At 42.7% G+C, this 575,530-nt stretch overlaps 13 protein-coding genes across 62 annotated transcripts in view; 7 read left to right on the plus strand and 6 right to left on the minus strand.

Annotated features, from left to right (window-relative positions):
• The first annotated feature begins 14,077 nt into the window (after positions 1-14,077).
• Positions 14,078-29,171, plus strand: DHX40 (DEAH-box helicase 40). Of its 3 annotated transcripts, none has more exons than XM_084299638.1 (17): positions 14,078-14,235; positions 14,667-14,812; positions 15,270-15,389; positions 16,898-17,128; positions 17,327-17,393; positions 17,975-18,106; positions 19,550-19,649; positions 20,101-20,187; positions 20,721-20,903; positions 21,447-21,527; positions 22,213-22,370; positions 24,183-24,297; positions 24,587-24,695; positions 25,015-25,109; positions 25,649-25,718; positions 26,326-26,554; positions 28,237-29,171. In XM_084299638.1, the coding sequence occupies exons 1-17, from the start codon at positions 14,097-14,099 to the stop codon at positions 28,374-28,376; spliced, it is 2,202 nt and encodes a 733-aa protein (XP_084155764.1). In that variant the 5' UTR covers positions 14,078-14,096; the 3' UTR covers positions 28,377-29,171. The 3 variants fall into 3 exon arrangements, with proteins under 3 accessions (XP_084155764.1, XP_084155765.1, XP_084155766.1); XM_084299639.1 differs by having other exon boundaries at positions 28,240-29,171; XM_084299640.1 differs by lacking the exons at positions 14,078-14,235; positions 14,667-14,812; positions 15,270-15,389 and adding an exon at positions 15,650-15,706.
• Positions 29,172-30,238: 1,067 nt separating this feature from the next.
• Positions 30,239-60,132, plus strand: CLTC (clathrin heavy chain). Of its 2 annotated transcripts, XM_084299431.1 has the most exons (33): positions 30,239-30,530; positions 37,117-37,324; positions 39,484-39,752; positions 40,055-40,216; positions 40,933-41,046; positions 41,452-41,625; positions 42,099-42,296; positions 42,993-43,193; positions 43,593-43,745; positions 44,033-44,155; positions 44,408-44,545; positions 44,901-45,065; positions 45,183-45,363; positions 46,026-46,189; positions 47,466-47,591; positions 48,181-48,323; positions 48,698-48,932; positions 49,283-49,405; positions 49,502-49,647; positions 49,815-49,998; positions 50,243-50,435; positions 50,884-51,041; positions 51,257-51,421; positions 51,514-51,621; positions 51,748-51,915; positions 52,072-52,221; positions 52,491-52,622; positions 52,786-52,896; positions 53,581-53,751; positions 54,061-54,282; positions 55,384-55,404; positions 58,368-58,443; positions 58,731-60,132. In XM_084299431.1, the coding sequence occupies exons 1-33, from the start codon at positions 30,489-30,491 to the stop codon at positions 58,853-58,855; spliced, it is 5,049 nt and encodes a 1,682-aa protein (XP_084155557.1). In that variant the 5' UTR covers positions 30,239-30,488; the 3' UTR covers positions 58,856-60,132. The 2 variants fall into 2 exon arrangements, with proteins under 2 accessions (XP_084155557.1, XP_084155558.1); XM_084299432.1 differs by lacking the exon at positions 55,384-55,404.
• A 1,261-nt stretch (positions 60,133-61,393) lies between these two features.
• PTRH2 (peptidyl-tRNA hydrolase 2) lies at positions 61,394-62,325 on the minus strand. The gene is made up of 2 exons (XM_084299735.1): positions 62,192-62,325; positions 61,394-62,114 (listed from the first exon to the last, which is right to left on the minus strand). The coding sequence occupies exon 2, from the start codon at positions 62,053-62,055 to the stop codon at positions 61,528-61,530; it is 528 nt and encodes a 175-aa protein (XP_084155861.1). The 5' UTR covers positions 62,056-62,114; positions 62,192-62,325; the 3' UTR covers positions 61,394-61,527.
• On the plus strand, positions 62,288-126,593 carry VMP1 (vacuole membrane protein 1). 2 transcript variants are annotated; one of them, XM_084299733.1, is made up of 12 exons: positions 62,288-62,420; positions 68,665-68,767; positions 70,978-71,113; positions 73,536-73,626; positions 75,667-75,777; positions 87,884-88,051; positions 92,789-92,920; positions 106,845-106,925; positions 110,589-110,705; positions 113,184-113,245; positions 124,350-124,452; positions 125,792-126,593. In XM_084299733.1, the coding sequence occupies exons 2-12, from the start codon at positions 68,692-68,694 to the stop codon at positions 125,933-125,935; spliced, it is 1,221 nt and encodes a 406-aa protein (XP_084155859.1). In that variant the 5' UTR covers positions 62,288-62,420; positions 68,665-68,691; the 3' UTR covers positions 125,936-126,593. The 2 variants fall into 2 exon arrangements, with proteins under 2 accessions (XP_084155859.1, XP_084155860.1); XM_084299734.1 differs by lacking the exon at positions 62,288-62,420 and adding an exon at positions 68,043-68,172.
• An 11,819-nt stretch (positions 126,594-138,412) lies between these two features.
• On the minus strand, positions 138,413-146,093 carry TUBD1 (tubulin delta 1). 2 transcript variants are annotated; one of them, XM_084299449.1, is made up of 9 exons: positions 146,059-146,093; positions 144,721-144,915; positions 144,037-144,184; positions 143,354-143,570; positions 142,481-142,661; positions 141,490-141,654; positions 140,643-140,783; positions 139,940-140,123; positions 138,413-138,962 (listed from the first exon to the last, which is right to left on the minus strand). In XM_084299449.1, exons 2-9 carry the CDS (start codon positions 144,890-144,892, stop codon positions 138,860-138,862), a joined length of 1,311 nt encoding a protein of 436 aa, XP_084155575.1. In that variant the 5' UTR covers positions 144,893-144,915; positions 146,059-146,093; the 3' UTR covers positions 138,413-138,859. The 2 variants fall into 2 exon arrangements, with proteins under 2 accessions (XP_084155575.1, XP_084155576.1); XM_084299450.1 differs by having other exon boundaries at positions 142,481-142,712.
• Positions 146,094-146,394: 301 nt separating this feature from the next.
• RPS6KB1 (ribosomal protein S6 kinase B1) lies at positions 146,395-200,931 on the plus strand. Of its 39 annotated transcripts, XM_084299779.1 has the most exons (29): positions 146,395-146,587; positions 149,572-149,621; positions 150,630-150,750; positions 151,121-151,189; positions 151,588-151,735; positions 152,030-152,087; positions 153,032-153,132; positions 153,854-153,944; positions 154,125-154,215; positions 154,515-154,622; positions 154,903-154,965; positions 155,866-155,943; positions 157,511-157,618; positions 158,214-158,326; positions 158,849-162,512; positions 162,861-162,996; positions 164,549-164,607; positions 174,364-174,429; positions 175,201-175,241; positions 177,705-177,756; positions 178,962-179,021; positions 181,226-181,390; positions 185,848-185,973; positions 192,973-193,163; positions 193,609-193,666; positions 195,889-196,030; positions 197,739-197,804; positions 197,893-199,873; positions 200,639-200,931. In XM_084299779.1, the coding sequence occupies exons 1-15, from the start codon at positions 146,516-146,518 to the stop codon at positions 159,084-159,086; spliced, it is 1,509 nt and encodes a 502-aa protein (XP_084155905.1). In that variant the 5' UTR covers positions 146,395-146,515; the 3' UTR covers positions 159,087-162,512; positions 162,861-162,996; positions 164,549-164,607; positions 174,364-174,429; positions 175,201-175,241; positions 177,705-177,756; positions 178,962-179,021; positions 181,226-181,390; positions 185,848-185,973; positions 192,973-193,163; positions 193,609-193,666; positions 195,889-196,030; positions 197,739-197,804; positions 197,893-199,873; positions 200,639-200,931. The 39 variants fall into 39 exon arrangements, with proteins under 39 accessions (XP_084155905.1, XP_084155936.1, XP_084155934.1 ...); XM_084299810.1 differs by lacking the exons at positions 197,739-197,804; positions 197,893-199,873 and adding an exon at positions 180,557-180,729; XM_084299808.1 differs by lacking the exons at positions 197,739-197,804; positions 197,893-199,873 and adding an exon at positions 180,557-180,646.
• On the minus strand, positions 164,800-173,706 carry RNFT1 (ring finger protein, transmembrane 1). The gene is made up of 9 exons (XM_084299815.1): positions 173,551-173,706; positions 171,329-171,746; positions 170,946-171,022; positions 170,262-170,362; positions 169,464-169,617; positions 167,692-167,850; positions 166,779-166,844; positions 165,914-166,015; positions 164,800-165,738 (listed from the first exon to the last, which is right to left on the minus strand). Exons 2-9 carry the CDS (start codon positions 171,702-171,704, stop codon positions 165,604-165,606), a joined length of 1,170 nt encoding a protein of 389 aa, XP_084155941.1. The 5' UTR covers positions 171,705-171,746; positions 173,551-173,706; the 3' UTR covers positions 164,800-165,603.
• Positions 200,932-203,932: 3,001 nt separating the features above from the next.
• On the plus strand, positions 203,933-257,041 carry MED13 (mediator complex subunit 13). Of its 2 annotated transcripts, XM_084299834.1 has the most exons (31): positions 203,933-205,398; positions 207,316-207,550; positions 216,418-216,586; positions 230,382-230,527; positions 230,978-231,028; positions 231,618-231,815; positions 232,706-232,900; positions 233,930-234,092; positions 234,376-234,486; positions 236,355-237,032; positions 240,758-240,974; positions 241,945-242,029; positions 242,359-242,480; positions 243,612-243,702; positions 243,844-244,058; positions 244,531-244,727; positions 245,753-246,669; positions 248,082-248,249; positions 249,292-249,515; positions 250,038-250,227; positions 250,447-250,912; positions 251,601-251,820; positions 252,450-252,641; positions 252,792-253,015; positions 253,444-253,586; positions 253,803-253,961; positions 254,045-254,230; positions 254,419-254,567; positions 254,796-254,969; positions 255,472-255,572; positions 256,239-257,041. In XM_084299834.1, exons 1-31 carry the CDS (start codon positions 205,333-205,335, stop codon positions 256,369-256,371), a joined length of 6,585 nt encoding a protein of 2,194 aa, XP_084155960.1. In that variant the 5' UTR covers positions 203,933-205,332; the 3' UTR covers positions 256,372-257,041. The 2 variants fall into 2 exon arrangements, with proteins under 2 accessions (XP_084155960.1, XP_084155961.1); XM_084299835.1 differs by lacking the exon at positions 230,978-231,028.
• Positions 257,042-260,477: 3,436 nt separating this feature from the next.
• INTS2 (integrator complex subunit 2) lies at positions 260,478-277,570 on the plus strand. Its single transcript, XM_084299631.1, has 24 exons — positions 260,478-260,848; positions 261,178-261,316; positions 262,010-262,112; positions 262,399-262,512; positions 263,180-263,310; positions 263,410-263,583; positions 263,775-264,001; positions 264,517-264,642; positions 265,240-265,311; positions 265,406-265,520; positions 266,151-266,219; positions 266,655-266,789; positions 267,328-267,504; positions 268,217-268,325; positions 269,179-269,283; positions 269,760-269,924; positions 270,138-270,339; positions 270,467-270,592; positions 272,056-272,245; positions 272,879-273,124; positions 274,156-274,263; positions 274,876-274,981; positions 275,158-275,334; positions 276,120-277,570. The coding sequence occupies exons 1-24, from the start codon at positions 260,556-260,558 to the stop codon at positions 276,287-276,289; spliced, it is 3,579 nt and encodes a 1,192-aa protein (XP_084155757.1). The 5' UTR covers positions 260,478-260,555; the 3' UTR covers positions 276,290-277,570.
• Positions 277,571-277,923: 353 nt separating this feature from the next.
• BRIP1 (BRCA1 interacting DNA helicase 1) lies at positions 277,924-387,005 on the plus strand (the record flags this gene model as incomplete). Its single annotated transcript, XM_084299376.1, has 25 exons — positions 277,924-277,959; positions 279,166-279,289; positions 280,048-280,155; positions 280,684-280,878; positions 281,163-281,290; positions 282,214-282,348; positions 288,516-288,809; positions 289,445-289,666; positions 290,216-290,415; positions 294,296-294,428; positions 294,931-295,082; positions 295,696-295,867; positions 295,976-296,113; positions 296,505-296,666; positions 317,380-317,539; positions 318,271-318,392; positions 328,968-329,080; positions 331,461-331,543; positions 333,518-333,817; positions 334,601-335,440; positions 337,719-337,792; positions 338,516-338,594; positions 340,520-340,741; positions 341,733-341,890; positions 386,946-387,005. The coding sequence occupies exons 2-25, from the start codon at positions 279,193-279,195 to the stop codon at positions 387,003-387,005; spliced, it is 4,347 nt and encodes a 1,448-aa protein (XP_084155502.1). The 5' UTR covers positions 277,924-277,959; positions 279,166-279,192.
• A 14,399-nt stretch (positions 387,006-401,404) lies between these two features.
• On the minus strand, positions 401,405-431,006 carry TBX4 (T-box transcription factor 4; the record flags this gene model as incomplete). Its single annotated transcript, XM_084299908.1, has 8 exons — positions 401,405-402,027; positions 403,402-403,643; positions 404,124-404,212; positions 407,306-407,458; positions 417,604-417,751; positions 419,420-419,539; positions 429,871-429,965; positions 430,851-431,006. 8 exons carry the CDS (start codon positions 431,004-431,006, stop codon positions 401,405-401,407), a joined length of 1,626 nt encoding a protein of 541 aa, XP_084156034.1.
• A 26,329-nt stretch (positions 431,007-457,335) lies between these two features.
• TBX2 (T-box transcription factor 2) lies at positions 457,336-466,190 on the minus strand (the record flags this gene model as incomplete). Its single annotated transcript, XM_084299966.1, has 7 exons — positions 457,336-457,782; positions 458,658-459,268; positions 460,779-460,948; positions 461,062-461,138; positions 462,265-462,411; positions 464,832-465,099; positions 465,826-466,190. The coding sequence occupies 7 exons, from the start codon at positions 466,188-466,190 to the stop codon at positions 457,336-457,338; spliced, it is 2,085 nt and encodes a 694-aa protein (XP_084156092.1).
• Positions 466,191-479,700: 13,510 nt separating this feature from the next.
• Positions 479,701-575,530, minus strand: part of BCAS3 (BCAS3 microtubule associated cell migration factor) — a 353,753-nt gene continuing 257,923 nt past the window's right edge. For 2 of the 6 annotated variants that reach the window (XM_084299390.1, XM_084299389.1), the window contains 3 exons: positions 502,719-502,886; positions 495,652-495,717; positions 479,701-480,677 (listed from right to left, as the gene is read on the minus strand). In XM_084299390.1, coding sequence (XP_084155516.1) covers positions 480,529-480,677; positions 495,652-495,717; positions 502,719-502,886 — 383 coding nt within the window. In that variant the 3' untranslated portion in view covers positions 479,701-480,528. Of the gene's footprint in view, positions 480,678-495,651; positions 495,718-502,671; positions 502,887-575,530 lie in introns of all 6 variants that reach the window. The other 4 variants (XM_084299388.1, XM_084299393.1, XM_084299392.1 and 1 more) reach the window with 4 other exon arrangements.

The following is a 575,530-nucleotide window of genomic DNA, read 5'->3' on the forward strand; positions in this document are numbered from 1 at the left end:
CCGTCGGCCGTGCCCTTGGCTGCTGCTCCCATGGGGCTGACTGCTCCTGCCCCAGCCAGGGCATTTTTGTGCTGACAGGAAGGATTTACAGGAGCGCCTCCAGGCTGCCAAACGCCGGGGATATTTTTACCCAGCTCCAGCCTGGGGAATAAATAGCGGTGAGGCCAAGAGACGCGCCGTGGATGCAGCCTGGCTGCGATGGAGACGTCACCCAGAGAGCGGCCGCCCCCAGAAAGGTTTCCTCAGCCTCTTGCTGCGGGTTTTGGGGCAGGGCAGTGCTGGTGCCCAGCAAGGCCAGGTGGCACCAGCAGCCTTTGCTGGGAGCATCACGGCAGCATCAGCCCCTTGAACCCACGGCGCTTCGGAGCCGCTCTGAGCAGGCTCCAAAAAATGTTGGCGCTGGTGTTGAGAAAGGGAAGATGTCAAAAGCAGAACGGTGCTGTGAGAAACCACTAAAAGCTGATTTTTTTTTTTTTTTTTCTCTCACAGAAAACACTTTGCTTCCTCTGAAATTTTGGGTTCAGCTGAAAATTCCACTGTTTTCGGTACAAAAATAAAAGATGGCGACGTCCCAGAGCGCCCCATTACGCGTGGCTCAGGCCCCAGGCAGCCACGGTGGGAGCTGCCCCTCGATTTGTTCTCCTTGTATGGAAACTTCTGCTTAGGTGAAGGAAAAAGCTGGGGGAAAAAAATTGAAAAAGGCTTCCCCAGGGGCCCAGCCTCGCCCTGTGGAAACGTGTGCCCTCGGTGAAGAAATTCTGCACAAGTGTTTGGATGCTTTACAGAAATAACAGAAAAATATAGGAGCATGCTCTTATATAGCTCTGCTTCCTCATCAGGCTCGGGCTGGTGTTTTCTTTTCCACTCGGACAAGGCTTTTCCCATAATTGTGCTATTTTTGTGAAGGTTTCAGAGCAGAAATCGAGGGCCCCTCCTCGGCGGGCCTGAGGAAGCCCTGAGGAAAGGCAGCTGTGCCCATTGCAGCCTCCCCGGCCCCTCGGTCTGGTGCTTCACGGAGGAATCGGGGCTGCTCGTGCCGGGTGCTGCCGGGCTCTGCACCTCAGGCCCCATCCCAGGAGGGGTTTCGTGGCCTGGCCCAGGCCAGATCCCCTGCCCGGGGCTGTCAGCTTGCTCTGGGGGTTTTTGGGAGCTCTGCTCTTGGGGCTCCTGCCCTGCAGATGGGGCCGTGGTTCCCCTCCTTGCTTCTTCTCCTGTTCCCGGCAGCTTCAGCCAAACTCGGGGAGAGCCCAGCTTCCTTCTTCCTTCTTCCACAGCAGTCGAGCAGTGATGGTCTCTTGCTGACGGACAAACCACAGCGTGCACAAGCGCTGGCTTCATGGTGTAGCCCAGATTTTTCACAGGTTGGGGACAGGCTGTGTGAAAGTGTAGGATCCAATAACGCTTTTAAAGCCAACAAATAATAATATTTTTGATATCTTTTCTTAACAAACAGTGGGTCTAAAGCAACTCCTTTGGCTGAGTGAACAGCTCAATGTTGTGGTTGTCTCTGGCTGTCCCCCAGAGCTGCCAGCTCGGCTCGCTTTGTGATACCCCGATGGGCTGCCCCTGCTGCAGGGGGATGGGACAGGGCCCAGCCCCTGCTCCGTGAGCTCCTGAGCTCCAGCTCTTCTGCCAAATCTTTCTCCCCCAGCCTGCAGCACTCAGCTTGAAGCGGGCTGGCCGTGCTCTTTGTACCTGCAGTCCCCATTGCAGCCTGGCTCAACACCCACATCTGCATCCCGTGTCCCAGCTTCTCCATCCAAAAAAACTGGGAACCAGGCAAAATTCAAGCCTCAGGGCAAAACCATCGCTGGAGATGTTGGCTGATGGAGGGGAGCATTTACTTCAGATCCGCTGCCCAACAGCGAGAAAACCTATTTTGAACCAGAGACTGGAAACATTTGGGCTAATCCCAGGTGAAAGCTGATTAAAGGCTCGGTGGCACAGATCTGGAGCGTGTCCTGTCAGTCTGCAGAGCCCCCAGCTGCACCGCAAGGAAACGGGGCTCAGCACCAGGGCACTGGGGCAGTGTCCCCTGGCCACACTGATGGGGCCAGGACCTCGTTGTGCCTTATCCCGGCTCCGTCCCCGGGTGCTCCCGCTGCACCCGTTCAGAGCAGCGCGAGCGGCTTCGTGCTGCGGGCAGGAGCTGGCCCAGGGTGAGGAGCCCACTGGTGTTGGGCTCCTTCACATCCTCCATCTCCTGCTTGTCCTTTTTGTTCGTGCATTGTTCAATTCCCCTCCGGGGTGATCGTGGTCAGGGCAGGACAAAAAGGAGCTGGCTGCTTAAGCAAGGAGCGAGTATTTAAACTGTGGAGTTCAACATGCTCCGGGTTACAGCTGAAATTGCCAAAACAGGCTAAAAAACCTGCTCTGGTCAATGATAAACAGAAGGCACGGCACAGCTCTGCGGTTCCCAGGGTGCTGTAGGGGCTTTTGGTGCACAAAGTGCACGGAGCTGAGCGCTGACCCTTGCTGGGAGGAGGGCAGAGCTTCCTGCTCCTTCCCAGGCTGGTGAGCGCAGGCGTTGCGGGCACTTCAGCGAGGGGTCGCCCAGACCGGTGACGTGGCAGCGAGTGTTTGCCCTTTCCATATCCAAGCAAAAGATTTAGACTTTGGGCACTGCTTGCAGGGTCCTGTAAATTAGTTGCTACCAGGGGAGGGAGCCCCCGTGGGCTTTATGACCTGCGTGGGCTGCAGGGTTGGGTCCTCCTTGTAGTCTTCCAAAGAGACATAAAATCTAGTAGTTCCTAAAACCATTTTAAACTCATCTAATCATTTTAATCCATCTTATCCTTGAATTGCTGCAGAAGCACCACAGCAGCCCCTTGTCTGAGGCTCGCAGCTTCCCAAACTTCGCTACAAACAGCTGCTGGGTCTTGTGCATTGCAGCTTGTGAAAGCACCGTGCTTCCTACAGGTATAAATGCTGAATTCCCCAGCTGCAGCACGCCTGGCACTGCCAAACGCTGCTGTGCCGCTGCTCCAGCTGGGTAAATATTAGGCAGGCTGGAGCTGGACTCCGGGCAGTGCTTCAGCAAACAGCATTCAGTGTACTCACAATGTAATTTCCTTTCCAGAAAAATATTTACTTACCTCTCTGGTCACTCTCGAATTGCAAGCACATTTAAAGCAGGCTTGTGTGGAATTGCTTAGATTGGATTTTTTATTTTTCTCTAAACTAAAAAGGGGGGTTGTGCGAGGAGTGACCGTGCCCCGCAGCTTTCTAAAGCCCGTGCTCCAGGTGTTTATGTGCTGTCGCATATAAATCACACCTCGGACCATGGGCCCTTGTATCTCATCAGGGGCTCTCAGTGTTTAAAACATCGCTGAGCCCTGGCTGTGCAAACAGCCCCGAGCACGTCCTCCTGCCCCCCGTGCCCACCCACACCAAGCAAAGTCCTGGGCAAGCTCTGCATGTAAACCCTTGTTTGCATACATTTGCATACATCTGAAGGCAGACGGTGAGGTGGGAGCGATGTTTCTACTTATTGATGCTCAGCCACCCCCTGGGCCATACACGTGGGGAGGGATTCAGGCACCGTTGGGGCACGCTGCCATTTCTCCCCAGTATTTATGTCCTGCACCAAATCAGAGCTCTCCGTGCCAGGAGGCGCCGCAGCTTTTTGTGTGCAGTGGTTCAGGGAACACCAAAGGCAAATTCAGCTCCGCTCGCAGCCAGTAGTGCTCCCCGCAGCAAGGGAGACGTCCGATGAGTTAAAAATGGTTTTAGGAACTACGAGTTTTTATGTCTCTTTGGAAGACTACAAGCAAACATCTCTCCAATCAGTCATCTTCTTCCCAATAAATGCTGAAGGTGTCCGTAAATCTCATTTTTAAAAAGCGCAGCCCATAACCTGAGACACCTGGCCACTTCCCCTCGCCCAGCCTGAGCTCGTAGCATGAAACGAGCTCAGAGCACCCAGCCCTGCCCAGGCTGGGGCCCTGTGGCCATGGGCAGAGGCAGCGTTGGTCTGGATGCGCCCAGAGCCCTGCACTGGGGACGTGCAGAGCAGCGCGAGCCCTCCTCAGGCTGAGCTGTGCCCCCCGACGTCGCTATTTTTGCCCGGATTAGAGGGAAATTAAAATTAATCCTCGGAGTTCAGGAGATCTCTGGGGTTTAGCATTTTTTTTTCCTGATCGTTCGTTATTTTTAGCAGCTGCTTTTTATTTTTAGCATCTCCTGAGCGCTGCAGGTACTTGAGCTCCCGCCCCACGTCCTCATCACTGCGTGGGCACCGGCGAGCTCAGCAGTCGGCCCCGTCTCCCTCCCTCCCACTGCCCCACTTCGTTAGCTTGAATCCTTGAATCCTTCTGCTGCATCACATCTTTGCTTCCCATATTTGCGTTTTATGGACAAAAACCCTTCCTGTGAGCAGCGAAGGGCAACTTCTCCTCTCCCACTCCCTTGCTCTGCCTGGAGACGCAGCCTGCATGGGAAGCAACCCACAGATTTCACACTTGGAGATCAAAGGACTGAAAACGTTTGATCTCCCTACCTTTTTAATTGCTACACCCCCAGCAGCCCGCTCAGGGCACAGGACTGTGCCCCGCAGGCACCCAGCCCGGACTTCGTGTGCGGCCACAGGGCTTGGCGTCCTCTAAGATCACCCCGTGCAGGTGTCGTTGGTGAACACAGAGGTTAATATTTAATTAGACACTATTTCTGTCGGATGACAGACACCGTGAGTGGAGCCTGATCCTAGAGCCGATTGCAGCAGCCCAGTGATCTCTATTTCTGTTCAGGACGTTCACACAAGCAGGCGATGCTGCCTCCATCCTGGGGGACAGGCTTTGCATCTGTAAAAGCACCAAATGTGCTCATTCCTCGCCCCTATTTTACACACCACACCCGATTTGCACGGCAGACGGTTCCTGTAGGTTTGCTGCTGCACACCTGTAAGCCCGGGGGCTCCTTGGTGGCTGCCACGCACGGGCCCGATCCCTCCTGGCCGGGGTCTGCCACCTCGCCTCTCCCCGCCTGCCACGGGCTGCACGTGAGTGGCCCCGCTTCGGGCGGCGGCGAGGATTGATTTCTTGATTACAGTCTAATGCGTGGTATAATTAAGGAAATCCTCACACTTCTGAAAGTCATTAGGAGACGGTTAATTGGGATGGGGCTGGGAGCTGCCTGCTGGGGGGGAGGGGGCATGTGGTGGCTCCCCAGGGCTCCGAAATGTTGTGAGCTGCAGCTGCCGCTCCTGGTCCTGGCCAGCCACTTGGGTTTGGCTTTATTTTTTGCATCTTTTTTTTTTTTTTTTGCACTTTATTACATATTTGAAGACTGTTTCCATGTCTCTCTCCAGCCTTTCCTCCTCCAGTCTTGGCATGGATCGTGTTTGCCATATTTCTGCTCGTCGCCGGTGCTTTTCTGATGCTTCCCAGCCCGACAGGCAGCGCCCTGAGCTGTGCATCGCCATCCAGCCTCAGGGTGCAGGATGCTCCTTTCCCAGCCGTGCTGTGCCCTGCTCCTGGCTGTAACATTTTATGAAGGTGAAATTCTACCTGCAGCCCACCAGCTCCCAGTGGTTTCTTTTCCTTAATAATTTCTCCCTGTTTTTGCAGGTTTTTTGTTTTGTTTTGTTTTGTTTTTTGTTTTGTTTTGTTTTTTTTTTTGGGGGGGGGGACATCAGAAGAAGAGGTGCAAGACTGCCCTGGGGGATTGCAGAGCAGTGCCAGGGTAATGCAGAAATCCGTAGTTCATGCTGGGAGTGGGTGACTGCATCACAAACCAATTTCATTCGTGAAATGTTAATTGAATAGTAAATTGTAGATCTGCTAAGTAGATGGGGTGAAAAGATCAATTCACAGCAAGCAGAGGAAACCATATTTCGAGGCAGAAAAAACTAATTAGGGAAAAATCAGTATTTCTGTCAGTGTGCACTAGTGTGAGTTATTAACGTGTGTAGTAGACGTGTCTGATGAGCTTTTCATCTGGAAATTATTACAGATGGATGGATTTTCAGTCGCACAGATGCATAAGTGCGTCGTGCTTGCAGTTTGGTTTTGCTCACCCTGCAGTGCCGTGTAAAACTGCTGCAGCATCATAAGCATGTGGGTGGCCACTGAAGAAAGGGGGAACTATGACAATAATTTTTTTTTGTTCGTGCCTTGGAACAGAAGACAAACAGGAATCTGACCACATCCCCCGGCACTCGGCAGTGATTTGAAATCCACAGCACGCGGTGTGCTGAGGCAGTGTCCTGCACTGCAAGGGGTGGGACCAGCAAGCAGTGATTCTGATTTTTTTAAGCATCATGAACCAGATGAACCAGCTTACTGGAGTCTATCTGGTGCTGCATCTCAACTAAACATCTCAAAATGTAGGGGAACAGGGAAAAAAAAGAACAGATTTGAAATCATCATCAGCAACGCGGTTTACCCAGGGTTTGAATGTGATGGAGACATTCTAAATCCTGGAGTGAGTGACAGATTCAGGTGGCAAATACTCTGGAAAGAAGCCCAGTGCCGGTGGTCCCGGCGGTGCCAGAGGGGCAGGGTGCTGCCCTGCAGTGCCTGCAAGAGGCTGAACTGGAATCCCATATGCTGCAAAAAGATCTGATCCCCGACACAGGCTGCTATTTCAAGGTCATTTTGTTCTGCTTCAGGGTGCAGGGAATTGTATTTCTGAGCTTTTCCAGATTAAGGGACATATGAGCAGCAGGCCTGAATTTCTCCTTGGCTTTTTGTGGTTTTTGCTTAGGCTTGGAATGTCACTCAAGAAGCTTGTGTTTAAGTCAGGAAACGTGGACTGTGCACAAACGCCAAGAGACACCCTTACAGGGCAGCTTGCTGCAGAGCATTTCATACACAGTGCAAGACGCCCTGGACTTAGGTACCAGCTCCATCCAGCCCGGGATGGATCCAGCACTGCACCAACAAGGTCTCAGAAGGGTCAGGCTTTAGCTGGGCTATGTAACGGGGAGCCCAGGTAAAGCACAAAGGTCCCTTGTGCAAAAAACAGCTCCTGCTCTCCCAGCCCTGGCAGTGAGACAAGGCAGTACAAACCTCTGAGTGCCTTGGACACCTGGAAGTACAGCTCAGCTGTGCTAAGTACTACAGTTCTTACCCCAAATAATCTGTAGTCTATCCAGTTAAAGATCTCCTTCAGTTCCTCAGCTCCACATATGTGGGAAGCACAGTGCTCAGCATTGGTCATCATTGAGTAAGTCTAGATCAAATAGAGCGAAACAGACAGTTCTGATGCTGAAGTCATTAAATCTTTTGGCTAAGCTAAAAAGGCAGAGTGAATAATGTTTTTAATATGCCCAGGAAATCCTCCATATCGGATGAGATCAGAAGAAGCCATTAGCAAGGAGGGACAGGGATTCTTCTCCAAACAAAGGCAGATACTGAGTAATTGCAGCTCTATAAACACAGCATCGCTTAAAATATTCAATAATTCACCCAGCATCTGGGGAAGCATCAAAACTTTGTGTTTAATATAAAGGTGGATGGGTGAAAAATAATTAGGACCCTTACAGTTCCACACTTACTTTTCTAATCTGTATTGTACTCAGGCCATTATATATTTAAAGGGTTTATTCTGTGCTAATGGGAATGGTATTGGCAAATTCATCTCATGTTCAGAGAAGAGCCTTCACCATCTTTGTTCTTCTGAATTAAAGGACAGAGGCAAGGATTTTTCTGAATACTCGCTCTTTTATTTTTCATAAAAGGCTAAAGAGATGCTTGCTTTACAGATTACATCTTCTTTCTGACAACAAATTCCACTTTATCTAGAGAGAAAAGATGAGAAAACAGCAAAACCTGTAACTTAATATAACACTACATGCTGAGATAGCACAGGTTTTCATTAGCTCCTAATAGCAGAGGAACATTTGAGTGGTTCTCAAGCATCCGTTAACCCTGAAAACACCACTAAAGCACAAGAGCAGTGTGATAACAATTTTATGGGGACAAAATATGCAGTCAACTTATCCAGCAGCCCATGGCTCTGCCTCCAAGCACCTTTCAGATTAGCTGTTAGCCAACCTGCTGTACGCCTCCTTCACTTAATGTCGTGCTATAAATCACGGTGTACAATTTAAGAAGGAAGTCTGTGCTGGGCTAGCAGTCGTCATTGCTAGTAATGGACTCAAGCTGCAAAATTTGGATTCAAAGCTCAGAGCTGTTTGGATTTAGGGTTTTAGGTTGCCCATTATAGAAATAAGAAACAGATGGGATTTGCAGGCCTGGTTCGGACTCCACACTTCTCATAAGGTCAGTGTTGTTTAAATCAAATCAGATTTTAAGTCAGATTCATTTCTGCCTGTGCCCGCTTGTTGTGCGGCACAAAGTATCCCCGGGGCCAGAGTCATTAAAATACCGAGTATGTTCTGTATATCTCAGAAAAGGAATATTACTGCTGGTTCTGCAAGCAAAGTGAAATTAGTGGGAATTGGGAACGTTTGCAGGCAGGGCCAAAAAGGTCCTTAGCATGCATTTATACATCAAAGATCCTGTATTTTTAGAGCTTTATAGTTGAGGAACTTACAGTATCCCTTTTTCCTCTCACAAGGCTCTGTGAGACACATGGAAGGGCTTGCTATATCCTTACCAATTTGCAGAAGAGCACACCTTGCCTTGGCATGCTGCAGACTGTCTCTCTTGTGGCGGGACTGGCAGAGTGTTTTACTCGGCTGGCTTGCCACACAAAGCTGTTGCTTCGTCGTCTTTTCAAACCAAGCCTCGGTATCTTCCCTCTGGAAGAATCACCTCCGCTGAACAAATTACTAAATTTAGTAGCGAAATAACAGGCTCAGATTGCATTTTGCTGAAGGTCAGATTAGAGTATCTAATGGGTCTGTCTGGCTTTCACATCTAAATGCCATTTGAAATAAGACTGCTGAGCACCTTTTGGTCTGTGTCGGTGTGCAACTGACTGTGCTTTGTCACTTACCAGTAACAACCCAGTAATTCTGCAATTCCTGTGAAAGGGGAACTTCCCAGGGGACTTTCACTGGTTCCCAGTGCCTTGTGGAGATTATCTAGAAGAAGAGATTTATAGAAGCGCAGAGTTAAAGATTCACAAGCAGGTGTTATCTCAAATGTGCTGCGCAGCTCATATCCATGCCAACAGATCATGGACAAAATACATAAGCTGCTCTTACCAGGGTGTCTATTCAACAGGCCAGCTGCTTTTATCACGGGTGCACGAAACGGGAGTATCTAATAAGGAAGCACTTTGACGTCTTTGAGCCTAGCTGCCAGACCAGCTGCGACAAGGGCAATGCCTTGGGACACCGCGCTGCGATGCTGCAGGGAATAAAGAGCTAAGGAGGGCAAATGTTCAGTCTTTAAAGGCTTCCAGCCTAATGTAGGATTAGTGGAGAGAAAATGGACTGCACATTAAAATTCATGAAGGAGTACAATTTAAGATCTATGAATAACAGGGCCACAATTACGCAGGGCTGGGGATTTGGTTTTGTTTTAGTTTTTTTCCAGTGCTGGTGGATGAACGAATCCATTCGTGTGTGGCTGTCATAGGCTCTGCCTTTGTTGCTGGGTGCTACGGACATCCACAGCTGATGATACTGAAGGGTTAAACGTGGGGACAAGAGGAAATTGGATAATGCAACCTCTGCTCCATAGAATCATAGATGAAATACAAGTTTTTTGTGGTCTGTTTGGTAGGCCCATTTCCTTGTTTCTGGATCTGAAGGCCGCATCTGAGGCAAGGAGACACCTCAATGGTGGCTGGGCCTAGCCTGTGAGCTGCTCATGGTGGCCCAGAAAACGTGTCATGAAGGCAACCACAGGAGGCAATGAGGGGAATTTTGACCAAAAAGATTTCCCAAGGGTTCTGGGGAGACCCTGTCGCACTGGGAGAAGAAGCTCCATAGCAAGGCTGCGGAAGGAAGCAGAAGATGGACCTGACCCTGTGGGTCATGGGAAGAGGAGGAAGGCAGTGGGTGCATGCAGCTCATCACCACCTGATTTTGGGAGAGCATGGAGGAGATCTGGCTTTTCTTAATGACTTGCTGTGAGAAAAGCTCAGGCCAGGGGTTAACCTGTCCTCCACAGTCCCCTCTGTGAGCACCGAGTTGGTGAAACCAGTCAGCTGCCTTTGTGCGGCAGTCCTAATATAGAACAAAAGTGTAGTGTTTTGTCCTAGATTGAACAGTTGGGGAAATAAAACTACTTTGGGTGGTAGGAGGTGCTGCCACATACACAAGAAGACAATTCCAAGACAGTTTAGGATATCTGCTTACTTTACACTCATAGAATAAATATAATCATAGCTGTGGTGCACTCTAATGGGAACGTAAATTATTGATTTATCACATCTGATAAGGAAGTCAGGAGAACAATAATCATGCCTAGTACACAGAAAGATTAGAAGCCTCCCATGGGCTGTAACAGAAGTGTAGGTGTGAGGCATTCCTAAAATCACCATCAGCTTTCAGTGCCACAGGTACCACAGGCCTGGAGTCAGGGAAATGCTTCAGGTGGAGGCCCGTGGCTTCTACGATTGCCATGGGATCATTACCAATATTCAGCTCCTCACCTGCCTGCTGTGTATGAGCAGGCAGACAGACGGACGGACAGACCGTGCCTTGTGTGTGAATGAGGACAGCTGAGCCATGCCGAATCCTCCGGCCCGTGACCTTTTTGTGCACGCTGGCACCTGGCAGCAGCAGCAGCAATCACTTGTGTGCGGCCTCGGAAACAGCTGCGGGTCTGACACGTCTGACACTGTGGTTAAATTTAAAAAGGGTGATGCAGGAGTACGTGTGAGGGTGGTAAATTAACAAAATTAATTGCTGGCCCGTCATAGACCAACTTGAAAGAAAATAGGGTTTTAAGAGAAACAGTCGGGGCTTGTAGTGGGCAAGCCAGGTCTCTTCTACTGAGCACAGCAAGGTTTGTGCAGAAATGTTCTCAGAGCTGGGGTGTTGAGACCTGATCCTGCACCTGTGTCTCGCTTCGGGCCAGATCCTGGCTGTGGCCATGAGCAGGCAAATCTCAGGTGCCCTCAGGCAGGCACAGGCCTCAGTGCATACTGCACAGTGCTGCCTCCCCATTCTCCTTCCCTGCAGTATTTTTTAGCAGAAACCTGCGAAGGCGTCTCTGAGTAACCTGGCTGTGCTTGCAGACTGTAGGCTCGTGTTTTCTGTGGAACTAAGCTCCAGGCAAATCTATTCGGTGCGCAGGAGAAAGGCTAAGGCGTCTGATCCTGTCTTCAGAAAGAAGCAATCTGTAACAAGCGGAGGAAAATTTGAAATAAAACTTGTCAATTCATAAATGTTTTGTGGCAAGGCATTCTAAGATAGCAGATGGCAGTGTAAAGGGGTTTTGCTTTTCGCTGTGTCTAACACCTTCATTCTCTGTTTTAAGAATAACGCTTTTCCAATAACAGCTCAGAGCCAGTGCCGCAGAAATCCTGGCTGACAGAAGAACTGCTGGTCGGCTGACAGGAGCACGGCTTGTGGGAACTTCGGGCTATGCTCTTTGTCAGTAGTGAAATTAAAGCTCAGGGATCTTTCTTCTAAAACGTGGCCCTACTTTCCACGGGCACAAAGCAATTACCAGTCTTCACTTGCTCAATGTAATTAATAGATATGGTTTCCTTCACAAGCGTCAAGGGATGTCATGTTCATCGTGGAATGGACTGCTCTGTCCAGAGTAAGGACAAGAAAATTCCTCAGGAACCTGGGCCTCTCCTCTGGGAAGAGCAATAAATCTGTTGTGTACCACAAGGGATTGGAATATTCACCATATCCCATTATCTCTCTGCACATCAGAAGAGAAAAGATATCCTCTGCTCAGAAACGAAAAAAGACATCCTCAGGGGTAATTCAGTACAGGAAGCTGGCCGAGCTGCAGCCCTCTATCACCTTTACATGTAATTTGCAATTATGTGTAAAGCTAAACCTTAGGAAAAGAGCAATTTCAGTCTTCCTGGCTAGCCTGAAAGTCACCATGCTACCCTGTGTAGCACAGTTACTGACAAAGCAGCTGTGTGGGTAGAGATGCATTTTTACAGAGTTATTAGAGCAGGGAATTGTGCTGGGATTACTGGGTTCTTCTCCCAGCTCTGCCTTTGATTTGTGGTGTGCGCAGACCCCTTAATTTGTTTCTGTTTTCCCCATCTGTGAAACCAAGATAACATCACAAGGGAATTGTAGAGTGTGATTCATTAATGTTTATTAGACAGAGGGAAATCCTTAAATGAATGGCACTGTATTCCAGGAGGGCAAAGTTCAGGACTGCAAAGAGGCTGATTAAACCCAAATCTGCTATTCCCAGGCTAGGAGGACAAAAAAAGAAAATTGAAAAACCTTACCTACCCCTGTGCGCGCCAAAAGCAGTATGTGATTTAAATAGAATCAAGTAGAATGTGCATGTCTGCATGCATTCGTATATACATGTGTATCTATGAAAACCATATAATAATGTAATAAAAATTATCAGTAAAAGACTACCAAAAAGTGTGTTTGAAGTTTCCAGTAGGAAATAGTAAAGCAGTGTATATGATCACCATTAACTGAGCAAGTTACTAGCGGCAACACGGCATTAGTACATTGTGAGGAAATAAATATGATACGCTTTCACAAAGGGATGCAACAGCATACGGCAGATTGACATGTTCCATTATGTACCTAAGTGATCAGAGCTATAGAATGGTTAGAGCCATCTTACTGCCAGGCTGATGTGCTTCTTGTGCTTACAGAACAGCATCTAAGTTACTGTAGGTAATTGCTACAGGTCAGCCTCAGACAGAAATGGAAGATCTGTACCAGCAGAATGCCTAAACGCCTAAATGCTGTCCAAAGTATGACTCTTCATGTACGTGCCGATTGTTTGTCAGCAGCTGGTGGACAGTTTTTGTAGCTTTGGGAGAAGGGATTTGTCTTGCTGTTATTTATTTATTTTGTGGGGGGCAAAGATGGTTGCAAAGTAATAAACCCAGGGACACAATACCAGGTATCTTTTGTAGCTGTAGTACTGTAATGAAACGCTTCCTGCACTGAGCTCTTCTCTCTGGCTGTATTAATGAGGAAGGGCAGAAAACATCTTATCTGCCACGACTTTACCATGCTGGTTTCGAGACAGACTAAACAAATATTTATAGGCTTTAGAAATATCTGAATCTGGCAACCGTGGGGACTGAGGTAATATTTTCCCAGGTCTAGAGTGCTTCGCAAGCATTTCCTGGTCAGCCCTCGCGCTGAGGCCTGAGCCAGCAGGTGAATATTTCTCCCATTGTGTCAGAGGCACGAAGGGAGGCAGCTGGCAGTAAATGGAGTCAGTAGGTGGCCTAATTCGGGCTGACACCACGACAAACGCACGGCGCGGCTCTCACCCCAACGGAGGGTGAACCATTAACATCTGTGCGGGTCTCACCCCAGTGGAGGGTGAAACATTAACACCCCCAGGGCCCATATGGGAAAGGACGTCACGGCGTAGACAAAGCATGGTGCAGAAATTGTGCGTTGGCAGGAATTTGTCGCAGCCACGCTCAGTCTGGGGACTGGGATTGCAGCCTGGCCTCATCTGTTAGGCGTTCATCGCTTGCCACCTTCAGGCCATGCCTGAATTCGGTCGTTACGGGGAAATGCCAGGCCTGGTGTGGCCGAATGGTGCTTCTGAGACATTTGGGGGTTTTGAGCCATTTTCCCTTACATCTCCTCCTTACACCCCAGGGAAGGTGAAGGGGTATTTCAGGCACTGCGAGGGAACCGCTGCAGTCCCTCTGATTTCACACTGTAATTCACCCCTGCCAGGCCCCTAGGCGATTTGGGGTAAAAAACAACCATTTTGGTTACAGGAGGCTGGGGGGGGGTGAGGCGCTGTGTGGGGCTGCCTGAGGGGAGGAGGTGGGCTATGAGGGGCGGGGCCTGTACGGGGGGGGGGCGTGGCCTACACGGGGAGAGAGGCGGGGCCTGCATGGAGAGGGAGGCGGAGCTTACAGTGGGCGTGGTTTTGGGGGGTGGGCGGGGCGACGAGCCGCGCTGCGTCACCTTTGTGCGCGCGGCGGCGGCGCTCCCGCGCGGGGGGTGACGTCACCGAGGGGGCGGGGCTCGCGTGAGGGGAGGCGGGCGGCGGGCGGCGGGCGGGGGGCAGGGGGCGGGCGGGGGTCCCCCCGCCGCCATGGAGGGCGGCCGCCTGCCCATCCGCCGCTACCGCCGGGCGCTGGTGGAGGCGGTGAGCCGGCAGCCCTTCCTCATCGTCACCGGCGAGACGGGCAGCGGCAAGAGCACGCAGCTGCCCCGGTACCTCTTCGAGGCAGGTAACGGCCGGGGGGAGACCCCCCCCGCCCCTCCCGGAGCCCCTCGGGAGCCTGTAGGGGGGTGAGGGGGGGGTCGGCCCCTCAGCCCCCCTCAGTCCCCCTCAGTCGTCCCCAGTCCCCTTTAGACCCTCCCCACTCTCCCCTAGCCCCCCCCCAGGATCTCCTCAGACCTCCTTAGTCCTCCCCAGTCCCCCTTAGTCCCCCATAGCCCCCCCCAGTCTCCCCTAGCCCCCCCTCAGCTTCCCCTAGACCCCCAGGCCCCCTTCGGCCCCATTTAGCCCCCTTTAGACCCTCCCCAGTCTCCTCTCAGCTTCCCCTCATCCTCCCCCAGTCTCCTCTAGTCCCCCAGGCCCCCTTCAACCCCTCTTAGTCTCCCTCAGCCCCCCCCAGCCCCTCCTAGCCCCCTGATGCCCCCGTTTCTCTCCCCGCAGGCCTGGCCGAGCACGGGGCCATCGGTGTCACCCAGCCCCGGCGCGTCGCAACCGTGTCGGTGGCGCAGCGGGTGGCTGAGGAGCTGGGCTGCACACTGGGCACCGTGGTGGGCTACCAGGTGCGCTTCGACGACTGCTCCTCGCAGGTAGGGTGCTGGGCAGGGAGCAGGGGGTGCTCGGGGGATGTGGGGTGGAAGTGTGAGACCCTGGGAGGCTGTCCCGGCGGGGTGGAGCTGTGGTTGGGTTGTCACAGGGCTCACTTCTTATCGTAGAGTTATGGAATGGCTCGGGTTGGAGGGGGCCTGAAGGATCACCCAGTTCCATCCCCCTGCTGCAGGCAGGGATAACACCCACAAGATCAGGTTGGCCAAAGCCCCATCCAGCCTGGCCTTGAGGACCTCCAGGTATGGGGCATCCACAGCCTCTCTTAGCAGCCTGTTCCCATGCCCCACCACGATGAACGCTGCCAGACACTTGTGATGCTGTGGGTAAAGTTGTGTGTTATAATCCCAGCATGTATGTGTGTGTCTGCTGGGTGAGTATGTGACCTGTATCGATGTAAATAATCAGGGTGACAGATGAAGGTCTAATTGAACCTTTCAGGATACTGCCATCAAGTACATGACGGATGGCTGCTTGTTGAGGCATATTTTGGCCGACCCCCTTCTCAGCAAGTACAGTGTCATCATTCTGGATGAAGCCCACGAGCGGAGCCTTAGCACTGTGAGTGTCACCTTAAACATGAGTGTTGTTTGGTATTGGTAAAGGGGAAATTTGAACTCATTGGTAAAAATAATACAGGTGTGGTACTCTTTCCTTCTGGTCTATTTTCAACTGAAGGTTCTGTAAGAGGTTTGCATCTTGAAATTACCTCTGTACTTAATGACAGAAGAGTTTTACCAAAGCAAGGAACAGGCTAAGTGACTCCCTAAAAATCTTTCACAGTGGGTCAGTTCCTGCAGTAAGACAAGATCTCAGGAGTCCTGGCACTGTGTCTGTATGGACCTCTAGAAATGTTGTCTCTCTTATTGCTCAAAAAGGTAATGAGCATGGTTCTCAAGGTTTTTGGCTGACTTTCTACAGATGTGCTTTATCCTTTTGCTGCCCTAAGACCACAGGATCACTGCTTGATTTGTTGCATGCTGTGTATCCTGAAAATAAGATGCTGCCTGTAATCTAGTTGAAATTGTGGTAGCTGTTGTGTTTGACAGCACTTAAATATTGGCTGGCACTGGACAGCAGTGTCCCCCCTGTTCGTCCCCTCAAAAAAAAAAAAAAAAAAGGCAACAACCAACCAAATAAAAAAACAAAAAACCAAAAAACCACCCACAAACAGAAACCAGCCTGAAACATCTCTCTCACTGTAAGGCCTAACGTTTCGCAGGGTGTGTATATGACTGTGCAAAGAGATTATGGTTTGGGGGTCATGGAGGTATCCAGACTGACCTAAGTGCTGAAAGCTGTCAAATGTCAGTCTGACCCTGCTGTGGTGAGCAGTGAGACTCGAGTCACTCAGTCCTCAAGAGGCTGTTTTGTGTCACAGACATTGGGTGGGAGAGAGAGAACATGGGGAAGCCAAAGAGCTGGCAATAGCAGGGAATCGATGTCCAGACAGTCCTAAGTAGTGAGCCATGGGAACAGGGAAAACAACCTACTAGTCAGCCTGGGGAAAAGACACAATGCTTTCTGCATCCCACTTCTGTCCTCGAGCATCTGAGAGTATTGCAAGTAATTGAGCTAGAGTGATGTAAGAAGTTACTGCTCCATCACCTGTAACTAACTAAAAAGAGCAGATTTTTAATCCACTGCAATGCAGAGTAAAATAAATTTGCTGAAGTCCAAATAATAAGTAGTACAACAAAGGAGGGTGTCCACTCAGTCAGGTAACATATATACTGGATGAAGATAACTTTTTTTTTTTAATTGATCTGAGGTATTTTTTTCTTTTAGTTGACTTGACCATGACAATATAAAAATGAAAAGCAAATAATTCCATTTATAGGCTGTGAGAAGAACTGATGAGACGTTAATTAAACTCTAGAAACTAATTTGCGTTCTTATGAGATGACCAGGCTAAGTGTATGTGTTCTTCTGAGTGCTCAGGCCCTGAAGATGTAGCTTTTGTCTTCTCTATATCCATGACCAAAACTCAGTCCCTTCTTTGTTCATCAGGCACTTCTAGGAAGAATGAGGAACTAACATAAATTGCCTTTTTTTATTTATTTTGTTAGGATATTTTATTTGGTTTGCTGAAGAAATTATTTCTGCAGAAGAAACCAGCGGGCAGGAAAACGGACATGAAAGTGGTGGTGATGTCTGCCACCCTGGAGGTAGACAAGCTGTCAGAGTTCTTTGGACACTGCTCAGTGCTGCACATTCCAGGAAGAAGTTACCCAGTAAAGGAGATATTCTGCAACCTGCTCAGCCCACGGGACACAGGAAGCTCCGCATATGTTACGGAGGTCTGACCTGTTTTACTCTGTGTTATGTTCTCTGTTCTTGGTAGGTTTGTCATCTGTTAAAGACCACAAGACTCAGCTGCTGGATTGCTGTGTTCTCACCATCTCTGCATGGTGCAGGAAATAATTAGTACCATAAGGTCTCTGAAAGAGTGAGGTTCTGTTTCCAGCTGATATTGGCTTGTTTGTTGCTTCTTTCAGGCTGTGAAGGTGACATTGGATATCCACTTAAATGAACCAGAAGGTGACATCTTGGTTTTCCTGACAGGTGAGAATCTTTATTTCAACAACTAGTGGGCATTCCAGGGAAAGTATTTTGTTGTCAGCAAAACCAATACAACCTTCCCATGACTTTACAGTTTGTTCCAGAGCGGTAAGTAGAGAAAGGAGAGCTGCAGACTGACAGACAATCTTGTGAAGTGATTGCTTTCACAGCACGTTAAGGTATATCCAGGCCTATGAGATCAGCTATGAAAAGTATGTACAAGACTTGTACATGTTCTTTTCTTCCTGTGTCAAACTAGCTCAATATTTGTATTGCTCTGTTTAGTTGTTAACTTGGGAAGGACGAATTTATTTAACTCCAAAAACCTACATCAGAGTGTGCGCCAGGCACTGAAAGTGACATGAAGCTCTTGCACAGTCATCTTTTAGGGAAAAGCCTTGGTGAGAGGTACTGTGGGAAGACGGGATCCTCACTGCAGAGGCTAACTCATAAATACCACTTCCTTCTCGCAGTGGGATGGGTGACCGCAACGTTGGCAGAAGCCTTGTGCAGAGATGTTGCAGACGAGGAAGGCAGAGTGGTGGCTGAACAGGTCACGTAAATGCTCTTGTATGTTTTTTCAGGTCAAAACGAAATAGAAAAAGCTTGCGACCTCCTTTTCAAGAAAGCAGAGTCTATTGATTACCGATATGAAGTACACGATCGATCCATTGAAGGCCTGCTTATCTTACCGTTGTATGGGTCGATGTCAACAGGTAAGAGCAAATAATGTCTTATGGAATTTAATTAATGCAGATGTTAACTGCAAGACTTGTTATAAACAACATCCTACACAGGTATTTTTATTGTGACTGGGGAAATGAGATTCATTAACCTATTTGTTACAATGTTGTAGCACTATTGCGTGTGTAGGTTTTTTGTTTGTTTGTTTTTGTGGTGTTCATAAACTAATGACACTTAATCTTTCTCTGCACTGGCACAGAAGCCTCCAGCTAAAATTTGTATCCACTGGAAATGGTGGAAATAGCAGGAATTGCTTCACATAGCATCAATTTCTCCGGCTTAGGAAGGGGATATTGCAACACTGGAAGTTCAGTTATTATATTTAGGGACCTCACATTTTACTTTCGTTTTATTTTATATGGAAAAGATACTGCCAGTATATTTTCAAAGATGAGAGTAGACCTGTAAAAGAAGATTGAAAGAATACAGCGTTACGCAATATAGAAAGAATAGGTTATCAGAGTGAGTCACTCTGTTTTATTTGGCAGCAATATCACATTTAATTTTGAAGAGTTAAAAAAGCAAAGGCACTTTGACCTCTGTTGAACACAGGCGCTGTATTTTCAGATGATCTCAAGTGTGATGTTTAAACGTGTGGGTGTGGTGTGTAGAATGCCAAGAGGCTGAATAAGCGCTCAGAAGAGCAGGACAGCAATAATTTTCATCTGGAAGTGTTGCTGAGAGAAATTATCTGGGAAAGATCTGCAGAAAGTTTTCATCTTCTTCAAAGAGCGAAATGAGAAGTTGCATAAATGAAAGGTGTAGCTTCTTCCTTTCTCCATCCTTGCTAGGTGATAGATTCTGACAGATTTTTTTAATTCCTTTTTTGGTGGTTTCTCAGATGCCATTGTATTTCAGCCTTTTAAATACACAGGAAAGAATTTTAAGGAGATTTTGATACTTTGAAGTTTCATGTCTTAAAAAATAAATTTCAGGAGAAGGCTGAATTTCTACCTCCTTCTGTTGTTTTTTGGAAATGTAAGTGAATTAAAGGAAACTGCGTTTGTTACTTTTTTACATGTTAGAAGAATACTTGCTGGAAGCATGAGGGGTTTATCTGAATCTTTTCATGTTCACCTTCACTTGCTCTGATATGTTGAAACCCTTCAAATCATTCTTGAAGATTCCGTTAAGACCAGGTGGCATTTATTTTTTCCTAGCTTTATGTTAGGAAATATCCAGGAGAGTTGGTCTTTCTTGATCTCAAAATCTTCTTGAGTATGCAAACAATAAAGAGTATATTCTCTGTTCCCTGACATATGCTAAAATAAGATCTAATCGATATTTTGAAATGTTTTGTGATTCCTTTTCTAATTTCATTCAAATCAATTTCACTAAATATTTGAGTATGTTTGTCTAGTGTTAGAGATGATTTGATATCAGAGCACTGTTTTACTGACTGCCTGTCATTTCAGATCAACAGAAAAGAATATTTTTGCCAGCTCCCACAGGCATTAGAAAATGTGTGGTATCCACAAACATCGCTGCAACATCTCTGACAATTGAAGGAGTCAGGTATCGTTTCCTATTCTTTATAAAAGCTGTAATAGAGGGAATAATTCAGAAAGTTGTACTAGATTTGGAAAAGCTCATTGACTTCGTTCTGCTTCTCTACCCATCTGGTAAATTACCTGCTGCCTTCTTTTTGTCTGTGTAGTGGGTAAATGAAATACCTTAGCTGCTATTGTGTAGTCTTACAAATGACTAATGTTGTTGGAACCTAATTTGAAATCAGATCAGCTCCAGTAAATCAGCATAATGTTGCTGGGTGTGGGGAGGTGTTATCTGTAACATCCTGTAGATCAAATTGTTGCAGGGCTGCAGCTGGCCAGCAAAGTGCAACTACTTCTGCGGCAAATGTAGGGCAATTGTGTTCTTGCTCTGAGCTTATATGTATGTGGCATTTGCCTGTCTGTCTATTGAGGCCTCTGTTATTGTCTTCTGTGACAGCGTGAATCTTTTTCAGGTACGTAGTAGACAGTGGATTTGTGAAGCAGTTGAATCATAACCCACGAGTTGGCTTGGACATACTGGAGGTGGTTCCCATTTCAAAGTAAGTTTGAAAAAGGTGATTTGCTTGGTGTTTCTGGGAGGTGCTCTGACAAAATTGTGTTTCAGGTGCTCTTACAAAAGAAGAAAAAAGAGGGAGCACAAGAGGGAAGTGGGGTCTTTTGAGGCTTCGTAATTCAAAAGCATTTTGTTTGCTGCGCAGAAAGTTGTTCAGAACATGTAACTTCCTATAAGAAATCACAGGCATTAAGGAGGAGTTGACAGCGTATTGTCTGTAGTCTGGACAGTGGCTCACATGTTTGCTCAATACAACAGTCTGATTCAGAAAAGATTAAATAAAAAAAAGATTCTTCCTTTGAATAGAATTGTTTCTTCATTTTGTTGTTTCTTGTATAGCTGCATTTCTCAGTTGCTGCACAGTATATTAAGTCTTCCATCTACAAGCACAGAAATTGATATTTGTTATTATTACAGTGTGATGCTTTGGTTAAAAACAGAATGAATCAAGGTTGTTGTTTTTTTTCTTTTTTTATTGTTTTGTGTTTTTTTTTTTTCCCTGCCCTTGTGTGCTGGCAGGAGTGAAGCAATGCAGCGAGCTGGCCGAGCTGGCAGGACATCATCCGGAAAAAGCTACCGGCTATACAGCAAAGAGTTCTGGGAGCAGTGTATGCCTGATCACACGGTCCCAGAGATCAAGAGAACCAGTCTGACATCTGTGATCCTGACCTTGAAGTGCCTTTCTGTGCATGATGTCATAAGGTAACCTCCGTGGAGCAGGGGGATTATCACTTTCTTCCTGAGGTCTCAGAGGCAAAGCAGCACAGGCACCGAGAGCCTATTGGCAGGAGGCAGGATTAGGTCCCTGGCCAACTGTGACGGGACAATACAATCAGCTTGTCAGCTTTTCTGCTGTTCTTCTCAGAATCTTTAATGCCAGATTGGATCTTGAGCCCAAGTTCAGTGTGAGGTTCTGCCAAAACTACCTCCTTATCTCTGAAAGGAATAGTGCTCCTTTGAAATACTGATAGCGCAAAAGCCAGCTCTCTGTGGAATTGTTTAAATTTAGGGTGAATCATGCAGAAAATATAGCTAATCTTTTCATAGGCCATGCTGGGTCTGCTGTTGTAATTCTACATCGTGAAGCTGTGTGTTTAGTAATACACCCATATACTGAAGATGTTTGTCATCTCTTTGGTCAGTAACTTCTACTGGAAGCTTATAAAAGTATTTTACTAAATATGAAAATTAACAAAGCTAATCTGAGTCTGAACAGTGAGATTTTTACTTCATTTTTTACTATAGATTTCCTTATTTGGACCGTCCTGAAGAGAGGCATATTTTAGAAGCTCTCAAGCAACTTTACCAGTGTGATGCTATTGACAGGTAAAAAATAAAGGGGTGTAGTCACTGCAAGAATTTAAATTTAATGGTTCAATTGTTGTTAATGAGCTGTTCACTTGGGCTAAAGGACTTTCCCCAGCAATAACTTGTTTCCTCATTTGACCAGGAAGTTAACTATTGGGTTTTAATATACTCATTGTAAACTTAGAATTAGAGCATAGCTTAGGACTTCAGAGAGAGTTTAATTTCTTCATGTTGTCCTAGAGTTCCTGAATAACAACATACAGATTCAACTCTCTGTGCAGCAGTTCCTGATAGCAGATCTTAGACTGATGTGACGAAGGTACTTATGCACTGGCTGTGAGACCCATTGGAGAACTCAAGACAGGAAGGGAGATCTTATCCAAAGCTTCCAGGAATTCTTCTTAGAAAAAATCTTAATGTTAAACATACGATACACTTAAATAGCCTTGCCTGCCATGAAGTAGGCACAGGCAAACTGGAGAAGGGTGAAGGGCTCTTCTGCTAGTGACACTTGCTGTATGTCTCTAGCACCTGTCTGGGTGCACGCAGATTGTGGTATTCGAACAGTTCAGAGGGAAGCATTTATTTCCTGCTCTTTATCCATATATGGTGGCTAACATGGTGTGTGCTTGTTCCCGTTTACATTTAAGCATAGTGTTGATGAATCTGTGTTGTTTTTTTGTTTGTTTTTTCCTGCAATAAGGAGAGGCCACGTGACAAGACTGGGTGAATTCCTGGTGCAGTTTCCCCTCCCTCCTAACCTGACCTGTGCTGTCATAAAAGCCGCTTCTCTTGACTGTGAAGATATGCTGCTTCCCATAGCAGCCATGTTGTCTGTGGAAAATGTTTTCATTCGTCCAGGTAGGAAGGCCCTTACCTCAAAGCAGCCTTGGGAATGTGGGGAATTCAGCTTGGACAGGGACATCTCAGGCAGTGGCTGGGCAGCACACACTGCTTCACCTTAAACTAACACTTCAAATAACACGTATATTGCAGCGTGAGGAAGATTCCTCGTGTGCAGCACGTTGTCTCCAGAGAAAGATCTGTAGGGAAGGATGTTAAGATTAGGGCAAATATACATGTGCCTGTATATTTTTACAGCTTTCTGTGGTCTTGGAGTTAGGACATTTTGCACACTAGGAATCAGACAACAGCTATTCCAAAGGCTTCAAGATAGCATTGAATTGGTTTGTGTTTGTCCCAGGGCTGGGAGCTGTAAAGTAACATCTGGGTAAGCTAATGGAGCGCTGAGAGGTCATAGGAGGAAAGCTGTGCTTTGGGGTGAAGGGGGAGGGAGCACACCACAGCAGATGTTTTATTGGTGGTGTCTGCTGTTGGTCTAATTTTAAGCCAGAGGAGCGGATTAATTAAATTTTAAGGAATGGGGTCACCTCTGGATGGATTTCTCTCTTCAGTAACACTGAATAGGTAAAGCTTTTAAGTTAACGTGAGAAGTTCAACTTGTCACTGCCTCCATTTCCATTTTTTTCTGGTTTAATGGAAAATGTGATTTTGCTGGCGTTCCAGGCTAGCACCTCTTGATAGCTAAACCCAGTCTCCCACGTCCTCCTTCCCATCTCCTTTTCTCTTCAGCCTGATTCCCCAGCACACCTTCCCACCCCCAGCTGAGAAAAGACTGTGTAGCACGATCTTTGTGAGAGACCTTTGTCCATTCAAGTCACTCATTGGCTTTTGTCCAGTTATCTCTGTAGTCTATTAACTGTGCCTGTTAGTGCAACAGCTAGACACTGCTGATAGTACTGATAGTCTGGGTTCTGCTCTGGGGTCTTTCCCACTGCCACAAACGTGCTTTTGTTTTCCCATCCTCCATCTGGCAATATGCACTCGTTATCTGTCCAGCTAGCCAGAGCACACGTTCGTTACTCTCCAGCACACATTAGGACACAAACACAGAGACCTGCCATTTTGAAGACACTTGTTTGTGTGTGATATGTATATGAACAGGCCCCCTTCCTTCATCAGTGTTACTGGTAGTACCCACAAATTTCTGATATCTGCAGTGCAGCAGCAATGCAATACATTGGTCTCAGCAGCGTTATCCCTCTCTACTAAGGGAATACTCAGAACTTGAAATAACATTTTAGAAATGTTTTTGCTTTTACTAGTACATTTGTAGCATTTAATGAAGGCAAATTTCTACTAAATTCATGGATGACATTGTTTTCTAGACTGTTTTTTTTTAAGACTTCCATTACAAATGTACTTGAGTAGTAGGACAAAAGCTGAATTAAACAGATTAGCTGCTGTGATGGGGTGGTTCCAACAGTCTTGCTTTTTTCCCTCAGTCAAAATTTCCACTTGATCCCTGTGAGCTGTTTAGGGTTGCTGTTCCTTTATGATTCCACGTTGGCATCTGAATTGGTCGTGAGAGTAATATGTAGTAACTTTTCTTAGGGACTAGAAGCCTCCATCTCTACCGCTGACTAATGGTATTAATTACAGATTGAATAGCATCTACGTATTCTTGTTCAGCAGTAGTGGAAAGGGGGGAAGAACTGTAAATGCAGCTGTGGAGGAGAGACAAATCTAAAAATAACATGAATAAAGATACAAGACTGTTGAACAGACTTTGAAGATGTGCTAATAAAAGATAAAGTAGGAGTGATAAATAAAAATGACTTTGTTAAAGTGAGGTGTAACTTATTTCCTCAGGTGATCCTCAGAAGCAAAAGGAGGCAGAACTTCAACACCAGGAACTTTCCTCACAAGTGGGAGGTTGCAATGACTTTGCAACCCTCTTAAATATTTTTGAACAGTGCAAAACAAGGTATAAACTGATTTCTTTACAGTAAGTGGTTTTGTGTTGCTCATTAACTCCCACCTGCAGATGGTTTTTGAATATATTCCATATATGTACATGTCTGTACTTACTCCTAACTGCAGATTGATTCCTTATTGTGATCTGTAATTTCTATCAAGACAACTATTATTTAAACTAACAAAGTATCTGCCTGTGTAGGTTGCCTTCTTTGTACGACTATAACAAAAAATAGAGGCAACTTTCTGCCTTCAGTTTACAAAGGGCTTCTTTATAATGCAAGTATTTCTCTTCTCAGCAAGTCTCCTTCAGCGTGGTGCCAGAAATACTGGATCCATTGGAGAGCTGTAAAATCTGCTTTTAGTGTGGAAAAACAACTTCGGGAAATAATCAGTAAACTGAAACAGGTGAAAAATACTTTTTGTATATCATCTAGTTATGCTAGGTTGAGTTTAAGACATGTACTGAAGTACTGACCCTTTGCCAGATGGCTATGGCCTTTCTCCAGTAGAAACTAATACGCTTAAATATTTATTATAGCTTGTGTAACTAACAGGTATGGTGGTGGTAACAAGCAGGAAGGAGAGTTTTAATTAATTTCCTCATGGTTTCTGCAGGGTGAGAAATCTGGAGTTTAAAATCCATGGGATGAAGGGGGGTATGTACAGGTTTTTTTTTTTCTTTAGCAAATACCCTGGTTCTTTTTTTTTTTTTTTTTTAATCTAGCTGCCAGACTTTCCTAAAGAAACATTTGAAGGCTCTAGAACTGAAATACTAAGGAGATGTCTGTGTGCAGGATACTTCATCAATGTAGCTAGGAGGTAAGTAATAAAGTTTCCATACATTGAATGGAAAATATATTATGCATATTTTACAGGATGTAGTTATATGTTGAAACAGAATAGCAATATTGTGCTGTTAACAAAGTAGCGGTTACAGCTATAGGTGGTGGTTCTGCACAGGGCTAGAAGTCTGCCTTCTGACTCTGATTATGTTCCTGAGCAAGTTGCTTATATCCTTGGAACAGTACTTTTTCTGTCTATTAAATGAACTTGCAAGCTGATGAGTACTGCCAGGTACTAAGCTAAAGCGCTTTGAAGATGTCACATTATCACGGCTGTAGAAGGCTGCGGTCCCAAACTCTCTTTATCGTCGTGGTGTTATGTCTGCAGTACCACTATGGTAAATTAGACAGACGTATTTTATCTGTCACCTATTTTTTGCACTTAATTATGGAAGGATCTTCCCCTGCTTATATATCTGAATATTTTCTGCTCTGCTGCTGAATTGTTTAGCTTGTGTTGCTGTCTAATCACAGCAAAGAATATTTCAGCATAGATTTTTTTCACAAAACTTTTAGATCTGCAGCCAGGACCTTCTGCACAATGGACGGACATGGCAGCATAGTCTATATCCATCCTTCATCTACAGTAAGTTGCCAACTTCTATTAATAAAGTAGCAAAGGGTCTGTAAAAGGAATAAAAGTCAGCTCCTTCTAAACTCTTCGGTTTGACTTGTGCTAACTTATGGCCAGGAGAAACACTGATGCAGTGCTGCCTAGAGTACAGTACTCATTTTAAGGGTGGGAAAGAGCCTTACATCTTCAAAACTGGTAAACCTTCAGCTTATGAAATGAGTGCTATATGGACTGAGCTTTCTCTTTGGCTGTTCTTGGATTTCCTGGGCAATTTTAAGCAAGTCTTTTTCTTTACTCAGACTGTGGCAGGGCACTGGAACAGGTTGTCCAGTGAAGTTGTGGGTGCCCTATCCCTAGAATTGTTTAATGCCAGGTTGGAAGGGGCCCTGCATCCATGCTGAAGGCAGGAGGGTTGGAACCAGATGATCTGTAAAGTCCCTTCCAAACCAAGCCTTTCTACAATCCTGTGATTTTTATAAGGTCATACTGCTGGTTCCCTGCCTGAAAATTTAGGGTAATGTCAGCTTTACCCCACTCTTGCATCTGAAGCTTTGGAAGATGCAAGTGGAGGGTGCTCTAGAATTTTTATCATTTATGAACTAATCTTTGTATTTTTAAGCTTTATAACCAGGAGACTCGACTTGAGTGGATCATCTTCCATGATGTCACAGTGACATCCAAAATCTATGTCCGGACAGTGTGTCCTGTTCGCTATGAGTGGGTCAAAGACTTGTTGCCTAGATTGCATCAAATTGATGCATATGAACTGAGCAGTGTGGCACGGGAAGAAGTAACTGAAGAGGAAATAACCAAATGGAAACATAGGGAGGACCTTAAAAGGCAGTGTGGTAAGCATAATACTTCTATTTCTGTCACGTGCGGTTTTCTTCGATATGTTGAGCCTGTGTGTATTGTACCATGGTACACATTCTGGATGAGTAGGTGTTAATCTGGATGTGCTTGGCACGTTTGATACGTGTTGTTCTAGCTGTTTTCTTCTCTTACTACAGCTCTGTAATCCTTTTTGTGCCTTGGCACTGCTTGCAGTGGTGTTTTCCTACTGGTTCTTGCAGTGCTCTCTCTTTCTTCTGGGTTATTACACCTGACAGAAACAGAACTTAACCAAGAGTGGAATAGAAGCATTTTGGGTCTGTTCTTTAAATTTGCAAAGGGTATCAAGCCATAGAAATTATGAGTTGGTAATAGTGACCTGAAAAAGAGAGAGTGCCTAAGGGCTATTAAAAATAAATAAATAAATCACACTTTAGTTAATGTCTTTCTGACAATTTAATGCCATAGGTTTAAATAAATTGTCTTTTAATTAAAACTGGGGTATGCTAACTGATCTGGCTGTTTGACATTCTTTGGATTCTTCTGTCAGCAGGTTTTATAAAGCAGCCAAGTATTCAAAGGGCCTCTTTACTTCTGAACTCGTTCTTCCAAAATTTTAATGTAATATACAGCCCGGCACTGGTAATAGAGTTTCTCTTCAATTTCCTTAACGATGGAAAAAATGTAGACTCTTGTTCTCAGAACGGCATCTGTTTCTCTCCTTTGTAATTGTATGAAACAGCCATTTTAAATCATAAAAATATGAATTGGATTTGATTATAAATTTGCTGGAAATTATATTTGAATTACTGGAAAACAGAAGGGACCCTCATCTATTTGTCTGAAGTCTGGGGATCTGAGGATTTTTCTTTGACCCCTCAACTTTTTGAATTTATCAGGCAATTGTAAGTCAGCTTGAGGTTGTCCTTGCAAATGTTGTGTCATAAAAATAGGTATTTGAATAGCTGACAAAAGCTTAGTTTAGTGCTCAGTCGAAGGAAAGGTTGCAGCATGAGCTGAACTCCTAACCTGACTCCAAGACAGATTAATTCTAGATGCTTCATTCACACAATATGTAGACTCTAAGAGAGTCTTCTAATTATTTATGATTTATTTTGGTATAGCAGAAAATACTTGGACAGTTTTTCTGTGCTTCTGGGAGAAACAACTCCAAGGTCTCAGCTCAGTGGGTGCAAGACAAAACATGCATTTCTAAGGGTGTCTGAGCTGGTGTATTGACTTTTCCCACCGCTTTATCTGTGTGTTATTCTCCCTCTTCCTCCTATCTCCAGAAATTTCTGAAGATATTCTAAACTTTTTTCCTGTTCCCACCACTGTTGTCTTCCTGCCTAAACCTGAGTATGAGATGTGAATTTAGAGAAGAAACGGGTGCATAGAACATAAGATGCATAGCATCTGTTGGCAATAAAAAGCAAGATATACGTTTGGGGGTGGGATGAGCCCAACTGCAAATATTGACATGGGATTTAAAGTATGATTTATTTACTTTTTTTCTCTTCTGGTACAGCCTGTCCTCTCTGAAACTCATTCAAACGACTGACTGGTAGTTGAAAAACATTTGGAATTCTGTCTGGACATTTTACAGATGAGGGGAATTGTAATGCTGTTGGCTTTTTTTTTTTTTTTTTTTTTTTTTGACACAAAAGAGTATATGTCTCTCTTTCCTTTCCCCCTCCAGAAGGAGTCAAAGACAACCCTGCAAAGAAGCTGGAGAAAAGGAATGATGATAAATCAATACAGGATGCCCGAGCTCGCTATCTTGAGAGAAAGCAGCAAAGAGAACAGGGTTTAAGTGGCCCGTTGAATGAAACGGGCTAGTGCTCATGGCTGGTCTGCTTACACGAATAGGAAAGGCAGCGTGGTACAGTTGTTCTGGGTATGCTTGCGTAATGCAGGATGAGTGACTAGAATGAGGGAGAACTTCTGCTTTGTGGTACGTTTGGCTGCCGAGGCATACAGACGTGATCCTCATTGCTGCATTCTGCGAGGAAAAGTTACCAGAATTAATTTTGTTGCCACGTGTCGCAGGCAATTTTGTGGCTTGAACTGTGGGTGAAGACATGATACCTACTGTGGTGCCAATTCTGTGGCATTCAGGTGACTTTGAAAGGGCTCAGTGCCTTCATTAATAAAATGTTCTTAATGCTTTTTTTTTTAAAGGAGCAGAACTGTCCCTTTTTATTCGTTTTACTTTGTATGGCTATGGCTATACAATCTTAATGCTTATCTGATGTTCAGGAAAAATTTGTAAGGAGTGCTCTTTTAATGATGGAGCCATCTTGATCTAAAATCAAAAGGACGTTTGCTACGTGCATTCTGTCACAGACCTTGTTCCTACTGTGTATTGTGCTGGTTCTGAGCGAAGATGTCTTTGTATGCAAAGTATTTTGTAAATGTTTTCTCCTTTTTGCCAGCAATGCCTAATTTTTGTCAGGGATGACTTAGCACTGTGTGGTGTTCTCCATTTGGCAGAAAACAGCCAGGTGCCATCCTGCAGTCTGTCAGCAGGCCTGCTGCCTAGGGGAATGCTTTTCTGAGTCTGGTGGTTGTTATTTTTAAGCTGTATGGATTTTGGTCTGAGAAGTCTGTTTCTAATGTGTATAAAGAATATATAAAGAAATGCTACTTTGTTATATATTTGTGCTGAGGGGAAAAAAAAAAAACTAAAGCCTTGTGCTGCTTAGTCATCATAAAGTTTCAGGGGCAAGCTTGCCTTTCTTGCTCTCCTTCATCTGCAGTAAGTCACCTTTTGGGTAACACAATTTCCAAAGCCCAGGAACCCCTCCTGTCACCTCTCAAGCCTCAGTGATGTGCAGCTGTGTCTCCTCCAGTTGCATTTCAGGCCACTAGCTACCTGCTAAGGTGATGTTACAAGTAAGTGCTGGCCCTGAGTGTAAAATATTAAGTGTTTTATCTCTGTGTGATCTCAGGGCAGGCTTTGTCCCCATCATAAGCTCCCAAAAGCCATGGGCTGCCCTCAGGGGCACTGTGGTAGCGTTATTCCTCAGAGAGAGCAGCAGCTCTGTGGGGCCTCATTTTTGGGCTGGAACCTATTAAATGTACCTAGTAGAAGGGAGAGGGTGAGGGCTCAGCGCCTGAAGGACACCTGGCAGCTGGGGTCCTTGGGAGAAGCCAGGGGCTGTCCTTCACTGAACCAAGAGCCTGAATTTTGATTTAAAAAGCCAAAAACCCGCAAATTAGTACTGCTTTCCCTCAGGGTGGATTTGTATCCCGTCACCTACACCCCCTCCGCACCCTCACGCTGGGCACCGAGCACCTCCCGTCCCCTCGGGATGCTTTTTTTATTGTTTATTTGTGCTTATTTTTCACTTGGAGCACTGGGGGGGGGGCGGCTGAGGCGTGAGGGGGCGGCGGGGCCCCGCCCGTCTCCATAGCAACCGCTCCCCCCCCGCGGAGGGACACGGCGGCACCTCCCGGTGTCACCTTGCCCCCGGCACGTGACCCGCCGGGGCGGCAGGCGCGGACCGGAAGTGACGCAGCCGGCCCTCGGTCGCATGATGTGGCAAAAAAAAAAAAAAAAAAAAAAAAAAAAAGCCGTGAGGGTGGTGGGGGGGGGGGAGCGCTCAAATAGTCCCTTCCGGCGGCGGATCCTTCCGCCGCTCCCATTGGCCCGGCGGAGGACGCGTGACTCTAGCCGGGCAGGTATCCTTCCGCCAGGGCCGGCGCTGTTTAAGGCCGGTGCCGCCGGGCAGGTGAGGGCCGGCCCCTTCCTGCCGCCGCGGGATCCTTCCGCCGGCGGGGGCAGCTTCCGCCCGGCCGCGGCTCGCCGCTCGCGCTGCCCCGCTGCGCTCCGCCATTGCCAGGCTCCCCCCCACACCCCCACCACCACCGCCCTCAGCTGAGGAGCCGCCGCCGCAGCCGCTACCAAAACCCGGGCCGGCCTCGGAGCGCAGCCGCAGCCCCGCCGCCATGGCTCAGATCCTGCCCATCCGCTTCCAGGAGCACCTCCAGGTGGGCGAGGGGCCGCTCCCCCCCCCCCTTCTTCCCCGCGGGGCCTGAGGCGGGGAGGGGAAGGCCCGGCCCGGCCTGGCCCGGCCGCTCCCTCACGGGCCGGCCCCGAAGGGCACCTTCCGTGTGGGGAGGGCGGGCTCGCGGCCCGCAGGGCCCTGAGGAGGCCTCGGGGCGGGCATCGAGCCCCGGGAGGGGGGGTAGGGGGGGGTCGCGGCCCGTCCTGTGAGGCGGGAGGGGGGCACCGGGGGTACCGCTGCCAGCCCCTGTGTGTGGGCGAGGCCCCCCTCTCCCCGTCCTGCGGTGTCTGGGGCGGTTTTGTCGCCGTCGCCGCTCCTGGCGCCGCTTTCCGGAGAGGCGGAGCGCGGCGGCGGCGCTGCCGCAGGCTGGCCCCGCAGTACGGCTGGGGCTGTGCGGGCCGCGGGGCTCAGCCGGTGCCCGCCGGGTGCTGGGAGATGGCAGCCGAGTGAGCCTTCGGCTTCGTCGAGGCGGCTTTGGGCAGCTCCCAGGGACGGATCCCGAATTTGAATAACAAATCCTGGGTCTGGTTGGATTCGAGAGGTCGCCTCGGCTCACAGCCGTGGCTCTGGGTGAAGCCGGAGTACAGGGAGGGGGCTGGAAGCGGTGTCCCGGTTGTGCAATGCGGGGCCTCGCATCTGACGGGCGCAGGGAGAAGCGCTGCGGGCCGGGCTTCTCCTCCTGGCTTCCTGCACCTCTGGGGGTGCTCAGCTTGTCCTCGCTGCTGGGGAGAAATTTTAGTGGAGAACTCGTATAATAAAGGTTACGTTGATGTGTTTAGGTTGGGTCTTCTGATGTCCAGTTCCTGGCAACCCCCCCGTAGCCCCAGTGCCCTGGGATGTCAGCTCACGAGTGTGGTTTGTGGCTGGCTGGGGCAGGCACCAACGTAGTGATGGCTCGCATGAGGGGCAGTGACTTCTTTCTAACCCAATTGGAAAGAGCTTAATTTCTAGGCACCTTGATAAAAGAACACTTGCAAAATACTCGTTCTGTTGTGTGAATTGCCATAGCCATAATGCCATGTTACATTAAAAAAAAACTTATCTGCTGGCAGCCACAGAGCCTAGAGCTGGGTGTTGGGAAGGTTCTGCTATTCGCAGGTGAAACTGAGCTGGGGGTAGCCCAGCTCCTAATAAAGCACTGTGAATCACATCTGCGATGCGTTATTAAAGATGCAGACCCTGCGTGTGCCAGGTCTCCAGTGCCATGAGCACAATTACATAAGGAAACTCATCTGCTGCGCGCCAGGAGTGCTGATAGGTTTCGGGCCAAGTCATGGGATGTGCCTGCATGGACTGAAGGAGTTAGCTGCTCCTGTCCCATTTCACGAAGAGCATTGATTTAAGCAGTTTCTCCTACAACTGCCTCTGTGAGCTGCTCTGTATAAGACTTGGTGTCCTGCCTTCTGAGCCTGCGTGCACGTGGCTCTTGCCCATCATGCTCCGGTTTGGTGCAACTACAGAGCTTCCTCTTTCTGTTTCATTGAAAAAACTGGGAGGAACTTGCCTTTTGGGGGGTGCTGAAACATCTGACTTGCTGTTGGACTCGATTCTGAGAGCAGAAGTGTTGATTTTGCAGTGTTTTGGCTGTCCGGAATAGCTTTAGCATGTTTACATCAGTTCTCTGGAGTCCTGATGGATCGAATAATGCAATTTCTTGAGCTGTGCCTGCCCCCCATCATCGAGGGAAACTGCCATGGGGCCTTGCGCAATGCTTGCAAGTGTGTAGCTAATGTTTAATGGCACAGCAAGGTACCCCAGTGGGGCCTTACTCATAAACTGGCAGCTGGCGGATGTGAATGGGAAGGTTTTTGGAAGGCTATGGTTAGAAGATGCTCTTAATTAGTCTAGAAGACCATCATGCTACGGGCGGTGTTAATTGGCAGCAGTTTTCCATGGATCCCCTGCAGGTCAGAGAATGGTCAGGTAACTGTACAAAGCTGCTCCTGATCTTCAGCCCTGAAGATCTAGGCTGGCCAAGTGAGATGTGGCTTGGGGGCTTTCTCTAGGTGTAAGTGACCTTTCGTGGTATTTTTTTAAGTGTAAAATCCAGGTGTGTAGTCGGGTTTCAGGCTGTTTGTCAGGCTCGAGTGCCATTACATAGCTTTGGAATCTCAAGAGCTGCAGATACCCAGGGCGTTATCGGTGTGTTGTCTACTGTAGATGCCTGCCCTGCCACGGAACAGCAACGACACGCGGTGGAGAAACTTCTCCTTGAGAATTTCCAAGAAGAAACCTTGATTCCTTGCTATCACAACTTCCAGGCTCTTGCCATAAAGTTTTATAGTGGAGCTTTTTATTCGAAGTAGCCATGAGGAAGCAGGCCGTGTGGTGTGTTGAGCGACTGCAAATGTGGCTGCTCGGATCCCATGCTAGTGAGTCTGGGAGTTGATGCCTCTGAATTGGAGGGGTGAAATTAAAAACAAAATGCAAACAACTGCTTGTCCCCCTGTTTTGGGGGAGTTTCTCCCACCCAGCTTCATGGGTGTTATTTCCTAAAGCCCATGGGCTTGGGATGTTCTTGCAGAGGTGTAGGGCAGAGTCTGGAAGGAAGAATCCAGACAACCCAAAGAGTGTGTCAGCTAATTGGATGGGAGTAATTAGCTAAGTGGTTCATGAGCACGTCCCCTCGCAGCAGGTGCCGGTGATTGCAGCCATGCCTGGATTTGGGCAGGTGGGGGCTCGGCTGTGGCCTGTAAGCAGCGTGGCGCCGGGACCGGATGAGTACCTCAGCCTGCTGGGGTGAGGCAGGGGATAGGAAGGATGTAGAAGGGTTCCTCAACGTTACAGAGGTCTCTTATCTGCTGTAAGCATGACTTCCTAGCCAGCTGCACGCTGTGGCTCTTACCTTGCACTGATACACACCAAGTGCCTCAGAGCTTAACTCATGGTGGTTTCTGCATTACGGGACTGCAGTCAGCAGCTTTGAGGGGTCAGCCTGGGTATAAAATAAACCTGGGTATAAATCTGTGAGAAGTTAGCTGAGCATCACGGCTGGAACAAAACGAGCAGCACAAGTGCAGCCTGGTGCCTGCCTGGCCCTATCAGAGCTCAGGAAAACACGGCCTTGTGCTCGCAGTACCGTGACTGGCTGTGCAGCGAGGTGCTTTATTTAAACCAAACAAACCCCTCCGTGCTCCTCAAAGGCTGGGAACGTGTCTGTTGGCTGGCACTTCCCAGCTGCAGGCAGATAAGGAGGCTCTGGGCAGGGGCTCAGCAGCTGCTCGTGGCTCCGAGAGCAGCGCTCACATCCTGTTGTGTGAGAGCCGAGGTGAAACGCAAGCTCAGCGCTTCTGTGCCCTTCCTCGTAGGCAAGGAGAAATTATTTGACAGCTAAGCAAAGTGTCAGAAAGAAAGCAAATGTTCCAGGAAGGGGTCGGCGCAGCGGCTCCTGTCAGCAGTTCTGCCCTTCAGGTTGGTGGCAGGCGTGTGTAGCGCGGCAGCTTCCCTGGGTGAGGTACCGGGAACATCCGTGAGGAATGTGGCAGTGCAAACCTCCACACAAACACAGCCACCAGGCTTCCATTCGCCACCTGACCTGCAGCTGGAGGAGCCCCTCGGGGCTGCGGCCCTGCAGCAGCCTGTTCTGCGGAGCAGCTCCTGGGCCAAATGTTTTCTGCTCTGCATGCCTCGGGACAGCAGCACCACTCAACTCCAGCACACGTTGCTGTAAAATAACTTGAGCTGAAAATTGGTTGCCCAAGCACGGCCAGCAAGTTCTGCTTTTGTATTTCCATGAAAGCCAAGGAAGCGATTGTCATAGCGTAAAGCAAGAGTGGTGGCTGGTTCCTTCTTCTTCTCATCTTTAAGGGGAAAAAAAAAACCCTGCTGTAGAACCCTGTGCCCTTCTAACTCCTGAGTCTGCACTACAGCTCGTACATGGAGTAGTAGTGAAGTCTTCATAATAAAAGCCTCCAAAGAAACACGCCTGTCATGTTTCCTAATAATAATCTCAGTCTCTGTTTGCTTAGCTTCACAAATGCTGCTGCCTCAGCCACCTGAACTTTAGCCTGGTTGGGGAAGGGAGTGACTGATACTGCCGGCAAGTCCGGCCTCTGGAGAGCTCTGTGCATCGGGCTGAGCAGGGCCAGAAGTTACCACGAGGCAGGTGGCACTCCTGGCTGCTGCAGCTCTTGTGCAAGCCACTGCTGAGGTTGTCCAGATGGGGGTAACCTGCCTGGCTCGGGGCTTGAAGCAAACTTGGTTCATGGGATCTGTTGGGGTTAAAAGATTAGATCTTAGCAGGAGGAACTTGGGTACTTAAAGACCTCGAAAAGGTCACAGCTCCGTCAGAAAGCTGCTCCAGGCTTGCTTCAGAACTCCCCTGCCAACTGAATCTGTTACAAAGAACTGTCTAGCCTCAGAAAATATTATGAAGTTCATAAAGGACCACATCCCCACTGCTAACCAGGGCTGGCTACCTCAGGTGTGACGCCTAGCAGGTGGCACTTTGAGCACAATTCAGATAAATCCATCCTGCAGCATCCAAGCAACTCTGACCCAGTGGTCAAGTCCGGACCTCCCAAAGAGGCCTGCCAGCTGCCGGGACGTGCTTGGGTTTGTTCTGCTCACGTCCATTTGGGCAGAGTGCTGTGAGTTTCTGCTGGGCGGAGTCCTCAGCCCTCTGAGAGGGCCCTCCTCTAACGAGGAAGCTGTGCTTGCCGGCTGAAATAGCGCTTGTGAAGCTTGCAGCTGAGTAGAAGGAAATGCCCCATCCTAGGAGGTGTCTTCCAGACCAAGCTGGTAGGACTCCAAAGCTCTTCCCCCAGGGATGGGACCAGTTGCAGTTGGCAGTGCTCAGCTGGTGTACAGGCACCAGGCTCAGCCTGGAGAACACCTGAGTGAAGGTGTGACACGGAAATCTGAAACCTTGCAAGTGAATCCCTGCTGCTGGAGGACCTGTGCTCAGGTTCTGGGGCACTGGACCTCGCCCCCCTCGATCTGAGCAGCAGAGCTCTGCCCTGTCCAGGAGGCAGGGCTCAATTTCCAGCATCAAGACAGCTCTCCCCTAGGAGAGCCAGCTAAAACACAGCTCCTTCACCTGAAAGTGGCTGGGTGTGAGGGGAGCTCTCTTGGGACTGAGCTCAGTGCGTGGAGCTGCAGGGAATGTAGGTGGCCATTTTTCCAAGGCAGGATTCAACTGGGCAGTCACGGTAACTTGCTTAAATCTGTCCTGCTTCCCGTCTTACCATCTGGCAAGATAATTGTAACAAAGTGCTGCCCTTTAGGGCAAGGGACTTGCGTGCAGGGTGCCTGTAGAACCGAAGGCTGAACCATTTTCAAGAAATACTCTTCTTCTGTGAACACAGAGGGCTAAAACCACCTTGCTTTTGAGCCTGTACTTCAAGATACACCGAGATCTGGCTGCCCTGATGCCCTGGCTGACAGAGCCCGTCGTTAGCAATGCCCCTTGTGAAGTTCTGCTAACCTGGCACAGGGAGGTGGTGCTTGCTCCCCGGGGCAAAGGGGAAGTGCAGTAAAACCCCCTCTCTATCAGGAGCCGCTGGAACAGAGCAGCTGAGGCGTGGTCACCTCCAAGCCTTCGGAGCACAGCTGATAAGAGCTCGGTGTGGTGCTGCAGATTAGCACAGTGACGCTGAAATGGCTCAGAAGAGCTAGCAACCAGCCCCTCCGGGCAGCGGGACGGGGCCTGGAGCTCAGGGGGTCTCGTAAAAAGGCTGAGGTGTTAGGAGGAGGGCTGACTCCTCTAGTGGTAGAGAAGTGAGCCTGTGGTTCTAAGGGATGCCTGCCACAGGCTGGACGTGTGTCTGCGATGTGAAGTAACCAATTTTATCAATTTTTAACAACAGAAGTACAGCTTTGTCTCAGTACTGCCATCCTGATCCATCAGTCTGCAAGCACAGTGCAGTGGCGTTGCCTGAACTGTGTTTTGCTGCAAGCTGTGCTAGAAGTGCCATGTAAAGGTAGGCATGTAAAGCTTCACAGCAGCAGGCTGGCTCAGCAGAAAAGGAGATGCTTTGTAGATGCCCGGCGTACCAAGGAAGGCTGCAGGTGAGCCACTGCTGCTTTCAGCAGGCTCTGTTTCGTAGCTGTTAGCTCTGCAAGGCCTCACGGCCAGAGAGGGCTGGGCTAACTGTGAGACAGGTAGCTTTTTTTAACTCTGCAAGGATAAAGATAAAGCTCAGGCCCCTCACGTGTGGCGCTAAGCTTGAAATAGTGATAGCTGCCAAGTTCAAGTGGAGTGACAGAGGGCTCTGGAATCAGAGCTGATGCGAGTGGGTACTGAGGCTGTGACCAGCACTGCTACCAGGAGCAGGCAACTGCCGTGTGCCTTAAACCATTTGAGGGGCTGGGCTCTTGAAAAAATAAGTTGTAACAGACCTTGGAGGTAAGGTACCAAGTGCCTGAACACTGCAGGGCTCCAAAAAGCCTGCTGGGCGTAACTGAAGGTGGGCAAGAATCCTGGTGTCACGGCTCTTGTGGGTAACGTGCTTTTGGTTTGTGTTGTGGTGGAAGGATACGGGAGGCCTGGCTTCTCCTGCAGCTTCCCCCAAAGCTGTTGGTGGCTGTGTTGAAGTAATAATTTAATGCCAAACCTTCTTCTTTTCCAGCTCCAAAACCTGGGCATCAACCCAGCAAACATCGGGTTCAGCACTCTGACGATGGAGTCTGACAAATTCATCTGTATAAGAGAGAAGGTGGGAGAGCAGGCGCAAGTGGTGATCATCGACATGAACGACCCCAGCAACCCCATTCGGAGGCCGATTTCAGCCGACAGTGCTATCATGAACCCTGCCAGTAAAGTTATTGCATTAAAAGGTATGGAAAAGAAATGCGTGGAGTCACTGCAGAGCTTTCTGTAGTACTGGTTTGTGACTGACTTAAATCTGTCAGGCAACTTAGGTGGGAGGATCCCTTACCAATTTTCCACAGCTTAATGGGAGCTTCAGTTCAGTGATTTTTTGGTTACTCTGAAGGTAGCTGGGTAATAAGTTTCAGTTAAGGCTTGCCGCTGGTTTGCTTATCATTAGGATGAGTTTTTTGCTGCCCAGTGAGAGTATTTATGGCTTCAGAGCACGGAGAGCTGGAAGGAAAGTTCAAGCTTTGGGCTACTTCTGGAGTCTCTAGCCTGGAATCCTCTTAGGGGAAGTGAGACCTGATCTCCTGAGTGTATAGGATCCATCAGCTGAACCTCTCTGTACAGAGTAGAATACCAAGGCTGGGGAGGAGGGGAAATATTTGCAGAGGCTGTAGTCTTTGCCACGCTGCACAAGGCTGGTGCACTGATTGGTGCATATTTATTGTATCAGCCCCTGATAGAGAAAGTAAAACTATCCGTGGAAGACTTGTGTAGTGCATGAAGCACAAGGTCAGCTCGCTCCTTATCTCTGCCAATACACAGAACAATCATTCCTCTGGAGGCTCCAGAAGTGTCAGCCTCTTCTTCCCAGGAAGCCTCAAATATTCTATCACTATAAATTAATATATTGCCAATGGAAATACTTAAATGTGTTCAATATTACCTAAGTTTGATTTTAATACTGTCCTACTGTTTTGTCGCAACTTTAATGCTCTCTTGTGTGTGCAGATGGTGAGTTATCTCGACTGACTGTACCAGTTACTGTCCTGTTCTATGAAAAGAGAAAGCAGAATCGAATGACTCAGGTTTATGGTGGACGTGGCTGAACAGTGGTGTTAAATAACTGAAAGCCTAAATTCAGAGGTTTTTTCATGCCCTCTCAAACAAGTGAATCCTTAAGATTCAGAAACTTAATCCATTCAAACTCAGGGCACTTTTAGACTATCGTGTTCTTGATATAAAGCTTTTTATAAACAGGACTGCCCCTTTAGACTCGCGTCTAATTTTTGGCTGTTAATATCCCTGCTCTAGCATGTAGGATAGATGCTACCTGAATCTAATATCCCTTCACTCTAAGGCTTCAGCTGCACTAGACGTGGAAATAAATGGCTAGCCTGTAGCTTGAGTAACACTACTGGACACCCTTCTCCAAGCTCTGGAGAAACTTCTGGCTCTGCATCGTATTTCAGTGGGCTGAAGTAATGGTGGCTTTCACCTGAACTAGTCCTTGCTGAGTGAAGGCACTTGTCCGTATGGCTTTGGCTTTATCAAGCTGAGATACAGCTAGCAACCTTAACAGAGACCCTGACCTGGACCTAGTTTTATGTCTTTAATGTTCCTTTTATGCTACAGTAGAGTGTGCTTAAGTAGCTACCTCCTAAAACTAGCAGAGCTCGGTCAGAACCCTCCTTGCCTATTCAACAGGAAGAAATGATATCTTATATACCACTGCGCTGTAAAAACTCTGGTAGAAGTGATTGCAGGTGGCTGTTCACGATGTATGTATTCAGCATTGTGTGTAACTGAAATAACTTGTCTTCTTACTTCTTAGAGCTTGTGTTGGTCACTAGAGTCCTTTCCTTGCACAGTGTGTGTTCGTTTGGTTTGCAGCCAGTAGCTCTGTGTATCCCGATGGTGCAACTTAAGGCTTTTGGTTAATGAGTCTCAATTAGGAAAGGCGCTGCCAGCCTGACCTTCCTGTGTTATGCCCTGTTATACTTGAAACAGATGTGGACATCATTTTTAATGACACTGGCATAGCTTTCCTTGCAACTTTCAAGACACTTAGCTTTACTTTAACCTGGCTTTGATGTATGAAGTATCATACAACTTGTGTCGCTGAAGCTTTTGTTTCCTACCAAGCTGTTTTCCACATCTGTTTGGTCGGTCAGTAATGGCAAATTCAGACCAGAAAGCATACAATTACGTAGTAGTGAAATTAGGAATGTGGTCTGGTTAGAATTAGTAGCTGATCACTGAATGACATCGCCAGTATATCATAGCATTTTCTAAAAACTTCATGAGTGTTTAGCATCATACTGCAGCTCTTCTGCTTTTAACCACTGCTTGAAGTAACAGGTGAAAACTGCCACCTGGCTAACAATGTCATGCTTTTCAGCTGGGAAAACACTTCAAATATTCAACATTGAGATGAAGAGCAAGATGAAGGCTCATACAATGACAGATGATGTCACCTTCTGGAAGTGGATCTCTCTGAATACTGTTGCCCTTGTAACGGATAATGCAGTCTACCACTGGAGCATGGAGGGGGAGTCCCAGCCCGTGAAAATGTTTGATCGCCATTCGAGTCTTGCTGGCTGCCAGATCATCAACTACCGTACTGATGCCAAGCAGAAGTGGCTGCTGCTGACTGGCATATCTGCACAGGTACTTTACTCTGAAGGACTATTAAAATATTGTTTGGAACACAAGTGCAAGTGCTTCTCTTGATCGTAAAATCTTAAGTGTAACTGAAAATCTTGCAGTACTGGTATAAACACACAAAAAGTTAATCTGCTGTGATATATTTGTAAGAGAAAGCATGGCATTAAGAAGAAATAGCTATTAAGAAGAAATGGCTGAAGCTATTAAGCTTCAGCTTAATAGTGCAACGTATTTGCTAACACTAACTTAGAGGACTTTGTTGACCACGTGCTTGCTACTTCTGACTCCTGTTCTGTCTTTTCTAGCAAAACCGTGTTGTGGGAGCAATGCAGCTCTATTCTGTAGATAGAAAAGTGTCACAACCAATTGAGGGGCACGCAGCCAGCTTTGCGCAGTTCAAGATGGAAGGAAATGCTGAAGAATCCACTCTCTTCTGTTTTGCAGTAAGAGGGCAAGCTGGGGGTAAGGTAAGACTTGGTTTTAAACATGTTTTAATCTTTAATAACTCATCCTGGTCATCTGCCTCCAGGAAAACAAGTGGTTTAATGCACAAATTTGCCTCTAGGAAAAAGGTGTCAGTCTGGATGCTATTCCTCTAGTGTACATGAAAACTGAGGCGTACACAGCTTCACAGCGGGGGCTACCTGAAGTAGAGAAGTCTGTTCCAGTCATGAAGTGAGGTGATGTGTCATGACTGGCAAGCTAATTAGCTGCTTGAAGGATGTGCCTTCACAAGCAAAGCTTAAGGGAAAAGCTGTTGTAATCTCTTTGCTGATCCCCAGTACCAAGCTTAACTTCCAAGTTATTGGATGAAAAAATTAAATGCTAATGTTACCAGGCTAGTTAGCAATCAATATAAATGTCAGAAATATATGAACTGTGTCAATATGTTAAGCAAGTCAAAAGAGTGCATAAAAAGTGATCTAAAGGAATCATTAAGGTTCTAAGTATCTAGAGATAACTAAAGATCACATTCCATAGATGAGGAAAACAACCGAGAATGAATACAGCATGTTACACCTTATGCCTGTGCAAATGTTCAGGAAGGCTGGCTTAGCTCCTCTGCTTGCATAATCTTGGGATTAAGGATCAACAGCAGCAGAACTGCTGTATCTTTATTGTTAAAGTCTATTGTTCTGTGAATCATTTGGGAACTGACGGACTAATCTTACCTATTGCACAGTTGCATATCATTGAAGTTGGTACACCACCGACTGGGAATCAGCCGTTTCCAAAGAAAGCAGTGGATGTCTTCTTTCCTCCGGAAGCACAAAATGACTTTCCTGTTGCAATGCAGGTATGATAATTGCACATAAAAACAAATCTGTAGCTTCCCTCAGTGGATATGATTGTGAAGCAGGGCACTGGCAGTTAGTTGGCCAATATAAACCTGAGGTTTGGCACTAAACTAACTGGTGTGGTTTCTGCTCCTGCTTTAGTAGAGTTAAAGTGAAGTTGGGGACAAGCAGATTCAAAGACAGCTTGTTCTTATATATGGAACAAATACTCATGTATATTTAACTGCTTTCCAAACTCTTAAAATTTGATTTTGCTATGAGAGTACTCAAGTATTCAGCTGGGGGAAAAAAAAAAAAAAAAAAGCACTTCTAGTCCTCCTGAAATGGCACAGCTGTCCAATTCTAAAAATTACTTACTCGTTTTATCCAATACCAAATCTGATTAATCTATTCCTGTCTTGCAGATCAGTGACAAGCATGATGTGGTGTTTCTGATAACAAAGTATGGCTATATCCACTTGTATGACCTGGAAACTGGCACCTGTATCTACATGAACAGAATCAGTGGAGAGACCATATTTGTTACTGCCCAGCATGAAGCAACAGCCGGAATTATAGGAGTAAACAGAAAGGGACAAGTAAGAAAGCTTGGCTTGGAAACTACTTGCTTAGCCAATCCAGCTGGCCTTTAATGATAGGCTACAGTGTTCTTATTGATGTCTGAAAGTCTACATGAATGAACAAGGCAGACTATCAGAGTGAGGAGCATGATAGTATCAGATATCTGAACAGGAGTGCAGCTTGTCTGCATTTTTTACCTTTTTTTTTTTTTTTGTAATGACAGTCAGTGGATCTAAGCACCCTCTTCCTGTTGAGGATAGAACTAGAATGTATTTCTGTTTTGGGCAGATGTTACCCTCTCACAGAGCACCTGCTAATGAAGTCTTAAATATGCTAACTTGAAATTCCACATTCAGGACATCTCAAGTCTGCATGTTCTGAGCCATACATTTCAGTGTATGCTATAGCTTTCCGTTTAGAGGTTAACTTAGCACTTGCCTCTCCTCTTATATTTGGACTAACTGAAAGTTTTCCTCAATCATTTATTCAGGTGCTGTCAGTATGTGTGGAAGAAGAGAATATTATTCCCTACATCACCAATGTGCTCCAGAATCCTGACCTGGCTTTACGAATGGCTGTCCGCAACAACCTGGCTGGAGCTGAGGAACTTTTTGCTAGAAAATTCAATGCACTGTTTGCACAAGGGAACTATTCAGAGGCAGCAAAAGTGGCAGCTAATGCTCCAAAGGTAATGGATGAACAGTTTAAATAGTACTGAACTCTGCTGGCTTAAGCTTCATGCTTCAGGAAAGTTCTCTGAATTCATCCGAGTGGCAAGATCAGAGACCTGTCCTAATTTAGTACTTGTTAACATTCCCATGAAGATCCAGTATGCTGTGTGCTGAGAGTACTGGAATGTTCTAAATGCTGGAAGGTTCTAAAGCTTGTATGAAGTCTATAGAGGGGGGGAAGGAACTGAATGAAGCATTGGCTATGTGACTTAATGCTTCTGGTATAAATTTTAATCCCTCCAATGACAGGAAAAGTCTCTTTGAAAAGACAACCTCTAACTGAGGCTGCATCTGTAAACAGGATAAAACAGAGAGATGCTAAGATTGAAGATTCGCTAAGGCTGGAGATTGTTTAGCATAGTAAATTAAGATGAGAGGAACTTGCTTGCAAGAACAAGAATGACTTAATTCTGTAGGACAGTCCTATGATGTTAAACTAGTTCCAGTAGCAATACAGATTTAATAGGCTACTATTGCACATCTTCTATTAAAACATCTCAAATGCAATGCTCTGTGGTACTGCTGACTGCTTTCTGGGTTGGCAAAACATAATGTTGCTGCAGTAAGCATTTCCAACTTCAGCTTTCTGGAGGAAATCTTGCCAAGCCACAATAGCAGAACAGGAAACTAAAGTGCATCTCTATTTCTGGCAGGGAATCCTGCGTACTCCAGACACCATCCGTCGGTTCCAGAGTGTTCCAGCTCAGCCAGGACAGACTTCTCCTTTACTCCAGTACTTTGGTATTCTGCTTGACCAAGGGCAGCTGAATAAGTATGAGTCGCTGGAACTCTGCAGACCAGTTCTTCAGCAGGGACGCAAACAGCTCTTGGAGAAATGGTTAAAAGAAGACAAGGTAAATTTGGAATAGATACCTCTTAGGTACTCGAAGATAACTGCCTGGTAGTGCTTTTTTTGAGGAAAGCTCAACTGGGCAACTCCTCAATGCACTGTGTCATCAAATAATTGATTACTTTGAGCTGCATTTAGATTTCTGTAATTAGCTGAAGAAACAGGCTGATATCAGATAACCTAGTTCTTTTTAGCCCTACAAATGCATTTCTGACTCTTGTCAGACCAACCTAAGAAACATTCCTGTAGATGAAAGCGTCAGATAACTCTATCAAGCTTGGCCTTAGATTATTATTATTCTTTTTAAGGAAATCCTATAAGGAAGACAAATGAGATGCAAATGAAACACATTTCATCATGACACTGTTGGGGTGGGCTTACTGTATTTATCTCTTTTAAACAGCTGGAGTGTTCAGAGGAGCTGGGAGATCTCGTGAAATCTGTAGATCCTACACTAGCACTTAGTGTCTACCTGAGAGCCAATGTTCCAAACAAAGTCATTCAGTGTTTTGCTGAAACAGGACAAGTCCAGAAGATTGTTTTGTATGCTAAGAAGGTGAGAGGAAACTAAGTTGCTATGCCTGTTCTATATTTAGGAATAATTTATGTATGCTCTACAATTACTAAAAGTATTCTTGGGGGCATCTGAGAGTTTGTATTGCCTCTCTTGGTCCAAAGTTTTGTTGCTAATTATTCCTAGACTTCTTACATGTATCCCTGCATCCTTCCCTGTGTAGCCTCCTCCAAATGAGGAAATTGTGACTGCTTTGTGTAAGCTACTGACAGTAGCTTTTACTGAGCTCTGTGTTCTTGCCGAGTTACCACTTCTCACTCTCTCTTCAGGTTGGGTATACTCCAGACTGGATTTTCTTGCTGAGGAACGTAATGAGAATCAGCCCTGATCAAGGACAGCAGTTTGCACAAATGCTTGTTCAAGATGAAGAGCCTCTTGCAGACATAACACAAGTAAATAATTTTATTGCTGTTACATGTTAACTCTCGAGGTGATAAATTGTTAAGAGGAGCCATACTCCTCTTCCATACATCAGGGGAAATACTTTCAACTGTTTGTTTGGGTTTACCCTACTGGGACAATGCGGTTTCTTGCCTAGTTTTAAGAACACTATATGACAGCTTGATATGTTCGAAGCTGCCCTTAATATTGCTTTGGCTAAATGTGCTTTCAACTACAAGTCAAAAGCCTAATCTTTTTTGCAGATTGTGGATGTCTTTATGGAATATAACTTAATTCAGCAATGTACAGCCTTCTTGCTGGATGCACTGAAGAATAATCGTCCCTCAGAAGGTCCCCTGCAAACACGTTTACTTGAGATGAACCTCATGCATGCGCCTCAGGTATACTTTGCAATTTTAACTGAATTAGACGAGCCTCTAGTTTGTGGTCCATATCAAATGCCACTGATAAATGTTTACAATCTTGAAAGCATCTCTGCTTCAACTGTAAAGCTAGAATTCTGTTATATTTTTTAGGTGCTTCAAAGCCCTAAGGTAGTTTCTCTTCTTTTCAGATCAGTTCTGAATTGCTCAATTGCATAGAATTGCTGTGAGTGTTACTGTTAATTCTTGGCTTCTTTGCTACAGTTGAAATACAGTTTCTCTCAAGCTAGAAAGTTTTGTTTATGGGGAGCTGCACATTTGAATTGTGACAGTGCTGTAGGAGCTAAATGGAACTTTCTGTTATTACTTCTAGGTTGCAGATGCTATCCTGGGAAACCAAATGTTTACTCATTATGACCGGGCTCACATAGCTCAGCTGTGTGAGAAAGCTGGCTTGCTGCAGAGAGCACTCGAACACTTCACAGACTTGTACGACATCAAGCGTGCAGTAGTTCACACTCATCTTCTCAATCCTGAGGTATAAAATCAAATTTCCTGAATCTATCAAAAGCTAAGAAATTAACGATTTCTTTCCACTTTGACTTCAGAGTGTAGTGTTTTACTTGAGTCTAAAATGGCTTATGTATTTTTGCAGTGGTTAGTGAACTATTTTGGCTCCTTATCAGTAGAAGACTCACTGGAGTGTCTGCGTGCTATGTTATCTGCTAACATTCGTCAGAACCTGCAGATCTGTGTCCAGGTAGCTTCAAAATACCACGAACAACTGTCAACACAGTCGCTTATTGAGCTCTTTGAGTCCTTCAAGAGCTTTGAAGGTAAGTTCATGCTCCTGTCTTTAGCAAAAGGAACTAGTGCTCACTTTTTCATACGTGTATACATGAAGGATTTGGAGGATGGTTAATGGAATGTGGTGCTATTATGGATGGATTTCTTGCACAGTGTGCTTTTTCTGAAAAACATACACACAATGTTGATTACTTCAGGCAAGTGACTTCCAAGTCGCTTAAAGCTGATGGCACATAGGACTTGATTAAGTGAGATTTAGCTGCGAGTTGTGGTAAGCAGCTTTTCACTGTGTGCTTGTTTTGGTGAAAGGTTGCGAGTGTGGCTTGGACCCAACTACTTCTGATTTTTGGAACCCTTCCTTGCTCTTGTGTAGGGGTGTAAGGAAGGCACGTGCTGGATATTATTTCAACAAAGTTGATCTATCCCAATTGATGGGAATACATTGCTATTCATCAAAGTTGCATATGATATGCTAGTCTATGTAATACATGGAGAACAGCAGGTACAGCTTGGCTAGAGCATCTGGTCTTTGTAAAATAATTGCAATACTTGAATTAAAAGTTCTTTATAAGCTTCTACACTAGTCCAATTTCAGATTTTCACGTAATCAAAACTAGGTAGGCTTTCCCACAAGCTAATACTCATCCAACTTAAGTACTAGCAAAATAACATGTTGACCATTTCCTTCAAGGTTTGTTTTATTTCCTGGGCTCTATTGTAAACTTCAGCCAGGATCCAGATGTGCACTTCAAGTATATTCAAGCTGCATGCAAGACAGGGCAAATTAAAGAAGTAGAAAGAATCTGCAGGGAAAGCAACTGCTATGATCCAGAACGTGTTAAAAACTTCCTCAAGGTAATATTTGGACAGTGCGGATTGTGTTGGTGTCACTTAATTGCATGAATGCTTTCAGAGTTCAAGGTTGATCTATCCATTCGTTTTACTTCTATACACTTTTTGAAACTTCAGCCAGGTGAACTGCAGTTTAGCTCTGCTAGGATAATGCCAGTCTGCGTAAATACACGCTGACTGTTCCTGCTGGGATTCAGAGCACCTCTGTAACATAGTTCTGAAGAAGTTCCCATTCTGTAGCCCATTATTAGTGCTGAGCTTGTTGACAAATGTAACGTTGCTAGAAATATCTTGGAAACAATGTGGGAGGGGAAAACTTTATCTGGGAACATTTCCTGCCTTCACGTTTGTCAGTTATATAGCATAGTCCTAGATTTTGCTGATCACATCTGAAGATGGCAAAACACTTCAAATGAGAATTCTGTAAAATAAACTGGTGTCACTGAGGTGTAAGGTATGTAAAATGACCAAGCCACCTAAGATAAGTTACCAAGCTGTCAAATTCCTGATGAAAGCTATTGTTTTTTGTGCTGTTCCATGTCTGGAATGTGCAGGACATGTACCAGGTAAATCTCCCAGTACAGGCCTCCCTGTGTAAACTCCTTAACTACAATTTGTATCTGTAGGATTATATTCTGGGATGTGCATGTTCAAATAAGCGCTCTGAAATGCGTGTCTGGACTGGTGTCCACCATGTAGATGAGCTTCTGTATTGTAACGATTGTAATCTTATGCTCAAAGTGGAATAATTCTAGATAACTTAATCTGGTTAACAATTTCAGTACGACTACTAGCTTAATTCTCACTGTTCTCTAAATCCAGTGCTACAAGGTATCACAGGACACCTGGTGCTTGGAGTCAGTTCTGTGTGGAAGCTTTCCACTATGGTCCACAACTTAATTTAGTCTTGGTTAAATGTCTTTTTTGAAATCCCAGAGTGCTAATCCTGCACACCAATAACCAGTGGCAACTAAAAATGCTGCCTATAGCTTAGACTCACAATAGTTGTACTGTGTGGTAACATTTTGTAGACCCTGCCATGCAAAGCAGCACAGTTAAACTTCAGAAAGCTTCTTGCTGTAGGCCCTGATGTGGGTGTATTCTTACTTGCTGCATATTGTTTTTTTTTTTAAAAAAAAAGTCAAATAATAAGCTGTCATTAATTGATTGACCATTGAATTTGGGGCTTTCCAAGTTCAGCTTGTTTTAACAATTTGGTTGTATCTTTCTGCTTGACTCTGAGATCAAAACCAAATTACACAAGTTCTTCTCCTTCTAGGAAGCTAAACTCACTGACCAGCTACCGCTCATCATTGTGTGTGATCGCTTTGACTTTGTCCATGACTTGGTGCTGTACCTGTACAGAAATAATCTCCAAAAGTACATCGAGATTTACGTACAGAAGGTAAGTTACAATTTTTCACTTAGCTTTAATGGGCCAAACTGATCAACCTTTCTAGTATTGTGTGCAGCTATAAACACAATGTTTTTATAAGTGTTCAGCAAAAAACCTCATACTTGAGACTGACATCTAAGTATCTGTTAGTGGCCTTTGGCAAGTTAACCCTTATGTGAGTCAGAGTTCTTATTTATTCTTCAGTCAGTCAGTGTAACCCCCCCAGTAATGTGCCTCATGAAGGAGGAACTCTTGATAGAGGAACTAGAGGTTTCTTAGCATAATTTTAACTTCCAGCTTTGGGGCAGGGAGGGTGGGAGATTCTCCTCTACTGTTTATTGCAGGGACAAGTTGGCTTGCTTAGGAGCTCTTCCTATGGGGGCTGAGCGCTAGTGAGCCGCTTAACTGTGTTACGAACCCCTGCTGACTGGAGAATTGATTTTTTTTTTTTTTTTTTTTCAAGCCTGTACGGATCCTCAGGAGATAGGGCAGGAAGATGAGGTCACTCTGAGCAAGCAGCCTTCATGTGTATTTCTAGGGATAAGTTCTGACTCTGCTGCATGACAACACGCTGATTTCTTAAAATTATCTTGTTTAGGTGAACCCAAGCCGCCTGCCTGTTGTTATCGGGGGACTGCTTGATGTGGATTGCTCTGAAGATGTGATCAAGAACCTTATCCTTGTTGTGAGAGGCCAATTTTCAACTGATGAACTTGTTGCAGAGGTTGAGAAGAGAAACAGGTACTGAACGTCTGCAAGTCTCTTGATACTGATACGCTCATCTATCTGTGTGCATCCTCAGCATGTAACTAACCCTGGTACTGACAGATAACCAGAAGGTGCCTTTGGGCGAGAAAGCAGTAGAAGTCTGCTGTAATTCTTGGCTGATGTGAGGACCCCCATTAAGTAGTCTTGAGATAATGAGCTGCTTTAGCATGTGATTCTTAAATGTCAAGAAGTTATCCCATTGTAATAGTGAACCAGAAATCAGGCCAGAATGGGGTACTCTGTAATTCTGGTTTATTTACTGACTCTTCTACACTAGAGTCCATAATGAAGAAAATGTGCGAGGGGATACCTGTTCAACCTCTAATCCAAAACTACCTTCTTTCTAGGCTGAAATTGCTTCTGCCCTGGCTGGAAGCAAGAATTCACGAGGGTTGTGAGGAGCCTGCAACTCACAACGCGTTGGCCAAAATATACATTGATAGCAACAACAACCCGGAGAGATTCCTGCGTGAGAATCCTTACTATGATAGCCGCGTTGTTGGCAAGTACTGTGAGAAGAGGGACCCTCACCTGGCCTGTGTGGCTTATGAGCGTGGACAGTGCGATTTGGAACTCATCAATGTATGTATGCCAAGGCAGCTGACTCATGGTTTAAGTTCTAACCTGAATATCATGGGATAGGTACTTCAAGATAATTGCTGGCAACAACATTTACTTCCTGAAAAATACTAAGCTAGGAAGTGCTCACTTGTAGTCAAATAAGTAGCTATTTGAATGTCCCCTGTAGATGATTGAGAAATGGGAGATTGCTCTGGAAATCCTAGAATGGGAGGCTAATGGAAGTATCAAAGCCCTGGATTTCTAGCTCCCATCTCAGGGGGTTTATTTGATGTTGAATTACAATTAGTGTGTCCACAGGTAGACTCCAGTAGTTGTGACTCCAATCTGAAAAGGCTTTGCTTTTTCACTAGGTGTGCAATGAGAACTCCCTCTTCAAAAGTCTTTCTCGTTACTTGGTTCGCCGTAAAGACCCTGAACTGTGGGCCAGTGTGCTGTTGGAAAGCAACCCTTACAGAAGACCACTGATTGACCAGGTATAGCTGATAAAATATTAACAGTCTGTGATGTATTACCTTGACTGGCTTGCACCTGCCTTACCTGACGTGTCAATGGCTTGACTCTGCCTACAGGTTGTACAGACTGCGTTGTCAGAGACCCAGGATCCTGAGGAAGTGTCTGTCACTGTGAAGGCCTTCATGACTGCAGATCTTCCTAACGAGCTTATTGAACTGTTGGAGAAAATAGTTCTTGATAACTCTGTGTTCAGTGAGCACAGGTATGTAATGTCAACCTTGAGTTTAAGAAACTTGAATTTATACCTGATGTAGGTGTTGAGCTGCCCTAAGGTGGAACAGCAAATTAACTAGTAACTTCTCCAGAGGGGAGGGTGAATGTCTTGATCATTACTTGATTTATGTACTACTATTTTCTTTCTTCATTTAGGAATCTGCAGAACCTTCTAATTCTTACAGCTATTAAGGCTGATCGCACCCGTGTCATGGAATACATCAATCGCCTGGATAACTATGATGCCCCAGACATAGCCAATATAGCTATCAGTAACGAGCTCTTTGAGGAGGCGTTTGCCATCTTCAGGAAATTTGATGTCAACACGTCAGCTGTACAGGTATCTTAAAGTTTGTCTGCAGTAAATTTGCGATGTGCATCCTCACACAAGGACTTTGCTGTTAACTTGTGACTTTGGTACTTAACACCAGTTGGCACCAAAAGCTGCTTGGTGTCTTTGTCCAATGAAGTAAAACCAACATTCAGTGTGCACTCACTGAGGAATTGCAACGTGAAACGCAGCTTCGTGTATTGTAAAATTGACCTTCATAGGTAGTGACTGATCATGGCAACCCTTTCTGTAGGTATTAATAGAGCACATTGGAAACCTGGATCGGGCGTATGAATTTGCTGAACGCTGCAATGAGCCTGCTGTGTGGAGTCAGCTGGCTAAAGCACAGCTTCAGAAAGGAATGGTAAAAGAAGCAATTGACTCGTATATTAAAGCAGATGATCCTTCCTCGTACATGGAAGTTGTTCAAGCTGCCAATGCCAGTGGTATGATTACATTTTATTTAAGTCTTTGCTGTTGATGTTGCCGAGCTCTTTTGCGTGATCTGCTCCAAAAGCAGTTCTGCCAAACCTGTCTCTTGATTCAAGCAGAGTCATCTGACCCTTAAAGACTGCCCTAAAGAATGGGAAAAGTTATATTCTATTTGTGAATCATCAGTTGTCTTATGACTACCTTCTTTACCCAGCTGGAGACTTCTGTCAGAGCAGTTGCTTATAAGGTGGTCTTTACATGTAGTTAAACAGCAGAGTTGACTTATCTAAGGTCACTACGATGGGCTTAATGAATGTAGCATACACATGGTATAAAAGCTAGCCGTGATTGTTGGGGATCATCATATTTTGAAATACGTCAAACTAGGTTGAGCTGGTAGTATAACCTAAGCATAAAGGATCTCAGTGATGGGGATTAAGCATTCTGAACTCCATTTCACAGGAAACTGGGAAGAACTGGTGAAATACCTTCAGATGGCACGCAAGAAGGCCCGGGAGTCGTATGTGGAAACAGAACTAATCTTTGCTCTTGCTAAAACAAACCGTCTAGCAGAGCTAGAGGAGTTTATCAATGGACCCAACAACGCACATATTCAGCAAGTGAGTGATTTTTTTTTTTTATTTTTTTTTCCAGTGTTAGCAGCAAGCTCTGTAGGCCTCACTGATCAGTGAGGTGTTGGGACTTCTATCTCTTTAGATATGTAGGTTTTGAACCTTGCAGGCATTTCCATTTTTGATAATGGCTTAAATGCTACACATTTTATTTAAGTCTGTCTGAAAAGCTGCAAGAATAACCTGGTTATGTTCTGCTGTAGGTTGGTGATCGCTGTTACGATGAAAAGATGTATGAAGCAGCTAAGCTGTTGTATAACAACGTGTCCAACTTTGGCCGTTTAGCCTCAACTTTAGTTCACCTAGGTGAATACCAGGCGGCTGTGGATGGAGCTCGGAAAGCAAACAGTACTCGCACGTGGAAAGAGGTAAACTTACTGCTTGAATAACTTAAGAACTACAGAACTGTAGTCTCTTCAGAAACTTTTGTAATAATCTATACTAAAATTGTCAATTCCAGGTCTGCTTTGCTTGTGTTGATGGAAAAGAGTTCCGTCTGGCCCAGATGTGTGGACTTCATATTGTAGTGCATGCAGATGAGTTGGAAGAGCTAATCAATTATTACCAGGTAACTAAGTTGACTGCTATTTTACAGTCACGGGCAGAGTTGCCAGTAGAGAATGTAGCTTAAGACTGGAAATCTGGAGTCTGGTTGGTTCCTAATGTTGAAACATCTCTTAACTGTATCTTTTAGGATCGCGGCTACTTTGAAGAGCTGATAACTATGTTGGAAGCAGCACTTGGGCTTGAGCGAGCACACATGGGAATGTTTACGGAGCTAGCAATTCTTTACTCCAAGTTCAAACCACAGAAGATGAGGGAGCACTTGGAACTGTTCTGGTCCAGAGTCAACATCCCCAAGGTGAAAGACCCATTAAACATGACACTTAAAACACATCTCTCAGGATTGTGTGTGCCCTAGCTTTTGCAGTAGCAGCTCATCAAGGTTATGAGAAGCACTGATAGCAATATAATTATATATATAATAATTAGAATTTCTAATGTGCCTTTTGCTTAGGTTCTGAGAGCTGCAGAACAGGCCCATCTCTGGGCTGAATTGGTGTTCTTGTATGATAAGTATGAAGAATACGATAATGCCATAATCACAATGATGAATCACCCAACAGATGCTTGGAAAGAAGGACAGTTCAAAGATATCATTACTAAGGTATAACTTTGCTAGTGAAAGGAATTAAAATTCTTGATGTGTGTACTTCCATTCTTTTCATTCACTAGTAGTCTGTTTAAAATCCAGAGTTCTTGATGTTGCTGTTTAATTTTAAAACAAATCAACTACAGTAACTAAAAGGACCCCTAGAAATAAAGGGGGGGAGGGGGGCTTGGTTGTGCTGAATGTTTAAGTTTATGTCCATCTTTCATTTGGATTCCTTTGCAATCAGGTTTCTGCTCTGAACGTATGTCCTTGCTCATTTCTAGGTGGCTAATGTGGAGCTGTATTACAAGGCCGTTCAATTCTATTTGGAATTTAAACCTCTGTTGCTTAATGATCTGCTGATGGTGTTGTCCCCTCGGCTTGACCATACTCGTGCTGTTACTTTCTTCACCAAGGTAATTTCCCTACTATTCAGATCAAAGGAGAAGTTAAAATTGCAAAAGCATTTAGCTGTAGAAGCATTTTAAAATGCTCAGCTACTTCACTGCCTCACAGGGAGGATGCTGAAATCTACAGAAAGTTGCCTTGACTTAAGTTTATCTGTCTGCTTCCTTGAAGGTTAAACAGTTACCACTGGTTAAGCCTTACTTGCGTTCTGTTCAAAATCACAACAACAAATCAGTGAACGAGTCCCTGAACAACCTTTTCATTATTGAAGAAGATTACCAGGTATGTCTTGTCTCGTAACAGCAGTATCTGGAACAGACAGGGACTCGCATGTTGTATGTGCTTTGTAAAAGATCTACTCCTGAACTTCAGACAAGTTCTGTTCAAGCTGGCTCCTGTGGCAGTATTAACTTAACACTCTAGGTCTGCTTTTCACATCTGGAAACAGGTTTCTCCCTTGTTTTCAATAGATTCTGCCTGCTTACTGTTAACTAACATTCCTTAAGCGTATGTTCTTTGCTGCTTCAAACTGAACTAGTAGTGACTAGAGAAGGATTAAGTCAAGAACTGTCAGTGGCTTTTTGGGGGCATTTTTGGTTATTCCTTCTAGGAATTGACCAACTGCTTTGAGTGTGACAGATCCAGCTTTTATTTAAAGCAAAGCAAAGGAAAGAATGCAAACATCTAACTATTCTACTATTTGCATAACCTGTACAGTAGATATTCAGTCTCTTGACCCCAACAATTGCTACTGAAAAATATGAACCAGAATACTCTGAACTCCATCTGCGTTAAATGCCATCTTCTCCAAAAAAAAAAAAAAAAAGCAGCTCTCACTGCAGGTCTGACTAGTATACTTTTATTTTACTAGAAGTAGGAATACAGAAGATGTATGGAAGGTGTTGACATCTTTGAGGATGCAATTGTTTGGGTGAAATGTGAATAACTTTGTTGTTCTTGCCTCAGGCCCTTAGGACTTCTATAGATGCATATGACAACTTTGACAATATCTCTCTTGCTCAACGTTTGGAGAAACATGAGCTGATAGAGTTCCGAAGAATTGCTGCATATCTCTTCAAAGGAAACAATCGCTGGAAACAGAGTGTAGAACTCTGCAAGAAAGACAGACTGTATAAGGTAAGACTTGTGCGCGGATCTGGTTTAGCATACTTTACTTGTTTCTAGTCTTTTAACTGACTCCTAGAATTTGGAATCTTGACTTTCCAGTCAAGCTGCATCTTTTTGGAGGCCGCTAGGTGGTGCCTGTTGCTAATCTGGCACATCTTGCTGCAGAGTAGCACTGTATTTCCAAGATTTCTTGGAAACAAGTTGTAGATTGCCTCCTCTCAGCTGATGTTACTAATAAATTGCAGCTTAGTTATGAACCCCACCCACATCAGTGAATATACTATGGCACATGAAGCTAACCTGAGTCTCCTGTTGTAGGATGCAATGCAATATGCTTCAGAATCCAAAGATACTGAGCTGGCGGAAGAATTGTTGCAGTGGTTCTTGCAGGAGAACAAGAAAGAATGCTTTGGTGCTTGTCTGTTCACCTGCTATGATCTTCTAAGGCCGGACGTTGTCTTGGAAACAGCATGGAGGCACAACATCATGGACTTTGCCATGCCATACTTCATTCAGGTCATGAAGGAATACTTGACCAAGGTAAGAGCAGGCGCTTCTCCAACAGTGAAAGCTTGTTAGTCACTGTGGTGTGTATGCCTTGAGACTGTCTGCTTGCTACTAACATTGATATGGGCTTCGTCAAATGTCTGTCTGTCCATGTCCACACTTGTTTTTCAGTCCATCTGGGGAGAGACTTCGCCCTCTAAGAGACTGAAACACTTGCAGACTCCACTCTTATCTACCAGTTGCAGAACCTGCATCAGTAGTATTTGTCTGACTGTGGGCAGTGTCTTAGGTAGTTTCAAGATTCAGGCTTTTTATATGCCATGTCAGTCAGGAATCCCAGCATAGAACAAGCTCTAACTAGATTCTAAAATGTTTACTAAAAAACCCTTATAGCCAGAACTTGATTTAACTTTGTCTGCTGTGCACTTAACTTTAAACCATGGCTCTGATGCTAATGACACTAACTATTTGTTTGACTCAACTCTTGTGTGAGGTCACTTTAGGATGGGGAAAATACTTGGTAATGCTCTGACAGACTTGAACCAGGTTTGTCACAGCTAAATACCAGCTGTCACTAGCAAGATTTGCCCTGCTGAAGCTGCTAGAGTATCTTAAAATTAAATGGTGTAAATTCCTTAATGATCAGAACTCTTTGTATGAGAAGTAAAAGTTGAATTCAGTGCTTGAGTCGATGAAGACCACCATAGTGCCCGTTTGTCCAGGAGACTTGCCTGGCTGTTGCTTCCTTCAGGAAGCTGCTATCCTTAAATGCTGAATTTTGTGGGAGGTGGGGAGCTATCTAAGCAATAGCATTGCTCGTCAGACATGCCTGATGTACCAAGCTAATACTAGGCCTCTCCTGGGACTAGTAGTCCTGGAGTAGGATTCTTAGAGATTAAAACATCATGATTTGCTGAAGGGTTAGGATATAACTATAGGGTAGCTAATGAAATCAACGCAGTACAACCTAGTAATGAGCAGAGCTGCCTTTCTAAAGCAGATACTTCTGGTGTATCTTTGTTTTTGCTCTCCTGTACCTTAATTATTTCTTCCCTGACACTTTTGTTTCTACCTCTTATATGCTAAATATGGAATTTGATTTTTCTAAGCTGCACCTTCTGAATTCCTTTGCAGGTTGATGCAATAAAGGAAAAGGTGAAAGTTGATTCTTGTTTTCCATCTTTAAGTCTGGAGGACTAAGTCTAAGGATTCTGCATGAGTTTTTTTCTTTCCTACGTTTATTACACTGCTGCTACTGCTTTTCCCCCAAACAAAATATCACTAAAGCATATGCAAATTGTTTAACTCTACAAGTAGTTAGTGCAGTAGGACAAAAGTAGTTTCATTTGCTACTAATATGCTAGTAGATCCTCAGGAAGGGCGTACGGGTGATCAGTTGGATCACAGTCAACCTGGTGTCAAAGGGGTGAAGTGCTACTATTGGACTGCCAAACTGACTGGAGGAATGACCTAGAGTAACGAATAATTAAGTCTTGGACTGCTGGCTCTCTCTGAACTATAAACCAATATGGCATTTGCTAATATATTAGCGAATATACAAATACAGGACTGTGATCCAGTTTCTGATCTCTTGACCGTTACTAATGTGTGCTGACAGTAGACAGAATAGATACTAGCTGCTTCAGAAGAGACTCTTTCTCTCTCAGGTGTCCAGTTCTTATGGTGCTAGTCTAATCCACATGGTGTCCTAGTTCACACGATAACTTAAAACCTCAGCTATTAGACCAAGTCTGTGGTTCCCTTTCCTGTAGTAAGTTTGTTGTAGTTGTGCAAAAAAAAAAAAAAAAAAGACTGCCTTCCAAGCTCCTCAGCTTCATTAAATTTCTCTTGCTACCTCTTAAAAGAAAAAAAAAGCTCCTCTGAGGCTACTCTGGGTCTTGCCTTTTGCTATGCAATGTTGCCCTTCCTAAGAGCAATTCTAAGGCTTCTGTCCATTTGTTCCTGTACAAATGCCATTCCAATTCTCCTTAGAACAGAAATCAGCCCTAGTGTGAGTTTTCCATTAATATGGTTGGGCAAAGGGCAAACCGACAAATGGCTTCAGGATGGACTAAGTGCAAACTGCTTTTTGGTGACAAGATGTCTGTAAATACACCACTGGAACTCAAGGCTAACCTGACTAAAATGTGTAGTGTAAGGTCCTTCAGCAGCTAGTAAGTGAGGCAGTAAGAAAGCGTGTGTGTGAAAAAAGGTAATTGAACTGCAGTGTTTGCATAAACTACGCATGTGTAGCAGTCATTGCAATTACATCCCACTACTCCTTAAGCTACAAGGCATTGCTGTGGGCTGCGTGTGGTTTTTTGGGGGGAGCCTGTATGGCAGTCATCTTCAGACCTCACTCCTGCTTCAGTACTTTTGCCTCTTTTTCATGCACACATAACACGATAACATTGAATGCATGTTACTTTTCTTCTACAGCTTATTGCAGTCCCTGTGGAAAAGCCTTTAAAACAATCTTGTAACAAGTGTGTTAGGGTACCGAACCTGATGACGCCTAAGCAAGTGGTGTGAGAACCATCCTGCAGGCTGGTTACAGACTTGCTCTTGTTATTGAAAATATTTGTTTAATTCTGAGGAGATGCATCAAAACTGGGTCAAAAATGCATTAAACGTCCTGGGCTGGAGGCTTTCCAAGCGTGTGTAAACCAAATGCCTCTGCTTAGTACCAAACTCGCACATTCTTCTTGGATCTGCATCTCTAAACTTGTGCTTTTGTGTTCAGTGTGTTGCTATTTGAGTCAAAACCAGTATAGTTTTCAGCCCAGTGTCTGGAAATGAGTCGTAAAGCATTGGCATATGCTCCTGTGCGCTTTGACAACAGCAAGCCAGATACTGGTGTGAGACAACAAAAATGCTTGCCATGGAAGCCCAATCAATGAATGAACTCATAAAGCTCAGGACTTAAGTCACTTCATGGATTAATGCCTCTAATTGAGGTTACAAATTAAGAGGTTTATGGAACGTGTAATGTGCAACTAAGAAAGAAGAAAGCTGGTAGTGCTGCTTGCAGGTAACTGCTAACGTAGCACAGTTAATCTGAAAACTCTTTAACTCATGGATGTTGATGTAGCTGTTCAGTGCTGCTGACCCTGTGTAAGTACAGGAAACCTACCTTCGAGCTCCTTTATTAAGGACACATGAAATTAAAGACTAATCTGGTTTGTGAGTTGTCTTACTGTTTTACAAAGTAATTGGCATGGTTGTCTCTGACTTTTCTAAATCTTATCTCCCAGGTAAAATAGCAGTACCTAATTTTTGTGGTTCTAGTTTCAGGGCCTGCCTTAGCCTGTAGTAATGCTGAGTTTCCTTGGATCCATTTTAGTAGCAAATGATGCTTCAATACAGAACAAGTTTCTTCTCTCGCCTTTTGTAGGGCTGGGCTAACAGCACATCTCCACTTGCTGTGCAGCAGAGTGAAGCTGGCTAGTCTCGTCCTGTTACCATGTATTAAGCTTGAACAAGCCGAGTATTTGTGGGTTTAGGCTGACTGCCACGCAGTTCTAGAGTGGAAAAAAGCAAGTCTTATACACATGCATTCTCTGCATTTGAACTGAAATTGCATGAGTGAATGGGTTTGGAAAGTGAAATCTTGAGGCTCAAGTGACATGTCGGATGCTATTGCAGTCTGTTACACAAATACCAACTTGAGATCACTTTGCATCAGTGTTTTATATTCAGGGAAACTTCTCCAGGTCTGGACATTATCTTAGTTGCTCCAACACCAAAGGTTGCCAACTGACACTGCTAAAATCTGAGTTTATGACCTAAGGCTGCTGGTTTGAAGCAGTTGGAGCAACAGTCAAGGAGCTTACTGATGCCAAAGTAGCTCTAGTCCAGTATGGGACCTTTCATATAAAGCTTTGGCCTGGAGCGAGCTTTCAATGAAGTTCCACAAATCCCTCAATTAAGGGTTTTTTTCAGGAAATGAACAATCTTGACTGCACCAGTACCAACATTGCTACTTGAATTGATCTTAACTTGTAAATGGTCTCCTTTTCTTGATGGGTGTTAACATACCACTAAGGCTTTTCCACTTCTCTGCCATGAATAAGTACCTCTTCTGGAGGAGTTGTTTTAACTGTTGGTTTCAATTCCAGGTGGATAAACTGGATGCATCAGAGTCTTTGAGAAAGGAAGAGGAGCAAGCTACAGAAACACAACCTATTGTTTATGGTAATATTTTAGTTCATATGTTGTCAATAACACATTTATCTTTTAAATCAATACCTCTCTAGATGTGTTTTAGTGGTCCTTCCCCACCCTGAAATGTTCTTCATATGAAATCAATACTAGAGAAAATAGTGCAGGAGCTGTACTAGAACTGTATTACTTGGATCTTGCCCAGTATGCTTTATTTTTATCTTGGGTATTTCTGTTCTGTAACATACAGAACAGAATTATATTATTCATAATACACAGAATATATTATTCATAATATATATAACTGTTCTGTCTTCCAGGTCAGCCCCAGCTAATGTTGACAGCAGGACCCAGCGTTGCAGTTCCTCCACAAGCACCTTTTGGCTATGGCTACACTGCGCCTCCGTACGGGCAACCGCAGCCTGGCTTTGGGTACAGCATGTAAGGTGCAGCACAAGTCAGTTTGGAGCTAGCATATTTTCTTACTGAAACTCCACCGTCCCTCCCCGCTTTAACTCATACCAGGGAAAAAGCAAGAGTTCTGCCTCGTGTTCTTGTAACCTTTATTTCATGAAGGACTGTTTTTTCTAGCGCAAACTTTGAATCACTTATGTTAAATCTTTTTCACATTCCATGTCATTTAGACTTTACTTTAAAAGGGGAATAGTTTAAACAAGTTTGTTCAAGTGGGCTTTTGCAGGACTGCTTATTACCATTAAGTCTATTGTGAAGATTCTGATTTGCACTCTATAGTGTTAAACTCTAATACTGAATCTTAAGTTCATTGTATGTGAGCAGCTTACAGTATGTACTGTCTATTCTAAATGCATTTAAGTCTCACTGTATATTCGGAGAAAGCTAAAGTGAAGATACTTGTATTTGACCTTGCAAGACCGCTGACAAGAGACAACACTAATCAGCATATCCTACCCTGGTTGGATTGCATAGCTCTAAAAGAATTTAAAATGCGTACAGACAACCTTGCCTGACTTAAAATGAGTAAAAGTTTTTTCCTTAACCTATGCAGGTTTTTCCAGTTATGCATATAGAAAATGCTAGTGTCTTTTTGCTCACTCCATATGTAACAGATGACCTTATGTTGTGCTGTATCCTGTGCTTTTGTGGGACATTCCATTCAGGAACAGAGCACCATGATTCCAATCTGTGTATTTACTAACCCTGCCCTGAGGTTTGTGTATGTTGGATATTGTGGTGTTTTAGATCACTGTTTTGAGTGTACAGAAGAGAGAATTCAAGCATATTGCTGTTCAGTTTTGTTTGTGCAATTTGAAATTACTCAATTTAAAAATAAATTACTGGACTGTGGACATGCTGCATAGTGGTAGCTTCACTTTACTGTCTTCAAAAGGACCTTCAACCTCAAACCAAGTATTACAGTGCTAGTTGTTGGGGGCATACGAGTGCATACACCTCAAGGGTAGAAGGGGCCATTAGAACAGAAGCAATAGAGACCAGTAGTGGTGTCTTGCACTGAGGGGACGATACAAGAAAATATGTAATGCTTTTTCTATAGAAAGATTATGCCAGATGGAAGAAAATAGCACTTTTCAAGAGTTGGCTGCACTGTGGTCAACTACAGCATCTTTGCCCAGATGATACGTTAGGATCGTAGTAGGGTGTGTCAGTTAAATTGAGATTATGTTCTAGGTATGTAAGTTGCCTTAAATATATTTAGCTTCAAATAAAATTGACTTAAATGTTTCTCAATGAATACTGTCATATTTGAGTGCACTGAATGGTACAGCCCTGGCCCTAGCTGTGGTAGCTCCTGGCAAAGAGATGGAAGCTTCTCCAGCTATCCTCAGAGTCAGGTTCCAGCCCTGAGGCTGAATCCCCCTCTCCTTGATCAGCTTGAACTGAGGGGTTCTGGCAGGTGAGCGTTACAGCAGGGTAGTGGGTGTGAAGCTGGGGGGCCTGGGCAGCTGCAGGCTAGAGCTGGGATTGTTTATTCCCTGATGAACTGTGCTGGAGTAAGAAGAGTTCTTTCAGGCCGTGCCTCTCACCTGCCTTTGGGCTTAGACCTTCCCTGGGCTGATGAGCAACTGGCCCAGGTAAGATCCCAATGGGATCCTGAGCAAGGCCGCTGCACAGAACTCCTGACTTGGTGCTCAATAGAACTCTCTCAAAAAACCAACCAACCAAACAAAAAACCCACAGCTTTGTTACAAAACTAAAAGTAATAGAAAATCCACCTAATTAGAAGTGCAGGTAACCTGCCTTTTATGTTATTAGAGTTAAAAGGGAGCTCCAGGGGTAGAATCTCCATGATTTGGGTAGAATGTGAGTTGTGATCTGACCTCTGCCCAGTAACTTCTGTAATTGAGTGCTTTCTTAAACCTATGAGGACCCATTAATTCTCAGTAAAATAGGAATTAAATTTCTTCTTGCGTGACAAGCTGTTTATGCATGTGTGGGTAACTCCCTGTGTTAGCCAGATGGGAAATTCGGATGTGCTTAAATTCTTGTGAAGGCAGCAGCTCCACAGACCTCTCCAGAAAGGAGCACGGCTTACTTACATCTTCCCTTTATAAGTACTGAGCTGTAAGCCCTGTTTAACTTGTTCTGTCTCATACATTTCATACCAGTTACAAGGTGTTGCATCAGTCATGGGCTCAGAAACCCTACACTAAGTTCGCTGCAGCCATCTCCTGCTGTATGGGGCAATCCCTAACTGCTCTAGCAGCCCACCTGTTGTGAATTACAAAATCAATCTAAAAAAAATCCTCATGCGAGGCAAAGGCAGAGGGGAACCTTCTATTTTTGGCACAAGACAACCTTCTCTAATGCTTGTATTCAGTCAATAAAGCAGACAAAGTGTTAATTCATCAACTGCACAAGTCTTACAAATGCTTGATTCCTCCTAGTTAGGGTAGTAAAATTCAGCTCTGCTTCTTGTAACTACCCAGCCTAGCATTTTTCCTTCCCACTTCAGAATGCAATGCAGAAGCTAGAGAAACTCATGAACAGCATTACATTTTGCAAGTTTAATTTTTTTACAAAAAAAAAAAATATTTTTACTGAGAGCATGTGAAACAATCCCAAATTTTGGATATCACTCCTCAGTACCAACGCACTGGCACTTCTTTGGGCCCCGGCTCAGAAGAGCTTTAGGTGCCCGGACACTTTATCCACCACATCGGCTGGGCCCGGCCCGATGCCCAGCACCGTCTGCGAGCCGGGGGCGATCTGCGTGCGGCCGGCATCCCGCACCAAGCTGACGGTGAGGCCCAGGCGCCTGGCCTCGGCCAGCAGCTGCAGCAGCGTCTCCTCGTCGGGCGCCCTGAGCACCACCTTGGGCTGCCCGCTGTACTCCCACTGCTGCAGCACCTCGGGCGTCCTCCTCTGCGCCTGCTTGTAGGCCGCCACGGCGGCGTGGCAGCACTGCGCCGCCACCTTCCCCTTGCCCATCTTCAGGTCGTTCCGCACCACCAGCACCAGCTTGAACTCCCCGTCCTCCCCGGGCACCGTCGCCTCAGGTCCCGCTCCTCCGAGGGGCGCCGCCGCCGCCGCCGCCCGGGCCCGGGGCTGCCTCAGGAGCCGGCCGCGGAGGCCCCAGCCCAGGCAGAGGCCGCACGCCACGCCCGCCACCAGCCCCAGCAGCCCCGCCTTGCTCAGCTGCTCCATGGCGGCACCGGGCGGCGGCGGCTGCTGCTGCTGGGCCGTGCTGCGGCTCCGGGGGGCGCCTGCAACGAGACCGGAGCCGTTGGAGCCGTTAAAACCGTTACAACCGTTAGGGCCGAGCGCTCCCCCCTCTCCTCACCGCCGCCTCCACGCTGCCACCAGGCCGCGCCGCCGTCGCCAGGAAGTGACGCCAGCACGCCAAAGGGGGCGGGGCTCCGCCGGCCGCGGAGAGCGCCCGAGAGCAGTGGGGAGAGCGGGCGGCGCGGTGCGGTGCGGTGCGGAGGAAGTGACGTCAGCGGGGCGGGAGGGCTCCGCCTCCCACTTCCGGGTTGGCCCGGGCCCAGCGGGAGCAGCCGGGGCGCAGCGCGGTGAGTGCGGGAGGGGACGGGGGGGGAGGGGGGCACCGCGGGGCCGCTCGGGGCACCCGGAGCACCTCAGGCCGCGGAGGAGCCGCCCCCAGCCCGCTACCGGCCGCAGCTCCCCCCTCAGGCAGGCCCCGGGCCCCGCGGTTGCCATGGCAACAGCCCCGGGCCCGGCCGCTGAGGGGCTGTGGGGTGGGGGGGGAGGGGCGGGAGCTGCCCCAAGGCACCGGGGAGGCCCCGCGGCCCCTCCTGAGGGGAGCGAAGCGGCTGAACGGGGCCGGTGCCCGGGCTCCGTGCGGTGCTGCCGGGCACCTCCACAACGCCCTGGGGCAGCCGGCGCCGCTTTTGCAGCCTCGGGGGTTTGGGGGCGTTTCGGGGAGCCGCGAGGGTGAGGCGGGGGGGGGCTGCTTGCTGCAGTGCCACAAAGCCGGGTTATCCCCTCAGAGCCCCCCAAGAAGCGCCTCAGCTTCGGTACCGGTTCGCTCCTGCCCTTTTTTTCTGTGCTGTGAGTGCTGGTGCCCACCAAGGAGCGGGTGCCCGGGCGTTGTTACCCCTGTGGAGGGAAGCTGCGAGGTTGCTCCTTTATTCCTTGGAGCGTATCAAAGGGGCTTGATAACATCAGCCTGCCCTTATTTCTGCAGCACGGGATGAGCTCTTTATTGTTATTATTTCTCGTTGTTAATAGGCGATAGTTACACTGATTGCTTCACCCCGTGCTTTCTGATGAGGGTTTGAAATAGCACATTTACAGTTGTGCAACGGGAGGGTAGCACTGCTTGTTGAGTTGAGCACCGTGCCCTACTTAGCAGGTGAAATCAGTGGTGCTGGGGATTTCTGGGGGAAGGCGGAGGAGGGGGCTTGGGAGCTTTGAAGAGGGAAGTGGCACTGAGAAAGGGGAGGGTGCTGGAAGCGGTGCCAGCCTTTGGCTGGGAAGTCTGCGCTGTTTCCACTTCAAAGAATCTTTTCCTGGGGTTGTCTTTGAATAGCCTTGGAATCTGTCAGAACTGTCTGACTGCGTCCTGTGAATACCCATTGTTAGAATGTTAATGCATGCTTTGGGACTTCCTTTTATTTCTTAATAACTTCTGTTTCTAAAACAAACCCAAACCTACTACGCTTCAGGAGCAATAGTTAGAGCAGAGCAGTTTTTTTTCCGGCAGAGTTGTGACGAGAAGCCATCACCTTCGGTTAGACCTTTACCTTCAGTGCCATGCGGAGACGTGTGAGCTGGCTGGACTTTGCCATCTCAGGGGGATGAAGGGCACAGCCTTGAGGCTGTTGCGACACCGAGCAGGGGACATGGGACAGCACCTGGCTGGGTTTGGTGTCACGCTGACCTGACAGACCCAGGGGACAATAAGATGTGAGGCAGGCAGCCTCGTGTACTATGAATTTGTTGAAAAAATGTTCTCACCTTCAGAGCACAGCACACGGGCTGAGGGCTGCGTCCACCCTCTGCCAAGGCGTTAACGTGCACGGATTGCCCTATAGCCCTCAAACTGAGGATGTGAAAGACACCGTGTCAGCTTAGTCACCTGAATATTAAGTCTTGTTCTGTCCCTGTTAGGGGAGCCGCCCCATTCCCTAAGCTGCCATCTGCCCCCCAGGCCCGCTGCTGCCCACCTGCACAAGGAGTAAGGAGCTCAGACCCAGCCTGTGCCCTCCCCTGGGGCACGGCGTGCTGTGCTGACAGTGCTCACGTTCCCGGTTCTGTAGTTTCCTTTCTTATTTAAGGAGTTTCTTTGAACTTTCCGCAAGAGCTCGCTGTGAAGACCTGGACAACCTGACTTTTGGCTTTCCTACCATCTTCTTCATGCCTTTCCACCTATGCACTGTGTCATGACTTTATTATACTCGCTGATTCTAGTGCTGGATCTACACAGGCAGCCGTCAGTGTTCGTGGTTCACTGGAGAGCAGTTTGATAAATTCAGCTGTACCAGCAGAATCACAACTTCGTTTAGCCCCAAAAGAAAAAGTGTGGCATCCCTGAAGCTCCTGTGACAACATTAATCCGTGCTTTCCTAAGAGATGCTCCAAAGTCTTTTTGGAAAAACAGAAATTTTAACTCTAAATTGTAAAATGACTTTGTTTTTGAAACCTTCATCTCGTTAGGAGTTGGAAAATAGGTCTGGTGCACAGGGGCATAACCCACAAAATGCAAACCTGTGGTCTTTAACTGAATTGGTTGTCCTTGCCTTTGAGGGCTTAAACTACTTTAGTTAGAAAAACATTTTTAGAATGGGAATAAATGCACTCATAGGAAAGTAGCCCGTAATAGCTACGTCTGTAGAGATTTTGACCATCTTTCAGATGTGTCCTAATTTATTTTAATTGAATGCTTCCCCTGAGTGCTAGAGGACTGGAAAAATAAAGCAGGTACTTCTTATATTTTCTATGGCTTTAGGAAAGTTATTAACCTTCAAGTCAGGGACCCTGGCAGCCCTGTATCACATGGTGAGCAGCGTTACCTTACTCTGTAGGGACAGGTTTGGAAGAGCACTCACTTTGGTCTTGAGTGCCTGCAAAGCTAAGGACGACGTTGTCTGTTCTGCTGGCTTTGAATCCCGAAGACGTGGTGAAGAGTGGCGCAGTGTCACGGAGCTGCAGGGGTACGTAACGCTTCGCTTCGGGACTGGTCTCGTCCTTTGTCTGAACGTGTTCTCGTGCAGGCAGTCGTTGAGGTCTGAAGGAGTTCAGTTCTGAAGGAGAGTGCTCTCAAAACCTTTACTCGCTGAGGAGCAGTGAGCTTACTCCCTGTGTAAATTGTTGAGCATCCGATCTCTGAAACAAAACCGTGCTGCAGATGTGTAAAGCTGCGTGGCTTAGTGCAGTTAGTTACACCTCTGAAGGTCCACCTTTTGTTCTCTTTATTGTGACTGAAGAGCAGCGACACAACGCGGGGAGCTCCAGCAGCCTCCCCAGGACTTCGGAAAGAAGAGACTTTTGTCCTTTCCTGTGGTCACGGCGTGCAGAAGCAGCAGTGTGTAATGTTCCCATGTTCCAAGCTCGTTACGCTTTGTTCGCTTTGGCTGCGAAGTGCCAGTCACAGTCGTGAGGAGCCCTTTTTGTTGGTCCATTTACGTTTTGACTGGCAATAATTGTCTTTTTGTACTTAATGTTATGGATTGCTCTGCAGCTGAATAATGGCTTGTGGGCTGTTTGTTCAGCCCCACAAAGAAGTTCTTGTCTGAGCACAGCTCTAGCAGATGATCTAAGCGACTCTGATATCAAAACTGTTCAAAGTTGTTTTCCTTGCTCCTTTAATAGTTCATTTGTATGTTTGCTGCTAACTACTCAGCGGACTTGGGAATTTCTTTTTGGATCTAGGCTGTGTGGCTGTTAGGGTTCATAAGAAGCGGGGGCTGTTTAACAGCTGGGATTTCATTTTCTTTGGGCTCTCACAGATTTGGCATAGACCTGAGGATCTGGATGTGGTCACTGAAGGGTAACTCTGTTTTGGCATGCTTTCCTGCTCCAGTTGATCTCCACATGGAGACATTGGTGCAGGACTGGTGGTTCTGATAGGTGCCAAACGGATCAGGGAGCAAACTTCCCGGATGCACACCCTCCTGTTCCTTATGCCAGGATGCTCTTTAGGCTTTGGCAAACTGAGAAGTTCTTTCTGAACCCAGCAGGCGGCTGGTTTCCCAATCACAGCCCTGCCAGACTTGCCCTGTGGTAGGTCCCAGATCTCCCAGCCAACTCTGTTCTTCAATCTGAGTCCTCAGAGCGCTCCTGCAGGGTGCCTGAACTTTGGGGCCTTCTTAACGAGTATACACCCTACACCAGTGTGCAGGGGGGTTATTTATCTTTGTTGTAAATACTGGTTTGTGCACTCGAGGTAGTGCCAGGCAAAGGTAATCCCAGATTGATGCCTTTCCGAGCAGACAGGGTAGAACTGGCTCTGTTAGCTGAGGTTGGGAAAGCTGTGATACGCGTGTCGATACGTGTGCATGAATGCATCGGGAACCCCAGAGACCGCTGGCTCTGAGTGCCAGTAAGGCGTTTAACAGGCTGGGGTGGATGCAGCTCGTGGGGATGAAGTGTTGTGCACAGCCGAGACTTGAGCATCAGACACGGGCAGCGCTTTGTGTCACCCCAAATTAACTTCCTTGAAATGTAGTTAAGCAAAGTGCAGAGAACAAACCAATTGGCGCTTCAGTTTTGAAGGCTAAATCTAAGGGGAAAAAAGGAAGAAAGGAAAAAAAGATGAATTTCAAAATGAGGAGCACGTGACTTCCACTGAAATTTTTTAATGGGTGTTTATGTATACACCAACGAAATGAGACCAACGTTTCCTGAACCAGAAGGTTTTTTTTTTTTTTGTGTGTGTGGCTTGGTGTAGAATGGCTTCCTAGGAAAACTTGCAACTGCGGGCGTCCAAATTCAATTTTCAAGTGCAGTCACCAGAAAGAAGATGCTCCACTATTTTCAGGGCCTTACTGTCCTGCGGAAACTGGGAGGTGGTGAAATGTTTGATCCTTGTGTCGCTGGAGCAACTGGCCTGGTGTCCTCAGCTGGGTGCTGCTGGAACTCCTCTGCCTTCCAGCATCAGGCTGCTGCCATAAGCCTGGCCTGAGGAGAGAGCTTTGTGTTTCTGTGGTGCTTCAGTAGCAGTGCAGAGCAAAGCTTCAGCTGCAAGTGACTGCAGAAGGATGCTGTGGAGCTCTCGCTGTAGCAGGTCAGTCCTCGTTGTCCTTGGCTGAGCCCTTCAGCGTTCTTCAGAAGCAAACCTCTGCAAGGCTGTGCCCTTAATTCCCCTGGTGGATTGGGTATTCTGGGGCCCAGGTTTCAATGAATAAAAACTGTAACGTGCCAAGAGGTTAGTTCCTACTAGTTTGTGGTTAATTCCTACTAGTTTGCTGAACTAGCCGCATTTATATTTGTGCTCATTTCATTTCAGAAAGAAGCTGGTGGAGGAAGTACTGCTTCCTCAGACCTCGATGCTTTTTGACCATTGGGTTTTAAGTAAAACCTCTTTAATAACCACAGCTAGCAATTTTATCTGTAATCTGTTTTATTGTATTAAGCCTGAGGATCAGACGTGTTCTACTAAACAGGTATAAAACTAATTTGTGAAACCCTGGAACTACGAAACAAACAGTATCTTAAATCTTCTAACATTTCATTTAAAAAAAAAAAATAAAGACAAAATGATTGCAGTGTGAATCAAAGCGAAGATCTCGCTTCTGTTTACCAAACCTGAATTGCGGCTTGGCTCTTAAGCCTGACATAAATCAAAGGGGAACTATTTTTGCCATCAAATTTTAATTTCCTGCAGTAGACAGTTTTATATAACCTGTCATTTGGATATTGTACTACTTCCCAGCAAAAGCAGCATATCAAAAACTGTAAATCAGGTTTGCTTAGGGGGAGAAATACAACACCAACGGCATGCTTTAGCTTTGCGGGACTCTTTTTTCGAAAATAAAATTCCAGAAACTGTTTTAAGATTCAAGGGGTTTTTAAAGCAAAGGGTTGACTGGCTGCTTCTTATGTTTGATTGCATAAGAATTGTCAGCTGGTCAGGTCTTTTTTTTCTTTTTGGGAGGGAAAGTCTTGCAACATTCTGCTCCGTGCTGGCTTCCAGTTGCCGCACTATTTACTCTCCTGGACAAGGAAAACCACAGCAGCTCTTTGGGTTTTTGAGGCTGATCTCAACAGAGAGGCTGAACTAGCAGAGAGAGCATACACTTTTCGAAAAGCTTTCCTTTCGACAGTTGCAGAGCTTTCCTTTCCTGTTTTAGTTATTACACGGTACACCATGAGATGGAATTCTGTTTCTTACCATACTGAGGGGTACTTTCTTAGAATGGGAAGGTTTTGAGGTCTAGTTGCATACAACGTGGGATCTTGCTGCCAGGATAGATGCTTTTTGATACGGGAATCAAATCTTAAGCCTCTCTTTTGGGGTTGAACTGAAGCTTGTGCGAAGTTCTGCTCCTTGTGGAGCCAAGGCAGTGGGCTGATTAATGGAAGGGATTGTTTAACGAGCTTTTCTTCAGTTGGAGAAGCGAGGGAGTTGTGTCATTAAAACGAAAAAAAATCTGATTTCTGTGGGTGGAAATGTTTTAAACTTTGTCATTGTGGGAATGGAAACACTTTCTCCTTTTTTAACGGTGTGATGCAAGGTAAATGTGATTTGGAGAACTCCTGGGTGGTTGTGTGCATCTTCTGACTACAGAGTAAATGGAATCTTCGTAACCAGAAATAGAGACATTGTGTTTTTTGGGTTTGTTTTGCTCTTAGATCCCCCGTACGTGATTGATCTATGAAATGGCAGAGAATGGAACAGACTGTGACCAGAGACGCACAGGAATGATCAAAGAACAGCACAATGGAAACTTCGCAGGTAGGTGGAAAATGACTTCATGTTCTCAGCTGGTCAACCTGGTGTGTAAAATGGCCAACACAATGCTCAGAAGGAATTTGTTGGTGCACTTCATGCCCAGATAATGCAAGGAGAGAAGCCTGAATCAATATTGGAAACTTAATCACCTCTAAATCTGAAATCAAAAGAACCTGTGCAATGTAAAGCCAGGGAATAGTTTTATGCTGTGTATTTCCATTCAGCTTCTCTCAATCTCTTTCCTTCTGCATTCCTATTCTGTAGCTTACACACATACGAGCCCTGTAAAGCTGACTCGGGTTCTAATAGGAGCTGGGAGCTGAAAAGCTGAACTATGTTGACAAACATGTGGCTGTGGAAGTCAGGCTACACAGCCCCACCCTTTGGCTCTGAAGAGTTAGTACTTGATTATAATCTCCAGGAGAGTTCTGCTTTGGGAGAAATCCAGTGTGGTTTTTTTCGCCTCCCAATTTCTAGTGTTTCTGTTGACACTTAGCTTCACCGTAGCTTATCATTTTTCAATGATAAATTACTGGAAAGACAGTTAACTACTTCATCTCCTGCCTTGCCTTTGTTTTTCCTTCAGGTATGTCCAAAGTAGGCTCATGTTTAGAATTCATGCAAAAAAAAATAAAATTCTGAGAATGTTTCATGAAGATCTTTGTGTTACCGAATTATCTGTGCTGTATGGTATAATTATCATCTTAGTTTGTTTCCTGTCAGCCTTGAATGTGCCAGTTCCATATTTAATTAAGTTTTGTAACCAAGTGATTTCTCAAGTTGTACACAGTCTTACGCCATTGTCTTTGATGACCTTTACTAAGAACATACAAAGTAATAAAAACCAAACAAACAACAAGGTTGAAGGATTTTTATTAGGCATATGAAGTGGAAAAAGTGGAGAACAAAAATTCTTGAAGCAAGGAATGTGGCAGGATTTACAGAAGCGTATGCCTGTATGCATGGAACAAATCTAAGCCTTTTACTTCACTGGGACTTCACTCTGAGGGAATGTAGATGTTATCCAGTACTTGCAATTGCAGGCTTTCTATTAGTTCATTTAAAACAACTGATGCTTTCAGAGGTAAAGAATACAGCTAAAGAAAATAAAACGGGCAATGTGACTAATGAGGTATGTGATTTTGATGTAGATACCAACATCTGATAAGGCAGCATGTTTGAATTACTGAAATAAAAATCTTGGGTTACAATGTGATAGGGATTCAGATTAGATTCACTTTCTATATGTAACAGTTTTATCCTCATTTAAAATTTGAATAGTATTTGGATAAAAGTTAGTTTTCTATATTTTCCCAGTGTTTCATGCTTTTTTCTCTTATTTCAGAATTCATTTTCTTTAAAAGTGTTAAAATTACTGCCACTCCATAGCCTGACAGCCTTTGAACAAAGCATCCTCATCCAAAAATAGCTAAGGATTTTTATTAATCCTGACTATATTGTGAGCACAGAATAACACATATTTATTAGAAGATCCTTTTTTCTATACTTGTACAGCAGTGCACAGTAACTGCTGTTGTAGTCGTAGTGTCGGGCACTGCAATATAACCGAATTATTGTGGTTAAAAGCAACCAAAAGTGTAGTGTCAGCCTAGCTAAGGGCTGTGGTCTCCAGGCAGGCCCTTCTCATGGGAGCACTTCCTGTCTCGTGGACTCATTTTGGAGAAGCTGAGCAGGGTGGCACGGCTTAACGTAGCCTGAGCCCTCTGACTGGGAGGAGAGATACCGTTATCCAGTTACACGGGGACTGAAGTGTGCGGAAAGCACACGTAATCCAATCTAGTTCGATTGGAGACGTCTGAGAATAGCTTTGGAAGAGAACCAAATTCAGAAGTTCAAAGTGAAATGTGGTCTCTGTACTGGGCAATAGAGACACGTTTGACCTGTTGGATTCGCTGATTTATAGCTAATAGTGCAGTACTTTGCATAAATGCTAATGTATTTAACAGACTTTGCACCCAGAGCCAGTTCTTGAATGGCTGTCAGCTATGTGGAGGAAAAAAGCCACCGTGTTTCCTTTGCTGGAGGTCACCAGATTTCCAACGCCCTTGGAGCAAATGCTTTGTGATAAGTGGAAAAGATGACTGGGAGCCCATGTTAACTTCCCAACAAAAAATAATCAGTATATTTTTGGGTGGGATGGGATTTGAACCGTCAGCCTGTTGTTTTATATTTCTGTTGCTTTTCCTTTGCAGACTCTTCTTTGTTGGGTGAACGGAAGCGAAGGGACCGAGAAGAGAGGTTGAATATTGTCCTATGGAGACAACCGCTTGTTACCTTGCAGTATTTTTTCCTGGAAACACTAATAAACTTGAAGGAATGGACCATAAAGTAAAGATACTTTCTTTAACTTCTACTAAGCATTCTGGGGAAACCCATGCTCTGATTCAGTAGGTCATTCTGACATCTCACTTTTCCTGATGATTCACTACTTTAAAATTCTTCTTCTAGAAAACATATTTATTTTTGTCCCTTAAAGGTGGCTACTGGAACATACCACGCTTCCAGCTGTGTACCCAGACCTTCTGCCTAAATTGCATAAGTGTAAATACAGTAAGGTCTCGATGGAAGAGAATTGCGAACTTCCTTCCTGAAGAGTTGAATATGCCAATTTGAAAGAATGGGACAGTGTTTAGGGATCCTGAAGGCAAGAGATATTGTACTTAAGACTGCAGTGTTAAGTACTGATCTTTTAATACATGTGTTAGTATCACTTAATGATCTTCAAATAACTCAGCTAGGGCAGGGTTCAGGGTTACGTGGGATTTACAGTGATGTTTATGACACCCTATTAGAGAACTGCTTCTAAGATAGTGGTCCCTTTCACAGCAGGAAATTATTTATTGAAGCACTTGCCCTAAGCATCATTTACACCCTGGATAAAATGGGCTTTTATTCTAGTTAGGACTGCTACTTGCAATTGCCTAACATCTACTAATGCTGAAACGCATAGCTATTTCTTAATGCTCTAGCCTTGGGAGGGTCTGGAGTATCAAAAGGCAAACATGAATAAAATTGGCAACCAAAAAAGCCAGGAGTAGGAACCACCTAGTGCTTGTGTTGGTAACTGGAATCTTTATGTTTGGGATTGTTTTTACAATCACTTCCCAGTCAGAAGACAGGATCTAATAGCACCTTCACTGATTCTAGCTGTTGGGCTGCTCCTTTGGGGAGTGAGCTGAGATTGGTGATAACGGGCTGTGTCCACTGACTCTTCTGGGCTAGGTTTGAGGTGCTGACACACATGATATGTTGAGACAAGCTTCTATTTTCCTTTTTGACGTTCTGGAATGAATAGTAGCAGATTTAGATAGTGTAGTCTTAATCCCTCTGTGCTTCTCTCACCCAAAATAATCTAACCCCAAAGTTTAGTTGTTTTATGTACATGCTTTCAGCTATCATTGGAAATATTCTTTGAAAACTGCCTTTTCAGATTTTAACATTGCTTGGAGATTGTCAGAAACAACTACTTACTTAAGCACAGCAGAAATAACATTTGAGGTGTTATTTTAATCTACTGCTTGGCTTCCTAGATACAAAAGTTTGTTACAGATAGCATTTGCATCTTCAGTTGTGCATCAGCAGCACGTCTATGTTGTGTGCCACTGTACAACACAGAACTTCACAGCCACAGCTATGGTAAAACCACCACAGCTGTGTAAATTGACAATGTCTTTATAGAAAATAACGACTAGATTCTAAGCTATGAAGATGACCTCAGGTTGACACTTAATGGTTTCCTGTGTTCCACTTGAGTAAACTGGGATTTAAATGACAGTTGCTTGGAAATCCAATTCTTGTACTGATACAAGCAGCAGCACAAATGTTTTACAATTACAAGAAGATTAAAGGAACTTTTTTTCAGCCTGCTTAATATGAAACATTTGCTACTGTTTTGCTGTATTACACTTCCCGTATTTCAATCTTTCCTTCTGCTTATTTAAATAGATAAATTACACTTATTTCACTATTTCATGTCAGTGATTTTTAAGTGATGCTAGCACTTCCTTTTCTTTATAGCATTAGATGACAGTGTAATAGTGTTTCCCAGAAAATAATAAATATATTCTTTAATCAGCTGTGTGTGGCCACGTATGTGTGAAGCAGCATTATTGTAACCTTACAGAATTAGGCAGGTGCAAGAGTAACTTAAATCATAAAAATGCTTTTTTTCTGTTTACCCGTAGTAGCCTCCTAATGCTTCATAATTAGTAAAAATGTATGTATTCAAGTTTGAGCTGTAACAAGAGGTACTAACTTCAGCAGATTAAGAGAACCAAAATAATGTTGAGGTTTGCTCATTTTACTGTCACTGTGGCTCTACCCACCAGCACAGTTTGGAATCAGCACTTCTGTTACCCACCCACAGATCATCCCCTGCACAGGGCCAGTGCCTGCTTTGCACTTGGCTTAACCACGAATGTTCTTGGTGGTCCTGTATTTGGAACTCTCTTAGCTGCAGAAGCTGAATGTTGGCTTTTAGATTGTTTGCTTTCAGCAAGTTACTGCCTTTTACTTGCCTTTTTTTCTTGAACTTGGTTCTCATCTGACAGTGAACTAGAGATTTTTCTGTAAAGATTAAAGGCTCCCCAGCTATTTCTTGGGAGGTTTACATTTTTATAACAGTGAACTTCTCAGCTGTCATTTTGCCTACTGACTACATCCACACAGACCCACTCTACAGGGATAACTTAAGTTACTTTGAAATGCATGCTAAATTATGAAAAACACTAATCACCATTTGTCTTTTAAGATTGTGGCATCGACGAAGTATCCTGGTGGCTTTTTTACTGATGTTTGCAGTGCTTACAGCTACGTATTATGTTGAAGGAAGACATCAACAGGTATGAGGCTTTCAGGTTACTTTCCTGGGGTTAATACTTCCTGTCCCTGTGCTAAAATAGACATCCTGGGAAATTGAATAGGGTCTTAATGAGATTGTAGCACATCTTTTGAACCCCTACTTGCTAAGGTTATCTGTTTATCATGTCGTGACTTCCCTTGAGTCATGTGTGGATGAGTTGCGTTTTAAGGATGGAAGAAGATCAGCTGTATCATTTCATCTATTTTGTTGCATATGTAGGTGTTCTGCTTCTCATCTGCTCCTAAATAAGCACACCTCTGATGCTGCAGCATTCTTTCACATCTGTTGTTAACAAGCTTTAAATAGTAGTAGGAACTCTTGAGAAAATGTTCAACTGAGTCATGAGAGAACTTGATTGGTTTCCAAGAAACGTTTCTATTGCTATGCAAGGGTATCCTGACCCACTCAGGCATACATGTAGGCATAAAATGGTTTCATGGCTCAAATCTGGTTCTGTGATGCTTCTTATACTCCCATTGTCTTACAGTGGCTGTTTTAAAAACGTAGTTGTCTTGGGTTATGTGAAGACTGATGCTTTCACATCACTTGAAGTGTAGGTGCTTGCTCTAAGCGTAACATGATGGTGTTGTCTACGCTTTTCCCCTTGCCATTTCTCCCTGAGTTTCAGGTTTTCTCTGGGGCAGCCCTTTTTAACCCAGCAGAGCATTTCCTTGTGCAGCTGACTCACCTTACCACTCTGCAAATCACCAGATTCCCAGTCTCAGAGAACTTGTTTACATCTACACTGCTAACCTCTGTCACTGTCTGCTTGAGGAACATCCAGGTCTGGAACATGAGTCCTGGCTTCCCAGGGCTGGGTCACTTAATGCAGTGAAATGAGATTCTTCAGCTCACTGCATCCTTGCTTGCTCAGTCCCATGCCTGAGACCTAAGCAGTTATGCACTGGTCGGGTTGGCAGCTGGTAGATCAGTGGTCCATTCCTGTTCCTGATGGACAAATACCTCCTTCATTTAAAAACTGCCCTGGTTGGTGGCTTTGTCAGCATCGAGGCCAGAGCTTGATGCACTCAACATTTGCCACTAGATGGCTCTTACAAACTGGTGTTGAGGCACGTGCCCCCTGAGCTGGCTGGGGCTGCAGTGCAGTGAGGCTTGGCAGAGCAGTGCCTCCAGAGCTTTCCTTGAGCCTGGTGGGAAGAAGCCTGTACCTCTGGGATGGGCAAGGGGAGCGTGCCTGTAGTGTCCAGTGGTGCTTGGAGCTCTGTTCTGTGTTGTCTCAGTGGTGTGCTCCAGCAGCTATCTGTCCACCCCCCTTCCTCCAGAGCTTCTTACCTAACATCCATGTCCTGCTAAACCCTCTCTCTACCCATCTCTGTGTACCATCAACATATAATTGAATATGTATGCCACTTTCTTCCAAAACATTTAATTCAAAATAGCGAAGTATACTTGCAGTTTCAGTGGTCGTTTTCAGGACTTTTTGTATACTCTGGCAGGCTGGAGCCTGGTTAAGGTCGGTAAACTTCACATCCGTGCTGTTGATTCATGCATGGTATTAAAGGGCACCTCTTCTCAGGGCTGTGGTATAGCCAAGTTAATGACCTTGCTCGTCCTTTTATGTTACTGCTCTCATGGCAGTGAGAGTGAGATACAGCCTCCCATCCCTGCAGTGTACCTGGCTGTACACTTAGCCGTTGAGGAAATTCCCCAATCTGTCTGCTTGCTGCTTGGCTTCCAGTAGATGTTGTCTGGCGCTTATTGCTTACCCGTGTGAACCTTGTATGCCTATTCTGGATTTTCAGGTCCTCACTATTGAAACTGAATTTTCCATTTGTATCCTTGGAACCTTGCTGATTATAAGGTGTGGGGGCTTTTCTTTAGAAAATGCGTTGTTCTCTGTACATACACCTGTGCTGTAATTGTAGTAAGTTGCAGATAGAGGAATTTAGGACTCTGTTTCCATTGTTCTAATACAAACTAATGCAGATAGTTGTCTGTAGCTTTAACTTTCTCCTCCAAGGGACATCACCATGTTTGTTTTGTGACTTTTCTCTTTCAGTATGTGCGGTATATGGAGAAAAAGTTCTTCTGGTGTGCCTATTGGGTAGGATTAGGCATTCTGTCCTCTGTTGGACTTGGAACAGGTCTTCACACCTTTCTGCTCTATTTGGTAAGGATATTTTTATTCCACGTTCTTTCTGAATATTTTAATTTTTGCATATTTTTAAGATCTGTGAATAAAGAATCTTCCCTAAGTCCTAAATCTTAAGTACTTCTGAAGGAAAAAAAATACTTAGGGTAATGCTACAAAGCTCTGTTGAATGTTGTTACTCTATATTGTATAGCTTATGCTGTTTGCTCATGGTGAACTGTAGATATTAGTCTGCTGTTATCCTTCATTTCGAAACAATGAGTCAAAATCTGCAGTGCGCTATGCTCTCATTTACTAATTTAAATGAAAACATTTTCTAGTGTGTGCAGCTCAAATGTTTCCATTTTAAAAATTTCTGCGTGCTCTCAGTAGCTTAAAATGATCATTCTTTTAGCTGAAACCGCTGAAATAGGCAACTGTTTTGTAGTTCAGTCTGTATTAATTTTGCTTTGAAAATAACAGCAAGAAAAATGTTTGGCTACAATAATAAAATAGTCTCTGTTGTTCTGAAAATTTGTATGATGTTGTTTATCTCGACTTAGCTAGGAAAGTTAGGGAAATGTTTGGGTGTGTTTTGCTTTTGGCCATTGGATTAGTTCCTTGTTTATGAAACCACTGTCCTGGATTTAAGAAAAGGATTCATGGCCACAAAATAATTAAAACCAGTTTATGCAACAAATGTCATCTTGTATTTGGGACAATTACAGATGTTTACTTTCAGAACTGCTTTAATCATTAACACAGAAAACACTACAGGAAACAAGAAACTCGTGTTTTTCCACACAGCAAAGCAATGCGTGTTAGGTCTAGTGACATCTGTGTAGGCATCGTTCGCAGTCGTGTCAATCTGTTGGTGGAGCTTCTCTCCTAAAGATTCTGGAGGTAGAAGGCATGGGAGAAAGAGAACTATTGTTAAACAGAAACAAGTTTCTGCATACACAGCCTTTTAGGCAAAAATATTGCTGTCAACCTAAATGATTGGAAATAGAAACTCAGTAGAGCCGATGAACGGAGTCTGAATGCTTTGCATGCAATGCTGGAGAGTGCTTGGACAGCCGTGACTTGACAGTGTAGGAATCCTCCTGACTGGTAGAGGTGATGACAATAGCTTAGGGACACCAAAACACATGGGCTCTGCAGATGGAGAATCAATCAAAATCATCAGTCATGAACCAAGGTGCCCACCTCGCTGGAGAGGCAACTCAGCACTGAGTGGTGCCTGAGGTGGACTAAAGCTCCCAAATTCAGCTCAGCCTGGATGCTCCACCAGCCTCGGGTGGGAGTGAAAATTTAGCAGGAAGGATCATTGGCTACTCATCAGGCCAGAGAAAGGAAGAGAAAGCAAATTCCAAGTTTGCTGTGAAAATCAGTAGATCATGATTTAAATCAGCAAGTAAGACTTTTAAATGATAGATTTGTCTTTTTTTTTTTTTTTTTGCTTGTTTGTTTTCTTAAGTTGACTCTCACTGGCTGATAGTCTGATTTCTTCAAACCAAAGATGTTGTGTTATCTAGCCAGTCTTCGAAGCAGTTTAGCGTGCTTTCTGTACAGTTCTATTCTTAATTTTTACACGTGTTGACAGAAATCTAGTAAATAAGAAATATTTTCCACTATTTGTAAACCGCATTTGGAAGTGGGTTATTTCTTTGTTGTACATTGATCTGGTGCAGAATAGCAAGTGCTGTCATCTTGTATCCAGGACAAATCATCTTTGTATCCAAGATAATTTTGTCCTATAAAGAAAAGTCTTTATAAGACAGCACTGCAGTTCTGAAAGAAGGTGGAATGAAATGACCTGTCTTTTACTCTATTTTATTTTTTTTTATTGGTTCTAAGTTACTTTAATAAAAAACAAATTTCATAGCATATCACTGAACTTTTCCTGTGGGGTGTGTGAACTTAGTGAGTACATTTAGGTCATGACCTGGCCTGACATTTAAGTCACGTAGACAAAATATTACTTCTCTGGCTTAATAGTCAGTATAATTTTCGTTGTGTCTGTAGTAGACGTAAGTGAGCAGCCTTTTAGAGATTCCAGTAAGAAGTATCACCTAGAAAAAGCAAATCAGTTTAATATTGTTAGCAGAGGTATTTATTGCAGGTGTAGTGAAGTTATTTATTTGGAATGTAAGAGGTAAGATTTCACAATTTTGGGGGGAAAAACAGACTGCGCTCAATTATAAGGTGGTTATAGAGTAAGATGTAGTCATACCATCAACTTCTAATGTGTATCAATACAGGAGAAATACTTGTTTGTTTGCTTTAAATATGTAATAGAGATGAGCATTTTTCTGTTGAGGGAATTGCATAAAGGCGGTGAGCGCAGGAAGAGAAGCAAGGACGCATTTTATTTTTTTCTCCTGTGCAAGATTTAGTGACTAGCAAGGACTGTAAATTCAGAAAAAATACACTTCCTTGGCACTAAACGTGCCCGAACATTGAACAGTTCATAACTTGGTGGAACGTACGGGCTTTGTGCCACTAGATGGCAGTGGGAGTGTAAGAACACAAGCTTATTGCCCTGAGAGCGTGTTGCCATTTTAAGCAGCAGAACTGTTAATTTTCTTGTCAATACAGCTCTGCCAGCAATATGAATACGGGACATACTATCAACGGTGTACTACAGTCTTTAATATCTGCTGATTTTAGGGCTGCATGTGGTGTGAAAGGGAACAGGGGTTGCAAACTTAAGATGGTGTAACTTTAAGGTAAATTGGTTCAGAATAGTGTTCTGTATTTAATCTGTTTGGAAACAAAGCAATTAGGAGCTCTGGCTTTCAGAAGGAGGAGTTTAAAATAATTTGCTATTTTAATTGTGCAGCACCTTCCTCTAAAAGTAAAATATAGTCCAGGTGGTAAAATCACTATTGAATTTTACAGTAATGTATACCTAGTTTACATGTTCTGTGCACTTTAATTACATCTCTTGATTATGTTGATTCAAAGAAATTAAAAGTTTAAAAAAAAAAACAAAAAAAATCCCCTTCTGCTTTAGTGCCTGGATTTGCAGGCAGTAGAAAGTAGACTCAGTAAGTATTTTAAAATTGTTCGTAATTAATTGCTTGTTTTAAATGTGTATGTACAGTGAGATTGCTGGGAATGCAATTACATGCTTAGAGAACAATGCTCCCGGGCCCACCCATGTGCTGCGGAGCTCTTGTTGATGCTTGCAGCATTGTCTCTGCCATCAAGGGCCAACGGGCAGGAATTGATGGCATGTAGGCACCTGTTCACGCAGTGCCTGAACTGCTTCAGCTGTGACACAGGTGCATCTTTCTTAAATATAGCCCTCTGCATATTGCACACAGCTATTTCGTATCAAGCTGCTCATAAGCGCAGCCTGTTAGCTGGGCAAATCGCTCGCAGAAATAGTTATGCAATAGCTGCAGGATAGGAATGACTCTGGCCTGGGTGGCTGTTTTTCCAGGGTTGAAAACTGTCATTTGTCTGGATTCTTCAGAGCATCTCACGCCAGCCACAATGTGGAGTGAGGTGGATTCAAGTTCCAGGAGAGATCTTGGGGTTAGCTGAGAAGACAGGAGTTGGAACTAGCAGTTGTGTTTGAAGCGGAGGTTACAATCCAAAGCAGTCTCCCTTTGGGGGCACATTACTGCCCCTGCTTTATATCCGTTCACATCTGATTTGGATTTTGTGGGTCACCAGAATGTTCATTGTCAGAACATTCCCGCTGAAAACATTGTGGTCTAGGAGGGAAAGGTCAATTTTGTTAGTTTGCTCGTAGGTTTTTATTGCTATTTCTGTGATTCGAGAACTTCCTATATAGATTATAAAGGAGCTAACGTTATCTGCTGCATTGGCTCTTAGTTTAATTCTGTCCCCTTGGATGTCGCAAGCAGTAAATGTAAAATTTGACATGGCTTTTTGGGGAACAATCCTCTGTCTGCAAATTGGCAGTGAGCTAAGGGCTGGCACAGAGCAGGTCTCCAGCACAGAAATGTGGAAGCAGGCCACTCTTCCAAGAATCCTTTTTATTCTGACACTTTCAAAACAAGTCTGCTGGCTTTTTTTCCCAAAGTCCATTAAAGGTTTTTCACAATTCTTTAAAAACACCACTTTAAAAATAGTAATCACCATGTGGTTCTGTAGGAAATAAAACTATTATGATTAACGACTCCAGATACTGGTTTTAGCAGCACATGGTTGGTTTTTTTTTAGCCTTATGTTTTCTTTTATGCCGTTCCTACATTAAAATACAAATGGCACAAATCACCCAACTGCCAGGAGAAGATGACTGCGGGTAACTTGTCAGGAATTTCTTGTTTGTGCATCTTGGAGAGGTCCATCTGCTGCTGCAGAGCGACGTGAACAAGCTGGCAGCAGCGACACTAGGTGGAGCGCTCGGCTGGAGCCACGCTGCCCTTGCCATCTCCGTGTGATCTGCTTTCGCTTCACCAAACGGATCGCAGAAGATGCGACCGAGGCGCAGAAAATCAGCTTAGAATTAATGCCTATCAAAACGCCTCGTGTGAAAACTGGCCGATAAACGGCCTTTCTGCATACGGTCTGTTAAAACCCAGAGTGGCGGGGGATGAATGGAAGCAAATTCCTTACAGGTCAAAAGTGCAGAGCGGGTTTTGGCTGTCTGCAGTTGTTTGTGTTTTTGTTTTTTAAGCGTGAATCTCTGCTTGCTTGCTGGTAGAGCCAAGTGGAGCAACTGCTGGGGAGGCTTTCGTTGGTAGCCGGATTGCGGACTAGCACAAACAGGAAATGTGAGGTACAATAGGAATGCTTTCTGCGCGGAGGTCGGAAAAGAGTTGGGATTTTTTCAGCACTGCAATGTGTGGCTTTGTCACTTAATTCCTCCTGGGGTGTCCTGTAGCGGAGTGAAAGAGCACAACAATGATTTCAGGCCAAAAAAAGAACAGAAAACTGCCCTTAAAAAGAAGGGAATTGCAAAGACAGTGCCTTCATTGACGGGCCTGGCTTTAGAGAGCCAGTTTGGGTTTATCTGGGCTTGAGGGTTCAATGTCTTGCTTTTGTCCTGAATTGGTTCCAGGGTTTGGCTTTGGTGAGAGGTCACATTCTGGCCTCCCAAAAGCACGGTAGTTTGTAGCTGAAATGACTCGCATTTTGGCCGTGTCCGAACTGAGTTTCTAACCCAAACTGAGCATTTAAAATCCAGACAGCTCGTGCAATAATGAGCTCATTAGCTTTTCCAAAAAAAAAAAAACAACCAACCTGTTGTTGGTGATAATTGTTTTTCTTAAATACAAACAAACAAAAAAATACACCCCCTTTCTTTCTTGCCAGGACTACTGAAAGCTTTTTAAAATTAAACTTGATTTTTTTAGCTATCCAGTTCCAGGAGCTAAGCTCGTAAGGAGACTCATGATAAAACTGTAAAAGCAGTTCTAAAAAGGAAAACTCACAAAACAAGGCTTACTCAGTTCTGTGATGTAGATGTAATTTCAAAATCTACAGAAATTGCTCTCATTCACTCCCATCCCCCATTTATTTGCTACTTTAATACAGGAGTGTTTTCTTAGTGATTGTCAACCTCAGGAGAAATTTTGCTCTTTTCATGTGGATCATTCAAAACAACTGTGAATAATTCATAAAATTATGGGGTCTGCATGTAAAGGAAAAAGGGAGAAACAAAAGCTGAGCTGCCCCAGCCAGGTGGGCAGGCGCAGTAGCACTCCCCTTGCCAGTGTTGAATTATTTTTGCTAAGTGAGGTGTTCATTTCCAGTCCATGCTGTTCTTCGATTCACATGTCAACCTGCAAGCCTATAGCAAATGAAATGGTTTTGTTTAAAATCTGTGATCAGATTACTGCTATTGAGTTAAGGCAGTTGAAAGCAAAATATGTGGTGGGTGCAGAAGACAGGAATTAGTTGTGAAGCTGAAACGGAGCCTGTTGGTGTGAGGATCGCATGTGACTCTTACTCTTTCATTTGTTTCCTCCATCTCTTTAAACCAACTTCCTCCAGCTGCCCCAAGCTTTTTACAATGAGCTGAAACATCCTGGACTACTTGCATCAACACCACTTAAAAATCACTTTTGCTCACCATCCCTTGATGGGAACTCCTGCTTTCAGTTCACACAGGCTCTGTTCTGCTCGCACTGCACTTACATTAATGATGCACTGATGAACTGGAAGAGCCCAAGGTGTTAACCAGGACGCTGCTCCAGATTAGTTGAGCAGCGTGGGAGTTTCTTAAATCTGGTGGCTTCCCCGCGTTTAAAACATCTGAGATGAAAAATGGCATTTTCCTGGTGACTCAGGAGCAGCCCCTGCCTGTCCCCTGCTCATCTCTGAGGGTGGCAGGGGCCGGTGGAGCAGCTGGAAGCAATAACCTCCTGCACTGCCCCACCGTGAGCTGCCGGCCGTGTGAGTCAGAACCCGAAGCGGTGGGGCTGCGAGTTCCTTATATGGCCCCCAGAGCTGCTGGAAGCGGTGCACGTCAGGATTTGGACAGTTTATCTAAAGCTGGAACTGTGGTAATAAACAGCTAATGTGAAGCTCCTCCATCTGTGCAGGATTAGCTACCTTACTGTGGCTTTTCAGAAGTCTGCACACCACTGATGTCATATTAATGTTTAAGCTGTATCGAGCAAGCTGAACTTGCACCAAGGGGTTAGTGAGGTGATTGTGTGCCCTGCTCTTCCTTTTGAAGGCTGATGGACTTCACCTTTCGGCTGCTGACACCTTATTTTCATTATTTGCTCTTGATTTCCTTGTCACCGATCCCGCCTGATAACTCTGCTGGGAGGTCACGTTCTGCTTTCCTCTCACTCGCTCTCTTGGAGTCGCTGCTGGTTTTTTTTGTTGTGTTTTAATGCACGGCCTGAACTTTGTGCTTTTCTTGTCTCTGCTTCCTTGAGCCAGGCTGGAAAAAATGATAACAGTGCAAGGCGATCTCTAATTGGAGCCGTTAAAGCCAATCATCGCTCCTAGTGTCAATTTGAATAGGTTCTGTGATTTATTCTTCAGTAATAACGAGTGGGTGGCTAGGGAAGGGCGAGAAGAAAATGCTGACAGATTATTTTTGTCTTCTGTCAGCACCAGAGTATGAACTTGGGTTCTTCCAACTGTGCCTTTTCCTGACATCACTCCGTTTGATGGCTCCTATAGAAAGTAGCATGACCATAGCCTTATGAAGCATCTGCTTTTCATGTTACTCCTCAAAGCAGCAAAGTGGCCCTGTTATGCGTTCAGTGGTACCACGTGCCTGCTCCCCTGGTGGTTCTTCTTCACTTGTATTTGGAGCCTGTGGCTCATCGTTTGGAATTTCCATCAGCTCTGCACTGGGGCAAGGCTCGACTGAAGTGGGAATGGAAACTTGCGAATGGACACATGACTGTAAAATGAATACGTTGCCTGAAATACTGTGGCGGTGTGCTAAAGCTAGCCCTGACCGCCTGAGGATGGTTATGTCACTTGAGGATGCTCTAGTTCTGGGATCCTTCTTCGTTCTGAGACCCTTTTGACATCCTGTACTGTGTACCAGGCAATATATAAAATCACAAGACACTTTAATCTTGTAACACAGGCAGACAGACCAGATTGATGTATTTTCTAGCCGCCTCTAGGTCCAGTCTTTTGTAATTGCAGGGCGGTTTTCTTGGTGGGTAGTTGTCCACTGCTCCTGGAGATGAAAAGATGCTGTAACTTGGTGTTACTTTCTAGAGAGGTGTAATGACTTCGTGGATAAGTATGAGATGAGTCGCAGACTGGGGCAACGCTTGCAGGATGTTTCCCATGAGAAGCAAGCTTTTGCTTTTCTAATTTATCTTAATCAAATATTGAATGACATGTTTTCCCCCCTGTGGAAGGGCTGAGTCTTGAGCCTGGTATGAAAAGCTCTGTATCCATGGAGGAAAACAGATTTTTAGTACATTAAGTTCAGCAATGAGTTCAGAGTAGTGTTTTTCTTGCTGGCAGACGTATCACTTTTCTTTGTGAAATATTTCTAAATTAGAAGCAGCCTAAAATTACCTTTCCCCAAATAAAAAAAGGTTAAAATTAGATGTCGTTGTTGTTGTGCTCATATCACTTGGGCAGGATGGCTGTTCTGTGAAGGGCACGTGAGAGAAGAACATTTGATAAGGAGTTTGAAGCTATGGTTTTGTTCACAGTCTAGATGCACAGAATGATTAATAATGTGAAATGTGATTCACTTCTAATTGGATATTCAGTCGTTTTTCCTTATGGTGAGGACTTCAGTGCTATAAATATAATGCACATCAACATGTTTGTAAGGATTTTAACTTCAGCTTGCAGTGATGAATTTCCAAGTGTGATTTATAAATAAAAGATTATGCTTTCTAGACATGTCATAACATGGCATTTAAAGTAACTTGTTTCTAAGGATTAGCAGTGTCTGTTCTAACTTGGGTGACTTCAATCACGAAACTGAAAATTCTCTGAAGGCCTTTGAGTTCAAGAGTTCGAGGTTGCCTTCTCGAAGACGTTACAGTTGTGTAGATAGGGATTTCCAAACTCCCCTAAATTACTATTGTTAAAATATAGATTTATGTTGAGTTGATCTCGATGACCAACTCTTGTCTCGTTTGATTTGTAAATTGTACAGCCATTTCTAACAAATCACATTCCAGCCTAACCACAGGCTCCTTCTGGTCGTCAGTAGTGGCAAGCAAATGTTTCTCGCCCGAGTCAGCAGAATGTTTCTCAATTTCTTCTGTGTTAGCCCTTGGTGGTGCCTCCTGCAATTAAAAAAAAAAAAAAAAAAAATCATTGGAAGAGGGTGACGAAAAGACAGTTGGTGTTCAAGGATCTTACATGCCTTGAATTTCAGCGACTCTTCCTGGTTTGGCAAGCAGCATGTCTACTAAATCGGCTGGTTTTATATTTGTTGTCTGGTATGAGAGGGTTTGAAGTAGTTTCACAAAGCTATTTTTAATGGTAGAGGTGGAGTTGGAGTCCAAGAGGAGATATCGTAAAGGTTTCCCTGAAGTGTTGAAATAAACTGAGTTATTGCAAAGAGGTAACACACAGACCGTCGCCTGCACCTCCACGTGGAGGAGGAAGCAGAGAGGGTGGGGAGGTATTGTTTGAAGAGGGTCAAAAAATTTTATGAGAATGAATCCTTCCAGCCCAGGGAGGAGTGTAAAGAAAACTTCTGAGTGAATTTTGAGTGGGATTTTTGCAAAGATGGCACCTGGATCCTGCTTGAAGTTGGTTCCCTGTTCCTTTCAGAGTTTAAACCATAGCTATTGCTAAATATAAAGCAAAATGGCACCTCTCTTATGAAACACCCAGTGACCCTCCCACTCTTCCCCCCTCCCTGCACCCATGGTCCTGTTTAGCCAGCCATTGTTTTGTGAGGTGCTTGGTAACCAGCTTTGTGAAAGCATGATGCTCGATGTGAGCTTTCAGAGCAGAGCTAGAACAAAAGCAGATGTCAGAGATGTTGCGTGCAGCCTGCCAAGCTGCACGATGCTGTCCGTTCGACTAGCAGGACAGCTGGGCTCCGCTGTGAGGAGGACACGGGATTGTTCTGCTCTCCTTTGGCTCTCTCTGAATTCTAATACTCCACACTTCATCACTCTCAATGAACTGTTTATGCTTTATTTCTTATTCCAGTTAAAATGTGGCTTCTGTGGGTTCCATAACTCCAACTTTTTTCCATTATAGAACTGTTTACATTGCTGTGGAAGAATTATGTTCAGTTGGCGTAGTCTTCAGGTGGCTCGCTGGCCATTTACAGCAGCTTTGTGAAATGCCTTTTTTTTCCCGTTGGCTGCTCCTTGTACAGTTTTTCCTTTTGCAGATGTTCGTTGAGGACTGGGAGAGCTCTCCTAACAGGAGGTGACACTTGGAGGCTCTGAAGCCATCCAGGGCTGGCAACGCTGTTGGGAGGAGCTGCTCATGGCAAGGAGCTCCTACAAAAGCATGCTGGTCATGCAGCAGCAGTCTCCTAGTAGGCATTTTGTCTTTGCAGTCTCCTGGGAGTGCAGTGGCTTCCCTGCACTGCCTGTGTGCAGTTTGAGAAGAGCTCGTAACTCTGTCAGTGAAACCTGGCAGAGAGGGTGGAGGCCTCGCGACAGTACTGATTATATTTGTATCTTACTATTATAAAACTGAAACTAACAGTCTCCCATCACAGCTGGCTGTAGTTACGCTGTAGTGTGGTTGATCTTCCAAATTTTGTAGAACTGAAAATTGTACTTCTTGATTCACACGTCGTACCTCACTGCCTTGGCAGCAAGCTTACCCTTACTCACAAGGGAACGTAGGAAATGGTCATTTACAAGTCAAGTACATGGGGATTTCCTCCATGCAAATTTCATATTCAAGAGGTTTTTATTGCAAATTTATGCAGGTGAAAACCATGACTTAGGGAAGAAGGCTTGAGAGACCTTTTTGTCCCAAGTTAGCTGTCAGATCGGAGAGGGGAGTGGGATGGAACAGAATTCCCTGAGTTTGTGTGGTGGAGAAAGGTTCCCAGGCTCACTAGAAACGTACTTTGTAGTTTCAGGGAAGTTTCAATTCTCTGTTTGCCTCTGTCCTCCGTGAGTAAGACAGAGATACATTATCTTTTTAGATCTGAAACTGGGGGGGAACAGGGAGTGCCTTGCAGCTGTTACCAAAAAGGAGGCCATTGCCGTTGCGGCCTAGCGAAATGGCTGTAGCACGTGTTACGTCTCATTGTTCATTCCTCCTTCTATATCAACATCGCTTTTTGTGTATCAAGTTCTGGGTCTTTTCTTTTTCAATTTTACTTTAATGAACCTTTGATTATTTTTACTTGGGATAGACTGTGCCTCAGTTTTCAGCTCCATAGACAGTGATCATTCCCAGAACCCAAAGTAGGCCTAAAAGCACTTCTAGAATTAGTATCCTGTACAGCAACAAGGAATAAATAAAAGAATGTGCTTGGTATTAGAGCAGCATGTCTTTTACTAATTGCATGCCAGATGACTGGTTTTATTTTGAATTGTGTACATGTGACAACAGTAGTCAGAGCTGTCATACAGAAATAGATAACTGGTATTTTTTTTCACCATTCTTCGCTGCCCTTAAATAAACTGTAGCGTTAATGTAATTATCGAAGTCTTGTGCTCTGGTCTGTACAGTGAGACCTGAAATGTTGGCATGAATGAAGGCAACAGAAACCTTCTTCCAAGTAAGTCTAGGGAAGGCAATGAAACTGCTTCACTTTTTGTGTGAGGCATGGCGCTGTAGAATTTCACCCTTTAATGTGCAAATGAAGCCTGCAGGATCCTCTGAATCTCTCTTGCTCCTGCATTTCAAAGTGAGCTTTGGGAGCCGTTTGCAGGATTTTAGGCAGTGTTTAGGTCAATCATACTTTCTCTTTCCTTCGTTATTCTGTAATAAATCTAGCGTGGGGGAGAGTTATCAGGCTTCCTTATTGATCTAATCAAATGCACACGACTCATTTAAAGGAAGAAATGTAGAAGAAAATTTTTGACGTTTTTTGTCCCTAAAACGATGTCAAAAGCCATCAATTAATAGCAGAAGTTAGTTTGTGTAATACATTCAGCATGTAAAGAAAACTTTAGATTTATATCTCTGATTTTATGCAAAGAGCTTCGTTTATCTTTCTTCCCCCCTCCTCCCCCCAACACTCTGTCCCCAACCTTTTGCTAAGTGTTTGCTAAGTGATTTCTTTTAGCTACAACATCTATTGCTCAGGCCAAAGATGTGATAAGGTCCAGGTGTTCCAAAAAAAAAAAAAAAAAAAAAAATTAACATGGAATTTAAATCATCCTCTAAAACCAACAGTAGGCAAAACACCTGCTCTAATAAAGTTGCAGGCCATAAATACCTTGAAGAGACCATTTTGAAGTTTTGAAAATTTTCCAGTTTTAAGAAGTAAGAATTCTTATTTTGTCTTAGCAACGTCACACTAGTGCACAATTGCATGGCAAGAACTGAAAGACTTCTTAATGTTAACTGTTGAAAAGAGGGAATTTTTAAAAAGAGTATTAATAACTAAAATTACACTTCAGGTGGTCTAGAAAAACTAGTTTATGCATATAATATCATTAACGGCTAAAGTGAGAAACAGTAAGTTTTAGCCTTGTTTCTTTATGTCAGGGACAAGTTAGTAGTAATAAAAATTAAAATAAACACACAGAAATTGCATTTGAAATTACCTTTGTTTTTTTTTCAGGGTCCACACATAGCATCGGTTACTCTTGCTGCATATGAATGTAACTCAGTTAATTTTCCTGAGCCTCCTTACCCGGATCAAATTATCTGCCCCGATGAGGAGGCAACTGACGGATCCATCTCTCTCTGGGCTATCATCTCAAAAGTCAGGCTGGAGGCCTGCATGTGGGTAAGCTTTGCTTTATAAAACTTAAGGAATTTTAATTTATGCACTTAATTTCTGTGTTCAGCAATACACAAAAATGGCTGAATGGAGCAAAATAATGATGGCAGTGTACTGCCAACAATAACATATCTGCAATATAAATAGTTACTTTCCTTCTGACCTGCCTTCTCTGTGCTAGCTGTATGGTATTAATCCCCTGTAGTATTAATCTCCTATTAAAACAAAGTAGTAGGTTATTACAGGATTGTCTTTTGTCAACTGTGGTGTTGACTATTTTTCTACAGTATAGCAGAAAATATTTGTGTGCTTCAAAGCTGTTGATGCAAAAGGTAAGTTTTATAGAGGGTATCTGCATTAGAAGTGGTCTTACAGCTGTCAGGTCATACACTGAATGCAGTTAAGCAATAAATTTCACTAATTTTGAGCCTATAACTTGAGTGAATTTGCAGTTACTTCTATGAAGGACTCAGACCCTAATCTTATAGCTGAGACTTTTTTTGGGTTGAATCAATAAAATAGATTAAATATAGTGCTATGTTGTAAAATTTTGTATATTATTTTTGTTTCTCTGCCTGTTCCCATCATGGCAAACTCTTTGCTTCAAACAGGAAAAGCAGGTTAGTTTTTAACTGAATCAAGGTCTTAGGAAATGCTGTCATCAGAACTTCCTTTCTGTTTTCCTTTCATTCCTTTTGCAGCTTTTTTTTTTAATAGTTTGATTTTTGGAGGATTTTGGTCAGTTGTTTTTTTCATTATGGCTAGGTGATTTGGAATTGCAGTTTATACAGATGTATCTGCTGTGAACTGCAAGCCAAATTAACTCTATTTTACTACTGGCTTCCTGTTCTGACTGATTTAATTATTAAATATTTGGTTTTCCAGTTCACATGTACAGAGAGGAAACTCTGAAAATACACAGTATCTGATGTCTGCCCTGGTATTCCCAGATACCTTCCAATGATACAAAAAGATATCTTAAGGCAACTTCAGTCATTAACAACTTTTAAAATTATCAGCAGTTTTGCTACCTAAAAAAGTTACACTTAGGTTGTACACATTATAGACTAAAGTAGCATACAACAGTACCAATGTCAAAATAACGGGGAAAGTGGACTTACAGCCCTCTCAAGAAGCAAAGTATGTTTTAAATTTCAGTCTCTCGAATGAGAGGACAGATTTGCCTGAATGCTTGATAAGTGGCTGGAAGTACAAGTACTTATAAGACCATAAATACAAGGTTTTTTTCCTTTTTTATTTTGCTGCTGGTTCCCCTCTGCTTAAGTTTGTTTAATGAAGACTAGAGTAATAAAAATGGCATTTACAATTACGTTTCTAGGGTTGCAAAATAAAAATGTAACTCGGGGTAAACATGCATTGCTTAATCTTCAGCATTTAAAATAACTGAACTATGAGGAGAATTAACTAGTTTAGAAATGGGTGAATAGAGCTGCAAACACTGAAATCTTGTGTCCTTCTGAGCAGCCAGTCTGGAGAACAAATGGTATCTTCAGTCTCATGTGAGCAGCATTTCTTGATTCAGGCTAGGGAAAGGACAAGGAAATAGGACCATGCCAGAACGTTTTGTATCCCCCTCTTCCCCGCCTTTCTTCTCGCCTTCAAATTCACTGTCAGCTACCTTTCCACTGAACTCTGTCTCCATGAGATTTTCCCTTGGGAGCATCCTCTGTCTACCAGTGGTGTCTAGTGTAATGTTATGCTTTCTTGGAATGTTTCATGAGTACATAAACATTGCTTGCTAATTTCCTGTAAGCCAAATCAAGTTGGCAACTGCTGCTGCTTCTTCCAATATGTTTCTTTTGTCCTAATTCCAGTTCACATTTTATGGAAGCTGTTGAAGAAAATTACTCTCAATTCTGTCTCTTTTAAAAACAAATTCTACTTAACTGGAAAGTAACAGCGACTTCCAGAAAACAAAGCAAGCTAATTTTTTTTTTTTTTTTTTTTTTTGCAACTCAGAACCTTACTAAAAATTTTTGAATTGAATAGCTTTTCACCTTTTAATGTGAAATCAGGAATAGTAAGTATAACTCCAGATCTGGGTATGATTGAATGAACTCACAACATTTTTTTAATGAAAACTGCAGCTTCTAGTAGGATCTAAAATCTGAACTTCTGATAAATGCTGGGTAATTGGAAAGAAAAGGAATTACTGGATGTGTACAGATGTGCTTGCACCAAGAGCCTGTTTCTTTTAGACTTGTAAAGTGAAATGATGTTGAAAGGCTCCAAAGTAAAACCTGGCCAATCTGCTTGATTGTTTGGAGGGAGACAGGAGGGTGGTAGGAATACAAGTTTTCATGTAAAATGTTGAAAGCAGGACGGTCCCACTGGGGACTCTGCAGGCCTCTGACTATAAAGCTGTCCAGGCTAGATATCCTGCAAGGCCTGAGTGCAGGGATTTATCTGCACAAGGGATTTGATTCAGATCACAAAAACATCAGCAGCTGTTTCAGCCAACTTAAACCAGGTACAGCTTTTTCCAGAGATTAAAATCATTACTAGTCCCCTGCATGTCAGTGATAGCCATTTCTGTTGATAATAAGTGTTACTGGGATTAAATATCACCGTATCTAAGGAATTATTAGGTGAAATGAAAATGATGCTTTTTTAAATCGCTATAAAAATTGGCTCCACAAGTCCTGGCCTGCAGAAGGACTCTCAAAAACAATCTGCTAGGTGTATGCCAGTTTTCACAGCCTTCCATCCCACAGGGACAAGGAATTCAATAGTGCCCTACATTTTTAATGTGTTGCAGCTTTTTTTCTTTCTTTTTCTTTTTTTTTACAAGAAATGAGGGGGAAGAATAAAATTGTTTAATTGCTCAGGATTAGCAGAACAGGCAGTCTGTGTCCTGGCCAGGATAAAAATCTGTTTAAAAGACTCTTTCTAGTGGAGTAATTTCCCGGTTTCCTTTTCTGAATATACTTGTATAAAAGAATTTTGATGAGCGTTTACCTTTTTGGTATGTTAGTAAAACTGCATTCAATGTTAAATTGTGAAAATAGAGAAGTAATGTTACAAAAAGAAGTGAAATAGTTACTGGTTTGTATCCCTTAATTGCTTGCTTTTTTTTTTTTAAAATGCACTTAAGGAACCTGTCTCAGGCAGACATGAAATCATATGATTTTGTTGCACTTCTGAAATGTTTTGTAATGAGCATGTGACTTAACCAATTTAAAGAAAGTTCATGTCCAGTACACGCATGCGAACCTCTTCCTCAGTTAACAAAATGAAGCCAAGGCAAATTGGCAGAGCCTGGAGAAGCAATGTGACTTTTTGTTCTTGCATCACCCTGAGAACATAACCTCAAGTTAATTTTTCTGAAACGCTGTTGCTACTGTTTGCAGGCTTATCTTCCCTCGTGCCAGAAACCGGCAGATTAATGAAGTTCAGCTTGTTGCGCTCGTTTAGATTTTTTTCTTCAGTGGAAAACAAGGCGTAAACATGTGAGGCTGTGTACTTTATATGCTCAAACTGCGACTTTAACAGTTCGGGTAACTGCAGAGAACAGCGGTATTTAAAACCACAACCTGTTGACTTGGAATATCCACAGCAGCTGGAATTCTCCCTTGCATGCAGCTGCATCTAGAGCGAGAACAAAGGAAATTGAAAAGCTTTTGCATAGCTTCAAAGGAATAGAAAAGCGTTTGTTACTACTGACCCTAAGAAAGAAAAGCCATCTGCATGCTGCTAAGTTTTAGCACTTTTCCAATGAGCTGCCCAACTATTGTGCTATTACCTGTCCTATATTTAAACTATTCTGACTTTAATCCAAGTTCCTGTTTCATCAGCCTATGTTTATCCATATGTTCAATCTTAGTTGTCTCTTTCCTATTCTTTTTTTCTTTGGTTAATGATGCATTGACCCACAAGACTGAAATGAGTCATTTGATGTCCTGAGAAAACAAATATAATTCTCATGTGGTGAGAAAGGAGCCATGCTTTCATCTCCGCTTCTCTTGGCTTTCTTTATTCCATCTTAAGGAGAGAGGAAACTCGAGCTCAAGCTTTGCTTAACCTTATTTTCCTTGCTCGTAGCGGCAGTAAAACCCGAGCCTGTTTTCTAATAAACATTCGCCCAAAGTCTCATGACTTTGTAAACTGTAAGTAAACTGCATGACGGCACAGGGGAGGAGCTCCCAGATTATTCCAAGGGCCATTGCAGGAGCAAGGGCTGTCACATGCCGGCAAATGTGTCTGGCATCGTGCGGCGGGGTGAGATGGCAGCGCTGTGCTGAGTCAGGGACCGGGGCAGGCAGCAGGCTGTGGCCTGCCTGGCTCTGGCTGCAGCACGGTGACGGGGCTGCAGCCTCCCCGCTGCACGGCCCAGGCTGCAGAACTGTGCTGCTGCTGGGCAGCACGCCACTTCACAGGGCCCCAGGGATGCACAGAGCTCATAGTTTGACCTTGCAGGCCACAGCTTGGGAACCGCTGGCCTGCCGCGTGGTAGTCTGCTTTGGGAGAAGCTGAATTTCCCTAAGCTAGGGAAGGAGGAGAGTGGGGTCTCAAAGCAATGCCTTTGTATGTGAAATCAGGAGGAATCTGTCTTGGTGGATAAAAACAACCATCTCAAGGCAGCTGGTCTCCGCAATTCTTCTGGAATAACACAGCAGATATCTCTGGCTTCTAATCTTTTGAAATGTCTAAGGGCCTGTGTGTATCACATGTTTCCTATTTAAGAGCAAACAAAAAAATAAATCGGGATTATTCTTTTCCCAGGGTGCTGGCACAGCAATCGGAGAGCTACCTCCATATTTTATGGCAAGGGCGGCCCGACTCTCTGGTGCTGAACCTGATGATGAAGAGTACCAGGAATTTGAGGAGATGCTGGAACATGCAGAGACTGCACAAGTAAGAACACTGCAAAACAACAGAATTAATAAAACACAGAACAACTAGATGGAGTAAATAACCATTCCAATTAAATGGGAATGGGCCAAAAATCCGTTGGTGCAAGTTCACAAGGGACTTCCCAGGGTGGAAGAAGATTCTCCACCAGGTAGAGATACCTCTGGCAGCAGGAGGATGAGAACGGAGCTTGTTGAAGCACATTCAGTGGTGCAGCCAAAGTATTTGCTGCAAATACTACTTCTATTTAGAGTTTCTAAAACAGCACAATAAAGGTAGGGAAAAAGTAGGCTAACAGATCAGTGACAGAGTGGGTGCTATAACAACTACGATTGTGGAATGGCTGCATTTAAAACCTCCCTGGGCCAGATGATTTTCAGTCAGTTTATCCCCCCAGGATGATACTTGTCTGCCTTGCCAGTAACAGCCTCAGGGGCCAGTGCATGACCCATTCATCAGCCTAAGGGAGCATATTTTTACTGGTGTGAAAATGCAGCCAAACTGCTCTGAATCCCTTTTTGTTACTCTTGTGACTTACTTTCTTGATAGATTAAATACTGCTTGTGTTACAGCATAGTTTGCAACTGATGCTGTACCTGAGTCAGATGTTACAGGTGATAATTTTTCATTCAGGTAAGGAGTTTGCATCTTCTCCAGAAGCTACTGACAATGACTTAAATGAAATCTAATGTATTGTTGTTTATTTGTGGGTTTTTTTTGTTTGTTTGTTTTGTTTTGTTTTCAAACTTCTTGCCACTAATTTTGTTTGCTGTATTATTCCTCCTTATCCTGGTATTTTGTCAATCAAAAGCACTAGGTAGAAACGGGTCATGAGGCTGTTGTTACACAAACAGCAGAAGCTATTTACTACTCACGGTTGTCTTTTAACTGTTCTGCTGGGGTACTTCCTTGATACAAACAAATACTTCCTGCTACCCCCATGCTCCCTCAAATCATGGATGAAGCTTTTGGAAATGCCGAGTTAGTAATACAAACAGGAATCCCTGTATTTTACGAGAGCCTCCCTCTGCTAAAAAGTTCCAAAGTGTTTTTTTTTTTTTTCTGTTATTCTAAGTAGTAAATGCTTCTTTTTCTTTAAAGATTCAGTGGCAAAAAAAAAAAGAAACTGCTTTAGTCTTTACCTGACTGTCAGTCTTTGCTTTGCAAAGTAATCCCTGGCTGCAAAAAAAAAAAAAAGTCAAACACATGGCTCGAGAGCTGAAATGCTATCTCTGTTTACTGAAACTCTCCCAGCAAATTATACGCATGTAAAGTTCTGAGAGCAGCCAGAGCTGCTTTCCAGAACGCGCAGTAAGATTAAGATTCTTGGGCAGAAAAAGAAAATTTTTTGCTAGAGAGCATTTTGTCAGGACAGGCCAAAATATAGCTAGCTGCATTGACTGCCCTTAGTAAATGAATGGCATTGTGTAATGAGTTAAGGAAAATGATGGTGTTATTTACCAGTACTTTTGATTTTATTTTCTTGGCAAATGAATTTGGATCGAAATATGTTGTTTTGTGGATGAATAGCCAGAAAAAAATTCTTTTAAAACTACACTTGTGGTTTGGTTTCTATAAAATTCTCTTAACATGAGGCTTTGACAATCTGATTAAATTGTATTGCACTCATAAAACTGACAGCTCTGTTTTTTCCACTTGCTAATATGACTTCCTTTCTGCTTTTGGCTTAAATCGTGTTTTTGCTAGATGTCTGTGGGAGACAGGCCTGCCTTTTCCTATGACCTTGAGTAAATCCCAATTTTAAGCATAGTTTATCGCTGTTTGTCCTGTAATTGCAACTTCATGAACTGTTACGAAGTCTGCTTTTAAATCGCTTAATACCAGTTGTTACTACCTACATCAGCCTCTCCCATTGCCCAAGTTTAAGCCTTATGCTTAGGAAAATGGGGGATGTGACAAGTGTCTCATGCCGTGGAGACTACCGCAAATGCTTGACATCAAGTGACAGAAGCCTTCTTTCAGTAGAAAGGTCTCCCTTCATCCAGCCTTTTTTGAAAGGCATGAAATTGGGTGTGTTAGATTTTAAAGAATAGCTTCCCCTTCTACTTCTGCTGAGCTGCTCTATGCCTACAAGGCAAAGCCAAATGGCTTGACGTTTTTGCGTGCGTGTGTTTTGTTTAGAAAGCTTGTTGCTGCTGTTTCTCAAAAACAATGGTAATTTTGAGAAACAGATGAGAATCTTCCATGGTGAGAATAGACTATGAATTTAACATCCAGCCTGAATGATCTGACAGGGGGGAATGCGCTTGCTAGCTTGGCAGTTTAAAAAACAATAGGGAAGAAAAGGAACTTAAAAGTATTAAACAGTTTAAAGTTTTAGTGCGCCATTCAAAATTGCACAGAGTAAAATATTATTTACTTTAAAGAGTCTAGTGATGGATTTTGTGTCATAAATTGCAAATCTAAGTGACCTGTCTCCTTGAGCGAGGTTTGGAGAAAACTCATTAGCCTGCAGATGATGTGTAAGGCTGCCTCGGACTTTCCATTAGCATACTTCAGAGAAAGCCCCTCATTTTAAAGGAACACTCACTTCTCCTTTCTGTGTGTCTCTGTGCATGCTGACCAACCCATCCTGGTTACATAAAGTGAGCTCCAGAGCTGCTCTTGCCTTGTGGCTGCTCTTTTTAAAATTGGGTGACTTTGCCCTGGAGAAGGAGTGCGGTTTACAAGCAGGGCTTTTTTTTTTTTTTTTCCTCCAAGCTGCACACAATGCAGAGCCCAGCATGCTATAGAAACAGAACAACTTGGCCCAGTTTGTTAATACTTGAAACAGTATTTATGAATTATACATGTTTAAAATGGCATTTGCTTGCTCTTAATTCTCTTCCAGTCAAACTCCAGAGCAATGGTGACTTGCATCAAAGCTGCCCTTGGAGCAGGAGGAGTATCTCCAGCGCAGCCGTTCAAACCAACCTCGCAATTAGGGGAAGTGAATCTGCTCCTTAGTGCTGGGGCAGCACATTGGTAATAACACAGTGCTAGCACAGCTCCATGTCTCCACACACACGTGCAGGGCTTTTGCTTTTTGACCGTTTAAGAGTTGCTGCTTGTGAAGTGCTCTCCTCTTTTCTCTGTCATGCTGAAGCACTTAAAGCTGACGGAGGTTTCTGGTGAAAATGAAGCTTGATGCCAGCTTCCCTCGAGGTACTTAGCGGTAATGCGTAATGCATGTGCCCGTGCAGTGTCACGGTGTGCTTTGCTAAGAGGAGAAATGCACCACTATCTCTGCTGTATATCTAAGCCTTAATGACTGTAAGTGTTTGGGTTCATTAAGTAGCATATTTTGAAGAACTAATGATTTGCACATTAGGCTTTGCTTCTGTGCAGTATCGCTGCAGCCAAATCTCCATGTAAAAATATTTTCTAGTTGCCTGTGTTACTATCAGTCGCTGCTGTTTGTTTACTTCCCAAACTGCATCTTGCCCTTGAAGGAATACAAACGTGAAAAAGGGTTAAATCCATAGAAGTGCTGGGATGCAGCAGGGCTCGTTGTAAATGATTGAGTGCCATCTGCACACTGAATGCCGGTTGTTGCTGGGACCTGTTTTTGACTCCACTGAACCTTTACTGGTTGTGGTTTGTCTGGCCATCACATGACTTCTCTGAAAATTCCCCCTCCCCTCCATTTCCAGTAAACTGTTTGAACAGGAGTGACTCAGACTGAAACCAGCTTCCCTGTAACCACAGGGCTTGTTAAAGAATTTGTCAACGTGGACTCAAGAGGGTTTGTATTAAACTAAGCTGCAACTGCTTCGGTTTGCATTGCGTCAGGAGTTCCACCGAACAACTTCCTGCTCGGAGAGCCGGCTTCTTGTCTGCAAGGAGTTAAACTGATGAACTTTGCGATAGTGACAGTTAGACACATGCTAAACCCATCTTTCCAGCATTTCTGAAAGGTCTTGTGCCTTGAGCTGGATTGCTTTTCCACGTCCTAATGCGGGGTTTCTCTTTGCAGAAGCAGAACAAAGTAGGCTACCACACCCAGCCATGGTTACTGGGAGAACCCAGCACTGTGTTCTGACACGACACTGTGACTTCACTGAAATGGAATGATTAGGTTCGTCTAATAAGCAAAATGTTACTTAATTAGCAGCGTAAAGTGAGATCGCCAAATTAAAAATGGATCTCTCCCACGATTAAACTAACAATTAGTATCTGATAAGTTCCTGCCTGTAAAGGATTCCCTGGTTGCTGGCTGGTTTAATCAAAAGGCTTTAAGGGTATTCTTTAGAAGAAAAAAGAAGTTCGAGCAGACCACAAGCAGGCTTTTATAAAGTAGTTATGATAAAAATGGAAGTGGTAAAGTCGCGTACAATAACTGGAAAACATCGACTTCTTTTTTTTCTTTCCCAGAAATAACTTGTTTAAACCCAACATCAAATTCCGTTCATAATTTTCCTTGCTCATTCTTACAGTCACCCCCTTTCCTCATCAGCTTCCTCTCTTTATTAATTGTGCCGTACAAGGAGGAGGTCGGTGTTTGGTCTAGGCTGCCTGATGGGTGGCCACCAGGAGGCTTGTCTGCACACCGGGCGTTCCTGCTGTTCGCTGGGTGCTTTTTGTTAATGCACGTACGGGAGGTCTCTCCCCGCTTTTATCTTGGCCCGTAATTAAATGTAAACTCAAAACTAATCAAAGCCTGAAGCTTCTCTCCGGAAACTTCGTACAAATGCTATAGCTTGAGAGTGAGACAGCAGACTGGTAGTAGTAAGCTAATAGCATAATGTGATGTTTTTCACGGAAAATGTAATAAACTGTGAGCATATCAAGCATTAGCTTTATTTTAAATAGTTCACCAAAATTAGTGAGTTGAGATAACCTTTGGAACGGGTCAGTGAAAGCTTTAAGTAAGGGAACTGTTGTTACCAGGAACTTCCTCAGAAAAGGGGTAGCAAAGAGTTAAGATAGGCACAGGGTAGACAATAGGAGCTATGAGTAACAAATGTGTAAGCCACCTCCTTGCTGGATTTCTTTGGACACTGGCAAGAAAATAGGGCAGTCTTGTGCCTGCATTGTTCTATTCATTTGCACACCTGCTTACAGATAAGGAAAAAACAGCAACGAGGGTTTGCTAATGGTAATCTAGAGATGATTTTTTTCCATGTTCTTCTTTGAGCTGTTCTTTGTGATACCTCCGTTAGCTAAAACTCATTTACAAGTCCCTCTGTCTTAATATTTAGTGTGAAAGTACATAAATCAGTAACAGTCAAACCACTGAAGAAATCTGGATTACTTGGTAGTATTTTCACTTGGTTTGAGGCTGTTAGCTCAGAGGAATTTCTACACCAACAAATACCTCACTTTGCAGTAGAAATTAACATTTTAATAAAGATTATCACCAAGTTTATTGGAAGTCTTGCATGCTGCTTTTGTACTGCAGCTGTGGCGTATGGAGAAGCGCTCTGCCATTGGGTTTGCATGCCCTGTTCGCCCGAGTTGGCAATGGTTGATACAACTTTCTAAGGGAACAAACTGGTCCTGGACCATTGTGTTTCACTCTTTCAGAGTCATATGGGATTTTCTCAGCTTTGTGATCCGTACAAAAGAAGCAGCAGCTACTCAATAAACCTCTACAGCTTCAGTGAGGCTTTATGGGAGATTTGGATCTGAGGGGGGAAAAATAAAATTAGTTGTCTACATGTTTTCTAGGGAGTAAAGTTTGGGTGTTCCTGTCACATCGCTGCATAGGGCTCTTCTGAAACATTCAAGTTAGTCTCAATTTCATGGTTATATATATTTAAAAAAAAAAAAAAAAACTTTATATGGACAGATAAGTGGCTGCATTACAGTGCTGGAGAAGTAGCTTCTAAAACGCAGTTGGCCTAGAAATATTTCAAAGAATAAATTAAAGATTGGGTTCTTAATTTTCTGATTTTCAATCACAAGTTGGGGTCAGATGAGCTGCTTCAAGAATATTTTTTCCGGGAGAGCCTTCAATAACTGATACAAATTAATTATGGTATCATAAGAAAACAGCAAGTTTTTTTTTCCTCCTTCAGACACTGTTTAAATATCTGTGTTGTACAAGAGTCTGGTATGCAGACCACTTCTCTGAGCTGTCTGGGAACCTCAGCTACTTCCCAGGGTGAACGAGCGAGAGGTATGCTTAGCGCTGCACATCTGCTGAGTAGGAAGACTTGCAAGTGCAAAAGGATTTGTCAGCTGTGTCTAGAAGTGCTCACTTTTATTACACAAGTGTTTTTTCTATATATGGGCTTTCTTCCTTAACTTATTTCTAAATTCCCTATGGGGCAAGAATATAGTGTTCTTTTTGAGTGTCTTTGGTGACTTCAGCTTTGCTTTGTAAGGGATTGGAAAGGTCAATCTGTTTGTCTGGTTATCAAAAGTTGCTTCCTTTCCTGATGGTGATGGCTGAAGTAAAGTGACTTGCTTAATTCTAGCCATCTTGTATCCTTTTTTTTTTGCAGTGCCTGAATTTTAAACCCCCCAGAATAGGATTTTATAACTTAAATAAAAAAAAAAAAAAGTTGACAACATCCTGGCATGGCGCTGTACACATCATGTCACTGTAACTAGCTTGGCAGACCTGTGGCCATAATAGCTAATTGCAGTTGCAGCCCTGAGATAAACGAGCACTCGCTGTGCAGCTGCAGTGGTATTTTAGGCAGCCAGTACGTTGGTGGAGGCACTGCCAGCACACACTTTCAACTGTAGAAGCAAAGGCTGCAGAGGTCAACGTGTGATGTGTGGGAACCGGAGTGATAGGATGTTCTGCTGCTTCATTCTTCTCTCTGGAGGTGGCTGCTCCTATCTCGTTCTGGAATCACAGAAGAATTCGTCCTGAAAGGGACCTTAGGCAGTCTTTGTCCAAATTTTGCTCCAAGCAGGGTCAGCTATGAGATAAGGTCGGGTTCCTTGGGTATTACCAAGTCTGGTCTTGAAAACCTCCATGGCTGGAGATGGCATCACCTGTCTGGGTGTTCTGTTCTGAAGCTGGACTGTCCTAATGGCTTTGCCGCCTCCCTGGCAGATTTTTATTTCATGCCTTCACGCACCACTACAAAACTGAAGTGTCCCAGGGCATGTGTAGCTTCATGCCACTGCACAGACCTGGCATGAGGATTGGAGCAGAGAGGTGGCAGTGGATGTGGTAAAAGGTACTGCTCTATGGGACACATTATAAGACAAAAAACTTTCTTCCTCTTCCTTCAAACTGCCACTGATGGCAACGTCACCTTCTTAACATCCAAACATCCTCAAGAATTTGAATACAAGCAGATGTGGAAGTAGATCTGTATTTCCCTCAACAGTGTGTGTTCAGTGTCCTTGTCCTAGCAAAGGCTACTAGAGGAATTCACCTGTGTGTTTGTTTCCCTTGCGATTTGTATATAGTACCTACTCATCCTTGCATACAAATATTCTGAATAATGCTTTGAAATCTCATTAACTTCAAGTCATTAAAGTGCCTCTCTCAAAGATTTGAAGAAGTTTTGTAGGTACTGCTCTCTTTGTCTTTCCATAGTGCTTCAGTAAAGCCTACAAAGGCGAGGTCCCCATTTCATTGCTGTTCATCCTACTTCATATTGTAATATCTGAAACGGTGTTTTCATCTTCAACTTGGACATGTATTTCTCTTGTAACTTACCCATATGATTACACTATTCCTTGTCCAGATTCAGTGTCTCAGAAAAAAAAAGTCGTCTTGTGAAGTACGGTTTATTTTTATTTATTTTCTCAGGCTTAGAATTCAAGCCCTTCCTCCTACCACAGGATGTCTGTCCTGTGCTTGTCACATACAAATACCTTTTGTCAAACTTCAGTGCTTGCTCTGCCACCTTCCCTTTGCTGCTTTCAATAATTGTTGAAAACCTTTTTTAACTTTGTGTTTTGGCAGCTCATTTTCGAATGTATAGGTCCTTTCTTCCCCAGAGTTTCTAGCGATAAGTAAGTTTAAACCTTACTTCTCACACCCTCTTCTCTCCAGGTATCGAGATGGAAATAGCCCCTTTTCAGTTTGCCCCTTACTTGCATTAACCTGGAAGTATTTTTGGGGAAAGCTAGAGCAGAGGCTCAGGACCACAGCCATTCCCAAACACATTCAGACACTGAGAGTCACCGCAGCTGAGGGAGCGGGAGATCAGTACCGCCGTGCACCGCTGTCAGAATATTCCTCTTGGCAGCTTACTGGAGCCTTACTCAGACCTGTCACCTTTGATGTCTTGCAGGAGACGTATGGAATGGGTTCTCTGGTCGCTGAGTAATGAGCTATTTGCAGCGATAGGCACTGGCTATCAACTGTATCTTGGTCTCTGTTCCCTTCGTCTTAACTCCAGGTTCCTGCGTTGATCATTAAACATAGCTGCTGAGCTGCTGCTTTCTTAGCAGGGATGTGTGGTGTAACCTCTCAGCCCATAGGTAGCTATCTGCCTTCTTGAAAACTGCTCTTCTGCAGTTAATATGTTATTTCAATGAGTTAATAATTCTTCCCAGTCCTCTGAAATTCTAGAATTCATTGCCTAACCACAAATGGTCATTCTCCCATAAGTTGTGTTTGATTCCATTGTGTTGTAATAGAAAGCCAGAAGAAACAAAATATTGTGCAGCTCATTTTTAACATAACTCAGATTTTTACATGAAAAGGAGCACTGTCTTTGTAGGCAGCTTTTTAAATGTTAAGGAATTTATAATTTTAATAATCTGAGACGGTAGCTGCACATGTTGTCTTCTGTCTTCGGAGAAAAATGTTCTCCTCTGAAGATTATTATTTGTATAATTAAACTTCGTTTCTGCTAAGAAAAATACTGTATCCATAACATGTATTAGGCTCAAATGCTGGGGGTTTATCTGCTTCTTCCTCATGTGCAAGTTGTGCCTTCGCATCAAGGGAGCCTGCTGGCACCAGGATAAATGCCCTTCTTTACAGCAGCTTTGCTGTTCTCATTGTTTGTAGTGGACCTGTTCCATCGAGGTGCAACACATTCACTTCAGATCCCTGTTTCTCTGTCATGGTATCATTTTGATGTTAATTCATGATTTTATTTTTTTGTTAGAGTAGCAAATCTGGCATAACCCATCCCAAGCCTTCCAGAAATCTGTTTTGGACTTCTAAAGGCTGCCATTTAAGGCAAGGTAATTAATATCCTACTTCAGTAACTGCATTCACACTGGCATCACTGATTTTCCCCAGTCCTGTGTTATGGCATTGCTCTTATTAGTAGAGAATACATGCAGTATGAAATTGTGATTGATTTTAGCGTCGTTCTTACAATACTACCTCCACATCCTTACTGGCCTCCTCCTTATTGGTATATTGGTGGCTATAGCATGTTTACAATGTATTTGTAAAGTATTTAATGTATTTATAGCAGGAAAAAAATGGGTAGTGAAATGTTCTTGTGGACCACAAATCAAACTCTCTGGATTGCCTCTTTCAGAGGCTGACAGCTGTCATCAAGGAAGGTTGGTTGGACTCACAGCTTTCTTGATGCTCCTAACAACTGATTGCAACTTTGTTAGAAAATAAGCTGTTATATTGCACAATTGTTCTACACCCCTCTGCGCAGTCTTTCAAGGGAGTAACTTCTGTGAACAGTGAATTGTGACCATCCTGTGTTCTCATACTGTATCAGTGTTATGAAAGGAAAAGGATCAATATTATTTTTTTCTGCTAGAGCTTGTTAACTAAATCCAGTGAAACAATCATCATTTACAGAAATTAATTTGATTATTTACAATCATCAAATGCAGAAAAGCTTGTGCATTTTATTTTACAATGAATGCAGAAAGAAGAACTAGAGATTTAAATTATAAATGGAAGCAAGATAAAGTAGAAGAACAAGGTGAAGCCTTGTAGCTAAGATGAGTGCGTCCATTCACTCTTTCCAGAAGCAGGACTGTTTTCTGGGGGTAAATGGTCCATACTTGAGGACTATGGCTCTACTTGAAGCTGTATCACAATGCATATTTAGAGGAGGAACATTGTGGTATGCCTTACTTAGCAGCAAACCGTGTAATTTTTCTTTACTAGATCCCTTTAGGTTTGGAGGTTTAGGAGAGTTTTTTTTTGCTTCTTGAACACAGTAATGAAATGCTGTTATCAATAAAATGTGCCATTTTACTAAAGGCAGATATGAAGCAAGCTTCCTCAAGCCGCCAGCTGAGACTTGTGAATCAGTATTTCAGCACTGACCTTTTTATGCCTCTTATTTCCATTCCAGTTCTTGAGATCTGATGATTAACCCAATGAAGTAATGTTTAATCATTTAACCTTCCTCTGCCTGTATTGCAGCAGTCACAGGAAATCTATTTCCAAACCAAAAAAAAAAAAAGAACAAATCATCTTTGAAAGGAACATAGTGAGCAAAAGTATCCTGAAATGTTGTAGCGAATGAATCATATTAGCTGAGAGTCGAGTCCAGTCTAGATACTTTAATTTTGGGGGAATATGTTTTGCCTGTAAGTAGCTGAACTTTTATGTCTTTTTAATATTTTTTTTAAAGCAGTAAGTTATGAAAGTTGTTTTGCTTTAATTTCTAAAAAAAAAAATTAAAGATTATTCCCTATGCAGGATTTAAAACAGAAAAAATATATTGTGAAATAGGTAAAAGTTGTGAAACTGATGATTGTATTCTCTGAGAAATGAAACTTTTAAGGGTTTTTATTATTGCAGATGTTGCAAAGATTTGACAAATGAAATTTAAGGAAGCAACCAAACAGAACTATTTCTTAACTCGTTTACATTAAAGTAAGGGTAAAGACTGCAAATATATATCTGTTGTAACCCTGATGTGTATGTTGCCATGCAAATTATTTGTATCTGTGATTACATTAGATCATGGGAAATAAGAAAAAAAATCCTAAGGTTATCTCTCTTGGCTTATTTGGAAAGTTTGAAAAAGGAAGGCAAATTGCAAGTTCCTCACTGAAATTTTAAGTGCAGTAGCTGTGCTTTCCATGGAGTACTTCAAAATAGATAATGAATGTAAAATAAAATAATAAGAACTTGAAGAAACAATCTGGGTAAAAACAAATAATAATAAAAAAACTTATGAATTAATAAGGTAAGAAAAATGATTGTAGTGTTTTTTGAGACAGATTTGTTAGGCTTTTTTCAGCACTTTCATTATTGTTTTCAAAGCAAAAAATGTCTTGCTGGAGATAAAGTTTTAAGGCAGCCTTTATTTTGCATTAGTCTAGACATCTCATGAGGGAAGCTGTTTATTTTTAAGAAATGCGATGAAAAATGTGTTGTGCTTACACTAGGTTAATACAATCTATTTGTAATTGTAATAATAAATAGTTTATTAAACCATCTGTGCTGCCAGTGTTAACTTGTGAGAGTTTCTTTCCAGTTCCAGCCTGTGAGCATTAATACAACAGTGTCCTAGCAATACAGTCCTTAGGATAATGGGTAAATATGTTAAAATTAGACTAGAAACTACTGCCTTGAAGTATATCATGGGTGTATCTGAATAATTTGTATTAATAATGTATTGTTTTAAATATACTTTATTAGATTTATAGAGCTGTGAAAACTTTTAGATTGGCTTATCGAAGTGCAAATGTTGTTGTAACCCCATGAGCATTGTGAAATGGTGAAAAAAGTAGGAACTGAAACTCTCATGGTCACATTCAGCCCTGTTAGTACGGAGGAGACATCTTATGAAATCCCTACAGAGATGGCACTGCTTTTTCAGTTCATCTTTGCAAAAAAAAAAAATAAAAAAAAAAAAATCTGCCATTGAAAGGACAGTGGTACTGAAAAAGTACACTGAAGCATAACTTTTTAAACTAAATAATAGAGAAACTAAAAATGTATTTCTGCTTTTGCACTTGGTCAGGAGTTAGAATCCCTGTTATCCCCTTCGTCTGCCACGTTTAATTGCCTTTATTGAGAGCTCTGTGATCACACTCGAGAGTCTCGCATCCTTTTCGGTTCATGTCCTAAATCCTCAGTGGGATTTAGGACATTGCTGCTGACCCGTTATCTGTGCTCGTATGTTAGCTTGCTGTGGTTTTATTTACTAACTAGAAAATAATGATGAGGGAATTTTAGTTTGGGTAGGAACTGCCCTTGATGTTGCAAGATCTTTGGATGTAGTTCACTGCTAAGCTATCATTTCTTGTTACAAATGACAATTTTTTGCAAAAATGCACTCTTAACTGAAAAGCATTAAAACTGTACTTTCTGTCTCAGGCAGGCATCCCCTAGACCTGTTTGTACTAACATAAGCTCAAGAGGTTGGGATCAGCCCCCCCAGGAGCAGGTTTTGGTTATTTGTGCATACTGCACATATCCTAGAAGTTAAAAGAATAACATCAGGAACTGCTTTTTGACACAGTGTAAATATTTCATTGTGTTCCATTTTGCAATAAGACATTCATGGGCTGGATCATGTAATCCTGAATTGTTACTCCGGGTTGAAGATAGCAAATTTGCCCTTTGGAGGATATTCCAAAAGCCTTTTGTATTCTCCTGAGGTTAAAAATGTCCCAGTGGAAGATGTAGGAAGTCTCGTTTATTTGGCTTTTTTCTTTAAGCTACAGTATTTATTTTTTTGTTTAAGTATGAGCTATAAATAATTATTCTGATATTAATAATAATTGTTTTTAATTTATGAATTTACCTATTTTTAAAGCTTTGAAATGGTGAACAGTTACCACTTGAAAACAGTGTAAAATCATACCAAATGGCCTTATCACAGATTTTTTAAATCTGGCATTAAAAGTTATGTCAGTTCTGTAGATCAGAATTTAATAGGAATGTGAAGTAATTGTAATTTACTTGCACTGGTATGGAGTAATGATGGTTTCAACAGAATTGTAACAAAGTTAAAATTGCATAAATTGAATTCTTCTGGATTATCTTGTAGTTATCTTGCATTAATTACTGATGTGGTATTTCCTTGTTAAATTTGTCTTAACAGTTTTGTACAACATGCAAATCATTGAATATTGTTCCTGGAAAATCATTACATATTAGATATTCATTACATATTGGTAGATTTTTAATCTTTTTTAATAATTTCTTTTTAAAGCTAGCTGTTTCCAAAGATATTCAGCCTTGTGTAACTATTGTTGCCAAGCCTGAGCAGATAACATTGACCCTGTTTTTAACTTCTTGGACAGTTTTACTTTGCAAGAATTTTATTCTCCTGAAATCACTTCTCACATTCAAATTAATTTAAGCTGCTTGTGAGAAATCCTTATTTTTGCTTTTCAAAAATGTTTACTATTTGTGGTAAACTTTGAGACTCTTGAGTTTGCCATGAATATGCTTGAAATTTGTCATCACAAAATTAAAGTAGGCAACATGTTCATAGTCTGACTTCATAAAGAATAGCTCAGATGTTACATGGTCAGCCACCTTTGTTTCTTTTCGAGTACTCTAGGTTTAACTCCACAGATTTAATGAACCTTACAGATCTGCTTTAGAGAGAACCTAGAGTTAGCTGTTCTGAAAAAGAACCTGGGTTTGCAAACAGATAATGGGATATTGTATTCTGTCTTTGTGTTTTGAGAAAGTACCTTTTTATCATTGTAGATGGTATTGAAGGAATTAATTCCCTCTCTTTGGTTAAGGAATAAGGTAATAGTGGAATAGTGGCACTGGCAATTCAGAGATAGGTGGAAAGAAGTACTAGAAACCTGTTTCCATAATAAAGTGAACTTAGTGCCACTTGCAGAGTTTTGATGAACCAAATCTGTAAGGAAAACTAAAAACTCACTACATGTGGGTGGTCAGATTTTCACACCAAGCATCGTCAATTTCTCTTTCTTCCCTCTAAGCCCAGAACTTCAAACTGACTTTGATTTTGTTGCAAAAATTCATCCAACTGCAAAGCAGAAAATCCCAAAGCATGGAGGATGTTGCAAGCACATACACTCTGAGGTGTGTTCATTTGGGGGTTTTGTCTCATTAATGCCTTTGTTTTCTTGTTGGCAGGATTTTGCTTCCCGGGCTAAACTGGCTGTCCAGAACCTGGTGCAGAAAGTTGGGTTCTTCGGCATTTTGGCCTGCGCTTCAGTAAGTTCATTTCACTAACAGGGGGTTTGTAGTCACAGATGGTACTGCAGCAAAGTTAATGCTGTGAACTGTGGGTTGCTTTATTTGAGTCCATATGAATCTTCACATCTTGTTTGTTATTTCTGTGTTTTCTGTGGTGCTTAGGGATGTGGGATGGTTGTGGTACTGGCGAGTACAATAGCATGGAGAAACTCCAGTCCTAGATTAGTACAAAACCTAGGGAATTCTGCATAAATGCACAGCTAACAGTTGTTATCCCTTTCATCAGCTTTACCGTTGGGCTTCTTGACACTCATTCTCCTTGACAAACAGTGAATTTAGAATAGTACTACTTGTGCTACTGTGCAAGAGGGATCCCTTGAGTTCTTGGGTGGCTTTTTTTTTTTTTTTTTTGAAAGAAAGCAATTCCTAAAACTGAAGAAGTTTCTAATGTTTCTGCTTCAGACAAGCTCCTGCTGTTAGTTTGAGGCCATGTCTTCTCTAACAGAGGCAAATGCTCACTGCTCTGTTAGTGGGTGTTTGGCAGATCAGCTTGTATGCCCTAGCTCCCCTGTCAGCTATCCTCTTGTGACTTTCCCAGCCCAGATTGTTACCTGGCAGGGTACAGCAAGAGCTAGGCTGTTAACCTCTAGTTTCTGCTGGAGCTGTATTATTTCTTTAGATGCGTGTCCTGTATCTTACAGTGCTTGACATGTTCAGATTCAAAGATATACATGAATTAAAAGAGTGGAAAAACTTCCTGTACAAAGCCCGACCAGGATATTTGTCCATAGTAGTCCTAAATCTGTTTAGGAGGTGACTTTGGGTTACTAAGAACCAGGGAGAGCAGAATGCAGGAGAGCATTTCAGTTGTGGCTGTCTGAACTGCAGACTACTTATAGTGTTTTTTTTTCTAAGACAGATGTGTGAGCATCTCCACTGATGCTATTTTAGTGTTTTAAGTAGGCTAGTGCTGTTCTTTTGGAGTGTGAAAATACCGAACTGTTTGAGGTTTAAACCTCTCCCTGGAAGCTTGATGAAAACCGGTAGGAATGACGTGCCTTGCTCTTCCCTCCCACACACAAATGCAGAGATGTGATTACAGTAAAGGGGGGATTGCAGGTCCTCTATGATCCCATTCTTCTGGAATAACCACAACCATTAGCCAGCTGCTCAGCTGATGAGGTATTAATTCCACACTTGTCTAGAGTCCCTCTTAGTTTCCTAAATTGTAGAGATTACAATGTTAACTATTTGCTCAAATGCAAGTAACCTGTGTTAGCTGGAAAGAATTAAGCTGATTGCAGTTGCTGGCACACAACCTCTGTTTACGAATCTTTTGAACTGTCTTATTGTTTAGAGTGGGCACGTAGGTTACAAGCTGTTCTTTAAATCTTTCCGTCCAGTAAGCTCTGAGACTGCTCCTTGGCTGGCTCTGACTCACTGTTCTCTAGTCACCATCTTGTGAGACATCGCTCGCGGCACGGGCTGTTTGGTCTGTCTTGTGTAATGAGAACAGCTCCGGGACGGCAGGGATGAGTTACTGGGGTAGCTAGACAAGGTGACATGTGGGCTAGTAGGGAATGTGAGAAAGGAGTTGCTAGACATGAGAGGAGATGTGTAAGCTCTTCAGAGTTTCTGCTTAGTATTATTTAAGTATTTGCTTAACTTCTTCCCTACTTTTGGTGCCCTGTTCTTCAGCGAGCTCTGAGCTCCAGCTTCCTTTGGCTTACACAGGTTGCTGTGGGTTGGGAGGGATGGGGAATCACGGATCCACTGCAGCGCACCTGAGGATTTGTAAATGTGGTTACAGAATAAATGCAGAGTAGCAGCAAAAAGGGTGAGGTGAAGTGTGGGAGAGGCTCTGAAACAAGCAGAGGGATTTAAAGCTGTCCCTTTCTGTTGTACCTGTAGAGGAGGAAGGCACCCCCCATGTGTGCTGCTTGCCCTTGTGCATTTCCCCACCAGCTTCTGGACTTTTTCAGGGCTCTTCTTGCTCATTGCTGCTTCTCCTTGTGCTAGAAGGTGTCTCCTTTCCTGCCAACATTATTGTTGCCCTCTTACTTCTGGATTTTAAACAGTATCTTAGCTGAAAGTATTTCTGTGACTAGTGAAAGGGAAGAGAACTTGCTTGTGAAGTGGCAATGTAATGGCTGCCCTAGCTGCATGTCAAGGGATGGCTTCTAAATGCTACGTGAAAACTGATTGAACTTAAAGCTTTGCGAATTTATCCAGTGAAATCACCTGAATGTAATGTTTAGTGGCAATAAGAAAACTGTGTTATTGTCTTGAGCCTAATTCCTGTGTAAAGGCAGCTGTGGGGAAGGAGCAGAGCGAGGCAGAGATCGAGATCCTTGCTGTGTTTTGGGAGACTTTGCCCTCCCATTTCTGGGCATTTCAGGCAGCTCTCAGTGCTGCACACATGTGGTGTTCTTGTTTTTTTTAAAGCAAACAAAGAGAAAACCTCACTGACCTGCTGATACACCTCAATGTGGACTCAAGTAACTTTTTTACTGTGCTATGTTTAACGTGTTGGTGATACCCACAGTTACCTGTACCTAAAGCATGCTGCTCCCTCTGTGGTGAGAGTAATGCAGTCATTAAAATGTGCTGTGAACTTACCAGAGGAAAAAAAAAAACTAAACTGACCAACAAAGAACTTACTGGAGACCTAGACCAGACTTGGCTCAGGAGAGCAAAATTATCTGGCTCTGGCATAAGTAAATAATTTACCAGCCTCCTCCTATGCCGAAGACAGCTGTCAGAGGTACAGGATCACTTTAGCTGCAGTGGGGCATGGTTAGAGACCGTTTCGGGGCATGGTTAGAGACCGTTTCAGATTTCTTCCTATGCAGGTGGTGTTGTGGGTGCTCATAAATTTGAATTGCTAGTCTATAACAGCTGAGTATAACCCTCGTAAGCTTTCTCGCAGATTTCAGTCAGTCAAAGTTATTATTCTTTATAGGCTTAAATATCTACACTCCCTGTTTGTTTGTGTAACAAAACAACCCAAGTGCTGCAGGATATTAGTGATGCACTGCTACTGTAAACACACGGGGTATGTTCCCTTTATTCAGACCGAGAGCCCTTGTGCTGAGTGCGAAAGGTTGGAATTTGGATTCTTTCTTGGTTTAACTTCAAAAATATTTTACAGATAGTATCACAATACCCAATGTCAAGCCAAGGATTTAACAATAAAAAAAAACAACTTCTAATTTTAAATGAAATGCATATGCTTAATAAAATTTAATCAGTGCTTTTAAACTGGATACATATGACCATAAATGCCAGTTTTTAATGTACTTTCTCAGATGGAAATCACTGGAGATAATTTTGAACACTGGCTTCCAGGAGTGATGTGCTTGTCAGTGAGAAAATTTGATAAATCACTCAAAATGGCTTTACTGTGGTTTCTGTGCGTTTCACATGGAAAACTTTGCTAGCTCTTTTAAAGTCAAGGGGCGAGGAGGGACTGTCAGTGGAGTTGTCTGGGACATTGTCTCATTAAGTCTCCGAGACTTAAGTTATGTGGTGTAACTTTAATACTTTTGTAAGTATTAAAACACAAGAGTTTTGAATTAAGTTGAAGAAGGGGAAAATGTACATTTTTCAGAGTCTGTAGTATTCCTGTTCTTCTAAATTAAATACTGAAATTCATGAACTTTTTTCCCTTGCACTTTACAGATTCCAAACCCTCTGTTTGACCTGGCCGGGATAACATGTGGACACTTTCTGGTTCCCTTCTGGACCTTCTTTGGTGCCACCCTGATTGGGAAAGCAGTAATTAAAATGCACATCCAGGCAAGTAGATGCTACAGGTCCCTTAGGGCTCTGGGCTGAAGACTTCTCTCTTTTTTTTTTTTTTTTTTTTCCTGTTACACTGTGTTACTCCGTAATGAATTCTGGAGTCTCCTTTCCTGACCTGAAGTAATGGAAATTAATTTGGTGCGGAGGATTTACAATAAAGAATCTGCTAGGCTCCTTCACTTAAAACTGAGGCAACTGAATAATTTATAGCTACAAACTAATGAGCTCGCTGCCTACACCACTCAGGAAATTGGTGGTTAGCCAAGTTATTTACCTACGGTTTTTACCAGACTGAAAGGACTTCGTACTCATAATGAACTTGCCTTTTTGGTAACAAATACTCGTTTCAAAGAGCACTGCAACTAGCCTTTACCAGTTAAGCGGCACTTTTTAAATGCTCCCTCAGCTGAATGTATAGAGAGAGCCGTGCTCCTTCCAGGCCCTGCTCCCTGCAGAAGGCACTCCAAGGGTATGTTTTTGGGAGTGTCATCTGCAATTTTCAGGCGTGGTTAGTGATTTTTGGTCTGTTCAATCCATGTTATTATGAAAGGGCCTGATTTCAGAGAGGCTTGTTTGATTTTTCTTGCTAACTCAGTCTTACCGGATGTTCTGAATTTGGCAATCAGAATCTCAAGTAGCTTTAAAAACTGTTGAGTCTTGATTTTAAGATGTGTCACCATTTTGTCAAATAAAAAATGAAGTATTGATTCCCTGACAATTGTTAATTGCTGGCAGCGTGGTTAGTACAAGTAGAGTGATATAATTGATGATACAGTTATGGTTAGAGACTGAGCTTTCAGCTGTAGGTTAGAGATGCTAGATGTGTCTAATGGTTAGAGGCTGAGCTTTTCAGCTTAAAATATCTCCATAGGACTCTGCAGTGCCTGTAGGTTTGTTGCTTGGAAATCTTTGCTGTCACTCTTTTTAAAAAAGCAGAAGCTTAGTAGTATAAAATTATTTGCCTACTACCCTCATCAAGCTGCTTAAAAATCTTTCTTTTGCCCTGAACAAGACTTCAATCCCCACCCCTTCTTTGTTCCCATTTTTTTGGTAAATGGTTGTTTTATTTGTGTAGTCTTCAAACGGAAGGTAACAAATAAATCTGAATATTCTTTCACTTACTATGAAAGCAGCACTTCCTCTATGCTTAGTTTAGTGTTCCCTGATTTTTTCTGCTTTAAAACTTGTGTGCTGTTAGCATTTGTTCTGGCAACATAGAAAAAGTGAACTAGTATTTGTATAATATTCCTTTAATTTTATTTGCCTTGTTTAGATAGGAGACTGTTTGCTATGGAACGTAATGTTCTACACCCAGATAAAATTTAAGATTAAAAAAAAAAAAAAATCCGGTCTCTTGCACTGGTGGTAAATCATCGTATTTTGTAATATGTTTAGCTATTAGAATTCTGTTTTCTGTGATGTTGTATTTCAAGTGTACTCTTGTGCAATAGCCTTGATTATTTTTTTTTTCAGTGATCTTGCTGCAATTTGGAATTTAGGAAATGTAACAGTCACAGAACAAGTTTTTAATGAAACCTCTCTCTAGACAGGAAGTAACAGACTCTGCAGTGACCATCCTGGAGCTGCTTTTAACTGGTCTCTTCCTCTAGACCACAAAATCATTTTGTGTAGTTGTTATCACATCCCTTATTTCCATACTAGTGAATGCGCTTCTCATTAGATCATGTTTAAATTCATTTAAGGAGACCGTGGGAACTGTTTGTGTGTATAGGTACATCTAGACGTAGTCTTGCTCGCTCTTTGCAAACAAACAAGCTATTGAATGTGACACAAGGAATTAGCAAAAGCTATTTTTAAAAAAATTAACATGACAGAAGAGAAGGGAGAGGTAAAATTACAGACACTTGTTTTTTGTGGAAAATAAGCCATGTGTTATAGAATTGTCTTCTACTGAAATTATTCTGTTTCAAATTATCATTCTCTAATGCAATGGATTATCTATCTTCCCTGAAGTTGGTCTTCTCTGAAGGTACCCAATGGCTCTTACTTGTTCTTCACTAGGTGTTTCTTTGTTTTGCTTCTCTCTGAAGCACGTGAACAAGGGGGCTATCATTTTTTCATCTCTGTGATCTGTAAGTCCGTCTGTTGGTGTAATGGGATGTGAATTTTTCTGCACAGTGCTGACTGTTTTTCCATTAAAAACATTGTTGACGGAGTAAAATGACCTTGAGCTTCTGGGAATTTAAGTTTGGGGAGGATGCGAATGGTTAGTAACACAGGCTACAAAAACATTGCAAGAAATGAGATCTATGAGGAAATAGAATAATAAAGTAAATAGCTTTGCTCTCTTCTGCCTATTTTTGAAAAGAGTACTGAAAAACAGAAAAGTGAAGGGAAAACTAAGTGCTGGAGAAGCAGTTGGATTGGAAAGGAACATAATTTGTTGTACACCATTGTCTTTGCTTCCCCTTTGATCAAACATTTCTCTAACTGACGTTTTCCTTCCTACAGAAACTTTTCGTTATTATAACATTCAGCAAACATATAGTGGAGCAGATGGTGTCCCTAATTGGGTGAGTAATTCTTTAACACACTAATACCTTCACTCATTAAGTGGAAAAATACTGGAGGAGCTAAATCAGATGTGCTGAAAATTGTGCTTTGCTTGTAAGTGCCACCTTTGGCAAACTGCTAGCTCAGGTCTTCTTTGCAACTTCATTCCTCACCTGAAAGGCTTCAAGTGCTTCGAGAAACATAATAGCATTGAAGGTCAGATGGCCTGAATATCTGATATCTACATTTAACTTTCACCCCAAAATACAATACAGCAATTAATTATAGCTTGCTACACTTGTTGAGTGCAAATGCACTGGTTTTTGTTGACTTTTTTCAGTGTTGTGTTGGGATCCTATGACAAAAACTGAAAGGACTGTTGTGATGTTTGCAGTGTCTCAAAATGATGATAAACATCTTACATAATTAGAGTTGCCTTATATAAAATACTAAATTTGTCATAAAATGTCAGGCTGAAAAGTTTTTTTTATGTAATATTATATCTCCAGTCTGTTAAACTTAATTTTTTGTAGGAGAAATGAGCATTTTCATGGGTAAACTGTGCCAATTTTGAGAAAGCTTGTCTTTTTTTTCCCTGGAGTTCTTTAGTAATTGATTACTGTTTTTTATTTTTTAAGTGAAAATCTTGGTTTAAAACAAGATTAAGCTGATATTAGCTGCGTTTTTGCTTAAATATATATAAAAACAATATATGAGATGTTGCCTTCATGGGCTTGACTGATTATTGAAGACTGAAGTGCCAGACTTCTGCCTCATCTACCTGTTCAGTCATCACATTCTGTGCACTTCTTACAAATCCAGTGTTGATGTTAACAGTGAAAGCCTGGTAATCCAACAAATTAGATCTCAATAATATTTTTTAACCTAATATGGGTATCACAAATAAATCCTAAAGGAGTTTTTCCTTTTCCAGGTCTTTCACTTGTCACGTGGGGCAAACTGATGGATATTTTGCTACCCAAACTTTAATAGCTGAGTTCAAATTAAAAATAATAATAATAATAATAAAGCCATACTCCTCAAGAACACTTTCAGGAGAGGAGTGTCTGGAAATAATTGCTTTTAAAATATGTAGACTTGAAGTAGTAATGCTATACAAAGAAAAAGGATCGTTAAAAGAAACGTTCTAGGGTTGTTTACTAATGAAACAAATCCTGACCTTATTACTTCCTGATTTTCTGACTGGGCGTCTGCTTTGTAACAAACATCCAAATCGATTTGTTGCTTTCAATATTTTAAAGAAGAAAATGAGAAATGTGGCTAATTTCAACAATCATTAGTTAGATTTTTGTAGTATTAATCACACCAGACAATTTACTACTAGTCTTTAATCAACACTGCTACTAAGCTAGGTATATTTCCAAAGATTTCTTATCCTGCAGGTCTTTGAGCCAAAACTAGTAGTTTTTTCCTACTTCATCTGTCTTGGAGATAATTTTGCCTCCAATTACATAGAATGCATTCACAAGACCTCTGCTGGATTCAGATTTTATTAGATGGTTGATGTCAGAGTTAAAAAATGTTCTCGAGAGACAGTAAGATTTTTGGAATGTCCCGGTATCCTTGACTTCTCCCAATCTGTCTGCTAGCATTACCTCATCAATTTCTTTCTAGAGTGAAGTATAGAATATGTTAAACAATAGCTTGCATTAAACTTAATTAAAATATAGATCTATTTAATGGTTAGTAACTTAATTTTAATCAAATTCTATCCAACAATATGCCTTAAGACCTTTGTCTGAGATATTGCTTTTACACAATAGGAAATGTCTGAGCATGATACTTCAAAATAACAACTATATTCATGTGTGGGACAGCTAGCATCTAGACAGGAGATTAAGCTGAGATATGAGGTGGATTCTGAGAATATCTGATTTTATAAGCCAGTGGGAATGTCTCTAACTATGTGATTCCTAGTCAAAAAGCAAAAATGATTTACCTGTAGAGCTTGTCTGTAGCTCAGTAGTTGTCTGCGTTTGTTACTGGATGCTGTGCTTTAATTCAGGGTGATTTGATTTTACGTCTCTCTAGGCCTTCATACAAAAGGATCACAAAATACTCTTTCTATTAATTAAATGTAGAGAGAAAAGGAAAATAAAGGGGTGTGAATTTGAGAAGCTGTTTAAAAAAAAAAAAAAAAGAAAATATTGGCATTATCCAGTATAAAAAAGAGATAGGAAGGATGGGTGGTGGCAGCAGCAAGGCAAGCAGCAGCTGTGCTGCAGCAAGCCGTGGTATAGAGCGGGGTCAGTGCTAGCTGAGGGGAAGGGGGCATGGAAGGGGTTCAGAAACTGAAGCTTGCAGGAGTCCTGCAATCAAAGCTGAGCCAAAGATCCTGGTTGTCTACCCGAGGCCGGTAATTATCAACCTGTTCTACCAGTTAATAGTTTAAAGTTGTGTTATTGCTGTCAAAAATGCTCAAAGAGGATCGTGTTTTCTCCCAAGTGGTATTACTTTCATGAGCTCTTTGTGAGGAAGGGTGGCATGTAAGAGCTCTGCCTTGCATTCTCGTCACTTATTGATCATCCGTGTAAAATACTTGGATGCTGAGCTCATTTAAAATGTTTAATTATCATATGTGTTGTGGGTTTTCTTCTGTCTCTTAAGGCTTTTCACTTAATTTGTTCTTTACCTACAACTGCGGGGTTGTTTATGAAGGCACACCAAGCACGTTGCTTGTAAGCACGAACATATTTTCTTTGAAGTGGTAGTTTCAAATGCACATGAAGAATTCCCAGAAAAGAAGCAGTACTCTCCCTAAAGAAGCAGTACTCAAAGCTCACACCACGCATACCATCCACACCGCCGTCTGCCATCAATTTGGGGTAAATGTTAGAATGAGAAAAATTTAATCTTTTAAATTCAGCGTGGTCTGTTTGTATTTGGTGGAAACGAGCTCATCATTTTGGAACTTGGGAAAAAAATCTAAAAAATTCAGAAATGTGTTTTATATAGCAGTAGGCACCCAGTGGCCTCCACCTCAGAAGCAGCTGAACTTCAGTGGCAAGTGGTGTGGGTGCATCTCCTCGGGACAGTCACACCCTGTGGGCACAGCCTCCCTTCTGAGCACCCTGATAGTGCCTGGAGCAGCTCCTCAGGTGTGATAAGTGATCCTGGGCTGCAGCAGGCAAGTCCTGGAGCAAAAGAAGGGAGCTGCTGCCCGTAGCAAATGATGTTTTGCTAATTTTAAGAGAAGTAGAAATTAATTTAGTCAATGAGTTAATGAACTGAGTCGTCACAGTAATTTGAAGTTTAGCACAAGACAGTGAAATGCATGTAAAAAAAATAATAATAAAATTGTGAACTTCCACGGATTTAGAAGTTAATTTTAATGCCGTGCTGTAGGGGTGAGACATGTAAGCCCTGTTAACGCTGGGAGCTCTCATTCAACAAGCTCGCACCTGAAAAGCTGCCCAGAATATCAGAGGTACTGAAAGGCTTCTTAATCTGGTGTTTTTCTGGAACAAATTTTAATGCTTACCAGTTACGGCTGCCAGTTTGAATAATTGCATGTCTTAAAGCAAAACAGTTTTTTGGTAACAGGCACTTGAACCCTTGCCTTTACAAACCAGTTTGCTGCTATTTGGTGTGCCGTAGTTCTTTGCTTCACGGCTTAATCTCAGCTGATTCTTGCAAGGAGCACGATGTTCCCTGTAGGAAAGGAGTACGAGTGGAATTATGGCGACTGACGTAACTGGAAACTTTGCTTCAAGATGTACACAATTCTTGAAGGAAAAAAAAAAAGGTATCAGTTTAGGTTATTTCTTTAGAATATAAGCAAGTCAAGAAGCTACAGTCATAAAGGGCTGCACCAGAAATAAAATGTCCTCGGGTGGAACAAGTCCTGTTCCTGATTCAGAGCGTGCCCTGCAATTCCTCTGCCTTCTGGGGGCCTTCAGCAGGGGATGACCGCGGAGCACGGCCCCGCCAGGTGACCTCCACGGCCTCACACCCCTCTGCTTTCCACCAGCAGCACAGGGGCCAGGCCTGCTCTGCCAGCCACACCTTCTGCTTCGGGGACCTTTGTTTTGCATATGTGCCCTAAAGTCCGTATCCGGTGGCCGTATCCTGTTTTTGTTACAGGGTATTTTGAAATAGAGTTTCCAATCAGCATTTGAACTAAGACCTCTGTAGCAGAAATCAATTGAAAATACCCTGAAATGGCTGAGCATGTGGATAAGCGAGCAGTGACTTTAAAATCTCCTGAGATAAGTGCTTTTGGAAGTTTATTGCAACACACCTGACACTTCGGTACCATAAATCACTGGCTCCCCTCCCACAGGTATATCGGAAACCTGTGGGACCGTGCCCTGGTACTACACCCCCTGCACAATAGATCAGCTCTGCACAACAAAGGCGTCAGCGTCTTGAAAGGGACACAGATGTGAATGAAATTTGAGTAGCTTTGGTGTTGAAAACCTTCCAGTGGATCACAGCAGAATTATAAAAAGTTTATTTGCAAAAGGCTTGTAGGGTTTAAACAAGCAAGCTTTTTTTTTTTTTTATATATAAATTGTGTGTCCAAAAATCGTGCTATATCTTTAAAATGCAGAGAAGTTTCCTTACAAAGAGCAATGTGGAGCAGAGTTAAGAACCAGCAGGTCAGAGATGTTGCAATTTCTACTTCTGAGAGCATTGGCCTTAGCGTAACAGAATGTCCCAAGGAAAATGCTTTGCAGGCGGCTTGGTTAACGTGGGTATTGGAGCACAGCGCCAGGTAGGAATGACGTCAAATGGGCAACAATTTTAGCTTAGTAATCTCCAAGTCAGATATTTTCTTTCCTCATCTCGTAAAACCAAGTGAATCTGCCAGGCTTAACCCTCAGTGTCTCTGCTGATCCTGGCCATAAAGGCGATGGACTTGCGGCTGCAGGGCGCTGCACGCAGCTCGCACCGAGCTGTCGCCAAATGCTCTGAAGCCGAAGCAGCAGTGGGGGATGCCGGAGCTGTGCTTACTCCCTCTGGTTTTGGAGCCCAGGTTTGCTGTGAATGCTCTCTTTGAGCCACGGGCACCTTGGGAGCCCGGCCAGACTCGCTGCAGCGTAATCTGTCACGGCTGAGTCAGGCCGGGAGGCTGAGGTCCGTTCTGAGTCACGGCAGCAGGGTCCTGGTATTGGCTGAGCCTCAGGGAAATGGATGGTTTAAATACTGTGAGAATCTTTATCAGCACAGGAAATGACAGCTCATTAAAATACTAACCGTTAAGCCTGTTTAGATCACTGTCTGGAAAAAAATTAACCATTGCAGGTTCAGATAACTTGCAGGAAGAAAGGTGCTCTATTCAGAGAGCGAGCAGTATGCAAACTAATCAGCTTTGTACTTGTCTGGTGGCACAGAAACGTTTCCACTGGAATCTCTTTTTCAAGGCTTTATAAAACTTTTAAGAAGTTGGTGGTGCTGGAGCAAAGCTTTGAGTTTCTCTTGGGGGACGGAGAGTTGAGATAACCAAACACAAGGCCTCATACTAATGCCATGATGCTTGCAGGATGGAGTTTAGCTGTGTTCTTACGGGGAACACAGAAGCGTGAATCAAATGCAGACCCCAAAGTGTGGGAGGAATGGGTGCTGGGTGCGATGGTTGTTGCTGTTTTGCATGCAGCTGTTGTTAGCTGCTCAAAGGTGAGAGCCTGTGCTTGGTCCCCTGGCCTGGCTGTCAATAGCTGCTCCAATTTAAATTGAAATACTTCTTAAAAAAACAAAGTTGGAGGTTCTGGAAGGGACGACTTCATCCCAGCACACTCCCTCCTTCAGTTCATCGCATTCTTCAGCGCCACTGAACTCCCTTTTTGTAGCAGGAGATAATCTCTGGCCTCAGGCCATGCTCGCTCCCGGACAGCAGGATGAGATAGTGAATGTGCGCGGGGCTGTGCTGACAAAACACACAATGAAATTTTCCTCTTCGTTTGGTTTGCTGTTATTTAAAAATTCTTCCCTGTTGTCTTCATTCTGAATCGGAGTGCCGGCATTTCCTAAGAGGATGTTTTGCTGTAGCTGGCCGAGCCCAAATAGCCAAACTTTAGCAAAAGGGGAGTGACATCGTGTCCCCCAGACCCTGGCAGTCTGGGCCACACTTGACAGCCAGAGAGCCTGACAAAATCAATCCCCGTGTGAAGTTAAACATTTTTTCCAAATTAAGCTGTGGATATTAGGGAGATCGTCTACGAGACGGGGCTGGGGCTGTGATTCAATGCCGCATCACCTTCCCAAACAGGGCGGCGGTGTGCTTCGGCCTGGGAGCCTGATGGCTCGTGTGTGTGCCATTGATTCACTGCTTACGGTTCCGATTTCCCTTCAGGTCATTGCCATGATAAAAAGGGATTTCCAGGATTTCACAGAGCAGAGCTTAACGTGTCTTGGTCATCACAACTGAGGGACTGATGCCAGTCGCTCCCGTGAGCTGCTGAACAGAGTAAAAATTTGAGAACTGGATGCCACTGGAGGTCTTATTGACATCTTTAATTTCAATCAAAGGAAATGGAGTTTAAGAACTGCTTAAAATTAATCAGCTGCTTAATCGCTTGCTGTCTCTTACAAATGAAACTTTTAGTAACATTTTAAAAAAGCAGCACAAGCCACCATATTCATCTTCTAAAAATGGGGGTCACCCATGGCAACTTGGTAGTTTTCTTAAAACACTTGCTAATTCTAACATTTCTCTCTGGAAAAGTGGGCAAACACGCACATGTGCGGGGGTTTTTGGAGATGGAAACTGTGTATCCTCAACTGTAAATTGATTATTTTGTGAAATGTTAGCAGTGGTTAGTGATTCACAAATGGGGCGTTTAGATACAGACCTGTGCTTCAGTATTTAGTGCAGCTTGCAATTACTTGTACCTTCGCAGACTGAAGGTATGGGTTGTGAAATTTGTTAGTTGGGGATAACCTCTAGCCTTTATGATCTATTAAGATGATAGATTTGCCTTTCAAAAGTGCAAATACTATGATCAAATTGGTTTAGTTTTCATATTAGCAAAGCAGAGTTGACTGGAGTACTGAAGAACTTGATAATTTTTGTTAATTTAGCATAGGAAAAATATTTTTTTCCTCTGGACTTGGTGCTTAGTCCACGTGTTTGAGAAAATTCCTTCCTGTGCTTCAAAAGACTGTTACAAAAAGCAGTTTCCTAAAAATCTTTCCTACCACTTCATGCCTTTGCGGTTCAAATATTGTCAGTCATTCTTTTAAATCTGAAAGCAAATTACTGAATTGCACAGAGTGCTATAGAAAACAGCTTCACTGTTAGTGGGATAAGTTTTAGGGCTAATACTGTCAGAATATGTACACCCTTGGTGTGTTTTTAAACAAATCCTGGAACTTCTCTGCTGGCTGTGTAGTGTGGTGCTTCAGGTAGCTGTGAAATTTTGTTCTATCTGTGGAAAACTATTATGACATTCTCATTTAGATAGAAATCACGGCTCTTAATTAACAATAACAAGGGGAGAGGAGGAGCAGATGCATCCGTTCAGTTACGAGCACCAGGTAATGCATCTGAAAACAGGCTTCAGCAGTGAAAACAAAATTCTTGATGGGTGCTTGTGTGTATTACATTGCAAATAATCTTTTTTACTAAAATGTGTTTTTGATATATTTAAGCTCTAACAAAGACTAGTGCAATTTTTGAAGTCTGTTTGAACTTCCAATTCCTTGTGAAGCATTTAATTTTAGCAGAAAATGAACGTGAGTTAAAACAAATTGTGAGCTGAGTGCTTAACTTTTTCTAAAGTTACTAATGAATCAATATATCTGCAAAGTTTTTTCTCAAAAAAAAAAAAAAATTAAAAAAAAAAAATCAGAATCTTTTGGTAAAGCTGTCGCCAGCCTTTGTTCTGCAGCTGAATTGTGCTGAGGGGCTGGAGCACAGGAGCAGTGCAGCCACCTCGCTGCTAACTGCAAATTGCGTGACAACCAGAGAGCAGCTCGGGAAACGTGTTCATTGCTTGACAGACAACCTCTGGCTGAATAACTTCTTCTAGTGAATGACTTTTTTTGCTTCAAGGTGAAGTCCCCCAGCAGCTCGCTATGACCTACGTTTTTACAGGGATGGTGTGGGTCTTTTTTTGGGGGTGTTGTGTTTTGGCAGATAGAGACTACAAAGCGTGGCTGAGCTCAGTTCTGTGGTGTGTCAAGTTTCTTTTCTTTTGTCATCCTCTCCTACTCCTTATTTGAAAGACAAGAGGCTTTATTTTCAAAGGAAAATGCCAGGAATTAGTTTCAGGCTGTCCTACAACGGGGTTATCTTCCAGCATCTTCCTTCAAGTCGGATGTGTAAAGGTGCCTGTGGTTTGCATCGAGGCTCCTGAAACTGCGGTAGCCTTTTGAAGACTTTTTTTTTTAAAGTCTGATCTTAAAGTCAGTGCTAAGTGGCGCAGAATTGTGATGCAAATCTCTTCCTTTTGCATTTTTGCATTTTACCTGCCTCTGGGCTGAAGTGTAGCACCTAAAGATCCAGGCTGAAGCCTCCCCCCTTCCCCTTTGATGCCTTGCTGAGCTGAACTTCATATTTCTGAGGGGAACCTCTCACTCAGTTCTAACTAACTAAATGAAAACTGGGGGATTTATTTTTTAATTTACAGATCATAAAATGATTTTTATGCTTCGATATTAGCCAAATAAGTTGGCTGGTTCAGTAAATCACAGAATGTTGTTGAAAGGGTACAAGTAACCAGAACTAACCCTCTGAGCTGGGAGTTTGAGAATTTTATATCTAATACTGTGGGTGCACAGAGGAGATTATTTTCTAGACGCTGCTGTGCTTAATTTTACTTAGTTAAACCTCTGCATTTTTTTTCAGTATTAGATGTCTGTGAATGTGCAAAGTGATGCAGATTTTTAGAAATGAAGGTCCTTACGTTCACAGTTCTTCAAAACAGCTATAATAAAATGGATGTCATACACTTAATTTTAATCATGCTCACAAAGAGAAGATGCTGAATGCTTTTAGTGGGGAAAAAAATGAAGTAGAGCATTGATACACCCAAATCCTTTCAAGCCATCTGAACTTGGTTTTCTTGTTTTTGTTCTGTTGTTTAATGCTCACTGGGCACTGACTTGGTTCAGTTTTCAGAAAAAGAAAGAGAAAAAAAGGAGGATTTTGAATAAGTATTCTGTTAATCACTATTCTCATAATTTAAATATTCCTCACTTTGTACCCATGTAAAATTTTAGAAGTGAAGTATTACCTCCAGTAGCTTTTCCTGCTTCCAAGTGCCATTTGAAAAAAGAACAGAAAGCCCAGACCAGAATTCTTTAACGCCGTGACTCGTTCTGATCAGCGAGTCACCAGGAGAGTGTTTTACCACAAAAAAAAGTGGGATTCTTAAGGGTGGGTTTTGCAAAACTGGAAATTGTTTGTAAAAAGTTGACGTGTTTTTATGTAAAATGTGTACTAGACGTGCTTTAGTCTCAACACTTTTTTTGGCTGAAAATCTACCACTCCAGGCACAAAATTTACTCACCCATTTGTATCATCGCTCTGGTGAATCATGAGGGACACGCTCTTTGTCTAGTAAATGTTTTCAAAAAATTATTTGCCCCGACTGTAGTAAAGGAAATAAATTTCAGTGAGCTGTTTTGTTTCTTGAATCTGTGCGTTTTCATAAGTTTTTAAGATTAGGAAGCCATTACTTTTGAATTGGGCTATAGGATGGAACAGCTAAGATCATGTCAGAACAGGAGACTGAGGAAAATAATTTGAGATGTAGCCCCACGTAGCAATAGCAGCCATTCAGAGAGGAGGTGATGGGTTTGTAATCCTGTCTGTGTATGTCTTGGTGACTGAATCCTAAGTCCTCCCTGAAATAATAGAATGAGAACTGTAGCAATGAAATTTAAGGAGACTTTTAAATGTAGAATATCTAATTAATTTCTTTAAAATAATATTTTTTTAAAAAAAAAAAACAAAAAAACAACAACAAACCAGTTCTCTTGGAAAATCAGACGGTGTTTGTTAGCGATGGGGAATCTCCCCTAGTTCTTGTTAGGAGCGCTGGGTGTATAAAAGTGGATTAAACTTTGGGACTGTGCTCTCAGATAGCACTTGCATCAACACCACCCGTTGCTGCTGGGGGTAATTTAATTTCTTCTGTGTAGTACCTCAGCTTTTTTGTGTGCCGGGGCAATTTCTAAAGCTCCTCGCGCCTCCTGCTAAATAGTGTGGTGTGAAGATCAAAAGAAAAATCACCTGTGTTGGTTTTGGTTGGGGTCTGGATCGGCTGCAGTGTTCACAGGCTGGAACGTGGTGGCTGCTCTGCCTGTCCCGCGTTAACACCTTTGCTTTGGAGGTCCGGGAGTGCTCCTAGTGCCACAAGCCTATCGGTGATCTTTATACGTTAGTGTAAGAACAAGGTGTTTGGTAACGTATTGTAGCTTTTGTGCAAGTCATCTGCCATAAACCATGAAATGATTCAGAACAGGGTTCATAGTTCTTTCTTTGTTCCTTTGTTAATCACTGACTTGTGGGAGGTGCCTGCAGAATTTGCTAATGCATTCTTTTTGGGTAAGGATGACGCACAGATTGTCCTAATAAGGACTTAGTTTGAGAAAGGGGCCGTCTTCTTTGAGAAGATAGGGGCAAGTCATAGGGCGAGCAGTTTCTTTTTTAACTGAGGGATGACACAAGCACAAGTCATTTCCTTATTAATCGGTTCAAACCAGTTCTTACAGGAACTGCTGGTGATAAATGTGGGACTTCTGAGAAGTCATTCATTTTATTCTCAGCACTGCATCAGTGCACAGCCTCAGCTGGCTTCTCCCGGGCTTTAAGGAAATGCTCTAGCTCACGGCTTCTTTCTGTCTTACCAACGGTGTATTACCGCTGATTTGCTCTGAAATATTTTTCTTTTTAAACGCTTTTTGAGGATCTGGGGAAATACGTCCCTTTCTGAAATACCAGCTAAAAGATAAAATTCACTTTATTTTTGTGGTTATGATTTCCCAAGTAGCAGTACCCTTCCGAGCTGTAGCTCAGTCTGAACTTTGTTCTGTTTGGGTCAAGTGGTAAGTTATAAAAAAAAATATATATATATACATATATCTCTTTTTTTTTCTTTTTTTTTTTTTTCTTCCCCTATTTTGTCTTGTTCTCTGGGATGAACTTTGCATCAGTGCTATTCCAAGTATAGGTCCTTCTCTTCAGAAGCCATTTCAAGAATATTTGGAAGCTCAGAGGATAAAACTTCACCACAAATCTGACAGTGGCGTGCCACAGGTAAGAGCCTCTCTGCCTCCCTCCCCAGTTAACTTTTCCTTTAGCTCTGTCTTTGGCTGGTCAGTTTTACTGATGTAACTCTTTATTCTGCTTTCAAAGATTTGCAGTGGCCCAGGGGATTAGTAAATTTTAATTTTAAAAGGAACCTGGGAATTAAAAACAATACCGTAACTTTATGTAACTGGATTGAAACCTCTTAGAGAATACAAAAAGCATTAAAACAACATCAGGGGCTCGTTGTGCCTCTGTATTAGTGTGCCTATTTTGGAAGAGAAACTTAAGTAAAAAAAAAAAAAAGAAAAAAAAAGTCTCATTTACGTGTGAAGTGATAGTGAACTGCGGGCAGCAGCAATGCTCCAGGAGCCGGTGGCTTCTGCAGCTTTAATGGCCAAGTAAAGGAACAAAATCCCCAAGTGGTAGTGTTCAAAAGGAAAAGGAAAATACGGTACTTAGAGTTGGTACAAAGGGGCAGAAGTCTCCTTTCACACAAAGTACTTAAAAAGTAAAATTTCAATTCAATTTCTAAGTCCAATTCCCCCTATAATCTTCAGTGGGGACAGAGGTATGTTGTAACTTCAACGAGAGTTCCCTTAGGGTGCAAAGGCAGAGTGAGGTAGCGTCCATTAATCTCACACTTCACATTTAATACCCGTAGCTGTCCTTGTAAATGTTTCTTTGCCTGTTTCTTAATAGAAAGATGAAATTAGGGAGGCTCAGTCAGGAAGAACTAAATACTCAGGCGCCTTATATGAGCATTGAAGTGACTTTTGTGCGGTGCGGTGCTGCCCTCCTTTGACAAAAGCCCACAGTTCCGAGTAGCTGTGGAAACGCTCAAAGTGGGACTGCAGAGGTCATCGCGGTAACTCCTGGAAGAAGAATTGGCTCCGAATTGGAAGATAGCACAGTGTGTGCAGTTTAGGAAAAAAAACATTGTTAACCAATGACCTTATTGTTTTCCTTGCACTGAACATGACAGGGAATGACAGTCAGGGGTTACTAATTCTAAACTCTATGAATTGTTAGCGAAGTCCAAACAATGCTAGGAATAATAAATCACTTCATTAGCACACGAGTAATGATCAAGGATTCATCGTCTGCCCTGCGGTGTATTTGGCAACCCCTCCTGCATTGTCTTTCAAGGGACTAAAGTCAGCTCTAGAGAGGGACCTGCAGGAATCCTGTCAGCTTGCACTTGGTTCCTGTTTTTAATTTGATAAATTACATAATCCAAAAAAATGTTTGGGCTTTTCCCTTTCACCCATAAAATGGAGAATTTGCCTTTGTGCTGTCCACTAATCTTCATTTTCCTCCTTTTTCTGTTTTGTCTTTGTCTCTTCAGGGGGAAAACTGGCTATCGTGGATGTTTGAAAAATTGGTGATTGTTATGGTTTGTTATTTTATCTTATCTATAATCAACTCCATGGCCCAAAGCTATGCCAAACGACTGCAACAGAAGATGTACTCTGAAGAAAAAACCAAATGAGCTTGGAAAAAAAAAAAAAAACCCTGGGCTGGGTTTTAACAGACATGAAAAATGACACATCTTTCCATATATTTAAAAATCAGCATTATTCAAAATGGGGAAAAACTTTTTAACATCAATTTTCAACTATAACAGGTTTTTATTTTATTTTGAAAGTAATTTGACTATTAGAGCAGACGTTTCATTGACAAACTTAAAGATATTAAGGTAAGGTATAAATGCTTTACATGTCTGGGTTGTGTTATGGACACATGGAATGGACAATGTGATGTGAAATGTTTAACACAGATGTTGTCCATCCAAACTACTTCCAAAACCAATTTAATATTTCCTGATTTAACTTCAGACTGACCTGAGGGTAACTTTTTATTTTGATGGGTGGCTGTTTTGCTTTTTCCTTAACTTTCAAGACCATCAAAATGTATATAAATGAATACAGATTGGGTAAAAACTGTTGCATGTCCCTCATGGTAAGGTTATTCCATCTCAGTTCTCCAGTGTCCCATTGCATTGCACGTGCTCTCGGTTGGAAAAGCCACCCTTTAATCTTCATGATGTTAACAGATGATTGATGTCAAAATGCTGAAGCTGGCATTTTTTATTCTGTATATTTAGAATGAAGTTAAGATAAAACTTTATAAAGTCATCTTTGATCATTCCAGAATTTCTTGTGTCAGTCTTTTTAAACTGTTCCTTTTCCTCTCCACTTTTGTATACTCAGTTTCTTTATTAAGCCTTAATCCCATGAAGTGCATGCTTTACTCATCCTTCCTGCACAAATGGTGCTGAAACTGCCCTTTATTCTTGGTTGTTTTTTTTCTTTAAGAACTTCTTACTTAGCAGAAGAAAATAGAAAGCAAATAACTTGATGTATGGCTCACTGGTAATAACTTGAAGTATGTCTCACGCAGGCAAATTAGCTAGTTAGCTGTGTTTGTTAGCACAAAGCCTTTGTAGACATTTGCCACTGATCACAGCACCACGAGTAATGAAGAGCAAAGATTCCATCTGAGAACAGAATTGGTGTCAAACCCAGCAATGATGTGTAGAGCCATAGAGAACCTTACAGTTCTGCTTTAAAATTCAGACATTTATAGAACATGATTGGTGTGTTCCAGTTGTAATGTATGCAACATAACCCATACCAAAACTGATCTCTTCCGTCTAGTAAGTAGATGCCCGTTCCACTGCTACAGTGTATGTATTGCAACTCTAACAACTTCAGAACTATTGTTTTTCATTTTTATCCTATGGGGCATTACCAAGAATTTGACTGAATTAGTGTTATCAAAAGGTGGAATATGAGTACAAAGAAGCTAGATTTTGTTCTTGCTTAGGTCAGATTTATCCCTGTATTAGGGTAGGGCAGCTCTTGAGCAAGGTGAGAGAATAAGTATTATGTTCAATCCTGCCTGAATGTCCTCTTGTGTTGCCAACCGTCGTGACATCTCCATGGCTGTACCATCCTGTCGGATAGCTTATCAGACTGATGTTGACTGTTGGATCTCATGGCAACAACAGTCGGTAGGCTGTCTGACATTTTGGTATCTTTCATCTGACCGTTTGCTCATCCATCTCCAACTGTTTTCATTGAACATCAGTAGCATATAAATGTTTTCAGTTCCGGTGGAAATGAGTGCAGAAGTCTCGCAGTGCAGCAGTATGCATCAAGTATCTTTCCAAGGTTCATCTCAGTTGTGTGTAAGGTTTGTAATGTTTATTTTGTATGCTTCATGTATAACTCTAAACATTCGTACTGAGTGAATGGGGAGGCTTGTAATATGGACTTTCTCAGTAGAGCTGCTGACTACATTAAATATCTAAACCTCCAAGTGCTGGAATGCAGTGTGAGATAGTTAAAAGCATAAAGGCCATTCATTTGCCCCAAAGGTTTTTAAAAGATGAATAGTATTTCTTAATTCTTAGCCATAGTAGCTTTTTTTCTTTTTGGCCTAAATAAGGTCTTTGACAATAACGTAGCAAAGAACTTACTCTAATACAGTACCTATTCAAAAAAAAAAAAATTAACAGCTCTTTTTGATACTTTACTTTTTTCAGTCTACTAAAATGTTAATTTGGCACGTTGTAATAGATCGTGCCAGCAGTTCATAGCTCTTTGATTTTTCTTCAGGGTGTTTGGATTAACGAAACAGCTGTTCGCAGCCTTCCCCAGTGTTAGTGGCAGTGGCTTTTCCTCAAATCTGCCATTCATCCCAAGGACACTGGCATTGACTTCACAGTTGTAGTAGTGTCTCATGGTCTTTTGTGAGAGTAAATGAAATTTACTTATTTAGGTTCCTGTATGCTGTCATCCTGAGATGGGGAAATTGTAATAATTACAAAGGGAGAAAAAAAACACTTTCTAAGCTTGACCCAATAACTAATGCCTTTCTAAATGCCTTAGCAGTCTTGTTATAACTATGCCTCCCTGCCTACCGATTAGTGGTGAAAAATTGCTAGACAGACTGAAAGCTTTCCTCTCACTTGTATTTCCATATATTTACACACATACAGTGAGAAATATATACATACTGTTCTGCAAGTCATGTTTGTATGCATCCATTCTGATGAGCTATGCTGTTGTTTTGAAGCTTCTAAAAATATTTAACCAAGGGACTGCTCATTCTACTTGCTTCTGCCTGTTCGGTCACTGAGAGTGTGATTTTGGTAAAAGGTAACAAGTAATAGAAATGGAAGTTATGCAAACCTAGTGAGATTTGAAAATGGAAAGTTTTAAGTTTGCTTAAATAAACAAATAACTGATTTCCCGTGTTTATTTCAGCTGGATTTTTTCTGTTTTTGTATATTGAATTCGGTTGTTGTGCTGTGAAATTTATTTCAAGCATTCTCTAGTGAGTGTGAATATAGAAGATAAATTAGTAATTGCGTTTTGTGGCTTCAAAGACGGAGCCTTTAGCATTTCTGCTGAAAATGTGTTTTGCTCCCTTAACCCAAAGTTTCCTTTCATTGTATATATTTTCAATTTTACACTGGAAGCAGTCACTCAGGTAGTTTAAAATGGGTGAGAGAAGGATTCAAAGAGAGCTCTGTTGCAAGAGCAGCAACCTTAGCACGTGTCACTGTAATTTATCTGATTCTTCTTGCAGTTTAGACACTGAATAATAAATTATTCTTGGAATTAAAAACCACACAGAAGTAAATAGCCCTCATAACAACTAATGGGTGGTTAAACAAGCAAAAGATGACCTTGAGGTGTTAGATATTTTAGTCTTATCTCTGGGACATGGCTAAATCTCTGCTTTCACGAATGCACTCCCTGTAAATAGGAAACTAAGCAGAAAGTTGGCCAGCAGTTCCCCGCAGTGCATCAGAGCTGAGGTCAGACAGGATCACAGCTGATCCCCTCTTTGCACCCTTACCACCTGACCTGTCACTCGTCCCTCCTCGATGTACTCCGCAGGCTGGCTGAGCTGTGAGCATGCTGGCTGGCATGTTCCCCTCTGGGGCAGCCACGATGTACCCGATCAGGGCAAGAAGGATTGTGCTGATGTAAACCAAGCAGGAACGGTCGCACTGGGTCAGCAGACTGGGACGGGCCGTGTCAGATGGAATTGCCCAGTTCCACACCACGTTTAGCTCCATAAAAGCCCCTGGGAGACTTGCTCCCTGTCTCTGCCTGCAAGTCCTTCCCTCCGCCCCAGTGTCACACTGCTGCTTGTTAAAGCCCTCCCCTCTAAAATCACCCAGCTGCCTGTCATGCTAAGAGATGCTTGTCACTAATACTTGAAGATGGCTTAATGCCGTTCCTGAACGTCCTTCCCTGCTGTGCTTTTGGATTTCATTATTTAATTTGTTAGAATCTGCCTCCTCCTCACTGCAGGCAGCGCTAATTGCAAGCACAAATACTGTGGATGTTTCTGTGATCATCAAGCACAAATATAAATGTTAGTGGACAAAATTTATTGCAGGTGTAGAAATAAGTGGTGATTGGGTGTGTTCATTGGAGGTAAAAATAATTGCAGTTTTCTTTGAAGCACATGGTTAAAAAAACAGCTCTGTAATCAGCAGTTAAAAGGTTCAATGTAATCACATGCAGTAATTGAAATTGCTCTTCTGGGATTTAAATTTCTTTTTTTTTTCTGTAATTTTTTAATTTTTTGTTTCTTTGGAGGGAAAGAAGAAAAAACTACGCAGTAAGTACTTTACCCAGCCTTGACTGGATTGCAGCATTAAGTGGAGCATGAAGGGGGGAGAGCCAGGGAGGCCTTCCTGCTGGGCTCTCGCCCTAGACTGGTCCAGGTGAGGGTTTAATTGCTGGAACCTTGGTGGATTGCTGGAACCTCTTCAGGAAACGGAGTGAAGCAATCTCTTTCCTTGTGTAACAGCCCACTAATGTGTTCAGAACCAGATAGAGGGTAAATATTTGCATATGCTCTTGCAAACTCATTTTTAAAGGGATTATGCAGAAAAACTCTGAGCTGTGACTTTGTCATTGAAGTTTCTAATTGAGGGCACAGAATGCTAGCAACCTGGCATTTCTTTATCTGTTTCATCCACTCAGCTTTCATAAAAAAGGCAGCACAGCAATATTTTGTTAGTAGCGTGAATAGGAGAGGCTGGGACAACCTGGGCCACTTGTCAAAGTGCAGAAACTGTCATCGAATGTCTGAAGGCTGTCCAGGTAAAAGCAGACAGGAACTGCCCAGCAACCTGTGCTGGGCTTCTTGGCATGCAGCAGGAATTCAGCCAAAGGGTATTTTGGTCAAAAAAGCTGAGTATGGCTCTGTGTTGAATCCAAACTGAAGAGCCTGTTGGGCTCTGAACTCATTCAGCCCATTCACTGCCAGTGATGTTCAGCCGTGTTATTAAAAAATAAGAAATGCCCTTGTGAACCTGTTAAATGGCCCAAGCTTTGTTGTTTTTTTTTTACTGCTGACCTTTTTACTGCTGGAGGGGTTTTTTATTATTCACTCACGGAATGATTCAAAGAGTATTGACTACATTAGCATTAAATCAAAGGTCACCTTTCTTTAAACCTCATTTGACGAGCTGTTCAGATATGGATTTGTAAGGGTGCTGCATCTTCCGTGTTTCAAGGGAGTTACTGCCGGCTTAATTGTTCTGCTTTTCCAAGAAGCTTAAATGAGTTGCCCAGGCAGTTGGTAATAAGGAAACTAGCTGCTATTTCCTGATGAAAAGCAGGAGATAGGACTTGTCAGCTCAGTGCATTGTTCCCCGCTCCGATAGCTGATCTGCAAACCGCACCCATCTCCTGGTGGCCTCAAACTGCTTTTCTGTCCACGTAAAAGGTGTCTTCTCTCTGGTGACTCCTGTGTTCCTCCTCCATGAGGGATCCTGTGGGGGAAGGACTGCGTTTGATGCAGGTGATTTAAGGCATCTCAAATCTAGGGAAACTTATCAACACTGAAGTGTCAGCCTGGTTTTACACGATCACAGGATTGCTGACATCAGTCTGAAGGTAGTCACCCGTGAACTTTCTTGGATACTGGCCAACCTACATGAAATTTAAGATCTAAAGCCTTTTCTTTGGAAGGAAGCACTGATACGGCAGGTGTCAGCCAGAGCTCCAAGCTAGCTGGGCACCACCAGTGGCCTGTGTGCCTGGGAAGGTTAAGATCTGCTTTGAACCATTTGACAAAGTCTAATAATTTTTTTTTTTAAGATCAGATGCTTTTCCCAGAGCTTGTTCTGTTTGTATGCAGTGACTTTGTGGTACCTCTGTTTTCTTTCTGACATGTCAGGAAAGAGACTGGCAATTCTCTTGCAAAATTAACTCATGCTAACTAAACCACAAATACTTCATTTGAGGCTCACACTTGCATGTAGGAACCATGTGAGTTTTAAGGGACCATTTGTCTTTCCTGAGACTATGTGTTTATTAGGTTCATTCCATCTGTTAAAAGCCTTGAAAAAGGCTTGAAACAGCAATTTTGAGTGCTTGGCATTTCTTTTCTGCATCTGAAAGAAACTGGACTTGCTTAAAGGAAAAATGAACCTTTAGGATTACAACTCTGTACAGCCGTGTTCACAAAAACTCTGCCGTGTTTCTCATTTGCTGCAGCTGTTTTCTTGATAGCTGTAATATTCAGGATATTTCCATAAAAACAAATTTTGCATTTCTGATTCCCTGATCCTCGTGTCTCACTTCAGTCCAGATGACCTCTTGTGACCTGGTCACGTGTGCCCGTGCCTGTTGCATAAGGAGACTCGAGATGGGGAGCAGCAGGAAGAGAAACTTTTTAAGATGCCTGAAGCAAGTATTTAGTTAAGCTCAAAGTAAAGGTTGACAAAAAAAAGTTCAAAGCAGTATTTCTACTAGACCTTTGCTAATGCAATTGGTGATCCTAGTTCTGTTGGCTCACTTAACAGTTGTATGTAAACTTGTCTTAACTACTTCTGCATGTGGCAAATCACACTGCAGCACTTCTGCACGAACTAAAAAATGTGATGGCTGCTCACCAGGAGCCTGGTGTTTTTTAAGTGAAGTGTGGAAGTCTCCTGTGCGGGGCTTTGGCAAAAGATTTCAGCTCTGAGCGAGATGATCGTTCTGATTAAATGACTAATGAAAGTGCTTAACTATTTGGCAGACCTGAGCCTGAGAGCCCTAGCTTAACATGGTTACTTGTGGCTCATCTGCTCAGCTCTTCTTGTAGCCCTGACTGTCCTTGGTGCTTAACACTTTTTGGACAAGTTCAGGCTTGACTGTTGACTGGAGTTTTGTTCGACTTGAGCAGGATCCCATGTGTACTAAAGCACGTTCAGTTTCCTTTATGCACTGAAAAATAGGCTATCCTTTCACAGTCTGCATTAGGTTTAGATGCAATTATACTTCACTGTGAAAATACTGGGTTTGTGGAGAAGCCTGACTAAATCTTTATAGAGGAAAATAATATGAAAACATGAGTTAAGGAGTAGTAGGGAGGGAATGGAAGCTTTCTTCTTGTGAGAAGAGTATTTAATTGGATTTCTGTTCATCAGTTGCCAAACACTAGTATAAGGTTTCTCCACCAAAATTCAGCCTTGGAAGGAGAATTTCTAACTTACAGTGTCAAATAGCTGTATGAAACATTTGCTGTCCAGGTGACTCAGAGTCACGTTGTAATACAGGTTGAAGTTGCTCAAAGTGCGGTGAGGAGGAAATTTCCCAGTGTTTTCTTTGCACGTGGTAAGAATGCATGCCATCCAGCAGCAAGCAGGCTTACAAGGGAATACGTATTCTCGAACTCGGTATTGTTCTGAGCCATCTGGAGAGCAGTAGCTCTGAACTACTGCCCAGCTCTGACCATTCTTATTGAGGATATTATAATGAACCTACAGCTGCCCTTGCCAACCAAGAAGTACAGAGTCAGTATTTTATTACACCTTCAGCATGTGGGATAAGGCTGCTTTCCATTTGGCTCCTCCAGTGGTGTTCTGCTTACATGCTTCAGTAAATGATCTATTACATATTGGAGCCTGCTGGGCAAAAGTTCAAATTAAATCATGCCATCTGACCACAATTACACCATTCTCAGGCAACTGAAGTGTATTTTTGTGAGCCTTTGAATAAACATTACACTGTATGTGTAACCAAATATGTACAATAATCATTTCTGGAGAACGCACCCATTTAAATGCACATATACCATTTAAGTGGTATTAATTTCTCATCATGTATAATTAGGGAAACGAGCTCACAGCTTACTGAAGCTCAAACAAGAAGTGCTGAGAAATGTTTCTTCTGTCTTTTTTCTATTAACCGGTGGCTTATTTTAGTTTCTTTTTTTTTTCTTTAAAAATGGGAATATTGGCCTAGAGAAAGTCCTCATCTTGCCTATTTTTCTCTTATGTGTAACACTCCATATTTAGAAAAGAAAAAACTGCTTCCAAGACAAGCAGACAAGACTTTCTGCAACCTTATTCACATGGCTCCATACGGAGGCCTGTGACATTGCTTTATGCTGCTAAACTCTCTTAGCAGTCACCATTCAGAATCTCTCAGGCATGTATGAGCCATGAGGTTGAGGTTTAGACTTCTTCCATTTATTCACTGTAGTGCAACCATGAGTGCTGTCATGGAACATACACACAAAAATTGCCTTGAAATTTCCTGGTTCCTAAGGAGCCAAAGCAGCCTCTCTTATCTCTTATCTCAGGCTATCTTCAGCCTTTCCAATTTGCCCTGTATAACTGGCAATGAAATTCGTTGGAAACACCACCCTACTTGCAGCTGTTCGTGCTTCTGGGAAAGGGTTAAGCAGGTTCTGCTGATTCACTGAGGTAGGTGACTCATTACCCCCACCCGGACAGAGGGGAAGTGGCTGTCTAGAGGGAGAGGATTCATACAATGTGAAATCAGAAGGGTCCATTGTGAACTTCCAGTTCGACTGAAAGAGCCGGAAAGGCTCTATAGTTAAAATTCAGGATTATCAGCTCTACATCCAGGCGGGTTAAAGGCTGTCTGAGTGTCCAAGCCATGCTTCTGGAGCGTGGGCAGAGGTGGGGTAGGAAGCCCAGAGGCAGGCTTGTGGAGGAAGCCTATGCTGGAATTTGCTGTATTGGTAAAGCAGTGTCTGGGTTGCCCTTGAAAGCAGTAGAGGAAAGGCAGCAGCTCAGTTCCTTTTGAAGCTTTTCATAACACATCAGACCCATGAATCATGTTCCTGATGACTGTTAGGTGTTTTTTTAAGGTGGTGTACAGCAAAACTTGGACTTGGACACTCTGACATCAAAGAATACTTATTTTTGGATGTTTGGTCTGTTGTTTCATAGTATTTACCTATACTGAATTTATTAACAAATGCAGAAGGGAATGAATTATTCATTCAATGCCCTTTTGTACCTTAATGTTTCCTAGTTGTGTATTGGCTGGTAATTCATACATAACTTCCTTCTTTCTTACTGATAGAGTCCTGGTCTTTGTGGAAACCACAAGTTTTTGCCCTTAATCTAGAACTGTTCCTGTCTGGTAAATTAGTGCAGGTAATCCTCTTAAAAGCCCCTACACATATTCAGTAAAGTTCTGTCATTTCTTTACTGGTAATTAGTCTTACCTTATAAGCACTGACATGTAAGTCCAAATAAATGGTATTTATATCAGGGCCCTGTCACTTGCCTGTTACTGCCTTTTAAGAACTTGTAACATGTTAAACTTTGGTCCTGTTTGTTGGCGACCAAATAAAAGTTACCCTATTCATTAAATATTTCTGCTATAGTTAGTCCTTCAAGCAACTTCCAAGTGTGCTGCACCTGTCCATTACAAAAAACAATAGTGAGATTTGACGCATTGTTCCATGGTTTATAGACATCCTGTGAGTAGTTCACCTAAAACTGGGTAGGTCAAGGCCACTGATTCTGCTGTCCCTGCCTCGGTGAGCCATTGGCTTGTGCTGACCTCTGATTACCTCACTGATTTACATTTCTAATGAAATAAAGGCCCTCTGCCAGGCTCAGGCTATCCTTTACACAATTAATTTTCTCGATAAAATAGAAAAGGACTATTTTACCTTCTAATATAACTTTAGATAATGAAAATTTGGTAATAGTTATTCACTTCCTGTCACTATGACCCTCTCTCCTCTCCACATCCTGGGGAAAAAATAGAGGAATCCAGCCATAGATCAAAAAATGAAGGCTTAGTTTGGGAAAGGGTGTGAGAATTTCAAAACTGAGGTCAGCAGTGAAAAACACTGACAGGAAGAAGCCTAGAGAGGCCTAAAATAATTCCTAACAATCTCTTCTCCAGCAAAAGGGACTAGAGCAGCTAATACAACAGTTACAGTTCTGTTTTTGCCTCTAGTTTCCTTGTAGTTTTGAGAAGTCTGTTGTCAAAATTTGGCTGATGGGCTTTAGCCTCTATTGCTGCTTTGAAAATTGTTGTTTTTGCATGGAAGCAGTATTTTCCCTGAATCCTAATTGTGAACAAGTTCCTGCAGAATTACCCTTGTTAAGCAGTAACGAACTTGCTGGCCTAGTGCTACCTTTGAGCTGTAGTATTTTTCTTCCTTGCTGTTCATATGCTGTAACTTGAGATTAAATAAGGAAATCCCTGTTTTTGCTTTAGGGATATAAGCCTCAGCTGTGTGCTGTGTTTCCTGATGTGGCCCAAATTCTGCCAAACTTAAGGAAACCTAAATATCCTGCTCTTTTAACTGAAAGTGATATAAGCCATAAATAATATATGTGGCTATAAAGAATGGATAAATGGCTCTACATTGTTCACAGCTGCACTAAGTGCCTGCTTTGCTTGCTTCATGCTCAGAATTATAAATACATAGAGATAATGCAAAATTATTTGTGCAATAAAGTTGCTTGATATAGTAGTACAATAACTTACTGCTCTCTTCCTTACTTCTGGAAGGACTTATTTGTATAAGCTTTTTAAAATCTTTTACCTATCCAGTGTAACACTGAGGAAGAATATGTGTTCCTGGGTCTTAGTTATTTTTTTCAGAAATTAATATTTTTCATTTCTGATACTGGAAGAAGTTCTTAGTCTGATAGCATTATCTGTTGAAAACACTAAGGAAATTTATTTCTATGTTGCTAAACATCCTGTGCCTTTTTAAGGAGGAAAGAGGGAGAACCTCACCATACTGTCTGCTTTCCTGACCCTTTGTTCCTTGCAAACTTGAATTGCCCCTTCTGTTTATCTTAATGTCTTATGCAATCTTTCCTCCAGTTTCTTGTGTGAAAATGCTGAAATTAAAGACAATGGTTTAAACTGACAAAAATACAAGACCAGAGAAGCCCTTCTGATCATAACAGTCCCCTAACTCTGAGCTGCCAGGAAGTAGTTTAGTGAAAAAATATGAAATAATCATAAATAATTGTATATTAAAATGTAATTATAGAAATAGTTTTAAACTTCCGAACAGTATAGGGCCTGAAACATGTCTGAGTAGTTGAACCATGATTATTGTGTCATCCCCTTTTGAGAGGGTGTTCCTAAAACAGGAATTAAAGCAGCCGAGTGAAAACAGAAAGCAAACCGGACTGAGTTGGATTGTGTACTATGGTTTTCCAGAAGAATATTTTCAAAATCTCTTGTCATAAACGTAAATGTCTTTTTATATTTTTATATGAAAAGTTACCAGGTATATTTACCCCCTCTGCATTCTCCTGTTTTCCTTCTCTCCTGCATTCAACCCCAACCACACCCACAAACGATCCTCTAATGAGTCAGATGTTGAACTGAAGCACTAACATAGCTCTTAATTTACACAGGTAATTTTTCTGCATGGACTAGGCTCAACTCTTAATGTTGTGTGCTGACAATTCCCCTACTAGTAAAAGGCTCCTGAAATTTATTTTTGAACATGTAAGAGATTAATATTGCTTATCTATAAACTGCCATGAAATTTATCAGAATCCATTGTGGCTTGCACTGAAACTAAACCATTCCAGTGACCAGCTATTGCTCTATCTGTATTTGAGCAATTCTGAACTTAGCTCCGGTACTTACTTACTTCAGGTTCAATTGTACAGTTACTTGAATCTTGTCAACAAATTTGTTTGCCGTTCCAGATCTCGTGTGCCAGAGCTACTTTAAGAACAGTTGCTCCTGGGGTGGGTTTAGTGCTCCTGTTCCTGGCCTGAACAAAAGTGAAGAAATAAATGAAACCAGGAAAGGAAATGAAGATAAGAGTAATGTACGGTGTCTGCTGCCCACTAACTGAAGCTCAGCAGAATTACAAAGCCACTTCTGCATCTGCTACTGTGTTAATTCATTAAAGATCTAAAATCGAAATCAGAATTTCTAACAGGGCAAGACTTCTGTGTGGGCTTTGTTAGCCATACTATGGGCTTGCTCATCCTTTACTTAAAGATGAAGCCTGGCAGAAAATAGCACAGACTTAAAGGGGAACTATGATATTGTCCATTTCTCAAAAAAAAAAAAAAAAAAAAAAAGTCTTTATTTTAAAGGCTTCCAGTACATCCCCCATGTACTATTGCAGTCTCTTGCTCCTGTAACTGGCTGATGTGTCTGATGTTTGCGAGCTGCAGCTTTGCAGTGGCACCACCTTGTGGTCGTGGTAAAATTTGTCAAAATAAAAACAAAACACTGTTTCGTAAATCAACTTTTGAAATTATACATTATGTTACACTATATTGCAGGGACTTGCATCTGGAGTCTACCAGCAATTCTCCTTCTAGGTCTTTTTAAATAATAAAAAATAGATATAAATTACCTGCTTCTAACTCTGTAACATAGGAAGAAAAGTTGTAGTTTTCTCTGTTAAGCCTATAGTTAACCTGTAACAAATGGCCAAGATCTCCAATATGCTATATATGTTGTTTTAAAGTAGTAGGTAGCACAAACATGGCACAGTAAAATGGACAGGAAAGCATACAATTCATTATAATCTCTAATATTATTTGAAGATACCAAGAAAATGAACACCCCGTTCTTTTTTTTTTCTTTTTTTTTTTTTTCAGATGGCTCAGAATTTCCAGTGTTTTGTCATGATTAAGGCCCTTAAAGTAGAATTTAGGCCTTACTTTGCTGTAAAAGACAAAGTGGCAGTCTATTGGCTTCTGAATAATACACAAATGGAGTTTGGATTCATAATTCCAATACTGCGCATTTTTATTAACATTGAAGCATTCTAGGACAAAGTGTTAACATGAAAAGTTGGAAGGGGAGAAGCCAGAATGCCTAGAGAAAAATCCTTTCTTTTAGAAAGTCTTCATAAAATAAATATGCAAGTACTAAAAATGATGTTCAAAGATTTAGCTACAGCAGATAACTGTATTGAAAAATAGTTATTATATATATTAAATATGAATAATATCTGCCCATATGAATATACTCAGTTCCCATTCAGTTCTTACTATTCTAACACAATCACACAGTGCTCATAAGACTGAAAAATAGTTATAGTCCAGTAATTTATGTACTTTAGAAAACTGATGGAAGGTCTTCCAGTGCTGGATTCTTTCAGGAAGAGACCATTTCAAAAATCAAAGGATGGTGTAACTGGAGATAACTTGTTCCAGAGCTGTGAAGCTGTCCAAGAAGTCTTCCTCTTCAATTCCGTATTTAGTGTACTGGTGAACATAGGCTCTGTGGGAGGTCACAGCAGAAAAGTGGTAAGACATTAGAGATGAATGAAACCTCTGACACATGAAATCAGGCCGTATAGTTACTGTAACAACTTCAAATGATGGTTGGTTTCTACCTTGCTCTCTTGAACTCATTTTGTAATTCATAGTTACAGATAAGTCATGACTTATTTCTAATAGCATTTATTACTTTGTATACTGGTTGAGGAGACAAAATTGCATCTAACAAAATGGGCCTAACTGGGAAATGGAAGGAGCTGTGATTATTAAATGAGAAAAATAATTGATAGATTTGAGATGCAAAACCTAAGCCTGTGTGTGCAGGATGGCTTGGTTCTCATCAATGGTGTTTTTGTAGTAGGTGGTAAAAATAGGAATGCAGCTAGTAGGTGCAATCTTTCTCCTTTGACTTTTAGTCATAGAATTCCTGTGCTAGAAACTCAGAATTAGTAGACATTTGCTGTGACACCTGGTAACTTTGGGTTTATGGTGATCAAAGTAAAGAGTCAATTATTTCTTAGATTTCTTGTTTCTAATGAAAAATCAAACTAATGGAATTGGAGCCTGAGTAACAGAATATTTTTGAACTAAACTAGGAACTTATTTCCTGGAATGTCCAGAATGTCTGTATACAATTTAGAAACTGCATGATCACTGAAAGAGTTTGTGTATTATTTTTAGAATGGTCAGTCTGGAACGCACTAAATTTTGGGAGCTCTAGTATTGAGAAAATGGTCAAATTGACAGCCCTAGAATATGTACTGTTGCTTATCCACAGAACATAAGCTCTGTTCTGTGTAAGGTAAGCACCCTGCCATCATGTTTCAAGCATAAAAATGTTTCCACTAAAGTGTGGGAATAGTGTTTATGCTTATTCACAATTACTTTGTTGAAAAAGAGAGTTTTATTACAGTGATTTTGCTACTTCTGAAGATAACAACAGCTCTAAATGAAATGAGCACAATTATTTTCACTTACTTGGAAGCAAACATATTCCAAGCTTTGCGTACAACGTTGTCAAGAGGTTTCAGCAGGAACTGGCTATTGCTAACCAGAGAAGCAGACTTTTCATACTTATTAAATGCTCTTGGTGTTTTCCATGCACTAAAAGCATCCTGAGGGTTTAACCATGACGTATATAATGAAGGATCTCGGAAACTTCCTGTAGCAGAAATAAGAAAGCCATTTTGATAAATGTAAAGCTACAAGGTGTTGTTTCTTGATCTCAGTAGTCCTGGGTGACCCAATCAAGGTTTGACAGCTCAGGCCAGGCTTTGAAAAAGTCCGCAGACTGGTCAGCCTGTTGCAAATGTAACTGCTTTAAACGGATTCATTACGTTATCTAGGAGTGTACTCTTGTATCAGTACTTCATATGTGAACTATGCTCATCGCTCCAGAATAAATATATTTTCAGACAACATAGCTAAGAATTCTAACATGTATACAGACTTCAGTCTCTTCTTCCTTCCCTGGAATGCTTTAGGAAAAACAGAAATCCAAGTCGTAAATACAACAGCTTTAACCAATTACACAACATGTCCTTGGACATTAAAATCTTTCTAGAGGAAATATTGGCCCTGCTAGTTTTCTTTTTTTTTCCTCACTTTCATCAGAAATGGTTGTGAAGGAAACAGTGAGATGTGAAATGAATCGCTATGACATTGTTCTTTTCCTTCTCACCTAAGTCTGCACTGTGCGTATCTTTTCCTCTCAGGATAACCAGGTTGGCAATGGAAGTATTGAAATGCAGCAGCTTGTTTGTGGAATGGCTGGAGGGAACAGAGGAGCCTGGACGTGGCGGCTGTACTTGCCAGTCAATGCCTGTGAGGTTTTAGCAAACAAGGTATAAAATAAAGTTAATGTTTCATGAAGTACGGATTCAGACTAGCTGATGAGCGTTAGCTAACTAACACTGCCCCAAGCTGAGATCATGTTAGGGTTTGTAGTTTCTACATGTTAGTTAAGCAGCAATTACACAATTCTCAGAGAAAAACAGAGTTCATCCAGCACTATTTGTCTGGCAGTCACTAGTCTTACCAGAGAAAATAGATACTTGTCTCTATAGTTAGCAGTCTGCCAGCCCATTCTTTGCATAACTGGAAGTTTTACTGAATTCTCAATGTAAATGATATGGGAAAGCTAAGCATATGATTTTTATTAGTAGAAGGTGTAACAAGAAAAAAACATAGCAAAACTAATGATCCAAAGAATGTTCCAAATGTATCATTTAAATTAAGTACACGACCAAAACTGTTGGTTTGCTTTGCATATTTTCAATAGTTATAATTAACAGAGATGTCTGGGAGCAAAAACAGAAGCAAGCCAGGAGTTGCTGTGGCAGCTGAGTAGTTATAGAAGCAGCTGGCTATGTAGAGGCAAATTCCTGCTGTCTGAGGGCAGCAACTTGTTTCTGAACTGACTGACTAAAGTTAGTCAGTGAGCTCCAGAAAACAATAAGCTTTGTTTTAACTGTAAAAATGTATGCTTCAAGAGTGATGGATGCTGAAGATGAGTGAATGCTATTTACCTTCTTCCATTTTAGCATTAGCAATAAGCATTTGCCTTAGATGTTTGATGAGTCCAGGCCAACTGAATGTGCTATATGCAAGGGAATTTTCAGGCATCTGAGGTATGTTACGAAGACCCAACATCTTGAATTCAGGATGTGGAACTAATGTCTCCATTAAATCTCCTGGAAAAAAAAACCAACACAACAGTTGCTCATATTTGACAAAATTATTACATAGGCTAGTTAAAATGGGAGAAGAGCATGAGGAATTTTACAAAGATCTAGTAATTTAAGAAACAAAACAAGATATATAAAGGTTACATTTAACAAGTATACAGACGCATCAGACAAAATGCAAACTCTTCCTACTTACTACCGAGTTCTATACGAGCAAGTTGGCAACACTTATTCTAAAGCGATTTGTGTTGCTTCATAGCCTGGTTTGAAATCTCAAAAACCTTATACACTGCTGAAAAGATTAATAGGAAGATGAGAAATTTTAATTTTACAAGCAGACCCCTGGCAATATGGGTACCTTTCTCTAATCCCAAATGTCAGCCAATTGCTTGTTGCTACCAAACTGCACGCTAGCTTGTCTTCTGAGCTGCTCACAAAACTGACATTGTTTGTTTCTCTTCAACAGAAGAGAAACTGGTTACTTCTAACCTAATGCAAAATGTAAAAACTCAGTCCAAAATTACCGTCCTGCAGAAATTTCCTCTGAAATGCAAATAGGTACAAGGGTGGCTGTAGTCAGTTGAAAAACGAGAAACATGGTTCTTTTGGTAAAGAATGAAACCAGAAGCTGGGGTATCTAATTTTGACTGTGCTTCAAAATTGGGGTTGAACTTCTAAATAACTTAGTCTTTTGCTTCACTTTTCTTATCTTAAGCCTTGGGAATTATCCAAAAACTTGAGGAAGGAAACTGAAGAACTTAAATTCACAAAATGAAATGGGTACAGAAAGATAAATGAGAATGCATTAGGTGGCTATATTACAGTTAGATACCTAATGGGTTTCTGCTATAGTGTATGCCATTTTCTGCTGTGTAAGTGGGCTGGAAAACACTCCCCAGCTGATGTGCAATGACTTGATTTACATCCTTGAAGGAGATCTGTTTCATATGCATCAGCTGAGCACAGATCTTGTGGATGACATCATTTTCATGAACAAGAAGAGCATCTGATGACTGATATAGATGTGACAGAGTCAAAACAGAGTTGTAGTTTTGAACAATGACCTGAACAGGAAAAAAAAAAAAAAAAAAAAAAAAAACCAAAACACACAAAACCACGCAAATGAGAGTCAAACAACTTAATCTCTTTCTAGTTTATATTTCTCTGGCTACTGTCATTTCCTCAATTATGATTTAGGAAGTGACTCATTTTCTTTACCAAAGTGCAGAATGAGGTCAGGAGCTAGCACAGCTGTTTGATGGAAAGAGAACAAGACCTGTGAAAATCATGTTACCCATATCAGTTCAGAATAGAATCTGTCTGGGAAGTGATTATAATGTTCAGATATTATTGTAACAGGAAACGTATAGTTAGCTTGTAGAGCTTCTCATGAAACTGCACTGTTCCTTAGAAATTATATTAGTAACCTTAAATGTTTTGTTGTTATTAGCTTGAGATCTTAGTGATTTTGATAAATTTGGATTTTTTTTTTTTGTGAAACTGCATAACCAAATGTTAGGCAATTTCTTAGCTGTGTTACTTTGTCAAGTTTAATGTTCAAAAAGTGAACTGTTTTTCATTTCTAGTTTATTTTACTTGCAGATATTTTGTTTTGCTCATCAAAAGTAAACAGTTTATTTAAATTGCTCTCTCCATGTCTGTGATTATGAACTTGCAGAGTATCTCTGGGAAAAATGACATTCACCTCACCAGTGCCGTAGGGCCAGATAACATGGTTTAGTATAAACGAGGATGGAAAAGCATCTCTTAAACACTGCGTCACAAATGCTCCTAAACCAGATCCTGTACCACCAGCCATGCTCATTATCGTGAAAAATCCACCAAGTCGGTCACATTTCTCTGCTTCTTTTTGGACCAGATTCATGATTGCTTCTTTGTGTCTAGGCCCATGAACAGTGTAACTGTTGGAGAAAAGGAACAAGATGTTTTCTTTCTTTTAAAAGGAAAAAGAGCAAGACATGGCAGGTTTTAGCAAAATAAAAACAGTAAGGTCAGCCTTAAAAAAGGATATGTTTCTTTGTATTACTTATGTAACCTGGAATTATGTCACCCATTCTGTCTGTGGCAAACAATCCTCTGCTGCGATATTTATTTTGCAAAACATCTGTTTATAAATTGCACTTATCGCTTCGTCTTCTTAAATATATCCACTCTATTCTAAAACCTTACATTTTCACTGTAAACAATTTTATCTTGCAAAAAGCCGTGTAGAAATTTTGTTGTAATGTATGTTGCTCTTCTACCTTAAAAATAAATTGTTACATACTCTGTACCTCACACAGCTGCAAGAGTATCACTCCTAGGGAGTGCAGACAGCTCATTAGTCTCTACAGTTTTGTTAGTGAAGCTGGAAATGAGAGTTCATACCCATTTGCCCAGTTGTTCCCAGACCCTTGCTTCTGACAGAAGTGCGAATGATCATCGTATTTCCAGTAGCCAGACTTGGCAGCTATTGACAAAGTTTGGCTGATTACTTTAGGTTCCATGTCAACAAGTACAGCCCGGGCAACAGGTACTGGATAGGAAGAAAAACAAAACTAAGTGCTAATGTTACAACCTGTTGTGTAAGATAGAATTGCATCATGGACCGAGATGTATTCCTTCCATCCATGTAAGCTGACCTAGTACAGAAAACAACTTGGCAGTGTCCTGGATTTCTGGAGAACCATTGATTGCTCTAAGGATGGATCTGAACCCTATAGACACAGATCTTTCAGGAAAGAAATCTCTTGTTTGATGACATCAGATTCAGACAATCCAGGCCCTATTCCAGGTATTACCTATCTACAGGGGAAAATGCAGGTGTTTGGCAGGGAAGGTCAGTTACACGTGTTCAGTTTCCAGCTGCATTACTGGCAGACTTGCTCTGTGGCCTCAGGCACTCTACTGTGCAGTGATTTTACTTCCATGGTTGTTAGTAATGTCATGAAGGCAGAGGGTTGCAACAATTCTTCAAAACTGGAGGGAAAACTTTTATTATTTCTGCATTCTTATCTGCATTAGGCTGGAAACCAGACCCTCTGTGGGAAACAAAATGTTTAAACATCATACCTCCAGATTCTGCCTCGATGAAAAAGCGTTCTTTACATGCATCATGGTAGGATTCATTCTCCTTCTTGGAACACAATCCGTGTGTGCCATGGACATCACTGCAGATAGCATTAAACACCTCACGACCAATTTGATTACCACACTGTCCGAGCTGGACTGTCACTAGTGACATGCTTATTCACCTTGTGCTTAATCCTAAAAAGAAAAGTATGCCTTCAGTAACTGTGGAAAACAGAAGCTAAAAAAAAATCCACTTATCAAAGTGGAATTCTGATCACTTTTGTGATTTCTGACAACCTCTAGTGAGGATGAAAAACCTATGCAATAACCACTGGCTATTTGTGGTGAAATACTGACTGTCAGCGTTTTATTCTGAGTGTCAAAAGAATGCAGGTGGCACTTGACAATATATCAGTCTGTCTACAGGGCTGAGGTCAACCATTAGGCAAGGAGAGTCCAGTTTTCTAATGTTTGCTTAATAAGGCAGGGTAGAAGTGACTAATTATAAATCCAACAAAGCTCTAGGTTAGGCTCTAAAGGCGTATTAAACACAGTAAGTGCCATAGGGCTTAAGAAACATGAAGCCTGTCCCCAAGTCTCATTTACTTCCAGTCCTGCACTGCTGTGCGCCTGGTGCCAAAATCTGCTGAGGTGACAGTGGGATTCCCTACACTTCCACCACGCAGATAAAAGTTTTTGATACAGTACTGGTATGTTTGACGTTTCCCCCACTCAGCTTTTTGCAGTAGCTGTTTTTGCACTTCTCTATTTATACAAAAAAAACAGTTTGTTTGGTTGTTTTTCCAAACCGACTCCGTTATTCCGGGCTATTTTCCACCACCACCCCAGCTGTGCTGGAGCACTTTGCACCAGCATTCTTTGGAACGCCGCCAGCGCCTGCCAGCGGCCCCCGCTGCGGCCAGGTAGGTGAGATTTTTAACCCCCGGGCCCGATTTCGGCGCTGCTGCCGGGCGGCGCCCGCCAGCCTCGGGCCAGCCCGGGGCCGATAACCCCCCCCACACACACACGACGCCCGCTGAGGGCTCCCCCCCGGCCCCCTCAGCCCCCCTCACACCCTCGGGCCCCGCTCCCGGCCCTCCCGTCAGGGCTCCGCAGCGCTGACAGGGCCCCGCCCGCCCCGGGGGGCCGCCATGTTGGCGGGGCCGCCCGGCCCTCACACAGCCCGGCCTCCGCCCGCTCCCGGCGCCTTTCTCCTCGCCGCCGCCTCCCTCCCGGTATCCCCCGACCCCCCCCGGCGGAGCGGGACCCTCACGGGGTGCCGGCCCCGGTCCCGGCCCTAAACTCGGCCCCGACCCGGGTCGCCCCCTCAGGGCTGACCTCGGCGCCCCCCCTGCGCTGAGGCGCTGGGGCAGCGACGGCGCATGCGCGAGCGGCCGCCTGAGGGAGCCGCTTCCCCGCCGGGCCGGCCCGAGCCGCGCCTTCGAACAGCCCGCCTCGCGCATGCTCACCAGGCACTCCGGGCAGCCCGGCGGGGCTGCCGGCTTCACGAAGCGCTCTGCGCATGCTCTCTCCCCGTGGCTTCGCCGCCCTTTCTGCGCAAGCTCCGTGCCGGCAGCGAGCGAGGAGGACGTGCACCGCGCATGCCCGGCCGCCTCTCCGCGCCCGGCCGCCCGGCCGAGTCCCTCTCCGCGCATGCTCGGCGCGGCGGGGCGCATGCGCAGCGCGGCCGGGCAGCCGGCGATGGCGGCCGTGGCGGAGTTGGGGGGTGCGGGCCCATGAGGCGGCGCAGGCCCCGGGCACGCAGCGCAGCCGGGAAGGGGGCGGCGGCGGCGCCATGGCGGGCGTGTTCGACATCGACCTGGACCAGCCCGAGGACGCGGGCTCGGACGAGGAGCTGGAGGAGGGGGTGAGAGCGGCGGGCGCGGGCCGGCGGCGCGGGGCGGGCGCTGAGGGGAGCGGCGGGGCCGGGGCCGGGGCCTGGGGCTGGGACCGGGGCAGGCCCGGGGCTCTCGGGGCCTTCCCGCCCGGCCGGGGCCGGCGCTGAGGGGAGCGCGGCCGAGGCGGGGCCGGGCCGGGGAGGGCGAGGCCGCGGCCGTGAGGGCCCCGCGCCCGCCCTGCCCCGGCCGCCACCGCCTGGCGCTGCCCGCGGCCCCTCCCCAGGGACAGCTCCGCGCTCTCCGGCCCGGCTGCCGCGGCGCTGGGTTTGTTTTTTATTCACCCTGCCCCGTTTTAGCGCCAGCGCGGGGCCGCCGGGCTGTGTGGGGCTGTGTGAAGGCGCTGCTCTGGCGCCAGAATTAAAAGCGGAGCTTTGTAGCGCTGCTTCACGTCCCCGGCCGCGCTGCCAAGCGGGTCACCTTGCGATCTCCAGCCTGCCGCCCTGTAACAGCTCCGTGGGTTATGTCAAAACTTCCAGCAGTCTTACTGCAGCATCTCCATTAAGCAGCTGTGGTACTAAAAAAGTGTTATCAATAATTGTTTTCTATATTAGATGCTTGAACCGCAGCCACGTTTATTTTATGCTGTTAAAACACTGCTCGGAGTCTCTGGGATGCCCGCTGTCACAGCTGGAATTCCCACACCGCACGTAAGCTGTGGAGATGTTTGACAGCTGCAGGCATGAACAGGCCTCAAGATTGCAGGAAAAGCACTGTTTGTCACCTCAGTAATCAATAGAGCGTCTGGCTTTAAAAATGTCCATTGCATCACACCGCTATTGCTGCCAAGGGCAGGTTCTAAGGGGATGGCAAGAACATTCTAATAATTCAGTCATGAGAGATGATTTAAATGTTTTATTAGCTATTGTGGATTTTGAAAAAGATGGCATGACTGAAATATTTCTGGCACAGTTTCTGTGAATGTGAGTGTACGGTGGCAACTTGATGTGGTTCCTGGGTTAAATTAAGTGAAGATTTGAATGGACCTGATGTTAAAACAGGACTGACACGTAGGGAAAAGCAGAGCAGGAAAGAAAGGAAAGTGTTTTAGGAAAGCGTAAGGGAAAAACTGTGTTATAAGCATCAGAAAGAGGTTGCATCCAGAGCAGCTGAGATCATTAAACTGAAAGTGAGCAAGATGTAAAGCCTGTGGTGTTTTGTCTAATCTCAGTGGTGCTGGGCCACAGCACCGCCTGAAAGCTGTGAGCCTAGTGGCATCCAGAACAGAGCAGTTGTAGTTTTAAGGAGGTATGGCTGTTCTAGAAAACCTGAAGAATCAATTAAATGGAGTGGTAACTCATAAAATGTACAGCTGTTTGCACAAATTATTATGGTGAAAAAAGCACCTTTATTTTATAGTTTGTAATAAATGAAACAATAACTAAAGGGCCTCTAGCATCCCAGCTGGAATGCTGTTGCATTTTTTGGTTTTGAAACAAGAAGAAATCCTGAAAATAGTTGAGTGGTGTCTAAAGTAAATTTTCTTCACATTAATACTGAGAAGGAAAACCATAGTTGACAGCAGCAAGCGCAATCTGTACGGGCTTTGCCAGAACCTTTGGGTAACTTGGGAAGAGAAGTTGTTCTGGGAACGTGATGGGTGTTTATTCTCTGTGTTTGTTGTCGTCTAACGGTAGGGTCAAGGGCAGCTTTAGCAGGTTTTATTGTGAAACAGATGTCAGTTGGCTGGATTTCTATAATAAATGATATTGAGAGGACGGGAGCTATCATATCTCTGACCTGGAAACAGACTTGAACTTTTGGACTTGGCAATTGCTTGTGGGTGGCACCAGGAGTTAAATTCCCCTCTAGACTACCCCCCACCCAAAAAATACAGCAGCCTCAGTAAGCTTTGATGGTTAAATGATTTGGAAGCAACGGAAAGCTTATAATATGATTTTGTAAGCCAAAGCCTAACCAGATATCTTAACATACACTCCATATCTTGGTCTGCTATTTGCAATTTTTTTTTTCTTTTTTTTTTTTTTTCTGCTTCCCTGAATTACCCAAGTCACTCGTTATAATGTCTGTATTCAGTCTGTAGATTCCAGGCTGTTTCTCACTAACTTGCCATCTCTATTCGTGTGCGTATTTATAAATCTAAAACTGTAAACTATAGTCTAAAGCTTACTAGAAGCTTGCCCATTCAATTCTATTTGTGTGCATTCCAGCTGTCTGCCTGGTTTGCGCTTCTTTTGCCATCTAGAGCCATAATTAGAGGAAGGCATTCTCTTGCATAAGGGATCAAGTTGAAAATTCTTCGAAGAAAATATCTCTTCGAAATTGAGCTGCATTCCTTGATGGTGACTTGTCCTGGTGCTGAACTGCTAGAGCCTTCTTTGCTAGTATTTATGCATTAATCTGTCTGAATGATTATTGGTCAGAAAAGGTGTTTAACACCAGAGTCAGCCTTAATTATTTCATCACTATTGGGATTTGATTATCAATATAGAATAATAAAGCTGCCTCGGTTCATTATTTGCTTCTAGTTCATGTGAATCCTAGTTTATCAGTTCAGGCTTTACTGTGGTTCTAATTTGCATAGCACTGTAGGAGGTATTTAAAATTCCTACAGAAGAGCAACTGTAAATAATAATAGTAATAATAATGAAATGCCTTAACATTTTTAGGGTTCACTTGGGGGATGAAATTGTTACTTCTAATATATAATTGGGTGATCATTCAGTCAGGTAAAACAGTGTTTCCCTGTGTCATTTTTCTGAGATATGTTGAAGTTCTGCAACTCTTGCACAGGATTTCGTAGATTTGTTATCTTCTGCTGGTAACTCATTATTTATGACATTTAAACTTGTTTAATTATATATATATACACATATATATAACTTCATCTCTTATATATGTAAAGAAGTTGTAAAATACATCAGTACATCTATTTTTCACTCTGCTGTGTTTCTTATGTTGTAATTAATCTTCCTTCTACTCCTCCCGTCCCCAGGGTCAATTAAGCGAGAGCATGGACCATGGAGGAGTTGGCCAATATGACCTGTAAGTTGCTGCTAGGAAATGTTCTGTACTATTCATGCCAACTGTATATGATCTCTACTTTTATTACATTGTTAAGTTGAACAGAAAATCCTGTCATTCTTGTTCGAGTTGTTTCTAGTTGTTTCTTAACGCTAAAATTTGTGAATTGTATCTTGAAATAAAACAACGATAATAAAAAAAAATTCTGGCAAAACCTGCTGTTGTGTTTAATCCTTGTTTCTCCTAACACACCTATTGGATATGACTAATACTTGCACTATGAATGTAGTGCACTGTTTGCAGAACATTGTATGTTCTGTCAGTTTTATAAAGGTTACAGTGCATGTTTGCGTAGCAGTCTGAAGCAGACAAGAGTTCAGAAGTTCTGATTTAAAGTTCATGAGACAGCTACCACTTAGCTGACTTCATGTATAGATTTCCAGATTGTTTTCAGTGTCCCTTGTAAGAAGAAGGCAGTGACAGTTAAAACAGTTCAGTTACATTTACTTCAGCGGGGTCAATGTGTTGGCCTTGCTCTGTGTTTTTCCAGAAATGTGTGATTTTGAAGCATCGTTAATTTATGGTCCAGTCTTCTTTTGTGGCATGTTCAGAGTAGTGAGACTTTTTTTTGTTCCAGCTTTTTCTGCATGTTATTTATGTTACAGAAGTCTTACCGTGACCGTTGGTACTGTTGAATGTGATTTAAAACACACTATAGCCCTGTAGATCTTGTGGAAATACCTAAGTCAGTTTGAGGCTGTGGTCCTTCAAACTTAATTCTGGTATAACACAAAGATTTATTATGCATTAAAATGAAGGAATGGTCTTTTTTTGTGCAAGGTGCTACTTACTGCTTTGCACACACCTAAATACAATTTCTGATGCTAAGAATTCTCCAGATCTCCAAAGCAGCCATTCAGTTATGTCAGTTATACTCTAAGTTTTGCAGTAAGTAATTTGCTTGATTACTATCTCTTGATTATTTTAAAGTATCGGGTAGTCTTATATTCTTGTTTCGGTTTTATCCAGTGGCATGGAACATTGCGAAAAATTTGAGATTTCAGAAACTAGTGTAAACAGAGGTCCAGAAAAGATCCGACCCGAGTGCTTTGAGTTACTACGCGTACTTGGCAAAGGTGGCTATGGAAAGGTAAGGAACTCTTTTCTGCAAGAATAAATCTGTTATACTGAAGTCAGACAAAGTACTCACCTGCTGCCTTTGGTGAGGTCTAGTCTTACCACCCTGTATTCTGAAAAGTTCACCCTCCCTGAAGGTAACCTTCAGGGCTGCCAAGGTTGGGGTCTTGGGACCATGGTCAGTGGCAGGGCCTCACCAGCTGGGGGCAGTACAAAGTATTCCAAAGTAGTTCAGGTTCAGATAATTAGCTCTTCTCCATCAGGCAGCTTTGCAGTTTGCAGATGACCTTGTATCTGTTTTCGAGATCTTTGTTTTTAACTTTTGACAGCTAATGCAGTTCATAATAATAATAACTGGTAACGTCTGTATCGGTGTTGTGTAGGTATTTCAAGTACGAAAAGTAACTGGAGCAAATACTGGGAAGATTTTTGCCATGAAAGTTCTTAAAAAGGTAATGTGAATGCTTAGCTGTTACAGTTATATAATTATTTAATATACCTGAAATCAGTCTTTATCTGTGATGTGTACAGTTGCTACAGAGAAATAGCTGAAATTATAATTAATCTAACTAAATTGCTTACCCTGTTAAATTCTTAGTGGAGAATTTAAATACTTCAAGAGATTCCTTCCAATCTAAAGTATTCTATGACTTTTAAATAAATAAAGAATTAAACTTTGGCAAGAAACCTGTCATGTTATGTTGATATGGGGAAATTTTTATCCTGTTTCTGATTCATACATAGTGTTGTGATTTAGTAAACTCAGAATGAAGCTAAATATAAAAGTCTGAATTGTTTAGTGTGTTTTTGTACTTACACGCTTGTTCTTGTACTCACTTGCTTTTTATAGGCAATGATTGTAAGGAATGCAAAAGATACAGCTCATACAAAAGCGGAGCGGAATATACTGGAGGAAGTGAAACATCCCTTCATTGTAGACTTAATTTATGCCTTTCAGACTGGTGGAAAACTCTACCTCATCCTTGAGTATCTCAGTGGTCAGTATATGAAGTTCTGTTACCTTATTCTTCGTATCTTAGGTAACCTAGAACTTGGGTTTCTAATGATAAATAAAAGGGCAACTAACTATTGGCATCATATCTTAAAAATGCACAGTAGGCTAGCATTAAGAATACCTAGAATTTGTTGTCATTTTATGTGAAACAACTCTTTGTAGAGCAGTATAGATTAACTGTTTTTAATAGTTTTCCTGGAAAACAGTTTTTTCCCTGGCTAAAATAATAGAATGCACTTTAATAGAGTATTCTAACTTCTAACTTTTCTCATGACAGGAGGAGAACTATTTATGCAGTTAGAGAGAGAAGGGATATTTATGGAAGACACAGCTTGGTAAGTGAAACTATTTTGGTAAACTAATAGGGTTTTTTTGAGTGCTTAAATTGTTCGTTCTAACTTGGGAGAACTGTAACTACTCATTCATTTCATCGTCTAGAGAAAACAGCAATTAACTGGGCTTTGGGAAGATGTGTGTGTTCTGTGCTTACCAGTTTGTGCTGGCAGAACTACAGTCTTACTGCCAGAGAGGGTCTGCTGCTGGTTGCTGAGTGTGGCTGCATTCCACAGGGCTGTGGTAAAGGATGTGGGGGAAAAGACTGAAAGACTTGCTCTGAATCCGCTTGTGGTTTTGATCCATGTGCAATTTTACCAGCCAATTACTGACAAATTACTATCGAGTCTGTGTTCTCCTAGTGATCAGATATGTGAAGTGATAAAGGTAATTATTCTAATGAATGAGAATTAGCCTTTTGAGTAGTGATATTTTACATATAAACAAGCTGAAGTTACCTCTTTTTGATTAGGTTTCACACAACTAAATATGGTTGTATCTTCCCACAGCACATGCTGATAATGTCTTAGAAAAGCTTTGAAGTGCGTATGAGGCTGTAGTACCGCTCCACAGACAGCACTCAGGGTGCTGCTGGTTGCACTCTTAGCTTTAGGGTTTTTTTTCAGCTTTGACATCTAGATGTGGTAATGCAGACTGAAGCATGTTTTACCCAGTAACTGGTAAATTCAGATTCTTTCAAATAGATAATAAAGTAGCTACCGAGCAGATAAACCTAATGCTAATGGTGTAATTTTGTAGTTCAATTGGACTGTCTGTGCCCTTTGGCAAACAAACCTCAAAGGCATCATTGTTTCTCTAGCTTATTCTCTCCAGCACTTCTAATGATACTTTCAAAGAATCATTGCTGTGTACATAGTAGCCTTAGTGCTTAAGATGCTTCGCATGATTGAATGTGTCTAATTGTGTGGCATGTGTTCTCTTCCAGCTTTTACTTGGCAGAAATCTCAATGGCACTGGGGCACTTGCATCAAAAAGGAATAATCTATCGTGACCTGAAGCCAGAAAATATCATGCTTAATCATCAAGGTAAAACTGTAATAATAGTTAAACTGTCGGTCTTTTGAAAGTGATTCTTTAAAGGTCACAACACTTCATTCTTACAAGAATTTCTTTGTAACAATGGTGTGTTCGTTATCACTCCTGATATAACTGTGTAACTGCGAAAGCTAATTGCTTGCTTTTAGACGTCGCTTCCTCAGATTTAATGGAGAGGATCCAGCAAGCTCCAAGTTCTATGTATATAGACCCAGGCACTTTTTGAATGGTTGATTTGCTACTTCTGCGTCTCTGAAATTTATTTGAGCATAATTCTACTGGTTCATTGTAAACTACTTAAAGATCTGTGTCTCCACTGCACCTCTACTGATACTTCAGTAACAGGGATAACTGAAGACATTAGCTAGGAAGGGACAAATTAGGTAGGATGCTAAATAATCTGCAGTTGATATGACTGATGGAGCTGTTGACATTTTAGCAGCAATTCCTGAATGCACAGTTACTTTGACTGTATGACACTGATTTAGCCTGGCAATCTGTACCATACAGGATTTTCATGTTATACTAAACAACTTATTCTTTATTTTTATGGGTGATTACCTCATTCTGGTTTAGAACTGTATTGCTTCCTCAGACAATTGAGGTAGTTCAGAGTTACAGCATAGTGATGTTAACAATATTTTAAATGTATCTTATATATATGTCAGAATAGTAGCATTTGTGTTCTTAAATATTATTTATTTGATTTCAGGTCATGTAAAATTGACTGACTTCGGATTATGTAAAGAATCTATTCATGACGGAACAGTCACACACACATTCTGTGGAACAATTGAATACATGTGAGCTGCCAGATGAAACGTAGAAGTATTACTGTGGGCTGGGGGTAGTGGTTAAATTTTGCCTTTTTTAACTGGTGGTTCGTATGTTCAGTCATGGAAATTTTACTTGAAAATGAGCAGTGAGCAGAATTAGTTAAGCTTGTTAAAATACTTTCATATTTTCAATTTTTCTTATTATAGGGCCCCTGAAATCTTGATGAGGAGTGGGCATAATCGTGCTGTGGACTGGTGGAGTTTGGGGGCATTAATGTATGACATGCTGACTGGAGCAGTAGGTGCACAGTTATAATTGCATGTATTTCTCTTTATAGCTTTTGAAGTTATGCATATTCTAATTCAATTGCATGTATAAATATGTATATAACTGTAGAGGCTGCAAATAAGAAATATAACTAAAATATGGCTATACTTTGACTACAGTCATGAGCTGCTCTCATCCAAACAATTAGCTGGAAGTCCCATTTGCAGTAATTTTATCTGCTTTATAAATTACTGAAATGAGTTCTGTGTGCACAAATTAGAGACCTAAACAAATCGTATTTTTCCTTCCATTACAATGGTGCTTTCTAGCCTCCTTTCACTGGGGAGAACAGAAAGAAAACAATTGACAAGATTCTCAAGTGTAAACTCAACTTGCCTCCCTACCTCACACAAGAAGCCAGAGATCTGCTTAAAAAGGTACAATTTTAACAAATGTCAGTACTACACAAGTATGTAGAAAATAGGAATATAATGATACCACTGTGGCTATTCAATCCGTGCTTGTTTTGACTACTAAGTCAGTCTTGGTTTTGTGTGGCACAGAAAGTGATTTTCCTTGAAAATATGATTTTCTGATGAATGCAGATTTTCTGATTGTTCCATATTCATTCTGCATGGTACACATTCACGATGATTTCTGTCAGGACTAGTCTAATCATAATGGCATAACTAATTTGGGATGTTATTTCTCATTAAGCTGCTAAAAAGAAATGCTGCCTCACGTCTAGGAGCTGGTCCTGGAGATGCTGGAGAAGTTCAGGTAACTTTTGCTAACTCAAGAATTCTTAAATTACCTCACTGAAAATATACAGTAGCTTAGTGGGTACATCAGGGGAAGAGAATGTTTCTCTTGAAGTGTAACGAGCAAAAAAGCAACTCTGCATGACAAGTGATTGAAACATGAAATCTTTGAAGTTTAACAAAAGAGCAGTTGAGATTTGGAAAATAACTTTCCTTCTTTAGTTCTGTCTTCCAGTAGATCTTTTTTACTAGTTTCACAATGCTGAATTTGACAGTCAACCATGTAAGTGATGTTACTCTAGGAATCTGATGAAAAACCCGCCAGCCCTTACATTTAGTACAACTCTCAGGAGAAAAGTGTAACTAATTGGCTTTAAATGTTACACGGTGAAATCTTAAGCAAAAGCCTAGTTCCTATTTCTTCCAGCTTGATTTTCTGTGGTGAGATTAACCTACTATAGAGTCATTCCACAGTTCTGATAAGTTGTCATTAATAAAGTGTTTCATCATTATTTTCAGATATCTAACATTTAAAGTTGAAAAATGTTGACGTGTTTAGCATATCAACTGTCTTTTTCTAATGAAAACGTGATAGGGACATATGTTGTCTGACTAGGAGGTATGGTATCAATTTTCAGGTCTTCCAGCTAATCTGACGTAATGTTGCAGGATATATTACGCTGTGCCTATCTGTGATTTCAGAAAGACACCACAGGGAGGGGCTGAAAAGAACATGCTTATTAATTCTTGGTCTTGTTTTAATTTGCTTTAACAGTAACATTTAACAAAAACAGTTGTATCTTATTTCTGGAAGATCTTACCCTAAGATAAAATCTAGATCTTAACTTTTTAATCTTAAATTTCTGCAATTTTTACTCAGAAGGCTGGTGCATGACTGTGCTATTGCTAACTTTTCTAGGCTCACCCGTTCTTCAGACACATTAACTGGGATGAGCTGTTGGCACGAAAGGTGGAACCTCCTTTTAAACCCTTATTGGTATGTACTCAAGAGTACTGTGAGATATTCCTCCTATACCTTTAGGAAAGGTCTTAAACAATGTGGTATCTGAAGCTCAGAAACATTCACTCTTACAAACCAGAATACCATTGCTTTCTGTTAACTTTAAAACTTAAATGTATCACCCTAGTTTACTGGTTCTCAGATTGACCCTTTTCAAATTAAAGGGAGAAACTACTTTAAGTGCAGATTTCTTTTTTTTTTCTTCCTGAGATGCTATATCAACATTTAAGAAACAAAAACATTCCTTCATGCTTTTCTGTCTTATTCTACAGTCATGGTATTCAGCTGTCACTGGAATATAATCTTGCTTATGTGAGAAGGTGGCAACATCAGCTAAGAGCTAATTTATCCATCTGTTCAGGCTCCTGAAGGAAGAAAGTTCTACTTCAGTTTTAATTCCTCCTGCTTCCAAGCTGTAGATTAATCAGTCTTGGAAGTGCAGTTATTTCTGAATTTCTTCTTCTAAACATTATATAGTAAGTAAGATGATAGTTGCTAGGCAGAAGTAAATGAAGTCATGTAATTAAGTATTTTGGATGTTTGCTTATTAATATTTATACTGCGTCTAGCACATTTAGGCAGTAATTAAAGTTCACCTCAAACCAAAGATGTCATGAATAAGCCTGTATTATCCTAATTTATCTAATTTATATTTTGATTACATGACATGTCTTTTTTTTTTTGCTCTGGGTCCGATTAGCCACAGCAGCAAGGGCATAGGTACCCCTGATTACTGACTACTAAAAATCTCACTTTGAACTGACTTATGCATCGCTAATGTTGGGTATACTCTAGTATGGGGACTCCAGGCCTTTTGTCCTCTCCTTTTTTGAATGAAATCCAGAATGACATGAAAGACTGCTATTTCCAAACCAAGTATCTGAAGATAGCTTTCTTGTCTGTTATTAAGAAATTTTATGCAAGTTGTTGTTACTAACCAGGTGGTTTTTAAAATTACACTTCCATGGTTGCATGAAGGTCTCCACAAATCACATTCTTATCTGCCTTTTCAGTAACACTTGAGGAGTGAGAGAGGGATCTTGGAATGATGTCTGTTTGACTAAATTAAAGAATATTCTTCATAGCCCTTTATTCCACAGTTGTCATTCATCCCTTACAGTATAAACATTTCTCTATCTGCAAAAATGGGATGAAATTATCTGGAGAGACACTTCCAGAAACTAATTATGTGCAATTGTTCTATACTGGTTGTGGCCAGGGTTAAACTTGCAAGAAACTGGCATTGTATTTCTAAAAGTTTTTGTTTGTAATTTGACATTTTTTAAAGGCATCTTTTTAATTTGTGTTCCTTTTTGATCCATAATTTTTGCCCCTCCCCCTTGCCTTTATTTCTCAGTGTCAGTGCCCATAGTGACCTCCCACTGGCAGCGACAGGATTCCGACACCACTCCAGGGTTTTACTACAGCAGAGCTCTGCCAAAAACCTATGGAATGAACTCCATCCAGAGGCTACACTGATCACCGCTAAGCCATTTGGTTGATATCTGTAATATAAACCCTTAATCATTTTGTTTTTGCAAAGCAATCTGAAGAGGATGTGAGCCAGTTTGATTCAAAGTTTACACGTCAGACACCTGTTGATAGCCCAGATGACTCTACTCTCAGTGAAAGTGCCAACCAGGTCTTTCTGGTAAGTGAGCCAGACAAGTGTTCGGTGACTGCGGAGAGTTATGTAGTGTTACTTGGAAACAGTAGGGCATTTCAGGTAATTTAATTCTGTAGAATTTTACCATCTGATACTTGAAGCAAACTATCATAGTTTTAAATACATATACTGCAACAGGTTTGCAATGATTGCAGACTTTATATACTTTAGTTTGATTGTTTCAGACATTTTTTGAAATAATAGATAACTTAAAACTCACAGCCAACAAACATTGCTTACTTTCTGAAATGTCAGTGTTCTTACTTGAAATCACACTAAGAATTGTGGGGATGGGATTGTTTTCATAGACACAGGTACAGTCCATTCCATACATCACAATTAGTTAATTGGAGCATGCTTCTGTGAATCTGTGATCTGAGTAGAAATACTGGGTGAGCAGGCATCCAAGTAAGGAATTCCCTAAAGTCCTGCTGTTTGCTTCAGGAAGCGAGTAGAAGTTCATGTGTCTACAGTTACTGCCATTTTTATAATTTTCATTTCATGATAGTAATAACTGTGCAAGTGATCAGAAATGTAAATCTTGCATGTATGTTACAGAGCACTCATTCGTGTTTTGCAGGGTTTTACATACGTGGCTCCATCTGTACTTGAAAGTGTAAAAGAGAAATTTTCTTTTGAACCAAAAATTCGATCACCTCGCAGATTCATAGGTAGCCCTAGGACACCAGTCAGGTACCTCTTTTTTTCTTTCTTTTTTTTTTTTTTTTGGTAATACACTTTTTTGGCAAGTAGTTAAAAATATGGCCTTTCTTCTAAGTAACCCCATCACTTCCATTAAAGTGTTACTTTACAAAACATATTATTAGAGATAAATTTATGGTGTTTGGCAGCACAGGAAGTACTAATTGCCAGCTATACAAAACTGGTACAGCCTCACAGTCTGGTGACTTTGGTACACTGTTCCTGTAAAACTTTCAGAACATCCAAAGTGCTTATGTGCTGCTCAAGGATCATTTTAGTATAGAAAATTCTGCAATCATCTAGAAATTTATCCCAATAAATCAAATGAGAGAATTTTACTTTACAAGAGGCCACAGTAGATTATAGACTTGAAAACTCTCAAACTTCTGGAAGTGGAAGGAAGAATTAAATACTTCTCAACAGACATTTCATTTCGGCCGCTTGCAGAATGAAGGACATACCTTTGTGCTGTGTGTATCTTCACCTCTGATTTTTATATTTCTTGTTTTAAAGCCCTGTAAAGTTTTCCCCTGGGGAATTTTGGGGAAGAGGTGCTTCTGCCAGCGCATCAAATACTCAGACACCTGTGGAATATCCAATGGAGACAAGTGGAATAGAACAAATGGATGTGACAGTCTGTGGAGAGGCCTCAGCACCACTTCCAATCCGGCAACCAAACTCTGGGCCATATAAAAAACAAGCTTTTCCCATGATTTCCAAACGACCAGAGCACTTGCGCATGAATCTATGACAACACAATTTTTTAAGCCTTTGAAGGTGGAAAACAAAGAATGGACATAAGCCCCTTGAAGTTGAAATATGAGGGCTTGCATGGTTTACTTTTAAAAAGTGACAGTATCAAAGAGTCAGTCCTTGCACAGAGCGACTTGGAAAGCAAAGAAAAATGGATTTTTTTTTTCTGTCAATCAATGGTGCATAAAAAAACTTTAGAAAATGGTATTGCAGAACTCTAGGCACATCATCTAACTGATTCGCAGTGACATCTTCTCACCTTATCAAGGATTTTTCAGCTTGGTAGCTTGAAACTGACAGTATTAAGGGTCAGGATGTTGCTTCAGAATCACTGGTCTAGTTGTGAATGTGTCAAGGAGGGTTAGCCCTTTCACTAGGCAAAGTATGAAATGCCTATATGCTTGCGTCTGAGGAATAATTAGCATGCAAGCTTGGTTAAGCTGTTTCCTGCAATGGGGTGGAATCAAAGATGAGAGATAAAATTAATTGGTATTTCACATTCAAAACCTAATGAGTTTTTTTATATATATAAGAAAAAATATATATTTTTCAAATAGATTTTTTTGATTCAGCTCATTATGGAAAGTATCCCAAAATTAAACTGCAAAATAATTGGTTGCTGTGAAGAAAGCAAAGGCTCTAGTTCTGATTCTCCTCATGAAACAAAAAATCAATAAGCAAATTACTCAATTACCAGCTTGGCAATGCGGGGTGGGAAAGAACTGTTTCACTTGCTTACCCAGCTGAAATACCTGTTCCTGCAAAGACAAATGGATCTAATCAAATCACAGTGCTGCTATGTTCTAGGCTTAACTGGAAGCCATGGGCTCAAATACACGTCCTGCTTATTTCATCCTTGTCCTCAGCAGACATTTCACTGGGAAACATCACTTTTGTATATGCCAGTCACTTAGATGGAGACAGCTGAATATACCGAGATTCTTACCCATATAAAAGGTCAGGAAAAAGTGCATCGGAACACAAGGTCAGTCGATGTGGATATATTACCACAGGAAACACATGCAAGTTCTACACAGTATAAGCAAATAAATCTTTTTGTAACCAATGGGTAAGAACTTGAGGAAAATTTTTTTTTAATAAAATTTTGCTTATGGGAGTTCCCTGTCATTATACATTTCTAAATTTACTAATTTTTTTTCTATGCTGGGGCAATAAATTCGCTGATTGTATGAGGGAAAAAAATGTTATATGGCCTTTCAGTGAATGTCTTCCACAGTGGGTCAGAACTTTAGCAACTTAATTTAGGAAACATGTTCTAAGGACACTATTTATGTTTTTGAAATTGTCATAATCTGTACAAATGACTTACAGGTACAAAGAATAAAATAAAGGTAACTTTACCTTACTTAATACTTCCTGCCTTAAAGAAAGCATTTCCATGAACATAGCTGGTGAAAGGGTTAATATCTGCAGAGCTTTACACTAGTTAAGAGTGTGTATGGTGTGTGCGTGTGTATATGATCATGCAACTGCATACAAGTCCTGTCATTTTTTGCCTGCCACATGTTGCATTATCTTTAGTCAAACTGTGCAAAGTCTACTTCTAGCGTTTCACAACAGTAGGGATTTTTTATAGATTCTGCTTATTCTGTGTATACTGAATCTTTTTGAGCCATAGGATCCAAGCCATAAAACTCTACACATGCTGAATCCAATCAGAGTGCTGTTTTCTAAAACTTGCAAGCCAGAAGGATTCAGTGATATCTTGGTGATACTAATGAAGAACCAACAAAAATATACTTATGATTGGACAAAAAAAATAGAACTTTTTTCTTCCTGATAAGCCTTTTGTTGGAGGTTTTTGTTTTTGTTTTTAACTTTATAAGGAAAATCAAGTTAGTGATAGAAATTGTACTGGAAGGTTACCATTTCTAATTTGGTAATATGGCCGCTGGTGACATGTTGTGAAACCACAATCAGAGTGCTCACGTGTGTATGTATTATACAGATTTGCAAAGAGGCAACACTGCGAGCAATGCCTGCTCTGTGCCACTTGTTAACGTAGGTTTCGTAACATGTTTACTGACTTTAAAGCTTTTTTTTTTTTCTTTTTTTGAGGCAAATCTCTCTTGGTCCTAGCTACTGCTAACAGTTGCTTTTTGGTTGGCTGGATATAGCTGTCCAGTAGAGTTGGTTTAGTATGGCTGGCAAGAATGGCAAGAGTTGTTTGTCTGAATTCACTGCTTAATTACAGACACAGTTTTATCATTTTTAAAAGTAAATTTCATGTACTGTCAATGTTTCATCCCATAGATTATAAGTTTAATTCCCTACCATAACTGTGAAACTTTTGGAGTGTGACTCAGACAGCAAGCACACACTATGCAATATGGTTTATCCTGTATTTATTTGTAAAAATATCAGACATAGATCCTCTATATATATATAGTAGTGTCAAAATTACTAGTCATGACCTAAGGGGAGTGGAGTTCTAGCTCCTGTCTGGCTATTTCAGATAAGTGCAGAATGCATTGAATATTGGAGAGCTTAACAAGTGCTTTCTTTTGTTCATTTAAAAATGTCTTAAATTTTTCATTAGAGTATAGAATCTTATTTTTTTTATTTTGTATGAGCTGCGCTTTTTTAATTATAATCACTGAAAAAAATCACTATAATTTGATTTTATAGGATTTTTGTAGCATTACAAAAATATAGTAAAACTGAGGTTAATACCTGTTTTGGCTAACCATATAAAAGTATTAAATCTTAAACTTGAACAAAAGTCATATTTTTTTTTACTAGATGTTAAATAGGGGAGTATTTTGTTCTGCAGGTCATTATCACAAAAGGTTTATAGGTCAGCTGTGTTACCAGCAGTTTTTCTTTTCCCATTTAATGCAGAAGCTATTCTGGTATAAGATACTCAGAATTTCATCATTTTTTCTCTGTGGGAGTGATACATACATTTGATGCCATTTGTGTACTAAATTGTAATTTTGGGAATGCTGGAATAATTCCTACCAAGACTGTCTTAATTGTGCCATCTGACATTTGAATGTCATCCTGGTATTAGCTCATAATAAAAGATAAAAATAAATGAGTCAGTTGTTCTTCTGAATATCCTTTTTTTTTCTCACTATCCAAAAGCTGAACAGCTGGAGAACATTTAATATGCGTCCACACTATATGGTGGATGTGTACTTCGGGTCTTATTCTCTTTAACTCCCAAACTGCTCTCACTGTTAATCACACTCCATTTCCTAGTTTACATAGAAGTAAAGGCGAAAAAAAAAGTTTTTAAGAACAAGGCAAATTATTTCAGTATTCTTCCTCTAGGTCCTTGATGATTTACTGTATGTGGTTTCTGTGTATGAACTTCTACAGATTGTTCTCTTCTAGATTAACTTGGCTTTGTAGCTGTGTTCAAGAAACAAACTTCAGCTGCCTTAGTAGGAAAAAAAAGGTAATCCGTATTCTGTTTTTCATCTTTCACAATTTACTGGAGCTAAATACACTGCAGAATAAGATAGATGTGAATAGCAATTAACTGAAAATTTAAACACATGCCAATCCAAGTGACCTATTTTCTTTATTTTTTAGGAAGTAGGTAGGGCCTAAGTATAACTGTCTTTCATGACAGCTTTGAAGGAAAAAGGAGGGAGGTGGAATTATGCTTAGAACTTAAACGACCTGACAGATGCTAGTTCAGCTCAGTCTGTCTTTACCAAGGGTTGGTACCTTCACCTAGTTTCTTTGGCTCTTAGAGAGGGTATTGATTGCCATTTGTCATCCTCTGTTCTGTCTCCTGCAGAATCACAAGTGCTGGGTGTTGGTGTCTGTGTGGAAAGCAGTGCTGCTACCCTGGCCTGAGTGGGCTTGATGAGGAAGAGCTGCATCTTAATAGCATGGTGCAGACAAGCGGATCAGAGAGGATGTCGCTCATGGATGTAAGTTACTTGCTTCTTTCCTCTCTGTAACTAAGATGAGAATGACTTATCTTGTTTCATTTATGAAATGTAAATCTAACATGGCTGATAAATCATTTAAGTTATTTGTTTTTTAATAAACTGTGTTTGATAATATTACTGGGTTTGGATAATTCTCACTGTATCTTGAAGAAAGTGCTTTAACTGGGAGAGAGAATAGGACAAACTGTTCTCTGATTCTATATCTGACCAATATTCACCCTTATTCTAGTAAGGTAGTGTTACTAGTATGTGGCAGACAAAAAACAAAGGATCAACAACAATGCAAGATTGACTTAAAACACTTACAGCATATTTTGTTGTGCTCCCTACCTTTCCAGGCAAGTTGGTTATTATAGTTTAAGAGAAGGGCAAATATGTCTTAGGCTTATTCACACAAAGCTTTTTTTTTGTAGGTGCTGTTTGTTTTCTAAATTAAATATGGTACTCAGATTACTTACACAATATTCATACAATATCTGTATTAAGGAAAAAAAAAACACCACAACAAATTAGAACCCCATTTAGGTAAGCTGTATGTTCAGATTGTTTAGAAAAGTCCAAATATGATTACATAACTGTCTGAAGAGCCACATAAGCTGTCAAAGTTCTGTGGGTGTTTCAGATTCAGAATCCAACCTTAAGTTCCCCCTACTCACTTTTGTTCCTTGACAGATTCAGTTCTTGTCTATCACTCAAGGTAAGTTCTGCTGCAGCAGCAGTCTGGGCATTAGCATAGATGAAATTCAGATGACAGAGACCTGATCTTGTATCAGCTTTAAATGCAAACTAAGGCACAGCTAGATCTCTCCAAGGAAACAAAGAGCAGTTTGTTCTGCCAGTACTGGAGGCATGAGCACTAGCCCATTATAGCACAGCTCAGGCTGTGGCCAAGCACTAATTTCTCCCTGACACCCTCTGGCCTGCACTAACACCATTCAGCTGCACATTCTCCAAACTAAGTACCTCACCTGCTGGGAAAGGCCTCCCTGAGAACCAGTCTCTTCTACTCACATAAGTTTCCAATTACATACTTGGAAGCTTTTGCCTGTTTTCTTTAAGCTGGAGTCCTTTTCCCAGTCACTCAGATTCCATGGTGGAACAACCATATAGCACCCTTATCTGAACTGCAGTAAACTTCAAACAAATGTAATGAGCAAATATTTAGTATGCTATAGAAAAACCCAGGCTGACATAAAATGATACCTGTTAGCTTGAGTTTTCCTTAAGATTTTATTCAGAATAGTGAATCTTACTAGTATTATACTTTAGCTGTACCTTTAAGCACTCTCCCATCATGCTCTGTCAGCCCTATAAATCTGTCTGCTTCTGCTGCAACTTTGCAGTACTTGGGCACCCTGCCTGGCTGTTTGAGTTGCTACATCATTCATCAAGTAAGTGTTTAACTTGTGAATTCCTTTTTCCTAATTTAGGAGTTTCCTAAAGATATTCAGTTAAGACAAACTCAAGTTAATGACAACTTAATTCAGCTTTGCCTGTAAGAATAACAAACGGTTGTTTTGTTGTTTTTTAGTATTTTCTGAATAGCAAGGTGAGAAAAGACAAGCAGGAAAAAAAAAGGAATTAAGATAGGTAAGTTAGATCTATAATCAGCATAAAGACTAGTCATGAATAAATCGGAGCATTTGTGTTTTTGTTTCTCATAAGACATCAGTTTAACCAGCAAGGTATGCCTAGCAGTGAGCTGTTACTATGTACTTACATGTAAGTTAATACTGAAACAGTAATGAAACTTGTTATTTTATTCAATGTGCACCAAACAAAATGATTTAAATGCATTTATTCTCTGATTTTTATGTATACCACAAATTGCATATATAATATAAAATAGATTCTCCCCTGTATGAAAATCTGGTTCCTGATGTGACAAGAAAATATAGTATTAAAGATCTGTTTTAAAAATACCAACTTCATAAAATGGCAAGTAAAAAACTAATATCAGTGATTGATTTATGTATTAAGCTTAAGATCAATTAGAAATCTGCAAGAACCTAAAGGGGAAACATCTTATTCTTGTGTCCTGTCTCCAGGTACAGTGAGAAATAGTTGCTGTTTTAGATGCATGAATAAGAAGTTAATTTATCTGATCTGTTGAGCTAGCATTAAAGGATCTTTAATGTCAAGTGTGACACATAGCTTTAACTCCCACTGTAATCCAGAGTGTAAAATTTGCTCATAATCTAGGTTTTTGGTTTCAGTAATGTTAAAAGGATAAATAAAATTTAGCATGGTCTGGAACACTATTTAAAAACTTTTAAATAAAATATTGAATGAAGAAGCTGCTGCAAGCAGCAATGCAGCATTTTTTAAGGATTTGATTGTTTCCTGGAAGAATCACGAGATAAGCAATGATGGCTTTTCTCCTTTCATTCTGAAAACATTTTTCTGTACTTAAGGCAAATTAACATTTCCTGCACTGTTTTAAATACTGGGATATTTCATAGAAGCATCAAATCCTAGATAATCTAGAATTTGGAAACTCGTTCCTTGTCACCTACACTTTCACCTGCAGTGAGCTGGAAGACCTTAGCTTGTACAAATGAACCGTAAAACAAGTTTTAACATGCTTTAGAAAATCTGTAGATGCATAGATGTAGCTCCATCCTTCCACTTGTTAACATGGTCTGAAATAACAGTTCTGCAGAGTGGACACGTTTTTTCTCTATTAAACCATAAAGAGATGCATTCTTCACAAAATGTGTGCTGTAATGAAAAGAATGACAACTTAGAGCTTCTAAGCTCTTCCACTTGTAAGAAGGTCTATTATTTGCATTGTCTTGTTTCTAAAGATAATCAGAAGAAATACACTTGCTAATCTATGTTGTTAACCAGTTTTTTTAAAACATTTGCAAAAAGTAATTCTGATTATGTGTATTACCTGACAGATAAGCAGAATAGGCTTCTGAAATTCAGCTTGACAGATAGGACAAATGTCATCTGATTCAGAACACTGTCTCTTGCTAGCCATCACCCCATAATGCTGTAAAACAAGATTTTTTTCAGCAGATAATAGTTTCAAAGGGGAAAAAGAAAATGACAGAAAGGAATTGGGAATAAGGATATGTCAGGAGATACATGTCAGGAGAAATATCCAGTTCCTAATCTAAAACCTTGCTAGATTTTTCAACAGTTGTTTTAGGGGCTATTGCTTATTCCCCTGATAATAGTTGTAGGAAAAATCTGTAATAGTTTTATTTTAAGATGCCTCCAAGCAAAACACTTGAAATTTCATCTTAAATTTTATCGAGATAGTGATGATACTGTGCTCTAAAGTCTTCTATATGTTTTACTGCGTAAATAGCAGATACTAAATAACTATACCTGTTACTATAGAGAAAGATTGAGGAACTTTTAAAACTCTATCAGATATTACTTGCATGTCAATTATTTCGGCAAGCTTCATTTTTCATTTACATTTCTGCATAAAGCTTTACCTATATCCAACCAATATTTATTCCAGTTAAGAAATAGGAAAACAAGGATAGGTTATTTCATATAGTTTTATCTGAAGATACATGCAGGATAATGGTGGTTTAGTTTTCTTTGGTTCAAGTTAGCCCATAATTACATAGTCAGGAAACTCAGACTGTGAAATGGGGGGAGTGTGTAGAGGGATTCCTTTAAAAATGCATTTGTCTATTTCTAGAACTATACAAAGTAATACATGAATGAGATATTTCAAAAAGAAGCCTTTTCATTTAAATCAGATCTACTGTTTTGTCAAAAGAGCATTCAATACTCACTGGTCGTGTACAAAATATCCGTAAAACCTGTTTGAAGTTTCTCAATTGTCCAAAAAAACTCAAAAGCTGGAATGGGAAGGAAAACCTGAGTTATGTTGAAAGTCTTTCTTTGTGAATTAAAGAAAGCTTCCAAGTTTCTGTGCAAATCCCAGTAGCATAAGTGTCACTGTAATCTGATGTTGGCAAGAACGTAAGCAAAGCAATAGTTCAGACCAACCCTATTTTTAGTTGCTTCGTGCGTAGCCAAACTCAGAATTCATCCCAAAGTTCTTTTTCACCAATAGGTGGCTGTTCTTTACAAGAAAAATATTGTTAAGGTTATGAAGCACTCAATTGCAAGTATACCAGTATTATATACCGGCATTATTATTATATACACAGTAGCCTTTAGACTTGTAATTAAAGCACCATAGTATGATAAAGTATTTTTCATGTTCAAGCAGAATTTGTACTGAGATTGCTAAAGAGTTCATCTGCCCCAAGTGTAACCAAAGTAGACAGCCATTTTAAACACTTCTCTAACTTGTTTAGCATCACAGGGAAATTCTAGAAGAGATCGCCTTCATTGGAAAATGCTGACTTCTTTTAGCCATAAATTTCATCTTTATTTCTCACTTTTTCTCAGTTTCTGATGACAGTGTGATCAAAGTCTGATTTTAGAAGCGTCCTATAGTAACTGTGTTCTTTGATATACAACCCCGGTCTCCCAGAACAGGTGCAGAAATAGACAAGGTTTAGGAAACCTGGCTCAGGGTGCTATCAGTTTTCAAAGGTTGTATTGGTTAAACTGAAGCATCAACTTGCAAGTTAGTTCAAACACAGAAACGTTCAGAAATGTGTTAGCTTATATGCCTCTACCCCTCCAGTGGCAATTACTGTAAAATAGTTTAAGAAGACTATAAGGTTTACGTACCTTTAGGATGAGGTAGACGAGGCCCAGCAATATCCCAGGGGTCCAGCCTAGCACACTGTCAGGCTCCCCATAGCCAATAAGAAAACGGAACCAAACTGGTATGGGGACAAACATACGGTAATACTGGCAGAGTTCTTCTAACAGCATGTACCAGTAGCCCTAAGCAAGACATGTAAAAGAATCTCTCAAGATTTAAAATACAAATGCTTTTTAAAATATATAGAAAAGATGTGCTAGCATTCTTTAGAGTAACTTCCCCTCATCAGATCTTGAAGCAAGTATATATGAAGGACAACAGTAGAAGAACGAAGACCAGATGATAAATCTCACCACAACTGTACAAACAACAATAGCACAATTGATTGCTGTACTGGAGAAAAATTAATAGGCTAAAATAGGGTGGCTTTGTAGGATACCTACCTACTACAATGCTATCAAACTTGCTTTCATAAGCATTAAAAAAGAAAAAGTTACCTGAAAAAGGAAGCTAAGACACAGATCAGCTTGTCATTACAAGTTGTGTTCACCATTTAGGATTAAAAAACAGTCAGGCCTCTCTCTTTATTAACAAACATAATGATTAGAGGAAACCCATTTCTAATGTATTTCATGCCTGTGTAAAAAGGCTTCTCTTGTGATAAATAACCCCTATATAGAACAGGGTAATAAGAAAAAGGTGGGGACAGGAGGAGAAAGAAACAGAGTACTTGGACTTAGCAGGTAAACGGAGTTCAATAATGCCCTAAACGTTACTGAATAGTAACTGCAAAAGACAAGTAGCCTTCACAGAGTGCTGTGTTCACACACATTTATATGCTTCTAACAATTAAGTTTGCGTGTGTATTTGACTAATCATAGATATTAGTTCTAATAACAGGGGATAAAGTACTCTGACTAATTTGACAGGAAAATGGCATGATTTCTCGCTATTGACCAGATTCTTTCTTTAATTTAGCTAGTTTAGGTCACCGTTGGTGCAATGGAATTTCCAATTTTTGGCTGTTGTATCAGTAGTTGTAGGTACAGAGATCTTGATTATAAGCTACTATTGCTCCAAATCATATGTACCTGAGAAATACTTTTCTGGTACATTTTAAAAGATAAAACCTACAAAAACACTCAAATGCTATCACATGCTAACTATATATATAATATATATATTTTTTTAAACTAGTACTAGTATGTTCTATTTCAACACATTATTTTTTTGCATGTCTTACCTTGGGAAGCAGATAAAGATACATACCCACCAACCAATGCAGACTTCTATAAAAATCATTAAATTTCATTGGTTTGAGGAAAGAAAGCTATGAATCAAATTCATTGGTCTGACAATTTTACTAATTAACAAAAGGAGAACTATTTTTTTAAGAGAAAAAATAGCCATTTACACACACAGGTATTAAAATCTCCCCATGTCAGTTACTGACAAGCAAGTACAAGATTTACTGTACATCAGCTGGTCCGTGCTAGCAGCCTGTGTACACGTTCTTACATTGCTGCAAATAAAAGGTTTCTTCATCCTACCACTTACAGCAGAAATAAGCCCACTTATTCCATGAAATAATACAAGCCATTGTTACAGATCAGACTGTAAACCTTCCTTAGCACCAAGAAGGGAAGAATATAAAATTCACAGGGTTTTCTTGCCCAGTGTAGTGATAGATTATATACAGACCTTTAATTTAAAAGCCTTTCCTTTAGGTAAAGTTTAATAACTAGCTAATTTTACCATAAAAGGATGCTCATAAGGATATAGATCATTTTCTTACCTTGGATTTAAAGGACATCATAAAAGAAGGCACCAAGAGAATAAAGCACTTGAAGCCCATGAAGAGGAATTTCAGAATAAAGTCTGTGACTCCCACAATCCAAAGCACCTCCCAGAAGTTCTTAAAATCCACAGTAGGGTTTAAAAAGATTAAGCTACAAAAAAAATAAAGTATCAGAAGTTACTGGAGCACGCTGTTTAGAGGAAAGCATAACCAGAGATTATATCACAGCATGCTTAAATAAATAAATAAATGGTTTACATAGAGGAGAAAAATACTTGCTAAGAAAATGAACTCTTTATTATAAATTGATCCTTTATGATCTCTGGCAATCTCTCCATTTCTGAGCCTTCTTTCACGGCAAACCTTGTCCCTAGAGATGGGCTTTCTTTTCCATTTTTGCAATACAGCCTTTGACTGATTTACAACCAAGGCTTGTAGCTACAGAATAGTAACAGTAAAAAATAAATGGCAGATATAAGCCCCCCAGAGTGCCAGAATGCTACGTATTCAGTATGCTGAAGGCAAGGTGGTAGGATCAAAGCTGGGAATCAAACCCTGCCACTTCCCCCATGGCATAGTACAGCCTTTAAGTTGAGTTCATGGTCCAATTTTACAAATTCCAACATCATGTTTTTAAGGACAGCACTTGTTCAGTTTAGCAGAGGAGGAGGAATGGAGATTGTAATGAAAGAAATCAATGCTACAGTTAAAGAAAAATAGCTCTTGCCCAGATAAAGTGTTTCCAGTTAATATTTTATTAATTTATGATCTGATGGGAGATGTTCCTGTACTTACCTGTAATACAGTGACTGAGAATGAAAGGTGTAATACAAGAGGAGAGATGATCCAGTTAAGTATACTAGTAACCAAGCACATTGCACCTTGGAGCACCGTTCCTGTAAGATAATCGTTAAGACAAATTACAGCCCTTATCTTGGTGCTTGTCTCCAAAGCACTAAGTCTATCATATTTAAACAGAGTTATTGCTAGAGGATTCCATACTAGTTCATACTGATTTTAGGTCAGATAAAACTGTAGAACTCATTAGAAAAGTAAAGCAGTGATTCTAGTGTTTTCAACATAATTTCTATGTCTATCAAGGTCTTTCCTAAAAACACACCAAAAACCACCCCACTCTGAAGGAACAAGTTTTCCTTTGAGACTGCTGGAAGTTTAAACTCTCAACTGCTATTTGATTCCAAACATGGTTAAGTTCTTCTATACACTGCAAAAAAACTGTATCACTTAAGTGAAGTCAATAGTCAAAAAGGGAGGAAAAATCTGAATTTTGCAAACTTTAATCTGAGAAGCTCTACACTGTATAAAAGCACTACGATTTACAAGACTGCTTCTGTCTTGAAACGTATTACACTTAGTTTTATTTACCAAATAATGCTATCTCCATTCACATTTCTTTCAAGAATCGATGTATAAAGGTCTTGGTTAACACAGAATTCTGTTGCATAGGGTGATACTTACTCTTAGAAAAACCTGATTTACTATGCTTTTGTTTGCATACATGTAAGTTGTTAGCAGCCCAATTCCAAGAGAAATGCCTATTAGGAAAAAAGGGTCAGTTATACACAAGAAATTAAAAAAAAAAAACACGTTTCTAGTACTTCTTTGTGATTTCAATTAATAGCTCAGACTATCAAGACAGAATAATTAAGCATTTTGTGTGTGTGCCAGCAAAGGAAACAGAAGCTATTGAAATGTAGTTTAGTACATCTCTATTTCTGATGAACAAAGCAAATAAAAATAAAGCTAAAAATAAATCAAGTTATATCTCAGGCATGGTTATCAGCTTATCTTTGTTTGGGGGGAGGGTCTCTTCCCTCAGACCGTGTGTTGTTATACTCTACCAATTATATGCTGCATGATCAATTTGACACACAGAATCAAGATATACGGCAGACTTTTGTGCAGCCACTGGAGGAGGTATCTGAGCTCTGAGAGGGAGCTGCCACTGTGTTCCTCTGAGTCTGGAGCGGAGTCATCAAGCCCCCCTGCTTCATTGTGGGCATGTCCGTGTGAGCGACTTTGGGAACCTGGCCTCAAAGGCCGAGAACTCGCATTTTCTCTGCCTTCTCCTGCAGCAGTGCTTAGCTGAATGCGAACATCTCCGCTATGATGGCACGAGCTTTCTCCTGATGACCTCGCTGCGTGGGTGCTTTGAGAAGGTGAAGGGTCATCACCACTCCCTTGGATGTTGTGGAGATGACTGCAGTTTGCTTGCATGGTGGGATTTTTTTCTGGTCCAGATTCCTACTACTTTGTCTCCTGGAATGGGAAATAAAAAGTTGTCATTGAAGGAAGAGTACAACTATGCAGGGAAAAAAACACAGCACAAAGATACAGTAAACTGCATTGAGTGATTGCCTGCATGAAGAAAAGTAAAGGTCCTCTTAACAGATCCTGGCTCTCTTCGTTCTTAAAGCTGGCATGCTGGGTTTGCACCCTGTCATCAAGGGGCAACTTTCTGTGTGCCATATTAAATGACTTCCTTTCATTCAGATGCAGATTTTCTAGCCTGCAGTGAACCTGGCTGCCTTGGCAAAATCTGAGGTTGTTTCAGTGCAAATGAGACCAGCGAAAGCTGTTGAATTGGAGACCAACACTAGCTGGTGCAGAAGAGAGCTCAGAAGTGCTGCAGAATTTCACAAAAATAGTAACAGTAGTAGGCCAAAAAAAATGAACAAACAGTGATGGGAAGGAAGCAAAGGGTACATTTACATGCATGCACAAAATGGTGTTTGTTCAGACAAGTCTAGTCAAAAGACAGTGCATATTAAAAATTGAGGGACATTATAAGATTAACAAGAGATTACCCTGTCTGGGTAAGCAAGCAGAACCCGGTTTAGTCCATATTGTAAGAAGCATTTGAAAGAGCCTGGACCATCTGGTTCAGGTCAAAAAAAAAGAAGTGCAGCTAGCGAGCTGGGTGAGACCACCCAAATGAGGATTTTTTTTTTTCCTTTGGCATCCTTCTACTGTCTTCTCGGACAGTATTTCACTTCTGTGTCTGTCTTTGCATACATCTACTTCTCTGGAGTGCAGTATCATAGTAATAACTTTGGAGAATGCTCTGATGCTGGATTTTGCAGTAGTCATCACTATTAAGCAACATCATCAAAATATTAAGAATTATGTTATAGTCCTTTTTCATTAATTCAAGCTCCTCCCGATTCTTCTTTGAAATTAATTTTGCCACAGCGTAGCATACACGTACAGTTAGTTTCACTGGGGATATCAAATGGTTAAAGCAACATTGCTTTGCTATTTTGCAAGATGAAAAGGTAATGTTGCACAGCAAGGAATTCTTAATGTATTTGCACAAACCTGAGAGTCTTTAGCCTCTAAAATTGAGGTTATAGGAGATAAGTAAGTTGCACAAATTTATACAATAGAACTTCTTACTACCATTTAGAAATGCTGCTGCTACTATATTTTTGTTGGCCAAAGATTACATCATGCTTCAGCGCAGCCAGAATTCATGTTCTGTAATTTAATGCAGGAGTAAAGCCAATACACTGGAAATAGTATTAACTTTACAAACAGCACGTCTCCGGGCTTGGGCCACGAATGCTGTTTTTAAAGGGAAAACAACGTTAATTAGCAATCCTCGGTTAGTAAAAGCAGGGCCTGCTTCTGCAAAACCTGAGAGAGCACTGATTAAAATAAAAAACCGAGCGAGCCCATTGTCCGAGGCTCACAGGCTGCTGCCTGACAAACTTGCAGGAACTCAGTTACGGGGCTGTATTTCGGAGGGGAAGCGGTGGGGCTGTGTTTCGGTGTTTCCACACGGACACCCCCCCCCAGTAGCTCTGACAGCGCCTTTAAAGCCCCCTCACGCCAAGCGCTGCCCCCGCTCGCTCGGGGCGCGGCTGGAGGCCGCGGCTCGGTCCCGGGAGGACGGGATGGGGCCGGGGCAGCCCCACGCCGCTCCCCCGCTCCCCACCGCCCTCCACAGAAGCCCCGGCACGGGAGGGGAACGAGCCCGGAGGCGCCTCCCCGCTCCTAGCTGCTGTCGGGGGCCCCCTCTCCCCGCCCTTCCCCTGCCCAGGCAGCGGCCCCGCGGCGGTACCTCAGGGGGCGGTGGCTCCTCATGGGGCGGGCGGTGCCTCAGGGGGCGGCCGGCGCCTCCCGCCCGCCGCCGCCACCGCTGCTTCTGCTGCCCAGGCCGCGGCCGCCCGCCGCCTCCATCGCCGAGGCCGAGTGGGCGGGAGAGGGCGCGGCGGGGGGAGGAAGAGGAGGAGCCGTGAGGGGACGAGGAGGAGGAGGAGGAGGAGGAGGAAGGCTCGGAGTTGCTGTGGCAACGGGCGGCCGCGGCTCCTCCAGGCCTTCGTTCCATCAGGGGGCTGGCGGGGGGGAAGCCCCCTACAGCGGCAGGGCTGCGGTTCCCGGTGGTTTTTTTTGTTGAAATGGGTCGGGGGGGCAATAAAAGGGAAGGAGATGAAGGGGCGGCCGTGTGGGCGCCGAAGTCCGGTGTTCACCACAGGGAACCTTGCTGGGGGCAACGGGCTGCGCCTCCCAGGAGACCTGAGGAAAATGCCGCCCTTGTTAGTGCCGCCGTAGCTCGTAGGAATTAAATAGATACTTTTTTTTTTTTTTTCTTTCAAAATGTGCTCCTGAATAAATTAGTTTGCGGCCAGAAATGGCATCTGTTTCCCTTGGCTCGTACTTTTGCACGCGTTTAGTTCACAGCTCGCGTTGAAGCTGGTGCCCGGTACCTGAGCGGTTTTGAAAATCAGAACGAAAATAGGGCAACTTGTGGGCTGTGGGGTCAGTAACCCTGGGAGAGGGAGGGACGGGCACTCAGCCATCACACCTCACGAGCAGAAAAAGTATTTAGAGGAGCTAAGTGGCCTGCTGTCTAGTAATTCCTGCCATCCCACAGCAAACCTCTTTTGTACTTGAGGACTGAAGCAGCTGAAAACGCTGGACACGGCTCTTTCTGTTGGAGGTAGGTTTGAAGGGGGCACCTGCAGCGCTTTTACCTGCCTTTGTGATGTTATTGCTGACCTTCCAATGAATCTGTATTCAGAATTTGTGGACTGGAAATTTCTGCCCTCCTGTGAGGGAAGGGATTAGCTTTTGCGTTTCACTTGGGCTGCAGATGATGTGTTGGAATCAAAATAAAGCCAAACTGGGGCTAGTTACGACAAATATGCTGAAGTGCTAAATAAGCCTCCTGTTCCTGTAGGCCCTCTGAATTAAGGAGACCTTTTAATTTGTACAGAGTTATTATCTAAGTACTTCTCAGGAGCAGCAACAATGTAGGTTTCAGATGCTCAGCTGGAAGCACTCTGAGAATTACATGGCTGTATCTCCATCTTATGCTATAAGCCTGTAACAGTACTGTTATATTTTTATGATGCCCTACCTGTGTTATGCTTATGTTCGCTCTCTTTGCTCACTGGGTCATTCTCATAGTGTTTGGGTTATGAAAGACAATGTGGTCTATCTTAACTTAATTGTCATATCAGGAAGAACAATTATAAATCTTATTTTTAAGTAGTATTTAATGGCTGGAAATTATGCATGCCTTCTGTACATGCTTTGAAAGTGTATAAATATAGAAAGCCTGGTTCAGCTGTTCCTTTTTTGTAATTATAAAATGCATTAAATTGCGAATGTAGTTTTAAATTGAAATTTTTCTAAACTTTCTTACACGCACTTGAAATACGAAAATAATTAACGGCAAATGATTAATCAGTAGTGTTTGCTCATGCAGGTCACTTGCTGATTTATCTCCAATTCACAACTCATTAGAAGGTATGTAGCTCTTCAGTGATGTTGTTATTTAACAGGTATCTTTTCATGATGCTATTAATGACATCTGGATTTAGTCACTCCTCAAAAACAAGATAGACTTCATAGATTAACATAAATTCTGAATCCTCTTCCCATGGGTATTGCATGTGTTGGGTTATGTAATGCTTAATTATAAATCTACCAATCCGTATTTTTGACTCGCCTCCTAGAATGCCCATAAATCTCACACACGGAGACAAATAGCTGTCTAGGCATGTTTTCAGGTGGGGAAAGAAGACAGTCTGGAAGCACACAGATATAAGTATCCCCAGACTTTCCCATCCTCCTAGGTACAGGTAGTACCTCCTTAGTTGATGGTATCAGCAGATTTCGTCAGTTTATACCTACTTTTCCCATCATTGTTAATAAATTCATGAAACAATATTGGAACAAACACTGATCCTCGTGGAACTCTGCTGGTGCTGCCCTGGCAGCATACTACTTACCTTTTAAACAGTTGCTCTGTACTAAAAGTTACCTGGTTTTATGCATAAAAATTTTAGAAGAAAGTATTTTGCATCCTAATTCCTGATGGAGCTCTACAAAGCTTCCCTCTTAGAACAGATTAGGAGATTACAATCTTAATCTTAATTTTTCTACTTAATATATTTTAATGTAACTATTTTTCGAAAAGGTGAGGAAGGAACTACGGTCCTTTAAAGTTCAGTGTACAGCATACATTTTTGGTGAAATTAGTAGGAACTGATCTCAGATGCATGGAAAGAAATTGTAGTTAATGATATGGTAAAAATTTGTTTCCTTGCTAGAGTATGTAAAATAGCAGAATGTCCTGAATATTCAGAGGCTTTTATTGGTTGACTTCATTTTTCACAAAATGTTACATGAGTATGGAAGATGTGTAAAATTAAGGGGGTTTAGTTTACACTGTTTGGAGGATTTGAAAATCTTAGCAGGAGGCTCAAATGATCTTTACAATTTGAATCCTTCCTGAGCTTCAGGTGCTCAATCCCTGTAAAAACTGGCTGCTGCAATTATACAACCTTCACTTCAATTTGAATTTTGAGCACGGGAAAACAGTTCCTGCGCTCCTGTATGTAAAGCACTTCAGAATAGAGACCAGTTTTGAAAACCCATCACTTGAGTGATTGCAGAGGAATCTGAATTTCGCTGTTGAAGTTTGATTATGTAGGCTTTTTCCAACAGACTTCTGAGGAATTTTAACCAGACATTTCTATAAAGCAGTGACATCATCTTGTTCCCTGAGGTTTCCAGAAATCTGACTAGCCCTCTGTGTACAGCAACATGCTGAATTCTGTTAAATCATTCTGTACTGAGAGTAATTCCACTGAAATGGTGTCATATAATTGCTTTAGGACTGGTGAATCAGATCCCAGAGTCTTGGGTTTTGTGTATAGATAGAGCCTTGAATGAAACCTAGACAGTAGAACCACAAAGGGCAGTTGTAATTTTTGCTCACTGCACAGGAGGGTGCTCAGCCTCTGTCTTTATCCGCAAGAAAGAGCGATTCCCATGGTCATTAGACTGAAGTGGAGAAGCTGTCATCTGGACTGGTCTTTTCTTGTGGTGACATTGAAGGGTCTGTTAAATACAATTACTCAAAAAATATTCAGCTGTTAAGGAATTTAGAAGGTGAACGTTAATTGCTGCTTTGAGAGCTGCTTACAAAGGTATTTAGGTCAGAAGACGAACTATAATGATCATCCTGTGTGTAAGGCATCGGTATTTTCTAATGGGTGTGTTTAAAGGTGCCAGAATTTTCAATAGAATCTTTGAAGTTTCTCAAAATTATTATTTTTTCCAATCTGTCTAATGTGGTAATCTGAATGTGTGAACCCTTGTGTGAATAGTTCTATTGAATAATGACTTCTCATGTAAGTAAAACCCTGCTCTGTGTGGGTTTACTAGGAAGGGATTTGTTTAATTTGTTTTTGATCTATAGTATCTGCTTACAGTTATATCCTTAATTATTCTTCATATTCCTTGGTAGAAATTAGCATATTTAAGGTTCAAAAGACAAGTGAATGTTCTAACGTGTCATATGATAGAAATATTTAAAAGTTATATTGGATTATTAATCTAGGTTAATCTGTGTTGGTTTATGGTGGGAAAGGCTTTGGAGGGGGTCTGTGACACGTTGATGGGAGCGAACGCTGTGTTTTTGAGGCTGTTCGTACCTCAGGATGACGTATTGCTTCCTGTAGGTCCTTATGTAACTGCTCTGTGTATGTTCCCATAGGGTGGCAGTCCTTAACTCACAGGGGAAAAAAGTCTGCTTTTCTTTTGAATTATTAAGATTGTCTGCCATAAATTTTTATATGTAATGAAGTATAACTGAAATGATATGAGAAATTCTATTCTGGTATTAGTTACCACTATGTAAGTAAGAAAAATGTTGGTTTAAGAGTGGCTGAAAATTGACTAACTTTCTGTTTACCTTTTTAGAGATCAGTTAAACAGAGGTCTTGGAAGCTGTTACCCGCTCAGACTTTAGTGAGTGAGTTAACACATTCTGTCTGTTTGAAAACAATTCATTAAACCCCCATCTTGTACAATGCTAAAATATTCTGGCCCTCTGAATGCATATCTGTTGCTAAGGTAAAACAGTTATGTTTTTAAGAAGCGTTGTCATTGTAGAAAGATTTCCAGGTATTTCTTTTTCAGAACTTTCGGAATAAATACAAATACAGAATATAGTAGGCAAGATCTTATTTGTTGTGTTGAATGGGATTTGTCCCATTAACGTCAGCACCTAAATATTTGCTTCGGTTCAGTCAATATTTACCTCGCTGGTCAATAAAGCTTGTTTTGCACTTCACAAAGTTAATATTTGCTTGCTGTTTTTAGTTTGGTGACAATATACAAAATCTCTGTTTCTAACAATACAAAAGGTGTTTTTACTGCTTTTTGAACAAAAAAGATTTTATATTAACAGTTGTGTTAGTTTATTAGGAAGTGTTACCCACAAGTAAAGCCATGTTCATCAAATAATAAGATTAACTAGATTATGTGTATGACATCTTACAAACATAAAAGGATATTTTTGGGGAAAAAAAAAAGGTAAAATGGCTAACTGTTATTGAATTAAAACATAATTGTATAGAGCTGTAAAATAGAAATTGCACATTGGTTACTTTTATACTTGTTTTGTGCCAGTCAAGTTCTCTCATAAAGGAAAAAAGTGCCATTATCAATTAACTGATGGTTTAGTTTTTTTTTTTTTTTTTTTTTTTTTTTAAGTTTCTTGCATAAAATAGAATAACTAGACTGAAGGAGAACCTCAGAAACAGCATGTAGATTTTTGGCTCATAGAAAAGTCATTGGGAGTTAAATTTTGGTAAATCATTGACATGTCCTAAGCAAATCCTTGTCATCAATATCCAGTGCATAATTTCTTGCATATTGTAGCTTTCCACAAAAGAACCCTAGGACACTAGTGTGGTTTGGTTTTTGTTTTCTTTTTTCTTTGTCTTTTTTCTTCCCTTCCCTTTTTAAGTGTTGTAAGTTTGGACTTCATGCTCAAATATATTAAAAGAAGAAAAAGAAACAAGTAGGGAAAAAACTTCATAGTTATTTATGATATTTTGCATGATGCTATTGCTCTCATATTTGCTTCTCTTAAAATTTTTAATTTATCCTGAGAAGTGTTTCTGAAGGTTCTTATCTGACAGCTGGTGAGCACTGTTTTGTTCTTTACTCCAGAACACTCAGACTACGTTCAGATGCTCTGCTCAATTTTCCTTGATTTTGTCGGAATAACAGGTAAAATGGAATATGCAAAGAGCAAGTAAAATATTTTCAGATGTGTAGCAGTAGCTTCTGGAGAAACTTGTCTGTGCTTTCAGCAGTCTGATCTATCTCTGGTAATTTTTAGGACTTAATCCTTTGAGAGTATGTGATTAGTATACATAAGTGAGTAGTTGCATTAGAGTCAAGGAACTCCTTGTCCATGAAGTTATTTGCATGAGGGTGTTGGGTCAAGGAAGGCCCTCTTTACCTCAGCTTTAAATAAAAATAAAAATACTTGCTTTGCCATTAGGAAATCCTTATGCTAATGCCCACACATAGCTCACTCTGTTCTGATTTCATTGATAAAACTAGTTTAGCTCAAGAGGAGATATTGATGTTTATATAATGCACACAATTATGGTTGTTCATTACATAATTTCTTATGATACGCATCACATAGAAACTCCTGCCTATAGTTTTCTCATCCTTGCCCTTGTTTAAATCAGTGGTTGACTGTAACAGCAATGAGCACGCTTCCAGGCGTTCATGTGGCCAGTAGCATAGTATGCCATGGTAATGCTGCAGCTCATGGAAAGTGAAAAATTAGTAACTGAATTATGCAAAACACAGGATTACTTGTTGCTGAATTTACAGTTATCATGTGCCCCTAGTTACTACAAAATCGGGTATAGACTTCAACAGCTTGGTGAAGAGGCAGCACATTTCTGAACTGAATGCTGCAGATGAAACTGGCATGGGTTATGCCAGCAAATTTTCAGTAAAGTCAAAGGAAGGATAGAAATCAGATGCACAGGGGAGGAGAAAATATGTAGATGACCTTTCACACAGAATCACAGAATTTTCTAGGTTGGAAGAGACCTCAAGATCATCGAGTCCAACCTCTGACTTAACGCTAACAGTCCCCACTAAACCATTTCCCTCAGCTCTTTGGATCCTTACAGCTGACTACTCCAAGTTTCCAAATGTGACACTTAATTTCCACAGAAGAATTTTTCCCTTGTGCCTTTCGTATTTGTATCATTGTTGGCTACATGGTTATTTTGTAGTGGTTTAGTTATAGTATAATTGAATATGTGGTAGCACATGCTCTTTGACTTTCAACCTGCTAGGGGCTTTGTCTGCAACATATGGTTAAGAGATAGTGCCATCTCCCTGGTATCTGGTCAAAGGAGATAACACTGTTGTTTGTTAAGCAAGTCACATTTGTTATCTTGCTGTAATGTACGCTTTTCTTCCAGTGGCATACTTTAAACCAGTTTTGAGTAGGTAGAAAAAATGCAATATGTTTGCACTTATGTCAAGAAACAACACTAGCATCTTTTTGCAAAGACCTCCAACTCAGTTCCTTGGAGTGGTGATTTTGTGATTTATACAATTTGAGACTAGGGTGAGACTATTTAATTCATTAAATCTTATGGGCTGAGTTTTCAGATGAATTTAAGTGTCTGAACTAAATCATAGCACTCCCATACCACTCAAAACTGTCAAATAAAAATCCATTTATGATAAGCATTGTCGTAATTTAAGGAAATATCCTTCTGTTCTAGCTTACCCAATACTTTTCACCTTTAATAGAAAGAATTAATGCAAGACTGCTTACAAGAGAACTTGCTGCTTACCCAAGAACTGCTTACAAGGTGAAACACTGGTGCAGGAATACTGTTACCCATCTTAGGCTCTTATATAACTTATTTCAGAAGATGTTACAATGATTAAGCACGTAAGCTTGCTTGACTCCAAGTGTGATGTTGTCTCCCCTGTTTTCACTAGAAAATGACTGTCTTGCCCATCAGTTTCGGCCAGCTGTGTGCTCATAGATCAAAAGTACAAACAAAATGCTGAAGGCCATTTGGGCTCTAGCACCTTAACAGACTTATTTTTGTTGATATGGCAACTGAAGCACCAAGGTTTAAGTGAAAATTGTAGGACTTGATTGCCTGAAGTTAGGTAAGAAATACTGAGATAAGTAAATATGTAAAAAGGCTCCTTTTTGAGTGATACAGAAAGCCCTTGTAACTTGGAGACCTGTGCTTGTCTGCGGAAAAGATTTCCTAATATGTGTAAATAAGGATCTGGATGTGTAACTTCAGGCATTCAAACTCAAAAAGTTTGGTCTACTACTCTGTTTCTCCTTTTGATGCCGAGTACATCACACCATGCTGCTTGGGTGTTTGTATTTGTTTGTTTTTAAATTATCATGGTTATATTTTTGACAGTAGCTTTGTAGAAGAGAAGACCAAATGGAGATGTCAACTGTGTGAGCAGGGACAAGGAACATATGGTTGGGTATATTCAGACCAACAAAAGATTCTTTTCAGCCCAGTGAGAGGGGAAAGAAAGCTACAGAGAACAGCAGCATCAGGAAAGGCGGATGGATATAGGTAAATGAACCTATAAATTTAGCATGCTACAGCTCTGTTAGAACTCCAGCTGTGAAATAACAGATGCCCAAAGCTTTTGCCAGTGTGTGTGGATTAGGGCACATACTTCTCCAGACTTCCCGGTCAGGCATCCCATCTTGCACAACTTCACATCTCTGTACAGAGGGTATTGCTCTGTGCCTCTTGTCAGAAAGAGCCTGCAGAATGTCTTCTGCACAGTCTTCAGTGAGGCTAACGCTATGTTCAGTGCTGATGGAAAAACTAGTTCAAGGCTTGCAGAAGAGTTGGCATATTTGTTGAAATTTCTTAAATGTATCACAGTGATAACAGCATTTTTCTTGTGTATATTTCGGTGTGCAACAGAACATCCTTTTTCTTCCTAATGTAAAAGAAAATATGAAGCACTGCAACAAAATAATACCTGCAGATCATGCCCAGGGTCACTCGGATATCCATCTAACTTTTTATGGTACATTCAGAGAAAGATGTGATAGCAGATAAAGGACATGAACCAGTGAAACTGTGGTCAATGGAAATGGTGTATATATTTCATTGTTTATATCCTGACACTGTAATTGTTCTCTATCACTCTATAATTGCCATGATGTTAAAATATAATTGTAAAATGCTTTACTCTTTCATTCATATTTCGAAACTTTATACAAGTCACATAATCGTCTGTGTACAGAACTGTTTGTCTGTGACTGTTTAACAGGTACGCATAATTCATGTCTATTCTTTTTAAGTAAGTTTCTGTTGAATTTAACCAAGTTTACCATTTTTCAGCCTCCAATGCTGCAGTGAAAATGTACTTCCTTAAATCTAGTTTGCTTGCAGACAGAGGCTGACACAGTAGATTTAGTACAGCTGCAGTATTAATGTTCAAAACTCCCATGCTGCACAGTTTTCCCAAATGCTACATAAAAATGCTGTGCAGTTTCTCACTCCAAGGCTGCTCTATTAGGGCATTAACTGACTGTATGCCTCCGGTTTGGTTAATGTGTTCATTTATGTACAATGCAGCTTTGCACACTCACACAAATTACTATCTATTGCAAAATAATGATGGTGAAATTGTAATTTTATCCAATATTGGGTTAACATTAATTTTTCGAACTGGGAAAAAACATTAATTTTTTAAACCTGGGAAAGGACTGGCCAAGTAGAAGATGCAGAACCACAGAAGAGTTGCTAGAGAATAACTGGTTATACATTGTACTTATACATGTTTTTAACTAGCTATAAGAAAATATAACTGAGAAAGTTTCTGGAAGTATAAAGGAAGCAGCATGGATTTACGTATGTACTGTAGTAGTGGGAGGTGAGGGAAATGCTCACGTATCTGGGTCAGTGCTTTTATTGTCCCCTGTCACAGCGTAGAGTTTTGTTAACTTGGTTTCAGAAGGGCAGCTTTCCCACGTTTTCGGTAGTTTTTTGAGGCGGGTGTAAGGGTTTCAGCATGGACTGGATATAGCAAGTTCTTGGAGATAGGTTTGTAAATCATATTTCAAAAGGTGATGGAGGGAAACGTGGGTGTCTTTGAAGGCCTCAACTATAGGGCCTTGCTGTTTGGGATGTTGAGTTTCTGGTCAAGAACAAAACAGACAAAAACAGATTTCAGTCTTTGATCTTTCCTTCTGCTCATATACGATAGGACTGTGTGCTTTCACAGTTTGATAGCAATCTAGTCTCTTCATCATTTAATCCTTAAAGGCAATGAATAGCTTCTGTGCTCATTTACTTTTACCAAATTTGAGAGCAGTCCGTTACACTGAACAAAACATTTGAATTCAGGCTTCAAGTTAAACTGTTTGCCTGCAAGCTGTGCACCTTACAGGCTGGATTTTGTTTGGGAAGTGTTCAGAAATGTAAATCATTGGGTTTGTGGAGTAGATGAATTTTCAGAGCTCCACAACAGCTAAATAACAGTAGGAGGATTACAGCCTCCTCCATTTCTTTTCATGTCAAAAGAATTTCTATTATTTTATCTTCTAAATAAATATTTCCTCACCTTTATTTTACATAGGTCCTTTTTAGCAACCAACTGTATTTTTTGACCCCATCAGCTTTTGCTTTTCTGTCCAGGTTTGGAAATCACTTCACCACGTTTCATTCAGCCTCTGGTGGTCCCCCGTGTCCAGATAAATCTCGGTTGGATTCCTTGTGGGCTCGGAGGTGGAGGCTACAGAGCTGTGCAGCATCCTTGCTGGTGTTGCTGTTGGGTCTCCCGCAGGGAATGCAGTGTCCCACAGCCAGCAGAGCCCCAGAGGAGGAAGTAGCACAGACATTCTTCATAAAACAGAGAAAATAGGTGCAGGCAAATATTTTAAATCGAACTATAATGAAATTATTGTTTATGGCCTAGCTCCTACCTTACATCCAGAATCTGTCATTTAGGTGATTGGGCCAGCAGGTGGCAAATATAATTGAATTCAAGAAAATAAATAAGGAAGTAGGCTGGGGACTGGTTGCTAAAAAGATGACATCTAGTTTACTAATTAGGAGGATTTATGGCATGCTGCACATAAAAATAGATGATTATTGATAGCTCATCTTGATCGTGGAAGTTACCATTTCCTATATGCAGCGTTGCTGCAGCAGTGTGATGTGCTTACAGCGTGCACAGGGAGGCTGACCTCGTGTTAAGCCACCTGCCATGGGCTGCAGTGCCTTGGAAGCTGCGAGGGCAGGGGCTGTGGGCTGTGCTGCCGCAGCTGCCTTGCTCCTGGTGTTCAGACATGGCCTTGAGTACTCACAGGTTGCACTTCTTCCTCTAACATAGAGGTGGAGAACAGAAAGAATTCTTTCTGGTTCTGTGTTAGCAATAACCTGAAATAAGCCAACAGACCCGCTGCACTGGATGCTGTTATTGTTGTCTGGGATCTTTATGAAAGGCTGCACAAAAATATTGTTACTAATTTAGAGAGGAGGCAGCGAAAGATAGGGTGTGTTATATCTGTCTTTGAATAGGGAGGAAGAGAAAGGGGGTTGGACTTCTTTTTAATTAATTGAAAGAGAATGTGTAAAGATGATAAGACAATAGGAAAGTAAGATGGAGATTGTTTCTGAAATTCCCTTGTATCTAAGTAGCAATCTGAAGGTATTTTAAGCGGAAATCAGAAATGGATATTAAAGCATTTGTCAGTGGAGGCTGCTGAAATGGAACTCAACTCTCTTTCTCTGTACTGAAGATAACTGCCATTTAGGTCAATATCATCTCATTAAAGTTGTTTTAATGTTCAAGGCTATATCCGTTACTGGTAAGCCCATCGTGGCACCTACGTATGGATCACACATTTCCCTATGCCCTTATCTAACTCATTTTCTGTACTACATTTTGGAATAATTTGAATATGAAGAATATCAGGAAAACAAAATTGTTTTGTTCTAAATGGAGAGCTCGGGCTGAACTATTCCCCGCAAAAAGTAACAAACATCCAGACTGAATTACCATGGAGGAGATTGCAGCAGAGATTGTAAATATTATTTTGAGAGATGTAGATTTCCTTCTGAAAGGAAAGAGCATTAAGGGATATATCGAATATGTAGAAGGGGAGTAATAATAAAAAGAAGATAAGGTAAATTTGGCTAGCCAGCCTTTTTTGCTATTTCATGTCTAACATTCATATAGGAGATCTAGCAGTTGCATCGAGCTGAGGTGAGTTTAGTCTTATGTGCCTGGTAAAATGGAGTTGGTTCACAAGGATCTGCTCCTTTCTCTACTGTCACCTAATATTTCTCTTACAATATCTGCACATCACTTCTACCAACCAAACATTTTTTTAAACAATTTGGAGAAAAATAAATAGAAGTTTGAACATAAATATTTTTGTATTCATTTTCCTGCATTCACTTGTTCAATAGAGTTTCTTTATTGCCTCTACTTTCAAATAATTTGTGGTGATAAATGCAATGCTGAAGTAAGCTGTGCGGTGAATTAAAATTTAGATGGAAAGAGATTAGTTTATTTTAGTATTTCAAAGAGGTGTGATGTAAACCTTTCTTATGCCCAGCAACAAATAAATTAATGGACGAGGAGTCAGAAAACCTTGCACTTCAGTGTTGAGGCAGGTGCTCATTCCAAGTTATGGAATAAGGCGGTCCTTTTGGACAGAAAACTTGCACTCTGCCTTTGACAGAGCTCCTCCGAGCAGGGTCTCGCAATGCCCCAGGAGACAGGATTTTAATTGATTTGATGGGAAACAAAAGGTCTAGAGACGTCTTGATCTACTTGCCGTTACTCAGTTGCTAAGAACTAATTTGTCTCATGAACAATCCAACGTTGTATAAAAATTATTTTATTTAAGATTTAATTGCAAAATGATTCAGACTTTGTGTATTGTATATGTGAGTAAAAAAAAATCTAGACTTTAGTATTTGTGCTACCTGTTTTATATGTTTGTGTTTAATGCAACTGAAGGATATTGGGTAAAATGTCTTAGTTTGACTCATTAAAGGAACTGCCAACATGCATTTCCCTGAGTTACCTCAGCAGTGGAGAGGAGAGGATGAATTCCAAATGCATCACCCAGACTTCACAAGTCTGCAGAAATCTCCAAAGTGAACTTCTCCATCTGCGTTAGGTAGTAAATATCGCTCTACTTTTGCTGCATGCAAATGCCTGCATATGTGCACTCATACTCTGTATTTTATCCATATGTTCTCTGTAATGTTCTCTGTAATCTGTAGGTCTTTGTCTAGTTGTATGTATGCATGTGCTTTCTGGCCTGAAGTCACTAAATGCTAAGAATAATTGGGTGTACGTAAAATATCCAAGTTTGAACATGTGTACAAGGTACAGGAAAAAATCAGCGTTATTTTTCATTTTGAAACAGTATAAATAATGAATGATGCCTGAGCAAACAGCAATTGCTTCTTGCAATTTAGTTTTATAATTTCGTTTTGTTTCAGTTTACCGTGTTAGCTACTATGTGGCCCTTGGAAACTGATCAAGGGATAAGAATGTAATAATAAATATGGAATGACAATCCAGCTTCTTTTCATTACCTGGCTACTTTCTAACTCTATTGATGAAGTAAATGTCTTTATTTGCATTCAGGTATAAATATTCCTTATTCTCAAACTTAATACAGTGTAATAAGTCAAGGTTGCAATTGTTATTAATGATGAGTACTATTTTCCAGTATTCAGATGTTAATCAGTATAAATTTTTATGTTATGATGCTAATTATCAGTATATATTTTTTTTTTGTATTTTAGCAGCATTTCTTAACGATGATGGTGGGACTACAAAGTCCGTGTTAGTAAGAGTGGCTGCCAGTTATCTTTCTGTTTGTCTGTTCCTTGTTCAGTATGTATGTGCTTAGTGGAGCCTTCTTAGGCTCTGACTGTGTAGATGAATTGCCATGCGTTATGGCATGGGTTAAGAGTATGGTAGGCACAGGCAATTGATGAGATCCCCCCCACTGGAAGTGATGTTGTAAAGCCTGCCTGTTGCATCAGAGAAGCTCCTGTTACTTTGAATCTTTCCTTGCATCACAAAGTCATAGTTCAGCCTTTATCCCTCTATCACTTTCTCATCCTTTGTTGGTGGCTGTAACTCTGTAAATTGCTTTATCTGGCAAACAGCATTCTGAGTCAAAATGGATGACATAATTCTCTTCTGTTTCCTTGAATATACAGAAGTTTACTCTGCTATGGCAGAGAATTGTCTGTATTTACAGTAGTGCATGGATCTATTTAAGTAGTGGGAAATGTTTTTGCATTTCTGGTGTCCCGTATGGTTGGCAAAAATTGGCAGCTGCAATTATAGTCCTCCTTTGTTCCTTAGTTGTAGTGCAGGTGCAGAACTTACCTTCTGTCTAACCATCCTCCAGGGCAGAATAAGTTTTGCATCTGAACATCACTAATTCACTAAATGGTTAGGGAGAGTATTTAGCTCATAATTACATAATTCCTCCCCAAAATCTAAGTATTTGTGTGTTCACCCATCCTGAAGTGACAAAAGGCAGGAGAGAGGGGAAGAGGAAGGAAGGGAGACTTTGCTTGCCCAAATCTGCACTTCAAAAGTAATGATGAAGAAAACAGCCCTTGTCTGGTTCTCAAAACCAAGGCACCAGCATAGCTGCCTGGTGATGATTTTTAGCAAGCATAGTGGATATTGTTCACAGTTCTCTGCTTTAGCAGTATTTAGGCTTTGTTGTTCAATTTGTCCAGGGATCCACTGGCGTCATCCTCATCATGGGAGAGCATTTCCCCTTCTAAAGAGTTTCTGTGGGATCTCTTTCCACAGCGCGCACACAAATTGTGTTGTACCTTTCAGCTGGGTCCTATAAATTAAAGACTCCTGGTATAGCAAAAATGCATTTTCTTCATTGTAGTTTTGCATTGTGTACCCATGAAGAGTCCTCCTGGACTTAGTTCTAAAGGAATAATTATACTACTTAAATATTAATCATTAAAGTTCTTCCTTTATTGTTAAACCAATTTTTAAGTAGGGCAAAACTGATTTACAGTTTATGGCCTTGCATTCCAGAATTGCTGGTGTTGCATCTGATGCCCTGTTTCAGCAATATTGGCACTGCCAGAAGGCTCAGAAGTGTAGATTCTAATCAAAAACTTTGAGATATACTTCAGTTAAGTGATGAATTAATCTTTCCTTATGAACTTCCAGGCTGTTATAAAAGGAGAGTGGCTGCAGCTTCCTTTGAATCAATTCAGAAGCGTGCTTTTGTCAGTATATGATTTCAATATAATGAAATTGAAAGTTGTGTGTCTTTTTCTCACAGATTGTTATTTAATCACTATATATTAGCTTTCATTGCCCTTTTGATATATTTAATCTCATAAACTTCTCATTGAATGGATTGAATTTACCATTATGTTGTTACTTTTTATGAATAGAATAAATCAATATTGGATACATTGGCTTGCACTGAATTGTTTATTTTAAGGGGTGTTTAAACTTTACCAAAAGGGGAAAAAAACAAAGTTATCTCCAGGAATGGGAGGTCTGATGCCCAGTGTTCCACTGTAAAACTCATTATTTGGTAACACCTTGAGAAACAGCCTGCTTCAACTATATGCTGGAAGTGCTCCACACATTATCCAGAGATACTAGGCTAATAAATTTTCCTAATGTTATTTGAAATGTAATATGTTTTGAAGTAGTCCCAATATATATAGCATTTAAATACTTAAAAGTTGTTTTATTATTGTAATAGAAAGCTTTCATTTAATTATTAGGGAAATATTTGAGAATAACAACAATACTTTTTTCACTAAATCAACTGTCTGTAATATCTGCCAAATATCTCCTTATATATTCTAAAACCTAGTCTGTCTCATTCAAAAATTGAATACTAGCAGATCAATGAGAACTGCCTTCTAAAATGTATTGCTCAGTTCTTAATATTTATGATATCCACCGAACTTGAAAACATCTGTTCTGCAGAGAAGCAGCTATTAAAATACACTTAACCAGGGAGAACTGTCTCTTAATTCAGACAGAACTTTGCTTGGTAGCCTTGCAGCCGTGATTTCAAGAAAACGATTAATGTGTTCTTTTGACTGTAAGAAACGAGTAATTTATTTCACTTAAAGGCTGTACTCCTCGAATAATCTGTACAAACTGGCTGACTTCATCTATGAATTTGAAGCAGAGTGTTTAAAAAAATACCATTGGGTTAATTTTGTCATTGAATTTTAAGGATGCTGTTTCTTGCTTTTTTGTTCATTTGTTTTATATATGATGTTTATTATTATTAATCAAGCAAATTTCCACATAGACAATTGCAAAATTATTTATAAAAACTTGGGGATTCTTGGAACAGTGTAATCATGTAATAACAGCTCATGATTTCTCAGGCTCTGTGCTTGATGGAGATATTTTGTTTGGATTCAGTGTTGCTTCTGCAGTCTTTTCCTCACCAATTAGGTATGCATCTTTATTATTGTATTAAGTAGCTAATTAAGTCTGGTCAGGTTAACCTTTCTTGATGATTATAAGTAGGCATCTCATCCACTGAAAAAGCTAATCATTTTGGGTGGAACATCTTGTTCTTGTTTGAATAATTATCTTTGTTTACATTCACACAGCATTAATCACTTGAACCAGACATCTTTTGGAAAAAGAAAAAAAGGGGGAGTGCCCATAGCAGGTTTTCAAATGACATATGCATAAGTTATAAAGGAGGCTGCGTTTTCCTCCCTTCTCCTCTATCAGGAAAATAGGAAGACATTTTGAGTTCATAATCCAGAATAAAAGCTGTGTTTTCAAAGTACACAAAGAACTGCAGTTTCTTTTCAAATAACTTTTAATAGCAAGTCCTCCAGGCTGATCAGCTAAATTGAAGTCTTGTTTCCTTGGTGAAAGTTCTTTAGCAGTAGCATTGCAATGTTTTCCTGGTACAGTGTTTTTTTTCATTCTTCTCAGTTCTTACTGTTATTATCTTATAACTCTATTTGTCTTTCTTCTGTGGCCTTTTTTAAAATTTATTTTTATGCTAGTGAAATCTTCTTTTTCCCTGTCCTTCTTGGTTTTGATCCTTTCTGCTAATCCTTCTGCCCTAAAGTCTGTCTTTTTTTGCTATGGATAGGTCTTGCCTAGGTACAATGATTGCCTGATCACTCATGGGAGGAGCACATCCCTAACAAATGCTCCAAATGTTGTAGCTTCTGTCATCAAGGTTGGGAAGACCAAAAGGAGAGACTGCAAAGCAACCTTCTAGCAGTACTTCTGCTCCTTCCACCTTGCATCTGAAGACTTTTGTTCAGATCATGAAACACGTTGGTGTTTATAAATTATTACTTCTCAGGGACAAAATTCTGGCATTCCAGGAGATCTGTTAGCTAAATGCAGTGGTGCCTAGGGGTCAAATAGGATGCTAGGAATAATCAGAAAAGAGAGAGGGGGGGAAAAAAGCACACACAACATTTTGATACCATGATAAATACACCATATATCTGCATCTTGAGTACTGTGTGTGTTGAAAAGGATACGTTAAAACAGCAAAAGCTGTAGAGAAGAGCAACAAGCGCAATCAAAGATGGCAGATAAAGAGACCGAACCATATTCACATGTGTTTCCACCTAGAAAAGGCCTTGAAGTCATTTAAAGGTATAACTTTTATGCTATTCATTTTCTGATTAAAATTGTCTCCTGTAAGTGATTTTATGATATATATAAATATGATGGTTATCAGTCTTCACGGTTAAAATAAGGCTTTTGTCTTTGGAGAGAGGAAGGCTGTACATGCAAATTCAGATTCCTAATGCATTTCCACTAACTCTGCCCTTATGTTCTGCCAGAAGAAGGAAACTGCGTGTTTCATATCTTCTTTTTTATCTATCTATCTATCTATCTATCTATCTATCTATCTATCTATCTATCTATCTATCTATCTTCTGTTCTTCCTTGAATGTCACTTTATTTCTTGTATTCTTATATTTCTTGTTCTTTTACTTTTCTGTGGGTACATTCATGGCTGCCTTTTTCTCTTCCATTTGTTTACTTTGCCTTGAACTTTCTCCCAAGCCCTTCAATTTTCCTTTTCTTAGACTTGAATATACTCATGGAGTAATCATATTTCTCCATGTCTACTTCCTTTCTTCTGTTAATTCAGTATTCATATTTTCCCTTTCCTAATTTCACCGTTTCTTTTCTCAGCATCTGTTGTTATCTGTCTTTCTCTATACTTCCCTGCCCTTTTCTCAGTGTATTGTATTTTAGCTCAGAGGGAGAGACTAGAAGAAGGCCTTGAACTTTTTCTTAGTAATGCAGAACTGGGTGGAAACTACCTTAAAATCAAGGGGGAAAGGGTATCTCATAACTGATCTGTGGCATGAGATGACTGAGAGAAAATAAAGTCCTGCTTAGCAAATTTAACTTCCTCTAAAAATTCAGGCTCCATCCTTCAGCTGGAAAGAAAAGAATATAGCGGGTGTTACAAGCTGTTAAAATTTGAGACTGAGGAGGGGAAATAGGCTGAAGTTATTCTATGAATTGTTCATTTCTTTGTGGGAGGCTGTTAAAATAAAGCAACAATATAAAAGATGAATTATATACAATTTAATGTAAAGCTGTTTGATGTCATTATGATATTTCTTCCTTGATTGTCTCACATTTGTGTACTTTTAAAAAGTTTTACATTTTTGTTTTTTTCTGAACATTATGAAAATTGTACTGAGAGGAGTAAATTCATTTGCATAAAATTGACTGCAAAGAGCAATTAGTCCTTCATTAATATGCAAATTTGGTCCAGTGCAAATTCATCTATATATGAGGCTTAAATATGCAAGTCAGTCTTGCTGTGCGAGAAACCCAGATGCTTTTATTTACTTTGAAATTGAGGGATTTGGTTAATGATGTTGTTGACAGGAAAACTTGAATAAATTTGATGATCACCATCTTTCATATTAGACGAAGCCCACGGAAAAAAATTACCAAGTAAAATACCAATTTTATTTGGTAATTTCCTATTACCAATCTAGTAATAAAATGTAAGATACAAAGTAATAGAGTTAGATTTCCTAATGTAGTTATCCTGAGACTTAAACTGTTCCCCAAAGATAGAACCATTTTTCTTAAACTTTGTTTTTCCAGAGGGTAAAGACATCTACATAAGCTGTATGAATAACATACTGCCTGGAGATTTAATATTGGAAAGTTAGCTCTGTTGCTTGGTTCATTTGGAGAGAGTATATAGGCCTGGGAATTAAAAAGCAGGGGCTCTGGAAACAACTGTCATCATCGTCTTCCATTAATGATCTGTGTAAGTCTTCTCAAGGTTTGGTGCTGGGGCCTTTGCTCTGAAACCGCGGAGCCAGACTGGAAGTTGTCTGAACCCACAGCCAGTTATGTTTGGCTCACCTAAGCTCATTAATAAACATCTTTTCATACAACTGTAAGTCTTTACAGCCGTTAGTAATACAACCTTCACACTGCTATCACTCAACGTGGACAGGCTCTGAAAAGCAGGATTTTTCCTTGCCCACAGAGCTAAGATGTGGTGCGTCTGGCTCTTGTCCTCCCCAGCGTGCTGTGGTCCTTCTGGCACACCCAGGATTTCCATGGTTTTGTCCCTTACAGACACAGCAGTCTTCACTCTGAGTCGTGCAGCCAGGGTTCCCTTTGCAGTTGTCAGTATTGCTTCATTTGCAAGGAGAGTGTGCCATGAACATTTCCTCCGGCTTTTCTTCCCTTTTCTTTCTCCATAGTTCTCTCAGGCCTATATTTAGCTTTGGCATAAGCAACCTGGTCTTTGACTTTGGTCATGCACATTTGTGCCAGGACTAAATCTGGGCTTCTGTCTTGCCTGTGTGGCACACTGGCGCTTTTAAAATAACAGAGAAATGTAGTTTAAATGGACTAGACTCAGGCAATTTATAAAGCTCTAGTTGTAACTACCCGAGGACAAGTTAATAGATTATGCTGTTTGATTCCTCCGACTTCTTGGCACAGCTGTTTGGGATATAAATCCTCGCAGTGGTGAACGGTTAGTTTCCAAATCTTTAATGTGCTATACTCGGCAAAAAGTTCATAGAATGATGTTGAGGGAAGAAAAAATGTAATGAGATATTAAAATTGATGTGCATGCTCACCACATGCTGTATTCTTGCAGGTGAATCTAAAAGCAGGAAAACAGACAGGATGGAGTATTCAGGGGATCTATCAGACTACTAAAGGCTCTGGTTATCTCACAAGGGAACCTCTTCTTTCTTCCCATCACAATAAGGCATTGACAGCTGTCAGAAGCATAGAAGGTGTATATGCAGGAGGTAATAGTCCAGGAGATGACAAATTGATTAAAAGGTGAAGTTTAAAAATGTGATGTCTTCTGAAATGTATTAAATTTCTTTAAAATCCCTGCCTTTGAGAACCTATGGTAGCTGGACAGTTTCTAGTACTGTTTAGGAACATCCACAACCATCTTGGCTTTCTGGTCTAGCTCTCAAAAGGAGGAAAATATTAATTTTGAGGGTTTCAAAACGCATAAACAATAGGTATCTCAGCACAACCTGAGGTTGTCTCCTATCAACTTTATAATCTTTATATTCTAGATAAATAAACACTTCAGTCTTGGAGTTTATTAGTCCAAAATATATTTATTACCTCATAAATTCAAACCCCTTCCAGTTAACATCTAATTAAACTGCAGTAGTGTGCAAGCTGTCTTAGGGGACGTATTAATAATGAAATTATGTTGTGAAACAGTAATTACATGCTTTGTACATTCTTTTCCTTACTTTTTTTTCAGAATCTATGTGATGAGTGGGGCACACAGTGCTCCATTGTTTTGAGCTCCTCCAAACTCTGTAAGTATCCAAGTATAAGCAGATTTTTTTCCTCTTAGTTAAACGGAGAGAAAAGTTCGTGCATTTTTGCACTTGGGAAAGGGAAGGACCAATGCCACTGGCTAGGCACAGTTATGAAACATGATTGTGCAAGTAATTTCAGCTCATGTTTTCTCCTTAGTCTTTGAGGATATTACTCACAGGAATAAAACCTACTTACAAGATTTTTTTAAGGCAGTTCTTAACTGCAGTTGCCAAAATGTGAAGAAGACGACCACTTTATTTGCAAGAGAATATTCACTTACTGAACTTCACTGTTATGTAGATTTGAAAAAAGGCAAATGGTCTTAAAGCCTTTCTCAGGAGAGAGATTTACTTACATTTTTTTTTTCAGTGGTAAGTGTACTTACTGTATTCTAATTTATATGTGTTTTTGGTTTTATCTGTGCTTGTGCTTTATCAAGGTTGTCTTTCCGTCTTCTCGGAATACACTGATGATTGTGTACTGACACCATTTCCTTGCTAAGTTTTCTTCACTTACTGCAGAATAAGGTATTCTGAATCCCAGCTAATGCGCACTTCTACAATGAAAATGATTGCACAAGAGGCAAAACAGTTTGCACATACCTTCCATGTGTTCTTTAAGTACCCCTTTTATCTCTCTAGTTCAAGTACATCTGTTGAGTAATAATATGAGCATGTGACACAGCATTCTTGTTGACATAGGCTCTTGCTCTACCTGACAGAAGCAGGTTTTCATTCTCTGTTGTCCTTCCAGATACTGTAATGCAGAAGTTTTTTTTTTTTCAGGATCCATATGTAAAGTGGAATGTCCTGCTCTACAGCGCCGTATTGTCTTGTAATTTTTACAGCCTTCTGGTTGTTTCATTGCAGGTACTGCTACTCTGCAGTTATCTGCATTTATGGGAAGGGCACTTTCCATCAATTTCTTCACTGAATCTTTTAAGTCTTTATGGCATGAGAAGTGTTTTGCCTTCTCCCTAGTTTTATGCTACGCAAAGTTCTACAGGGTCTGCAATGTTATTGGAATTGCATTGCAAAGTTACGCTTTGGTGAAATACGATAACATTCAGACTGTACCTAATACTTTACAAACAACAATGAATCTTCCAGGAGGTTAGTCTTTTAAAGAAGACTTTTTTTTTTTTTTTTTTTTTTTTAACTAAGCATGGTAGAGCTTTTGATACATGAAGAAGTAGAACCCAGGTTTGTATTGGTTGGATCATAAAGTTCTAACTTATCTTTAACATGGCATTAAGTAGTGGTGATAGGATTCAACCTCCAGCTAGTACTCCAACCCTATGTCTACTTTGCAGTTGCAACTTAACATTTCACTTGCCTTTTGCAGGCATTCTGGGACCAGCTTCAACATCTGGACTCTTTTATATTTCATTTTAGAATCCTGCAAGACTGCTGCAAACAGAACAGTCCATTGTGTTTGAAAGCAGATAGTATTTCTAGTACTTAATGCTTTCTAAACCCAGTTGGTTTTGGGTATCTAACAAGAGTGACTCAAGGCTTTAGCTCCTGAGTGTATGAAAGCTTAGGGCTTCAGAGGAACGATGGGCATCTATCTTATTAAGCAATTGTTACAGCACTTTCCCTTCTGACCTGGTGATGGGTAGTTGCCCTTTCTGAGACAAATAAGAGTGAATTAGCCATCAAACAAAATAACATAAGTACAGTTATTACTTTTTCTGGCTTGTTATTGTAAAGCTTTAGGCTTGATATTTCTTGAACATACTTTCTTATTACTATTATTATTTCTCGGGATTTATTAGTGGTTAGTCAAAACCTGATAATTTCAGAACTTTTGGCAGTCTTATGTTTCTTGTGGCTATTGATGTGAAAAGGTAGTCCCAATGGCTGCAAAAGTGCAGAATGGCTAAAGGTGGTGTCTGGCTGATGCTATCACACCAAAGTGTATGCCACTGGTGTCTAATTTGAAAATTTGAAAACTTGAAAATTAGATGCTTTTCTAACATACTTCCTGATGTGAGTAAATTCGTTACACAATACTCCCAGAGAGAGAGATGCTTGTTGTCAAGCAGTTCTATCAGATGAAACATACGGAAGAGTAATATTAAAGTCTAAAATTATTTTAGCTAATTTATAGGTGGGAAATCTGAAGATGAATTCTGGGAATGAAGGGAAAGGAAAAGGCATTTTTTTGTTTTTCTTGATTGTTTTTTCTCGTTCTTCTTCTCCTCTATATTTTGCAGGAATTGTTTTAACTCTGCAAGCTCTCAGTTTATGAAACATATTATGGCTGAAGATATAAAGAAGACATTAAAGCTTTTGCCCACTTACAGCTATTACTCTGGAGACAAACACAACTAAGAAGACAAATGTTATGAGCTACCTGTAAGTTCTGGTTCACATAACAGATAAGGAGTCAGAGATACTTCTGAACTCACAAATAAAATTTATTCTCAGTATAATGATTGAGCTCATTATCTGCTGCTCTTCCTAAATGTGAGGGAAGGAGTGAGATGCCCATATATTCTATATATAAACAGCTGTCATGTTTTCTGCATTCTTGTATTTGCTTAAAAAGTCATGGGTAACCAATTTAATTTGATGTGCAAAATATAATGCATGGATGAATTCTGATACATATCACTTGCCATATCTGTGCTGTTATGAGAAGCAAAAATGTCCAGAAAAGAAATAGCAGTGAAAATCTTCCTGATAATTTTCTCATCAGTTTTTCTCCAAGAACTGTAGGCGGATTCTACAGACGTGTTTCCCCCCACCCTGAATGACAGGTTCTGTATGTCAGTTATTTTCTCACTGTCTTTCTTCCTGTGTTAGAAATCAAACCTATTTATCACTTCAGATGTGATCACTTCAGATCACTTCCCTGTAACCTCAATTATGAGAAGCTAACCTGAAACATTTACTTTTCTTTTTTTTTTTTTTTTTTTTTTTTTAATAATCTAAATAACAGGCAAGAACCAGCAGCATAGAAGCATAGACAGATGTTATTGTAACAGAGGCTAGTGTTTTATAAGTAATAGCCTGGGTGTAATAAGACTTGTGGTCTTAATTAACTCGTACAATGTTTTTCAACACAACTAAAGTAAATAATTTAAAAATCTAATTTACTTGTCCACACACTATCAGCTTACTTTTTGCCTTACTTATTTTGGGTGACAAAAACCAAGCCAATTCTGCTTAGATTTCAGAGAATTTCTGACAGGGTAGTGTATCTATAGTTATAGCAAAAAGGGAAGTTTGCATGCTTAAGGAGGATGAGTGATAATTCTGATTAGGTGGAAAAAGAATTGGTCTGTGAGGTTTGATCTAATTCTGTGTTAGCGTATTCCTTTCTTGGAAATCTCTGTTTTTGCCAGAATATCCATCAGCATCACATAGAGTAACAAAATTTTGTTGTAATATTTCAGATAGTTGGTGCATCTTTTTTTTTTTTTTTTTTTATGGAAAGAAACAGCTGGATATTTTCTGTCATAATGTGACCAGTCCACCTCTGTTGTTGTCACTTTAATTGCTGTGGCTGTTTTTTTAAGTCCTCTACAGAAGGTCTTTGTAGTGACAAGTGAACAGTTTACGCTTCATAAGCAAACATAAAGAAAGCTGCTGCTAATTGGAGAGGGAGTAATGCAGTTATGATTCCGTCAACATTTAAGTTACATTGTTGAAGGACACATTTTGGTTGTGTTTATGTTGCCACATAAAGTTTTATTCAGGGTGAATTTGGTGGAGAAGATTTTGTAACAAAAAATACTAATTCTAGGATTGAAGGGGAGGGAGAGGAACAGAAGTTAAATTTTCTGACTCACATAAGTAATATTAAAAATCAGCATTATATTATTCTTTATTATAACTCTAATTATTATTATATTCTTATATGTTGTTATATTCTTCTGTGCATGTTCTATCTGTAGACCTACCAGCTCTAAAAGTCTGGAGGAGCCTATTTTAAATCTTCTTTTTCCTAAATTACATTTCCATGGAATACTTGGCTATAGATGAATAATTCTGCAGTTACATGCCCCAATTTGTTTCCTCTTAATGCATTTTTTTTTTCTATTTGCATCTTTTTTCTCAGGTGTCAGAATTTCTGGAGCCTCATTTTGAATAGTTTTATGAGGACCAAAGGTGCTTCCTTTTCCAGGTCTTTGGCTAGCTTGTCTTGTTTTATCAGATACTTTTTTTTTTTTTTTTTTTTCACATCTAAATGGGGAAATCACCGTTATTTACAGGAGAAGAATCATAGAGCTGACAGGGGTTCCCCCCGCAAAGCACTCTCTGTGTAATTGCTGAAGACATTCCAAGCCACTCTAACGAAGTGTACTGTCTGCCAGTCATTATGCTCTTCTTGGAAGACCATCTGTTGCATTTCAAATATGTAAAGGTCTGCTTTTATTTTTTGCACCAAACAAATCAGTTTCTTTATCTGACATGGTATAACTTGTGAATATGGACTAAAGGTAGTTTCAGTTGCAAAGTACAGGATGTTCTCTTTCGTTGCATTGTGAATGAAAGGTAGTCATTCTGCATCTCCGAATTCAAAAGACAAACATTCTGACTAAACTAACTTCAGTGCTTTTGAATTATTTCAATTTCTTTGGCAACAAATTATCAATAACAACAACAAAAAAGTCTGAAATAGATTTTCTCTTAGCTCAGCCATAAGCATTTTGTAAGATTTTTGCTTCTGGCAAATGAACCTGTCCATTGTAGTGGTATCCAGACTTGATATATACTAACATTTGAATTAAAATGATTTAATTTAACTAAATTCAATAGTTAGGTTATTTTTATCAGACACTGGTAAGTCAAAGAAACTTTCAGTGTTTTTTGGTAAATAATAGATTTTGAAGCTTGAAGTGCTAGGATCTTTCTTTTGACAAGCAGACGTCCCTTACAAGGATGTAATATTTGGTTGTAGAATACTTGATTTAAATGAATTAACTAGAATCCTTTCCGTGAGTAAAAGATGCAAGATCAGGCATGCAGTGATGATTTGTTTTATTTTTTCCTGGTGCAGATTTAAAGAGTATGTATAGTCATTCATCTCAGATTGGAGACAATAAGCGTAGTATTTTCACAGCAGCGAAGTTCTGTTCAGAGATTTCCAAGCAGAGAAATACATAAAAATTTCTGTCTGATTAGGGAGTGGGCCTATCTTTTTCTCTTTCCATTCTCCTTACTGCATAGTAGCTAGTGTTCTGGTCAGAAGTAATAATATGTTAGATCTTGAATGTCGGTAGCCTCAGAGATTCTGACAAGACTATTCATGTGCATTCATACATCTTAACCAAAGCTGACACTAAAGAGAGTAAGAATTCTCATATTCCTCTTTTTTTATTGCCATGCGTTAAACTCAAATCTTCTCTTAGAGGCCTCTGCTAAAAATGACATATTCATCATTTGAAAAAAGCATTTTTGCAATATCTAAACAAAGCAGCCAAACATCAATATAGCACAGAGCAGAGTCTCCTGTGAAAACTCTCAGTGCAAATCTAAATTATGTTTTACACTACAATTATGGACAACTTACAAATGTTATAAGATTTGTGAGTATGTGACTAATGAGAAATAAACAGTCCCCCTAATCTTATCTCCTGCGGGAGTTTCGCCATTGTCACTTTTAATTAAAAAGTAACTGGTCTTCTAATTTCTTGAAACTATATGGCGTGTCCTTATAGGAATACTTGGATTCCAGTAACTTGAGCTAGTTGTTTTCCGAGAAACACACATTGTGTAAAGATTCTGCTGTACCTTTTTCTCTAGACACAGTTATATATGTACTTGTAGCATCATGTTTGGGTAACTTTGCAAGGATCTCATCATATTGTTAAAGCCTGATAGACGTTTCTTTACAGCAATGATATTTTTAATCTTCTTTTTAAAATTGTTTAGTAGTAGTGACTAATGCAGACTAGGTGGCTCTGGGCATCCAGCCATTTTTAGGTAGTTTAATTTGTTAAAAATTGTCTTTCTTCCCACCCAAGTCCCCTTGAAACCATTTGCAGAAGAGAACTGTTGAACAGTTGCCAATAATAAGTCCTGCTGAGACCGCTGTATCCTCCTGATAGAACTCCCTGTGCCAACTGGAGACTGGCTGGCATGAGTTTGAACTCTATACTACTTGATGTATTTGCTTCACATGGACCAATTACAGTAATTACCACCTCAGTAGCTGAAGTTTAAGCATTCAGTCTGCACTTCATACCTCAGGTTGTTGGCAATATGTTCAATCCTATAATCTCAATTTTCTTTGAACTAATTAAGTAGAAAATAAATACTGTGAAAAACTAGGAGAGAGTCTGAATGGAAATCAGAGGCTAAATAATGTCATTGTTTTTCATGTTGCTATTGTCCTTAAGCTGCATTTCTTTCTTTTTAGTCTTTACTTCTAAAAGGTAGCATTTTCTTTTTAAGTTTGTCCACAGAGAGATTCACTAGGAGATGCTGTAGACCATTGACTTTTCATATTCAACAGGGGAGTCTCTTTCAGTGTGAATGAAAAAGCAATACAAACAAGAAGAGATTAGAAATGCAAACTATGTATAAAATCCTGCTTTTTATTTTGTTGTTTTTCAAATAACATTCTTGTCAAAATAAATACGTATGACTAAAGGGAAAAACTATCCATCCCTTGCTACTTTGGGATATATATTTCAGTGTGACTATATATATAAGAGTGTAAGGATTTAATGCCAGGTTGAGTGACTACAGCGTTAACTGCCCAGTTCCCAACAATTCCATTGGTTTAAATCTGATGCAATGCTGATCATCTCACCCCCGCCCCCACTATCGTTCTTTCCAAAACACTAGTTAATTTTTAAATTGGAACAGTAGCTTTTTTTTTTAATGGCAAAGTTTATATTACAGAAAGATTAACCTAAGAATGAGCACAAACTCGCTTGACTATATCATTCGTAATATGAATGCACCGCACAATGTATATACTAAAATTTATATTAAATTTTCTTCATGCAGTTCGCCTCTAGGGAGAAGAAGAGGGAAGGAAAAGGCTACATGTGACAGATGCTAATTATGCAGCTTAATGCACTTCTGGAAGTTGCAGAGATGAGAACTATGTAAGAACCTATCTGAAAAATAGAAAGCATATTTTCAATAACATTTTTTCCTTTTTTTTTTTTTTTTTTTTTTTAATTTGCCTCCTCCCTCTTTTTTTTAAGGAGGCTTTATTTCTCAAATAGCATGTACTGTAGGCAAAGGGCAAGCTATGTCTCAAGTCCAAAATTTTCCATAAATGCATATGACTGTTATCTGGTGTGTCTTTAATGTTATTTAGTGCCGCACGTGTAATTAGGAAAGCTGGTGACTTGAAGGTTCTGTAACTCAGATATGACACAGGAAGGGAATGACTCTTAAAACAAATCTCTGGTTGATTTGTTAGTTTTGTTTCCTCTTTCATCAGTGTTTTCCTCATTCATCATGCTGTATTTATGTTTACTGGAGAAATTATGTTCTGTGCTTGACTGTGCTGAGGTCCTGCATAGGTATTTATTGTGATTAATATGTAAGTATTAATGAACCGGATCTCAAAATGCACTTTACAAATAGGTAAAATGAGACCTAGAAGCTGGGTTCCTCAAAACCGTGAAGTGAATCGGTGCCAAAACCTGTGTTACACACTAGATTAATCTTCTCCTTGAGACACTGAACTGTACTGTTTCAGGCAAAAAAGGTGGGTTCTCAGCTAATGAAAATTTGGTGTCATCCTGAAATCAAGGGGAAGACACGAGAGTACATTTGTTATGCATCTAGCCCACACTGTGTCATTTGACTGGATTTCCATTCCCACTGCCAAATCCCAGTTTTACCAAAAGATGCCTTTTCCTCTTAAAGAGAAAACCATACTGGTTCTTGTGTACTAGTGCCGAATGTTGCTTTCTTTTATTTTCTTCAAAGTGTTGGATTTCTCCTTAGGGAGGTGTGACTTAACATTGCCAGCAACTCTCTCTGCACAGTGAGATAATTGCTCTAATGACCAAAGCGTCACACCGAAACTTCAGAGGGCCTTCGTGTGCCTCTCGGTGCCCACGGTGGTGCAGAGGAGAGGGTTTTGAGTGCCACTGCAGAGCAAATCGCTCTCACACCGTGGTCCTCACCACAGAGAAAACCATCTGTTCCACTTGGAAAGGGGCTTGGTTCCACTCGCCCTCCCCCCGCATCCCAGCTCTGGCCCCAGCTGCTGTGGTTCGATGAGCAGTGAGGGAATGAATCTCCTGTGTTAAAAATACTCTGGTTCTATTTAGATAAAAAGAAGAATCTTGCTTGCCTACACTGACATACAAAAATAGTCCTAGTGTGAGTAAATCTTCAAAGTTTTTCTCTGTGAAAATATCTAGCCTCACTTTTTTTTTTTTTTTTTTTTTTTAACTTGCCATACAAATTTATTTATAGAGTGTCCTTCTTTCCTCCCACTCTATCAAGGCAGAAGGTTGCCACTCATCTTGTTCATGAGTCCTGAAATAATTTGCAGGGCCTTTGAAACATCATCTTGTTGCATAGTTGTGATGCAATGTGCTGCTGTTGCAGGAACATATCACATTTTAATGTGAATGTCATGTTAGCTTAGACATTTAAGTCTTTACTTTAGGCTCTTTACACCAGTTTGTACTTTCACTCCAAGTTTGCAGTCAAAAAAATCTGCATATAGTAACTTAAAATTTTACATTCTACATGCAAACCATTGCATGAAAAATTAATGTGTAATACGAGAGGATTAGCAAGTGCAATATACTTTCCAAGTGTTTCTTAAAAATAGCTTTCACTGACACTGTAGCATCTTAAGTCTGAATAATCTCAAATCTGTGCATATAGTAACAGAGGAGCCACCTACTGTGTCCTCATAAACTGCGTAACATGTAGCTGTGTGAAAAACCTGATTTCTGGAGTACAGTTCTGCTCCACAAAGCATGATGTCTGGGGGGCTATTGAAAGCATTAATGTTGACGCTAAATATTACTGCGAGCTTCCTAAATTTTTGCCTGTGTTTTAGAATGGCTCTAGGATCCTTCGTACGGAATTAATTTTGCAGGGCAAAGAGGAAGGATAGTGTTAAGTGCAGACTTCAGGAAAACTCTGCCAAGGGGTAGAAATTTGTGGTGGAGGAGCCAAGACAAGGATTTCTGGGAGGTGAGAGCCCACGGCCTTTGGCCTGTAGCTCAGACACGATGGATGCCCACAGCACACCCCCTGTAAGCCACCGACACCGGGGGGTGCGGAGCGGGGACACCCTCAGCTCTGAGCCGGGCCTCGGGCCCAGCCACCTCAGGGCCTGTCTGTGGGAGGAGGCGGGCCTCGAACCCGCGTCCCTCTCTGCCTCCTCAGCGCCCAAGCGCGCGGCCCAGCCCGCCGCGCCACGGCCGCTAGATGGCGACCTCCCAGCGGGGAAGGCGCCGGGCCCGGCAGCGCCGAGCAGGCTCCTGGCGGCCGCGCCGCGCCACTGCCCCCTCCCTTCCCCCGGCGGCCATGGCCGGGCGGGCCCCACGTGACGGCGCGGCGGCCAATGAGAGCGCGGCGGCGGGAGGGGAGAGGGGGGGGCGCCGACTCTCGTCCCCGCGGCCGCCATTAAAGCGAAAGGGGCTCGGAATTAACCGGCAGGAGCCGCGCCGCGCCCCCCGCCCCGCCCCGCCCCGCCGCGACATGGGGGAGACGCGCTGAGGGGGGAGCTGGCCCAGCACCATGCCGCGGCCGGGCAGCCGCCGACAGAGGCACCGCTGAGGGGGAAGCGAGGAGGAGGAGGGAGGAGGAGGAGGACGAGGAGAGCAGCGCAGCCGGCGGGGGCTTCGCGGCACCGACTCCGCCAGCAGCAGCAGCAGCCGCCTCAGCGGGGCCGGGCTTTGTGGGGCTGCCCCCCCCTTCCCCCGCCGCCCTTCCGCCTGACGAGACCCCGGGGCCCGGCCGCCGCCTCCCCCCCCCCCCTCCCCTTTCCCCTCGCCCTGCCCTGCCGAGGAGGGGGCCCCGCCGCCCACCGCCCCCCCTCCGGCGCCTGAGGAGAGCGGGGGGCCCGGCCCGGCCCTGCCCTGCCCCGCCGGGGGGCCCTCGGGGCTCGCTCCCCCCCCCCCGCAGAAGACACCGCTCCGTTTGAAGACTCTCGTTTTTATATTTCTTTTTTTTTTTTTTTCTTCCTTTTTTTTTTTTTTCGCCTTTATTATTATTATTTTTTAAGGGGGCAGCCCCTTTTGAAGGCGGCCCTCCCCGCCGAGCACACCCCCCCCCCCTTTTCCCTTTTCCCCTTTCCTCTCCCCTCAGCCCGAGGGGGGGGTCCTTGAGGGGCTTCGGCGGTAACTTGGCGGGGGCCGGGCCCCCCTGAAGAGACCCTCCCGGCCCCGTGGACTTTGTGGGGCTCCCCCCGGCCCCGGAGGACAGCTGGGGGGGGGGCGCAGCCTCCCCGAAGACACCCCGCGATCTGCCCCCTGCCTCCTCCCCCGAGCCGCCTGGGGATCGGCCTCCGGGAGCCTCCTCCGAGCCGTCCCCGAAGAGACTCCGAGGGGCGCCCGCAATTTCCTCCTGCCAGCCCTCGCCCCCCTCCCTCCTTTCCCCACGGAAGGATTTTTACCCACCGGAGGATATTTTGGTTTTACCCTCTCGACGAAGAGCCTTTTCCTTTTCGGGGAGGGGGGAATTTAATCCCCCCCGCCGGGCTGCTGAGGAGACTTTTGCGGCCTTTTTCTCTCAAGGAACACCTTCCCTCCCCTGCCCCCGCAGATGGTTTTTGGGGTACACCCCAGGAATTTTTTTCTTGTCCGGCCTTTACGAATTCTTCAGACTTGCCTTGCTTCAGGCCCCCGAAGTTTGTTTTTATGATTTAAAATTTTAATTTATTGGAATATTTTTTTGGAGCGGGGGAGAAGAATCCGCTCCCCCCCACCCTGTTGCCCTCGGACTCCGAAGAGACGAGCCTGGATTTTTCTCTCTCCCACAACCAACCCTTCCCAGTCATTCTGCTGTTTGCCCTTTCTCATCTGATCACTAAAAGAAACGGGAGGAAGAGGAGGGAGGTTTTTATGGATTGATTGCCCCCATCGGATTATTTATTTTCCTACTTCTCTTGCTCGGCATCTGAGATAAGAGGAAGGAGGGATGTCAACTGATTTTTACCCCTAGCCCCCTGGATTAATTACCCCGTTTTTATTCTCTTGTTGGATCAATTACCCCTTCACCTCACCTCCTCTCCCTCCCCTCCTTATGCGAATGAGAAGACAAGAGGAACAGGGAGGATTTTGATCTTAATCTCCTGTCGTTGGATTACTTACCACCTCCCTCTTTCTGGTCTCCCCTTCCGTGGTGGCTTTGCCCCCCCCCCCCATTTGATATCCAGAAGAAGAGAAAACGTTCCGAGTTTCTCTCGCTCGCTCTCTCTTTTTAAAAAAAATCGTTATTTAAAAAAAAAAAAAAAACCCTCTCTCTTACACCGCTCTCCTCCCGGGCTATTTACCCAGCCCCTATTTCGTGTGCGTGTGTGTGTGTGTACGTATGTAAATCCCTTATTTAATTGCATTATTATTTGTGCGTGTGCCTCGCCCCCCTCCCCCCGTTCCCTCGCAGTGTCTGTCTCTCTCTCTCTCTCTCTCCCTCTCTCTCTCTCTCTCTCTGTCTGTCTCTTTCTTTCTTGTCGGAGGCTGTGGGATAATGGCGTGTGGGTTGTGGCTGTGAGGATGAGTTCCTGCTTCGTGCCGAACGGGGCCAGCCTGGAGGATTGCCATTCCAACCTCTTCTGCCTGGTGAGTGCCCGCCGCCGCGCCACGGCCGCGAGTGGGAGCGGGAGGCGGCCGGGGGAAGGGGGGGCAGGGGCAGTGCAAAGCCAAGCAGCCATTTTTAGCAGAGCTTCTGCTGGATGAGTCCTCGGAGTAGGCCCTGCCTGGAAGCAGCCAACTCTCCCATGCCCCTCCGGTCCCCCCCGCCGCCGCTGTCTGTCTCCCGTCGCCCCTCCCTCCCCTTTCTTCCTGCCTCGGCGCTCCCCGCCGCTCGCCTTCGCCTTCCCCGTCCTCGCCCGCAACTTTTTTTTTTTTTTTTTCTCTCTTTCTTTTTTTTTTTTTTTTTTCAGCTTTCTCTTTAACCTTCCCAGCCCCGCCGCCCAGCCTGCCGGCTCTCGCCTCTCCTCGCTTTCTCGGCCAACTTTCTCCCCCCCTCCCCTTCCCCATCCCCTCCGCTGCCATCCCCTCGCCTCCGAGGGCCCCCTCGTTTGCTGCCTGCTCCCAGCCCGGAGCTGTGCTGGCGGTGGTACGCTCCGGGAGGCACTGGTGGCTTGGGTTTTGTTGTGCACCATTTTGTAGCCTTAAGTGCGAAAGCCTTCGGATGGACGATTTTTAAAATTTTTATTTATTTTTTTTTGGTAGCTCCCAAACTAAATTCGATTCAACCGCACCGTGATGCGATTTCTGGTGGCCATGCCGACCTGCTTCATCAGTATTTTATTTTTTCCCCTCAATGCAAATTAACTAATATTAGGTGACTGCCTGGTATTTGTTATTCTCGTCATAAGTAAAAAGCTGTGCCAAGCTGTTGTACTGGTATTTTTGGAGGGAGGGGAATCTGGACAGCCTGAACATGTCTGCAGACTGCATCAGGCCTGCAGCTCCATGTTACTGGTGCGTTTTTAAACCTTCAAGTCTTTCTAGAGTATCAACTGTTGCAGGCTCCCTGCCTTTCCTCTACATTTCTCCTGAAGGTAGGAAGGCTGCCATGTTAGGTTTAAATGTTGCAGTGATCTTAGGTGTGCTTATTAGGAGGAAAAAATCAGTGACTTCTTAGCAAATGCCAGCTGGGCTCGGTCTCCCTTCTCAGGCCAAACCAAGGGATGATGCCTCCCCAAAGCACCTTAAGGTGCCTGCGCTCAAGTGGAAAAAACTTCATATTAAAACTCAGTGCAGTATTGGCTTGTAGATAATCCAGGAATCGTCTCTTTCCCACTGGGTATGGTGGTAGCTCTTTCACTTTATAAAGTCAAATGAATCTTTGCCCAGAAGGGGATTTAGTGGATCATAGCCAATGATGTGTATTTTAATGAGAGAAACAGGATTTAAATTCTTAAAATGTGGTGTGAGAAATGAAAAGCGTGGTAGCTCAGAGTGAAATAAGTGCTCTTAAGAAGCTTCCTGTGCAGGAGAGAGCATTTTACAATGGAGAAACTTGTGAAATTTTCTGAACTAGTAGGTGACTGGAAGGATGTATGCCGGGGTTAGATTTGCTCTCTTCCCCATATATCCTTAGATATCTTGGATTGTAAAAAGCTGTGTATGGATAAGCAGGCATAAAATGAGAAGCTATTTGCTAAGGCAAGTGCTTAAAAGATTGGGCAGTTGTAGTCTGCAAATAATTATATTGTCACTCATTTTTCATTTTTGTTTTAAATCAAATCTGACTTTTCTCTCTGTAATATTAAAGATGAAGGGAAAATGAACAGCTCTTGCTTTACTTCAGTTATTAAAAGAGATCTTAGAACAAGGTGCCCAATTATTTCCAGTTTATCTTCTAAGGTAGAGAAAACTTACAAGTACAATTACTGTTAAGTTTTGTTGGACTGATCCTTTACTCCTTCCTTCCATTTGCCTCTTCCTGTGCCATCTTCTAGTTATAGCTGTGTGTTTCTGTAGGGAACGTACCCCAGTGTCTGACAGTTGTTCTCTTCTTTCCCACAGGCTGATCTAACTGGGATTAAATGGAAGCGATACGTATGGCAGGGTCCAACGTCTGCCCCAATTCTCTTCCCGGTCACGGAAGAGGACCCTATTCTGAGCAGCTTCAGTCGCTGTCTGAAGGCGGATGTACTCAGTGTTTGGCGGCGAGACCAGAGACCGGGACGCAGGGAGCTATGGATATTTTGGTGGGGTGATGACCCCAACTTTGCTGACCTAATTCATCATGATCTCTCAGGTAGGAAGAAATAATAACTCCTTTTAGTCAGTGAAAGGATGCAGTTACTCGGGACGTTCTTCTGCCAGCCGTTACAAAAATCTGTACGAGATAAACCGTTGTCTAGAGATAAGATAAATGTATTCCTACAGTCTACAACTTTGATTTTTTATGGTGATAGTGGAAAGAACTCTCAGAAGAGCCAAATTATTACAGCAGTACGCTGATCAAACAACTGCTGTCTGTGCTTAGGTGGTCTTGGGCTGCTAGATTATCAAGAAACAAGTTTTTGCTCTCTGCTTTTTTTTATTTTGGGAATAAATAAATAAACACAACCAAGCAAGTAAGCCTTTAAAGAAGGGGCTGCTCAAATTCAGTCTTCTTGCACCCAAAGTCGTGCCTATGATTCAAAAAGGATGCCTTAGACGTATTTTGATCAGATCTCCTTCATTGGGCAATTGGACCTTTCAAATACTAACCCCCATTTTACTGTGTAATAAAAATTGTAGAGAACCGGGCAGCTCCTGAACCATGTGGAGTTGTTTAGATTGGAAGTCAAGTTGTTGGTGAGAAGTCCTCAAAAGGAGGCATCTGAAACTAGCTTATTGGTTTTGTGCAAGAGTCTTTCACCCTTGTACTTTTATGATTTATCTCTCCCTTTTCCTGTGCTCCAAACCTGTTCTTGCTTTAAAACCTAAACTTGCCACTTCTGAAAGACTGGCAATATTTGTATTTCTCAGTATTGTTGTGTTTGAAACTTGGCACTTTATTTTGAAAATGTTTACTTGCAGTGTTATGAAATTAAGCTTTTGAACGATCTGTGTGAGTCTGTCGGTGAGACTACGCTGATTCTAGAGGAAAAAAAAAGTCACATTACTCTGATTTCCTTTCAAATAATGTACAGTATTCAGGTTACTGAAGTGTAAAATGAGACCCAGGTTTGGTGACCTGGTAACCAGAAATTGTTAACTCTGTCTGTGTTTGTGGATAAGCTGAAGAACAAATACAAATTTGAAGTGCCACTGAGGAAGCTGACTTGAAACAATTTAATAGCGTGTGGGATTTTTGTACAAAACAGTATGATCTGGAAAAGAATTGACGTAGTAAAATAATGTTTATTTTGTTTGAATAGTTGACTTCAAAACTGGGATGCTTCTGGTATTCCTGTCTGTCCTGGAAATAAAACTTTGCATCTGAAATGTTACTTACATTGTAGGTTGCTTGATATTTTATTGCATTTATGGTTTCCTTATTTTTGCCCTATGAATAACCTCAGTCTTGACCTGCAGGGCACATCCTTTATATGGCTGAGATGTGACTTAGGGCAGGCCCAGGCCCAAAATAGCATTTAGCCTAAGCAAAGACCAACGCTTGTGTGAAGGCATCTGTGTAAATTTTGTGTACTGTTGGCCGGTGGGATTAAAATGGGACGAGTATGTTCCATATTTATGTGTGTGTGTTTAAGATCAAATACAAGTTAAGCCATTTGGAGACTGCCTTTCTGCTCTAGCTGGCCATCAAAGTCTTGTTTGAACAACTTTCTTTGCGTTCTTTCTTGAATCTATCTAGTAGCGATTTAGTACGAAGGTGCCTCTTGAGAATAGCAGCGTTTTGTAGCTGAACTTTCAGATCAGTGTGTGTTTGTATTTTAGAGGTTTACACTTCCGCACAGGTAGCTAAACAAGCATCATACTAGGTGGGTGTCAACTCTTAACCTCTCCTTGTGTCTAAGGGAGAGCTACTAGGGGATTAGAGTCTCCCAAACATGCCTTTGCAATTGTTTGGGGTATTTTCTTTGTTAGGTCACCTGTGGATGTCTGCACTTCCAGAGAGAGGCTGCTCTGCGTGTCTTGCTATTAAGTATTTTTCCACCGAAACACTTACTGCTCATGAGATTGTTACCTGCGTCTGTGTGTAGATGTACCTGATGTCATGGTTTTAGCAGGCAGGTTTTTTCTCCTCTTAATTAAAAGGGGACATTATAATCTCTTAGAGCATGTTAGTCTGCTTCGTTCTTATATGACCAGAATTTGATAAAAATATTAATCGGCTGTGTTGTGGAGGAGATGGCTGAGGAGTGCCTGCACCTGCATTTTTTCTCTTTCCTGTTACACAAAATCTTAATGTGGACCTAATATAAGAAAGAATTATGGCTGAACCCAAACAATGTTATCTGACCTTTGTCATAGACCTAATGGATTTTTTTCATTGGTGGACAATTTCTGCTAGCAATTCACATTGCCCTGTTCTCCCCGTGATTGCTTGTTTCATTTTCAACGGGAAAGATAAATTACTTCCTGGCAGAGGCTTGTTACTTGCAAAATTGATTGGAAATTGTTTGCTGCTGATGGTTGAGGTGCTGCCTCATTTAGAACTTTGCTACCTCAGTAGGTGAGGAATTGCCCTGAAGACCTGAGCGAGGGAGGCACAGAGGGGTAAGAGCAGCCTGCTGCTGGCATGGCCTTCATAGCCCCCAGCAGGCTTCTCGTAGGGAAGTGGGGCTTGGAAGAGCTGTAGTTAGAAATGTGCTGGGGTTAACAACTTTGATTCTGGCTTCCTTTGGCGTGAAACTATTCTTGTTAGGGAGAGGTCAGTATTTGGACGGTTTTTGTTAATTTTTTTTGTGATTTGTAGTTTCAATGAATAATGGACGTTCAGTGTCTGGAACATATCCCAGTCATCAATCCTCAGAGATCTGAAATAAGGCACCCTTCAAGAATCTCTGTATCAAGTGCAGAAGTGTCTTCCCAAAATCACTTTTAAAAGGGAAAACATAAGGTTTTGCAGGTGTGCATCTATGCTTATCACCTGTCTCTCTCAGTTCAGCTTGTGCATTCTAGAAGTTCTGTCTTTGCCCCAGAGATGTGTTTGAATGAGTGCTAGTGGCTATATCTGAATCCTCGTATCCAGCCTTGGATAACAGCCTTGTTGATGGTCAGGGATTGTTGTTGCCTGGGGGCATGTCAAAAGGAGACTTGTTCAGAGATGGTAATTGATCAGTAATATTGACTTCACTCAATCATTTTTTTTTTCCTTCCCTAGGAAGAGACTTATGGTTTTCTTTGGAGTTACATACAATAAGTCTATTTCTCTCTCAACATAGCTAGAGGCAGGCAGAAGTTAGTGAAATGTTATTTTATCCTCCAACAATCTCAAAGGTTATGTTTTTGTTGTGACAGTGAGGCTTGATTATAGTAATTTCTGCAGCTCAGACCTTAAAGTAGGACATCTCATCAAATTTCAGAAGGCAATGGTCTCTCTCTGGTCTGATCAACAGTTTTATTAGATGAGTTCCTTTTTTTTTTTTTTTTTGGTTTGTTTTAACTACCTATACATTTTTATATTGCTAGTAGATAGTTTCAGATTTGAGAGCAGTTGGGTATGAATTATGTACAAGACAGTCCCAAGGAACTGGTTACGTTTTGATGAATGCCCGGATAGGGGAATGCTTCAGCGTGTCTTTGACCTTCAAGTTGCATCTCTTAAATGGTGGGCTATAAGGTGCCTTTTTCCTTCTGGTGTCTCTTAAATCCTGTTAACTTACTTTAAAGAGTTTTCTTTGTATCTGTCATACATCAAGTTAACCAGATTTTTGTTTGCTGAATGGTCTTCCTCACACTTCTGGGAGGGATAAATGTAATTTTGCAGCTGGCCTTGCTCAGTACAGGGAGCTTGGCTCATCTGTAGTGGATGCCAATGCTCCTGCATGTGTAATAAGAAAGCATTAAGGGTGTTCCTTGCTGTGTGGGGCACTGGTGTTTGGCATTCTTCTGTCCTCCGTGTCAGAGAGAGATGTGTCCTCTTCAGCAAAACTGCTGATGAGCGTTATGCAAAAATTATTGACTCAGACTTTGTAAAACTTCTGTGACTTGGTATGAGGACCAGCTCAAAGGAGGTGCTGAACTTTTTTTCCCTGTTTTCCCATTTCTATTGCCAAGCATGCATGTGAAACATACGTGGAGTAAGGTGAAAAATACTTTGTCATAGGAATGGATTTCGTGTCATATGCTGGTGTGAGGTACGATGTCACATGCGTAATGTACCTGCTCATTATGAGCCATGAGCCCATGATTGCTGAGGATAAGCTGGAACAAGGTATCTGCTTATGGTATTACTCAAAGGCAGCGTGCAGGAGGCTATTAGGGAAACACGCAGTGAAAAAGTTGTTCAGCTTTTCTTTCCTTATGGCCAAGTAAAAGAGCTCCACACCAGTGAAACTCAGAGCTTGCAAGTACTGAAGGAAACTCGTTACCTTGTTATCCCCATAAGCCAGCACAGTTACAAACTTACTATATTGTAATACTTGTAGGTTTTTAGTACGTGGAAAAAGAGGTCTGCTGGGTAGAGGAAAGCATAAAAACATGGCATGCAATGCTGGTGAAGGGCTGGCACTGCAAAAGCTAACTTGCAGTGGCGTTGAATATTTGGAGGATGGTGTTTTGGATGGTAGCTCCTGTTTTGGCTTGTCTTTCAGTTGATGACATTTTGCGACTAGTTGGGGTAGCTAAAGTCTCTTCAGTGAATGTGGGTGAGATACAGCCCTACAGTGGAAGTTGTCTGGCTTGGATTCTTAAGTTGGTATTTTGGAACTGTAATCAGCACTTTATAAACACAAAATGCTGCTTCTCACTTCTATAAGGGATATGAGCCCTTAAAACTGTAAAACTCTTTCATTAGGTTAACTGAATAATTCTCAGTTTGAGCAACTTTATTTAATATAAAGCATCTGGATTTAAAAATCTTTCATTTTCCCTTAAAGGAGACCTTTATTTACTATTCTACTATTGTATTTTTATAGTGTTGTATACAGCACCAATTTCACACTACTTTGCTTATTATACTTCCCTCGTAATCTGACGCTTCCATAGGAAGTGTAATTTGATTGTATAAATCAATTTTGCATCAGTCTATTCCTATAACTGGCTTGCTGTCAAGTGATGACAGAAAGAAAGCCCATGAAAGTAAGTAACACTTTTTAAAGATGCTTCTAAGTCATAATACAAGGAATGGATTTTTCCTCTGTGTAATTGAAGTAATGGGGGGGGGGGGAGTAATCCAAAGTGCTGGCTTGTCTGTGACTTGTTCCTTTGCATAGGTTATTTTTAGAGGTTCGTTGTGCATTAGGAAGACATTTTTAATGGCATGGAAAACATATTCAGCCTTTTCAGTAGGTGGTGCTTACTGGTATCTTGCTGGTATGGGCACCTAGATGTTAAAAGGAAGAAGGAAGAAAATAGACATTCTTTCAAAGTGTTCTTGAAAATGGTATTTTTACTAGTGTATATTTCCGTTAGTTTTTCTCCTAATTTTGTAGGTTCTTGTAAGGAAAACTCCACTTCATATATGGTGTAAAGAGGGAGGGAGGAAAACTCCTTATAGGAGGATAATGTGTATATATTTGTTTAATGCATTACACAAATTTCTGCCACAGACTAGTTGGCCAGTTTGGACAGCTAAGAAGGCTAATCAAAAATAAAATGTTTGTAATCAAAATTAAAATATTTGTAACTTCCAGGTTGCCAGAGCACTTTTGTGGATATCACTCGTCTGAAGTGAAATTGTGGCTTATCACCTTCTTAAAATGAATCAGCAACTCGTTTTGGTTTATTACGACTACCAGGTTGAACATTTACCGTTATTCTGTTTAAAAAAGATTAGAAGACAAAAGTGTCTCTTCCTCTCCCTCACATAAAAGGATTTTTAATGGTTTACTTTGCACAATTTGTATTAAGTAGGAGGATTCTTTCGGTTGTTGGGAAACAATAATTTAAATGAAGAAGCCAAATATTTGGGAGGTCTGAGCTGATGTATTTCTCCCCTTCCATCCACCACCCTACCAAAAAGGGGGCTGGGCTGGGGCTGGTCACTAAACAGGCTTCAAAAAGACGTAGAACTCTTACTGTTATTTTTCTGCATGAATTTGAATAATGTTTTGAAATGAGGGTATCTTTAACTGTGATCTTATTCAACCTTCCCTTTCTTTAGCAAGATGCACTTCAGCTTGATATTTTGGACTCCAGATGCTCTTCCTGATCAGCAGGCGTGTTTGTAGCATGCTGTCTTTTTAAATTCTAGAGTTTTAATTGTAATTTCCATCTAATGCCTTACACTTACCCCACATAACGTGCTCATCTTTTGCAATTCCTAAGGGCTCTCCTAGCTTAGTTTACTGCTGAAACAATGTTGTGGCAAGTTCTTGCACGTAAACTTTTGTTAGTAAAGTGGTTGTCAGCACAACTATTAATGTTAAATGCAACGCTTAGTGCTTTGTAGTATCCTCTGAAAATTGAAACTTCTCCTTTGTGTCCACTGTATGACCATCAAAATGCAAGCTGTGAGTTACGCTTCGGTGTACGTGCGACTTCAGCAGCTTTCCTCTCATTGATATACTAATATGTCAAAACAAAATTAGGCAGAAAGTCTGGAAATAGCTCTTTCTTTCCTCCCATTATAGGCAGTTGATGCAGGGGATGTTCTTAAAATCATTTTTTAAATTGCAAAAGCCATACAGAAACCAACTATTTAACCTTTGAAATGGTGTGGAGTTTATTGTGCAGTTAAAGTCCAATATCATTAAGCTTTGTAGTTAATGTTTGCTCTATTGAGCTGCTTGTTTGCCACCAGTTGAGCAGTATGTGCTGAGCAGCAAAGCTGCCTGTAGGACAGGGTTGCTCATTTGTGTGTGTCTACAAATCTCTGAGCTGGGGAGAAGGTGTCCTCTTGGCACCAGGGTTTTATACCCTTTGACTTTGGACCTTTGTTGCTTTTTGTTGCAAGCTTCTTCTCTGCTGTTTCTGTAGTGAGTTACTATATGATAGTGTAGCTTTGCAGTTAGAAAAACAAGCTTTGGCTGAACTTCTGCAGTGGAGTAGGGTGGAAGGGGAAACTCAGGGTGAGGTCTCCTAGGAAATGCAGTTCCTTGCTTTTCCGTGTCTTCACCAGAATTATTTAATGTCATGATTCATCTGCAGTGATGTGCACCTCTTCATTTAGAAATTATGGGGCAGGTCTGTTTATGCTGCTTCTATCCCTCAGAGAAGGATTCTGGGACAATGAGTAATTTTCTATAACTCGCAATAGAAATCTGGTGTGGAAATGTACATTTATTTGTCTGGAATCTGGCAATATGCAGTTATGGTCCCCACGTTCTAGTTGCAGTAGCATCCTGAAATTCCTTTCCCTGACATCCTAGACACTGTTTATTGTAATGATCTGTAGAGTTTCTTTCTAAATAAAACTCTTAGGTGTTTGGTTTTCTCCATGCTCTCTAATTTAAGGATATTGAGACTTTACTTAATACTATTGCAACCTTTTAAGCTTCTAAGTGGCTTCCAGATAAAGGTGAAGGGGCTTATTTCAAAGGGGGATTTAAAATGCAAGGACTTGGCTGCATTACTGGGGTTTTCTGACCATGAAGCAAACCAGTGGAAAGCTGTTAGAACCAAAATGCTTTCTGAAGGAGGTGAACAGGCAGGTTGCTGTTGTAAGACATCGCATGTGGAACTAAATCTGAACCCAAGCCTCACGCCTTGGAGGCGAGAAGGCTCGGGGGCAGTAACTGTTCTAACTTGGAACTCCGAGTGAGGGTGGGAGCAAGTGACCTCCACAGGTCCCTTTCAGCCTAAATCATTCTGTGGCTACCCAGAGACTGAAGTAAAAATCCGTCTCCTTATCTATGTCAGGCAGGCTGGTAGCCTCTGCAGTTACTGAGTATAAAAGTGATGGCGGTGTAAGAAGAACTGTGCTAGGTTAGTCCAAGGTGAGCAGTAGGAGATCCTTAGGGATGCGTCAAACGTGATGCACGAGGAACGTAGGCACAAAGGTAAGGCCTGATTGCCAATAATGTAAGGACAAGCTCTTGAGTTTCCTTATATTATCTTCCAAATTCCCATGTTGATGGGAATGAATGACACCATGTGTGCACTGAGAGAGGTTACAGGATCCTTCAAGTGTCCCCCACTTTACTCACGTATTGTGGCTGCCTTTGTAATTCTTTGGGCCGGTGCATGGACTTCTAGGGCCCGCAGACCGTGTTCGAATTCTGATCGCAAGCCAGAGTGGTTAAAGAGATTACAGCATCTTGTAATGAATCTCGCTTTCCGATTTGGCAAATCAACTTAGCTTGTGTAAGTTGGATTTCAGGCCTGTGTTTGATTTGTGGGGCATATAAGATCTCAGCGTTTCACTTCAGAATTGCACCACTATGAACTGGGCCTTGTCTTTCAGCTCGCTGTTCTATTTACATGCATAAGTGTCTTATTTTGTTTGTTCTGGGTCTTAAAAAATAACTAAAATAATAAATACAGTTGTGCATATCTTCTGGGGAAAAGGTTTAGGTTGTTCCTACTAGTGTTGTCTGAAGCCGGGTGGTGTTCCCTCCCCACTGCCCCCCCTTCCTCATTAGCAAATGGATGACCATTAAGGGTCAGTTAATCATTGATATATGTGCCTGGCTCTTCAGTCAATGGTACCTAAAGACATAAGGATATATTAAAAATCTGGCTTTGGGCAATATTTTTAAAGCATAACTATCAGCTAACTTTTCAGGTACATGTACGTAGCTCAGACCACTCAAAACATGAGCCACCTTGCAAATAGATCAGCAGATACAGTGTTTTTGCAGACTGCAACATGTAACTTACTGGTGCTACTTGTTCCTTTTGTTTACCAGCAGCCTTGAATCTTTTTTTTTTTTTTTTTTTTTTTTGGGGGGGGGGAGATCTATAACATGAGTAGAATTATCTGAAAGTTACAGGCTTTTTGTTTTTGTTATGCTGTGAATATTTTAAGAGCTCGTGGGAGAGGAAAGAATTCTATGATATGTCTAGTACACGAAATAATAGGATGTAATTCAATGTTAACTTCTTTTTTTCTCCTTTGCCTTGTAGAAGAGGAAGATGGTGTTTGGGAGAACGGACTTTCTTATGAATGTCGCACTCTACTTTTCAAAGCCGTTCACAACCTGTTGGAGAGGTGCTTAATGAATCGGAATTTTGTGCGCATTGGGAAATGGTTTGTGAAGCCCTATGAGAAAGATGAAAAACCTATAAACAAAAGGTAGGATGTTCTGTTTTGCTTTATTAAAGAAGCTGTAGGGTTTGTTTAAGCTTCGTGCTAGAAGAAATCTTTAATTAAGAGCACTCAATGTATGGCTTGTTTGAGATCCTGGATCCCTGATCTTTCTTGTTTTTCTGCCTTTTCGGAGTTCTTCAAAACTTCCTTATGACAAAGGGAGGTAATACCGCACTTAATAGTCCATCTCTCCTCTACTCATACTCTTACACAGACCATGGATAAGAGAGATGTCAGAAAATAAGCTAAAGTTTTCTAGAAATGAAGAAAAGGGTAACTGTGAGGAGAGTCTTGCTCTGAAATTCCCTGTATAGTGATGGGGACTAATTCTGATTGTAAATACTACTTATTCTTTGAGAAATCGGGGTCTAGAGAGCTATTTGCAGGCTCCATGTGTGGTTTAGATAAATTGCATCATACAGTAGTCTTTGAGAAGAGAGTTTGTCAGCTCCTGGTCAGAAAGCAGGTTGCATCTGGGAACACTGGTGCTAGAGGAATGCATATGGCTCCCACATTGAGGGGGAGGAGGGCGAGAAGCAAATTTCTGATCTAGATTGGAAGAACTTCTTCGCATGGTTCTAACATGGTTTGACACGGTCTATGTTGCCTAGCAATAAATAATGAAATGAATAAAAACTAGGTTAGCTGGAACAAGTTTAATCTCTGTTCCCAAATCAGCTTTTAAAATCCAAAGTAATTTAAAGCTTAGAGAATGTGTTTTTTTTTGTGTGTGTCTGTGTGTATGTGTTAAATCTTGCATGCAGGAAATTTTGAGATCAGTGGCTTTGCTTTTTGGGTGTGGAGTTGGCCTTTGTTGGCATCTTCTGTAATAAATTTAACTTGAAAGAGGGCTAGAGCTGTTTTGGAGCAAAAGAAGCAGAAGCACATGTTTGTGTGTGTTTCTGTTAGTTGTGAACTGCTGCTTTTAATTTATACATAAAGTTGTCCTTTAGTTCTAGGCATCTCTTTCTCCATCCTATTCGGGGCAAATGTCTCCTCTCAGGGGTGTCCTTGCCCATCCATTTCTTCTGTTTGTTGGTGCTATAAATCAATAGTAAAGAGTTTACTTTTAACTATTTAGACTGATAGCATCTTGGCACGCTCTGGGCTTTCCTCATTTGAGGAACTGGTTTTCCAAATTGCCATTTGAAACCAGCATTAGTTATGTCATGGCATCTCTTACAGTAATTCTATAAAGCTCGCAGCAACAGCTGGAAAAGCTGATGAAACCTTTTAAAATAAAATAGCAGTATTTGTTTAATTTGGAAACTATAATTCATTCTTTTCTTTTCTTTTTTTTAAAAAAAAAAACAAAACAAACAAAAAAAAAACTCAAAGTCAGGGTGGTTGATGGGAATAACTAAAAGAATTGTGTTCTTACCTTCAACGCAATTTCATCATAAGTAGTCCAGAACTAGTGGAGAAGTAGGTAGAAAGATAAGACAGATCTGTGTTAAACAGCTTCCTTGTAGAGAAAGCTGTTTCCTACCAGGTACCAGCTGATATTTTGAGTAGTGATTTGTATGAAATAAAGGGAGGGAAGCAGTTAACAGATGTGCATATTCCTGGCTTATTTTGCTTGCCTCTTACGTATATTCCTAGAAGTTTGATCTATGCTCTCTGTAAATTCAGGCTGGTTGGAGGGATCCATTCAGGCCCCTGTTGCTCCCTGCAACTTTGTGCAGAGTGGAGCCCAAGGGATTGAAACAACTGCTTTGTGATACCGGCCCTGCAGCTGGGAAGCTTCTGGGGCTGAGGAAGAAGTGTCAGGTGGAATGATTTGGGTGGATTTTGGTCTCTTGCATGAATTCAGAGGCTCTTGTAGTCAAAAGGGACATTTCTCACTGAGTGTTAAGCATGACACTGCAGCAGAGCACAAGGCGCTAGCTCAACATAAAAGGGCTTGCAGCCAGCCTGGAAAATGCCCTTAATGTTGCACCTAGGGTCCTAATATGTTTTTTAGTAGACAGCTGGCATTAAGGCTCTGTAGGAGTGTCAGAGCTGTTTAGGTTTGGTTAGTTTTAGACCAATTTTTGTGTTTTTTTTTCCTTTCTTAGTATTGGTCTTGATGATTAAATGGATCTTAAGTCCATCTCTTCTGTAGGTGTGGTGAGTTAATTAAAAAAAAAAAAAAAACACACTATCAACACCTCCACAAAGCCATGCTTTTGTATGTGATTATGGATATGCTTATTTTAAGAATCAGAACACTTTTGAATCTACGTTTTTGTCTTTTTTGGCACTTTTTCTATTTTTCTATCTTTCTAGTAATAAGAGTAGTGATTCATAATGCTGATTTCATAAGCATGTTGTACTTGCTTCTTGATGTGGGAAGAATAGTCTTTTTCAGAAGACTTTGTTTTTTTCCTCTGTTATATTTTAATTTTACATATAAATATTTCCTTCCCAGGAAAGTAGTGCTCCTCTTGTGTGGAGGCAGCCACAGATGAATGTGGCAGGTATTGGATCTGTCACGGGGAGTGAAAGACTTTTGTTCAGAAAGGTTGTAATTACTTCCCTATATTGCCTGTGCAGATTAAACGTATATCATTCTTACGGAAGAAAAAATTACGATGTGATGATGTTGGCGTATCTTTATTCCTCCTTTCCATCTTAGGAAATATTAAATAGCGGTGGAAGTATAGGAAGAAAGTGCCTATGCCCAAGAGTAGGAAGGATTTTCCCTGTAGTGGAAGGGAATGAATGGTGCCTTGCTTCCTTTCAGCCCTTGTTACAGTTACCTTGAGTGGCTGCTCATCCTGTAGTTAGGATTGCTTTGTTTTCTTTGGGCTGTTCTTTGCATTAACATTCAGAAACCCAGAGTATAGAACTCGCATGCCTATATAATTTAGAGATGCTTATTATGCTGGGTATGAAATCTGCTACCAGTCTACTTCAGATCATAGTTTATACTACCCTGTACTTTGGGACTTGGCTAGTTACGCTGCAGATTGCCTTTCTGTCTGTTATAACTACAGATTTAGATAAGGCTGGTTGCTCTTGCTGGCAATCTTAAAGACTTGGATTAGAGACTCAGTAGTCAGTGCTCTTGACTACGAAGGGAACTTGTTAGTGTGCTTTTTGGAGCTGTGGGTGACTGCTGTGCAGAGCCTCAGTCCCACTTTTTCACTTCCTTTCTCTCTGAAGGATGTGCAAATGGAGCTATTTCTTTCATTTGCAGTTGTTCCCATCTGAATTTTTCCGAGTTCAGTTTGAGAGCACGTGGCTTCAGCCTGCGTGAGGCTTCCTGGTGTCCCAGCTACAAAAGGCAGCGTTGGGTTTTTCTTGTGCGTGTGGTGGTGTGGCAGGGAACTAAAGGGCTGTTTGTTGTTGTGCTGTGCGGTGTGCTCACCTCACACGTGGGGTGGCGGAGCAGGAGGCCCATGAGACATGAGGGTGTGATTTCTAATGGGTGTTTGGCTGGGATGACAGGTCCTCAGGCAGCCGTGGCTTCCTGTCTGTTGCTCTCTTGTTTTTCTCCCTGTGTAAGATTTTTTTTAAATATAAACACACCACAACCTTCACTTCTTCATTTTTCCATCGATTTTTTTTTTTTTTTTAATTTTTAAGAGGACAGTCCATAATGCTCATGAGCTGATGCCACCGTGATATGTGAACAAATAACCAAGGAAGTAAGAATTAATTGGTTTTAGATGGTCACTCTTCAAAGATGCTTATGATGTGACTACTAAAACTTACTAATCTAATCTTAATGTTAAATCTTTTTAATGTGTTTTTTTTTTTTTTTTTTTTTTTTTTTTTACTGAAGAGGCAAAAACCAAACCAAAACCAAAATGCCCCACCGAACCCCCTTGAATGTTTGTGTTCTGCAGTCACATGCTGCATGTTGACAGGGCTGCAAGGTAATAACCATGACCTGCTCTTCCCTCCCTCCCTCTCACCCCCTACTTCCCCCAGTCTAAAACCAGCGTTGGGAAAAGTGAGACAGACGTGTATTTGGTGAAACTTGATCTGCTCGAACAAGTCACGGTTGCCGTGCCCGAGGAAACTGTCTGAGGTTTTTGAGTACGCTAGTTCCACTTCTGTTTGGAGAGGGAGTAGGAATGGAGTAGGGAACTCCAAGAAGTGTGTGCACGGTGTTATTTTTTTTTTCTGTATTGTTCTTAATTTTTAAGCAGGTGATTCTCAAAGTTTTCAGGATGGGGGTCAGCCGGGATGATGGCAGAATAAAAGACTAAAGAGAAGGTTTTGTTAATGGCCTTAGTTTTAACCAAGCAGGGAAAACATGATTGCCACAATATTTGACACATTTTTTGTCAATCACTTAAAGTAAGGTGGATTACAGAAGCTCCATAATGTGGTTTAAATAACAACATACTAAATCACAAAGTTTTCTTCCTTTCCAACCTATCGTGTTGTTGTAACATTCAGAAATAGCAGTGTGTGATTTCTTCAAAACTCCACGCTTTGAATGTGAGAGGCAGAGACCGTGATCTGCTGCATCCAACTGTCTCCCTTCTCTGCTTAGACTGCTCAAAGGCGGCCTCTGGATGAGGCTTTGCCTCCTGCCAGCTGGATGATAAAATAGTTGTGTATAACTAGTATAAATATGATTAGGGAACTTGTTAGTTTAAACACTATTGTAGATAAAGTTCCATAATAAAGCTTAAGTTTGATATTCCTAATGAAAATAAAAGTACCAAGGACTTATGTGGAGCATGTCTGCTGAAGTTTTTTAGATAATAAGTGCAACTTGCTGAATTTTAACACAATTATTTGCTGGTAAGCAAATAATTGAGCAATATTGATCTGGTGGGATGATCTGATCGAAGACTGGAAACTCAGAACTCCAAGAACTACTACATTATTTGTATGGTTGCTTTTTTTCTTCTCCTCCTTTTAAATAGGAAATAAGGAGCTGCTCTGGGTAACTACATGTTTACTTTAAAAAAAACTGTTTCCTTAAAAAACAAAACAGAACAAAAAAAACCCACCACCAACAAACCAAAACACAACAAAGCAACAAACCCTCCCCCCAACCCAAACACAAAAAAAGAACACTTGGAAAATTGTAAGTGATAAGCTTATCATAGCTTACAGAATAAAACTTGCTGCACAAGTTTCACAAGTAATGCTGTTTAACCTTAGCCTAGGTATGGGCTTATATAATGCAAGTACATGACTTCAAGGGAAATGACTGCTGGAAAATATACAGACACCCACAAAATATTGTATATGTATATATAAATGTTTTTTTCTCTACCTTATCTTACCAAGAGGAAGAGGTAAAACTATCCACAGTGGATTCCTTTTGTGAGTGTGTTGGCAATTCTTCAGTATCAAATGGCCATGGCTGGGGCCGGGGGTGTGAGCAAATTTTTCTTGATAGGGACGTAGTAATTACTGCCTACTGCAGAAATGTTTATGTTGATAATGTAACAGCAGCTACCCTGAACGATTGGCTATTGTCTGTTTGGTCTTTGCTGCCCTTAAGAGAAAGCGAATATTATGTTTTGGGTCTTAAGCCCACGTTCCTGCCTCATCCTGCTGTTTGGCTACTTTTTTCCTATTTCCCAGGGGGTCGTCTTTTGATAGGAATTGACACGGTTTTTCTTGCTTCCTCTAGAAGGATGCTCTGAGTTATTTTTTATTATTATTTTAAGGAACAGAATGAGGAGATTCCTGGATGCTGAAGCTCAAAACTTCTTCGTGATTGAGAGTTAACTGCCCAAGTACATGTAGTCATGGGCTTTGCCTTTATTTCTATATATTTAATTTGAAACCTTGATAGCTGAAATCAAGTAGTTCTTCCTTGATACTGTTGGGGTATTTTCTGTAATCTATGAAGTCTGCTCAACTGCTTTTGCTGTGTAAATTTCCTACCTACGTTAGTCTTTAAATCAAACAATGTCAACATTTTTTTTTCTTTTACAACAGCTCTAATGAGGCTGTTCTGGCATCGTGTACCGGCAGGAGAGCAGGTGATGTTTTTCCTTTTACTGTAGACAGCTGGAATTGAGAGCTGCTGTAAGTAGGACAGTGCAGGATAAACAGCAGGAGCTGAGAGCATTGATCACATGATTGTCTCTTTGGAATATTGGGTTGCTACAGAGACTACAAGCAGACAAATTTAGCACTTTACATCACAAAGCAGTTTTCTCTTATTTAGCTTAAGTTACAGTGGTAGTTGATTCGTCAGGAAAAACTGAAAGTGATATTTGGCTTGTAACAATGAATCTATGCTGTTTGTTCACTGAGCAACAAGGTAGCACTAAAACCATACAGATAGGTCAAATTTTATTAAATGAACGTTTTGTAACGCATTTCAGTTTTCAGCTTTGAAAACACCTGGCTTACCAAGACGTTTATAAACGTTTCAGAATGGGGCAGAGCCATAAATTGAAAACTGTTGCTTTGAAATAGACTAATCTCTAGCTATTATCAGTTTTCCAAATATATTCTGGATTCTTATTCTTTATAGCACGTGTGTATTTCCTTGTGAAAGCATAAGCTCAGATAACTGAGATTTGTATCCTGAATAATGAAAGGCTGGTAAAATACAAGGTGACAGCTTTATTAGTCTCATACGAGTTCAGAGATACAGGAATACAAGCCAATTCTTTTCGTAATATTTCTTATAATTGTTGTATCTGCAGAAATACGCACAATTTTGTGTGTATATAGATGTATCTAAAGTTCTGGTTGCATTCTGAAAGAATCAGCTTTGCTTATATGGTTTTAATATGCAAAAATATGTATTTTTATTTCAACCTTGTTTTTATTGGGATGAAACTAAGCTCAACAATGACAGCAATAACTAAATGTGGAAGCCTTTTAGGTGAATATAATGTTCTGGCATACAGGTTACTACATTTCTATTTGTTTTAGTGCACACAACTTGGTTATGGAATAAACAAATACATTTTTTTAACTTGCTGTTCCAGCGAACTTCAAAATATCCTTAGCTATGTGAAAAATATTTTGTAGAGCCTTTGACAGTAGTCATTAATGATGTGCTTTGAACTGGAAGTTTTTCTACTTTGCTATTAGCTATGTTTTTTGCTTTGTGTTATCATCAAAATCAGCTTTCTGCTATATTTACCTTCATGACCATAGGGAGTTACTCAGAGATGCTTAGAAAAATGTCTGCTGTTCCATCTCTTTGTCAGTAGTTAGAGAAGCATCTGTATTTGGAGATACTATTACAGCATGTTAAGATAGAATATGTAACTTGCTAGAAAAATGTAGATGTGCATTTGGTTAGATCTCTTTGAGCTTTCCCGTTAAGGATATTAATGCCATTGTGTCTGCATGAAGTGCAGACCCTGTGATAGGGGCTGATACAAACCCTGATGTTATGGGGAAACTTGTAGCCAACGGCAAGAAAGGCATGTTTGTGAATTGATTAATGACGATTCAAACTCTTAGCACAGAAAGTCGTGCAGCAATATAATGAGTATGTGTGTTAGCATGTTCTTCCTATTCTGTTTAACTCATGCCATAGCACTTGAAAGAACAAACAAATCAGAGCACATACCCCAAAACAAAACAAACAGAAAAACAAAGCTCCTGAACTATTTCAGAATTTGTGTACCTGCCTTTTGATTTTTTTTCTTCCATTTCTTAAAACAAACAAACAAAGAAAAGAAACAAGAGAAAAATCCCCAAACCACCACATGTTTTTCCTGGCAACATTTTTTTTTTTTGATGCCGCATTAACGTAACGATCTGACTTTAGCATTTTCCTTATCTTCATGTTTTGCTTATTACGGCAAATACATATTTAAATTCCAGTTCTTTTCTAGTCTGAATGAAGATTGTGGAGTCTCGTCATTGAGGATTATGGCACGGTGAGCAGAGATTGAAGACTCCATGTTTAAAATTGCTGGTGAAGCAGTGCAGGTGTGAAGGTGGCTGCGTAGAAAGCTGCTCTTCATTAGCGCACTGCAGTGTTCTGGCTATTCCTGGAAGATGGATGCAGTCACAAAGAACTGTTCTGAACAAGCACTTACAAAGAAAAGGTGGTAGATGGGTTGTCTTGAGGGAGTTGCTTCTGCTTTTCTTCCGTTAGCTCAGAAAGCCTCAAGTGGCTTGGCAGCTTCTCTCTTTCTTCTCCATGATGAAAAGCCTCAAGGCTTGCCTGACAGAGAACAAAGCGTAGAGCGTAGCGTAGAACAGAGGATGATGGCAGCGTGTGTTGAGCATGCGGTCAGGTATGGAATTCCTCTAGACTTATTCTTTGGCAGTTGTTTTATTTGCTATTCTCTGCTCATTGCTATAGTGTTATTTTTCAAACAGGTTGGGGGGGGGGTACAGGTGAATAACTGAACACGAAGGGGTTTTCTTTCCCGAAGAACCTATTTAACTGTAAGACTGTGTTTTCCAGCCCAAGAATTTACTAGACAAGGCAACTGTCACCTTTCTAAAAATAAACTTTTTTGATAATATACTGCCTGTAATAGGCTGTAGTGAAGAAGAACTATTTGGAGATGCTTTTATTTGGGCAGTTGCGATGCATCAGTTGGGAGCTGTCAGGTCAATTGATGATGATGATGACTGTTGTCAGCCAGTCATGATATATATTGATTCTTGGTCAAAATGCCCCAAAGGATTCAGGGTGTTGGCCAATGCATTCCAGCTTTTAGCAAACACTTTATAACAATCAGAAATAGTGAACAGTATTAATAAGACTTATAACTCTTATCTCTGCTGTGTTGGTGCTCCTAAATGAAGTGTTCTGCCTGATTGAAAGGGAAATGGTAGAAAAGTAATTATGCAAGTCATTAGTTCTGGGAGAATAATTTAGCTTTGCAATGTCCATTTTCCTCTTCTAGGAAATGGGAATAGAAAAATACATAGTGAGAATATGGTAAATATTTTGTTATGATTGCCGGTGCTCTGACTTGGTTAGCCACTCGGATCAACTTGGAAGTAATTTGCAGACAATCTAGGAAAAAATGCGAGAGCTATAAAAACAAAGAAACATTCTCTCTTTGAGGCATTTGAATGCTTTTTTGACTTTGCTATCAAATGTGGTATAAGGTTTCTTTAATTGCAGACTCCTTTGTTGCTTCTGATGTTGCTGCAGTCTCCTTGCCTTTCAGCCATAGTGCGGTGCTGACTTGAAGTGTGTAATCTAGTGAAGTGTGGATTAGTGAGGTTCTAATGCAGCTAATGTTTGTGAAGCACTTCGAAGACATAAAGCTCTACAGAAGTACTAATGTGGAGAAGGAAAAAAAAACAACAGACCTAATTATCTTTTTATCAAGGAGGCATTTTCAGATTTGCTAATGGAGATGCAGAAACCTCATGTATATGTAAATTTCAGCGTGCTTTTCCCCTCCTTCACTTCAGTTTCTCTTAGAAAGGTAGAAAAAGAAATTTATTGAAATTGTCCACAGTGGTTTCCATTCCTTTTCACATAGAATTGTAATCTCTTGTCTCTGAAGGATCTTTTTTCTTTTTGATGTTGAAACTCACTGAGTTCTGGTGTGTTCAGATCAAAATTCATACAGAATGTTCAATCTGGTAACACTTCATAACGTTTGTATCCAGAGATCAGTTACCAGTGTTGGACACTAGGTTTTTGATAGTTAAGGTCTGTAGTTAGGCCTTTAATGAAATCAATTTATATTTAGAGTTGGGGAAGAAAATGATATATTTGAGAAATATGGTTTCGTTTTCAGAATTTTCTGTTTAAAATTTTGTCCTCTGCTCTTCAATATGCACACGTTACAATACTTGATTGTACTGTAGAACTAAAAAAAAAAAACATTAAAAAAAAGTGGAGAATCAATAGTACCTTTAAGACAGGCTTTTTAGGAGGGGCATCTGTCTCACCCCTGTGCATGTACGACAAAAGTTGTGAGCATTGTGGTATAGGTTTTCTTTATACTGCAGTCATGAGACGCTCTGCACAAATTATCTAGTGATCTTCCGAGGTACTTGGGGAAAAAAAAAAAAGTCCCCAAATAAAAGCATAGGATGAACTCTGTATTAGTAGGCAGGAAATCACCGATTTTCTGGGTTTGTGTACTTGACTAAATTGTGAAAGCAATTTGCTTATTTACCCTGAAGTGAAATGCTTTTTGACCAACTAAGTGGACTTGCTAAATTCTGAAGGGGCTTCTGTCATTTTTACTTAATTAGGATTTTTGTCTGCAGTGTGAGCCATTGAGAACAGGAGAGGAAGTTAGACAAGTGGTGGAATTTAATAGCTTTTGGAAAGGTTTGAGAAAATTTCTCCGGAGCTGAGTTTGAGGTAGTATTGTGTGCTACCAGTGAATCTCTGGAAACTTAGAGAGCTGGAGAATGTGCAAATGTATCAATAAAAAGAAATATAAACGTAATAAAAAGCATACATGTTTATGGGTTTCTTGCTTAGTCCATAAAATAGTGTATGTAGGGACAGCTAGTAACTTAGAGCTCTGCTTCTACCTTTCCTACCACCTTTCCTTCATTCCTTTGCAAAGAGCTTTGGTATATTTCTGCTTTTTTATTGTAATAATTCTTCCTTGTATTCGTGGGGACTTTTTTTTCCATAAGCATTAATTTTGTAACACAGGGTTGATGGTGTTAAATGGGAAGAAACAATTCCTGAGCGTGACTAGTTAGATGAAATTTAATGCTGTGTCTGAATTCATAAAATATCAGTTTTGCCTTTGCTAACCTTTAGTTAAGATGACTCGTTTTCAGGATGTACCACGTGGAAATTTTTCCCTTCAGTTGAGTTTAAGGACAGCAGTATTTCGCTGTGTGTTCCGACTACGAAACAATCACATTCTGTTGTGCATAAAATGACTTCATTGCACCTACCAAAACGAAAATTGAAGGTGATGTGCCTGATTTTTCTGTTAAATTCATACGCAGAATTAGTGAACAATCTGCATTGAGACTTTCAAATCAATTGTAGCGTAGTGGATCTGCTTTCCTCCGGTACAAATAGTGCGCTTGCAGCTTTCATGCTAAAGCTGTTTGAATGATGTCAGTGCCAACAATGGCCACTGTCTTACTTCATTATTTTGTTGGAAACTTCCCTCCTGCTCAATGGGGGGAGGGGAGATGTCTTTTTTGTATTATTTTCTTCTTTTTTTTTTTTTTTTTCGATTTGGCTTTTGCATGATGACCTTGAATTTTCCTTGCTACTACTTAGGAGTAGCTGTGCAGTGCAGTGAATTGACATGCTTCTGTTATCATGCTGATGCTTCTCTTTGTCTTGGTTTATCTGAATTCTCTCAGATTATGCTACAGATGTCTGCCCTTTATCTGCGCAATAATGTAGCGTTAACTAGAGACATAGCTTAATCTCATTTAAAGTGTCTTTAAAGAATATGTGCTTTTAACTCTTCCTCATACTAAGCTTCTGCATTGCTATCTGTCACCTGGAGCCAACAGCACCATCCACTATTTCACCTTAAACCACGCAATATTTTGAAAATAAAATTCAATTTGACAAGATGAGTCTTTAACTATTTGCACAGGGATTAAAGTTTAATCAGATTTCTATATAGGAACTTCGTGGTGTTTGCTAACTGTGTGACTTTGCTCGAACTTGAAATCATCAACAAGATGCTTAGCTCCATCGTTCCCAGATTTTGGAAACCACTGTTGTTGAGATGCCTGAGCAGTTTACTTCCTCTGCAGGGAACACACCGTCCTGAGCTAGATTACTGAATAATTATGCTAAGTAGTGGTCAGTGAGTATGACAGTTCACTTGTATCTCTGCATCCTGGCTCTTTATGTTATTTAAAAATAAAATAAGTAAAACTGAAGAGCAGATCAGTGTAGCACCACTGGCTTTTGAAGCACCTTGAAAATTGTCACGGTCTAGTCAAGGCCACCCCCTCCAGAGCGGTTTCTGTTGAGTTCTCTTCACGGCCAGCTTTAAGATACTGTAATAAAAAGCGTGGTGCTGCACTTCTGTTCTGCCTTCAACTCTGTGGGCTTTCTCATCCTTGAAGTCTTCTAGGTCCCTTACTTTAAATCTGTTGGTAGTCGAGGCCACGTATTTTACACTGTAGTTTTCTTCTCATTGCAGTGACCGCCCTGGTGGCTGCTCTTTGAGTCTTTAGAGTGAGAGTCCGGAAGCCACCTTATCTCTGTTTCCATAGATTGAATGGATTGTGCCAGCTCCAGAAACAATTTTTTTTACTTTTTCAGAAATGCAAAATCTGTTTTTTGTTCTCGCTAAAAAGTCTATAGACTAAAATTTCACAAAGAGTATGCACGCAGTGCTGGTGTTGATGGGGTCTAATTTTATTCTTGGGGCAGAAAGTGGTGTTGCATTGATGTGGTCTTTTTAGGCTACGGTAGTTCATGGAGTGTCTCTTCCATTTGACCTTGCAAAAATGCACTAGCATCTGCTATTTTGACTCACTTCATTTAGTCTTGTTTCCCTTGACTTGTTTCATTTCTTTTCCTGAGACTGAGCAGGTGCTTGATGCTGCCCTTCTTATAGAAAAGGATTTATTTTCTGTATAGAATTTTATGAAGTATTTCTAAGGTTCTCCTTGACTTTCATTCTTCTGTTACAGAAATGTTGGACCTAATCTAATGTCCAATGTAAACAGCATCTTGCTTTTGCACATCTGTTCCTTTCCTATGGGAATCTATTGGTCTGGCTGACACTTGAGATGACTTGTAGCTATATAACTCAAAATCGTTGTGCATGTACAACTTTCTTTTAATTATTGAAAATGTGATTTTTCGGATGGAATTAGGTATTGAAATGTACTATTCCTGCAGCATGCTGGCAGGGTTCTGCTTTTATTTCCTTCCCAATCTCTTCCTGCCCTTTAAAATGGTGAAATACATTTCACACGAGCCATCAAAATGATTTAGATGTAACAGAAAATATTTTCTTAGTTGTACTTGCAGGTGTTTATATGTTTGTAACAAAACACAGCATAGCTGCAAATATTGGGAAGTCTCTGAAGGAGGTAGAAGATTTCATGGAGCTGCTAACTAGTTACTGGCTATGTCAAGCACTATGTAAACCAGGTTTATTTAATTCAGTGTTGTATGAAAGATATATATATATATATTTTTTCCTGTACAGGACTGTATTTTTTTCAATCAGTCTAGACTGAGAAGCTGTCAGTGAAGCATCTGATTAGTAAATGTTGATATGTGTTTTGATGACTTGATTAACAATGACTTTTTCTTAAATTGTTCATATCTTCCTGTTTGTAGGCATGGAAGTTCAGTTTTAGTTACTTGACTGGCTTTAGGAACACGGAGATGAGATTCAATAAAACAAACAAAAGAAAACACCCACCACCAACAAAACCCTGACAACAAAATCTCAATTTCCCAAAGCTGTTGCCTTTCTTTCTGCTTTTAAATAAGCTACTTGTTGGCAAATATTTAATATAAATCTTAAAATATAAGTTTTGCTTAGTGAATCTCTGACAGGAGAACCTAGATATGACCTCCTTAAAGTTAATGAATGTTCAGCAATACTTATAGCTTTTTAATAAATATACTATAAAATATTAAGTCACACTTTCTTTTAATTGATTTGCAAAAAAAAGAAAAATGTTTAAATTTCCTCTAGACATTAAAATACAAAGTCGCAATCTGAAGAGAAATCTTAGTGTCTCTTATTTTCCTCCTGATTGATTTTTTTGTCTTTAAACTGCAGTACATGGTATGTTCCTCAAGGAAACATATATTTAGCGTTTAGTTTTTTAGATGGAATGGATTTTTGAGTATTTATTAATGAATGTTTTGGAATGAAATCCCTTCAAAATAGTGAGAAAACTATTAACTTACCATTGTAAGATCTCTACTTAGGATTTGTGTTTTCTGTCTCCCCAGTGAGCATTTGTCCTGCTCGTTCACCTTTTTCTTACATGGGGACAGCAATGTTTGTACCAGCGTGGAGATCAGTCAGCATCAACCTGTGTACCTGCTTAGTGAAGAACACCTCACCCTTGCCCAGCAGTCTAACAGCCCTTTTCAAGGTAGGTTTTACTGGTCTCTAGTGTGTATTAAAATCAATCCTTGTAGGTGTTCAGTGTGAGGATTTCTGGTACAGATTTCTGGGAGTGGGAGCAGAGGCATTCTGTTTTGCATTGACTGCGTGTTCTACCCAAACATCTGCTGTCTTGACATAGCCAGTCAGAAGCCAGTTGGATTTTGGATCTTCTGCAGGTGGATGATTTCCATATTCATCTTTTTGGCATGTTGCCCAATAATGTGACTTTACGATACAGTAAACTTTATTTCTGAGTACTGTCCTATGGGTGACTCAAATATTTTGCTTTTTCAACATGCGTTATAACCGCCACATACTTTCCTCAACCTCTCCTTTAGAAATCAATTTCTGACTTGACATACTTTCACTCTATTCACTCCCCTTTCCCATTTTTATTTGGCTATTCCTTGCCTGTAAATTCCTTTGGTTCCACCAGCAGATGCAGGCTATGCTCTCGAAGACAAAGGAGTGATGGGGCCTGAGTCTGGTTAGTGGGCTGTTTGATCATTCCCTGTCTAAGACACACTTGTGCTGGCTAGAGAAATCACTTCTCCTGCATGACTATGCATTGCCCTTGTTTATTACTGCTCAGTGTCCAAACTTGCTTTCTTTGAATGCAATTTAACAGCAGCTGTGCTTTTCTAATATGGACAAGACTAAACACGAAACAGATTACTTCCTTTTATATATGTAGCATTGTTGTTGTAACTGTACCAAGCAGAATGAAAGGATGGGGAAACTCCGTAACTGTTGGGATTTGAAATGGTCTTCTTTTATCCCACCTGTATATTGCAGAGTCATTGCTAGCCCAGTGGAAAACGTGCTTGTTGCTTGTTTAAACAGATTAATAGGTAATTGTTATTGTGATACCTTGATTCTTACAGTACACGTACATTTAACAACGTGTACCTATTGCCTCCAACTTGTGCAGTATAGTAAAATGTGATCAGGGTGTACTTACCAATGGTAAGTTGTTTATTTGGTGTGGCTGAAATAACACTAATGCTGTTTCAGTGGGAAGTGCAAATTTTGGTTAGATATAATCTCTAACTTACTTGTATTTATTTTTTTTTTAGTTATTCTAAGTCCCTTTGGATTAAATGGCACACTCACAGGGCAGTCATTCAAGCTTTCTGATTCATCAACAAAAAAGCTGATTGGTGAATGGAAACAATTCTATCCTGTCACATCTAACTTGAAGGAGGGGTCTGAGGAAAAGCAAGAAGACATGGATTGGGAAGATGATTCTTTAGCTGCTGTTGAAGTCCTTGTTGGTATGTGTTCTCTTCTAATTACTGAAACTGTTTAGTTAGGTCTTCAAAATTCTGCATGTGGAAGTGACCCCATTTTATTCTTTTGCAGCCATTTGCAATAGCTGTTGGTCTTTTCTTTTTCTATTTAATGACTGGGCCTATCTAAAACGAGTGGCTACTTAAATTGGGTTTTACAGACCTATTAGATAAGGCATTTTTCTTTGTGCACTGAGAAGCAAGACTGTTTTATATTTAAAACGAAAACACTAGACTGTCACTGTTGGCATCTGAGATGCATCAAAAGCATGTTGTACTGTTTCAGATTCTGTGCAAATTCAAACAGAACAGATGTGCCTTTCAGGGATTTCTTCAAAACCGCAAACCTGAAGAACTTAATGTACTCAGGCACTGCATTTATCTCCTCTTGTTTCTAAAATCTAACCTCCTGGGACACAGTAGTTTTTGTTTGTTGAGCGCTACTGACCTTTGATTTGCCAACTAATGTCATCATTTCTCTGTAGTAAGTGATGCAAGGTTGTATTGCAGTGATGGTTAGAGACTGATGACAGTGATAGGAATATTGTCACTTTTACATGGTACTAAAAGCTATGTCAGTAGTTTGTTTTATAAACCAAAACAATAGACTCGAGTAGTAGTATGTGTAGGCTAGGGCTGCCTCTGCCTGTAAAAAAAAAAAAAAAAAAAAGCCTTTTTCATACATTCAACCAAATCCTCTGTATAAAACAAATCTTAAGGTAATGATGACAACAGATGTTTGTCCACAGTTAGTGATTTAGTAGGCAGAAAGCATAGGTAAGTTTACAGGCAACTGGTAAGGTGATCCTTTTGTTGACTATTTTAAATGTAAACTGTTGGTGAACAACTGTAAAATAAGTTTGTTATTTTTTCAGCTGGCGTGCGAATGGTGTATCCAGCGTGCTTCGTTCTAGTTCCTCAGACAGACATCCCTACTCCTAGTACTGCTGGGGCGTCTCACTGTTCAACTACTTGCTTGGGTGTCCACCAAGTGCCTGCTTCCACACGCGATCCTGCAATGTCTTCAGTAACTCTGACTCCACCGACATCCCCAGAGGAAGTTCAAACAGGTATAGTAAAGTTAGCTTCTACATGCGGGAAATCATTTTAACCGCTGCTGCTTAAAATCTAGCAGTGTTTAGAAAGGTTTCAGATGTTCACTGTACAACTAACTTGTTAACAAAATCACTTTTTTAAAAATTAATGAGTCTGTCGTAAAACACAATTTTTATTCTTCATTTTCGGGCAAAATTAACTTAAATGTTTTTTAAATGGGTAAAGTAAGGACTGTTTTTGTATCTGATGCTGTAGTCCAGTACTTTACATTTCTGTGGTCAAGGTCTTTGTGTTGTCCCCCTGCCAATGTGCGTATGTATTTGGAGTAGCTTTATAAACATCATTGTGTATCTTGGTTATTGATAAGCAAGGTGATGTTTTCAGCCTTTTCACAGTCCCAGGAAGCTTCTTTGTACTTGACTTCCTATAGGCTGTGAGCCTTCTGAACCAAGTGAGTAATTATTATAGAATACTGCTTTAAGTCAAAGCAGGTAAGGCTCAGTAGTAGTTTCCTATGGCTTTATAAATAGCTCTTTTTGTGCAAAAAAGGGGTAAGTGGTTCTTCGTATTTTTGTTTTTTTTTTTTCCTTCAAATGATGGTAGCAGAAGACCTGGGGGGCTGGGAGGCAAATAAGACACACAGGACAGGGATGACAAAACCACAACAAAAAATGTAAAACCAAAACTAACCAGCAAACAAACAAAACCGTTAAACTTGCTAACAGGTAGTTTTGCTCAAGTTTTCCTGATGTATGAGCAATGTTGTTTTCTCTTTCAGGCCTGTAGTTCCTGGGCAAATAAAGAATAGCTAGCCCAGTTATAACAAACATTTCTGTTTTTTTTCTTCCCCTCTACTTGATGGAGCTGTGTTTTAATAATCTGCTACTATATGTAAATCTTCTGTTTTTATTGCCTGACATTGAGTTAAAAAGGTACTTTTTTCTTCTGGGATGTTCAATCAGTGTTGGTTGAATTGGACTCATAGTGGTTGTGAGTGTATTATCTCATTGCCTAAAGCTGTTTCCTCTGGTGCTGCTTTTCAGTTGATGCTCAATCTGCCCAGAAATGGGTGAAGTTTTCTTCGGTTTCTGATGGATTTATCTCTGACAGTACTAGCCATCATGGTGGCAAAATACCTAGAAAACTAGCTAATCAAGTGGTGGACAGAGTTTGGCAAGAATGCAATATGAACAGAGCACAGAACAAGTATGTATTCACTTTAGGAAACTAAAAGAAATACCATATTTTGTATGTGTTGTAGAAAATAATTCTGGTAAAGATGTTATGACTGCTAGTAGAAAGTGTTTTAGTTACGTGTTTTAAAGAAGTTAATTTGGATCCTAACTAGTATGTTGTTTATTTCTCAGTTTAATGTGTTAGCAAAAGTTTGTTCATGATTTCTTTGCTGAATCCTGTGTCACAAAACTGCTCTCGAGGCTTAGATATAAATGTGTTGATCCCAAATAACTCTCCCAATACTGAATCACAGGCGGAAATATTCTGCTACATCAAATGGCTTGTGTGATGAAGAGACAGCTGACAAGGTAGCATCCTGGGATTTTGTTGAAGCCACGCAGAGGACAAATTGCAATTGTTCAAGGTACAGTAATTGTCAGACCTGTAGTCCAGCAGTGTACACTGAGATTCAAGTGCTCAGGAGAGGGCTCATGATGGCTTCTTTGTGACTAATTAAGCAACAGCTGCTTATAAGAAAGTCATTAAAAACAAACATACTTGTATCTCATCCTACATGCGATTTTAGGTCTTGAAACTGCCCAATAAGATAACGTGAAGTTTTTATTCATGTGAATTGTCTGAGTGGACCTAATGGCAGCTCAGTGACGATTTCTGAGGCTTGGTCTGGAATTATGTAGGCCTGTTTAAGGGTAGAAACTACCTCATGGGCAGTGACGGAAAGGGGAAGCCTTACTTATTAAGAACCTGTTCTAGAGGGCTGTGGTGTTAGTCTTAAAAGAAAAAAGCTGTCAGTGAACAAGATCATTGTTGCATGGGTGAATGTTGTCTTGAGGAGCATTTACTTTTTGTGAAATACGGCATTCCATGGGCAGGTGCAGTAGTAGTTTGTCCTAAACAAGCTTGTTTAAAATTGTTTAACATAAATGGAAACATTAATGTTTCATTTTTGTACTTGCTATAGAACATTTAGGTGACTGAAGTGTTGCAAAGGTGCAAACACTTCTCTGATTTCAATTGGTACACTGATTACCTTGCAATTTGAATATTAGAATATTAACAAAATTAATGTCTGGAGAGTATAGCATGTTGAAAGAACTACGTTTTTTCTCCTTCATTGAAATGTTTAAGTTCTCTAGAAATACTAGTGGCATGAGAAGAGCTGGTGGAAGGTGGGGGATTGAATTTCTCCTAAAGGAGAATTTAGGTTTGATAGTGCTAGCTAAGAGAAAACTGTCAATTAACTGGATGAGGTATGTATTAGAAATCTGCAGTTCCCTGAAGAGAAATTGCAAAGACTTTAAACAAACAAACAAAGCCCTTATTGTTCTCTATGCTTTGAATTCTAAGCAGTGAGAAGTGTGCGTGTATGTTTACGAGAGTATAAAGTAAAAATAGATTTTGATACCTCTTACCTTTTATTCTTGCATAATCCTGGTTTTAATGCAAGCTGTGTACTTTGTAACTTTCCTAATAGAACAGCAGAGAATACCCGGGTGCTAAGGATGTACGTGCAGTTCAGTAGCTTAATCCTAAGAGTTTCATTTCAGGCTTTGATATTTAGTGTCTCTCGTTCTGTTAGATGATCTAGAAAGCTGGCATCTTCAGCTCCAAGCTAAAATGTTTAAGTTCAAGTGCATTTATTGGAGGGGGGGAAGGGGAGTGGACACACCCCCACCCCACCAAAACCTAACTATATTAATGCAGCTGAGACATTGACTCTTCCTTGCTAAATTTGCAGGCAAATAGCTGCAAAAGGTATTTTACAACTACAGAATATTTTATAGCTTTGTAGGACTGACAGCTTGACTTCTAAATTCTTGATGTTAATTTTCAACTCTTTAACACAGAGACTTGCACAACACTATTGGTTAGTATTGATCCTTGAATCCAAGAAGTCATTTGCTAATTCTTATGTTGTTGTACTGATTCAGCAGTGTTGGTAGAAGTTAAAAGCAGCAGCTTGCTCATATGGCTATCTATTTTTGATAACCGAAGACAGTATTTTATAAATGCCTTTGAGGATAATGTGGATTCTGGCCTCATAAGACAGCACTTTCAATTTTTTAAATAGTATTCTGAAATATTACAATGTTATTCCTGTTCTTAAATTGAGTTATGGTCAGGAGGAGGCAGCTTCATTTCAGAATGGTATCAGACTTCTATAATCACCTGTTTAATGACTTAGAAGCTGATTCTTACCTAATGAAAATGCTGTGATAGACATATTTGAAAGATTAATGTGAAGTATTTTCCCCTATGTTAATTCTGCAGGCACAAAAATCTCAAACCAAGAAATTCAGGTCAACAGGGGCAGGCACCACCTGTGGGCCAGCAACAGCAAGCAGCTCCAAAGCACAAGACAAATGAGAAGCAAGACAAAGGGGATAAGCCACAAAAACGCCCTTTGACTCCTTTTCATCATCGTGTATCTATCAGTGATGATGTTGCCATGGAGGCAGATTCAGCAAGTCAGAGGCTTGTGATGACTGCACCAGACAGTCAAGTGAGATTTTCAAATATCCGAACTAATGATGTAGCAAAGACTCCTCAGATGCATAATGCTGAAATGGCAAATTCACCTCAACCACCACCACTTAGTCCTCACCCATGTGATGTAGTTGATGAAGGGGTAACCAAAGCTCCTTCTTCTCCTCAACATTTCTACCAGATGCCAACGCCAGATCCCTTGGTTCCCACAAAAACAATGGAAGACAGACTTGATGGCTTATCTCAGCCTTTTCCAGCCCAATTTCCTGAAGTTATAGAGCCTACAATGTATGTTGGTACTGCAGTGAATTTGGAGGAAGATGAAGCAGATACTACTTGGAAGTATTATAAAGTTCCAAAGAAAAAGGATGTGGAATTCTTACCACCTCAGCTTCCAAGTGATAAATTGAGAGATGATGCAGTAATACCTGCTGAACAGGAAAACATAACATCAGTTACAGAGTAAGTAATACGCAGTGCTACAGTAATGTGAGAAAGTGAGGAAACTGAAAGGCCAAAGGCCTTACTCCTTACAAAGGCAGTTTTTTCACTTAACAGTCTTTCACTAAACAGTCTTTTCACTTAATGTTGCTCTCATCAGCTCGAGCAGTGTTGCTGAGTGTGAGCCTAACTTTATCTGTGCTGTGCATACATAAGAAGACAATACTTGTAATATGCAAGCGTGAAGCACAGTCAAATATGTAGTAAGACTTTCCAGCTTTTCTTCATTAACACTCTGCATTAGCAGATGGTAATGAATATTATTTTTCTACTCTAAAATTACTCTGTAGCCAAATTGTGCCTATTTGGGACTTATGGTCCCAAACAACGATAACAACAAAACCCAAATATATTTCTCATTTATATTCTCATTTTAAATACTTTTTTTTTTTAAAAACTATTTTTAAAACTTGCCCCGTTAAAGTGGTACTTTATTTATCCTTTTAGAGATGAAGTTCCTTCTACCTCAGTTCTGCTCTTGTCTTTATTCGGAAGAGTTCTTAAATTTTGAAAGCTGTTTATTTAAATGACTGATGAGAACAGTGAAGGAACTAATCTTTCTTCCTAGAAGACATCAAAGTTAATGTGGGCCATGGCTATTTTCTATTATCAGGAATTTCTCTTGGGAACCTGTAGCATATAAACTGGCATTCTTGCACATGTTGCATTCTCTCTGTGATCTGAGTTTGCTGTTCAACAGCAAGGACTTGGTTATCATTCAAAGAAAACAAGTGACTAGTGTGTCTACTCTTAACTGCTCTTGGAATTTAGATTGGATGGGAGATCCTCATTCATTAAATGAAGCTTGTCTAAATTGAGAGAGTCAGACTCGTTCCTCGTTAGAACCAAAGCCTTTAAGCTACAGGAAATGTATTTGAGATTTTGAAATTCTTTGTACTTAAGCTGATATGATTGTCATGAAATGAAGTATGTGTAAATTAAGTTAATTTTGTTGTTGCTGTTGAATAAATTGAATTTATTTCTGAAAGCTAGTGTTATCTAGCACCAGGTTTTAAAATGCTCTTCTCTGCTACTGTTTCAATCAGGATAAAAATTGATCATTTTATTGTTTAAGTTTTGATAAACTGTGAAGCTTAGAAGCAAAAGAGGAAAATAGCACTAGTGGTTTTGGTGTTAAAACTTGCATTGATTGAGTCAAAGCAGGGGTAGCTGTTTGAGTTCTGTTTTACTGCAGAATTAATCAATATGGTTTTTCTCTCCCAGTAAAGGCAAAAAAAAAAAACAAAACACCACCACTGACAAAAATTAAAAACAAAAACCTACACAAAAACAAAACAAAAATAAACAAACCCAAACCACTTGGCCCTCTGGGTTGTCTCCTTCGCAGCTGTACTGCTTAAGAAATTCTTTCTGGTGTCCATCTTTTACCTTCCTTCCTTGTGAGGACATCTAGCTTGAAGCAGGAAAGCAGCAGGAGAAGGATGGTAATGGGAAGCAACAGGTGCTGCTGACAGGGCTGTTAATAGCAGGGTAAACTTAACACGATTGGCACTTTGATGCAGAGGTGACAAACTTTGTTTTACGGATGTGATCCGTGGACAAAAAAATGCACTGTGAATGCACCAAGAGTTGCATCTGTCAGCCAAGTTGCTGTCAATTATTTTTGATTCACTTTTTTTTATATTCAGGTGAAAGGAGACTCTCAGTGTGACCAGTATCACATTATAGAGTTGTGTCCTGTCCCTCCCCTGGACGTAGTGTGCTTAATTTGTGTTGGAAGAGTTGAAGCAGCTACTCACAGGACTGGAACTTTGTGTGGATTTAGTTTAACTCCTAGCCGTGGAAAGCCGCTGGTAGCAGTTGCGTTGAATTTGCTGCGTAGGAAAGCTGTGAGCAGAAATGAATATCCTATAGCTGTTGGTCTGTTCTCATACTCGTGTTCTTAGCCTTATCTGTCGTGTTAATGTTGCTGAAGTGTTTGCATTAGCTAATGAATCTCAGCTTTTTCAAGATGTGCATTTACGGGATTGTAGCATTTTTTTCCCCTTGAATTGATTTCAGCCAGCCAAAGATAAGCTCTACTTCAGGTTTCTCTTTTTCTATTCAAGAAATGATTGTTCCTTGTATGGGCTACAGTTTGATTTAACAATTCACTGAAATTTACTGAGAGTGTGTGTATGTATGTTACACATTCTTCCACCAGAGCATCTTGCTATTAATTTCTCTTCTTTGCTGATCAAAAAATAATAGCAAAAGCGAGCAGCAATTTCTGTGTGTCTTTACTGGTGTTTTATTCCTTGTTCCTAGAAAGTTGTTTTTCTATCTCTTCCCTCCACCCCCATGTTAATTTTTATGGGATTTAGAAAAGAGGAAGACTTCAGCTCTTTTCAAGTGGTGCTCCACGTATAAATACCACTAGTTCTTGACATAAAGCCACACTCGTTGCAGCATTGTCTGCGGTGGAGATGGTGGCATTAATGGCTAATGCAAGGTGTTATTGAGGGTGTTACCATGACCAGCGTAGATGGATTTAACACTTGTTGGCTGTGAGATGTTTCTTTGGAAAGCTTATTTCTAGGAAGGCTTGACAGAGTGAACCTGCCTCTGTCCTTTTGCATATGACTTGTGTTGGCAGGGATAGGCAAGGCAGCAAGGAGAACTCCTCAGAAATCACTGCACTGATGTGGAATTCCAAGGCTGAAGTCTTCGAATTGTTCTGTATCATGTTTTTCTTGCTTTCTGGTCTCTCAGAGGAGAAATGTAAGCCTTATTTTAAACTCCAGGTAGTGTCTGGATCTAGGCTGTAAAAACCATGCCCTGCTCATCATGAGGCACATCCGTTTGTTATGGGATAGCATTTCTTGGAGAGTGGCTTGCGAAGGGAAAGAATAAATGAGAAAAAAAGGGAAAGAATAAATCACAAATCTTTGTGATGGTGCAATATTACACATGAGAAACCAGTAAATGTTGCAAAAACATAATTTATGTACTTCCAACTCCATTTTTGACTCCAAATGGGATGAAAAGAAAAATGCTGACAATAGCAAATGTATGTTTGTTTATTCCCATTAGTAAATTAGGTATCGGTGTGTTGTGACCTTCATCTGGTATTTATAGAAGTGATTTAAATGACTGCTAAATGTGGTGGCATTTGTGTAGTTACGGGCTTTTTGCATAGCCAGACTTAGTGTGCAACAGTGTATTGGTCTGTGTTGTGTTAGACACAGCCAGGTATTAGAAGGATTGGCATGCTGCCTTTCTATGCTGAATTAAACGCTCATGAATTAAATTCTTAAAATATAGAAAATTCAGATTTAATCACTTCTTTCTGATCATTTGTTTGAACGTGGATGGGGAATGGCAGTAAGTAATTTTTTAACCCGGTGAGTTTCTTTTAGTGGCTACAGACTGCTTAATACGTTTGTACTTTATAATAAATGACAGCTACGGCCTGGGATGAATTACTAATCTTTATCTGGGTTGACAATGCTTGAGGAGAGATAGTCAGAATGAGTCACAGTGCTGTATCTGACGTGTGTAAGGAGGCTGTATTACATGACTAATGATTTCATCTCTTTCCCAAAAAGTTTTCTGAAGCTGGGGTGGAAGGGAAAAAAAGGGAAAGGAAAGATGAAATTGCTTTTGTGAAGGGCTGTGGGATAGCAGACCTATTTCCACGTAAGTGATAAATAATATTTTGTGATATTTTTTTTTCTCCTGTGCAGATTAATGGTGCAATGTAGAAAGCCTTTAAAGGTTTCGGATGAACTGGTGCAACAGTATCAGAGTAAAAACCAATACCTAGCAGCAGTAGTGTCAGAAGCTGACCAGGAACCTGAAATTGATCCTTATGCCTTTGTTGATGGTGATGTGGAATTCTTATTTCCTGATAGTAAAAAAGATAGGCAGAACATCGAGAGGGAAGCTGGGAAGAAACACAAGGTGAGTGAAGAAGTGAGGACACAAATCAGTGATGAGATTGAAACAAATTGCTTTAGTCACTAAATATAACATAAATCCTTCTCTGTATTTAGAAGTACATCTAAAAATGATTCAAGCAGAAATAATAAATGAAGAATGCAGCATTCATGCAGTAACTACACACCTAGTTTATTTTTATTTTTTGGCACACTGGTGGTGCTGTTGCACTAACCCTTATGGCTTGTTCTGGGAGAATGCTGCTGGATCGGAACAAAAATCCATCTGGCTCAGGATCCTCTCTCTAGAAATGGGTGACAGCATATACTTGTGGAAGACTGTAAAAACAAAGCAAATGCTCTGTGCATATGTGGAAAGGTTGAGGGAAGAGGAGGTGAACTCTGACTAGTTGTTGCCTGGACAGTGAATTGCACTTTTTCCTTGTCCTTTAACCAGGGCCAACTATGTGAGGCTGTATTTAAAACAGAAGTACCAAGCTCCTGACTCCCTGTCCACTTCCCCTCTCACCCACCCTCCAAAAAGGAAGAAAATTTAACTTCGTTGAGAGCTTGTATATGAAATAAATTGGTTTATTAGGAGGACTACTGTACATTTACACTCCTGTACTGAGAGTTTTGTTAATAATTACCAGTATAGCTAATGTATAGCATTTCATAATAAATGTTTTTTTCAATAAAGTGTTAGAGCAAGAATCCACAGCTTGATTTCTAAATTAAGTGTTTATCCCTAACACAAAAGCCTAAGATGTATGTTATCCATGCTTTTACTCTGTGTGTTGGTGGCATGTTGTCTGTATTCTAAGCCTCCTTCTCCATGAGCAGATACCACTAACCAGACTCCCAGGCTACACCCTGCTGAGCTAGAAGGCTAATGAGAACCTGATCCTTCCCATGCATACAAGAATTTCCATAGGGAAATAGTGTCCTTCTCCCAGATTGATTTAAGTGAACTTTTCTACCTTTTTTGTTAATAGGCTGAGGATGGTGCATCCAGTGTTACAGTTTTATCTCATGAAGGAGAGGATGCTATGTCTCTGTTTAGTCCTTCTGTCAAGCAAGGTAAAAAGACTTTTTTTAAATTGTGGTGTATTAATGATCATTTGAATAGTCAATGGACTCAACAGGCTACTGTGTTTTTACTTTGTGTCTTACCCTGTATCTTCAGAATTCAGGATCATCTTGGAAATGCACTTTATTTGTTGAACCTTGCAAATAAAAGGTGGCTATAAAATCCAAATGTAATAAAATTGAAGGGACCTCACTTATGTGTAAGACACTTGAATGGAACTGAGAACATGCGTATATTTTCAGCTGTTGAAATAGTCCTTTAAATGTGGCTTTTTAAAGCACACATCACCAGTGTTTCTGTAATCTGTTTTTCTTTATAGATGCCCAACGTATTGCTGCTCATGCTCGCACTGCATCAACTAGCCTGTTCCATGAAACAGACTTGGTGGTCTCCTATACAGACCTTGACAATCTCTTCAATTCTGATGAGGATGAACTAACAGTAAGTGATGTTCAAAACGCATGGCAGCTGCTAGACAAAAAACTGCAAGTAACATGTATGTGTTCTTGTGTTTTGTGGGTGGTTTTGGTGGTTTTAGGGGAACTTGCAAGCAAGTATTGTGACTCCTCTAGAACAGACATGCTGTTCTGTTTGGCTCATGCAATCATTTTTGATACAAAAAAGCTTTTGATCTTGCATATCCTCGCAAATCAGACAGTATATGCTAGAATATATCTCTAGCTAAAATTAATAAATTAGCTAGTCAATGAAGGTAATACTGAAAACAAACAAAAACGTGGAAGAAAAGAAGCATTTAAACACGTGGACGGACCTTTTGCCAACGGAGCTGTTTCATTGCAGTAGTTATTGTCTTGGAACAGTTTCTTTTGCAGTCTCTAGTGGCTCTGAATTCATTATCTTTCTTGTTTCTGTCTCAGTACTGTTGGTAATCAGTTGTCTTTTCTGAATTGGACTTTGTTCCATGCATAAACCTAAATCTCCTTACTCAGACAAAATACCCATCAACTTTAATGGGAGCGGTAGTTGAGTAAAGGCGTGAAGGATCTTAATGGCCATCAAAGGTCGTCATTATATAGAGCATAAAGCAAGCTTATTTGCTCTTAAACACGAAGACTCTTATGTTCTGTAGACTACAGTACTGTCTAAACATTGTAAAATATCTCTTAATTTAAACAGTTTTTCTTCCCTTTAACTCTTGTTCCAGGAGTTGCATTTATCTCTTTCTATTCCCGTTCATATGGTAACATCAGTAATGTTAGCGTGGCTTTGGGAGTGTGTATTTTTTATGAGAGATTGTGGGCAGCCCTATTTAGCTTTTTTTGGTGTCTGCTAACGGGCTGAGAGCTACTTTATAACTGGTCTTTCATTTCAATAGCGTCATGATTTGACGGGGGAGTATTCTGACGTACAAATATTAAGGGAAGACAAGGGTGACACCAATTACTAGTATCAAACTTATGATTTATTATAGGTTTTCTAAATATTACATAAAATTATATAAAGTCTCATCCTTCTACATCCACTGTACATGAAATTTCCTGTTATCAGGGAAAATGAATGTGTGTTCATGTCTAAAATGATTTTAATAGAGTACTACTTTTTTTTTCTTAGCCTGGATCTAAAAGAACAGTGAATGGTGCTGATGACAAATCCAACTGCAAAGAGGCAAAAGCAGGGAATTTAGACCCGCTGTCATGCATAAGTAAGCTTTATTTTCTTCTTTAAATAGAATACTAGTTTTAAACATTTAAACATGCTTCCTTTACCCTACTGAAATCTTAGGAGAAAGAAAGCAATTCAAACTGTTGTCATACTCTAAAGCCTACTTCTAATCTGAAATTAGGCACTGCGGATCTCCATAAAATGTATCCAACTCCACCTTCATTGGAACAGCATATTATGGGATTTTCACCAATGAACATGAATAATAAGGAGTATGGCAGCATGGACACTACACTTGGAGGAACAGTACTTGAAGGGAATAGCTCTAGTGTGGGAGCTCAGTTCAGAATTGAAGTAGATGAGGGTTTCTGCAGCCCCAAACCTGCTGAAATAAAGGTAGGTAGTGCTGATAGTTCTGATATGTTTCTATTGATTATTGTTCAATCTATTACTTAATCCTGAATAGGATTGGTGGGAGACTAAGTACAATTTGTAACTTTTTTCCCTGTATTATACTGATGTAGGCAACATACATCTAATAAGTAATGTGTTATTTTACAACATAAACTTAAAGAGTGATATATCAATTACCCATTGATATCAATTACCCATTGATATCAATTACCCATTGGTAAACTAATGATAAAGTTTTGATAATTCATGGTTTGTTTTGTATTGACATATCACTTGATGGGCGCCAATGATGTATGTGTAAATCTTAACTTCCACTGTACGGCTTTATCTGGATTAAATATTAAAGAGCTACTGTTTGAACTCTTATTCAGTTCTATTTTTTTAAGAAGCCTTTTTATTGCTGATGTAATGTTATTAATTTGCATGCTGATGCTTTACCATGTATAACTTCTAGGATTATTCTTATGTTTATAAACCTGAGAACTGCCAAGCCTTAGTGGGATGTTCCATGTTTGCACCACTGAAGACACTTCCTAGCCAGTGTCTCCCTCCCATCAAGCTGCCAGAAGAATGCATTTATCGCCAGAGTTGGACTGTGGGAAAGTTGGATTTACTTCCTCCAGGACCTGCCATGCCATTCATCAAAGATGGGTATGACTTATGCCACAAATGTTTGAGCTTTTTACGGTTTTCAGTTATTTACACAATAAAGTACTCCTTAGCTTTATTTTTTTTAATAAACCTGTAACGAGAAAAAATTATAAAGACACTGTTTAGACAACTGACAGAAGTCTTTCAAACAATCTTTGATTAAACCTTACTACAAGAGAGTGTCTCCTGAAATAGCTTCTTAACTGTGCATACACTTTATTTGTTGTCTCATTTAAAGGTTTCTTGGGGAAGCTTAATGGTGCAAGTCCAGTTTTAATAAGTAATGAAGATGGTAACAATCAAGATAAACGTAAACCTGGGACTTTTTTTTTGCAGTGGTGGTATAGCTACTGTAAGGATTTAGTAGGTGGTGCTTCTGTTTCTTAAATTATTTTCTTAAGTAGTAATAATCTCATCTGTACTGGAATTAGAAAAGAAAATTACTTTTATTGGAAGCTATGCCTAGAGTGATATTGCCTTGTAACAGGAGTATTACAGGAAGCATTTCTTTAATCTGTGTTTGGTAGTGATGGTTTTGCTGGCAGTTCTTGAAGGAAATATTTATTCCTCCTTCTGCATTAGTAGCTTCTATAGACAGATTAGGCAATGAGGAGGCTGTGTATTTATTGATAAAGTTGCAGTGTTTCTGATTTTGTTGCAAATACTGATGTTGCTTCTATTAGGTCGCTTATAAGCAACGTGTTCCCAGGTCTTATCAGCCTTACAGGTCTTGGGAAACATTCAGCTGCTTAGAAAAAAAACGTTAAATATTTCCAGGTGATATTTCATAAATCTAGCTGAATCTGCTATTGGCAGAATCCATACATGGAATCCTGCAAAGTCATTTAGAGCAAATGCTCCTGAAGTTCATTAGGGAATGAAATTATTTCTGTAGATTATGAAAGACTAGTTCAAATAAGCAAATTTTAATTAGGAAGACCCTTATTTAGCAATCTGAGACTTACGTGGTGTATTGGTTTTGAAGTTTGTTTAAATTATTTCTTTCTTCTTATGGCTCCAATCAGTGATGGAAGCACTATGGATCAAGAGTACGGCCCTGCGTACACACCACAAACTCATACTCCGTTTGGGATGCCACCAAGTAGTGCACCACCCAGTAACAGTGGAGCTGGAATTCTCCCTTCTCCTTCCACCCCTCGTTTCCCAACTCCTAGAACACCAAGGACTCCTCGGACACCTCGTGGAGCTGGTGGACCGGCAAGTGCACAGGGTTCAGTCAAGTACGAGAACTCTGATTTATACTCACCAGCTTCCACACCATCAACATGTAGACCGCTTAATTCTGTTGAACCTGCAACTGTGCCTTCCATTCCAGAGGCACACAGTCTTTATGTGAATCTCATCCTTTCAGAGTCTGTAATGAATCTCTTCAAAGACTGTAACTTTGACAGCTGCTGCATATGTGTTTGCAATATGAACATCAAAGGTGCTGATGTTGGAGTTTACATTCCCGATCCAACACAAGAGGCCCAGTATAGGTGTACCTGTGGTTTCAGTGCTGTTATGAATAGAAAATTTGGCAACAGTTCTGGACTGTTTCTTGAAGATGAATTGGATATTTTAGGACGTAATACGGAGTGTGGCAAGGAAGCAGAAAAACGCTTTGAAGCTCTCAGAGCTACTTCTGTCGAACATGGCAGTGGAGGACTGAAAGAACCTGAGAAACTGCCTGATGAGTTAATACTGTTGCTGCAAGATCAATGCACCAACTTGTTCTCACCATTTGGAGCAGCAGATCAAGATCCTATCCCCAAAGTCAGTGCAGTTAGCAACCTGGTACGTGTAGAAGAAAGGGATTGTTGCAATGACTGCTACTTAGCCTTGGAACATGGACGCCAGTTCATGGACAATATGTCAGGAGGAAAAGTTGATGAAGCACTTGTGAAAACGACTTGCTTGCACCACTGGTCAAAAAGAAATGGTAAATACTGAAAACAATTTATTTGCTGCTCTTCTACCTCTGAATTTTTACTTTTTTTTTTAAAGGTTTTTGGTTTCAAGTACTGGATGCTTTAAACGTTTTCCCACCTGCATGCTTTCATAAACGTCTGCTTTAACAGTGTTCAAAATAACGCTTCTTTTTACCTTCTATGGTGGTACCATACAGCAAGAAGAGTGTAGACCTTGAACACCATATACCACCGTATAATTCTAACAGGTTGGAAGTGTAATGTAAGACTACAGTAACTGTTCAAGATGCTTTTCCTAGACTTACTCTTTTAAAGCAGCTTTTGGTGACTGCATCCACAGAGGTTCTGTGGAATGAGCGCATGTAGAAAAAGTGTAGGTGGTTCAAATGGTGACTGTACTGCGAAAGGCTACTGTGGTAGAATTCAAGAAGATGTATGATTCAATTGGCTTCTGCCCCCTTCTTTAAGAGGGGGCGGTAGTTTAATGGGGTGTGTGGTAAATGTGCTTTATTGTGGCCTTTGCTGTGTGTTGGATCTGCCAGAGATTTTTGGAGTTTTCTTTCTAGGCCTTGGCTAATGATTTACTGTCTCACGGTACACTCCTGCCTGCGTGTATTTGCATACCTACCTCTTCTCTCAGTAGCAGTCTTTTCAAGCACCAACTATAGGTGCGTAAACAGTAAAACATGGAACTTTGAGAAGTTAACTACAGTTAATAGTCATTAGTGAGGCTGAAGAAGATGAACAAAGCTAGGCTTCTGTGTATTGATGGGGCTGTACGTTTAAAAGCCTAGGCTCTGGATAAATCAATGTTTTCAGGTACACAGGAGAAGACTTGGTATAATTGTGACCTTGATGCTTAGGATAAAAAGATGTGAAAATGACTTTTAGAAGAAGGCAAAGAAACTATAGCCCTGACAAATTTTGCGTCAGTTTTTGATTCTTAAACACGGTGCATTAAATGGCATAGTGGTGGGAAGCTGATGAAATGGACTGAGTGTTTGAGACTTCTCTGAAGTGAGCACTGGGTGGCAGTCTGCCTAAACTTCCTTTACATGGAGGTGAGAATTCTGCAGTTTAAAACTTGCACAACTTGATTATTTTTTTTTGGTGACTTAGTCTAAGAAATAAAAATATTAAGATGTTAAGGCTTTTGCAGGAAGTAACTCTACAGATGATTTTTTTTTTTTTTTTCTGTTTCCTTGTTTGTTTTTTATCTGGTTAGGAGGGGGAGAGGGAGAACTCTAAATCTGTGTGCTTAACTTTTTCTATCTGCCTTTGGATGGCCTGCATGAACAGCATGTAAATTTTGGAAGAAGGTGACTTATTTAAAAACAAGGTAGCTTAGGATCAGGGTTGTTTGTGGAAGGCTTTGTTTTATCCTATTGTTGTGGCAGGCCTTAACAACTTTTTATCCTTTCAGTTTTGGATGTGAGCATGCAGTGTTCCCAGGACATCCTGCGCATGCTCCTCTCGCTCCAGCCAGTTCTTCAGGATGCAATTCAGAAGAAGCGAACAGTCAGATCTTGGGGTGTGCAAGGCCCTCTCACGTGGCAACAGTTTCACAAAATGGCTGGCAGAGGCTCTTACGGTAAACTGCTGTGTAGACTCCTGTCTGTTAATCTGTACTTGATCTGGCCACCAAACCTCAGCGTCTGGATGCTGTTCAGCCTATTGCTATTCTAAACAGCATTTGGACCTTTCTTTAAAATAACAAGAGCCATTAGGCAGGGGAGATTTCTTTGCAGAAACAGAATATTCTAAAAACACTGAATGAATCAAAATTATCTGCGTTTAAAATTGACAATTGCGCTGTTTATGTACACCTGACACTTATCATAGTGAAAGACTGAATTTTCAAAATGGATTTTGTGTTTAAATACAGAGCAATTACTAAATATTAGCTTTGAAATGCTTGAAAAGTGTGCTTTATTGATCAGTAGCTTCAAAATTATGTTGAACATCTGAGATCATCCAGTGTGTTGTATCATACATACTTGGAGTAGCCTACACCTGATTCATGTTTACAGATAGAAGGTAAATTTTGTGCACTCAACTTAAGGTTTAAACTCTGACTTTATTAGCATATGTGAAATTGTTTCATTTGCCAACATACAAAGGGGTCACCTTTTGCCAGCAGGTATTAGTAGCTATTGTAATATTTAGAACATCCTAATTATACACTTAAGATGCATATAAATGCATGTTCTTGAGAGTTTTCCTTCTGTGGTCATTCATGTATCTGCTTAGACTATTTACATTTCTTCCCCCTCTTTTTTGATCACTGATCCCTTAGATTCTGTGGGGAAGGCTTCCTGGATGGTGAAGATCTGTTCCTGATTGTATAGTGGTAAACATAATAAACAACTGTGTAACTTCTTTAGGCCCTGAGAGATTTCAGATGAGAATACTCAGCTGATTTTTTTTTATTTTTTTTTTTTCTCGGAGCATTGGATTGTGCATGCATGCTTTTCATTTGTATCTGTTAAAATAACTATTCCATTTATAATCAGTGCTACTTCTTCTTAGATGCTGGGAATGCTAGTGTTTCTTCTTTTCATGTTTTCTAGAAGCAGGTTGTTATTTTTAAGCTTCCTGCTTAATATATTGGAAAATCTATCTTGCTTTTCCAGGAACTGATGAGTCCCCAGAACCACTGCCAATCCCAACATTTTTGTTGGGATACGATTATGATTTTCTGGTGCTGTCTCCATTTGCATTGCCGTATTGGGAGAGGCTGATGTTGGAACCTTACGGATCTCAGAGAGATGTTGCTTATGTTGTGGTGTGCCCTGAGAATGAGGCTCTGCTAAATGGAGCAAAAAGCTTCTTTAGGGATCTGACTGCAATATACGAGGTACATTATTTATGGCAGTTAGCAGTGAAATGGATTTTTGAAAAACTGTTTCTAATACATACTCATAACTATTTATCAGGCTTGTCTCCAGTGGTATAAGTGCTTGTGTGGAATGCTATATCAGAAAGCTGCTGGAAAGGGTTTTAGGAATGGGCACTTGGAAGACAAGGGTTGTTCGCACTGCTCATCATTACTTCTAGTAGTAGCTGTTTTGAGTCTGTCTGATAAAACGCCACTCAGTGGTAAAGCAGAGTATTACCACTTCAATTGTTTTAGCTTGTTAATGAATTAAGTGCATGTATTGCTTGGATTGTGATTAGGATTAGAGTGGATGATCTATCAATCTGTTTTTCTTGCATTTAGGAAAACATGAAAATCACTATACAGTATTTCATACTCGTGTAGTTTTCTAGAATTAAAATGTTTCTTTGGAATGTCATGAGTCTTTCTCTCTCTCCATGCTCCTTTGCTTGATATCTTACTTTAACTCCTTACCTTGCATCTTATGTTTTGCCTTTGCAGTCATGCAGACTGGGTCAGCACAGGCCTATCTGTAAATTACTGCCTGATGGAATCATGAGAGTTGGACCTACTGCTTCAAAGAAACTTTCTGAGAAGTTGGTCACAGAATGGTTCTCACAGACAGCTAATGCCAACAATGAAGCATTTTCCAAACTGAAATTATACGCCCAAGTTTGCAGATATGAACTAGGTATGGATTACTTTTTTTTCAGTGCTTCTTATTTTGTATACTTGCCACCTGTTCCATTCCAGTAGAAGAGAAATCGTTGTATTTATTCATTGAGTCTTACTGTTTGTTACAGTTTTCTGGTTTTAAGGTAGGGGAAAAAAGTAAACCAGAAAAACCATACGTTTAGGTACGTCTTCATAATAAACAGTACTAAATGTACACTTTTTTTTCTGGTTTTAGGTCCTTATCTTGCTTCTCAGCCTTTGGACAACTCTTTGCTTTCCCAAACAAATCTGATCCCTCCCCCCAGCCAGCCAGCCTCTGCTCTGCCCCCAGTGACAGCTAATGCTGGAAATCCCAACACTCCATCGTCTGCTCCTGCAGCTCCCACCAGTAGTACTATGACAGCAACATCAACTAGTGCCATGTCTTCTGCAGCTACTACAGCTAATTCAACCTTGACGACCACTGCCACGTCATCCTCTTCTGCTAATGTAGGCAGTGGGATACCAACAAACAAGCCCTCTTCGTTTCCACCTTTTAGCAGTATGAACAATACCACTTCTGCTTCCCTGCCCACTCAGGCTGCAACAGTCCAAAATGGGCAAACAGGAGGACAGCAGCAACAGCCGACACTGCAAGCAGCAGGGATGTCTGCGGATACTACTTCAGCACCTGCACAGCCCCATCCAGAGGTTTCGGAAAGGTAATGGAACTGTATGTTCAAGCCCTCTTAGGTTAAAAAAAGTAAACCAAAGCAAAACATAAAACCCGCAGCTCAACAAATGTGAACGTATTAATGGCACGCTTGTCCCCTCAATAACAAACAATTTCTTTTCTAGTCACCAAGTTGCTTTTTAGGGAGAATGCAAGCTCATTAATAGTAGAGTTTAACTTTCTGACTTATATCCTAGCTGCAATTCTAATTGTATCTCAGTGTTTGCTGTGATACAAAAATAAACTTTTTTCTTCTATTTATCTAAAGAGGAAAAACTTCGCCAAACTATCTACCCTCTGTATTTTCAAATGAGGTGGAAGGAGAAATAGATATCTGGCATCATCTTGAAATTCTACTTTGTTATCGAAGTCATAGTTTCTCAGTAAGAAGTATGTTCATTGCTGATGTTGTAGGTGTTTTTGTTCCCCAGTTGAACCAATCAAACTATGTGCTGATGAGCTTCTGTAATGAAGAAGGCTAAAGAGAAGACAAGTATGATACTGAGTTGTTGACAAGCTAACAAAAAAAAATGAAATAAAAAGACCGTTTCTTACACCACAGTTAACTCAAAGGTCTTTCAGATTAATCTTTGATTTGAGCTTAGTTTTAATGTAAGTAAAAACAAATTGTTATAAAGCTTACCATCTAGTAATGGGTTTCAAAATTTCATTTCCAGCACTATGGATCGCGATAAAGTTGGAGTCCCTACAGATGGAGATTCACACGCTATCACCTATCCACCTGCAATTGTAGTTTACATAGTTGATCCTTTTACGTATGAAAAAAAGGATGAGAACAGTAGCTCGTCTAGCTTGTGGACACTTGGACTTCTGCGCTGCTTTTTAGAGATGGTTCAGGTTCTTCCTCCCAACATCAAGAACATAATTTCTGTGCAGGTGAGCCAACATTTATAGAACCACGCTGATCAAAGTACCTCCTTTGGTTTTAGCTGTATTTTGGAGATGATAATGCCCTCAAAGTGGAAGTTCTGTTTGCTCTGTGAACATTGTTTACAGTTCTGCAGCTATTAAATTAATAAGATTATGGTCTTTAGAGAAGTTTGGGTGTTATTAGTCAAAGCCAAAGCCTGTGGTAGTTTCCTAACTCCTCAGTCTTATCTCAGAGGAATGCACTGGCCCACTCCAGTAATGAGTGAAGTATGGGAAAACTGCTTTGTCCAATCACCAAAATCTGCCAGCGTAACCCTGCTGGGCTTTAGACTAGGGCTTCTTTGTGATAAGTATCCAACTGTAACACTATCAGCAGCAAAAGTAGTAATCAGAGGGCATCTTTCTGGAGGACTCACTAAGGTTATCTGCTAACCAAATTCTTTTCTTTTCTGAAGAAAAGATCAATGAGCATAATTACTTGAAGTCCCATATAGCTTTGGAAGGAGTAGCAGAAAATATCAGAGAACCAGAGAAATGATTGTAAACTGACATGCTGAAAGCAACATACCCAAATACTATCTCAAAAAAAGTAATGATGAAACAGTAACTTTATTTTTCTGTGTATTTTGTTCTAGATTGTCCCATGTCAGTACCTTCTGCAGCCCGTGAAACACGAAGACCGGCAGATTTATACTCAGCATTTAAAATCTTTGGCATTTTCAGCATTTACTCAGTGTCGGAGACCTCTTCCAACTTCCACCAATGTGAAAACGTTAACTGGCTTTGGTCCAGGTTTAGCCATGGAAACTGCTCTTAAGAGCCCTGATGTGAGTATTCTCAAGACTAATGTGATTCTGTAAATATGTGAATCAAAGGGAAAAATGTTTATTTTATCAGCAGTGTCTTTCACATTAACTAACCAGAATTAAGAATAATCGTTTCTTGAAAGTTCATTTTCTGTTCTGTCATCTTTATAGAGACCTGAGTGTATTCGACTCTACACCCCTCCTTTTATATTGGCTCCTGTAAAAGACAAGCAAACAGAACTAGGAGAAACTTTTGGAGAAGCTGGCCAGAAGTATAACGTACTTTTTGTAGGCTACTGTTTGTCTCATGATCAAAGATGGCTTCTTGCATCCTGTACAGATCTCTATGGAGAACAGTTAGAGACTTGCATAATTAATATTGATGTACCAAACAGGTAAGAATGAGTTCTTAATTTTTAGCATGTGTATTTTCTTTATTTCCCCCAGAATTATTTTATTTATGATAATGTAAGAGTAATTCTGACTTACGTAGACTCACCATATAGTAAAATTAAAACAAACAGATAATTTCAGTATTATATGTATATTGTTAAAATTTCTAGAATGCTATTTAGATTCCTGAGAGCTGTTGTATGTTTTTTCCTGCTACATCCCCCTTCTGGTTTCTTGATGTCAGTGTTAGAATGTGATTAATTAAAAACAAACCAGCCTCCTTTTTTGAATTTGAAGTAGCAGTTAATGTACTACAATATTAACATTATTGTTTCCTGCTAATGTTCAGGTTACTACAAGCAAGTCCCAAAGGCAGCTAGAGAAACTTCTTGTCAATGGGTTCTGATTTTATCTTTTTTTTTAATTCTAGAGCTCGCAGGAAAAAGGGCTCTGCCCGCAGGCTTGGTCTTCAGAAACTCTGGGAATGGTGCTTAGGACTTGTGCAGATGAGCTCTTTGCCTTGGAGAGTTGTAATAGGACGTTTAGGAAGAATAGGACATGGGGAATTAAAAGGTAATGTTAGCATTTTAGAGTCTAAAACTCTATTTGGAGCTTTAATCTTTAATAATAGTGTCTGTCCCTGCTTCTGGAAGAAAACCTATATAACTTTAGAGTTCCTTTGTACACCTAACATGTGTGAACTTTATACCACACAGTGTTTTATGTAGAATATGTATTCTGCAGTGAGCGCTGTTCTTGTAGACAGACTTGTGTCCTTTTTATCATCAGATTGGAGTTGTTTGCTGAGTCGCCGAAATCTTCAGTCCCTCAGTAAGAGACTAAAAGACATGTGCAGAATGTGTGGCATCTCTGCTGCAGACTCTCCCAGCATTCTCAGTGCTTGTTTGGTAGCAATGGAACCACAGGGGTCCTTCATCATAATGCCAGGTATTTGAGAAACTATGTTTTGGAGAGGGAACTCATAGTTAATTCTTGCAAAACTAAGGAAGTGCTTGACTTGTCTTCCAAAGATTCTGTATCGACTGGCTCTGTATTTGGACGCAGCACCACTTTAAATATGCAGACATCTCAGCTGAATACCCCACAGGACACGTCATGCACTCACATACTTGTGTTTCCCACATCTGCTTCTGTGCAAGTAGCATCGTCAACTTATACCACTGAAAACTTGGATCTGGCCTTCAACACAAACAACGGTTAGTAGATTGGACTTACTCTTATTTTAAAAACAAACCAAAGCTCTCTCATCACTCCCCCTATAATAAGACTGTTTATTCTACTGAACTGCAGGATTTATGTGGAAAATCACTTGATTTCAGAATGTGTTGTCATATCCCATAGGTAGGGAAATTGCAGAAATTGACTGTTCTTGTTCTTTTTCAAGATGGAGCAGATGGAATGGGGATCTTTGACTTGTTAGACACTGGAGATGATCTTGATCCTGATATTATAAATATACTTCCTGCATCCCCTACTGGATCCCCTGTACATTCTCCAGGGTCCCACTACCCCCATGGAGGTGATATGGGCAAGGTAAGAGTATATGTCTGCATGTGGTTTCTGTTCATTTGTTTTCCTGCATCTGCTCATGGTCCTCTGTAGAATGGAAGGTTCCTAGGAAATGTTTTGAATTAACTGGCTAGTGGAGTGTCTGCAAAATTTGTGTAATGGCCTGGATGTTTCAAAATGCTTTGTGATTTGAAAGTGACAGATGACTTCTGTTTTGTGCTCTCTAATATTAAACTATTGCTTGTTTTGTAGGGTCAAGGTACAGATCGATTGCTTTCAACGGAATCTCATGATGAAGTAACAAATATACTGCAACAGCCATTGGCCCTTGGTTATTTTGTGTCAACTGCCAAAGCAGGTCCATTGCCTGACTGGTTTTGGTCAGCATGTCCTCAAGCACAAAATCAGTGTCCCTTGTTTCTTAAGGTACGGTAAGCTCGTCAGGCTGTACAGCCATCTTTGTGGACAGTCTGTCACACACTACTGTGCAACGTGCAGGGATCTGAATTGGGAGAACTGTTATGTTTAAAGAGTCAGTGCACAGCTTCTGGAATATGTCTGGTTTTGTTTCAAGAGAGGTTGGGTTTGGAGTTCTTGAGCTTTAGCTTTTTATGTTTGCTTTTTGAAAAGGAAGAAAAATGATTAATGGAAGGTAGCAAATAGTCTGAAGGATTCTGCTTTTCTGATGGTTTCTTCAGAGTATCCTGACACCTTTTTCTTACTGGCTCTGTGCTAAAGTATTTTGTAAGGATAGGTGTCCCGTTCTGTTTCTAGACAGACTTCTGATCAATGTTTGATCCCTTTGGGGGACTGGTGGTGGAGGGAAGTAATGTAATTACTTCCTGCAAGATGGGGGTCGGTGGTACAAAGGGAAGAAAGTAGTAGTTTAATCAGATGCTAACTGCTAACATCTTTCTTCCTTTCGTAGGCCTCTTTGCACCTCCATGTGCCTTCAGTGCAATCAGACGAGCTACTCCACAGTAAACACTCCCATCCACTTGATTCTAATCAAACTTCTGATGTGCTCAGGTATTTATGATTGATCACTTGCAAAAATATTGTGCATTTCATCTTTAATATTGCTGCAATAGATCTACATATTTGTTTTTCTTGCTGTTATTTCTTTGCTGATGTCCTCAGTACGTCACAAACACAATAAACTGCTGTGCTTTGAGTGATTAAAAGATGTCTTTATCACAGGACAGTGCAGTTAAATACAAAGATCACTAAGCCCTTCTTTAATTCAAGTTGATTACAGCTGAAAATATTTGAAAAATATTGAATTCATCAAAACCAGAAAACAGTGTATAAATGAGTGGAAGATGGTTATACTTAAACCAGAATTTTGCATGGGTCGTGGGAATACTGAAATGCTGAAGTACAAGAGTGTAGATAGTCATGTAACATAGGACGCTGAAAAAAGGTTCCTTTGTGTTTTTAATACATGAACCTCTACGTTAAGGAGCATCAACAATTAAAATGACTGTTTTCTACTGAAATAATCTTCTGTTTTGATGTGCTTGTAATAATTCTGAATTGTAATAATTGATTGTGCTTGTAATAATTCTGAAAGCACGTTATTTCAGCACGTTGGGAAGCATACGTGCCTAATACCAAACAAATTAGCATTTTAGGACTGTAAAATACTGGTGAGAAAAATCTGTTGGCTTAATGGAAGCTTGTTTTGCTTTTCAGGTTTGTTCTGGAACAGTACAATGCACTCTCCTGGCTAACCTGTGATCCTGCAACCCAGGACAGACGGTCATGTCTCCCAATTCATTTTGTGGTGCTGAATCAGTTGTATAACTTTATCATGAATATGCTGTGATCTTCATCTGAATTTTGCAAGACAAAAATGAGGAAAAGGGATATTTCACTGCAGGACTAAGTTATAATTCTTCTCAGTGCAAGTTGTTTGTGGTGGGGTATGAATCTTGTTACTTCCAGCAAATATTGTTTTGACTTGTGAGAGGGGTACCTACTTACCCTGCTGTCTTTGAGTCACTGACTATGGGGGACGCTTTAGAATGATGATCAGAAAGTGTATTATAACATTTTTAGTAGCAGAATTAACCATTTTTCCCCAGTCACAGTATTTGTGAAGAGTAATGAGCCATAGTACCCAGTCATGGTTAATGAATATTAAAAGCATGGAGATGAGAAGAAACATGAGGAACAATAAGTTTCAACCTATGGCTTCAGAACATCAAGATGTTCTTGTATTGGATTATAGTACCTAGTATTCAAAAATGCCTGCATCTCTTATTTATTGTAAGTTTTTAAATGTATAAATTGTCTTATATTTCTTAACCTCTTTTATAAAAATTTTCCTAGAAGGTTTATACTGCCTTCTTGCTTTAAAGCAATTGGTCTAAAATATATGTAATCGTCTTAATTAAAAGTTGCAGTAGGTTGCTTTTAGAGTATTATTTTTTTGTAAGGGGGTGGGGTGGGGACAGTAAATTTGTATTGTCTTGATGTACAGTTTAATGGGGATAGAGGGGTTAATGTCCATACCATTGTGTGTGGGGGATTTACAGCTAAGCTGTAGTTGCAGAGTACATGTACAGTAATGAAGTTCACTGTGTTTATATAAATTGAAAAGGTACCGGGTCTTACAGCATTTTATATCACACCTTTACAGAGTAACAATGGCAATATATAAGTGATATTGTAGGTGGTTTAACTTGTAGTGAGAATAAAATGAATAAACTCTTCAATTGAAGTTTGTGTTATGGTTCAGGGCTGTGGCTAGATTCTCAGATCTGTTTCCAGTGTACAAGTTTTATTATTACAAGAATATCTATTGTGCATTGTTGTTACCTAGATATTCTTGGCACTGTGGCGACTGCATTAGTTTCTTTCACATGTGTGATAAAACACCAAATTTGAAGCAGAACACACAGAAAAATCTTTTTACCCAAAGTCTCCTGTAAGGCTGAAATTTAGCCCAGCTCTAGCCATTTTACAAATGCAAAAATAGTCAATCTTGACTTTAAGATTGGTGTGTGTTTAACTAAAATGTGGTGTATATAGATTCTCAGTGAATTCTGGTATTCAGATTTTATTCCACTAGTAAAAATAAAAAATAAAAAAAAAACACACAAAAAAAAAAACAAAACAAAGAAAAAAAGGAAAAAAAAAAAACAAAAACAACAACCAAACACAAAACCCTGAACACTTTCATGTATTTTTGGCACTGTGGTGAAGGTACCAGGTATCAGTGTATATGGCCTTCCCTGTACCCCCTTTTCAGACTGGGGCATGTGCCAAGGAGGCTTAGCCCTCCCTAAGGAAGGGACTGACAAATCACAAGGCTTTGATAAACCTCTCCTCCTATTAAGTCACCATTTTTTCCTCAGTAGCTTCCTTCCTTTCTCCTAGCACATGCCAAATGTCTGATGCTGCTCTAAAATAGCCCCTACGGGTGCTGAAGAGCAACTGCATATGCTTTTCCTTGGTTCCTCATCTTCCGACTGCCAGATTAAAAACTTAACTCCTGCAGTGCTCACGTGAGCCCGTTATGATAACCCGTGTCCTGGGTCTTAACACTGTCCGTCTGGCTGGTTTAAACCTTTAAAGGAGCAAGTTTTTAAGATCCATTTGTGCACCCACTGTTAATCCTCTACAAGGAAGAAATCACTTGCATTTACAAAATGTACTGTGTTAATGAAAACTATGGTTTTGTAAATGCAAAATACCTGCCTGAGAATTTTTCTTATGAACAGTCTCCTTGAATCTTGTATATACAATATTAGCAACCTTTTTGTTTTTGTATAAAGAAGTTGTACAATTGGTGATGAAAATTTTCAGTCATTTCTTCAAAATAACATGAGTGCAATCAGCAGTGAGCATATTTTGATAAATAGAGTTAATAACTGGGTCTGACCGTTATTTTATCCTGATAATGACAATGCACCATAGATTAAGCAGCACGTTTTTTATCTTGCTGAAGGTGGTTTTTTTCCTCATTTGGCTGAGATTTTTGAAGTGGAAAAGTGCTCTAAAACTGGAGTTTTCTAAGCATATGTCCTAGATTATTTTTTTTTTTGGAAGTTTTGTTGCTTAAGTGGTCATTTTTAACCCTGGCTCAGTTAGCCAAGTTCCAAGGGCTGGGTTTTGGTGTGGCTTTTTTTTGTGTTCACAAAGGTAAGTGAATCAGCTGCCTGAACGTTGATATAACTGTGTTCTGTTATCTGGACCACAGCCTTCCCTGTGAAACTCTCCAACTGTGAAAGCTGTCAGTTTCCCATGTGCGGTCACCCCTGTTCCCTTTCCCCCTATCTCTTTCCCTACAGTTAAAGTAAATTATAAGTAAATTAAAATATTGCAACCACTAAAAAATATTAGGAGGGCCGTTTCTGAAATGATAGTTACAGCTGGCAATGTGCATATCAAAATTGCCAGCACCGTGGAACCAACTACTACATTGGGCATACATTTTTGTTAGTTACTTTCATTTAACTATTTTAAGTGCACATAATTGCTGATTTATAAGTAAAATTGCCACAAGCCAATAACTTGGGTGTTTTAGCAAGTACAATCTTAAAGATTTGGAAGCTTCAGCTCTGGCTTCTCAAAGTGGTCTTGCAAGAAAATGCTGTTCCTGGCAGTGCTCTGTTAAGTAGCTGTGGAAATGTAACTCCATTTTGTGTGTCCACAAAGTTAATTTTATTGTTTTCCAATTAAAATTATGTATTTCAATGTAGCTATATTGTACTTAAGCCATTTAGTCACCTTTGGCTTGCTACTACTTGAATTAATTTGAGAGCACTGTGCTAGAGCAGCAGACCACCACTGTACTTGCAAACAACCCTTACATTTTAAAGTAGCTCTAACATTTAGATCTTTCTAACATTTCTTGAAATAATTAAAAATGAATTTATATTTCAATCCTCAGCTATGTTCTTACTTAGCTGTCAGTATGGCGCAGATTATTGTATTTCTATATTTACCTCCAATGGTAATTTTAACTTCATGTGTCTATGAAGACTTGCAGATGTCTTTAATCAAGCACTATTTGTTAATACTGTAATATCAAAATATTATGTTGCATTATTTTAAAGCTTTCAGAAAGAGTAAAATGTTTTTAAAATGCTATTGCACCATATAATTTGCTGCACAACAGTATGGCACAGCATATCAGTCTGTTTCAATACTAATGCTGCATAAACAATGTTTTGATCTGGGTTTCTTTTGAGAATTTTTCTCAATTAGGTGACGTGGTCTGACATTACTGTCTCAACGACCTCCAGCTGGGAAGGTTTTTTTCCTTTTTTAAAACTAATTAAAGGACCCAGGACTATGCTTCATACTTATACTTTTTTTTTTTTTTTTTAATTATTATTCTCGTCGTCGTTATTGTTTGTGGGTGTACTTTCCATTTTCAGTGGTGTAGAGCTTAATTTACAGTAGAACTGGATTTGGGACCTGCCACACTCCTCAGGGTCACTGTTTCGGGCCGTTGTGCTCCAGCGTTGAGGTTTTTCGGAGCGAACTGGACGTGAGGGCCGGGTGCCCACCTGGGAGCCATGTCACCTTCACTGCCCCCTCACCACACGCGGGGTGCGCCAAGGGGAGGGTTGTCTTCTACTTTTATTTTTTTTTATTTTATTTTTTTTTTTTAATTTACGTTCTCTCACAGCCGTGACACTTAATGGTCCAAGCCGCCGTATTTATCATGACATAACAAAAAGTGATTAAGGAACAAACACTATTGCTGCCGAATGCCATAAACACTGAGTTGTACAAATTGTGATTGAGGAAACGAGAAAAAAAAAAAAAAAAGGTTTATACTTTTTAAAAAAAATAACAAAAAAAATCAAATGGAATAAATTATTCATGAAGCCTTGATTGCGGTGTTTCCTTATTTCCTCTCGGGGAGCAGGGAGGGAGAGGAAGGGGCGGGCCGAGGCCTCCCGCCCGCCGCCGCCGCTCCCCTCAGGGCCGTGACGCGATCGCTTCGCGCCGTTGGCAGCGCCCGGCTGAGGGGACCCGGGGCCGGCCGCCGCCATGGCCGAGTGCTCAGGGCTGCAGTTCGTCAGCCCCTACGCCTTCGAGGCAATGCAGAAGGTGGACGTGGTGCGCTTGGCCGCCCTGAGCGACCCCGAGCTGCGGCTGCTGCTGCCCTGCCTGGTGCGTATGGCCCTGTGCGCCCCCGCGGACCAGAGCCAGAGCTGGGCGCAGGACAAAAAGCTCATCCTGCGGCTCCTCTCGGGCGTCGAGGCGGTCAATTCCATCGTGGCCCTGCTCTCCGTCGACTTTCACGCCCTGGAGCAGGACGCCAGCAAAGAGCAGCAGCTCCGGTAACTCCCCGGGTGGCTGCCGGCGGCCTCCCTGCGGCTTTATTCGATATATTCGGGGCTTTTGGGGGCGGTCGGTACGCGCTGAGGGGCCGAGGAGCTGCCTGGGCTTTTGGCTGGGCTGTGGGGAGCACAGACCCTGGTCATTCTGCTGGTATTTTCTGAATACACCACGTTAATCCGCCTAAGTAGGTTGTCTAACGCTCTACGGGTACCACAGTCCAATCTTTAGTGCGATAGAAGAAATTCTTGAGGAATTATTGTCTTTGACCTGAAAAGCTGCCAGTGCATACAAAAGATGTGGTAACTGTTGTGTTTTAATCATCTGGTAGGCACAAGCTAGGAGGAGGCAGTGGAGAAAGCATCTTGGTGTCGCAGCTGCAGCACGGCCTGACGCTGGAGTTCGAGCATAGCGATTCGCCTCGCCGGCTCCGGCTCGTACTCAGCGAATTACTGGCAATTATGAATAAGGTAAATTTCTTCCTTTCTGGGTAATTGTGAATTTTATATTAGCAAGACAAAGAAGCCAGAAGGCTTTGTTCTTAATAAGTTGATGTACTGCCCCGTTATGTTACCACTGCTACTGCTGTTGTGAGTACACTTCTCCAGATCTTACCTGGTGCTCCAAGGCTTACAGTTTCCATTTTATCGAACAGTGGCTTGTGAGTAAACTCCTTATGAACCCAACGTCCTAGAGGAAGTCTTTCTTCCTCAGAACAAATAAGGGTAATCCTTTCTAAAGTAATATTTGTTCAGTGTATCTCATAACGTGCTTTACTCAAATATAACGCGATTTTGTGATGCATCAGTGCAGAAACTATATTTGAAAATGAAATTGTGTTCTTACTCTTATTGCAGTATGTTAGCTACCCTATTTCTCGTATTTTTTTCTTCTGTATTTTATTTTCCTTGTGTGAACTTAATGTATTTTTAGAATTCTCAGCTGTTTTTCTTCTAGAAAGAAACAATAACGCTACTTGTATTGACGTACTTCTGTTAGTAAATATTTATTACTCTAAACATTTCCTTGACTATTCGATGTTTCTAGCTATATGTTTTTGGCAGTTTTAATAGATCAAATCTATTGAATTTCAATCTAGGGAAGTCTGATCAGACAAATTGTTTCCTAAAACTTGTTCAGTGATGATAAATAATGCCTTGCAGGTGTCAGAATCAAATGGAGAATTTTTTCTCAAGTCTTCGGAGCTCTTTGAGAGTCCTGTCTATCTGGAAGAGGCAGCAGATGTTCTCTGTATTTTGCAAGCAGGTATATATATAGATATAAAAACTACAAATATATTCCATTTGTATTAATGTTGTAAGAAGTTATGAATTCAAAAGCAGTACAAACTTAAAAGAAAACAAAACTTTTTGACCTGTCATGACTGATTTAAGGTTAATCTCAGCTGTATAGCTTTTTGAAAGAGGAATAAACCACAGGTAGATTTTTTTTTTTCATTCATTGGTTTGATATGTTACTTAACAGCATATTAAATACAAGTTTTTATTTGTTTCATAGTGAAACTCTGTAACTTCTAAAATTTTTTATCCAGAGTTGCCGTCACTGTTGCCCATAGTTGATGTAGCAGAAGCTCTGTTGCATGTCAAAAATGGAGCCTGGTTCCTCTGCCTCCTGGTGGCCAATGTTCCTGATAGCTTTAATGAGGGTGAGTTAGTTTCTTCTTGTCCAGCTTAAAAATAAAGATTTGAAATAGTTTCTAGCAATGAAGTTCATTCTAGGCTAAACCATATATTCTGAGTATTTGAACTGATGAGTGCTTAGCTTATGAAATGTAATTGAATGCATTTATGCTTAGAGATGCTGATAGGCCTCCCCTTCTCATCACGTTCACTCCCCTTTTTGCAGCCTGACTTTAGACTCGCTGTGTGCATGTTGCAGCTTCTCATCTGTTGGTCACCTTTTTAAAGGCAGTGAATGACTGGGATGATGAACCTGGTCTAGCTTTGCTAATAGTACCTGTCCTTCAGATTGAGCCATATTATGATGTGAAAGATTTGTATTGACATTGCCCGTTTAGTATCCTGTACCCTGCAGTAAGATTTCAGTCTCTAGGGCTGCCAGATGCACAGGTTGTATTAGATGAAGTATAAATAATAAATGGATGATGTGTAAATCTACAAAGATGCTGTAATTTCTCAGAGGGGGAAGACCATTTCGTTGTTTGTCCTACTCAGTGTTAATCACCAGTTCTTGGAGTAGCTGCATTAATAAATCATAGTGAGCCGAACAAAATGGCTTGGCTTTGTGTTTATGGATATGTGACTTTCTGTTGGAAAGGTCAGATTTACTAACGCCTCCTGTTGGATATTTAGTCTGTAGAGGCTTGATTAAGAATGGTGAACGGCAGGATGAGGAAAGTGTTGGAGGCCGTCGTAGAACAGAAGCACTCCGTCACCTGTGTAAAATGAACCCTTCCCAAGCTCTCAGGGTCCGAGGCATGGTGGTAAGCCTGTAACTCATCTGTCATGAGACAAGACATGAATAATATTTGTCATCTTAGTGGAATGTTAAAAAGATAATAGAGCCTGGACATTTTATCTAGGTAGAGGAGTGCCATCTACCAGGTCTTGGTGTAGCTTTGACCCTGGATCACACCAAAAATGAATCTTCGGACGATGGAGTGAGTGACCTGGTGTGCTTTGTGAGTGGTTTGCTACTTGGAACAAACGCAAAGGTTCGAACTTGGTTTGGAACATTTATCCGAAATGGCCAACAGGTGAGACATACATGTGTTGCATGTTCCCCGGTAAAGAAAATTTTCTTTAAAACAAACAAATAAACAAAACCTCAGTCCTTCCCATTCTCTCTCTTTTTTTTTTTTCTTGAATTACGGAAGCTCTTCTATAATGTAGTGTCTGATAAGATTAATTTTATATTGTTGTTCTCCTCTTTTAACCTCTTACACAGAGAAAAAGAGATAATATCAGTTCTGTGCTTTGGCAAATGAGAAGGCAGCTGCTCCTGGAGCTCATGGGAATCCTTCCCACGGTTCGCAGCACACACATTGTTGAAGAAGCAGATGTTGATATGGAGCCAAATGTGTCCGTGTATTCGGGACTGAAGGAAGAGCATGTCGTGAAAGCCAGCGCATTGTTACGTCTCTATTGTGCTTTAATGGGAATAGCTGGGCTGAAGTAATGAATGTTTTAATGCTCTTTAATATGTTTTTACTCACTGTCTATCATTTTTTTTTTAACTTAAAATAATATTAATGCATGAAGTGTGTTCCTCTGTTTAATGCTGCAAAATCAGTGTTACAGATTTCATTAAAGTAAGTCTAGGCCTAAGGGTGTAGAACAGCTGAATAGTCTAGCAACGTACTTTGTATGAACTTTGAATTTCTTTTTCTCTGGTTTTACGTTTTAGAGAGCGCTAATGTAGCATCTTCATACAACATTAGTTTTGGTTTTAAGTGTGTTGTACCAATAGGCATGCTTATGGCCTGGGGAAGTTTTCTCACTGTTATCTCTTAGCAGCGATTTTTATTGGGATTCTTCAGTTCAAAGAGAAGTGCCCGTTAATCTAGATATTCGTATATTGATAGTAACTTGATAAACAGATTAAATAATAGAGAAACTTTAATCTTTAACCATTCTGATGAGGTTGGAAATCCCTGTTAAATGATCAGTGTTTTCTCCTCCCCCTTCAGACCAACTGATGAAGAAGCTGAGCAGCTCCTGCAGCTGATGACCAGCCGGCCTCCTGCAACTCCAGCTGGTGTTCGCTTCGTTTCTCTTTCCTTTTGTATGCTTCTGGCCTTCTCCACTCTTGTCAGGTACCACAATAAAGGAGGAGTTTTGTAAAGATATTACTGTTCTAATACAGCTAAGGCAATGACCTCCAGAGATGCAGTTTTTTTCTCTCCTAATTCTTTATACTAATCTCCCTACATTAGTTGAAGGGATTTATTTCACGCTGCTGTAAGTGTCTGAAACTGTGCTCTGCTCACCCACGTGCTGGTAACCAATCTTTTGAGGGGAGTATTGGCAGTAGCTTAGTTTGGAATGGTTTTTGAAGGCTAAAGTAGGCCTTACCGGTTACTTTTCCACCAAACATATTTATGACTAAATTCTTTAGGGACCTTATTCAAAAAAGTAGCAACATAGTTATTTAATGGATGTAGCTTTTTGCTGTGTGCTTTCAAGACAGGAAATTGCCTGACAGCTGGACTCTTGCCCAGACTTCGAAGTTCATGCTAAATATCAGTGCTTATCTGCTGTTTGATGCTAAGTAGACAGTGTCAGAAAGTATCCTGGTATAAGATTCCTCAAATACTCTTTTTTTTTTTTTTTTTTTTTTCCTGCTAGTAATTGTTAGTTAAACTAACTGTAATTCCTGGGAAATGGATCTTTTCTGTAATTTCTTTGTGCAGTACACCGGAACAGGAGCAACTCATGGTAATGTGGCTTAGTTGGATGATAAAGGAAGAAGCTTACTTTGAAAGGTGAGAGCAGGCTTCTTTTGTTTTTAGTGTTTCCATTATTCTCATATTTACTTATGTCTTGTTGGGAATTAACTCTTCCTCTTTGGTATCGTAGTATTTCTGGTGTGTCTGCTTCCTTTGGAGAAATGCTTCTCTTGGTAGCCATGTATTTCCACAGTAATCAGCTCAGCGCTATCATTGATTTGGTCTGCTCCACTTTGGGAATGAAGGTAAGTCCTAAGCTGTTTCTAACATACACATTTCTCTGTTAAAATTCACTTTCTTACTGTGAATTTATACTCTTATATTTACTTTAATTTTAATAAAAAAAAAACCTTGGTTTTGCTAATGTACCTGAGTAAACATATTCCCAATAAATGAGTAACTAACTTAAATTAGTTCCTCTAGAAACACATCACACTGTGCATAACACTTGGTACAGAGGAATGTTATGATAAAAGGTACCTTCAAAAAAGTTGACTTGTTGAAATCATTATTTACAAGAAATTATTTTTAAAGACGATGAACTGATGTTGTTTCCAAACTGATCTGCAAAGGTTTTATTTTAAACAGTTTAAAGAAATATCTATCTGTAATACTTAATTCACTTTTGTAAGTTATCAAGGGAGACTTGCTTCAACCAATTGTTAAGCTAGTTAGTTAGATTGCAAGATGAGGAATATATAGTCGTGAACTTGTGATGTTTGAAAATAGGGTTTGTTTTACATGTCAAGTTTAGATATGTGAATCTTTTCCTTGTACCACAATGAAGACAAATTTTAAAAAGTTAATAGTTAATAAAATAAATTTACAGAACTTATAAGAAAGCTAGAACTTAAAATTTTGTTTGTTTGTTTCAGATTGTTATAAAGCCCAGCTCTCTGAGCAGAATGAAGACAATCTTCACACAGGAGATTTTCACTGAACAGGTATTTGAAGTCTAAGCCTTTTTTTTTTCCTTTGCTTTTTTTTTCTTTCCTTTAATCGCTTTGGTTTGACCTACAAGAAGTTGCACCATCCCTGTAATGAAGAACTTTGGCCTTTTCTTTTTGTACAGCGATCTAATGTGTTTTGAACATTAGGCTGGTTTTAAATAATGGGAAAGCAAAGGAGAAAAATAGTCTAGAATTACATAAAAATATAGTAACAGGAAATTGTTTATAAATGTAGTATATTTGCTACAATTTTGCATATACTGTATTAAACTACGTGAAAGTATTCTTCAGCTACCAAACAACCAAAAATAAATAAATGCCTGAAAGGATGCGGCTGTGTAACTTTGTCACATCGTGCAGATATGTTGTGATATAGTGATATATATTTTTTTTGTGGTATTTTTCTTGGTAATTATAACTTTCTTTTAGGTTGTCACAGCCCATGCAGTTCGTGTGCCGGTTACAGGCAATCTCAGTGCCAACATTATTGGTTTTTTACCTATTCACTGCATTTACCAGCTTTTAAGAAGCCGGTCATTCACCAAGCACAAAGTATCCATTAAGGTATGATATTCATTTTATTTCTGTTCTTTGTTTTGGATGTTGACTAGGCTTTGCAGGCTTTATTTTTTTGGTAGAATTGCCTAAAAAGTTACAATATGAACAGAGTTATTAATGAATCTTACTGTCTATTACCATGCAATTTAAGAAGGGACAATGTATTAAGTTAGGATACCTAAGAATGGTCCATGTATTGAGTTAGGATACCTAGTTATATAGCTCTGTAATCCAGGATTCTGAACATAGTTAAGTTATATATAATTAGAAGGTTATCCCTGTCCTCTTTCTGTGCTAAAATTGTAGTCTGAGCAATGTTTTCAGCCAGGACAAGCTTTATTGGTAGATCTGTGTAGAGCAGAGAAGGCTCTTTTTGGATATGCAGTTTATGACTACATTCAACTCAGAACAGGTATTATACTTTCCAAAGTCAAAACCTCATTCAAATACAATTTTTTGTAACTAGTTAAAAAGGAATGTACTTGCAAACAAAGGAATTACCTGTCAGCTTTGAAACTAAACATGGTGGCATGTTTTTTTCTAGGACTGGATCTATCGGCAGCTCTGTGAAACCACCACTCCACTCCATCCTCAGCTGCTTCCTCTAATTGATGTCTACATTAACTCTATTCTTACTCCTGCATCAAAATCCAACCCAGAAGCCACAAATCAGCCTGTCACGGAACAGGAGATACTGAATGTTTTCCAGGGACTCACTGGGGTAAACAATTTGTTTGTTTCTTTCATGTACTTTCATGTCAATGTATGTGTGGTTTAGTATATTGTATACATGCTTGTTTCAGATTCTGTAAGTTGTCTTATTTTTTGTCTTTAGTCCTTACACACTCGTTGCCCTACAGTGATGGTCATATGTTTATAAGTGAGTCTTTTTAGTGCTACCTAGATTTCCAGGAGAATTGATATTTGTCCCCCTTTTACCCATTTCCTTGGGAAGTAATCAACTCACAGTATTAAAAATACAAATTAGAACACTTCTTAAAAATCATGAGTTCTTCCTAGCAGTAAAATGAATTAGAAAGAGGAATTTTTTATCTTGGATTTGTATAATTTTTGTACTGATTTGGCCTTCTTAGATCAAAAATACTAAGTCATTAAAGCACTCTAGCTGTTTTTGAAAGAAACATTTTCTTTTTGATAGAAGTGTGGGTTGCCTGGATGTATGTTGAATGAGTAGTAAATATTGACTTGTGCTGGAATCCTGGGACTACCAAGACATCAAAAATACCTTTTATGTTGGAAACTTTTAAGAAAAGAAAAAAAAAACTTCAACTTTCAGCTTGGACCTCCTATGGCTTGATATTTTTATACAAGGTTTATTACTTTATCTTTTTTCATATTTGCAGGTAAACACAAATTTTTGTTCTCAGGAATCAGGAATGCAATGTGACATTTGTTTGTGGTTTTCTATACAGGGAGAAAATACTCGTCTTACTCAGCGTTACAGCATCACAACGCAATTGCTTGTCCTCTACTATGTCCTGTCATACGAAGAAGCACTTCTGGCAAACACAAAGACACTAGGTATATGTGAACGAATCTCTGAAAAATAACAATCTAAAAATTTGATGCAACTAGAGGGATTCTTACAATAGCCAAAAATTTATGTTGCTGTCAGATTCAAGCACAGTATGAAAAGCTTAGATTCTTGTAGTAAATACAGCATTACCATAGAAATTAAGCAGATAAATTGTCTGCTAAAAAACCATAGCTGAGTAATTGGTTTTCCAGATTGAAAAAGGTCCAAGCTGGCCAAAAAGTTATTTACATTGATATAAATGTATTTCTATATTTTTATAAATATTTTTGACCATGTGATAAATCTAGAAACAATTAGCTAAGACTTCTTAATCACTTTAGATCTTCATTTGTTCATGTGTTAGCAAACTAAGCAAATCTGTTTGGGCTGGCAATTTTATAATTTTATAGTTGGCAAGGCTGAATGATCCCTTTCTATCTTTCAAATTGGGGCTTTATCAGTTGTAAAAGAACGTTGTGTACGTTACTGACTGAATTTCATTTTAATGAAAACACAGTATTTATATCTATTTTTTTTTAATGTTGAATACAAACAGTGCAGATTTGAGTATGATCTCAAAATCTGTTGGACTTGATCAAAAATAGTATGAAGATATGAAAAATCTAGATGACAGGGAAGTCTTTAAATGGAAATGTTCACAGAAATAGTTTCCTAAAGGACGTAGTTTAATGCTTTACCAGGAATGAGGTGTGCTATTAGGGGTTTTCTCTATTTTAATTGAATAATATAGAGGCTAATGCCTTACATTTTCCTTACTGATTCAGCTGGGGAAATAGATTTTTTTTTTTTTTTCACTCTGTAACTGTTATGTGTGGATTTTTTCCTATTCCCTTACAGCTGCCATGCAAAGAAAACCCAAGTCTTACTCTTCAGCGTTAATGGATCAGATTCCAATCAAGTACCTCATCCGGCAGGCCCAAGGACTGCAGCAGGAACTGGGAGGTATATCTGTGCATCAAAGTCTAATGTCGATGAAGAAAGCAAGCTAAGCTTGTTTCTAGCTCTTCTGCTGCTGGTTGTATCAAAGTGTGCTTGCCTTTTTGTTTCATTTAAACTGTGTCAATAGTAACTAGTGAAATTATAGATAAATTTAAAGAGTAACCGTGAAAGTTTGAGGAGGGTAGTTCTTTCTGGAGTAGACCTTACCTACCTAGAGTAGTTAGCATTGGAATTACCTGAGAATTTATAATTGTTTCAGGCTAAGTTTAAAAGCTACTGTAGGGTCCTCCCACCTTTCCAAAATGGAACTTCTCCTTTCTTTTGGAGGTAGGATTTCAGGCTCTAAACATGCAAGCTCATTGAACATTTTGGCAGTGATTCAGTTAAGATCTGTTGTTGAAATGGTAGGCACAAATGTGTTCAGGTGACTAATGTAACTATTTAAATCTAAAGTGTATACTTTCTTAATGCCCTTAAAGGCTTGCATTCTGCACTGTTACGCCTTCTTGCAACTAACTACCCTCACCTCTGCATCGTGGAGGACTGGATCTGTGAGGAACAGATCACGGGCACTGATGCCTTACTGAGGAGGATGCTTCTTACAAACATTGCGAAGAATCATTCTCCTAAACAGCTCCAGGAAGGTAAAAGCTTTGTTTGAAGTAAGCAATTTTCTTTCCAAACTGGTGGAAGGAATATAGTGGGTTTCGAAGTGTGTAGTCATTTAATTTCTTTATGCAAATGCAGTATGATCAAACAAAATACTCTGCTGCAAGCTCGTTAACTTAGGAGTCTTCAGGTCAAGAAGTCAGCAAAAATGTCATAAGTCCAGTTTTACCATTGTCTTTGTTTTATAGCATTTTCCATGCTGCCTGGAAATCATACCCAGCTGATGCAGATTTTAGAGCACTTAACACTTCTCTCTGCTGGTGAATTGATCCCATATGCAGAAGTATTGACATCAAATATGAATTGCTTGCTGAATGCTGGAGTCCCTCGGAGGATTCTTCAGACAGTCAATAAACTTTGGATGGTTCTTAACACTGTGATGCCGAGAAGGTAGGCTCAAAATACCATTTAGTTTGCTGTTGCGAACAGCAGGAAACAAATCCTTTTTTTTCTTATGGACTATCTAGTAAAAAAACAAACAAACAAAAAAAGCAACTTTGAAACAATCTCATTTTAGGTTATGGGTTATGACTGTTAATGCTCTGCAGCCTTCAGTAAAAATAGTCCGACAACAGAAATACACTCAGAATGATCTGATGATTGATCCTTTGATTGTACTAAGATGTGATCAGAGAGTTCATAGGTAAGCATCTCTTTTAGCTTTTTATGCTCTGCGGTACTTATATTGATACATAGTGAGTGCTGTACATAAAGGTGTCTCATAAAAAACTAAAAAGGTTCATTACTTTGAAATATTTTCAAACTAGTCTTACGAGCTTCTAAGATCCATCTTTTGCTGCACCATATTCTTGTATTAAGCTTGTTGGTCTGAGGATTGAGTGAACTGTGCACGCTGTTTGAGCATGTCATATTGTCCAGCTGAGTGTCTTGTTAAACAGCCTTACATGTAGTTCTATTTTGGAAACTGTGATTTGCACATAGATCATCCATTTTAGATTTGTGTGTGTGAATTTGTTCTAGACGTTGCAGCATGCTTAAAATGGCTGCTGCCACATGGTGGTGGTGGTGGTTGTAACTGTAGCATCCTTCCACTTCACAGTTGTCTTTTGACATCCTTCATGGACCTGTAAATATTTTCTTTTTGGGTAGTGGTTTCTGCCAGCAGGTGCTGGTTGTATGTAACAGAGGTAGATTTGCTTCATTTTTCAACTAAGTCTTTTAGCAGTGCAGAGAAATTACTTCCTGTAGCTGTCAGTGATGACAGAGGAGTATGTGTAAAGCTGCACTGTGGCTTTGATATAGAAGAACAAGCTGAGAATTTTAGTAGTAGAAATGATCATAATTGATAGCAGCAGACCAGCTTGTAAAAGTACTTCAACCCCTAGCTTTTTTCCTTTTTGTATTCTTTTTCACATCTTCTATCAGTTGTGGTTTATTTTTGCCCCTTTTGTTGTTGTTGTGTTTTTTTTTAATACCCTTCTGTTCATAATAAATGGCTAGTATCATCTTGATTTGTTCTTCATATTCTTGTTGGTATGCATCTGCCCCCCTGCCTTTTAGCAATTGAGCTGTTAATCCAATTTTCATTAGGCTTGCTACAACTGTGCTAGACTTCAAGTTTCTATTGATGACATCTTTAATGCCAACCCGTAGGAGAAATATTTAAATGTATGTCCATTCAGCCCTGGCTGCAAATTGAAAATCCCAAGCTTCTAAAACTGTCAGAGAGATTTATAATGCAATGTGATTTGAAAACCATCATGTTGGTATTGTAGAAGCAGTTGTTTAGAGCTTCTCTGCCTTATATTTTCTCCATCATTCAGATCATTATTTTGGTTTAAATTCACATATAGCAGATTTTTTTCTAGTTTCCTTTGTTTGTCAGAAGTTATTCTCTGAAGTAGCTTCTTGTTTGTGTAGAGGGTATGCATGCATATGCGTGCATGAGAGAAGAAGGACTGAGTGGCAGGACAGCAGAAAGGCTTGTACCCTTTAGTATTTTCCTGTGTTGGAGAAAGCAGCTTTAGTATGGACCAGAGTACAATCGAGTGAATCCTTTTGGAGTTCTTTTAAGTTTGTTTTTATTGTTACTATCTTATTATTCTGCTTACTGAAATGACTTTATTGTATGTGTTCCTACATTAGGAGCCCTCCTCTGATGGATATAACTTTGCACATGTTGAATGGATATCTTCTTGCATCGAAAGCTTACCTCAATGCTCACCTAAAAGAAACAGCAGAACAGGACATTAGGCCATCCCAAAATAATGCAATGGGTCCAGAAGCCCCAGAAGTTACAAGGGAAGAATTAAAAAATGCATTGCTTGCTGCTCAGGTAAGGGGGGGGAATGGATATTGAATGACATGAAGAAAGACAATTACAAAGCAAATACAGAAGTGGAAAATAAATAAAAAGGTTGTCTTTTTTTTTTTTTTAATTATTTTTAATTCTTGCATTCAGATTGTTGACTATTTTTGGGGAGTTCCTGGGTAATCCTGTTTCACAGACATTCTATTCTTACCTTTGTCTGGAAGAATGGCACATCTAGAATCCCTCGTAGAAGATGGTTTTTGAGTTAATGGAGGTTTTATACTTAAATGGGTAGCATAGTCCCCTCCAAATTATGTGAATTGCATGGTCATGAGTGTTTTTTGGCTGATCTGGATGCTTTAGGGGGCTGCTGGAGATGTATTTTGAAACAGTATGTGATTCCCTTGAAAAGATTGTTCTGACCTGTGGTTACAATAATCTGGTGGATTCAAGCTTTTGTTCAGATAATTTGTTAATGTTCTCTAGGGTTTATGATTCTGGAACTGAGTTGTGGGATTTCTTTTCCGATACAAAAACGTTCTATAGCCAGAAATTCTAGCCATTTGGCAGCCTTTAATTTCTTAAATTGTCATTACTTTGTATTTTGTTTCTTATTTCTTTTTTTTATGTGTGCTCTGTTGCTTATTTTCTTCACAGGACAGCGCTGCTGTGCAGATCCTTCTAGAGATCTGCTTACCGACAGAAGATGAGAAAACTCAGGGCAGTAATACATACAGTTTGCTAAAGAGCGTTCAGAGTACCTCAGGTCCTAAGAGTCCAGAACTAGAGGAAGAAGAAGATAGCTTGCTGTGCAATCTTCGAGAAGTCCAGTGTCTGATCTGCTGTCTGCTGCATCAAATGTATATAGCCGACCCCAACATAGTAAAACTAGTTCATTTCCAGGTCTGGTTTGCATTATTTTAGTTCTTTTCATGTTTCTTCTGGTTAGGAGAGAGCCAAGTGAAGTGGTCAAAGAATGCTGGATGCTATTGTTGTGTTCCTTACAAATTACAAAAGCACACTCCTCTTTTTCCCATCTTCCCAAATTTGTAGTACCCACATTTCCACCAAATTTCAGTGCTTTTGTTCGGTGTTGTAGCTGAGAGAGAAGCAGCTAAACTATGCCTGTTCTTCATCATTAAACACATGCTTTGTTTGTGCCTTTGCCATTATTTATGCTGAAATAGTGTGTCCATTCTAGGCCAAAGAAAACTGGCGTACTCATCTTGTAATTACTTGTTCCACATCTTGTGTGGTTTAGTGTTTTTCTGGCCATGTTCTTGAATTAATATACCCATTATTCAAAACTGTAATTTGGCTGCAAATATCAACTTCTTCTTATCTTTCCTTTTTGCTAGGGCACACTTTATCTCTTTAGAGTGGAAGGAGAAAGGATGCCCCTGCCACAGCAGCTGTAGGCCTTCACAAAAAAGAAGGGGGGGGGGAAGCTTAGCAAATTTTTTATATAAATATGTTTTTTGGTATGTGTTAAATCTCTCATTGCCAGATGGTAGTTTCTTTAAAAGCAGTTAATTTGCCTTGACCTGGAACTGATTAAGTGACTGGAAAAGTTGTAATAGTGCAGTTGTGAAATAAGCAAGTTGGGGCCTATAGTGGTGTTTGGAACACGGGGCAAGGACACAAAAGAAAAAGAATCTATGCAGCTTGGTTTAGTTTGGGGAGCAGAAAAGGAATTTATATGCAAATAATAGGTTGAGTCCTGTGGATAAAGAACTGATTCAGACCCTGGGTGTGTCACCCAGCCTACTTCATGTTGCCTTGGGGGTACAGGCCTGTTGCTTGTCTTTCTGAACAAAAGCGAGTTATATTTGTTTTGAAAAAAAGCAATAATGCAGATCTAATTTAAAACTTCAATTGAAGCAGAATTTTTAAAACACCTTGGGCATATCTGTTTTCTTTCCTTAATCCCACAGGGTTATCCGTGCGAACTTCTGGCACTGACAGTGGCGGGGATTCCATCAATGCACATCTGTCTGGATTTCATACCTGAGCTCATTGCCCAGCCTGAACTTGAAAAACAGGTACTGTGCAGTCGTCTCGTTTGGGAGTCACTGGAAGTAGTTAATGCTGATGCAGTATTGGTTAGGGGGAGAAAATAAAAGGATCACTTAAAAATAAGTCTCGTTCTAACCTGCCCAGTATATTAAGGTAGTATCGGTAGCACTTTTACCTTAGATTAAAAGCCCTCCCACCAAATCTGGGATTGTGATGACTCTGCTGACATGTGTGTGTACACTTGCTTAGGAAATGCTCATGCATTTCAATGTTACTTTCAAGAACATAAAAGCACTTTCAATAACAACTTTTTTGTATATATTGCCTATATAACAGTTGGCAGAAGTTTTGCCTTCTTAGATTTTATCTGGTACTTTATAGCTAGAGGAACTTGCATAAAGGTTTAGATTTTGAAAACCTGTTTGTTTAATGTTAAACATCTGATTTTTTGATTTTTTCTACGGCAGCATAAAAATTTCACAGTAACTATTTTTAAGATTTCTCTTGCTCTTATTTTCTGACTATAAGATGGGGAATATTTACTAACTCCTAAATTACATGAAGAGCTTGGGATTGAAATTGCAAAACAATTTATAACTTTTTGCTTATTTTTCTTTTGCCTTTTACCTACTTAACAGATATTTGCTATCCAGTTACTTTCGTATTTGTGCATCCAGTATGCACTACCTAAATCTCTCAGTGTGGCTCGTTTAGCTATCAATGTGATGGGAACCCTACTCACAGGTAAGCATTCCAGCAACTCCTTAATGCATTGGTTGTGGAAGTTAGATTTGTCTAGGTTGAATAAAATTTTGCCACAACGCCACTGTGTTAATTATGATTGTAAAAGTAACAACAATTCCTGATTGGATTATGATAATAGTTGCTTTTTTACTTACCCATTTCCTTTTCCTTTATAGTTTTAACCCAATCAAAACGCTATACCTTTTTTATGCCAACCCTGCCTTGTTTGGTGTCATTCTGTCAAGCCTTCCCTCCTTTGTATGAGGATATTATGTCTCTGCTGATACAGATTGGGCAAGTTTGTGCCTCTGATGTTGCTACACAGACAAGAGACTTTGACCCAATTATTACACGTAAGTAAAGCAGCTTATATTTCAAAGGTAACGTCATGGTCCTAGGGAGAAAATAATGTTAATATTTCAAAAGTTTAAGCTTAGTAAATGCAATATGAAATGTGCTAAAGTTAATTTGTAAATACAGAAGGGATAGGGTTCAGTGGATTTATTGTGTTGGAGAAATTAGAAGCCGAAGGGGCTGAAAGCACCCTTTTTATTAAGCTTTGTACTGCCAGCCTTTTGCTTTGTTTCCCCATTCGTATCATTGTGAGATGTATCTGTGCAAGCAAGTGTTGTCAATAGAATTTGCAGTTATAGTGCAAGGTTAAAATGTGAGCAAAGGCTTTTGGGAACAATAGGACGCTTCTGTCTCTCAGCTGAGGCATAATGGTTATATAAGTCTTCCTAGTCCATTGGAAATGCAAAGTCAAATGAGCTATCTGATGTCTTATACAGCTGTTTAAATCATTTGGTTGATTTTTAGCAAGTAATTTTGACTTTTTTTCTGTCTAACACAAACGTTCTATTCATGTGATCCTGTGTTCTCTGATGCTATTTATGTTTAAGAGATTAAGAGGGTATATAAAAAGAAACAAAGAGGCAGATATAGGTAAATGAAAAAGAAAATTTGTAGTGTCTGTAGAAATAATCTGTGGAATTCAACTGTCACTGTTTCATGTACCAGGTTTAAATTGACAATTTAATAGCATATGTTTATGTTATGGGTGTAAAATAACAACTGTATTCATTTATTTATTTATGTTTTTTTTTTTTTTAATATTTATTTTTATTTATTTTTTCAGGTCTCCAGCAACTAAAAGAGAAACCAAATGAAGTGTCAGGACTTTGTAAAGATTCACCTTACAAAAGCTGTTCAAGGGATTTTGCGAGTATGGACCCTGATGTTCAGTTATGCCAGTGTGTTGAGAGCACTATCATTGAAATAATTAACATGAGCGTAAGTGGAGTTTAGGAAGAATGCAAATGAGATTATACTGTAGCTAGTCCCGTGGCCTATGGTGCCTAAATTTGGATAGAGCTGCCAAAGTGGATCAAGGAGCTGGAGCACGAGAAATTTTTCTTTCACTGGATTCGGTTATGTCTGAACCTTCTTAAAAGAGAATAATACTTCAGGGAGACTTGTTTTGCTTTCAGTGAAAACTTTTGAGGCTGTTGTGGTGGGTAAATCATTTCCAGGGAAAGTAAGTGTGATCTTTCAGGCTTGCTTGGTTGCACACTCTGTGCAACTGTGATACAGCAATGCACCCATAAAAGGTTTCTTGACACTATGAAGTGAGTACTTAATTTATTGAGCAAATGGCAAAATGATGGTGAAGAAAAAATTGAGATTGGAAAGCTTTACTAAAATTCAAATAAATGACTGTCCAAGACGTTGCAGAGCAAAAAAGATTTAACTTTTTTTTTTTTCCCCAAACCATTGGTCGAAGTGTCAATTCATGAGATAATAATTTTAAAGGTCAGACAGCCTTCAGTGGAAGTTTGAAACTGGTCTCAAAGGAATAAAGTGAAGGATAAGCTTAAACAGAAATTAGTGTTGGAGGCGACAGTGCCAGCAGCTAAATTTCCTGTAGTGAAAGGGATGACAGATTTCAGCCATACCAAAGCAGTTCCACACAGCTCAGTGAAGAAGAAGGCTGAAGAATCCTTTGTGCTTACCGCGTGCAGTTGGTTGTTCCTTAATTTACAACTGCAGCAGTTAGCCTTGGTGGATGTTTTGTGGCGTTGCAGAAGGGTGTTTATGGTGCAATGTTCCTGAAGCTTACACAAGCTTTACGTGAGGCAGCACATGCGCCTGCAGCAAAGAAGATTGTTTGGCTGTTGTGCCAGAATTGACTGTTGTACTTCAGCACACTTGGATTGCTAAGCTTGGCAGCCCAGATTTGCTGTTTCTTGAACGACAACATCCAGGATTCTTAATTAAAATATTTTTTTGATTTAAGCCAGTTTATATTCCGGAAATAACGGTCTGATTCTTTAGTGTGACTTGAGAAAGTCTTGCATACATCTGCTTCCTGTGATGGACAGTGAGTGAGAGACACGAGTGCTGGATTGTGGAGCCTGCTTCCCAGCTGTGCGCCAGGCTCCTCGGTGTGTGATACCGTCAGGCTCCCAGGGATGGTTTTGTCATCTCCGTGTAATGTATGTAAATAATTAAAACACGTGCTGTTTTTTCCTGTCATGTGTAATTTTATATGCTGTATTTGTATTTAAATAAAAAAATAAAAATAAAAAAGACGATTTGAATCGATTTGTAGGTGCTTATACTTCTAATGTGGAAGGGATCAGCAGGCACTGATGCCGTTGTAAGAAGAGGGGCAACAAAGAGGGAGCAGAAAATGGGGGGGCAGCAAAGTGGGGGCGCAGCCAAGGCCCAACTCCAGCCCCAGGGCAGCTAGAGGAGCTGCTCGGCGTGGTTACCTAGCAACAAGGGCAACCCGGAAGCCAACACGCCCCTCCACCATTGGCTGTAGCCGTGCGGCGGCCGGGGGTGGAGCCGCTCAGTGTGCGGCTCGCCGAGTGGCGGCTCGGCGCCCTGCCCTTACAGCCCATTGGCGGGCGGGGCCGAGCCGCGCGGGAGGCGGGAAGCGGGAGGCTGCCGGGGGCGGCCTCGCCTGAGGTGAGGTACGCGCGGCCCGGGGGGGAGCGGGCAGGGGGGCGGCGGGCTCGGCGGGCGGCCCTGAGGGGGTTAAAGCGGCCCGGGGGCTCTGTGCTCTGCCCTGCTCCGCCGTGGGGCTCCCTGCGCTGTGTTCTAACCTCCCCAGGCCTCCGGTGGCTGCCGCCTTCCGCCCGCTGGCTGAGGGAAAAGCCTCTTCCCGGGCGCGGCGGCGGTTTCGGGGCCGGCCGTGGGCTCCCGGTCTCGCCTCTTTTCGTTAGGGCTCGCTCGGTGCCGGCAGAGCCGGTGCTGGAGGTGAATCGTGGCACGCGGGGGTGCTGCTCTCGTGTCTGTGCTCACACGGTAGAAGTCAGGTGAGGACACGGGTTGGCGAGTTCACGTGTCGCTGGAAGGCCGCCAACATCAAACTGCGCTTCTATTCTGCACACGCTGAAATCCTGCAAGATGAGTTTCCGTGTCTTTGAGAAACGAGGCGTTTTTATAAAGCCTACGCTATTTTTATGGCAGGGAAACTGACTTTCCTTTATTCTCCAGAGTGAGAAAAATGTGAAACAACACTAACAGAACAGAATAGTAGAGCGAACGACAGCACATTCCCCCCTCAGAGTAATTGCTGTGTAACCAGTAAAAGAAAGGTGTTGGTTTAAGACATCTCTTTTTTAAAGTCACTGTCCATTTGTACTTTCTCATAGCCATAAAATAAACACTGCAAGCAACTCTTGCAGTGTTTATTTCAAGCCAGCTGAATTGTGGCTTGCTCCATCTTGGTGTCTTAGCGTCTTCTGCTAGTGGACCTGCAGAATTGGAAGATTGTTATTTTTCTCTTAGTAGTCATTTAAATATCCTAAAATATTTGCTATCTAGGGATCCAGGTTCTTATCCAAACAATATTCCATCTGAGAATTAGAATCTAAAATGGTGTTTGCATTTCGTTCATAGTTTGTTGTTGCTGTTTTCATTTTAAAATTGCTTAAATTCCTAATGTTACTCATCCGATGGCGGTAACTTGTTTTTATTTGTAACAAGGACCGAGCATGAACAGATGACAAGTAGTATAAGTGCCACTCATATACATGCCACTTTTGTTACTATGCTGAACTCTGAGCCCTCTTATCAGCTTAGCAGTTTCTGCTTGTTTTTGTTTGGTACCATGTGTTGTTTCAGGCTTTGCCTGGTTGTTAATGTTGACTTGTTAATACTGTTTTTTATTGCAGTTATAAACCTGAAATAAACGTGGAAAAATGTCTTCTGATGTGTCAGAATATACTATCGGGGGAGTGAAGATTATATTCCCTTGCAAGGCTTACCCTTCACAGCTTGCTATGATGAACGCTGTAAGTAGATTCATGTTAGCACCTGCTGAGGCAATAGCTTATACTTTGCAGTACCTGTCAGCCCTTAGGAAACTAGTATGTTAAATTCAGAGCCTCCAATATCTTGAGAATTTCAATTGCAATGTAACTTACTGGTCTCTGTGCTGTACGATGATTCCTAGCCCCTGACAGGGTAATGTTGAAGTACTCATTTGGATTTGTGAACATTGAGGGCTAAGAATCAAGTTGTCGTTTGTAATAGATACGCTTATTTAAGTAAATGTGTTCTAATACAAATTTTATATAACTTTGTGAGAATGTAAGGAGGAAATGATTTCGTAAAACGTCTTTTAAACAGAACGTAGTGCTTCAGTAAGTTTTCTCTTTCATGAGAGTTTCTGTAAAAGAATTATACTTTATATTTAAGAAGTTTTGAGCTCTTTTTTTTTTCTCTGTGGGGCAATTGCATTTGTTGTCTGACATGTTTTCAGTGTTTTGGTTCTGTAAGATTAAAGAAAGCAAGCTAGCTCCATCAGGTGTTCTGAACAGGTAAGCGTGTCACAGCCCCCCGTAAGTGAACCTTATGGAGCATGTTCCTCTTGAGAAAAATACAGCTAAAGCTTGTTGTCCTGTGGTAACTCTGAAGGATGATTGGGTGGGATTGTTTTTGTTTTTTACAAGATAGCAGTTGTCCTGATCTATTTTTAGAAGCATAGTTAAAGATATCCTCTTTTTTCCCCCTGTTAATTCTGATCTTGTTCTTGTCATTCTCTTTAAAGATAGTTAAAGGCTTAAATAGCAGGCAGCACTGTTTGTTGGAGAGCCCCACAGGAAGCGGCAAAAGCTTGGCATTACTTTGTTCTGCATTATCATGGCAGCAGTCTATGTATGGTAAGCTGTTGTAATGTCTGTTTGCATCGTTTTTGTTACCACAGTAAGTTACAATGAATTGTTGTTTTTCAGCCTTCGACAATTTGGCTTTAGGAGTCTACCTAGGTCTTTGACCATGGTTGTACGTACTGGCTTATTGTCAATGAGGCGTTAGGCAAGCAAAATGGCCAGTACTACTTAGCAAAGTAATTGTCGTGTTAAAATGGATTTAGCTATCTGTTATCATAAGGGAATTTTATGGCTGTTGAAACTTTAAAAGCAAATACCTGTGGCTGGCAGTTACGCAGATTGAATTGCAAAAGAGGGGTATTTTTCAGTTCTGCAAGTTGTTACAGTTCTTTGCGCTGCAGTTCTTCAAAGAGTGATGACAGCTTGTTCAGTCTGTGTAGCGTGTAGAGGGATGTGAGGTTTATAACTGGTACCTAAATGAACTCTTTCATCTTAACTGTTATGAAAGTCTAGTGCTCATGTATAATCCCGAACAGGTTCTAATGGAAGACAAATGACCGTGTCCTTTATCTTCCTTAGAGAAATCACTGCTTAAATCGTCATGTGAAAAGGAAGACAAAGAGCCAGAAACCTTACCACCGTGTCGCTGTCTGTGTCATTCCCAATTGGAGAGCAGTGAGGCTGCTACGAGTGTGAATCATGGTGCTTCTTGTTCTTCTAATAATTATGAAACAGAAAGTTCCATAAAAACTGGAAGCCTGCAAACAAACACAGGTAACTTCGTACATAGACAGCTAAGAATCTCTTCTAGCAGTAAAATACATAGCCAACAATGTCACTTTTTATGCTTTCAAGTCAGGATCTATTTTACCATCATAATAGTGGACTGCTGCTTGATTCTGCCCTGCATGGAATTGGTAGTCTAGAAATTCCCTACATCATGTGTCTTAACCATATTTGTAATAGATTCTGTTTTTTAAATGTTGCTGCTGCTTAATGCATTTCTAGTAGTGGACATGCATTTAAAAAAAAAAAGAAAACATTTTTTTATTTTTCAGAATGCCAGGAAAGCAATACCCTAGCTTCAAAATTGTCTGCCAAAAAAAGGGCATCTCTATGTGAAAATGAGAGTGATGATTTTCAAGTAGACAGGAAAAGGATTCGTCCTTTAGAAACCGAGCAACAGGTGAGCAAAGTTTATTGGCAGTAAGATTACCCAGGCACAGCTCTCAGACAAAGCTGTCAAATGCCAATCAACGTTTCACAGAAAGGCACAGAGAATTGTTGAGTCATATCACAGTCATAATTTAGATTGACAGATTTTGTTCATTTTTTGTAACAAAGGAGACCATTGTAGCATTATATTATTCATAATGCCATGTCCTAAATGACTTCTTCCATGTTTAAACACTTAATATCCCCAAAGTATATGTATTACCAGTTGATCTGTAACGTGTAGTGAAAGTATGAGATTCTAGACTTGAATGCTCTTGCAGATATATTTGTAAAATACAAATAATACCATGGTAGAGCTGTGTTTTATAATCTTTTCAAAATGTCTGCTTTCAAATGTAGTTATCTCTTGCTTGTGGTGTGGAGTGTGGTATTTCTGTGACGTTTTCTTCATGTTCACCAGTATTGGTATCACATGACTTAGTACTTATATTCCTATGTGCGCTGTAAATAGTTTAAATTGCTTCAGAGTACTGGTCAGACAGTTTCCCATGTCTAAGTTTTTATATTAATATGGCTTGAACTTATTTCTTGTTATTTTAGCCATGGAAGTTTTCTTGTATTTATAGTATTATAATCTCTTATCAGTTTTGTAACAGCATAAAATAAAAAAATCAAAGCTCAGCAGTAGTTAACTGTTACACGTTTTGTTATTGTATTGAACTAGTAGTTAGAATTTTATAGCTCTTCCTAAATGACATTTGTGTAGCTTAGATTTGTATAAACTTGTATAAACATGTATATTATGATGCACTGTATTATTGACACGAATCCAGTGGAAAACATCTTAAACAAAACATACGTGGCTATTGTAAGCACATACTTCAGCCCCATATGTTTTAATGCAGTACTTTTTTTTTCCGTTTTCTCCAACAGGTTAGAAAACGGCACTGCATTGCAAAGGGAGTCCAGCTAGTTGATGCTTTAGAAGTTTATAATCAGAGAAAAAATGGGGAGCTGATTGTTCATTCTGAAAAAAGTGTGAAAAACCTTACTTTTTCTCCCAAACCAGTAAGTAATGTAACATGTTTTCCATCATGATTGTTAGTTGAAGAGCATTTTTTTTTTGACTGTAAAGAGATTATGCATAACATGTAGCTTGCTAATCGAGTTTTGCAAAACACTGTGCTTCCAGCTGCTTTATGGCCTCGTAACTTGCTTTAAAGTGAAATGTTGTCACTATTTGTAGCGAGAACTGCAGTGGCTGTTACTGCTAATGGTGGTGTCTAACCAACATGGTTTGCAAAGTGTAAGTTATATCTATTCAAGTCGTTCTTGCAAATAGTTGGTTGAATTCTTTTAGCCACAGTTCCCCGATAGTGAAGAATCTGGCTCTGCAATTCAGCCTGTAAACTTCCAATATGTGGCAGCAGTTGAATAGGATGAGTAAAATTCGTATGGTATATCTGCATTTATAGTGGGTTTGTGACATCACTGAAAAACTTAAAACTAGGACCATGGAAATTAGGCGAGATCGCTTGACAGTTTGTAGGTGTTGCCCAACTTGCCATTCTTTGTTTGGCATATGTAGTAGATGAGAGACAGCACTTCATATTGAAGCGTGTGCCTTTTAAACATTAAAAGAAATAGTGTGGAGAAAGCTGGAGCTGATCTTTACAATATATTACAACAAAACATTACTAATAAATATTGCACATGATTAAGAAGAAAAATCCTGTGTTACTGTGATACTTATTTTTGTAGTAAAATGGTTGCTTTCATAGCAGAGGTATCACAGAAGTTGAGGTACAAATATGCAGCTGTTTCTGAAGCTTTCTGGTAGGCATTCTCTGCAATTCTTGGTGTTTGGGTTTTATTAATTTTAGACAAAAGCATGTTTAAGCAAAGCCAGTAGAATGAAAAATATGGCAGTGCAGAGATGAGTGTGAGATGCCCAGTTACATTAGTGATGTAGCTCCCATGAATGCTTGGCAAGAACTATTCTGTCACAGCCTTTGATAATATTCAAATATAGGAGAATATGAAATTGTGTGAGTTTGAGGCAAATATGAGAGAAGAATGAGTTCTGTCCCCTACTACTTTGTTCAGTATGGAAATCTGAAATCTTGTTTTTCAAAAGGCAAAGAACATTCTCCCTTTCTTATGTTGTGTGTTGTTTTATAGTAATACCCATCTGTAGATAACTGTCCTTCGAAGTACAGGGATTTACATGCACATTTGGAAATGTGCTTGGTTTCAACAAGCATTTGGATTCTCTTAGCTCTTTTCCAACAGCACTTGGCCCTTCGTATGACTGAATGTAGCTTTTATTTTAATCAGTGTTTGTTTTAACTTCAAGAGCTGCTTTCCAGTATACTCTGCTTTTGTAAACACAAAACAAGCCAAAAGCTTTGGTATTGCTTTAAGAGACTGGGAGATAAATCTTTTCTTGACAGAAGTAAAGCTGTTTTCTAGGTCATTTAATGGGAAGTAATTTTTATTAGTTTTGAAAAGTTCCACAGATTTTTGAGTAGAATATGAACGTCAGCTGGTACTTTGAAACACAAAGGCCAGCAGAGTGTGCTGTTGATTTTCAAATAAAAAGACCTTTCTTATTTCGTTGTCAGATTTGCTTTAGTGTTTTGTTATTTTTAAGGAAACTCTTCGTTTTTTGTAACAGTGGTTGAGCTGTAAGCTAGTGCATTATAACACACTCTCCATGGGTCTGATTTTGCAGATAGGCAATACAATATGCTGCTCATAATTTAAACTCTACACTGTTTACTGCTTCTTCAGAAAGTAAGATGTAGCTGATGAAGAAATACATGTTTGTTTCTTTGTTTAAGAATAAAAACAGTGATAATTTCTTCAAAAAAATTATCTAAGAATGAAATGATTATTTTTTCTTGTGATGAACTTTTACTTTAGCGGACTGAGAACTTGCCTGATGTCAAGAAACAATTGCAAAAAGTAGAACCTTATTTGTCGTTATTAGCTTTGCAGCTGAATTCTAGGTTTAAAACATGAAAGCTGTCATGGCATAGGCTGTCAGGTATGAAAAATGCTTTTCTCCTGTGGCTTATCTTGATTGAAAGTTTACTGAGATACATTCAGCGCTGTTGGTGTAATTGACTATGCGTTTAAGATGATAGAGTCAGTAAAAATATTAATTCTGTTCCATACTTAAATGTTCTGGCATATAGTTTTAGGCAGGATAGCACCGTGAACAATGCATGCATCCTTTGTCTAGCTTGTGTTCCTGCAGCCAGCCCTGTGCTCAGGGCAGAGGTAGCTCCTTGTCAGGTGTTCCTTCACGCAGAGCCCCCGGAGAGGGACTGGGTGGGCGCCTGCCAGGCAGGAGAGGGGCTGCCTGGTGCTGGTGTGTCAGAACAGCACCTGCAGGTGTAGGACCTTCCCTTCTCCCAGGGGGACTGCCTGCTCTCAGCCCAGGGGCTGGGGATCCATTTCTGCCCTCTAGCTGTTAGTTCTTGTGAGAGAGGGCAGTTCTAGTAGGAACTTAAGATGAGAAATTATACCCTTATGGTACCCTATTACTGCTGTGAAAGCATATGGTCTGAGAAACTGGGGCAGCTGGGCTAAGGAATCCCCATTTATACTTCATTAGAAAAAAAAAAAGAGAAGTAAACAGTAAATGGAGAGTAGTGTAACAAACACTTGGGGTATCAGAAAACAGCTGTGAAAAGAATCTATCTTAATGTGCTAGCCTATTGCAGTTTAACATATTGCTTACAACCTCCACAAAGGAACTCGAGTGACTTCTGTTACACATTCCAGGGGACTGGCAGCCTGTTACAATCAGGGTCTGGACTCCAGAATAGGCTAATTTACCGCGATGGGATGAAGAAAGTTGTGGATTTGTATTACACGCTCTCACCTGACACCGTATCTGATCCTTTACCTGCTGACTGACGTTTTGAATGAGCTCTTTGAAGCAAGTTCCAGCTTAATTAAAACGTTTGCTTGGTTAGCAGTGATCTGTAAAAGGCTGTGATAAATATTGAACTGGGTTCACCTGCTGGTTACTGCGAGAGGATAAACAGCTGCTTTGTGTACTTTAATCAAGAGGCTGCAGGAGCAGCAGAATACTGTGCTTTCTGAGAGCATATAAAGGAATAGTTGAAAAGCTCAGGTAATGTCACTGCTGATATCCGACTAGATTGTGCTTGTGTGATATTTCACACAAGAAGTATTCACTGCTGTATCATTTAGATGGCTTTGTAACCAGGAAATGTAGATGGAGATATGAAGAGTGCCTCTTATCTCTTTGTGTTTCAAAGATCACAGCCTTGGTGTTTGTTTAGCTCTAATTTACACGTAGGACAGGTCTGTGGACTTGATTTATTCTTTTATTAATCTGACTTCTACGTTTTTGCCATATAAATATTGATGTGCTAGGCTGTTTTATCTGCCTGCTGACAGAAGTAAAAACAAGCTGGATTAGCCCGAGGTCCATATAGTCTGGTATCTGATCTCTAACATCTGTTACTGAATGTGTTTGATGAAATACTGAGGAGAGTAGAATATATTTTTTTCCCTCACGAAAAATAAATAAATAAACAAATAAATAAAAATCTCTGTCCCAGATTCAAACAGCTGAAAATGGGTTTGGGTCTGAAGCCAGAGGGTATTGTGAAATAGTTTTCTGTTGTCTTAATATTAAATGTTTTTACTCAACTGCCTCCCCTACCTATGGATTGTTTTGTAAATAAATTGAGAAGTTTTCTAAGTTGGGTATGGTTTAGGCAGTATCTCTGTGCTACGGGTCTGTGGGTTTGTACTTTGAGGTGACATTACTCTAGGAACTTCCACCTTGGCCCTTTGATCAGAAGGTATGTGCTCTCCTCTTTCTGTAGCAATGGCAGAGTACCATCACCGTGCTGGTTTTTGCTGTGTGATATTGACAGTAAATTGTCTTACAGAAGTACTGAACTACAATAGCCTGTTTTTCATAGAATTTAAAGATGGCCAAACCATTTTCTAAAGGACAACAGTGTAATAATGTAAATAACACAAACTGTTTTTAGCATTCTGTTGAAGTTTCCCTTTGTTACAAAGGCATTCTAAGAAGGTTTTTATTTATTTATTTGTTTAGGTCTGGTGGTGTCTGTGGCTTTCAGAAATGTTAGGACTACTGCTGGCAGTGTTATACTTCTTAAGGTTACTATAAAAATCAGTCCAGGTTTACAACTTCCTTAATGTTGATTTTTTTAAAAAAACTTTTTCAAAGTAGATGGTAACATTTTAAAACTGGAATAGTGGTTGAAGTGCTTCTTAAAGCCAATATTATATCCATTTCAAACCTTATAACAAAATATTTTAAGGCCACCTGTAAAATACTGTTCTTATGTGTAAAGGCTTATAAATTACACTCTTAAGTCTTCTTATGGGAAGAAGTATATACGTTTTTAAAGCCATCACAGAAGAGGTTTCTGTTCATGTGTATGCAGTCCAAATAGAAAAGGAAAATGTGCATATACGTTTAGATGTGTTAGCACAACTTCTGCAAAATAGCTGCTTGATTGCTCTTAATGTTTTATTACTTTTATTTGGCCAACTGCATATGGGGCATAGCATTAGCAGTGAAGTACAAGCACTACGGTGTTGTCTTTGAGTTCTGCAAATCCGTTTTACCTCAGAAAACACAATCCGACTCGAATTCAGATGAAAAGCTCCGTGCATTCCTAAAGGCCCTGCGGAGTAACTCAACTGCTGCTGAGGCATTACTCGTTAGCACAGTGATGTGAAGGTCATTATTTCAAAGAGAAAAATGGAATATCGTCGCTAGAAATGTATCAAGGTACAATTTGCATCGCAGCTCTCTGTGCGAGTACAAACGGAGTCGAGTATTGGCACATATGTAACATATACCATATGTCAGCTGTTTCCTGCCTCGCTGCTGACAAGAGCCCCATTCATAACTCTTCTTTTTATCCTTTCAGTGAATAAGTAATTATTCAATATAGAAGGCAGGATATTTGGAACCGGCCATTTAATGTGGCAGCACACCGTAATGAAATCCGCAGTTACTGGCAACCTGAGAGGGGCATGTAACAATTCCAGCATGGGTGTAACTTTATCTGCTTTGAGGGCCTGTTTATTTGGCACATCAGTGAACCTTTTATCCCAGTGAGTGACAGCTCCAGGAGAGTTACGTTTACATGCCTTCTATTAGGTATTGTAATATTTAATGGGGGACAAGGCTGAGTGGGACCGAGGGTAATGTGAACTTGCTTTTCCTCCGAGCGGGGGCTAAAAGACAGCTTGATCCCCAGAATTGTGGTGTAACACACAGCATGATTTAGCATTTGTTTATAATGGATAATCTTACTGATTACAATTAAAAGGGGAGGGAGGAATATCTGAGCTGGCAGCTACACGTTGTTACTTGCACTATCAAACTGAAAACCAAATACAAATCCTTTCATACTAGAGGAATTTGTTATCTTTATAGGAGATGTGCATAGACGTGGTTACTCATGAATTACTTGTTTGCCATGCGTCTTTTCATGCTAATTATTGCAATTTTGTGACGGTTGTTGAGGTGCTTTATGTTATAAAATACATTAAAAAGATGGTGCTTCTCAGGAAGAAAAAAATTGTTTAACAAATATTTTACAGGATTAATTTAGGCTTAGAACTATCCCCTATTTTGTTGTTTATTCTCATTGTTACTAGATATAGTAGCATGTCAGATATGTTTCTAAGGGAGTACATATGAGGTAGTCTGTTTTATCTGTAAACAGATTTCATTAAACTGTCTAGATTTCTCTTACGGTACTGAAAAATGTTCTTGGGATTTTAACTTGGGTGTCTAGTCTCAACGTTTTATTCTTTTAAGGCTCTGAACACTTCTTGTTTTGTAACAGAAGTGTCCTTATGGCAAAGTTTATATGTGTGAAGATCCTTTACTTTATTCACATGTATATTACATGTGTAAATACTCCATGGGAGTAGCAATTCTTTCAACAATTAGGTTATGATAAGGTTGTTGTTAGCGATTGCAGAATGTCTTTTAAGAAATGTTAAAGCATGCACATCACATCCTCTCATGCCTGAAAATCCTAACTTTTTGCAGTTTGATAGGCCGACCTGGTGATTTAACAGGATATCTTGAACTATCCCAGAGGGCATTTTCTAAACAGACTATAAACAGATTTGGCATGTTCATCTTGCAGCGGGATTTTGTTAATCTTTTTTTTTTTTGTTTTGGGTTACAGTCTGTCAGCTCTTGCACTGAGTGTTCCTGTTCTTCTGGAAAAGAAGCTCATAAAGATGCTAGTAACACAAAGAAGAAAGACAAAGGAGATCAGTCATTCATTCCCAAGATATTTTTTGGAACACGAACACACAAACAAATATCCCAGATTACCAGAGAGTTGAAGAGAACAGCATATTCCAGTGTCCCTATGACAATTCTTTCTAGCCGGGATCATACCTGTATTCATCCAGTGGTATCTAGCAGTAGTGCTAACAGGAATGAACTGTGTGTAGAATTACTGGAAGGAAAACATGTGAGTAATTTTGTTTCAGAAAATGACCATTTGCTTAAACATGTTGAGTGAAAGGTAGTGAAACAGTTGAGATAACTTACAACGTTGATTTCTTTAAGCTGTGTTGGTTAAATGAATCTGGTAATACGGTTTAAATTAAATACCAATTATTAGAAAATGTTGATCCACAGTATCAATACTGAAAAACATGCGATAGGAATAATATAGTTGATTATACTTGCAAGTTTAGCTATAATTTCAACAAAAATTTGTTTTGCTCAAAATATTTTCCCTTAAAAATGATGAAGTTACGCATTCAGGACTGGTACCTTTGCACTTCACACACATGAACAACAAAAGTAAACTTTGTTAATGCTGTACACAGTGTGTGGGATAAAATTGTTGTCCAGTTATCTCTATTTTTCTAGGGATTTAGTTTCTTGTATCATGTATATATGAACGTTAAGAACCCTTTCTTTATTGAATTAACCACAGCTGATTCATCCATATTAATCTCTTCATGGTATGTTTTTCATTATTGCCCATCATATAAAGTAGCTTTAAAAAACGTTCCAGTAAATAAAGCCAAATGCAGATAATGACTTTGAAGGTTTTAAGCTTACTTGTTTTTTCTGTCTGTGCTCATGTGCTTTCAGGGCAAGTCCTGTCCTTACTATCATGCTGTTCATAAACTCAGTGAACACCATGCCCTACAGTCTGCACATAACCTGTACCAAGCTTGGGACATTGAGGATCTAGTCAGCCTGGGAAAGAAGCTTCGTGCCTGTGCATATTTTGCAGCAAGAGAGCTCATGGTGGGAGCAGATATTGTATTTTGTCCTTATAATTATCTCCTAGACCCACAGATACGGGAGAGTGTAAGTATATTTGTAAGATAGGGGTTGCAATAACTGGAGTTAAAGTGAAGTTTAAACAACAACAACAAAACAAACAAAACCCACCAAAATATTAGGTTCACTGGCTGTGGTCAACTGAAATCCTGTTTATATCTGAATATTATCTATAAATAACTCCTGGGTTAAATATGTTTTTTTCTTTTTCTTAAATGGATGTTTCTGTATTCCAAGTAATGCTTCTCCTGTTCTTATATTGTAGCTAATCAGTCACGTTTTTTTGTTTGTTTTTTTTTTTAATCAGTGGAAAATAAACCCTTGTAAACTTCACAGCTGTTGGGCTTATGGAGTGTAGTATGTCCAGATTATTTTCACTCAGGCTGAGCTAAGGCTTTTTTCTGTTTGTTTTTTTTTTTTTCTAGGCTACAGAAACTGGATCAGAAAGATGAAAACTTTCTGTGGCTTGCACAATGATGTAGAATATGCATTTTTTAAAAAAAAGGATACAGTTAGCTGCTGTTTCTTATTATAGTGTTTTACTCTGTTTTACTAGTTAATCATTTTATTTTTTAGATGGAAATTAACCTAAAAGGCCAAGTAGTCATTTTAGATGAAGCCCACAATATTGAGGACTGTGCTCGGGAGTCAGTAAGTTTCAGCGTTACAGAAAGTCAACTCAGAGCTGCTCGAGAAGAGCTAGATTCCATGGTCAATAACAACATTAGGCAGAAGGATCATGAGCATCTACGGGCTGTGTGCTACTCTTTGACAAAGTAAGGCAACTCTTTTTAATTGCATTATGTCAGTATTTTTAAAAAATATCATTTAGACTCCTTTTGCTAATGCAATTTGCTGGTTACTGTGTTGCATCAAATAAAATGCAATAGAAGTACGCTTCTGACTATGCAGTCACCTGATATTTGTTCATTTGAGGAGTACAGAGGATTTCTTTTTGTTTTAAATCCTCCTTATTCAACAGAAAACATTGAAATTCTCTTTAAAAATGTGCTATACTCGTGAAAGTACTGATATTTCTGGAGCTTACTGTCCTAGTCTATGAAGTTCAGTATGAAAATTTTACCTGAGATGAATCAGTTGTCTTTTAAATGATTCTATTTGCTTATTTGATGAGTAGTAATAGCATTGCTTTCTCAAAGCATTAATTAGTGCGCATTTATGAAATGCTTTGGGAGCCTTTGACAGGAAGTGTTTTGATGAACGTGTTTAAAGGAGCATTAGAGAGACATTTTTTCCCTCAAGACTTTTCTGTGCTAAAGCTGGAGGGAAGTTCTACCAGAACACTATTGTCATGTATAGCTGAAATAGGAGTCATTGGTCCAGTACAAGACTGCTAACTTCGTTACAGAGAGCATAGGTAGTGACGCTTAATGCATAAAAATGTCAGCCACTTCCATTACAATGGTGTTTTAAGTTGCTTCTATCTTTGCTGTTTTTGAGTACTTATACAGTGCTGAAACTTTGTTTCTTGAAATTTGTTCTAGGTCTTTTATCTATTTAGCCCATGCTTAAAATTGAGTAAGTTCCTAAATCTGCTTTAGTAATAATCCCTGTGCCTCTATGTTTTGGAACAGATTTGTCATTTTTGAAAGTGAATTTATCAATCATGCCCTTTATTTTTCTCATAAAACTTGGCTCAAACTTGAGCAGAGAGTTAAAGCTCTGACAAACTGCTGCACATACCAATTTGCAGTAGAAACTCGTAAAACTTGTCAGAGCATTCAGGTAACAAACTTTGCATGTGCATGCACTGTCCTCTTTGAGTTTCTGATTATTCTGAGGCATGAATTGTCTACATAGTGTTACTGATCCTTCTTTCTCCCTGGACTATATCAGCAGAATATAGCTTTAATGATTAGCTTTTGTACTGATATTGAAACCAAAGATAAGCTGAATTTCTCAGCACCTGCCTTGTTGGAACACAAGTGTCGTGGAGCTTAGTGAACAGAGAAACATGGGTGATTGAGAGAGTGCTGGTAGAAGCACAAGTTGAGCAGTATGGCAGATAGAAACTGCAAAAAAAAAAAACAAAAAAAAACCCACTCTCCACTTCTCTGCTTCTTTTTGCCCTTCTTCCCATAAAGGAAAAAGTAGTAAGAGCAAAAAAAAAAAAAAAAAAAAAGAAAACAGAGAACAGGTAAAGCCCAGAAAGTGTAGAGTTAGTATTGGAAGGGGAGAATCTCAGCAGAAGCTGCAAATCATGGAAGAGGGTGGAAGGAAACAGAAGCAAATGGACTTGGAGGCAGAAGCTAGGGGAAAAAAAGAGGGCACAAAAGCGTATTTTGCATGGAGTAAGAACTGAGAAAGTTGAAACAATGTCAGAAGGTTCCATCACCTGTGGAGAATTTGGAATTCAGCTTTCCAGTCCTTAATTTTTGAACCTTTCGTTTGAGGGATTCAGGGACTGAAAGAAATGCACAACTGTTGAAAACTAGAATGACCAAGTCAGTAGAATAAAAGTGAATAATGGTACCAGTGGCTTTGAAGTTAACTGAACTCTGATTCAGTGCATGTCAAATCATCGTTTTGTTGCATCAGCAGTTGGTGGAATACGCTTTGAAGTATGCTACAACAACTAGTTTGTCATTTTCCCTGTCCTTTCTCTACCCTGAGAGTTAATGCCTGTGTCAGAGAAACAATTTTTATGTTTCTTTTTTTTTTTTTTTCCGTTATTTCTCCTGCTTTGGAAATCTCAAATATTCAAAGTTAGTAAAAGAGGAGAATAGCATGGCTGGAGATTTAATTGCCTTGAGCTTTTTAACCTTATCAGAAAAACTAAGGTTGATTGTCTTGGCAAATCTGCCGGCAGTATGTAAAGCAGCTGGAAAGCAGAAGACTGGGTGTAAATTGCCAGTAATTGGTAATATGTTGTTGCAGAAAGTGACATGGCTTTGCCAAATGTGCGGACAATTAGAAAAGCCTTATTTCAGTTATAAAGGTCCTGGGTCCCCATTCCAAAAAGCACTTAAGCTTGGGCTTAGTGCCACTGAGGTGCTAAAGTGACCTTTCTGAGGAGTTTGAAGATGTACTGGTAGAGGTATACTGGCAGGCTTTTATGATGAGATGCAGATTTACAAGGACAATTTGGATGGGATGGCTTACTCCATTGAACAAACAGTGGGATTTTCTGGTAGGAAGCGAAGGGCCAAATACACTTTCTTGAACTGAAGGCAGCTTGGAACATTTGCTGAATCTTTTCCTGAAAATATTGCATATGCTGTTTTTTATTTCAGAATTGTAGATATCTGGAAATAAAGCTAATTTTATTTATTTACTGCTTTACTCTAAAATAAATTCTCGTTCTAAATAGATTATCAGGTATTCCAAGTAAGCAATTTCATGTTAGATTTAATTGGATGGGGTTTATTCTAGAATTTGCCTTTTTTTGCAATGCTTTAGTATTAGGTTAGGAAGGTGATTGTATCAAGTTTGTGTTATAGCAGAACCATTTTAAAAGTATGCAAAGGCATTTAAAGTTCAGACCAGGAAAACAGAAGTTTTACGTTTCCTGGAATGTTTTACCCATTTATTCTTTCATACTCGCCTTTTCCTAACTGTAGTTTCAGGTCTCTTTGATTTTACGTTTGAGGGATTGGGGCCAAATACTACACTGGTGAACTTCTGCCTGTGTTAGTGATCATCATTCCTTAACAAGATAAAGCAAATTATGAAAGAAGTGATTGGCATGGTAGTATTTATGGATTTTTGTAACCCAGTGGAAGGGAAGGTTTTTTAATTGTTCTGTTGTGCAAATGATTTACAGTGATAGGGCACAAAATCTGGGACTGAAACAGTCACTAAGCCTTGTTGCTTTATTTGATAACGATTAACTGATTTTGCAGATACATATTTTGAACTGTTGTAGAAATGACAGCTGTCTTTCTGATGCCTCCTGCTGGTTGACGAAACAGACAGCTTCGGCATTTCCTGAGAAAGAGGGAGCCTGCCTGCTTTTCTAGACAGAGGGAAAAAATCTTGTAATTCTGGAGGCATGCTTAGGTCGAGAAAATGTTAGCTGTGCCACAGATGAGATGATCTGCATGTTTGCATTCTGCTTTTAGAAGTCCTACCACATATTGCATTGTCAGTATGGTTATAATTCTGCTTAGTTTTCAAGTTGTAGCAGAAGTATGAATATCTGTAGCTAGGTTAAAATAGGCACTTTGTGTTGTCTAACCCTCCCTTACTGTGTGTAGATATTAAAAGGAATCATTTCATGCCTCAAGATTTGTTTAACAGGGAAATCTGTAATTGAGAGGATGACAAGTAATGAGTGGCTTTAAAAGCACAGTAGAAATCTTTCTTAAATGAGCCTGACATCTTATATCATAAGAACGGATTATATTCTAATTCTTCTTCCTCATTATAAAGATATTACATGATGATAAAATATAAATATATGGGGACAGGTTTTCCTCTCACTTCATTGAGCTTCCTCAAGAGCAGCTTCCACAGACATCATTTCAACAGCGGAAAAACTGGCTTAAGGAAGAGCAGGATTCAGCTACCTAAATTCAGTGTTTATCACCTTCATCTCGGAAGTGTGATGCCATTTTTCAAGGTTCAGTTTGTTTTGTACTTGGAATGTATCTCTAAGTTTATGCTAAAATTACTTCTGATTTCTCTCTTTTGCAGCTGGTTAAAGGAGAGCTCTAGTCAACTTGTAGAAAGAGGGTATGAAACTTCCTGTAAGGTTTGGAGTGGAAAAGAAATGCTGAACATTTTACACAAAATGGGAATAACCAGTATTACTTTTCCCATTTTACAGGTAATGCTGTAAGCTCTATAAATCAGTACCAGAGATGTTAAACATCTTGAAGTACCCATAAACTAAATGTTAACACATCTGTTACTTTACTGCAATTTTGAAAAGCTGTCTAAAAATTATACATGATGAAAACCAGGAGTAATCCAGTTAAGCTACTGGAACTTGTGGAGAATCTGCCTTTTAAAGGATAAAATTGATCATGTACAATTATTGAAATCAAGCTGGTTAGTCAGTGATAGCTTTGTCTGTACTATCCATCTACGTTTTTATTGACTGTTGAAATGTACTTAGAGTATTTTCAACCTCATCTATCCTTTTTGTGTAAGCCAAATATGTTAAAAGAATTGTTAGTTTTCCTTTTAAATTCTGTCTTCAGTCTGACTTTATAGGTGGCTTACGTAAACTTTCAAAGCAGTGTGCTAGTTGTCTTGTATCTGTGTTAGCTTTGCTTTTGCAAAGATAACTGAGAATGTTAATACGGAATTTGTTTTGTCTCTTACAGAAACACCTTTCTGCTATCTTGGAAAAAGAAGAAAAAATATCAGTGTTTGGAAGAGAGGAGCTTATTGAGATACCAATTGTGAGCCCTGCCACACAGATTGTGCTAAAAGGGTTATTCATGGTTCTTTTTTGTCTTTTTAAAGATAATAGCAGGTCAGTGCAAAAACATAACCTGAACAGTGTGATGGTGTTTAATTCAGTTTACCAAAGTGTCAATTTCGTTTGAGCAACATTTTGCTATAGTGTCCAGCTTCTGAGCAAAATTAACATTTCAAAAAGCTTTGGAAAATCTACTTATTTGGGAAGAATTTATTGAGAATTAATTTAAATACTACCAAAATATGTTTTTTCATTCATTCATGAATTCAAATGTTGACGAAATCTATTTGAGGGTTAGAGGTTAATTTTCTTGATGCATTGCCAAACTAAATACGCTTCATGGGTTTTATTTTTCTCCATAGCATTTATCGCTTGACTGTTGGATACTAAAGTCAGCAGTTAGTAAAGCTTTCTGATTTAAATCTTATTTTAAAATTTTTAATTATTGTGAAGCTTCATTATTTATCTAAAAGGGAAACTGACAGCTGTTGAAATTTTAAACCTAGAGCAGAGTTACCTACTTCTAGTCGATGTTTTATACATTGCATGGTCAACAGCTTTTTTTTTAGACAATATATTGTATGAGATTATTTTTTTTAAGCTTTTAGGAGCTTAATGCTTACAGTTTTTTTAATTGTAGTTTTAGTTAATATTTATCTCTGTATAGGTATGCGGATGACTACAAAGTTGCTCTACAACAAACGTATACTTGGATGAATGAAAATCAGCCTGATGTTTCAGATTCCAGTGCCTTCTTTACAAATACCAAACAGAAAAGGAAAGCGCGTCATAAAACTGTAGTCCACATGCTTAATTTTTGGTGTTTGAATCCCGCTGTGGTAAGCTGGGTGGGAAGTAGAAGGGCTTAAGTGATTTTATATGATAGCAAAGATCTTAAAGTGATTACATCCATTCTCTGAATTCCTTCTTTTCTCTCTCTAACTCAGGCTTTTTCAGACTTAAATGATGTCAGAACAATTGTTCTGACATCTGGTACGCTCTCTCCAATGGATTCATTTTCTTCAGAACTTGGCGTGAAGTTTTCTATTCAGCTGGAGGCAAATCATGTTATTCGGAACTCACAGGTAAACTCTCCTGAGGTATAATGTTGCCTATCTGTTGTGAAATGAACAGTAATTTGCAAATAAAAATGGTGGCAGACTCTTTAAGTAGGAAGGTAATGTGTAGAACAGGCTGTTACGTAGATTAATGCAATGTAAGTTTTCAAATGAAAAAGAGGGCAATGCTTACACATTCCGTCCATGGAAAAATCTGAAGCTATGCTATTTTGGTAATAACCATTCATCTCAGTTACTGCACCTTCTCTTCTGTTTTTAAGTACTCAAACTCATTTGCTTAGAAATAATCTCAGTATTTTTCTTCACATTTGATGTTTCATTATGTAACATAATGTATTTCATACAGTTACTGTCAGTGTCAGTTTAGTATTAACTTTTTAAATTTGAAATACACAAGGTTTGGGTTGGCACCATTGGAGCAGGCCCGAATGGTCGAAAGCTGTGCGCCACATTCCAACATGCAGAGACCTTTGAGTTCCAAGATGAGGTGGGAGCACTTCTGCTTGCAGTGTGTCAAACAGTTGGCCAAGGAATTTTGTGTTTTTTGCCATCCTATAAGGTAAGGAAATTTTACTTCATATTTTCCCTTTAAAAAACATACACTCTACTTGAAAAATGTAATGTGATTTTTTTCTTTTTTTAAACATCAATATATATATAGATGGTTATAGAATAAATATATTGTAATAACAATTATATTGTAATTTCTTCAATGTGGCATGCAGATTCATTTTTGTGAAAAAGCAGGCTCATATTTGTTTTCAGCAATGTTTGTATCTCAGTTAATATAAAAGTACTAATTTTTTGAAAAATTTTTAAAGCATTTTAAAACTCGTGTTCTGCATTTTTTTCTGTGAAGCAAGGAGGTTTTTTTTCTTTTTTTTTCCTTCTCTGGGTGTCTTTAAAGCATTGCAGTCATCAGTGCAGTTACTGACAGTAACCATTAGGTGACCACATTAGACCAGGTAATGTGCAATCAGTGAAAAAAAAAAAACCAAAAACAAACAGATTACTGACTATAAATTTATTTAACCTAGCTCAGAAAGCTATGCAGTTATACACAATGTTAGCCATCTATAAATAAATCTTGCATTCAATTTATTTTATTAAAGAATTTGAGGGCATATTTCACTTTTCACTATCATCACTATTCTTTTACTGAAGTGTGTAACGTTAAGCAGTACGTGATAGTTGATCTTATTGTATACAAACCTGACAAACACTTCTGAAAGTTTTTTATGAGAATAGTAATCTGAATTGAAAGTATGGAGAGACTTTGTAATGACATTTAATAAAGAAGGAAAGAGATTGCTGGACAGCTCTGGTACCCTTCCCCCTCTCACTGCCCTTATGCTTCACTGAAAGGTCACCTAGCTAAACACGTTGAGTGTTTTCTCTTTGTGGGAACACTTCCATGAACCCAGTGAAAGTATTGATAAATATAAATTGCAGACAATTGAAGGATGATATTTTAAAATCACATTGCCAATATCTTTCTATGGATGCCCTTTTTCATTCCACTTCTTTTATTCTGGATTGGGTTGCCTTTAAGACTAAGAGATTAATATGTTGAAAATACAGAATAATGTAAACGTAAGCATATTAGTGCAAGGAAAACGGCGTTTTTCTTTGATCATTCTACGGAATATTGCTTACCTGCACATTTGCATTTCAAAACTGCTTTTCAGAGGCTTTCATGGGGAGGTTGCTAGATCTCATGAAAAACTGCACCTTTTAAAGAAATGGTTCATGCTTATCAAGATGGCAGTAATATAGCTGGTCATGTACCTCACTGAATGAACTATTATGAGTTGAGCAAATTTCTGAAGGTATTAGATTGTTTTATGAATTGCACTTTCTACTTTTGAATAAGTGGGGAAAAAAAGTCTTTTTAAGTGTCTTAGAAGTTTGAGTACAAAGCTCTGAATTTAGAGTGCCATCAGTGTATCTCTTTTCTATCAAGTTAAACTGATGGAGTTTGAATTTAGACCTGTACATTGGATTTCAGTTTGGTTAGTTACAGATGTGTTTTTCAGTTCAACATTCTGTTTTAGTTTTGTTTAAGAATTTCTGGCTCAACAATGATGTTCTTTGCTCTGCATGCCTACAGAAGCCTTGCTTCTTAGATGGCTCTGTCTGTTTCAGTGCTTCACTTTCAAGCACTTGTGCACATTTTGGCCTGTTTGCCTGAAACTCTTTGTTAATTATCCGTACGTATTTGCTTTGTAAATAACATTAACTTTATTTTTCTGCAAAACCCATTTTAACTTAATTCAAGTAGTAAATTGTGTGTTACTTTCTTTGCTTGTATATAATGAGAGTACTAGAGACAGAAATTGCATCTTACTGCACTGTCATGCAATTCACTTTGAATTTCATAGACTTCAATTTGTTTTAATGAAATACATCTATATTTGCTTTTCTGTTTTGTAAATTAACACTTTCTAGCCTCAGTCATTGGGAATAAAAAGATTGGAGGTATGTATAAAACTACCCACAGGAAGCAGAAGTAGAGAACCCGTGCATGATGCAGTGTGTCATGACGAACAGTGTTGGGAGCCTAGAGCCAGGAGGCGAGCACTATTCTCTCCTTGCTTGCCCTGTTAAAACACAATTACACAATGTCAGAAATAAAATAAAATAATGGCAGAAGTACAACAAACTAAATCATTTCAACTTCTTCCAAGCCTGGCACTTAAGGGGCTTTTATAAGTAAAGTTTCTTCCTCTATATTTTGCCTAGGATTTCAGGTTGCTTTGTCAATGCTAAAGTAATCAACCAACATCAGGTGAAAATGATGACCGATATATTTGTGTTAGAGCTGGTGAAACAAACTCGACCAGAAACATAGTGATTCATTTCAGACTTCTGAAGTGCTCGGTAGAAAAAAAATCTTACACTCACCAAGAAGAGATACCAACAGACTTGAAAGTTTCCATGTGTGAATAAATGGAGGGCAAGTAAATTTCCAAATCTCACCACATTAACCTAATGGTAAGATGAGAAAACTGGATGCTTCTTATAGAACATCAGAGATGAACATTATAAATGTCACCAAAGTACGTGCTGTAGGAGCTAGTGTATTGGTCACATAGTCCTTCCAGTGCCAATGTGTGCAGAAAGCATCCATTAACGGCTTCCATTTTTCTCTTTTAGTATTTCTTTGGGTAGATTTCGACCTGGGAGATTCTGGATTTCTTTCATGTTTTAATGATAGTTGTATGCCTTTTGTGTGAGAAATTAATATTTAGTTTTCCACACATCATATAAGAAATGTTTTATTGGCAGTTAATTTTATTCATTAACAGTCTAACAGTCTAAAGCTATGCTAGTGTTAGTAAAATAATCAGTTTCTTGAAAAATGAAATCAGACCAACTCCTTTCACATCAATGTCACTGAACTGCTGTTACCTAAAAAAAAAAAAATAAAATAAAATTCACCTGTCCCTTTTTTTTTTTTTTTTTTTTTTTTTTTTTTTAATGAGAGCAACTGTTGCAGAAATCCCAGAACAGCTATGTAGAAAAGGTCTGCCTCCTTGTTATAGGTGTGTAATTTGAAATTACTAGATGAAGGCAGAAGTAGAGGAAAGAAGTAGAAAAACATGCCCTTCTCTTAATTAAGTATTTGAATATTTTTTTTTCATGGAAGAGGGACTGCATATGCACAGCAAATATTTGAGATCAATAATGTAGTAGAGTAAAAAAGTATGAGAAGGAAACAATGCATCAGATATACATCTCCACATTTGGTGGTTTTCTCTTATAAACAGCTGTAATGCCATGTTTCAGAATAGTCTACAAATAACAGTTTTTTGTAATTATCAAACTTCTGTCATGTTGACCTTTTTTTTTTTTAAAAATAAAAAAACAACTTTATCTTAACATATACTAAATAGCCATCCTGATTGCTTTTTAGGGATACTTAAAAACATGCTGTTGATACTGTGCAACAAAAATGCATTTATGTGAAAATCAGTAGCAACTCCAGGAAAAACACTCTATAAAAGAGAATATCAGAAGGTGAAAAGATTACTCAGAAATCTAAGATGCTTTTAAACAAGATTAAGATAAGGACCATTAGGGTTCATGTCGCCGACCTGTCTGCATTAAGATATATCTTGCCTGGTGCCTGCATCTTAGATGATTCATTCAATATGTGTCATATCAAAGTCAAGGTATCCAGCAAGGAGAAAAATGCTAATGCTTATAAATTTTAGTGATAATCCATCATGATGAATTAACTGACCTTTCTTTAGTAGCTCTTTTACAAAATAAGCTTTGGACAATAATGTTAATGTTTTTTTTTCCTGTCTTTTTTTTTTTTTTTTTCTTAAGGCATTGTTGGTTAATTTGTATCTGCTAATTGTTGAGTCATAATTTGGAAGTAAATTTTTTAAAATAGAATAAGATAGTTGCTCAAAAGGCTTTGAATGACTTAGCTCTTAAGTTTTACTGATGAAAAGGCAAGAATTCTTCGCTTGAGAATTAAAGATTTGCTTACTTCTTCCTCCCATACCTTTCAGAGGTAGTGTCTGAGCACTTTTCTCTCTAATTTTTTTTTCCCCAACTGACTTCTTTCTAGTAAAGTTACCCAGTATGTCCTATACAAGGCTCTTGTACATCCTGTATTGGGGATGGGTTTTAGTTTTATGCCTGTTTACTTGCCCTTCGTTGGTGTTGAAGAAAAGGAAAAACAGAACAGGCAAAGAGAAGGAGGAAACGAGAATTACAGGACTAATTGAAAGCACTGCTCCATTATTGAGCTAGCACTTTGGTAACTAAGGGTATAATTAAAAGCAAACAAAACCACCAAAAAATCATTTTAAGTCACTTTATCGCAGATGCTGTTGGACTTGAGGCTGAACTGTAAGGATAAATATTTGCAGTACAATCATCCGACAGGCAACATGGATTGTTCTGAAAATTCATATTTCCTGAAATTTCAGGTGTGTTTTATAGGCACTGTATTATATTCCTGTGCTGATGGCTAAGAAGATTCAGGAGGAAAACATTCTGTAGTTGTTCATTGAAAAAGGCTACAGAAATCTCAAATTTTAAGGACTAAGCGCTGTTCTGGTAACTCAACCATTTAACCAAAATTTATTAAATCTCTTAAATGTAAGACTTCATGATCTCTAATGAGGCTTGGAACTTGTTAGTTTCCTGAATTTTGATAGTTGCTTTATAAATTGCTCATAGACAGTTTTTGTGGGGTCAAGCAAACCAAGTGATCTTAAGAAGAAAATCGTATTTTATCGGTATTTTTGCTTTATGCCCCAGCAGAACATCACCTTGGGCTATATTTGATCAAAAAGTGATTGTTCTTTTCATTTATTCTGTAGAGGATATGAAGTTCATTAAGTAATTTGGGCTTGGCATTGATGCAGTTCTACTTTCTTGGTTTAACTGCAATAAACATGAGTGGTCAAGAACAGTAATGCTATGCAAATGCATTTTCTGTTCTGATTAACATAAATCTGGATTTTTTTTCCCTCTTATCTCAATTGATGGCATTTGGTGCTCTAGAGCCCCAAATGCAATCCATTTCAATTTGAAGAAGACCACTTCCATATGCACTGCTGGTCGTGGTAGGTTACCAGGAGCTGGTTTGGAATGTCTGAGGTCAAAATCTGGACATCCCAAGCCCTGAAAGTCATGTGTAATCTAAAAGGTGGGTGATTTTTATTTCTTTGAGTCTGGAGCATAAACCAGTTCCCAATTTTTATCCTGCTATTTCTAGTTTCAAGGCAATAGGTATAATCTGAGTGTAGTTCTGCCATGTTTAGTTTTCACTTTTCAATGGCAAGCGAATGAATTTCGTGTAGAGTGACTCTGGAACCCCAACGCTGGTTTTGGGCAGACTGAGACTCCTTCGTTTCAGTTAAGGCTGTTACTTGGAATAAACAGAAGGGACCTCTGTTTAACCTCTTACTATTGCACTTTTCTGCCATTGCACCACAGTGGGCCTGCACTGGATATGAGCACAAGTCCTTGAATATATGGTCTCGTGGCCTGGACATAAATGTGCCACCCCTGTATGACAGGCTGAGGGACGGATACAGTTTCAGTATTAATTCTGAATGTCTGGCTCTTTTTAGGCTAAGACAAATCCTCCCCTCACCTCCATTTTTATTTTTTTAAACTAGAAATTGTTTGAGATTGGTATTAAAAAACAAACCAACAAACACTTAAGTTTATGTCAGAGTGGCAGAAAATGAATTGATCATAACACAAAAAAAGAACAGAATACTTCCATTTCTAAAACTTACCTGAAACACAGTTTTGTAAATAAATTATAAGAAACCCATTTTTTCCTACCATCAATAAAAAAAAATGCTGCCTTCTGACAACTTTTACTTATTTAATAAATTACTTCAATAAATTTACAAAAGATGGTAGTCTGTTTAGCCAGGCCTATTAAAAGCATTAAGATTTGAGCACTGGCTGTTAAAATGAGTAAATGGCAATATCACAAAGTTAAACAAATGCCAAAAAACATTTTCCAGAGTACTGGGATTGTAACAATACCATTAATGAGGGCAAAGAGGTTTTAATGCAATTTGCACATTCTAAAGTTTCAAAAAGAGGTTTTGAGTTAGTGCATTATTAATGTTCTGAACATCTGGAACTGTGTAAGAGCCATAGACATTGAGCAAGTGCAGGGTTTCCCCACTAGGTCTGATGCTGACTGATTTCCTCCCTAGCGAAAAGGTTGTTTTAAGAAGTTTGAGACAGTAAAATGACAATATCCAGATAAGAGATAAACATTCCACAGCGTCTTTTTGCTTGTAATGTGGATGGGGGAAAAATTGGAAGCCATTAGGTTTGTGCTGTTAAAAGGTGAGTTTGAAATTAAAGAGGAAAATTAGTGTTTGCACCACAGATGGTTGCTCTGTGGTGTGGCTGCACTGCTTGCAGAAGACTGATGCGAGGAATTACCTGGTGCCACTGGTGGGCTCCATGAGATTGCCCATGTTTTTCTGTTAGTTGTGTTTAGGCGTAGGATGCGGAGATAAATGCTTGATCAACAGTAATATTTGCCTTGATGTTCTTGTTGACAGCTGTAGGAGTATGTTGAGGAAGAGATTTACTCCTGTAAATATTTGCAAGATGTAGGAATGTTTGCACCCAGTGTGTTTTATGGCAGAGTTTTGTTCTTTGAAGTAACATAAGCATTAACTTTCTGCACCATTTTAACACTACAGAATGTAATTTAAAGTATTATGGTAAACAATGTGTGTCTGTAGCTTCAGATGTTGTAACTATAGCTAATATCCAGCATCACATTCACTGGGATGAGAAGAGAGAGGCCTTAAACAGGCTGGCATATCAGAGGTAAGTTACGAAATAATTGTAAATTAATAATGATACTCACTTTCTGCGCAGCATTTGCTTGCTACTCTCAAGGGAAAGACATTCTCTTACTTCAGAAGCCTGGTTTGTTTGAGCCAAACAGCTGCACTGGTGCTATTACAGTATGTAAGAAACCCTAAAACCAAGAAAAGACTTTAGGGAATAGAGTTCTGTCATCCTTGCTATCTCAAATTGTATGCAAGTACCTAAAACCAGAATTAGAGCAAAATGATGGGAGAGTAATTAAACAACGTGGGAGAAGCTCGTACTCTGTGCCTCTGTCCTGGCACTTAGGGCTCTATGCGATGTCCCCCTGGAGTTTTTTTTTTCCAGTAACTGCAGGCTGCTGAGGTAGGTCTCATGACACTGAAATGACCCTTTTTTTTTTTTTTTTTTTTTTTTTTTTTTAAAAAAAAAAAAGAAAACAAAACCAAAAACTTTTCTTTGGAAAAAAAAAAAAAAAAAAAGGCTTATTGCCAGATTCTAAAGCTGTGTCTTTTGCCTTACTCTGATGAAAATCTTAGGAGAGTGATTTCTGTGTGATGTGGCATAGCTCAGGGTAAATAAGTGGTCTAAAATAGCTGATTTTTAATGACTCAAAAACTATGCATTTCAACATTTGTACCTAATAAACGTAGATGGAATTTTGCTTTACTTGTTGACCAGTGTTTTTTTCGTTGCTTGTTTTTCACTCTCACCCTGCACTCATAGATATCTTTCTGATCTTTATCTCAGCTTCCTCATGTTTTTATGGTTTTTGTTGGTCCCATTAATCATATACAATATCTTTACTTTCAGTTTTATTCTACATTTTTTCCATCCTTTAAAGGTTTAAATGTCTGTAATATAAACTAAGTATTGGGGCCCTTGCATTCGTCCAAAAGGCCAATTTTCAGGCTTAGTGTGCATTATCTGAGGTGTCTTCTGAGAACTACAATGGCTCCTGTAAATCTTACTGCGATTTCTGAAGTCTACAGTTTCATATTTTCCCAATGACTTGGGCATAGCGAAGAGAGGTATGTAAAAATCGCTGTGTGTGATGGAGGAGTTCAACCCTTCCATCACAACGCTCTTTTCACTGAAGGCTTTTGGTAGTATTGCCTCAAATAGGAAAGAACAGTAGCAGAGGGAATAGTGAAGTTTATAGAAAAGAATTACAATGATTATTCTATAAACAGGTACGTAATCTTTACCCTCCAGTTCTGTTGCAAGCCTCCTCTTTTCATGTCATCAGTTTAATCGAGTTCCTTTGCCAAGCTAAATTTGAAGACGGAGCTGACAGTTCACACCCTGGCAAGATCATTTCTTGTATAATCTGGGAGGCTGCAGCAAAAATATTTCCCTAGGTTACAGAGCCAGAGTGGTGCTGAATTCCACTCCAGAGGAGTAACTGAAGTGCTGTAAAATCACTCCTGAACTTTAAAGCTGGTGCTTGTCTTATTATAACGTTTTCACTTAGATTTTTTTAACCTAAATTGTGGGTTTATTTGCCTATTTATTTATTTTTATTCATTGCTTGGTTACTGGTGGCTTTTGGCAATGCACACGTGATACAAAGCAGGCCAAGAAAATTTTTGGGTTGGGTCACAGATCATTTTATATCTTTCAGGCTGATGACTGACAATCGGAGCAGTTGCACAAGATTTGTTTTCTTTCTTAAACAGTATGACAAGATCCTAGATATGCACGGGTTACAGGAGTAATTTTCTGATTTCTAGGGATTTAGAGGTAATCCAAGCGTGAAGGAGGCTTGGAGAAGTTAGAGGAGACGATCCAGCAGCTTGCGTTCTGCCCTCCCTGTGATTGTTTTGATGCTGCTCTGAGTTCGGTGGGAGCTGATTCAGATCTCCAGAACAAAGGAAGGGGCTTTGTTTCCCCCACCCTCCCCTTCTCACCCTGCTTAGTTTTCTGCTGCCTTGTGCACTGAGTTGGCTCATCAGGAGGTTAGGCAAGTGTCAGAGAGAGCTCAAGAGAAGAGATTATGTTGTATACTTGTGAAAGGGAGCATGAGCATCCCTTTACTGCTAGAGCTCAGCCTCGGAGATGGAACATCGTTGTTGTGTTTTTTAATGTGCCTTTTTCAATGGTGGACTTTAATGTGAACATCTATAAAGATGCTCATTTGGAAGCTCTGATGTTTGTATGAAGCATGGTTTGTTATTGGGTTGTTACGGAAGTTGGGTAGGGGGTGTTCTCTAATTCACACATTTTGCATCATTGGCAAGAGTGCTTGTGGGCTTGAATGGTGAGCTCCAAACGCCCAGTGTTGCTGTTTGTTGAAAGCCTTTGTGATGTGCAGTCGTGTTCCTGCGGTAGGGAGTGCAAACACGCTCCTCTGAAGTGTGCAACCCCCCTTTATATAATATTTATCTCTCTAGAGCAGTGCCATAATAAACATCAAATAGCTTAGGCACAATAAGCATACAGGCTTGAAAGGCACCTTCTGGATTTTGGCAATTGTGCTGTCTTATCAAGGACATCTTATATTTATTTGTAAGTTGCATACAAAGGTATGTAGGGGTGTGTGTACATCTGTGTGCTATGTGTATGCCAATAGTTTGCTCTATATTTTAATTTGCATGGTGATAGAGAAAAGAGGGTCTTTTGAGCCATGCTATTATTTAAGATCAGGATGTGAATATCGTTCCTTGATGTGTTCCCTGAGAAAAAAAATGCACTTTCACAATATTTTGCCATCCACTTCTCAGACTACAGAGAACAGCCGTTAGCTGTTGGTGCATGGTGCTGCACGCAGGCGTTTTACACGTGGCCCCTCCACGAGTTCCCCGCAGCAGCCTCCGACCGCTGTTGTGGCCGTGCTGTAGTACTCAGGTGCTGTTGGTTCAGGAGAGGTTTCCCACCTTATTTTCATGAATTCTTTTCTGTGAAGAATGAACAAATATACTTTCTGTGCCTTACTGGGCTGGTATGGTGACTAGCAAGGGACTCGCAATTATTAAGAGCCCTGTGGCACTTGCTTTTTGCATAGAGCAGCTGTACCTTGTGGTAGCACCCCCACAGGGTATAAAGTAGAACCTATAGAGACACTCTGGCAGGTTATGGGGTATTACGTGTATAAAAGATTATATTCTGGACTGGTGGATGAGTGCTTTCCTTGTGAATTTCACACCCTGAGAGCAGTGCACTTTAATATTTGATTGCGCTGTTAGTTTAAATACCCGGAGCATGCAGCATCAGGAAAATAAACTAAAAATCTATTACTGCTTCTCACTTCTGAGCTCTGACTTGTCAAAGTGCTGCAAGCTGAGTTGTTGTATCTAGCTAACACATGCTCTAATTTCCGTTGTAATTAACACTTTCTGCTTCCACGTTTTTCCTACCAATTAAGTAGAAACTGCCTTGGAAAGGGGTTTTCACAGTCAGGCAGTGGCTGCGCTCAGTTCGTGAATGACCGAGTCCAAATACTAAATAGCAAGTACACTCAGCATCGTTTTTCCTTGGGAACTTGTGATGAAAGGAAGAGAAATCAGGTTGGAAAAAAATATTTAATACGGAACAATATACATAAACAATGTTATTTTTGAGAAGGTGCATCTTGCACAGGTTCCTTTGACATTAATGTTCAGTACCAGTGCAGCCTTGCCAAGTCATGGTCCCCTTTGCAGCTCTTAGAGGTTCACTGCCTGTTGAGGAAGAGGTGCAACTTTGTGTGAAAAAGGCTACGGATGACATAAAATAAATTTGTGAACCTATATTTAGGTAAGATACTCTCTATCAGCAATGTAACAGCATATACAAGAATTGGAATATGAAGTATATTGAAAGCGATACGTGGGCTGTTTTAACTGCAGAAAAGTTCTACTTCCTTGGGAAACGTGAAATCTTGTCTGAGGAAATCATGACAGTTGCCAGTTGGGAAAGAAAGTTTCTCTGTGATAAAATATGATTTGTGAGACGGTGTATTCCAAAGAGTATTCATTGCATTTTAATTTCACAGTCCATTAATGTGTTTTTAAATGTTGTCAAACATAATTTCCACAAAACATAAAACTTCTGTTTTATGGCTTATGAATGAGAGTCAGTTTCTGAGACTTACTCCTTATTGCCATTGGTGCAAAAAGTTTTCTCTCTGTATTTTCCCATTTGCTTCATTCTTTGCCTTGATCTGAGATCGTGGCCCTACTTCCAAAGAAGAGGTTTCAGATGTCTCCAAGAATCAATGATCCTGTTCCCTGTTAGGATTTGGCTTTACATAATTACCAATTACAAGCTGAGTGTCGTGCATACAGTACATGGTTGTTGCTGAGAAATTCTCTTGGTTCTTTTGCATGCACTGATTTGCTGTATAATGAGGGAAAAAATGACTAAGGGGAAAGTCAAGAGAATATTTATTAATATGATTTGGATTTGAATAGGATCATAAAAATTATTTAGTGACTACAGGTGTAAAATGCCTCTGTAAATTTAAAACTATTTTTTTTTCCTGTTCATGTCAGTAGCCTAAAAGCTAAAACCTGTTCCTCTCCCCCTGCTGGAGTCAGTTCCCTGTGACAGGCACCTGACTGCTTCGGGTTCCTGTAGGAGCATTTGCAGACGTGGCCAGCCTCTCGCCTAGGACTACGTGTCTCTTCGAACCAGTGGTCCCACGTGGCCCTGTGCTTCGCTGCTGATGTGCCACTAAGCCAGCCTTGTCTTTCCTTTCTCTTTGGTCTGGAAAAAAAGAGGTCAGAGATGACTGAGCTTGGTCTTTTACTGGAGAGGGAGAGGACAGCACTATAGGATGCTGAGCTCATTAATGAGCAGTTAATACATATATTCCATTCTTTATTCAGAACAAGGATATAAGCAATTCTTTATTTATAAATAGATTTTTTTGGAGAGCCTTTTTTGCATGAAAGATTGTTCTTTCACTGGAAAGCGTATTGATAGCCTAAGGTTAATGTACAAGTAGCTTTTGTAACACACAAAGTGTTGTCTTGGCTAACTTTAAAACAACAAAAAAACAAAAACAAACAAAAAAACCACTGTTTTGAATCAGGATTTAGAAACAGCTGTGACAGAGCTCAAAGCCTCCGACGGCTATCCAGGTTGTTTTGTAGTAAAACAAGTCGTGTGGTTTGTTTTCTTTTTTTTTTTTGTTTTTTGAAAAAGATTTAATATAAAAAAAGCTTCTTTAACTGTAGAAGCAACGTATTAACCGTGTTATTCTAGAGTCTTTGGTGTGCAAAACATTTCATTTTTCATTACTGTTGTCGCCGTTCACATATTCCATTATTTAGGGAGGTTATTGAAAAATTGATGGTATGTTGGTACCAGAGAGACATCCTGTAGGCTGCAGTGTTGATTTATGGCACACGGAACACAGTTCAGTGCTTTGGTTTCCTGCTGGGGAGCGGCACTTTGTCACCGTCCCTGAAGAAAAATCATACCAGTGAAATCCCCTGTGTTTCCCCCAAGTTGAGTGATGCATACTTTTCCTTCAAAAATGATTATGAATTATTCACCTTTTATTGTGCTGGAGTGTGCACATGGTGATCAGAATCTTGTTCATAATACAGAGTTTTTCACCATGTTCAGGGTTTAGCTTAATTATGTATCTGAGTTGCGCAGCAGCTTTTATCTGTTTCCCCCTGCGTCACGGTGTGCCTGCCAAGCTTGAGTGGGCTAGTGAAGATTTTACCCCACGTTTCCTGGCATATATAGATAGCTCAACACATGAGTCTTGGTCCTATCTTTTTTCCCTTTAATGTATTACAAGGAATATGTTATATTTTCCTTTAATAAATTATAATATATTATAATCCTATATAAGATTGTGCTTGAGGAAGTATGATACTTCTAAACTTAAAAAGATGCATTTTCCACACAAATTCTTGGAAATCAGAGGCACCTACAAGGTTTTATTTTCCAACCGGTTCTCTGTTGTGAAGATACGATATGAGATGCCTCAGTGAAAAATCTCTTAAAAGAGATGATGCGGTAGCGATACAGTTTTCCTATTGAGGACAACTTTCTCTCGGGAGGCGCATAGAGGAAAGACTCCGTAAAGACTCCAACTTGAGCGATTTTAATTTTGAAATCATGGCTGTCTGTGCAGGCTTGTATTCTTAAAATCACTTTCCTTCTAACTACTTTGGTTTAAATCGATGCACTTGATTTGCGTTTTGGTGTAACAGATGGAAAGGGTTAGCAGTCAAATACACATCAGAAAATCTTCCTCATCAGTTGAAAAGGAGAGGTTCTGAAAAAAGTTCCCCATTTTCCCCTGTAAGTGGTACTTAGACGCGTATGCATTCTGGTCTCATTCCTTTGCAGTGCTTACTTTTATTTCAGGACTTTCTAGGCTATTTCCACATTGAAACTCTTCTCTGTATTGCCTTATTTATATATATATATATATATATATATATATATATATATATGTATATTTGGTGAACAGATAAATTAGCATTTTGTATCAACTTAAATCATTCAAAAGAATTAATTTTAAATACCTCCTTGTATTGTGTTAGGTACCTCCCATAAACATGAAGAGGTTTCTGTGAATCAGTCTATTGCTTAACCTTTCATGAAAATCTAATTGAGTGCAAACAACTGCTTAAATAATTCAATGGGCTATGTTATTCTTGGCTGGCGTAGTCCCAGCCTGGTGCAATGCAAATGACTGGGTGTCATGCAAAGTTGATTTTTTTGTTGGTGATGAATGTGATTAGGATTAAAATCAGAGTTGAAAAAGCACACGAGGTGTTTAAGAAGAACAAAATGGAGAAGAGAGAAGATATGAATTAGCTCTGACAATTTTGTAAATCGCTTGTAACTAAAAGGTGCATGCTCTTAGAGTCCTTTTGAAAACATAATATTTTTGGTGGTGTTCATGAACATTATTGGGTTTGGTTGTGGTCTCTGAGACATTCTTATTAAAGGACATAATGCTTTTTATAGTACTCTTTTTTATTAGTTCAAGAATGCTATTTCTTGGTTTATTTGAAAGACTTGAATAATGGTCATCAGAATTTATCAGTTATGCGACCCAAGTATATTCCTTCCTGTTCCTTGAAGGAAAATCAGCTTTTTCCTTTTATCCAAATCCTTCCAGGCAATTATCTGGTAATTTGTCCCTTGTAATCTTCTATTCACATTTCATTCCTGTTTGCTTTCTTCCTTCTGCCGTTTCCTTTGTGTTCACTTTTAACCTCAAATTACTTTTTTTTTTTTTCTTTTAAATATAGAAATAGAGTTAAACTGCTGATCCCATGCCACCGCAATGACCTTGTCAACTGTTGCTTTCCCCAAATTGAAGGCTTCCTCCAGTGTTGGAGGTCAGCTGCGTGGAGGATTCCGGGACACTTAGTACGAGGCACGACAACCTTGTAGTTCAGAGAGCCTTTGAGTAAATTCTTCTAAATCTGTACTTTCCAGGACATCTCTAGTTCTTGAATTATTTTTGATAGGAGCCTGTAATACTACCATGGAAGTGATTAAAAAAAGTGGGCGCAGTCTGGCAAAATACGTTCTCCAGGGCTACTTTGAAATGACATGAATTTAAGGCCACTAGTGTTTAAGCAACATGCTAAATACATTTATTTAATGGCTGAATATATTTCGGGATTATCACTAATATAGAAGTGGCTTAATTCTTTCAAATAGAAGTAGAACATTCAAGCAGGTAATTACCCATCACGCGGAGCAGACTAGAGCTTTGCAACCAGGGGGAGAGTGGGTTGAAGAAAAAGTTGCAGCTGTAGGCAACCAGCTGAGTCAGCAAGCTGCTGCGTCCTGAAGGCTTATTAAAGGTAATGCAATACCTGCGGAATTAGATACATTATAAAAACATCTGTGCCTTGAGATCATCAGAGGATTACTTCTGTGGAAAATATGATGTTCTTTATCCTAATAGCTTAAATTCACAGAAGGATCTGTCAGTCTATAGATTTATTTATTTTTTTTAATATATATGTATGTATATGTATTCCTTCCCCCCACTGGAAGGAAGAGAGAAGGCAGCTGATGCAGATGCAGTGTGAATTGTCTGGTGATATATAAAGCAACCTGTACAGTTTACTTGCAGAAAGCCCAAATGGTGGGAAACGTAGTAAAACAAGAAAGCTGTGTTTCTTTTTGACATCCTTTCTGAATGTAAGTTTTCCATATGTGTAGGGTAAACAAGACCTTTTATTTATTTGGTTTTGACACCTGTTATTTTTCTGTCAAGGCACAAGTGCTTTATTGAAGGAAAAGTATTTCATATGCACTCAGTGTATAAATTTGGTGTCTACACTGCCTCCTCCGCTCCACTGCCTCCTCCTGTTGCTTAGATAAATTAAAAAGCACTGAAGGACTGAGCTATTCAATGTCTTGAAGCAGAACAAAGATTGAGATAAGTAGAAGATGGTGAGAGGAAAAGATACAGAACTTACTGTCTTCTGTTACCAAGGAGCTATAAATTACATCTGGCATAGTACTTATTTAAAAGGTTTGTCATACTGCTGGTGAGGTCTGCCGAAATAGTATGTTTTTAAAAACACTTTAATAATATTAAGAAGTTTTAGTGTTAGATTTTTGGAGTACTGTATCTGCTGTTCAGCTTGTTTTGGTTCATGAATGAAATGACAATATTCATCAGTTGCAGATATGCATCTCCTATGGTCTATTTAGTGATGTATTTTTTCTTTTATAACGTGTTACTGAAATTGAAATGCTGGTAAGACATTGTGTTATACAGTAAGGAAATGTATAAGAACTTACTAATGTATGCTTAAATATAAAATATAAAGGGATACCTGTTTCATTTTCATTAGTTTATTGGATTATTACTCAGATGAAAGTGGAAGAAACATTAATTTTAAAGTTAGAACAACATCCATGGGAAAAAGTTGTATTGTTTTATTTAAATGAATAGGTTTTAGTTTAGTTGCCTTTGGATAAAATTTCCTTATTCTGACTTTTATGGTTGATTTTGTGTACATGTGGATTTTATGGTGTTTTTCACGGTGTAAGACTGGCAAGTCTGGAAGAGCACAGTTCAGTTGGACGGGTTCTCTTGTCTCTCTGAATCTAACTATCGTTGCCAAATTGTGCATCCTGTATGCATGGAGCGGTGCAGCTGGGTATGGGTCCATACATCTGCAGTTTCTTAAAATGTTTTTGGTACTGTAAATTTAAAAGTGAATAAATCTCTGAGACTTTCTAGAAAAAGAAACCATTTGGTGGTCCTGAGAAAAATTGTAATTTCCATAGTCTGTGTAGTAGGTAAGTAACATGATGTATTTCAGTTTTCCTAGATGTGAAACTATGTTCCTCTCCGTCTGCCAGGGCTTGGGGGAATCCCTTTATTCTGGGTTTGAAATCCCTAATCTTCCTGACTGCAGTGTACTGGCTTAGCGGAGGTATCTTTTGGAAGCACCTTCTCGTAGTCGGTTGTAGGTGTTCAACAGGGAATGGCCCAGGTCAGTCTTTTCTATTCGTAGTTTCTCCAGAAACGTCAGGTGTTACAAAATGTAGCTGGAAATGGTCTTAAGATGTGTATGTCTATATTTTATTAAAACAAATATAATATATTTTTGAAATGAAAGGGAAAATGTTTGTAGTGTGAGATTTTAGGTGCTTCTAAAACTGCCACCTTTTCCTCACACCGTTTCAGGTAAATGTAGAATTTTGGCGGCTGTGTATAGAATGTGCCTTAACGGACTGAGACTGAAAAGACGATGCAAGAGGACGTCATTATAGCAGCGGTGCACCTCTGTGTGTCACTTACACATGTTGGTGGATTGAAGGCTAACCCTGCTTTCTGCAAGGGACTGCCCTGTTAGTCCCAAGCGTATCAAAGCCCCTTCGGTTCTAGCAAAGCGGAGCTTAGTGCACTAAGTCCTGTTGCTCAGCCTCAGGGTTGGACAGGGATGTCTGCTTTCTGCTTCTGAAGTTTTCTGCTGACTGTGTGTGGAACTTCTGTTTGACCCTTCAGACACATTTCCAGTCCACTGGAGACACACTTTGATTTGAAGCAGTGCTTATTCAAAAAGAAAATTCTAGTAGCAAACACACGAAGAGTTCTGCATGGGAAAAGGCTTTTAGATCAATGTTAGTCCCTCGAGAATCTCTGACTTTTTGCACTAACAGTGGTGCCAATACTGTGATTTTATTAAGAAAAAACTAACGGCTGTTTCATTGCTCTCCTCAGCTACCCTTTATATCCAAGTAATGATGAAAACGTTAAGTATCCTTAACAGTTGAAAAGTGAATTTCTTATCATTAAAAAGTAGTACATACAAACAAGATCAAAAAACTCTGAAGTTTAGAGAAGGTTTTGTTGTTTGTTTGTTTGTTTTTTTTGGTGTGTAATGGCAGGCTTCTAAGAGGGTTACGAGAAATTTGTGTAACTTTTGTGCACCTTGAAATACCTTTTGTTCAGTTGTCATTATACAAACCTATGGGCAACAAGATAGCACGCACTTTTAAAGATGCGTGAGAATATGTAATGCAATTGTAACTGATGGTTATTATTAAAGAGTTAATAGTTGTTAAACTAGCTAATAAAGCCAGAGTTATTTTATTCTCTCAGGGGCTACTTGGGTCACAAGTGGCTTCATTATCCTTTTATTCCCCCTGTACTGTTCTTGAACATCTTATCATATTTCGAACTGTTCCATAGCTTCCACAGGCACTTCTTGATGGAGGGATTATTCCCGTAATCCCTTTCTCCTCTACTAGCAAGGAGCAATCCATTCATTATGTCAACCAACGCTAAAATATTTAAGGAATAATTTATGTAAAGAAAGTTTAATAACAAGTGCTCGTAGCAGGACAAGAGCTAGGGAACTGTAAATCAAAATAAGTAGCTCATCGTGTCGTTGTGTTTTCCATGAGACCCTCCCTCATCGCAGGTATTTGCTGCTTCAAAAATCCCTGTCAGTGGTAAGGAATGCTGCAGAAAAAGTGTATTCCCAGATTATGCTGCAGCAGTGTGATGGCTGCAAGTTAACTTCTCAACTTCTTTAAGATGCTGGAAATTACAATGAACTTGCCTTAGGGTAAAATACATTAAACAAATCTTCAGTCTTGCTCCGTGACATGGGAAACCTCTAATGCAGGTTTTGGCACTGTATAAAACAAAGCAGCAAATGAAAAGGAGCAAAGCTTTTCCTTCATGGACACAGGATGAGAGGATTTAGTTTAGGAGTACAACGTAATGGCAAGAGATGTTAAAACTTTTCCTCTGTTCCCAAACTCCAAGAGTGCTTCAAAAGATGCCTAAAAAAAGGAGGGGGATGCTGACAAAGATGAACAGTAAATCTAAATACTGAGCTCGTAGGTTCTGTGGATCATAGCTTACAGGTGTCCTTAAGTAGAAGAAAGGAAAAAATGGCAAAAAGCTATTGAAGTAAACATCCTTCAGTGCATGGGAAGATGACAGATTCTACCTAACAAGATTTTCTGCTTTCTTGGAGGAAGACCATTTGTTAATAAACCATTTGAGCATCCATTTTTAGGGGATTTAATAAAATATACGCAGACTGCCTTCCACTGCAGAAGCTATTATTCCCTTGGGTAGAAGAAGTGACTGACTGTGGGCATTAATGGTTGCTTCTTGTGATTCCTGGCATTATATCTTGCTCCCATTTGCACTTTTCCAACCTGAAGCGAAATAATTTTTTATGAGAATCTTGCATTTGATTCATAGTTCCTATGAGGCATGCATGTGTTTTATATTTTATTTATTTGTATTCGGTCATGTCCATAATTCTGGTGGGTTTTGTGTCTGTTGCATGCGTATTGTGTGTGTTTGCACATATTTTTCTGTATACAAGGAAGTTTCCATCTCCAGGAAGCTCCATTAAGTAGGAGAAGTAGTAGCTTGCATATGAATTAGATGAATTGTTCCATTCTTGCCAAGAGTTTTCATGAATAATTTGCACGTTTTCATCCAAAAAAAGTAGATTTTTTTTATTGTGGTGGTTGCCCTCAATTAAATGAGAAACCTGAACCTCTTCTGGTTTGATAGATACTTGCCTGGAGGGGTTGGGCAGCCCACACAAGAGAAAAGGATGTTTTTTTAACAATCTGGAGGAAGATTTCTTAGTACCATCTTTCCAGAGATGAATGGAAGTTATCCTGCTTTAAACTGTGAGAGAAATACAGTGGAGTTGGGGATTAAGTAACTTTGTAAGCAATCTTGCCCTTTCTGAGATGATCCAACAGGCTTTGGTTCGCTTCATTACGAAACCATTTTTCTGATAAGAATGCTTCATGAGGTGTGCTTGTAAAATTTCAATTCATTTATACCCAAACGTGTCCTGTCTCTCCCATCTCAGCAGCCTCCTTTTTGCCATGCGTGGTAAACAGAAGCAGAAGTGAATCTAGCACAGCTTGTCAGGTGGATGCCCGGACGAGCATTAGGTTCATAGAAGGAAGAATGAAGTCTGAAAAGTTGACGATATTACAGTCAGGGGCAGCTCTAACAAGTCTTAAATGGAGGTACTTAGAGGAATAATTTGATTCTCTTCTTTACCAGAATTATCTCCATATCATGGCCAAGAACGGAAATCTCAGTGGCAGGCTGTGGATGGCCAGATGCACAGTAATTGCTTGGCCATAATATTATGGCCCTTTATATAAAAAGAGATTACGGACAGGATTCTGCCAGGAAATGACAGAGCTGGTAGAGAAGGGGACAAACACTAGGACAGATACTTTTGGAAGAAATGATCTCTTCCCCTGTAACACGTGTGTGTGTAGGAGGCTGTTCCTGCTGGTCACCGTTTGATCTTTCCTCAGTTGCTGGAGAGCAGTACCTTGCCAGCAGTAAGCAATCATAATTGTCCGGGTAAAAATGTGAACACAGCTAGTCAAAGTTCAAAAAGCAGCATGGTATTTGACCCTTCTGACTTGCATGTTCTTCAAGAGGGACCAATCCAAATACTTAAAGTCAGAGAATAAATTCAGATCTTTGGTGTTAAGAATATGAAATATACAACTGTCTTCTTATTAACAGAGTAATTTTGCAACAGCCTAACTGTACAAGATCCTTGGATTTTGGCTGGAGTGCATCAAAAAGGCAAGTGGGCTAGGAGCTGAGGGATACTGCCGCTCCTTAAGCACTGCGATGGGACTAGTGGAGGTTCCAGCTGGAGCAGTTTGTGTAGCCTGAAGCAAAATAGTGAGAAAGTCTTCAATGAGCGGAGTTGAGGGAAGTACAGGGAAATTAAGAGCATAGCCCATGTTACAGAAACTGAGAATTTAAAATCTTCTGTACATATGGATCTTGGTAACTGCACTGCACAGTATTAGTGACACGCTAATGATCACTGAACAGTAAAATGAGTGTAATAAAGTATTTACCTTCTGTCCACTGAACCAGATCACCTCAGTTCATTCTAAAATGTGTTGGTTGCCTTTCATTGGTCTTGAGGGCATTGCTGTGCACCATTGAGCAAATACGTTAGGTAAAGGAATGACTTCTGCTCCCTATCTTGATAAAATTCAGTCTAAAAACTGATGAGAAAAGGGCACGTGGTGACAGCTAACTGCAAATGACCCCCACCCATCTCACTTCTGCTTTCATGGTAATTTTACACTTCGATCATTTAGGTTTTTATAATGCAATACGTATTTTTCATTATATTCATACTGAATGTGGAACAAATTTATTTGCTTGCAGGGTTGGAACATGTACTCATCTGGAGTAAAATATGTGTAATTCAAAATCTGGCAGATACAGCAAAGCTGACAAAAGCCCTTCAAGAAGCAGAGGAGGCTGTTGACAAATGCTACATCAGTACCTCCTCCCCTAACTTATCTATGCAAGTGTTAAAGTATTGAAATATTGTGCAAATTTAAGATGCAAGTGTTTGTTTCAAATGAATTCAGAATTCAGTATGTAGTGAAACTTGTATTCATATATACAAAAACAAAATAACCGTCCGAAAGTGTTTTTTAAAATAAGCGGATTTTTCTCTTTTCAGCTTCTGGACAAATTAAAAGATCGCTGGATGCACACTGGCTTATGGAGAAACCTGGAGCTGGTTAAGACGGTCATTGCAGAGCCTCAAGGAGGAGCAAAGAGTGACTTTGACGAACTGCTGAAAATATACTATGATGCAATCAAATGTAAAGGAGAAAAAGGTACTTTCTTCTCACGTGTAATTGTTGATGCTGACTCATTAGGTTAAAAACAAAAAGTGGGTGATAATTAATATGCTTAATAGATAGAATAAGGTATGGATAAACAAAATGAATTTCACCTTAATAAGTTATTGTGATAAATGAGGAAGGTTAAGTGCTATTTGCATTGTTGCATGAACATAAAGGGCATACAGAACGATGCATAACCCTGATAGTGGTTTTCAAAAGGCAGTGAGCTGTGTAAGGACATGTATTTACGTGTCCAGCAGGGTGCAGACTGGTTTCTGAAAGAATCAGCTTCACCATACATTCCATAGCTTTGATTTACATTACAGCTACTGTAAGATTTCTTCTCAAAATACTGAAGTATGGAGAATAAAGAATGATACTATGTCAAAAATGTATGGGTTTTGGAATGCACAATTGAAGGTTTAATATTTAAAACTTTGTAGTAGATTCATATGGTTCATGCATAATTAAGTACCACTGTATCATATGATGCAAAATTATTTTGTTACTCGTATTCATAATGACAATTTTATCAATCAAAATGAGTTAATCTAATTCTTTTAACAAAATCTCCCCAATTTTAAATTTCCCTACCTTTTCCAGACAGGTACAGTGTATTATGCTGTATTATGTTTTGTTTTTTAAAAACTGTTGCTGAAACTTTCTTCTAATATTCAGTTTATCAATGGGAATGATGTCTATCCCTCTTTGGCTTGTTCAAGATGGAGCACTCCTTATAGCTGTATGCAGAGGAAAAGTTAGTGAAGGCTTGGATTTCTGTGATGAGAATGCCCGAGCAGTTGTAACCATAGGTATTCCGTTTCCAAATGTGAAAGACCTTCAGGTAGGATATCAATACCTAATTGAAAGAGTTGTACATTATTTTTATGTCATGTTTAAAATACCAAACGTGCACAAAATATTTATTTGAAGTGTTTACCCTTATGTAATCTTACTCCTGTCAGTCTCATTTGAATTCTTTAAGTTACCTTTTACACAGAAAAAGGAGGAACAGCACAGCATATCTTGTGGACCTAAGTAAATAAATATATAATGTGCTAGGTAAAAGTATTGTAAGTTTTTTTGACATAGTGAAGGCTATTGCATTGTTAGAGTGCTTATTAGCTTCATCTCCTGCCAAGCACATTACTTGTTTCCATCTTTACTTGTCTGTTTTTATATGCAAAATCTTATACCATTCATATAGAAATAAAGTTACTTTCTGTCTTTACTTTATGGGGCATTTGGTTGTGAAAATATAGGATAAGCACTGTGGGAAAATACTATTTTAAGTAAGGCATTCAGATTGATTAGAAGACTTTCAGAAAATACACGGAAAAATAAAGATAATTACTTCACACTCTTTGTTTTCACTTTCACACACTCCGTTATTGATTGCAGTATGTCACCTTTCTCATTCCTATTACCTTCTTCAGTGTAACTGTGTGACACTTCCCATTTAAACTGAGAGTGGAAGTGTAAACTTTTTCAAAGCTAACGCTGCTTATCAGCTTGAGATTTTGAGTCATGAAATTATGACATAATGTTACCTCCTCCTGGAAACTGAGGGTATTACTTTTTTGATAATTCAAGTGTCTTCTAACTTTAATGGAAAAGTATTTTTCTAGATTTGCTTTCTACTTACTGAAAAAAACACAACACACATATATAATTAACTGGTATTTAAGATCACTGAAAATAAGCTTAGTGCATGCCACTTAGTTGCTCTCAATTGTCAGTGATAACAGCCACCATCACTGCTTTATCTTATTGTGTACCTTTTAGGGCTTTTTGAGGCTACTTCATGAAGCTAAGAACCAAATATCACAGAATAAAAATCAGAAACAGACGGATTCTGGTTATTAATAATGCCAAATCAAACAGGAAAATAATAGGTTTGCACTTCAAAGCCCAAACTGCCTCAGCTTTGGTTTTAGAGTTGTGTTCCGGGCTTAAGTGGACAACCAAAGACTTCTTTGTTGTCTGTGGCATGTGCGTAGTTAAAGCCTTGGTAGAAAAACCCCACATCCTATGAGGACAAGTAAGGTTATGTTAGTGGTGGCCGCCCAGTGCAACGTTCTTCTACTGTTGGTGTAACTTTCCTGAGGCACTTACTCAGCCATAACATTTTTGTCCCCTTAAAACATAACACGCTGTGCTTTAGTATAAAAACATTTATGTTCAAAGAATATTTAGCACAGTTTCTAGAGTCAGAAATGCTTTGTTTTTGAAGTGAACACTGAAATGGTATTTTGGAAATACTTGGCCTGTAGTAGGGCTGGAACTCTTAAAATTGACTCTAAATGGCTTCCAGAAAGTCAATATTCTTGTATTCTAAATAATACAAAATAAAATTGAAAAGAATGTGTCAAGGGTGAATTGTGTTTGTAGAGGATTATGTTCCTTAAGGTTAAAATAATTGCATTCTATTTCCCTTTAGGTACAACCAAATATGTAATATAATAGGGATTTGGGCAATACGTTCCATTACTGATAACAATTCCAAATATTAATGTTAGGTTCAACTATTATTTTTTTTAAATTACACTGAAGAAAATCTCTAAATTTTTAAGTAAGGATAGCAACAGTAGCTGCCAAATTGCATGCAGCTAAAGGTTGGTGTGTGTATATTTAGATATGATAATGCACAAAGCACTGCACTGATCAATTCTAGATGAGAGAAGGGCATGCACTGGTCTCTCAGCGTCGGATTTGAGGAGCTGGCTGATTGTGTGGTAGTGCTCCTAGAATACTGCTAGGGGAAATTGTTCTTAATATAAACACATCTTTTGCTCAACAGCTTGGATTCAAAGTGATAGCCAGCTAGCAGCTTCCCCGTAAATTGACTAATGCCCTGTTTTGTCCAAAGCTTTAAGTTTAGAAGATACCTTAAAAAAAAAAAAAAAAAAAAAAGTAGCTTTACTACATAAGCTCACATTGTCAGTTGGGTAAAGAAGGGCAGACAAGGAAATCACTCAGTGGAAATAATTTTATAAGGCTATAAGGAAGATAATTGCAGTATTTTATGAAATATATATTTTTCTTTTCACTATTGTTTTCAAGACATATTAATAGTGCTCATCATACTAGGAATACATAGATTCTCTCTTCCAAGTACAACCAACTGATTTTTTTTTTTTTTTTAGGATGACTGATTTTAATTTAAATGTTTCTACTTGTTAACAAGTTTTCTATTTTTTTTTTATTCTTTTTCTTTCCTGGGGTTAAAAGAATCAGATTCTTAAATATTAGAAAATATGTTTCTGTTCTGTTTTATCCCTTTTTTTGGTGGGATTTTAGGATATGTTGAGTTCCAAAATGAAATGGTTAAAGTTTGTAGGCTAGTTAAGACATTTGCTTTGATGAAATAGTTGGTTAGCTAAATAAGAACATAGCTTAAATACTAAGAATTTTGAAACTTCCAGATTTGAAAATTTGAGCACAGCTTGGGTTTTGAGTAGACAGAAGGAAATTCAAAATATAGCAACGCAAGTCAAATTAGACCTTTTTAGATATCCAACTGTAAACAGTTACATTTATTGTTTTACATAGCAATAGATGCTCAGTAGCTGTACTGAAGAAACTGATAAGATTATTAATAACGACATCCTTTATAAATAGAAAATGCAAGAGGTTAGCAATTCCCTTGAAAATCCATGAATGATGCTTCTGGGGTAGGTTTAAATAACTAAAAAGTGCTCTGTTTTTACATGAAAATACACTTGCATGTCTGCTTTTTGGGTTAATAAAAGTTCTCTTAAGGCTCAATGCTATAACCCCTTACTCCTGCACATAGCTTTTACTTGTGTGAGTAATCCCTTTAATACTACTAGAACTGTGCACAATCATAAGGGTTTATTGAATTGTACCTTAGGAGAGCAATATTTTATGTTGGCAGCTTGATGTTGGCTCATCTCCACTAATATTACTCATCTGTGATCAACCTGCTTTCTAAATATATTTTATGATTTGTAACTTGATGCTAATACCAGTGAACTGTAATATTAGAGAACATAAATAATGCGACAGAAAAAGATGTGTAATCCCATATACATGTTATCTGATGCTAACATACTATTTATTAACTTGTTATATATTTTGAATTGTAGCATTTTGGATCTGGACATCAGTCTTCACTTGGTCAAGAAACTCACTGTCAAATATGATGTATAATATATGCACATGCTTGTTCTAAATATATGCCACAACTTCTGGTAGAAATGGCAAGCATCTGGTCTTTTCCAGTTGCTCACTTAAGAATTTCAGGCACAAAGAATCTTAAGCTAACTTAGTTTCACGAAGAGAAGAGTCTAAAATACTTTGTCAGCATTAGGAAGAAGGAAATGATTAGGGTTCGTAAGTGTCCTTGATAATAACAATACTGTTTTAAGGAACAGAGGCCAAACCCTTAATTCTATATTATTGAAAATGGTTTCATATTGCTGGAGAATCAAATTGCTAAAGCAAAATATATGAAAGAAACGTTAAAGTATTGCTTAAAGCTATGGTACTCTCAATGGTAGGGTTTGGCTCTAGTGAAGCAGGAAAATTTATTTCGGAGCCAAAAATGACTTCTTTGGCTGTGACCAGGATTTCCTCTGCCCACCTCTGGGACCTGAAACCAGAGGTAGGAAAATCTGATTTTGGAGCCAAGTGTGACTTGCTTAGTTTGAGTCATAATTTACTGTTCTTACCTTGGGGATGTGAAAATAAAGGAACTTGCTGTGAAATGTTGATAATGGGCGACTCTGAAGTGCAAGCATTAAGCTAACTTTCCCAGAGAGCATTTCTTTGCTTCCACCTTTCCAGATGCTTTTGATCGTAGTACAGCAGAGTGTACTTAATCATATAACAGCTAAGAGAACTTACCAAAATATAGAGGAAAAGGCAGTCGAATACTTCTACATTAATAGATATGCAAGGAAAATAAACTTGATAAGGCTAGACTTTCTGTGCAGAGATGTTACTCAAGAACAGTAACCGAGTTTGCCATTAATGAGAAGTATTTCCCATAGCTGCTACAGTGTGAATATGAACTAAGACGGCAAATACTTTCTTTATTGTTCCCAGCAACTTAATTTGTGAAACGTGGTGGAACACATTATTTCAATTACAATTTTCTTGGTTATATGCAGCTTAATGGTACCAAAAGTTTGCAGCTGTAAGGCTGAAGTTCCTTTCTCATTTCTTGAGGAATCAAAAAATTTGAGATATTTGTACCATTTCAGAATAATGAAATTTTTCATTATATTTAAGCTAGTTTCTAGTCCTTGTGGCTATTTTTAAGCCTACATATATTTTCTTCATTTAATGGAGGAAGTGTGCTAGAGAAATGGTTAACAAAATAATTTTCTTGCATACTATTGTGTAGGAAAATAAAATCTTATATGAAAATGATTATTTTGTGTACCTATGAGTCGAGAAACATAATGTGCACTCTATGAATTCCATCATGGCTTTGAATCGCTTCAAAAATACTTCTGCTTCATATCCAAAATTCAAAGTGAGGTGAGGTTCTGGTTTGCCTTGCTCTAAGGCTTCACAAGCAATGCAGTAAATGTGGTGGTGTGGCAATTTCTTGTGTCAGTGTGAAGCAGTAAGATATCTCAAAAGCCTTTCACTTCCCAGTTTTCCTTTAAATGAGAATGGCTGTAAAAAGTCAAAGCCATCTGCACTCTTCTTAAGCACAGGCTTAACTCATGTGAGTAGCTGCAAAATCCTGTTGAATACAGCATTCCTCTAGCTAGGAAAAGTAACATTTAAGTTCAGTTTAACGTGCAAGATGAGCAGTTGGCATTTCTCTTCTGCCGGTGCAAGGCTGATGTCAATATGTTGGCACAGATCACAGAAATCATCTCTGAATATATCCGGAAGATAAGCCTTTGGATAAATAATACAGCAAATCAGAACTTTTCCTTTACCTTTAATAGTTTACTTTTATGATCCATAAAAAATTCCAAAGTGATTTTCTTGTGTTTATCTTATCCTTAGCAAGTAGGGTTGACCTTTAAGTTTTTACTTTACTGTCAAAGTATGTTGAAAGCTCTAAAAGTGAAGCTATCACCTTGGGGATTTGTAAGGATGACTGACACTTACCACTTCACCTTAGACGCAGTGCCACTGAGCGTGTGCAGCAGCGTTGTACCTCTAGGGAGCCTGTTTGATTTTTTTCACTTCTGCTTCACTGGAAATGGATTGAATTTTCTCTTCAGAGGAGAGTTTTGGTTGCATTAGATTTTAATCAAGTCACTTGTTCGCAGTCCCTCAAAGCCTACAAGCCTGAGATGAGTAGATAGGCCTGGGGTGAATGTGCTACAAGATTTGTCAAACCGTGAAACTTCAGGATCGCTGAGATGCCACATGGTGTAGTTGACAATACTAAAAGTGTTCAGCGGTTACAACATTACATAAGCTCCCCATCTCTTTAACACTGGGATTAAGAGTGAGAATACTTGGGAAGCGTTTAGTCATAAAATACCTTGTGAATTCAAAATAAGGGAAATATGGCTTTGCGTGAAGTGGTACTGCTGTTTTTCTGTCACTGAAGGTAGTGTTCGGCAGTCAGAGACTGTGCTATGCTGTCATTTGCTGATGGGCTGTTTGGCTTCATTTTATAAGTGATACCTCGTTATTAACTGTTGGAGGATTATGGGGAAACAGGCGGTGTTTTTCCAGTATTTGTATGTGAAAGCATAGTGTGTTGTTTATGCCTGATGACCATATTTAGAGGTACGAGATGGTTGGAATGACCTTAATAAATTATTGTCATATCCACAATCTAGTTTGGTAAATTATGGATGATGAGCATTTGCTTATTTCATGCTGTTTTGTGTTAACACCGTTTGCACTTGGAATGCCTGGAACATTTGAAGATGACGTCCTACCCTATCTTCCTCGTGTGGCCTAAAAAATGGAGCTGCTGTGTTTAGATTTATCTATCAGCAAGTCTGCCGGGGAGTGTGGATGTTTGAAGCATGCCCTGTGACTCAGCCAGGTCCATATATGTGCGTTATTTAGGCTTAAATGTCCCAGATGTTGTTGCTACTTTGGAAGGAAGGGGAAAAAGGTCAAATGCTTCACTATTTAATGCTTCTTCCGTTTAAGAGTTTTCAGATAGAGAATAAATGGGTTTTCATGTCTTTTACTTTCCTGCACTTGCGAACTTTTATGATTACTTGGTATTTGTCAGGAGGAAAGTAGATGGCAAGCATGTTCCTGGAGAATTCCAATTATTGCTATTTCAGGTGGAGGAGAGACTCTAACTGGACACAGGAGATTCTGAAGAAAGTAGATTTGTTTAAAAAACGTTTTTATGTCTTTTTAGGGGGTGGGGGATGAATGCAGAAAATGAGGTAACCACATGGGTTTTTGTTTGTTTGATGTTGGGAAGTAGGGAATTAGATATTTACAAAAAAAAAAAAAAAAGCAAATGGGTTTTGAAGTTTGCTGGATGACAGAAATAATATTTTTTTATTCTTAATTATCACGACAATTTGTCCTCTCCTAAAACCAGAGAAACAAGTCAGTGTAATGCAAGAAAACCTCTGTATCCCTTTTCTCTTTTTAATTTCTTGGAAGATAAATGGAGGAGAGTGCTGAGGAGTGGAGGCCATGAGCTTCGACATGTGTCTACATGTGCTGCCCTTGCGTCTGTGTGTATTGATCCAGTTCCAAGCTTATTTGCCCTTTTTCTTTCAGCAGTTCCCTTACTTTAACATGGCACAATGCTGCTAGATACTGATCTAAAGACAGATGCAGGTTTAATGAGTGCTTTGTTTTACTGTTCAGTGTTGCTGTTGTGTTCATGAACTTGTCTTGCCTTTAGACTTCTGAGTAATCTGGTTTGTAATCCTATAGGTTACAACCTGGAGGTCAATTTTAATCTACCAGAGAAAATGGGAGACAATTGAACGTGTTAGTGAAGTGATACCTTGTTAAAGAACAAGCCTGGCTTTTTAACTACTAGCAATAGCTTAGATTTTTTTGTTTGTTTCTTTCTTTCTTTCTTATTGCAGCAAAGTATAGCACTGTAATTGGTTAAATGAAGTTTAAATTGGTTATTGCATCTAAAATTTCTGAAACTTTCCCAGATGAAGTAAAACCAACCACAGCTTATAGATTTAAATTGAACAAAATACTAAATGTTGTGCTGTGGTTTAGCCCATTTAACCTTCAGGTTGTGATAATTGCATTGATAAACGGGTTTACAGTAATCTGGTTATGAATGGTAATGTCCCAGACACATTCTCTAGTCCTTGGCTGTTCTGGTAGCTCTTAGCTCTGAAGTTCTGTTCTTTAGCTGAGATAAAATGATTTTAAAATGTTTTCCTTCTTAAAAATGTAATTTATAGTCTAGTACAATAGTTCTTACTCTTTGTAGGTTAAATGTTTTCTCCTTAAAACTGCTTCAGTAGTAAATTAGCATGATGATGTGCATGTAGATGAAGATATCTAAAATACACTGGCATTTTGTTTCAAATTTTCCTTATCTCAAGTTGCAATTATTACTGCAAAATAAGGAGAGGTCTTGTATTTACAGAACCGAAAGAACTCAATTCTCAGGGAACAAAAGCAGTGCTTTCATTTTATTGTCCAACGATTGATTTTTCTGCATAAACAGTTAGCTTATAATAGATTGCTATTTTTATACCTTGCTGTTAGTTAATTTTGAATAGGTCTGCTTCAGCCTGTCGTATTGCTCAAAATCCATGCTGCAGCCTTCTCTATGTAAACCTGCATGTTAGTCTGAGGTTCAAAAACCATCTCTGCTAGTCTTCTGAGTTTCACGTCATAAGCTGACTAATATAGTAAGCACAGTATAAATCCACTTCGCTTACTTGTTTATGTGTTACCTGAATCCTGAATAAGTCAGGGTTTCTTCAGGTGAAGCACAGTTTGCCACAGTTTTTTTGTGAGTTGTCAATGCTTAGAATCTAATAGAAAGAATGTTGTTGAATGTTTAACGCATTTGTTACTCTTGAATAAAAACTTATTTTTCGATCGTAATTAGCAAAACACATATTAAATTCTTTGAAATTGTCGTAGAAATTACCTCAAAAGATTTTTCCAAGTCATAAAAGACAAAGTTTGTTCATGACATTTAATTTTTGTTGCTGTTTCTCAGTTAATATTCCATAGTGAAAGATGTCGAATTAATTAAGCATTAAAAGAACGAGCAGTTAGCAGGTATAATGCTGTTAGACTTCAGTAAATGTGAATGTGACCATGACCTCCCAGATAGATCAAAGCCTAATCTGTCTGACAGCTACAAGATGGCAGAGCTTGCCACGGGCCTTCTGCTGCTGCTTGCTGAAGCTATTTGTCTGTAAAGCATGCCTGATAGCTAAGAGTATATTTTTAAGGATGAACAGGTAAAAGTAAAAGGCTGTCTTCTGACATTTTAACTAATCCCTTCTAGCCTGTGGTTTACTGCACATTTAGGATATTTGCTAGCAGGAGAGACTGGCTTTTTCACATATGCAGCATGTCATTTTGAATTGGGCGTTGATTTGATGTTTGATAATGTAAGAGTTATACAATGAAATAGATTCTGATTGCATTAAAATGACATGGCCTGGCCTTTTACCTTTCCTAGACTTCTGATGAAAACTGAACTCTTAGCAATGTAAGTTGTCGTCTCGTGCTGAGATGTGATTGTCGAAGTGAGAAAACCAAATGTTTATTTTCTGCTAGCCCTTTCTTAATTAAGGTAGAAAAAATAGGCTTTAAAGACCCATTGCAAATTTAGACCGAGTGAATACTGATTTTTATATAATTTGAAAAATTAAATGTCATCATTGATATGCTTAGAAGTTGTATACATTTGCATAATGCTAATATGTATTGGAATGTAACTGTAATGGATTCTATTCACAGGGTGTCATAATGCAGGTGATCTTCAGTGGTTTGTTTATGCACATAATTGAAATATCTTTTTTTTTTTTCTTTCTTTTTTTAAGTATAGGACATATGACTGGTTATTCTAATACTGCTTTGAATAGCCTGCTAGAGGAGTAGGACACATTTGTTACAATTGGCCAAAACCTTACTGGTAACAGAATTTCTTCAGTAGAGAAAATTGTTAGAAAAATCACCAGGGCAAGAAGACAAATGCAAAGTATTTACAGGAGCATTATTGCCATTGGTTATGTTTTAAAGACTTTAATGAAATTTTCTAACGTCCTACCTAATTTGAAATGCTGAGGAACGCTCTGTTGTTTCTCCAACCAGTATTTACATCTGTGGAAAGGTCTGGATACAAGTTCCTTCTTACAAAATGGTATTAATGTGCCTAAGTGTTCAGAAAAAATCATCTTCTGTTTTGAAAATTATGAGGGAAAACTGTTGTGCCAGTCAATAGATTCTGAGTGACCGGAACAAATATTAAATCTGTGAAATCAAACTGAATTTACTTTCTGGCTGTAAAGATTGAATTTGTAAATTTGACAGGCAATTTAAAGGGCATAAGTACATAAAATAAGATTTCTTATCCAAATTCAACTTGAAAGTTACCTGTCAGAAGAGGTTAGAAGTCTGCTGTTTTCTCTCCTGAAGCGTGTCCTTTCGCTTGTCAGTTTAGAAAGGTTAATACTGTACAAAAGAGCAATGGAAAGACCCTTTCTGGTGTAGTTTTATGTTTGTTTATTGGGGGAAAAAAAATCCCCTGTTCCCAATAATAATAAATTCTTCTGATATATGTTAAAGTGTGTATAATGTCCAAGTAACAAATTCTTGTTCAAACTCACGTCAGGCGTGTTACGCGTGGTTATCCACACGATTAGAAAGGAGAGTTGAGGAATTTCTTCTGCAGTTGGTGTCGGAGCTGCCCTGGGAGCAGCTGGGAGATGGCATTTTTCCCGAAGAGGAGCCTGCTTCAGAAGCCCCCTCACTTTCAGGGGTGTTCTGCTTTGATAGAGAGACAGGAGAACTGCTGTTATTTGAGTTGAATCTGTATTAGTTCTTGTCTTTCTGGTCTGTGCATGTTGCAAGAGTTAGAAAGTCAGTGTCTCCATGGTATAAGCTCAGACGCGGCGTTAAACCTTTTTCAGAAGGTTTTGGTGATCTGTGGTTCTTAGGTAAATGACTCTAATGGCAAGAGCTGAGACCCAGTTATTTTTGTCTTGAGGTAGGCCTTAATTTTGACTAAGGCCATCATGCTTAGTTTGGTTGGCCATAATGTAATGTGAACAAACAATGGTTTGGTTGGGAAAATCACATTTATTTATGATCTGGACAAAACTTTCTATGGAATTGGAAATGGGATTGAAATGTTGTTTCTAGCCTGCTATTTTATCTAACAAGCTCCCTTTTTTCCTTTATGTATTTGCTTGTTTAATCAATGTCTGATTCCTTTCCCTTTTTAGAATATTTCTATTTCAGAACTATTATTAAAAACAATATATTGTGATTTCTTTCTTAGGTTGAATTAAAGAGGAAGTACAATGACCAGCACAAAAATTCGAGAGGCCTTTTACCAGGGAGTCAGTGGTATGAAATTCAAGCTTACAGGGCTCTGAACCAGGCCCTGGGAAGGTGAGATAAACTGAACATAAATAAAAACATACTTATTTGTAGAACTTCTTGTTTGTGACATCTTCACTGATTAATTCCTCATTGTTAGCACAGAAGGAATAACCAGGCCAAAAATCTTTTTACAGAAATCAAGTCTTCAGCTGTTCTGTACTGGCAGAACATGTTGTGTATTTGTGTTGTTATAACTCCAAGTTTTCATTTTACATTCGGACTCTGCTTTAGTTTGTTTGCAGGTTTTGTTGTTGTTAGTCCAGATATACAGAAAGGAAAGCATTTGCAGAGAAAAATAATTCTTGAACTCATAAACCAAACAAGAATTCTCTTAGGTCTTTATATATATATGATATTTATAATGTATATAATATATTATACATTGTATTTGTATTAGATTATATATAATATATTATATATATTATATAATTATGCTAATTATTGCTCTTGGTGGGCTTAGAACAGTTGTTTGATGTTTAGCTTACAAGTATTTTTTTAAAGGGAGAAATAGTATGTTGTTTTTTTTTTTTTTTTAAGACCTTTGCAAAAGGTCAATTCAATTATGCTTACTGATCTTTTTCCAGATTTAGAAGTGGTATAGCTTACCTTCTCAAAAGGAAAAATACAAAAACCTAAAATTTATTAACAGGATAGAATTAATTCATCCTTCTCCAAAAAAGTTGATCATATATCTAGGTAGATACAGTCTATCATCTGTATCTGTCATGAATGATATACATCTGTTATAGATGTATGTGTGATATATATCTGCATGATAGAGGCACAGACACAGATTTATAGATCAGTTATAATAACATAAATGGATAGTTTGGAAAGAAACTTGAGAATATAGTCTTAAGTAATAAAATCTCATTGTAAATTCTTGTTACAGGTCTGATTTCTTAGATTTCACTTCGCAAAATAAGACCATTTGTTAACAGTTGTTAAGAAAGAAATAAAAATAGGTGGTGGAATTCTAACAGTAAGAAATGAATCTGAAGTTTTGTCACCGATGGGAGTTTTAACTTAATTCTAGCTTTAGTGAAAATTGCTTGTTGTATAATTTATGTGAATGAACTCATGCTGGTCTAAACTTAAAGGGAAAGAATAGACTTCCATTCTGAAATAAATGTGTGAGTCGTGTATAGTATCGTTAGACTAAGTCTTTACTAACTGAGGTTTGGTGAAGGATGACAACATATGATGACTATTTTTATAAAAACAGAGCAGTCTACTAAGGTGGTATAAACCAGAATGTAGCTCATTCTGAAAACTGCAGCAAGTAGTTGCTGTAGATACAAGCTTCTTGCTGCAAAGATGCCTGCAGGGGTTGAAGTGAGCAGAAACACGCTAGTCTTCAGTCTGGCACTTCTCTCCTAATTCAGTGCTGTTACATTATACAAAGTAACACAAGTCCATGAAATGAAATAGCAGCCTTTGGGAATATAACAGATGGTGTGAATGGCCAGGTGACAACCATGCTATGAATTCGTTGCAGTGCTGCTTTTCCTAAAAAGTGTAGGATGTCTCTCCGGTTTGTGTCATTCATTTAAACTATGAGTTAACACTTAATCAACCAATGAAAAATGAAAAGTGGGAAGAAGTCTGTTCCTTAAAGAAGTTGTGGTAGCTTTTCTGACCGTGGAGAGACTTCAAATACAAATTTATTTGGAGGAAACCAACCTTGACCAACCTTGTCACTCCCATTTTACTGCCTGACTGTTATGCTTGTGTTTTCGTGTACATATGTACATCTTTTTCAAAAGTTGCCCTCTTCTTATGAAATGGGAATAATAATCCGAAGCTATTACAGACAGATTCTTTTCCACATTTCATTTATGTTATTACTGTTCTTTCATATTTTTTTTCTGGGAGGCAGTGTATAGAAATCCAAATAATGTTAAAAATATCAACACATGTGAAGTGAATATTGGAATATTTTTGTATGCCTGTAACGACTCAGTTACAAACTTAACAGTATCACTCAGCTTTGATTTGCAGAATTTTACATTTCTTTATGAAAGTGCATAGTTTAAAAAAACTGCAAGCCGTTGTATCAGTCCATTTTGTTTTCTTTTACACTCTTACATGTTCAACTTTCAGTATTTAATTTATCCAGTTAAGAGTGGAAAACAAATAATATATGGTTTGATTAGCTGCTAAGTATTTGTATTTATTTTATTCGTTTTCATATAGTACATTCAAGAAGTCAATGAAAATTAAGCTTCCATGATATACTCTGATAGTGTAGTTTTTGCATTCATAATGTATTTTTTTAGTTGCAAGAGAGTAGGAAAGCACTTTCTGTATGTTTTTGCATACTCCAGCAGGCTGACATTTTGCAGTTCCTCTTGTCTGATTCCCACATTTTTTTATCGCTTGCCTGTAGGTGTATACGACATAGAAGTGATTGGGGTGCTCTTATTCTAGTTGATGACCGCTTCCGGAATAACCCTAACAAGTACATAACAGGTAAGCTGTAAAAAACAAAACAAAACAAAAAAAAAAAAAAAAAACTTTTTTTTTTCTATTTTTCTTTCACTCCTAGGTGAGTAAGGAAAGCCATAACGAAGTATAGCTGTTAAACTTGAAATGTCTACTTGAAACTTAGAAGCCTAAAACTGCAGTTAATATCACTAGTTCATTAAGTGCTCTGAAAATGCATTGGTACCAATATTCAGTTAATTTAATTTCCTTTCCCTTTTGTATGTATGCAGATCATGATACAGAAATTTCAGTATGAAGAATTTAAGAATTCTTTCTTATTCTTGCATATAAATAAGTACCTTAGCACTCTGAATCTTTGCATATTAAATATAAGTAGGGTATATATACATATGTGTGCACAGGTGAGTGTGTATATGTATGTATGAAAAAGGTAGGCAATAGATTTTTATTTGGACATTGGATACGTCTCTAGTGGACGTATACTTTGCATTGATAAGGAGCTTTAATGATTTGAGTTAGCAGTCTGAATTTTAATGTAATTAAATTTTTAGGTAAGAACAGGTAAAGGCCTGGGCTGTTCCTATTACAGGGAACCCCTAAATGCTCAATATGCAAAAAAGTAACTTCTGTTTGTAGTTTTATACTGGCTGGAAATAAATATAGATAAAACAGAACATGCATACTATCTTAATAGAAAAGGGAGAAAAAAAAAAAAGGAAGAAATTACTTAGGAAAGAATTACGTATCTTTGTTCCTGCCCTGTATAGAAGGAATGGGTAAAAGGACATAGTAAACAGGCAGTGTTGCTGTCTAGTCAGCAGATGGAGCTCAGCCACCATAGTACAAGTCAAACAATTTTCAAACGATTTTCTGATATGTCTTTTACAATAAAAATAAATTCAAGTTCTCTAAGGAAATGGAAATATATGCATATATAGTTGCTATATATATATATATATATATAAATATATATATATATATAAAACATATGTATATAACTCTTAATAAAATATAAAAATGGGAGTTATATAAATAACAATTTATATATATAAAATTGATACACAAACTCCAATTTTTTAGATAAGAGTGTGTATATGTAAAAAGACACACATAATCAATTTTATCCGTATTATCAAATTATCTTTATATTTAAATTATCTAAGGAAGCAGAATTTCTATCTATCTATAAAAATATATAAAATCAATATGATTAAGATTTGATAAGATTAGTATTTTTTCTAAAAAGCAAAACTCCACAGAAGAATCCAGTTCTCTTTTGTCAGAGACTTTTAAACAATTGGTATTTAAAATAAAATTTCAATGGATTTAAAAACATTACATTTTTATTAAGAAAGTTATTTTTTACTTCATTCTTGTGTGTTCCAATATCATCTGAATAGCTATTAGGTTTAAAACTTCTGCTATATGAGAATTCTAAAAATGATGACTATATAACGAAGTTATGTTGCCTTGCATTTAAATGTTATGTTGCATTATATTTTTGCTATTGGGTAGTTGTGATTATTTCTTTATATCTTACATGATCTAATATAAAGTTGTAAAAGCTTCATTCTATTTAAATTCTAATTTTTGTCATACGCTATTGGTATGACAGTAAATAGGTGTACTCTATGTAAATTATTAATAATTCATGATAACAAGCAAAGTGAACGCCCAGGTATAAAAGAATTGTAATGGTGTTTTTGCAGTGCAGCAGTTTAAATTTCAAAAGAGTGTTACTGAGAAAGGTAAAGGTGCTGGTTCATTTTTATTTCTTTTTATATGAAAGAAAAATATTAGTAGTGTCATTCATTGAATCAAGTTCCCAGCCCTGAAAGGAGGTCATACATTATCTTACTCGAAATACTTAAGAGTCTGTGTATGCTGTACATATGCAGATGTATTTGCAATATTTAGATGCTATTTCACATCAGTAAATAGTATATATGATACAGTTTTGTGGTAACACTTTTTTTTTTTTTTCCCTCCCCCTCTTAGGATTATCTAAATGGATTCGCCAACAAGTCCAGCATCATGAAAATTTTGGTAGTGCGCTTGAATCCTTGCAAGCATTTGCTAAAAGAAACCAGAAAGGCATTGATTGTTCATCACCGTGTAGTAGTGAATTTCTCCATGTACCTTCAAATTCAAAAGATGTGTCATCAGCTTCTCAACAGAATGCAACTATTCAGCTGTCACCAGATGTTCCTGTTAAAAGTGAGGAGCAAAATTTGGTCCCAGATACTCATTTTACTACACCCATCAATTCAATTAATCCTGCAACATCAAATCAGCCCAGTAATATCACGGCAGCAAAGAAACAAAGTACGTTCATTTCCTGTGGGGAAAAAAGGACTTCATTAACAATTTCAAATGTCCAGTCACCTCTTTTTTTTGGAAGAAACAAATGTTTTTTAAAATTACTGGAGTGTTATAGTACAACATGATAATTATTCACAAATGTTATAAGCTGCGCTCAACGTATTGAAATTAGTTGTCATTCCATCTGGTTGTCTTAAAACAATTGATAATATTTGAGAAGTTCATAGTACGATCAAAACTATTTTCACTTAATTTGCCTTTGTAATTGAAAAATATGAAGAGAATTTAAATTTGTGTGCTTCAAACATATTTTGAACATTATTGCAAGACAAGTGCTTTGATTCAAACTATGTCTGTTGTTTAGACATAGTAAGACGCCTTGTATTCAATCTTTTTCTGTAACAGCTTTACTAGTAACTATCCATCCATTCCTAAATTTTAGGAAAGCTTATCATTTCACTTCAGGTAAAAAAGATGTATATAACAGAAGAGTACAAAGCATAAAAAATACAGATTTTAAATCCAGTTGTACATATGCTCTCACTTTACATGGGCCAGTTAATCTATTGATTTCATTAAGACAATTCATGTGCAAAGATAGTTGTAACATCTGGGCTTTTGTTTGTATTGAATCTTAATGAGTATTATAAAATATCTGTAAACCTAATAAAACAGTGGTAATTTTGATGTGCTAAACATGCTGTAAATCAGCAGGGGGAAGGCATATACAATTAATTAATGTTTTGTGATTTTTCACAGGTGGCCAGAAAGTTGATGTAGAGAGTCATTCTCACAATGCAACACAAAGAAGAAAACATATGGACTCCACACCCAAAACGCCTGCAACTAAAATAGAGAGAGCAAAAAAGAATGATTGGACTAATTCTGGTTTTATGAAAGAACACTGCTGCTTTAAACCACTGACTTCAACGCCTTTGCCTGTAGCTGCAAACTGCATGTCCACAGCAAGCAGCGAACAAAAGAAGAATGTGAATAGTGCTAGTGAACTTATTGATGGTGTAAATCAATGCCAGTCATCATTCATTTCAGAACATAAACCAAGTGTACCAGAATCACATTTGGAAACAACTAATTTTTCAGTTAAAAATACTGAGGCTCCAGTTGCTGGGGAGCATCTTGATGAACTACAGCTTCAAATTGAACCCTGCAGTGAGCTTCCTTCTGTAGGAGGGAAATGTGAACTTTCAACCTTAAATGCATCTGCAGAAGCTGAGGATGAGGATGAGAGTATCTACTTCACACCAGAACTCTATGATGATGTGGAATCAGAGGAACAGGAAATCAGAGCACTAGATCCAACCTGTAACACAAATGAGAATCTGAGTGAATGTGGAACATCTACAGTAGCTGCTGATCTTTTTGTAATCAATACCTCAAAAACACTAACTGTAACAAAAGAAATGGCTAATGATGATGACAGAAACACAAGTTTACATGGAATAGTGCAAAACGATGGGAGTAAGAATAGTGCAGTTAATGATGCAAAGATGACTAGTGGAATAGAAGCAGAGCAGATAGAATCTCAAGAGATGGACACCAAAAAACGGAAAATCAGTCTTTCCAGATCACGAAATAAAGGTGTGTCATCCTTTTTATTGAACAATACTAGCACACAGTGACAGCCTCTGGGAAATGTAGTGAGCAGCCTTTATAACGTAGCCACACTATAGAGCAGTAATGGTATTCTAGTTAACATCTAATATATGCAACTATCAAGCTCAATCGTTCATTTTATGTTTTTGTTCTTCACTGTGCAAGCCATGCAACATGCAATTATCTGTAGATATAATTCAGATTTTTCCCCCTAACTTTATGGTCAAAGGACAAACATCATGTGTGGAAATTCTGAATAGAAGCCCAAGTAATTCTACTTGTAATTGTAGGGTGAAGAGAAGATTTGTCTATTACAGAGTTAATTAGTCTGCCATTAAATACAAACAGTTGAGTTTACATCAGAAAGCAAAATATCAATATATATATATTTAAAAGAAAGATTATTTGCATTTCTTATTATTTTTATTAAATATGTATAACAGCATTTTTGTGGATCAAGTAACATGATAGATGAAGAACGGATATTGAAATAGATAAGTTCTTCAGCACTTGTTTCCCTCTAATTTCTTTTGTTAAAATGAGCACATCAGAGGCTGTGTAATAGCAGTACACTTGCCTCTCATCATCATCATCATCAAATACCTTCATCTTCAAGTAGTCTTTCTTTGTTTTATATAAAAGGTGATAACTCTTTTAAGATTTCCTTTCTTTTCTTTTGTTTCTTTTGGTCGGATTCTGTATGTATTCGTTTCAAAACAAGTACTCCTCTGCCCTTCAACCATATTTTCTATGCCACGTATAACAATGTAAATTTGTACATAATGGACTTTAAATCTGCCTCAGTGTACTCTTTTTTTTGAACAATTTAAACATTTATTTGATTTACTGCAATGAAAACATAAGCCAGGATTTTGCTGTAATAAAACATTATGCATGATTTTCAAGAAAAGACTGTTCATTTCCATCATGTATTAACAAGCAGATGCAAGATTTTTGCAATCTTAAGATTGATTTACCGGTGTTTGTATATCCTGATGAGAGCTGAGGTGAAATTTTTGACTGGTCATTTTCTTTAGGAGTTTATCTAAATAACATTCTATCACCATCTCTGCAGAACTGTGAACATATTCTTATCAAAATGATTGAAATTGTATCTCTTTGCACAATAAATACACCTTTATAAAATAGATCCTGTGTTTGCAAGCGTGTTAAGGATATTGTTAAACTTCTTTAACAAGCATTATCTTGCAATATTTCTTATAAGACATTTGGTTAAGCCTTTTCTTTTACTGGTGCTACGAAAGGACCGTGCTTCTTGGTTCAAGTTTCATGGAATTCTCTCAGTCATCAGGTGCTGATGCTTTTTAGCTAGCTACATCCACACTCCCACTTGATAGTGCAGAAGCAAGCTCTGATGTTGGGTGCAATTTAAACATATGACACATCTAAAGATCTAACAAATTTCCTGTACCAAACTACTTTTTATGTTTATGTGCATCTAAATGGGTAATAGAAATCACTTAAGTTTAGTGGCTTGTCTGCTCATCTCATGGAATACTATCCCTTAATTGTCATCTTCACAGATTTGCCTCTCTTTATGTACCATCTTTAGAAGTCCATCTTCCTTTCCTGATCAGGAGCAGATTTTGACTTCCTTGAATCTATCTGGTGTTGTGTCTTGCTTTTTATTAGAAATTCCTTAAGATATGCCCCTTCTTCATGTCAAATATTTTATATTAATTTGCAATGTCTACGTTTTATATGAAATTAATACATGTTAAAAATAATAATAATGGTTTAGTAAAAACTCAACATTTTGCTTATTAGATACTAGATTTTTCTTTAAAAGCGTCCATACAGAAATTCACCAAACTCAAATCCTGACTGTCGCTGAGTTGCTTGGGACAACCGATGGATAATAATTCCTTGTATTGCTGCTGGTTTTGGAGGGAAGGCTGGGAGGGAGGGAAGGAGGAAGATGGGCAGTTTCTTTTGGTGTAAAAGCTGTGTATATTCATTCTTTATTTGTCTTTAACTATAATATTCAATATATTAGTGGTAGGCATATTCTTTATTTCTTTAGTTAATATATTTATGATCATTGAGTATATTAAATTACTTGCCCTGCTACCTAGACCCCAACTGGAAGGGAAGCAAAATTAGTGTATCAGCCTTCCTAGAATTATTTCTTTGGATTTTCTAGTTCTGGAAAAGCTAAATCATTGAAAATTTCTTATGTATATATTAGGTTGATACAATTTCTTCTGTCTAAAATAATAATGAAATCTTGAATTTATTAAAGGATTGAAAGTTCGGAGACAATGCAGGCGAAGAAGAGCTACAGTTAGGGCATGTGGCTACAGCTGTGAAAGAAAGGTAGATAAAGTATCTCTTTTTAAGTGGTTACTGTTGAATGTTAAGGGGAAATACAAAGTACTTATTTTATGATATCTTTTAAATTATCTATAAATATATAGATAGAATAGTGTATTCATGGTCTGTACGGTTTGCTCTAGAAATTTACAATTTACACTCTGAACAGAAGCCTTTGTTTCTCATGTGAAGCAAAGGAGCAGAATGTTTTTAAGTCGTGTTAACGTGGGTAGAAGCTGCAGATACTGACAGTCTACAGAGTCCAGCTCATAAATCGTATTAGATGGGATTCCTATCTCACTAGAAGTAGTGCTTCCAATTTCTTGTTCGTATGTAATTTTTAGGGCAGGGTTTGCAGTGTAAGGAAGTAATCATACAGAAATTCTGCAAGAGTTGGACACCAGTTTTCTCAGGTTCCTCTGCAAAATTCCAAGCCAAATCTTTGACATCCTGCTGCATCATTGGCTGTAAAATATCTCACGTTTTATATAAAACTGTTTCTCTTCAGGCTAGGTTAAACACTTTTAGTCTGTAGTGTATTTTAATTTTAAGCTAACATAAATGATAAACATTGATTCAAATAAATTTAGGCATTTAAAGAAGTATATCTCAAGTAGTTCTGATACATTTCATAATGTGTTTATACTTAAATGCTTCAATCTGTATAGTTGCATAGTTAATATATGCAAACTACTATTCACATTAACTTGCATATTGGCTTATTAGAAGGAAAACCACCAACAACCTTGCAAGAAAGGACTCTATTGTAAAATATGTGGAGTTGAAATACTACCAAAAGCAGAAGGTAAGATCTACGTAACTGGTCATTTTTTTCAGGTTAGGAATGGTAGGATTCTTTATCCTTCCACGGTGTTGGATGCTGAAGGCATATTTTAGAATAATTAGTTAATTTCTCCACTAGGTATGGTAAGTAAATAAATAAGTTGTTAGAAATACACTAGAGACTTGCAGAAAAAAATTTGGGTGGAGAAGTTGTCACAACAAAGAAACCTGTTCTACTTGGTATTTCAGTGAAAATAAATTAATGTAACCTTTCTGATGTATTTCTCTTCCTTGATTAAGTGGTCTAGATGTATTGATCTATCTTGAAGTATGATGGAAACCTGAACGACATTTAAGAGTTAACTGGAGGCAACAGGTCTTGGCAGTATGGAAGGCTGAAAGAGATTATTTATAATATAGTGGCCTATTCACTGCAGTATGTTGTTTCTAAGGATTAGGTGTTAATTTGCTACCAGTTGCTGTGAGAATGTGGTTAATATCTTGGCACAGCAGCTCTGTGAATCTAATACATGTTTTAAATGAAACTGTCAAAAGTTTTACTGAGAAACGAACTGTATGATCACTTCGTTGTTCTTCAGTATGTAACCTACCCTGCAGTAATTTAGTTGGTGTCAACTGAAAACTAAAGAGCATTGAATAAAACAAGAATTAGATGTGCCCTAAAATTGGCCCTACTGTTTTTCTGAGTTGCTTTAATTTGGGAAAGTCTACAAGTTGATAATGGCAATAACTCTTCTACATTTCAAAAAGGCACTGTATCTTCACTCTGCTGGGCCATATGTAGTAATGACCTAATTAAAAGAAGTTGTCATGAATTACATGCAGAAACAATTAGCAATAAGCTTTCAGAGATAGACTTTTGTGTGGATTCATTTAGAGCATGCTATGCTATGGGATTTTTAAACTTTCCTTCCTGTTCTCTAAGGCCCCAAAAGCTTATTAAATGATGAAACAATCATGGAACTGGTATCAAAAGTGACATTAGCAAAAAGAAAAATCTCCTGAAACAGTCTTCAGCCATGAAAGTGGGGGAGGCCAGGCTGAATAGGCAGGAACTGTGTGCGTGAGCATTTAGTGCTCGTGACTCCAGTGTGTGATGTAGCTGAAATGCACGTCAGGTCACAAAGCCAGTCCAGACATTATATGAACCAGAAAATACCAAGAACAAGCAAGTACCCTCTTCTGCACACCAGATCTGAGCCTGAGGGGAAATGGAAGATGCCCCCGTTGCTCTGGAGCCATGAAAGTCACACGCCAGCTAGCAAAGTCCATGTTACCTTACAAATAAAGCAGGGATGCCCAGGTGATAGAGGCTGTTGCCTCTCCATTTTCCCAGAGCAGTCATAATCTGTTTCCTTTTGGACTTGTGTAATCTAATCAGTAGACTTTAATTCGTTTCCTTAATAATGTTTTAGCAGCACTGCCCTATGTTTGCTAATTGGTATAGAACCTGTGAAATGGAGTAACTATGTATTAAATAAAAATGTTTTGAACCACTGAGGTCCTTGAACACTAGCTGTCACCAGGATGTCCATTGTCAGCAAGAAGTTTAATGCTGTTTAAACTGAATCTCCAGATGTCAGTTGGTTCATGGAAGTTGAAAAATAATAATTTGCATTGGTTTGAAGAAAATTAAAAATAAATGACTGTCTATTCAAAGTGGAATCAAACTCGCCGAGTTTGGGAGTAATAACAAGGGGGAAATTATCTGTTGAAAAGTAAATTTCGGATGCGTTAAAATATTTAAATAAGGCCCTCTTCCAAGGTCCATTTCCATTAATAGAAGTCTTTTCACTGACTTCAGTGGGTATTTGGATCAGGGCCTAAATTACCATCTTGTAAATGTGGAAAATTTGCAGAATGTTTGAACAGTACTGAATTCAAAACCATTTATATGTGTCTTACACCCTGCTTTCTAAATCATAGGAACTTTGAGAAAAGCTTGGTACAGTAATATTGAACTGAAAATAATCTGGAAACTCTTCAGAAATACTACAGTAAGAAGTAAAGAATCCATTAATAACTGTGCATGTCAACTAGCTGGCAGCTCAGAAGATGATAATGTGATGTTGGTCATCTCAGATGCTGCAAGTCTTAAGCATCTAAAAGAAACTTTGAAGGTTTATCAGATGTCCGTGAAAAGCAAAGGTAAATTTTACTGATTACTGATAAATACCACCTAACATTTGTCAAGTCTTATAGCTTTAAATGAAATACCTTTAAATGAAATACCTTTCATTTTCTTCATGTGCCTCTTGATTAATATGCTTTTATATCTTGATCTACATCGGAGATTTACCTCTATAGAGAGGACCTGTAGAAGTCTTTCACTGTATTACCACTTTCCAAACTACTTATACAGGTTTTGCAGATTTTTTCTGGAAAGCGTTTTTGAGCCAAGAGAAACATCTGAGCTTTCAAATAGACTATAACTTGTCTTTTGTTAAATTATATATAATGTTCAAAGCTTTACTAAAGCTTTTTTTGTAATTTTCCTTATTAGGAAATTTCTCCTCTTGAGGGACACTGAATGTCAAGTTAACAAAAGGTGCTTTCCACATGTTTTCTTCTGTGTAGCAATTGTCTGAGTGTAGTGAGAGAGTGTAGAGCTCTCTATGTTTAACCAAACACTGAAGACATACACCAGTTTCCTCTCCATTCCCAAATTACTCAGGGCCTTGCATAGCATTCTGATCAAAACAAAGATAAGGATAATGAAAACAGAATAATTTACATACCATATAGCAAATCAAACTCCATGAAGCGTATACCCTGGCACAGTTGGTAAAGCAGGGCTCTGTAGAAGTGATGTGATGTTCATATTTTATATGAAATTATGCCTGGTGTCATACTATGCAATTTGTGATACTTTAGCAGCATTCAGGTGACAGAGACCAGAAGTAAAGTACTGCTTTTTGCTAGCGTGTGGGCAGTTCTGGTGCTAAGATGGCACAATTCTGTGATTTTTTGTCACATATTTTAAATGCTACTGAATTCTCAGAGATTAGTAAGTATTCTTTATCACCTTGCTTTCTTGCAAAACAAACAAAAAAATGTTTTGAAATGTGAAGTGCAGCTTGTGACTGCTTTAAAATATCTCTTGATGTCTACGTAAAGCACTCTTTCTTTCTTTTGGAAGATGTGAATGCCAGTTTATCTTTAAATGCTATTTGGAATGAGAAGGAATATTCTCTGACAAGGTACTTACAATGCAGGAACTGTGTCATCCAGTCAATTTCTGCATGTCCTTTGATAGGAGCTGAGGTTACTCACTTCAATAATAAAGTACAGTCACAGGTAGGTAAATTGGGTTATTATGTTTATTGAAATGATTGCTGAATAATTTGCATTAAAATACCATTTCTACAGATGGTAGAATGATTTTTTTTTTCCTAGTCTAGTTGTGTATGCCTTCATCTAACTTCTTCCACAGAGATTTGAAATGATTTTCAGTATTAAAGTTAAGAACTGAGTTCAGATCACTTAATACATTTGTCATTGTTTATACCTAATTTGTTGCAATGTCTATAGTATTAAGCTTTATGAAAGGGGATAGGAAAACGGGCAGCAGCTATCCATGTCCTTCATGAGGAGGAAGTCAGAACAAAATGTAACCCGACAAGTGATATGGTCGGACTTATATTTTTCATTTGTCTCTATGAATTTTCTTTCAGGAGAATGTGGGTAGAAGTATAATTGAATTGAATCAGAGATTTTTGAGTGTCAAACTTTGCCAAACACTGAATATGATCCTTATGTTTTGACCTGTGTGCATCATTATCCTCAATACAAGCTATTTGAGATGTGCTAGATGACAATGTGATGATGAAGCAAAGTTTATGAAGCATTACATGCCATGAATGTTGGTATTTCAAATGCTATTACTAGCCTTTCAGTGTATTCAGCATTCATTTTAGATGAAAGATAATGAAATGATACATTGAGGGACTTTATGCTGAAAGAACATGAAATGATCATTTTTTTTCTGAGGCATAATGGAGTCAAACATAATTCTTGTTTTCTCTTATCTTTTTAAGAGTCTTTTTCTGTATTTTTAAAATAAGGGGCTCTGTAACACTGTGAGGAAATCAGAAGCATTGTGTTCCACTTCTTTGTTGCTTTCCATGACTAACTGTGCAAACTAAACAATGTCACTGATTTCATTCATGCTGCTAGCCAGGTAGGCACTTGGACGGGGGACTGGCTGTCTCTCATACCAGCTGCATCAAGTATCAATGTGTAACAAGCTGGTATTTGATTTACAAGTATGTGTTTTAATATTGTAAAATAAACAAGCGTTACGTTCTTAGACTGTCTGCAGGTCTTAACTTCCTCTGTTTCTTTAGCTAGAAACACACAGTTAATTGTTATAAATTTCCTGAATATGTCTGTTTCTTTCCTATTATTTTCTTACACTCTGCTTCCATCTACTAGAAAGAAATCTTGGTAAACCTCTAGGCTATGGAGAGCAACACAGGCTAAAAAAGACCACATGTGGCTTTGGAGAGTCATTCTGAAAGCTGGTGGCTTTCAGTAGAGACGCATCTAATCTCTTAATGCATGTCTTTGTTTCAAAGAGATTCAGGGAAGAAAAAAATATCTCGTCTTCAATAGACCTGTGAAACAGTTGTCAGAACTGACATCTCTGCTTTGGATCTGTTGCAAACCATATGCATTATGACTAAATTTATACTCCAGGTGACTTGAATGTGAGAGTTGTGGGGGTGAAGAAGCTACTCCTTTTACTTCTTTTCCCCATTTTTCTTTTTGGTGAAAATAATGTTACTTATTTAGAAAGGTAAAATATATGGGGGATGAATGATGGTAGAGGTAAATACATCTTTAACTTTATCATCTCCTTGCTTTAAATCACATGGCTGTTCTTCTTTAACTGGGAGTATATGAATGTAAATGAAGACATGTAGAATGAGTAAAAGGAGTTTAAATTATTACTTTAATAGACTGTCGTATGGCAGAGCAAACACACATGCATTAGATCGAAGAAGCTGTGATTAAGTCAGTTTTAGCTCCCAGTAATGTAATCTTGAATCCAAGATCCTGCTGTTGTTGAGCAATGTATTTGTAGAGATGAAATCAACATTGCAGTTTATACTGCTGCCCTACCCTATGCTAAATCGTGTACGTTGTCATGAGGTATCATATGTCATCTTAAACTACTTCATGTCATGTGCTCTCTATAAATCAAGTACAGTTGTTTCTGGAAGGCAAGGAATTATTCTTTTAATAGAAATCACATTGGTATAGCAAAACAAGCTTAAAATAGAATCAGTGGATTTAATATTTGCAATTTACTTCAAGGTTTGGTAACCAATTAGAGAGGCAATGCTGTTTTTCGTGAGTTAAATTGCAGGTGTGATTATCAAATTACATTTTGTAAATCTTTTTTTAAACCCACACTCTTTCATATTAATTATACATTTATATTGAAAATTAGATTTTTATATTTGCTGCTATACTTCTATAAATTCAATTATATGCTGGCCACTGACCTAGAAACCTTCATTAACTTATTCAGGCTCTATGTGACATCAGTGGCATATAAATTCATATTGTTTTTTATGTTCCTTAATACACGACTATTTACAATATTTTCCTGTTTGCAGTCTTCTCTGTGAAATAGTAACAACTTTATAGATGGCATACTTGGGAATTTACCCTTACAATACCAAAATATTTTCTGTAAAGGACTCGGAGTGCTTTAAGATCTAGACTAGCTGATATAATAAATTCTTTCATATGTTAAAAGCTGAATGAAACTCTGACAATTAAATTCTCAAACTTATTAAGGAGTTGTCGCTATAACTGATTAGACAGTCAGCTGTTGAGACAGTAGCTTTTTATATAACAGGATATTGTTTTGTTCCTCGTGTTACTGGCAAACTTTTATCTTAATGCGCCTATGGGGAATACCAGTCTGACCTCAATCTGAGTAAAGCCTTAATAGTCGACGTGAGGGATGCTTGCAGGAGGTGGCACGGTCATTTTCGCAGACTGTATATTTGTTATCGCATGTTAATCAGATTCATCATTCTGTTTAATAAAGATTTCATCTGCCACGCGAATGCATAATCGGCTATGTCTGAGTGACTGTCTTTTGTCTTGAGCAGATTGCTAAAACTGTATTAAGCATCATTAGACAAAAATGACGACCTTATTAATTTGTCCTTTATGTGTTTTCCAGCAGATTGGACCTCATTATTATGCAAACACAGTACACAGAGCAGCACCAGAAGTAGCTCATTAATGTTTCTTTCCCCTTAGTACGTAACAGATTATTATTGTGAAGTGTGCATGAAATAATTGCTAATTATGTGCCTTAAATTTTACAGTGATTGTCTAGATCTTTTTTTATATGCTTTAAGAGTACTGTAGAAGATCATCAGAAGCTGCAGGTTAACAGTACTGAAGCAATAAACCAGAGGAAGTGAATCACAAAACATGCATTTTATCACACATTTTTCTGCCAAGGAGTAATTAGGACAGCTATGGATTGTTTTATAGCTAGCTCTTACACCATTCCTTATTGTAAAAGAAATGATTCTCAGATGGCATAATTTAATTGATAATTTAATAGATGTGTCTGTCAATGAATAAATGCAGGCAAGTTTAGACTGTTGACTTCTGATATAAAAAAAAAAAAAAAAAAAAAAAAAAAAAGTCCTGTAGGTTTATGAATGGTTATTCCCGAATTAGTATGGTTCCCTTATTTACACACCACTAAAACATTCTGTATTTCCAAATAGTATTCTTTAAACCTTATGTTTAAAGAATGTTTATCCCAGCTATGTTTACATTTCTTACAGGCTCTCTTTTCAATATAATTCTCCTTAAGATTTATAAGCGTGATAGAAATTAAATGTTAGGTTTTGGCATTCATCTGTAGTTTGACAACTTTGTGCTAAGTGTGTAATTGGTTTAAGCTGGTAGTGCTTCATACTTATCCATGGCACATCTTCTCTAATCTGTCTGCCACTGTAGCTGATAAGACTTGGCCACAACTGAAGTTTTTGCAGTGCTAGAAATAAAATCCTGATCCATTAAGGGTTTGCATGGATTTAGCTTTATAATCTGGTTTAGAAATTGTGAGTAGTCAGATTTTAGATGCGAGATTTGTCAAAAAGACATCATGAAAACAATTCCATCAGCTTAAATTTTCCTAGCGCTACTTTTGTTGACAATGTAACCTATATAGTGTTGTGAGTATTTCTGAAGAAAAGTACTCTTGGCTGGCAATTATTTATTATTTCAGCATTGAAAAAGGTATCTTTGAGAGCTAGAAGGATAACAGCATTCATCTGACATTACTTATATTAAATAATTTTGGAGTCTTTACTGCATTTGGCTGATGTTAAATAGTTGTTTATGTCAGCTAATACCACCATTTTAATGTAATAGTTGCTGCATACAATACAAGTTAAAATAAATGGAGCATGCTAGAAGAAAGTTATTCTTTAAATGTTTCATGTTTAATAGATTGTTAGTGAATACTTACAAAGGACAGATATCTTACACTTCCAAAAAATAAAATGAAGTTTTTAACACAGACACTAAATTCTTTTTACTGCATTGTTAGCTGTTGGGAATCTGGATATTTACTCGTTAGAATCACTTGACTGAAAACTATTGAAAACTGTTGGTGTGACATTGCAGAAATAATTATTTATTTGGTTTTCGATTATTTAAAATGACAGTTTAGGAATATATTACTATGAACAGGCACAGGTATGCTTCTATTAATGTTAGAGGATTGGCAAGCATGACTACCATCATTATCAGTAAATGCTTTCCAGATTTTCAATGACAATATTGCACAGCATGCAGATCTGTATGCTTATAATATAACACAAGCACATAAACACACTCCTTTTTTTATAGAAGCAAGCATAAGTGTTGCAGTTAATTGTTGAATAAAGCTGAAAAGGACTCGTATCCACCGTGCTTTAACACTACACTTTTCCTTTTGCTCCAGAATCCATGTTTTTCTCTCTGCTCTGCAGATCGTGTTCTGCTCTGCATTTTTTCTGCTACTCTGAGTTTCACTGATCTATTCAGTTACCGTTTTTAATTAAATATCATGACTAAATCTAATGTGTATTATTTTCAACATGTGATTTTTATTTCATACAAAAGACCGCATCAATTCTTGAGCGCTTTCAAAGAGCTTGCTGAGAATTTCTGAGAAATAACTTACTAAAGACCTTGGGACTGTTAGGCTGGGGGATCTTGGAATATACCTGAGTTTAAGCTTAAACAGCTTAAATATATTTGGGGAATCTGTAATATATAAATATTTTCAGAGGCTCTGTACACACGTCTTCAGAAGGGAAGAGCCATAGATGAACTCAGAAAAGACCCTTTTATGTTGTTGCTGTCTGCTGGTGCCAGAATCACTAGTCTCCCAGGAGTTATCTGTCTGATTTCATAGAATCACAGAATATCCCAAGTAGGGTTCATTAATTTATTTTCACTTTGCCAAAAATGCATTAGTTTTTTCGTTTTCTCTACTTGCTGTGGGTCATTGCCTTTTTCAGCTGACACTACAGCTTGCGTTTTATGATCTGCATTGGAAATACTTGCAGGATACCTCTCGCTTTCTCGTTAAAAGAATGTGTGCAGCCTTTTTGTGAATATTGTCAAAGTTGCCTTACAGATGAGCTTATTAAAGAAGAAGTGGGTTTATGACTCTGGGAATAAGGGTAAATGTTTAAGCAAATACCTCTATAGATGAGCGTATGCCAGGTTGTCATTGCAAAATCTTCCATGTATTCGTCATTGTACCCATGCTGGTACTATTTTTCAATACAGCTGAAGGCTCTAAGTATCAGGGACTGATTATTTTATTCTTTAATGAATTCCTTGAGAGTTAGGATTTAGTTTCACTTAAATATAACTTTAAGAAATTCATCAACCTCTGAGCACCATCTTACAGTTACCAGCACTTTTGTTGTCTTCTCTTTTAAGACCTAAATTTTTCTCCTCCTCTTGACTTTTATTACCAGATACTTAGAAGGTGACTTGTACAAATGAATATTGCTGTGGCTGCTGACAAGAAGTGAGAACTCTTGAGTAACTACTAACTAGATAAGGAGAGGTGCAGAAACTGGCCTACGAAGCACAGGAATTAAACCAATTTCCTAGGTTATCAAATCCATTCTTTCTTCCAGGTATTCTGACACAATTGATAGTGCTTTTTCAAGTCGATTTTTAAATTCCAGAAGTACCATTTCTTCCCTTGCCACAATTTGTTAATTCTCATTAATCATCAACTTCTTCTTCCAGCATGTGAGGTGCCATTAGGAGGGTGAATAGGACAATACCATTTGCAAAGTTTTTAGTGTTAGCAACAGCCTTACTTCTGTCTCCTCTTATGGTCTTTGCTGAGTGTCAGATGTTAGCCATGGGTGAGAAAGCTAGGGACCTGAGGTGCAATCCAGACAAGAGCTGGGAGTACTTTGGAAGAAGCCAGTAAATGTATTCATATATCATCTTTCCCACCTGTTTGTTGCCTGGGCTAAAGACATGGAGTTGTGTATATTCCTTTAAGTGTTATAGGATGATTTCATGGCTTTTATGATTAGCACTGGGAGATAATTGCTGTTTGGCTGTGATACTAGATCCGTAATCTAGTGCTTCTCCTGCCTTAGGACCACACTGTTAAAATGGGCTACCTGAGCACTAGGCCTGCCAGGCATGCTTGAAACCGAGCCTGTCTGTGGGGGCTGCTGCAAAAGTGGTCTGAGAAAAATATGTGCTGGGGGGAAAGAGGCTGGAGTTCATAAGATAATTTTTATTTTATTTTATTTTTAATTCAAAGCTGGAGTTTCAGAGCCAATTTGTGTAGACTTTTTATTTCATAAAAAAAAACAAAAAACAAACAAACAAACAAACAAAAAACAAACCAAAACAAAACAAAAAAACCACCAAAGTACTAATTAATCTCCTAGCTACTTGCTCCTTTGTACATTTGCCTGCTGGAAAAATTCTGCTCAATTTAGTTGTTAAGTTTCTTTGAATTCCCCTCTATTGAAATTTGCTTTAAAGTATCTATACTTCCTTTAAATATTTCTATATGTATATATTTAAATATTTTAAAACACAGGAACCAAAACCTAGTTGTAGGCTCACTTAGCATGTATTCTAATTTTCTTAAAGTGCTGTAACAGTCACAAGCACTTTGATTTATTCTCAGCCTTGTATAGATCAGGTGATCTTTCATTCAAAAATAAAGAATATATGTATATAAACTCAGGTAATCTTTGCAGGTGAAGCTGGCTTTGAAGGAAGGCCTGACCCCAAAAGTGTCTGTCCTTCCCCTGCTTTTCCTTCCTAATCTATGCCTCAGTCTGTTCTGTGGTACATTAGGGCAACTCTTTGTGAGGCTGTATTGGAAAACGCACCTCTGGACTGGTTTGGATGAAAAATATTGCCATATTTGTGGGAGTATTTTTATACTGGATCACTTCAGGGATCTGATTAATGGTACGATCCCACAAAGAGTTTTATCACAAAGAATGAGAACTGGAATGTGAAGGAGCAGAAAGCCCCGTGCACTGATAGCTGAAGCTGAACAAGTTAAGGAAAGCATACAGTAGCAGCTGCTGAAATTACAGATTCAACATTCTGATTGTTTTATATTCTAATGAACATCCATTGTTACAGCTAGTATTTTATACTGATTATGTCAGTCACATAGTGCAGCTGCCACTGACCCCACGATCAGCAGTAACAAAACCCCTCTTTGTTATCAGTATGGGAAATATCTTGGTCATTATGGGTGTGAATTCAAAACCAGAATAGCAGTCATGCAAAGGAAAAATTAAAAGCTTCATGATTCATTGACATGAGTCTAAACGTTTCATACACACAATTGTGTTCAAGTATTTTTTTGAATTGTATTTTACCGTACGTTTTTACATAATTAAATTATAAATTGTTAAAGCATCTCTATGCCATAGTACTTCTGTTCATTAGATGCACCAACTTCTCATCAGTTTTGCATACTGAACTCTCTCTTTTTGTAAATTTGTGTTCTGTTATTAAATGTAAATCTATTGAGGTAAGAGCATTTGCAATTTGACTTCTATTCTTAAAGTGAGTGTACTTTCAAGTAGTTTGACACTAATTTTACTAAGTGATAGCCATTTTTCACACTTTAAGAGCCAAGTGGCTGTAGTAGAATGAAAGAGTGAATTAGATTTGTTGCAGATGTGTTCTAAATTGGGTACCTCTGTGATCTGTAAGCCATTCTTCATTTCCAGGAAATTAGAATAAAATAATTTTGTATAACATAAATATAGCATTATAAATTTACATAATTAAACTCAATGGTATACCTCAGACCACGCATGCCATGGTATGCAGTGGGCAGGAATATTTTCTCTAGTAACGTCTGGCTAGTTCAGTGCAGGAATTCTAGTTTGGGAACTCTTAGCTCTTAAATTGCAAACATACAGCAATAATATAAGGTAGGGGGTGGAAAAACAGACAATTTCCACCATTTCTTCCATATGTAATTTGTATATGGTATTGGTTATTTTTATTGTTTAAGTTTCATAGTTTCTTCCTCTTGATAGAATACAAACATTTGGATGAATTCTATGCCTGAAGTCAGTGGAACCACAGATAAATTTGGTTCTTTCTCCTCTCAGAAGGGCTTGAAATAATAATAATAAAAAAATTGGCTAAGATTTTAAAGATTTTTATGGTGTTTATAGATAGATGCGTGGATCTTATACAAAGATTTAGCCATGTCTGTCTTCAGGGAAGGAAAAGAAGACTATCAGATAAAGCAATACCTCAGCACATTTGAATTCACGTAAATTGTACGTGACTCCTAACTTATTTGAGGCCTCTGTCCTCCGGCTTTCTGGTATCTAAATGGAAGAAAACTTCTGCACGCATTTAGCCTGTGCTCATTAAGTGCTTTGAAACACTCAGGTTAAAGTTCATATATAAGCATGCATTATGGTTATTGAGCAGATTTGTATCAGTTTACTGCCACTTATGTGCTTCTATATGATCTATTTTAAAGATGTAATAATTTCAAGGTAATGTGTATTCATTTTAATTGGTATATAATCTTTCCTGTACATTTAAGACATTTATATATTTTTTGTTAATTCAATATAAAAAAAACATTGTTTTAACTTCAGATAAGTTAAACAACAACAACAAAACTATTCTTGGGCAGTTTTGACATCTACATTTTATATTTTATAAACCTCAGCTGCAGTTCACACTTGTGGAAACTATAAGTGTCCTTTTATTTTTAACAGCAGCCTAGGGTATGGTTGAAAGAAGCATATTTCCATTTTGGCTTTTGTTTGAGCAGCTTCCAAAACATCTTTCTACTCTTTTTCTGGAAAATTTGCCAAGTCTAGCTCAGATTAAGTTTCTTTGTTAGATTTGTTCTTTTAAGCATCTGGATCAGAAATTGTATCCCATACTATGTAGTAATGAAACATTTGGAAATCATCTGAGAAATGGTAGTAAACCATGATAGTACTGTACATTCTTTTTAGGAGTAAGAAATATGTCGCTTACAGAGAAGTTTGAGTTTTTAGAGTAAATTTTATTTTGTTTGAACAGCCCTACTAAGAGGTCACAGTTCGTTCTTCTGGGACACAAACAGGCATTTTTATCTCTTAAACCATTGTCATCCCTTTTATCACCGAAAAATACTGTTGTGCTTGATGTGTATCTATATTCCATGCCAAACTGTAACATTCTAGGATATTTCAGGGGAAAAAATAGATATATAAATAACGGTTATGTGAATTACAGTTTAGATTTTTATTGCAACTCATAAAGCTGGTATGGCACAAGCTGGTGAATGATTGGGTTTGTTTTTTTCTGATGTATTTCACTACTTATGCTCTTTAAAAGAGAAATCAATATTGTACATGTAAGTTCATCAGTGGGGCTAAAAAATCAGTTTAAAATAAATCATTGGAATTTATAGAGAAAATGTTTTTCTCGTGTCATAAACTTGAGAGCCATTATACAAAGTCAGTCTGCTCATATTATACTTTCAGTATAAATTGTATTGAAGAATCCAGTTTGTTGAAGTGAAACAGATCTGAATCCTAGTGGTAAAGAACTAGTGTACCCTCGTAATTAGCTGTAAGAGCCCTAAATTGAAGAAATGCTTGGACATTAAATACAGTCCCTCAGAAGGGATAGAGAGAGGAGGAGACAGCACTTGGGAATGTGGAAAGGAATATGTATGTTTTGTATTACTTTTTAAGCAAATATATTTATTCACTTAAAAGAATTAGTGCGGTAGCCAAAACATTCATTACATTCCTGCACAGCGCACCATCCCCTCACATGACTGACTGCGATTAGGGACCCAGCTTTATTTTGCCTGTTTTAGTAAATGCAGATGTTGGTTAATTACATTGGGTATATTGTGCAGTTCTTTAGCTTTTTATTAATTTATTTCCCAAGTATTTTGTTGCTTTGAAAGGCATGCAAAGCAAGAAGAGAGCTACCAGGAATGAAATCCGAATGTTTATTTTCTTACAGCTAGATTTCAACTATCAGCTGATAAAACAGACACCAAATCCAAACCACTTGTTGCTCTAGAGTTTACTGTAAATGTCACCTTCAGGGAATGAATCAGAGCCAATATTCTATTCAAGAGTGTGGTGTTTTTTTTAAACTTTCTTTTTTTTAAAGCTTTTTATCTAATCCCTTCTTGTTACACGGTACCTCTTGTGAAATTTCGTCCTCCACAGTATGTATTTCAGCTTCTATATGAGAAACACGTAGGCTGTCTAGAAAGGCACTAACATGGTTTGTAGTTAAAGGAAACAAGTCAAGATAGTCACTTGTCGATAATGCAGATTTTTCCTTCATTTCTAAAGATGTTTTATTTAGCGGTATTTAGGGAAATCATATCTGTTTGACATGAAGCTGTTGGTGTCTTTAAACTCTGCAACCACTGCTGTGTCAGATACTTACTCTTACAAAAGAACTTTCACAAATGCTTAGTTTCTGGGCGTGTTAATAATCAGTTTCTTCACCAGGACATACATCAAGCTTGGGGCCTCATGGATTCATTGGTTTCCCTGTCACTGGAGATGATGTGTGCAACTAGAAGTTGTTTCTGTGAACTGGAATTGCTCTGCTGGGCTTCTTTGTTTTGAAAGACTGTTTGCTGGCTTCCATTGATGTCAACCAAAATGATTTTTTTTTACTTTGCAAGCTTCAGACCGGTTTGCTCAATTGAGAATGCCCTTGTATTGATGTAGGAGAAAGTAGCATAAATGGTTGCACAGTATGTAAGAAGCAGGAAAAAGCAGATGGCTGCTCTGTTAATGGGGCTTCTTCACTTGATCTCACAGGGAGAGAGACCTTTTCATTGTCAGAATTTCTCAAAGCTCATTGATTTTTCATTCTAGCAGGATTTATTTGCTTTTGAATCACTGCTGTGCTGTTATCATTAGATACTGAACCTTTCACTGGGCTGCACATTCCACTGGTTTTTTGATACTTGCTCTTTTAAGATTCCTGCACATAACTTCTTTCTTTCCTCTTTGCATTAAGAACGCTTATTAGATTCTTGATAAGCCAGACATTTTTGTTTAAAATAATCTAAATGCAGTTCATTTGTGTGTTCTTTTGTTTGTTTTTTTTTTTCTTCCAGTTTTTGTTTAACACTCTAAAAATGTTAAAAAACAACAACAACAACTTTTTTCTAGTTCAGCAGCTAGGCTTTTTATCCCAGATTTTTTCCCCAAATAATTCTACTAAAAAGTGTTTATTTAACTAAAAACGAAAAACACAGATGTTCTGAATGAAACATAAGTTATGTTGAACAGCATTATTCAAGTCCTTCATTCTCTTCTGAAAGAAACCGTATAGAATGCCTTGAGTTAAAGTTGCAAAAAGATTGCAAAACTGAACAAAGTTTTCTGACACCATGTGCTTAAGCAGGAATAGCTTCAGTCTTGTAGTGCTTTTTTTCTAATTAATTAGACCTACTTCATTCAATATATACTTTCTTGTGGTCTTGATCTGGAAAATATGAAAATGGGTTGAATAGAGTTTCCTGTTTACTTATTTTTAGGGATTTGGGCTTACAGAACGAATGAATTTACCCTAAGTGTGATTTTTCTCTTCTTCTCTGTATATCATCTTATTACCAACGTTTTTGGAACGAACTGAATCTTGAGCCTTCAAAATTTTACTTTCTGTAGTTCTACGCATGCCAGCTGTCTTTTCAGCAGCGGTGGAGCTGTTCCCTAGAACAGGAGTTGTAGAACCATTTCTCTATCTTATAGCATATCATATTTTACTATATTAACACAGTCCTCTTCTTATCACAAGAGAGTTCTCAACCAGTTGTTTGGCTTGATTAAAGATGATTGCTAGTCACTAAAGATACTATTGATTTTCACTTGGCTAAAGCTAGGAATGTCAACTTATATAGCTCATTTGTCCTCAATGACCTGGAGATCGAATCTTCCTTCATTGCAGTGTTTTTCAATAGCATGACTCTGAAGTCCATCAGCTTATGTTGTCATAACTTAATCTATATTAGAAACCTGCAAGAGTCATTTTGTAAAGAAAGGATAAGAGATGTTCTTAGCTGCTTCTGCAAAATAAGATGAACATCAGTCATCTTGCTGCTTCGTGGCATACTACAGGAAACAAGCATTAATGTTAGCACTTAAAAGACACACCCTTCCTCTTGGCCTTTCATATTAGACTATAGGTACTGCACTAGACCACTGAAAAGTTAATTTATGAAGAACACTTAAGTCCATTAAGGAACCCAACTCCAGTGGATTATGTGAACCTTAATCCTCAATCTGAGATTGATTTCTACAATTGATTTCTATCAGTTAAAGAAATCAACATATATAGGACAATGAAAATGGACCCTGACACCAGGTGAGATGCAAAAGAGCCTTGGAGGACTGGGCACCCAAGTGTGGTTGAAAGTCACCTGGCTCACTTCCATCTTTTTAAAAATATTGTTTCAGCAGCAGATTTGCAACACAAAGTTGTTTAGTCCATGGCCCCATCTACCTCTATTCTGCATTTTTATATCTATTATAGACTTTTTTAACTGAAGTTTGTGAATGATGAAATGACATAGTTAATACTAAGAACTCATTGAAGTGCTTAACATTAAATTAAGTCAACCTTTATTCATTGGTGTGTATTAGAGTTTGGACTCCTGATCGCCACTGCATAGTCCTTCTTATTCCTATCAGTATGCTTTGGAGTAGATAAATTATAGACATGACAAATTATTTTGGAGTGGAAGAAGTGCTGAAGAAATAATTTGGATATCAGTAAGGATGGGGAGTCCTGGGGAAAAAAAGACAATGGCTGCAAGAAAAAAGCCTAAAATAAATTGTATTTTGTAGGGCGTGAAAAATTGAGCCTGAAAGACAAGCTTGAAATGTAGAGATTCCACCACTGGTGACACAAGCAAGGGCTTAGGTGCACGTGTACTACAAAGTGTGCTCTTCAAAGAGGTGCCTTTTTCCTTTTAAACAGCCATGGTACCATTTTTTTTTCTACTTTCATTTTTATTGATAATGTTAAGGAGACAAAGTGCACAAACTTTCTGAAGCATTCTTTGTGGGGATCGGTAAGGTGGTTTGTTGGTTTGATGAACTTTCAGTTCCTGGAATTGTGTGAGCATGTATGAACATCAGCTTTCTTTAATTACATTTCTAATCCTCAGGATTGTACAGTAAAGATTAAGAGACAATCCAAATATATCTAAACAGAAAACAAAGGGAGTTAAGTTATTCTCATAGACTTTGTCCCATTCCCAGACTCCCAACTCAAAATAGCAACTGGGCAAAAAGCTGTGTATGTGTGGGACAAATGGGGCTTCTCCCCGCAAGAAGTAGAAAATTCTTTGACTGACATGAGCAATTAGACTGTAGACAATCACTCTGTAGCTAGTGTTTCAAGAGCCAAGGTTATGGAGCTGAACAGGAACCAAAATAGCAGCCACAGGTATGGAAGCCTAAGCTAGGAACTGACATAAACCAAAGGTCAGGAGTGCTTCTTGGAGCCACAGCCGCTGGCTTATATTGTTGACTAGAGGATGCCTTAAATAGATTTACTACTACTAATCCAGTCACATGAGGGGACCGTGCTTGTAGTTCCCATTACCAGCCTGGAAGGGCTTGCTCATCCAGTACTGCTGATGCAGAGCAGGAGACAACTTCCATTTGCACCTACTAATTAGGGCCATGGGAGAAGGGATTCCGATAACTGAGAAATTGAATTGTTTTCAAAGGAGGGGGTAGAAGAAATGTCATAATTCAGAGAGTAAATATGAGCAGGTTGTCTTGGAGGAGTCTACAAGACACTGCAATTGGAGCTGAGGGCATGTTCTGGAGGGGGAGCCCTTAAAGGAAAGGCTTAGAGCAACACCAGGGCTGTGTCCAATGCATGGTTAGGGCTGGGGCATTGCAGGACTTGCCCATCATATATAAAAACAACCTCCGTTTTGTAATGTGGATTGAAGTGGTGTCTAAATGGAAGTTGAAGTTTATTAGCCGTAACAAATGTCTGCAGGTTTATTCAGAAGGCAGAGCTGGGACAAGCAAGTAGCAATGTATCACTTATTACTCCTAAGTTTTATTGAAATGCACATCCAGTGGAGCACACAGAATGCTAAACGTGAGAGGCCAAACTTAACCATGTGTGGAGTCACCATCCCTGGAAGTCTTCAAAAGACGTTTAGATGTAGAGCTTAGGGATATGGTTTAGTGGGGACTGTTAGCGTTAGGTTGGAGGTTGGACTCGATGACCTTGAGGTCTCTTCCAACCTAGAAATTCTGTGATTCTGTGTGATATGTGTTCAACATGAAAATGTTTCGGGCTTTAGTTTACATCTGATTCTTATGTCAACTTGCTTTATATTTATTTACTTGCTTTCCTTGATTTTTTTTTTTTTTTTTTAAAGTGTGTGTGACCAAACAAGGGAAATAAGATGAGAGTACATTCCAGACGGTCAGACTACATAGTAAATAAGCGTGGCGATATAAAGTCCATACAAGAACACGATAGCTTCCCATTATTTTCACTCTGCAAAATGGTGAATCTACAGGATTATATAAATCTACATGGAAGGTGTTGATGAAAGCTTCTGGTCTCATTTTATAGTAGGTACAGTTATCATAGGCTCAATACAATTTGTTGAAATGCTCTTTAAGACCTACTTCAAAAAGTACAAGCGTTTGTGTGTGTGTGTCAAGTAGAATCAGTATCATAGCAAAAAATAAAAAATAAAAATCACCGGGATATCTATGGAGGTTTTTGGTCTTATGTAACAATTCTTAAATTGCCAGCGGTACTGCGGTAGAAAGAGGTTTGATTGAGTAATACTTCTGCAAACAAATGTGTATGTTGCTACTTATCTTGTCCCAGATTAGATTAAAAACCTTATTCCAGAATCTAGTGAAAAGAATTTATGGGAAACTCTGTTTCCATACTAATATTTTTTAGGTATAAGAGAGGAAATATGCCTGATGATATTAATTTGCTGTTAACTAATATAGTACAACATAAGTAACTGGCAGTTAATCTATCAAACTCATGCCATGACATCTTACTTGTTTTAATATGTTATAAGCATGAAATGTGTTTTTCAGGTATGTTTTACATTTGCGCCAGGTAATGGAAAGTACAATATATTATGTGCTTGTGCCCCAGAGGAAACTTTTAAACAAAAATAATTGAATGCAATAAATCTTCCCCTACTTTCCTTCTGGTATGCCTTCTGCATTGTATCTTTGAGTTCATACTTATAGTAAGCCTTGTTGGTAGTGACAGGGTAACAGTGCTGATGCAAGGGACACTGCCCTTGCCCACCATATGTTTGGTTAACATTACAAGATTGGTTTAATTTTCTCCCTCTTTTTATTCTTCATTTCTTCACTAAGCAACTTTTTTTCTTTTTTTTCCCCCTGAGATTTAGAATCTTATTACAGATTGCTGTTACTATTGGGAGTAAGACTACAGTTTTTCAAATAATCAGGAATATCCACAAGCTAATAAATCTGTCCTGAAATTTTCATTTGATTGTGTACATTGTATAAGTTTATATTTAACCATGTCCCAGCATGAATGATTTATCAGGTGTTTATTTTCAAAAGTTTTCATCATATACAGCGGTGAGATGATTTGATGCACAGTAGGTTTAATAACTTAAATGCTTAGATTGTTATTTCTGTTTGGTGTATGGTTTATTTACTCCCTTATCAGACACTAATCTTAAAAAGGACTTCCTTGTCCCGTGAATATGCAACTTGTTTTAGTTGCTGCCCAGTAAGTATAACCATCTTGCAAGTCATCTTTCATAGCATCTGGTATACTGCTTGGTTGCTTCAGAAAGTACAGGGATCTGTAATGTACCATGTAGGGATTGTAAGTTTAAATGTAATAAATATTGCCTTTTTAAAATTCAGTTTAGCATTTGGTCATACAGTGGCTGCTGCTGTGGTTTTTGTTTGTTTTAAAGCAGCTTAGCTGTGTTTAAAAATGGTGATGTTCTGTATTAAAAATTTCTAAGAATATATAAGTGGAAGAGTTCTAGAAAGAAGTAGTGGCATGGATTATAAGTAATCCAGTAAAAATGAGTGCAGCCCAGGCTTGCAGTCCTGGTTCATCCAGCTACTTTCCCCACCCAGGTGTTTGTTTAGCAGGAAGTCTTCTTGAGATGTGTTGAGAGAGGAATTTCACTCAAAGCTGGCTGGGCAAGTCCAATGTCATGTAGTTTCAATGCCAGAAGCAGTCATGCTTTGTTGTAAGCTATTTCCTCTAAATGCTTTAAATCATGGCTTGAGACAATTATTGATCTCAACACAATGTACACTTGCAGGGCTAGAATATAAATATTAAAGAAACTCATGGGTGGGTTTATAACTTCCTCTGTGCTTTTATCTCTTATAGAACTTGAGATATCACACAAATGCAATTGTACTTATTCTGATAATAGAGAATGAAAAACCTTTAAATTGTTTTTGGAAGTATCACTGCTGAATTAAAACTGTTCAAAAATCTTCACCTTTGTAAAGGACTATTAAAAAAAAAAAAGTCTAAGCTTAGTATGCAAAATATTACCATCAGACTAAAACATAGTAGCAGAAATGAATTGCAAACAGATGGGATTTCTTATTCTGATTGGCCATATGTTACCACAGTAAAGAAAAAAATGAAAAATCCAGACAAAACATAATTCATCTAAAGGAAATGACCTTGATAATTCTTTTTAGAGCTAACACACAGAATGTATCAAATATTCTGTATAAATGTCAAGTATTTGTAAAATAAGGGGTGTAGTGTTTATTTAGGTAGTTCAGAGGGAAAATACAGCTTTTGGAGGAAAAAAAAACAACACACCACAACTGCCATCTACACAGGTGTAAACAAAGTACAAAACTGGCACAAGTTTAAGATGAATCATGCAAAGCCATTCTCCTGGGCATTGCTTCACGGAAATGAATAATAACTGCAAGTGTCTGAACAATGTAAATCACACTTGCACTTGGAAAACCTCTTTAAAATACAAACGTGCTTTATTTCTAATAGACTGGGAAGTTTATGGCTTTAAAATGTTCAGTTTTATGTGACTTACTTCAAGAGTAGCTCATATTCACCTACTTTTTAAATCTTAGATTCCCATGTACACATCTCTGATTATTTTTAATAGTTAAAGAGCTATGAAGCACTGTTGCTATACAGAAGTACGACGACTTATGATACTGCCCCATACCACAAGTGCTTGTATGGTTTGTTGTTATATCTGTAGACTCTATCCACCCATTAATAGTGATAGGACTTGCCTGGTTTGTCTGTGTAGATGACAAATCCTTGGAAGCCTGTTTCATGTTGTTCCTAGACAACACCTGGCATGATGAGGCCTCACCCTCGGTGACTTTTAGGAATTTGCTGCTTTGAATAAGAATAAAACAGTATTCATAGCAGTGATTTATAAAATTTCTGTAATCCATGTATTTATGAATCTAATATGCATACATGTGTGAATCCTATAGATACCTAATATTTGCATATTTAATACGCTACATTAAGTCTCCATCATCTTTAAAGCTGATACTAAGGATTGTTTTGAATTGTGTTAAACATTTTAAACTTGTCATAGGACAAAATCCATACCTTGGCAAATCCATTTAGCATAGATTTTAAACACTCTTCACAACATTTGAAAACTGATTGTGCCTTGGGGACTACCTCAATGGACTTTGTATGGATTAATAACAGAACATGCAAAGTAAGTTGACAGTAAAACTTTCACTTGTGTTTGGCTGAGCTCATGTAAATATGATACTGATGAGGTGAGACTAAATCCCTAGTTAAAAACTTAAACTCCTTTAGTATATAAGTTTAGGATTATTATGTAGTGTCATTATGCACGCAGAAAGTAATTGCGTTCTTTTCCCAGTGGAGGTTTATGTATATACTATGCAGGGTTTTTTTGTTTGGTTGAAATTCTGTTAAAAGTATGTTAAACCAACATCGACTGCATTGCTGAAGCTATCAACAAACTTCATAGTTCAGTTTATCATTTTGGCAATGTAACTGTTAATCATCTGAAAATACATGTAAATATATTCATTTTTATATGAATTTTTATTTTTAGGTTTGTCTTTTTAGCAACCTTTAAAATCCTAGCTTAAAGCTGTTTTGTTTTGTTTTGTTTTGTTTTCCATTTTAATATATTTTTTCATATCAAAGCTTTGTGTTCTAGATCAGAGTTTGTAAATGTTATGCCTTTGTTGCTCTGTTTAAAAAGAAAAAAAAAAACATAAGAAAAGTGACTCTTCCAAATTATCTGCTTTGAGTAAAACCTTTGAAAATGAGTTGTACTGAAGTAGTCATTTAAATGAACCTTAAGTTAGTAGAATAAGTAAGCCCAGTAAAAGCCATTTTTACTGTAACTATATTTTAAAAACCTGTGTCTTTGCAGTTTCCTGGACTGTACTGTTCTCTGCGTGAATGGTAATTCTCTGAGGAGTATGCATAGACCACTTTTAAAAGGAGTATAAGACAAAATTCCTGTAGCTTACTTTATTTCTCTTTAAAAAGAAAAAAATATGCTGAGATTTACTAAAAGTGCATAAAACTTCAGATGCGTTTAAAAGTTGAATGGCATGCACTGTCTCTTGCTTAGGTATTACAGTGTTTATAAGCTTTATAGTCTGATGAATGAGCAAGTGATTGGAGTGGTTTAAAAAATAAATTATTTGCACAATGGACAGAGGCTGGAACTTGAAAAGCAATCCATCAATCATAGAAATCATTGAAGGATGCGACTAGAAAGAAATTCTAGTTTGGCCCCTTTGCAGAGACAAGATCAAATGCAATTAGACCATCTTTGACAGATGTTTGTCATCTTAAAAATCTTCAATGAAAGAGATTCCGTAAGCTTCCTGGGGAGCCTGTTCGCGTGTTGCACTGCCTTCAGAGCCAGAAAGGTTTCCTATATGCAACGTTAATCTTTGCTGCAGATCAGGCTAGTTTCTTCTTGTGTATCTAGCAGCAGAGAAAAAGAACAATTTTTCAATGATAGGGAATCAAACGCATGTTGAAAGATTTGGGAGGAGTTGTGTTTTGTAACAGTATGAAGTTAAATTTAGGAAGAATGTTCAGCAGAAGAGGACCTAAGAGCTGCTGAAAGACAGGCGAGGGCGGCCCTTTACTATTACTAACCTCTCTTTTTCTGCAATCGTCATAATGAGGAAAATTATATTCAATAAGAAATTGGGTATAATTCTATATCCTAAGCAACTGTGCAGTCCTGCGTGAGTTTCTGTGTCCAGCTCCTGCCCACATGTGTGGCTGGCTACTACCTGCCTGAGGCCAAGGCCTTGGCTGGAGGCGCACTGAGGCTGCAGCAACTGGAAGGCTTATTTGTAGGCTCCCGAGAGGGCAAAATACAGGAAAGGTCACTGTTGCCTGTAATTATCATGCAGTAACAATCTGATGTAGATCCCATTGGAATCCATCAAATAACTGGTGTAAAAGGACTTGCGATGAGACCTTTAAGCAAATCAAAAGGGAACTTGTCTCTCTGTAACAAACATATTTGTTATGAACACTCATGATGATTTCGTAGGCCAATACCGCATTTCACAATAATGACTCAGTGATACGTGCTTTTGTGTATCTAATATTAGTATTTGAACTTTAAAAGGAACAAATAAAAATGATTGACTACTCTGGATCCAAAAGGGATTATATCACTGGTGTCTGTCTTGCAAACTGATCACTGCAAACTTGATTAGTTTTGATTACTTTGTACACAAGAAGAGCACGGAAAACAGGCTTCTAATGAGGAAAAAGACGAGTTCAGCAATGCATGAGGAGTGTTTGAAGTATATGAAAGACTGTGATACTTTTCATGCATCGCTGAGTTAAATCGTGAGGCTCCTTAAAGCAGGTTGTAACAAGTGCATTCTGTGTGAATGGCTTCCAAACCCAATTAGCAAAACTCATGGAAGAAAGCTCTGCAACAAGAATTGATTTAGTTGTTTCAAGAATTGAAAGCAAGATGTCAGCAAAGAAAAATCACCCTACCAGCTCTGGGAATCCCTAAACTGGAATCTGAACTTTTATTTTATAATCATCCTGGTTTGCTTCTTTTCCCATTTGCTTCTGGCCTCTCTCAGAACGGTGTAGCGGATCCAGGTGGATGTTTAGTTTGGCCCAGAACAGCCATTCTCACAGATTTATTCATGCTGATAGAGAGTGGGGGAGATCTCTAAGTCCAATCTCCTGTTTGAAGCAGGATTGAACTCAGACCAAGTTGCTTCGGACTTTGAAAGTTTTCAAGACTGGACAAGGAAAGGCAGAGATTTCCCCTACCTCTCTTGGCCCCTGTTGCACAGCTCAATTATCCTCTCCGTGATCTTGGGTCTATTTGCTTCTTTTTATCAGTCAGAATTTCACTTTTTAATTTATGGCCATGGTTCCTTGTCTTCCCATGCTGCACATCAACAAGGAGCTCGGCTTATCTTCTTCATAACCTCCCTGTAAGAGCTGGCAGGCTGCTGCTGCTGTGCCCCCTCCAAGCTTTCCCTCCCAGTTCCCAGCTCCTTCTCTGGGGCTGTGCTCTCCAGCCATCGGAGCATCCCAGTGGCCTTCTGCTGAACTTGCTTCGCTTTCTTAGTGTCTCATACTGCGGCTCCAGAACGGTACGCTTCAGTTTGGTGGTGGCCTTGATGCTGACACAGTCAATCAAGCAGTATCGGGCACCGTTAAGATAGGGCATAGGATTTAAACTCCTTTTTAGATTTACCTGTATGGGATTTCGTGTATACCTCAATTTTCCTATTGCTTGTCATCTTAGAGCACCTTACATAGGCTGACGTGCACATGTGTGCTCGTACAGGTTTGCCCACACTTTCTAAAATGTATTTAGTATGCACAGGCTTTCAGAATTGGGCCACTTAGAATGAAAATTTCCAGCTGGTTTCTGATCTCCAATCCAGCTTAGATGTAAAAGCTCTATATAGAGGAAAGAAAACAAAACCATCAGAATTGGGCAATAAAGAAATAAATATACTATGGATTGTAAAATTTTGTTAGCATTCCATTGCTGTCTGCATTTTTATTTTTATTTTTTTACTTTACCAGATATTCCAATTAAATTAACTACCTTTTATGTGTGGTAGTCAGCATAAAGTGTATATTAATTTGTCTCTCGTGTTTGGGGAAAGAATGTAGTTAATATACTAACTTTATAGGAAAGCCTCTCTATAAAATATTAATCTCTGGAATGAATATTATTATTGTAGGGACACGGTGCCTAGATGTTCATTGAAATATAACACATATATTCAGTAATCCTGCAGTTGACTGTTCTTAAGAATTCCTTTAAAATCAATAGAAGCTTAGTTGATGGCTTTAGTAAGATATATGTGACTTTTAATACAGCCAGTAAGTGACACAAAAACAAAACTGGCTTTGCTATGGAAGTTCTTTATGCATTTTTCTGCTGTGTCCCAAATTCAATGTAATTTTTGTTATTCTGATCTGGCAATTTGTCAAATCACGCAGAATATACCAAGAGAAGCCTCGCTAGGTTATCAAAATGGCAAAGGAACCAAGTGCCGCAGGGTTACTTTAGTATTAAGTAACTTGCTTCTCTCCTTACTGCTGCAGGTATAACCATGGTGGGGAGGGGTGCTGCTTTTCCTTGAATCTTTCCTGGTATTTTCTAAGCAAGCATTGAACATGTGGGGTTCTCTCACAAATTTTAAACTCCTGAACAATAGAAATAAAGCTGGTTTGGCCTGGTGACAGGGGAATACTCTTTCTTAAAGTGGTCAAGATGCATTAGAACCAGACCTCGTGGGGATGCAAATACCTCGAGTTTTGTAAGAGTCTTTCTGTTATGAAGAGCAGGCTTTGGTGCTGTAATTGGTTTCACAGACTGTGAACGTTCCCGGCATATCACAGCAATGAAAATAAAAGTATGGTATGAGGTTAAGGGGAGGAGGGGACAACCTGGCTCTGCGTTTTCAGCCTCCAGCATGTCTTCTGCACACTTTTCAATATAATCATTAGACATATTTCATCATCTATTTTCCCTTATTGTACTTAACCTGGGGTCACTGTAATATTTCATAGTTTTAATGCTTCCAGATTTATTTAAAGGGTTGCCGATAAATTATTTTAATCCGTGTGTATACAATGTGAGATATTGATTCATATATTTGAAAGGTCTTTAATATCCTCTTTGTACATTTGATTCCTTAAGTGTTGTAAAAAGGCAGAAATTGGTAATTGTTAGTAACAAGATCTCTGGGCCTTAGAGCTGTGTGTCATTCATTGAAAGGGGATTAGGAGAGGCAGGAGCTCACAGACCAGGAGACAGTATGGAACAAAACCACAAATATAATTTTGGATAGCGCACACAATAGGCAGTTTAAGCATGTCTGTTGTAACAACAGGAATTGGGTAATCACGTATACCTCCCTGGGAGAGGGCAGTTACCTTGTAAAAGAACCCCTTGGTTCAAATGGAGAGCAAAGCTGTTGATCAAATGCCTCCTGAACTACAGATGTTTACTTTCATCAGTTTATTTGATGAGGGTCACAATGGAAGAATGGTGTGCTAAAGGGAAAAAGCATTTTGTGCAGAGAGGAAAAACTTGCTGCTACTGGATAGCCAGTTAATTCTTATCCAAACTGAAGCTATGCATCTCTCTTTCATAAACTGAGTCACCGCTGAATTGCACTAAAGCCAATAAAAGGATAAAGGAATTATATTTTCAAAAGCAAAACTTGTCTAGGCACATAGCACTTCAACTCAAAAAAGATGAGCTAATTAGTTCATTAAGTGACCATCCAGGAAATGCAGGTGGCTGATACAAGCAAGACAACAGACATGTAACAGTTAGGGAGAATTTGGGCTTTTCCCTACTTCTTTTCCTACTTCCTTTTTTCCCCCAGTTCTTTTTTTTTTTTCCTCCATTAAAAAAGGTTCAAATGGTTACTGTTCTGCTGGATAACTCATTTGGTTGTATGTTTAGATACATCCCCAGAGAGACATGGGAAATGTGACAGCTCTCCATCCCCTAACGAATGGTCCAGATAGTGCTGCACATAATGTGAGTGTTCTTTACACTTTTAGACCGTGACTGAATGTCACCCACAGCTGATACCCAGCTTATCTGAAAAAAATGGCATTAGCAAGCTGTAGCAGGTCGCTCTTAGAAGAGGTTCTGTGTGAAGAAATAGGAAGAAATTACCATAAATAAATAATAAGAAGGGATTGTACAGATATTTAGCAGTCTTGGCATATATATATGTATATATATTAAATCAGAATATCAGTGTGAAAGAAAACTCAAATATAATCTGTCAGCATGCGGGCAGGATTAAGAACATGAAACTCACTTATGGAGAGAGAAGCTGTATTGCTCTTGCAGTGTACTTAGGTAAATTTGCAACCTCCTCAGTTATAAGTAAGAAGGGTCAAGATGCTTTTTATCACTTTGGGTGCACAGAATTGCATTACAGGATGGTGTTATGCCCAACTGTGATTACTACCAGACATGCATTTTTATGCTATCAAGAATTTGCAATAAAAGCAGCATGAGTTCATGTGAGTTTTTGTGGCATTCATCCAAAATGGTTTCCCAGCGAACGCCATGCCAGGTATTTAAAGCAACAAGGATATCTGCCTGATAAGTTATTTTTCCTCTCTGGAATCCAGCGTTCAGATCCTTCTGTCAGCCTGATTGTTCTCCAATTGCATTCCAAATTTAGGTAATGATCTTGCAATACTTTAGACAGAAAGTGGAAGTGAACGCATGAAGTGCCAAAAGAAACTATGAAAGAAGTCTAGATGTAGCTTAGTAATAATTCATGGTTGATGACATTACCAGAGGTGATGAGTTTCACACACGCGCACGTTTAGAAGAGATGTATTATTTCATAAAATGGAAAGCTGCAAAATCAATAGGAACAGCCATGAGACAGAGTGCCAGGAGTAGACATGGCATCCTCATCGAATTTAATAAGCAAACGTTGCCTGATGTTTTTGTTGTTAAAGCATTGTGTTCTCAAACCTAGTTCAGCATTAATGTGCATTAACTCAGATGCTGAGAACTCTAAACAAATCCATTGTAGTTCACATGCTCGGGAATATAGAACATGGGTCTCATTTCATTTCTGTCAAAGCTTTGCTAAGACACTGGTATCAGATGACTTATGATCATTGTAAACAGATGCCATATGGGTTCTTACTGATTGACATGCAAATCTTTGACAGCAGAAATCCAGGCCATGTCAATCACTGGCAGACAGCGTGACAGTCACTCTTCTTTTTGCTGTGATTAAATTATAATGCCATTAGGAGTTCACTGCATTTTATACAATAGATAGTGAGTAACATTGACAAGAGGGCTAAGAAGCTATAGTTGAGCTCATCTCTAACACAGGAAAGAAGGGAGGCACTCAGCACTAGTGACTGGTGGCTGCAGTCACTATTGCGGCGTGTCAGACGGGACGCTTGAACTACGAAATGCTAAGCAGCCCATGCTCATTTTCTGGGGCCTCTATGGGATGCTTATCTTTCATGCACTAATACCACCTGTCACATTATTTGATGTCTGGGCCCATTTTATTTGCACGTTTTCAAACACATGCTACTATTACAACATATTTTTTCAATAGAGCATATGCATTATTTCTGGGTTCCTCTGTACCGCTCTGATTTAATACTGATATCCTTTTATGTCTTCTTAAAGTAGTATGTGAAAGGTTATACAAGATACTGCCTATTTAATTTTTTGGTGTTCCTACCTTGGGTCTGCGTTGTGTCAGGGCATATCTATAGATCTTTTTAAAAATACATAAATACACGTGTGTGTACACAAACATGCTCACATGCATAAGGATATTGCTGTGTGTCTGTATATATATACGCATGTATGTGACTTTTATTATTCAGAACTGACCGTTCAAAGTTGTAGATCTGTTACAGAAAGTTTTTAGTTTAATCTGCAGCTTTCAGAGCTTTTCTTGGCAATTGGCTTGTTTATTTTAAAGATTGCAGATAAATTAGGAACATTTTACACAATGATGAAAGATGAGTGAGAGGCTGTTCATCCAACTTCTATGAGCATGTGTCTTAAGGCTTGCATGTCATCTCAGATATACGGCTGGTTGACTTCTGGATGCTAATAGATGTTTAGAAATAACATGCTCAGAGAAAAGTCTCAGGATGTGGTATGAGGCTGTAATATATCTTTACAAGCACTACTGCCTCATTCCGGGAAGAATGATCTGTGATCTCAAGAAACTATTTGTATAAATTGTGGTGACATGTAAAACATAAGCAGTTGTGACAAGTATGTTTGCGTTTTATTAATGAAAAGTTCGGTCATTTGAAAACTTGTAGAAATTATAAGAGTAACAAGCAGGTAACTATTATTAACGTTAACAGGTTCTAAGCACAAGATGCTTACTTGGGTTTTATTTCTCTACCACTTTTTTTGCTTATAGATTGCTCTGAATAAACAATTCCATTCACATTGTTTGTTATAGCACATAAAGAACAGCAATATTGTTTTTATATTTTTTTTACTTAATCCTGATTTGTTTGGAAGTACCAGAAGGGGGCATAGAATACTACAGCATCCTCTATTAATGTCTACCTTGCTAGCAGCTCTACAAGAAAGATAACAGGGGTAGTGCTTAATGAGTAAACACAGGTGATACAGAAATCTTATGCCTAGTGTTAAGGAATTTTTATAATACGGATTTTAATACTTATTTTAATACGTCATTTTGTACAGATATTCATATTCCCATCAGCTTTCAAAAAATGGAAGAGTGATATTAGCTGTTACAGCAGCCAATGTGCACAAGAGTCACTAGTGAAAACTTGATGGATGTCAGTGATGGTTTAACTTCAGTAAAGCACAGCATGTATCATTAATATTTTCTCTTGGACTATTTAAGTTTTTCACCTTCTCCAAGATGGCCATGGCACTGTTAAGATGCTCTATGCAGACTTTTAAACTGAGACTAAAAAATTTCTCCTACTCACACAGCAGCCCAGCCTTGGAGACAAGTGAGCATCTCAGGTGCCTGGAGCCTGCCGTCTGTTCTCCAGAACACGGATCCGTTTGGGTCAGTGTAGAAATGAAAGTTTATTAATCGTGCACTGTTCCTTTAGCAAAGTGATGATAAAATTTCTGAATAAGTCAACCAGGGAAACGTCATTTTAAAGTTAAAAATCCTATATAGACAGCTTCAAATACAAGGACTGGCCTTGAGCTGCTAAAGAAGCAAGCACTCTGCATTCAGCTGCAGGTGGCAGCATCGCACTAGTGTTATTTTAGCCAGCCCTCTGTCTAAATGGCCTGCTATGAGGTTATTAATGTAAATATTGATAATGCTGTTGAGATTTTTTTTTTTTAATGTATATCTTGAATTGCTTTTTGCAAATAGGGCTTTTTTTCTTTTAACTATTACAGAGCACATTCAGGTCTAATTCTCCTCTTTGAATGCCAAAGAGATGAATTTGCAGGTGACACAGCCTAATGCACTCTCATGCTTATTCAGATAAACGTTAAGTTTTGCCTGCTTTAGGTGTGATGAGTATTTTTGCTGAGTAGGAGTTAATAAGGATACAATCTAGCCTGAAATCAGTAGGATTTAAATGCATAAGCATTACTGCTTTTTAATTTATGGAAGCTGTGCACCTTCAGCTTTCATGAAGACGAGCTGTGGTTGCTGTGGTGGGTACTCTATCAGGTTTCTATGTGTGTCTTTGTGAAAAAGTTAGAGCAGATGAAAACTTAGCTAAATGTGGAAAATGAAAATCTTACATGTAATTCTTTGTTACATATTCATGCATTCATGTCTACTGTATTTTGATTATGATCTAGGGGTCTCTCAAAACTACCCAATTGTGGATAAGATCAATCATCATATTCTTAGTGACCACAGAAAAGGAAAACCCGTCACAGATTGGATTGGTCAAGAGATAGGCAAGGTTTCCTGTCAATGACATGATTTCTTATCTTCTGAGGCTGCTGCAGTATGAACACGATTGAATGGCCTCTGACTGAGATGTACATACTGATTTCAGTTCACATTACTCTGTGTTTAAGTACGGTATTTCTTTCTCCAGAGTTGTCAGGCCTATTTGCCTTTAACTAAATTCCTTTTTGCAAGAATGTGTGAATGAATTTGTATTAGAGTTAGGAAAGAAAAAAAAAATGAGTTCATTTGCTGAACACACAGGTAACTCCTGTGTATGTTATTCAGCAGTAGTTTTACCTTGTTTTGCCTTGGAGTCATTATTGAGAATATCAATACTGTCTACCATTTCTCAGAGTACTTTTTTCCTGGAAATTTGAATAAGTATAGAAATATTGATAAAATAAATACAAGTTACTTGATGCATCCTGTGGGTAGATTGACAGTGCTGTGATATGAGTACAGTCACGAATCCAACCTTTTCATGGCCATCTATAAGGAAACTTCTCTGTAGTTCTTGAGTTCTTCCTAATGCAAGGGTGAGGGGAAAATGCAGGCATGCAGGACAATGGAGCTGAAAGCTAGAAAATGAATTGTTTGCTCTCTCTCCAATATTTTTCATATTCTTCACAGTCGTCATTCACAGCAGAGGGAAGTTCAAAGCAAACTAATGTATTCTTTAGAATAAGTAAGCAATTCACAGCTTTCATGGAATGTTTCAGATGTTCATTTTGATCTGCCTTAGTCATACATCACATTGTACTGTTATTGTCAGCACTGCATTGAATGTAAATAATATCTCAATTTTATAAAGCCTTCAGTTTTGAAGGACTTTTTAATGTATGATAAAGATTTTATATAGAATTTAGTCACAACATCAATGTGCTGAAGTAATAGCACATAAAATTGGAAGCTCTTCAGCATTAGGTTACACCCACTGCCACAAAAGTTACCGTGTTCTTAGAAATGCTTTCATTTGATCGCTAGTTGTACTAAACTTTTCACAGGTTTCATGAATAGCATGTCTAATAACAAAGACTTGGGATAAGCACACGGGAACAACAGACAAAAGCACGTAACAGATCAACAGTCAAATGCAGATCATTGAAAAGGTAATAATGAAATAACCTTTTCAAATTATGTTTTCAATGGTGTCATACCAAGAAACTCTGAAAACCAAACTCTTATTCCCCAAGTAAACATTAACTGGAGAATAATGTTTCAGCAGGTGTGCTTATATTGCTATTCAAACTGAAAACCACTCAATGCTGCACAAAGCTTAGCCCTTTGAACAGTTTGTGAAAGCGTTTTCTTTCCCGGATTTCTGTTGGAATATGTTTTGGGGAGCACAACGGGCATATTAACCCATGATACTTAACTTGTATATTTTAATCTTTAATTTTAATTTTAATATGATGAAAGATTAACTTGAGGCTATTACAAACACTTTTACTGGTTTTACATTAGAAATTTGTTGGATATTCAATCACCTGTATTCTAGAACCTTTTCAAGTTTCTGTTCTGAGATTCTGCTTTTTATTTATTTATTTTTTATCCCTTTCTCCTTTAATTCAGCCATAGCCAGCTTGCTTATACAGCTAGGTGATTAGTGTCTGGCCATCAAACTAGTAATAAAATTCCCATTTAATGTACAAAACTTTCTTCTTATGAGAGAAGAATATTTTTGTAAGGAAATAGTTCTCTTTGACACTAATTAGGAATGGTTTTTAGGATCACCACATTTATGTTCAGAGATGTAGGTTGTGTATTCCCTCAGCTGTTTTTCTTAAACATTTGTATCTAAAGCCAACTCTTCTGGAACAAAAAATATTGTTGCGGATATTACTATATTGCTCTATATTATAATGGCATCTTGGAATGACAGCCGGCACCTCTCTCATGTATTTGTTTTCATAGCTTCTCATCAAAACCTGAATTCATTGGCAACGGTGTTACTTCAGTCCCTCATACCTAATTGTGGGTTTTAGTGTGCAATTTTTGCTGCATTTCTTGAGGACCCACAAGAGATCTTATGAAAGTAAAAATAATTTGCAACTATATATTTTCTCTTCTCTTTTTGCTTAGGGCCATGGTACTTACTAGGTCTGGACCATTGTTTACTTTGTTTTGCAGATAGATATTATAACAGGAAACTCCTACCCTTCCATGACACATTTTGCTTCATCTGCTTGGGGTGATGAGCTATGCAGGGCTCAGGGAGAACCAGTAGTTCAGAAGTAGTTGCAGTGCAGAACCAGTAGTGAAGGATCTCTAGTGAGGTTAGCTCCGTGAGGTTCCTTTTTGGAACCGGAGTTTTGTTAATAGTGAGCAGTCATTGCTATTTTAACTGGGTAGTGTTGGGTGCAGTGGTTGTATGGCAAACTCCAACCTATCTGAGTGCTGAGAAGGGAGTCATACACATTAGTAGGGGTGGAGCTGGTACAAGGGTGTCATTGAGCACGGGTCTCTACCTATATGAAAGGCAGGCATCAACCTTCAAAAGCTTGGCACAAATAATCTATATTTTAAATTAATTACATAGGTTCCATACCCAGTCTCACCTCATGATTTGCATGTTCTGAAACCATTAGCTGTTAAATAAGTATGTTCTAAGCAAAACTTGGTATTGCCTTTATAAATGTCTTATGGCTTCTGTAAGGTCTGTATAATCTTCTTTTGTTCTCTAGATGCTCTGGAGATCAGGTAATTCAAAAATGATGTGTATTTAGCTTCACAAAAACAAAAAGAACCCCAGTTTCTCTATTAACTTCTATTAATATTTGTCTTAAGGTACTGAGATCATGCTGTGTGTGTTTTTTTTTTCTCACAATAATTATTTATATTTTTGCTTCTATGACATTTTTTATGTCAAGGGGCAGAAAAACATTTTTTCAGGTATCAAACAGAGAAAGTATATATTTAACATTTCAGATAAGTGTTTTCAGTAAAAATCTAACATTTTTTTCCCAGTAGAAGCTTGGACAAGTCTATAAACCTTTTATAACTTAATGAACGTTTCACAACAGATGCTGATTCCCTAGGTAAGCAAATCTTTAGTTAGTGAGACACAATCTTCTATCGTGATTTAAGTTTGTTGAAATCAGATTGAGACTTTCCAGACTTGAGTGGTCGCATTTTTCATAGCTTAACTGTAAATCATCTTTCACTTAGAAGATTTAGAGACAGACTGAGGAGCTAAATCTTTTAGTTTGCCTTCCTAACTAGTAGAAGCCATTAGATGAGCCTCATTATGGTGTTTCCTAAAGGATTAGATAAAACAGTTTTGTAATGTTCAAAGTAGGACAAATACCATTACAAGTATAACAGCTTTATCCTTGTAATGATTTAGATGTAGAATTAGGTGTGGTTGGAAATTGCTTGGATTGACAGAATTGATAATCCAAGCCTTTAGCTATGAAATTAATAGTAATAAATGATGCTGCCAATAATACGTAGTAAAATTTTGAAAGTTTTAACTAAAATATCATTTTTTTTTGATACCACTCAGCAGTTTTGAGTGTCAGTGCTGGACCTTGTAAGACTGAGCTCATATAAAAGCCCTGCTAATGTCAGTGAGCCTACTCACAAACTAAAGATTTAGGTAGAATAGCCTTTGCTTTGGAAATGTGTTTTATTTAAGCCATCGGTGGTCATAATTGCTGTATGGGATACAAGTGAAGACTGGGACCTTTCAATACAAAATAGGGATTCAGTGGTTGTTAAATTTTAGTTCTAATGACAATAACAAGATATTGGCAATTGTGTACTTTTTTTTTTTTTTTTTTTTTTTTCTGGATTGAATGTATTTCAGCTGAGATTTTGACTTCATTCCTTTTGATGTTCTAGTATCAAAGCAGAGCTACTTAGGAATCTTTTTTACTTATTCAGGTTTGTGTTTTTGTTTTTATTTTTCATTTAAATGGTGGAATACCCCACACTGAAAATGCTGCTTATTTGGATGTATTTTGATTGTCAGCTTTTAACACTCCATTTGAATTTTTAGCGGTATTAAATCAATTTAATGCAAGCTCTTGGTTAAAGAAATGCAAATTAAATATAACATAATTTCTGTATAAAAAGAAATGTGTAACCAATGTAGATGTTTTATTAACCCTAAAGCAGAACCAAGAATAATCCAAGAATAAGATAGGAAATTAAATTAGAAAGACAAGTCTTATCTAGTAACTTTCTACCTTGATCTAGTGTTTAAAATAAGGATGTTGCTTTATGTGTGTTGTACAGCCAAATCTGGCTGTGATAAGCTCCAAATTCCATACTCTAAGGAAAGACTTTTTGGGAATATGATTAATAGTCATATTTTCCCGTTATAAGTTCTGAAAAATAGTAACTAAAATAAAATTATCCAATGCATTCATATGGATTTTCCCCCTGTAAAATGGTAGTGTAATTTATTCACAAGCTGCTTTTGTTTTATTTTTGATGGTATAGAGAAGCTCTTAGTATTATGAGCTTTGTCTGATTAAGTGCGCAAAATGACAAACAAGGTTGTCCTGTGCTCATCTTCTTCCTTCTTTAGGCAGATAATCACCTTTAGAAGCCTGGATCCTATTCAGCTACTCTGTCAGTCAGCAATACCAAGACCCTAGTAAGCCGCATTTATCAAACTAAACACTTGATCTGTATCGGCACATCAGCTGGTGGCAAGGTCTGAGACACAAGATGAAAGTTGCAATTAGGATTTAGGAGGACATTTTATTATCTGAGATTTGGAATAGGTTTTCTTAGTTAATCCAAACATCTTTCCACTCAGATATGTTGACAGAGCCCTTCTGTACATGTACTTACTTCAGCTTAAGTGGGAACTCCGATGGATGTTGCCAAGATTTAATACCTCTAAAAGGGGAGTACTTGTCAAGGGCAGGACACCGCGGGTGGAGCGAGAGCTGTGCCTGTGCTCTGTCTGTGCAGGCTTTCTTCAACTGATGTTCAACAGCCAGACAGTACTTCTGGGGCAAATTTTTACTGTCCAACTTTTCCAGAAAAACAAAAGCTATTCCTTAATAAAGGCCAATTAGTAGCCTAAAATTACAATATATCTCAGCAGCTTTTATGTGCACGTAGCAGATGCAGGTCAGTAGGCTGTGTGCGAGCTCCATGAAATGCTCAGATATTACAGCGAGGGTGCTTTTCCCAAAACCTAAGGGGCAGACTGAAATGCTTACCTTTCTAATCCTCCCTGAAAGTGCCTCTTTAGTGACAATGCATTCTTTTTCTCATTTGCATTTGTTAACCCTAACTGAAATATTCCTCCCTTGTACACAAGAGGGACTAGCATTTGTGGCCAGTGACAGTCAGAGCAAGCTGGCTGGGTCGCGGTCAGCGTTCCTGTGCTGTTGGAGCCACCCGGCTGTATCGAGACAGCCTTGTTGGACTGTTGCTGTTGTCTCAAGCTTTTGAGTGTTATGTGTTTTGATTTGCCATTGTCCAACAAGATTCCTGTATAAAAGGAACTCTGTAAAGATTTCATCTTCACTTTGTTGTATCAATGTTAGAGCACACCAGACTGTATTTGCCATATCGTTGGTGCTATGATCTCTCCAATATTATTTGTGAGTTTCTTCGTATTCTGCTCTATTTGAAATGGTGAAAGGAAAATATGCACAGATCTCCCCATTTCATCATCAGTGTACAAATTTAAGCACGGGAATTGGAATACTGGCTGTTTAGATGTTCACAGTAGTCTCTGACTTCATAAATGGTGGATGACTGAGAGAGACTCTCTCACAAGCATTGACGTTTTCTTACTAAGTGAAATAGATTTTTCAAATTTCACTGTGATTGTGACATCCAGAGTAATGCTAAAGATCAAGTAAAATTCTTCACTTTAGCTATTGAGTACAGATGATATTCTGACCATAGTTGTACAGTGAGGTGCACAGTGCACAGTCTGAACAGTAGAGGTCCTCAAGACCCAGCTGTTCATGCTCAAGTGGAAATTTTACAGTAATTACATTCCATTAGTCATTTTATGAAACAATTTTACTTGAGGATTTTGTCATGCAGTTAAACAAAATGGTCATCTTGTTTTCCTTAAATATTTTTTTAAATTATTGTGAAATATTATCTGTTATTATTTCTTTTGCAGTGTTGTATTAATATTTGAGAAAAAACACTTGGAGGGTGTAAATATTCCTCCATCAAGCCTTTTGAAGAAATACACAGCAGGATTTTAGCAAAGCAGTTCTTGTGCCTCCTTTGTCACTAAAGGGCAGTGTTGCTGGCTGGAAGCGTTATTTTTTTTTTTTAAATATATTATTGGAAAACATGCAAGCATGGTAAAAATGTAACTACTATCCAGAAATGGTCAGCTCATGTTCAATTAAGATTGCAATTAATTTTTACTTCATTTTAGAGATACTCATGCAAATTATTCGAATACATACAAGTAAAGAATTTGCATGGTCTGTTGAATTTATGGGCTTGGATAAAACTTAAATATTTATCTACTTGTACAGTTAACTTTATTACCAGCCTCTTATTTACAGAAATGTCTTACCAAAGACAAGAGCATGGGCATGAAATTATAAATATTGAGAGGATTTGTCCTTCTACCTACTCTACTGGCTGAGCACCTTAACTAGTTGTGTCTGGCCTGAAGCCCCTTCCAACTTTGTTGCTGTTAACTTCCCCGTAACCCGGACAACTAAGCTCAGAGTAGAAAACAAGAATATAAGTTAAAGTAGCTGCAGTTTACTTTAAAATATTTCCCACGATTAACAGACTTTTAATGGCAGGAAATGCTGAGATTTTGGCTTCATCATTAAATATGCTGGAGAATAGGTTTCGTCCTGTAGTGGCTGCTAGTTTTGTCTCCACTCAGAGTTATTTGTGAATTGTCGCACTTCTTACTCATGCTACTAGTTTTGACTTTGTTTGCGATTCACAGGTTTTCAGAAGGGGTGTGTGGGGGGAGAACATTTCAAGCTAGTTCACTACTGTCTTTAACTTGTCGTGTTTTCTGGAAAATCTCATGATAGTGCCTTTTTGTAAAAGCTCTCTGAGTGATGGATTAAGATCTGTCTTGGATTTTACATGGATTAAGTTTTAAATTAACATAAAAGAATAACAATGTGAATCAATTTGATCAAAGAAAAAGTGTCACTAATTATTTAAACAGGACACTTACTACAGAGGTTTAAAGGTAAAGAAGCGGATTTCCCTTGCATGTGGATCAAATCAGAAGTATCCCATAATTGACTCTTTACAAGACCTTGCTGCAGCGTAATGGACTAGATATTAAAGCCTTAAGTATTTAAAGCTAGTTTCCGTCTTTCTCTAAATGGAGGTCTACCACTAAGAGCTATTTTACAAGTCTGACACATTAGCTACATCACTGTGAAATACACTGGGCTCTGGCTTCTCTGGCCCGGAATTTCAAGAGCTTTCAATAGTTAAATGGTGTGAAACGGGTAGCATTGAACCTGTGAGAAGGAATGAGCATCCTAAAAATAAATTCCAGATGGGGATGTCTGTTGGAAAGGAGTGGAGATAGTGGATGTTACTTTTTGTAAGCATTTAATCAGTTTTCTCTTCGCCACTTACTTTTAATTTTGTTGGTGCCTCTAGCAAAAACTCACCCTCTCGTAACAATAGCTCGTAGGGCATGTGAGCTGTTTTCCTTTCTGGGTTCTGAAAATGCAGTTTTCTCCATTTATTTTTGTTTCAAAACTGGATCGGATGAATTCATTACAACTAAAACACTGTTTTGTGCATGAAGGAATGTTGTATTTTCTCATCTAGGAAGCACATGTCAGCTTGGAGGGCATACGTTAAAGCTATTCCAAAAAAAAAAAAAAAAAAGATGCTGCCACCCTCTTGTCCAGTCCTCCTTGTTTCCACAAGCAGTATTGCATGACTTACACTGTCAAAATATTAGAAATGTTATTTCTAAGGCAACAGAAGGTAATACAGTTTATCTAAGCCTATATAAACAATCACAAACAAGAAAATGAGAGGCTGTAGGTACTCCCATTAAGGATTTTGCAGGACTGAGCCTATGCTTATTTTTTGTGTGTGTTACTAAATATAAAACTTTGTGTTACATTAGGTAAGATTTCTGTCAATATAAGCTTTTATTTGTATTGATCTGTGTTTAAATTGTTGCTGTGCTTTGCACTAGAGTCGATGAACATCTTCCATGCTCTTCATTTTCCATTAATCTACGCTCCAGTAGTCTCTCCTGCCACATACCCCAGCCTTCATCCCAGGCTTTGCCTTTTCAAACAGTCCTATATATGTGGTTCAGTAGTGGCACATTGATATAGGAAGGTTGTGTGCTTTATTTCTTAATAATTTTCTTTTTGAATGGAAATAACTCATATATAAATATTCCCCTACTATAGTGGTTTATATTATATATACTTATAGGAAAATATTACTCAGAAAGCAAAATAATCCTTAACGTGATCTAGAATTTACTGTTAGATGATTTCTGTCCTCTAATGTCAGGTAGAAATCAAATCATCCTGAAGTTAACTGGAGTTCAGTCTGGGAACCCTGGAGCCTCGCAAGGGAAGAAATTTGGTCCCATACGCACAACTTAAAATTTCAAAAGATTTAAAAATTTAAGTATCTTATCTTCAATTTATAACATCTGTGACTTCAAACCAGAGCTAAACAATACTAAATCATATTTTTCACATTTCCTCAAAATAACCTTGTAAGTATTAAAGCCACAAATTATACTTTAAAATGAGACTGGACATTGACTATGATTACTGTGAAAGACGAAGTGTTTCACACAGAAAGATCAAAGTATGCTGCTTAGCTGTTTCAAAGGATAAATGCTTTTTAAAAGTTAGTCAGAAATTTTGGCTTATGGACTTAGCTGTTCCTTCTTGTGTAGGTGAAGCAAGAGAGCCAAGTTTTCAAGTATTTATTTTAACAATTATTCCTAGGCTGGTGATCTTCTCCGAGGAAAGGACCTCCCATATTTTGGTTAAGCCATGTGTTCGTCGTGGGAATGCTGGGGTTTCTTCCTTCAGCTGCAGTTGAGGTTTGAGCAGTTAATAACAAGTAGCTTAACAAAACCTCATTTTTTATATTTGGCAGGTTGACATTGTCTGCCCGGCAAGACTGCTGCTAGGGTTAGAGTAATATTTTCAGAGAACCTCGTCCTGCAAAATGATTTCAGTTTGGTGCAGTCCAACCACATACATGATCAAATGCACCCAGCTGACCACATCCTCTCCAGCCCTGGCAGTGCGGGACAGAACCCATCTTTTCACAGTCTAGACAGGACCTGAGAAACAGATTCATCTTTTTCTGAGTGATTTTTAGGATTCATGGTCTGCATCCCTCAAACTTTCCCTGATGATTCCAAAATGCAGGTCCTATGGCACATGTTTTTTCCAGTGACCTTCCAATTTTCCACATCATGCTCCCATATCGTAGCAGAAATACTCTGGCTCTTGTGTTGCTTGGGCTGTAGGGGGTCTGCTAGATTGTTAAGACTTTTACATCTTGATGGTGAAAATTGCATACCTTTCTTTAAATCTAATAGTCTAATAGTTAACAGTATTTAAGAAAAATGTGTTCACTTAAATAGTGTCAGAAGTAAATACTTAGACCTTCAAGGCTCCTGAGCATCATTGCACCCAGAAAGGGGCTTGCTAGTTTCTAGTTCTTCCACAGAAAGTACAACCAACAAAACCCTTAACACTTAATTTGGTTTGAAAATCTTACCAGTCTTATTTTTCAGCTGTGAGAGTTCTGCCTGAAGTACTTTTCCTGGGTTATTTTTCCTTTACACCAAAAAAATATATTAATAAAAAAATAAATAAATCAAATTTCCATTGATTTTCTTACCCAGAAAAGCAGCAAAAAGCTAATAAAAGGAGGAAGGCTTGGTCCAAAGAAAGCACTGTGGCTGATGTAGATTTGCAGAGCTGGTCTGTGGAGCAACAAGAGCTGCTGTCAATCTCCTTCCTTTTCCTCATTTGCAAAGCACAGCTGGGCATGTACCCGTGCTAGGGCTCCATTTCAATAGCATCTAAATAGAGAGATTTGACTAACATAAACATTAATTTATATTTTACAAAATTAGCCTAAGTAACCGGCAAGAAACATATGAGACTAATCATAAAGAAAAGTCTGATCTCCACAGAAAGAAAAATAAACTGTCTTGCCAAAGGCTCTTTCCCCACACATTGATACTTTCCTTCAGCTCATCAGGTTGCATCAGAACTGATTTTATATTAAAAAAAATGAATGTTCATGTTTAATCATGTATGTGTGTATGTGCTCAGAGCACCCAAAAAGCTTACTGAAGTAAATAGCCAAAAATATAATGGGTACCATTTGTTCAGAAAAGATACAAAGGCAGGAGTCAGGACCTTGCAGTCCCATTGCATGACAAAAGTTTGCCTGAACATAACCTCCGTTACCAGAATATTAAAAATACAGCAGTTCTTGCCCTTATCTTTCTCTTATCTGTCTGACTGTCTATTTATCTACCTATCAACGTGAAATGAGCCATTGAAAGGATTAGCTCAAAAGGTATGTGGATATGCAGACTTGAAAGACGTGTGGACTAAGTAGACTTAATTGAGTAGCAATTAAGAGTTTGTACTGCATTTAAAAACAGTATCAGTCATACCTGGTGAAAGGTGTGTACTAATGATCTAATTTGAGTTGCAACCAGTGCATTTGTCTCACATACCAGATGTAATTCCACAGAGAAATGCTGGAGCACATAACCGCTGAGATGTTTCTTGTCTGTTGTAGACCATAGGCAGTTCAACTAACTCTACCAATTTGTCCAGCATGAAAAGCACAAGGTTGTGTAAGCATTGACTTTCTTCTGAATGTGCAGCCCTTAAAGAACTTCAAATGGCATGATTATTGATGTGTCCAGATATATCCTTTTTAAGAAATGTTCATATACCATCTTGCCATCAGCTTCCATCCAATTCTTGACTTGTATTCAACTTTGTGTTTTGATCAATAGGATTTCACTCCTGTCTTAAATCATTATGTGGAATTTTGTTTTTACAGGAAGTTCTGTAGAGAATCACAGAGGCTTTCAAATCTGAGACAAGCAGCCTGCTTGTGATTTGAAACAAAACAATGCCCTTTTTTGAGCTTTAATTTCTAGGCATTCTACATGTATAAACGCTCTCAGAATCTACCTCTCAGAATGCTCTCAGAATCTCAAGATGCAAGTAAAATTGTCTTGTGTCTTTAAGCTGTTAGACTCTTTCAAAGACTGCAGCCAGTTAGTAAGCCCCAGGCTCTGCTTCCCTCGATCCAGCGTACCCTTTAGGACATTAATTTAATTGTGTTAAATTTCCTAGGGGTGTTAATGGAAGATGTTGGAAGTAGGGGTATGAATCTTGGTTCATAGTCACAAATGTTTTATTTCATCTCCAGATAGATTATTTTTAAGTAATGTGTAATTTGGTTTTCATTTCCTCTCATTTTTTATTTAAAAGAAAAAGCTTTCTGCATTAGTATTTGCTGTTGCAGTTAATCTACTCATTAGGAGTAGGAAAACTCAGTTTTACAGTGGAGGAGGCTTGCATGCTACTTGGAAAGTTTAATCTATCATCCTTTGTTTGTTTGTCAGCTGTTTAGGTTTCATTCACTTTGAGTCAAAATCTTTTCTCTCCAACTTGTGTGTGAAGTACAAAATAAGTTCAAGATGTGTATATGTGTGTGTGTGCGTGTGTTTCAAGCTCTATTCTGGCAGTCACAGATTAGTTAATTTCTTCCTTGGGTTTCCTGAAGACTGTGACTGCAAATCAAGAAGCTTGGGATGGGAAAGATCCATAACCCCCTATCTGTATTTGGAAATCTCAGGTTTAAAACATGCCATACGGACAGATCAGATACAGAGCCAGTGCGTACCATTTGGATGTCTGTTTTGAACACTCTCATCTTAGATGTTTCTGATAAAAAATGGTTCTGTTTTTTCACACTTTCCCCTCTTACTTTCACTTGATAAATATATGTGTGTTGTAAATGATGTCAGTGGGAGGCTTCTAATGTAGGTGATTAGTTAGAGCATTCACCTGTGAGTAAAACTGTTCTGTCTTTTTTTTTTTCCTCTCCAAATCAGGGTTATAATATCTCAAGTTAGGTATAGGATTTATTTGTATGATGTTTCAGCCTTCTGAAATTATTTTTAGTCCTTTACCCCCTCGACTGCTATTTCCTTATTATTGAATTCACAGTAGATGGATACTTTCTGTGCCTATGTAAACTGGTAGATTGTCCAAAATATTGCTCACGGTCACTCCTTTCTCCAGCTGTGCACGGGCTGATTCACAACCGTAGCATCAACAGGCTTCCACGGATGGTTTTTGTCTGTGGGTTTCAAGTTGAAAGCAGTGCCCATGTGCTCAGTCTTACAGCTCTTCCCAGCCACAATACCTTGTCACCGCGTGAGAAGTGCCACTCGAAGGGATCAATGGCAGAGGAAATTTCCCGTCCCTTGGCTAATGAAAGCTGCTCTCTGTGTGAAGCTGAGTCCTTGCCATGAGCTTCAGAACGCTGCAGACATCGGTACTTGGTGAATCCCAGCTGTTGCTTTTCACTGTAATCGCCCAGAAAAAGGGTACCGAGAGGCTCCGGAATGAACACAAAGCATGGCTCAGCCCATCTGCCCCAAAACCACGTGGCTGAAACAGAATGAGATAAAGCAGGAATCCCACCATCAAAAGGGACTTGTTAGGGCAGAACAGCCGACAAGTGAGTACCACAGCTGTCAAATACTTACTTGCCACATCCAGTGTATTTCTGCTCTTAATATTAAAAGTGTGTCAGAATTTCCATTATAAACCACTTATTTTGTGGGTTTATAGCCTTGCCATAAAAATACACCTTGGGTTGAATCTTGGCATACGGCCATTTGGCGACTTCTAACACAATATTAATTCAGAACATCCAGACAGTGTTTTTAAACACCAGTATCTGAAACATTGGTGCTTCTTTTTTTTTTTTTTTTCCTTTTCTTTTTTCTTTTCTTTCTTTTTTTTTTTCTTTTTTTTTCCCCACAAGTATCTTGTTTTATGTAGGGCTTGCAGAAATCCAAGATGGGCAGATGTAACTACAACAAGAGTCTGAAATGTCTGGAAGTCCTCTTCAGAAATGAGGGCCACCTACACAACTCTCTGGCCAGATGGTAAGGCTGGATGCAAAGCTCCAAGAATGAATTGACAAGGTCACTGACTTGACCAGCAATCTGGCTGCTCTCACCTGGAAAGTTTACCAGAAGACAGTAGAAAGCAGAAAAGTTTTGACCAGCCTGGAACTTACCTGCTCATATGAAACTAAAATACCAGTTTTTGAAAGAAATGAAAGAATGGAATGACAGAATCTTAGGTCATATTTGAAGTCTGTAGGTCACATTTGAAATCCATAGCTTAACAAAAAGATTGTCAGCCAATGAATGGCAAATTAGGAGGAAAAAAGACTTGTGATTTGAAATTTACAGATCAGCTCAGAAAATATAAAAACCTCTTCTTCTGAACTATGGGTTTCATAAGGAGCACATCTGGTCTGTTCAAATCACAGTCCTGGTGAATGACTGGAAAGATGGACAGAAACGGGGGCTCCTAGCAGCCAAATCCTGTAACTCAAGTACTGTTTATAAAATGAATGATGAAAAGGGGCGATCCTAATCTGATCCCTGGCCTTACTGTACAATTAGGAAAAGTGATAATCTTGGTTTGTAAAACAAGGAAAATTGGCAGCTGTGGAAAAATTAAAGGAAGTAGTTCAGTTAAATATTAGACTTATGTAAAAATTGGCCATAAAAGCTGCTCTGAGGCTGGCCAGGACACAGCCTCAGAAATGTCTAGGGAAAGTTCTTCAATCAGTTCAGGAAATGTGAAGACATGAAGCTGAAAGTGCTGAGCTCCACAGGAATGAGGATAAAGCTTATAGCTTTTCTCTAGATTTGGTCAGTTTACTTTTTGAATGTGTATTAGGATCTGTGAAATGAATAGAATAAAGCACCGTTTCTTAAACTGAAGTTATTGGACTAGGCAGGCTGAAAAAGGATAAATTAGCGGCAAGCAGAGACAGTGACTGCTGGGAGACACGACGCGTCCAAAAAGTGGGAAAATTGGTTTTGAAAATTAGTCCTCTGCTTCAGAGCAAGAAATGTGAATAAAATGATGGATAAGCTAAGAAAGGATTTAGATTTCATTATGGCTAGTAACAGAGTAATACCTGCTGGAAATATTGTCTTATGAATTAAATCTCTGGAAATTTTCTTGAGTTATGTAGCCCAGCTGAAGCATAGCATCTGCAGATAACTGATTTGCAGCGTGCAGATTTTCCTGGTACAGCAGCAAACTAGTACAGCAGTTACTTGTTGCAGTACATTTTCACCCAAGTAAAAGTGATGGAAATCTTAGTTTAAGGGTCAGGCCTTTGCAGAAGTCTTAGCTGCTAGTGCCCGTGCGGGTCTGAAGAAGAGGTTAATTTTCTCTGGCACTAAGAAATTTAAATTCTGAATTAATTTAAATGCAGAGCAGCAGCATGTTCTCAGGGGATTTCCTCACAGCCTGTGGAGGCGTAGGTAGGTATACTTGCTCTAGCTTTATCCCGTCTAGCACAAGGAACTCACTGTGAAAATACAACGGCTGGGAGATGGATGCCAGGTACAAAGGTCGGCTCCGTACCTCTCGACTAGGCTGGGACCGCGAGCCTCTGCTGAGGTCACAGTCACCGCTGCTGTTAGTTCTGGTGTTAACAAGGATAAAGAAAGCACGGCTGTGCCACGATCACAGCTTTGGCATACTGTTCAGATTCCCTAGAAGTTTTTTTGCAGTTAAAAATCAGTTCTCTAGATCCAATAAATATACAGCCTGCACGCAGTGGTCTACCACAGATTGATTCTGAGGGAAACCAACCCATTACCCCGCACCTCTCTGTTTAGCAAAAGCAAAGCGGTAAGAAGTGCTACTGGGCATCAAGGAAATGAACTGGGATGGGATAAGTGAGCTTTCAACAATTTTTGGACCTCACTCACATTCTGATTAAAGTCAAATGGTGGCCCAACCAGAGCCTGTGGAGCCAAGTAACAGGAAAAGGGGGAGGGAGCAGCTTTCAGAGCAGGACGAGACCTACTGCAATTTAAAGAGATGTCTTTTGGCACAACACCTGCTGTACTGCAGAGGATGGGGAGAAGGTATTGCACGGCATGCCTGTTCCACATTATCTCTAGATGATATCTCGGTACGAAGTAAAACACTTGAACAGGAACTGATGTAGTTGCAAATGGTCTGTAATACGCTGAAAGTCAGCAACCTGAGATCAAATCCAAAGGCAAGTGAATCATTGCAAGCAGAAGTAATTAATTATGAGTCTGCAGCCAGCCAGGGAATGGTTTTCACAGACAAAAAGAAAATGGAGGCAGGACAGCCCTGACCAGCTCTCCAGACAATGGCAGCCAGGTAAAAGGTTTTGGTTTTCTTAAGGATTACTGCTCCTGCTATTTCAGACAGTTTATTTGTGGCTTTGCAAATATTGTAAAACCACTGCATAAGTTTGGTGAGAAGGAAACCATTTCAGTGGCCAGTCTGCTGTGATTTAACATTTTCAGTTTTTAAAAAAAAGCGCATGTAACTGCTCCCCTTTTCGCCTCCCCACGTTTCAGACACCTTTCAGGCTGTGCCCAGATGCTGGCACTTACGGGCTGGGGGGCAGCACTGACAGAGGAAATCAAAGGGCTTGAGAGCATGGTGGCTTATTACAACAAAAAGTTTATGTTCTCAGGAGAGAAATTAATATTCTGCTCAGAGAACATCTGACAGTGGTTAAATCTATAGACCATTTTCACTGCAGTTTCTCTGGAAAGGGATAAATGGTTTGGACAAAGCCTCCGCGGGCTGCCGGGGCCCTGAAGGCCGCACTGCCTCCTGAGCGCACGGAGCAGGCACGTTGCACTCGCACGGGCTGAAACGGGCTGGTGCATGGTTTTGTCTGGAGAACAATGTCCCAGGGCCACTGCTGACACTGCCCAGGGTCACTACTGACACTGCCTGGGCAGGGCAGGAGGAGCAGGTGGCAGGGACAAGCAGCACAGTGCCCCATTGTCACAGTGGCTGTTCTCAAATTCTGCCTACCCCTGGCCAGGGAGCTGGAGCTGGGGGCAAGGATGTCCTCTCCTGTTATGTGGCAGTAACAGACTTTTTGTTAGTAAATAAACAGAGTTGTAGTGAAGAAATGCACGGCTTTGTCGTTCGTTATTTTCTCCTGACAGAAATATGTGGGAATAATTTGAATTTTGTTAATTTGTTAGTGGTAAGGAGGTATTTTGCCATTAAATTCTCCTTCTCTACTGTTAGACAGAAGTAAAGAAAATCTGTACCTTGATAAAAGACATACAATATCACGTGGCTGAAATATATGTATTCTTATATTTACCTGTCTATAAAATATTACTACAGTTTCTTGGGCCTACCTGTGTGAACTAAGTAATGGACTGATAATTTTTTGCTGTGATTAAACAAACACTGTGAAATGTCGAGGGCTTTTTTTCTACAGCGAACTGGTTCAGTGCTAAAGTTACTGCACATAAAGCCATGCTTTCCAAAGCGTGTCTTGTTTTTCCATGCTTGAACCATCATGGAGCTGTCATGTTCCATTCCTAGCGTCTCCCTGACGTGCAGCAACAGACCGTGACAGCAGAGTTACAGCAGTAAAGGCAAATAAGGACATGGTTTTGAGAGCATTTATTTTAAACACAGATATCTGCACTGCTGGACATAATAGGGAGCTAAAAACTGAAAGGACAAAAGCTAGCAAAGTGGTTTCTTATGAATAATCTCTTTTTAATGGAGTTGTTTTATTTGAAAGCTATTTAAAGCTTTCTTCAAGCAGCAGGAGGGATCAAACACTGGAAAATCAGTTCTGTAAAGATTTTCATCACTTTGTTAAACCTCTGTTGAATGAGCTTGAATCTAAGTCAGCAGTACTGCTATGTTACTATAGGATATCCAGTAATACTGACCTGTATCAGCATAGGAAACCTTTCATGAAACATAAAGCAGGTTGTCCTCTGTCTGTAAGCTGTTGATCTCTGCTTCGTATGCACCCTGAGTGCCAGGTACTTTTTAAAAACGAGAGTGGGAAGGACAGTGACAGAAAACTGACTCTGGCTATGGGAAGGCCTCCTGCAGAAGCAAGGAGGATTTCAGGATGCTCTGGGCACCTAGACAGAATTCAAAGTAATTTGCGCTTTAAAACTTGACCTGATGGCAACTGTAAGGGAGAAGGTTTGAGGTTTGTTGGTGTTTCTGATTTGTTGACTCAGTCTCTGTTCTCTTGTCACCTTTATCGTGCCTGCTTAGCTACTCAGTATAGCAGTCCCTTAGTGTGTCCATGGGTTCCTCGGGGTGGAATCGCTAGGTCCCAGGTAAGCACCTGGAGCTCACTCATACTTGTTCTTCATGGGCTTGCTGCAAGGCACGGTGATGTGTGCCATGCTGAACGTCAAATATAGATGATTTCTTCTGGATCCTTTTAAAGTCTGTTAATCTTTGCAGAGCTGGGACTTCAGCAGCCCATGGTCAATCCCAGCAAAGTGCTGAGCTCCCTCAATTCAAAACATCTTGCAGAATGAGGCCAAAGACCATGAGTTAGGAAGAGGTGTGAGGAGAGCTTTATTAGTATGGCACATATTTAACCCATAGGAAAACCCACAAATTTTACTCATTTTAAGTGTGTTTCACACTTTTTGACTATTTGAAATAACCACATTTGTAAAAACTTCTTTTAATGAATAGAGCTCTTTATGTACAAAGGCAACCCTTTTCCCCCCTAAGTAGAGTACTTTTAAAATACTATTTCTTTTGTAGGTCTGGCTGCTTCCATCATCTGTTCGTTATTGCTTATTGCTACAGAACCCTAAGAACTGAAACCAGGCAATTTAGATTATACTTTACCTTAAAAGATTTTGCTGATCCATACCACATATTCATCAGGACTAATAAGACAGATAAGTATTTTGATATTTAATGCTAACTGCATAAAAATACTCTGGTGTAAGTGGCAAAGCAGTACAATCTTTGTGTATGAGTGGAGGGAAAGAGCTACCTGGTTACAAATTCTGGCCCCACTGAAGTCAGTGGGGGTTCTGCCATTTGCCTTCAACAAAACAAAGGTTTCACCGTTATGTTTAACAGAAATATTTCACTGGGACTGTTGTCAGAGTGCTAGTAAATACACAATTTTTAAATCTACCTTCCTTTTCACGTTTGAATGTTTGTTTACCTTTCATGCACTTCACAGTAATTTGATACAAAAATTTATCTTCGATTTCATTTTATTTCAGGTTGGTTTTGAATTGGTTCATTTTTTACTTCTTGTGCATTTAGAGAACCCACATGGCAACATCTGGGCTAAAAACATGGTAGGGAAATGGTCACATATTTTGTATTGCTGGGTTTTAAACTGAATTAAAGAAAAACAGAAATGAAAACATTTGCATTTGTTTATGTAATTAAAAAAAAATCATATAAAGCTGGGCCCAAGGTAGCTGAGTATATCCCTTTAATTAACACAAACCTTCACCTTTTTTGCAAGCACAACGTAACTGGAGAGACATACATGTCATATCTACCATATCAATGTCATTTTAGAGTACGTAAAAAAAACCCTACTCTATTTGTCTTAGGAAATATCGAAAACTTTTATAGGGAATTTGGAAAATATTTTTTGGCTAGCATGAAAGGTAAAATCCTGCAGCACAAAGTACAGACATGGGCACAGAGACTGAACAGACGGGCTGCTGTAAAACAACCATTTAATAAGGCATTAAAATGCCATCGACTTGGACACATAAAAAAAAAAAAAGCTATGAAAACAAATGCCTTTCAAATAATTAGGATCTTATGCTTGAGACCAGTGTTGATCTCTATGCAGAGATTTTCCTGCTGAAATCAGACCAGTCTAAGTCTGATCGTCTAAGGAAGGAATTAGCAGCGTATAAATCGGCTGCTGCTTGAGATTTTTGTTTCTGCCATACGTAACCATTCATATAAATGATCGCTTCAGACTTTCTATCTCCTTCTTTCTGTTTCCTAGAGTAGTTTGGAAGACATTTAACTTAGTATGCCAGAATAATTTTTTAATTGAATCTCAGGTTTTTATCATGAGCGTGTGAAATGGTTAATTACTAGCTTTTACTCACACTGTATGAGTGAATCTGAGCCAGGCTAACAGATGCAGCCAGAAGTAGCAACAGAATCCATTTCTGTTCTCGAAAACATAGTATGACCTTGCTTTCATTTGAAGTAATGTACTTGTATTGATTTTAAGAAATAACAATAGTTATTAGTGATAGCTGTTGTGTATAATAAATCAAAATTTTATAAATTTATCCTTTAATGTAATAAAAAAAGCAACTTCAGGAACAACTTTGTCACCTATAATGTATGCAAATACAAAAATAAGAAGTATAGTTGACCATTCATATGTGTATTTAAGCCTGGGTCACTGCTGTCGTGGTAGTCCTCATTTGCATAGCTCAATAAAGCCTCATTAATTACAAAGAATGTATTTGGAAGGCTGTGCATTTGTGATAATGGAGTTAACATTACAAAACAAAGTAACAGGGATGTTATCTAAGAAATGAACATCAGACTCTCGACTTAAAGTTGGAATTTAATAATTTTATCACAAAAGTAGTATTTAATGAGTATTGCTTTTCTCATATAATAAATTTACTGTTTTGATCTCCATTTTACTGCAAATTAAAGTCAATAATCCTGGATAAATTAATGTACGTCCCTTCTGTATTTTCATCTTGTTTCCTGTTCTGTCATTAGTCAACAGTTAACCCCCAAGGCGCATATTTTTAAACTCCTAATCTTTCTTTCAGATCTGTAATATCAGAAACTCTCAGATCTTGTGTTTTTAACGTAGAACTGGGTCACATGATGAGAGTCCTGGGTGTAACTTTCATAACCCGGCAGAATAGGAGATCTTTCCCTTGATATTGTGATTTCTTCTATTAATCAGTTTTTATATGACTTTCTGCTAGCCGAGTTTTTAAAGGTGTGAAAACTTGCACTACAGAGGTATTTTATAGATTGCAACCATAATTTCTGAATAAGATTCTAAATAACTGGTCTGGTTATAAAGTTTTGGGCGCAATTTTTAGGTTCCCATGAATTACTGTTAAACCTGCGTTGCCATTTGGCTAGAAGTACATCCCAATTAGTGACCCTCCTATCTAGCAGTAGCAGTATGCAAGTGATTTTTTTTTTTTTTAAGTCAGTCGTAAATGATTAGTCCAAAAGAGTAGCATAAAACTTCGAACTAGTCCCCTGCAGGAGTCGGCTGGAGGAAATTAAAGGATCAACAACACAAGGGAAGCACTGAGGTAGGATTGTTCCAGGCTGCAGCCACAGGCTTTCACATGCACTCAGGAAATTGACTTCATCAAAAGCTGAGGATGCAGGCGTGAGGATGAGGAGGATAACGCAGGTGATGATTCTAAATCATGGCTCAATATCACATCGCTTTCCAAGGAGAGGTTTCCTCCCTGCCTCAAAAAAAGCAGGTTTTCTATATAAAAATCGAATCTTCTCTTTATGAATTAATAAAAGTTCAGCACAAATCTGAGCTATAAATCTAATATAACTTAATAAATAATGAAGACTCAGTTTCCCCCAAATAATATCAGTTGGATGTTTTTTTGCAGAAGTAAAAAATGGCTCCTCATAAGCTCCACTGCCTGTCTCCGAGCGTTACCGCCCTGTGTGTGGATTTGTGTGTTTGTGTGCGAGCTGTAAAACAAAGGACTCCAGAGTGCATGGGACTTACAGGCTGGCAAGGCAATGTCTTTAATGCTTTAAAGTAAATTAATGCTGCAGAAATTTGGATATTCTGGGCCTGTGATGAAGCTGAAACCTTTCTAGTGGAGCAGGAAAGAATCAGAAGAGGGGAAATGCATAAATCTACATCTGGAGCCAAGTATGCTGGGAAGGCATAAAGAGATGGGGGAGCAGGAGTGCCAGAACAGGGCTGAGAGCGCAAAATTCCAAGGGGAAAAGTGGGAGAAAGAAAGAGGAATGTCCCAGGAATGAAGCTCTTACCATGTTCAAAACTTTCATCGGAAGTAAAACACTGGAAGGCTATAATCCAAATAAGGAAATTAGAACAAAAATTAACAATATTCAGCTAGTCAGATGTCAAAAGAAATAGCAGAGTTATTGGTGTTAGAGGTTATTGCCAGGAGGGAAAAACTCAGCATGCCCTGGGTAATTAAGCTTCATTGGAGAGCATGGATCCCTTCTCCAGGTAAGAAATGCTTTTATAACATGGCATCTTTTGCTATTGTAATTAAACACCATGGGCTATTCTGCATATGAAGTCTTAAACACTTTAGTCCTTTATCACAGGATTTTACTGGCCAGGCATATGTGTTCTTATGGCAAAAAGCATTGACTGCTATAAAAAAAGAAACCCAAACATTTCTTTTTATTACTTGACTTGCTGTATTTTTATATATATTGAGCCAAATTCATCCCTTGTGTAGCTCAGTTGAAGCCAATAAGGATAGATTTGGCCCATGTCTATATGAGAAAGGTGGTGACAATTAAAATATATTGTTTAATAATGAGAGCTATGGTAGTGAAGTGTCTTTGTGTCTATGAAATTATACACCACGACACCACATTGCCAGTATAGGCTGGGGCTAGCAAAACACATAAGACCAGTTTCTGATGGAAAGGTAAAAGCACTCTGACTTTTATTATTATGATTAAATATCACAAAGGCATTCGAACAAGACTAATTTAGGTAACATCTCCAGAAGTCTCATTTATAGTGTGGTATTTTGCCATAGTGCAAGCCATTTAAAAACATTTCTCGAATGTTATTATATGTGGCTATCAAGGATAGTATGACTGGCTGCTATTAGCAGTAAGTAAAAGAACAGGTTTTTATTTCATTTATACTTTACTGATTTTCAGTAACGCTGCAAAAGGAATGTGCCCTATTAAATGAAATGTGCGGACAGCCATTATTATCACTTCACACTGGTAATTCCCAGCGGTTCCTCTGTGTGAGGCATCACACCAGCACACGAAAGACATCATCGATACCCCAAAGATCTTCAGATCTTGCCTGTTTTGGCAGTGAGATAGGCAAAGCTTATTGCACAGGCAACCAGGGCATCTGTACTGGCAGCCAGAAACCATAGCCCTGACTCCAAGCCTCCGCATGTGCCTGCCAGAACAGCAGGCTCAGCAGTGCGCTGCTTGCTAACCGTGTGAGCACTGGTGCAAAGATCTCTGGTTCGGAGGGGGGAAACAACCTGGACTCCCCCCGGCCAGTGCTCAGGGAAAGTCGGTGCCCCCAGGGGCCCCCTGCTCCTTTCCGTCTGCTCTGACCCTTCGCAGCTGCCTTGGGGCTCCCTGTCAGTATGCTTTAGGAACAGGGGTGGGAAAGGTCAGAGGAGTAAGAGGGACAGGTATTTTGTTGACGCAAGAGCTGCACCAGCTCTTGATGGCCCTGCCCAGGAGGCAGCAGAAAGCAATCCCTCGCCCTGCTGAGCTAATGGACTCCAGCAGAGACAGGTACCCCTTAAATGAGAATAAAGTTATAAAATACTGCCGATGCAATTAATTGCTCGGTTTGTCCAATGCTGCTGGTCCTCTAAGGAGTCTCTGATCCCCCAAAAATAAGGGGAAAGAAAATGCAGAATAATAACAACAAAAAATCTTTTACTGTAGTTATTACTCATTCTGAATCTCTTTTACAGAAACCTGACCTTTACCATTGAATTGAGATAATATTTTATTAGAAGAAAGCATGATTCATTGAGTTGGTGAGCTTCGGATCTGTGCAAAGGAAAACTGGGAAGGACACAAAAAAGCTGGGCTGTGGAAAACCATTGCCACACAGCGAATCTCAATCTGTGCGCAGAAACAGCACAAAGGAAGAAAATATTTCCAAGGAAACATCTGATCATAGCACTGGAGCCAAGTAAGGAATTACTGCTATATTAGCCTTTCAGGAAAGGGGCATGCAGCGTATGTGGTAGGAGAATACTCTGTCATTTTGAAATTCATAGGAATTTTTTTTATTAGCATCAACGTGATGATAACGACTGGCCCACAGATCTAAAATTCAAACATAACCAAAGAAGTACTAAGAGATCCTGGAGGAAGGGGATGTTTAGTCCATCCTAAATAGGGTAACAGCTTCTTTTCTCCTTTTTTCAACCTTTCCAGAGACCTCTTCTTCAAGCTATATAATGCAGAGCTGTGTTACCTGTATTTCTTTAAGTATGATGAGAACAGATGGTGGTTAAAACAAATGAAGTTGGGGAACAACCTAAACCTCTGTACATAACAGCAAAGTTGCTGAATGCACACTGAGTGGTGTCTCCATGTGTAGAGATCATCATCTCACTAATTTGTGCCCTGTGCACAACTCCACACAGGTCAGCCGCGTTGCTTAGCATGCAGAGAGCAGTGCACGTGTTCTGCATCAAAACTCTGATCCTCCGACAGCTTGTATCCATGTTGCCAGTTGCTTTTGCTCTTTGGCAAGAAGGTTTTTGTTTTATTTTTTAACTTTCTGCCTTTCTCTTCTCTTTTTAGTTTTCAAGTTCACATTTTTCCTTGCATTTCGTTCCTGGCTGCTGACTTCCTGCTTCCTGTTCTCTTGCTGTTTATAGGATGAACATTGATTTTCAGGCGATCTAATTAACCGCTTCCTAGAGGTGAGTAAATATTATTTTCATGTTGTGCATGAGAGAAGCAAAGCAAAAATTAAGTCGTCCATCAATGGCTGTAGACTGAATCATTGCTGAGTGTATTAGCATTTGTAAATCCTGAACTTTCCTGGTTTTCTTATACTGCAGTCCTTTTTAAAACCACAGGTAAGAGTAAGAATACAAGTAAATAAGGATTTTTTGCTTTAGGTATATTGATTTGGCTTAGTAGCTGGTCTGAACAAGGATTTAATAGTGGCTTCTTTGCATCTGTAACTCAGATTAGCATTTGTGAAAAGGAGAATGAGCTAGCAAAAACACACTTGGTCCCTCTATGCTTTAGGGGGCATGCCCTAGTATGGGACATGCAGGTGTGGTCTTCGTTTCTTGGGGTTCAAAGAGCGGCAGGGTATTTATATTTCCAGGTTCTTGATTTAATGTTTCCAGCCTCCACATTTTCAGATGAGGTTACAGCAGGCTTGTTTTCCCTTTTGAAGAGAAACAGCACTCTGTAGTCTATGATCACTGAACATATGTCACCTTTGGGTGACTTCACCCTGTTTTTTTCTAAGCAGATTTAAGTAGAATCCTGATCCAATAGCACAGCTCGCAGGACTGGCTCTTCCTTGCACTTCTCCGTGGGAAGCATCCCTCATTCTCTTGGAGTCAGTGTCGTGTTGTGGCTGGTGCTGCAGCAGCCTCTGCTGCTGCTGAGCTGTGCCACACAGGGGAGAACAGTCAGGGAACCCATCAAGACATCAATATTCCAGTGTTCACTTGTCTCACTCTAAATGTCTGGTGTTTGTATTGTTTGAGATTTGCCCTCTTGCTTTTTCATGCACTGCAGTCAGCTTGCACCAACACCTTCCATCCAGTCTTGTAGTGCTTGGGTGACGTTTATACAGAGTTAAACCCCTCTCTCCTTGCACGTTCCCGATGAAGCAATGTAGAAAAACTGCTTGACATCCAAACATTTGTGTAACAGGCATGTGCTCAGTTTTAACACTGAGTGTAAATCCAGTCCTTCTCTGTGACACTGGGCAGAAATCCCAGTGGAAGTTTTTCCTGCCTCTAACCTGTCTACTTTCTTTCATAATGATGAATGCTGAGAGGGAAAGCCTGAGGGAGGGAAAGGAGGAGCTTTCTAAGCTTTGAATTGATCATGTTTTAAGAAGGATGGGAAAGAAGAATGCAGATTCCTTTAAAACAGAACTTTTATATGGCTGAAATCTTTGATATTTTTCTCATTTTGGTCATCTTTAGTGTTCTCATAAGTAAGTCTTAGACTAAATTCTTACCTGAAGATGTCTAACCAGGTAAGATATTGTGTCTACTTTTATTTTTGACTTTAAATTTAATTGATTACCTATCCTCACTTCCATTTTGTCTGGCACGTAGCTGCTCGGTAGCTGTCACCTTTGCTTTCAGTCTAGGTATCCATTGTGTGCTGACTGTTTCATATTACTTCTGAAGCACAAAGCAAGTTCATCACCTTTCCAGGATGTCTCCTGATTGATTCCTCATGTCTAGGGAAATCTGCTCTAAAGTTTCAGGGTAAAATGAGTGCTTGGATTTAGTGTGGGTAATCAATGGTTTAAGACTTATTCTTCTTACATTTTGAGCAATTCATCTGTGCATTAGATACACAGCTGATATTAAATACAATATCAAGTATTAAATTCAAAGTTTTATTATTCTCTCAGTAGCTGCTCAGAGGCACTGGGCATGACTAAACCATAATTTGCAGAGTGTGGCTGCATCATCCATCAAACACAAATAGGCTGTGCTTCATACCTAGCCTGCACACAGCAAAGCCAAGGCTGACAGCCCTGAAAAGAAGACCAGGGCCCTGGCCTTGCCATACTGAAATCTATAAAAGTTTTCCTACCGACCTCAACAGAAACAGGACTAAGCCTTACGATTTTGGCAGGAAAATCTATGAATATTCCTTTTCATCTCTCTGCTGAATGCTGAACTCCAGCATACATTGTTGACTGCCTTACGTAAGATAGAGGCTGTTAAGGAAAAATAGTAGTTTTGCACATACTGTTCTCTGCACATGCTGTTCTCTAGTAAATGTTTGTCAAAGGATGCATCCATTCCTGCTGGCTGAGTCTGAGGCTTTGTACAAATTTGGCCTTATTTCCTGCTATCAGTGTAAACTTCCCAGCTAGAAGCTGCATTCGTCAAGTTTTATCTTTGAAATTGTTAAAATCATTCTTGGCCAAGTAGATTGTGGTGACAAAGATGGCCATTTGATGAAATTGTCTTAAAAAAAAAAAAAAAAAAAAAGCACCCTTCCTCCACTTTGTGAATACAACCCCACTGAAAATATTCATCAGAACTGTAACAATGCATGGCTAAAAGCCAAAGATTAGCATTAGCTGAAAACTAAGGAAAATGGCAACAAAAAGAATACCACATGAAAGCTTGCTGGCACTTGCACAGTACTTGTTCAGACCTCTTACCCTTTATTATTTTTTCTGTGGAACAAGAGCCTTTTGACCCATTCTAGCTATTCCTCCTGTTCTCATTCCAGTGTGTTTTGTTTCTCTTTTGTCTAAACAAGTTTCTAATTAACATAAATCAAAGCCTAGTTTTAATTGAACTAGCGTTATCAGCACTTTGCACTAATTTATATACTCTTTTGTTCCCTCTGTCCTGGGGCCAGGTTCCAAGGGCAGACTCGGCACTGCAGTCCCAGCCTGCGGGCACCTTGGTGCCTGCCCAGGGACCTCTAAGCTGCACGGGGTATGAGGGACGTGAGGGCAGAGCAGAAAGGAGGATTCGGATCAAACAGCCTCAGGAGTCACCAGCACCAGCCCCTGGAGCCATAAGCCCTCTCCTGGGGGTGCGTTTCTTCTAGAAGGAAACCTGAGGAGCTGCTGCCGTGCCTTCTTTACCTATACCATGGTCAACCCCTCACGTTGTGGAACTCCCTAATCAATGAACAGCCTGAAACATACCGTGCGCTGGCAGTGCTGCTAACTTTTGGATGAGACTGTTCCACTCAGACGGGAATAATTAACATATCAGGGACTGTGAAGTCTGAGGCCACTGCCCACGTCATGCAGGTGGAAAGAAATGTGTGCCTAAGCCCTACATCTGCTGTTAATGTCACATCTCTGGGATGCGGGAGCTCTTGGGAGCAAGGCTTTCTATAAGATTTGTGCAGTGAAGGAGGAGCTGGCAGTGGTGGGGTCCCCTCCTGGTGCTGTAGGGGGTGGTCCTGGATGCCTCTGTGCCTGCCAGGCACTCATGGGGCTGAGTAAGGGTTCGTTGGCCTGGCAAGGAGATGGCTTTGTGCATGCCTAGGGGGAGTTCACACCTTTCTAGGGCTACGTGAAGGTCTGGAGGTCTATGGTTGGGGTTCAGAGGCTTCCTGCTCTCACAGGTGCTTTATCCCTTCATTACATTTTGATTCCCCATCTTCCTTCCCACTTTACACTCACAGTTTTTGCTACTTAAAACCACAAAGCAAAATTAATATATTTTAATTGTTGAAAGCCTTTTACTTGAAATCTACCACAACGTTAGAAGCTCATTCTCCAAATTAATCAGCCAGGTAGGCCTCCTGGTCACGACTGCCATAACAAGTTCCCTGACAGAAGGCAAGCGTGCGGCCTTGCTTGGCCGCCAGCACCACCTGGGCAGCTTCTCTGCTGGGCCAGGCAGCCCCTGCCGAGTTTAATTTTACACTTCAGTTGAAATGCAACCTAGGCTGGTCTATACCTCACAGTGCTGGTGCAAGGAGTGGCTGTGAATCCCCTCATGAAACTGATCTGAACTCTAATGCCTACTGTGACCAAGTGACAGAGCCCGGGGCAGTTTCTCATGTGGCAGTGTTTTTGTGTTAAAGTACATCTCGTGTTGGACACGGTTTTTTGCTTTTGTTGTACGGTTCCCAACGTTTTCTTTGCTTTCATTTTTAATATTGATCCTGTATTTGTGGAAAGGAAATCTGTTCAAAACCTTGCTTTCCCCACCAGCAAGTCACAGTCTCATGATTTCCGTTACATCCTACCATCAAAGCAGTAAAAGCCCTCAAATCACATTGAATTTAGGCTGCCTCTTGTCACAGTCAAGTGCATGGCACCTCCTTGGAGCAGACCCTTGAATTAAAATATTGTAAATTTTTTGCTGTTCAAGCAATACTGCAGAAACACTCGTGGCCAGGGAGGGAGGAGACTTTTTCCTCCTGCTGGAATTTTTCACTATAACCATCCTCAGGGGAGTTCTCATCTTCAAAAGAAACATTCCTTCTATACAAGCTGCAAAAAGAATTATTTAATGACATCATAAATTAATACAGAGAGGCACAAATTTTCCAAAATGTGGAGAGAGAGGAAAAAAAAATTAGCGTTTGCCAAAAACACCCCAGCTCTTCCAGACTTAGGCCTCTCTTGAGCCTGCGAGCTGCCAACGATACCAAATTGAACGGTGGGGTTTTTGGCATGGCTAAAGTTTAGCTTGTTTAAATTTTGGCAAATATTCGTATTACTCACATACTCAGCAAACTGATACAAATATTTGTTCTATTTAGAGTGAGGTCCAAAGGCAGTGCTGGCATCAGCGCTGCTGGACTCGGTGGAACTATCTTTCTCGTGCCAATATTAAATTTGGACATCTACCTTAAAGAAAAACAGCCTTTTAGGTACAGATTAGAATACATCAATGGAAAACAGCCCTCGTGCATAGCCAAGTTTTCCTCACTTGCTAATTTTTGCCTGAATCTGAGTTGAAATGGGCCTAGTTTTTCTGCACACGGGCTGCCGCTCGCTGTTACGATGCGGCGAGCCACCTAGGCAGAGCTGGAGCTGGAAGGGCCTCTGCACACACCGAGCCCTCCACATTCCTGAGAAGCAAAATGTGTTCCTGCTGCCGTACACCGAACCTGGGCGCGGTAACGTTTTAATGCTGTGCAGGTTGCTGGGTCTGTTTTAGTGGTGTCTGCAGTTTACCGTTTCTAATTCGAAAAACAAATAGAGCATTAACCTCCCACCTCCGGCTCCTCCAGGAGGCTTGGATACTGTCGGGCTCCGCTTCTGGAGGCCCAGCAGCTTGGCAGAGAGCTGCCCCATGGGCTGGTGGGGAGCTTGGTGCCGATCACACAGCAGCGAGCGGAGCCACAGCCACCAAACCCACCCAGATGTGAAACACAGAACTGAAGCGGGACCTGGGTGCCTCCCCCCTTGCCTCTGAGCTCTCTTTGGGATCAGACACAGAAAGCGAGTTAGAAATTTTGCAACGAAAACAAAACAAAAGCAAACAGACACCACCCTTCCATTCCTTAACTGAACGCAGCCAGAATGCGCTGCAGGGGTGTGCTGGCTGCGGGTCTGTGTTCGGTTCAGATGTGGTGTGTGAGCTGGATGCTATTTAGTGCTTGCTAAATGCTTTTGTAAAGGCCGAGTAGGAGTGGGATCCCCCTAACTTAACTTCAGCCATTTAGAAATGGGAAATCTAGCCTGGCTGAGCTGGATTCCTCTATGAGTGGAAAATATCATCACCATAGCATGATTCATCCCCTTTTAATCTAAGTGTCTGATCTCTCTCCATTGACTATAAAAGGAGCCCAGCTGACCAGATTAGCATATACCCAAATTTTGGGCATTTCTGTGCTAACTCAGCCTTTTACAACTGAGCCCTGTAGTGGCCATACCATGGCCTGTTTTTAAAACTAGGAGCTCGCGGTGTGCCACGGGGGTTCACAGAGCGCCTGCACAGCACCGAACCTTGGCCGTGAGCTTTACAAAAAGCCTGATGGCCACGTGTGCCCTCATCTGCTTCCATCTGAATGTTGAACCCTGCATTAGCTACGGGTTCAAGGCTCCTCTGCCTTCCCTGCATGAGCAGCAAGCTGTCGGAACAATTCTGGTAGGAGTTACTTTCAAATCGGCCTTAAACCAATAAATATTGCATTAATCAAGAGAAGCAGAGGAAAAATGGTGCAAAATAGCGGCGGTGATTATTCATGGAAAAGGACATTATTATTGTTAGTCATATTTGTAAAACAGGCAAAGGATCCAGTCCAGCTTGGCATGTGGACTCTGGGCTCATGACCCCATAAATTGTAGGCTACGGTGGCAGTGCTCGTCTCGTGGTGTTGATTCAGTGTCACGGTGAGGAATGACCCGAGCCTTTCACCTTATGGCTGCCGATACCCTAAGACCCCTGCGGCCCCCCCAGCCCTGTTGTTCTTCACCACTGTACATGCAACCGGTCCACGCGTAAGTATGGGAGCATCATTTTGCTGCTCCTGTTACAAGCTGCTTTTAACTTCAGTCTAGCAGTGCTTGTGGTCCATTAAAAATAAATAAAATAAAATATAAAAAATAAAAAAGGAAAAGAAACATGAAATACTGAAAACAAACAAAAAAACCCTTAGTCTTGCAGCAGGCAGTTAAAGTTTGCTGGTGTCGCTATGGCATGGTTATAAAGGGTCAAAGTGTTAATTTTGGGCGTTAATTGGTATAATCAGACAGTAGGAAACAGAAGACAGACACAGCAGCCAGTAATTCACCACAGAATGTTTTTATACTAATTATTGAAATGCACCCAGAGACAGTTTATAGTAGTAAAATGACTTTATGTTCTGATATGTAAAATAAAATGTCCATGCTATGTAACAAACATTTAAAAATTCCACACCACCTGTATCTAATGTGGTTTCTAATAAAGATTTATCTGTAGTATATATGTTTTTTATCTAACCAATTCTTAGTTTTTACATCAAAGGTGTGTAATAAAAAAAAATCTTAAATAGATGTCTTTCAAAAAAAAAACTTGCAACATTCATCTTTATTAAGTATTTCATTCGTAAAAAGCAAAGCTGAATTGGACACGTGGCCTGCATTTGTGATATATATATATATATTTTTATATATATATATAATATATATATGTATATAAATAGCTATTCAGCATGCAAAAATTGTAGTGATTTCCAAAATCCGATTACAAAATCCACACCAGTCACATACATGGTTTGCTGATTTGGTTTAGGACTGTCCGGGTTGAAGCACGACCTCCACCTTAGTGGCCTCAGGGTTGTCTGACTGCGAGCAGCTGCCCTCGTTCACCAGCCTCTCCTCATTGGAATGGATCCATCCAAACGCAGAAGCACCTCCCGACTTCCAAATTTGCATTTCAGCTTTTTGTCTTTGCCCAGGTGGGAAGCAGGGGCAAAAAGCTTCCCCCAACCCGCTGTTCACGATTAAGGCTTAAATGCTGCGCTCTTTAGTGGAACCAGACTCCTAGCACCATTTCTGTGCTCTCATCTCTGGGTACACCACGGCAGCGCCCGGATGCTTGGCGAGACGGATGCTGCTTGTGCTGCACACTACAGACCGGAGCTCCAGAGCTTTTTGGGTAAAGTAAATGGGAGTTTGGGTCCATAAGGAGCACAGCTTTCTCTGCCATGTGAGTCGGCTCAGTGATTCTCTCGGCACTCTGTAGGCAAAGCCAGCACTGGAGTCAGTTCAAGATACTTCCATGGTAAACAATAGTAGCAATGTATACACTGGTTACAGATTTTTTACCTGTTCTACAAATATTTGTACACTGTAAAGCCTGACAGGTAATGGGAACTCTTTCCACTCCCACCCCCCAATTAAAAACCACTTCTCTATGCCTCCTTTATGCTGAACACAATTCTTTCTGAATTAGCTGCAAAAGAAAAAAAAAAAAAAAAACATAGCACAAAAGGCACATTTCAGCTGAATACGAAAGAAATCAAGGACCAGCAAATACAGAAATTGTTTCTGGAAAGTATTAGCGACTTTTAAGCTTAAACTTCATAAATATATTGCAATAAGCAAGTGTGATTCAATCAATGGATGAGAGTCTGAAGACACTGGGTCTGTTCCTAACGCTGCAATTAATTTGCCGTTTGGCCTGGGGCTTAGCGCTTCGCTTCTCGGTCTCCCACAGCCACGAAAGATGGTGCTGTGGGGGGAAGAGGAGACGCTTGTGCATCGGGGCCTGCTCTTCTCCACGCCATGCTCCAGCTGCACCGGGGAGCCACCGGCGCGGCACTGCAGCTCCCTGAGCCCGCTGCCCCGCACCCGGCACCCGCTCAGGCTCCCCCATTTCGGGGGAAAGGGAATTTCTGCAGACGGAAAGAGCCTGGTAAGTGCTGCTACAGCAGTCCTGGAGCTACGCGGCTGAACAGATGGCGATTTCCTTTGATTTGGGGGATTCTGTGACTTCGCGAACCAAGTACCGTAAAAGTGAAGCTCGTATTTTTCCCCAGTAGCCAAAATTTGCTTACGGATGTTTAATGTTATAGGCAAAAGCAAATGACTAGCTACTTCGCTTGTTAGTCACGAAGATGGTTTCTACTGGATCAGTAACGAAGACGCGAGAATTAATTTATTCGGAAGTCAGTGAGAGGCTGATGAATCCAGCCCTCCGAGACAGGAGTCGGAATGCTCCGTGTGCCTGGAGATACGAGCTCTGCACGCACACAAACCCCTCTGGAAAGGCACACTCGTCTCACCGAAGTGCAAGTTACCCACAGGTATCAACGCTGGCTTAACACCGTCCGGGAGCAGTAACGCGAGCTGTGGCACCCCTGGGCCCGCGGAGTCATCCGTCAGTCCAGTTCTCCACAGTCCCCATTCCTGAATGGTACTGCAGCGACGACTCCCTTGACAAGGAGAAGCTTTGGGAGTAGAGGAACTCGTTGGCTGCGTTTAGGTGCGGAGAGGGGGGCTTTCTCTCGCACACAGACGGGTGCACCCGTTCCCGAGGGAAGGAGGAAGGAGGGACGCGCTCCCGGACCTGAGACTGGGACAGCTGGTTGTAGACACTGAAGTGGCTGTTCCCTGGGGGCTGCGAGCCCTGCCCCGCGATGGATGGGAGCCGCGGCATCATGGTGGTGGCAGTGAAGTGGGCGGGGAAGGGCTGGTAAGGCACAGTTTCCATTGTCTGAACACTGTAGCTGGTGTAAGGTGCGACAGAAGTCCACATATTGCAGCTCAAGGGGGGAGGCGGAGGCGGCAAGTCGTCCACCGCCGGCACACCGGCGATCTCGGCCCCAGACCCAGAGTACATACAGGCGTCCCGCGGAGTCACCTCGCTGCAGTAGGAAGGGCTCAGCATCTGCTGGTCGTACGGTGGCGGGGAACGAAAGTAGTGATCGTCTCCCACGGACGAGGAGGCCTCCAGGTAGGAGCGCTTGCAGGGCAGGTCCAGGTGCCGAGCGCTTTCTGTGAACAGAGAAACCAATGCTCAGGAGCAGCTCCCGGGGTGGTGGCTCTCAGACACAACCCAGAAAGAGCTGCTGGAGTTTTTATGAAGTCCCCTCAGAATCCGAGCAGGCAGTCTGGGATTATCCTGCTACATTACCGGTGCTCTTTTTTCAGACTAATTTGCTTAAACCGTTTTGCTTTGGGAAGACAATGTACAATGTCACGACAACATTGTGCTGCAAACGTCAGAGTAATCCCATCAGCCTCAAAGCACTCTGATGACATTTATCAGGTTAAGTAAGTGACTTGGCCTACTACTCCCACATCAGAGATTACTTCACGTTCACCCAGATAACAGAGGTCCCTGACACTGCTGCAGTGTTACCCCTGACAAATTCAAGAAGTCTCTTAGAGGCCCTTATCGGAGTCTTTCTTCCTGTCATTGCAAAAATCACCATACATTCCCCAGAGATTCACGTCAAAAGCTGCAGAAATATCTTGAGATAAGAGACCTTTGCCAACCACCCGGCCCTCCCCTAGGCCTCAGACTCAGAAGCAGCAACCCCATTCCTGCGATGGCCACGGCGGCGTTCGCCGGCCGCCTTCTGTTAGCTGTTAGGAACACTCTCCGGATGAATTTGTGAACTCATCTGCAGATTAAACATCTGCTAAAATTACACATTTGCCTTGCAGTCCTCGTTACTGGTGCTGCTAGATTCCTCATTTGCCCATGATCAGAGGATTCTCACAGCTTAAATAAATTAGCAGCCAATGAGACATGCAAATAGAAGGATTTTGCTGGGCAGAAATTTTCCGTTTAACTTAAAACATGCCATGATCTCATCTGAAGCTGGATTAAAAGGAAGAGAGTGGAGCTACAGTCCGCTTAAACTTCAGAACGAGTTGATAAGGAGGAAGGGATGCTTACACACAGCCACCACAGTCCCACTAGTCTGCAGACATCGAGATAACTGCTAATGGCTTCATCCTGGAAAGTGCTCAATGTGTGCAACTTCGTTAATGCTAATGGCAGTGTCAGGACATTTCAGGATAGATAAGGGCCCCTCCAAACAAATATTATTAATTCAGCTGATTCAACAAGCGATAATTTTCCAGTGTAGCTTCATTCCATTTGAATTACGCATTCTGATTGTTTTTTTGTTTTGTTTTGTTTTGTTTTTCAGCTCTGATTCCAGAGGCTTTATTTGCCTTCTATGGGACAAAACCACTAACAAACAACTGCCCAAAAACTCAGCTCCAAAGCACGTTGGTCACTTTGCAGATTAAGGCCTAAGAGTCAGAAAACAAACTGGAATTAATGGTAAGCATAATGCCCATGCTTTTAGGTCTATTATTTGCTCTAATATTTTCCCAGCTATAAACTCTGGTTACCTCTTCTTTTTAGGCAATGATAGAAGAGCCCTGAATCTCTCTGTGCTGTGAAGGTGTTGAGTGGCAGATCTTGAGTATCTGAGGCTGCAAACTGCATGTGAGCACCATTCTCATACTGATAATGCTGAAGGGTCTGGTGACTCCCGTGAAGTGGGTTAACATCTGGCTTTGTTGAAAGCTGGCCGTGACTGGACACCAACCTCTGCCTCATGATGCTTTTGGAAATTACTGGATATTCTTTGCTAAAGGAGGTGAGAAAAATTATTACCGGTTAGACAGCAATCAGCATTAACAGGAGGGTGAAATATTAGTTTGGCTTCCCTGGAGCATCCCCATCCAACGACTGCAACGCCCTTTGCCAAGCACGATGAGCTCAGCCTCACCATGCTCCTCTGGGTGTGGGTAGGCATGACGACAACACAGAGTGTGTCACTGAGCTAGAGGAAGAGCATTTCAGAGGTATAAGGGCATTGAGTGCCCCAATGTCCTCAAATACAAGAAAATTGGGTGTCCCCATGGCATTTGAAAAATTTCTTCAAAGTGCAGCACATGGATGTATTCACACCATGCACAGACACACACGCGATGGAATACTCTCTGGCCACTGCCAGTTGGGCAGGAAGAAGCCCTGTGGAGCCCATCCTGTCCTTCTGTCCCTCCTGTCAGTCTGTCCCTCTTGTCTGTCCATCCCTCCTTTCCACCTGCCCATCCTCCCACTGTACCTTTGCAGTCGTGCCACACGCAGGTCGCTGTCGTCGCTGCCCCTGAATCCCTTAGCAAAGGGGTTGTTCTCAATTTTCAGCTGCGTTATCTTCAAGAGAAGGAAATCAAGCAGAAAGCATTTGAAAAGAGATCACTTGGTATTTTTCCTCCGTGAGAAGAATCGTAACTCAAACAGTGCTTTGCCTTTAGGCAAGGGAAAGGGTCTGCCTTTTGCAAGAGCTGCCTTTTCCCCCAAGAGATACAGAGCAAAATGGTCAAAATACCTTAAAACAGAATAGGCTTAGTATTGGTGGAGCTCAGCTTTTGTAATGGAACTGTGAAAGATCTGCCACTTCGTGAAAATACTGGAAAAAAAATCTTTGGAAATTTCCCTTTAAAAAAAACCAAACAGTTCACCTGGCCAACAGCCCCAGTAAATACAGCCTTCCTTTGCCAACCCTGTCCCCGGCCCCTTCCCTTTGTAAGGTGAGCACAAACCAAAACCTTACAACTGTCAAGAACACTGGGGAGAGGTAAGTACATGTCTAGTGTCCACTAATAAAAAATTAAATCGAGCACCGCTTTAACAAAGGATTTTTGCATAGATCAATAGGCAGCAACAACGACCACCTGAGGGGGTTACCTTATGCCAGCCTGCATCCGATTTTAGGGGTGAGGGTGACAAGCAGGTTCTGTGCTCAGATGACTTGCCAAGAGAGCTGCTATAGCTAATGACCACACGTTTAGCAACGCTGAAAAATAACCAGCACCAAAACACTCCCCAGAAAAGAGCTGGCTGCTCTCGGTGAGGGGGGAGGAACGTGTTGACATGTGAATTTAGGCGGCCGTGAGCACTGCTCCTATCAGCACCGGGGGGGTCTGTGGGGCACAGGCTGCAGCCAGGGCCCAGCACGGGTGCTCCCGGCCCCACCTGGCCCAGTTGGGGCCGTTCCTGTGCTGCCAGCAGAGCTGGGGGCAGCTCCCCCCCAGCTGATGGGCCACGAGGTGCGTGGGGCCTTCCTGGCTCCCGACCAACCTCAGGTGCACGGCGTCACAGCGTTCTGCTATGTGGTGACCCTACCGCCCAGCCTGGCTACTCCCAGCAGCCCCGTTCAGACACGACACATTTTAACAAGTTTGTTCCTGCTGAAAAAATACGTTTTTTCCATTACTTCATGGTTTTCTTTCTCTCTCCCCCCTTTTTTTTTTTTTTTTAAGTAATTTGCAGTTGCTGTTAGGCTGGGTGACATCAGAGCTCCAATGTCTGTACAGTGAGTTTGGAGGTGTAATCCTGCCCCTGTGGACACCGGGGAGGGGAGGGAGTTTCCACTAATGTGAGCAGCATCAGGGTGTCATCCGTCCTTGCCACATCAGTCCCCTGGCTTCATGTGGCCCAGGAGGGAGCTTTGGGCAACCTGCACCTGGGCTTGCTGGCCCTCTGATCCCAGAGCCTCGCAGTCCCTCCTGCCACAGAGGCTCTCAGGTTTTGCTCAGAAGGTTGGCCACTTGCAGGGACACATCTTGCTGGCTAGGCATTCCTCAGCTAAAAATAATTCTGCGGTTTGTTTGTTTGTTTGTTTGTTTCCTAAAAGATGCCCAGACTGGTATTTAAATTGTTGATGCCCGAGGGAATAAGCAAACCCATTCTGCTGTTCCTCGGTGCCTGTGATTTGTGGGGAGGGCGGTGAGCCCGTCCCTCGTGTCCAGCCACACCTGCAGGGCTGCCCCGCCACCAGCCCAGGGGTGTTCGTGTGGCAGGGACAGTGGAAATATTAAGTTTATGAAGCACTTCGGGAACCCTAGGGATGAAAGGCCCTATTGACCTGGAGACATTTTAAGGGGGTATTAAATAAGCTCTTTTCAGCCTTTTCTGGTTAACCATGTTTAGGCAACCGGTCATTTTACACCAACAACTACAACTGTCTAACAGGATTCACTTTGGTGTCCAAATAGGGACCCCTTTTCTCTGTCACATTCAGGGCTCTGCTCCGAGTCCTTTAACTGGCTCACTAATTGCAAACGCTTGCAAGGACTCTGTGCTTCGAGCATCAAAGGGCATACAGGCATCCTGCTTGGGAGGAAAAGGTCTGGTCAGGTTATTGGGCAGGAAAAATTTCACATCTGTTCCTGCTCCTGGAGGATTTTCCTATGAATGCCTAGAAAAAGAGCTGGTGCTGTAACAAGTGGCAGATGGCACAGCTGGGGCACCAGGAGGGCTCTGGCGATGCTGCACACCCTGTCCCTTTCTTTACCAGTCCCAACGTGCTTCAAAAACTCCGCCTGATCAGCCTGGCAGGGCACGATGCTCATGCTCCCTCTCCACCACGCACCCCACAATAAAACCTGGTTCATAGGACACTGAGAACCGAACATGCCGGCACTGCCTCGCTGTAGGGCCATGCTGTGGGAACCTGCCTGCCCTCAGCTGGGCGGCCTCAGCTCCCCGGGCTGATGTAGGAGGGAAGGAGGCACCAGGAGACACAAACACTGCTTTTCCCAGTCCCACTGCCCGAGCCCTCTGCTCCTCCCTCACCCCTCAGCCCACCGCCGGCACCTCCTGCGGCTCATACGGGAGCAAAACCCGGTGCTGCCCCTACCACACCACATGGAAAATAAATAGAAAAAAACGAACCCTGCTGTTAGTGGGCATCCAGAACCAGGCAGAAAGGGCAGGACCAAGCCCTTTGTGTTTTCTATCCCCCCCAAAACAAAACACAGACACCCAAAACCCCTCCTGCCTTCATGTCCTAACGCAGGCTTGTAGCTGTTTTTTTACGGTTACATTCCTTGTGTGTCTCACTAAACACACATGCTATAATTACTTTTCGCTGTAGATTTATGAGCAAGCTTTACCAGTCATTATTAGGTTTGCTTGCTGTTTTGAATGACATCTTGGAGTTTATGAGCGCCCCGATTCATTAGTCCCTGGACGAGCCGGGCTTGCCAGGATGTTGTTACCCAACTCTTTTTCATGCTTCTCCTTAGCTGCATCCTCCCGGCTCTTTGGTTGTGCTTAATGCTTGCAGGGCTGGGATGGGAGCTGGTCTTTTAAAGCAGGAGCTTTCAGTAGCATTACAGACCCCAGCTGCCCTCCTCAGCTGGCCCCAGCCAAGCACAAACCACGCTGGGCACCCGCGGAGGGCTGAAGCTGTGGGATCACGCAGCCCCAACCCACGCACCTTCAGACCCAGACGCGCCGTACCTTGTGATTCTGGTAGGAGGTCACCGAGATAAAGGAGGTCTCCGGGAACACATGGGTGCAGAAGGCCGTGTTCTTCGAACCGAAAGCGTTGTTCTCATCCGCCTTCACAATGTGCAGCCGCGGTTGGTATTTATGCATTGAATTAAGAATGATCTGGAAAACAATTGATGCTAAAGTGAGCAATCGAATGTTATAAAAAAAAAAAAGAAAAAAAAAAGAAAAAAAAAGATGAGCCTTGGCTACTTGACAGGCTTTGCTAGCAGGGCACAAAAGCCCACTTGTGGGCTAAGTTCCAGCTTTGCTTTCAAATTGTGGGGGAAAATTACGTTACATAAATGTGTACGAACCAAGGCAGAGAAGGTATCTGCTGCTCTGGCGAGAGCTGTTGTACTCAGCTTAGGGCTTTTCTACTAAATTCTCATTTTCTTATTGCTATTGGACAGAGTCAGCCTGGGTGGAAAAAAAAGCCATAAATTTTTTTCCCAGCTCACGTTGAAGCTGCACAATATATATAATTCACCAGCAGACTGGTCCATAAAGTTTCCTAATAAATACTTTACTGAGCTGAAAAATACACAGTTTAGCAAAGGAAAAAAAAAATTAAATTAAAAATTCACAAAAACCACGGGGGGGGAGAAAGAAAAAAAGAATCTTTTATCTGCCGCTAAAAGAAAGCTACAAACCAGCAGGGTTTTTCCCTCCTGGCTGTGGAGCTGACCATGCGGGTGGCTGGGGCCGGGCACCCCGCAGCCCCCCGCAGCTCTGCAGGTGGGACACGGGGACGGGCACACAGGGGCGAGGGGAGGAGAGGGAGCACCGAGGTCCCAGGACGCCCTCGCTGGGGTTTGCCGCAGGAGGGGTGAGCGCGGGGCTGCCAAAGCACGGAGGGGCCACTGCGGCATTGTTCTGCCACAAAGAATGGAAGCGCCTGCGCGTCCCAGAAAAAGAAATGGAATTTCTTCTAAGGAATGGGACGATTTTAGGAAAAGCCGTTATTGCTCTCTCTGGGCAAAGAAGATTCTTTGCGTGCTTCTCGTTTCCTCAGCACACCACGCTTCAAACTTTTCTCCCTTCTCTCCAAATGTCTCAAGGAGCTGCTCCTGGAGCAAGCTTGTCCCCAACCCAGCCGGCAACCAGCACCCGGAGCGGCTGCAGGACACATCCAGCCCCACGGGGACATGGGAGAGGATCCGGCAGGGAACTCCAGCACAGGTCGGGTCTTCAAGGGCTGACGGAGAAACAGGCAGATGATGGCAGGCGCACGGATGGACAGACGAGTGGATGGACGGGCAAGGAAAGCCACAGAGCAGCAGAGCTCCACTGGTTACACAAACGGTGGGTTTAGCCGATAATAAATGAGGATTGCTAAGAAACAGAAGCCGTCTACTCCAAGCCCATCTGTGGAGTTAGCAAACCTCCCCGTGCTCAGCCGAGTGGAGGTGCCGCGTGGAGCCGTAACGCCCTCCGCCTGCCTGCACGGAGCTGCCCACGGTAGCCGGCTGTGTTATATACCACTTAAACGCAATTTTTATTGTTGACATTTTCCAGACAGCCCTCCTTGCTCCCCAAGAGAGAGAAGGAGGAATTTTTGGCATTTTATCAGCTTTGCATCACGTCTCCGAACCACTTTGCAGCTGTTGATATGCGGGCTGGAGAGCGGAGGGTCGGCTCAGGTTCTGGGTTGCAGCCTTCCCTGCGCTTTCATGTATCAACCTCTCGTAAAACCGCCGAGATGAGCAGCACCAGAGGGCTCGGGCTTTCATGGGAAGGGGCGCTGAAACTCTCAAACCTCAGTAACTAAGCACTGAGGCCGATAACTATGGATTGTACAGGGCAGAGGCTAGGCTATGCTATGTTTTGCTCAGCTCCTGTCCCTCACTACCCAGGCTTGGCAAGGCGACTTGGGCCCCTCAAGTCAGAGCAAATCTCCAGAAAACCAAAGAAAACCATCTTAACCTGTGACGTCCGAAGGGATGGATGAACAGCCCGTCTCCCAGCTCCCCCTCGGACCCACGGGGCCATAATGACCCCTCTAAAAATCCTTTTTTTTTTTTTTTCTTTTAATTTTTGATAACCATCTCTAAGCCCAAGGAGTCCAAACAGTTTCCAGAATTAACAAGATGACTTCTTGGAACCTGAAAGAAGCCTCCAGGAAAGGGTTTTTGACAACGTTCATGGTTACAGCTGTGACTGCAAATCCTCCTCGAAGTTCATTTTGAGCCGCTTGATATTTGTGAGCAAAAAAATATATCTAAATGATATATATAATTATATAATATATAAATGTTATATTATGTATAAAATATAATATATATATATATGTAATTATCTATGATGCTACATCTGAAGGTGCCCTGTAAAAGCACAAACCTGGCTGAGGTGCTTCACAGCCCTTGGCCTTCCCGCTGCAGAATGGCAGCAGTGTTATCTGCCAGGGCGTGCTTTAGTGCCCGTCTTGCTCCAACCAACCTGCCACAGTCCCTTCCTTGGATCCAGGCATGAACACACAGCTGGGGACAGGGCACAGGCAAAGGTGGTGAGGGCACAGCTCCGTGGAGGGCACACGCTCCCACAGCTGATGTTTCACATGCTGGAAAATAAGGAATTGTGCGTGGAGGCGGTGCCTGCACACACAGCCCCCTTATTTATGCTTGGCTTAAAGACCGTGCATCCAAAACCCTTGTGAATCCTTCCGAAAAGCCTCCCAAACCCTAGCTGCAAGCCCCTGCGCCTGTGCAAAGTGAAATGCCAAAAATCCGGGATAAATAGTTTTAAAGGCTGCTGTGGAAAACCGGTCGTTGGCTAAAAATACGCAAAACAAATGTAAATTCCACTCCGGTGACGAACATCAGTGGAAAGATTAACTTAAAGAATTGTGACAAAAAATGAGAAGTATTTTAATTGACGGGCCAGAGCTGGGCCACGTGGGGATGCTGGCGTTACGCGTACCTGCATCGTGAGGCCGTGGGGGACTGGTTCGGGGTCAGGCCTTTTGGAACCATTTTCAATACCAAGTATGGACAGTTTGAAGAACGGTAGCTACTAGAGAGGTGTTTTAAAGAAGAAGGTCAATCAAAAAGAGATCCCAGTCTGGATCCTCGAATCAGATGGTTAAACCCAAATTTGGGATCTGGAGGGTGATGTCCTTGGGATCCCCACATCACATATGCCCACGAGATCATGACAGACAGCCTCCAAAGCCCAGGCTAAGTTTACACACATGGTGGGGCTCTTTATCCCCCCATCTCACTCCTTTGTGCTGATCACACAGTTGGCAGCTGGAACTTAAAGGGTGGTTTTTTTATTGTTGTTGTTGTTTTTTCTGGCATTCCCCGGTCAGCAGCAAATGTCAAAGAAATGGTGTCATTTGCTCCTTCCATTTAGTGCTACTGAGGAAAACACTCTGTGAGCATCTCGTCTTGTGCACTGCTGAGTAATGTCGGCTTCGGGGCCTGAAGGCGTTTGCCAGTTTGCAGGATGGGGCCCAAAGGCCAGAAGCTGGGTATGGCCCTGCCTTGCCTGTCGCAATCCTTGAACTCACCAGTAAAATGTATTTACTTTCATATGAAATTTGGGGAGTTGATTTAAGAGCGCTCCCTGTTTCTCCAAGGTATCAGATGTCATATGATGCAGTGGTTGTTATGGCAACTGCCCTTTTTATATTGAATAGTAAATGGCTACGAAAAAGCCACATAATTTTATGGTCGCTCCCAGGGGATCACATAACTAATATAAAATCTCTCATTTTAATACATTTTTCTGCTTCTTTCTTCCTTCCCTCTATTCTTTTTAAACCGAAGAAGGCTTTGAGCTGAGGCGGGACGCGGCGCGGCGGCACAAAGGCCCAGCCCCAGACCTGGGGCTCTGCGGTCCCGCCTGGAAAACAGCCACAAAAACAGCCCTGGAAGAGGAGGACGAGGAGCCACGAAGCCACAGCCTCTCCTCGAGGCAGGCCTGGAGGTGCCTTGTCCCTGCTGGTGGGGATGGAGAACCTGAAATCACATCCCACCTGCCTGCTCCCTGCGCCTCTGCTGCATGCTGGGACCCCAGTGCAAGCAGCAGAACCAAACCCCTGCCTTCGGGCAACCTCTACAGCAGCTCCAAAGTCTCCTGCCCCTCGTCCTGTCTGTTTCCAGTCAGCTTCAGGACTCTCCTGAGCTGGCTCCGTGCAAAGAGCTGAGAGCTGTGCCCACACCACAAGTGCGCTCTCCCCGCACGGCCCTGGTGCTCAGGAGGAGCCGCCCCACACCGAGCGCTCATCCTGGCAAAATGCACAATGGGGAGAAGAGGGAAAGGCTGGAAAATCCTGGGAAAAGAGTCAACATGAGCTCACACAAATTGTTCCTTGCGTGAGGGCCAAAGCTGTGATTATTATTATTTTTTTTTAAGTTTTCTTTTCTTTCTTTCCCGGTCCCTTTTTGTCTAATGTCAGCTGAAATTCGTGGTGGTGATTCCCAAGCTCTCAATACAGTGATGTGGTGGAGAACTTTGCTTCCACACTAGCTCCTAATTTCCACATGGAGAGGGCCGGGCAGGTGCCAGGCACATCACCTGCTAGAGCCCCCCCGAACCACCCCCACCTCTCTACACCAAAGCTCCTTCACCCGCCATGACCTTGTCATGTTCTCCTTCTCCAGGCCAGCTCCCCACCCAAGGCTGGAAGAAGATTTCAGAGTCTGATTCCAGTTAAACTGCAAAAATCCACTGCAGTTGGCTGATACAGACCAGCAATGGAAGAACAAAAAGATTTAACACAAGAGATGCAAATCTCCCTTCCAGCCCAGCACCCCTGGCCCATTCTTGCCCAGCTCTTTAAATGACATTTGCGGATCTGCTTGTCCCTGTGCAACTCATGCCGGGCCCTGCCACACGTAACCCTGCTCCTTTCTCACAGGGGCACAGCAGCCGACACAAAACTTCATCTGGAACCTTCCCATTTAATTGGGTTTGGTCCGTGGTGTCATCCCCATGCAGACACGGCTGGGCCGCAAGGTGTGAAGCAAATTAATACCAAAGAACCCTAAATTGAATTTGGGGTTTCGTGAGAGTAAGAGGACGTGAACCTAATTAACATGTGCCTGGCAAGCAAAGAGAGAAAAGTGCTGAAATTAAATTGATCAGAAAGTGAGAGGGAAACCCCAAGTGTAGGGGAATAATATCTTTCAGTGATGATCACATAAAACCAAGAAATATGGAGAGAAATAACAAACTCGTCAGTAGTAAAGAATAAAGCTAGTAAATAACAGATTTGTGTCAAGAAAATTGAGGAATGTCACTGAAAATGTTAGCAGAAGTGACAGACCACCTGTAACCGCTCAGGAACTGAAGCAGCCCTGCCTGCTGGCAGCAGGTACAGAGCTGCGCTGACCAGAGGCAGGTGCAGCGTGCGCACCACGACCACGTGCAGCAGCTCAGTGCTGGGGGGGGGATTAAATTAATCTCCACTGTCATTTGTCCCGGTCTCCACTTCAAATCTCCACTTACTTGTCTTTTTTTCCACAGGAATATTTTTATGTATTCTGTAAAATGAAAATAATTTCCAATTGATCCGGTCCCAGCGGAAGCCTGCCAGAAATACTGATGCGATGCTATCGCTCTTTCCAAGCCGGCCTGCCTGCAGCAGCCCACGAGAAAGGCTGATCCCTCTGGCAGGGACTGGATTTCGGCAGAGTCATTAACAACAACAACAAGAGAAAATAAAAATAAAATAATAATAATAATAAATAAATAAATAAAAAACAAACAAACAAACAAACAAACAAGATGTGCTGCGTTCGCTCCGCTGTGGTTCTCCACGCCTTATGTGCGCTGGCTGGCTGTGGCTCCATACGCTCAGAGCCTGCCTGCAGCTGGAGGAGGAGGGGGCTGCGGGTCAGAGATGATTTCCTTCCACACAGGTTGTTTTTGGTGTGGCAGCGTCCCTTGAGCTGTAGCCCGTGGTAGCTCCTCTGCGGATCGAGCACTGCATGCGGCAGGTACTCGGGAGTGCGATCCAAACCCAGGTGAGCTTCGGCACTGCCAATGTCCTTCCAGACTACTCAGGAGTGACCAAACCAGAGCCCTCCCTGCTGCAGCACTGAAAGCTGGCACTTATTTAGTGGTTATCTGCACCTCACACGGTGCAGCCTCATGCCCTCCCTGTCTATCACGCATGGAGCACAAAAAAATGGAAGTCTGCACTAATTACCATTTTCTGCTGCTTCACAGCAGCCCCCATGTGCTTAACCCCTGCTGCTCGTCCTGTCCCCCCGGTGCCCGATGCTGGCAGCAGCACACCTCCCTGTGCACTCAGCAGCATCGCAGAGTTCTGGGGAGCCAGGGCTGGGGCCATGTGAGTGCCCCGAGTTATTGGTGACACCTGTGCCCTGGGCACCACTGCCATATGCTCAGCACTGCACGAGAAAGGAAAGAAAAAGATGATTTTCTCTTCAGAAATCTGCCTGTTTCAGCAGCTTCAATAACACCTTGTGGCAGGAGACAGAGAAAAGCCCAAAGAGAAACAAGAGCAAAAAAGCCAGATTGCTTCAGCGAGTCCCATGGGACTGCCACCTCCCCGCAGTGCCGGCGTCCTAAGCTCACGGAGGGCCCGGGTCCATAAGGACTGTCTCACGGGCGCCCTCCACCCTGCTGTTTACATACTTGAAACCTCTGAAGAAAGTGGAATTCCATTCATGAGCATTTATCACTACGGAAGTGTTTGTCAGGACTCGCTCAATTTTTCCCCACACGCCCTGAGCTAACCTCCCGAAAGAAATACGAGCGTCCTGCTGTCCTTTCCAACCGAAAGGTTATTTTTGTGCATTTAACTACAGCTGGTGCTAGCTAACTGCTCCGTTAGCACGTGTTGTGACATAACCTGGTTCCTGATGAAGGAGCGATTCTCATTTTTCATCGGGAAACACAGCGAGCTGCTCCCTAGGCAATGAATGCACGGCAGGCTTTGTGCGGGAGGTGGCACCGCCAACACCACGGAGCCATCCCCGTCCCCATCTCTGTCCCCACAGACACAGCACAAAGGGACAAAATTCGGCCCCACAGCCACAGACAGCCACACGGGGGTACCCAAGGCCCTACCCAGCCGATCACCTCCACACGTGGAGGTTTAAAAAAAACGCATTCATCTCAATTTTTCTCTAAGCGTAGGTGGCTCACAATGCTCTCTTCAGGATCTGATCGCCCTCTCCGTAGCTGAACGTTACAGTGACAGCCGATTTCTTAATCCGTTCTCAACATGAGCGTTTCTCGCTTGTTAAGCCCGGTGTGAAAGAAGCCTTTCATGGTCGAAAAATCCCCCAAGAGGAACATATACAGCCCGCACTCGGCCAGCGGTGTGTGAGCGGGCACGAGCCTCCCTGCCACAAAACCCGCTCGCTGCGGCTCACCCGGAGGGTTTTGAGCACAGATTACAGAGCTCTGCGCTTAATTTCTTCGTATTTAAAATCTGTAAATTTTTATTTGTCTGCATTGAAAAATGCCTCCCATGCCTCTGCCTGTAACTCTAATCATTTACCACAAAAGATAACTGGCCGGGGAAAGAAGCCGGAGCGTGGTTTTGGAGACCGGCGCCCAGAGGAGCGGTTGGCAGCTGGGTTTTTCGGGATCAGTGTCAGAAAACGAGGCTTTCCAGCACAGCCTGTAAGGCATCCCCTCCGACAACCCATGTAAATAATCTTCAGTCTAATTCCATGGGTAGCAGCATGGGCTTCAGCTCCATGGCTTATTAATTAAGCTGTTTAACTTACTTAATTTAAGCCTCAATTGTAGCTACACTTCTCTTTATGAACTGCACCGAACCACTCGTCTGTGACATTAAGCAGCTATCACGGCACCCAGAGTCAGGGCAAGGGTCTGATTTTCAACAAATTCACCAGAATGATGCAGAATTGCTGCCTGCCCTGAGGAGAGGCCCAGGCACGCAGCATGAGGACGGAGCCTGGCAGCCCTCGATGCTCCAGCACCGAGCTCCTGGGAGCCTTGTGCCACCCCGAGCTGGACACTGCCTCTGCTCCCCATGTAGGACACTGCGGGGTGGTGGGCAGAAGGGGTCTGGGGGCCAGGAGCTGGCTGGGCAGCTGCCCACGCACCCAAAGCAAGTACCGGCGGCAGCCCAGAGAAATCTCCCGGCGTGGTTTTGAGGTTTGGAGAAAATCAAAGACAAAAGGAAATGGCAGGCAAGCTTCGCTGGAGCACGAGAAGGCAAACAAGCCGTGCGGCTTTTCTGACTTGTTTGTTTTAGGCAGCTTTAAGAGAGGGTTTGAGATCGCTGGGAACAAATTCCTAGAAATGAGAAGCTGTTATTTTTCGTAATTTAATGCCCTCGCTGCTGAGCGGCAGGCAGGGCTGGGCGGGCTGTGCCGCACCAGGCAGGCTCTGCCTCTGTCCCAGGGACATCAGCCGCGGCTGCAACACGAGCAGGATGGTTTTCAGGATTTCCTGCTATGAAAATTCACTCTAACCTAACCTAGTACTGAGTCCGGGTTTCTCAAAAGCAGACCATTAATTTAGAAGCCCAAAGAGGAATTGTCAGAGAAGTGGCTAAATCCCACATGGCGAGGCAGGTTTTCAATGCCTGAACCACACGGTGACCCAGGCACTTAGGACGATTTATTCCAGGCATTTTCCCAGCGGTATCAGCCCAACACTGCTGGGCTGTGCTATGGAGCAGGACAGCTCCCGTGGCACCAGGGGACAGAGGGGCCACTGCACCATGCTGCAAAACAGAGACCCCTCTGTGTCACCAGTGAAGCTCCACGGGAGGGCAGAGCGCTTGTCAGAAAGGGAAAAAGCCCTTCCAGTGAAAATGCAGTGTTAAAATGGCAGTTAAAAAATGACAAAGTTGGGAAAAGCAAGCGTTGAAAGTTGCAAAAACAACACTGCACATCCTGTTTGTTTTACAGCCACATCGAACATCCTGTATGTTTTATGGTTTATATTTTACAACATAAACAGCAATATATTAAGCTACACAACTAACCAAGAGGAAAAAAACAAGAGTACAGAAATAACACGTGCAAAGCAAGCAGGTTGGTGCAGCTACAGACACCTGAGCTCTGCCATATGCAGACTCTGCATAATTTCTACTGTGCGACCCCAGCGTAGCTGTTTTCCTTTCATTTCCTTGGTGCTTTTCCCCTTAGAGATGAGTGAAGGGGAGAGGTGGCCTGTGATTAATAATGTCAGCATGAAATGTTGCCAAGGTGCCTTTGAAGCTCGCACATGCTCCCCTGGGGTCAGCGGGCTGGGGCAGGGTCAGCCCCGTGCTGCTGCCAGGCCGGGCTCTGCCGCGGCACCGGGACGCGTGCGCATGCTTTGTAGAGTGTGAAATTTGCAGAAAATTATGAGTGCGGCAAAAAATTCTGGCTCCTTAACAACTTTTTTGAACTGCCAGGGTTATCCTGCCTCTAGTTCAGCTGTGGGAGAATTTCACTCTTCCTGCCCGGCTGTTCAGTGGCACCGTGACAATTTATTCCACGTGAAAATAAGCCCTTCGGTGGCTGGAGGCACAGTCCTTCTGAGCACAGCAGTCACCCTTCTCCCCTCTTTGTACCCTCGTTCAGGACCTTTTCACAGCCCCCCACCCTGCAAAGCACTGCTGCCTAAATGCATGGCAGATTAAAACCCAGATACGAGGATAAAAGTAGACTCTCTTACCTGTGTTTCTAGAAGGAGCTGATGGCACTAAATGTAAAGGGATTTAGAAGCCTGCCTTCCCTTTCTGTAGCCAGTGAGGTTTGTTTATTTTTACGTGACTTTCAGCTCAGGCAGTGAAAACTAGACGGGTCCCTGTTTTTATATGCATTATATAAGCATCCACTTGCCTGGCAGTCTGGAGGGGCCCTTGGTCTCAGTTATTACATGCACTGGGGTAGATAGCTGTGCACTTCCCTCTTCTGCATTTGCAACACACATGAATTAAGATTTTCCAAATAAAATACTGGATTTTTTATAGGGCTGCTGAAGCCAGCTTGGAAAATAATGAGTTTATGCAACCTGTTTGTGTGAGCCGTGTGCACTTTGCGCAGCAATGGCCAGGCTGAAAATCCTGCAGCGCTGCCTGGAAAATTCCCAGGCAGAAAATAAAAGGTCGGTGGCATCCGGCAGACGCTGCCTTTTGGCAAGGGGAAGCCAGCAGTCACCCTGCTCATCATGTTCAGCACCCCCACACCCAACCACATCAGAACAGGTACCGCTTCCCGTGGTTAAACCAACTGAGTCACCCCCGCCGACACCCCCATCCACACACGTTCGGTACCGCGGCCCCCGCTCAGGCCAGCAACCTCGCAGGACTTATCTCTTACATGCCCGAAGGGATCCAGGTGGTTGTTGGTGAGTTTCAGCTTCTGGAAGGACACCAGCTGCCGCATCCAGTGCGCGCCCGTGGCAGGCGAGTCGGGGTGGACGTAGAGCCGTCCCGGCATGGCCGGCTCTGCCTTGCCAGCCACCATCCTGCAAACAGAGGGTACAAACTGCATCACCCGGGCAGAGCCCACGTCACAGCGTTTTGCCATTAAACCCACACCACCTCCTGTGAGCCCCGGAGCAGCCCTGTCCAGGGGGATGTGTCAGGCCCCAAGAGGCTCCCAGTGCTCGTGGGGTTTGGGATCTCTGCAGCTCTCTGCCGCTCCACGTGACATTTCCTTGGGGTGGTGTCACCGTGTTGACATGGGTTAAGGAGGACATCTTGCCTCAATTTTTGGAGAGGTCTGGCCATGGAAGAAGCCTTCCAAGGCCATCCTGCAGATGAAGATGATCCCACACACTTCTCCAGGAGAAGGTTCCCAGCAGCAGGCATCGGCTGTGGCTCCCATGGGATGGGGCTGCCCCCAGGAGCTGGGTGCTGGCCCCGCTCTGCCCTCACATCCCTTCTGCCAGCTGCCCTTGCCCACACATCAAACCCACCACTAACATTCACGGATGTGAAATCTCACTCTGATGCATCCCTTAATGGCAACTGCCCCATTACTGTGTATTGTTCTCCTCTTATAAAACACCAATAAAAGCAATATTACCAAAAACAACAGAGAGTTTCCAGCAGCAATAAAATGAAAAGGGGAAACAGCTCAAGGGCTGGCAAAAGCTAAATTAAACAGAGTTAATAACTATCCATCATCTAGGGCTTAATGGTTAAAATACAAAGTGGACTGGGCGCTGCAGAGGCCCTCAGTCCACTCCTCTTACCCAGCGGCACTCCGGGACAAAAGCGAGTAGAAAAGGAATTTTTAAAAACTAGAGCAGCCCTAATGTGCAAGTAAATTATTGCAGTTTTATAGGATGTCACTGGGCTTGTTCCCATTAAAATGACTACGAAGTTTTCCATTGCTCGTCTTTTCACCATGCAGCAATAGGCATAAGGTTTGGGGAAAAAGCACAGCCTAGTCTCAGTCAGGGAGACTGCTAGGCATATTTTTGGGTAAAAACCAAGAGAGAAAAAAACACACTTCCTTTGTCAGAAAGCAAAAAGCCCATCTGCCTCTGTGGTAAGTAACTTTACTATCAAAAACACAAGGAAGGGAAGAATTAGAGAAGAGAAAGAAACTCTAGAGGAAGAATAATAAATTAAAAGAAAAAAGCTGGGTCCAGAGCTGGACTGCGGTAGGCGGAAGAGCTGCTCCCTTCTGCTGAAGCAAGCGTGACTGAACAGGGCTTGGAGTAAATGACCCCACATTTTACTTTGTGGCTGACCTCCTAAATGCAAAATACTGCTATAGGAGAAGGAATTTAAGACATAGATACATAATTTTAAGGCCCAAATGGACCATTAGATCACCCAGTCCAGGCTCTGGCACAGGATGTGGCTTCACCCCCTGACGCCTGCACAAGGCCAAACAGCCTATGCTTGACCTAAAGCATCTGCTCTGAAACTACATCCGATCTCGAGCACTCTGGAGATCCACCAGCTGTGTTAGCAGTTTGCTCCAGCAGGTGATCACCCAGCCTGTTCAGAACATTTAATTTTAAATGTTTCTGGTTTTAACTTCCAGCCCCTGGTGCTTGTTGAATCTATCACTGCTCTGTACATGAGCTCTGGGACCTTGGCATCCAGGGAGGGCAAAAATATTCCATCCAATTGCAATTCTTACAGAAAGGAAAGCAAATGCAGAGAAGTTCTCTTACCATTTGTTGTCGCAGAATTTATACCGGTGGTCATCAGCTGGGACGATGTCGATCAACAGGATGTATTTGGTCTTGGGGTTCATTCCAGTCACTTTGACCTTGTAACTAGGAAACATCCTCCTTGGGAAAAGCAAAGGGTTAACACATTAGAGAGCAAGCCAAAACAGCTCGAACTGATGGAAAGCTTGGAGCAGTGCCCCAAAAGGCAGCTCCACGTGAGAAATTCGTGCTAGGACAAATGATCTGCAAAACATTACTGCTACTTACACATCACCTGAATTAAACTCAGCCCTTCCAGACCGCAGGCTGTGCAAAGGGCTACGGCAAAAATGGGGAAAAACAAACAGTGTATCGTGAAAGGCTGTGTACACACATCTTACGTTCCTAAGGAATCTATGAAATATTAAAGAATATATTTTTAATAAAGTTATGGCCATGAAATCAGTATATATGTGGTCTGATGGAGACTGGGACAGTCACCTGCATGGGCTTCCTGAGCTCTTGAAAGTGCCAGGAGCCAGGATTTGCAGGAGCAGGCACTTTACATTCTCTGAGCAGTATTTTCTTGGCTCCATCTTCCCAATATCCTCCTCATCCAGTGGAAAAAAACATAAAATAAAATAAATAATAATGATCAAGTCAGTTGAGCAAGCTGGGAGCCAAGGCAGCAACCCGTTGTGAAGTCTCCTTGTCATCAGCACAAGGGGATGGAGGATGAAAATGGCTCCATCCTGCAGTCACTGTAATTGCCGTAATTAACAAGGGGTCCAACCCTGATGTCACTGCTCCATGAGACGCCCAGGCTGTTCTGCCATCCCCTCCTGCAGCCGGGATGCCCCGGCTCGGCAGCACCATTTTGTCGCTGCTTGGGGAGAAGGCAACAAAATGGGCCCTGTTAGAAATCATCTCAATCGACTCTTTTACCCGCCCTGCATAAATTCCAGATGTTTACCATGTAATTAGCTGGGACTAAAAAGGGGTGGTTTACCCATGTCCGTATTTGATTTTCATTCATAAACTCTGCACTCCTCTTAACCTTGTCCTCATACAGGTAAGCACCTGTATAAATACAGTAGGACATTTCAATTTGCGAATACACAGCCCAATTCACACATTGAAAAAAATTGCATAAGGAATCCAATCTGAATGCCAAGACTTTAAAAAAAAAAAAAAAATTAGGCCTCAAAATTACATTTGAAAATGAAACCAAAAAGAGGAAAAATAGATTGAAAATCAGAAAGGAGACTGATGCAATTTGACAGTTGCTGCATTGTACCCAGAGAACATCCTGCATCGGGGATTTTTATAACATCGAGCTTCTGAATTTCTTTTTTTTCCTCAATCATTTCACTTACTGTAGTACATCCAAGCTGCTAAAGTAGCCGGACTGATATATTGTAAATGTTAAGTGCTTTTTTAATGGCATTTAAAATTAAGCTTCAGCATATGGACTTCATACAGCATGGACATGCCTGAGTTTATAATGTTCTTTAGTATAGCCCTCTAAAATAAATACAAAGAGCCAAAGTACTACTATAATATATACAGCAGAAATTCTTTAAGGATAACAAATGGGGACTCGCATCTGATTGAAGGTGTTGCTTAACTTGCAAACCGCTCGGTATCTCGTGGTGGTAGCGTTGGGCTCAGCAGTCAACAGCCGAGCTTCGGCCACGTTTGCCAACTCCCCGCATTCTTTTCCAGGAAAACATGGGGTAGGTTTTAGTAATTTGGCTGTGCAGGACATTTCATCATTATTATTAGCTGCTGCATTTTGGCCTTTAAAAAAAAAATACGCGACTAATGTGCTGTCCAGGGACTTGTCAGTTTAATTTTCTTAATGAAAACATATTTCTCAACCCCTTGGCAGGGAGTCGTTTAGTAAATATCTCTTTGCAATAAGATACAAACACGGGTTGTGCATTTCTGGTGGGAAGGCATGACAAATTGAAGAGCTGGGTCCAACAAAATGCAGTCATAGAGTTTCGATTGAAAAATAAAATAAAATAAAAAGGGCGCATAAGCACCTAACACCGCGTCCTGCTCCTTGCAGAAGAGGGGAACAGAAACCCCATCAGAGCCACGGGGCTGCAGCAGCGCAGCCGTGCCCACCGTGGGACCGTGCAGCTCCCAGCGAGCCCTGGGAAGTGGCCAAAAACCTGTCTGCTTCCCCAAATTTACGACGGGTCAACGGAGCCGCGCGGCAGCGGGCTGGAGGCACAGCAGTGCTCTGCCAAGGCTCTGCAGGCAGGAACTCTCCTGCGGATGGGCGTGCTCTGCAGAGGATGAGGAGCGCTCGCCTGCTCCGTGGTGCCAGATTTCCCTGACAATAGCTTGCTTCAGCATCCATCGCCCACAGCCCCGCAGAGACCGGCAGCGGCTGGGGAGCTCCTTTGCCATCACCAAGGCTCGTCAGCACCTCGCCAGGTGCCACCAGGCCTCAGCGCAGTGTTTCGCATCGGTCCTGCCACCATGCACCACCCGAACCCGGCCAGAGTTTCCCCGTGTGGAAACCGGTCACAGAAATGGTGAATCTGGGACTTGCCCAGGTGACAGCAGCCACACTGCTGCTCTGCAGCGGGGAAGCTCACTGGGGTTTAGCTCGGCACACACACGGGCAGCAGGGTAACCATCAGCAGAGTTTAAGCCACCAGAAACCAGGAGATTGAAAGCAGTAATCACTGGTCTCTCCGGCTTTGGTTCAGACCCAAAGCTTGGTCAGACATGGTGTCCCGGGGCTGTAGACAGCTCCCTGAGCATGTAAATGCCGCCACCGTCCCACGGCCTGTATCTCCCCCTTTCCACCCAGTTTCCAGAAGGCCCTGTACGATATGTCCTGTCCAACCCACGCACACATTCGGGGCAATGGCTGTGGCCGTGGCCCCACGGAGCACTGGGTGACCGCCCCTCACAGGCGGACACCGTGCAAGCAGCCAAACACCAGCAGGCCCTGATTTTGGACACGTCCACCACCCCCTTCTGCCAGTGAAGACGGGACCACACAGACTCCTCAAAAGCATCTTAACGGTCTCCTACACCCCTCACAACCCTCTGCTGGATGTTAGAGTGGGGGACGGGGACATTTCTACGCCCCAAGGCGCAGCAGTGGCAGGGCACAGCAATGGTGCCAGCTCCCACCTCAGCACAATGACATTTTAATGCTCCCCCAACAGAGCTGCCATCAAAGAAGGCGACCACAGGATAAAGGCTGCTCTGCCTCACTCTACACATCTGCCCTGAGGTGAAAGCAGCCAGGATGGCCCCAGTGGCAGCAGGCTGGGGCAGGGGCTGGTGTCTTGGGAAGAGCAAAGGGGATGAGTGGGGCCGGCGCCGCCCGGCCACAGCCCCGGCTAAAACCATCCCCACCGCTCGGTGCAGATGAAATGTAGCAAAAACAGTAAAAGCCAGGAAAATAAACAAGCAGCACAATTCTGTAGCCCTCCCAAGCTTCAAAGATGATGTGCTAGTGAATTATTTGTTCTGATAATGAAGCAGTCATTGCTTAGCTAAGTTTATGCTAGGCACATTTTATCTCTACATGATATTCACAAATTGTTTTAAAATGAACTGTTAGAATAAGCATCTCTTGTTTATTTATTTATTCTATTACTATCCAATCCCCTCAACCATGGAGCAGTTACTGACATGGAGCCAAAGCTCCTATTATGTTCAAACAAAGTTTAATTAATGTGTAATTGGTTGGTTGGGTTCGGGGCAGAGCGATAAGAGGAAGGCTTTGCTTTCATTTGGGGCAGCAGTTCCCAGCCCTTCAGGCTCTCCAGGCCTGGTCACTCTGTGGGCATCTGACCCATGTCCCGGTCCCACTGTGAGCATCTTAGTGGGTACAGGGTGCCTGCGGTGCTCCCTGGTCCTACAGGGCCTTGGGGACAGCAGCCAGCAAAGCCCAGAGCATCAGGGCTGATCAAAGGGCTGCAAACACTTATCTGAGCACCAACCAGCCCACACCACGCTGCTCGCCAGGACATGCATGTTCCAAGGACATGTCTCAGCACTGCTGGGCAATGGGGTGGCCTCTGCATGCCCCTCGGTCCTCACCCCCTCCTGCTCCCGAGGGTTTGGTCCTGCTCAGATGCAGATATTGCCGATGCTCCTGCTGAGGAAGGGGCCTTCTTCTGGCCCACCCACAGTAAGTAAGGAACTTGCCTGGTGTTCCCACGGGGAAAACTGCTTGGAAACAAGGCTCGTGAGTCCTGCTGGAGCAGCCCAAGTCACGTCCTCACCAGAGGTTGAATCAGTGCTCTCTGAAGCAGACTGGAGCCCACCGTGTCCCGCAGTGTGGATGGTAGTTCTCATACTACCAAGGCCTTTCTTCTCTCCTCTCGGGTATAAAAATGTCCCACAAGCCGTCAGACATTCAGAAGCTGAAGTCCTGTTTTCCACAGGGCTTTCAACGGAACAAAGATTTTACAACCCTTGACTTCGGGGTGGCCAAGTAAAGTGGCCTTTAAGGGGCTGGCTGGTCAGGAGCTCCAGCACAGCACTGTCTGGGAAGGTGACGCCTATGGTGCTTCAGGTCATGAAACAATCAGGACAAAAAAAAAAAATATAATAAAAAATCATTCGACATCTTGGCCAATATGCCATGTCATGGCTGAAGGACCAACTTCTCAGAAGTTGCTGGGCATGTGGAGATGTCTCCAGCGATGTTCCCTAAGCAGCACGGCAGGTCACACATCTAAAATGCCAATAATGAATAGCATAGCCCCAAATTCCTCATGAGAATTGGTCATGGCTGCTTAAGGATGCTATTGCTTGTCTTCATTCTTAGGAGGAAAGAGAAAGGAATGGAATGGTAGAGCTTCAGGAACCACGTTCTCATTCTAATGACCTTTCCTCTTTTTCCTAATTTCCCTTCTTTTGACAAATATTTCTTCCATTGGCTTAACGCATCTCTAAATATAATATTCTCCGGGGCAAATTAAAACAAATTTGGGGATGTCAGCTGTTTCTTTTAGCCTTTTAAATGGCATTTCCTTTTTGATAGATTCTTGCTTTCAGAAAATACTTTAAAGAGATCAAAGGGTTTTTCAACAGGGTCCCATTTTCCCAGTGTATCCTAACCCTTAGTCCCTTATTTCTCTTATCACCCACGCCACTCCGCTATGACGCTCTGTATACAAAGTAAGAGCAGTTAACTTTGAAGTGCTGGATTAGCCCATGCCAGATCCTTGCCTCAGAATAACAAACAATACAGGTTCAACAGGAGTTCTCATCAGTAGTTCATTTTTCAGCCCCAAATTCACTGTCACTAACACAAGCAACATTGAACTCTCAGTCTATGGACAGATAGGAGAGATTTATCTGGTGGCAGGACCATGACCTAGTGATGAGAAGGTCAGACAGTTAAAGGATTTTTATATTTTGGAATGGCGAGGTTGTATTTTTTTTTTTTTCTGGCTAGCACATCTAATTTTTAAATAAAACATTGTTTCTCACATACTTGAGAACTTGGTTAACTACATGGCTGGTTTCACGGTCTAGAAACATTTCCTCTCTTTGCCCCACGGTAACTTGAAGCGCGGAGGGGCTCCTTGCCTTGCTGCTTTCATTTCGCCACACCGACATTCAGCGAGGAAGGTCCCAACATGCAGGAGGACGGGAAGCAGTGGTGCAGGCAGCTTCACCGCAGGAAGAAACCACACAAGAGCATGGCCAATGTCCCAGCACTGCACAATTCAGGGCAGGCTGCCCCATTGTCAGCCCAACTCCCTCAGCCATGCAGGTCCCTGTGAGCTTTCAGAGGAGCCATGGGCTCACTGCAGGCTTTGAGGCAAAGCTGAAGCCTGGGCGGTGGTGGGGATCTTCTTCCTCTGCTCTGGGTTTGACCAAACCCTTTCTGCAGCCTAAGGATGAGCGTGGAAGCCTTTGGGAACACACTTAACCGTGAGCATCCCATGCCTTTAGGAGACTAACAGCGAAGGTTGTTGTTGGAGACAGAAGCATATGAAAAACTAAAATCCCATCCCTGCCCTGCTCGGCGTGGAAGAGCTCTGTCTTCCCTGCCAAAGCTGTCGACATCTTTAGCAGCACGGCCAAGAGCCATCGCATTTTGCTCCTGCTCCTTTCTCTCAAAGCGGGAGTTTGCCCTAACAGGGTAATTCCAGGACCCCGAATTTAGGACTAAGCAGATCAAACATTCCTTAAATATCTATTTTATTTCCAAGTTTTAAATTGATGGCTCACATTCCTCTGCTGATCTAGGATATTAAGGTTTGCTTTTGGATCAAAAACCTTGAGCAGAGATTCTTGTAACTGCCTCAAAAGATTCTGGACAAATATTTCCCTTTAATTGCAATGAGAACTGGGCATCCATATGCCCTACGGAGCCATGGAAAATTTAACTTTTAAAGGATTATTCACAGAGGAAAGCTGCACCAGGCTTAGCCAAAGCATTTATACTTCTTCAAACCTTGATGTCCTAAAAACTAGTTTTATTTTGGTTTACTAAAGTTGATTAAGAACAGATTTTATTTTTTTTTTAAACTTAAATAAGCCACTCTTAAAATGAAACTTGAACATCTAAAGGGGGGTTGCGTCTTTTCCACACATGCAAGCTGCATTATTGATTTTTTTTTTTTTTTTCTGCGCAATATTTTCCTACATATCCTTCCTAAAACCTGCTACCATGAAGACTGAGGCTATCTTTGTACCTGTACACATCCTGCAGTCTGGTCAAAGCTCAGTTTCAGTACCTCAAGCCTCCCGTTCACATCCCAGGAAGGTTGTGCTGCCACAGAGGAACTCCTTTTTCTCTTCAGTGACTGCTCAGGAAAATGTCACTGGGAATCCCGTGAACTGCTATTTTTTACCGATTTGCCATAGACTGCATCAATTTTTTTGTCCCTGGCAGTATCTGGAGAGAAACTGCAATGCTGCAAAGACTGGCACCTTGGAAAAACAAACGAAGACTGAAAGCTAAAGCAAGGCTAGAAGGAGGCAAGAAGTCCTGAGCCAGGGAGAGCATGTTCGTGAAACTAAACTTCCTGCAGAAACAGGGTTTGGAAGCTGAGATTTAACAAAGAATTACGAAAGACAAAACGGGTTTTGCCACAAGGTTAAAAAAAATAATAATAATTGCAATTGTTCAGCTAAATGCCATCACGCTGGACAAGCAGAGTGATACTGAGGTCCCTGAGTTGGTGCCCGCAGGGCTGCTGGGCGCGGGTGGCTGCGCACCCTCAGCTCCACTGTCCCCTTATTACCTTCACATTTACCTTCCCGTCGATTTTATTCATTTCATCCAGCGGCACCTCGCTGCCTGGCAAACGGGGGGGAGGGGGCTTTCTGGGGGCTGGAAACCTCGACGGGAGCGCTGGGGCGATGCCCACACCGCAGTCCCCCCGCAGCGGTGCGGGGGCAGCGGCTACGGCCGCCCCGTCGGGGCGGGGGCGGGCGGAGCTCCGCGGGGCCCGGAGCCCCCTGCCCGGTGCTCGGTGCCCCCTCTGCCTCCCCCCACAGCACCCAGAGGCTGTTCCCAGCCCCTCGGGGCAGCCCCGGGGTGCCCCCGGCCGCGGGCAGCAGCGCAGCCGGAGCGAGCTCCGCGCCGCACCCGGCCTTTAAAAACAGCGAAGGAAAATTTCTCCCGAGTGCAAATTCGTAATTAGAGCAAACCTCAAGCAGGGGGAACAAGACAAAGGGCTGATTTATGGGCCGCAGCGTCCCATCCTCGGGGCTCCGCGAGGTGCAGGGTTTTATGTACGGAGGAGGCGAGCGGTTTTACGCAAAGTTCAGGGAACTTTGCTAACATAAACTTTTTATCTTTTGACGATCCTTTTAATATAAAATAATCTCTTTTTTTTTCTCCCTCCCACAATGAAGCAGCCGAACATTAAAAAGATAGCAAGCGCATTTTAAAGATGTTTCCACTTTATAAATCAAGCTTTCTTGGCAACAACACGATTTCTATTGCAATGCTGAGCTTGCTGTGTTCTCCTAATGTCTCCTACAGATCAGTCCTAAGAGGGAGTAATAATCCCCCAAAGTAATTCTCAGCCCTAAATTCTCGATAATTTATAGTTGGCTCGTTCTGAGGAGCTCTACGAAGAACGAAACGAATGACCCCCCCCCCCTTCCCCCAAGTTATCAATATTTGCCTTGTTTATACAGAAAGGCTATTTTACACCATTGCCTTGGAATTAACGCTTCCGCCAAGCTTTACATTTCCTCTCCACTGAGTGAGCTTGTCATTAAAGTCACTGTTTTGTTGTTCGAAATTTAAAAATCAGGCTTCGATTTCGTTTCGTTTGTGCCCCTTGAGGTCAGACAGACCGACACTCCGGCGATTTCAACTAACGGCATTCAGGGGCATCTCTCTGCCTGCTGGGAGGGGGATTAGAGTCCTAATTAGTGCCTGCAATTAGCCGCTTTCCCTCCCCCCCTCAATGCTAAATGCGAGTACGTACAAATCGCCATTAACCGTCATTTTTTAATTGGGTCGAAGGGAGACATACTATTGCTCCTTTTTTTTTTTTTTTTTTTTTAAATGACTCGGCCAAAATAAAATCTGCACTAAGAACTGATTTTTATTTCTTCATTTACTCCCCCAGCCCGCGCCCCACTTCGCGCGTGGCCCCGGCCTCGCTGCTCCCCACTTTTGGCACCTTTTGCAGCTGGGCACGGGGAGAAGAAACGAAGCGACTGCTTTGTTTCATGTTATTCGTCGGCATTTCAGCCCCAGAATATATATTTTTTTAATATTATTTTTTTCCTTTTTCCCGGTCACATTTAAAATGATTTCAGCTTGACTGCGCCGCCCTGATTTTCACCAAAAGAGAATTTTGTTTGTTAGCTTAAAATAAAATAAAATAAAATAAAATTTGTGCATCTTGGGTCCAATCCCCCGCCTGCTCCGTCCCATCCACGCGCTCGGGAAGGTGACTACGTGTGCACTGCCGGCTCCGGCGGACAAAGAATGCGGGACTGAGCCCTATACATATGGATTTGTTTAAACAATCCACGTTAAGACTTACAAAGAGATAACATGCACATTTGGGATGCTTAGGGTCTAGAATTTGGTAAAGATATTACATGTCCCGCACAGACACACTCAGATACTATAAATTAAGGGTAAAATATCTGAGGTCTTGATCCCCTCGTCTTAGCTGACTTAGGTAGCAGACCTATCAAAATGAATCCGGCTCTTCCCAGCGCTAGAAGCGCAGGGAACAGACCAAGCCCCAAGATTTTGCACACCAAAACACAGCATGATAAGGACAGAGTTACCTGAGCAAGCGCTTCATACGCAGGCCAAATAACAAACAAATCGAGCATCCCCTCCTCTCCGGGGGGGGGGGGGGGGGGGACTACCGGGGATGTTACCGAAAGTATCCCTGCCCTGCCCGGCTGCTCCGAGCAGGGGGAAGGCAAAGGAGCCGCTCATCGCTCCCCAGCCGGGTAGGGGCCTGGGGGTGCACCGGGACACAGCCCCCATCCCGAGGGGGAGAATCCCCCCTGCACTCCGACTGCCATACTCGGAGGATGAGGACCGCAGGAGAACCGACAGCGTGCGTGCACGTTGGGCTTTTTTTTCCCTACTTGCTCCTCATTATTCGAGTGCCCTCCTCCACGTGGTGTAAAATCAGCAATTACAGGGCACAGCTGGGTGAGAATTAAATGCGTTTTAACACCCAGTTCTGGCATTTTTTATTTTCCAGCAGTACTGATGCGAGCTGGCTGCCGCAGAAGCCAAGGGCAGATGTTTCGGTGCCCGCAGTGGCACCGAATATTTTTGTTGGGACCGGCCTGATTCCTGGGCTGGTGATTTTCTGAGGTTTGTGTGTTAATTCTGCGATCCCTGCTCAGAGCAGCGCGGGGTGGGCAGGGAGCTCGGAGCAGGCGCAGGGACGGTTCCCAGCCCGGCTTTGCAAGCTGAAGATGCTCTGAGTTGGTAAAAATCATGAACGTTTGTTTGCTCTCAAGAAAATGCAGAACTTTTCCACGCCTAACTGACCAAAAAGCAGTACCTCACACTCTTCTAGTTTTGAGATTAAACCAAACCATACCCTAAGCCTTCATCTTGCGAACAGTTTGGTGCAAAGTATCCCAACACAGCTCTTACCGCATTGTGCAAAGCAGGGGAGTGGGGTTTGCTTTGGAAAAAAATATAGAAGTGGAACCACTATCATGACAAATTCTTTAAAAAAATATATAAATAAATAAATAAAAAAACAACGAAGCGGTACCACAGAGAATCGAGGCTAAATTTATCAAACGACTCCGCAACTCTTTCCAGCACCCACAGTCTCATTGCTGCCCCACTCGAACACACGCACAGTTTACACAGAAAAATTGTCTTCCTGAAATGTGCAATCACGATAACAAGTTTGTAAAATGCCACCGACCGCAGCAGCTCTGCAGTCTCCGAAGGGTTTGAGCAGGACCATTTCGTACGGCTTGGAACCAACCCGTGGTCGCGGGGAATTGCCACTAACCTGCCTGCCTTGGTTATGATCATTTCGGTGCCGGCTTCATGAAATTTCTTCCATAGCTCCTTCTCATGGAGATAGACTTTGATATTTTCTATGGTCTGGAAAAATAAAGATAGTGAGGAGAGCAGCACAGGGCGCGGGGCGTTAGAGAGGGGCTGGAGGCGGCCGCGAAGCCCCAGCCGCGGCAGGAGGGCCGGGGCCCGAAACTTGCACCGCCCGCTGCCAAAAAGGAGAGAAACCAACGCAGCCCGGCTCTAGCTGCAGCTTCCCGTCCAGGCCAGGCGTTGAGGCCAGAAGGATTCTTATTTTTTTTTTTTTTTCGTAGGGGTTTCTGTGCCCGCATGGCGCAGACGGTCCCCGATGACGCCCAGGGGCTCCCTAAAAGCGGGGCCGGGAGCAGCCGCGGGGACATCCCGAGGACATCCGCGGCTCCTCCCGGCTCAGCTGCGCCGCGATTTCTGCGTTACTTTCCGCAGGATTTAGGGGTAATGCGGGGCTGAAGGCAGAGAAACCGCGATGGCCCGAGGGGCCGCAGGCGACGCGAAGTTTGATTTAACAACAACAACAACAAAAATAATTAAAAAAAAAAAATCAACCAAAAGAAACCAACGAGAGCCACCGCGGGGCCGGATCCTGCTCGGGAGGCGCCGGGTGCCGCGGGGCAGCGCCCGGGCTCGCCCTGCCAGCAGGCGCGCACCCGACGGCCGGCAGAGCGGCCTGTTCGCACGAGAGCAAAATAAATAAACGAAGGAAAAAAAAAAAGGAAGAAAAAAAAAAAAAGAAAAAAAGAAAAAGAAAAACAGCGCGATTCCCTGGCGATTTCCCCGCACCCCGACCCGTAGCCAAGGAAGATGCGCGGCCGAGGGAGGCTCCGGCACCGCCACCCGGGGCTCCGGGGCTCCAAGCAGCCTCTGCCCTTCCCGGCGGGACGCGGGGAGCGGCGGTGCCCGTTTGCCCGACGGCGCGGGCCGGGCGGTGCGTACCTGCTCGGGGTCGGGGACCTGCGGGCTGCTGAGCGGCGTGCTGCTCCCCCCGGCTACGCCGAGGACGGGGGAGCCCGCGGAGGAGTCCGCATGGCCGGGCGCGGGGGCTGTTGGAAACCCTTCCTCGGTTTCAGACAGGCTTTTCTCCTGGAGCATTTCCTTGGGGGGAGAGAGGCGCACAATTAGCTCGCGGCACCGGGGGCCACTTCCAGCCCGCGCCCCCCGCCCCGGGTCAGGCTCTGCGGAGCATCCTCAGCTGCGGTCGGCGACACTGCCACGGGACGAACCCGGGTAAAAGCCGCTGTGCCCGTCCGGGCCGAGCCGAGCCGAGCCGGGTCGAGCCCGCCTGCCCTCCCCGGGGAGCCGCCAATGCGTGGCTGCGCTCCCGCCTGGAGCCCGGCAGCTCAGAAGCGGCCGCAGCCTCCCCGCTGTGACCCTTCCTCCTCTCCCCTCCCCGCTGTTCGCCGCCGTGCGGGGCCCGGTACCCGTCGGGGAGGGCGGCCCGGGCCGCTCGCTGTGCCCCGTCCCGTCCCGTCCCGTCGGGCGGCCGCAGCTGCGGGGCTCCGAGACGGCGCTCGGGGCCGCGGGCGAAGCGCTGTGGCATAAACACGAGGGAGTGCAGGGCTCCGAGATAAAAGGGCCCCTCTTAAACTTGGACGGAGACTGGGAAAAGCCAATAAAGATAAGGCCTGACAGCTCTGCCGGGGCTGCCGCGCATCAAGCCCGACTTTTACTGCGCGGAGGGACGCGGCCGCTCGCCCCTCTCCCCGCTCGAGGGGAGGCTGCGGCTTCCCAGCCCCGGCCCTGCTCGCCCCGATACCGGCGCTGCCCTCGGGGAACGGCGGCGGGGCCGGCTGACAGCACCGGGACGTGCGGGCCCCGACGGAGCGCTCTGCTCCCTGGTCCCGTCGGTCCTGCCCGAAGGGCTGACCCCGCTCCAGCCACAGCCAAGCTTCGCGGAGAGCCCTGACCGTGCAGACGGACAGACGGACGGCTCGGCTCCGCAGCCGCCAAGGCACGGCGAGAGCCCGGCACCCACCGACCCCGAGAGCCCCGCTCGGGGGAGATGGGACGGGACGGGGCTGGACGGGGCGGCCCCAGCCCGGGCGAGCGAAGGTGGGAGCCGGCGACCCCGAGGGCCCTGCCGCTGCCCGAGGCCGGGAGCTCGGGGAACGGAGCCGGCTCCGGAGCGGCGCAGGCCGCGGGGGCAGCGGGGCGAGCTGGCGGCGGCTGCCCCGGGCCGGGCCGCCGAGGCGGAGGCCGGGGCCCGGCGGGTTGCGGGGCTCCCACCCCGCGGGACTCCGCGCTCCTTCCCCCCGCCCCGGGACTTACACGGCCGGCCGGGGGGCAGGAGGCGCAGCTGGGGGCTCCTGGCGTCGCCTCGGGGCGGCTGCGGCATGAAGGGCAGCCGCGGGGCGCTCAGGCCGGGCGCGGCTCGGCGGCCCCCGATGGCAGCGGCGTGCGGGGCATCCCCCACTGCGCGGATTCACTTTCCCTTGATCTTCGCGAAAAATGTTCCATAAAGATCCAGTTTGGGGCCTTTCGACTCCCTCCCTCTTTGTCTCCCCCCTCCCTTTTCCCTTCCCCTCCTGTTGCTGACGTTGCCGCTGTCAATCACGGCCCCACAGACCAGCTCTGGCCCGCTCCGCCGGGCCCGGCCCGCTCGCCCCGGCCCCGGCCCCGCGCCCACCGACGGCCCGGCCCCACGCTCGGCACCGGCCCGGGGCAGCGGCCGCCCGGCCCCCTAGCCCCGGGCCCTTCTCGCGGCCTGCCCGGCCTGCTCGGAGCCCGGCGGAGAGCGGGGCCGCCTGTGGCGAGGAGGCCCCGGGGGAGGGGGACACCCCCGGCCCCGCCGCGCCCCCTCCTCCCGGCCCCGACGGGCCCGGCGCTCCCCGGCTGCCGGGGGAACCGGGAACGGGCCGGGGGCTGCAGCCCGGCGGCCGAACCGGGAGGGCCACGGAGGCCGCAGGCCGCGCTTCAAGAGCCGGGAGGAGCGGGCCGGGAGCTGCGGGACCCCCGGAGGAATCGGGGCCGCCCGGAGGGGCCTTGGGAAGCACGGCCCGGCCCGGCCCGACTCGGCCCGGTCTGGGGGGGCTGCGTTTGGGGAGAGGTCGGCGGCCTCGGGCGGCTTCCCCGGTGCTGCCGCTGCGGGAGCTGTGCTGCAACGTGTCCCGCCGACCGGGCCGGGGGGATGCCGGCTGCTTTTCGGGTGTGGACGTCCCCCCCGACCGACAGCGGAGGTGAGGGGGGGGGACACGGCGCCCCCTCCTCAGCCGGAGCCGGCAGGAAGCTCCGCGCCCCGTCCCGAGGCGGGCAGGAGCGGGGCGGGCGCAGACAAAGCGGCGGCGAGGCCCGGGCCGCCCCCGGCGGGGCCGCCCCGAGGTGAGCGCGGCGGGGGCGGGGATGCGCTGCCGGTGCCGCTCAGCCCCGGGCAGGAGCCTTGGCACCCTTCGGCCACCGGCGCTGCCTGCTCGGGGTGCCCAGCGCCAAGAGAAACCTAGCGATCAGGGGGGAGAAACCCCTCGGGAGAGTTCCCGAGCTCTGTCGCGACTCAACGGGCCACAGCAGCTCTTCTGTCGCGGTTGCCGAAACTGAGCAGCCCCCAACCCCGCAGCGCTGCCGTCGGTTCTGAGCTGCCCCTCACACGCGGCCGAAATGTTGCCCCGTGTCCCGACAGCCCCGCTGCCGTGCAGCGCCCTATATCGCGATAGCCCTATTAGCCTCTCCACCAGGCCGCACCTCGCTCCGTGCCCGCGGGAGCCGGCGGTGCCGGGGAGGGCAAAAGGTGCCCTGGGACAGCGCCCTGAGCCGCCGGGGCTTCACGGGGCAGGATTTCAGGATTTTTTAAATCGGGGTTTTCTTGAAAGTGAATTTAAACCCGAACTCACTCCCACCGTCACGTGATGCCGAAATTGGGAACAGGAGCAGAATAAAAAGTAAACTGGGGTCAACCTCTTAATGAACCTTTTTCCCATTCCTACAGAAAAGGAAAAAAAAAAAAAAAAAAAAAGAAAGAAAGAAAAAAAACAGGCCCGGGCAGGCCGGGGGATGTGGGCGAGGCAGCGGCACGCTGCTCCCGGAGGAGCCGTGCAGGGCCGGGCCGGAGCCGTCGCAGGTGAGACCGGGCCGGCGGTGAGCCCCGACGTGAGCCCGCGGGCCCGGGGCGAGAGGGCCCGGGGCTGAGCAGCCGTCCCGGAGGGGCTGCCCGGGATGGAACGGGCCAGGCCCGGGCCGAAGCGGCGGTGGAGGCTCAGCCGGACACCGCCGCAGCCCCAGCTCTGCCCCGCCGCCGTTCCAACCTCGGGGCCGGGCTCTCCCCGCGGGCTTCGGGGCCCAGCGCCGGGCAGGGGGGAATTTCGGCACCTTGGCTGGTGCCGGTCGCTCGGCTTTGTTTGGGTTTTCTCTCCCGCCACCCCTTCTTCCTGCAGCTGCGGACAGGGGCAATGGGAATCACGGGCGTTTCCTGCGCTTTCCTACGTTAAATGCATTTTTTCCCTCTAGGAGGAAAAAAAAAAAAAAAAAAAAAAGGCTGGGGGGAGGGCGATCCCCGAGTGGGGAGGATTTAATTAAAACAAAGCCAAAGCCCCCCTCCTCCCCGCCAGCCCCGGCCCTCCCCGTCCGTGCCGACGGGGCTGCGGAGCGGCGGTTTCGGGCCCTTTCCATCCCGGGCCGGGGCTGTCCGCGCTCTGCGGGACCGGGACGGCCCCGCCGTGCCGTGAGCCCGGAGAAGGTGCAGAGAGCCGCGGCACCTGCCCGCAGCGGGCTGGGCTTCCCCGGGGCTCCCCCGGCCACCGGCCGCACCTCGAGCCCCGGGGCCGGTGCCGTCGGGGCTGGGGGGGGGGGGGACACCTCGTCCGTTCCGCGACGGAGCCCCCCAGCCGCGGCAACGCCGGCCGCTTGCAAGAGGCTCCGGCAATTCACGGCGAGGCTCAAACCCAGCCCGACTGTCATCACCCGGCAGATAAACGGCCGGATCCCCGACGGCAGGGTGGCTCCGATTCGTGGCTCATCACCGCCGAGTCAAAGGAGCAGGCGAGGGGGAGGATAAGCCCTGCTTTCAGGGCCCGGCGCTCCAACCCACTCATCACTGTCACCGGGCTTGCTCATGCCTTGGCCCTGAACACCGGCGATTAATAAAAGCTCCCTGTCGCTTTTCTCCACTAATTACACTCGCGCGCAGGCTGAGGGCCGGGAAAAGGAAAGGCTGCGGGCTGCGCTACCTGCCGCCCGACCCCCGCGGCTCCCTCGCTCTTGCTTCTTTCCCCCCCCCACGTAAAAAAAAATATTAATCCTACGCACGAGGAGACGAGGGCAGAAGCAAGCCCCGAGCCCTGCGGCCGCAGCCGGCCCCGACGGCTCGCTCCGGTGGGGCCGCCCCGACGGCGGGGGGACACCGCGGCCCCGGCCCCACTTCCCGGCGAAGGCAGGACCGAGCCTCGGCCGCGTAGGTTGGCACAGATTTCTTGGCTGGAGCGGAAACTCACCGGTTCACACCGCTGCTGAGGGTTTGAGTGGCTGAGGACTGAGAGAAACTTGCCGAATTTGGCCCGTAAAACCGCCGAAGGCACGGAGTGTAACCCTGAATTGTGCGCGTACGCGGGAGGAACTACAGAGCCATCAGAGTCGGGCTTCTAAACAGGGACAGTGCCAAATTTCTAATAACTGTGTAATATGCTTATTTATACCATACAAGGACTTACAAACCTCATTGTGCATAGCAGCTGGGTCATATTTCTTTATCCTTCCATTCCTCAGGCTCCTTTGCCAAGAGACTGGTACCAAACACTTCTAGGCTGAAAGGGAAACACAAAACCAAATTGCAGAGAAACGATGACAAGAAGCAAGGGTAAGATACGCTCTGACATGCGGCCCTTTAATCTTAAGCATCTGCCTAAAATAGATGCGCTAAGGGGGTATTGGAAATATGCACGTCTTTAAATGCAAGTGATGCTCTGCTTCTAAATCGTTCGAGCGAATTATTTGCATGTGTTTGCCTGACCTGGGCACATTCGCAGGCTCTCTGGCTGTGTTTTAGCCCATTAAGTAAATATTTTTTAACGAATGTTTTAAAACGTTGTAAAGCGGTGCCTTACTCAGACTCGCACCGATCTCTACCGAAACGGGGCAACTGAACGGAACGACCACATCCGACTGGGTTTTAAATATTCGGGGGGGATTCGATAATTTTGTAACAGTGTACCAAGAGTACTTACCCTCCTGGAAATTCAAGGTACACTGTGCAGGATGCGAAACAGTCAAGGTTCGTTATGCAGCCAGTAAAATTAAACTTTGAACGAATATTCATCTATCTACAATATTTTTTAAAGTTTAAGCATTTTGAAAATTAAAATAAACAATTGTAGAGCTCTTTTAATTTTTAAAACTAGCTAATTTTGTCTGACTGCTCTGGATTTATATTTTTCAAAATGTTGTCTTGTTATTCTTTAAAATAGCATTGAGAAAAATAACATTTCAAGTCCGTTGCATGTTTTGTATGGAAAAGACTTTTCTGTGAGCTTGGAGACAGTCTGTGCAAGAAAGAATAGTGCAGAGATCAGTGCCCTGGTAAAAATCACACCGAGCTAGCCTTTCCAATTTTTTTTCCTAGCTGAAGGTCTGACTTCACTTCAAAATTTACCAAAAAAATACTCCATCTACTCTGCAATTGCTTTTATTTTATTTTAATGAAAAAACCTTGGGGTTGCAGCATGCTGGAGCAGAGGAGCAGGCCAACGGGGCCATGCTGAAATGGAAATAGGGGCTTAAAGCACAACAGCCAAATCGAGTGCCCAGCTCGGCGCTTTAGGATTTTTATGCAGCCTGGCTGCAGGCGCAAGGGTGGCTTTGTTCAGCTTTGATCAGCTTTGTTCAGCTTTGTTTCACTTTGTTCCTGCACGAAGCCATCAAGGGGCCAAGCAGGCCCTGCCATCACCACCACATCCCTCGTGGCCACCGTTTACAGCAAGTCAGGGGGTCAGCACCACCAGCACCCAGGGGTGCCCATGACCAAGACCCACAAGTGGCAGGGCTGGGGGTGGGAGCAGGGCAGGGTGTGCAGCCCCAGGGCCTCTCAGCACCCGTAGTGGAGCTGGAGGAGGACGCCCGCAGCCCCGCAGTTAGGCTGCTCACGAGCACATGGGCTGGGAGCAAAATTGAGTGCATAAATCCCACGAGTGACAACACCGTGAGTCACCTCTCACCAGGCAGGAAGAAAAGAGAGGATTGTCTCGAAAGTCTCACATCAGAGCAGGGAACATCCTCACGGCACTGCACGCGGAGCGGGGCAGGCTCAGAGCACCGCTGCTCAGCACGGCGCGCTTGGCATCGCGCACATATCCTGCACAGGGGCTGGGACAAACCTGGGGCTGTGCAGGGCACAAAGGGGTTTTTGCTATGGGAAACCTCTGTCCTGCAGGGCGATGCTGGTCTGGGTGGAAATTCCCAGCACGAGGGATGAAGGCAGCTGACTAAACACTGGGCAAAGACCCAGCACCAGCCCTGACACAGCCCCGCAGCAATAACCAGGGACATCCAAGTGGCCACATTTAAACACCACGTCCACCGTGGGCCCTCTCCCCCGGGACAGATCCCAGCATGTGCTGGAGCCAGGCAGCAGAGCAGTGTGAGGGTGCCTGTTGGTAGTGCCTGCTGAGCACCTCCATGCTTCGGGACGAGCCTTCAGCCCACACTCTCGTGTTTACCTTAGTGTCCTGTTGCTATTTAGGCAAAAGCATCCTCAGCCATCTGCAACGCCGCCACCTCCCAGGCGGGCGCACGCAAGGCCCCCGCTCCCGGCTGGATCCTGCGGCTCTTTTCAGTCAGTCCAGTGGAAACACTGCAGTGCTGCCCACGGGGAAACCTCCTCCTCCTCCTCCTCTCTGGATCAGGGCCAGACCCTGCCAGCGCCAGCAGCCCCACACGCAGCACGGCCACATGTCAAAGCTCGGCTGCCTACGGGGGGGACATCCCAGCTTTGGGGCTCAGGGGACACACCGAGTCGGGGGCAAACAGGGAATGGGGGGATGTAAACATTTGCCAGGTGCCTACAGGAGAGGGATCTGTCCTGTCCCGGGTCCTCGCCAAATCACCGCGGGGCAGATTGAAGCAGCGGGAGGCTCTGGGGGCTCAGGAAGGCCGGTGTGGATCAAAAAGGGGGGAGGGAAGAGGCAGAAGCAGTGCCTGTGGAGGCTGCCAGCCACAGCACGACAAGCTCCCGGGCCAGAACGGGGAGGCACAGGCACACGTCCGGACACAGTGCTGCCAGAGAGGAGGACGGAAAGCACCCGAGGAAAGAGAGGTGAGGCAGAGGAGCCGGGGAGGAAGGCAGCGGGATGGGGGCTGCAGGAGGAGAGCACCCCTGGGAGGGGTCCATGGGACAGTGCAGTGACATCGGGTTTCTCCCCCCATACATCAGGACGGAGCAGTGAGGGGCTGGGGGGAGCCCCAGGAGGCTGCAGGGTGGAAGGGAGGCAGGAAAGAGGGAGTAAAAGGCAGTGAGCGGCTCCTTCCCGGCAAGCAGGTCACAGAGCCTGTCAAAAGCCACCGCTGCATCCCATCAGGGCACACCGGGATGGGATTTCCTGCTGGGCTGATCCCATAAACCCTCATACTGGGTTTGGTTCCCAGTAAGGGTGCTCACATTGGTGTGGGACATGGCCACTTGCCCCTTATGGGGCCGCAACCCTCCTGCCTCGCTGCCACCACGGATGGAGTACAGCCCTCGGGCTGCAATGGGGCCAGGCCAGCACGGGACAAACCCCCTGCACTCATTTAGGGTATTTCCCTCCTCACCCAGCAAGCACACTTACTCTGAGAGCAGGGTACAGCCTTTGGGGTGCTTCTGCCCCTGGAGTAAGGGGGGGAAGAGCTGCAAAAAGGCATTGCCCCCAGTCCTGAGGGGGTTCTAAATAGGAGTAAATGAGAAGGGAAATGATAGCAAATGGGGTCAGGCCTGGAAGCTGGGAATTTCGTCCTTGTGGGACAAGACTTGCTGTGGGACCCCAAACATGCTGTGGGTAGAGGGAAGGGAGCTGCAGGAGTGGGAGCAGGGGGTGCTCGCCCCCCCGCATCTGCCCCGGCTCCAGCGAGCAGGGAAAGGATGGCTGAGAGTCATTAAAGAGAGAGACAGGAAAACCTTGCTTAAAGAGCTGTCTGGGAAAGGGGCCATTTCAGGCCTGCTGTGTGCGAGTGCCAGGGATTTGGGGCCAGAACAGACAATTGCTGAACGTTCCTCCGGGCTCCTGCAACAAGCGTCCCAGCCAGAGGGATGTGAGGGGCACGAGGAGCACAAGGGCCCTCTTCCTGTATGGGACGGGGACCAAGCCGGCTCCTTTGGGAGAAAGGAGGAAAAAAGACCCTTAAATGAGAAGCTCTGAGCAGGCCAGGGTAGTCCCAGCTGGACCTAGGGCATTGCAAACCTACACCTGTGTCGGGTGATGTGGCCACATGGGTCTTGCCCTGAGGTGGGAGCAGCCAGAGGGATGGCAAAGGGGCTTCTCGGTCACTCCACACCTGTAATAAATTGACGGGATGATATTTTGGAGCAGCCAAAGGATCACAGGGATGACAGCAGATGCTGCTCTCACCCACTGAGCCCCAACTGCTCCGTGCAGGGGGACACAAGGGGGGGCACCCCCAAGCCTCAGCACAACTGCTGCTATAAGGGGCACCGGGGGCTTGGTGTCCCCGCTATGCCCCGCACTTTGCTATGAGCTGGGGAAGAGGAAGCTCTGCCCTGAACCACAACCACTGCTGCCAACCTGACCCACAGAAATCTGGGGTCCCTTACCCATTTCCCCTGGTTTGCCATCCTGCGCTGAAGTTCCCTCTGTAGAAAATGTCAGAAACCTCCATGAATACTCTGTGTGCACAGCCCCTTCCCTGCAGCCTTTGTTCAGCCCTCCAGCGGTGGGGGACGCTGCAGTTTGGACGCCGTGCCGGTGCTGTGGATGGCTGCTGCAGACACCACGAGGCTCAGATAAATGCTCTGAAACAGATGAAATCAGCCGTGAACACCCGATACTCATTCCCACAAGGTTACGGTAAAGGTTGGGAAACGAAGGAAGTGCTGCACTGGCATGCTGGCAGCGAATCAAAGAAAATGACATTAATTAAAGCATATGTTAGGAATAGGAAATTAAGCTAAAGCAACATTTCATCTATGGCGTCTTCTCCGGGCACTTTAGAAAGGGTATAAGTTTACGGAAGAGAAAGAGAAATGAGGAGGCTGGTGCAGAGAATAGATGTGAGGGAAGTTAAAAGAATTAGAGCAGAGTTTTAAAAGCTTTAGACTATACACTGGAGGTCATGTGCGCTCCCCGTATTTATTTTGAATTGTGAGTGAAAGGGAGGGCTGCAAGTGCTGGCTGGCACTGCAGGGAGCTTGGGGCTGACACGGCACCCTCGGCAAGGGGGCTCAGCCCTGAAAACAAAATGTACCCTGCAGCAGGCTCAGAGGTACCGTGGCACTCAGATTTATAAAAGATTTTGTTCTTTCTCAATTTTTCTCCAGTTCAAACAGCCCCAGAACTTACCAAAATTCAGTATGCAGCCCTAGTGGTACCGAGCAGTGTCACTGTCCCCTTTGCAGTGGGGAAACTGAGGCACGGCGTGACAAACAGCATCATTAGCACCATGCAGCAGCTGCAGGGCTGGGGGGCACCAACAGGGGCTGCACCCCAAACCTGCAGGGAGCACAATGTCTGCACCCCAGCCCTGTGTCCCTCCTGTGCCACCCACCACCAGGCCACCACTGCCTGCCCCCAGGTCACCCAGCTTTCTGCCAGTTCAACTTCACCTCCCCAGCGGTGCCGGGAGCCAGGACATGTGGCAGGATGGGAGCAGGGCAGACTCTGTGCCTGCTGCGTGCCCACTCCTCGCCTTCCCTGCTGCATCCACCTTGCAGCTGGGGAGCACCATGGGCAGAGGAAATGCTCGAGTGACACGCTGCAGGAGGGGGAAAACGGGAAGCAGGCTGACCCTGGGCGTGCTCCTCCCGCATGCTGCTCTGCTCTCAGACCGGCTGCATTTTTTCCCCCTGAGCCATAAATCGCGTGCTGGGGCCGGCGGCGGCCCTCGCGCAGTCGCCCGCCCGCTTCCCCACCGCCGCGGCCCTGGGATGAGTTACGAGGAGCGAGCGCCGCGGCCAGGGCTTTGCTCCAGAGCCCCACCACGAGGGAGGCGGCACGGCTCCCTCCGAAGAGCCGTTTTCCTCCCATTTCCACCCAGAACTGTGCTGCAGCCCCAGCAGGGACCCCCTGGCCCCACCACGGGACCCCACTGCTGCCTGGGCTCCTCCGCTCCCCATCCCTCCGCGGGCAGTGGCCGTGGCGCGGCGTTCACCCCCGGCGAGCAGGCAGATGGCTTGCTGACAGCTTCAGGAACACCTTGTAGCAGTTGCGGTGATTCCCGAGATCCATTGCTTCCCATTTCAATTCACACATCATGATTTCTAAACCTCAGCCCGCACCTTCCCGGCGCGGCTCCCCACCTCCCCTCCGGCCGCATCGGGAGCAACGGGGAAAGGGGAGCAGGAGAAGGGGGCAGCAGCACCCACCCTGTCCAACCTCAGACACCACCTCCTGCCACGGCCTGGGCTGAGTCCCTCAACCTGCCAAAGAAATGGGCACAAGCAGCCAAATGCCATCACCGGGCTGGAAAACACCCCAAGGGGATGGTCAGTGCTTTTTAGGGAGCCCAGAGCTGTGTGCAGGGTCCCCCAAACCCTCCCTGGACCCCACTGCAGCACCTCACTCCTTGTGCGTCCCCCCACGCTGCACAGCTTGGCCTCGGGGCGATAAAAGGAGTATGTTTTTCCAATTAAAAGAGCCAGATGCATTTTCCTGCCAGTATTTAGTCCAGCCTAACATGCGATGTCTACATTTTAACCTTGAAGAAGCCTCTAGAGACGCTGCAAAATAAATCAATATGAGTCCACGTGCTGGAAAACAGCACCAATAAATAACTTCAGAGCAGCTTTTCTGTTTACTGTATGAAATTCCCATTCCAGGCCGTGCTCTTCAAAACAGCTTCACAATAAGTAAAAAAGGAAAAGAAGGGCCCAAACCTCGGCTGGCAGCGCGGCACGGGGCTGACTGCAGGTGCAGGGCCACTTCCCCACTGACCTTGGGGCTGGGCTTTCGGACAGAGGTAGCCAGTGCAATATTTCAGAAAATATTAAATAAATAATAATTTAAAAAGCACACTGCAAAACAGCCTCCAAGTGTGGTGGAGAGCCACAGCTTCCCTTGGCAAGGAAGGTGCTGGAGTGAAACCTGTGCCGGGCACACAAAGCCCCAGGTCCCCAGTCCCCACAGACGCACCGGTTCCCCCTCCTTTATGACAATAATAAATATGTCTTTAGCCTTAGCATAAAAGAAGATTTACAGGAGCCATTAAAAGGAAACTTATAAAGGCATCTTCCTGCATCCTGTGGTGGAGAGGTCTCATGTGGGAGGCAGGTGGGGCTGCAGGACCCCTGCACCCTCCCTCGGTGCGCAGCCGCAGGACAGAGCGCTGCTGGGGGCACCCCAGCTGAAACAGCCATGTGGCTGCAGCCTGGTGGCTTTGGGGTGGGAGCAGCAGCTTCTGACCCATCCCTAGGAACAGACAGACTGAGGCTGCACCTCTTAAAACATAACCTGACAGATCTGCACCCCCAGGTTAATGATGATTGCACCCAGGTGAATCCCAGCTGCCCTGGTACGTCTGGCACCCAGGGATGCTCTGCCCTAAGATGCGAAGAGGAGCTCAGGAGGGGGATGGATGCCAGCCTCCTGCCGGCCACCACAGCCTGTAGCGAATGCAGCAGGGACAGCTGCAGCCCAAAATATAGCAATATCCCGTGGGGTTTACTCACAACAGGCCAAAAGGCCGGGCTCGATCACACCATGCTGCCCTGCACAGCTCTGCACTGGTGCCCCGTGGCCCAGGACAGACGGGAAGGCAGCTCCCCAGCGGAGCCCACTGGGGATGTGACACCCCCAGAGGAAGACAGGGACCCATCCCACAGACAAACTGAAGCCATTCTCTTCACAACACCCTATTTCTGCTCCCTGCCACCAGGCAGCCAGCATGGCTCTGCCAGGCACACACCGCGGCTGGAGTCAGGGCTCAGCCACATGTGGTGTCCTTGTCCTGCGGTGACCAGGCAAGTGTTCGCACTGCAGAGTGACAACCAGAGCCAGCAGCACCTGCAGGGACCCGTGGGGTCCCTTGGGAACTGGCCCTAGAAGGAAATGAGGCCTTTTATGCTGAGATTCAAGAGGAAAAGCTCTGCTCTCCCAGCCTGGCTCAGAGCTGCTCCTCCAAAGTGGCTGGGGGAGGCAGAGGAGGCTCTAAGTGGCTCTTTGGTCTTGGGAGGCCACATGGAGAGGAATCTAAGCCCCAGTGGGACCCTGCTCACCTCCAAGGTCAGCTGCAACACAGGCAGCTCCACCAAGGGCACAGGCACACTTCACAGCCCACCGCTGCCACGTCCCCACCTGGTTTCCCTCACTCTCAGCGTGGATGAAAGCTTCTGAGGTGCCGCTGAGGTCTCAGCAGAGAAAGCACCAGAAGAGAGCCTGTCAGAGAGGAGCAGGGACAGAAGTCAACCAGATCTGGAAATTCACTGCCACCCCAGGCATCGGGCAGGTCTGGGATCACGGCCAGCTTCTCAGCAGCTCGGTTTCCACCAAGGCACTGAAAGTCACCGAGTTCTTGGAGTGAGAGAAGCCATGTCCCAAATTGAGGAGGACACAGGGGCCATGTGGAAAGGGCCACACCACAAACCCACAGCAGCGAGGTGCTGCCTCCTGGTCTGCCTCACACTCCCACGATCACATCGCTGTCCTGCCTCCATGTCCCCATCCTGTCCCCATCCCAGGCAGCCAAGGGCAAGGGACAGCCCCACAGTGCCACCAGCCAAGTGGCAGGCATGGTGTTTGTCACACGCCTGCAAAAACACGTGGTGAATATAAACTGGACAGATTTAGCGACTGTGGGGCCTTCTGTTCTTCCTTACATCTCTGGACCATTTCCCCACCCCTTAAATGCTTTACATTATTTATTATGTTTCATTTAACCCCAGCCACGTCCTCCAAATAAAATTTATTTTGCAGCTGTCATTCAGGTTTACTCCGGCCTTAACCTCATAATCCTATTGATTCCCTCATTATTCTCCGGGTGCAGGATTGATTTCATGCCTCCTGTGTTATGGAGAAGACTTTGCTCATTAATCTCATGCACGTTTACAAACGGCCACTCCAGGTAATTCATTATTTTCTCATTCCCTGTACAGTCAGGCTCACAGGCCCTGTTAACTTGTCTGCTTTGCATGCTGGTTTTGGGGTACAGATGGGGAAAGAACGATCCAGCAGCAGCCCCGTGCCCTGAGCCGCGGTGCTGGGCACCCAGCGAGCCCCAGGCTCGTGCCCTGCAACACCTCTGGGGACACCCAGTGCAGGGACCTCATCCTGGTGGCATCAAACATCGCTGCTTCAGCTGCATGGGTGTAGGTACCACGGACGTCCATGCCTCCAAACACAGAGGTGCATTATTTAATTTATACAGGGCGATTAATCAGCCCGAGCGTTTCATATAGCCCCATCGGGGTGCGCAGCGCCGTACAGTATATGGAGGAAGACATGACCCCTGTCATGGAGGCTTAGAATAAAAAATAGGCAGACACCACAGCTCAGACACGTCATAAATCCAGTTGAAGGGCCAATCTCAAATATTTCAGCTGTTTCGCCCTCCCCCCATAATATATAATTGTCTTTGTTGGATCAATACAGAGGGGCTTTGTGGCAGGAGCACGTTTTAAGGGAAGATTAATGTAGCGCATTATACATGCAGCTAGGAGGAATTCCAATATTCAATTTCCAGGAGGAGAAGAAAGGTCGGGGCGATGGGATCCTCCTTCCAGGACGGGACCGCAGCACCCCTCATCCCACAGCCACCCTGGCCAAGGGCACAGCCACCTGCAGCCAGGGCTGGTGGCAGCCCTGCCATGCTGGGCAGGGGCAGGTCCCAGCTGCTTTTGGGGTATTTTTACAGGTTTTGCCCCCTGGCACCCACCTGCCACCAGGCCAGAATGCAGCACATCTCGCCCTCTAAGCGCAGCCTGCTGTGAGCCACTGGGGCACAGCAGAGGGAGCACGAGTGGTGCTGCTCCTCACTAAACAAGTATTTATCCATGGGAACGCCCCTGCAATCACTTCCCTGGGTACACACAGCCTCATAAGCACACGGATACCAAATTTCGTGGGCTGAGCCCTCCTCTCAGTCAGCAGCCAGACCCTGCCCAGCTCCAGCTAGGTGCGCATCCCGCGGCTATCATATGGAATAAATTTACCTGAAGCAAGTTTTGATTAAACGCCATAACTATGATTGATTTGGTTACATACCCCCCTTATGACAGTCCGTTTCATTTACTTTTTCATTCTGAGAAGGGATGTTGCACTGATCCGAAACATTAGCTCTGACTACCACCGTAAATCCCCATTTTAGGGAGACCCCGCGGCAGCCCCATTAACATTTTTACACTTAGCCAGCAGTGGCTATGGTTACCCCCTGCCCGGGGCCAGCAGTAGACACTGCAGAGAGCAGGGCAAAGCACCCACTTCTCCATCCCAACATTGCTGCAGAGCCACCAGCACCCCTACAGCTTCCCAGGGCCTTTCCCCATCCCTGCTCCTGGGGAACCTTTGCTGGGCTCCGTGGGCTTGGGATCCCCAGGGACCAGGGCCCCCAGCACCAGGTTCTGGTTTGGCGTGCCCGCAGCAGCCTGTTTGCCATCCAAAATCCCACAAAACACAGCTCACCCACTACACCCTGCCAAAATTTGGAGCAACACGACTGCAGATTTCCTTACAACAGCTTCTCTATCTTTCTTTCTAAGAAGGGGGGGTAAAAAATGCCCAAATATTTTTTATATTACTAATAAATTGAAAAAATGCTTTATGTTTTCAATATATTTTCAATTTACTGCCATGGTCAGTATCTTGATTGCTATGTATATTTTATAAGCAGCTTCAATGATAACCAGATTGAGCTGTTGGTTTCTCCATAAACGCTGCATTATCCACCAAAAGCGATCTCTGGTAACGCACTGTCATTAAAAATAATGCTGAAAAGCATCAGGGAAACACCAAAAGTGGTAAGAATAAATTGCTTCCAAGCACATTGTGGAGATGCTAGAAATTTGGAGGTTCTATTTGGAGGATGAGCTGGTTTTCAACACACATTTCAGGCAGATCCCAGCATCCCCAAAGCTCTGTGGACACATCTGAGGTGGCTGCACATGCGCCCTGCCCGCAGGAGGAAGGGTTTCAACACGCTCGCATCAAACACTTCACAAAAGCCACTTTGAGCCCACGCAAGCCCCAGCTGCGTCCCCAGCACAATGACACCAACACCCCAGCAGCCTTAGAGGAGCCAGACCTAGTCCACACTCTACTGAATAATTTAAATCATGATGAAATCACTCACTGGCTTTGCAGGCTCCAGAAAAGGATGGGAACAGCTGGGTGGGATGTGCGCTGTGAGGGCAAGCCTAAGTACAGAATTATTCAGCAGAAACATTTCTGCCATCCTCCATCCTACCCAGTTGAGCTGTATCTTAATTGCCAAGCCCTGCCCTTTATTTTCATGTACCAGCAGGACTTGGTTTGGTGAGGTCTTGGTTTGGGGGCAGGCACTGCGGTGGGGAGCTGCTCTGGGTTCATTTTCGCATCATTTCCAGGCTCTCAGTCCTGTTTCTGTGGCACCAACAAGATGCCCATCACATACACACACGTGGGGAGCTGCAGCAGGGACAGCCAGGAAGGGGCACGCACCCTGGGGTCACCCCATCCCACCCCAGTGAGCTCTTCCCAGCCAACCTGCTGCCTGAGGCCTTGCTTCAGGACAACCTTTTTATCCTACAAGTCCAAGAACCCAGCCCAGAAAGGAGCGGAGTAGGTGAATTATCTGCCCTCAGGAACAGAGCTGCTTTGTCCCAGCTGGGGCTGTCTGCAGGAGCAGACCTGACCCTCACACACCTTCCTGCTGCCTGGAGGCAAAGAGCAAAAATTCACCCAAATTCACCCATCCAAATAGCAAGGACTCAATGTTCCCTATCAGGAAAATGTTAGCCTTGTCACAGGCAAAAGATATTTCACACACCATGGCTATCTTTTATGAGCTGGACAGTTTGTCCCCATTAAAATCGTGCACATCTTTCCCAGCAGCACTCAGTATCAGGGCAATCAAAGGAAAGCATCCAAATTACTCAGTGCGTAAACCAGCACAGCCCAAAATACCCCACCGCTCCCCTCACACGCATTTCTCTGCTCTCCCCTCCCCAGGACGCAGAGATGCTCCTCCATCAATAATCCACAGGAAAAAAAAAATAAAAAAAAAAAAATAAAAAGAGGCTGGTGAAGGCAGGAAGAGGCTCCTGGGCTTGGAAGGACCCCACAAAACCCTACAGAGGGAAATGAACCGCTGTGACACCAGGCTCTGAGCACCCAGGCACGCACGTGGATGGGTGCTGGCACACAGCACCATGCACCCAAAGCCCACCCAGCCTCCTGCTACAGCTCTGCTCAAAGCCACATCCCCAGGAACCAACCCCTAACACACCAGCACGGATGGGGCTGCTGCCCTCCTACTTCAGCAGGAGCCTGCAGAACCCTAGCTCAAAAGCAGCACAGTATTTTCCCATGGCGTGCTGGTTTTCTTGCTTTAAAAGAAAAAAAAAAAAAAGTATGTAAAGCTTTCATAGCTCCTTTTCATCTAATATTTAATGTGTAAGAGTTTCTGTGTGCCCAGGTTAGGTAAACATTGAAGAAGATTGTTTATAGAAATTATATACAGAGTGGGGCTGGTTTAATTTATCAAAAAAGGTTTTGTTGAAATAAATTTATTTTACAGTGAAACCCACTTAAACCTGTTAAAGGGATGACCTTGTTTAAACGAACCTGTTTGCGCTTCACCTAAAAGGACAGCTTGGAGCAGCACCACGATCCCATCTTCCAGAGTAAATATTCCTAAATATATTCCTGAACATCCCTGGAGCCGCTCCGGGCACTCAGAAGCTGGGCCAGGAGAGAACTGCCCAGGGCACTGCGCACTCTGCCACCACCCCATCACCTGGGGCCAGGCCCTGTCATCACTCCTGTGTCCCATAATGGTGACACCAGTGGGAGCTGAGCACTGCAGGACATTGCTGGTGGCTCTCAGCCCTGAAATTTCCACATCCCCACAGCCAAACACAGCATGGCACAGGGGACAGCAGGGATGCTCTGTGCAAGCCAGGATGGTTCAGCTGTCAGTGCAATGGTTTAATGCTGCATCTGCTCACACATCAAGGTGGGTGAGGGCCAGGAGCAGGCAGTGGCATCAGCACCGGAGGGGCTGTGGTTGCAATAACACCGGGCACTGGCTGAGAAATGCGGCTGCCAGCTGGTGGGAGCACCACAGCCAGGTTTGTGGATGGGGAGACACCTGTAGCATCAGCTGCTTCCTGACATTGCTATCAGGCAGATGGCTACAGGCTGCATTTCTCGTTAGCTTGATTAGATCGCAGTTATTTAGAAAAAAATAATAGCAGGCATCCAGTGGCCATTTTTCCCTCTCCTGATGACTGCAGAGCAGGGAAGCTGCATCCCGCGCTCTCGCCTTCCCTCTGCTGGCTCCGTCCCGCTGCAGCGCCTGGCGCAGCCCCAGCTCGGCTCCCAGGCTCTGAGCAAGCACAGCAAAGCAGGGACGGATTGGGACCACTTGAAATATTGGGGGAAAAACCCACCTGCATTTCTCCCCCATGACACAGGTCAGATTAACAGGGGAAATTAGTGCGGGCATGCTTAACAGAGATGAAATGCTTCATAAACGAGCCAATTTGAAGCATGTGTCTGTAAGAATTAATCTCAGCAAGCAGCAAGACTGGGAAGAGGATCCATCCATCCATCTGTCCGGGAGGCATCAGCCAGGTACAGGGCTTTGTGCACTTCCTGGGTTGGGGCATCAATGTATTTATAGTGAGAGCTGGAAAAAAGTAAGGGATGGGATAAGGAAAGCTGTGCTTTGGAAGCAATCTATGCAAAATCCACCAAGGCAGAATTAATATTGTCTCGTTAACAGAGGGAGCAATTTGAAATTATATGGGAAAGGTGGATAAAACCTGGAAAGCATAAGGGCCAGCTCTGATTTCAAAGTCCATGGGAGCATTCCAAGGCAGAGCTTTAAAATTAGAAACAGCATGCAAAGTTACTTTTCCATTGAAATGTCATGTTTTCCTTGAAAAGAGCTTTTTCCATCTCAAGAATGCGTTTTGTCACCGGGCAGCGAGCGCTCTCCTCCTGACAGATTTGCTGAAGCAGGAGCTCTTGGAAAAACCAGAGCATCACACCCGAGCGCTCAGCAGACGCATTGAGGCCAGGAAGAAGTCTGGGCAGCAAGCTTTGGCCCGAGGTTTGCTGCTCATCCTCCGAGCATTCCTCCACCTCTTCAGGAGGGGAAAAAACAGCGCAGCATCCTCAAGCAGGCAGCTCTTGTGCATGGGCATCGCTCGCCGTGCTGCCGAGCCTGTCAGCTTGGGCAGGGGATACCCCTTTCCCCCCCAAATTTTTGGTTTTGGGGGAGATCATCCCCACAGGGCAGACACCGCTCATGCCATAAGCGCGCCACGTATCTGGTATTTCTTCCTTGAGAAAGAGCCAAAAAGGAAGAGAAAATACAACCGCTGACTCCACGAGTCTTTCCGTTAAATCCGCCGGAATTGCCAGCAGCTCGATTCAGGTCTTGCCTTCAAGCTAAAACATGGAGTTCAGATCCTGAGCCTTGGCTTGCTGCGGGAGTCCACCCAGGAGGTGTCCCCCTGGTGACAGAGGGGACCCAAGAGGCATCACCCAGGCTGGGAGGTGCAGAACCACGCCAGCACCCACCCCATCACAGCTCCTGCCATCCCCTCATTGCCAGCTGGTTTACATTCCTAACCCCACAGACACACTGAGCAATATCCCCACATCCTCCTGCATCGGGTACGTGGCAGAGGGTGTCACCAACTGCTCCTGGTGCCCCAGCCACGTCACAGAGCACTGCTGGGGAGAAGAAGAAACGTAGGTGTGAATGTAAAAAGCAGATGTAAAACTCCAGAGGTCACCAGACCAGGCTCAGACGCTACCAGGGCTGAGCCAGGGGAGGGGACAAGAGGGGTGTACAGAAGGAGCAGCACCAGCAGAGCCTGCAGCCACCCCGGGGACCGCAGGATGAGCCTTCAGCATGCCCCAGGGGGCAGCCCACAGCTCTCCATGGGACACCACGGTGCCACACCAGGCTGGCACATGGTGGAGGTGCAGGGATCAGGTGCTGCCAGCACCCACTGTGCCCCACGACTCTGTCCCAGGGGCTGGGGGGCCGCAGCCTCCCCGTCCTGCCGGCGCCTCTCCCCCCCGAGACAGCCCCGCTTTGAAGCCGTGCCGGGGCTGGCGGCAGCATCGGTGCTGGAAGAGATGGCTTTTAAACTCGGAGCGAGATGAAAAGCAGCCAGAAACGCATCTAACGGGTGACTGCAGGGCCAAGCCTGCTGTTCTCAGGCTCGCTTCTCCCGCGCTGCTCCACCAGAACCCCGGCTCCCCGGGGAGTGCCTTTCTCAAGCTCCACTGCCTGCCCCAGTCCTTGGCGGCTCCCAGCTCCGAGGTGAGGCTGCAGCAGAGATGGAAAAAAACAGCCTTGGTTGATCAAGATGCTGGGGTGCTTCCTGCCCGAGCCAGGCTGTGCTCCAAGTGCTCACAGAGCTCTGCTTGGTGCTGGCAGCAGCTGCACACCTGCACCGAGGGGAGGTCCTGCAGTGATTCCTGGTGTGATTCAGGGGAACCGCGAGGTGCCAGGGGTCATTGCTGACAGCACCGCAATACAAACAGGAGAAAATTCCCTTTCCAAAATGTTCCAGGCTAAACCTGAGGTTTATCTGGGCACTGAGCACAGCCTGTCCCACCCTCTGACCACCTTTTCTTCCCAACTCCCTGCTGAACCCGGCAGCAGCCCCAGGAGCAGGCTGGGGGATGAGGGGAGGGCAGCAGGCACGAGGGCACCTGTGGGCAATGTGAGGTGACTCCCTGCTAACAGGGTGAGCAATGCTTTTAACCAAGTTTAAGGCAGCCTAGGACCTCAAATGGCTTTTTACCCCTTCGATCTGGGTTCCTCCTCCTGTTAGGTGTAATGGGCACAGCTCCAAGAGCAGCCAGGAGGAGCTAGGAGCTTCCTGGAGCCCCCTCGCCCCCAGGCCCTTCCTTGCACTCCCACCCAGTGACGGTTCCCTCTGGCATTAGGAGCACAGGAGACAGGGATCTAATGAGATTTGCACTAATGCACGTGATTGTTTAGAAGAACAACCCCATGCTAAGCCCGTTAAGCCATTAGGGCTCATCAGGGCTCCCCGCTCCCACCAGCCCACAGCACCAGGCTGGCCCTGCAAAGCTGCTGCTCATCTGCGCACCCCCAAAGCCTGACATTTGCTCAGAGAATCCAGCGCGTATTCTGCCAAGGAGAACCCAGGCTGCAGAGCTACATCTTCACTATTCCTCTTAACATAAACGCCCAGCACAACCTCAGGAAAATCTCCCCTGATGAGCCGAGCATCGCTCCCTGTGCCATGCTGGGCTCTGCCAAAGCTGCGCCCACACACACTCTGCTGGGCACACACAAAGCAGCTCATGGCTTTTCTGCATCCCACCTCACAAAAGGAACAACAAATCCACCATTTCTGGGCTTTGCACTCAGTCCTAGACTGAGGATTTACAGCACCCTGGTCAGACCCCAGCAGCACCTCGCTGCCTGCCCGTGGGGCTCAGCCCAGAGCATCCCATGGATGTGCCTCACGTCCCTCCCACAGCCCTGATGGACTCAGCTGTTGTTGTGTTGTGTTCTTTCCTTTTTTTTTTCCCTCTTCCTTAATTGAAAATTGTCTGAACCCTCCTCGAGGAGCTCCCAGAAAAGGACAAGGTTACCCCAGCACTCAGCCCTGTGGTGCCAAAGAGTCTGCTCCAGCCTCAGCTCGGGCCTCCCTGGCTCTGGGGGAAGCAGACAGAAATACGGGGCTCTAATCTCAGCAGTGCTCGCTGATAATCTGCTCTGCAATTTGCAGATAGGGCAGGCTGGGAGGCTCCAGGGACGGGGGGGGGGAGGTCCCCAGGGAGGCTCAGGCCCTTTGTGCATCTTCCTTGCAAACCACGCAGCCAAGCAGGGCCTGATCCTGCACCCACAGGAAGGGGACTTTGGGCCACATCTTTCAAGGCAGTCGTTTGGAAGATCTCAGCCAGCCCTTCCTCTTGCTGGGGGGGTCATTACAGGCATTGGTAGAGCCCCAAAAATGGGGGACCAGTCAGCCCAGTAAGAGAGACTTCCTCCCCAGTTTGACAAATGGGTCAGGAGGAGGAAGATGTCCCCGTGATGGGATATGGGGACAGGACCCTGCCACCCACCATGGGAAGGAGCAGGGCTTCCCACAGCGTCACCAACAAGCCACACACAGCAGCACGACATTTTTTTCAGAAAAGATGAGGTTTTGACCCAGTTCTCCCCCACCACAGGAAAACAGAAACAGGGGGCTTCATGCAGGCAGGCGGCTCCGGCCACCCGAGCTGCCCACAGGGACGAGTCCCTGCTTGCAAATAACAACTGGGAAAGGAAAATAAATACATATATATACGCACACGTGTCTGTAGATGCATCTGGGATGAAAATCCCTGCAAACGCTCCCTCTCGTGGAGGCCAGCTCTCCCTGCTGCCCAGGGACCAGACTAGATCCTGCCCCCAAAACTGCCCCAAGGCCGGGGGACTCTGTGGGGGCGAGGGGTGATGCTGCCTGGGTCCTCCACAGTGCTGTGACCATCAGCCTGGGGCTGAGCCCTGGCTGCTGACGGGGAGCTGAGCGTGATCCCAGGGCTGGCTCCAGCACCCAGGGGTCTCAGGCACTTTGTGAGGCTTTTAATGGCCAAACCACCTTCCCTCCCTGCTGATGTGGTGTGGTAGTGCATGTATTTAGCACTAAAGGGAGCAGGGGGAAGTACCACAGACACCTGTTGGTATTCACCCCGATTGATCCCCACTGAGCACAATTTCTCTTTTAAAGCCACCACAAAAGCATCCCCGTGCCCTGACATCACCTGGGCTGAGGGCAGCGGGACAAGAAGCATCACATCAGCTCCCCCAGCTCATTATTTCCCAGCCTGAGGAATTATTTCCCAAAAGTCTTCAGTCAATTCCCCCGAACTGTACAGGATTTTGCACTGACAACACCTTTGTGCTGGGAGCAGAGCCAAGATCCCCACAAGGTCATTTGGCAAAGACAATTAGGCAGTCCCCTGACAGCACTGTCTCACTTTAATTAGATCTCGGTTCCTAAGAATTACAGAGCACGCCAGGCCCGAGGCCGAAGGCAGGGACCATTTGCAGAATTCAGTGGGAGGCCAAGGACAGCTGTACCTGCCTTCGTGTCACTGCTCACAGTGATGCCAACTGGACAGGGGAACGAATGGAAAGAAAGAGCCTTTCTTGTATGATTTCACCCCTCAATACTCCAGGCAACAAAAAAAGCAGCGAGCAGAAGGCAGCCCATTGCTGCTTCTAGCAGCTTGCTCACACTTAGACGCCCCCGAGCCAGCCTTTGTCGCCACCCCCCGTAGGTAGGAGCCGTAGGAGCAAGGCGAGGACCCTGGGCACGGCCTCGGCCGGAGCCGGGGAGCGGCGTCGGGGCGGGCAGCGCGGCCACCCCCGGCCCGGCCGCCCCGTCGGGGCCGCCCCGCGGCGCGGAGCGACGGCACCACCTGGCGGAGGCACCGGGAGGAACCGGGCCCGGCTCCTGCCCGCTGCCTCCGTGCAACCCCCCGAAGAGGGGACACGGAAAGGAGGGGAGGGAAGGAGCCAGGAGCGGTGTAGGGTCGGGGCGGCCCCGTCCCGCCCCGTCGGGTGTGCGGAGCCGGGAGCTGCCGGACTCTTCCTGGGAAGGTCTGGGAAAGGGCCCGGGGTGGGGGCACTGCAGGGCGGGGGGCCCGGCTTTCCCTTGCCATCACCCGCCGCTGTAAACAACGGGAATAAACCGAGAGGCTGCCCTTTCCTCTTTCCCACCCTGCCCCTAAAGTGGGGACGGAGCAAATAGTGCCTGCGAGCTTTTCAACACGATAAACAACCGCTTTTTTTTTTTTTTTTTTTTTTTCTTGATAACGTTTCTAAACCCCCGAGCACCCACACAGATCAAAGCAGCGCTGGGAGCCCCCCGGGAGGAACAGGGAGACCCCCGAGCAGCCTGCAGCACAGGCAGGGAGGCTGCCCCGTCGGGGATCAGCCCCCACAAACCCCACTACTGGGCTGGAGGAACCAAAATGAAGCCAAAAGGGAGCAGAAGCAGCGCGGCCACAGAGCACAGACTTGGCCGGGCCGAGCAGTAGCAGCACAAGGGGAGGTGGTGCCTGGTGCTGCCCCATAAATTGGGGCAGGTGTGGGGCCGGCAGCTGCTGTCGGGGCTGCGCCCTGCCCAGGTGTCCTGTGGGGCGGAGTGGGGTCCCCAGATAATTGGGGGCTCCCCTGCTGCCCCAGCTGTGTTTCCTCTCGGGGATGGAAGTGATCAGCCTCTACAAACCCCACACCGCAGTGACAAAAAGCAACGTCCCCCATTTTTTCCTAGGCAGGCAGGGCTGCAGGTGTGCTCTGTCCTGCCATGCAGCAGCGACCAACGTGCCCAGGGAGTACGGTGGCACCGGGATAACGCATGGGGCCAGCACAGCTGGGCCTGCACCCAGGTGGGAGATGCTGCGGTGTCCACTGGGCAAGCTGCTTAGGTGCCAGCCCTTGTTCCTGTGCACAGCCCCCTGACAGCGGGGTCATGGTGCTGCACAGAACTGGGCACTCAGATCTGCCTGAGTTTGGCCAGTGGGTCCCGAAATGGGGCAGAAACCACCAGGTTTAGCTTCACCAATGTGCCCCCATAGGTCTCCCAGCACCTCCTACAGCAGTGACCCCAGCACTGCACATGGCTGATGGGAGCCGCTGGGCAAGCAGCCAGAACGGGGCTTCTCATGGCAGAGTTTGGCCTCAGCTCCTGCCCAGCCACCCATGGCTGCTGGGGGCCTGGGCCTGCTCCCCACCTGGGGGCAGAGCTGGGGACCCTCCCCAGAGGTCACCGTCCCAGCCCCGCTGTGCTGGCAGCACTTCTCCCTCCCCAGGAAAGAGCAGCCCCATGCCCCACGAGCAGACCAAGGCCCTAGGAAGAGGCACCATTTACACCTTTGAGCCCCCAAAATCTCCACCACCTCCCTGCTATGTTCACCTCGGTGCAGCTCCTCCTGAACACAGCGTGGTGGGGAGGGTGCTGGGGGCCAGGGAGCCCCCCCACCGCCACACGCAGGCACCAGCCTCATTCACTAAAAACAGAGCCCATCGAGCTGGTGCTCCTCCTGAGATGTGTTTATTCGGAAATAGCCCTGCGAGCCTATTTTTGGTAACTCCATTTCCCTCCTCTTGTTCAGGAGGCCCCCACCCTGCCGGTCCCCCCCCCCACCAGCGGAAACAGCCACGATGCTCAGCCGAGAACAGCGGCTCCTCTGCCCCCGTCGGGGATCCTGGCTCCAGCTCCTCTCCCCCCGTCGGGGTACCCGGTCCCTGTTCCTCCGGAGCGCTTTTAGGGGCTGGGGGAGGCAGGAAAGGAGCCGGGGTGTCGGCGCGCCCCGTCGGGGCCGGGTCAGCGGCGGGAGCGCGGTGGCACCGGCAGAGGGAGCCCTGCGCACGGCGCTGCGGAGCCCGCACCCCGCGGGGACGCGCCCGCGCCCCCGCCCTGCCGCCGGGCCCATAAATCTTCCCCGGCCCGGGAGAAGGGTAATTGGTGAGGAAAAGGGCTGCCGGGGCCGGCCTCCTTCGCTCCCCGCAACGCCGCCGAGCGGCTCCGGGAGCGGCCGGCGTCCCGTGGGCACGGCCCCGACGGCTACACGGGGCAGCTCCCCCCGACGGTACCGGTGCCGCCTCCCCCCGATGGTGCCGGTACCTGCCCCCCGGCCCCGCTCCGTGCGCCCCATACTGGCAGGGCCCCGCTCCGCACCTGTGGGGGGGGGACGGGACGGGACGGGCACGGCTCGAAGGGGCGGCCCTCCTGAAACCAACAACCAGCAGCGGAGGTTTCTGCTGGGGCGGCCGGGCGCACGTCGGGGCATTCCGGTCCTTCCCCCCCACCCCCCAGCCCCGCACCTGCGGAGGGCGCCGGCCCCGACGGGGCGGCCCGGCCCTGGGCGCACTCCCGCCGCAGAGGCGAAAATGAAAGAGGCAGGAGCCGGCAGGGCTTCTCGGAGTATTTTTTTATTGAAAGATGTGAGAGATTTCATCAAAACTGAACAGACAGACACCCGAGTAACCAGCACGTTTCAAATCATGTATCTTTTTATTTTAAAACAAATATAGAGCACAGTCCTGTGATATTTAAATTTATTATACTTTTTTTTAATTTTTGTTCTGGAGTGAAAAATAAAAACCTGAGGTTTATTCCTGCATTCTCTATACCCCGCACTGTAGAGAGATTTTAGTATGTTTTGGATTCATAAGTTTTTTCTTTTTATTATTTTTTCCCTTGCAGAAGTCTGTTAAAGAATTGAGCTCTTGCTTTCCAAAAATTGTTCTACCGGTGGCACATGATTGTCCTAGAGAACAGGCGGGATAAACAATATTTTAAAACACAGTTAAAGAAACCAATATCTCCTTCAATCACAAAGAGCTAAATAGTTTTCATTTACAATATATATGTTCATGTAAAATGAAAAAAAAAAAAAAACTTAAATGCGATGAGTTAAACTCTAAATATTATGTACACACCAATGTACAACTCTGAATAAATTAATACCAATTTGCATATTCTGGGATCCTTATAGCTTATTTACACAAATTACCATTTATTTCATAAATATCTGCCCTGGTACCCACGGGGCTCCCCCCCCGGCCGGTACCAGCTCTGCGTGGCGGTGACTGCGCAGCTCCGCGGCGGCTGCCGAGACGGCTTTTTTCCCGTGTTTTCTTCCTTATTTCTGTTCTTTTTTTATTTATTTATTCAATTTTTCCTCCCTCCCCCCACCCCCCCTTGCACAGATGAGGTTTTGGCCCCGCTCGCCTCCCGTGGGGCTCACAGGCTCGCCCCGTCCATTGCCACCCGTCGGGTGCCACCGCATCGGCTCGTCCCCCCCCAGAGCCACCCTGTGCCCCTCTCGGGGGAGCTCAGAGGAGTGGGGGGCGACCAGGAGAAGGGGGAGGGCAACTCCCAGACCCTCACCCAAGGAGGGGGTGAGCCCCACGCTCCTTTTCTTGCTCCTGGCTCCTCGGCGGTGGGGCCGCGTTGCCCGCAGGGCTCCTTCCCCTCTGCTCCAGCACCCCTCGCCCCAGCCGCCCCCACCCCCTGCTCTTTAATAAATATTTATACTGTGCTGTACAAAATACCAGTGCTTCTCAGCCCCGCGGGGGGGGGCGGGCTCGCTGCCCGCCCCGTCGGTCACTTGGGGGACTCCCTGCCGGGCGACAGCTCCCGCTGGCTCTCCAGCCCGCTCACCAGTCTCTGGATGTTCTGCAGTTCGTTGAGGGATTCCTTCAGGGACCCCTTGGGGGAGGCGGCGGGGCGCTGGCTGCCCCCTTTGTGCAGGGGCACGTCGGGGAGTGGGCTGGATTCCCGGCTGCTGCCCGCCTTGGAGCCCTCGGAGCCGGGGTTGAGGCTGGCGGGGAGGCCGGTGGTGAGCAGGTTGGTGCTGGGCGGGATGGTGACTGGGAGCTGGTAGGGGCTGAAGCGCAGGCGGGGCCGGCTGCTGCCCAGGAAGGGGTTGCGGGAGAGCGGCCCGGCAGCCGCGGCGCTGGTGGCCGGCATGGCCGAGGCGGCCGCCGCTGCTGCCGCCATGTAGGTGTAGGGGTAGGGGAAGAGTCCGCCGAAGGTGGGCATCGGGATTCCCTGCGGAGAGAGAGAGGGGTGAGAGCTGTGCTGGGCCGTATCGGTCACCCAGAAAAGGCAAGGCAAAGCTGGGGCACCCTGGTGTCATCTGGAATACAAGGCCGGGCAGCCTAGGAAGGGGTTCAGCTGGGGTCCCCCATCCACTCCGCACCAAAAGGGGTTGGTACCATTGGGCACAAACCCGTTGGGGTTACAGCACCGTACAACCTGGCCGTGTCCCCACATGCTCCACATCCCCGGCTGCGCAGCATCACAGGGCTCTAACCACATGAAACACGTTGGTAAGTCAGTCTGATAAATGAGGTGTGCTCAAAGATGTCCTTATGCATTTCATCATGGGGACTGGCAGAGGTAAGGCGAGTCTGGGTGTCACGGGAATTGTTCTGGGGCTGGTGGGGAGATGGGGGCTGCTGGATGGGGACAGCCAGGCCAGGGTAGCGGGCCAGGGCTGCCGCTCCCAGTGCTGCCCCTGCCTGTGGTGGAACCCATGACAGCCACAAAAGAATCAGGATTCTTCCTCAGACTGGCTCTGGGGCCATCATTCCAAGTGTCCCCCCATGTCCTGCCCGTGCCACACTAGGCAGCACATCCAGGGCCCCAGGGGATGTCACACTCTGTTCCCACAGCTTGCAGGGGCCATGGGGGAGGCCAGGGGGCACTGACAGCTCCTGACCCCATGAGCACCACACTGGGACCACCTCAGATGTCCCCACAGTGGGGGCAACACTGGCTAGGCCCATGCCCCCAGAGTGTTCAGATAGTTCAGGGAGTTTTGGGGAAGAATGCAGGAGGTGAGCCTAGGATTGTAGGAGTCTAGTAGGGCTCAGGGCCTGGCAGGACAACGAGGATCAGGACAGGGACGCGGGGAGTCTTACCTGAGAGGCCAGCATGTGCTGGGAGAGGTGGAAAGGGAAGGGGGTGGCCGTCCCTGCCGTGCCCGGGGCAGATGAGAGGGCTCCATTCTCCAGGCTGCCCCCACCGGTCACCGAGGCCAGCAAATGTCCCATGCCCATGGCCGAGAAGGCGCCGGGGGCCATGGCGAACTGTCCTGGGTGGATGAAGAGGGGCTGCCCCGCGCCCAGGGGGCTGAAGAACTGCTGCCCGTGGAGGCCAGAGAGCGCGAGGCTCTGCAGGTGCCCGGCGCTCAGGTGCGGGGGGCTGTCCGTGTGCACCATCAGCGGGGCGAAGGCCTCCTTGCCCAGCCCGCCGCCCTCCGCGTCCTTCTTGCCAGGCTCCGGCTCTTTCCTCCGCCCTTCCACCTTGTCCTTCTCCAGGCCCCGCGCGCCGAACAGGCCCTCGCCGGGGCCCTCCCTGGGGGACGCGCCGTCCTTGGCCTTCTCCGGGCTGCGCCTCTCCTTGCTCCGCTCGTCCGGGCACCGCGGGCTGCCGCGGGGCGTCGCGTCCTCCCCGCCGGGGCTGGCGGCCACCGGCCGCTCCTCAGGTGCCTTCTCCACCTCCGCGTCGCTGTCGGCGCCCAGCTTCTCCTCTGCAAAGGGATGGAGAGGTTTAGGAACAGCCCAGAGAGGTGAGGAGCGGGTCTTTCACCCTTGAATTAAAGCGAATTAAGGCCCCCGCCACCATTAACAGGAGGAACGCTGTAAGGAGAGAGGGCAGAAACAGGCCCTCGTGCCACGGTCACCACGGGGAAAGGGGATTGACAACAGCAGTGCTGCTGCTCTGCCAAACAGGAAAAACATGTTGGATGGAGGACCAAAATATATTACAGCATCATTCTCGTTAGCTGCAAACTCAAAGCGGGTTGTGGGGCGGGAGATGAAGAGAGCGCAGGCGGGTGGACAGCGCTGGAGGAAATGGTCCTGTATATATTTAATTACATGGAGCTGATCAACAGCGCTCCGTGGATTTATTCCAAATGTGCAGGTTGAGTCAGGTTAAGGAGGCAGTTTTAAGGAAAGAGGTACGCTGCAGGCTTCGCTGAGAGTGCTTTAATTTAAAAAAGGCACCGAGCTCTCAGGAGGAAGGGGGAAGAGAGGTGAGGGGACGGGGAGGACGTGGGGAGCAGAGCCTGCCATGGAGCAGGGCCCCGTCGCACCCCAGCACTGCACCCCGCTCACACCGTGCCCGACCAGCTCTGGCTCAATGGAAAAAAGCCTTTGGTGCTGGCTAGGTGAGGCTCTGCAGGCTGGGGTGAATATTCTGGGAAGCCTTTGAAAGAGGAGAGGGGTGCAATAAACCCTCCCACCGGCTTGGGGCCTGGGGGGGGGGGGGGAGGCTGCAGTTTTGATGAAGGTTTGCAGGGAATTGGGTTGGTGGAAAGTTTAAAGAGCAGCAGATTGATAGTGCGGCAAGACAAAATCCAGCATCTAAAAACTGCTACGTGGGAACTGCTAGTTTATTTTCATTTACTAGCTTTAAGCCCTAGAGTTACAACATTTTTTCCCTTTCAAATGTATTAATTCTTTCTTTTTTTTTTTTTTTTTTCCCCCCGCAGGGCACTGAGCGAGCCATGAAAGGCAGGGCGACGCAGCAGCGAGGCGCGCCGGACAGCCGCATATAGCATACGGCCTGCCTCGCCTTTCCTTCTTGTTTACACTAACGTATAAACAGGAAAATGTTGCAAACCCTAAATGCCATTCGCATTTGCTCGCTGGATCTATCCTGTCCTTTCAACCCTTCGGCTCCCCCCGTGCCCATCTGCACCTTCCCCCTGCGGGTGCAGTTTGCCTCCTACCCCGCAGGAACCTGCAAGCCCCGAGGGGGGTGCTTTGGAAGCCCCCTGCTCGTGCCCTAAAGGGGACCCCGAGCAGACAGGGGCTCGCTGAAAGCCGCAGCCGTTTGGGGAACCCGCCTGCCCCAGCCCTCCCCACGCCGGGGTGCGCGGCCCTGCTGTCGGGGGGCTGAGAGGGTGTGGGCTCAGCCCCGACGGCGCGGCGGAGATTGGGGGGGGGTTTGGATAGAGAGACTGGGGAGGGGGGAATGGAAAAATGAGATTGAAGATGGGGATTGGAGAGGGGGGATTGGAGCTGCTGCTTTACCTCTGCCGCTGCCCTTGAGGCGCAGGGGGCTGGGGAGGGCTCCCACGGGGGAGTGCAGGGCGTCGCGCACCGCCGACGGCTCGCAGGAGGAGGCGTCCGACTCGCCGCCGTCGCGGTCGGGCTTGCAGGGCTCCTCGTACATCCGCAGGGATGGCAGCGAGAGCTGCTTCCTGGCGGCAGAGAGGCAGCGCTCAGCCCCGGCCCTCCGCGGGTGCGGAGCGGTGCGGGGACCGGGGAGGGAGGGGGGGGGGAAGCGCCGAATTGGGAGGGGGGCGCCCCTTACCTCTTCTCCCGCCGGCCATTGCCCGTGTCCCGAAAGCCCTTGGCGAAGGGGTTGTTATCGATTTTCAGCTGGGTGATCTGCGGGGACACGGAGAGGGGCTGCGTGACGCCCTGGCCGCCCCCTCGGGGACCCCGGCCCCGCTCCCCCGGGGCCGTCGGGGAGAGCCCGGGTCGCGGCCGGGCCGGGCTCGCTGCGAAAGGCGCAGCGTCCCCGGTTTAACACACCGCATGCTTTATTAAAAATGATGCTGAGGTTTCGCTTGAATTATTAATAGCGTCTTAATGATAGGAAGTTATTTTTCACGGCCCCCCGGAGGGAAGATGGCGACTGAGCCGCGCTGCGCTGGTTAAAAGCTATTCTTATCCCTCTCCGCGACGGGCTTCTGGGGCCGGCGACATTAGGGCGCTCAATAATGCATGTCTCTGAAATACGGCCCCGAGAGGGGCGCTTTAAAAATGCATGTCTGCCCGGCCCCGGCCGCCCCCCGGCCGCGCCCGACGGGGCCCCCGGCCGCTGCCGCCCGACGGAGCCCACCGGCAGCCAGCGGCGGGCGAGCAGACAAAGTGCTCTTTAATCGATTGTGACTCTTCGCCATAAACTTTACGAGGGAAACAAGCCCACCAGGACCCTCAGACAGAGCTGTCAATTAGCATCAGCAGCCAGGGGTGGAGGTGGGGGTCAGCTTTTGGGTTAAAACACACGCGCGCACGCAGCTCTTGGAGGGGCCAGCGGAGGCTCCGTGCTCCCCACGGGGAGCTCCTGCCTCCCCTGCTCGCGGGAGCGACACTCGCTAAATCACGAAAGCAAGTAAAATCGGTTTTTCTGGCCCTATTTTTCGGTTCCTGCCGGGCCCAGGGCACCTTGTCCAGGAGGCTGCTCAGGCCGGGTGCTGCTCCCTCAGCCTGGGCCTGCGGCAAAGGCTCCCGCAGTGAGGAAAGGTGCGACAGAACCCGGGGGGGAATTAATAATAGCACTAATAGCACTAATAACGATATTAGTGTGATGGGTGCCTCCTCCTCTGAGGACTTGGGGTATCAGCATCCTCCTGTTGCTGCCTTTTGGCCACTCTCCCCGCGATGCTCTCCTGCAGCAGCCCTCGGCTTTGGATAGAGGCACACACAAAGAGCCCAGGAGGGGACACGGGGGGGACAGGAACAGGGCAGGGACGGGGACAGGGACGGGGCAGGGGCTGCCCAGCCGTACCTTGTCGTTCTGGTAGGCGGTGACGGCGATGAAATCGGTCTCGGGGAACACATAGGTGCGGAAGGTGCTGTAGGGCAGCTTGAGGATGTCGTTGGCCCGCACGATGTGGAACCGGGGCTGGTACTTGTGCATGGAGTTCAGGATGGTCTGGGGGGGCGAGAGAGCACAGCCCGCGGCCGCGGTCAGCCCCGGGAACCCCATCGCTGCCACGCGCGAGTCAGGCTACCTCTCTAAAAAGTTGCCTTTTTTTTTTTTTCTCCCGAAAAAAATAAAAATATAATAGTAATAATTCAGCGTGAGGAAGGAATGCCGGCGGATGCCAAAGAGGGAGATTTCTTTTTTGTTTATGTCATTGCACGATCTGCCCCCAAATAAGGAGGTCACGGGGAAGGCAGGCACTGCAACATCTTGGGGAAGGCACGGCAGGAGAGCAGCTACGGGCATCTCCCCGGTTTATTGCAACCCTGAAAACACGAGGCGAATTTTCGACACATTTCTAGCCGCTTCTAATAGTTCCGTCCTTTTCAAAAAATTCCTCTGCCTCGCCACCGAAATAAATAAATAAATACAAATGAAAAAGACCCGAGATTTGCAGTTGGGCGCAGCAGAAAGCCGTGCCAGCGCCTGCGACCTGAAAGGAGCATTTCACTAAGAGCCATGTTAAATTCATGTCTCAGAGCAACGCTGCAGAAGGAACAGACATTTTTTTTTTTCCAACCAGGTGCCTGAAAAGCTTCGCCAACACCCAGAGCGATTCTCTCCCCTCTGCCTTTGTTAAAAAGCTCGCCCCGAGCCCACCGCGGTTGCGTTGAGGATTTGTGGAGCCCCTGAGCCGCGAGCGGGGCTGCTCCCGAGCCCCTGTCCTCGCTGCCCGCCCCGGCAACATTTTTCCTGCCCGAGAGCGATGGAATAATTCCCCAACCTGCTGTGGTCGGGCTGACACGCAGCCCTCACCGCCCGGAATTGGTAGGGGAACGGCGAAAGCTTGAGTAATTATTGTCAAATAACGCCGGCCAAATGGCTAAATAATTATCACTTCATTTCGTTTTAGAAGGCAATAAAAAAAATCCCCCCTTTTCTAACCCCAGCAATAATCACCTGCTGATGAACTGTCGGGTCGCTATTATATTGATATAATCTACACGGGATTTATCATGAAAATGGTGAAAAGAAAAAAAAAAAAGTCTCATTCAAGCGTGCAAATCTGCATTCCTTTAAAAAAAATAATCATCCCTCTCTGACCAGATGGGCACTGGCTAAACCCTCATCTCCCAGATTTAACACACTCCGGATTTTGGACAACGGCACGTACCAGAAATCTTTAATTGAAGGAGGCGAACCGTTAAAAACGCTGAACCAAACTACTTTTTCCTCAGTACCAAAAAATGCTATTTATGAGACTCCCTTGCTATCGATTTACCTTGCTGCCTATAAATAGCCTCGCAATGTATTATTTAACAAACACACCGTTTCCTGCCTAAAAAAAAAAAAAAAAAAAAGAAGAAGAAGAAAAATAATAAGAGAGAGGGGAAAAAAGTTTCTCGGGAGCCGCTCCCCGCACCTGGCCGCTCTCCGGGCGCTGCGGGCAGAGCAGCACCGAGGCCTCAGGACCGCCAGTCCCCAGAGCACAAGGACGGGCCGAGGAACTTTCCCTTTATCGCCCCAAATGCTGGCCCAGACGCTAAGACAGCTCTCTCGTTCGCTGTGATTTTTTCCCCCTCGCCTTCACGCAGGACCCCGCTCCCCTGCAGCCCTGCCCCTGCTTTCTGCAGCTTGCCAACACGCCTCCATTTCTTTCTTTCTTTCTCTCTCCCTCTCCTTTTTTTTTTCTTTGTTTGGATGGATTTTTTTTCTTTTCTTTTCTTTTTTGTTTTGTTTTGTTTTTGTTTTTCCCCTCCGGGAGGTGATACAGATGTGATCAAGAGGGGAATAAACAGACCCGTTTGGAGCCTTTCAGACCCAGCCAGTGCCGAGCCGCTGCTGCCAACGGCTCCGGCTCCGCTCTCGGCCGCGCAACCCCAGCGCAGGTGCCGCCGGCTCCAGCACCCCTCTGCCCGGCTCGGTTCGGCCCGGCCCGGCCCGCAGGGAGGTCCGGGGCTGCACCTGCCCGGCCGCAACGCCCCAGCCCGGCCGCCCCGTCGGGGCTGCCCTCGCCGCCCCCAGGTTAGCCCCGTCCGCGCCCCCCGGGCTGCGCCTCCCCGGCTCCTGCTCCCCGCCGAGCCCCGCGGCCGGGCAGAGCCGGCACGACGGGCCGGGGGGGCGACATGCAGGAGCCTAGGGGACCCCGAGCACCCCCGCAACCCAGCCCCTGTTCCCCCCGGGGGGAGCCGTCCCCGGGACAGCCGGCAGCAAGGATCGGGGAGGGCTTCGCGACAGCCCGGCCGCTGCAAGGCCCGGCAAGGCCCCGCCGTCCAGCCCGGGCCCGGGCGTGCTTTTGCCGGGGGGAGGAAGCCGGTAAAGCCCCACGGCTCCCCCCGGCCGTGCCCGGTCGCAGCGGGGCCGGGCTCAGCGCCTGGCCCGGGGGGTCCGCGCCCGGGGGCTCTGCTCGTCCCCGCGGCCACACTTACAAAGCCGTGCTTGTCCGAGATGTTGTTGGTGAGCTTGAGCTTGTGAAAGGCGACGGGCTTGGCCATCCACTGCTCGCCGGTGGCCGGGCTGTCGGGGTGGATGTACATGCGTTTGGGCATCTCCGGGTCGGCCTTGCCGGCCACCATCCAGCGGGAGTTGTGGAACTTGTACCGGCAGTCGTCGGCCGCAACTATATCCATGAGCAAAATGTACTTGGCCTTCTTGTCCAGGCCGCTCACCCGCACCTTGAACGGGGGGAACATCCTCCTGCGGAGAGACGCACAGCGGTGCAGGGCGCGGCGCCCTCCCGCCCGGTGCGCGACCCCCGACGGCCGCGGCCCCCGGCCCGGCCCGGCAGCCCCGCACCGCCCGGCCCCTCCGAAACCACGGGGTGTGTGTGTGGGGGGGTTCTTCAGCTCGCCCCGGGTCTTCCCAGCCTTTGGCACGGCCGGCAGGCCCTGCTCCTTCTCATCCCGCTCGGCTGCGCCCATAGGAGCAGAAAAAGGGGGAAAAGCTCCAAATCCCCTTCCAAGAAATAGGGGGCAGAGCCCAAGGGGGTCCCCGGACCGAGCCCTTTTTCACTGCTCTCCTTTGCCTCCTCCGGGGCCGGCAGCGGGGCCGGGGCCGACCCCGGCGGCGGGGAAAGTTTGGCAGGGGCAGGAAAAGCTGCGGGCGGCGAGGAGCCGCCGAGAGCGGCGTAAACAAATGCAGCGGGGGATTGCGGGAGCTCAATTAGTGCACACAAATTTCATTTGGGATCGCACTTTAGAAAGTAATAACTGGGGGGGGGGAGGCGGGAGGGATAGCTGGCGGGGGGGGTTAAATACCTCCAAAAACTGCCGTCATCGAAACCCCATCGACTCTCGCCCGGGGTGAATTCCCCGGGGCGAGCTGGGCGAGCAGTGGGGAAGGGCTGGGGGCGGGGGGCGAGGGCGCTGCGCAGCCCCGCAGGTGCGGGCGAGTTGCGCGGGGCTGCGCGGGGCCGGCTCTTACCTTCCCGACTTGGTGATCACCATCTCGGTGCCCAGCTTGTGAAACTGGTCCCAAAGCTCTTTGGCTTCCAGCGTCACTTTGGGGTCGTCCTCTACCTCCTCCTCGGGCTCCAGGCTCTTGAGCGAGCGCAGATGGGCTGCCTGGTGGTGGTGTCCCAGGGCCGAGACGTGCAGCCCGGCCTCGGCCGCCCCGGCCAGCCCGGGGTCCGGCATGGGCTTAGCCAGCGCCGCCGGAGGCAGAGCCAGAGCGGGGAAAAAGGAAGGCTGGGCGGCTGCGAGGAAGGCGGACATGGGGAAGTCGGCCGGCCGGGGTGCGTGGAAGGGGTGGTAAGCCATGGCAGTCCCTGGGAAGGCTGGATCTCTCATCGGTGCATCCACAAATCCAGGAGAAAAAGAGGGATTCCCTTTACAAAAACGTGTGTGTGTATTATTGTTATTATTATTATTTTTGTCTCTCCTGCCCAGCGAACTCGCTCGAGTCTCTGGAAGAGGAAGGAAAAATCAACAACAAAAATAAAAAGCGCACAAAAAAAAAAAATGCCGAAAAACAGCGGAACTAGATCTGGAAAAAAAAAAAAAAGGCAAAAAAAAAAAAAGCGAGAGGCAGTTCCCGGCTCCTGGGACTCCCGGTCTGCGGAGGGGAGACAGTAGGTCCTTATTTTTTGTTGTTGTTGTCGCAGCGAGGGAGAGCGAGCGAGGGCAAAAAGCCCTCCCGGCGAAGTCCTTCCCGGCGCTGAACCGGCACCGAGAGCGGGGCGGGGGCGCGGGCAGGGGCGGCCGCGCTGCCCTCACACCCCCGCGGGCCCGGCCTGCGCCCCGGCACCGCTGCGCGCCCCGCGGCCGGCGCTCGGGCGAGGGCTGCTCATGGCTCAAGGAGCCCGGGTGGAAACGGTTAGATCTTGTCGTGATCTCTGTAAAACTGTGACTATCTCACATGTCCTTCCTGCTCTGATCCGCCCGCTAATGAGCCAAGCCCCCTTGATTGCTGATTTTACGCGTTTCAGACCAATTGTGGATCTGCATAGGCGTGGTTTTGACAGCTCCGGCCAAGCTCCGGGCGCGGGGAGGGGGGGGGGGGCGAGGAGGGAGGGAGGGAGGACGGGAAGAAGGGAAAAAAAAAAAAAAAAAGAAAGAAAAAAAAAAAAAAGAAGAAGGTGTCGGAAGCATCGGCAGTAAGAAAACATGTCAACAGAATAAAATATTAACCAATGACAGAGAAAAGTGCTCGAAATCCCACCCCCGGCTCCTTTCCGCATACCGGGTCAGCCCTGGCTGCGCCGCGGCCGGGGAGCGGCGGCCGCCGGTGCGGGGACAGCGCGGAGCCACCGCGGCGGAGCGCGGAGCGGGGCCGGGGGGGGGGCAGGGGGGACCGGGGGCCGCCCCGAAGCTTTCCGCGGCCGCGCAGCCCCGGGCGGGGGCGGAGGGGGGCGGGCGGGGGCGGCGGGTTGGGTGTGGGGGGGGGGGGAGGTTAGGGGGGGGCCGGAGCTCGGCGGCTGCCGTCTTACGACAGATCCTGGAAAGAGGATCAAGGTGGGGCCCGCCCCGCTCCGCGCCCCGCCGACGGGGCGGCCCGGGCTCGGGGGCGGCCGCCGGGAGCGCGGCCCCGTCGGCGCGGCCGGGCCGTGGGAGAGCTGCAGGCGGCGAGGCCCCGAGCGGCGAGCTCCAGCGCGGGTGAGTGGCGGACACTCGCGCCCTGCCCTCGCCTCCCCCCTCGCCCCGACGGAGGGGTGCGTGTGGGGGGGGGTCCCGCCAGGAGCCGTGAGCGCACGGACGGGGCGCGGACCCCGCCGTCGGGGCGCCCCGCGAGGTGCCGGGCGGGCAGCGGGAGGCCGGGCCCCCGGGGCCGCCCCAGCCGTCGGGGCCGAGGCCCCCGAGGCTGGCGCTGCTCTGGCCGGCCGGAGGGGCTGTTTACCCGGGCGGGGGGAGGCAGATAAGGCGGAGGGGGAAATGCCGGGGCTGTTTGCAGAGGGATTAGGGCCGGTCCCGCCGCGCCGGGGCCCGGGGGGGCGGCGGGCGCGGTGGGTGTCCCCGCGGAGAGGTCCGTTTGGAGATCTGCGCTGATTAACTGAGGGCTGCGGTGGCTGAAGAGGGCCCTGGCGCCAGGCGGCTGAGCCCTCACAATAAAGACCCGTCTCTTGTCACTTCATATTTACCCCCAAATCTTCAAAAAGCGCCCTGCGAGCCTTACAAGGCTCCTGCCCCCGCCGCCTGCGCTGCGGCCAGACGGGACGGGGGGAGCGGAGGCGGGCCCCCTCCTCTGCCCCCTGGCCCGCCCCCCCCCCCTCAGCCCCACCGCTCCGCGGATGCGCAGCGAGCTGCGGCCGAAGCCGCCCCCGTCCGTGCTCCGGCGGCCGCTGTCCCCTCGGGGCCGTGCTGCGCTGCTCCCCGAGCAGGACGGGACGCGGGGACCCCCGGGTGCCCCCTTCTCGCAGCCTCCTCTCCCCTCTTTCTGCCCCCAACGACGGCTCATCCCGCTGACAGCGAGCCCTGTTCGCTGCCCTCCCGGCGCCGCCGAGAGCTCCGAGCAGAGCCCCGGCTGTCCCCGGGGCCGCTTCCCCCGCCGCAGGTTCACCTTCGCCGCCCGGCCCCCGACGGGGCGGCCACAGCGCGGCCGCTCCGGGGCTGCCCGTGCCGGTCCCGGCCGCCGTGCGGGGCGGTGGGGCCGGGGGGGGGGTGGTCCCGCTGACCATTGAACAGGGCGAGGTGGCGAGCGGGGATTGAAATTTAGACCTGCTTTGGACTTTGCTTCCTCGCCACCGCGGAAATGTGCTGACAGCAGCCTTGGCAAAAATGGGGCTTGCTCGGGCTTTTTTTCTTCGTCCCCTCCTCCCCCCCCGTTTTGTTTGTTTGTTTGTTTTGTTGTGTTGTGTTTTCCTTCCCCCTCACAAAGTGAACCCGGAGCCTCGCCTTGCCCCACGCCGGGGGCAACTCTCCCGCGGCCCCGACGGCGACCGCGGCCACCTCCGAGGGGAACGGAGGGGCGCAGCCCACCGGGCCCTGCCGGCAGCCGCGGCCCCGCCAGGAAACGTCGCCTCTCCGCCGGCACAGGGCCTGCCGCCCCCCGCACCGCTGTAACACCGCAAACCCCCTCGCCTGCAGAATAAAAACCGATGCAGAGCAGCCTCGTCTCCCCGACCCTCTGTGCTGCGCCCGTCGGGGGGGAACGCGGGGTGGGGGCTGAGGGGGCCGGGCACCGTTCCCCGGCCCCGACGGACCCCAGGAGCCTGCGCCCATGGACGGGGCGGGCGGCGCGATGCGGCCGGGCAAAACCCAACGCGGCCTCGGCAATGAACGGCCCCGGGGAAGGAGAACCGCGGCCTCCTGCCCTGCCCGGCTCTCCGCCACCGAGCGCTCCCCGGGCCGGGGCAGAAGCGGCCGGGACGCCCCGGGGGGACGGGACGGGCCCGGCTCAGCTCGGGGGGGGATCGGCCCGGCCCGGTCGCCCCCACGCCCCACCCGCGCCGCAGCGGCCCCGCTCGCTCTTTCCTTTCATCTCTGCCCATCTCCACTCATCATCCCTTTTCTATTTTTAGCCGGTAGACTTAGGCCTTGGCGCCAGGCCGTTTAAGACCTGTCAAAGTCCTTCATATTTCCCTCATGTCACATGGACCTTTCGCTCCCTTCCCCGCGCCATGCGAGGGCCGTAATTTGGATCTGTGAGCTGGTGAGCAAATGCAATTTGCTCTTCTCCATCGCTGTGTTGTCTCCGTGACCCCAGCCAGCAGGACGGCTGGTGTCCTGTCCGGGGCACTTACACAAATTGCGGGTGATTGATGAAAAATAACAATTCTCACAAGCAGCCGGGCCTCCGCCTTCCCCTCCTCCCGGCTCCGCCGCGGCCCCGCGCCCCGGGGCTCGCTCCCCCCGACGGGGCTGCGCGGGAGGGGGGCCCGGCCCGGGACGAAGCCGTCTCCCCGTGCCCGGGGCGAGCCGTCGGGGCCCAATTCCCGGCGCAGATGGCAAGGTTGGGCGCTCCCCTCAGACACACCTGCGGCCACTCGACGCCTCCGCCCGGCCGGGCCGGAGCAGCTCCGCAGGTGCGGGGTGGGAGCTGCACCCCCCGGCCCCGCGGGGAGCCCTTGGCCCCAGCCGCGGACGCGCCGTCGGGTGCCAGCACCCCCGGGACTCTGCGGCCCCACCAGCCCCGGGTCCTTCCAGATCCTACTCGCCCCTCTGCACCCCAACGGGAGCCGCGGGGAGCAGGGCCGGAGGAAGCGGGGAGGGGGCGAGGGGCGGCTCGGAGCCCCGTCAGCTGCTCCGGCCGCGCCTCCCCGGCTCCACCTGGGAAGGAAAAACCCCGGGGGTGATGGGGAGAGGCCCCCACCCCGCTCAGGTGCCCGTCGGGGGGCGGCGGCCCTGCAGGCGGGTCGAGGAGGGGCCGATGCCCGGCACATCCCGGGCAGTTACCGGGCCCCTCTCAGTGGGTTTTTATCCCACACCGGCCCCGGTGCGAGGGGAAACCCGCGGAGCCCCGGCAGCCCCCGGGACGCCCCCCCCCCCCCTCTGCCCGAATCCCCCCCTCCTTTGCCCCCAGACTGTTTAGATTTCTCTCCCGCTTTAAAGAAAATATTTCCAGTAATCCAGATTTCTGGAAAATAACAACACGCGGGGAGACGCAGACACAAACGCCGCTGAAGTTTATCCAGAGTTTGAACCACTTATAAACACATTTCCCAGCCCGCTTGTCAGGGCGGGCGGCGAGTGACCCCGGCCCGGCCGGGCGGCCCACGGGGGGCTTAGGGGGGGGCGCATCCTCCGCGCCCCCCCGCCCACGTTACCTCCACGCTACTGTGAGCCGAGCCCCGCCGCTCGTTGATTTTATTTTTTAATTACGGAGCTTCCTCCCTGCGCGGGGGTGGCGTGACCCCCGCCCGGCCCCGCACCCCGGGGCTGCCCGGCTCGCCCCGTCGGGGCTGCCCCGCTCCCCCCGTCGGGGCCCGGCGCCTCGCACGCCCCGATCCCGTTCCCTTGTAGGGTGACGGACCGGGCCCGTGGTGGTTGGGGGGGGGGATCCCGCGGCGTGAAACCCGAGCTGGCACCGCGGGGGGCGGGCGGCAGCGCGGACGGGGCGGGCGGGGTGGGGTGGGCGGGGGGGGATCATGCAAATCCCTCTGTTTAAAAAACTTCCATTTGAGAAAGTGTGTCACATCCCGGCGCGGGCGCGTAATCCCCGGGCTAATGGCATTACCGCCGCCTCATCGCCGTAATGGGATGGGGCCGGGGGCGAGCGGCGGCCGAGCCCCCCCCCCAACACACACACACCCGGCCCCTCCGCCACGCGTGACGGCGGCTCGGCCCCGACGGGGCGCGCTCCGATCCCGGGGTACTGGAGCCCCGGAGCCTCGGGGGGCGGCATCGCCATTCAGGGGTGCCGGGGCCCCGGTTTTCAGCCGGGTTTCCTGAGAGAATCCGGTCCCGGGAGGGGCGAGCAGGAGGCAGAGCGGCGCTGCGTGGCCGGTTCATCTCTTAAATAAAAGAGATTAGCGAACGACGTTATTTGATCAAATAATGCTGTTACGGCTCCCGCCCCCTTCCTTTGCGGGATTAAAAGTGAGGATTTGGGACCGTTGAGCAGTCTGACCTGGATGGCGGCGGGCACAGCGGGGAGGGAGCCAGCGAGCCCCCCGACAGCCGCGGCTCGCCCACGTCGGGGCCCTGCGCTGGGCTCTGTGCTCGTCCCCCGACGGCGCGGCCCGGACGGGGGGGACAGGGCCCCGAGCACCGAGCAGAGATTTGCAAAGGGGGCAGAGCAGGAGCCACTCCGGGGCCGTTGCCTCCCGAAAAGGGGGTCCCGAGGGCAAGGGGGGGGGCGTCCCGGCTGGGTCCTGCTCCAGGCTTTTCCCCCCCAATTCCTGCTCTTCTGAAGCGGGTGGGTGCCGGCCCCGCAGGGAGCAGCCCCAGCCCCGATGGGGGTGACACACCCCTGCTGGCCCTGGCCCCTCACCGTGGTCATTGTGTGGGGTGAGGAGATCAGCAGAAATTACGGCATCAAAGGCAGGGCGAGGTGAACGCTGCTGGGCTAAGTGGGGCCGGTGTCCCGGGCTTCAGACAGGGGTTGGGAATGTATCTGAAATCAAATCTGCACCAGGAGTTGACGCTGCTGCTCTCCTGTCACATGAGATTATTTTTTTTTTTGTTCTAGGTTTGACTTTTAGGATTGCAGAATTCAATGTCTCATGTTTGTAGGAGAGTTCAATTCACTGCTGAGAAAATAAAGGCAGCCAAAATAAATAACGTGCTGGCCATGGCCAGGAATAAAGCTTTCTCAGTGCTCGCTGCACCTGTCCCTTTCACTGGTGTTCAATCACGGACACATCTGACACAGACCCAGATTCGCATGGAAACAATCTCTCATCGTTTTTATTCACATTTCCTCAAAAAAGCAGCGCTGCCCTGGGCCGCTCTGTCAGGGACACGGAGGCAGTGCAGCGCCCTGTGCCGAGGTGCTCTGCAGGTTTTAATTTGGGCACTGCCTAGATTTTAATTTCAAAACCAGCCTGCGCATTGAAACAGCCGAGCCACCCCTCGTGTCTCCCACTCCCAGCTTTTTCCCCCTTCTCTGTAGGTGCCGGGGTGTCGAGGGGCTGTCCCGCACCATTCGGGGGGCTCAGTAGGGGCACGCAGTGAGCCCCAGGCCCGGCTCCTCTCCCAGCTCCTCGCCCACGTGCGCCGTGCGGCGCCGGCAGCTTGCTCTCCAGACGTGTTTTCCAAGGATACCTAAACGGAGGCAGCCCCAAATAACAAGTAAATAACCGCCCCGACGCCAGGCTGCCGGCACAAAGCAAGCAATTGCCCTTCGCGCAGGTCACTAATCTCTTGACACACGGGCTTTGAGACCTGGGCCACGGGGAGGGAAGCTGAAAGGGAAGAAAAGATAGTGGGCACAATGGCGGGGCTAATAACCCCTCTGCCGGCTTTGTCTGGGTACACTCGGCGCTACGCAGGGATCAATTCATCTCCGCAGAAAAACCCCACTCCTGGGCTGCGAGGGGGCCGGGGCCGCCCCCACCCAGCGCGCCCTGAGCATCCCCACACAGGGCTCGAGACGCTGCAGGTATTAATAGCCCCCATTTTGTAGCTGGCGGTAATTCCCTCCTGTGTTTTCCCCTCCACGCTGAAAACAAACCCTTCACTTGATCCGTTTGTCCTCTCCAGTTGCCATCTGTCTTCCATCCTTCAAATCTCACCTTAAAAACAGTGCCTCTTGAGCAAATCCGCCCCGCCGGCCCCGCGCGCCGTCTCGCCCGGCGCAGGCCTGACACTACAAGCGCTCATTGAAGTGAAGGGGATTTGAGAGCGTGCAGGACACGGCGGGATTAAGGCCACGGATTGCACTCCCTGGCCACAGGCTGCTGCGAGTCACCCCCTGCCCGGTGCCCCCCACCCTGTGCCCCCATGCCCGGCTCCTTCTCCTTCACACCCGGGCATCACCAGCCCTGTGAGGGCAGAGCACCTGAGCCACCTCCCCAAAAACCTCACAAAGCACAGCAGCAGAGGTGACCTCCTTGGCCCCAGGGGACTTTTCTCTTCGCACACACAGGGCCGGCTGCTGCCCACCACCCACCCACCGGCAGCGGGGCAGCGGCTGCAGGGCGGCCAGGCCAGGCCGGTGACTCACAGACATCAAAGGGCAGCGCAGGCACTAACGAAGTCGGTGAGCGGATGAGAGCGGACAGTGCCTGCGCAGATGTTCGTCAACAGCTTTTCTCAATTACAAAGCGCAGCAGAATTTACCCGAAAGCACACGGATGAAAACAAGCGCTGCGCAGTGTCCTGCCCTGCCTTGCACCCCCAGGGGCCCGGGCCAAGCAGCGCATCCGCAGCTCCCCGTCCCCATTTCAGCACTGGCACTGCGTTACCCCATGTAGCCTCGCTGCCGCCGTCACCTGCTCCCATCAAAATCATGGTCTTCCTTAAAAAAATACACCTTGTGAGGCTTTGTGGGTGTAGACGAAAGCTTGGGCATGTCCTGGTCTGATCCAAACCTTTGGAGCCAGTGCGATTTCTACTGAAAAAAATAAAAAAAAATCCTACATGATTTCACTGCATGACCTACAGCAGGGCTGGTGCCTGGTGATGTTCGGCTGGGACAGGCAAGGGCAGCCCTGATCCTGCACAGCTCCCACAAGCACCACGACTCACCAGCAGTGTGAAACATTTACGCAGGAACCTCGTGGTTCTGATGGCCCCACGGGTGGGACAACGTCTCACCGCTGCCACACGGCTGCTGGACTTTCCCCTTCTGACCGTGAGGGGAGCAAACCTCGATGTTCCCTGAGAGGTGGGTGGGTGCCCCGGGGTTGGAGGAGAGGCAGGGGAGCCCCCGGCCTCCTCCCCGTGCCCCGCTGCTCCCTCCATGGCCATGGGGACGTGGGGACACGGCAAAAGGCAAGGAGGGGACACTGAGGCTCAGGCTGGGGCTGCAGGTGCTGCCTCTGGTTTTCTGCTTGAACGGAGCTGCTGGGCCGAGCACGGCCTGTAACCTTCAGCCTGTGGCAAGCCAAAGTCCTCCCACGAACAAACGTGCTCAGCCGGCACCCTCGGCACTGCCCGGTGCGGGCTGGGTGACACATCAGGGGTGCAGGGACATGGCACGGGTATTTCCATCCCCTGTATTTTAGCAAAAGCACAAGCCCCGTGTTCCCCATCCCGCTTATCGTGGCACGGGGCCGCACACGCCGGCACTTCTCACCTCCCCAGATAAGGGCTGCAGCAGCAGCGGCTGCGTGCGGGCAGGGGGGAGCGGGAGCGGTGCTGGGCTGGCACCAGGACACGGCTGGCACCGGCCTTTTATTACGGTCCTATAATAATATTGTAAATACTCGCTGGGAAGTAATTACATCCTATAAAAGAAGCAGCAGCCTGTGGTTTGAGCCAGGACCGGCTCATGACACTCATTTTAAAAAGACGTTTCATGTCTTGTTTATAGATTAGATTTTAACCTGACAACCTTTTAACATTGTATTAAATTAGAAATTAACTTCGTATGACTGCTCACCGTATAATTGACCTACTGATAGGCTGAGTGCTAGGGAATATTTAAGATACCTTTCAGACAGCGAAGTTCCCAAGAAAATTCAGAGCCTTCCCCTTGATCTAGACCAGGGCTTTGCTATTAATTAGTATTTATGGTCAGGTGGCAGGGCTGGGCACGGAGGGAGGGCTGTGGGCAGCTATGGCCACACTGTGCCGTGCCCAGCCCGAGGAGGTGTTGGGAGGAGGACAAGGGGACAGGGACTGCTGGCTGATGACACCCATGTCTGTGACCTACCTTCAACCTGCATGGGGCTGCCTGTGTTTTGCTGTAATTTCCTGCGGCAGAAATTCTGGCAGTGAAGGCAAAAATTCAGCTAGGAGCTCAGCAACATGCACAGGTTCAGATGACATCCGAGTCCAGCAGGGGACAGGGTGGTGACTGGTGGGACGAGCACCAGTGCACAGACACCCGGCTCCTAAAGGATCCTGCCCCTGGCCCAGGCCTCATCTTCCCCCAGTGACAGAAACAACCAATATCCCAGATACAAACGCCCCAGAATCTGTGAAAACTGGAACCAGACCCAGGACCATGGTCGGAGGCCTGTGTCTCCCGGTGCCCCAACACCGTGCAGGACGGGCGGGCACCGGCCCTGCCACCGCCACGCTGCGGCCCTGCGGCTCGTGACTCACCTCCCCGCTACAGCGCGCCCTTTGCTTTCAGCAGGGTAAAGGCATTTCTGGTAATTGAAACCTGCTCTGGAAACGTGCAAGGAGAGAGCACTGAGCAGGAACACAAGCAGCGCTATCGGCCAAAGGAGGTTTTACCCCGCTGGGCCAGGAGATGAGGACGCCTCGGTACGAGCCTCGGTTTACACTTGGGTTCAATTAACGTTAAGGAACAGCATGAGATTAAATTGACCCTGTGCTGTTTTATAAAAGGCTTAGGACATGTTTACAAACAGCTCTGCATAAAACCTGGCCACCAGCAAGGGCCCCGCGGCCCCGTGCTCGCACGCACACACGCACGCACACGGCGCTCGTTGCTCTGCACCCCCTGGGCATGGGGCAGCCCCATGGGGTGAGTGGGCAGCGTGGGGCCAGACGGGGGCCGAGCCACCCCCACCTACACCTGCAGCTCTGCCCTTCGCCCCCGCAGCCCGACTCAGCAGCCCCGTGCCCGCTTCGTGCAGTCGGCAGCGTTTTCTGGCAGAGCCGTGCGGGCGTCCCCCTGGCCCCTGTGCTGGCAGCGCCGCAGGAATGCAACACCTCGGCTTCCTAATTCCTCCGGCTGCGGGCACGCTGCTGCCAGCCAGCACGCGGGAGGGCAAAAGCCAGGGGAAGCCCAGCCGGGGTCGGGCAGCCCAAGGGCTGTGCCAGACCGCGTCCAGAGGCACAGCCTCCGTGCAAGGACAGGCGACGGCTGCTGTGAAGCCCCCCGTGTCCTGCTGGGTCTGTCCTCACTGTTGCTGGCTGTGCAGATGAGGAGCAGCAAGCTCTGAGAGGGGCTGGTGCAGGGACAGAGGCTGTGCTGCCGCAGACACATGCTCGTCCCGGCGCCTTTTTCATCTGTGAGGCAGGCCAAGCAGTGGATTCAATTATTTTTTTCCTAGCACATAAGCCACTAATCACTTACTGCGTTAAAAAAGCCTCATCTCCACAACTTTTGTTCCCATTTTGTCCAATTTAAGCTCAAATTTAAAAAAAGCTTCATTTTCTTTTCTTTTTTTCCAATCACAAAGACGCGATCTTAGCTCCATTGACTCGCTAATTGTAAGCATTCAAATGGCCGGGTTTAAAGTTACACTTAGCAGCTGTGAAACATTAGGGTGAAGTGATTACAACCTACTGGAGGATACCGAACATTTTTACAATATCTCAGGAGCATAAGGGAAAGACAACAGGAAATGGCGCAAACTTTCCTACCCTGCACAGTAACAAGCCAAAGCAAAGAAGCGAGAAAAGAAATGCAGAGACACAGTGCGGACACTGCTTGGATCCTCAAACAAAAACACGACAACAACAAAAATACCCTAACGAAGCCCCATGGAAGCACCACACATTTATCCCTGTGCTTGAGGAGGGTGGGAGGTTTCACAGCTGCTCCAAGCAGCAAAATCCTCCTGTGGGCTCCCTGCCCTGCCCTGGCTGCCTCCCTGCGCCGGCCTTTGCGTGGCCTCATCGCCACCAAGATTTGGGCAGGGTCTGAGGAGGGGCCGTGGTGTGGGAACAGAGGGGATGTGGTGTGGGTCCCTTCTCCCACACATGGGGCAGAAACACCTGGAAGCTCCCGACCCCTCTGGTCCTCCACTGAGCCCCAGCTCCAAGCGGCGGCGTTTGGAGAGCCTCCGACTTCCCACTTCTTTCCAAGTGGCCGAACGTCCCCCTGAACTGAAGCACGCTACATGCGTGTGTTTATTACAGAAACCAGGGTAGAATAAGAAAGCAATATTTCATGTTAATTCATGAAATCTGAACTCAACTTTTAATAGAAGGGCTCCACTTTATGCACGGAGTGATATACAGTCCGCCCCGCTTTAAATGAGACGTTTTGCCTTTTGAACTCAGCAGGAGGCCGCTGCTTACTACTACTGGAAACAGTTTAAAACCCTGCGAGTCCCGCATGTCTTTTGGGCTCTTTTCGAGACAGTGTTTTATATCATGGCACAGCATTCTTGCAGCGCTGCCTGTGACGGCCTGCCAGCTGCGCCCTTTGAAAGTTCGGCGTTTCAGAAGCTCACCTGGATTATTTCCCCCACAACGTGAGACACTCGGCCGAAATCCTGTGAGGGCCACGAGTCTCTTGCGGTGTTCTGCTCCAACCGGGCTTTGGAGTGGGTCCAGGGGGGTTGAAAACCTGGTTAAATCAGAGTCGGGGGCTAACCTCCCTCAGGCCACAGCTTCACCTCCCCTGGCTGCTCCTGGGTGCTGCCTGGGATCCCCGATCCCACTCCCAGAAGCCAAACCCCAAAGGTGCAGCAAGGCCTTGGCTCCCAGACCCCACACAACTCCCAGACATGGCCCTGGTGCCTGGGGGTGTGCAGGGCAGGTGTCGGTACCGGGAAGCTCTCGGTGCCAACTCAAGGGGGCTTTGAGTGGCTGCCTGAGCCTGGTGCATAAGCTGGGGCAGTGTCAGGCCCACACGTGTGTGTCCGGCACTGCAAACACCTTGGGAACGTTGAATCGGAGCCTACAGAGTTATTGTTGCAACACACTTGGCTTTCACTGTCTCACCGAAGAGCTGGAACTCGGTTATTCTGCTGGGTCATCTGTGAAAGTATCAAATTAAAGTTAAATTAGCCACCTCATTGCAGTGCTCTGCCTTTTTTTTTTTTTTTTTTTTCCTTTTTTATTTTTTCCCTTAAGCTCAAGGATTTCTTAACAATTTGGCTACAGGGCTATCGACAGCGGGGAATTTAGGACATTCTTTTCAATGAACCAGACTGAAAATATTTTGGTACAGCCCCAGTTTGTAGGGTTCCCCCCCCCCCTCCCCTTTAAACAAAACATCCTGATTCAAAGGAGCTTCTTGCAGACTGGGAATTTCCACATGGCCGTATTGCAGCACTTATAAAAAGTGATTTAATGCCTGCCAACAACAAATACATTTCCAATGACACCACTCCGCATTATGCGCTATCCTACTTTGTGTGTTCACAAAGAACCCGCGACCAAGCTGTTCGAGGCAGCAGCGAGAGGAAGAACAGCAGTCGCCTGCCTTCAGAAGATCTCCGTCCCTTACGGCTGCTCTTTGGAAAGGCTGAAAGGAAACAAGAATCACGGTGACAACACAATCCCTTCTGTATGTGTTAATCTGGATTTTGTTTGAACTTTTGGAGCTGACCTTGGCTTGAACTGTGTTAAAAACCCTAACTGGTGTGGACTGACTTGACCCTGTGGTTCCATTTGTTCACAATGCCAGCCCTACCCTAACGCACTTACTTCAATCCATTATTTTACAGACATAAAAGAAACATAGCATTACAGCGGAGCCTGCAAGCACAGATATAGCCAGTGGGCTGGAGCTGCAAGTTCTTATGGGCAAACTCTCCTCTGATTTCATCCCAAGGAAGTTTTTTTGCTTGAGAAAGGCCTGACTGAAAACCAAGCAAGAAACTGAAATTATTGCTGCAGACTCTCAGTTTTTATTAGTGGTTTGCAAGCCTGAAGAGAGAGAGAGAAAAAAAAGCTTCTGAGATCTGAGGCATGGCATTACACTTAAAAAAATAAAAAGAAATCTAGCCCAAGACTGAATTTGATATTTGGTGTTTGGGGACGGAGTAGGAAGAGGGTGGTCAGTCCTGCACCAGTCGGTGTGGCTGGTGTAAGCTTCAAGAGTGCAAAAAGATTTGTGGGTTTAGATAGTTTCCTCTCATTTCCATGACTCAAACGGCTTCTATTAAAAACAAGCAGTGGGAAGGAAATTTCATAAGCTGACAGTCCCACCTCACTTTCTGCTTCCCAACACAAGTTGGCTGAGATGTAGAAATTCATGTGGTTACTATGTGCGAGCCCGTCACTGCCTCAGTGAGAGCTGCACGGCTCCGGCGGTGCACGCTCAGCGCGGTGTTACGGGTTCAGGATGCTGTAGGGTTCTCAAAAGCCTCTCACACGTGATCCTGCAGTACCCTAAATGTAGGTGCACGTCTCCAGCGCCTCGTCCTCGGCTTATGGGAAGCAGGACGAAGGGGCAGTGTAACAGGCACAGGTCGGACACCTACATACACACGTGGGTGCTGATTTCCAGAGGTGCAAGGAACACCATTTAAATCTTTCACTGTAAAAAAATGTTTACATTTGAAAAGTTCTTACACCCAGGGATGCAAAACCAAGCTAGACTGGCTGAGTAACATCCACCGATGGCTTTAATTAAATCTCTCGGTTAGTAAATATGCACATAGTGTCTGGTCCAGGAAGATCTACGAAACACAGGGGCAGCCCAGTAATACTCCATGAACACTGACATTTAAGTAGTTTCTTGTTTAACTTAGATTTATTCAATGACACATGCATTTCTGGACAGATATCTGAGTTCCAGCGAACAACTTTTATAACCAAGTATGAGAAATCGGTGACTGCAGTTAGTCAATTAAGTACGTTTCTAAAATACATGACTAGAGTAAAACTGGAGCAATAGAGAGAATTCTTCCGAAGAACAAAAAGTAACATTTCCATTTGTAATACTCCTGGCATTGATGAATCTAGAGGGGAAGGAGGGCAGCAAGGAGACGCAACAAGGAAGGAATAACATGATCAACCCTGTCCACAGAAAGTCCTTGAATCTCCACTCTCTCCAGTTCATTCGTTAATGCTCGGCACTTTTGCAGGCGGCTGGAGCTCCTGGCTGGCGCTTGCACCACACGTTACCGAGATTCCCTTTGTCTCTGAGCACAAAAAAGCAGAGAACGGTTGTGAAACCATATGCTTGACCGAAAGTGGCTTAGAAAGATTTCTTCTCAACCAATCTCTTCCTGAACACAGCGAAAAAAAAGAAGCCGCAGAGCTATCGGGATTGAAGACAGAGTCTCTTCATATTGCACAGGAAAACAAAGTCAAGATTTTGTGAGTACGTTCCAGGAAGGTTTACGCGGAAGAGTCGTCAATATTTATCAGGGTAACGAGAACCATCCAGCACGGCAGCTAACTGGCGGGTGACAGACACATCAAGATTGTTTAGGCAGAGAGACAGCTTGTTACCCCGTCTTGATCTCCCCTTGTATGTTTGACTAATTTACGGGAATCCTGTGGGGAAAAGGCTGAGAGGCTGGTTTTCGTTAGTCGGGAGGGGTGATCTGTAACCATCAAAATTGCGTGGAATACTTCCGCTGGTGGAACCGGAGCTGTTACTGAGCGTCTCTATGCTTCCCTCTCGCTGAAGCTCTGAAATGGGAAGAGAGAAGAGGCCCTGGTTAGTGTTTCAGATAAAAGAACCCAGAGTGCCATTAGACGGCCGCTTTATTGACAAATCTGTTTATTGTATCCCTGCTCTAGCGCTGCATTTGCTTGTCATCCATCTTTTCTGGGGCGATTTGACGAATTGCTCCAGAGGCATCCCAGCTCCTGGTCCCACATCTCTGCTGGGTTTGTATTTCAGCCCAGCAGCAGAGGGCTGGAGGCGTTCAGCGCTGCCCGGCACGGCAAGCCCTTCACTGGGGGTGAGGCCAATGACTGGGGACTTGCCAGGTGTTCAGGACTGGGGATGCTCATGGCTGAACTGAGCAGGGTGCAAAGGGTACGGAGGCAGATGAGGGAACATCCTTCCTCCACAGCAGTGCTGCTGGGATGGAGGAAGGGTCAGCAGCAGCACCAGTTACTGGCGGTGTGTACCAGCAGTGAGTAACCACTGCAGATCGCAGCAGGGACTTTCTACAACCCCTTATGCTGCATAAGCAGACATAAATATCTCTGCTTTTTTTAAGGCAAAAATATCCCCTTTACTATGTGCCTGGGCCGTGGCCCAGAGTAAAGGAGAACGCCTCATTGTGGCTCTCCCTTTCGAACCATCTCCTCCCCTCGCTGACCTCCCAAAGCCTTTCTTGCTCCCTAATCTCGAGGCACGAGGATTTTTGTGTGTGTAGAGCATCGTCTGGACTCGTGGCCTCTCTGTGAGCCACTTGAACCCAACAGTTGAGTCAGTGGCAGCGTGCAGCAGCGCCGCTGGGCAGCGTCACCCTGCCCAGCACTCAGCGGCGGCATGCAGCGGTGAGATTAGGCAGAGCCGCGGGGACACGACAGGAATCCTCTCCTGGACATGCGGTGACAGCCTACAAGAAATATTCCCTCGACTTGTGATGTGCGGCCCTAAGTGCAACTTCCCAGCCCTGTGCAGCCTGCACTCAGGGAAGGGACACGGGGCGAGCAGTTTGGACAAATTCCTCCACAGACATTTGCTGCAATGGGACCCCAAGACAAGGATGTATCCATGCATGGCAAAAGCAGAAAGCCAGTTCTTCACCAAACCAATACGCATCCCTTTCCAGTGTCCTCGCAGTGCACACAACTCCTGCGTGCCACCCGGGCACAGGAGGGTACTGGCCACATGAGCTCACACCTCGATGAACGAGGGCTGGGAGATGCAATCCCCGATCGCAGAGGTAACTTGCTGAGGAGATAATCTGCCCAGGATCCATAAAAACAAATCTGCAGGAAATCGGTCACCCTATAAGCAGCACTGATAATGACCTCAGCTGGATTAATCATCATTTCTTGCCAGTATTCGGTTAAGGAATGTACGTGCATAAACCTCTTCATTTTCCTCACATCCTCACTCTCCCATGAGTTCAGGAAGTAAAAACAGTAATTTAAATCAGAAATGAGTGGCGTATCCCACACTAATACTGCGCTTATCCTGTCTGATTTGGTGCTTTTATCTCCCCTGCACACAGCTGGCTTTGGTTAAACGTCTCACGTCAGAGCCTGCGCTCGCCGGGCAGCCATCAGCAGCGCGCCGGAGCATGCTCCGGCCCCGATCAGACACCATCAGGGCTGCGGAGCTCCTCCTGAGGTTCCTCTGCTCCCCCACCCCGGCCCTTTTTAAGCTATAATCGATTTTCAGGCACATGTTGTGTTTCCAGTAACCGTAACAAAAGGTGGAAGGGGGGAAAAGTGCGAGGGCACGTTCCTGTGCTCCGTCCCGTCCCAAAGCCTTCCCGCCCGGCCATGGGATGTGTTTGGGGGGATTCAGCCTGGCAGTGCTGATTTTGAGGGGCTGCGACATTTCTGTAGCCAGCAGCACTCGTCACCTCTGCGGGGGACTGCCAGGGGGTGGCACTGCAGAGGCTGATGCCAGGCAGGGAAAAAGCACAGACAAAAAGTGTGGGAGGCACAGCGATGGGTGCAGGGCCTTGTTGTGGAGGCCGTGGGCTCTGCTTGCCACTATCAGGCATTAAAACCTTTTAATTAGGAATGGGAAGAGGCAAAAGAGAGGTTAAAGCAGATGCAGAGGCTCAGAAGGAGCTGGAGGAGAAGTTTTCCAGAGCCTGCTTTGTTTGGAGAGGGCCAGGTAAAAAATGGGGGAGTTCCCGTGCCCAAACTGCCATCCCGACACCACGACAGCCAGCACACTGCCCTGGGCAAACGAGTCTGAGGGTTCCCAAACTGCTCTGTGCTGCGTCCGGGCTCACTCTGGAACCAATTAGGCGGCCAGGCAGAAGAGCTGTGTATTTCGATACCTAAGGAGCCGCTGTAAAACTCCTGACACTGCTGCGCGGGGGAAATTGGGCTCTCGCACACGGCCGGGTCACGCCGCGGCACCTGGGCCACGTGAGACGTGCAATTAGACATGACATGGTCACCAGGGACGTCCTGCCCTGCAAACATGACCCCCTGTGCACCTTCCTGCATTCCCCCAAATTAGCCCATTTTTTCCAGCTGTTTCATTAATAAAAAATACCCTTAAAAAAAAAAAAAAAAAGCCCAGTGCAAAGCATGATCCTGCCCTCAGACCTGCTGGCAGAGCAGGGCAGGGCAGAGTGAGGTGCACTGGGATGTCGATGCTGTTCCTGCTGGTCCTCCTCACCTGTGAGCAGCCCTGAAGGAGCAGCTGAACCCTGCGGACCGGACATGCATGGCTGGAAGGAGACAAAATAGCTCCCAGAGCCAACAAAGACATGCCACATAAGCCATCGGTCCTACATGTTGTGAAAAGGCTGGCTGAGAAGCAAGGAAAATGAGAACTGGGACCCAGCTGCTGCAGGACATGGGCACTGAGCAGCGGTGGCCGCGTGGCTCTGGGCTCCGCACCGCTCGGGCACAGCGGGGCAAAGCTCCCGGCGGGAGATGCCGCTCACTTTGGCGGAGCTCTGCTGGGGACAGACTTGGCCCCAGCATGTCTGAGGGTTATTGTGTCTGCGTTCCCCCATGCACACACTGTCGAGATGCATTAACTTCCTTAAATGTACCAGTAAAACAACCGCTTCTGATGCACTTTAATGAACTTGTACAGTAGCCAACAAATTGTGCATCATATAAAACCCATTCTGCCTTATAGACTCCCTGGCTATTTTGTAATAACTGCAATTTGCTTCTGCTGAAGCAAGATAACCAGAGTTGAGAAGTCAGGCTTTGCAGAAACCTAAATATTTGATTTGGGGGGGAGTGGGTGGGAGAAGGAAGAAAGGGGCCTCTGGGAGCTATTTATGGGGTCAAAATAACATGAGACCTGCTCTTCTCCTAGCATTTCCACCATCAAGGAAATGAAATACTGTGAGAAGACCAGCACTTGCATTATTTTGGCCCCATAAATGGCTCCCCGAGGCATTCAAAAGCCCGTGAAAAACAAACACAAATACAAATAAATGCTAATACTGGAAACGTAAATACTAAAACCTGCCCCCGTCCCTAGAGGAAACGACTCACAGAGTTCTGACTGACCGAAAAAAAAAAAAGAAAACAGGAAAAAAGATGAAGGAGCAGCAACATCTGCTGAAGCCATGAGGAGCAAGTCACTTGAGGGGAGCCGGCAGCGGCCCTGCCGCGCTTCTGGCGCTAAGAGTCAGGGGCACCGCTGGCATCACCCAGGGTGCCATAAGCACCAGGACTTGCAGGGCACAGGCTCTCTGAAGGCAGCAGCACCTACAGCCCTCCCTGCCGTGCATGTTAGCCCCTCGGCCCCATCAAGACACTGCTGCTGCTCGGGGCAGTGGCACCTAAAGGTGCTGCAGTGCACCTGCTGCCAGGCCGGGCCTACCTGCGCTCTGCCTGCCTGGACACCGCGGCCTGCCTTCAGTGCCTGTTCTGTGGGACAAACTGAAAAGGAATGTTAAAAAAACACACAAACAACAAACTTTTATTTCTGTTAATAATCCTAAACGCCACACTTGTAGCACCAAAGCCACCCTCTGCCTGCCCAGGGCCCAGCGGTGAGGAGGAGCAGTGGCTCGGGGCGCTGAGGGACGCGGCGGGGCAGGCCGAGCATCCCGCCCCGTGGGGGCTGCTGTCTGTCCACTTCCAGAAAGCTCCAGGAACTGTCAAAGGACTTCATCAAATCTAGAAAGGTATAAAGTCCTGCCAAGCTTAAATGTGAAACCATTTTATATGGCACATTAATTCAATGCCTGAAGAAAATCTATATAGCCCTCTTTTGCCCGGAACACTCATAAATTATGCTGCCTTTCTTATTTGTGCTCTCGCTGTAGTGGTCCACTTGAAGCCATGGTATCTCCTTTATGTCTACTCAAAAATCTCCTCTCCAGTGCATTATTTCTTCTAATGGTTTTTCCTTTCTCTGTGTTTGCCCTTCCCTACACCGGGCTGTTAAGTACAGTTTCAAAATATCCTCAAAACTCATTTGCTGGCGGAGCTGACCCTTTCCTCTACCTACCGAGTGCTGCACAAGCCCCGGCACAGCCCGGCGGAGCCACAGCCAGGATAAATGATACAATGACAGCAGCCTGATGTGTCAGGGCAGCGGGGAAGCGGCAGCAACTCTGAATACAAGAATTATTCTTCATCATCTCAAACTGTCACAACACATTACCCTCAAAGCCGCAGCTCGCTGAAGGAGTGACCCTGGACTGAATGGGAGAGTGCTCGGGGAAAGAACTAATTGTAGCCTCTTTTCACACGTCAGTCACTTTTCACAGCACCAAGCCTTTCAAGCTCAACTAATGTCAAGTTCCCTTTTCCTTTCTCTGTGCTGAGTATTTCTGATTTTTAAGGATGGCATTTTTAAAGGAACAAGGTCTCTGGCAAGGGAGGAGGCTGGGCAGGGGAGGGAAGGAAGCGTCAGAGCGAGCACGCATCCCGAAGTCTAGCAGACGCCTCACGACTCGTTAGGAATTACACAATTAACAAGTAGGAATGCAGGAAGCGGGGTAATGGCCAGCAGAGCTCGCATCTCCTTGATTTTGTTGCTGTCATTCACCACAATTGTTCCAGGGAAGTTTTGGGGCTCCACCACAAGCCAGGGGCTGGCTGGCAGCAGCTTCCCCAGCCCCTCTGCCTGGGCGCAGGGTGGACGGGGGGCTGCGCCTCTCCCCAGCCATGTTTCAGAGCAACAGCTCCAAGGCCAAAGGCAGAGCTGTGTTGTACAATCAAAGATAATTTCTGTCCTTCTTTCAGAGAAGACTCCCTGCAGACACACTTCCCAAAATGACAGCCCGCTCCATGCTCCCAGACGAAGGCATGGGCCCTTCACGCCTCCTTCTCTTTAGCCGAGATTGTAAAATACTTTGCAGCAAGGACTATTTTTTTACCCTTATATTTGCACAATGCCTATCACCGGGGACTTGCAGAGCTGACTGGGGCTCCTGAGTGTTACTTATTAACTGTAATGAATAATAATTATGTAGCTTCTGCCATCTGGATTCCCATTCAAAAGGATCCTATATAAAGCGAACACTAAAAGGCAATTTATATTAACACAATGGAAGTCTTGAGGATCTCTTAAACTGTTTGTAATTTACACAACGCTCCCCAGTGAATGGATTAGTTAAACATTTTTATTTTACTGATTGCTACTGAGCGGAGCGGGATGTGCTCCCGCAGCGGAGCTCTCACCGGCCCCAGCCGCGTGGCTCCCGCTCCCCTGCCCACCGGCATGCACTGCCACACGTATGCTCTCCATCTCTCTGTGTTTAGACAACAACCCAAACTCAGCTGGACACTTTTAGCTCTAGGACTGCATGAATGTTAACTACCAACACCAGCAGGCCCCACTCGAGTCAGTGCTGCCTCCTGGGACATGCGTGGCACAGCCTGAGGAAGAGAAAGGCTCAAAAGTTGAAGATGTGTAACTGGACTGGTACATAGAAACACCTCCCCTAATTCCAAGGCTCTAAAATTGCATTGCTGATAGTGCAACTGTAGGTTTTTCTTGGGTATTCGCTTTTTTATGACCCATGATTTTGTGAAGAAGGGCGCTCTGAGGGTAACGCAGCTTGGCAGCCCTCTACAGCTGCGCACGGAGGCGAGGACCCAGATACTGGCTCTGGCCCCAGTCCCACACTGGGATCTGCACCCACCTGCAGACTTGGGTATACTGATAAGCAAAAATCTTTAATATTAAATCATATTGAAATGCAAGCACCAAATACTCATCAAAGCTCTTAATTTTCCTAGCTCCTTTTAATTTGATATGGTTGAAAATAAATTTCTGAGCAAATGTGTTTTTACAGTACTCCTTCCCAAATTTCAAAGTCTTCATCTATTACAGTAATGTTTAAAAAGGAGTAAGATTATCGTGATGTTTACAAGTCCATTAAACCTGCTCTCTGCCCCAAGTCCTGTGCCCAGCTCTCCCAGTGTCGGGGCAGCCAGCAGGGGCAGCTGCAGGGACCAATTCTCTGCAATGTTTCGTGGGGCTGTGACAGATCTGCTCCGAAGATCTGTGTTTTTTTTTTTTCTTTTTTTTTTTTTTTTCTAAGCCCACAGATTTTTAACTCCATTCAAAAGAGGAAATGTAACACTATGGCATTTGAACACTGAAAATCAATCCCCATATTAAAAGCACTTCATCCTGCTGCATCTTTCAAAATGTTGAGACACCACACAAGCACCCACATTAAATTTTCAAAGTAAAGAAGACTTGCAAACACTGCCTGTACAACTCCTCTGAAATCAGAATTCAGTGGCCTATGTAAAATATTAGTTACAGTCAAACTATCTTGCAATAACTCTTGATGCTGAATCCACATAGAATTCGTTAATGTGATGCACTTGGAAATGAAACCTGGCATCTCGGAAAAAAGGTGGCAGGATCTACCAAGGAGATGAGGAGGTACAGAAGTCAGGCTAGAGCCAGGGGATTGAAGACTGAGCCTTCTGAACATCAGAGCCCTTCAGAGACTGCAAATTTCATTTCTAGTGCCTTATTTCAATGCTAAGATGCCAAACGTCTAACACTTACAAAATTGGGAGGACATGTGAACTTACATAAATGACTAGATTTACTTCAAGCATGAAGAGATTGTTGAGATACAGACAAAACATTTTCATGCATGAACTTCGAAAGAATTTTGTCTCCCGAAAAATAAAAAAGCTTGTTTCTCATTTAAAAAAGAGAAACCAAAAAGCTCCACACAAGTTGGTTCCATGCAGCATGAGACCCAAGTCTCTGGCGTCTTGCCAGGCTTGACTCTGAACATTTTATGGAAGGTTAAAAGTGCACTAGATAAAGGACTAGCATTTAGAGAGACAATATTCTTCATGATGGGCACTTTCACAACGACTGCAGTGCTTTTAAAAAATAATCTCAAGTTTCCTAGAGCTGTATATTTTTGCAAAGAGGTTTAGGATGTTTTCCTACATAAATGGCACTTCAGAAGGATGAGTTGCCGATTTCAGGCAGTATGTGAAATTTCAAGAACTGGAACAGTCAAATGGTTACAGAAAACAGATTTCTGTAGCCTATACACATCATGTAAACCTACAACTCCTTATGCATGATTTCCAGTAGAGTTTTAAAAATGAATATGCAGATATGGTTGTTTTTGTTAAAGGCATTCTCTCCTACTTCATCTTGAAAGTTTTACTACGTTGCTAGTACAAATCCTATAATGTACCTTAAATGTAATGCATGCTTTCCTGTGCAAGGCAGTGTGTATACAAATTTTTAATGTATTCAGGCAGAATTATCTTGTCTCTTCAGTTACGCAAGCAGCACATCTGTGTATATCAGACCAAAAGCATTTGCAGAGAAAACACTGTATTAAAATTCCTGGGTTTGGGCTCTCATTCTCAGGGTTACAGGAGTGCCTCATATTGCTCAACAGTGACCCCTCTGTCAGCCTCTGACTCCATAAAGAACAGAAATTAAATGCAATCTGTGTGTTCACGACACCTACCAGCTCCATAACATGTGCTCCACTTTGTGTCCTACACTGCCCAGAGGCTTCGGGTCTTGCTCAGAAGTTCTGGAGGAGTTATCCCTATTCCTGAAACCACCACATGTCTACCCAAAGCAGGTCTAGACCCAAAATGTGGGCCTTGGCATGCTCTTTCCCATCGGTTCCAACAGACCCGGAGCCACCCGAGACCTTGGGGAGGGGGGTCCTGGCCCAAAGGCTGCCGCAGTGGAGCCACCACATATGGGGAGTGCTGCCGGCAGCCTCCTCCTCTCTTGCACCCAACCCAAAAATTGTAGCAAAAAAGCTGGGTATGGAAAAGCTGCCTGAAAAACCAAACAAATGTGGTGGTGACCTCACGGTCTGGGCAGCGTTTCACTGATATGCCGAACGGGGGATCTGAGGCATGCCGAAACCTCAGAACTGCAGCAAGTTCCTTTCATGTCTAAGACCTATTTTTTCCTCTCTTGTGATGTTGCCTTGGTTATTGGACCTCCTTAAAAATCCCGGTTTAGGAAGACAAGACGACCCGGGAGGAGGACAACTTCTGAGCCGAGTGGGCCTATGTGTGCATCTTGCATGTGTGTGTGGAGGATTGTGTGCTTCTGACAAAAATGTATTGCTGAGTTCATTTTGAAAGTATAATATTACAAAGCAAAGTAATTCTGGCACAACTTCTAGTACTTCTGACACAAAGTGGCCTCTCTGGCCAGCGAGGAAAGCTACTGAGAGGCTCTGAGCTGTCTTCCTGGTGCAGATTGATGCTGAGGAGGAAGCTAGAATGGACTGGAATTTGGGTTCAATTCAAAGGAAAAGTTGAAAGTTTGGGGGGAGCAGATGCTCAGCTGGTCCAAATCAGAAATTTTTCGCTGAAGTGCACGCAGCCACACAAAATGAAGTCACCCGGGTTCAGCCCTGTCTGCTCATCTAAATGCTTCAAGGCTCTTGAATCTGAAGAGCTCAGGTGGAAATCTATCGAGCAGAGGTTTCCTCCTTTCATCTCCGCCAAGCTAGTTTTAGTGTCTTTGAGAAACTCCAAACACACCCCACTAATTCCAGTTCCAAACTGAACTTATTTGGCCTATTTAGTCAGTTATTTCAAAGATGATGTTGACATCGCTGCTTCGAGCAGACCCATTTTCTAAACACAGACCTGATTTTCTGAAGCACTCAGAGCTTGCCACAGTTCTCTTGCAATCAAGTCTGTACCTGGACTGGTGTTAACCGGGCCTGCAGAAACAATGGGCAACCTTGGGGGCTCGCTCACTTGCAGGACTGCTTGAGGCTCTGAATACGCTCTGCCGTATCTATATAGCTCCAAATTCTGATGTTAGACATAAATATGAAAGAGCCTTGATAAAAGTGACATCTGAAGCTTAATTTGGCCTTTTGTTGAGGGAGTTGTTTGGCACAGCCGTTTGCATTCATTCCCATGGAACCAGAAGGCAGTTGAAAGAAGTAACTGGGACTTTTTCCCTTTTAAAAATTTGTATTTTAAAAACTGTTCCAAGTATGGATTCTAAGTCGCTTTGCCTTTTTAGTCACACTGTTACAAGCACTGTCAAATGCGTGAATGAGCTGCAGCCTACGGATGAGCACGTAGCAGAGGATAACTCTTGTGTGAAATCTCAAAGACCTAATGGCAAACCAAGGCATTCCTCTAGCCACATCCCACATGAAAGGCAATTTAAATCATCTCAAGCTGTTCAGATTCTGCCTTGTACTTGGGCATCTGGCGGAAAAGTTAATACCACTACCTGCTCTTCATGTTGTGTTCCTTCGCATAGTTTTCACTCGTTTCGTGAACGTGGTGACCAGCCACGTTTCCAAAATGTGAACTAAACAAGTGACAATATAGGCAAAATATAATTCAAATATATATTTTTTGAAGGTGCTGATAAAACCAACCCTGAATGAAAGCAAAAAAGCACCATTTCAGGTTAGGGACCTGTCCCCGTACAGCACATCTATCCACTGTTGCCTCCATGGCTGCAGATAAAGGGAGGAAGGCTGCCAGGTTAATTGTGATTACTGCTGCCAAACCTCATTTCCACTGACAGCCTGGCCTCAGGGAGGGAGCACCCAGTGGGAGTAGCTGCTCAGCGAGGCAGGAGATACCCCCCATGGGAAAGCCGTGCCCTGGCTTAGGAGAAAGTCAGAAGAGTCTCAGGGAGGGGAGCTGCAAGCATCTCACAGCACATTGCATGGGACTGCTTCTGGTCCCCCAGCGTGGGGCTATCTGCATCTGGTTGGGAAAACAACACTGTTCCCATCCTGCTCACCTGGATCAGGGTGTTCCCATTCCTGGCCACCCGTGCTCCTCACTCTGCACTGTGCCAGCGAGCCCAAGCAGAGGGCCTGGGGCTGGTCCTGGCTGCTGCCTCTGCCAGCACCTTCCTGCCCACGGCCTTCCCAGAAAAACATCGTTGGAAACAGTCGGAGAAGTGATACTGACCCTTTGTCTTTCACAACACCATCAGCTTTTGATGTAAACACAGAGTTCATGTGTTGGGTAGATACTAAGAAAGTCACTGACCAAGGAAATAACAAATAAATACAAAAAAAAAAAAAGTAAAAAAAGCATGGTATTTTAGCTGCGGGGATGCTCTTGGAAAATGGGATAAAATGTCTCTCACGGAAAAAGGCAGTAAACAGTTTACATCCCGGAAACAGCCGCTCTGCAGAGTGGGTGGCTTTGTGGTGCTCTGGGCTGTGGTTGCCACCAGCCAGTGTTAGGCACTTACCGGTCCGGGATTTCTTCACAACAGCAAATGGTTGCTTGAGACGTTCATCCACTTACCACCTATTCCTGTCTGCATGGAAAACTAATTCCTTCATCGCTGGGATGCGGGACAGACCACATTCAAAGCTGCTCCCTGCCCATGACGGGAAATGCCTGGGAGAAATCTCAGAGACTCTTGCTAACGTCTGAGAAACATGAAGCGAAGACTAAAAGCCAGCTAGCTACAAAAGCACAACCACCTTGCCTGAAGTGGCAGGAATGAAACACAAAATATAAACAGCAGAAGTGGGGAAAAAGCTATTTACATTTTTTAGAAGTTTCAATCTTTTTCTAAAGTAGCTCACGCATTACCAGGGATGCAATTACCAATGATGTAATTCAAGAGGGCACCAGCAGAAACACAGAAAAACAGCCAGTCTATTATCTTTTTGTCTTTACTTTACCTCAACATCTTCTTTGTGAAAGAACACCTAACTTTTTATACAGCACCATTTTTTTCCCAAACCAATGTGCTTTTGGAGGGTTCTTTCTAAAATCACTCGCATGAAACTCTGCAGGAGTCCTAAACATATTCCACTTCTGCTGGGTTGTAGCATTGATGTTTTCTCCATTTGCAAAATGCTTCCAACCGATTTGCAATTTTTCTTGCTATTAGTGTTTTTTGTGTGTGTGTCAGACATAAAATATTTAGTAATAACAAACAGAGTAGGATGAAAACTGCCGCAGCTTGAGAAGTGAGCTCAGGATATGATTCCTCCTCACCGGATGCCTGGAAGATGTCACTGAAATTCTCTCTCAGTGCAACCCGTGTGGAGCCAATATGAACTCCCAGCAAAGTGCTTAAAAACCCATTATTTATAATAACTGTTAAATGATGAGACATTGTTTACCCAGATCGCAAGATAAATTCTCACTTACAGAATGCTTGCCTGACCGTCCTGAACGTCATCTGGTTTTTATTTAAATGCAAAATGTAATTAGGCTCCCAATAACACAGCAGAAGAATTCAATAAGATAGGGCTTTTCACTTACAGTTTAATATTAACATTTTCCCATAAATGTTAATGAATAAAAGTCTACTGTTTTATATATTATCCATGGTGGGGAGACAGCAGGCTAGGAATGAAAGGAAAGATAATATTTCCATACCACAAATTACAATACCTACCTCAAGGAGAGCTAAGCACTCCCAGCACTGCCATGGACTGGCCCCAGCACTGCCTGCCCCTGGGTGTCCAGTCACCAACCCTGGCCCCACGAGATGTGCCCTGGAAAGAGGCAGCACTGGTACTAGAGGTGCTTCCCCAGCAAAAATACCCCCACAGTATTTTTTTTTTCACCTTTTCCTTGCTGCCTTTTCCCTGCTTTACGCATTCTGTCTGCCCATCTCCACTAGACAAGCATCAGATAGCCAACAACGTAGCTGTTAAGCAAGGATACGGCCCCAAGCCCTGATATCCTTAGACTCCAACGTGGATTGCAAGGCCAGATTATCAGAAAAATCAGTTTACCGTTTGTCTGATACTCTGTTAGAGAAATGCATGGGGGTGACAAGAGGCGATGGCAGGACTGCAGTATGATGATAGGAAATGATAAGGCATCCAAACGGATGGAAGCAGGCCCTCGAAGTTGCGGAGGTGGCACTTCAGGGGCCCATCGAAGGACTTCTGCCTCCTGAAGCCAAACACGAGGAGCAGATCCAGGGCCTCTGCTGCTGAGAGGACTAAAAGCTGCAGGGCCGAAGAGCTGGCTCAGGCTGGAACATTTTAATTGCTTCAGCTTTTGACCTGCCATTTATTGATGGGAATTTTGCTGTGTTAATGTGTGTTTTGCTGTTTGGTGACTCATACTTCATTGTATCTCTCTAATAAGAAGTGTTCATTTAACAGCTCAACTACTTAACAATTTATTGCATAAATGGGTTTCCATTCTCCAGCCTCCTCTCCTGTCTCCCCTGATGAGGGCAATGCATAGTTTATGAGAGCTTTGCAATGACTTTGGCCATCTTCCCTTCAAAATCAAGGGAACAGGAGATGCCCTCGGCATCAGCACGATGTTAATGCTCCACACTGGCAGGAAGGGGAGTCGGCAGATTGGCCGCGTGTCGTTTTAAGATAACAAAAGGCTCAAACCTTCGAAGAGTTAATGCCAGACGCGTGGCAGACCTGCACTATATAGCAACAGAAAGGGGAGCAGAGTCAGACTAACCATCCCGGACAGCGGGACCTCGGGTTGGGGTCTGGCAGTCCGTCTGGCGCACACCTCCCAGCGCGCAGTGTGCCCCGCATCGCGACCCCATCTGTGGCTCATATGCAATGTGAGGTCACAGGAGTAGCACGTACAGTGACTTCAGGTCTCTTTGGCATCCCCAGCACTCAGATGACAAAACTGAAGCAGACATTGAGGGGCACAAAGGCAGCAGCTGAGCTGAGCAGAGACATGCACCTTCCCCTGGCTAGGCTTTAGGACCAAGCACCAGCCAGTGCTGCACACAACTAAAATAATTCCCGTAAAAATCAGTGAAATACCCCAGCCTCGATCTGAGAGGTTCTCTGGGGCTGCTGGGTTTGGGAGGACAGAGAGGAACTGCCTCATCTTTATTCTGCCATCACGCCAGCAGCTGCAACAAGTTTGGGCTCACAAAACAGCTGTAAAAATACCAGTCCTGTTTCAAATGATGGGAGACGAGGGCTCTTACTAAGAAATACACGCTTGCCGTAAGTTGTATGCTACATAAAAATACCATGTGAAGACTCCAAAAGGAATAACAAGGTAATTATAGAAATTAGAGATGGAAAAATCCTATACGGCTGTTTCGCCGCCTGCACCCTGCTCAGTGCAGGATTACTCAGTGTGGGACATGCTTCAGAACTCTGGCTTTTAAAGGGAACATTTAATAAACATTGAGAAATGTTTCTAAATATTTAGAAAACTCAAACCAACAGACTTCCACGCCAAGCTGTACAAACAGAAAATCAATTTAGAAAACTGTTAAAAATCAACAGCTTTTGCATGCACCAAAATACATTTCTCTGAATAGCAAGCATCACCTCATGTGCGTGATATTGCAAACAGTGCTGTTAGGATGCTGAGCCCTTTGCAGAATCAGGCCTAAATGAATACCTACCGTGGCTTTCCTCTTGTTCCTGTTGAAATCAATAGCAGAAGCCTCTGTGATGCAAAAAGCCTAATGCTTTACAAGGTACTCAGCAAAACAATCAAATGTGAGCAAAACCAAGCTAGACAGAAAGGAGCTTCACATTTTCCTGTGAAATGCTGGAGTATTGCAGTAGGAAAATTAATTTGCTTAATCATTAGGAAGAAAAACCACAAACCAAACCAAAACCCAACATAATAACAAATCTCTAAGGAGAGGGGGAATTGTTTCTCTGTTAACTACTTGGAGACAAAGCACTGGAAGAAAAATGTCCAGTTCCAATAATGTCATAACCTGATTATAGCCTGCACAGAAGAGCTAAAACACTTGCAGAACAATGAGTAAGAAATTAAGTTTTAAATTGAGTGCTGGCCCTATCTTGTGTCGCTTCTTTATATTCTAGTAGAAAGGACACTGCTGAGCTCATTTCATATACAGCAGCCTGAGATGCCTGGATGCAGACATCATTTACTCATCTCATATATGTTTCTCCCCATTTCTTTCTCCAGGAGGAATGACAAATCTAGAAATGTGACTGCACTTTGTTTTATTATGATATTGATTTTTCTGCAAAGGGAAAGTGCATTTATCCCCCAGGTCTGTGTGCTGGCAAGAAAGGGTTAACAAAATGTTTATCACAAAGCTGGCTTCAGAGTTGAAAGTAATGTGATCAGTAATGAATTTTGTGTTACATTAGGTTGTATAAATGGACAGACAAGCGCAGACAACAAGTGGCCAGGAGTCGGGGCTAATCTAATGATGTAAAAATAGAGACAGCACCAATTATACTTGGGGCCAGCTCAGAGCTCCTGCAGGGACTGCAAATGAATAGGTACAAATCAAATTACTGACTAATAGACGCACTACAAGAGAGGGCAGTCAATGCTAAATACATTAGGGCCTTGTGACCTCTCTGCTCTGAACAGCAGAATCCTAAATTTGACTTAAAAAAAATATCAAAGAAACTCTTGTTCATTTAAGGGGAGAAATAGAACAATGTTATTTGTGAAATGATTTGAAACACTTAGATATTTTTTGTGTTTTGTTCCTCTACCACCATGTTATGTGTGTAACCCTTTGAAAACTGACAGAGGGTTTGCTTTTAAAACAAGGAGAAACACTCTTTGTGCAAAAGTTAAGACCTGAGAACAATACAGTTATGTTACATACCAAAACATTTCAAAGCCATGTGCCTCTTTGTGGTGATGTTTTTTACTGCTACTTCACCGGCTGTTTCTGCATCAAAAATAAAATATTTCTTAAAAAGTGTCTTGATTTAATAAGAAGAAAGAGAAAAGGAATCTCCCCACACCACAATTGATAGTAAGTAAATGCAGTTGACCAACTTGTTATCAAATGGTAGAAAGTCAGAATTGTCTCTTAGTATCAGTACACCCTTTAGAAACATAAGCAGGCTTTTTCTATGAACCGCAGTGATCCTAAATTCACACCACAGACATTTGTGGTATCAGCATTCATTCCCCCTCCCCCTTAAACAACGTCTGACCTAGAAGAAATTCCACTGAAAGCCCCAGCTGGTTGTTGGGCTCTGAGGGAATGACCCGCTCAGCATGGGTGTTTGCCCCAGCCCAGGCTGAGAAGTGGAGAACAGTCCAGGTCTGGAGACCTGACAAACAGTTTGGGAGCTAAAATGCACTTGGTGGGCCTGGCAGGCTGCGGGATGGGGCTGCTCTGTCTTGGACAGGGCTGGAGAGAAAGAGAAGCCCAGGCTGAAGTGCTCAGTGCCCTCAGCAGGATCTTGCACGTGAGAAATGAGTCATGTAACCACGTTGAAATGTGTGCAATGGGAACGCTGCTCTTCTTCCCCAGCACTTCAAAAATGGCATCTCCCAAAGAGCCCTGAATTTTCTTTTTTTTTTTAAGAGTATCATCCAAATAAACCTTTTGTAGGAAGAACATTGAGCTCTTAGACTTAATTGAGGGGGTAATTTAATCTCTGACCCTGGCATGAATATTCTGAAAGTTCAAAGGCTGCTTTTAGCATCAATGTTATTTGATATGCCAGTGTGTTTGCTGCCCGAGCTGATTTTGCATTGAACCTATGCAGAAATCTCTTTGCAGAAATGCTCTTCAGAGGGAAGACCAATTGATCTGTGTTCTTGTATTCCTAGACCCCATGACCAAGTTAGGATTAAGACCAATTGAGGAAAAAGAGGGGAAAAAACCTTAGAAAATTTAAAACGAACAGAATGGAAAAGGAGAAAGGAAGGAAGGAGAGGTACCAATCGAAGCTCTGAGTCTATACAGGGCTAATCCTATTCCAGAAGCTAAATGCTCAGGTACATTTATGTCCAGGTGGCTGCTCATCTCTCAACACAGTTTGGGATCACTGATGTTTTCTCTTTTGGACAAAAATCAGGAAGGGTTTTTCTTGCGCAGGACCAGCAGGCCCCTGCTCCTTCTCCCTCCCATCCAACCTGAGGCAGGCATGCAGGAGAGCGTGTGACTTCACTGCTCATCGTGAACTTCACGTTTAGACCCAAACCACAAATTTCACATAAATATTTCAAAATCTTCCCCTTGCTAAGCTCAGAGGTGTCAAGACCCGCGTGAGGCTCAGGCCGTGGTAACCATCTGACAGCCAGATGCAGCGCTCGGCCTTGTGTGGAGGCCTGAAGCCAAACGGGCCTAAACGCGGATCCCAGAGCCTCGGACGGGCTATCCCCTAACAGCACCTCTAATTAGCTCCACTTACTTACACCCCATTAATCAGGTTAAAGAGTTTGCTTCAACATACGAGCTTCCTTCATTGCATTATGAGTTTGCTGATGACATTTGGAAGGAATCCAGAAGGTTCCTACCCAGGGCCCGTGCAGGGCTCTGCTGCGTTTGCACCTCTGCTGCCACCGACTTTCCACTGCTGGTAGCTGACAGAGTGTGCAGGAGTTTTTAGAGAAAATGAGATTTTTTTCTGTTGTTTAACTGAAATTTTATAAAGGGATTTAAAGACCTTGCTTTAAATTGTATAGCAACTCTTCAAAACTCATGGGCTTTATTGACCACAATGGTGCCGTAATTGCATCTTTCCCTGTTCAGAACTAATAACAAGGGTTCTGAGATGCAGAATTTGTGGGGTGCTCTGCAGTTTTTAATATAGGCTCTTAGTTTAAGTTCATATGTATTCCTGAAACAGGAATAGATAGAGAAAAAACGTTATTTTGCTCCATAAACTGCAGTATAAACTGAGCCATCATAAAGTACTGGATTTAATGATGGATTAAAAAAAAGGGATACATGCCCACAAAATGAAATCCTACTCTTGAATATCCCCAGAACAGTTTCACCACTTATAAAACGTAGCAGCAATGTGGATTTGGGTACGATTTGTCAAAGTAAATCAGATATGAATATAAGGGCAATATTCAGGCAGCCAAAGAAATGGTAACAGAGAGGCTGCGGCAGATGGGCATGAACAGGGATCTTCTCCTGCACGCTGCATCCTGCATTTCCACTGCAGCCCTGACTCCTGGGGCACTGCACCCGCCAAGCTCCTTCTGGAATAAAAAACAGGGGTCTGACAGTTGCACCAGCATATTGCTTACCTTGACAGAGTGGCCTGAACAGTGATACTTACTTATTTTATATACTGACAATTCTCCCTCGGAAACCTGTGTGTTGTGTTAGTCTCCTAAAGAATAAATCTGCTCTGCTGTCACTGTGCTATGTGCTTTATAGTAATAAACCTGAAGAAATGTAGAGAATGGTTTTTGATTTGCTAAACCAAGCGACAGGCGAGTGTGAGGCTGTACCTAGATTTAACATGGAGCTAGACCTTTCACCCAGGCTGAAGCAGCAGGAGATGCTGGGATGAACTCCCCAGGGTAGAAAGCATTTCTTCTTAGGGCTGTACATGCACAGCTGCAAGGTTTCATGCTCTCTTTTACTGCTCTGGAGTCAGTAACTCCTTTATGGGGCTGACTGGCAGATCCGCTGGTTTTCTTTAAGGCCAGCTTACATTTTAAGTGTATGTAGTTGGGGGCCTAATGAATTTGGATACATGGAGTGTACACAGATCACCCCATGCTATACCTCTGAAGGAAGAAACCACATCAGCAGCATGGTGCTCGTGCCCTCCTCAGCCCAGAAGTAACAGGCAGAGAGCACAAGAGGAATCTGACTCGTGGAATTCAGCACATGAACTCCTATGGCACAGAAATCAGGGTCACAGAAATTCTCTTCTATTGGTGTATTGCAGAATACATCCTCTCAACTAGACCGTAGAGGCTTGGCCGTATATTACAGGCTGCTTTTCAATATTATGCCTAGAAATGACCAAAGTGCATTTGAAAGCTTAAAAAATGTACTTGTTGAAGGACTACATAAATCAGAGCATTTACTGATTACAGTATTTTGGAGGGAAAGAGTTCTAGCCTGGGCTGGCAATTTGTGTGTGTACAGTTTGAGTGAGTCAGAGAGATTTGTCACAGTTTCATAAATCACAATACTAGCTTTGCTTTTGTTTTGAAAATGCAATGTGAAGCTCCAGCACATACTTAGAAACTATAATGCAAATGTAAATACTGTAGCTGCTTGAAAACAAAGCTTTGCAAGGAAAAGAGGTCAGTGACCACTAAATTTCTGTGAGCAGACCTTCCTTTTTTTTTTTTTTTTAGTTAGAGTCCGACAGAAACTGAAACAGTAAAAACATCTTTTTGCATCTTTGCCAATTTACGCCTTCTTTGGAATTAAATGTGTATCTAGGCTGACAGCTTATGTACAGCAGACTCCACTTAAGATAGACATGGGTCGTCTGGATAATTGGATAACAAGGAGAAAAGCTGGTTTCCCAATCAAGTCAACTAGCTGGATGACTGGAGTTATCATTTAGGTCAGAAGGAAAGTAGATTTTTGGGGGGTCATTTTCCAGACCTGGTTCTTCTCCCATCCACTGTCCGACAGCCCTTGGCAACCAGCCAGAGTCAGAGATGGACAAGACCCATCAGGCCATCTAATTCCCCTTCTTTGCAATGGCTGCATTATTCCTCAAGATTTTCTTGTTCTTGAGTTTGACATTTCCTACACAACCAACCTTCAGGTGATTTCTGCCACTGCCGGTAGCCTGAACCACTGAAGAAGTGAGGTGTTGCTAACCCAGCTTTGCAATGCAATGGGGTAGGTAAGGAACAAAGATACCGTTAGTATCTACTGCCCAAAGTGGTCTGTGTGCTATGAGCATGCGCTTCCTCTGCACTACTTTCGCATATCAGCCCTGATTACTATATAAATCTATGTGTCAGCTATGTCCTAACAGTTAAGGTATTAGAAGAATCTATTTATCTCTTGTCATTAAGTGCATGTCAGGCCCAGTTGAGCACTTTGATAAAGTCTCACTGTCCATCTACTGCCCATTTTTTCTTTGTCCATGTTGTGGACATGCGCACAGGCACATACCTTCACATTCCGAGTTAGAAATGTCATTGTTGTATGTTTTGGTTTAAAAAAGACTTTAAAAGTTTCGTTAAATCTGTAAAATGTGCTTAAGGACTAAAAAGAATTAAAAGAGCACAGCCAAGGATTAAAGGTATGAGTGACTTCAAGCTAAAGTAAGTCATTTTAGGATTATTAGAGCGAGGTTTATAAATTACATAATTTGAGTCCAATGCAGAAATATAATTACTGTGTTTGGAAACAGCACCAACATAGAAATCAACTATCAACAAGCAAATTTATGGTGTCTTCTCTGCTAAGCTCCTTGCTATCATTTCATTGAGATGAGGGAGTGGAAGGGAATCCAAGGAAGGAAGAGCTAGCCTAGAAAACAATGTTTTTCAAAGATAAATTCAATTCAGCCTGGGTTTGTTAAGATGTAAGTGGTTTGGGGGGGAAGTTAAAACTATCCTACTTGTTCCGAGCCAACAAAGATGCCTCTTCTTTGAAGCAGTGTTAATGTACCTCCAAACTTATCTTTTCCCATTTATTAACCAGCAGACAGATGCTAGAGCTTTAACGTGATCCGCAGGTTGACAAATGGCTGGCTGGCAGCCTGCCGTGAGTGCAGCCACGCATGTTGTAGCAAGCACTGGTCGACTCCCTAGGCAAGAGCAGTTTTCCAGGTATCATTTGAGCAGGAGAGTACTTTTTATGGGCATCTGGTAAGAAGAACAGTTCAAGAGCTGTTAGGGGATGGAAGTGGAAAGGGCATCAGAGTTCACAGCCTTATCACTAGGTTTTCTCTGCTGCACCGAGTCATCACATGTCCGAATCCTGAGAATAAAGTGTGTAAGTGATAGAGAGAATCCCACGACAGGCAGAAAAACACAGAGCACAATGACAGTGTGAGCAGGGTAGTGGGATGGGGTGGGCTGGGTCAACGCTCATGTTACTCCCTACTGTGTGATGGTGCTTAGATTTGCTGCTTTGAGATGGCATCTATCTTACACTCGTGATGAAGATTTATGGGTCTAGAGTAAAAGCAGGGAGAAATCTCTTTGGATACATTTTTGCTGAGTGATGGTGTCTCTGTAAATAGTCCCCTTCTGTCTTTACACCTGAAGTGTTTTGAGTCTAACCTTATGGCAAAGAAGTCAGCACTTACTGGTATCAGCTGGTGAAAATGGAAAGAAAATATAAACTCTCTGACTGTGACAAAGTTCTTGGTTTACAGTATTATACAAAGTCTCTGGGGCAGTCAGTCACCTCAACTTGGCATGGCTTCAGCTTTCAGAGAAATTATTCCCTTTATCTTTCCTCTGAAGCACAGGAGGAGAGCTGACCCATCCGAGGAAGTGAACATGATCCCAAAGTTCATTCTGCTCACAGTATGGGTCAATAAGTGATGAAATAAATATGTTTCTGCATTTTCACAGCCTGTTTTTCCATCTTCAATGCCCTTTGCAAACACGAGCTTATCAAACTCCACCCCTGCAATGTGAGGCATCTCTATCCCCATTGCAGTGATGCAGCAGTCATGGGCACGTTAAGAGGCTTGTCCAAGGCAACAAACTGGTGAAAATTTGCACCAGATGTGTAAACGAGACCCTTATTTGGTGTTCAACCGACCTCCTTCTGTTAATACTGAGTTTCAAGCCATCCCATGACTCCACTTTTTTCAGGAGTAGCAAAACAGTGGAAAAGACAGTTTGACAGATGGCAAGTTGGGGTACGAAAGGTGCTTCTGCACCATTTGGCAGCTTGGTTATTGCTACTTGTACCTACATATGGGAGCTTAAACTGCTGATTTTCAACCTTCTCCAGTTGGTGGGAGGTAGTAACAGCGTGGTGACCTGCTGTAGCTTACCTACTCCGTAGTAACCCTTCTGCAAAGCACAGGGGCAAGCCCTGATGGCAAAGTGCTCGAGTCTTTTCTAGCTGGAGAGGTGCGGAGCTGGGAGAGCTCAGAGCAGCACAGGGCCCCTCAGCAATACGAGGACCACAGTGAAAGAAAGAGCAGCTTCTACTCTCCACAACGTTTCTGTAATGTCACTAGGCTGGCATACCCCTATGTTACTGCTCAAGTTCCTCCTTTTTTCCTTCCCAGGCATCTTGCCAGAAGAGTGACAAGTGAGCTGGCAGCTGATGTTAGAAGCGACCATGGCTATTAGCTGCTGGTCGCAACACAAATGGTGCACAGATCAAAGATGGGCCTAGACCTTTTACTAGAAGGCATTTTTAAAACAAGCCAAAATTAATGGGAGACAATAAAACCACAATAACTGAGCTTTAACATTTCTGAACATCTCCTAGCACTGGGCCCCTTCTGAGCAGCATAATCTCTGACGTGCTATTCCATTTACTTAAACAGATGATATAATTTATCAATATAATGGACACTGATGAAGATAGATTAATTTGGATTATAGAACCAGCGTTTCACAGTGGCTCTATTCAGGACACAAAATTAGGATGTGTGTGATTATGACATTGTTTGGATCAGTGTGGGCAAGGGCAGCAATCTGCACATAGACTCAGATGCTCCCGAGTTGGCAGGGAGGGGAGGAGAGCCCTTATCACAGCACTACGGTAAGGGAGCTTCAAAAGCCAGCATTTTTCTTTGAGTTGCTTTAGGCTTCCCTGACTACTATGTTTATGTCATCTACCGATATTTTCTTTTTATAAATGACTTTTCTCACACTAAGTGAGACCCCCATAAAAGTTGATTAATCACAGAGGTAGTGTGCAGAGGAAAGGAGAAGCAAAACTTGAAAAATAAAAATAAAAAATAAAAATCACCATTGGGTGAGATGTACGTGATCTCTGATCACGCCTCTTCTTTGTACCTGTTCCTGATCCCACTATGTCCCTGCTGGGGGATTCGCACATCGCATCGGCCAGGCGCTCCCGGAGGCCCTCGTCAGTGTGCTCCATGGAAGACATGTGGCGGAGACCGAAGTTCTCGGGCCAGCTCCCACACACCTCCAGCAAGGTCACGCTCCGGTCAAAGGCACCTTCAACAAACAAACGGGAGATGTTCGGGAGAGCCTGGGACCATATGATATCATTTATTGCATTTGAAAGAAAGAAGGCCTTGCATTTTGAGCTCCTGAAAAGCTAATTTTAGCACATTAGTTGAAATGTTGGCGTTAATAGCACAGTAGGAGCAAGCAGAGAGGCCCAGGTACTTAGCAGCTTTATGCAAAAATGTTAAATTAGAAATACAGCCCCAAGCCTGGTCTCACACTAGTGAGAGCTGGGAGAGGCTTCGCTGAAATCAGCATAATGGCACTGATGTAAATGACAAAAGAATCAGGAACTGTAATGTTAAAAAAAAAAAAAACTGTATAGGTTATCAAGCATGTTAGAGGACCTGAAATTAGTTTTAAAGTCGATTTGCCTTTCACTGCTCTGCTGTTGAGCACTCCCTCCCCTTCTCAGCCTGGACAATGGAAACAGCCACGTTGTTTTGTCCTTGCTACTGGCCACAACCTGCAGCTAGTGTGCCTTTCCTGCTCTCGTGCAGGGAAGTGCAACAGTGTGATATGCTGGTGAGAAAAGGACAGCTTGCTTCTTTTCTGTTTTGTGTTCAAAGTAAGCTTACTGAAGGAAAAAAGTGAGCCCTTCTTTCAGCCTAGGTATGTGGATTTTCTGTCCCTGTACGGTGAAATTTTACCTGCAACTTGAGCTAACAGAGACTCTTTCATCAGCAGTGCTTTGCTGAGGATGCTGGCTATGATGACAGAGTGCACGTACCTACAAAAGATACTGAAAGTAATTCCTTAGCTTACAGTTATTACCTCATTCACAACAGTATACGATGTTCTGCTGAATACAAAGATTAGATTCTGAATTCAAGATCACTTCAAAGTACAAATTAAAATTATTCTACTTTATTATACAGCAAGTCTTCTGCAAAGGCTTACTTAAATCATTCCCACTTGGAACAAGATTACAGTTATGCTTTGTTGCTTCAAGCACATACCATTTACTCAACTATTAGGTAACTGAATATGCAGCATTTATTGTGCCTGGTTTCTGCCAGCCTGCAGAGGGGAAAAAATGCAAATGCCAATGTTTCTCAAAGTTAAAAGTACATGAAACACGTCCTTGTTATCAGGCCTTTGGTTTTCCCCTTTGATCAGCCGTCAGAAACTATCTACACTTGTACTCTGTGACTGTACAGCTTCACAGCACACTCTCTGCCACTGACAGGTGGTAATAGAAAGGGTGAGAGACCAAGCCCTGCGGCAGGCGTCCCTTCCTCTGATAACGTCCAAAGTACTGGGTGATAACCGTTAGTAAACACTCGGGCAGCCGGTTAATCCATACATCAGCAAAGAGGGGCAGATAATTTTGAACTCTAATGGCATGGACAAAAGCACAAGGGCTGGCATTCAGGGATTTATATGGGCTGCAATGGTGACTTCTGGCTCCTGAATTTCATCAGCGCGCACAACTTTGATTTATCTCTCTGCCTGGCTGCAGAGTAGATTCCTGGCACTAGAAAACCATCAACACTAAAATGGACCTCTACAAAATGGGACCATGGCTCTTGTGTGATACACGCACTTGAACTCTGGATGAATCCCAGTTTGAACCGAGAGGAGGAATGACCAAATATTTCAACTTTTTAATGGCTCTTTGGATTTATAAGGTTACTTCAGTCTACTAATTTGTTTTAAGGCAAGGGTTCTTGAAGCTTGTTTGAGAAAATGCAGTGAGGAGGCTAAGTCATTTCTATTCTGTTTGGGTCTCTGCAACATTTCCATGTTGTCAGCGATCCTAACTGCAGGAGGAAAAGCGAAATTTGGTCTTTTTTGAAGGTTTCTTTTTCAAGTCATCCTTCACGGGATTTCACGAGGCCCTGAGATCCCCACTCTGCTTATACTCTAGGAGCCCACTGACTTCAGGCATTTCCCCTATGGCTGTTTGTGTCCCTGGAGAGCTACCAGGGGGCTTCTAAACCCGTACCCACAAAGCCCAGCGTGGCAGCGGGGTGACGGCGAGCTCCCACAGACTCGCACTGCTGTGCCAGAAATGCCAGGGAGAAATCTCTTCTCTGCTAGGGTCTGCTCTTATTTTGAAAGTGAGAAATGGGAGCATTTCTGCTCCTATAAGCAGACATATGAATAATAAGGCAAATGGCTTTTGAAGCTCTGCCAAGATGACTGCATACGTGTACAAGGAGAAACTTCATAGAGTGCCTGTCTCTGGTTCCAGAGATACTTGAGTGAGAGCAAAGGAGACAAGTGTAGCGTTACCTCTGCAATCAGGGCCAGGAGCTGCCAAAACTTCTTAGCAGCAACGTGTGAGGTGCGAGTGTTAATGTAAATGCAGGTTAGAGGGATTAACTGCACAGAAAGCTTTCTTGTAAAAAACTGAAAGGCTGGTGAAGCTCTAGTTTTTATCTTTCCTCCTTTTTGACTCCTTTTGCATGTCACAAGCACACATCTGGCAATACGATTCCTGTCCAGGCACCCAGCGGTGATTCACCAGCCATGACCACACTGTGCAGGCATCACTGAGTAACCAGCGGTGGGGCAGAGATGGGCTCTGCACCATCAGCTGTTGTCCTGGAGTCCATCAATTCCTCCTTATTTCAATATATACATTTATTAAATTGGTTCCATAAGAACACAGACGAACAACCTAGGTTACACAGGGCGTAGGGGCAGAAAACGTGACCTTGCTTAAGACAGGCAGGTCCTTTGGTACCACAAAGCCCAAACCACCGTCTCTGTACCTCTCTAATGTAAAAAAAAAAAAAAAAAAGAAAAAAAAAGCTGCTTCAGGAAGAACAAGAGCGATTGTCATGGCCCTTCCTGTTCTTTATGCTGTTGCATTGACAGACAGCAGATGTAGTGGAGGAAAACCATTTTCTCAAGGCAGAATGAAGTCCTGGATATTTTTATGCCTTGGAAAAATTCTTCCGCAAAGTGCACGAAGCCACAGCCGGGCTGGTGACTCCCCAGAAGCCTTTGGGTGCTTTGTCCTACATACATCATTACCAAATGCACAAGAGTTAACGGCATTAAACTTAAACTGATAGCAGCTAACCGTATCTTTGCTATTTATTAAATTGTAATCTCTTTTTCTGCCCGCCGTGCTCTCTCTTCATCAGTCCTAGCATCTCGGTTGATAACGTATCAAATTTCTCATCGTCGACCAGAGGCAAGTTTACAAATACATCTCAGAGCAGCGTCCTGCTCCGAATGCTGCCCCAACCCCAATGTTGCTGGAGTGGCAGCACCGTAGCAGCGTGACAGAGGAAGCCTCCTGCCGATCCCGAGCATTACTGAGGGGCTGAGAGAAGGCAGGCTTTGCCGGGTGCGTTCTCTGATAAACTGCTGAAATCTTACTGACAGCCATGAATGTAAGACCTTGACGTGAGAAATCCAGCCTTCCTCCTGTCCCCCAGACCTGACACAGCTCCTCCGATGGTGGAACAGGTTCCACCTATAAGGAGCAGTTACTGCAGAAACAACTCCAGAAGAAAATCGGGCATTATTTTAGCCAAGCAATTGCTAGTGAAATCCTGGTGACACCTCATTGAAGTCACTGAAAAATATCCCGCTGACTAACTTGTGTCAATATTTCATCCTGCAGCACGGTGCTTTCAAGCTAGCAGAACGTTTCCTTCTCTCTTTATTTACTGAAGATGAAACTGGGTGGAAATTAAGACCATCAGCCTGCTTTGTACGATGCCCAAGCTCCGTCCCAGATCCACTGCGCTACAAATAAAAAACAAAGTCAAATCAAACCAAATGGAACGAGCAGAAACCTTGGCTTCAACATCTAGGTCGAAAGTGCTTTGTGTTGCAATTCCAGCCTGTTTAGCTTTCTACCGCCCCAGACACTCCAAGCTAATTCTGCTCCACACGCAGCATTTTCCTATTAAAACCGATTTTCTCCTGATACCGATCTCCCACTTCTGGCCTTCCACTGACATTTGCCTCCCGAGGAGAACTGCCCTTTCCTCCCGCCGCTGCCGGGCAGCACAGGATTAGGCTCTGCGTCCTTCTGCCTCACACTGCTCGCGTTTTGCTAATGGCAAAGGCTTCTGCCATTACTCATACCAAACTACCTTGCTTAGAAGCACAGAATTTGTCTTCAGCGTTGCAATTGTTTCAAGGCTTTTAATATAAAAGGAAAATAAATTCTACAGAAGGAAAGAAAAACACCCAAACCTTGGAAACGTCCTTTCCTTTCACAGCTAGCCCTACCGACCAAAGACTGAGAAAACCAGAGAAGGTTATTTTCTTCTCTGAAAAATCTAGTACTAAAAAGTATTTTTACAAAATATTTTAATGCTTCTAGTATGTTATTTTTCTAAGTCAAAATAGCCAAGCTAAATCTTTCACCATAGCCCTTTAATTCAAAAGCCAGGGGAAATTTTTTTCATTAAACCTCTGGACGGCTTTGTTTAAAGTATGAAATCAAGTAGCTCCATTTCCTGTCTTCTAAGGAACAGTAAATCAAAAAGAGTACGTTCTCCAAAAATACAGTAATGGTTCTATTAAAGAGCTTGACAGTTTTGAGCCTCACCTTGCATATTGCAACATACGTGTGAGCAAAAATAACAGAGTAAATAGTAAAGGAAACGGCCTGCCAATTTTAACCAACAAAAGATGCATCCTTCTCGGGAAGGAGCCGTGGGCTCAACCCAGGCTGCTCTCCAGGAGGGGCAGGCCCTGGGGGAGATGGAGGTGGTGTTGGAAGGAGCAGAAGGGCTGCCCGTGCCCATGCTGCTGCCCATGCCCACGCTGCTCTTGCTGAGGACATTTGGGAAGCAGGAGGGGATGCTGAAGGGAGCTCCGGGCCCTTCTGGACCAAAGGCACCAGGAACTGTGGTGCCCAGAACAGCCTGGGCTGGGAGCGAGAACCCCATGGGTGTGTTAGGAACGAGCACACGGAAATTCCTTGCCCCAAGTAGTCAGTCGAATTATAACGTACTCTGTTTAAATATTAATGGCTGAACTTTCCTACAGGGTTTGCCAATTCGCTTCCACCGCTGTAACCTCGTTACTCCAGGGGGAAAGCTGCGGAGCAGCAGCACCGAGCGCTCACCCTTGGGGGAGCTGCACAAATTCCTCTCTGGGTTGGGGAGGACGCGGCTTCGCCCCGACCTGCCACTCCCTGGGCTTCTGGACACGTCCGTGCTCAGACGCTGGTCTCTGATGTCCAGATCGCACACCTCCTTCCCATCCTTGTGTGGGATGTGCCCCTCAGCTGACAAAACTCACCTGCGCTCGGCTCTGAGCTGGGGGTGCAAGTGCCAGCAGTGCCCTGGGAAACGATGGCAGAGGCTGTAGCCTTTGCGAGCAACTCTATTTCCCTGTCATCTTCCCTCCCACAGTGTTTCTTTTTTTCCAGAATCGCTCACTTCTGCTATAAACAGGACATTACTCACCAGCTCTGTATCCTGTGAGTGCATTTAATTAATGGAGGCTTCAGCCGGGGTGCCCGGTCCCACAGGCAGCGAACACTTTCAAATCCCTTTGAACTTTTGGATAAGTGAGGCTGCCGTGGCTGAGAGGTTCCTGCGTGCCTCCTCAGCACACGGCAGACTTGCAAGTGAAAATGCTGCTTATTCCTCTGTAATTGTTTCTAAATGAGCTCTAGGCAAGCATGCAGGGGCCGGGAGGAGCAAGCCTGGCGGCAGCAATGGATAGCAACGGGCAGGATCGTCTGGGTGCTGCAGTGAGAGCTCGGTGGGTCCCTGGGGGCTGTCTCACCCTCCTCCTCCTCCCCATTGTCCAGCAGAGGCTGTCTCTTTCCCCCCTGCACAAAGGGTTAACCACGGGCCGGGGAGAAGCGGTTCAGATGCCTAGGAACATGGCCAGCGATCACAGCGATCGTGAAGGCTTTCAAATGCGAGGGAGGCTGCAATTTTCAGAGCTGGAACAGTGAGATATTTTTATAAATACATAAATCTTTTCAAGGAAAAACAAATATAGAGGAAAGAATGTAAACATTATTGTAAAATGCATAATAAAATGTCTGCTGTTTGTTAATTTTGCTCCTTATTATCCAGTCTTTCTGTACCTCCGATGTTGAAACATTTGCCTTTTTTTTTTTTAAACTCCCTTATTCATTTAAAAATAGTTTCCTGCATGTTATATGAATAAGCAAAACCTAAGGTCCTAAATCCAGGAGAACTTTGAAGTATGAAACCCACGGTCTATGGGAACTATGTTTTCATTAATCAAAGTAGATGTTTCTAAAGCCATCAGATTTATCATGACTGGATTTCATATGTGAAACCCAATATACACACAGACATACACTGCTTGTCCTTTTGGATTAGTTTTGACCTTTTACTCTCCTTTCTGAAGGATCTGCCTTTCCTCAGAGCAAGGCTGCCCTGTTTTACCACTGCATCAGCCAAAGGAGCCTTGACAAAGTACGTTTTCAACTTTCAGCTTTCTGCGTCTGAGTATGAGTCTGGGCTAAGGTCAAAATATAAATGATTAAGTATATTTATTAAACCCTGCCTTCGCCTCGAATGCTCCCTGTGACTCTGCTCCATGCCAGCCCAAGGGGCGCTGCAACCAGCCCGTGGCCGCACGCCCGGCCTCCAAACGAGGGACCCGCATGGCACCGACCCTGCTCTGCCACCGAGAGCTGGGCTGGCAAAAACTGAGCAAAGCCACCCAAAGCACCCGCACGTCGCAGACGGCTCCTGCAGACGTGGCCGAGCTCCTGGCTTCCCGAAAGGCGAGGGGGTTAGCGGAAGGACAAGGGAGAGAGCCCCGATGGTTCGGAAACCGGAGGCGGGATGTGACATCTATCCAAAGCAGGACTTGTAAGATAAAATGCAAAAAAAATGTGCATTTGGTGTCCTTGGGGTATTTATGCTGCAGCTTTGCAGTACCAGAAGCACCGACCCTTGCTGAGAAGTGTGACACGGAGGCTGGTGGTGACTGCTGGCTCTGCCACGGGGCCAGCTCCTGGCCTGCTGCAGGTGCCCACGGGGAAGGTGCAACTCAGCTGCGAGCCGAGGGATGCGGTGCATTGAAAAATGAAAGGAGTGCATTTGTACACCTCTTGCAATACTGTGTGCCACTTCTGCAGCGGTCGAAAAGCAAAAAGAGATAGGAGCTACACCGTAACTGGATGCTATTATTGTTTTGAAAACAAAACAGCCTTTTCATTAAAAAATACATTATCAGGGAAAATGCTGTTTTCCCCTAGAATAGCGAGATTCTTGCGTATTTTAACTCTTCACAGCTTTGCAGTATCAGAATGCCCAGAAAAAGCCCGGAATGCTACAATCAGCCCCAAACCTCCCTAGAGATTAACTTTTCTTTGCATTTAATCCTGCCGCACACTGGAGTATCCTGAAGAGGAGAGCTCTGCAGAGCGCCAGGGCTGTCGGGGCTGAGTGTGCGCCCCAAGCCACCGCTCTGCACATCAGGCGCCTCACCTGATGGTCCTGCAACCTCTACGTCTGGAAATTTCATTAAAAAAGGATTCACAATAGATCTGCGGCACTTTTTAGCTTGTGCGGGGTTGGAAATGTTTTCTTGTGGTATTCACATACTTATAATTCTCAGTCCCAGCTAAAATTAGAAAATCTAGTGACTTTTTTTTTTTTTTCTCCTGTTAAAACTTCCCACTCTCCACAGACCTACAACTTAGTTAAGCTTACAATAAGATGATCATTGATGAGATTTTCAACAATGCCTAGGAAATTTAAGCACACAATGAATGCCATTAAATCTCAGTGAAGGCTTCTTTAGACAAGTCTCTATTTGTTTTACTTCTCATCTGAACAAACCCTGCAATTTTATGATGCCCAAGTCTCTATATTGGCTCCATTGGGAAAAGCTGCCTAAGAAGCATAGAGGATATATCTGGTATTTCTGTGATGCTACACAATGATCCTTATTTGCTTCGCATTGACATGCCAAGCCATTTCTTAACCCTTTGAAAGAGTTTGCAGGCATACCCTGTCTTAGTGGCTTCACTTCCAATATGCCAATTCCACTGGAGGGACTTGGATAATTCCTCTTCCCTTAAGAAAACAGCAAGATTTATCATGCTTATTATCAATCTTGCAGCATGTGCAAATGCATACATATACACAGGTACAAAGGACACACCACAGATTATAAATGACTCCAATTTACCCACATGTAAGGAAAGGCCTGACAACTCATCAGGGTTTACTGGATAACTAAGATCTTATGTTACAATTTGAGACAAAACTGTGGATTTGTCATATTGCTTAAGAATTAGTGGTAACTGTCTGAGCCAAGGAATTTAATTTTGATTGTTTCACTTGAATTAAAAAAGTCTTAGTGTTGAAAAAACATTGGAACTGGGCTACAACCTAATATGTCACTCACACTGTAATAGGAGACTCTTTTTTTGTGTAATAGAAACAGAGAATGTAATGCTGAATGGCCAAGTTCATCTTGGGTGCAGTCCCTCCCCAGATGGGTCGCAGCAGGTACTGCATTTTGCTTTGCAAAAACAAAGTTTGCAGAAGAGCATCCACAGGAAAGTGGCCGAGCAGCTACTGACGTTCCAGAAATGTGAAATTTGGTTTATATCACTAGCAACCAGTTAAGAATGAAACTGAAATATTTTTTGCATCGTAAGATCAAGTATTTTGCTGGTCTCTTATCACCTTTTCCAGATGAAACGTTTCACAACCCAGCTGACATATAAACAGAAACCAAAATATTTTCCTAAGGTGCATCACTAATCCTGCTCGGGGCCTCTGACTTGTAATTTATTTGTCTTACCTCACTATGAGACAATGTGCGTGTCGATTCCAAGCTACTGTCTATTAAGTCCTTGTGCACAGGATAAATAAATCTCCCTTGTGAATAGGAGGCATTCGCTGCGTGCCTGGGAGGGGCTCGAAGGACAGCATCCATCCTGCTGCCTGCTGCTCCCCAGAAGCACCAAGCAGCTCCCAGCTCCCACCCAATTCCAGCAAAGCAGCACAAAGTGTTAATAAACACGAGGCATTTGAGGTTTTCAGTCGCTTTGCAGAAATCTGTGCATTTGAGCCATTTGTAGTAGGGGTTTGCATGTCAGCAGTGTAACTCCTTGCCATGCTCCTATGGTGCAAACCAGCTTTTCCTTAGGGAATAGTTTAGGAGAAAAAACATTCTTCTGATGCTTTCTGTATCAGAACTGTGTGTTAACATTCAATTTATTAGAATTGCATCTAATGCTACACGCACAGCCTGCTCTACCCAGAGCCTCCCTACCCGTATTGTAGAGCACCTCACAAACACCACGAGACAGATTCCAACACTGAACTGGAGCGACAGAAATGTTTGTGTTCTGGGCAGCTGTAAGAGCACAGCGCCGTTAACATCAGGAACAGCTTTGGAAATTCACTCTTGCTATTTATTAATCGAGCTACCAAGAGCAAGGAATGAAGGAGACCTTACAAAACATCCCCACAGCCAAATCCTCAGCTAAGGCAAAACAAGTCATCAGTGCTGAAATACAGACTGGTGTTGCTCACAGCAGGGACGAGCTGGAACTTCGAAGCTGAAGTAACTCTCCAAGGGCACCGGGCAGTTCTGTGGCCAGCGCTGCCCAGAAGCAGACCTTCTGTCTGAGGACAGCCCGGTGCAACGCCACTCCTTCCTAGCAGGGAGGACGACGTGCCTGCGAGGGACCTCGGGCGGCACCGCGTCCGCCCCGGCCAGGCAGCAGATCACAGGCACCTCTCCATCAACTCCGGGCGTTTTGGAAAGGGCTCAGTCTCAGCCTCTGGATTCCTCCAAGAACATTAAGAAAACGTGTTTCTTTAAGGACTACATGGAAACGTGAAATTTTATGTTTAGAAAATAATAAAATTTTAAAAAAAAAGTTAAATTTGTTTCCGTACAAGCCTTCCAAGTCAGGAAAGATAAATTCTTTTGGCCCAATTCTGACTTCATTAAAAGCCTGAGCCAAGCTGCACGAGCTGGTTATCTAAGCTCCAACAAGGACTGGACCTACAAAGCACTGAACTCTCTGGCCCCAAGCCAGCTTAAGCATATACTTAATTTTTAGCTTGTAAATAGCCACAGTGACTTCAGTGGTCGTATATACACACTGGAAGTTAAGGGTGTGCTTAAATGTGCTTCTGGAGCAGGGCCAGAGCCCTCGGTGACTCGCAGCACCGAGGTCTGACTTCCAGCAAACCCCGTTGAACACGGGGGTTTTGCTCGGGCCGGGCAGGACCCAGCTGGTCAGGAGCCAGCAGACCAGTCCTCGCTGCCTGAACCTCTCCTCTGAACACGTTCAGGAGGTTTTGCCCTTGTCACTTGTGTTATCCGTCAGACATCTGTTGGCTGTATAAGGCAGAGTGACACCGCAAGGTGAGATGATTGAGTGAAAAAATTATTGCAGCTGGCATGTCCTAGCCTACGGCTTTCGGTCATTTAACTCATCTCACTCTCATCCTCAGAAAAGGCTGTACGTGAAGGGCAGGAGGGTTACCCCTCTGCACGCCTCGTGTTTGCACTTGGCAATCTGCAGTAACAGCTCCAAATGCAGACAGGGCTTCGGCAAAGATGGCTCACTGTTCACAGCAAGCTTTAAGGAAGAAACAAGGACTAATTAGACAAAATAAAAATAAAAGAAGACAGACAAGGACTTCTGCTTTCACACTGGTGGAGGCTCAGAGCGCTGCAGGCTCCTGCCCACTGGGGACCTGCCTGATTCAGCTGTACATTTCCATCTGTATCATGAAGATAAATGGATCTCCACAAAGGCAGAAAAGGAGAGGAAGTGGATACATCAACCCAAACAAATGCAAAGAAAATCAAGTGTAAGAGGACAGTCTGATAATTCACGTTGTGCTGTTAATTCATGAAATGCAGCGCGCCCTAACTCTGAAGAAATGGCTTTTTGTAGTCAATGTCCTTTTTTCTTCCTTTAGTAAAAGCCATTTTTGAAGCACTGAGGCAAGGACACGCTTTGTTATGATTTATGAAACAATGCAACCTATAATGTAATTTGGGACTGACCATTCAACCAGTAGCCACCAAAAGCCCAAAGAAATCAGGTACACGGCTAGGGATGAAGGGGGAACTTTGGTGTCTGGAAGTCCAAATGGTGATACCGCAGATCCCTGCCTGACCCCACAGGCCCTGTCCCTGTGCTGTGCTGGGAAGAACCACCCCAGTCTTCCCAGCACCTCTGGGATCACCCAAGCTGGCATTTCTCCCCGCCTGCTTCCCCAGGAGGGCCTGATTCAGCCACTCAGCTCTGCACACACGTTATAGCATCCTCTAAATACCAGATCACTCAAACCTGCCCTATTACAGATACCCCAGGGCTGGGCCAGGAAGGCTCTTCCCTCCCCACGGGGACCCCACAGCTCTAGCAGGTGCCCTGGGGCTTTCTGCCTTGCAGTACCTAAATCCTTCTGCAAAAGGAGCCTCAGTTGCTGCGTGCAGTTTCTGATGATTATAACCATGCCGCCGGCCACGGCAAGATGGATTCTGAAAGCTGCGGACTACCATTGCTGTGGACAATAAATATTCTACTGGAATCATAACTTGCACATATTTTAAAGGATAAACCTGCTACTAATAACTACGAATCAAAGGAGAAGATTCCAATTTTTATGCCAGAAAGCTAACAAAAATCTTCAGTGCGTTATAAACAAGTATCTATCATTATAAACTAAGTTCAGCATGTAAAAAACCAAAGATGGAGTTTATGGTCTTTAATGGCTGAGAAATGACAAGTGTGTTTGGTTGAACAGGAATTTAGCGAGAAGTAGTTCTGTACAAGAACCAAGATCCGTCTTAAAAAAATATCACTGCTGACAGCTTTACAGTAGAATTAAGCCTCTCTGAACTCTCAGAAGTGGGGCTAATCACAAGTTTCTGCGGAATTTAACATGGAGAAGAAATCTGGTTATTAGGGGAATCCTCTAACCCAGGTAGAAGCCGCTCCCACACCTTTCTAGTCCCTCAGACAAGGCTGAAATGCTGAGCCCAAATCATAGAATCAGAGAATCCTACAATGGCCTGGGTTGAAAAGGACATTAAAGATCACGTAGTTTCACCCCCCCTGCTCTGGGCAGGGCTGCCAACCACCAGAGCAGGCTGCCCAGAGCCGCATCCAGTCTGGCCCTAAATGCCTTCAGGGATGGGGCATCCACAACCTCTCTGGGCAGCCTGTCCCAGTGCCTCACCATCGCCTGAGTGAAAAACTTCCTCCTAATAGCTAACCTAAATCTCTCCTGTCTTAGTTTAAAACCATTCCCCCTTGTCCTATCACTACCAACACATGTAAACAGGCGTTCCCCCTCCTGTTCATACACTCCCTTCAAGCACTGGGGGGCTGCAATGAGGTCTCCCCGGAGCTTTCTCTTCTCCAAGCTAGACAAGCCCAGTTCCCTCAATCTTTCCATGTAGGAGAGGTGCTCCAGCCCTCTGAGCATCTTTGTGGCCATCCTCTGGACCTGCTCCAGGAGCCCAACATCCTTCTGGTGCTGGGGGCCGAGGCCTGCACGCAGGACTCCAGGTGGGGTCTCACAAGGGCAGAGCAGAGGGGGACACTCACCTCCACCTGCTGGCCACCCCTTTTTTAATGCAGCCCAGGCTATAATTGGCCTTCTGGGCTGCAAGCACGCTTCTCCTGAGGCTTTGAGAAGGGATTTCTGACAGTGCTGTGTCGGTGGAGGGACGGGACGGTCTGTGAGGCCGATGCCCCACAGGGCCCTCCGCAAGCACGCCTGGCCCGGAGCATCATCAGGAAGAGCTCACTCCTGGAAACACAGAAAAGAAAATCCTGGAGGTGAGCAAGTGGCTGTCAGGCCCCGGCTAATGAAGATAGGAGAGTGATGCATCGGTTCTGACGATGCGGCGGTGTAAATACAAGCAGAAGAATTTCCTACAGTGGGCAAGCTGAAAGGTGGAAGCTGTCCAAGGGGAATCTCTCAAAAACCCTGGACAGCAACAAAAAAAATGTGACAAAAAACTGGCCAAATGGTTTAGTGCTCTGCTGAAAGATCAAGGTGGAAAGAGCCTCTGCACTGGAAGCCTTGGAACAAAGACAGACTTTCCTGGAACAGAGCGCTTAACTGCTCCAACATAAAACAATCATTTCAGGAGGGAACCAAAGAAATGAAAATAATAATTTTACAGAGAGAGAAAAAAAAAAGAAAGGGGGAAAAATGAAGTAAAATCTTTTCTTAATTCCAGGTATGCTATTCTTTCGATCTGTGATTAATTTAAGACAAGGAAAGAGGAAAAAACAGTGGGTCATTAAATGAAAAATATTTGTAAGTACAACAAGCGACCAGACTGGAAACGTATTGTGGGAGAAGCGACTTTTCCTAAGCACACAATATTACTACGTTTGATACATTAAAAGGTCAGCAGAGGCAGGAGTACTTTCATATATGGAGAATAGATCCAAAAGATATGTCAGGGCACGTTCAAAGTACCGAGGGAATGGCGCTGCAGCTCTGTTGTCTATCAAGCCATGTTTATTGATGTTCTTGCTAGCTGAGGCAAGGTTTGGGAACATGGATCATAACACCATTTTTATACCCTATAAAAGTACACTGTGAAGTGATGAGAAACGCGGATTGCTGAGTTGTGCCAGGCGAGTCCATTATAAAGAAGGAGCGTACGTTTTCGTGAGGCATTTTACAATACAAATAGTAATTCTTTTCTTGCTGGGAAAAAAAATTGGGACTCCTCCAAAGCATATGTTTCACAAATCTCCAAAAAGTGGAAAACAAGATTCCAAGAGGAGAAGTGCAGGAGGTGGAGTGTGAGAATAGCAGCTTGGGACGAGCTCCCTGCTTGTCCTGCAGCCGGGACAGACAAGGCCCTCTGGTAGCATGCCTGCAGCCTGCCCAGGGGCTCCCTCCCCAAGTTATTTCCTTGTAACTGAGCCTGGGATGGGACGTGGGAAGGCACTGGAAGCCGGTTATCCTCCCTGCAATCCCAGCAGATTTTAATTGCATTCAAAACAGGAGGCAAACGTAGGGATGTTTAAGACCACCTGCATTTTCTGCTTAATCGAGCAGAGAACTGCCTTCTCATTCCAAGGTGGAGAATTAGCATCTTAGCACCTTGTTTCTCCAAGACATTTGACCTTTGTAGCTCTACGAACTAAAACACTGGCTAATTTTCATCTAGCTGGACACTGTTTGAAAACTACTGAGGAAATGGGATACATTCGAGGTGTTTTGTGAAATATTTAAACCGGAGACTTGCCACTGAGCTGAAGGTGCCTTTCCCCCAGAGCCCTGACACCCTGCCAGGGCGCAGTGGAAAGAAGGCCCTGAGATGATGAAGACTTTGAAGTGTGTGATTCTATTTTTTTTTCATGCCAACTTTGAAAGCCAGTCCTGAATCTGCACTTGTATCAATACATTTTGTCACGTGGGAGAAGAGAAAGCATCATCTAAAGAGGTTACATCAGTATGACCACCTTCAGGTACATGCAAATAATATTGCCAGCATTTCCTTACCAAAATCATTTCCAACAAGCTCTGAATACTGTGGAAAGCAGACTGAACACCAACAGTAAAATAAGCCTCCAGCTTTACATCTTCATCTCACTGATACCACTCTGAGCAGCCCAGTGAGTCACTGGTCCACTTTATGCCTCAGTTTGTAGAACAGGCATAAGACAACACAGGGACTTGACTTCAATTTTCCAAACTAAGTACCTGGGAATGTTCTGAGGTCTCAGTAGCGAGTCAGTACATAGTGCTGCTCACAAAAGACCCCCTGTAGCTAACAATATGACTTTGGAACACCTTGAAAATTCAAAACAGATGAGTGCTGTGCCCATCTACATCAAAAAGCTGCTGTTTCTCAAACCATCCTGTTGTTAGGTCAGAAAGCCTTAGCTTCTGCAGGCTGAAGCACCAGAAGTTTTAGACAGATTTAGAGAAACCATCCTAATACTCAGAGCAGTGAAGATAAACAGCCTAAGCTGAACTGGAAATCTCACTGTTCATAAAGAATGAAATTCACCTCCGTGCTGAGAACAGGCACAAGGCCAATATACCATTTAAGATCCATTTTTAGGGCTTAGTAAGACTTAAGTGGTGCGCAGACCTTGGGCTAGCCTTCGGCACGGAAAGGGATTTTACCCATAATAAACTAGCAAGAGCCAATAGCACAAATGTCTGCAGGACCTTTGACAGGATGACGGCTACAGAAACATAATAATCCAATAGACTTGTAACCACCGAGTCTACCTACCCTTCTCATATAAATAATAGGTCCAAGACAAAGGAAGTGGAAATTAGATGCTTGTGGTGAATTGCAGAGAGCCAAGGACCTTATAAGATACCCACTACTTACATCTACACTTAATTAGGAGTGAAACTGCAGACATGAGACCTCAACATGTGGTATTCACATGTGGGCTCAAAAATACTGTCAAATACAGTTTTCTTATGGCTAAAACGCTGAGGATATGATGCAGAGAGAAAGTCTGGAGATGCCTGGTTGACAACCCCAGCTGTCTGTGCAGTGACGCGCCGTAGTCTACCAGCTCGAACACAGGGGCTGCTTCAGAGCTCTTAGGGCAGACGCCAAGTTTTGCCCGTTCACCCCGTGCAAGCCAGACGACTGCAGAGAGATCCCAAGATATCTTTTGTACATACTGATTGAGCAGTTAAACCTAAACAAGAAGAAATCTGAAATTCAGATGTCAGTGTCAAAACTAATAGGAAACAGGATGCAGCTATAATGCACATGCAGCGGGCCAGGTTCTGGACTCAGTTACAAGCCAGTGAGCCCAATATGAGTGCAGGGAATATGCATTCTGTTGCACATTAATGAAGAATTTCGTCTTGTAGACTTAAAAATAAACTTGTAACCTTTTCTGACCCTATGTAAAATCCCAGCAAGATTTTCTCCAGGAACAGGCAAAGGACAAACTTGCTTGTTATCCTGATATTACTTGACTTCAGAGCCCCCTGCAACAGAGGAGGGGTCTACTGGTGAAATCCCAGTTCCACCAAACCCAATGGGAGTTTTGCCAAAGCATTTAGCAAAGGCAGGATTTCACCCCAGACCTTTAAAGGGGTATCATTTTCTGAAGACAGAAATACATTAAAACACATATCGATGCTCTTCTAAGGATATTTTAAACAGATTTTAAAGAAGGTATGAAACTTAATTAAGAGTGCAAATATGTGGATGTCATCTTTATACTGTATATAAACAATTCAGCATGACTCACGTTTCTACAACACTGTAGTGAGTTGGACAAGCTCTCTGCGAACAAAACCAGAGACATCTGCAAATCGGATTTAAAAATCTTTCTTTTTTAAAAACAAAATGATTAAAAGTTGAAGAAACACTTCCATATGGAAGAATCTTACCCCAACAGGTCACCACAAAGACACTTCAAACACAATAAAACAGGAAGCGCTAAAAAAAGCATAGCAGCTCACAAAAACCCCCACAACCTTTTCCACAGAAAAAATATATGTCACCCTGGGTAGCTTTGCACAGTTCAGAAAAACCATTTGGCAATGTAATGTGTCTTTAATCTGCTCAATTTGCTTATTATAGTAAAGGGTTAGAGGAATTCTCAAGCAGTGGCCAAAAATACTACAATGATATCCTCCCCTTGAAAAGTAAACTTACTTAAAGTGAATTAACTTCTTCAACTGAAATATCTCAAAGCTGGAAGGACCCCCACCAAAAAAAAAAAACAACAGAAAGCTGCTGCCTATGGAGAGCGGTTTCGCTGTTCCAGCCCAGGACCCCACGATGATCTGTGCCAGCCCGACTGAGCCGCGGGGCCTGTGCTGTTCCCTGGAGGCAGCTCTGCAGTGCCTGCAGTAGGTGAGCAGCAAACCTGCTGCTGAGATGCTTACACAGCTTTTATTCTGCATTAGTAGGGCAGATGCACTTGGAGGCATCAGTGCAGTGCAGCATACAGGTACGGCTTGCCCCTTGTCCTACTGTGTGCAGGCTGGCACGGCGGGGCACAGAGGAGCCGCCTGAGCCTGACCACAGCTGCCCCAAGTTAGGAAAAAAATGAATTTTGAGCCTACCCATCCACCAAACTGCCTACTAGGCTTGAGAACCTCTGAAAACCAAGAGTATAGCTAAGAGGAGACGGATATAACCTGGAAAACATACCTGGAAGATGCACATTCCTTTTTTTTGTCTAATACAAACAGGGCATGGCATGATTTTAGTTAACAGCACTACCGATCCTTGTCAACTCCTCTGACTCAAGTATTTGCTCATTTTAAGCCTGACAATTTACAAAAACACAATGCCAATTTTCCAGGTTACCTACAATTAAAAATCTGGGGGTGTGAGCAACTTGCAAACGCCAGTGCTGTGGACGGGCACAGCGCCGAACCGGGGGATGCTGGCGTTCCTCCTGGCTGCTGGCGCTACAGAGATGCCTGAAGGAGGCTGACAATGATAATAATAGGGAAATTTAAGGAAACCAGGGCTGCCTGCTCTTGATATTTAATATCCATGAGTAAAAGACGGAAAGGTGCAAAAAGCTTAATAGTATTTGTAGCTGAAATTAAAACTTTAAAAGAAACTTATAGTGAACAGTAATGTATGCAATGACATCTGGGACTGTAATCAGCAAACTGCTTTCAAGAGCTGCCAAAGCAAACAGCCAAATAACAAATCCACTTTACAGATCATCAATCTGGTCGGGCACTTGCCAAGGTAAATAGTACAAGGCTGAAGTTTGCTTTGCAAACCAGTGAGCTGGGAGTTTAGCAAGGCCTGCTTCCAGGACAGCAACGCTGGGGCAGGGTCCTCGTAGGTTTGGCATCCAGGAAAAGTTCAACAATCCAATATTCAGCCAGCGATTTGGGGTGCGTCGAAAGATGAAATATAACCAACATTAGGGATTAAAAAAAATACAGGAGATTCAGGTTATGTTCATAACTCATTTTATGACGAGGACTATTAGCGGTGGTACAAGTCAAACACAAACTCCCAGATAATGCGGAGTTTATTGTAACACTGCTTTGCAGATTGGGCAACGTTTCATGGGAACTCCAAACCTAAGACTGAAAAAAATTAGTAGGAAATGAACCTTCTTTTATTTTCAAATGAGATAAAATCTGGCTCCAACTACCATATTTTACATTTTAGGGAAGAGGATATAAAACATCAAACAGGATTTTTTTTTTTTTCATTATGAATGCAAGAAAGATAATTTATGGCGGCTGCAAAACATTTATTTAAGAAGTAAAGCCTTTATGTTCTGTATACAATTTATAGGGTTGTAAAAGAAAGAAGTGGAACAACTGCAGCCATAACATGTGCATTTATGAATAATAATTGTAAGCTCGTTTTGTTAAAAACAACTTCTGCTTCAGAGTTCATTCTTCAGTTGATTGGGAAGTCCTCAAATGCAATCTCAGATTTGTTTAATGTTACGCTCTTGGCTCAAAGAAAAGGGGAGTTCAGTACAAAATTGCTAGGCAGTGTATGTCAAGCACCGAGCAGAATAATAGTACAATGCATGCGAGATGTTTTTCATCCAGGGAGAGACAGCATATTCCTGGTGGAAATTGCCTCAGCTCTGTCTTCAAGCACAAATATTTGATTTTCACTGGAGCTGTGCGGGTGTGTTGCAACACGGCCACAGGAAAGTCTCCAGCAGGACTCTGCCACATGTGGCTTCTCACTCCTTCACCTCGCTGCTAGACAGCAATGGACTATTTCCCTTGCTGCAACCCAAACCCCATTGCATAAGTGCTGTGTTGATAAACATAAACCAAATGTGATGAAATTGGCCCAATATTTACTGCAAGAAAGGTGACTATTAGCACAGCTGTAACACGACATGGATGCACAGGCAGGGGCTAGGTATACATGCGTGTACAGGCAATTAAATGCACAGTTACCCCCTTTTTTTGCTTTAATTTGTCATTTATTCTGGAGAACATTATGCAACAGTGCTTGGCATTGTACCACGTTCTTTGAAAGCATGCAGGTAATAAGTCTTTTCATCGCTCAGGAACCTGTAAGTGGGTTGCCTCTAACTACATTCAGGCACAACACCCTAAAGCACCAGCAGTCTCTGCTCTGCGCCCTACAGTTTGATCATTGTCACCTGTTTTTTAGTTATGGTAAGTTCCTCAAACAGTTACTCTAAGTTTTTAGCTAATCAAAGCATGATGAAGCATGGGAACAATTTAGAGCTGCAGTTTGAAATAAGTAAGTGGATCCCCCACAGGCACAAAAAAATTCTGATGACGAATCTTTCATGCTAATCAAGAGGTCCTGTATTTGTAATGAGTCGAGTCTCACGAACGTACGTACAGCGGGGCCAAGTTCCCAGTGGGTATTTATGGCACAGCCGGCTTTGAAGGTCTCAGCTCTCCGTGCCAGATACGGCATTTTTGCCTTTTTACCCTGCAGACTTCTGCACACAAACACGTGGCTTTTGTGTGACGGCCGGCACGGTGCTGACACTGCCCTGCTGTCCGTGGGCACGGCCGCTGCCTGCTCTGCAGGATGGCGAGGACCTGCCATCGATCCTTGCTGCCTTCCTCATGCTTCACATTAGCTAACGCTGACCCTCAGCTTCCCTCGGTGAGACGCTAAGATTTCACTTGTGGGGCTATTTTCTATTTTTGGTGAGTCTTCCCTTCTACTTCTGTTACACTGAAAGAAAGCAGCATCTGGTATCGTAACACAAACAGATATGGCTACCCTAAACACTGAGCTTTCAGAGGCTTGGCAGGATCGCTGATCCGCGCTGCGAGGAGCTGCCGGTGGCCAAATACACTGATAAAAAGGATGTGTAACTCCTCAACACTATCCATGATGGAAACAACTGCAGCTCTCACTGGAGGTCAGGACGCACACGAAAACAAGCCTACATGTGTAGCAGATTACAACAAACACATGGCCAAGATGGACTCGACAGATCAAATGTTGGAATCATACGATGACACATGGAAAAGTGGAGTTTAGCAAGGGAAAAAAGCAACCGAGAGCCCATATGTTCAATTAGCAAGATACAAAGCTTTTGTTGTATACCAAAAATAGCAAATAAAAGTCTGTTGTCATTTTTGGATGTCCAGATGTGTTTCATTTCCAGCTTCACATCTGAACGTGTGGACCTGCCTGAAGTTGAAAGAGAGGAAAGTGTGGCAATGGCTGAAGGGTATAATTACATAAAAACTCTTCCTTCCAAACAGCGGGCGATTACGCTCCCCCGCACCTTACGCAGCGCAGCCGGCACCCGGAGCCTCGGCAGGCTTTTACAGACTCGCTCGGAGCATGGACGGCATCTTAGGGGAGATGTTATCTCCTGAACATCATTCCTCCTCACGTCAAGAAATGCCTCTGTCTTGACAGGGCCTTTGAAGTACCCCGTTTTTTCAGAGAACCGTAAGGGAATGGGGATTTATGCCCCCTGAGCACACTCACAAAGGGCAGGAGCGAATGCCAAGTCACGAGCACAACTACGGCTACCTGGCCAGGGCCCGTATAAAGAAAACACCAGCCTATAACCCATAAACACAAGTTACTTAGGTAGCACTCAAACAAAACCAGATGGGCTCATCTACTGCAGGTTTCCCTTTCCTTTCCTTGTAGTTTTCCCCTCATCGTTTCTGAACTTGAATTTCATTCAAACAAGGCATGTCTGCCAACGATGCGACTTCCCAGACGAAGCTTCAGGTGCGCTGCCCCAGCCTGACACGCCGCCCGACTGAGGCAGGAGCTTTTTCAAACAGCCTCTGGAGGAGAGGCGAAGCTGCAGCTGCCTCCGAGGGCGGCGGAGCGCCCGCCCTCCGCAGAGCACTTGGCTGAGATTTATCCCGGTGGCCACCAGCTCTGTCTCAAAGCACACACCTCACAAGGAGCAATGCGTTTTTCCCTGAGCGTGGCTGTAGGGCAGTATTATTATCTCTCGTTCCCAAATGGAAAAACTGAAACACGCAGAGATTAAGTTACTTGCCCAGGATCACCCAAGAAGCCTGTGGCTGAGCTGGGATTAGACCCTCGAGCTCCCCGGCCCTTGCCCAGCTCTCAACCACAACACCATCCTTCCTGAACGCTTTTATGTAGTTATATTTATCTTTATGTAGGGTCATCTTGGCTCCCATTATGAAAAGCACATATGGTTTCCAGTCCTCCAACTGCCTGTATAAGGGTTAAATATTAAAATATAATGTTATTCCTGGCATTTATGGAAAAGTTTCTCAGTGCCAACTCCAAAATCCCATGGCTTTTTTGGTGCTGCTGCTCTGTATCACAGATAGTTATAAACGGGCTTGTCAGTTCTGTATCTGCGAATTGATAAAGCTGAAGTGCTTTATCCAAAGGTTTAAAATTAGTCTAAATGATGAGAATGTGGCTACATGTTTGCATTTGCTAATGCTCTAATTTGAATTTTTTGATCATATAGCTGGTACCAACAGAATTACAGGAAGAGGGAAAACCAGCGAATGCTCCCGCAATAACCTACGCACGCCCAGCATAATCCCATGAGCTCAAATTCCTTGTGTTAGAGCGCCTTTGTCATAAATTCTCAAATCATAAAACCCCTACAGGATTGCAGCGAACAGCTGTAGTACTCAAAAGGTTAATCAAAAAAGAAATGACACTAATAACCACCAAATGCAAACAAGCACCTCTTACCACGGTAATTTCGTTGGCACTGGTGCAAAAATTATTCCTAAAAGAAATGCAAATAGCAAAGTCACCAGCACCGATCTGTACTTAGGGATCTATTCTAGGCATCGCCTCCACCTGGGTATGTGGTTAAGTATTTTATTCCTGATTCAGCTAAAACAGAAGTGCTGTGCTTTGTCTCACAGCCCTTTTGGTCTCATCCAGACCATTTGAGAAACCACCCAGTAATACCGAGTGAGGGGCAGGCAGCAGACAGGTAGACCGGCCAAGGACGGGATGACTGTATCGATAGTTGTTTTTACACCCTGGCTTGCATCCGAGCAACTTAATTCTTCTTGTGTTATACGGCATGTTGTACTGCTGTGTGTAAAGAGTAGAAAGAAAAAGGAAGATTTACTATCACGGTCTATCTTCCAGGTTAGTAATGATTGATGGACTTTGAGTTCATATCTGATTTTTGTTTCCACCCCGTGTAATGTATAAAGGAGGAGTGAGTAATACATCTTGCTCTCAGAAAGCAGCAGACAAGCAAGCACAATGCTGAATTGTTGCTGCCAGCACTGCGCACTACAGACGTGGGACTCGTACACAAGTGCCAAGGGACACGAGTTCCCCGTTTTGCCTGAGCAGCCCTGATGAAGCTCCGAGTCCCTGTGATGCAGACAGAGCTTCTTCCCCACCGACTAACAAATTGCAGCCCCCGGGGAGGTTTCGTTACATGTCATCATGTTTTTCAATTCTGTTAAAAAGGATGTGCAAGGAAGGATATCTGCATGCATTGTTTGGAGGGCTACTGATAACCACACCACATATGAAGAAAAGCTTGGCGTTCCACCTAATCTGTACCACGTGCGGGTCCAAGATACCATGTTGTTTCTGCAAATGTTCACTTAATTACTTTTAAATAGATCGGCCACAAGATCCATCCAGCCAAAACAATAAGGAGAAAACACATTCCACAGACTGAAGGCAGTTGGACAAAAAACCTTCCTGTGCTCATTAAACATTGTGTCAGACATTCACCAGGCACCATGCTTTTTAAAGATCTGTCTGTTTACTCCATCATTGCTAATATTCAAGATACATTTAAAGTAAATAGGTTAGGAAAGCATTTGATCTCATTGCTATGTAGTACAGAATCCCGGTAGACTGAATTTCCTGGTACAGTGAACTATTCTTAGATTCCTTGAAATCTTGACTTGTTCTCATCTACTCCAGTGAAACAAGCGCTGCTCTGGCAAAACTGAACTGCTGTTGTGAACAAAGAATAAGTGCAGTTTACTTAATAATCTCATGGCAATGGCCCCAGTTCAGCAGAGCTTCAGGAACTGAGTAAGACCATGCTGAATACCTTGCTGACTTTAGGAGTCGAAGTCTAAGCCAACATCGCTCTTTGGGGTGTGAGCTCCTAACCACTGCCACAGGCTGCTATGGCAATCTGTCCAGAGCTTCCCCTCTGCTGTTTACATGACTGAGTTTTTGAGTAACAACCCCGCAAAGCTGCTTGGGTTTAGTGGTAGCAGCAGGATCTGCTTTGGCACTGAAGCCAGTTTGAAAGATTCCCAGCACCGGGACTTCCTAGCCCTTCCCCCTTGTCTCTCATTGCCATCCTATTGCTACAGCCCTACGTTCTGCTCATACATGTGTTAAGGAAACGTGCTCCACTTGATCATTGAAACAATATAAGAAAGGGGGAAAAAAATAAACAACACACAAAAACACCAAACCCACAAACACCAAAAACTTGCAGCAGTGGAGCAGAGAGGAAATGAACTATGGGGTTGGAAGGAGAAGGCAGGGTAAGGGGCGGGCTGGGAGCCTCTTAAACTGGCTTTGCTGTAGGATAAGATGCTCATGTAACTACACCCTTATTAGTGTTATTGTTTTAAAGCTGGATCATTTCACAGATCTGCTTTAAAAACATGTCATAAATGAGATCTGCTGCAATGGAACAGTAATATGGGACCGCAGCTGGAGCCTGAATGGAGCTGTGCTAATTTAGGCCAGCTGAAGACCCAAAACTTAGTTTTCACTAGTCTGAAGGTGGAAAGAGTCTTAATTACCCCAGCACCACAGTTTCCACAAATGGAAACCTTCCATATCTCTGGAAGATTAATTTTCTTCATACTAAAGATTAAAAACAAATAAATAAGCAATCCCCCTAAAAGTTATCAGTTTAATTTTTCACTTCAAAACAGTTGGAAGATTTCCAAATCTTCAAAGTTTTGCCCCAAAACAAAAAGTATGTTCTATAACTGATTTGAAAAATAAAATCTGCTTATTTATTTACTTACTAATTCTACTATTAGCACAACAGCTCTTTAAAAAAGATGATGTTTCTTACCATTCAGTGCCTACAGTGAAGACATCTGCATTTCCCAGTTGCTGTCAGTGCAGGTTGTAATGCTGTGGCAGGGAAATGCTGGTAACTATGTAAAGGGATTACCTGGCATGTTCTAATAGGTTTGCAAGAGGGCCCTTCTGGTTCTGAAAAAAACTATATCTTTGAGAAGTGCCAGCAGAACTGATGAGAGGAGCAGGCTGGGCATTCCTATCCTGGCTTCGCACCAAAAACCAGGTAGGGAAGGCGTGACAGCAGCTGGTGCAGCTCTGTCCACTGGGCGCTGTTGCAGTGGTCCTACTGCTCACCATGAACACACAGCCTAAGTGTTGCTGTCGTGGTATGAGGCAGGTCCTTTGCTACACATCGACACCTACTGCTTGTTTGCGACCTACAGCCACTGTGGAGGAGGAAGGAAAGAGGAATGATCCACACACGCAGACTTTTCTCTGTGGAAGAGGCACAACCACAGTCCTGCCTCTGCTACAGCACCCGACATGTGGCCTCAGGCAGGTCACTTCATCTCAGAAGCTGTTTTACAGCTGTCTCAGCTGTACAGACAGTTAATACCTCCTTGCACTGAAAAGCATAATTCACTAATGCCTATAAAACAGTTGGTGCTTTCCACATGCAAGTGTTAGGAGGAGGCGGGGTATTGCTGCTCTTTCAAGGAAATGTTCTGTGGCAATTACATTGTGAGAGACACCCTGGCTTTGCCAAATGACAATATTAGGAAAGTATGTAGACAAAAGCCAAAAGAGAAAACCTTTTTTAATTATAATTTTGGCACTTTAGCAACAACTCATATTTACAAAACCTCTACGCAAGCTACCCGCACTCCCTCCGACGGATGCATGCAGCTGGGGCTGCTGGCTTGGAATGGGGGTGGGTGTGGGGCGAGCACCCTCATCAGTTATCCAAGTGGGTACATGAGAAGACTCTCCTGTTTTACAGAAGGAGAAATTGTGATGGAGAGGGCAGAAGAGGCACGGGACCCATGTGGGACAGTGCAGCAGGTGGGTGGTGGAGTCAGAGACAAGCCGGACTGCTGAGGATGCCCTCTCCACACAGGGCTTCCTCCTCCCTGCACGCTCATGTGCCTCTCTGGTCAATGTGAAAAGTGGGCCTTCGATAGCTATTAGTCTTGTTCCTCTGTGGGAAACAGCACAGGCCCCATAGGAAAAGCAAACATATGAAAACAGAGTGGAGCCTGAGCCACTGCTGACAGCACTGCATGGTGCCCAGGCCTGCCCTGCTCCCCTCAACATGGAGGCCAGCAGGCCGTGGTGCGTGAGGCCTGCCCACCTTCACAGGAAATTTTACTCCTTCGCAACACAGCGTTTGTGACACACTGTGTGTAAATAATTTATTGTGGAGGCAGATTAAAGTTACAAGGCATTAAATCTTGCACTTGCAGATTCGCATAAGTTTTCAGTACTGCTGGGCGTAGGGCTTGTTTTGAGTAACCCAGAGGGGAAACCCACAGCACTCCCATGATAAAAGTTAATGTAAGCTTTTTATTCCAATTTGGAAAAAGTTAAGTAAAGCAAACCCCCAGATCTAAGCTATGGGATTGAAGGCAGAGGTTGTAAGAAGAGGGAAAATTCAGCACATTGACATGAATGACATAGATTCAGTTTCTAAAACCAAAGAGACTTCCATTTTCATCTGGTGACTACATTAAATATAAACACACATCAGTCATGGTGAAAAAAGACAATAATCATTATTTCTGCCAACAGAAAAGCCACCCCTTCCATTTGGTAGACCTTTTCATGACATCCACAGCATTTGGCATTTTGAGGAGCCTTCTCTAGGACACACCGCTCCACATCATGGTTCTGGAAAGCCCCGTGGATCACTCCTCTTGCACCAAGAGCCAAAGGGCATCATACTCCTTGACATCCTCGAGCATTGATATGTTACAGTATTAACATAAAACTAGCCACCAAGCCATTTTTTCCCCTAGGCTTTCCCTTTCGAGCAGCTTGCTGCACTCAGAAAGCTCCTTGCATGTGCAGACTCAGGCAGAAATTTTCAGTCCAAGTTCAGACAGACACAACGGTCTGGCTGACGTAAAATGTAAATACTTGTCACCAGAGCCATCCTGTGGGAAGCTATTCCAATACTTCTCTATTGCACTTAACAGGATTTTTTCAGAACTACCACTGTGTGAAAAATCAGAAAATTGAATTGTGTTTCTCAGATACATTTAAAAAAAATAAAATGTAAGCGACAAACTTTAATAGATCATGATGTCACTAATATAAATTCATGTATTAACATAGATGTATTCTAAGAAACAGTTATACTGGGGGGGAGTGATATTTTGTAAATTCTTCTGATGAAACTCAAAACAAGACACTTGGGAGCTGGATTTCTCACAGGAGCCATTTTTGCTGAGCAGCATCACTCAACCAGATCACTGCTTTTGAACACAACCCAGAGAGACGACAATGGAAAATCACAATCTTCTGATGTCCTTTCTGCAATTTATGAAAAATGACTTACAGTCGCAATCCACTTCTTAATGAAGTGTCCAAAATACCACCCAACCAAAATCCAACCAACCCACAGAATATTCTACAATTTTCTGTTCCAAAAGGCTTTTCACAGTTGTCATTAGATGGCACTTTTGTTTGTGATCTCAGCAGAGATGCCAAAAATGAAGCAACCACAGGGATTCTAAGCTAATTCTCCCTTCTAAAAATGGTCTCTACAAATTCAGGTGAGGGGCAGACCTGACACCACTACCCACTGCTTGCACTATCAAAGCTATCCCATGCTCAATGTTATCGATACTGCACTTTCATGAACTCTGAATTCACTTATTTTAATAAAACATGCTACTCGAGCCATCTGACATTTATTATGCTTAAGAAACATAAAATGGAAAAGAAACATCTATGACCAGAAACAACCCTTCAACTCACTTTTATTGCCAAGGATCTGAAATTCTTTTTTTTTTTTTTTTGCTAATAACAATGCCTCCCTGCTCCACCTTGCCTTCTGCAATATTGCAGGAAATTCCCAGAAAGAAACTCTAATGTGGATCGCAGCTGTGCAGTTTAAAGCCAAACAAGCCTCTAATTTCAGAGGTTCGGGCTGCACTAAATGCTACTTTGACACGCTGCAAAGTTGCAAACACTTTCCTGTTCCTTAAGAGCGAGCTTCCACATTAGCGGAGGGAGCGTGCAGGAAGAAACATGCCCACTCGGAAGGGAGCAGCTCCACCAAACCTGTAGCACCTAGGTGATGCCTTCAGTAAGGATGTTAAGCCTCGCTTGTAGTGGCAGCTCTGTTTCAAATTTGGGAGCCTGGCGGGTGTGGGCCGGCGAGCGGAGGAGCTGTATCTTTAAGATTTCAACCCTCTGCCTGTGCCCATATATCAATGCTCCATGCTGCGGTGGCTTTTCTGCCTGCTGCTCAAATTTGTCCAATTAGACACGGCCCCACAGGGTGGAATTCAGTGTGAAATGTGTCTACTGATGTCTGCAAATTAACCACCGTAGACATGCTGCTTTAAGGCCTGTAAGTGACAGGCAGAGAAATGCCTGCCCAGGACAAAAGCAGGAGGACTTGCTGCGTAAAAGCCCGGATCAGCCTGTTAAGGGATTCCCAGACTCAGCTAGGTAAAGTGTGTTAGCCGCCACGGCACTTCGCACCTCAAGCTGTGCTGTCTCACACCACTGACCCTTCCATGGCGACATAATTCTCAAGAAGAAGCCAGGATTATCTGTCTAAGAGTCTTACGTGTGTCATGTAAGGTCAGGTGCCAACTGCAATGTAAATTAGTAGTTAAGAGTATTGGTAGCTAGACAGATGCTGGGAGCCTCAATTAGAAAGAAAAGTCAGATTATAAGTAATTAAGAGATACAAAAAATGCTTCAGAGGCTAAATACCTAAACTGCCTCCACTGTATTTTTTTTTTTTAATAAAGCACACATTCCTGAGCTCTTCCAGACCCTGCCTGAAACATCTCTGCAGACTCCAAAGCTGGGCTCCATGCAGACAAAAATCCCTGGCATGCTGGTGTCAGAAGTACCAGAAGGAGAGTTATGGAAGCAGGGTGCTTTTATTGGGCAGAGTGCAATGCGAGTCATAATTTTTGCTACACTGCTGCTAGAAAAGGGTGAGCTTTTTAATCTTCTGCCATAAATAGGTCTAATTGCTTTTCAAATACTTGTATAATTTAATAATTTCTGTTGTAGATATTGCTAAGGAGGAAGAATAACAACTGTGTTGGAGAAGTGTTTCTTCTGCTACTGTATCTCCAAGATACAGGAACATATGCAGATACAATAAGCACACACACTTAGAAGTTGATGACAACCTGGTGACCTTAAACCACTTTATAAATACAAATACCTAAAATATCTGCAGCACAGCTTGAAAATACAATCATTAGTCCCATTTAGAGAAGCACAAACTAGCACAGAGAATCTCAAATGTACAGCCTTAGGTAGAGGTGAGTTTGCAGACAAGCTAGGAAGGGTCCCAAAGAATCCCACTGACCAAACAGCCCAGGTACCTGCTTGTACAAGTGTCTGCTTTGTCGCATGCAGTATTTTGTTCATATTCAATTCTTAGGACCCCTTCTTTGAAAGATTTGCCACTGGACACTTGGCCAACTGAAAAGAGCACTTCAAAGATATGCTTGATTTAGAGCCACCGAGATTTAAGAACTATGCTTAAATGCTCTCCTTAGCATGGAAGAAGTTAAGCATATGCTTAAGTGCATTATCAGGCTGAGGGCACAGCGATTGCCATGGTGAGAAACCCACGGCAGTGCCTGCTGGCCCCGCAGTGTTTGTGGGACCGGACTCTTACATTTCAGAAAGCGTCAAAACACATGGAAAACCACACACTTAGATTACTTATCAGGGTGCTCCGGCTTTGAAGAAGCCATTCAGTATTTTTAAGTGTTTTTCTTTTTGTGAGGCCGAAAGACTGTAATGGCTTCGTAAGATCTCCAAGAGACTACAGTAGCACCTGCAAAAGAACCCTTATGTCAACAGGGAGCTCAATGCTAAGGCAAGCACTTAAAAATCCTGAGAAAATTCTTCCAAAACAGTTCTGGGTTTCGGTTTGCTGTGTTTTCAAAATACCGCATACAGGGGAGGTGCAGTTCAAGTTAGCTTCTTGTTATTTTACAAATCATTCAGTATTTTCACAACCATAAATCATGGAAGCAATTGACAATCTCCTGACATTGATTAAATGGCAGCTGATCCCTGAAATTATATTACTATTATTTGTACAACACCTAGGGTTCTCAAATGTTGTTAGGACTTGGACAGTCATATAAAAATCCTCTGGCCACAGACCTCACTCATATTTTATTGCACAGCAAATGATTATGAGCAAATAGGCACTAACAGAAGAGGGCTGAACTGAAAACACCTTTGCTGCCATGTATATATAGCAACAATGGAATGGGGTATAACAGGATTGTGTAAAATATACAGCCAATGCCAAAGGGTAACTGGATTTTTTCTTCTTCCAAAAATAAAAAGTTTATAGCAAAAGTATTGTCATGCCGTTGTGTGCCCAGAATTGGTCACCAGAAGGAAAGGCCCTGAACTGTCCTGTTATGTCAAAAAGTGTCTGAAGACAGGAGCATCTCTCATGCAGATGAGTGCAACTTTCTCTGGTCTTTGGATTTTAACTTTTTTTTTTTTTTTTTCCCTGTAGTATTCGTTTGGTGGAAAGGAAATTTCTCTCCCTGCAGTGAAGCTCTGCAGTATTTACCCATCAGCATAACCCCTCAGCCCAGACCTTAACAAGAATAACAGGAAAAGCTGTCTGGGGAGTGGGTGAGCAGGCAGGAGGGAGCAGCTGCTGGCATAGACACGGGGCTCTTACTGCAGGAACAAGAAGCTCTTGGTTATCAGCAGTAATAGGGCTAATTGAAGACCCTGTCTTACGCTCACAAGTTTTGCCATAGGACACAGAGCACAACAAACTTCTTTGTAATTTTGATCACAAGTTGCAGAGATATTATCCTATGACGATAAAACTTACTTTCTGTAACAAGTAAGAACTGAATATAGGAGAAGGGAAGACTGGAAAGGATTGTTAAGATGAAACTTTGGAAAGGTTTCCTGCATATTTTTGTCACCCTTTTGTCCTTTCAGAAGCTGTGTGGATAGTTATGGCAGAGCTGACTATGTTATCTTATGTACTAAATCCGCCTAGATCTGTAGATGATGTCTTAGGGGGTGAAAAAGATTAATAAGGAATCACTCCAATGGCTTTAGGACAGCTAAGAATCTTAACCCATTTAACCTCCCCTAAAACACACAATCAGATCAGAGGAAGTTGTAGGAAACTCATTTCAAAGACTCTAGGCGACACTTTTTAGGTCAGATTTACAAAGCTCATTAGAATGAAGGTCTGTTACTTTAGATTTTAATACTAAGACATGCTAAGAAACCCTCTTGCCCCATTTAGGAAACACACAAAGCAAAGAATGCAAATTTTAAAAAGAAACTTAATCTTAATGCATGTGTTCTGCCACCAAATCTGAGTAAAACCTTCCTAGCTTATGCTCTTACAGAAAAAGGGAGAAAATACATCAAAACGGGACAACAAATGCCCATTCATTTACATCTTTTTATCCTTTGAAGTAGCACATGGGATGCAAAGGGCATAGGATTCTTTTCAAAATTTATGTTGTCTGGAACAAACAGCCTCATTTAGATACACAAGTTACTGACTTTTCTTCTCCCAACAAACTTCCTAAAAATCTGTTTTGTGCAGAGGTGTGCGAGTGCTGAGGAGCTGAAGCTGAGACAGATGCCCGTGTATTCAGCTATACTTACAGGCATGCCCTTGCACATCTGAGTTGTGCTCACATGCTGCTATGAAGACAGGGAATGAATGACAGTGGTCAAGACTCTTGCTCTCTGTTTTGTGCAGGAAGAACACAAAAATTGAAGGCGATCGCCAGCTGATCTTATTTGTGATAAGACTGCATCTTAAACAGAGAAATTAGGACAGAAAAATTGAAAACTACAACAGAAGCATGTCATTTCACAGCCTAATATGATTGCCAGATTTTGGTCAAAAGGGAAATGGTATACTGAACTTGAGATAAAAATGAAGAGATTACTTTATCTAATATTGGCATGACAAGCCATCAGAATTTTGTGGTTAATTAGGAGGAAAAAGTCCTATGTAGAATGAGCTACATGGCTTGGTAAACTTTAATTTTAATCTTGTGATATCTCCTAATAACAAAAGGCCTCTATGATATATCAAACAAATTTATAAACGTATGATCAATACATTTGACATGTTATTTAATTATGATTCTTCATGACAGAGACAATATGAAAAACTAGTGTCAACATTCTGACAGTGGAATAAATAAATAGATGTAATTATTTCTTATACTGATCCCAGATGAATTGTAATGTATCGGGCCAGACTGCAGAGCAGAGTTCTAAGGTTTCCTTAATATGATAGAGTTTGATGTAAGGGGTGTCATGTATCCAATATTTTGCTGTTTTATTAGAATAAAAAGCTCTCGGGGGATTTCAAGTTCAAATGGTCACAAGTCTCCTCCTCTATTGCTATTGTGCTTAATGCAAGGATAAGCACTGAAATATGTTTAGAAAAATGCTAGTGCAGCTGGAAGAAGCAAAACATTAGCCCGCTTGAATCCCAACAACCCCCTGAACTCTGGGGCTGTTCACAATTGATCCCTAGATGTGACTTTTTGCAGTTGCCCTCCGCCCTAAGCAAATCCCAGCCCTGAAGCACAGGTTTGGATGCATGAGATACCTGCCATGTGAAGGAAGTCCTCGGGGCTAAGCTCGGATGAGAGCTTTGGCAGCCTGAGCCCGCTCCCTGCAGCAGGCTGAGCGTCAGCATTCCTCCACCGGGGGAGAAACCAGTTGCAGCGGTGGGTCAGGCCAAACGCAGCCAGCACACTTGTGGCCATTATCATGCAGACAGGAAAGAATGCACTATCTGTTCTTTTGGCCAGGAGAAATTACAGTTAACATTTAACATGAGGGAACTCACTTCAAAGGAAAGCCAGCTGGACTCGAATAATGGGAGATGAAAATGCTAACACCAGCACAAACTTGCAGGTGGTCATATTTGGCTGAAAATAATACATCCGCAGTAGATGAGCCGGCTGTAGAGCAATGCCTGAGACAATGCTGCTGGTTGCAGCGGAGCAGGAGAAGGGTTTCAGTGAAGCTCTCTGCTGAACATGCACAGGGGCTGGAGACCACCGCAGCCTGGCAGCACGGGGCACCGCAACACCGACTCTGCAGCCCCAGCGTGGTTTGGGAACCTCGCCCTGCTGGACGCAATGTTTTAGGAAATAGTTTGGGAACCAGTGGTAAAGTAAATAAGAAAAAAGCTACATGTGCCGTTAATAGAGCACTCGAAGGATTTTCATGCATCATTCTTTACAGTAAGTGGACTGGCAAATGAAATAAGAAAAACATTCATCAGACCTAAAGATAAAATATATTTGTCGTTTCCACGAGACACCCTGCTAAAACCTGGAGAGTGATGTATTTCTGATGGACCAAATCTCAGATAAAACATTGTGCCTTGCGTAGCCTCATAGCATGATGTGAAATGAAAGCCCACTCCTTTCTAGCTCGGTAGCAAACCACTCAAGTGGGCAGGGTGCGATTTCATTCAGTTCATTCCTGAAACGACGCAGGAGATCCTTTAAAGTCTGTTGATACAGAAATGCTGACTTAACGTCTTCTCCCCCTGTCAGCTGGCTACTTCCTACACAGGAGATCAACTGCATGTTACTCAAATACTCATGTTCCCACAAATTACATGAATTAAATTAATTCTGCTCAATTTAGCACAGGTAAAATAACTATACACATTATTATGAGGAGTACGAGTTGGAAACAATGAGAGGATGCAAAATCCTCTACGCAACTGATTTTTGCTACATTTTTAATTGTTTTAAAGGTGGGTGACTACAGGACAATGTTTTTGTCCACATTGATCTTACTGGAGAACTTATAAACAAACAGCATCCATAAAACTGGGACAGAAATAAACATTCACTATCCCTGTATAGTACAAAAAAAAAATCAGCAGATTTTAACGAATGTGGTTCTTCTCTGTGCCTTCAACTTCAATGCCACAGACAAATGGCAAATAAAGGGTATCAACAGTCCCTAAGGGAACAGACTCCAGCTCTATTAAACCCAAATGGAAGTGATTTCTAAGGGCAATGCACCGGGAATGCCTTTTCTCTGGTGGCCACAGATTTAAGGCTCGTTTGCAAGAGGACAGAGCCGTTCAAAGGTCTGAGACCCTGCAATAATTATTTTCATGATGTGATGTGCTATATATTTAAGTACAAAATGCCAGAAATAAAGTAAGCCACAGATCTGCCCTTCCTCAGGGTCTGAAACAACTGCCTCCAGCAGGAGTTACTGTTCCATAGGGTTATATAGAGTAATAACTATCCACTTTATCATTGAATTTCTGAAAAAAAAATATCTAATTACAAAGCCACTGCTTATCCTACTTTTTTTATTTTTGAAGACAGCAAACGTTTCACAGTCATCTGTTATCAGAAGCCAGAGACCTGAAAAATTAGCTTACAGAAGTTTCTGATTCTGGTAAGAATCTACCATATCCAGCATGTGAATTTACCTGCTGATTAAGCACTGAAGTGGTCTAAATTCCTGCCTTCAGCCTCAGCTCCCTGGTAAAGTAGACCGGCTGCAGAGAAATCCTGCCAGCTTTCTGCATGTACAGAACAAGGCCAGAAATAATCCGTAACGTACGGAAATGAAAACCTGGTATGTCTATGCAGTGGGAATTTTAAAAGGAATATGGATAAAGACTAACATATAATATTAATATCAATATAAAGTAATTTTAAGACAATCTTGCATAAAGCATCAGGGTAAGATTCAGAAGATTTGTTGTGCTGCCTGTTTTTAAGTATAAAACAGTGTACCCTTATTCGTTAAGTAGATGATGCTAGTTTTAACAAATGAAGCTGGATTAATTTAAAGTATTTAAAGTGATCAGCAGTCCTTAGGTTAAAGAACATATGTCATTTTCTTCTAAGTTTCTGCTTTGATGAAAATACACTGCCAATCTGGGCTCTTCTGTACATGCAGAGCGGCTACCTGAGCCTTTGGCTACCTGCCCTCGGAGTGGCTGTGCCAGCAGCTGCAGCAGGATTAATGAACAGCAACCTTCACGGAGATGGATTGAGGAGGTCAGGAAGACACCAGCAGCCCCGACACGTGTCATGTATCACTGTCTGCTCTGCCGCTTCGGCCCCCGCCCGCCGCTCGGAAAATGGCCAAGCGTGTCCAAGCAAGCCCACTTAGGGGACTAATGGGTAAATGCATAAAACTATTAAATGCATGAGAATCCTCTTCACCAAATGGCAAAATGCAATGAAAGTTTAAACTGTTAATTGAATAAACCTCTTAAGGACAGAGTGCATCAACACGGGATGTTTAGCAGTTCACCAGTTACCTGTGAGGTTACCTCAGAGCCCAGGTACGTGGCAGGGACCTTCAGCGTGCTCAGGGCTCGACATGCACCAATGGCCCCGGTTGTGTTCACAACACTCAGACTCAGCGCCGTGATTACTCCTGCACGGTGCTCTCCTCTAATTGATTTTCAATGCAGAAAGGCTTAAAAACATTTTCAGCTTTGTGTACAGCCAAAAGCAAAGAGCTTCCAAGGTACCGTTGCTCTGGGCTGCGGCGCTGCATCAGCCTTGGAGCGGATTCATAAAATCCTCCTCCTGCAGGCTGGTTTGAAGACACAAAGGATGAGCTAAGAGTAAACCAGACATTTTCTGCATGGTTTTATTGGTACAGATTGTTCTCGATAACGTAAGCATGATACAATGGGGCACTGGCCAGCTCTGGTAGCTGCACAAGGAAAAGCCCTGGTGTGCCAGCACGAGCTGGTGGTCCCGGCACTGTGCTGCTGTGCATGAGGGTTTGGGCCTCTGATGTAAAAAATAAAATAAAAATCTGAAAGAAAGCTTTATTTAGAAGGCTACGAATTAGTTGCAAAGGAATTCCACAAATCCCACATTTCAGTTTCACACACCTGATCCTACGAACTCTTTCTGACACAAACTCTTGTCCTCACCTTTGATATTTCAACGGAGTAAAACCTTGCCATTTTTAAAACCTGTGCTGCAGTAGCAACAACTGATGTTTTGTAGCTATTTCCTCAGCAAAAACTGGCTCCTCTGCAGATCATCACGCTGCCTTTGGCCTCCTGGTTTATCCTCACCGGAACAAGATTACCGCCTCATAGAACAATTGCAAAGCTACAGTACTATTATCCTTTAAACACTGAAAGAAGAGGAAAATGATTGATGAAAAATACCATGATCCTTCATGAACAGAGCCTGAATGACAGCAATTTCAGAGACAGTAACTAATCTAATGTTGCATTATAACAGCACAAAGAAGTAGATTTGGCCACTGAACCAAAGTCATTAAAGATTAGACCGGCTGGTTTAACAGTTAGGAAATGTTTTTGCCTATCTGAGCACAGGATACAATGAAAGTCATTTTATGATTTAATGTCTCTGTTGTAAACAATACGACTTTTTGGATAAATCAATGGCTGACATTGACAGGACAGAAACCTTACTGAGCTGAAGGCAGCATTTAAATCCGTCTATCCAAAGCTAAGCTAACAAAACCAGTCAGACTCCATCCCCAAAATAAATCTGTGTTAACGTATATTAAAACGTTACAGAATGATAGTCTGTAATGGTATTTTTTTTTTTTAATTTATGCAAAGACTGTACTTATTTATACCAAAGAAAAATCTACCTAATTACCCTTTATATTAAAAAAGGGAGAAGACGACAATAAAAGCTGAAAGCCATAAACCGGGAAATGCTAACCAAGAACGGTTTTCGTTACAGATCCCTTAGTGTTAGGTGCTAAAATGCAGCTACACATTCTTAGGCAGAAAGAGCCTTAAAGTCAGGCTGGAGAGGTTAACTGCTGGCTTTATTGGTGTCTGATCTTTGCATCGCTCCTTCCCATCGCCTTTATTGTGGGGTCGCCACCGGGTTGCATTCAAGTGAAAACATTTTGACCGTGTCATCAAATCTTTTGCAGAGCATCCAAGCTCTTCTGCTGCTGACAAAGAGGTGAAATGCAGGGGCGTGTTTTGTGGTGTCGGAATGAATTGAAAACAGCCAGCTAGCAGACATCTTGCTGGTTTTCAAGGGACTACAGACATCCAAGTCTCTGTGTCCACAAAAACAAAGAGTAACCACAAGGCATCTGACGCCAGCGAGAAGGCTTAGCTTTCCCTTCAAAGCTTTGGCTGCCAAATGCCAGTGGAATCTTAACGTGTATGTCAGGGCAAGGGATTTCTTTCTTTACATTACTTTTTTGAAGTATTAGCTGTGGGATATCCAGTGATCTAAAATATCCAAATACATTAAAAATAAAGCAGGTAATTCTAATTGACAGTGCCTAATTTTTAAGACTTTATGCTGGGGTATGCCCTTCTAAGTGAACGATTCAATCAAGTGCCATTTTCCCCATTTTTAATCTGTTTTCTAAAACCTCTTCAGTCAAATCACAGGTTTGTTTTTGCAGGAGTTACACCCGGTTATCTACCAGGGGAGGCAGCAGACGTGGGGCTGCATCCGTCCTGTCCCCTGTGCTATGGGGAGAGAGAGCAGTGCTCCGGCGCCTGCTTCTCTCATCTTCACATCTGTCTGTGGCCTTAGTCTCTTATTTTTCCACATTTCTGCTTACTGAAATGATTCAATAAATTAGTGGCATTTAACCTTAACACGCACATATGTTTATATATATACACACACACAAATGTATTTGTATCTGTATCTACATATTGCAACAAAGGAGAGCAACCTCAAAGAAAGCCCGCCAGCAGCAAGGTCCTTTCCATGTTACAGAAAGCTTTTGTACTTCGAGACCTGTGTGCTGTTTCAAGTGTATTCACATGGTGCACATCCAATAATTCTTTGCATGGTGGCCAATAGCATCACTGAAGTGAGAGCTTCTCTATATGTAGAAGAGTCACAGGACAGCAGATAAAAATCTTTGAGTGTAACGAAGTTTCCAACATTGCAAGCTCTGCTGCTTGTCTGGATAGAAGTTCTTAATTCATACCCACAGTAAGAGGTGCTCTCTACTTAGTAAAAATTGTAAGGAGGGACAGGAAACTATTTCAATGCCCAAAAAATAGAGCCTCTGGGATGGAAGATCACTAAATAATACCAATTGCTCTGTGGCACTTAAGTCTCCAAAGGGGAATCCAGGAAAACAGTGCTGGACTTGGATCAAGATGCTATACTGCTATGAGTACACTGGGATATTGTTAATGGGACATAGGGAACTCAAACATAAATAGTGAGTGGGATTTTCCTTGCATTGGCTACAATACATATGTTTGTTCAAGAAAAAAATAGTTGGAGCAAGAAGACATGCACGTCTGGTGTTGAAGAAAAGCCTGTTTGTGTCAGACACAGTGGAGAAATTGTTCAAGAATAGTTCATCTTTAAATGAAGGTCACCCTAACAATGTTGCCAAGGTCCATGTCAGATTGGATTTTTGGCTGTCTAAGTGCCAGCAGCACAAGTAAAATCCGCCCTGGTTTGAGGTTTAAACATGGGTATCTGACATTTCACTGCGTTTTCAAGAATTGGTTCAACTTCTTTATTTGTCACCAATGGTGCCATTGATCCTCAGATTTCCTCAGTTCCCTTTGGACGGGCTGTCTACCACACAAGAACAGTGACCATACCACACAGAAATGTCAGGTAAGAAAACACCAGCTCAATTCCAGTTAAATGAAGAGTGCAAAAAGAGCAGCGTTTGTCACCATTACTGGAAAAGGCTCTGAATTTGACCCTGGGCAATAACAAATGAAAACAGGTAGGAGTAAGAGATTTAAAATGTTTCTCATCTTCATGTTATGGTGAACATGTACCTACATACACGTGTATGTGCCTTTCCATCAGGTTATAGGCAGACAATGTCCTCTCACAGCTCCCTACGCTTTGTGCTCAGCTCCTGGCCATGCTCTCACTCCTCCAACATCCATACAGTTAAAGGTAAAGGCTCCCTCCAAAAAGAGGGGGTTTGTGTACAGATCCTACGACCTCAGAGACACTCATAATTCATTACCAACATTTTTGACTCATGACCTCTTTATTTGGAGTTCCTGATTTTCTAATTACACATTTCTAATTTATCATAATCTGAAGTGCTTCAAAAGCATTGCGAATTCTGACACCACTGTGGGCAACATATTTCAAGGAAATATCTGCACTGATTCATACTCTTTCCCCTCTGACACCAAGAGGTTTATGCAATTTAGCAATAACAGAACTGCTAAAATTAATGGCTGAAGGGCAAGCCGTTTTCTTTGTCACATTATATATAACGTTTTGGTTCAGTAGAAGAGTAGCTGGACGATTCTGATTCTTTACTCGTAGTTAATTACAATTAAAAGTAGGACTGTAATTACTTTTCTTGTAAACTTTGGCCTTAACTGCTGAGCGCAGCAAAACAGAATGAGGCTTGGTTAACCTCAGTGGAAAAAATAAGGCTTTCCTCCTGAAACACCGAGAGCGTGGTCAATCAGGAGGAACATTTCTGGAAGGGTGAAACAAAAGGAAAAGGAGAGCCGGTATCAGAGCGTCTGCTTCTGGACTGACCATTTATGAAACCAAAGTGCTCCGGGAGGGGGGCACAGACACACGTGTAACCGGCGGTGCTGGCAGCTGGGACGTCCAGCCAAGAGAATTCAATACCAAGCTTCCCCTGTTTCCCTGTCTCACTTTTTATTTATTTTCACAGTTTACTGCTATTGTTTGCACGGGGAAACCAGCGGCTCCCTGTGCCTGCTGCACGAATCTCAAAGGGCTTCACTGCTTCCCTGTAGGCAGAGGTTTTGCAGCCTGGACAATTCCAACTTCACGAGCTCACTGCTAACACTTTGCTCAGGGGAATTCAAAGTTCTGCGCTGCAATAAGACCACCGAGTCCCTTTTTCAAATACGATCCTTTATTTCTCTCTCCGAACACGGAAAGTGCACTTGAAGGCATTTTGACTTCAGAATAAGGACTGTCTTGTGCATACACAGGAGCATCAAAGAAAACAGCAGCTTTCCAGAAAAAAGGGTTTTAATGCCAGGTTGTTATGTCCCTGAGCAGGCCCATTGAAAGAGGTTGCCCTGGCCACTTTTGAAACCGCAGATTTGGCTTGCCAGGAAAGAACAATCTATAGGAGAGGAGGAATATATCTTGGTTTCATGCCTGTCTGTGCCAGGCCCGGCCCTGACTCGGTGCACAAGCCAAGAGCTGGCATTCTGAGCGCAGTGAAAGCTCAATGGCTCGCATTAACTTTCCATCCAAAGATGACAAACGCTCCATTGTAGCACGGTTGCCTTAAGACAGACAGACAGAAGGAAGGAAGGAGGAAAGAAAGGAAGGAACTCTTGAAGACAAAGTTGTTCTTTGGTTAGTAATTACAGATATTTAGAGATTGGAATTGATAGCCATAGGAGGAACTTTTGATTTCCCAGTGTGTAAACACTTCCTGATCTACGATTCAACACTGAGGATTTTGGAAAGCACAGCGAGCCTCAGAATAGGCCCTGTCATAAGCACAATTATTTCTGATTATTACTGAGAGAGTATCCAAAATGTAAGTACATGAAAAATTCAATTTCTACAGAATTAATTAATTTTTAAACATTCCACTTCTACAGAACTGTTGGTTTTTTTCTGGTCTTTTAAAAAAATCTTTACAAGCATTTGTATATAGATTTAGTAATAATAAGTGTAGGAGGAAAGAAACATAAAATAACCCAAATCCCTGCCCAACAAATGCTGCTAGTACATAAACTTTATAAATACAATGTTGGCAGATTCCGATATATAAAAAGGTAGCTAAAAAAAAGTAAGAGCCATAAATAATGCCAAGTAATAAAGGAGGTGAATGTTTTTGTTATTAGATTCTTTCATTGTATAAATCTGTTTAATAAGCTGGCTAGGAATCATTGATAGAAAACAGACTGCTTGTGGTGTTACAGATCAACCTGTTCTAAATGTTCTTTCCTAAACTCTATGCCAAGCAATACTTTTTACAAATACAATTTAAAAATTGAATGTTCTTTCATCATCCAAAGGGAGCAAATAGCATTAAAAGTCAGAATGCACCTTTTGAAGAATGCGTGACATGTGTCTGTACCAGCAAGGCAGAAAATCTTTGTTTTCAAAATGTTTAAGACGGTTTGCTGTGTGTTCGTTGTAATTAATACCATACATCTGATTCGTCAAATGTGATTAGTGTATGTGTAAAACTCTTGATTTAACAGTTCTATTCTCCAACATATGTGTATTTTTGGAAAGCCCTATCATATATTTTTCTTCAGAAGTTCATGTAAAAAGTATGCAGTAACATTTCACTGTAATGAAAACTAAATGTTGTGAAATGTTATTGAGGTCAGTGATGGGTTTGTGACGTTAATCTTTGTACACTATTGTTTCTCATTACTGTGTGGTATTTTTGGTTTTCATTATTACTAGAGGAAAGGACAGAGAAAAATGAGACGCTGTAACCCAAATAAGGAAAAAGGAATAAACACTAAAATGCAAAAATGAAGATAATAAGAATAAAAATAAAGAGCCCATTAGGACGTTATTGGTTAATAAGTTGCTGAAGTTAAAAAACTAACAAACAAACAAAAACCCAACCATTAAAGTATTAAAAAGCAGACAGGCTTTCCTGTATTATTACCAAATAGATATTCTTATCTCTGCCTTTTTTTTTTTTTTTTTAGATATATTTTTTATTGCTGCATTGACTTCTAGAGCAGGTGGTTTAAGTGTGCAGCTCTCAATAATCTCAAAATCATTTTCGGTTCTGGCCCTAATTTTGATCTCACGGAGCACAGCTCAAACACCTCCAGTTTCAACACGTTGAGGGCTGCCCAACTTCAGGAACCTCACTGAGTGCTCCACAAAGTCGTGCTGAGGAGCTCCCCGTTGCAGGAAGGAGTCCCTCCCAGGAGGACAGCCCGTCGTGTCACCACAAATACCAACTATTCACGCAGGACATGATCATTATTTTGATTTGAGGCGACTGTATCTGCATCCAGCAGTAAAACTCACTGAAATAAGAGCAAGAGTGTCTCTGCCTAGGCAGCCCACTCATGTGGATTTCTGCCACGTGCCTGGGACATGATGCCCTATGCACCACGAGAGCTCTCAGCACCTCCCCGTCCCGAGAGCTCTCAGCACCTCCCCGTCCACTTCCTCACGAGGTCACAGGGCCGGAGCCTCCAGGACAAGCAGTGACACACTTCTACCAGCAACATCCACCACCCAGAGCCCAGATTAGGACATGTAACTGGTTTCTATACCATACAGGGGCTGAGCATGCAACTGACTTCAAAAACTGAAATGACCCCTTGTGCAATTAACAGCCCAATCTCTAACTAGACAGAGATTTATCAAAAGGAACTCTTGGAGAAAGTGAAGCAGAGAAGAAGGGCCGGCGTTTGGCAAGAGCTGTAGAATCAAAACCCTATCTTGCCCATCAAACTAATGAGGTGTGCACCGAGTACTTGAGGGCTCATGGGAATAGGATACAGAGACTTTCAGCTCTAAATCACCAGTTTAAATCCAGCCCGGTTCGTCATGATTGAAAGTAGTTACCATCTGTCACTGCCGCGGCCTACAAGGATCTGCCGGTGGTGCCACCCTCGCTCCTCTGGGAGCCACGGGCAGCGCGCTCCTCCCGCCTGGTTCCACGCATCCCCACTGCTGTGGTGGGCAGAAACCAGGGACGGGGGAGAACCGACACGGAACGAGCTGCGGATCAGCCTCTGCTCCAGGCAGGCTTCATCCTGCTGCAGGCTCCGGCGAGGTGTGGAGGCTTCGGAGCACTCGGCCCGCTGCTCCCGCTGCTCCCGTTTCACTGCTTTACCATGCAGATGAGCACTGTTTATGATAGCTGCAGGAATGCAAAGATTTCCTGAAGTGTTGTGCACAAACATTAGAATATAATCCTCGGAGCTTCAAAGCCAATCCCGACAACTAATCCCACAGATAAACAAAGCTAAATCTCTATTTGCCCGTGAAAATAATGAGCAAACATTAGGGATATCAGTGTATTGAAGGTCTCCAATCTTCTGTGGGAAGACCTCGACTTTCACCCAGTTTATACTGTAAAGCCCTCGTCTACGGTAAATTACAACATCTAATTAAAGTGAGGGAAACTGAAGAAGGTAAAACCCTTCAGAGCAACCCTGTTGTGATTCGGAGCTGTGTGACTTCATTTCGAAGAATCATTTGCAAACCTTGTGCTTCCTAGCATGGCACTTAAGCCTTCTGCCTGGTCTAAGTGCTTCTTCATGTTGAATAGAATAGATTTATAGCTCCAATCACTACTTAGGGTATTACATTATATGTAAAGTTGTCCATGACATGCTTGGGCTCCTTCTTTAGTAGCAGCATTAAATGTTGTTCTGTCCCAAGAGATACTAGGACAGGTTTAAACTCCATGCCAAGGAACCCCTCCACACAGACACCAACGCATACATGTGCTATGATCTTTGAGGCAATAACAAGAAAGAGAAGCAACACTCATGTCACACTGGATGGCCATACAGAGTGGACATCCTGACGGGAAAAAGGAATTAATCTGCATAAGTGTCACTCTAGCAACTGATGGTATTTCAAATCCAACAGTGCAGCAGCAAGAGAATGAGAAAAAAAACAGCAGAGCAAGCTGTTTCATACCTCAAAGAAGTAGCCAGAGGTCAACTGAAAAATTAAAGAAGGTAACACGCTGCAACCTAAACAAACTTCAGTTCTTTCCAGATACTTGCAGTGCAATTATCCTTAAATCCAGGTCCATAAGACGTGGGCAATTTCATGCATCCCCGTAGGACTTGCTGTGTGGATAATGTTCCTCAGTGAGGACGCCACAACTGAACCCAATGTATTTGTGTCAAGATTTTCCAGCTCATGAGACTAAGAGCCTCTCTGAAATATAACCAAGACACGGCACTAACAAGAAGCATTGCTGTGTGACTGCCTCAATGAGGTTAATTGTCGGCCTGCATTACCCCTGCTCTTATCAGTATCATTTTATTTAGTTTTAAAATGTAACATCTAATGCCAGTGACAACAATAAATACCAATCAAGTTGCAGTACCAGGGCCAGAAAACCATACGCCACAGCAGCTATAAAACAACTTCTGCAGTTCCTCCACTGCGATAGCGAAGTTCATGTAATAATCTGGTAACGGAGCGAGCATTTGGTCACTCCCACCATCAACTGAGCACAACTATGCCGGGTTCCTCAGTGTCCCTCAGTGTCACCAGTCTGCTGAGGAACACGACACAGGCAGTCTCACTGCACTTCACCTGGTGTTTCCTAACCAAGGCTCTGGCTAAAAGCAGCTCTCGGAGGGGCCGTGGAAACCTGGCTCCAGTAGCAGTAAGTCTCCTCGTGTAGCGACAAGCACTTCGGGCGTAAGCAAACACTGGGAGCTGATGACGTGTCAGATATACGAGTGTTTTCTTTATCAGTAAATGTTTGCTGACCGGGACTCCCCTGAGTTGAGGTTTCCTCTTTTTTCTCCTCCAGATTTATTGATCTGAGCTGATAATGGAAACTCTACTTTTTTTCATCGCCAACAAATAGAATCGAAGAGAAAATTTAGTGAACAACTGAGAAAATTGGTGGTGGTGGAACAACATTTGCCTTAAAAATTTAAGGGTGGGAAGTGTCAGTGTGTTCAGGAAATTGCACGTCAAAACTAGTAAAAACATGTTGAAGTGGACATTAATAGATGCTTAAATCATCCTGAAATTCTTAAGAAATACAAATCTGTGTTACTATGAGAAAGTAAACACAGTTGGAGAATGAAGCAGTAAGGAAACCACTCTTGCCTTCTATTATCAAACGAAGCCCAAGCATTCAGTAAAATTACATTCTGAATGATTCTAAACACATGGAAATCATGGAATAAAGAGCCTCTATTTTCACTTGAAATGGTAATAAATCAAAATTTGGAGTCTTTCTGCGTAGTCTAATTATTTAAAAACAAAGAAAAAACCAAAAACTCAACTTGCTTTTATTCAATTCAACAGCAAAAGAGCTCAAAAACAAGTTTATTTTGGGACCATACAAGCCCCCTGTTCCAACCATCCAGACTTTCTAGCCTCAAACTCCAGTGCACGTTTCACCTACAGTAATATTAAAGGATCAGGTCAAAATGCCCAGCAGTGATTCCTGAATAGGATGGAAACAGACTGTAGTCTTACAGAAGACTACAAAATCAGGTTCAAGTGAAACATCTAGAACTTGTTTCTTTGAATTTTGTGTTAATCTGACTACAATTGGTTGAACTTTAGGTAAACAGAGGACTATTTGTAGGATCAATAGTGGCAGGATCTAGTCCGCACTGCGGAGTCATGCAGTGTCACAAAGACAATTCACATCGTAGTTAGATGAAATGAAAAGATATATACGTATTTATATAGATGTCATCTGAAGGAGTAATTTGTAGATCTGGCCACTGCAAACAAGTTTAGAGATCAAACAGAAGGAGTTTGGTTGTAGAGACCCAAGTTCAAGGATCTGTTCTTCTTTGCAGGAACCACAAGCCTGACACAATGCCTGAGCGGAGCGGGAGCTGTACGTAATACAGAGCTGCACTTATCTCGTACTGCAACAGCACAGGAGAAGGGAAACACCAAGTAAATCCCTATTTGCTAATCTGGTAAATGTTATAAAACGGTAAAAAAGAAAGAAAGAAAAAAAAGTAGTCCTGATACTTGCCTGGTTTATCTCACTTCAAAGATCACGGGGGAGGGGAAGAAATTCTGAAGATGCCAGGAGAAGCTATTTTTAAGTGCGGTCATGGGACTGTGAAGTTGTACATTTTATGGAAAAAGTGTTACGGCATTTTTGGCCATCCCACATCTCAAACCCAAATTCTTTCTATAAGTTATTAGAGAGAATTAATGACAAGCCACTTTGAGAGTGAAAAATATCTGGTTAAGAAATGAGACAGGTAAGTTGGACACAAAACAGGCGCTCGTGCTTCTGCCACTGTCAGGATGGGCTGGGGTCCTCCAGATTTTGTTGTTTTGCCTGCAATCCCACCTGGTCGCAGGAGAGGAGAAACAGAGAAGGAAGAGCTGTGTCTTTACCAGGCGGCCCCTCAGAGGAGAGCACACGGCTCCGAGCAGCGCAGGGAAGCTCAAAGCCTTTTTTCTCTGTGCCAGGAGCTGGGGATGGTGCTCGGAAGTGCGCTGTCTGTTGCGCTTCGCTTCCAATGAAACCAACGGTAAAGCTCACTTGACTTCAAAGGAAACTGAATTAGGCCAATGTCAAGAGCTTTCAGAAGTCCCACCCTTAAATCCTCAGCACTCGTAACTCTTCCTGAAGGGAAGCAGACAGTCAGACCCACGCATATTCACAGGCACAGGAGACCTCAGTTCAAGGGACTGCACCTGGATGAGCCCCAACAGGGAGTTTATCCTACTGAGCCTGATTTTGCCCAATTTTCTGATCTGGGTGTGAGAAGTGCCCTGGGATGTGACAGGGGGAGGAAACCTGTCAAGAGAGGCTACTGGGGGCCCAGAGTGCTGGGGTTGGGGCCCGCCAGCCCCAAAAGGCTGCAGGGTTTGGCCCCCGCCTGCCTCGGAGGAGGACTCCCATGCAACAGAAAATGCTCTGGGGGAAAGTCCATTAAAGAAGTCTCTCTTTGGAAGACCTGCTGCAATTTCCTCTCCACTAAAGCTCTTTTCCCCAGCCCTGGAGACACACCTCTCCGTACCTGCTCCTTATTACGCACTTTGCATGCAGACTGCGCAGCACCGTGCAACTGAATTTGATCACGAGCCTGGAGAGCAAAGCCTGCGAAAGGGAGAAGGAATGGCTCTGGGGTGCAGGAAGAGGCTGCACTCGCCTGGCTTCTCAATTGGAATTAAAACTTTTTCTTAAAAGTAAGAACGGACGTTAAAGCCAAATTAGATACACAAACATCCGGCGAAACGTTCCTCCTTTCTGAAGCACAAACTGCACAGTGACAGCCCTCTCAGGCACCTCCACCAAGCGGCTCTGAAAGCAGCAAAAGCAGCGACCGAAGCGTCTCTCCTGAATGAACCCAAGCCCCACAGCTGCACCTTGTGACACAGAACTGACGCACGTACTTCGAAGCACTCCTCGCTCCATGTGCTTCCCGAGGAGGCTGCTGGCACTGCTGGGGCAGGCTTCACGCTGCGGCAGCCCACGGCAGTGTGTAAGTCACAGGTTCAACTTGAGAATGAGGGCATTTTTTTCCTTGTCTGATCAAGGTCAAAACTATTAAAATACCCTTAGGTTCTCAGTCTAGCGAAATGAACTGGTAATACATTTGGCAAGTTAATCTGTGGATTGCCTTCTCACATGAGACCAGCTGTTGTGTTTCTAAGTACAAGCAGTATTTACCTCCAATAATGAAATGACTGAATATAATATGAAAAAAAATATATAAAAAAAATCAGTGTTCCCTTGCCTACTGCACAGTGCTGGGTTACATTTACAGTTCTAATAAACTGATTTGTCAAAACCGTCAGAATCAAGGATGATCATCTGGATACCAGATGAACTAAAATACATGTAATTAGAAGTTGTCCATTTGTTCTCTTTTATCTCCCACATATCTCTCTTTTGCTCTCAAATATGTGTGCATGTTTATCTATAACTAACCATTTAACTACGGGCCTAAAATCCAGTCTTTTTTATTACCACTTTTACTGTGGCATAACTCGAGTCAGTTCTTACTTCATAGTGCACTCATGCAAAATAAAAATCTGGTTGTGTTACTTTAGTATTGTAATGTACAGCACGTGCACACAGACATGGTACATACATGAATAGATGAACACAGATAGGCAATACACGTACACACACAGATACATCTACAGATATAACGTGCCTCCAAAAACAAATACACATTTGGCTCTTTTATTTAAAACCTCACACCTGAAAATTATAGAATGAAAGTTTCTAGTTCATTTCCCAAGGAGTAGGGGCTACTTTTTCTCCATGTATCTATTACCGTGGAGAGGAGGGGTAGCTCCAGGACTGCACCCCTACCCAGGAACCAGGGCTTTACCCATGGATCTGCACCAGTGAGGTAAGCTGATGCTGAACAAGTCATTTTACCTCCTTTCTTATTTTCTATCCTTTGAAAAACGATGTTATAAAGCACTGGGGGGCTCCTGGTTAAAGTTTATAAAGGCTTAATGCTCTCTTTTCCAATATTTTAATATAAGCAACATTTCATACGATGCTACTTAAAGTATATATGGTACAGGACAATCCGAACAGACACGCTCCCTGCTTTGCAGAATCTCTGACAGAAAACAGAGGGAACAGGACATAAGAAAAATGATAAAGGAGGATGTGGGAGAGATTATTAGTGACAGCAGAGGAGGAAGAACTTCCTGGAAGATGTGTGTTAAGAGATCCAAATGAAGGGACACTATGCTGGGAGACCTGCAAGCTTGAGGGAATGGGTATGTGTGAATGTGTAAGAAAGGGCAAGGAGAACGTGAATGAAAAAAAGATGCAAAAGCAAAATAGTGCACAAAAAGCCCCCCTGGGAAAATACAGCAACAGAACGTTACAAATGAGCTCGAATTTTGTGGGAATTGACCCTAGTAATGAGTGAAAAAAAAAAAAAAAAAAGCATATTGTATTGGGGTTTTCTGTGGTCTGCCTTGGAGGAAGGGCAGGGCTGAAATACTAAGACCAGTGGTTACAGTAATGAGAGGGTTTTAATAAACACTACTACCATGACCAATCAAAACAAACCATTTCCATAAACTTGGGGGTGCAAAGCTCACTATCCAACTGTACCTGAAGCAAATCCTGACTAAACTTACCCTAAAATACTTATCTGCAAGTGGATTATTACTTCCTTTAAAAAATCACAACTTATTCAATGTCAGATCTGCTTCAGACTGCCTCTAAAAGCACTGGCTTGAGACAACTGTTTTTTTAACGATTTGATGTTAGGCTGCACATCTTTATTATTTTTTTTATCTTTTTTTTACTGATAAAGAAGATGTCTCTATACAGCATCTGTACGGAGTCATCTGGGGTATCAGGTTGGTTTATAACATCCTGTTCAGATTAGCCATAAAGATTTCAGTGGACACTGCGAAACACAGGGATGCTGCTGTGGTTTCTGAGCTGTATGAACAGCCGGCTGTTAAACATAAAAAGTATCTGATGATAATGATAACTTCCAAGGCTGCACAGCCACTTTATCCATAGATCCCAAAGCTCTTAAAGAAGGGGAGTCACACCACTGCAAGCCCATTTCACACAGAGGGAGCAGTTTGCTGTGTCCCAGACAGCCCCTTTCCGTAAGGCAGCAGTTCGTGTTTCAAGCAGCTATGTTCCAACTAGCAGCATTATTAATACAAGTTTTCTTCCTTCTGTAACTCCTCCTCTCTAATCTCATTTGCACACACTGGTATATGCAAAGCCGAGTAAATGTTTACCAGCAGAAGGCAGGCAATTCGTATGGCATTTCATACAGGTGGTGGATAAGGCACCTCGCTACTATGTTCCAGCGTATGGAGCTCCTCCTTCAAGGTATCTGAGATGTTCCTATTTATAAAGCTGTTGCAACTGCTCTGAAATGTAACTGCCCAATATCTAAGCCAGAAGTTGTTCATCTCCATTCTTTGACTCGTAACTAAGCACTCCAAAAGCAGAAAACACAGCACAAACACTGGAGGAATTTAGTGTTTTGGACACTGGAATTACACATCATCATAAACTTATCTGAAGAAGAAATGTCCACTGACTGCTAACAACAGACAAGAAAACAAACAAAAACCTTTTCTGTTTGAAGATTCAAGTATTTTTAAACTCAGGCTCCCAGACCAGGCGCTCAAAATGGCCCTCTATTATTTAATCAGATGAGGGAGTCCTGTCTCCACTGAAGCCAGCGGCGGCTTTGCCAGCGATTTCAACGTATCCAGGATCTCTCTGCCTGAAGTGCAGCACAGCTAGCAGAACTCACACTTGTCACTGAAGATCTGGAGACTTTACTCTTGCAAAACTCCCAGGACTTGCATAAAGATCCCCTGATCTGGCCCTGAAGCCGGCTAGTAGAGCTGTAATTTATTCCACCCCGGCTCTGCTACCTGGAGAGAACGAGAAGCTCGGAGGTTACACACAGTAAGTAACCATTGTATACGATTTCACACTCCTGCTTCCCATGCCAAGCAAAACTCTGATTTCCCCTGCGTGCAGCTCATCAGGGACTTGGGCTTTCAATTCCACCGTCACATCGATGCCAAGATCTCAAGCAGAGCGTTAAGATGCTTCTGTATCTGGTTGCCTCGTGGCAGGTACCGCACAGACAAACATATTAGATCGTGACAGTCACAAAATCTATTATATGTAAGCTAATCCACAGAGGGTAATAACGGAGAATTAAAGGAAAACTTTAATCACCGAGAGGAAGTGCTAAGGGCATTCAAAACACCTCGCAGGACTAAAAATTCGCAATGCTGGCAAAAAAGTCCTCTCTGAGACATTATAAATCAAGCTTCAAGTGGAATGATTTAGTGATAGGTATCAAGAAGAAAAGACAGATCCCCAGTATGTGAAATGTAACTACAGACCAGGAGCTTCCCTGCCATCTCCTCCACTGGGGATGACAGTGAACACAACAAAACACCTCAGAAATCTACCTGAGAACAATTCTCATCCTCGATGCAGTTTGAAATTAACAATTTTATACATATTTTTTTTTTATTTGTTAGCTGTACTGAACCAGGAGAGGCAACAGACTTCATGAGATGAAGACCTCCTAATCCTAGCTGAAAATAACCAACCTATGCTGGTGAGCAGGCCCAGGGCTCACCACCAGATGGAAACTCAGTATTTTGGTGACTGAAAGCAAACCCCAAGGTGCAGGCTCATCCTGCCTTGCTCCAGGCACCAAACTATGGACTAATCTGTGGACACAGCTCCTGCATGGTTCTTAAAAGGACTGGAAAAGACGAGATCAATTCAAGCAGCTTTCCTCAGGTGCGTAACCCATATGGGATGGCTGCTGGCCTCAGGGCATTCATAAACACCTATGATTCTCCCAGTTATAAACTAATAGTTCACTTTTACTGCCTCCCACACGGTCATTTTTAAACACTTTATGGAAGTAGTGTTATTCCTTGTTTATGAGAAGGGAAAGTGAATTAAATTATAAAAGCAGGAGAATCACAAATAAATCTCTGGTCTTCTGCATCCCACTTCTGCCTCCTGACCCCGAGATCTCATCTTTTCTGCCACGAGTGAATTTTTAACTGCACATACCAGTAAGAGACTGAATTTCAGATGTTACGCCCTCCCCCATTCAAAACGCCCTGTTTATGTACAAATTGGGCCTGGAAAGTCAATGTTCCAGTTAGAAGAGATCCTCCCTCAGGACAGGCCCACCAGGAGGGGATGAGGAACGTGCTGCCAAAGGCAAGCCGTGCGCTGAGCAGAGTCCCTCGGGACAGGCGGCTCTGGACACGGTGTCTGAAAACCTGCGCACCGTTACTGCAGGCTCTCTAAACAGAAAGATCTTTTCCATACACGAATCCCAAATTTCTCCCTACACCTTTCTATATATTTAGCTCATTAGAAGGACCCTTTACAGAGGTGCTAAAGCAGAAAACCAGGAAGGCATACTTCAAGCCTTCCAGATAAAGCTGCAAGGCTGAGCTCCCCAAGCTTCTCCGGACTTCAAAGACTTTCAGATATTGTTTAATCAATGATAGAGCTACAAGGCCAGCTGTGTTCTTCTGTTTGTTCTTAAATGCTAATCCAAGTTTACCAAAATTGAGGGATTTTGCATCTGGGATATTTGGATTCAGGCCCACTTCTCTGGTAACCTGTCCTTGGCCTCTCCTTCCATCTCCTTGTCACGTTCCACCCTCCCGTCAGTTGTCCCCGGTGCATTTTTAGCACCGCTTTCCCCTTAGGTTGGATCAATAATTGCTTTGTCATGCTTCATGACAAGGCCTCTCTCCTTCTGGGCTACCACGCAAGTCCAGTGTGTATTTAGATACGGATGACATTTATAAACTGCGTATAAAAACTCTTCAGGCCATTCCTTAATAAATCTCACCATACATTTCAGTTCTCTGCAGCTTCCTGTGCTGTTTTAGGCATGAAAATAATTAAGAGCTTATAAGCTGATTATATTCAAAGCTGAAATATATCACTGCAAAACGGAACCTTTTCAGGTTCCAGAGATCCTTGTATACATTGCATTTTTTTTCCCAAGGTTGAACCAGCATCAATCTTTTCTTTGCACTGCTTTGTCTTCTATTTCTTTGTGTTTTACCATTTCCTATCTTACCTTTTGTGACAGCCTGAGCAGAAACAAAGTAGCTTGAGAAGAAAAATAAAGAAGAAACACGTTAGGTAAACAATCACTTAGGGGCATAATGCTGTTTGGAGCTGGCACTCCCCAAGAACAATGTTGTTTGGCTGCTTTACTGTGCAGCAGGAAATAACCTTTAGGAGCCCGTGACCTCAACTGCTGCTGCTGAGAAAAACAACCTGGGTAAAAATCGGGACTGATTTTTCCAAATTGTGATGATTTGCCTGCTACCCCAGCAGTGGGCTGAGAGCTGCACGTAGCCATGACAAGAGACAACCTCTGTTCAGTGTTACAACACAAGAGGAATGGCTGATCTCTGGTTTTGGTTTTTGTCCCCTTTTTTTTTTTTCCCCTTACTATAGAGCTAGTTTAACAGAAGGCAGCTTTTTTTCTGAATGAGTGCTTTACATTTTTCAAGTTTCAGTCAATTTTATTTCCAAATCCTTTCAAGACAACTATTCGGGGAGCGCAGGCTCTTCCATAGGTTGTTTCAGCAAAGAGGATTCTTTCTCAATCTGCCCTTACCATCGGGGAGTGACAACGTACCGACCGCACAGGCTTCTGGAGCCAAGGCTGACCTCGTCCCTCTCCTGCTGCACCTCCTGGCAGAGGCGAGGGAAATCGTGAGCCCCCAGCTCCCTGCTTAAGAGGCGAGAGGCTGGCCGGGGGCACGATGGCTGCTTGGGGCCCCAGTTATCACGGCTGGTTTCTAACAGATGGCTCCTGCAACCACCGTGGCCTTTTCTCATGGTGCTCTATCTCAGAGGAAGGAAATTGAGATTCCACCCCAAATCCCAGCACATAGTTTTGAGGATTCCCACATCTTCCAAGGATTAAGTCACCACATGTATAGCCTAAAGTGCCTACAGGACTGTAGCAAGGCACCATTTTTAGAAGGCTGTGTAGGAAGAACTGCTAAGATGCTAAAATCCTTTGTAGTTTGCCCCACAGATATACTCAAGAAGGGATTTCAAGAGGAAGAATGAGATACAGCTCTGACGACGGGGTCAAAGAAGGATCCAAGTGACCTAAAAAAAGTGTGTCCTTTGACTGACGAACCAAGGGAACCCAATGCCAGACACGGCCTGTCCCTACCTGTGGAGCAACCCATCTGTGGATCTTCAGAATGACAGTGCTCAGCAGGGGGGTCACAGAAACCTTGCTAATACACACAGGAGAAAAAAAAAAAAAAAAGGAAGGGAAACCCTGCTGTAAGAGAGGCTGTGAATCAAGGTGACTGCCTCCTGTTGGAAAAAGGGGAATTGCACAAAGTTAGAATGATGCCAAAGGCTGAAACAAATATGAACGTGGACTACTAAGAACAACATGAAGAACATAGAATAAATGTGAACATACTTATCCAGGGTCTTTTTGATTATCATTTGGTTCTGAACTTTGCCACTAGGCCTACTATCCACAGTGCTCGTAGAGAAGTACCATTCCCTACCCGAATACACTGGATCCTTCAGCAGGACTTCTGGTGATGGTAAGAGAAGGAAGATCCAAGTCTAGTACACAGCTTCACTCAAAGCTCTGGAAGCTTTCTAAAATAAATTTTCTCCTTTTTTCCAAATAGTTGCCAAGTCTTGGGAATATCTAGATCACCTCCTAGAAAGTAGGAAGGCAAAAGCACCGAAGAACATGGTATTTTTATAGGTGGAAGACGAGAACCCATCCCTAATTTAAAATCAAAGTTGATGTATTTAAATCAGGGACAAAAGGGACAAATTATCCAGCGTTTTTAGGCCATCCTGACATACCTCTTCCACCCACCCACGAAGGCAAGCTGTGTGTGCTGGCCAGGCCCTCCAGCACTCACCAAGCCACAGACCATTTGCACGCACCCACTGCCAACCTCGGTGCAGAGTGGCGAAGTCCACAGGAAGCAGCAATGATACCACAGCACGATCACGCTAGTAATCCCAACAAGATAATCACAGATGTTGTGACCCACTTAAAAATGAGTTCATTTTCTAGATATCCAATTTCAGCGGCTCTTTAGGACATTGCCCCCTTGAAGGTTTATGGGCGAATGAGCTCATGCTCCAACATTTTCTGTACGAGTAATTCTGTGCTATACTAAGTGTGAAATCAGTACATAACATTTAATCCATCTTGTTTTCAGGATAATACTCGCTCTGCTCATACCTCCAATATCCTTGTGCTGCTGTATTCCCAAGGAGCCAAAGCAGCAAGTCACGTTTTGTGTCACCTTTCCAGTCATAAACATGGGGATAGACAATGAGGACGATTCCTTTCACACACCGGGGCTCATTTTTCACATACCCGTGTCGGTGTCACCAGGTGCCCACCTGAAGTCGATCTAACCCAACGCTGAGGCTGACAGTGGCAGCCTGGATTTCCTAATTCTACCTATGCTTCTGTTTTTTTCAAAAAATACAATCGGCATGGAATTTTTTAATAACAAAAGGAATTCCAAACACTTACTGTAACTATTTTGATTCTGCTTCTAGCACAGATAAATTAAGAATCAAAGATTTGCTTGTTTGGGGGATTTTTACAGTGCTAGTTCCTTCTTCCCCCTGTTAGGAAGCAATGGAAACCTACACATTACTTCTGAAATGTTCTTCTGTTGTCCATTTAGAAGAGAACATTTAGGAAAGATCAAATTTCTTCTAATTACTCACTAAAACCAATTATATTTCTTCAAATCGTGGCTCTGCCTTTTGAGCCCCCTCCTGCACAGTGTATTTTTCTATGACAGCAACTTCTGTAAGAACGAAGACAAATGTTGTTTATTCCTGAATTAATATTACCTTCTACCAGGGATGAGATGATCTTTTCTTCATAAATGACTGCTTTGGCTACCTTCAGCCAAAATATAAGTTAACTTTGTTTTTTGATCAAGAATGAATGCAAATTTGGCTCCTATTTTCTCTAAACAGGGACACGGCCCTGGCTGACACTGCTGCTCTTTGAAAGTTCACCTAGTCGGCTGTTGATCGCTTCCAAATTAAAGCTCTGGATACAGACTGCCAGATGCTTTCCTTACATGCGATCAGGCATAAGGTTTCTCCCCAATTTGTTTAAAGAATGTAAATTTAACAGTCTATCTCAACTAAGGAAGCAGCAAGGCTTTTGAAAACACAATCTGAAGCTACACACGCTGCAGTGACCCCTTCCCAGTGCCTCCACCTCACCGCTGATTGAGGTTTAAGCAGACACAAAACAAACCAGCTTTGGTGCATCAACATCTGCAGTTTTTAAAGATTTCTTCTTTGCCCTACATTTATAAATGCCTTGCACCTCTCAGGACCTCACTGCCACGGGTATCAAAGGAAGAGGCCAGCAGACACAGCCGGTGGACGCTGAGCTGAGGCCGTTACTGCACCAAGCAGAGCCGACGGCTGCTTCGCCGAAAGAATGGGGACTTGTTCAAGCTCCAGATTTCGGGAAGAATTAAGGGCAGGAAATCAGGATTTTTTTCCCTTTAAAGCGCATTTCACTTCTTTATGTACTGTTAAAATTTCCTAATTGGAGCACTTTCCCTGCTCAAAGCGGCCTGTATGGAAGCATTTGCTAACGGCAGCCACCCCCCTCCAGAAGCGCGCGCTCCTGCCCTTCATAGCTGACGCTTTATTCACTCTCTTTCCAACCCGAACCACCAAACCGGTCGTTGGTTCCCGCTTCTCCCCAAACCACTTTCAGAAAAGAGAAGGAAAAAAAAAAAAAAACAAAACACTAAAAACAAGGCGAAACCCTCGCCGAGTGATCTTTCCCAGCGCTGCCTGTGTGTGGTACGAGCGCCCAGCCCGGCTGCGCAGCGCCGGGGCTGCTCGGGCCGCCAATCCGCAGGGCTATGGCAGGTTCTGCTTTTTCCGAAACGATCTCACCAGCTGCAGCACATTACTTGTGGCAACTTTTCCTGGATCTTAAATGGGTTTTGAAGCCATGCTGTCAGCTGCCTTCATGTCACCCCACTATATTATGATTGAATCTCCTGTTCCTTTTATAGAGTTGTTCTCTCCTAATAAAACACTAACTGCTGGTCTGAAAGTCGGCTTCGGGACCACTGCTCACGGCCTTATGATAACCTCCTGCTCTCTTCTTTTCTCAGCTAAAAGCTCCACTTGTGAAATGCTAATTGCCGAGGCTGTACTCTTAAATATTCATGCATCCAGCCCCAGAAATTTGCTGTGTTTATACAATTCCTGACCCCACCCCCATTTCTAGTTATTTTAAGAGCTCATACTTTCAAACTGGGCAATATTCCTGAACACATGAAAGAACACACAGAGTACAAACAGCTATAAATGAATATCTGCAATTCATTGCGGCAGCCGCCTACAAAGGTGATACCTTCAAGCTGTTTGTCAGAATAAACTAGCAAAAAAGCTGTTAGTTGTCAACTTTTGGATAAGATGCATTGCAAAACAATATTCATTTTCCCTGGCAAATGCAAAACCACATTTTATAGGTGTGAACTATGTCCAAACTTCAAAACTGTACCATAAATGAACTGTGAACGGGTAGAAAAACACTCTGAGCATGCCTGCAAAAATTACTTTAAATGTACAGAATTAAAATAATCACAGTTTATTTTTAATGCTTAAGGACTAAAAATATTTTCACCTTCCATTCTACTGCATTTGAACAGAATCCATCAACAAGAGCTTATAAATCTGTTATTCTTAATGGGTTTCATGCCAATGTTGTGTTTAAAGTCATGAGACTAAAAGAAAAACTACATTCCTGGGGCATAATGCTGCACAGTGAAAAAGAAATGCTTCGCTGCAATCTAACTTGACAACATTTGTTGTTGGGATTTCTAGGACTTTCATCAGGGATGTTTCTAAAAGAATCCCGTCTCGCAGAAATTGTTTTTGTCGTGGTAACAGACTTGACTATTAATGAGAAAACAGTAAGAAGCTTTAGTGTCCTAATGGATACTAAATGACCTGGAGGATCTGAAACACTTATGTGCAGAAAAAATACATACATGCAATTCCTTTGGCTTCAAGTATTTGTCAGCTGGGATGCAATGCATTAAGTAAGATAACTGAAGTCATGTGGGCAAACGACAGCATTTTATGTATAAACAAGCACATTAACTTTGCACATTAAAAAATACAATATCCTGCTTAATGTGACTTTCACAAATCAGAAGAAAAGCAGGTCATAACAGTGGTGCCTAGGAGCCTCCGTATGTCCTCGAGACAGCGAGGCTACGAGCAAGCACTGACATTTGACACAGATACAGCTGTCTAAAATATGTCTTCATCACAATCAGATGGAGATAAAGACAGAATAAAATTCAGCCTGAATAAATCCTAAGTTGAAAAAAATTAATCTAAAACCAGATGCGGCAGAACGTGCAAAAGCAAAGATGCAAATTTAATTTTGCAAACCTGGAAGGAAATCCCAGCGAGTGCTCGCGCTTGGTCCACCTTTACCGAGAAGTTACTCAAAATCAACAGCAATAAATATTTTGAAGGAAGAAAACTCTGTAAAGTCTATTCATTTTACTTTCTGAAATGGTGCAAAAATGTTACCTACTCCCTGTACGGTTATTAGTCTCAGTAATGTAACATAACAGATACTTTCTAAATCCTTTTAGGCCTTCTCCCCCTCACTGGAAAGATCATCATTTTTTTATTTCAAAGTGGATTTAATAAAGAAAAGGAGTGCTGTTAAAGTAATACGTGAGGCTTTGACATTAAGCAGCGCAACCCTGCAGAGTCGGCAAGAACAGGGTCTCTAATCTCCCGTGATTTATAGAGGGCTCTTCCTTCATCTCTGCACTCAGGGAGGGCCAAAAAGTTTAGAGACAGGCTGGCGTCCCCCTGCTCCCACCGCCAGCTCCCGCTGGCCGGGCTGCAGGCACAAGCCTTTAACCACTTCACTGCTGGCTTCCCAGGCACCCATTAAAGGGCTCTTTATTTATTTGTATTTATAGAACAAAGTGATCTCAGAGTTAAGTAATGCCTACGGAGGTAAATGTTTATGTCTGTCATCAGAAATTTATAAGCAGAGAAGGAGAAGCTAATAGGCAGAAAGTAAAGACCCAAACTGTGTAGTGTTTGATGCTCATCTAAGTAAGCTCTGAAAAGCTTCGAGTAGAAACACATCTTAATTAAAAACTTACAAATATATACAGTTAATTTTAAAGCTAAATAAGTGCATTGCAGATACCAGACAGCCTATTACCAAGTGGAGAAGAATGTTTGCCTTATACTGGCTCAACGTTACACAAAAGTTCAAAGAATATGTTTCCAAACACAAACGCAAGAAGCTATTAGGCTCTCGTCACAAGGCAGAAATATCCCGTTTTAATGGATTTCGAATTCATCATTTTTTAGGGAAATGACCAGTTACTTCAGCGCTGTAAAGCCTTGTAAGCCCCTGCTACTAATCTAAAAAATTGAAACCGGTTCTAATATGAGCTTGATACTGGGAGATTCACGTAACCACTGGCAATTCAATTGGGTCAAGAGGATTAGACGTGGCAAGAATAAAACTTAAGGCCTCTGTGAAGTTGTGCTTAGGCACTCAGACACCTTTCCCCGTGCACGTGGCCCCACTGAGACCAATGGAAAATATAACCAGGGCCCATAAAGCCAGGCGACTTTTTTCCCTTTAGCATCAATGTGTTTGTCTATACCCAATGGTGGCTCCTCAAAGGAGCTCTCGCCCCTTTACTGGGCCTTTCACAGGGAAATCTTGGTCTGTGATGAGCACTTCCAGGAAAACAGGATATAAATAAATAGGAAGTGAACAAGTCCTAAAGGGTACTGACAGACACACAAAGCAACAGCAGGCTGGCAGCCCTCAAGGGACCCTGTAGTGTCAGCAGCCCTGTATTCATGTGAATACAATGTTAATTGGTTTCAACAGAAATTCTATGAACGTGCAGACCAAATTTTGACCCATTTGAATGCTATGGGTTTAATTAAGCTTCCTCTACATACATACTAGGTGGAACATTCACAGAGCACCTTCTCCTTTCCCCATCTTCCAGGCAACGCCAGCAGAGCAGGACTCCTACAAGGACAAGGAGACTAAAATTCATTGTAACACCAACAGGTTTTGGTGTTCCTGGCTGGGAGATCACACGCAGAAGCCGTAACATGTGCAGAACTGCCCTGCACTCTTCCAGCCCCATGAAGTTAGCAATGGTATCATTTACCTGCCAATACTCGGACTGGAAACTTTCTGGCCAACGCAAGTTGCCCTTGAAAGCTGAACCCTGCACAAACATGTGTTGGACATTTTAGTTTTTTCTATTCATGCTAAATTACCCTACACTGTCTTCCCTAAAAGGTCGGGAAATGGAAATATCGACATACTAATTTAACATTCATTAACCAGCATATTGCAACCTATGCAAAATATTGGCAATCAAGATGCATTATTTTGAAGTTTGCTGAATTTTCCTTTGAGCGATAGAGCTCATTCCTTATCTCTCCTCTTGCTGGTGAGGCTGAAATTCCTCCGTGCAGCTGTCTCAGGGACAAACTTGGAGAGTGGAGGGACTCCTGTGCTCCTGTCTAATGGTGACTTGCATTAAAGCATAAGATGGAAGTTGCTTTGTGCTCTAGTTGCCAATGCTAGGGACAGCAGAGGAGGGAGACCAACCCACATCACGCCAGCTGGGTCCTCAGCCTCCTGCCTACCTCCGTGTGCTTCACGAAGCTTCTGGGGAAGGAAGGGTGCTCGAGCTGCCCGCGGGTCCTGCCCTTTCCCTCCCATCTCGAGGCACGAGCATGTGCCTACAAAAGGAGTGGAAACTTGGCAGGCTGGAAAGAAGAGCGCAGTCAAGGGTCAGGAGCGGAGCCGAAGTGCTCCCGTTCTGCCCTGTGGGAATTACACCAAAAAGGTAACAGGAGCCGGGAACGCGCTGCCTTTTCCACTGAGCCTCCCAGCACCGTCCCCAGCAGCTGGACGGGCACAGACTGGTCCTGCACAAGGACGGACACTTAGGATGTCCTCTAGAGACTGCCTTTAGAGAGCTTTGGTTTCATTTCCCAGCCTTAAAAAATGACTGATCAGGGTCACGGCCATTTCTTTGGGGTTCAGATTCTCTTTAACTGGCAGGGTCAATCCACATGGCCATGGTGCTAAGTGGCACAACTCTGTGCAAGGGGCTGATTGCCAGGTTCAGCCCTCATGAAGCTCAGAAAATGGGTTAACAGTTAAAAATTTTCAAAACATGCCTTTTTAGAAGACAGAATGCTTCAGCAATTCTGCTCCGTGGATGTCTCTGCGGAGAAGAATCCGAAACAGAACTTTCAGACCTACAGACCTGAGGCAGAAGAGGGAACACATTTAGGTTTTCTTCTGCATTAAGCTGTTTATGTCAAGTAGTGTGAGGAACAGGTAATGGACCTTTAAATCGCCCGGTCCTGATGCTCAGCAGGCCTATGACAAAGTGATCTGGCAGTAAACAAGTCTTATCAGGGCCCCCCCCAATTAACTGCTGTAACTAGAGAATGTAAATCACTCCGCCCCAGCGGCCGTGTGATCCCAATTTGCACCTCATTCAAATCAACTAGATCGCCATCATTTACACAGCCGCAGAGCTTGGTTGTACCTGCTCTGAGGTGAATCCTTGCATTTAAAACTGTAAAAGTGGTAAATGTTAAAACTGGGGGCGAAAAGGATTTCCTGAGCTGCCTTTCAGGGGGTGCTCCTAAGCAGCCCCCTGGATTTGAATCAGGTGCACAACCTGCGAGCAGCTTTTACCTCTGTTCTCAAAGAAGTGTTTTTTACTTTCTTGCAGAGAAGGGTTGAGGTTCTGCATGAAACACGCTTTTATTTGGCACAGTGAAGGGCTATTACCTGGGAAGCCACAGCTTCCCTCTAGGCTCCTGGAGCAGCAATAATCTTATTTTTTCTGTACAGCTCCTGGCACACATGAACCTAGTGTTAAGCTGGTGCCTAAGGACACTACTCCAAAACAAATACGAAATGCAAATAACTTATTTAAACTATAATGCAATCATATTTCTTTTTTTAGTAAACATAAATCTCCTTCTTTATTATAATCACATCTTATCACATACAGAGTAATTTAATACAAGATCTACCTTCCTACACATTATTGCATTAGGGAAAGCAAACTTTTTCAGTGTTATTTATTTCAAGTGGAATCTCCAGGAGGCACTCTGGCTCTGGAAGGTCTGTGTCCTGACGGGTAATTTAGAAGAAATTTTTAGCCCCCATTAGGCAGCAGTTGCTGATGATGTACGGCTAGAGCTACCTGTAAACAAATAAGTTTTGGAACTGGCCGAGCAATCTGGGCGATGACGTGGGAGATAGCCTGAAACAGGAGAAGTGCCCCACATCCCATGAGATGGAACTGACTCTCCAAATACCTCTCCTTCAATTTTAGCGAGCGTCCACACTCTGCTATAAACAGGCTACAGCAAGGAGAGCTTCAAGTCAACCAGAATGAGGCCTTGAAGGGTAAACACCACTTTGGTGGTTTGCTGAAGGGATCACCTCGCCCCACAGCAGGAGTGAGTCACGACAAACTATCTTGACACCATCACGACTCGGATTTCAGTCCCTGTGGCTGCAATTTGCCACTGGTTTTTGGGGAGGGCAGGCTCTGGAAGCCGAAGAGCCCAGCATCTCTCTGGGAGACGCGGCTGCCAGCAGCCAGCAGCCAAGCCAAGCAAACAGTTGTAACGCTGAGGGAGACCAGAGAGCGGAAAGCAAAGTACGGCGCTGCCACAGCCATCCAGCCTCCCGAGGAGATAGCCAGCCCTAGGGCTTGTGGTTACCTGCCATAGCCTTTGTTGCACAACAGGAGATTCAAACAGCTCCTAGCCATTGTGGCACCAGGGTTTAGTATACTATTAGGAACATATTTTGCGGCCCACATAATAAACACTTTATCCAACTTAGTAAAACAATCCCTAAGGCAAAATGAGCGTAAACATATGCACAAAACAACTGATATGTGGACAAATACTTGACAGTGTGAGTATCAGAATTTGCCAAGTGTCATTCTGAAAAGCCCATGACTTTCTAAAACAAGCTATGCTTTTTATCTTTGGTTTACCAAAGATTATAGGCAGCCGCCAATATTTGGTATCAAAGCTTAAACCTCAAGTCGCTGCAATCTCCTATCCATCAAAACATTTCCCATGGTTTTATTAGCACTAACAATGAAGTCAATGGGAGAAGAATCTGGCCAAAACCAAAACAAAAATCTCACACGCCACATCTTGCACAAAATGGGTAAAAAAGACTCTTATAAGGCAGCATCACCTAGCAGGGAACCACACACATGGTGTCTATATATTACCCTTTCCCAGTGCAGGCTGGTCAAATAAATAAATAAATAAATAAATAAATAAATAAATAAGAACATGAAATGCAGGAGAAGAGAATAAAACCATCTCTCATACACAGAAAGACGAAGATCATACAGGCAGATACCAATAGGCTAAAGCTCAGTGTGTCTGCAGCAGGTACCAGGTAGAGATGGGAAGCTTCTCTTCAACCAAGGGTCAGGCTTTTGAAAACAGCTGGGGGTCTGCCAGCAAAACTCCCATCTCTCTCTTCTGAAAATCAATTTTAAAAGCTCAAGAAGGGATTTGGAAAGGATACAATTAACTACTGTTGTTAAGCAGTAGGATGTTTTAAACACCAAATTTAACAGCAGTGGAGAACCCTTCCCAGTCCATCTCTGCTTCTTTACCTGACCCGTGATTTACAACAGCAGCGATGAGTAGCGGCACCATGGTGCCAAAAGCCCATTACAGACTCCTCGGCTTCTCTCCAGTTCTGCTCTAAAATCATGACCGACAGCCAAGTCTTTTGCTACCTGGACATGGTCCTGGGCACCCAGCTCTAGGTGGCCCTGCTTGTGATGAGCTCCCTGCCAGCCTCAACCTTTCTGTGATTCTCAGTGCTGGAAGACAAAATAAAGTCCCAACACTAAATCAAAAAAGGATCACCCCGATGGCTGTTGTTATCTTGAGGAGGGTAACACGGAGCCCTGACAGTATCGGATCACCTTCAATGGGGATCTGACACCAGCAGTCACTTGCCATCTGTCTGGGTTAACTCTGTACCTGTTTGGCATGAACAAATGTCAGCATTTAAGGAACAGCATTTACCCACTATGGGTATTCCTAAATAAATTTCTCCACTGACAACCCATGTATTTAGAGTCCTGTTCCCTTAATGACCTAAAAAAGAAGCAGGGCAGTTATAGAGCAGTTGTACTGCTACGTGCTGGGTGGGAATTTCGAGGTGAAAGGATGGGAAGACAACGGGCAGGGAGGTGGAAATCACTGCAGCTGTCCCAAGGTGAGCCTTTCAGTTCCTAACCAGAGCCCCGGATGGCATGTGGTGTTCGCAGATAGAGCCGATAGATCACAGTGAGAAACAGACCCCCGGAGCAGAACTCCATGGGAACAACAGCAGCAAATGAAAGACCTGGTAGGGAAAAAACTGAGCAGTTAATCATTTATTAAAGTAGTAACTATCATTCCCTTACTCTTAAAGATGCTAAAGAAAAATAGTATCTAAGCTTATACGATAAAAGCCTTATTTTTGTGGAATGGGGGATAAAAAGGTGAATCCAAGAGCTAGAAGTTTAATATTTGGAGCAGTATCACTGGAAATGTCAAATTATTCCTATATACCACAATTAACTTCTAATCTATCAACATTGCCTTTTTTATATGTGACTTTTCCTGAGATATATGCCACATTTTTCGTCATCAGAAGACTGAATGATAATCTCTGGCTTTTAACTAGAGCTAACTCTCAAAGCAAAAGCTCTTCCCAGCAAAGTCAGATGCACAAGGATCAACTGTGCAAGTTCGAGCAAGTTATCTCAGCAGTTCTGAAATAAAGGGATTCCTTCTCCACTGCGAACCCCCAATTAAACACGAGGTCTAACACCAAGCTGCTTTAGATTTACATCTCCTTGTAATGCCTTTGATACACCAAAGTCGTCCTTTTAAAGTCTTAACCACAGCATAGCGTAGCGAAACGACTCTGAACCCATTTAAAGTGTTTGTTCTTCCCTTCTGCACCCTTGGATGGCAGTATTCAGAACGACAGAGCCTGACAACACTCCCGTCTTAGAAGTTTAACTGAAATATGCATTTGTCTTTCAATTAACAGCAATAGCCTATATATAGAAAGCTTACCTACACATTATGCCACATTTCTCTGGCCAGTTACAGACTGTAAAGAACAATGATCGAAAGACAGAGGCTGTAAAACCAGCAAGATGCTGCCTTTCAGTGAGAATCCAGCCTTTAGGAAGGAAGCAGCAGGAAGCATGAATAAGGTCTTGTATCACTATTCAGCTGCACAGCCACTTGATAGTTTGGTTTCCTTAGGAATATCCCTCCTGGATACAAGCTGAATTGAATCAGCAGAAGATTCGTGTTCTTTTGTAACAACTCCAATGTTTGGTAGATTTAATTCCTTTCTATGAATGGGCGTGTGTATGTGTTACCAACACGTGAGGAAGTATATAATACACTTACATAAAAGTGATTTAAACAACATCCACTGTCCTTCGAATCAGTAATTCTTCAGCTCAAATTCCTGAGGATCTCGGGAAGCTCAAGTTTGTCCCAGATACTGCTAAAACACAGCGCAGCAGCTGTGGACATTGGGAATCCTACAAACAAGTTTTAATTTTCAGCAAAGCTATGCAGTCATAAGTCTCTTGGACGTTGCTGCCTGGCAATCCCACCCTGCTGCGACTTCTAAGCTTGTATGTTTATAGTATCCATAGCCAGAAGCTGCTTGATGCAGCTTATACTTGTCTAATTACAGCTTAGCAATTATAAGCAGAAATCTGAAGTATAAAAATCAAACATTTAGATTAGCTACAGAGTGCGCCCTGTGAATGCTGAATCAAAGTCCCTCAAGTCCTCTCCGCTGAGCTCCTGCTGTCACAAACGGTGCCACGTTTTGGATGAGACCAATGCCACCAGCAGCAGGCTACAAAATACCAACTTGTAATTCCAAACTTTATTTACAAATTGGACTGCATAGTTTATTCATAGCAAGAAGTGCTTTGAACTTCTAAATGGCCAGGCTGAACAAAATGGTGGAAGTTTCCCCTTTGAATTTGTAAGAGTTTACAGGCTGCTCGGTTTAGAAATCATGTTTCTTCACTAGATGAAGAGGAGAGGCTGCCTGAGGACATTGTTTATTAAAGCCTTTTGTTCAATTTACAAATTGAAACAAATAATTGTGGAGACATTTGCAGCTATGGAAAAAACGTGTTTACAAAGTGGAATAAAATACAGACTAAATACATTTGGATTATACTAGATCAAAACATATGAGTTTCTAACATAGCATAAAGAACGGTCAACCCTACGAGGACAGAAGGGAAGGCGCCACTGAGTCATGTTTTTTATAACAATCTGGTCACTTAAAAGATTCTGGATAGTTATACACTCTGAGTCCTTCACATGCACGAATCTCACAGCCACACTCACCAGCGACCGGCCCTGGAGATCAGAGGGAATCCGTCCTAGGATGCACCTACCTGCTCCTAAACGCCCACAGATGCTTCCCACCGGGGAAGAACCCCCCCTAACTTCCAGCTAATATTCTGTAGGAATATTTCTTGTGGAAGTTTTACTTGCTTTTTGGTTCAGCCTCCCTCATGTGATTTCACTTTTGAACTCTAACTGGATTCAGAAAGTGGAAAGCCCTGTTGGAGCACCTCAGCCCTCCCTCCTACAAACCCGTTGCTCTCCCCAAATGTCTTCCATGGCGAGGTTGCCACCGCTTGGAAGATCATTCTGCAGTCTAACACAACTCGGCAATCAGACTTATTTCCCCAGTGTCCAGAACATACTTCTCTAAAAACATCAGGGTCTGTCTGAGCTGACATCTCAGTTCAACATCTTTGAAGATCACAGACCGCCTTGACTGCACAAGCCATGAAATTCCTAGTTATTTTAAAAAGGACCTCGTATTTGGCACGGAGCGAGGCAATTATATCAGAAATAAATCTCGAAGAGCCCCACCAAGGCACTGGAATTATGTCAGTGGAAAAATGGCACGAGAGGGACGAAGTTCTGGTCCTAAACGTTAGCTCTAAAAAGCTTATGTAAACAGCTATTTCCTATAACGTCTTAATTAATAGCACGATGATAGAATCAAGCTCTGTCTGTAACACTAACTGGAATTTCCAATAAAAGATATCTATCACTGTTAAAAAAAATATGAAGACCAGAATTAACTGACCAAATTGTACCAGTTTACAAACTACGTCCACAGCAAAACCGCCGTAACTGCAAGCTGAATCCGATGACTAAGGATAGCTTTTGTAGCACAGAAGTATTTTCTTAACATCAGTAAAATATGTTAACTAATATTATATTTAGTTAGCTGAACTCCACCGGGGATTAAAGGCCCACTGTGCCTAACAAAACTTTGTCTTGAAGCAGACTAGCAAATGTTATTTTAGTACAGAGTATTTGATAGCTAATCATGCTATAAAACCATAAAATAAAGTTGTGTTTATTGGTACAATTAATCCTTCCATAGCCCACAGGGCTACATAAGAAAACGGGGGGATGAGGGAGTTCAGGCCAAGGGGGTGGGGTGAGAAATGAGGGATTACTGGCACGAGGGAAAGACCAGGACTGAAATGGGGGATGTTACTCAAAGGGAACTATTATTGTTGTTGTTGTTATTATTATTTCGTTATTATTCCAGCTGCAACCAAGAACACTCTCTCCATTTGGGAGTGCCAGAGAGAATAAAGGCAAACCCTTCACAAAAAAGGAAATTCACTCCCCACCGAAGCTGAAAGCCTGCTCCGAGATTTACAGAAGCCGGTGAAGCACCAACACGTCAGTGCCCAGCGAGGTCAGGGCACAAACCACCACCCCCTGCCCCGACCCAAATCAGTATGTTCTCTCCAATAATGCAAACTGGAATTTATTCCCCATCTGAATTTGTTGCAGTGTCTTCCAGCTAAGAATGATCTGGAATAAACCGTACGAGAAAAAACATTTTGTGATGGAAGAAACATATGCTGGAAATCTAGCTAGCATGTTAATTGTGGTTAATATGTGCATCGAATTAGGAATGTAAACAACACTAACACTCAGAGCCTATGCACTGACTTCCTATTTTCACTTTTACAGCTTTGGCATTAATAACCAGCAATTGCTTACAGTTGCCAATGCCTTCTTCTGCACTTCAAATGTGAATTACTGTACACTACTGGATAGCAAATGCTAACAAGCCATAATATGTCTTCATCTTGAATGAAAAAATGCACCTGAGGAAGATAAGGAGAAAGCTGCAGGTTTTGATAACGCTCGGTTTTATACCACGTTGCTGTGACCAACCTCTACGGAGCACGCGGTGGTGACGAGTGAAGTACGAGGTTTCCTGCGAACACCTCCAGAAGGCCTTGGGGATGCACACTTGACACACCAACAGCTGTAAATCTCCGGTGATTTATGTGCTGATCTGCAGACTGAAAATCACCTTTGGTGTTACGAGCGATTCCCCAGCTCTAACGGAACCGGCCCTACAGGGAGCAGTCGGCACCCAGGTGGGGTCCAGACTCCGTCACGCCTCCCCCTCGGCCGGGGACACGGCACGGTGCTGGCACACGGTGTGCAGCAGTGATCTGCATTTCTGAGGGTGATGAATTGCACAGAAATCATCTTCTCCTATCTAAGGGGTGCCCATAACTGCGATGACAAAAAGAAGAAATTAATGATAAGCAGCATCTGCTGAGTTTTTGTATTCTTTACCTTAAATTCCAAACGGGATTAAACACATGAGAATCTGCTCCCCCACCTCCCATCGCAGTGGGATTGGTGACCCGTTTACTATCCCCATAGCACAACCCCCCGAAGATCCCAGTTGTGCTGTCACATCAGGCATATTTAAGTGAAGACCAGAAAGCAGCCAGACCCTACGTACCCTGCTCTGCCAGCAGAATTACAAACTACAGGTGGTGAAAATAACACACATCTGCCAGAAACACAAGCACCAGTGAGACAGGAGCCGTGGTTACTGGTGCAGTCTCAGGAGTGGCAGTGTCCTTAGCTGCTGCCACCTTGGGCTCGGGCTCAGGTTAATGTTTGTATTAGGGAAAAGCTGTCAGCCTCCATCAGGATTAGACCAATGCTGTGTTAGGTGCTGAGCACACAAGTTGTGAGACAAAAACTCTTCTCAGGAGAGCTTCCTTCTAAATTACAGTAAGCATTTATATTATCATTATAAGTAATTGCAATTACAATAGTGTTCCCAGCACAGCATCCCTGAGCGGTCCTGGGAATTGATGGTGATATCAGCCTGCTGACCAAGCCGGTGCTAGCCACAATTAATATGCAGGAAGAATTGGTATGCGCTGATTTTTCTAAAATACATCATCATTTAATGGAACCATTGCAGTATTTCAAAAGATAAAAAAATGAACTTGCGGGATGGAAATAAACACAACTTTTTAAATGAACCTAATAACATGAAAGTAATGAGTTTGGAAAACAGATGTGGACAAAGGAAAGAAAAGGCTACAGTACACTCCACGCAATCTGGGAAGGAATGATAAAAAAATTTACAAGCTGTTTTGAATCCCGAATAAAAAGGGTAATCAAGCCAGGCTGAGTTATAAGTGGGAAGGGTACAGCATCCTGCAGCAGAGACTAAGCAGAACACCTCACCCTTCTTTACTGTATGTCGAGGCTCTCCCGTGCTGCTGGAGCTCCAGCCTAATCCCAGCAGTTAATAATTCACATTGTGTACTGTAAAGCCTCGTCACCCTTTTTTTTCCCTGTGTCTGTTTCATCTTTTGCATTCTACTAAAGCAACAAACTGCTCGGGTACTTTTGTTACTCTGTCACTGACAAACGCTGGGGCAAAAGGTGGAGGAGTAAGGAAAAAAAAAAATCAAATCAAAAGGTAATGTAATAGCCCAAAGAAAGGCACCTCGTTACAAGGCCAAGTACACCCACACTGTTTCCATGATGCCCAGTTGCCTCCCCTGTTCATGGTGATTTATGGTAACATCTATGCAAGAGATCCATCGTTAGCACAGCCATGTTACTCTGTACAAAGTGGCTTCTCAAAATGGCACTGTGAGAAAGCTCTCCTCTGCAGTTGTTTTACTTTGCCTCTGAAAGCTTTCAAATTGAACTGCTAAAGTTCAGCCAGCATCTAATTTTAACCGTGAGTTCCAGGAGAGAGCAAAGCTGGTGGGAAGATTACAGAGTTCCTTGAAGCTCTGACCTACAACAGGAAGAGAGTTGTCAGCCTTCATGTCTCTCACTCTAAATCCCAAGGGAAACAACACTGGCAGAATGTTTTATAACACGTTCCCACTGTAAAATTTTGTATTTGAGAAATCTGATGCTTGCTCACTCCTTCTCCTAGACCTTTGGTGTGTCAGTAAAAACAGATGACCTTAAAGGAGTAATTTTAGTTTTGCCTCTGCGCTGCAGCAGGGATATTCGGGGTTGATGAGGCTCTGTTTACAAAATCACAGAGAACTGATACTACCCAAGAGCAACACACAGACCTGCACCTTTAAAATATTAGCAAGGAGCTGGCAACTCGCGGCAGCCCAATAATGTCTTTTTGCTGCCTTCTCGGGTTAACTACATAGCTCGAGAAATACCCACACGGAAGGCTGCAATCTGCGATTGTCATAAGGAAGGCTGAAAGGCTTCTGTCAAAGGGCCAAGGAGCAGCATCTGTTAAAAAGCTCAGGAAAGAGAAATTAAAAATAAAGTAATTGGACTATGATATCTCTGCTAGTGAAATCAGATACTTTTTCTCTTCAAGTCATGGGTTTTAGCCAACGCAGGGTGGAACAGCCCGGACCCACGCTGCTACCGAGTGCCCTAAGGATCCCGATTTCAGGTGCTGCACAACAGCACGAAGCCAAACTGGAATACAGCAGAGTCACTAGGCACGCTCCCATCCTGCCAGCAAAGAACTTCTTTCCTGACAGTAATGAAGGTGTGGTGACAAATAACCAATAACAGGACAGGATATGAATAATAAATACTGAGAAACTGCTATTCCATAATAGGTCTTCAAGTGCATGGGCAGCTGAAGGAATTCAGTCACCCTGGAAACTGGAACAGCTTAAAAAAAACTTTTTTCCCCTCATTCTCATTTCTCAGCACTTCAATCCCTGGGAACGATCGCTCAAGCCACAGCTGAAGCCCAGCGAGTCAGAGGCAAAGGCATACCTGCAGCTGGGAGCAAACCCACGGCCCAGCGCCACCCGACCTCAGCAGGGCTGGGGACCACAGCCGCCGGGAAGCAGGCAGTAGCACAAATCATCCATCCTGCACTGGCACAATGGCTGATTCTTCTGTCCTGGAATTTCCCTGGGCAGTGAATAGCCATTGTGCATCTCTAGTGGAGAACCAGCAGGGCAAGGCCTCACAAAGCCTTCTAGATCCACCAGCAATTTTGCGTTTGCAGAACGGCCGCGGCAGTCATTACGTGTGCTGGCCACTGTGTGAGTAAAGACAAGGGCTGCTCTCTGAACTTTCTCCTCTCCTCTGTTCCTTTGGATAATGAAAAACAGAAACGCCATTCTGGGACTCAGAAGCGTTCTGAATGATCCAACAGTTGTTACAGACCTCATGTTATCTGCTCCTAACCCTAAATTGAGACGTCTGTTAGTCAGGGATGATGATTTTTGTGCTCATGAATAATTAGTTTTGCTGGTTTAAGGAAAAAAAACACAACACACTTCTTTTAATCAGAATCTAAATGAAAAATAGCTAAAAGCTACACCCTAACATCTGCCAGTTTAACATAGACTTACAAATAAAAATCCAGAGGTATGGTCTCATCTCAGGGAATTACGTGTTCAAATCCTCACGTATGGAGAGGAGAATGTAAGTGTTAACATTTTAGTCTTCTGCCGCATAGCCAAGGCATTAGGGTGGCTTAATGAGTCACTGTCTGAAAGCAATAGCAAGTTGAAGTTCCTCTCTCACATACACACACGCACACATTTAATTTTGTGTATAATTACTCAGTTCTGAGTAATGACAATTTATTAGTATTTTCCCATCAAATGTACGAGTTGCTAATGTACAACATGTTAGTAATACACAATGCTCCTTCCAAAGAAGGCTGGAGTTATTACTGTACCAAGTGCTAAACGTAACCATCCATTTTATTCCCCTCATCTCTCCATAAAAGTATTTTTGAAGTGAACTTAGGGGCTGTGAAAAACACATTTTTCTAACCAGGGGATCCATTTATAAGGGTGAGAGAGCAGTTCAATATCCATGATTACAGTCTGTACAAATCATCAACATTTACTTATGCAGTCACATAAAGTATGGCCAAAAGACAACTTTGTCTTAAAGGAGCAAATGGAGAGCAGTAATCTTCCTTTTGTATTTAATACAAATTATATTGCTATAGCATTTCAGAAAAAAATAAGTTTCTCTGCCATAATATTCTCCTTAACTTTAGGTGGGTTTCCCCATAGGCAGCTGGTTGCAGTGTAAAGGGAGGAAACACGGGTAACAAAATGGTGAAGAATTACCCTGTGAGCTAGGTCAGGAGGACACTAGTTTTGACCTTTTCCTAATAATAACACAGCAGTGAAAAAGGTATCGGGCAAAAGTGAAAACCCCCAGCAGTTAGGGTGTTACGTACAGACCGAGCCCTGTATCAGCGTGCCATACCGAGTCAGCCACAGCACCTGGGTAATTCCAGCTCGTAAACAGTACTGCGGGGCTTCCTGGAACCTCCTGTCTTCTCAGGATTTTGATCCGCTAGCCAAAAGCATAAATGAAATGTACACAGAGCATAAAATCCCTCTGAATGCACTGATTTCAGGAAGATGGGGAGGGAAAGACCACAAATTCTGTCTGGCAACGCACAAGTTGAGGTCCCATTTGACAACGCACTGTCCTAAGCCAGCACGGACTTACACAAACTTGGTACTTGTTACTAGCATTAATTAAACACGTGATTTTCCCGCATTAGCGTTATAAAAAGACAACGGGAAGGAAATACTTGGGGATGAGAATGAGAATTCATACAAGTACTCTGAGAAGCAATGCTTTCAGTGGATGAATTAACAACACTTCCCGGGACAGGAGCAGACCTCTGGCGTCCACCCGCCTCCGACAGCCTCTAACATGCACCCGATGGCATCGGGACTGCTCTGGGCTCCCGGTGCGAGCAGGAGGCCTGCCAGACCTCACACAGGTCCCTGCTCCGCTCCTGCGGCCCGCTGGGTCCCCCCAGCCCTTCTGATCTGCAGCCTCGTGGCACAAAACCAGGCCACAGCACAGAGCTGCTCATCTCCTAGATTTTAACCAGGTTTTGAACACACAACGCAAACTTGGGGCTGAAAGCGCCTTGTGGAGGCCACCACCACACCTCCTCCTGCACCGCCCTCTCCCCCCGCTTCCTGCGCTACACTTCCCTGCGCATTTAACGTGGCTCTTGCTGGGACCATGTCCCTGCATTTCCTAGCTCCTCTGCCGAGATGTGAAGCACGCAGGACCCTCGCACGCAGGCGAGAGGCAGGGCTCCTCGGCGGGAGGCCGCCATCCTCCCTCCCTCCCTCCCTGCCCAGCCGGCTCCCCCGCCGCCAGGCCGCTCTCGCCCCACGGAGCGGATACGGCTAAATGCGGCAAGCGGGCCGAGCGACCGCTCCATTCCCATGCTTCTTTTATTTACCCACTTCTATTTTAAAAAGCAGCATGTTCCCTTGGCCCCGGCGTGCCTCCCTCCCCCCGGAGCCCTGGGTTATGTGAACATGCGAGTGCCAAGCGGCGGAGGCGTGGTGGAGCTCCTGGCCCGCCGTGACATGCTCCTGACGTACTGTGTGGTCAAGGAGCCGGGACTGGGGGGCCTGAACGAGGGCCAAGCCTTGCACTTCAGCTTCCTGACCTGGCAGCCATTCAGAGAGACCCTGCTAAGTGCTATTTCCTAAATACACTAGCTTTTCATAACAATCTTACCACATTGCTTTCCTTTACAAGCTCTCTTAAAAGAGAACTGGACTCCTTCTGGTTAATCTACACAGACTGCATTTGGAAGCCATCAGAAACTGAACTCTAAACAAAACGTTATTAATGTGTTGTAATCTGCCCTCAATGTTCCAGATGAAAAGAAAATGTTTTATAGTTTTGGAGTATACATTTTAATTGCCTTTTAAGAGTGCATATACTTTTAGTGCTCTCTGTTATAAAACTGCAGTATCTGTTTCTTGATAACTGTTGAATGATCTCAGCTATTTTTATTAGGTTTTCTCCCCCACCCCGGTCCCCTTCCTTAAGCTACCACCACTGTAAGGCTTTTTCAGACC

The sequence above is a fragment of the Netta rufina genome, assembly GCF_964035555.1.
Source record: "Netta rufina genome assembly, chromosome: 21".
NCBI classification, from domain to species: domain Eukaryota; kingdom Metazoa; phylum Chordata; class Aves; order Anseriformes; family Anatidae; genus Netta; species Netta rufina.

Excerpts from the sequence above, each read along its gene's own strand:
- DHX40 (XM_084299638.1), top strand. The coding sequence starts at position 14,097 with ATGGAGGGCGGCCGCCTGCCCATCCGCCGCTACCGCCGGGCGCTGGTG. Across the intron at positions 17,394-17,974 it reads CATCTTGGTTTTCCTGACAG|GTCAAAACGAAATAGAAAAA; the intron begins GTGAGAATCTTT and ends ATGTTTTTTCAG. Across the intron at positions 20,188-20,720 it reads GAGGTGGTTCCCATTTCAAA|GAGTGAAGCAATGCAGCGAG; the intron begins GTAAGTTTGAAA and ends GTGTGCTGGCAG.
- CLTC (XM_084299431.1), top strand. The coding sequence starts at position 30,489 with ATGGCTCAGATCCTGCCCATCCGCTTCCAGGAGCACCTCCAG. Across the intron at positions 50,436-50,883 it reads TCAAGCTGCCAATGCCAGTG|GAAACTGGGAAGAACTGGTG; the intron begins GTATGATTACAT and ends TCCATTTCACAG. Across the intron at positions 54,283-55,383 it reads TGAAGGAATACTTGACCAAG|GTTGATGCAATAAAGGAAAA; the intron begins GTAAGAGCAGGC and ends ATTCCTTTGCAG.
- PTRH2 (XM_084299735.1), bottom strand. The coding sequence starts at position 62,055 with ATGGAGCAGCTGAGCAAGGCGGGGCTGCTGGGGCTGGTGGCGGGCGTG.
- VMP1 (XM_084299733.1), top strand. The coding sequence starts at position 68,692 with ATGGCAGAGAATGGAACAGACTGTGACCAGAGACGCACAGGAATGATC. Across the intron at positions 73,627-75,666 it reads TTGAAGGAAGACATCAACAG|TATGTGCGGTATATGGAGAA; the intron begins GTATGAGGCTTT and ends TTTCTCTTTCAG. Across the intron at positions 110,706-113,183 it reads TAATTAAAATGCACATCCAG|AAACTTTTCGTTATTATAAC; the intron begins GCAAGTAGATGC and ends TCCTTCCTACAG.
- TUBD1 (XM_084299450.1), bottom strand. The coding sequence starts at position 144,892 with ATGTCACTAGTGACAGTCCAGCTCGGACAGTGTGGTAATCAAATTGGT. Across the intron at positions 141,655-142,480 it reads CTATAGCAGAAACCCATTAG|GAGATTTAATGGAGACATTA; the intron begins GTATCTAACTGT and ends TTTTTTTTCCAG. Across the intron at positions 138,963-139,939 it reads TGGAATATGTTTGCTTCCAA|AGCCTATGTTCACCAGTACA; the intron begins GTAAGTGAAAAT and ends GACCTCCCACAG.
- RPS6KB1 (XM_084299810.1), top strand. The coding sequence starts at position 146,516 with ATGGCGGGCGTGTTCGACATCGACCTGGACCAGCCCGAGGACGCGGGC. Across the intron at positions 153,945-154,124 it reads TGTGGAACAATTGAATACAT|GGCCCCTGAAATCTTGATGA; the intron begins GTGAGCTGCCAG and ends TTCTTATTATAG. Across the intron at positions 154,966-155,865 it reads GAGATGCTGGAGAAGTTCAG|GCTCACCCGTTCTTCAGACA; the intron begins GTAACTTTTGCT and ends TAACTTTTCTAG.
- RNFT1 (XM_084299815.1), bottom strand. The coding sequence starts at position 171,704 with ATGCAAGCAAACTGCAGTCATCTCCACAACATCCAAGGGAGTGGTGAT. Across the intron at positions 169,618-170,261 it reads TCTCAGTCACTGTATTACAG|CTTAATCTTTTTAAACCCTA; the intron begins GTAAGTACAGGA and ends TTTTTTTTGTAG. Across the intron at positions 165,739-165,913 it reads CTATTCTGCTTATCTGTCAG|CACACATTTTGTGAAGAATG; the intron begins GTAATACACATA and ends TTTTCATTACAG.
- MED13 (XM_084299834.1), top strand. The coding sequence starts at position 205,333 with ATGAGTTCCTGCTTCGTGCCGAACGGGGCCAGCCTGGAGGATTGCCAT. Across the intron at positions 244,059-244,530 it reads CCAAACCTGCTGAAATAAAG|GATTATTCTTATGTTTATAA; the intron begins GTAGGTAGTGCT and ends TATAACTTCTAG. Across the intron at positions 255,573-256,238 it reads CAAACTTCTGATGTGCTCAG|GTTTGTTCTGGAACAGTACA; the intron begins GTATTTATGATT and ends TTTGCTTTTCAG.
- INTS2 (XM_084299631.1), top strand. The coding sequence starts at position 260,556 with ATGGCCGAGTGCTCAGGGCTGCAGTTCGTCAGCCCCTACGCCTTCGAG. Across the intron at positions 262,513-263,179 it reads TCCTGATAGCTTTAATGAGG|TCTGTAGAGGCTTGATTAAG; the intron begins GTGAGTTAGTTT and ends TTGGATATTTAG. Across the intron at positions 275,335-276,119 it reads CTTTGACCCAATTATTACAC|GTCTCCAGCAACTAAAAGAG; the intron begins GTAAGTAAAGCA and ends TTATTTTTTCAG.